Source organism: Sturnus vulgaris, chromosome 1 (assembly GCF_052056855.1).
Source record: "Sturnus vulgaris isolate bStuVul1 chromosome 1, bStuVul1.hap1, whole genome shotgun sequence".
In the NCBI taxonomy this organism is placed as follows: Eukaryota; Metazoa; Chordata; class Aves; order Passeriformes; family Sturnidae; genus Sturnus; species Sturnus vulgaris.
In genome coordinates this window covers 104,098,032-104,674,747 of record NC_142243.1, presented here as the reverse complement: position 1 = coordinate 104,674,747, position 576,716 = coordinate 104,098,032, and the positions used below count along the sequence as shown (strand labels likewise).

General features: G+C 39.4%; 14 protein-coding genes across 33 annotated transcripts; 7 read left to right on the top strand and 7 right to left on the bottom strand.

Moving 5' to 3' along the window:
* Nucleotides 1–31,509: 31,509 nt before the first annotated feature.
* GNAL (G protein subunit alpha L) lies at nt 31,510–214,437 on the top strand. 2 transcript variants are annotated; one of them, XM_088172972.1, is made up of 12 exons: nt 31,510–31,975; nt 98,134–98,206; nt 99,039–99,093; nt 99,280–99,399; nt 155,706–155,803; nt 197,698–197,752; nt 200,130–200,203; nt 201,045–201,103; nt 201,348–201,468; nt 202,685–202,815; nt 204,798–204,865; nt 209,308–214,437. In XM_088172972.1, exons 1-12 carry the CDS (start codon nt 31,510–31,512, stop codon nt 209,452–209,454), a joined length of 1,467 nt encoding a protein of 488 aa, XP_088029098.1. In that variant the 3' UTR covers nt 209,455–214,437. The 2 variants fall into 2 exon arrangements, with proteins under 2 accessions (XP_088029098.1, XP_014726334.1); XM_014870848.2 differs by lacking the exon at nt 31,510–31,975 and adding an exon at nt 97,653–97,791.
* LOC148225386 (uncharacterized) lies at nt 86,070–97,913 on the bottom strand. The gene is made up of 3 exons (XM_088173053.1): nt 97,156–97,913; nt 95,864–95,959; nt 86,070–86,383 (listed from the first exon to the last, which is right to left on the bottom strand). The coding sequence occupies exons 1-3, from the start codon at nt 97,632–97,634 to the stop codon at nt 86,317–86,319; spliced, it is 642 nt and encodes a 213-aa protein (XP_088029179.1). The 5' UTR covers nt 97,635–97,913; the 3' UTR covers nt 86,070–86,316.
* On the bottom strand, nt 212,548–242,270 carry MPPE1 (metallophosphoesterase 1). Of its 7 annotated transcripts, none has more exons than XM_088173010.1 (11): nt 223,076–223,254; nt 221,666–221,965; nt 220,229–220,603; nt 219,754–219,862; nt 218,991–219,094; nt 218,379–218,459; nt 216,514–216,622; nt 215,610–215,681; nt 215,377–215,499; nt 214,439–214,579; nt 212,548–213,027 (listed from the first exon to the last, which is right to left on the bottom strand). In XM_088173010.1, exons 3-11 carry the CDS (start codon nt 220,501–220,503, stop codon nt 212,845–212,847), a joined length of 1,197 nt encoding a protein of 398 aa, XP_088029136.1. In that variant the 5' UTR covers nt 220,504–220,603; nt 221,666–221,965; nt 223,076–223,254; the 3' UTR covers nt 212,548–212,844. The 7 variants fall into 7 exon arrangements, with proteins under 7 accessions (XP_088029136.1, XP_014726332.2, XP_088029128.1 ...); XM_014870846.2 differs by having other exon boundaries at nt 221,666–221,870; nt 223,076–223,221; XM_088173002.1 differs by lacking the exons at nt 221,666–221,965; nt 223,076–223,254 and adding an exon at nt 242,200–242,270.
* Nucleotides 224,845–232,119, bottom strand: LOC106849929 (uncharacterized). Of its 2 annotated transcripts, none has more exons than XM_088173041.1 (7): nt 231,838–232,119; nt 230,918–231,057; nt 230,256–230,336; nt 228,314–228,404; nt 227,446–227,632; nt 226,468–226,565; nt 224,845–225,192 (listed from the first exon to the last, which is right to left on the bottom strand). In XM_088173041.1, exons 1-7 carry the CDS (start codon nt 231,982–231,984, stop codon nt 225,064–225,066), a joined length of 873 nt encoding a protein of 290 aa, XP_088029167.1. In that variant the 5' UTR covers nt 231,985–232,119; the 3' UTR covers nt 224,845–225,063. The 2 variants fall into 2 exon arrangements, with proteins under 2 accessions (XP_088029167.1, XP_014726335.2); XM_014870849.2 differs by having other exon boundaries at nt 231,952–232,116.
* A 34-nt stretch (nt 242,271–242,304) lies between the features above and the next one.
* Nucleotides 242,305–263,767, top strand: IMPA2 (inositol monophosphatase 2). Its single transcript, XM_014870930.2, has 8 exons — nt 242,305–242,547; nt 248,546–248,679; nt 253,160–253,264; nt 254,701–254,746; nt 256,960–257,068; nt 260,569–260,677; nt 260,813–260,964; nt 261,789–263,767. Exons 1-8 carry the CDS (start codon nt 242,419–242,421, stop codon nt 261,902–261,904), a joined length of 900 nt encoding a protein of 299 aa, XP_014726416.2. The 5' UTR covers nt 242,305–242,418; the 3' UTR covers nt 261,905–263,767.
* Nucleotides 263,768–278,146: 14,379 nt separating this feature from the next.
* Nucleotides 278,147–288,825, top strand: CIDEA (cell death inducing DFFA like effector a). The gene is made up of 5 exons (XM_014870853.2): nt 278,147–278,275; nt 282,185–282,341; nt 282,538–282,684; nt 284,743–284,924; nt 288,026–288,825. The coding sequence occupies exons 1-5, from the start codon at nt 278,238–278,240 to the stop codon at nt 288,156–288,158; spliced, it is 657 nt and encodes a 218-aa protein (XP_014726339.1). The 5' UTR covers nt 278,147–278,237; the 3' UTR covers nt 288,159–288,825.
* Nucleotides 288,826–305,090: 16,265 nt separating this feature from the next.
* Nucleotides 305,091–313,146, top strand: TUBB6 (tubulin beta 6 class V). Its single transcript, XM_014870851.2, has 4 exons — nt 305,091–305,238; nt 305,831–305,939; nt 307,056–307,166; nt 311,531–313,146. Exons 1-4 carry the CDS (start codon nt 305,182–305,184, stop codon nt 312,592–312,594), a joined length of 1,341 nt encoding a protein of 446 aa, XP_014726337.1. The 5' UTR covers nt 305,091–305,181; the 3' UTR covers nt 312,595–313,146.
* Nucleotides 313,147–317,551: 4,405 nt separating this feature from the next.
* AFG3L2 (AFG3 like matrix AAA peptidase subunit 2) lies at nt 317,552–341,601 on the bottom strand. Its single transcript, XM_014870855.2, has 17 exons — nt 341,441–341,601; nt 336,316–336,415; nt 335,764–335,832; nt 335,194–335,309; nt 334,210–334,362; nt 331,998–332,072; nt 330,470–330,591; nt 327,880–328,153; nt 327,164–327,301; nt 325,413–325,566; nt 324,731–324,838; nt 324,457–324,582; nt 323,302–323,412; nt 322,611–322,726; nt 321,473–321,673; nt 319,672–319,866; nt 317,552–318,576 (listed from the first exon to the last, which is right to left on the bottom strand). The coding sequence occupies exons 1-17, from the start codon at nt 341,564–341,566 to the stop codon at nt 318,334–318,336; spliced, it is 2,427 nt and encodes an 808-aa protein (XP_014726341.1). The 5' UTR covers nt 341,567–341,601; the 3' UTR covers nt 317,552–318,333.
* A 2,752-nt stretch (nt 341,602–344,353) lies between these two features.
* PRELID3A (PRELI domain containing 3A) lies at nt 344,354–355,426 on the top strand. Of its 3 annotated transcripts, none has more exons than XR_015806644.1 (7): nt 344,354–344,539; nt 346,892–347,060; nt 347,376–347,465; nt 348,219–348,289; nt 348,384–348,486; nt 350,047–350,159; nt 353,731–353,864. XR_015806644.1 is itself a non-coding variant. In XM_088172935.1 (7 exons), the coding sequence occupies exons 1-6, from the start codon at nt 344,508–344,510 to the stop codon at nt 350,098–350,100; spliced, it is 519 nt and encodes a 172-aa protein (XP_088029061.1). In that variant the 5' UTR covers nt 344,354–344,507; the 3' UTR covers nt 350,101–350,135; nt 353,731–355,426. The 3 variants fall into 3 exon arrangements, 2 of the variants coding, with proteins under 2 accessions (XP_088029061.1, XP_014726343.1); XM_088172935.1 differs by having other exon boundaries at nt 350,047–350,135; nt 353,731–355,426; XM_014870857.2 differs by lacking the exon at nt 350,047–350,159 and having other exon boundaries at nt 353,731–355,426.
* A 3,323-nt stretch (nt 355,427–358,749) lies between these two features.
* On the bottom strand, nt 358,750–485,494 carry SPIRE1 (spire type actin nucleation factor 1). Of its 5 annotated transcripts, XM_088172921.1 has the most exons (18): nt 485,173–485,494; nt 473,309–473,343; nt 431,135–431,368; nt 408,849–408,974; nt 398,853–398,936; nt 397,204–397,368; nt 390,645–390,731; nt 390,123–390,252; nt 386,597–386,638; nt 379,526–379,689; nt 375,237–375,327; nt 374,337–374,479; nt 371,553–371,726; nt 368,113–368,250; nt 366,989–367,059; nt 366,226–366,253; nt 366,007–366,137; nt 358,750–365,163 (listed from the first exon to the last, which is right to left on the bottom strand). In XM_088172921.1, the coding sequence occupies exons 1-18, from the start codon at nt 485,477–485,479 to the stop codon at nt 364,911–364,913; spliced, it is 2,403 nt and encodes an 800-aa protein (XP_088029047.1). In that variant the 5' UTR covers nt 485,480–485,494; the 3' UTR covers nt 358,750–364,910. The 5 variants fall into 5 exon arrangements, with proteins under 5 accessions (XP_088029047.1, XP_088029027.1, XP_088029042.1 ...); XM_088172901.1 differs by lacking the exon at nt 371,553–371,726; XM_088172916.1 differs by lacking the exon at nt 371,553–371,726 and having other exon boundaries at nt 374,382–374,479.
* Nucleotides 485,495–487,991: 2,497 nt separating this feature from the next.
* Nucleotides 487,992–502,172, bottom strand: CEP76 (centrosomal protein 76). The gene is made up of 12 exons (XM_014870863.2): nt 502,036–502,172; nt 500,560–500,715; nt 500,152–500,233; nt 499,552–499,776; nt 498,855–499,040; nt 497,024–497,121; nt 496,243–496,371; nt 493,612–493,803; nt 491,453–491,619; nt 490,245–490,578; nt 488,812–489,029; nt 487,992–488,348 (listed from the first exon to the last, which is right to left on the bottom strand). The coding sequence occupies exons 1-12, from the start codon at nt 502,096–502,098 to the stop codon at nt 488,210–488,212; spliced, it is 1,989 nt and encodes a 662-aa protein (XP_014726349.2). The 5' UTR covers nt 502,099–502,172; the 3' UTR covers nt 487,992–488,209.
* A 6-nt stretch (nt 502,173–502,178) lies between these two features.
* Nucleotides 502,179–509,485, top strand: PSMG2 (proteasome assembly chaperone 2). Its single transcript, XM_014870867.2, has 7 exons — nt 502,179–502,389; nt 503,992–504,163; nt 504,956–505,014; nt 505,824–505,942; nt 507,281–507,454; nt 508,643–508,763; nt 509,128–509,485. The coding sequence occupies exons 1-7, from the start codon at nt 502,321–502,323 to the stop codon at nt 509,218–509,220; spliced, it is 807 nt and encodes a 268-aa protein (XP_014726353.2). The 5' UTR covers nt 502,179–502,320; the 3' UTR covers nt 509,221–509,485.
* A 2,956-nt stretch (nt 509,486–512,441) lies between these two features.
* Nucleotides 512,442–542,640, bottom strand: PTPN2 (protein tyrosine phosphatase non-receptor type 2). 3 transcript variants are annotated; one of them, XM_014870866.2, is made up of 10 exons: nt 542,402–542,640; nt 539,764–539,854; nt 532,198–532,298; nt 531,475–531,573; nt 530,192–530,329; nt 523,427–523,636; nt 521,900–522,058; nt 519,446–519,636; nt 517,820–517,924; nt 512,442–513,285 (listed from the first exon to the last, which is right to left on the bottom strand). In XM_014870866.2, the coding sequence occupies exons 1-10, from the start codon at nt 542,468–542,470 to the stop codon at nt 513,264–513,266; spliced, it is 1,185 nt and encodes a 394-aa protein (XP_014726352.1). In that variant the 5' UTR covers nt 542,471–542,640; the 3' UTR covers nt 512,442–513,263. The 3 variants fall into 3 exon arrangements, with proteins under 3 accessions (XP_014726352.1, XP_014726350.1, XP_088029001.1); XM_014870864.2 differs by lacking the exon at nt 512,442–513,285 and having other exon boundaries at nt 516,816–517,924; nt 542,402–542,639; XM_088172875.1 differs by lacking the exons at nt 512,442–513,285; nt 539,764–539,854; nt 542,402–542,640 and adding an exon at nt 534,415–534,528 and having other exon boundaries at nt 516,816–517,924.
* A 20,159-nt stretch (nt 542,641–562,799) lies between these two features.
* Nucleotides 562,800–574,658, top strand: SEH1L (SEH1 like nucleoporin). Of its 4 annotated transcripts, none has more exons than XM_014870873.2 (9): nt 562,800–562,977; nt 564,670–564,720; nt 566,147–566,293; nt 566,700–566,911; nt 567,612–567,710; nt 568,692–568,832; nt 569,088–569,245; nt 569,921–570,071; nt 573,626–574,382. In XM_014870873.2, exons 1-9 carry the CDS (start codon nt 562,867–562,869, stop codon nt 573,813–573,815), a joined length of 1,260 nt encoding a protein of 419 aa, XP_014726359.1. In that variant the 5' UTR covers nt 562,800–562,866; the 3' UTR covers nt 573,816–574,382. The 4 variants fall into 4 exon arrangements, with proteins under 4 accessions (XP_014726359.1, XP_088028981.1, XP_088028973.1 ...); XM_088172855.1 differs by lacking the exon at nt 573,626–574,382 and adding an exon at nt 574,431–574,658 and having other exon boundaries at nt 562,801–562,977; XM_088172847.1 differs by having other exon boundaries at nt 562,801–562,977; nt 572,057–574,382.
* Nucleotides 574,659–576,716: the final 2,058 nt, after the last annotated feature.

The window sequence follows — 576,716 nt, the reverse complement described above, 5'->3', positions numbered from 1 at the left end:
GAATTGCACGTTAGAAAAATGTGTGGAGCTATGAAGTAAAAAAGTGATCTTTTGGTTTGTTTATCAATGGGATGAGTATAGTTTATAAACGATATACTTTCTGATAGCTGACTGTTCCACTCATTAGAAGCTGAATGTAAAGAAATACTGAGCAAGAAGAAACAATTTAGATCATCTTCAGTGCTGGCTCTAATAAATCAAGGTCTCAGGAAGTTTATAGATGGATTCTATTCTCATGAGCTCAATAAGAAAATAAGTTTAACATTAACAGGTGGCAAACTCTCTTGTCCCACTCTTTTCCCAAAGGTGCTCTGAGAGGACCCATGAGCAACAAACCTCCCAGCAGATGTTGTTAAGTAGCAACAGGTAGAGTGTGATTCCAGGCAACTGGCTAATCCCTCTTGAAATAGAGATTAAGGGATTGAGTGCACCCTCAGCAGATTTGCAGATGACACCAAGCTGAGCAGTGCAGTTGACACATCTAAAGGGCAGGATGGCATCCAGATGGACCTGGACAAGCTCGAGAAGTTGGCCCAAGGGAATTTCATGAGGTTCAACAAGACCCAGTGCAAGCTGCTTTATCTGGGTCAGGGCAAGCTCTGCTATCAACACAGGCTGGGGGATGAACAGATCGAGAGCAGCCCTGCTGAGAAGGACTTGGGGGTGCTGGTAGGTGAGAGGATGATGCTGGACATCAGCCAGACATGTGAGCTTGCAGCCCAGAAAGCCAAATGTGTCCTGAGCTGCATCCAAATAATCATCAGCAGCAAGCTGAGGGAAGGGATTCTGTCCCTCCACTTTGCTGTGGTGAGACCCCAGCTGGAGCGCTGCATCCAGCCCTGGGGTCCCCAGCACTGAAAGGACACTGACCCGTTGGAGAAGGTCCAGAGGAGGCCACCAAAATGGTCAGAGAGCTGCTCCACCTCTCCTGTGAGGAAAGGCTGAGAGAATTGGGATTGTTCAGCCTGAGAAGAAAAGGCTTCAGGGTGACCTAATTGCAACCCTCCAGTACCTGAAGGGAGCCTACAAGAAAGATGGGGGGGGGACTTTTACAAGGGTGTGTAGTGACAGAAGAAAGGGGAATGGATTCAAACTGAAAGAGGGCAGGTTTAGATTAGAGATTACAAAGAAATTTTTCACTGTGAGGGTGGTGAGGCATAGGAACAGGTTGCCCAGAGAAGCTGTGGATGCTCCATCCCTGTAAATGTTCAAGACCAGGCTCAATGAGGCTTTGAGGTCCAGGGGAGGTATCCTTGTGGAATGTGTTGCTACCCATGGCAGGGGTTGGAACTAGATGATCTGTAGAGCCCCTTCCAACCCAAACCATTCTATGAGTCTATGAAATTTAAAGATCATTAAGGGGCATGGTTATCTAAATGTCTGTGACATTATGCAGTAGTAAAACACTATCCAAAGTATATTAAAAGTATATACACATTATATATCTAAGTATATATGGATGTTATATAGTTTTACAGAGCACAGCATAGCTTTAACAGTCTATTTTGCCCACAGGAGAGTGATTGAAGACATCCTTCAACTCTTCCAAAGCAGTGAACCAAAACTAAAATGCATAAAGTGAACATAGATGGGCTATTACTGCATAGAACCTGGTCCATTATGGTATTTAGATGTTAGCATTCACTAAGATTTCAGGGCATTCACCAAGTCATAAGTGATCTCTGTCACTTACCTTTTCAAGGGAAACACTTTCATTTTAAACCCACATTTTATTCTCAAGCTGTCCGTTTAAAAATTATCTCCTTCATAAAGACCCTAGATCAGCTTTCTGACATTTAACAAGAACATATTCAGTACTGAACCTTTCCTAATAACTTTTATGCAAGAAATTACTAAATGTCTGAAGCCTCCTTTCAAATGTTGAAACACAGAAGTGCAGGGCTATAAAAATTTATTCCGTAATAGTTTTGCACTGTAAGAATATTTAAATCAATCTAAAATTGATGGGGGGAACTTTTATCCATGAATGTTTAACTTATACCACATCTTTTGGGAAGAGATTAATATGCACAGGAAGAAAGATGAGGCAATGATTTATTGTATAGCCATTCAATTTTAAAGACTTTTAAAGATGCATTCTGAAACCCAGAGATTTGGTTACAGGAATGAAGAATGTCGGGAGTTACCTGTAAGCAAATCTGAGATGAAAGTGTAGATGTATTTTATAAAATAAGCTCTGAGTAAAGCACAACTGACAGTTTTTATCAGTTTTTTCTAGAAAAGATCCAGTCAATAACAAAATTTAAGAATTATAGAAAATTGAGTTGGAAATGTGAGGGTTATCCCATGAGTTTATAGAGTCAAAGAATCATAGAACCATGGACTGGTTTGAGTTGGAAGGGACCTTAAAGGTCATCTAATTCCAGTTACCCTGGTGTGGGCAGAGACACCTTCCACTTGACAGGTTCCTCAGAGCCCTATCTAGGCTGGCCTTGAACACTTCCAGGGATGGGGCATCCACAGTTTCTCTGGACAATCTCTTCCAGTGCTTCACCTCCCTCACAGTAAAGAATCCCTTCCTAATAGCCAATCTAAATCTACTCACTTTCAGTTTAAAATTCCAACCCCTCTACACATCCCCATACTCCCTGATAAAGAATCCCTACTGTCTTGGAGGGTCTCTAGAATAGCCCCTCATCCAGCTAAAATAGTAGGAGTTATACTCCTAAAAAGGCTTTATACCAAACATTTCCAACATTTATACCTTTTGCAGGTGAAATTGATCTCAGTACCATAAAACACACGCCTTACTCCATGTAAATCTTGCTAGCTCCAGAGTTAATAACTTTCTTCATTGCTCAAAGCTTGGAAGAAGGAGAGAAGGGAATTATACACATTTATTGATGACTAAAGAAAAAGTTTTAAAGAAACCTAACTTTTCACTCATAGTTGGTGTTATTTTTATACTTACAAGAATAAAAAACCTCTTTTCACACAGTCCAGATCTCAAGACTACAGTTAAATAAGCATAGTTATACAGACACAGATCTTTTAAGTAAGTTCGCTCTGTTCCTAACTTGGGAAGTTTTCTGGGGATTCTTTTTCATTCTCTGGGACGTCATGGATGCATTAATGACACTCTTATGTAGCTTGGCTGTATTTCCCTTTATTAAAATTATATCATCTAATTTAGGCACAATTCACTCTAAATCCCAAACTTAAACCTCTACAAAAGGTTAAAAAATACATTCAGAATTAATGAAATCCAAATTACATAGTTTCTCAAAACTAATGTGCTTGTAAAATGAACCCTCTCACTGCAGCAGGAATAAGTGAAGCTTAAAATGACATTATAAAAAAAAAAAGCATTTTTGCCCTGTATGGATCAACTATTTTGTAAAGTATTCCCTCTCTTCTGAAGAGAAGTGAAAACCTGCTGTTTCTGTAAAAAACATGAGTGATTTCACCTAGGATAGTACAAGATGGGGCCATGAGGGAGAGACCATATGAACTTTTAAGTCCAGTATGGCACCATCTGAGTGATTCCCAGGTTATAAGAGAACTGACTGCAAGGAAAGGAGATGAAATGAGACACAATAATTGCAGGACTTAATCCTATATAAACGAAAATCAATGGAAGAATGCCTTAAGTTTCCTTTATATTTTTTTTTTCTTTTCCTATTAGTAATTGTTTTTGCTTCTTTTGTCTTATGAAACCCTCCTTTGTGTTTAGGTTGGCCAGTCACCAGGCTTCATTTTGGTAACTCTCCGGTTGGAGACTCGGTTCCTGTTTGAGATCCTAATCATCTCTGCCACATTTTGAACAGAATCAGAGGTCTTTCTGTCTCCTTGTGTGTTTTTGAAGCAGTTACCATTAACTTATAGTTAGAACTTTCTGGTATGTTTCCTTAAAGTGCATGAGAGAGGTGGGGTCTATACAAATTTTGAGTGGGGTAGAACAGGCAAAGAAAAATTTTAACATGGAAACATGCAAATGGATATATGTAACATTATCAGAGGGAAATGTAACATTATCAGGGGAAAATAATCTTACATGAAACAAAGGTAATAAATGAAAAAAGAAATTCTTAAAAATCTGCAAAACAGTTCTAGAGGAATCAACAAACCAGTAAATTAGACATGAATTTTTAATGAAATAAGGTAAGAGAAAATCAGTTTAGTCTCCTCTGCATAAAGGATTCCTGTGATCTACCCATTTAATCTTTGCATCTCTCTCATGCTCTCTTTCTGACTCTCAAATAATTTTAAGAACTAAATGGCTCTTTAATAAAATCAAAAAAACACCAGAAATTTGTGCAGAGCTACAGAAATTTTAAAAAGGTGATGGACAGATTTTTTTTGCATTTTTAAATCAAGTAAAAAGGTTTCTAGAATATGACTGAAGAAGAACACAGCAAAGAAAAAGGGATACAATTAGGTTTTCTGAGTGTAAATTACTAGGATGTAAAAAGAATAATAGCAGTCTTTGAGGAGAACAGTCAGTGTTTGAGTCAGAGAAGTTTAAGTAAGAATAATTAGAAATCAGAATGGAGAAAAACTGGGGGCAATGCTTTTGACAAGAAGCTGTCCAAAGGTGTGAAAACCTCTCCGAGGCAACAATGGCATCTCAACCCCTTAACTTGTGCATTTGTCATGGACAAAGCAATTGAAATGGAAAGAACAGCCTTGCAGTTTCAAGGGGAAAGTAACTAATGAGGAGAGGGTGGAGACATCAACTTCTTAACCTGTCTCAGTAGTCCAAGACAGGAAGAGTGTCCATAGACTAGGAAATCCATATCCAGGGCAGCAGAAGACAGTGCACATAGGAAAGAAGAACTTTATGAAGCAGATCTAACACCTTCCATCAATATAGTCGATTCAATAGCCTCTTATTTAAGTAGGGGGGGAGGAGTAGGTTCTAAATCCAGGGTTTTTTCACATACATGCTTCTTGGAAGTTTTAAAAAGTAAGCCCTTTTGGCTTTGACTGATAGGCTTTTAAATAACTTCCAATGCTAGCTTGATGCAAAGCAACCTTCTTGAAATACACCTATATTGTTTTTTAAATTACTAACACTGACTGAAACAGTGATATTAAAATAACAATCTAATAGTCAGTGTGAATTTATAGCAGTGAAAACAATGTTAGCTAAAATTCATCACAGCAGCTCAGCAAGAAGCCTGTGATGACTACAGAACTAGTACACAATCAATTACATCCTGATTGGCAAGTCACCTTGCAGTGAATTTGTTTTTATGTAAGTTTTCACAGTTAGTTGCCTTCCATTAAAAACAAAATATAGAATGATCAAATTACAGGTGATAGAGTACTCCAGAGCAGAATGAATGTTATAACATCTCTAGCAAATTGTATTTAAATATCATAAAGTCTAAGTGATTTCAGTAGAACTATTTTGTTCATCTGTTTGTATTTCCATATGCTCACAAGTTAATGGAGTTATAAGCACAATATCCTTTGGTTTAGTGCATCTTCCAAAAAGCTTTAATTGTGAGGGCACCAGTCTTTGAAAGCAATTTAAACTTTTATTCCCTTCCAGTCTCCTTCATTCCATTATATTTTAAGTACATATGTGATTTTCATGAATGGTCTTATTGCATGGGTCAGGTTAATCAAAGACTGCCACATTAATGATTAAATCAAGCATTGTTACTGGCAGGTATTTTCCTCTTTTTCTGATTGGTTTTAACTGATGAACGACAAGCCTACTCAAATAGCTTTTCTATTTTATTGCTATGATTTTTATCCAACTCTGCTGTCTTTCCAAGTGTCATTGACTATTAGCAATGCTCTCTACACAGAGAACTGTAAAGAGCAGGTAGTGATTCACTTTAAAATATTTTCTTTTACCAAGAAGAGATGTAATCATCCAAATAATTGTATTTATATTGCCTCTAAATCTGCTATTTATGAAATATTTTTATGTTAAGGGACTTTCATTGGGATTTTATCCATTTTAAAAGAGGTAAAAGCTGAATTAATTCATAGATCTGGCTTTAGTTCAGTAGTGAAAGAAGCCAAAAGAATCCAGTTACAGAGTACTTATCCAACTCGTTGGAGAAAGTGACTGAAGGCAGAAAGAAAAAAGGCTAACTCTTTCCAACATTTGATGAAATTTCATTTTTGAGAATTGGAAACAAAAGCCAGGCTGCAGTGATACATATTTTATACCATACGAATATAATTGTCCTGCAGAAAAATTCTGTAGATAATAATTTGGCTTATTCATAAATACAGTACCATGTTGTAAAGCTGCATTCATGAGCCTGACACCACTTTAAAAGCACACTAGGTGCTTTCAGTGATAGTAAAAATGACATTTTTACACATCAGATAATGGCACAGCCTCCAAGAGGAATGAAGAACAGCTTTAACTAAACAGTAAATTTTAAAAAACCCCAGACCATTAAAAATAAATCTGTTCATACACTCATTATATGAACCTGCCTCAGAGAGCTCTCTGACAAATAATTGAAAGAAATTGAAATAAAAACACACTAACAAAAGAGTTTAATTTCATACAAATGGGGTTTCTTAAGTGGCTGATTCATTGACCCTGTACAACAGGCAGTCTCACAGGTAATCTTTTGCTTCTGTCTCTTTATTTTCCATTTTTGCAGTTTGGTTATCCTATAATAATGTTCCAAGCCATCATCCTCTTAAGAACCCTGAAAGTCTCTCAAAAGAATTAAAATATTCAAGTACATGTACTGAAAAATTAAGGAAAGACAGTATAATTTCAACAGCAGGCCTACTAATGGGACATAATATGTAGGCAGAAAAGAAGTGCAATAAAAATATGGAAAAAAAAGAAAAATAGAGTGAACTACAACTACAAAACTAGTGAGATAACTGCATTTGATAAGACAGACAAAAATTCAGTTTTAGCATGAAGTGCTGAAAAGCAATAGAAAATGGAAGAGTTAATAGCATTTGGAATGCATTCGAAACTAATTAAAGGGAAAAGCATAATGAATAGTGCTGAAAGCAAAAACTATTAAAATGTGAGGAGATTATGAATGGCCTTCTGGACCTGGTTATTTCATATATGCAGTAATAACTCTGGCAAAAAAAAATGCTATTTAAATGCACTCATGAAAAGTTAACCTTTAGTGCAAACACAAGGCAGGACTGCAAAATGACATTAAAATACAGATTTGAGAAATTAATCTAGAGAAATCCAATAAAATTTGGTAAATCATGCCAACCATTTGTGTTATGAAATAAGATCTCATCACATGGAACAAACACAGTAAAGGAACATCCACTAGATCCACTAAGTATCCAGCCTCAGGATAGCTGATGGAATACAGAAAGGCATGTTAGGGAAACTAGAGATTATGGTACACCATAATAACAACTACAAAAAGAGCCTGGTTTGTTTAATCCAGAAAAATGAAGGCTGGCAGCAAACACAAAATGACAAAGGTGGTTTGAAGGTTGTTAAATAGAGAACATAGATGTTAAAGAGAGAAGATATGTAAAGAGGAATTCTGTCTAAGAGAAAATGGATAATAAACAACCCATGAAAATAGTTAAAAGAGACACCAATAGGTTCTTTTCATCAAAATGAAATCTTCTAGTAGGAGAAATGAGGAAAAGCAAAACCCAAATTTGTTACAGTCACCACCAAAACTTACATCTAAATTATGGGGTTTTTTTGTCCCTACCTCGTTGCTTAAATGTTTACCAGGAAAGGTCAGTGTTAGCATATTAATTCCTAAAATCCTATTGAAATTCATAAGATATGACTTTATTGTACCTAATTTTAAACCTCTGTAGTAGAAGTTTCCTTATCAGCAAGTTGTCAAATTTCATTATTAATGAAGAGAAATACAAAATCCTGGAACAAGATACATCTGGTCAATTTGAGTGTTTGTGTGACACAACTTTGCCCCTCAAAATTATTATTCCTTTCCCTTCTCTTCTCTGAGAAGAGTCCAGGTAAGTAGGTAAGATATTGCCTAGAGCATAGAAATGTATATTTGATACACAGCAGGCACTGTAAGGATCTAAGGACTAAAATAGAAGAACTGTCCAGCCATTTTCAAGGCACCACAACAAAATTCAGGAAAGATAAAACAAGAAAAAAGTAATTCCTTGTATAGAATCTGTTTCTGTCTTTGTCAATGTACCTGCTTGTACAGATGGAAAAGTACACATATTGTTGTCATTTTACCCACTAAGATTATATTGAACCTGGAAGCACATTGTGCCACCTCTATGACAGGGTGCAAGAGAAAGATGTGAACAAGTGACTGAAGGCTGGTTTCCACAAATCTCAGTCGTCAAAAAAAAAAATGTTTTTCTTGCTATATTTCCAGACTTAGTGTCACTGTCATTGAAGCAAAGACTTCATCATGACTTTTATAGCAAATTTTTACCACTGACTTATAAGAAGCTTGAAACAAACCTTTTCATACCAGAAACTGCTCAGCTGATTTGACTTCAATGAATTCAGAACAAACAGCACAATATCTTCAACGTGCAAGGAAGTAGCACTTATTCACCTCTTAAGTGAGAAAAATATTATTTTTAATAGCTTGATAGTTCTTATTTCTTGGGATGGTTCTACAGACTAGAATCCCCCATATGGAAAATTCATTTGACCCTTAAGATTTTCCTAGGAAAAATGATCTCCCAAGTATATGTGTGAAGATTCCAAAAGCACATTTGCAAATGTTAGCCTAAAAAGTCAAAGAAATTAAAGCAATGTGGTTAAAACTTCCTCTTCAACTAGTTTGAGACAACCCCAGAAGACTGCAAAAGATTCCATGGGCAGTGTTAAAGCAATCAGGGTTAAAACAAACCCAGAAACTATTTAGTTTGACAATATTTCCTAACCAACTCAATGGATTAGTGTAGAGGAGACATTGGCTTTTGACATGCATGCATTTGCTGAGCTGGTTTGTCATCCCCCTCTATTGCACTGGCAGATTTCAACTGGCACTGTGTGCTCCAGCACTGCCATCTCCCACTGCTCCAGCGGCAGCAATGGATTTAAAGACAATAAGCTCAAAAGGCTGGAAAGACCAGTGACCCCAATGTGTTTGAAGCTGTTTCAACACAGTGCTACAAAACAGTCCCACAGGGTACAGAGAGAGAAGAAGAAATGCTCACACAACAGAGCTACATTAAGTTAACCATGTCCTCCTAGACTCCGAGGCAATTTGCTGAAATAAAGTTACCATGCTTCCTCAGGAACACCCTGAGATTATTTCAGTGCACATAAATGCTTGAGGACATAACTACCTTTTGTCTGTGTGCCACACTAGAGAGTTTTGATTCAGTCAATGGTCCCTGGTACAACTGCAGTCTAAGTGTCACATAAATCATCACAGTCTGTACATTTTACAGGTGAAATATCAGTTAGTGGCAAAGAAAGAAGGAGTCAAGTTCGAAGTCTGCTTGTGGGACACCCTTTTGAGTCTCCACATAAAAGACCACCAGCATGCTGATTCACACAAGCCTTGTGGTAAACAAAGGGCTTCCTTTGGTACTTTTCAAATTCTGAGTTAATTCAAAGCTTATTTCAAGGCAGCTGCAGCTGAGGAAGGAAGTACAGACCCTGATAAGCAGTGCTGATGGGAAAAAAGAAATCCTAAAACGGAATTTGAAGCAAAGGACCTTTTCCTTCACTCAGCTGCTGAAAAGAAGCTTAGAACTAAGTATACAAAACTAATGGGCTTTGCAGGGATTTAGAACAACTAAAAAGTCAAGCTCTAGAGGTATGAATCCATCAGAAACAAAAGATTTTCTGCATATTCTCTCTCCCTGATTTCCACTGCCATTTTCAAGGTTATACTACATCCTCCTTAACATATACATATGCATAAAGGTGATATTTCAGCCATTTTCCAAGTAAGCTTGGATTCTATTCCATCTCACATCCCACACCTTTGATAGCCAGAGCAAAGCTCCTTCCAAAAGCCCAAGACATAATAAGGAAGTTGATGTTCTTCTTGTTTCCTGATTCCTGAGCAGGTAACTAGGGCACATTTCTTTTAATCAGTATATCAAATCTTAAGTGCTGCTAATTGCAGAATAGACAAAACAGAAAGTACTACGAAATCTATGATGGTTCTCAGTGTAGCCTCCAGGGGATTCTCTTGTATTATTTTCCTGGATGGAACCTTGTAAATTCTATCCAGGGGGTTCTTAGGGTTTCCTTACATGTCATAGCCTAATAGGATCAGTAGGTAAGCCCAGTAACTCCTGCCTGTTACCACACATTCTGGCATGCCTGGGGTTATAGTGCACAGACTCCATAAATGCAATTTGTTCAGGAAAACCTCAGACTGCACACCACGTACTCTCTTGGAAGCAGTGGGCTTACTGTGCTCCTGCTGCCTGAGCATGAACTACATGTCACTGCAGGATCAGATTTACCACAGCTGCAGGCCACCTGTGCAGTGCAAACACAATGAGGTAAAAAGAAATCACATAAAGCTTATTTCTTAGTCATTTAACCCGTGCTTGTGATGCTGATATCCACAAAATTATGCTTGGCAAATGTTTTCAGTGTGCTGGGAAAGGGGAGGAAGCTTTAGGTGGTAACACATCTCCTCCTGAGGAGAGTATCATGTATTGACAGAGGTTAAAAAAAGAGTTAAGGCCTCATTAACTTCTCAAATGAAGGGCCTTTGTTTTTCATAAAAACTCACCATCTCAAAGTGTGTCACAAAGATGATGGGAAAAATACAAGAAGGTTCACAAGATACATACCCCTCCTTGTATGTGTCATCTTCTATACCTGTTTGTGTATTTTTCTCTCTATTATAGCACCTATCTCTATTTCTTGTCACTACAGCAAAATAGCTGCCCAAAGTTATGACTTTTATGCACTCCCTGTGGTTAGGGAGTACTGAACTGTACTGAACATCAACTGAAGCTTCAAATCAGTTGCCATTTATACAGTGGCACATAATGAAAGAACTGTCCCTGTTAAGCATTACAGACCTGAGTATCAGTTTGAAATCTTCCTGCTAAAGAGAATTCCTGTACTAAAATATGCAAAAGGATGGCCTAAATTTAGAAAATATTTCTATTAGTCACTTGTTTCTGAAAAATTATGTCAATTATTTAGACTTCGACTAATTTCATAAAATTCTTCTTAATCAAATCTTTTGTTCTTTGTTAAGTACTAAGGCCATGATGTAATTTTTTCACATGCAAAACAAGTATTTTTTTTTAAGTAAAATTTCAGCTTCACTATTTTATTAATTACTTTCAGTTGAGGAAGCCAAGCCTTTTAGTAGAGAACATGTACATATTGCCAAAGGTAGTTCAGGAGTTCACTAGCAGATAGGCGCAGGTGTAGACCATACAATGGCTAAAATTACATTTTAAAGGGCAACATAGAGCGATTTTTTAGACATTCTGAGGCTCCATTATCTCCTAAAAGTTCAAGTTTAAGGGACTGAAGAAGTGGTCTAGTGATTTTTTTGAGATGATTGCAAAAACAACTATGACTAAATTTGCAGGAGCTTACATGCAAAAAGCTAGACTTGACAATAACTTCTGAGTTCATTGTAACTCTTTATTTATCTGAAAGTCAAATCACCACTGCATCAAAAAGCAAATGCTGCAGGTTTTTCAACTTTTAAGAGAATGACAAGGGAAAACAGAAAACTGGATTCATAGCATTACTTCTCAAGACACTTCTATGGTACAGTGAGAAAAAACTTCAAAGTGTGGGCAAAAATCCTATTTCTTGTGAAAGCTGCATTGTAACTTCCCAATCTATATCTATTCTGTACTTGATCTGGTAGCTGCCAGGAGGAACCTAAAAAAGCCCAAAATCCCACTTCCAAGTTCTTATTTGCCCTGCAGCCAATCTGGATCGATGTGCTCACAGGGTGTTTATTTTCCTTTCCTGAAGACAACACCACAGCCTTTCAAGAAATGGTGCTGGATTTTTGTCTGCCTGGCTTCTGTTTTCTCCTGCTGTCAGACACCAGCACAAAGGCACGCAGGAAAACAGATCACCAGGCATGGAAAGCCACAGCCCAACCAGACTGGAAATAATCTGTCCTGAGCAAACTGCAGGCGTGCTGGAGGCTTTACCCCTAAGTGAACCAGCTTGCTAAGAGATACCCCAACAGATAAGCAGTGCAGATAGTTTGCAGATTAGTTAGTTAAAAGCCTTGTCTTCAGTCTTAAAAACACCACTAAAAGACGCTGCAGACTTCAGCATACTCTATCACACACATCTTTTTTATACATTATCTCCATTCAAAGAGCATGTGGACACGATTTGGAAATTGTTCGAAATCCAGAAAACCCTGAGAGGCTTATGGTGTAGGAGACATTTTGCTTCCAGAAATTAAATTATTTCAGGCATATCCTGAGACATAATAGCAGTCATGTTAAAATGAAATTGTCTTAGCTCCAAAGGACATAGGTGTATTTTTTGTATAAAAAGTGCAAGACACGTTAACAATGCTGCTGAAATAAATTAAAAGAGATCAAGTCCCGAAGTCTCTGCTCAAGCAAAGTTCTCCTGGATTCCATTATGTGTTGTGATACAGTAGTTCTACAACATATATTCACTTATTCCCAGTTTTCTTGAATATTACATATCTGAATGTATTTTTAATGTTAACTGCATTTTCTGATTTTGATTTTGACCAGTTCTCTACAGCCCCTGAACTATAGCTTGGGGATTTCCAATATTACACATTTGAGGAGGATAAGGAAAACGAGAATTAAACACAGTTTCATCAAAAGTACTTCAATAATGGTATAAAAGAAAGCTGAGACTGGTCATTTACCTATCAATGAAATGGGGATGGAACTGAGTTGGAACAGATTTTTTATAACCAGTTTTTACAAGGCTCTTTTAGAAACCCACACTAAATAAAACAAAACAGAAAAATGTTTTCCAATTCAAATTACCTGGAACGTGTTCTGCAGAAGGCAGAGTATAATTATTCAAATACACATTTGGCCAGTTTACAGAGTTAACACCCAGTGCCATGAAAAGAGCCATGGAATTCTGGTGGAGCTGTGAGACCTTGGTTTTAACACATCTCCTGACACACACAGCACCTCCCACGGCAGCACGCTGCTCAGTGCAGAGCTGTGTGGGCTCAAAGGGAAGAAATCTGCCCCCAAACACACATGAATCACCCACCCAGCATCAAGACTCATGGTGATTTGTCTTCAACTTGGTATATTCAGGAGTTTTTTTACACCAATATCATAAAACAGAAGCTTCAAAACCTATCAGGCTGATGTTTATATTTTCTGCTTTCAGTAAATGACAAAAATCACAAATGGTTCATTCCCTTCCCTCATAAATATTGTACCACACGAGGATCTCAACAGGACACCCCACTGAAAGAATATCCAGATCCCACTGGCAATACTAGAAAATTCAATCAAATAAGCTCAGCTTTCCACTTCCCATTATTCTGCTTCTTTCTTTCTTTCTTTTTTCTTGCTTCCCTACCAGCCCTTCCTAATGCTGACCCCTCTGTGCTCCCTCCTTGCCAAGCTTCCTTTCCTCTGCAGAGGAAGTGGCAATCTCCTTCATTCTCTCTACACACCACTGGGGGCTTCTCTTGGAATTAGTCCTGTGTGCTTTCCTCACACTCCTGCACTGCCTTCCTGAATTTTTGTATCATCTCCTCTTTTTAGAGAACAAAATTCTAGGAGCTTTTATGTTCAGCTAGGGCCAAAAGCTAGAGGAAGGCTCAATTACTTCTCCTTCCCCTTTCTTTCCTTTGCTCTGAGTCAGAAGCATAGAGCAGGCAGCTGTAAAACTGGCTAAGGGAATACTGAGGGTTTGAAGCCAAAAAATGTTAATAAATGAGACTTATTCAATCAAAGAAACTTTAAGAAAAACAAATACTTTTATTTGAAAATAGTATTTAATATTCCCAATGATAGAGCAATAACAGTCCATCCCTGTTTTCTGAAAGTAGGTATAAATATGTCAAAAACAATCCACAAATTAGATAATTGAAATATTTTTCATTATGTATGGAGGATACTTTTAATGGAGAAAATAATTCCATCAACTACTCATCTACAGGATTCCTTGTTTTCATAGCACTGAATTTTTTACACATCATCCAGAATACTGTCAGACTAAAATTTCTGATAGTAAGAAGGCATATTTCAATTTAAAAATTATGTAAGGAAATTTATTTCCCACCAATAAAGCTTTGGTTTAATGATGTGCAGCCCTTCAGTATAGCATCCTTAGATTAATACACATTAAGCAATAAGTAAAAGGAAAATATTTCTGTCTATTAATCTCAGCAAATTTTGGCAAGCCCTGCCTATTTTTGTAATTTCTGTAGTACAAAACAAGTATAAAAAGCATTATTTTATCACTGTTATTCGTTTATTGCTATTACTTACTTATGATCTATATTTATATTTTATTTTCTCAGCTATTTTCTATCACCTTGGTAGCATTATTTTAGTTTGATGAAACAAAATGTTTCTTGAGAACTGACATGGCAGTTTTTTAATATAGTCAAACATAGGGAGTTTCTGTTAAATAGCTGTAGTGACTTCACCCAAATTTCTGCTATATCTGCATGAAAGTGTGGAAGAAAAGGAAAAAATAAAGATTGTTTGTTTCTTAGAAGGAATGCTAGCAATTCATGGAGGAAATGTTTATATCTCATTGAATCCTGGATTGATCTGGAAATTATAATGCATAGAAAGTGTGACCTAATAGCTGCTATAAATCTCAAAAATCTCTTCCTAAATACTTCATATTTCTGATATAAATGTGAATTTTATAAAAGCTATAGCCTTTGTATATGACATAAAATCTATGACATTCATTGGGCTGGAATCAGAATCAAAAATGCATCACCTGATAGTCTCACAACTTTAGTTAAGTAAATTGATGAAAAGTCACCCGTCCTGTGAGACAGTTCTATGAAAAAGCAGTTCTCAGCTCTATATGAAATCATTGTTACTTCTAACTTAGGTATGGCATTTAGACAGGAGGCAAGAGAAAAATTCTCTTTCTCAGGCAAACATTGCCCCCTCGTGCTATAAAGGAGCCAAGACATGTAACTTTCTGATTCAGAAGTTTGGAAGGGGTTTGGTTTATCCACAAACAAAGGTGCAGTTAATTTTAGTTTGGTTGGTTGGTTTGTTTGTTTGGGGTTTTTGGTTGTTTTTTTTTCATTCTTCGAATTTCCCATTTAGAAATTTTAGAAAAAAATTTCCTTCTCATAAACATTTATTCCTTTTGCAGATCACATACATTCCCTGTCTTCAGGGACTGCTTGTACAGAAAAAGTTTTCTCCACTTATGCATTTCTTTATATCTCTAAAGTCCACTAGTAAATGATCATTGTAAAGATACTGGAGAAACAACAGTGGGAATTCACAAAGATGTTATATGAAAGTGAAAATAAAAATATTCTTAAAACCTTTTGAGATTTCCCAGTTGAAAAAGAAAGGGCTGAATATTTTAGAAACAATATTTTAATACAATAAATAGCTATTTTAATACAATAAAAAGCTATGCTACCACTTAGAAATCTTTTGTGCCTCTTTTAGTTTAACAAATTAATAAACTGGACTGGGGTCAAGCTCTCAAATATCAAGTGTCTTTCCAAAAATGTCTACAGATATTTCAAAATAATAAAAAAATATAGCTGGAGCTATTCTTGATAAGAATAGCTATTAAATGTCAACTTTCCTCTGCTTTCTTCCTACAGATGCCAGGAAATCTGTCCACAAACTTCCCAAGAAAGGGACCCTATCTCCTTTAACATTAGAAATAAAAAGAAAAAAAACTCAGGGTTCCTCTAGATTAACTAGACTACAAAGGCAAATTAAAAGAGTGAAAATTCAATGAACCATAGAAAGCCATTTGCTTTCATCTAAGAAGTTGATATAATCATCAAACCATGTTATTGGGTTATTTTTAATAAAACTTGATCATCCTGCTTCTGTGGATTTAATTTAGCTAGCAACAGCAGGCTTCTCCAGGTCTGATCATGATGGTTTTAAACCTTTATCTCAGATATTTTCAGTTCATGTAATTACTGGTATATTTTCATCTGCATAAGTAGGAAAACTAGGATCAAAATATTTTGCACCAGCCCAAACTCAGATAGAGAATTTTATATTATAATACCTGGGAGAAATCTGAATCTTTGTAACACATTTAAAAATTAGGGCATTCTCCTAGGCATACAAAGATAAAGTTGATTTGCAGTCACTTTTTTAAATTAAAAAAATCTAGCCACTTACCTAGAGCTCAATAGCAAGTATTTTTCCTAAATCCACAAAGGGAAAGGAAGGGTTGAATTTTCTTTTACTGCAAATGATATTTTCTTTTCCTTGTCTATATTTGGTCATCCTCAAAGACATGTAAGATTCACAGTGTATTAATATTGACAATTCAGATTGATAAAGTTGATTCAGTGAAAAAAGTATACAATAACTTCTGAGAGTATGGTTTAATCCTGTTGCCTGAGCCATACCACTAGGCAAGTACATCTAAATAATTACTTCTCCCCACTTGTTCTTTAATAATAACAGCTGCCAGGCCACTCTACCAATATTGTTAGTTTCTTGGATTCTCCTGTTTTTCTGCTTAGATCACCCATAACATTATTGGAGGCAGATGTTGGATCTCAAAGGCTATTTTTAAATCACTTGGACATCATCAAGAAACTCTGAAATCCTTGCAATTAGTTCATCCAGAAGACTGCCGTCATGAAAACTAACATTTAAATGAGCATGAAATTCAAGCTAAACTGGGTATTCCATAAGTGAAACAAATTAGCTAATCACCTAATTTTAAATGTGGATTCTAAATTTTGCATGTGTATCTAGTAGGTTCTCTTGGTTCTTACTCAGACAGCTTGCTCCAGCATGATTGCTATTTTTTAGCATACCTTATCAGAGAGTGACAGAACACCAATATACTGGAGATGAATGTTTCCTACCTGAGCACAGCATAGAGCACTAAGTTAACAAAGCCCAGTGTTTTGTAAATTTGCACATTCTATTCTTAGACCTAGGGTTAGGTCAGAGTACCAGTTACGTTTCTTGCAAATAACCATATGGCTGAAGCTACAAAGCACCAAGTGAAAGGCATTGCTTTAAAACAGAAGCAGATCAAAATGCTGAGCGTGATGTAATCAATGAGTTGTAAAAAATAAACGCATGTGAAAAATGGAAATTGATTCTTTCAGTCAATTAAGAAGCAACAGGGGTAATGACGTGCACGATTAACCCTGTTCTTTCACTGCAGTAACAGAGTGATTACTAAGATAAGATGCTGTGATATGGCATATTACATTACAATACAATCCCCTAGTTTTGCCCTCTGACAACACTAAGTGGTGCACCTCAAGAATTGAGATGGACAGACCTGCACCAGTAAGTTGGCAATTCAATAAAGATGACATAATACAAGCTGGAAGAAAGCTGGGATAGAGAAATGTCCTGAACAGTACTCACAGCCAACCATGGGGGGGTGGACGAATAGCACATCCCAAAACAGATTTTTTGGCCTCTCTGACTCAAAACTCCCATTCTAGGTGGAACAGAGAGGCAAGAGAGCAAGAGTAAAACAATCCCCAGCAGAATTCCAACTTTTTTCTTCCATGTAGGATCGTACCCCCGACTTTGGAACCCTGCTGCTGCTCCAGGAAGACTGCAGGGTGCTTTGCCGCTCCATCAAAGCTGAGACAGGCAAAGTGCCAGAGCACAACAGGGAGCTTTTTTTTTTTTTTAATTTAATCTCTAAAATAAAAATAAACATATTTTCTGACACCAGCTTTCAGTATGTACAAGGTTTGAAAATTTGCAGCTATCCTACTCTGCTTCCTTTTTGGAGTATATGTTGGTGTGCCTGTCCTTGCACATCTGTATGAATTTGAAGAAATTAAATCCCAGATTTGTGGTTGCTTCTTGCACACTATAACAAAAACAATGTTATGGCACTGTGTTCTGACAATGTCTAAATAGCTGAGCTAAGTTGCTGCAAACAAGAAAAAAGGACGAAAAAAGCACTACCCCTATTTTCATTTTGTGGTATGCCAAACCACAAAATTTGGCCCAAATTCCTCATAGTGTCCACAGGTGCCATATACATATTTTTATCACAAATATGCTGTATACAAAATGACATTTGTTCTTAGCAGATTTTCTACTCTTTGTTGAAATTGTCCCCAGATGCTTTGCATAAATTACAAGCTATAATTATTTTCCCTGAAGGTGATCAAAGCCCAGAGAATATGGAGCATGTTTTCTGTGTCTTAGCTGAGTACAGGAACGACCAAAAGCAATCTCACTGCTGCTGTGACACCACTCCAAAGTAGAGCTTTCTAATCATTCCAGCAGAATTTGGCACCACAGAGGCTGTGGTCACTCACACCCATGGCACAGCTACACAATGAACATCCAGAGAACAGATTTGCTCTAGAGCAGTGATCAGAGGCCAAGTAGCCACCCTGCTGACACAGGAACACAGACATACATTCTATAGCTCCCTGTGGCAGCCTTGTGCCTCACAACAACTTAATCCACAAGAACAAAAGGAAAAGCTGTCTTGTATACTCTGCCTTGGAGGGGTGGATGGTAAAGTTTTATTTAGCTGAGCATCCAAAAAATAACATATTGTGTCTAAGGAGATATGGGTGATGGCTTTTGTCTTCTCTAATAAGGTTCTCTCACAATCTTTCTCTGTATTTGGAATGTTTAGTTGTACTCATTCTGCTGCCTACACGAGGTGCCTCCAGAGGTATCATACAGTGTTCTTTTATGTCACCAATATAAAATGACCCCCAGAGCTTAGCAGAGACATCCCTTTCCCTGAGGAGGCTTTACAGTAGAAAGTAAATGGCGTGGTTCAGAAGGTTTACAATAAGAGAGCTTGACAGAAAAGACCAACAACACTTGCACCTCCACCTATCACTGTCAGCTTTCTCTACTTCAAAATCAGCTGCCACTGGCTGGTTCTGTCTGGCTATTGGACCCTGCCTCTCATGTCCCTTCAACACCATTAGCTAGCCTTCATAAAATGAAAGCCAGCACCAAATGCCCCTTCTTGATTTCATGGCCCAGATCAACCCTTCATCAGTCGCTTAGGTTCAGCTGCCTCCTTATTACATTTAACCTAACCCATTGATTTGGTTCCTACTCTGGAGATGTTAATATTCACTTGGCCTTGTTCAAGAGTGACATTTAGCAAACAGGAACTTAATTTTTCGTACTGGATTTTCGTACCAATATGATATAATATTAAGTCCTCAATGGTGCTTTTAGTCTTGAACTTGAGAAATATTCACACTTTGTTGTGGACTTCCTGCATTTCATATAAACATGCATGAAAGGACACAGTACAAGAATGCTACTTTACACAGACATATGAATAGGACTAACATATCAGATTTCTGAAAATAAGCAGTCATTTCAGAGTGACAGTGGATTCTAGATGAACTAATCTCTTCTCCCTTATTTTAGAGATACTGTGATAGACTCAAAGAAATTCTTTCTCTTTACTTATATCTCAATAATGCTTCAGAAACATCCTATCCTGTTATCCCAAGACTTACCTTGTAAATGCACTTGTCAAGAAGAGATACTTGCTGAGAAATTAAGCAGCCCGTTAATCCATCTAAACAGACTAAATTCTAACATGCACAACTGAAAAGTGCAATATGACATTACATTTACATAGTGTTCATGGGCATATTTCTGGAAAAGGCTGTGTATTTGTGTTGTGCAACATGCTGCATAAGATATGTGATCAAAACGAGAGAAAAGTGTGAACATGAAGGGCCATTCTGTACATGTTTTTGAAAATTATCTCACAGATGGCACTTTCACTCCATAATGTAATTTTTTATGCATCAAAAGAAATGAGAGATAAGGACATCTTGGTAGTTTAGAAGTAAAGGGACTCATTGCCTCTGATAAAAGATAATCTCCTTTATCAGATAAGAGTACAGTCTATCTAGGTATTTCAAGTAGGAACACACCACCCTTCTAAAGAAAGTACTTTCCTTACCATTCACAGCTTGCACTGACTGGCACTGTGCTAGCTTTAGCCACCACCCCACTGTAGAAAAATGGACATATATAACCCTACATCCTTCATTCTACAAAGGCCTTTCTCAAAACTAGCATTATTTAGAAGACCATACCACTAATAGTACAGAAAACTGCCACTGTCAGTTAGGATGCTGTAGTTCTAGAGAGTTAGTGTTTGTTGGTTTGTTTGGGGCTTTTTTCCCAACAAAAAATCTCACATGATATGGTGTAATGGAAGATTCTAGCTTTGACAATCAGGATTCAAATGAGATCCACAATCTTTATAATAGCCCAGTCAAAAAAAAAACAAAAAAAACCCAAAAAAACCCCCAAACAAACAAAAAAAACCCAAAACCAAAAACAAACAACCCCCCCAAAAAACAAACAAACAAAAAACCCACCCAGGATATTTTTTTAAGGTAAGAGATATAACTTTAGTCTTGAGACCCACACTAGTTTTATGGCTTTCAAAGCCTTCACATCTGTTCCAGCCTCCCAAATCACTGCACCCATGCAACCTTCCAGAACAGGTTTTGCTTTCCCTGTACTATTTTCCTTTCTCTTCCTTTGGCCCTGTGTTTGGAGACAATGACTCTGATAGTATCCTCCTTCATTCAGTATCCAAAATCCAGTCAAGCAATATTAGGTTCCTTGTATTGAGAACTTGCATATATCTCTGTTTCATCAAAGACCCAACTCTTTGCAGGATCAAGGAAATGGATAATTCAATGAAGCCCAGAGAAACTATATTATATAACAACTGGAAAATGAATGTCTGTCTTTCATAAAAGGGAAGGAAAAAACAGAGTTTTCCAATGCTATCGAGTTTCCCTTACAGATCTGGAACCTCTTACAGGAATAGTATCAGCTGCTCTCTTCCTACAAGTATCACCAGGTTCCCAAAATGATGGAGAAAGAAGGCAAAAGAGCTCTGACTACCTCCTTTGGAGTCTATGATCATCTGTTTTTTCCCAGAAGCAGGAGAGATAGTGAATTGGAGTGCTTTTCCAACAACACTTCTAAAACTCTTGATGCCTGTAGTTTCAAGTTCCCAAGAGACCAACATTATTCTAATCAAAGTTGTTGACTACAGTGATTGGCAAGTGCACAATGTCTTCAGCTGCAAAAAGAAGTCTACCACAGAAGCACAGAAAAACAACTTCCCTCAGATAACTCAGACAAACTTTAATTTGCAACCAAAACCAATGCCAAAACAAACAAGAGGCATACCAATGACACATAAGAAGTTACCAGTTTGGTATGCCAGTTGGGAATATTGTCACTACATGGACACAAAAAATATGATCCAAAGCACGAGCAGAGTCACTCACACACAAGGGGAATCTCTCACTCTGGGGTATTCAGAAGTTCAGTTTTCCTCACCCAGAAGGTTAAAAAATCACTCAGGGGTATCCAGCAGTAAAATGGTCACTCAGGAAGGAGAGGCACGGTAGGGGCAAAGGCACTAAATTCCAGGAAGTTTCCTTGGGTAGCATCCCATCCCAAGGGGAGAGCTTCCCCTCACACATCCACTGCTCCAAGGAAAACCACACCCAGGGCATTTCTGGCAGGGCCCTATTTGCATGTCCAGAGAAGGGTTGTGAAGCTGGTGAAGGGTCTGGAGCACAAGTCCTATGAGGAGCAGGTGAGGGAGCTGGGGCTGTTTAACCTGGAAAAAAGCAGGCTCAGGGAAAACCTTATTTCTCTCCACAGCTACTCAAAATCTTGGAGCAAGCTGGGGACTGGATTCCTTGTCCCATGTAACAAGTTATGAGACAAGAGGGCATGAACTCAAGTTGCACCAGGAGAGGGTTAGATCATTCACTGAAAGGATGGTCAGGCATTGGAATAGCTGCTCAAGGAAGCATTTGAGTCACCAACCCTGGAAGTGTTAAAAAATGTGTAGATGTGGCACTTGAAGGCAAGGCTTAGTGGTGAACATGACAGTGTTGGATTAACGGTTGGATTTGATGACCTTAGAAGTCTCTTCCGACCTTAATGATTCTATAATTCCATAACCTGGTTGTGTCAAGGCCATGCTCATACCTAGCAATGGTCCAGAAATTTCTCTGGACCAAGGCTTCTCATGGGGACCCTGTCTGTTCACCAAGGGTCCTGCGTTCTTCATTCCTGCTGCTGGGTGGGGACAGGGTGAGGAAGCAGAGGTCCTGGTGTGTGTGCCACAGCCATGGAATGGTGCTGTAAGGGTGGAAATACCCACATCAAAGGCTGGCAGCCACCACCTATCGGCTGGGTGCAAATGTGGGGGGTGTGCACCTGCCACAACCACAGATAGGAGACCCTCTCCCAAGGTCTCCTCTGACCTCTGAGGGCTCTCTGAAGAGTTACAAACCTGTTTGAACTTCAGATCTTGCTGTCATGCCCAAGCACAGCCATGAAGAGACATCAAACAAGCCTGGCCAATGCATGCTATCCGTTCAAGCAGCTGGGCAGCTTCAGAAACAGATCCTAGAGGCAGGAGGGGCAGAAAAGCACTGAGACCCATCTCTGCCTACATAGTCCAGGCAGCAGATCAGGAGCTGGTGGGCCCTGTGTTCCCTAATTGTGTTTTTAACAGCCAGATTCTACCTTGCTACCAAGAAAAATAAGACAATTATCATAACCTATTTTTTCAACCCATATTAATAATTAATAAAGAAAATAAGTGAGTTAGAAAAGTGGAATACATTCCACTTGAAACTGATATATGCAATACCTTCGCTAACATATCAGGAAACTCTCTCAGTTTTTTTTGCAGTGTTCACATTTGAATGCTGTCTTGGCCACGTGTCACTATTATAGAAAAAAAAATTCTTGTGATAGCACACTATGGCTGTGAGAGCCACAATGCAGGAAATAAAATAGTGAGTCCTGCCCATGCGAGTAACACACTTCTGACCCACTTTTTCCTCCCTGCACACCCTGGTTTCAGGGTTTTGACAGCCTCATGACCTGCAAGATCCTGGACAAGAGAACAGTGCTGAAAGCTGTGCAATCTGCACTAAGAGCAAAACCAGATCCCTTTTAGAGAAGAACGGCCGAATTCTACATTTGCATTTAAATGACACTAAGGCCATCATTAAGACCATTTACGCGTGAATAACGGAATACGTTTTTGCAGATTGCCACTGCAAGACCCAACCTAAATAATGGTTAATTAAATCTATCTCAAGTTGGAGCTGAAGTTTCTCATAATGGCCACTAGAGGAAAACTAATATACAGAAAGGAGAAGTCTATTGCTATACAATTGGGATGCTCTGTTTGCCACTGCACTGTTTTTCAATACACCTTAAATTAAATCAGATAGCTACTACCTGACACTGTCACGTAAAGCAAAGTGAAATTCAGGTATAAAAGCCATTCTCAAGGGTAGAAATATGTAGGTTTTTTTAATTATATATTGACAATATTTATCATCCTTTGGGATTTAAATGCACCTGAGAAGCTGCTTATGTGTAATTGCATTTTTCATCAATTATTTTCTCTTTTCTAAATATAAAGATGCAAGTCCCTTTGTATATTCTTAAGAATAACGTTCTGTGCATATTTTCACATCTTCACAGCATCTCTGGTACTAGCACATAAGAAATAAGTACTATCTAATAGCTACAAAAGTTTGTGTTAATGAACTTCCACCATAAGCAGGCATCTATTCAAGATAAACTGTGGTGTTCAGGGACTCTGCAGCAACTTTGTGTCTATGTATTTAATAATAAGCATGAAGATTTAAAAAGTATCTTTAATAAAAGACTACCAAAACTTTCCTTTGTATCATCGGGGTAGAACCTCTTAAAAATAAGACTTTGAATGGTGAAAGGCTTCATTCTATCTCACTGTGAATCATCTACCAACAACTGTCACTTGCAGGATTTCATTTGTGGGAGATCTTCAGTAAGGCTGAAAATTTCTCCTTCATGAGAAATTGTAGGAATCCAGTGCTGAAGTCACCTGAAGGTAAGCAATGCATGGGAATGCCTGTTATCCTGGGGAACAACGGGGCATGTGCAGGGGATTAACAAGGCAGCATGACTATTTTTAGTAGCACTTTGACTTTAAACACTTTTGTGTTCTTGAAATCTGCCCGGTATTTCTGTTCAAAGAAGAGAATGAAGAAAGAAAGAAGAGAAAAGCAGAAGAAAGAGAAAAGCAGAAGATGAAGAACGATGGTCGTCTCTGTTTTGTGAGGAGAGGAGAGCTTGTGTCATTCTAGATTTTGGGATTGGCATAAAGCTGCTTTAAACGGACAGACTCTCCCTAGCAAAGAGAAATCTCAAGGTATTCAAACTTCTCTGTTGTGTCAGTCCTGAGAAGTGTAGGAAGGCTGCTGAGAACTCAGGTTCCTCATTTATTTCCTTGATAATGAATCAAAAAATGAGTAAGAGTAAAACAAGGGAAGAAAGGAATGGGAAAGTTTCTTCCATGTTAATTAAATTAAATTAGTACTGGGGATCTAGAAAACACAGGACTAACAAATCACTATTACAATTATAAAATTGCTATGGGGTTTCCTCCACTAAATGGAATTCTCAGTAAAAAGAAATAATACTTAATTTCACTAGCCATAAAAATCCATGAATATTTATCTCATCTTCTGTTAAAACTACTTCAATATTTTTAACCTAAAACAAACATCATGTCAACATATTTTTATAAAGTCTGCTCTTCATTTAATATTCCTTCCTGCTTTTTCTCTTTGATTTCTACAATAAGCATTGATTAATTCTTTCCTATTTTCATTGCTTCTCAAGTGCAAGCTATTTCAGTCCTGTTAAGTGGCTAGCCTTGGAAGGAACTGCCGATCCTGATGTAGCCTAATTTAATTTTTTGATTGAGTATTCTGATTTTAACAATTCTGTCAATTTTCACTCAAAAAATGCACTACAGAAAAGAATAATTTTATGAGCCAAAATTTTACATCTATTCCTGCTTATATTGTTGTCCTCTCTTTGTATTAGGTTCCAAAATTCACATTTGAACTACGATACCCAGAATTCCATTCCAAGCAGCACATTTCTATTATTTTATTATTCAGTACATTTTTACATTGATTCTCAGTTGAAATGAAAAGAATAATTTGCTTACTATTAAAATGAAAGTTAAAGTTTGTATGACCTACAAATAGGCCTCAACTCATTTGTTTCTGTTCTCATGTCTTATTTTTGCATTAAAGCAGTAATCTAAAAGGATCCTCTAAAATAAAATAATGTTTTCAGTTATTCAGAAGGTTCTAGAAGCTCCTATTGCTTGCTAAGATGTTTTTTACAGATCTGCTGGCAGTTCACATCAAGAGCAGAGAGTCTCCAAAACAAACAGCTTAGTCTGGAGAAGTTGTTTGTGTGAAGTTGAAGACTGCATCATGATGAATATTTATATGGAAATGAATTGAGGTTGCACAGATAAAGCATGCTTCCCTGACTTAAAAGAAATTCGGTATGCAATTGATACATGCATTATTCACACACAAAGTAGGATCAGAATCTTTTAATAGAAGTGTTCCCAAAGCCATGTCCTTTCCCTCTGCCTAGATCAGGTCTGTAGCAAGTAGGACTGTTCCTCATTGTAGAAGCAGGCTGTGATGGCTTTTTGCTCTGTGTTTCAGATTGTGCAAATCACATTTTAAAAGTGTCACAATTTAGTCAGATTTGATCAGATTTTCTCAAAGCAAAAACCCCTGTTCAGAGCACAAAAAATATTACAAACTCCTGATTTGATGCCATGGGTCAGCAGTTTTTAAAGAAATATTAACAAAGATATTTAAAAGAGATAATGAGGAGCCTTGTAAGTTTATTATTCAAATTCCTTTAGAAGTAGAAACAAACTAAATGCTACAGAGACAGCAGTAGTTATGCCTCCACAATAGTGCATTATGTTATCCAGTAACACTGCTAGGCATACAAAAACTCCAATTTTATTTGTTTTCCTACCATTCTTTCTTTCCCTACTTTATGCAGTACCACAGAAAATTACCTTACCCCACAATTTGCATTTTAAATCTCTTTCTAACTGTTTTCTTACTTCATTTGCTCAGAACCTAGTTTTCGAGCAAGCTGACCTACTTTATCTTATTTTGGTACTTGCAGTAAATTCCCTTAAGCTTGTCTACTCTGACATTGCTTAAAATGTCTTCTGTATCCTGGTAATCACTTCTCTTGAAGCAAAAAAGATCTACCGTGGCTGATACAAGAATGATAATCTGTTGGTCCTTCTGAAACCCAGTAGGATGTTTTTACATTGCAACAGTATTTTTCTCATTAAACTCTTTGTGAAAATGGCTGAGGTATTTCGGAAGGTAAACAAAAATATTCACCTTGAGACAGATTTCAGCAGGCTTTGAAATACAGCTAAAATCCCATTTTTGTACAGTTTTAAGCAAGGAAAAATAATTTCTAATAATGGACGGTACAAGACAACTTTACAACTAATGTCACTAATGGCCTGACTTTGAATAAACTTACATCAGTTTTTTCAACAGGATAGTGTAAGGAGGATGCTTTAAGAACTGCTAAATTGTTTACACTATTTACATGGAAGGAGCTCTCCAAAAAGAAGTGGTAGAAGATTTTACTGCTATCATGCTCAAATATGACAAGGTGCAAAAAATACCATGGTGATGAGTGAGAGATGATTTGATAAAATTAGGTTTGAATCACTGTTGCTCTACAACTATTACAGTTTTAGCTAAATTCCCACTATAAGGCTTGTTTTTTTCCCCCATTTAAAAATCTTAAAGCAACTAGTAAAAGTGGCATGTAAAATTTGTGGTGAAGATTAAAGTTCTGTGAAAACAGAGTAGGGGGAGATGGGGAGAGAGTTTGTATCTGTGTCTGTGTGTGTCTCTGTGTGTAGGACAGAGGAGTTATAAATCCTACAATGTCCTGTGAAGACCAAGAGAAAATACACAGTTTTCTGTTTTTTCAGTGGTCTTCTGTCTTTGGACAAATTGAGACTGGGAGGAGATCAGGAGACTCATCTAATCTCCAGACATTTCACATAGACATTTGTTATTGTAGCTGTGCTTACCGACAAGTTTTCTATCAGCAGCATAGGTTTCAGCCTTTTGAGAGCAAAGCATGTATCAAGGAGGAGTATTTTCCTCTTCCTGTATACTTGCACTGATACAGGCACACTAGTGTTCATGGTAAATTTTAAGAACAAGGATAATAGTACTTGTTCCACAAGAAGCAAGTAGATTTTTGACAAGTGTCTATCAAAGAAGATAAGAGATGTTCATTATCTGATGGCAGCTGGGTAAATCCTAGACCCTTTACCCATGAGGAAAATTACCCTCAACAGGAGACAGGAGTTTTGCAAATATCTAGTGGTTGTCATGTTGTCATGGCACATGATTTTCTACTTTTTTTTTTTCTTCTAGCACATTGCTTTCCTCTTTAATAAACTCAAAAATCTTGCAGCATTTTTCACTAATCAGCACTGAGAAAATCTCAAGGAAAATATGTCAAAACCATTTAGAAATAATATCCCACTGCGGGTTCCGAATTTACAGTTTCTGAATTCATAGCAGTATTCTCACTAAGATACAGAAAAACAATAAGGCAAAACTATAGTCAGAATATGGACAAACATTCATTTCTACAGTGACTTATCAGAGTAAAAAGAACATAAACAAATTTCCAGTCCCAGAACAGCTTCTCTTTGCCTTTAAGATCCTTGCCTTATCAAAATTCTTACAGATTCATTTAGCTGGAGTCCCTTCAATTACCACACAGTTATATTTTCAAGGCAATTGCATTTACCATATTTGTTTTAGTTTGATGTCAAACACTCATTTCTTGGTTAAAACCTGGAAAATTGTATAAATCCTAAAAAACTATATAGTATAGATAAATATTGTTAAATTAAAATTGTTATAAAACTGGGAAAAGAACACAAATTATTTTCATATGGGTTTTCAATAAATGCATAATTTGCACTTTTTTTTAAGAAACAATAAAGATGTATCTTCTTAGGAATAATATTTATGGATTTTCTTACTAGACTTGTATTACTCCTTGGAGTAAATAAAGCCATCTCATGGACATACTCAGCTCCTGCATATGACTGGATACCACCTCTAAATAGTTATTTCTTAGGTAGAACTATATATTGAAAGCAAAAAAGAAAAAACAGTTTAAAGTGGTTTACTACCCGTTCATATCTAAAGATATTTATTTATTAACCATCCCACAACTTAAAAAAAAATTTGGATGGACTGAAGAAGGTCCCAAGAAAGGCCACAAAGATAATCCAAGGGCCGCAGAACCTACCCTGTGAGCAGATTGAAAGAGTGAGATCTTTTTTCCATAGAGAAGGCTCATTTTCTCCTTGGAAAAGAGAACGCTCAAGAAGAACCTCATCACAGTATCCCTGTACTTAAACAGTGGTCACAAAGACAAAAGAGAAATGCCACAAGGAGCTACATGCAGAAGACAAGAGGTCATGAGTGCAAGTTGTACCAGGAAATGCTTCTTTTCAATTCAAGAAATAATTTTTTACAGTGGGATCAACTATTCACTAGAACAACCTTGCTAGGGGCATGGTAGAGTCCCCATTGCTGGAGGTTTTCAAGATGCAGCTAGACAAGGAACTAGATGATCTCATCTAGGCTGCCTTTCCCATGAAAGGTCAGACCAGATGAAATTCTGAGGATCCCTTCCCCAGAGAACAGTCCTGGGCTATCCTATGATTCTAATTTCAGTTAACACAATGAGACTCATGGCTAATTAGTGATATTGAAGAACTGACCCAGTCATTAAGTCCTGGTTTGGATGACTAACCTTTGAAAATTCCATGAAAGATTCTTCAAAGAGTATTCAGATTAGAAAATTGCAACATGCTGACTTTTTTGCTTTAAATTCTTCAAAATCTCAGTCCATGGTAATCCAGAAGTAGTGATAATCACTATTCCTCTGGGGAAAGAGAGAAGACAGGCTGCTTATTGTTCTTTGTTAGAAGTTACAAGAAAATAATTGTGGAAGACTTCTTCCTCAAGACACAGTTTGCTCTTGTAGGTCACTGAAGGATCTTTCAGTGAACATACTTTATGTGACACTTAATAAGGTATTTATTTCAGTGTTTGGCAGCGTGGTCAGTTATTTTAAGGATCCTACCTATACATAGTTGTTAATACATGAGCTGCTACTTCAAAATTTCTTACAAAGCATGTGATTTTACAGTGCCTTTTTTCTGCCAGGTCTCTTCTCTAATTGTGAATGTATCATTCACCTTCCTTTACTCACTGAGCACACACTGTACATGCCCAGGAGCACTTTAGCAGGAGAAATTTTACCTAATCTGAACTCATTTGGGCAGGTTATAGCATTTCTTCTACTACTTGGAAAGCGGTTCATGGTTCTGCAAGTGCTGTTGCATATATCAAGCTCTAAGGATCACCTTCACAAAACAAAGTATGTCCACCAACATTTAGACCTCAAATATTAAATCCCTAACTTTCACCATTACTTTGGGTTTTGCTTTTTGTTGGGCTTTTTAAATGTTTTTATTATATTGTTGGATGCAAATTCTCCCATGTGATCCAATTACACTGGAAAGCATACAGCTACTAATCCCAGGTTCTCAGCTACTCAGCCCATTTAGATTTCTCTTATCCAAATTCCTGTTTGTTTTCAGCCAAAAGCTGAAATCTTTCACTCCCAACTAAGAAATACTGTATCCTTATGGTCCATAAAGATTTTGAGCCAAGGCAGAGCAGCTCTGCAATAGTGGTGTAACATCCTCTACTGTGATGTAACTGCTTGCATGTTTTGCAAGAAGATTGCAACCAAGACACTGTAGAGTTATATATTAAAATATAAAATAGAAGCAAAAGCTATGGGGTGGTTTCTCAGAGCTGAAGCATCTAAATAATTGGTGAGCATTTTGAAGAACATAAGAGAACAATGTCTAGAGTGTGTTGGATCCTCCTAATATTTTCACTGGCAAAATTTCCTTTGTGTGGTGCAATCACAGACAGTTGATACTTTCAGCTAAAAGGAATCTATTTCTTTTATGCCTGTGTAGGGTGTTGGGGATTTTTTTCCAGTGAAGGTTAACACACAACTCACTACTTGGTAAATACATATTTTATAGGATGTTTGTTAAATCATTTGACACAAATAGATCTGTCACAAAACCAATTCTGTTTCCCATATCCAGGAACTAAAAACTGTGCCAAATTTGCTCTAATTCATTAATTGTAAAGGAGTATGGGAATTTTACCTCCCTCCATTCTTCATACTGCATTATATAAACAGTGGCATCTATTAATAGAATATTGGTCACTGCAAAAAAAAATAGGAGACAAAACCAATGACCAATACAACAGGTCATTACAGAGTCCAAAGAGATGCTGCACGAATAAAGATGTTCGTGAACACAGTCAAGGTTACTGAAGTTAGGGTCTCTAAATTAAGCAAAGGTACATGTCAGTCATAATAGTGAACACATGACATGACCTTTGCTTTAAGATTCAGAGACCCAGTTTCATCCACTAACCACGTGCCCCTGAAAAAGGACTGCTGAGATTATGAAGAACATGGAGGTGCATGAGGCAGAAGGAGAGCGTATTTGAGACACATTCCAAGTAGCCTGAATTTTTCCAGGTCTTCTCTTGAGGAGGGCTGCCACCGCCTTGGAACCGGCTTTCTAGCACCAGCCTTTCCTCCACAGCCCACAGCAGCACGCTGCTGGAGTACTACTGCTGCCAACACTGACTGCGATAGCGAGCAAACCCCAACATTGCCTATTATTTTCTCCTACCGTCGCACCCAAAGCCTTCCTCCCACGGCATCCTTAGTCAGCGCGTGGGCGAGGAGCCGCGTGTGTGTGCACCGGGGCTCAGAACCGTGCCGTAGCTGCGAGGATGCCGGGCTGGCTGCCGGGGGCTGCCTCGGCCTCTCCGGGGCCGCTCTCACCGCGCGGGGTCCCCCTCAGTGAGAGGCCTCCGCCCCGGCTTCTCCCCCTGGGGAGACGTTGTCTGTCAGGGGCATAGCCCCGGAGAGGGGTAGGGGTGTGTGCAGTTCCCGGGGCTCGCACAAGGCGGCACGGCGGCCCTTGCAGCCAGGGAGGAAACAAGGAGGGGCGGAGGAAGCAAGGAGGGCGGGTGGCGTGAGGGGCGAGGGTCTCCCGGGCAGGGCAGGGCGCGGAGCGGGAGTTCCGGGAGACCCCAGCCCCTGAGGCGGGCCAGGCGGGGGGCGGGGGGCTGCGCTCCGTGTGCGCCTGTGTGCCGGCGCGGCGCCCCCGCCCTTCCCCCGGCGGCGCTGCGCGGTGGGCTGGCGCTGGGGTATTTACGGTAACGTGGACCCGGCGGTGGCAGCTCGGTCGGTGTCAGGTGATCGGCGCCGAGGAGCCGCCGCCACAGCCCGGGAGGAAGATGCAAGATGGCCCAGCGGGGCCGTGAGGGGCTCCGCGGCGCCCCTTCCCCGCCCGCCGCCTGCCCGGCCGGCGGGAAGCGCTGAGGCCAGCGCCGCCGCGCCACAGCCCGTTCCTGGCGGGGGCACCGAGCCATGGGGCTCTGCTACAGCCTGCGCCCGCGGCTCTTCGGCGACGCCGGCGGCGGCGGCTCCATCTCCAGCGCCGGCGCCGCCTCGGAGCCCGAAGCGCCGGCGGAGCCGCACGCCGCCCCGCAGCCGCAGCCTCTCGGCGTCCCGCTCCGGCCCGGTGGTAAGCCCGGCGGGGAGGCGGACGGACCGCCGCTGCTGCTGCTGCAGAACGGCGGCGGCGGCAATGGGGCGGCCCCCGAGCGGCAGCCGGCGCTGCCCAAAGCCGGCGGCCCCGGCCTTGGCGTCGGGGGGAAGGCGGCGCGGCAGCAGGCGCTGCACCAGCCGCCGGCGCTCCAGAGGACATGGGAGAAGCTGCGCCTGGAGGAGCGGGAGGCGGAGAAGGAGGCGAGGAAAGTCAGTAAGAGCATCGACCGGGCGCTCAAGGAGCAGAAGCGGGAGTACAAGCAGACGCACCGCCTGCTGCTGCTCGGTACGTGTGTGTGTGTGTGTGTGTGTGTGTGTCTGTGCGGGGGTGTGCCGGGCGGGCAGGTGCCCCGCGGGGCTCCCCGGCAGCGCCCCCTCCCCGGCTTCCCCTGTTTTCCTTGGGCACCCTCCATCCCTCCTTTGTCTCCCCGCTGCCCCCCGCCCCTCGGCCGTGTCCGTCCCCGTCCGTCCTCGGGCTCTCCCCCAGACAGGTTTACACCTTCTTTGGCCTTCCTCCTCCCCCTGGTCTCTCCTCCCCGCTTCTGGCCCTGGCACTGGTTTTGCAATGGAGAACACGATCGGCGCTTGTCGGGCGAGGGCGAGCGGCTCCACCCAGGCGGGCGGGCGGGAGCGATGCGGATGGGGGAGCAGCGGGGTCTTCCCGGGTGGAGGAGCCCTGCCCGGGCCGGGGCTGCCCCATCACCCGCGGCGGGAACTTCGCTCGGCGACCTCGCAACTCGGAAGCATTAACAGAAAAAAAAATTCAAAGAACAATAATTTTTTAAAAGCGCAGTAGAAAGGAGGAAAAATGGCTATGCATGCATGAGATTTGTGTAGCCTGTGGATGGTCCTCCTGTGCCGCGTGTAACCAGGGATGGTTTAATGAGGAGTGGTGATGAGCAATAGGCTCCTTATTTAAAGAAGCAGTGATCGTAGTAAGGGGAAATAAGCGGGTGTAGATATGTACGTTCCTCAGACATCGCCTCTACTACAAGATGTGTTCTTCAGCTGCTGTCTCTCAGATTTTTTAGGGATGACTTGCCAGCTTTTGTCCCCTCTTCTCTGAGGTGCTACATGCGGTCTGCTGTTGCCACTGCTCTTTCTAAGCATTAGTTAATAGTCCTCTCCAGAGGATTTGTACCAGCTGATACATTTACAGTATGAAAACCACAGGGGTATCTAATACAAGCATCTCATTTCCTGCAGGAAACAGAACAGTCATACTGCAGGGCTTTTTTTTTATGGCCTGAGCAGAGGGCTTATTTGGCCTCTTAGTTGTGGTCATAAATCTCTGTTTTCTGTTAGCATGAAAATACTGATTTGCTTTTTCATTAGCTTCTTTGCCTCTTCTTGTAAAGTTGCGTGGTATGGAGTTTTGGTGCTTATCTTTAAGTGCATTCCAGATTTGGGGTAGTCTTTACATCTTTCTTTATAAAACTCTGTTTCTGTTTTACTGGATTCCTTCATTCCTGTTGGTGGGTAAGAGGAGGAGAAAATATGAAATACAGTGGACAAAAGGTATGCCAGAGCTGTAGTGCTCCATTTCCAAAAAACAAATTATGGCCTTTATGATTACCCGTAAAATACCAGCTTGTAGGATACTAGTGCAACTGGTAGAAAGGAAGGAGGAAGATGTAATTCATACTCCATGGAATTATTATTATTATTGGTAGTAGTAGTAGTGGTGATAAAATGTCTCTTCTGGTTCTTGAACTGTTACAGTAATTAACTCTTCCAGGTAATTAACTCTTCTTTTTTCAATGAAATATTAAAAATTTTAATGTTCTCTTCTCCTGAAGCATCCAAACGTGTGTTTTGACTAGTATGGCTGCAAGAAGGCAGAGATCCTATGTTGTGCCCTTCCTCTGGAGAGCATTGTCATTGCTTGAACAAAAGAATTCTAACAAATAGATACTGTGTGTCGTCTATAACATGGGTGGTTGTCATAGTAAACCAGAGCAGTAAACACCTGTTCAGAAACAATGCCATTTGAAAAATAAATCATCACCTTTGGCACCCTAAAAGAAATTCAACGCTCCTAAGACTCCCTGTGTTTAATTTTTCTTTTTTAATCCGTGTCTTAATAAAAAAAGATTATCTTCATCTCCATATTGCTGGGAGGAAATGCTGGATTATTGTTTCAGGCCTTGCAGATCAGGGCCTGGCTTAAATGTTTCATTTAGATATAGGGAGAGCTGCAGGTGCTTTGTAATGCTTTTTGATAGTATTGGAAATGCTGCTGTAAATAAGAGGAAATTATTTAGAATGGGGAATGGTTTATTTGTTAGAGAAGAAGTAAAGCAAAATTGCATTGCACAAGGTAATACCTTTCAGTCTTGAAAGGAGGAAAAGACTTAGAATGTACACAAAGGTCTTTTAGAATAAAGAAGATTACTAGCCTGATATCTTATAGCATTTGAAGTTGTAAATAACTGAATCCCTGTCCCTAAGGTCTTCCTGGCAGACTGAACCTGAAAAGTGTACCTTTGCTAGAGAGGAGGAATATTTTTGTACATCAACATGGAGGAAATGCACAGCAGAGGCGAAATGGTGAATGCAGTGACAGCAGAGCACCGCCACAGAACAAACAAAGTTGAGCAACAGCGTCGGCGTGGGCTTTGTGTTTCTTTTTTTAAACACAAGTTTGTAAATAATAGCCTGATTTTGGTTTGTCCTTGTATATCTCGTACATTTACTGGGCAAGTTTAGAGGATATTACTGAAATTTTAGAGAAAAATACAGTGTGTATTTTTAAGGAGCTACTATTAGATATCAAAAGGGCTATGCAAATAAATGCACTAATGTAGGAATACTAGGAATCTCTAGAGTCTAAATAAGTAGTATATTAGAAGAGAAGCTTATAAATGTTTGAAAATGACCTTTCCTTAGAAGCACGCTCACTCTTTTATTATGTCAAATGGAAACAATCAGCTTTGTGATGAGCTGTGCGTAATAAGTTACCAAGATATTATGAAGTCTCAAAGGTTTTTTGTAGTGTGTGTTGGTAAATATCTCTCAAAGAGCCTGTTCTTGCCTGTCACAGCTTCCCCCCAACTAATGTCTTGTGGTGCACGTGATGTTTTGACACTCTCCCCTAACCTACATTCGGAAGCACTTAATGTGTTTTGTCATAACCAGTGATTGTGAAAGGGAGGGTGTGCAGTAAGGGCTCAAGATCAGCTCTCTGTCTGTGCCTCCCACATAAAGAGGTGTTTAAGTATCAGGTGGCTGTAGCTGTCATGCTGAGGCTTTACTGGTGCACTGGAGTAGTAGCAGACATGGTTTGGGTCCATTTGTTTTTCTTCTTCTGAAAGAAGAACCCATAAAATGGCAACTGGCTTTCCACCATAGTTGGCTGTTTCTTGCTTAACATCCACTTTAAAAACACAAGAAATTGATAGATTATTGAATTGATTATTGGGTGCTGTATTATTTGTAAGGGGGTTTATTTCCTTTTCTCATTATAAGTCAAGTGTTCATCTGTGCAGAATTCTTAGGATGCTTTTACTAACCCTGAGATGAGGAATTTTTCTTAAAGCATATGTATTTATTGAACATATTTGCAGGACTTGATCAGAGTTTTGCAGCTTTGGTTTCTGTCTGGTTTTCTGTTTAATCTTTTTTTTTCTAGAGATTTGTAGTCACCCTCTTCTGCAAGACTGTTTTAGCTGCTGATTTCCTAGAAACTGTAGAAACATTACAAATCACTTTATAGAAGCAATTTACATTCTCATTTGCAATCTCATATTTTAAACTATTTTCTGAGTAAGTGGGGTGAAGGGGAATTGACTTTAAACGGTGTTAACCATTTTGGTATAATTAAGGCTCATGTAATGTTGAAGTAAGATATAGATTGATTTTTTTTTTGATTTTTTTTTCCCCCTAGATAGCTGTTGTCTTCTAACCTCTGACTCTTATTTTTTTCCATTTACCCTGGTTGCTATCCTAACTTTGGATGACTTTCTCAAGCAGAACACATTCTTTTACACTTCCCTGCTAAATTGAAACTGAAAGTGTTCTTAGTAAAAGCTTTTCTGTTCAACAGAAACTGAAAGTAATGATACAGGAATTGATGGAGGGGAAACAGAGATAGTAATTTTCTTCACTTAAAAGGTACTGGAACTACTTATGTAATATTTAAGTACTGACTTGATAGTGAAATTTAGATATATTTGGTGATGTTCATGTACAAAAGTATAGAAAACATACTGAAAAATGTAGTTCCTCTGAGTTGGTGGAAATCAAACACAAAGATGCCTTGTCAAGCTTGGGAAACTCCTACACAGGAGATCCCAGAAAGCTCAGAGGTGTACAACAAAAGTAATGGTTTTTTTTCTTTTCCTAACTGCACCAAATGACTGTTGTCAGAAATGAACTTTTTGTGCAAAGAGAGTTTCTGGTCTGACAGTGGCTTTTAGACTAAAATTGCAGTCTTGTGTATGTTCTGCATCAGCAAATCCTTAAGTTCATCATACATCCTCAAGGGAATTTTAAATCTTAAGCCTAATGAATTTTATTTTTAAAATATTTTTAACTTGTGTCAACTCATGCTTTTTGATAAACACCTGAATATAGTTTAGCTTCATGTGGTGATACTTTCCTTGTAACTGCATAAGGTTGAATGCTTGAGGTGTTTTTCTGTTACCACCAGAGATGACTCCTTCCCTGGTCTGTAAGGGGAGCTTGGCATATTTGGGATCCTTACTGCCAGCTACTTCTAATATGGACATAATGCACAGATGATTGGTAGGAACATATATTTTCACGACTTCAAAATCTCATGATGCAAATACTGACCAATGTAATAATGCAGAAGGATTTTATAATCCTTAATTCTTTGCATAATTTGCATGTCTTTTCAAAAGCTCTTCTGCTTTTGTTATAACTTATGGCATCACAGGAAGTGGGATATGAGCTCCTTGCACAGGAGGAAAACTAATAGGCAGAAGTCATCAGGACATTTGGGATCAGTTCTTAAATTTGGGGGAGTTTAAAGTGTCCTGAAAACAACCCCTGACTTACAATACTTAGTTTTTCTTTATCTGTAAATTAAAAGTAGATTTAGCCCATATTTAGGTATTTTTAACTTATTTCCATTCTTTGATTGATTGTGCTTATCTTTAATTACTTGATATTCAAGAAAAAAGTAACTAAATCATTTTTCCCTCTGTTAGGTGTAGTAATACTGGGAGGCTTTAAGTGCTGTGGAAGGGTGGGTTCTGCAGCTGTTAATTAGAACTTTTGCTTATTAGGCAAGTTTTGTATATCTGTGTGTATTCCATGAATGCTTATTAGAATGCAGTATCTTAACTAAGAAAACTTTGCAGGTATGTTCTGTCATTTTAAGGTCCCATTACCATTGTAACTTTTTGACTGCTGAAATTTTGAAGAAGAAGTAAAACTCCTAGATTTGGAATATTTGTTTTATCTTTCCCTATGCCTTTCCCCGCAACAGTTTAGAAGAGAGACAATTTGAAACACTGTTACCATGTTTATCCACTGCCCAACCCACACGTCCAATTTTTTTCTTTTATTATTTTGACACAGTGCAACTACAAATTTGGGGACATACTTAATGGTGGGGGCTTTTCGTAGAGTCATGGCTTCCCTCAACTTTTTCAAGTCAGGTACCATTTGAGCTTGTAAAGTTGAATTAATTTTTTTTTATTTGTTTTTTTTTAATCCAGCAGTCTGTCCAAGCTGTGGCAGAAACCTAGGCTGCCTTCTGCTTAGTAAGTTAACTTATTTGATAGTTATACCTGTTCTAGAAACCTTTTGCCTTTGCTGAGTGATGTGGAAATGGTTCTTTTCCGTGGATTTTTGAATAGCAGTAGAGAAATGTAATGGTGTAAATAAGATAAGATAAAAGAGGTGTCCCTTATTCTCAGGTTAGAGGGATAGAATCTTATGAATCTTAGGCAGAGTCTGGAGGAAATGCAGCCTTGTATCTGGCCTGTGCACATTGTATTTGTGCTTTTTCCAAGAGTGGATGAGCATGTTAAGTACACTGCTTAGCATATTTCATATCATCCCTGTAGCACTGTATGAATGTATGTGTGAAACTCCCGTGTCTTGTGATTTGTCTGCACATGAATATTAAATAGAAGTTTAAGAACTTAAAGCCTCGTAGAATAAGCTGTACAAAGAAGGAAATGTGTGCTGTTTGGGACCAGAATAGGTAAAAACTACTTAGGATTTAATATTTTCTTTTTCTGTGTTCATGTGCAGAAGATCAAAAAATCCCAGAAAAAAGCTTCCAATTAATGACTGTAACATTAGACATAACATCAATCACCTGTAGTAGAATATCTTAGCTGATAAGATCTCTTTGAAGTAAAACTTGAATTGCGTCCTCAGAATCTGGCATTTTATGTTTGTTTGGTTTTAAACTTAAGTTTGAAGAATTATAAATTCCACTTATATTTAAGGTAATGTTAGGTTTCAAGAATAATAAATTTGTCCTTCTGAAAATACCATTACTGTAGTAAGTCAGATCCAGGTAGAATTGTAAATTCTATGCTGTTATCTTTATTTTAGAGAAGAATTTACATCATGTGGGAACAACATGCATTTTGCAGCTTAAAGCTATTTAAAAGTAGAAGGGATTTTTTTCTCCCAAGTATTTAAAATAAAAAGAAACAAAAATTGAGAAGTTTTGCACTTTTTCTATGATAGGCAATACACTTTTAACAGTTTCTTTTAAGAGGACTTAATTCCTTTAAAGGGCAAAAAGGAAGTTCTTCTCAGCAGTCAATTCAAGCAAATTATCTACTTAGTCTTCAGAAAATAAGACCATTCCTTTTGTGATTTTGGTTAGTGCATGCAATGGAGATAAGCAGCAGGCTGAAAAACATCTGTAATAAAAACCCAACAATAAATTGAGTCCTCAGTCTTTATGGGTATTGTTTCCTTACCCCCAGCCTCTCTTTCTTAATTTGGAAATCCATACTTTTTGATACATGTAATATACGCTGTGTTTAATTGTCATCTGTGGATTAAAATGGATTAGAAAGAGTTGTATTTTTCCATCATGAAGAATGAAGTCTATATTAACCTGCCAAATGTGTGGGTGAACACAGATAGATCCTTAGTATTGTGTGCAAGTGTAATTTGTATTTAACAACTTAATCTTTTATTGAAAACTGTTGTGAATGCTGCTGAGACATTGCCAACTCTGCAACTCTCTGAACTACAGGGAATTAATCATTCTGTATCTTGGAGCAAATGTGGAATGCACTTCATGGTGTTAGGCAGTGCCTTCTTCAGAATCATCTCTATTTTCCCCAGTGCCTCACATATGGAGGATGAAACTACAGCAAAAGCAAGTTGTTTTTCTTCCTTAAGTGAAAGCACTATTTCCAGGTTCATGTTTGAATTAATTTTTATGTTGATTGTAGAATCATTTTCTATTCCAAATGATATTTTTCCAGATAGAGGTGCACACGTTTGTCTGTGTGTGCACACACGTCCACTGAAGTTCTTGTTAAATGCAGAAGGTTGCTCTGAGTCCAGGTGAGATAAACCAACCTTCAAGAATATGTGGTTGGATTATGTCCTGGCATATCTCATAGCCTTAAATCTTCAGAAGCACAGGGCAAGTGTAATGGATTCTGTAACAAGATTGCTTTTTTTTCATCCTTTGACTCACTGGACGTCTGAATTACAGAACAGGCTTATGGTGTTATCTTCTGCCTGTTCTGAGCTTCCTGTATTTGTCTAATTCACTGTCTAGCAGAGATAGGAACATGATATTAAGTACTTCTAATGTGTCAGCCTTTGCTAAGATGTATTTATTTTTTTATATTGTTTTATAGACTATAGACCTAAAATGCAGAAGAATATAATAATTTGTATAAATTATATACACAGAATTAACCACTTCATAATCTAAAAATCTATGATTAAAGAGTTTGGGAGAGGTTTTGGGGGGTTTTTCTAAGGTTTTGGTAGGGTTTGGTTTGCTTTTTTTTTTTTAAATCTAATTTTTAAATAGGCAAAAGGACTCTCGTTTCTAAATGGCAAGATGCCGTTGAAGTTATTTACATCTCATAATGTGTCTGCTTTAATTTAATTTAGTAATTTCATCACCTAATACTAAAAACTGAATAAACTTAAAAATTCCTTGATGTGTATGAGACATTCTTTGCTTCAGCTGTGCTTAGGAGCCTCACTGTACCTTGTAAGTCTGGTACTGTTACGTGTGATGCTGTGTAACCTAGTCATGTATAAACAACCATGAAAATGGCATGAAGGACAGGCTATGACTAGAGGACTTTCAGATCCTTTTATTCATTGGGTCTACTGACTTGTGATCATGGCTATAGGCAAAAGAGGAGCTGTTTAAATGTTTTGCTTTTTTCCCCTTGAAAATATTTCCATGAATGAAAACAGATGGGGACTACAGGACAACAATTCTGGTTTAGATTGAGTAGTTGGTCTTCTTTAGATTTAACGTTTTGAAAGAAGAACAGAAATCTCAAATTCTTTAGAGTATTTTCTCACACTTGGGGTGGGGTATGGATACCCAACCAACCAACCAAGAAACCACCCATCTGTCATGTAAATTGTTTTGTTTAACAGAGCTGTACTTCAAATTCATATTAATCTGGACTTTCCCTGCAGATGAAATAGCACTGAGAGGGGAATACAAGCTTTTGACACTTAGAGAAAGACTGGATAACAAGCTGCATTTAAATAACTGCTATGCATTGTTCCTTTCGGTAAATACGTTTTTCTTCTTATTTTTGGGAATCTTTTTACACGTTCTGTGATTTGTCAGTGTTGTAAAGCATTTATTTTGCCTTCATGGAAAACCAATAGAGAAACACTAGAGTTGAGTTTGATGTCGTGCTTCCTGACATCTTGCTTCTAGATCAGGAGCCATAGCAGTCCCTTTTCCTTGAAGTTCCTCGTGCACTCTGAATGCAAAAATCTGTTATTCCAAATTTTATTGCTGGTCCCTCATGTTTTCTTATTCTGTTCAGTGTGACATCTGCATCCATGAGCCTTTTGTTTAGTAGTGTCTTTCCAACTTAGTTATTATTGAAACAGTACAGTTGGTGTCTTGTTCATTTTAGAGTTTGGGGTCTTTTAAATGGTGAAACTACAATAATATTTTAGGGGGCTACATATTCATGCCAAGGGCCTTCTACTTCTTAGCTCTGTGTATAGAGGTGAAAATGTTTTCTCAGCAGAGCTAGGGGAGAAAAGAACAAAATACTGCCTGCAGTGATGTTTGGGGGATCCTGGCTCCAGAGGTATGTCAGCTATGTTTTTGAACTACCAGAGGTGGAAGAAAAACTTTCATGGAGAAGCTGAAATGGAGAGAGTAGTTTTTTGATACTTGAAGTTGCTTATAATTTAATGCAGAAAGGATCACCTGAAGAGCACTCGACTCCCTATCGACTCCCATTTGGCAGTAGTCCTTGTCTAATTAAAGCAGATTCACAGATATGTGATCTATCTGCCAGAGACTGAATTAATGCTTTCTAATATGTCAGGAAAAGCTAAAGCAATGCAGTAAAAGGTCAAACAGCCTTTCAGATATGCTAGAGAGGGATTCGGAGGGTGGAAAGATGGGGCTGTCTTTTCATGCTGCTTCATACTATCAACAAGTACAACTGCTTGTGCTCCTGGTCCAGCTGTTTCAGAAAAAGCAAACAGGGGCTCTGATGCTCTAAAACAGAATGAGCAGTTGTTCCACACTTGGTCTGATTCCCTATGCAATGCTGAAGAGCAAGTTAATATCTTGTTCTGATCTAGGGGGAGGTCATTCATCTAAATACCACAGTTTCTCTGGGTTTCTGTGCATTGGTTGTGTGAGCAGTGTCACAGTCTGCCAGGGTTCTGCAGCACCTCCTGTTCTAGTACATGTAGATTTTGTGCAGGACAAAACAAATCCATAACCTTCTCAAGCCGAAACAGCATAACATCAGTACATCCTACTGTGCTGACTGCCACTGAAATGTAACCTTTTGTTAATGACAGTATTTCCCTTAAGATAAAGATGGCTAGACAAGTATGGGAGCAGAAGTTTTCTTTTTGTTCTGTTTTTTTCTGTTCCTACCCTTACTCTTAAAAGTAAGAACTTCTGCTGTTTTGGGATTGTTTTACTCTGGGGGCTTTTTTTACTCTGTATTCTGATGCCCTGATAAAAGATAATTCGATAATCTGATAAAGAGTAATTAGAAACTTGAATTAATTGGCTGTTCACATGATGTGCAAAGAAATGTTGAATTAATCTCTCTTAATCTTGTGTCAGACAAAAATAATTTGAAGATATTGCTGAGTCCCACATAAATAAATAGACAGCATCTTTTGATGCTGCCTTTATTCTCTAACACAGTTCTCTCTCTGAAGTTAGACTGATAAAGACTTCGGTATTGGTAGTTGCTTCATCAGCTTGAGGTAAGCAGTCAGACAATGGAGCAGAGTTTGAGTTTATGAATAATTAGACTAAAGTCCAGAAGTGACTAGTAAGATTTTTCCATTTGACTGTATGTGTAACCAAGATGTCATTTCACTTCCTCATAGTCTCTGTGCTCTAAGCTCATAAGTTGCTTGAATTTTAACATGCGTATTACACAATTACTTCATACAACTTGTTCAAGCAGTGTTACTGTTTTGAACTCTAGCTCAGAATAAGACACGCACTGTCCCACCCATTCACTTCAGCTTCTGCTGGGTTGGAATTCATACAATGCTTTCTTCATCTTGTTTTGTATCTGTGGCTCACGTAGTTATGCCATTCCTTGAAAGAAAACAGTCTGGAATATATTCTTTAAAAGCTAAATGTGCTCATCACCTATTGTTCTTGTCTGACTGCTTTTTCCAGTGTGTAAGAAGTGGGCAGTGCCGATTTTAATAGTGTTTGTATTTTTTTTCTGCTGGAAGCATTGGTTTTATTTTTTTGAATTTGTTTATCTGAGAATTCATAATTTAGTGTATATCCAAGTCTTTCTGAAACTGGCCTATAAAAATCTTTGTATTTTGCTTCTGTTGCTTCTGGACATATGATTTTGCAGTGGCACATGCAAGAATATTACTTGACTACCAGGTTTATCATAACAGGTTGCTGTTATCCAACATTGCTGCTTGTCCATACTTGAGTCTTTTGATAAGCTAACATTATGCATAGTGGTATCTTTAATCACTGGGTAAAAGTTTACTGTAACTAGTTGATGGTTCACATTTCATTCTTGAAATCCATATATTATCTGATTCTCGATTCACTTAAAGTGTGTTGCATCGATTGTTTGCAGAATAACATCAGGCATACATGTGCTGATTAATGTATAATATCAAATTATATTGACATATGCCTTCGACTTAATCAACTGTGTTTGCTATCAATATCCCTCAGATATTTATTTTTAATTAGGCAAATAACTTATTACTGATTCATTGGCACTAGATAGTAGATACCAGCCCCATGTTTGATGGAATGTGATTTTTCTCAAACTGTGTGTAATCTAAATAATGGGATCTCATACCTGAAGAAAAAAACCTTGATTTTCTGATGCCTTCATGTTATCTCACAGAGTAGCAGTAAATGTGATTGACATTCCTTACGCCGTTTTCTGTTGTGATTTGTAGGACATGTTCAGATCCTTCTTGTAGAAAGTTATCCTGTAAATATTAAGAAAATAACTGTTTAGATCACATCGTGAAGACAGAGGGCTAGAATCTCTGTTTAAAGAATTAATTGTGTTGACACACAGGGCAATTTGCTGTTACTTTAAGGTAACAGAACCTGACTTGATATTTTGGGGTGAATATGAATGTTTTTGTTAAACAATTAAGCTGATTAACCACGTCTTGGTCTAGCATAGTGCAGAAGAGGATGCTGCTATTATGATTTCTTGTAAAACAAATAATTTTGTTTACAAGATACGTTGGAAACAGCAGTACTTTGCCCAGTCATTTCCATCTCTATTATGTAGGCTGGTTTTAGGGTGTTTGAAACTGTACTGTGTCCTTTTCTTGAAAAAGAAACCAGCTACTTATTTAAATTGATAGTTTCAACAAGCTGTAAATGCTTTATCAAGATGAAGTACTAGGCCAGTTAAATACTTACTGCTACTACAGACCAGCACAGGCGAAAAAAGACAATCTCATGATGTTGTGTTTTTCTTTTTTTTTTTTTTTTTTACTGGCTATGGTCCAGAAGTGTCTTCTGTACTATGTTAGACCTTCCAGGCAGTTGCTTGGACCTTTTATGAAGGCCATCTTTCAAATCAGCTGACTCTTGTTACTTTTTGCCTTCTTTGTTTATGGCTGAAAAATTACTCAGTTTTTGAAACAATCTTTCCCATAAAGGAGTCCAACTCAAAATATAAAGCTCTTACATTCAAGCATTTAGTAAACTAACAATTTGTTTTAGGTCAGGTTTTTGGTGGCATTTTTTATAGTAGATAGGAAGGGTAACATCTGTAACAAAAACTGCTTATTGCCAGAATTCTTATATGTTGGAAATAAATTCTTACTCTAACCTTTTACAAAAATAAAGGAAGAGTTCTTACCTTCTTTATTAACAGATATTTGACTGATGAATTAAGTCTCTCTGGACACATTGTTTTTTAACTCATCCTAAATGTGCACTGACAATTGTCTCAGTTTATAAAATACCTGACCAAGTCTGTCATCCCATCATAGACAGCTTGGGTTTTGATTCTGAGGTGTACACATCTTTTTCAGAGCATCAGATGGCTTGAAAATCTTTCTTGACCCAACTATGCCTGGTTGACAATGTATTTAACATTTCAAAGGGTAGGCCTGCCTCTGTGGGTGTTCTGATAAATGCTCTAACTGGAGCCTGGTCTCCTAGCATTTTAATTAACTCTCCGCATAGGGACCCTTCCTGTGGAGAAAACTTGCATTTTCCTTTAAAAGAATTTCCAGAATAGACTGTGAGCATAAACTGTGGAGGAGGAAAATTTACTTACAAGTATAGGAGCAGTTGTGTTTCTGATTTTGCTGTAGTATATAAAGATCTGAAATTCTAAGTCAGTGTAATGTGAAAGTATGTAAAACACATGTTTTTACACTGAAAGCATAGTAAGTCTTGCTGTGACTGCAGCAATCTCAAACGTGAACTTAATTTTGTGGTGTCATCAGTTTAGAATTTACTGCTTAAGTTGCAAGAGGAGATCCAGAAGCATGGCAGAAAATTTTCCTGAGTGCATGATTTCTCAGTTTGATTACAGCATAAGTCATCAAAAGTGCTTCAGAAGTAGAGTGGTTTTGTCTTCTACCAACTTCACTTGAAGTCAAATGGTCAGCACTGATGAGGACTTACAAAAGTGTTTTGTTTCATAGTCTGAATGTATCAATTCCTTCAAGGAGAATATTCCTAAATTTTGTTTTAGTGGTCTTTTTGAAACTTTGTCCTTGGCTCAATCTTTGAATATGTATTTAAGTGATGTTAATAGTTCATTCATTTATTTAGTTTGAATTGATTTTATATTTTTTAAGGCTCTTATTCTGAGCCTTAAAACTGAAAATACAGTATCTTTCATGAAGCCTATAAAATGCAACATGTAACTTCTGGCTCAGCAGCAGGGTGCTGAAAAAATTAGGGTAGATTTAAGAACAGCAGGTTTATTAAAATATTGACAGAAACACTTTTTTGCTTGTCTTCCTAATTTTCCCTTCTGGTCATAAGTATCCAATGGTATTCATGATGGAAAACTTTAAGCTGAGAGGTTAAGACATAATAGAATCAGCTGGATAGTGTCATATAATTAATATAATTAGGAAAACTCAACTATAACGATCAGTAGGGTGTGATTCTAACTACAGTCAAACCATCAAATATACATGCAGAAGTTGGGCATTCCATCATGAAGGATATCTGTCCAAACTTTGGTACACATGCCTTACTTCACCATGTGTTATGTTGTCTTGGATTAAATGACTGCTTTTTTTCTGCATTCCTTACAGCTTACATTGTATAGAATAAATAATAGCAAATGTGTGACATGTTGACTGTATGTCATCTTTTCTTTTTTTATGTGGAATAACTCTTGCACTGTATACAGAAGTCTTTAGTGTCTAATGCGGATTTTTCCAAAGAGTGGACCATTGATATATTTCCTCTTGTTCAGATGGAAAATCAAAGCAGAAGTGGATCATGTTCAAATTTACATATAATCTAATTTTCAACTATTAGTTTAGATGTCTACAGCCTGGCCTACTTCTAAAATTATTTTAGAGAGTTCTTAAAATAAGCTGCTACCTTTGGTGTCCAAATTATGATGTTGATATTTACTCTAATTTCTAAAAACTTTCTCAAATTAAATAATCTTGAGAATGGAGAAACATAGTAATAATGCTGCAGCTGCATGACCTCCTCTGGTGGTTATACATCCAAAATGTGAAAGCCCAGCTGTGAATAAACTGAACTTTCTGGTACTGTTTTTATCTCTCAATGCCACCATAATGATCTGGACCTCTCAGATGCTTGTCAGACATGTTCCCTGTCTTGACAGCATGAGAATGTCTTCAAGTCTTAAAAGTATACTGTTCCTGGCTTTCCTGTGTGCAATCTCCACTTCTAGTCCAGTGAAAAACGCTGACTGGTAGCAACTATTGATATCCTCTCGTCTCACTTCAGATCAGCATGAGAGGCAGTGTAGTGGAGGGTGTCTTGGCAGCAGCATGCCAGGTTGGGGTAACTGCCCCATCTTGCAAGGATTATCAAACTGCATTGCTGCTGCAGATTTCCATAACTGAAAAGTCTCCATCTGACCAGCTTTGGGAACCAGTGGCCAAGCTAAAAAATGAGTCCCTTACTGCATCAAGCAAAGGTTTCTTAGCCTAGACAGATGGACAGCCACACTCCTGTGAGGGAAAATTTTGTCCCTGCCTCTTGCTGCATGACAAGAGTGCATGGGAAAAAAATGAGGCAGCAGCTCGTTGTTGCAGTCAGTAATCTGATTTACCCCAACATGAAGCAGATTCTTAGTTAATTAATTGGAGGTTACCAGGATTTTCTTGTATAGTCAAGTTACTGCATCATGCTCATGGCTTAAGTTTACCTTCTCTGGTCATAGAAGTGTTTATGTAGTGGTAAAATTTTTATTACAAAGCTTCTGTATAATTATTAGGTCTGCCTTTTTTCCTTAGAAAATGGATGTGACTGTAAAAGTAACACTTAATAAATATTTCTGTGAGCAGTGTAAGTTATTGAACATGTCATCAGTGGCTTGATAACAGTGTAGATTGGAAATCCTGTATTCTTTTGTTGGAACAAAATGGGATCCAAATCCCATTCAAAATATGATGCAATTTTTATCTTATTATTTTAGATCACACATCTGTTCTGCTCTTCTCTGCTTGTCTTCTATCTGTGGTACTATGCCAGAGCTAATGAATCCTGTGGGATCTTAGCTAAGCTGAGGTCAGTGTTGGATAAACCATGTCAGTAATTCAGAAAAAACTGAGTCACGGGGTATTGTAACTTCCGGCCATTGCTGGTTGCTCTAAAAAAGCCAGCGGAATTACAAAGAAAGTTCAATAACTTGTTTACAAATATGGAATAAATTTAGGCAGACTTTGAATCTGAACTACCTGACTATCTGAACAAGATACTGTGTACTCAAACAGAAGCTGTGATACTCCAAGCTGTCTCCACCGGCATTCCCAGTTACCTACTGATTCAGGTGAGAAGAACGGTGCTGCTGGATATGAAGGGATTTGTGTGTGTGCCCTGCTGTGCAGTGAGGCAAACTTCTCTGTGGCAAAAAGAGGCATACAGTTCTTGTTTCTCAGAAAACTGTAGCACCCCCTTGGCTGAGCCAAATGTCTTCTTACACCAGTTTCACCTCTATTTGCTCTTTACTCACCATATGCTTTGCACTGAATGAAGCAGGATTCTGTAGCTAAACTGCCATGGCTTATTCTACAGCATGACTAGAACTGTTAATGCTATCTTTGCAATTTGGAGAATTGGGAGTAAACTGGGAAAGAAAAGTTTTGGTAATTTGATTATGAAGGCAGCATGGATTTTTAATTTTTTTTAAACTTGGGAGGTGCATGATGGTTAATTTCAAGATCAGCTCATGAAATACCATATTCTGATGAAACTTCTGTAGGAGATACGGGCTGGTCTAGCATTTTTGTAATGGTAACCATTGGTTTTATTGCAGACTGAAGTAAATTCTCAGCTTCCTAACAGCTCTTTAGTAAAGAGTTGCAACCTTCACATGGCTTAGTAGATGCTCTTTATCAGTTTCCACATCTTGCCTATGAATGAGAATATGCAAAAGTCAGCTTTTGTTTATGGTTGTTTATTTTTCAGGCCCATATATTTTCAGTCATCTTCTGCCAGATGTAATTTAAAAGTTGTGCAGGACGTTCTCCCTACTGATGGTAGGAAATAGGTCCTTTTGGAAGGCCAGGTGGTCTTTAAGAGCACTTTGATGATGGAGTGAGGTGCACTGGATTGGCACTCATTCATCACACCCTATTACAGTAGATGCAGGTGATGGAACACTGTAGGTTTGCCCCAGAAAGGCAGGTGCAGTTTTCATAGATACAGGGATGTGAAGGCAAATGTCAAGGACCTTAGGTTAGATGGTATCTTACTGTAATACTCACAAGTTGACTGTTAACTCCTTTAAATATTTCTTAAGCTATTGTGTGACATTATGTGAGGAAGACTGTTTCTTGCATCTCAAGTCCCAGATAAACCCATTGCCACCAAAACAGTAATTGCAAAGGCTACTGTGAATAGTCTTAGCAGAGGTGTATTCTACAGGTTGCATTCAGGCTTTGTAGTTAAACAGTGATAACTGTAGACATGTCAACAACAACTCTGAAGATACTTGTCAAAGTTTATTATAGCTTGTGATTTACTTTTCTTCAGTTTCCCACTCCCACTCTGCACCCCCCTCCAGTTTACACCACATTTGGGATGAAATGCATATGTTTCTGTGTTGGTGCTTGGGTAGCAGATAAAAGCCATGCAATTCAATTATTTCCTTCCTGTCTCATGTTTTCTCCAACTTGGCCTTTTTATTGCAACCTCTTAAGGAGAATCTTCTCTGGTTGAAGATAGATACTGAAGACATTGAGAGCTATAAAACCAGTTTATGTACCCTTCATGTTTTCTACAACTGCTGTTCCTGAAGCCCTATGGGAAGGAAGGATGATTAGTGGGTATCCTTGACTTAGTGGAAATGGTTTGAGTGGTAGCAGTATCCAGTGTTACTCAGGGCTGTAAGTGCCTTATCCTATTTCTTGTAAAGCAGTGTGTCTCACCAACTTTGTCTTAGAGAAGACTGGTGTTAATTCAAGGTGCATCTGATTCTTCTTTTGCAAGCTGTTCACCTTTCATCTCTTGAGCCTTCCTCCTATTTTTGGGTTGCCAAATGCATCAGACATAGGTGAGATCACCTTTACTCATCCAGAAGCTTAGTTGCTTTAACAAACAGATCCTCCTGCTCACTGGTGCCTTCTGATATCGTGATTTTAACTTAATACAAGTGATGGAATTCACTGAAGGAATTATCCATTCTTTAGAGATAGAGAGAGTCTCATCTGTTAAACTTTGTGTTGCAATAAATCTTAGCCAAGATGTGGTAGAAGTGATTCTAAAATTACATCACTTTCCAAGGCCCATGGCTTTACCCTTCTGCACATACCAGTGTGTTGAACTTGAGGAAAGCTGAAGTATAAGTGTTCCCATAGGTTCATCCTCTTTCTTTTTGAGCAATGTGATTTACAGTACTGGTGTGCATATTAACTGCAGACATTAATCTTTTGAAACTCATTCATAATGAGCAAATAATAAACTTGCAGGTTTTGGGTGGGTGTTCTAACGTCATGAGATCTCCCTAAATAGTTTTCATTAAGTGTGATTTTACCTTGAATTTTGAGATAGAACTGATTCAAACCCAAAAAGGGATGCCAAGTTTTGAGAGAAAAAGCAAAGCTGAGAAACCTTTCCATTTTCTAATGCAGAAGGGAAAGGATATTATGACTGATACCTGGATTAGGAAATTTTAAATACAAATGTTTAAGAGGATGTCATGTTTCCTTAAATATGTTGGAAAGCAGCAATCTGCCTTGGTATTATGAGTGAATGTATATTGTCATTACAAGTTCTTGTCTTCTCAGGGGACCACACATCCTTGACTACTACAGTTTTGTGTATATCAACTTACCGGCACTATAAATATAAATGTTCTGATGCAGGCTTGTTCTGCTACCAAAGGTGTAGCTGAAGAATTTAAGACAAGTCTGTTCACCTTGATAATCTATAAAATTACCAGTGCTTTATTCTTCTGATTTCAAAGAAGTAAGATGTGCTTGTCCTGTTACATATTGAGAAAACTAATGACTAATTGACTGCTTGAGACTTTGTTGTTATTATTGTTGTAAATCTGTGGACAGGTTTGTTTATCAAAGCAGCATGCATGACATTTTAATGGTGATGTTAATGAAGTAGTGCTACTGTCACTAGAAATACTGGACTCTTCCAAAATTTTTATGGCTGTGTGGACCACTAAGATGATTAGGAGGAGGCCTTCTCTTTCAGTGAAACTTGGAATCATACATCGTATGTAAATATGGCAGGAGGAGTGAGAGTGGTGTGGATTCTCAGCTGTAGACTCTCAGCTTAGGCCATCTTAGCCAGTTTGGAGAGTCTCCCTGCTTGATTTGTCCTTGAATTCTCCTTACTTTCACCCTTTCAAGACTTTCAGAGGGGGCTAAAAATGATAGGCTGGAATGGGGTAACAAACCCAGAAGTAGGACAGATCAGAGAAGGGTTTGCAGTTGTGTTGCTCTTCACGCGGGGTGCTTAAGGCATTACTGCATTCTTTGCATTTTGTCTTTAATCCTCGTGGTGGCAGCAAACGTCAAGAGAAAGGGAGCCAGCTGAGCGCTGCTGACCTGAGTTTTAATTACAGTTAAAATGAATATGCTCATACTTACACTTTTAGCTTTTGTTTCCAGTGAGGCAGCGTCAAAAACAGAGTCATCATCTGCAACGTCAGTTTTTGTGAACTTCGGAGAGACATTTAGTTGGGAGAAATATTTCCTCTTCTCCTCTCCATCCCCACACCAGCAGGTGAATGCAGCATTTGTGGAGATGGTGAAATGCTGAGAAAACTTACATGGCACGGTTGAAGTTTCAGTTGTCCAAAAGTGTTATCCAAAGACTATTGCAGTTTTTGAATGATGAGGGTTTTTGTTAAGTTCAGCACTAGTGCCAGGACTCTTGCTGTTCAAGGCACTACATTACCGTAGTCTTCCCTAAATTGGCACACAAAGTCAGCGTCTGTCTGATGGATTCCAGTTGGAAACAGAGACAATCTCAGGCATCCAGTGAAACCTATCAACACAAGGCAAAGAAAGAAATACCAAATGTTAATCATGAGGTACTGATAACCAAATAACTGAAAAGTCACTGATACACTGAAAAGTTGGCTGCAGATTTAACACTGTTTTAATTAAAGAAGGTAGATAGAACTGCCTTTTCCAAAATAGCATCATAGGCAATTTTTTTTACTGTAGATTGACTTGATAATGTGAGTGAACAGTTATTTCAGGGTAAAAGTGAAACCAACACAGGGATGGGTTCATTTCATGTCATCTTCCTGACCTCAGAATCACACATCAGTTTCTTGAGATCTTTTTCAGGTGACCAAAAGTGTTAGGTATTTGTTCTGTCTTCTGTGTTTCCTTGGCATACTGTGAAGCGCTCATCATATATATCAAAACTTTTGGAACTCAAGCCAGTATTACTGAAGTTCATAAAATACCTAGAAGAAGGAAATAAGATAGGAAAACAAACAGCAGTTTATATGGAAAACAGGTAAATGTAGTCTGTACACACTTTCTGCAGGACTACTTCTGGTATCTGTCCTGAAATTGTTTAAGAGTACTTTGGGTGTTCCTCACTCAAGTAAGGATGAAAATATGCTTTTTCTGCACTGTATTCCAAAACTAGAAAATGAGTAATAAATATTTAAGTGGGGGCATTTTCTGTATCAGAAGTGGGCTAAAAGGCCAATTTAATGGCTCTACCTTCCTGAGCTGCTTAGGATAGAATGCACTTAAAAAGAAATACAAATTGAAGGGATAGACAATTGTGCCTATAGACATCTGCTTCTTTACCTTAGCATCTTTATTTTAGTTATTTGAAGTCTTTTTTCAAATAAATTGAGAGCTCAAGATGGAAGTCTCTGCAGAAGTAGTTATAGGATTAGAATAAACTGTTACTGTATGAGAATCAAGAGGATTTTTTGCTTGTCATTCCATTAACGGCATTAAAATACTACCAGGAAAAAGAACTATATGTTCTCTGATTAATATTGGCCTTACAGGGAGTGAGCATCAAGCCCAACACAACTGAAACAGGAGCATAATTTCTAAGATGAGAACTTGTACACAAGCTTAAGCTGCATCCTGAAGAGGACAGGCTTGTGTGCCGCTTTTCATTTATAGCGTGCAAGTTTAAGAGCTATACCAGAAATTCTCCAGAAAATCACAGTGTTAGATCTTAAAACCACAGTGTTACTCAACAGCTGGCAGATCATCTTACCTTTTTCATAATACTTACTTTGCCTTCTTGCCACTGTCTCATTCAAGGAAATTTTTGAAGCTCAATAACCTTGTTTTATGTTGTTAAATGTGGTACATTTATGAACTTCCATTACCCAAATCACTACTTGTATTGTAAGTGTTAATGATGGGATTGCCCTTTCACGTAAATATAAATATAATACAGTCTACTGATCTTCACTGCTGAAAAAGCACTATTTGGTGCAGTGTGGTTATGGAACAGAGTACAAATAAAGTCCTCTTTCTTTCTTGGTGACTGAGATGGATGTTCTTTTCCTTTGTTCATCCTGTTAATTACACAGTGTAAAGCAAGTTTGTGGGAAGAGAACTTGCGTTAGACCAATCGGGATAGTTGGAAATGGGCAAACTGTTATGTACATGAGGATGTGTGTGTTTTATGGTCAGAGCATTGCTTTTATTCTACAACCCACTGTATTGCAAAAGCTGAACCACCTCTGAAGGAATACGGGAGTGTGGTTATTTTTTTCTGTATAATCAGAAAAGGGGGGATGACTTGATAGTGGGATTTTTTTATCTTTGTGCATGTTTGGTTTGCTTTTTTTTTGCTGAGAGTTTTGAAAAACGTTTGAAGAACCCTGCAGGGCAACCTAAGACTGCATTCAAGAACAGATATGGTTAGAAATAGAAATAGCATAGAATAGAAAATGCCCTGAGATAGAGTGTCCTAGACTGAAAATTCAGAGGTAAAATGACAAGATGTAGGAGTTCAGAAAAGTAATTGGTACTTGAATTTTGGGAGAATTGGTTTCTCCATGAAGCACCTTGGTACATACACTGGTTACTTGTTTTGTAGAAGGGGCTGCTGCTTTGTGCTTGTGGGATGGGGTGGTGGGAAAGGAATGGTGGACACTTGTAGATGCATTAAAACTAAGCCAGCAGTTGGTGCATTTGTCAAATAGTGGGGGTTTTATGAACGTTTGGTGTTGTATGAAAATAGAAAGGTGCAGGAAACATGATGTAATTGCTGCAGTCACTAATAGGTACTTGTGTCTATGTAGCCTTTGGAAGCTGTATGGTTTCTGTAGATGGGCCATAGCACTTCAGCCTTTTATATGAAATTACATACTTTTTTTTACTGGTGTCAAAATGTGACTTTATTGCCCTGTGGTGCTTTTATTTTAAGACTGTTCAACATACGTAACCTCCAATTATTGAACAGCACTGATTCATAGTATTTGTAACATGGATCAGATAAGAAACAATTCCCAAGTACAGTAGGTATATACTACACAATGAGTAATTGCTTAAGAAACAGACTGGTTGCTTCATCTGTTACGTATTTTGCATTTAAAACTTTGTGGTTTTCAAACCACAATGTTTCAGTGGTATTGGCAACATTCAAAGGCTGATACTGCTTATGGGTGGAGTCAAAAAGATTTCTGTATAAAATATTGGCTGCTGAGTCTGGCAAGATTCACTTTCCAGACGTAAGCAAATCCATTTTAATTGGGGTATGATGTTATGTCTTTCATCACTTACAGAGTATATTATCAAAGAGTTAAGGGCAAATACAATGATTCCCCACTTTGTTACTGTACTGTACTGTAAAGTGAATATAGACACTTTTTACTTCATGGGATCTCGCTGTGCCCAAAAATAAGTTTCTGAACATATTATCCTTTCTTCTATGGTATTGCATGCTGAGGAAATCTGTTCAGCTGTTGAGAGCTTTGGGGAATAAAGGTCTAAACTACATCCTTCTGCAGCTTGTCTGTCACGAAGTAGAAAATGTTTTTATATACAGCCATTTGACAGCATCTATTAAGATCTCCATTACTTTCTTAGGCTATTCCTTTGGAGAGGATGAGTTGGAGTACATAAACAAAGACTTTGGGTCTATTTTGAGATCTCTGGATAAACATATGGTCTTCTGTTTCTTTAAGATTCTTTTAGGCATGAGTCAGGACTTTAGTGTAAGAAGTGAAAATATTTTTATTAGGTGGGAGTGGTCTTGATTTAGAGTTGGAGTATTCTTTTGCCTATGGTACTGATAAATTCAGTTTGTATGTCTGTAAAAGATGTATATGTGGAAGTCTCTTGGATACAGTAAATTAATTTCTGTTTTAAAATGCAATAAAATCCTTAAAAGGCCATCTAGCTGCATCATTTTTGAAGGACAAAAAAATACTGACTAACATTAAGAAATCTGGTTTAGGTTATCTGTGTCACAGTCACTGAGCTCGTGTCCTTTCCCCTTCCTTTTTGTTAATCATTCCCTCATGAGCTCCAGTCATCCATTTGGTTCCAGGAGGGATCGGTCAATTCTCCCTGAGTTAAAATGCTGGATCTATAAACTGCAACTCTTAATGTCTGTTTTGCATCCAGATTTTTGAGACTATATTCCTTGTAGAAGAAAGCGGATTCCTAACCCCTGACTAAAGAGTCTTTGTAATGCACAGCATTGTTACAAAGAAAAAAAATCCTGGAGAATGTCTCTTTAAAACCGTGAACGTACCTACCAGTCTCCTTTTCTCTCTTCTTCTTCCCTTTGCAGCCCCCTTCTTCCATGTTAAAGCTGTTGGGGTTTTTTGCAATCAGCACACATCATCCTGTTTTCTTTTTTAAAATTTTATTTCAGTTTTCCTGCAGAGGAACTTCTCAGCTGCAGACTCTGCTTTCTAATCTTTTTTTTGGAAGAGTGCCTTTTGCAAATCCACATTGCCCTTTGCTGGAGGTAGTGCAAGGGTTTATTGAGCTCTACAACTTCCTTGGCATTCCTTCGGCTGTATTTCAATATTTGTATTTAGTAAGCCATTTTGGTAGTCTCGTGAGCAAGCTACAGCATTAGAGCATAAGAGGCTGTAAGAATTAGCTGCACAGGATGATTTGAGTAATCCATCAAAATTTACAGAAGCTTTACCTTTTAGGGGGTTATATGCAGTATTCCTAAAAATGTTGTGGTTTTGTGTTTTTCAGTTATGACAGTATGAAAGCAGTCAGTCTGGTTGTATTTCTCATTAATCTTGAGTCATACATTTTAATAATAACTGTATATTTAGAATTTCCCAGGATTTTGTACTTTCTAAAGTAAGAGTGAGGTAGGCGAATTAATCTTTAATTTGATTATGTGGCTATAGACCTCAGATAAATTTGTTAGATAAACTGTATGTGTTACGAGAGTGCTGTATTTGTCTTATGTAATCATGAAGTTGCTATTAGTGCTTGTTACAAAAAGGTATTTTTAAAGACTTGATGTCTGTAGAATGAACATTAAATAAATACATGAAAAACATTGCAGGTGCGGTTCAGCAAAATGTGAAAGCCGATGAAGAAATGGTACCATTTTAATTTTTCTAGGTAAATTTTTTACAAAATGCCTTCTTTTTTTCCCTTTTTTATGACACCTCCACTTTCTTCCCCTCTCCCCAATATTATAACACATGCATTTCAACTTTTTTTGGATCCTTATAATTTGTGAATACTTGCACTATTCACACTTCCCACACTTGTCAATCTTCAGTAAAAACGCCTTCATAAGGTAGATATTATACAATTTAAAACATAAAATCCCCTTTACAATTATTTGTTATAGCTGTCTTCAGCTTCACTGGGGTAGCAGCAGTGAAATAGTTCCCACTTACTGATTTCTCATCATGCAGCTCTAGCAATATCCCCAAATCCATATTTAGCATGGGTGGCTGGGACTAGGGGAAGTGGGACAAAGGAAGATGTCCAAGGAGCACCTGGGGTTGTAGGAGTCAGTGCTTCTTCATTTGGTTGAGGGGGTGCATCTTTATCTGGTCTTGGAAAGACACAAAATTCACAGTCAATAAAATGATAGTGGAGGAGTGAAATGAGAGTCACGTAGATAATATTAAAACCAGAAAAAGCCAGTCTTGCCTTTTTCACAGGATATTGCTAAGTATGTGTTTTGTTCCTATTTCTTCACGTAATGAGAAGGAGGTGAACTGTAAGCAAAAAAGTCTTTTCTGCCTAAAAATGGTATTATAAAAATCCTGGTCGGCAACCCTTGAATTCATTGCAATTGAGAGAAAATCATCTTCACTGGTATTGGTAAAGTGAGCTCTTTTTTCCACTGCAGCCTGGGCCTTTTCTTGTGCTCACTAGAAATGTGACACTCATTGTAATGACTAAGTGAACTAATCTCTTTAATCAACCAGTCAGATGAAATCCTTGCCTACTAAGGACCTTTGAGAGAATAGCATGTGCTGAAGCCTGTTTGTAAATGTGCAAAAAGGTGCAGTTTATATGCTTTTCTTCATTACAATCCATGCCAGTGAATGCAGGTGGTGTTACCCAGCCTCTTCCTCCTGTCATATGCAGCTGAGCAGCGTGTTTTTAGCAACAAGGGTAGCGCTGTAACCAGCACTGTGGGAATTCAGACTGTGGATCAGTTTTCCCTTCCAGACTAAATGACAGTCAAATGTACTTTCCTGAAATCTTACCAGTGTCTTATCATAGCTGCAGGGTGTTGTTCTTTTCTTTTTTTTTTTTTTTTTTTTTTTAATGTGTGTGTGTACACCCCCTTCTTTTAAATATATTCCCATATCATTTTACTTCACTTTCTCCACTATTACAGCCCACCTCAGGGGTATAAAAAGGGATTTCCAGAACCAGGTTTCCTATCTCAAGGATCTTCTGGCATACACTGCTGCAAGAGAAGTGGCGTGATTGATTTTTAGGGAGCTTAAAGGCAGTCTGGGAGCTAAAGGGGAAGTAAGTCTGTTGTAATAATAGGTTAAATACTGCAGGAAGGCCCTGAAATTGTTTTATGTTCCTGAGCACTCAGCACCAGTGATGCAAAACTGAAGGCTTAAGGATTGCAACAGCCTTGGAGGGAATAGTGTGTATGGGTAGGTAGTAAGAGGATTTTTAAAAGGTCATGGGAGACCGAAGGCAGTCCATCAAACAGCAGTGACTAAGAACTGCTGGGAACCCCTCCATGAAACTCATACCTTAGATGGCTTTTCTTAACTGCTCTGCCTTCTACCCCGAGTTCCCTGAGACAGCTCACGATGGGCTGTTAGCAATAAAGTTATTCCCATGCTTTGATAATTAATAACTCTTGTATGCAAGTGTCTGAGGTGTGGGAGTAGCAACCAAAAATGGCAGTAGGTCATCTATATCAGGATTTCATAACTTTTTTTTGTGAGGTGCTCCACTCTGTGGAGGGCTGGCCATCAAAACCACCCCTTAAGAAAGGCACTACCCTGTGGTGAGTCATGTACCATCTGGAAAATGGGCTTACATTGCACTACGTGACATGTGCCATGATTTGTGAGTACTGGTCTGTGATTAACCTTTAACTGAAGAAAAGACTTTCTGACCACCCGAGAATATTCAGTTCTGCCACAAATTAGTATTGAAACTTTTAATGAATGGCTGTGCATTTGCTCAATATGTAAAACTGGGGTGGTATCCTTCCATGAATACCATGAGAAAGCTATTATTGGTACTGTTACTGATTTTGAGTTTTGAAAATAAATCTAGGAGTCATGTCCAGTTAGCAAGCATGATGGTACATTTTCTGTTTATGAAGGACTCTTCTCAGGTACTCATCTTTTATCACATTTTGAGAAAGTGGCTGAAAATGTCTCATGGAAATAGTATGAAAATTAATATTATTAAAGCTAGAGTTTGCTTTTTTGGGGAAATGGTTTGTGTTTGCAGGCCCTGCATAAATGTGTGATATGTCAAGTGTTGTGTTTTTGCCCGTTTTTCAAAGTATGGTATCAGTTGCAGCTAATGGTCCTTTTTAGTAGGAAATAAAATCATCTTTGATACACATTTCTACTCTGACACATTCATCTTCATAGTCTTACAGAATGTCACTTAGAAAAGCAATAATTTATAAAAAGACTGAATAATTACAAACCTTATGGTCATATCTTGCAAAAGAGAAGTTGCTAATAGTCCTCCAAGTTAATAGCTGGGGTTAATGTGTATTTTTTAATGGGACAGATTTATTATCATGAGAGTCAAAGTTCTTTCTTGCTTAGACTGTGAATTCCATAAGGGAATAGTAAGGAGTTAAGAAGGAAATATGATGAAATGTTGGTCTTTGCATCCAAAAGAGGATTTAAGTCATGTACTCCTGACCTTGTGATCCTCAATTACTTATCCTGGGTGAGGGAAATCTGTTCTACTTTAATGTTTTTATTAATGTGACTTGGAATGAATGCGAGCATTCTTTTCTCTTAGAGCGTGTTTAAAGAAAATAACTCTGGATTAAATAATACTAGATCTTTTAATTTTTAGTCCAAGTTCTTTTGCCAGTTTCTAATAGCCAGTTTCTAACAAAAAAACAACAAAAATTTTTTAGAGAGGGTTGGTTGTTGTTTTACAGGGTACACTGAACCTTGACAGTGGTACTCTGAGAGCTGATGGTCAAGTATATTAGAACGTTACCTAATAAATAATATATTTACGTCACTGTTATGACTTGGCTTCTATGAGGAGCACTGTAAAGGCTCAGTGCAAGGGTTAGCCAGTGGTTGCATTAATCCATCTTCTGCAGGTGTTGCAAACCGTCCAAACACACCACCAGGTTTTACCAGAAAAGTACGTTTTGTCTTTATTTCTAATGTATCTTCTCTTTTACCAAAAAACAGAGACAAATCAGACCTATGTCTTATGTTCTTAATTGTCTTTCTGCTCACCATTTTTGAACATCAGACTGTTTCCATGAACTGTCATGTTTGCCTCTATTACTTAAAAAACGGGAAATTTCTGTGAAGTGTAGGAAAAGCAGTGCAGATATGTTTATGCAGCTGCAAATTAGTCCCCACTTTAGAGAACTCATTTGTAGGTCTCAGAGTTCAGAGCTTCTTTAGTAAAATGTGAACTTGCATGAGGATGGAAGAAGGCAAATGGAACTGAGTGCTAGAGCAATACCCGTTAGTATCACTGAAAATTAACTCCTGACCTAGCAAAGCACCCAATTTTTAATCTTGTTTTTCAAATGATAAATTATGCTGTTGTAAAAGCCTAATATATTTTTTGGTGTGCTGTAGCTCAAGGTCTGCTTTAAGTTAAGGTTACTTAACTTGTCATTCTGAATGCTTGTGTAATGTTTCATTAAGTGTTTAGAATTCACAAAGCATTGCATGCATTGGCTTTACAGAGCTGTGGAAATCTCCGCAGGAAAATGCGTGAAGAGAGAAGAGGAAATAAAATTGTCAGATCCTGAGATCTGACCTGATGTGACCAATTGGTAGTTCCATCGATTAGGTTGCAGATAGGATTTGCAAGACAGACTATTGTATTTTTGCTGTGGACTGAGAATCTCATATTTTTGTGTGTAGCAAAGAATTCTTGTGTTTGGATTCTTTGTTTCATAATATAAATGCAGTAGGTCTGCATGTATTTTAGCAAATATCACTGGTCTGAAAGTTATTTTTGTCAAATGTTGGAAACGTGTTTTAACAATTCCCCAAGACTGCTTTAGAAGAAGTTTATATAGGCTGTCATAACTTACATGTCAGTTAACAACTTAACATCCTTGAAGTCTTTCTTTAATCATTTTTGCATGAAAAATTTAACTTTCGTGAACAGAAATAAGTACAATTGTTCTCATCTGAAAAGTCAAGTGAACATAAGCATGAGAAACAACTCCCTGAGAGGCAGCACATCTCTAGCAGAAGAGTACCAGTATGCTGCTGTGAATACTCAGGGCAGTGATAAGCTCTTCCTAACTCATTTTCCCATTCATAAATTGAAGTTAATGACATTTTCTCACTTTTTTTTTTAAAGGAAAGTGCTAGGTCATTCATAACCATTAATATTGTGAACACGGAGCTAGTGCTCACTTAAAACACGTGAGGACTGTTCTTCATGTTTTCCTGGTTATGCCTGCAAGGACACTTGTTTTTATGCATTGACATAAGCAGCCTGTGGCCTGCAGGCCTACTGCTGAATTCACTCTTGGCCACCCTTTGAATAGCAAGCTCCTTACAAGCTCTCTATATTGCTCCAATTCTGGCAGTCTAATCCTCAGGCATCATCTTTTGTGGGGGATCTTTGGTAGGGCTGACTTGGTTAGGACAATCTCCTGTCTGACTTTGCACACCACTGTTTGCACAGATTTCCCAGGTGAAAGGTGATGAACATGTGCAGTAATCCTACTTACTCTGTGTGGAAAGGTGGTACATGGCCTGCATGACTGGAAGGCTGGAATATGGTGCTAGGAACCATTTAAACAGTGCTTTGAAGTCTGATTGGTAGTTCTGAGGCTTCTTTGAGCACTCACCCCCACCATGTATGTGGATTTCACAAATGCCAATAAATTGATGTGCATAGAAACTAATTGAGAGGAGATTTTTAGTAGCACAGGCACCTGGAAACTATATCTCATAGACTCTAATTATCAACTGTTTGTTAAACTGTGGTATGGGAGTTTTTCAAGGAGTCCTAAGACTTTCCATGCTTTCTGGTAAGCACTTTGAATTACGTTGCATTCCATGTATTGAGCTCGTGATACTTATATATAAGTGGCAGGGCTGCCAAGTCCAGCATCTGGGACACAAAACAAACAAAAAAACCCACACCCCAAAATGTTAAGACAAAGGCTTGATTTTTAAATAATTGCTTAAATTCACACAGCTAGCCTGTGAAATTATAAGTGAGAATATTTTTCATGTACTGTTTTGTTTTGAAGAAATGTTCAATTGCTTTAATGACTTTTGTAATTCATAAACTCATTCACTACAGCTTTGAAGAGAGGAGTCAAAAGTCCTAAAAACAAGCATCCCTTACAGCATAACCCTTGTTCATTCCCAGAGGAAGTGAGTTTTGTGCTTAGCACAAGAAAGGAATCCTGCTGGGAAAAATAGGGCATTGTCATTTAATTGGACATTGCATCATAAAACAGATTCGTGAGGGAGGATGGTGTGGAGGGAATTACAGTCACGCAGGTATTCTTAGTTTAGAAGACTCAGTCTTACTAGATCTTGTATTTGTATTAAAATAAACTTATGAGATACGCTGGATCTTACATCAGCTTGACAGGAGCTACCAGGAAGGTTCTTGATGTATAGCACAGTCATGTCAGTGTGACCAAAATGCTTTCTGTTTCCACTCCTCTAACATCCTCCAGCACTGTGGTGTCTGTGATTGCCACAAATAAATTCCATCTCACAGGACCTCTCTGAGCTGATGTTCACTGCTTAACAAGATACTTATCAGTCTCAGGTCCACAGTTTATCAGATTGATTTCCACTCATTTTTCCATTAGTCTCTCCTTCCAGAAATACCCTTTTTCTTTGACCAAGTTCTGACTGACATCACTTCTGCCTGATCTGTCCTCCACAGTTACCAGTTCTAGGTTTTCTCTACCTTTTTCAACTAATCTTCATTTTGAGTAATTTTTCTTTTAACAGCCTCTGCGCCTATTCTGTATTTTGATGATACCACTTCTAAGTTCACGATATTTGAACCTTGCACAGGAGACACAGGGAACATATGTTTTTTCCAGACTTTCCTGATCCCAGATCAACTGCAGTTTTGGGAATGCAGAATTTCTCATGGATTGAAGCATTCCACCTAGGGAAAGCAAGTATGCACCAAGCAGGTGCAACATTCTTCTCCTTCTTGACACCACTTCAAAAAGAAAAGGCTTGAAAAATTGAGTAATTTTGGCAGATTTTTCACATGGATAGCAGATGGGTCCCACTATCTTAAAGTTTACATTGCCCTGCAGACTTCCAAATCTTGACTTAAAGCATGTGGATGCTCAGATTTGATTATGTTGTGTTTGTGAGCTTTTTGTTTGATTTTAAGATGTCATCAAGGTATGTTAAACTAAGCCAAGCAAACTATTTTCTTTTTGTTCACAGAAATTATCTGTTTTGGCTAAATTTTCCAAACGGTTCAGGCTGACATGACTCTCAGCACAGAACATTTCTGCACATCAGCTAACATTTGGTGAAGTCACAAGCAGTTGATAGCGTGGTCTTATAAAGGAAGTTGTCAGACAATCTTATTAATAGGCAAGCTTGGACGCATTGCCGCTGATCCATCTCAAGAGCTACTTAATTTGGGGTGCCCTAGGTGTTTTCTACCCGAGTATGTATATTTTCTATAAAACTTAGGTAGCTAGTCACTGAACTCTACAGTTACATTGCTTATGCAGCAGTATGGATTTGTAATGCAGTTGTCTGTCTATTTTTTAAAGCCTCGGCATTGGTAAGGTTTTATTGTCAAGCTAAGGACCATAAAAAGTTTAAGAGCTACTTTTAAATGTCTGCTCTTAGGCATTTGACTGAAATTTTCAAATTATTTTTTGTAGTTTGGTGATTAATGTTTCATGCAGTACTTTTAGGAAGTCTGGATTAAAAAGGAGACACTATTTGAGTTGACATGTCAGCTGTAACTTGTCAATACTGGTGACAGCCTGCATATCTCCCTTAGTCTAGGAACCACATGTCTGAACTGTTTTAAGCCAGGACACAACTTCCTGTCTGCAGGGCAATTCAGTCTTGGAAAATTTCAGGTGTTTGTCAGTATTTAAAATAATTATCTTCATAATAAACTTGAACCTGAGCTTACATCCATCAAAGTAAAAGAAAGATCAGGTTTGTTGTTGGAGCAATGCAGATTAGACTTATGATGATGGCTTTCTTGATTAACTGTTGAAAAGTTCCATTTCCTTGACATAGTCCATACACTATTATGAAATTCAGAGTATGCTCTGCAAAGACATTTGAATTGCTATGGTTAATAAAATAATGGAAATAGACGGTTAGAAAAGACCTTTCAGACGTCCCTGATAAAGAGCTAATTTGAGCTCTACCTGACAAACATTTTTCCAATTTGTTCTTGATAATCCTCCAGTTGTTGATCTTCTGAATTAACCTGTTGCAGTGCTTATGTGAGTCTTGTAAGTAAGCCTTTTCCTGGTATCAAGCTGAAATCTCTCTTGCTATAAATAAAGGTAAATGTTTCCTGTTCTCTTTGAACTGATCAGTATCTTCTTTGCAATAGCCTCCTTTATTTTAAGAAGTAATTTGTATTTGTTTCAGGTTAATCTCTTCTATATTAAACACAATTTCTTCAGTCTTTCTTTACAGGTAAGGGTCTTTGTACATGCTACAGTTTTTGGACACTTCTCCAAAACTGACTTGAGAAAGTCAAGTTCAAACATGAACATCAGTTCATGTTATTAATTCCTTTAAAGTGTATTAAAGTACTGTATCTTCTACCTACTACTGGCCTATCCTCCTTTCTGTTAGAAATCTGTATTTAACAATCAGGATTAAACTCTAGGCACTATCCCACCTGTTACTACACAACCACTCCAGTATTACCTAGATCATCCAAATGCTATGTAAACAGTGGTTTGACCTCTTGGCTCTTGTGACTCTTAATTTTTGACTGGCATGTTAGAGAAATTTTAAGTGGGCTGATCAAAGTAAGCGCAGAATAGAAACTGAAAGCTTCCTACCCACCTGAACAGTGTTAATTGGGACAGCAGTCTAGTTCACAGTCAGCTTGAATTAGTTTATATTATCAAGCTTGCACAAAACCTTTTATGATGGATTAGGAAATTCTTAGGAGGAAAAAACACCATATCTGTGATATGGATCCTTGTCTGTATTGACATATTCAGTGAGTTTTGAAAGGTAGCAAGACTGTTCTTTTGTTTACTCTATAGTCCTTACATTTATCTCACATTGGTTCAGTTTCAGTATTCTTGGTTGGGGAGGGGATTGGAGGCAACTTCTCTTTCCTTTTTTTAATTACACTTAGTGCATAATTGGAGTTCAGGAATGTAATTTTGTCTTTTAAGGAATTCTTCACGGTTATGCAGAAGACTTGGTTAGAGACAAAATATAATTGTCTAACACGCTGCTGTTTGTGGTTTCTTGCCATACTCGAGGTACCCAGCTGGAGTGTGCTGCTTGCAAGTTCATTAACACATTAACACATTTCCTGCCTTGGCAGGAACCGGTGATACCCTTGACCTCGTTGTTCTTCCTGGAACAACTTAGAGTTAGGACTTTTGCTCTTTTCTGACATGCTCACATAGATCAGCATGTCATGTTTATGGCCTGTGGAGCAGAGCAAGCACCAGCAGTGTACTCTGGACTCTTCTGAGCTAATTGCCTTTGAATGATTGTCTGTGATTACATGAGCTTGTAACATTGTTCATGCCTTGCAGTCCTCTGCTCCTTTAGGCACCACAAGATTCTGTCTAACCGTCCTTCATTAATCATCCCTGCAGGTGGTTTTAGATTTCTGTTTTCTTTTAGAGTAATGATTTTTTTTTCCCTAAGGACACTTCTTTCTTCATTGACTCTGTGTCCATGTCTTGAAAATTTACTTATTCAAAACATTTTTTACATACTATAATTTCATGCCACTGCAAAGGAAAAAAAATAAACAGAAAAAAAATCCCCACCTTATAAGAATCTGAAACTCTCAGTGTTTCTTTCATGTTTTAACTGAAAGGGAAATAGTCCACCACTTTTTTTTAAAAAGCAAGATTTGAAGTAATTTTCTTTAACTGAGCAGTGACTTCCTTTATGGATGGACTTGTTTTACATAAAAGCATTCAGGAGCCTAGCTATAGTTGCTGCTTGAAAATTCTTAGGAACTTGGCATTATTCCCTTTTTATTCATGTCCCTTGAAAACCTCTTTCTCTCCAACTGATGATACAGAGTGGTGAAATGCCATTCAGCAGACTGAAGTCCAGAGTCTACTTTAGATACCAACTTAGACCATAAAAACTTAGCATTGTTCCTCTATAGTAGGGCCAGGTCTTTACATTCTGAGTATCAGAAACGGTCACGTGTTGTATGTGTTGTAGATTTAGACTTTTTATGCAGGAGACTGTGCGTACTCAACTTTCGTTTTCAGTCTTCAATAGACTTTATTTACACAGCACACTTTTAGAAAGCATATTTTTGAAATTACTATGGAAGGTCTTACTGAGTTTCAAAAAAAACCCAAAAAAACCCCAACCAATCCAGAAGCCATTAAACCTGTAGGTCTACATATATGTACTGCTCCAGTCCTACCCACTGTGAAATGGGAAGTGGGCGTTCTTAACGCTAATACATTGTCCAGAAGTATAATCTTATTTAAATTTTGTGGAGGTTTTTTCTTTTCCTGCAGTGTCACCCACGTCAAAGTGAATACTGATTCCAAGTCTAAAAACCAGCATTAGTATTTGGATTCCTAATTGTAATAGGAACTGTACTTCCTGGTAACATGTAATGTATGGATCTGTACAAAATACTGTAGCACTGCAGTTTTAGGCTGAAACCAATTTAAAAATAAACTCAAATCCAGAATAGACTGTTCTGAGCTACACCTTTGAAATTTATTTTGGTTCAGACTGCGTTTACATTGTCAATATCTGTCTTGAAATGCTTAGCAGACTTTATTTAAAATGCTTCTGTCCTTCCTCACTAATTCATTTGGAAGATCATGTGGCTTTAGAAAAGATTTTTTTGTTGTTTGCTTTTAATTTGGGGGAAAATGCTAAACATGATTTTGTCTATTTTTAAAAGAAGCTACAATTATGTCAAAAATAACACAATGAGGAAATACTGAGTATGCATAATGGGTTTCTAATGTATTTAGCATATGAGTAAAAATGGAGCCTGAAAAGATTTGCACAAGGACATATTAAATTAGTACCAAAACATGCTAAACTTCTTAAAATGGATAACACTAAAAGTCCTTTCTATATTTTTCCAAACCATAATGAGTACTTGGTGAAAAACATATTCTGCTTGCACAAAAGCACTCTGAAGTGAAATAAGTATTCCAGAACCCTAGAGGATGAGTTCCTCAGCCAGCCTCTTAAGTACAGGCTTCTTGGTCATCATGCAAGTTACCTGTTCCTAAAACACTTTAAAATCCACAGCGTTAAAACAATCAGAAGTATCAGGGCATGTATGGTAAAACGTGTAACTACAATGTTTGGACTATTAGAAAATAGCTGTTTGTCTGCTTTTCTGAACTGTTGAAGTTACATTTCAATAGAACAGAGTTATTCTAAGAGGGAATTAAAACTGGGAGTCTATTTAAAGGATTTCATAGTTTTAATTTTGAAATACAGGATTATCATGATACCAAATACTTAAAATCTAAGAAATTAATAATCAAAACCAAATTGATATATAAATAGAATAATAAATAATGAATAACAAACTATGTTAGAATAAGGAAACTTAATTCTGCTTTCTAAGAATTTTGAACTTTGTGAGGCCAAACGAGTTTAAGGTCTTTTAAAATGCATTATTAAAAGACAAGGCAGTATCCATAACAGCATCACAATCTAGCAAACTTGAAGGAGTTCTTCTAGTATTCAAGACAGACTTAATCTTCAAAGTGTACTCATGTCAAGTTGTACAGGTGTTTTAGTAATTAAAAAAAAGTAAATGTCTAGAAAAGAAAGAACTTGAATATTAAATGCAATATATATAAATATATAAATTATATAATAATTATTATTATATAATAATTATTATATAATAATTATATAAATATAAATGGTGTTCTTCTGCTGAAGAACACCACAGGTGATAAGAAAAAGCAATTAGGAAAACACAGCATGGATACCTGTCTCCAGAAAAGCTACTGTAAGTGTATTAAATTAACAGAATCAGTTTTACATAATTAGTGATAAAATCCTAGATTAACGGTATTCACAGTGCCCAATTTTAGACTCCTGCAATATGATGTAACTTTCTCAACCGTTGAAACAGCAGCTATTATGAAGCAGCTGAAATGGATGCTTCAAAGCAGCATCCATTGTTTCAGCAATATAAATTTAATTTTCCTGTGTCTCTCTTTCCCATTCTGCGATACCTCAGGAGAAATTTCACTCTTTGTTGCCAAGAGAAGGAGCACGGAGAATTGCCACATCACTGGGTGCCAGAACAGTCCTGCCAACTGGCCTGAAGTTAGGACCTTTCCTCAGCCAAACTGTGTATATAATTTAATTTCCTGTTACTACAATCCATAGATAGATGTGTGATCGTTTTTCTTACAGTGTATTCTCTAACCTGTTCTAAGCAGTGTGCTGTCTGCTGCCACACAAACAGAGTCGCCCTCAACCCTGTTCTGGGGGGCACCAGGCACAACATCACTGGCTGGGCACAGGGAGGGATTGACCCCCTGTGCTCTGTGCTGGGGCAGCCTCACCGTGAGTTCTGTGAGCAGGGCTGGGTGCCACAGTGTAAGGAGGGTGGAGAACTGTGGGAGAACATTCAGAAATGTGACATGAAGCCATGGTCTGCTCAGCCTGGAGAAGAGGAGACTGAGAGGAGACCTCATTGCAGTTAGAGCTTCCTCATGGGGGGAAGAGAAGGGGCAGACACTGATCTCTTCTCTGAGGTGACTGGTGACAGGGCCAGAGAAAATTTCATGAAAATGTGTCGGGGGAAGTTTAGGTGGGATGTTAGGAAAATATTCTTTACCCCAAAGATAACTTGCAACTGGAACAGGCTCCACACTTTTTAGAGGTCGAGAACTGTTTGGACAATGCTCTCAGGCATGGTGTGACTATTGGGGTGTCCTGTGCAGGGCCAGGAGCTGGTGTTCAATGATCCCTGCAGGTCCTTCAGGATAGTCTATGATATTATGACTGTTGGCTCCAAAAATAAGGTGCTTTTTAACAAATTCTGCTCTCAGTTCTACCCATGAATGAAACATTTTGATGTTGGGGTTTTCTTTCTCATCTGTGTTTTCCCACTATAGATGTTTTGAACAGATGGCTTCAGTTTTATGAAATATGTGGCAGTACCTTCCATTAAACTCTGTGAACTAATATTGTGTGTTTATATTTGGCAAATTGTTTACTGTGCTACTTTTATCTGTACAAGGCATCATGTTTCCTTACTTGAGGAAGTTTTGCCTGCATCTGAAGCTTAGGATGACTTTTTGCATTACTATCACTGGCATGCACTTTTTTTCTCTAGATTTCACTTGGTATGTCTTTATGAATCCCAGTTGTTTGTGTTAGTGCCTAAAAGTTTCAAATAAGGATCTTAACTTTCATTATAGAAATGTCATTAGCAAAAGTGATGGCTGTACCTGCTTTTTTATGTGGCTACCATAGCAGAATCTTTTAAATGTTCCCTCCCCCCCGTTTTTTTTATGTAACTTTCCTACAAAATAAAAATAATTTTTAGGAAGAACAAATATATCCTATCTACAAACATGCTCTAATTTTTTTCAAATATCTAAGGATAGATTTTGGCAACTGCTGATCCTCTGAGGGGATCAAAATCACTTTGGGGACAACGTGAAGACCTGTTTGCTGTAGCAGACGTTTCATCTGTCCTCTCTGCGTGTGTTCTGGGGCTGGATGGTTGGAGAGCAATTGCTTTTTTGGGGATTGCAGGCTTTGCTGTGTAATTATGTTGACATGCCTGGTATTATTGTCTTTAACTCTTCCCCATGTAAAAATTACGCCTTTGGGCTAAAGGATGGATGTGGAATTTCCAGACCAAGTTTGCTGCTGCTGTCAGCAGCCACAGTTATGCATTCATGCCTGACTTTGAGAACATTTTCCTTTGGGACTTCCAAACTTTTGGAAGCTTGTTCAAGCTATGATGCGGTACTTCTAATCAAGCTACCATAAGCTGAAAAATTCCAAGCATTTCTGTGCATGGGTGTGAATCAGCTGTACAGTACAGCTGCAGTAAGACCAGCAGAGGAGGAAAAGCCATGTGCATTTATTTCTGTCTGGGAAATCCCAGACAAGGATAGTAGCCTAGCATACTCATGCAACATCTCTTTTTCCAAAGCAGAAATCGATCCTCCTTAGGATCCCATTCATTTCCCTGATCTGGAATGCCCATGCCAATATTCTAAGCCCTATGCTTTACTACCTCTGGCTTCTCCAAATTTGAACCCTGTTCAATTGTGCTCTGTCACACGTCACTCTAACCTTGTGCTCCCTCTCTTCCCACTGCAAAGGGAGCTCTCTCCAAAGCAAAACCCAATCCTGTGCTCTTCCTTCCCTTTCCCACTCCCATCTAATTCCTGCCTGCCCAGCACACGCCTGCTCTGCTCTCCTGTGCTGCTCCTCCCCACATCTGTCCTTCGATGTGCAGACGAGGTCCTAGCACAATTCCTGCCCTCGGCAGTGCCACAGCCCCAAGCCCTGTAGCACTGCCCATATCCCATGACAGAGCCTCCTCTTGTCTGTCTGGGATCCCAGGCAGGCTGGCTCGGCCTGGCTAGGTGCCTTCAGGCACCTGGGATTTGGGGCAGCTTCTCAGAGCAGGAAGTTTTGTTTGGCCAAATAATTATCTTTATCTTGCTGCTCCTGTAGAAGGCTGAGCTCAGGAGGCGCTGCACCAGCTCTGTGCCCTTACTGCAGACAGGGACAGGTAGTGCAAGCATAGGGCACCAGGCACTGGGTTGATGAGATCTGAAAATCACATTGTGGTAGATTTTGGTATTTAGTATTAGCTGGGAAAGGACTATGCTAAGCTGTTGCTATTTCACCTGCTAAATTGTTTGAATTGTAGAGAAATAGGTTTCTTTCTTTTTTCTTGGTAGAAAGTGGGGGAAAAAACAGTGTATTTGCTGCATACACTCCATTACCTTTTTTTATTCTTTCAACTTTTGTTTCCCTGTTTTACAAACAATTTTTGGCAAATACATGTCACAAGACATCACTGTGTCACCGTGTCTTGCTCATCACCTGAAGTGATGCATGAAATGATTCCTGTTCAAGGAAAGAGACTTCTGAAAACAATAATTGAAAATGGACATTTGAAATATACCATGGAAACAGGTGCCAGGCATCACCTGGAATGAGATTAATTTTGTCAAGTGGGAAAATTCTCAGCAAGCTGATTTGTTGAGACGTGGATTTGAAGATTGTCGGGTCTCCTTTAACCATGACAAGAAGCAAACTTAATCTTTTAAAAAACATCAAAAAGATAAGAGCTCTCAAATGTTTTCTGCCAATAGAATAGAATTACGTTAAGCAAATAGTAGAATGCAATTTTTACATGGCAAAACTGTTCTTGGTGTGCTCTGCAGTCTTTCACATTCTCAAAGAAGTGGTGAATGGGATTTTCTTGCCTTATCTTCTGCCACTTCCCAATATTTTCCCATGCCTCAAAAAACATTCAGACCTTTCATTAGCTTCAAGTGAAGAGAAGACGGTGAACAAATTTTCTGAAAATAATCTTAGGATGGAGATACACACCTTGATTGAAATATCTCCAGAAACAAACTCTCATAGTAAAAATTTATGGGAAGGGGGGGGAGGTTTTTGGGTTTTTTATGAAGCCTGTAATATCAAACACATATTTAATATAATCCCTTAAATGAGAAATATGTTTTTTCACTAAAGAAAATTATTTTCAAAAGGGTTTTAAAGTGCCGAGGGTCTTGGATCAAGTCTAAAAACAGCCCTAAAATAGAGTTCAAACTCCATATTTAAATTTAAAAATACTAAATTGAGTAACTTCTTTTTATAGAAGATATGATACCTAGAGCTTAAGCTAAACTTTGCCCTCTTTATTCCCGTGAGAGTTCCCCTTACCTGACCGTGGTCTAACCATGTTAATATATTAAGCCAAATCTAAAAATACCAAAAAGAGAAGATGGTTTGGTACACCTCATGCTTTATGTGACTTGTTATATTTATTAGCTATATATATAGTTATATATATAGTTTCTAAATAAGTAGAAAAATGTGGAAAGCAAAGCTTAAGCAGACCTAAATTCCTCGGAGATGAGATTCCAGTGAGAAAAAATACCCTTCAAATCTCTGTCCATAAAGGTAAATATTCATTAAATATGCAGAAGTGGAACACAGTTTACCCATATGTCTGCTCTCTCAAGTTTCGTGAGACTCTTTGAGCCCGGATTTTCCATGTTGGCACATAAGTTAGCAAAATTGATGTTCTTGTATGTTTAGGCTTGGTTCCTCCTTGCCTGGGAAGCAGAAGGAGTTATTAATAGCTATTACTACTAAAATGGTTTGTGATTTCAGGCTGTATCAAATGTGTGACTGTCTTCCTGCTGCACTACATGAGGAACCAAAGCATAGGCAGGGCTCAGAATCTCCTGCTACGGAGATTGCCAGATGTTTGTTGTTTGCCAGATTTTAAACAATTACAAAATTTCCACCATATCTTCAGAGCACAGCTTCCTTCCCTGCCCCCTCAGCCAACTTTCCCTCTCCCCTCCCCTTCCCTTGGCTTTGCTTGTAGCTGTGAGCTCTCGTTGTTCCTGTGGATCACAGGCACTGGTTTCTGCTGACTATGAACATTTATTTGCGTTCAGGCATTTTGCACTGTTAGGTCTACAAATGCAGGCCAGTGAACGGGAGGTGTTCTCAAAAATTTACCTGAAGCCTCTGAGAGGGGCAGAAATAATTTAGACCTTGAAATATAACTGAATTATATGCGTAACAGCTGAATATGAAGTTCATAGTTCTTGATAATGAATTGACATATATTTCAAATCCTGGTAATTTCAGTGTTCTTATGAGATGTGTGTTAAGTTCAGCTGTGAAACGATTTCAGATTACTGTGGTTCTGGTGATACACAGTGCAGAAGAGTTGGAGATCACACTGTGTAAGGTGTATGACCTTACATGAGGTTTTAAATGCATTAACATTTTTTCATGAATGAAATTATTTAGTGTTTAATGCTAATATCCTAATGTTAATATGCTAATAAGTGTTTAGAGCTAATATCCAGGGAAAAGGTTTCTAGTATATGGTGTTACAGAGCCAGGAGGTGGTTGCATAGTACAAGAATTAATGACTGCTAATTTTGTTAGCAAATTTGAAGTATTTTAATAATAGAGCCAGTGTTTAGATGCTATCTCTAAATTCAGAACCTACCAAAAAGGTATTCAGCCAGACTATTTTTATCCAAGTGTTTCTCAAATCAAATATCCATCCAAATACAAGGTTACAAAGGGATCTAGAGATGAGGTGAGACTCCAATTGTCCAAAACAATGTTCAAATGTTTGAAATAATAGAAGCTATTTTTGTCTATCCATAGTCCATCTCTTGTCCATGTTTGCTCATATTGTATGACCAGGAACTTGCTTTGTAGCCTTTTCCTTACTGCTGTCCTTGTATTGTATGGATGCAGTTCCACACAGCTTCTGTGAAGGTGAAGCAGGACTCAGAGAAAAGTCTTTACCTTTGCCCTGAATCACACTGAAAGCAGCTGGCTTGCTCACTGAAAGGAGTTAGATGACCTACGGAAAAGCTGATACACCAACCTTCAATTACAGTCTTAGATTTTCCTGTCCATGCTAAGGACCAAAATAAGATTTTTCTGGCATCCTCTTTGTTTTTATAATTCTTATTTGTTGCTGCTTTGTTTAGCAGAGTTCGTAGTTATTATTTGAGTATAGTTCTTGTAATTTAATAGTCATCTGTGATAACCAAAGATAGTTTTGTCTGGGACAACAAATTAAACATTTCCTAGGGAAAGTGGAAGAGTATGCACAAATTGCAAGTTAATGTATTGTATTAAATTTTCTGGGTGTGCAGTTATCAGTTATGTTGTTCTGGGTTTTTTAGCCATGAATTGTAGAGATTTTCAGAAGCACAGCTTTTGTTAAGACCTGAAAGCACCTTATGGAGAAGCATTGTTATCTCACTCCACTTTGTATTGACTGGTTTAGACTTTTTTGTTCCTATTCTAGCACCCTTGTCTGTCAAATAAATTTGATTATTCCAGTACATTTCCCACCCATTAAACCTTTGTATTTCTTCTAAGGTATTGTATACTCTCAATTTAGGAATTTGTTTTTTTCAGTTGTGAGTTCAATATTTAGATGGTATATGTATTTTCTTTGGAAATTACTTCTATGACTTCTAGCATCTGTTTTGAAACAAGCTTTGAAGCACATGTAAGAAATACCTCACTGAGGTATTAACTACACAGTTTCATAATATGTATTTCCTAAATATTAACTTTGAAGCAGAAGTAGACGTTATTGAGACTACGTGAAAAATAACTACTGGACAACTTGCAGTGTGGCCAAAATCCTGAGATTTCAATGTAGCCAATTTCCTTTGGCTTCTAGGACTTGGGCTTGCTTGCAGCTGACCCTCTCAGTGTCTCCTCTGTGACCAAGTACTGTACTTTGAGACGTCTCAAGAAACCTTTTCCTAGAGCTTGACTCTTCTTGGCTGTGTGCTTGGGCAACAGGAAATCCTCTTCTCAAAGATGCCTCTGAAATACTCTGGAGATAGTGAGGCAGAAGTGGAAGCTAACCCTTGGAATGGGAATCTACTTTGATCTTCCCAACAACTATCTTGTGGCACCTATCATTTGACATGTAGTTGTTCTTTTCCTTCAAGAACATGGGTGTATGAGAGCAGTGCTTTCTTAGGCAGAGAAACTCTAAAAGAAACAAACAAAAAGAAGAACTTTTTTTGTTTTCTTCTCTTTTGTCCTCTCTTTGGCAGCCATGACACAAAAACAGAAAACCAGAACAGATAAAAAGGCAAGGTATCTGGGCATCTTAAATAGATGCATTTTTCTGAAGCTATATTAACTAACAACACACATTATTTGGGGGGGTTATGAGTGTTTATGTTTTTCCTCTCTCTTGGAAACTGAGCAAGCGCTTGAAGTTTTTTTGCACTTTCATCGTTGTGAAATTAGTAAGTGTGTGGTTCCTTAATGACTACCTAAACAATACCTTTTGTGTGTTGATTTTAATGTAAATTTTTTGTTTTTCAACATTCATAATGCCCATCTGGAGCCTTGTTGCTCAGATGCAGGCTTTTGTGTTAGATCCGTTCACTTTTTAAATGAGTCTTCACTAGCTCCAGCACAAATGCCCATGGGACTTAATTTTAGCTCACAGACCCCTGAGTTACTCAGTGATTGTGGCTTTAGAGGTGCAGTGCAACATGTAGATGGCAGAGTACCAATAGTTGTGCACTGATGAGAAATTCTTAATTTAACAGTTCCTCTAATTTTGGTGTATGTAAAGGTTAAAATAACATGCACGTAGGGATTATTATTAATCCAGAGACTGTAAACGTGGTCTCTTAGTAACCTGATGGTAGTAGGGAAGAAGCTCAGAGTAGAGCCACTTCAAAAATACACTGGTTGCCCCAGTTGAACCCATGTTGACATTTAAATAGGGTGTCATGTTCCACAACAGATGAGAAACAATGCTTGGCAAGAAGACCATTTCAAGAAGTGTACAGGAAAATGGGTCTACTTTCTCTTTTCCCAGTGGTGGACGAGCTATTTTGGTGCTGGAAACTGTTCCTGTGTGAAGTGTATGGGAAAGAAATAACAAAAGTACGCTGAACCTGGAGAAGGAAAAAAAAAATTTCACAGAGTGTAACACAGAACTACCTTAAGCTTTTACTTTTACCTGGAGAAACTAAAACTTAGCCACATGGCAAAAAGCAGCTTTGCAGAAGACTAGTAACTCAAATCTTAAAAAGACTGGGCTTTTGGAAAGAACTCACTTGGAGGAAGTAGGAACAGTAAAAGTAGTAGCTGAACTAACTTTTGCTTCTGGAGGAGTGCTGGTGGTATTCCACAGCCAGCTCATTGGCAGTAGTAGAAATAGCAGGGATTAATCGTTAACTGGTTTGCTGTTTGTCTGATTTTAACACGCTGCTGCCAGAGCAATGAAGTATATTATGAATATAACAAGGCAAATATTTGTAATGTTTTTACTGTTAGCCCAGGTGTATACATATATATAGCTATTCTATTACCTGCGTGTGGGACACAATACTTTAAACTATATAATTAGCCTATCACTTTAAGTAATAGCTTCTTTAAAGCTGCTTCTTTGTTTAGATTGCCTTAGATACTCTGTTGAGAGACTGGTAATTTAAAACTTGATTTTCAAAACATACTATTTTCTCCTTGTTTTCTAAATAGAGTAAATAGTAGGAGTAAAATCTTGGCACATTGTGGTCAGTAGAAACTATTGTCTTGGACTATTTATCTAAACACATGATAAATCTAAGCAAGCTGTGGGACACACTGGCTGGAGAGCCCTTTTCGCAGTTTTCTTAGAGCAGTACTTAGCCTCCTTGCCCTTGCATCTTGTGATCTAGGAAAACGGGATCATTAGTCAGGAAAATCTTTCCTGAGAGTTAGAAGAGTAAGAATTCAATCTTCAGTGATTTGGGATTCTTTCCCTGTGTAAAAAGTATGATGTAGTAGTTCATTCCTTTCTGTTTTAAACTTACACAACTTCCTGCCAGGGAGCTGATGTTCAGGTGATGAGTCCATACTGTGGTAGAGCAGCTGTTGTAACTGTGGTGGGTAAAGCATTCCTCTCTTTCATCAAGAATTAGCTTGAGCTTGTCACAGAAGTAGGAGTATCCCAGCTGCCTGAGTTCTGCTCGGTAATCATACTGGGATGTTTTTAACAAGATTTAATAAACTTTGACAGGAGCAGGTAGAGGATAAATCAGCGAGACATCCAAGGGCAAGGCTGTAAGATTGTGAGAACACACTGTTTAGTTGGCCTTTGGTAAGAGACACCTTTTTCATACTGATGCCTTTAAAAGCGGCCTGATCTGAGGCTATTTCCACTATCAATGAGTTTGGGGTTTTTTTGTAATGCTAGCTTTGTAATGCACACTCCCTATACATACTGAGTGTTACTTCAAGTGTGGATGAGCACATTGCTTTAAAATTAAATTCTTATCCCTTATTTTTTAAAATGGTTTGTATCGTCTAAAAAACCCCACAGAACCTCAGTTTGAAAGCATATTTTTAATATTTTATCAGCCCTGCATAAGGGGTAATATTAGGATACAAAGGAGGAGATTATGCAAAAGAAGTTCAGTAACTTGAAATCCTAGTGTTGTGAGAGTTTGTTGCTTGGTTTGTTTTGAAAGCCAGTCCAATCAAATTAAAAGCAGACAAAACTAAATTTGGTTCAAAGTTGGCTCACCTCAGGTTTCAGCAGGAGCTGTGAAAGCCAAGTTTAAATTGGGACAGGAAGGGAGGGAATGTGGTCAATAGCCTTAAAGTTGAGCATTTTAAATAGGAAGTCTGTTTATGACTGCAATAGCACTTGCTGTTCTGATTTGTTTAGAAAAGCTAAAACAATTCAGAACAGTGGAGTTGCTTGAGGCTTTTCTGGCTGGGATTGAACTAAACTTTGTCAGAAATTTAAGCTCATCTCCAGGCTTTGATTCATCTAGTTAAGTGGTGTGATTCCAATTTTTACTCAAGGCACCATCTTGGCATTACTTTCTTCATTTTGCAATATTGAGCAGAGCATCAATATTTCCTGTTCTTAAGAATACATCATATAACTTATTCCATGGGCTTTTTTCTAAGAGTAGGTCTAATTTTATCATAAGTATTAAAATACTGTTTCAAGGCAGTATTAATAAGTGTAACATGGGATCACAAAATTTATTTAAGGAAATATATTGATATTGCTCACTGCTGAAATGTGGCATGGTTAGTGTGGCTTATATTTGTTAAGAGAAACAGCAGAAAAAGTGCTCACTCAGAGAGGTGAAAACTAAGGAGGCTATAATTGCTAGATTTTATCTGGGAAAAACATCCTCTCCCTCCCAAAACCTGCACAGAATTTTCTATAGGCAAAGCCTTGGCATTATTTATTTTATTTCTTTTCATTCTTGAGCTTAACCTTCTCTTCCCTTCATTCTTTCACATCTTCTCCTCCTGCCCCCACACCAAAATGCCAAGGTTTTCAACAAGGCAGTTCTCACAGCAATCTGCTGAAACATTGAAACACTTGTGACTTAAAGCATCGTCTTTGCTGGATCACTAGTGCTCCTAGCTGGATAGTATATTGATTTATGTAATACATCATATTTCTATATGTACAATTTATATAATTTGTGCAATAGTCTACATTTATGTACTTCAGGCAAGTAGTGGGGACAGGAATTCTATTCAACTTATTGTATTAGAAATTCACGGGCTGCTGATGTGGAATAACCACATCCTTTGCTCATATAAGAAAACTCTACAACTGCAGCAAACAGATTTGACAGAAAGAATGAATCCATATGCAGTTGGAATTGATACATCCTTAATTTAGTTCATACCAACTTGTTATTCGTACATTTGCTGCATGTGATGTTCTCAATCCAAATCAAATCTTGCATCTTTGGGGTCACTTTGCAAATTACTGGTTAGAATATTTTAGATATCTGTAACATAGACAGACACATAGAGATCTCAAGACTCAGCACCTCCTTATGATCTGACAGCTGTAATGGGAAGATGTGCTATCCATTAGGACTCATAGCCCAGAATTTGCAGTCCAGCTCTGGAGCATTCAGAGGACTTGTGATGATAGCTCATGGTTTTCCAGAGTGGTGCATTTTACAAAATTCACTGAGAAACATGTGGGACACATACACATGCCACCTTTGCTCTGTCCCTAATAAGTGCCAGCAGCAGTTTGGACAGTTTTGTGGGAACGCTGCAGCCACCCTCCAACCCTACTGAATGGTGTAGGGAACAACTGGAATATGTTGGCAGAGCTGGAATTGTAATGTGATGCAGAAGATCATGCATATGTTATGAGAAAGATGTGATTTCATAAATCTGTCAGCTGTGAAGGGGAGGTGATGGTGGTTTGTAGGCTTAATGAGACGTTAGTGAACAGTTATTGTCAGTGGCATAGGAGTGAAGAAACTGTGGAATTTGTCAGGTGTTTCATTCTACAGGGAAGAGCTCAGTACATATTAATAGCATTTAGATTTGTACTCCCAGAGTACCAGGACTCTAGCACCAAAATTTTCTCTGGAATTGCCCTAGATCATGAAACACATTGGTCAGGGAAGAAGTTAAAACTGCATGATGGTCAAGGGTTTTCTAAAGAATAACCAAATTGCTTATATTTCCTCTCCCCGCCACAGGCACAAGCTCTGCTCTCACACGTAAAGATACTCATATTTGAAGAGCAAGGGAGATGATCTTAAAGAAACTTAAAAGGAAACTTAAAGGAAAGGGTTACTCCAATCTTGAATTCACGGGTAGGGAATATGGAGCTGACAAGCATTCCTCCCACTAATATTCCTTTTCTGTCAAATACCTATATTATTTTCTTTGTCATCTGGATTCTCTGCATCTGGATAAGGATCTTCTCTTTTCCTTTCTTCTCTCCACCTGCACTAAATTTTGCTGCTACTGAGCAGCACCTTTTAATTCCCATCATTTTTCACTACCGATTTAAACCCCTTTTCTATTAACTCTTTACTTCACTCTAATTTTCCTGACCCTGCAATCATGTATCCATGTATGCAGTTTCTCTTTTTAAAAGAATTTTGATTCTTAAAAATTCTGCTAATATTTCTTCAAAACAAAAGCATACAAATGCCAATTGTAGCATTTTTCTTACAATTTGTCAGTTTTCAGACAGTCATGTTATGTAAACTGATACTGTTGCAGCACAGTTTAAATTCAGTGCCTATCCTGTCTTCTTCCATCCTCTCTCCTCAAGTGAAAACTAATCAGCTAGAAATTAATTTGGATATAAATTTTTTTTCAGATACACATGTTTTTTAAGCACAAAACATGTACCTTGGCTAACATTTGGACTTGAAGTCTTGTTTTCCCTTTGCTTTTTTGACTGTACAGTGAATGCTGTACTCTAAATCCAGGGGAAAGTGTTGAAACAGAATGTTTTCAGAGCCTAAGCCATGGTTTGAACAGTTACCTTTACATTGCAGGAAAAGAATAGCAACATTTAGAAAAGCTAATATGGTGAGAGTAAAGGAAAATTTAGCTGCATCTCAGATTTGCATATGCATTTATTTACAAAAGCTCAAGTTAAGAACATTAATGTTACCTGTTTCCTCTCCTGCCCCTTGCCCCAGTCCCCATAAATGTGCCAAACTTCAGAGGAATCCAAAACAGTCCATATATTTTGCTCTGTTTTCTGATCTGTTAAGTACACTTTTACATAGAAGAACATTCTCTGTTTACATATTACTGTGGAAATTTGACTTCGTGGAGACAATGAGGACACATTTTCACTCGGTGGGGGGGGGGGTAGCAGCTGCTAAGTGTGCAGAAAGATTCTTAGTTCTAACCAAGAACAATCTTGAAAGTTTTTCTTTGTGTATTAGATTTAATGATGCTTTGTTCCTTCTGGTTAAGCAATAAACAAACAGAATCCAGCCTGGATGTGCTGGTCTGCTGGAAGAGGTAAGGGCTCGTCTTGGCAGCACAGTTTCTGCAAAGGGAAATAGTGTCTCACTCACTTTCTAGAATTCTTTGAATGTGTTTGGGGAGTAGTGAAGCAAAAACAATAAGCAGACAATTTTCTTCCTGTTTCAAAGGCCTTTCATGAGTTTTACAGGGGTCAACCAAGTACTGAAATGGTCACAGGGAGACTGACAGAATATTCTCATATTAATGTGTTGTCTGTTTATCTGTGTTAACAATGGATTTATAAGAAAGTTTTATGTCTTTATATATCTGTCAGTAGGCAAAGGAGATATTTTGACTACACAAATCTAGAAAAGGCTAAGGAACATGGAAAGGGCCCAAGCTAAGGGAATCAACTGGAAGTTTTCTGCATTTTGTCATTGGAAAGCCTGTATTTTGGCACGGTTAAAGAAAATGAGGACTTCCTTTTTGCTTTTGAGACATGTAGTGGTATACTTGCACTTGTTGGGGTTTTTTTGTTTGTTTTTTTAATAGTAACAGATTTTCTCTTTCGAGTATCCAAATACCCGTAATCCCATATTATTAAACTCTTCTTTCAAGAACTCCATTTGCTTCTTACAGCTGTTCACAGGGTTGCTTTGGGTGGATCTCAGGCTTGTTTATCTGTGCTGATCATCACTTGCAGAATTTTAACTTTAATATATGTGGCAAATGGCAAAGAGCTACTCTCTCACAACAGTGTTACCACTTCTGCTTGTTCAGTATCTCACTTGTTGCACGTCTTCCCCGATTAATGCAGTTCTGAGGTCTGCCCAGATGCATATTTCTTCAGTCTCTGTTCTTCTGGATGTGTTGCATTAAACCTCCCTCCATCCCACCATTATCTACTTACCTACCAAAGCTTTTTTGGTAAAATTTTGCCTTAAATGCGTTTTGACAGTTGCCTTCATACCTGTGCTCTTGAGTAACACGCAAGCTAGAGCAGAAACAAAGAATCAGTAAATACATTAGAGATGCCTCTTAATATGTCAGTAGTTTAAAATTCAATACATATGCATCCATAGATTGAGAAAGGTTGGAGACTTTCTTTCATGTCCGTACTAGAGATCATAGGGATGGTATTTGTAGAGACTATTTTGGGAGTGGAGATCAAAAGAATGGTGAAATAAAATATTAAATTGAATCAGGAGGCATCTAGGAAAAATTCTGCCACCTCCAACCTCAATGGTTGTCACATACTTTTCAGAGATTGAGAAAAAAATCTGTTGGCTGATGAATGGTTTCATTTTTTTAAAATTCTGAAACCTTGATTGACTGCAATATTGGTTGTCTTCTTATGACCTAATTTACCTCTCATCTTTTCTAATTCAGATCTTAGTCAGAATTGCATAATTTACTAAGTACTGCAAATAGAGATTCAAAATAAAATTTTAGGTGGGCTAGCTATGTCTTAAAAAGAGTTGGGAAAGAGAAATGCACTTCATCAGGAACAGAGCAAGAGGACACAGCCTCAAGCTGTGACAGAGGAGGTCCAGGCTGAAAAGCAGGAAGAATTTTTTTCACAGAAAGGATGATTAGGTTGGTGTGAAGTCACCAACCCTGAAAGTCCAAGAAACAACTGAACATGGCACTTAGCATTGTGGTCTAGTTGGTAAGGTGGTGATTGGTCAGAGATTGGGCTTGATGATCTTAGAGGTCTTTTCCAGCCTTAATGATTCCATGATTCTATGATATGTGTATTAATGAGTCCATGTTTACATTAACTTGTCTTCCTCAGGTCTTCATGAGATTCTTCATCTGATGCCTTAATTCACTTCTGACAAACTCCTGCATCACCGTCAGTTATTTTCCCTTCTGCATTCTCATGCTTTTTAATGTCCTTTTGTTTGAAAGGAAGTCACCAGGAGCAGTGGATCATAACCTGCTTTTTAGCTGAACATTGGTTGAGAAAATTGCCATCTTTGTTCATTTGGGGCATTTGGGCTTTTTTAGTCACAAAAGAACACTTTGCAGAGGACCTGACTAAATTCAAAACAATTAAATGAACCATATTTATGTTCTTAAAGGGAAGTCTATACCTACCTGGCTGCCCTGAGTTTACCAAATCATTGTCATCATTGGACACTCAGGTGATACTGAGGTAAAGGATAAACCCTAAGAGGTGCAGCATGTTGGTAGGAACACTGATGACAGATATACTGTGCAGATTTGTGAGAGGTGGATGCATTGATGGCAGGACAATGGACAACATTAATGGCACTTTAAAGCATGATTTGCTGCTTGCTCTTCAGTTCTTTCCATGGTATTCAGCTTTACTGTTATAACTCAAGAAATTACTTTCAAGCAGGGAAAAATTGAACAAGACAACAAAAACGTTGCATGCAACCTGAGATCCCATTTTTTTTTAATATGATCTACAGCTTGAAGCCCTTTTCATGTGTTCCTCAGAAACCACACTGCTGTGAATGGTGATGCTCATCTTCCAGCTGGAGTAGGCCACATGTCCTGAAGTGTCTGTGGAAGAGTCTTGGACAGTGTAATCTTTCCCCATCAAATGACCCAGCACGTGTCCTCTGCAGCCAAAATTCAGACTCTTGCATCTCATACTAGATATGCTTTTGGTCCTGTGAAGGAAATTTTAACAGCTTGCTGTCCTCTAACCAAGGCATGCCAAACATATGGGGAAGGAATACTTTTGGACCCATAACATATGTGGTAGTGGAGTCACTGTGGAGGAAGAAAGGAGAGAACTGCACAGAAGGGGTGACTGAACCTTCCTGATTCACTCCTTGCTCCCATGTAGGGGAACAGAGGGGATGGCTTCAAGGCTGGTGCCATTTGATGTCTTGAACTAGGCTTTTAGAGGAGACACCCCCTTGATGTGCTTTGCCTGCAGTTCTTATGGCAATAAGAGTTGCTGTACTCTTATTAGTACAGCTTCACTGAAACCTTTGCTTTCAGAGCCAGATGTTGCTCTGTTCTGAAGGCCCTTGTTAATTTTTATCATAAGTAATGCTTTAAAAGAATGATCGAGACATTTTGTGTTATGAATCTGTAGCAAAATAGTTGATGCCGTTTTGGCAACAGCCTTTTGTGAATTTGGGGGAATCTGTCATCTTCTTGCTGCTGTTCTGGGGCTTGAAACTGTAAAGAATGACACAGCCAGTGATCTGCAATAAAATTCAGGTCGGTCTTTCCTTCTTTAGAGGAATTATTTATAAATGTCCTTGTTGCCAGGCACTTCATAACTATATAAGTGGGAGAACCTCTTAGTGATATACCTTAATAGCAGAATTAATGATGTTTGAACTTAAGTCTGTTTGTTGAGACTTCATTAGCTTTTCAGACGAGAAAGCGAGTGGGGGAAAATGTACTCCAAACACAAGTTGTACACTGGGGCACGCCTGGAGACAAGCAGCCAGCTAAGGCCCCTATAGCACTGCTTTCTCACTATTTAGCTGCTCGTGTTTCTTTCATGAGTTACATCTCCTGTTGGTCCCTTTCACCTTTTAGTTTATGTCTGTGCTGGATACCTTTTGTTTTAAATTCTACATGTGTGTGATTACCATCAGAAAAGTGTTTATGTGTGTGTATATATACACCTTTCTTTTTTTCAAGTTTCTGTAATGTGTTTCATGACTGAGCATCAAAAACATGAGCTATTTTTACACAGTGGTGAGTCCTTAGATGATCTTGTTTAGAATTTGGTTTTGCTTTGATTTTGGTTTCAAACTGTCTGAAATGGGACTGCTTTAGAAGCCTGCTAACCACTACCCTGTGTTGATGAAGGGTAACCCCTATATTAAACTTCTTAATGTCCTGCAGCAAGCTTTTTCAGTTTCTTAGAACAAGAGGATCTTCTTATAATCATAAGTGTGAAATTCAGTGCTGTGTATTACAGTAATGGATTTTTTTTTTTGTAAAAGAGCCGCCTTTTAGTGAGAGTGAATTCCTAGTGCTAAGAGGCAAAAATGTTTTACTGTTTTTACTACTTGGCGTGTCCTCAGACAATTTGTTTGTTGTGTTGGATCATCACGGGGTCTGTTAGATCATCCTATTGAAAAAAAAGGGAGTTTGCAGTCCTGGAACATCTCCAGAAGTTGTTTGTTCCACAGCCAAGTCCCTCCTATGCTCTAACTCTAAGGTCATCTCCATAAGTCATGTTTATTATGTTTAATTTATTTCCCTATTACACACTCGGAATGTAAAACTTTGTAATGAAATATACGACATAAAGTGCATTTTTAAAATAGCAATATAAATATGTCTCTGAGGTTGATCACCTGGTCTTCAGCCTTAGGTTGAAGGTTACTCATTCAGTACTTCAACAGAAACATGCTGATTATCATTGCTTCTAAGATATATAGATAAGGTACTGAACAATGGACAAAGTTTTTTAAAATGGATATTTTTTTTGTGGGTGAAAAAAATCAATATGCTTTGCTTTTCGTGTTTTCACATCTGATTTTTCAGGAACAGTAGATACCTTACAACATGTTCTATTAACATCAGGCCTGCACAGTTTATACATTTGTTTCTGATCGCAATGTCCCAAGTTCTTACCTCACCAGCTTTAATCAAGGTTTTCTTGAAAAGTATATTTGAGGGTAGGGTACATCTGTTTTTTTTGTTGTTGTTCTAGATCATTCAAAATCTAATCTGTTCTGAAAAGAGGCACTGAGAAGTGGGGTGGGACTTTAGAATTTTATATACTGATCTGTTAGCAGGAGTTTTTCAGGAAACTGGAGTCTTACTGCTTCTTTTGAGAGAGATTTTTATGCCCCGTAAATCAGGAAGGAGAGTTTCAAAGGGCTAGTTCCTATCTTTATGTAATTACATATTCAGTGCAATCTTCTGAAATGTGTGTCATCTGTATCAAAAAGGAATAGACTGCTGCTGACAGCTCTTGTAAGTATTAAAGGTTGGAGGGAAGGGGTTTTAAAGTTTATATCAGTCTTTCATGGTGGTTATGGGTTCTCACACAACTTTTTGAATTCATCTGTATGATTTCTGGCAAGACTGATGCTGCTGGCATTGATTGTTGCAGTGGATGGCAGATATTGAAGAGGCCACAAACAAGAAAGTACAGAGCAGAGGGGTGGTTTTGCTAGGGGAGCAAGGGGAAAGAAATAAATTTATCAAAGAAGGCATCTATAAGAATTAGAGAATGTAATTGTTCATAAAATGATAGGTTAGTCCTGACAATTAGACTTGGAAAGCAAGTAAAGATCAGGACACAGAAAGAAAAGGAAGGTGGTATTGCTTAATGCACTTACTTCCTATTCTAAAGATAGCTATCTCGATAAAAATGTCAGTGGTATGACAGAGTAATTGTAGACCAGGATGTATTCAGTTTGCTCCAGCTGCCTGACCTCGCCTGGGTGTTACCTGAAATGAAACAAGCTGTGTTCCGATCAGCACTTTCTCTGGGCTGCTGTGGAAAGTTATATGAACCCCCACTGGTGTCTGTGCAGGTTTTGTGAGCTATGGCACGGAATCCTGTTTGCTGCAGATTTTTCAAGCTCAAAGGAAAATTGTTTTGCGTGCCCAGCTCTGCCATGCCTCTCAGAACGAACACCTGGAATAATTCTTATTTGGGCTGTCTGACCTGTTAGAAGCGAAAGATTAAAACTGGCAAGCAGCCCAGTGAGGGAACAGCTTCTTCATGTAGCTCATCTAATCACTGTACCGTCATTTTGCAGTGTAACCAGTCTTGCTCAATGTATGTTCACTCTGAGTAGCTTGAACCTAAGACTTCTGGTATTTTCATGTAGAAAATACAGATCTTTCTTCTCCTGCCACTCTCTTCCCCCAAGAAATGGACTATCAAAGAGCAAGGTCCACCTTGCACACTGCAACTGTATGACAAAACCTGTGGCATTTGCAGGTGGATTCCAATAACTTGAACACATTAGCAGATTCTGCAAACTTTCATGTTCGAAAGTGGTGTGTTATCATAAGTTTGCTTACTTTTGATTTAAAGGTCTGTCTCTATTCTGCCTCTCAGGATTTTATGCCTGCTTCATAAGTGGGTTGATATGGACAGCTCTTTAATACAAGTTGTGGAAGTTGGCATCAATAGTGAAGAAGAGCTCAAAAATAAAAAGTAACAAAAATGCAACACAAATAGGAGTATACCTGCAGAATGATGGCTAAATTTCGTAATGTCCATTATAATTTCATTGCAGCACTCTACAGCAATCCTTTTAAAGTTACAAGCAGGTGTTTATCTAAAACAGTTTAATTTAGGCATATGCATGATCTTATTCACTTTTTAGAAATATGTACAGATTTTGAATATTCCCTATGTTGCATTTTGATGAAAGGTTTGGTCATTCGGAGAAAAAAAAAATTGGAAGCAAGGCAGTCTTTATAGGCCTTGGATCCTAAGGCAGTTTCATCAGACTTCACAGAAACTCAGCCAGTAAAGGTGAACATTCTGTCCACATTTGGATGGTGGGGAGCCCATGAAAATGTTGATGGATTGATTATAACACTAACTTTAAATGCAGAGGTAACTTCATACCAAAACACAGAAAATTTTTGTGTGTGTACATACAAACCAATAATATACCTATTACCTTAGGCTTTTAATTACATAATTCTATGTGGAGAAGAGGGAAGCTCTGATATGCTGCTTGCTTTTCATTTTTATTTTAAGGGAAATTCAGGCTTGCCTCAGTGTGTTGATAGGTAAATGCTAATTTACATATGTATTAGCATCAGTACACATAAGGCATTTTATTCAAATTGTACTAGCTTGCAGTTGTTGTAGAATTTAGAGAGGGAGGAATTTAAAATACCAAAAAAATAATACAAAGAATAATGTATTTCCCAATCCCTGTAGTGAATAGATACAGAGTAGTTTACAGCTGAAGCATTTTTCTTCTTCCATCTTCGTGAAGCATCACTGAAGTTGGAGTTATTTTCATGAGATGTTGAAGATATGAATTGCTTGCCCATATGGATTTTCTCATCGCTTGAGGTCATTGGACGCCTTATGGACTAAGCTGAACAGCACTGTATTGAAAGAACTATTCCTTTTAAGAGAAGAAAAGCATTAAAATGTATTATCATTAACTTCCTAAGAAAAAAGATTCATTAATACCACTAAAATTATGAATCATCAACAGAGTTGTTAAACTGCATGCAAAAGCTCTGTCACTTGCTGGTGACCAGCAAGTTTGACTGGTCGCCAGCTCTGCACCTTTATATTCCAAGCTATTTACACATCACTGAGAATACAGTAATTTTGGCTTGATGCCATGCAATGCAGTTGCTCAGCTGTGTTTCCTGCTAGCAACCTTTACTTCCATTTCACAGTGATTTCTGGGCACTGATTGTTAGCTCTCTAGATGAACTCACCTTGAATCCATTTATAGTTTGGGAAGAGAAAAAGGCATTTCAAGGGAGGGACTTATCAAATAATAATTTTTTTAAAATTCGATTTTAAGTATCTGTGTTAGAATTATTTTAGTTGTGGCATTGCACTTCACATTTGACTTACTATGAGATTCAGTTTTTTGTGCTGCAGTTGCTCAAAGTTGTTACTGATTATAGAGTTTTGCATAATCTGCAGAGTTTTAACTCTTAGTGGATGTAACATAATGTCTTCATTGTGCATGATTATAGCAGATTTTCTGAGGCCCGTAGCAGAGGTTTCTCTGCTTATCATTGATCTGTTAACCCCAGAATGTTCAAGCGAACATAAATTTGGAATGTGTAACAAAAATATTTAAATCTGGGATCGGGGTTTTCATCTGCCAGGAAAGTAAAAAAATATATAAATAATAATAATAATTTAAAAAAAACACCATAGCATACACTTGAAATAGAGGAAGCTGGGAAAAAAAAAAAGAACAACTTTATCTTTGCATTATATATGGATAATATGGCATTGGTTTGTTTAGTTTATAAGTAATCCAAATACTTCAGAGCATTTTCCAGTATAAAGCATGACTTTGTAAGTTACTATCATGTTTTCAATAACAGTTAGAACAATCATCTGCTAAGATTTAGTTCTTAAAATCTGATAGTATAACTAAAAAAAACAAGCAAAAAACCCAAACTTTAATAGTTATGTAGTGTTTGTATTTTTATGTCTGTTGATATTTTGAATTTTTGAAGTGCAGTGTATCCATTCAGTATTTTCCAGACAGGCCCAGTAAAGAATCATAGAATGGTTTAGGTTGGAAGAGACCTTAAAAAAAAATCTAGTTCCAAGCCCCGTGCCGTGGGGAGGGACACCTTCCACTAGACCAGGTTGCTCATGGCTCCATACCTATTCAACAAGTTCATGGCAACAACATGCCATAAATTGTCCATTGTATACTAACTCTAATTCAGGATTCCACAGGCAATTGAAATCACTAAGAAACACAGATTTTGGCAGTACTGGAAGTATTTTGCCACAGCACCAGTGTTTTGTTAATCTTTGGCTGCGTGCTCTTGCAGTTAACAGAAGACAGCTATTGGCTGATGTTACAAATCACATAAAATTTCAGAGATAGCATATGGAAAATATCCAAGTTAAACTGGAAAATGTGGGCACTTGACTCAGTGACATCTTTTTCTCTTTTCAATTTGCCTTCTTGCAGGGTGTACAGAGAAATAATCTGACGCTTCAGAGAGCTGTAAATAGCAGAGAAGGTAACTGGGGCTGGGGAAGCAGTATGGTAAAGGCATGAAGGGAGCCTGAGGAGATTCACAGATTAGCAGGAGGCTATTGTTTGCTGACACAATAGAAGGAACAGGCTTCAAAAGGTGTGTGGATGCCTGCCATCTTCTGCCTCCTTTTCCTCTGCTGGACAGGACTTCCACAGCAGAAACGGCAGCTCACCATGATAAAGTGGAAGCATGATGAAAGGGATACCCAGATGCCCTCTCTCCCCTTAGACAGCTGCACTACCCTCTGAACTGGACCAGGCTGGGTATTGGTGATGTTTTCTCCAGTCATGCTCTTACCAGAGCCAGGTTCTTCTGGCAGCTTGAAACTAATTTCTTTGTCTGTCTCATTTACACATGGCTTGCAGCATCTCAAGCCAGAATTATTAAATTAGGTGAAACAGTTCAGTTTGGAATATATTAAATTGTTTTCTCTAGTCATGGGAAAGTTCTCATACTTCTCTGGAAAGCAACAACATGCCTTTTGATTTCTGTAAGGCAAAACCAGTAGTCCTGACCCACAGTTCTGGATACAACATTGCCTGCAACAGCTCTTGGTAGTGTTCCTGCTCTAGCAGGAAGCTGCAGCCTTTGTGCCCAAGATGGCAAGGCAGGCCATGGTGAGCTATGTGCTTCACCTGGCCATCGCAGGCAAACGCAGCGATGCCTGGTCTGATAAATCCTGCTCCTCCTAGTCACTGATACCAGCCATCCACTTTAACCACCTTCATCCCTCTTCTCTGTACCTCTGCCAATTTGTGTTCCGTTATCTTCAAGGGAGGTGGCCAATGTTGATTGTGTTTTCCACAAATTCCTCTAATGTTAATATTTTTCTCTTTGTGAGGAATACCTTGTTTGGTATGTTCTGGGCCTCCAATTCAGCAGAGTGGGGAGAGCATATCCTTGTTTAGTTTTGATTTGTTTTCATGCTCATTCTGACAGCTCATAGTCATTCTTAGATTAAATATTTCCAGAAATTAAGCTTTCAGAGGGGAGGACTCTGACACATGCAGAAGAGCTGCATGTGAGATGCATGTACCACTCGTATTTAGGCATTTGCTATATTTTTTCATAGTATCTGCAGCCTCAATAAAATGATATAAAAATAATTATATTGAATAAATGTGTGTCATGCACTCTGTGCCTTTTACAGATATAAACCCTGAATCTTTCTGAATGTACAGCGGTCCATTCCCAAACACACTATAAATTGTTGCATGGACCACAAGCATTTGAATGATACTGAGGAGTTTTAACCTAGCTTAATGTAAGTCATTTACATGTTCAGACAAAGCATCCTTGTGTGCTTCTTCCACTCTCTCCTCTTTGTATACAGTGTTACAGTGGTTTATATTTCTGATAAATATTTTGCAGGGTTAGCTTTTTTAATAGCTGTTTTTCCCTACATCAGCAAGCAGCACCCTACACTGTCTAAAGGTTAAGAACAGATTTGTCAATGAAAATTTATAGTGCTTGATTTTATTTAAATCAAGTGTTCTCAATTAGTGTCCATGTAAAAGAATACAATATGTAAAAGAATACAATTGTCATAATGTATCTAATGATCCTTAAGTGGCAGATTATGATCATATCTTTATTAGTGGTAGTAATTGTGGTGACAGTGTTGCTGACAGGTTAAACCATTTCTTACGACAATAGCTTTTGTGCTGTTGCATTGGGATCAGAAATGCAGTTCCTGAAGATTTGCATATTGTGAAGAATAGGCTGCAAAGACATGGAAGCATAATCTTGTCATTGTGTTTAGTGATGTGGGTGGAAGATTGTGTGTAGCTGATTCTGAGCAGGAAGAGTCTGCATATAGGTAGGTTTAAAGCCCTTTAAATGTTTTAGGATTGGTAGGCAAATTGGTTGACAATGTAAGTGTTGCTGTAAGTTGTTAAATATTCCAAGAAGCTGTAAGCTTTCTAAAACCTTCCTAATGTTTTAAAACATACAGTGCAGTGCCTGAGCAGCTGCATTAGCTGAAATTGCTGGATTAAGCCCCTTTTGCACATGTGCTATTCCTAACCTCAGACACTGCTGTTATGGCTCTGCGTAGCATTGTGCTGCATCATTGGGACATTAGGATTTAAAATTTTAAGGAGGTTGCGAGGCATCCAGCTACAATGGGTCTCCTTAAAAAACAAACAAACAAATCAGAAAATCTCAAACCAAAAAACAACCAAAACCAAGCCTACAATTATGCAGATTGTACAGAAACATGACACCATTGTTGATTAGTCTGAAACTTTAAACCCAGAGAAAATGTTACCATAGTTTAGGAAATATTCTCACATTGTGCATTTTTATTGTAAAAACAAACTTCTTCTTTCCCAGAGTATGTGAGAAAATACAGATTCCTCAGTAACTTATTAAATGGCTTGTTCCAAAATGTCTGCAAGTTCTGTGGACTTTTCAACCTTTCCCTCTTCTCCTTCGTGCACCAATGCTTTTATCACCTTTCACCCCAAGTGAAATGATCCTATGAGAAATATTTGCTCCAGAGAATCTAATCCATGTTATACAAGCAGCCCAGTAGATGCTGGAGAAAACTTTTGGGCTGTACTAAAAATAAAATCAGTAAAATCATATGGGTTTGAAATTCATGAACTCAATCTATCACAATAGCATTTGAGACTAGCAGTGAATAAAGTGAAAAAGTAAACAGCAGAAAAAGAGAAAAAAGTAGACTTACTTTCCAGAAGATTAGCATGCTTTGTTTAAGATTGATTTTCCCCCTCTCCCACATAGGTATGCAGATGGAATAGTCATCTATATAAGTAATGTATCTGCTTAGTCTTCATATTGACCATTTTCTCTATCCAGATAAAGAAATAAATTCATGTCATGAACCACGTGGGTCAACAAGCCATGTCTCTTCAATTATGAGCAAATACGTGAGAGCTATTTAATCCAGAGATCATCTGCTTTGTACAAATATACCATAGAAATACTTATAGGAAACATAAGACCTAATATCACAAAAGGCTAAGCAGAACATGACTCAACAGGTATTTGTTACAAGCAGATGTATAGTTTAAAAAATTACATGCATAAGGAAAAAAATACTGGGCTGTTGTTTATTCAGTAAGTTTTGATATTTTATCTGGATTTGCTAGTCATGCAGTCAAGCAAAAGCTGTATTTCTGTGGTAAATATTGTTGATGTAAATCAGGTTGTGAGTGCATGAGGCTACCAACTTACTGGCAACATTATTTCCTGAAGCAAATTTTTAATGATTGCTCTTGTGTGTAATTGCATGTTGGGATCCTTAAACAGGGTTAAGAAACAGTTACAGAATTCCTCACTTCGTGCTGCAGTAGTCGTATGCAATGATTTTTCCCTATTTGTAAGAATTTTCTGTTGAGAGATACCACTAACCATGCAGGCAGTCACAGGAATTAGAACATAACTTTTTAAACATGTAGAGACTTTCTTTTTTTTTTTTTTAATCAACCATTTCCTGGGGTAGCTAAAACTTAACTTCTCAAGCAGAGAAGCTAGAACAACTGAGAAGAAACTAAAAAGTATCTGTAAGTTTATATCAAGATAGAGGGGTAATACAAGGAAATCACAGGTCAGATGTGTTTGGGGTAAATGTAGAGAAAATCTAGCTCAGCCGGGTGTTGTCTAAAGACCAGGGGTGGAGGCAGGCATGCTGTGACTGTGAGTGTCCAGCTCGGAGGTGTGCCCTGGAGTTAAAGGTGAGGTTAAGGCACATCACATATATGTTCAGTGTCTCACAATCTAGTTTTCCTTCCAGTTTTTTTGTTCCTGCCCAAATAGTGAGATCATGATTGTTGACTTGAGCATTTACTATTAAATGCTCAAAATTTTACGTGACATACAAAACCTTTTACAAACTGCAGACAAATGATTTGGCTTTGCTGTTACAGCTGTGCAAGGTTAGTCAACATGTTGCAGAGAATCCAGGACATGTCTTCTGTACAGATTTTACTCCTTTTCTGAAAGTGGTAACTTCAGCTATAATTCTAGCTGACTTCTTTATTTATTGATTAATTTACTTCTAAATTAGGGCAATATTAGCATGTTTTGCCTGGCTTTATTTAAATCTGTTTAATACTGATGACTGTCCTAAACAGCTGATTAGAACTAATTTTCCACTGCCTTAAAATTTCTTTGTTCAAGGCGGGGGGAGAAGTTGGGGAAGTGCCCTTGGAGTGTCCAGCCAAGTGAAATTCTTCATAAACTGGGATATTGACAGAAAAGTGCCTCCTGTTTTGCCAAAAATGTAGCATATCCTATAATACTGTCGTCTTGCAAATTCATCAAAAGACGTGTCCCTTTTGCTTATTGCAAATGCATCCATGTCATTTTGTTTAACAATGTTATTTCATTGTAATATGTAAGAATATTTAAACCACAGGAGATTGCTTAGTCTTTTAAATGCTATCAGGACGTTGCTGGATTTATGTTAGTTTCAATCAGCTGCTTCTGCCTCTGGTACCAACAGATGGACTTGTGGAATGATGCCATGTAAGTCTCTCTTCATAGATAAGGAATTTCTAGTCAGAAAAGACAAGAATAAACACCGGAGTTATTTTACCAATAAGGGTCTAAAGGGAAACCCTGAGTTGATGGAATGGCCATAGCAGAAGTTCTCTGTTCCCTCTGCTTTCTTGTGGGGCATGGATGAAGAATAACTAGCTTGGATGAGGAATAACTAGCTTGAATGAAAGAGGATTGTCCTCTTTCTTTAGTGTAATCATACTGCAAATCTGCTTTTTACCTGATGCTTTTCCTCACAGGCTTCCCAAGGAGCATCTGGCTCCTGCTTGGATCTAATCCTCCCCTTCACAAATGCTTTCTCAGGGCTAAAGGCAATCATTGTCATTTCTGTGGACTGTTGCCTGCAGTTTTTCCATAGAAAACTTTTCTTTTTCTTCAAACTATTATCTTTAGCCCACAGCCTTCTACTCCATCACATCACCTGCTTTCTCCCTTTTGCTCCCTGTGCTGCACAAAGATGGGAGAGGAGTGGGCACTGGAAAAGTTGGTTTGTCAGGTGAGTTACATTGTGGTAGCTGCCAAGCAAAAGAATGGCTTGGGAATGGGGACAGCAAAGCCTGTCAAGCAGCCAAGGAGCTACTCCGAGCTTTGCCAGGCCCCTCAGCATTGCCTGACCCTCTTCTGCATCAGTGAATTTGTCCTTAATCAATGGACACGAAGATGATTTGGGATCAGATCCATGGTCACAGTGGAAATGCATACCTCATCTTTTCTGGCATCTCTCCCATTCTGCTTCTTAAAACAGATAAGCCTCTCTCAAAAAATTGTAACGACTTTTTTGAGGTCATGGGTTTAAACAAAAGGATGAAGGTTAGGGGTTTTTTGAGTGTCATATCACTTCTCTGCAAAGTACATGCTGTTTTTTTCCTAAACCCTTAGTCAGTATTTGTAACACAGTTAAGAGTCATGATTTTTTTGGTTCCTGGTTCATGCATCTTATAAAACTCCAAATGTAGCCTTCCATGGAGTGTGTACTTTTGTGTTAATATTTGACATCTACAGAGAGAAAAACTTACTAATTACTACTAGAGAGAAAGAATTCTTTTTCTCGAATACCTATGCAGTTACAATTAATTTTTCTGTTTTTTTTCCCCCTGAATTTGATGCTGAGGTGGAGTTAAAACTCAACCACTAGTGATTTGCATATCCTGGTTTGCAGCAGTAGGCTACATGAAAAAGAGAGGTCAGTGAGGAGAAGCAGAGATCAGGTCACCAGTGTTACTCACCTAGTGCAACTCCCATACTTGAGGACAGTGTCAGCAGCGTTCAGAGATGCCTATGGAAAGTGAGGCAGGAACACTGGCAAGCCAGAAGAATCTCTTTAGCAGTGGCTTAGGTCTCTCCTCTGCTTTTGATTACCTCCATCTTTCCATTTGCTCTTTTTTTTTAAAAAAACAGAACCAAAGCCACAAAGGAGGCTGTGTAAAGGGAAGATGGGCTGCAAATGGTCTGCGGGGTTTCTGTATAGAAACTTTCTCCACTTTTACGTAATGTTTGTAAGAAAAGGCTCTACATCAGTCCTGCTCTGGATTGGAGGAGCAACCAGGTCTCTTGAGCTGCATCTGTAGGAGCTCCACATTAATTCTTCCTGGGATTTTGTCCCTTCTTACTCCAAGCAGAGCAGGCACGAGAAACGAGACTGACTTAGCAAGGGTGGCCACCCAGTGCGGCCTCATCTAGGTTGTCATTCCTCCTCTATACAAGAATGCAAATATGGCTTCAAGCAAGCAGCTTGTCCTCCCCAACATTCAGCCTGAGGCTCACAGGTGGTGTATCCTGAGGTGGGAACTTGAAAACAGGAAGTCAAGTCTCCAGTTTCCCTCCAGGAGGGCTTATGCTGTATTGCCTGGTTTCACGAGGGGATAGCACCAAGTCTGAAGTAGGCTTGGCAAATCTCATTTTTTGCACACAGATATCCACTCCGTGTGTATTTATATTTATAAATATATGCATATATAAATGTGCATATATAAATATATGTATGTATACGTATGTTGCCTGATGAAGGAGCAGAGGCAATGTGAAATACCTCATCTTTCAGGAACTCTAGGAGGATCCCACATTGGTTGCCTCAGAAGTGAGGGGAAGACCAGAAAGGTTCTTCTTTCCTTTGTCCGGGATTTTGTTTTTGTTCCTGTGTACAATTTGTACTGGAAGTTGGTTTGGTGAAGCAGCACTGCTGCAACCTTTTATAGAGTTTTAGATTTATCCGTGTGCAGACGAGACATATTCATATATTCATATGATAGCTACGGTTTCTCCCTGGAGGAAAAAAAAACAAAAAACAAAAAACCTTTGTCCAAAGAGGGTGAAAATTTCTCTATTGTTTATTATTGCTTCTAGGATTTTGTAGTTCAGTTATGTTGGGATAACTGCTGTGCTTGGGAAAAGCAAAGGGAAGGTTGGGAATATAATTACAGCTAAAAGTTCTTTCTGGGCACAGGTTGCTTGCGCGTGTCATTCTTGAACTCTGTGATCTCTTCTCAGGAGGAAGAGACCCAAAAGGGTCATGGGGTTTTCGAGGGGGAGAGAGGAAATGAGAAACACTTTCCCTCTTTTGGAGAAACGTAAAAGCAGGATATACCAGGATCCTGTAAAATTCTATTTATTGGCACTGAGCCGTTTCAAAGCTGGGAACAAGTCTGCACCAAAAATCCCAATGTTAGTACATGAAAGAGGAAAATTGCTGAGGAGAGGAGGGGAAGAAAGTCTGCAGATTCCTGCAGACCAACTGACACTAGTCAGATTTGGGACTTAGGTCTCAAACTGAGGTATTTACATAGGTAATAAATATGGCTACACATTTCTTGTGCATCATAAATTACAGCTTCTAACACTGAAGGACTATGAAAATTCAGACCCAGTTAGTGATTTCTAACCAAGCATTCAGTTTTGAGCTCTCATAGTGCTGTGGCAGGGAGCAAACATGACTGCTCTTCACAAAAGATATTCATCATCTATCCTGTGTCTGACATCCTCCAAAAACAGCAGTCACCCTGAATTGTGTTTCCCAGCCTATCTGTATCCGAGGTGCTTTTTGCCTCTCCAGACAGAAAAAAGGTCAACAGGAAAAAAAAAAAAAGCAGTCTGTCCTAAAAAAATGCAGCTCAGTAACACTTTAAAAAATGCATATTTTTACCTGGCAGATCCTGTCAATCCTGTAGTGTGTAACCTCCCTCCCCCCAGCTCCCCCCACCTATGTAAGTAAGAAGATGAAAGCAGCTTCCAGAGTCAAGATCAAGCAGGACCATAAAACCACGTATCTGGCACTTGAATTCCATAGCCTCCTGAAAACTCCACATACCCAACCACAGGTGGAGCAATACCTGTTCATTTTTGGGGTCCTGCCCTTTTCACCTTCCTGTGATGTGTGCTCAAGGTAGACAGTACCGGTTTCTCTTCCTTGATTCAGCACTTCCCACCTGAGTGAGGGAGCCATTGAAAAAAACCAAAAACAACTAAAATAAATCCTTCTGTTCGTAAAATCTGGTTTCTTTTTGCTACATACATCTCAAGACTTTTTAGATTAAAATGTTATTTCGTTTGACTGAAGTTGATGGCAATGTCTCTGAGTTTAATCAGGATTTTGCACACGTATGGCTCTAGCAAAATATTAATTTTTTGGTAAGCCATCTTTGAAAGTATAGGAGACTAATAATATTTGGAGATAAAAGCTGAAAATATTTTGGGACTTCAGAGTAATGTGCATCTTTTTTCTATTGTTCTTGTGCCTCAATGTATCAAGCATCACGTTTGAGTAGTGCAGGTGGTTTCTACACAGGGGGAGTTCAGCAAGAGCCAGGTGCTGTACTGCTGCTTTTGCACTGAGGTGCCAGTTTGCAAGGCAAGAGGTTTGAAGCAAAAAGGAATACCTGTAGGGTTGTCTAGCTTGAAGTTTCATTTTAGGATCTAAAATGGAGGCAAATGGAGGAACGGAGATATGGTTTCTTGTCGACATTTGTTGTTGTAGTGATATTAGACGTGTATGTTATCATGTTCGGATTACACGTTATCGTGAGCTGTTTGGACAGCTTCATTTTCTGGTTCAGCTGATGCAGTTTGGAATATTCAAAGGGAAAAAACGGCCCATGTGCTGCCGTGACTACTTGTGTGGAAAAGGACATTTTGTTAGTTCGTAAGTCGAGGCAGGGCCTTTGTGCATATGCGTGCTCTGTGTGTCGGGGTACACGCGGGCAGACCCCGGCCGCTCCCACACCGCGGTGCCAGGGGCTGGCTCCCGGCGCTGCTCCCGCAGGTCAGTCACGATGGCAGCCATCACCTGTGCCGGCCTGGGATTCCAGACCCGGCAGTGCCAGCCCTCGCTCTGATAGCGGCCGGGCTCTTCCAGTACCGCCGAGGAGCGCGGGGAAAGGTCGGGAAAAGCCCCCCCGAGTCGCGTCCCGCAGCTCCCTGCCCCTGCGGCAGGCCGCGGGCTGGGGTCCGGAGGCCGCAGGTCCGGCGGTGGCGATGCCGGCTCCGGGTTTTGGCGGCAGCAGCGCGCCCGGGGCCGGGGCCGCCGAGCGGGGCGGGCGGGGGCGGCCCGGGGCGGGGGGCGCGGACCAGCGGCGCCGCCTGGCCCCGGCCCCGCAGGATCCAGGTAGATCCGTCCGGCTTTTACCTTTCTCCTTCGGCTTCCCTGCGCGTAGGGCTGGTAGCGGGGCTGTTTCCTGGTCTCGCAGAAAGAGGCAGTGCTGAGTTAGGAAGACAAAAATAGACCTTTACAGAGAAATATAGGGATTGTGTGCGCGGTGGGGAGGGAGAGCGGAGAGCGGCACCCGGCTGGTTTCCAGGAGGAGCCCTTTTCTCCCTCTCGTTGCATGTTAGGCATTTTTGCACAGCTCTCTCCCCCCACCCCCTCCCCGCCGGGGCAGGGTTACCTCTGCCGCCTGCTCTCCGCATCTCTGGTGGGGAGCGAGGCAGCCAACTCCGCTGCGATCGGAAAGCGGCCAGAGACCATTTTATGTGAGCGAGCCGGGTGGGAAGAAGCGGAGAGAAACCGTCGCAGGGACACACACGGATATAAAGACTTGTCTTCTGCCTCCCCCCCACTCCCTCCCCCTTGTAAATACTAAATCTGAGAAGGCAGCGATTTGACATCCACCCTGAGCAGCGGCTATGGGGTGTTTGGGCAACAGCAAAACGGAGGATCAGCGTATCGATGAGAAAGCTCAGCGAGAAGCCAACAAAAAAATAGAGAAGCAGTTGCAGAAAGAAAGGCTGGCTTATAAAGCGACACACCGCTTGCTGCTGCTGGGTAAGGAGGAAGCGGCAGAGGTAGGGGCCGGGGCGAGCAGGGCGAGGAGGGGGCAGCAGCCCCAGCCCGCCGGGGCGGCGGGCGCAGCCGAGAGGGGAGATGCGGCGTGCGCCTCGGCTATGGAAAATGTAGGGCTGCTGTATTGAGCAATAAGCGAGGCGTCCACAGATCGAGCTCAGCGCCTGAGCCACATGGATGCACATATGCAGAAATGCTGCCGAGGTGGGAGATGCTGTCGCGTCCAAAAACAGGAAAACAAACCGAAAAATAAACCAAAATGCTCCTACCCCCCAGCCTGAACCGTGTATCACAATGTTCTCCCTTTCCTTCTTTCTCTTTTAGGGGCTGGTGAGTCAGGAAAAAGCACTATTGTGAAACAAATGCGAATCCTACATGTCAATGGATTTAATTCAGAGTAAGAATTATTGACACTTCGTGACTTATTTTTCCTTAAATGTTGGAAGCAGGTTAACACACAGTACGCTAGGAAATTTCTCCTCTCATCCCCTGTGTTTTGGTGGCCTGACACTGTGTTTTGCGGGAGGGAGGGGAGTGAGAATAAGGAAATTGCTGCTATTGTATGATTGCATTTTCTCCTTCTGGCCCCTTTACTGTATTTTACACTGTTGCTACTGCAGCGCTTGACAGGCCCCTGTGTAGCAACAACATGGCGACTACTTTTTATATAGAAGCAAATAACTAAATATTGCATCTGTCTGTAATATAAAAATACATGTCAAATCATAACCAGGATGACACTGTGTGCTGTTTTTCCGGTACTAGGGTTAATGTAAAACTGAAACTAATTTTGCCTATTTGTTAGAAATCATCCTGTTTTGTGAGGCTACATCATTTTCTCTCTAAAGAACTCTTTGCTAGAAATTATTATTAATCCATAGCATTCATTTTAAATATTTGTTGGCCTTCACCTACATGTTGTTAATTTAGAGCATGTTTACAGCATGCTGTAGAAATGAAAGAATGACTTCCAGTTCCATCAGGGGAGGCTTTGCAGATGTGGCTGTTATTTAAAAAAATATGTTAGGGATGAATGTGCATTGCTCTTCATACTATGCAAGAAAATGGATAAGGGGAAAATGTATTTGCCTTGCCTTTTTTTTGTCTATTAGTATGTTTTAATGTTTGAAGAGCAGATAAACAAGCGATCAGTGAAAAAAATTAAATGCAAGTGACTGAACTGCTTTGTAAGAAAAAACCAAAGTGTTAATATTTCTGTTTTAATGCAGAGAAAAGAAACAGAAAATACTGGATATTCGGAAAAACGTTAAAGATGCGATTGTGGTAAGAACACACTTTTTACTGTTCTTAAATGCTTGTTTGTACTGGAAATTATAAGGATTATGCTCTCCAAGATTTTGATGAGAGAAATCCCATTTTGCTGATCAGATTGGATTATCTTCTATTGATCCTATATCCTTGATTTATCCAGATTAATATGTTTGTTTTTTTTGTTTTATCCAATTCTAGACTATAGTTTCAGCTATGAGCACTTTAATACCCCCAGTTCCATTGGCCAACCCAGAAAACCAATTTCGAATGGACTACATCAAGAGTATAGCTCCTCTTTCTGACTTTGACTATACGCAGGTAAGAATAGAAACCACTGATTTATTCTGCTTCAAGGGGGAACATGTTGCTTCACTTTGATTTACTGAAACGTTGGGGTTTTTTACTTTTTGGAAGATGGTCATGGAAAGATCTTATGCCAGCATCACCTCTGTTAAATTTCTTACAAGACTGTGGTGGTTGCACCTGTTTTAGTGGTGCAAGGTTTTGTTGTTATGGATTTATTTGGAGCTGTTTCTAAATGCTGTTTCTGCATTTAGTTCTCTTCAGATTTTCTGATGCAATCTTACGTATTGACACATCAAATAAGACTTTGTAGAAAGCTGATTTCCTATGTGGAATTAGATTCAGGATGTTAGTCTGAGGAGTTACTGTCTACCTGCAGAAAAGGATATGAGGAAATAAAAGGCTAGAGTGGCCTCAGTGTTGCTTCCCATACTTACTGCACTTCAGAGTGGAAACCTGCGTAAGCAGTGGTCAAGTAAGGTGCTTTGCTTCCTCATGTATTGTAGTTGGCATGAGCAGTGGTTTGCTTGTATGTAAATGTTGCCTTAATTTGATATGGAATCAATGTGGGATTTCTGCCTGGAGGCTGGTCTTTTATATACAAATGAGAGATACTTTTCAGATTAACTTGCATAGGCGTCTTACATTATTTTTATCTTTTTATGTTATTATTTATAGGCACATGCATAGAATGTTTCATATTTTGTGATGACATGAAAGCAAGTGCATAGGCATTCTGAATTTTATTTTTGCAGTAGCACAGTTTTAATTTGCCTTAAAATGGTACTGAAGGTAATTTGTTACGGAAACAGTAAGGACTTAAAAATATCTTCATTTGTTGGCTAAATGATTGTGAGTTGTACATGCTATCAATACTGCCAAAGAAGCCATTTACAATAGAGTGTCTTTAGGTTATTACAGCTTCAGGGTGCAAGGGGGAGAAGGGGAAGAGTCGTTTCTTTATTATATGACTCATATTCTCTGATGTGTGGTTTTGCCTCTGGTAAACCTACCACTTTGAAGGTTCGAGATAAAGAAAAATTATCAGACATCTTGTACAGTTAGAATTTAACATAGAATGCAGATGTTAAAAAAAAACGACTGCAAGGTACACCCACATATTGCATAATTGCTCAATTGGTGGATGTAAGTTAGTGAAAATGAGAAACTCTTTTTAGAAATGGAAAGTGAGCTTGACAAGAAGTATTTGTCGTATGCAGGTATTACAGTTCTGAGGCATTTGTTGCTCATTTTATGTGGGTTTTTTTCCTTGAATTTTGATCCTTAGATGTTTGAGTAAAAAAATGATAATACATACACTTTGCAGTATGTATGTTCTATGTATGTATGTATGACATATGTTCTTTGGAGTTTCTGGGATAAGAGAAGGCTGACCTGAACTTTTCATAAGACTGGAGGGTTTTTTTATTGCTTTCAAATTTTCTCCTTTTTCACAGAAGCTGACTATATCTAATCCAATTTGACTCATGGATTGGCATTTTACATAAAGGAAAATTTAACCTTCTTGGAGGGGAAAAGTATAGGACCCAGTGGACTTTGAGACTATTCATAATTTATTTGAAATCTCAATTCAAAGTCCATTTTTGGTTTAAAATAAAAATAAATGGTCTTTAATTAAATAGGTTTTCTGAAAGTACCATCATGTTGTTTAAATAGTGTCAATTACTAGTCTTAATTTTATAAAAATATTTAAAAGGTTGTTACAAGTTTAAAAGAAGAAGAGAAATCTCATACTGGTTTAGAAGTAAATCTATTTCTGAGTCACATATATTTTCCATTCTGTTTTCTTCTCAGCTCAATTAATAGATTTAATATTTGTAAAATATGCAAAGATTTCTTGGAGCTTTAAAATTTTTCATGGTTTAGAATGTTATTTCTCTCCAGGAGGATTTGTGAGCAAGACAGATTGAAAAAAAAATGCTATTGTGCTTCAGGGCTTGATTTTACTCCTGTTTAAGCCAATGATAAAGTAAAATTAGGTTTCCAGCTGAAATGAATTTTGACCCATTTAGTATTTTTGGATGAGGACAGATATAAAAATAAATACTTGGATAGTAATCAGTCAGGCATCCTCTGCTAAGCATTTCTGATTCTGTAATTAATAGCTGATGTATGGAGTAAGGCCTTCTGAGCCCAAACCAAGTATTTAGCAGTAGATATTCAAGACTTTAGGTCTAATCATCCTTGCTTCAAAATAGTTGTAAAGGAAAAAACGCTGACTTAGGCATCTCTGGGGCACATTTTGGCACATTCTATAAAGTGACAAAGGTTACTCTTCTTTGAGTGAGGGAAGAGTCAGCTTTAAAGTTTGTGACAGTATGAATGGAAATGAGTTGTTAAAGACCCTTAGTGTTGCAATATGAATTACAGATGTGTCTTTTTTTTTTTAATTACATTAGCCATGTAATCTTTGTCATAAAAATCAATGTGTAATAGTTGAAGATGGATTTCAGATACATTACATGCCAAATGTGGGAAAATGACTGCACCTTATCATGAGCCTTTAAAGAGGGATCTCTGATGAAATGCAGAAACTTCAGTGATGGCACAATCTGACCAACACTCCTGGGGTGCTAATTTAAATATGTTTGCGACATATTGGATGTGCTTGGACAGACAGTCTTAAATTGCATACAAACTAACTAATACACATTTAATTGTGAAAATTATCCTTAAAACAACTGGATATGAAAATATTAATTTCCTTTGGATGAAATCATACTCTTAATTGCAATTTATGGCGGAAATTCCAAGAACTTCGGTAAAGATGGGGACTTCATATTTAGACTAAGATATTCTGGATCTTTGTTTCTCTGTTTTTTTAAATTGCATATGTCTCTATAAAATGTAAGCAGAATATTTTGTTTAGTAGTGATACAAATTTTAAAACAAATGGTTTTCTCTTTACGGTGTTTTAACATTACTTTAAGAGTCTATGATGTACCCCCCACAAGAGTTTCACTTAGTTTAAGAAATCATTATTTATATGGTTTGGTTATGCTACCTTGATAATTCTTTTAGTTGGTATAAAAAAAATTGAAAGCTTTCTGATTTATTGTATAATTTTTACATAGTCTTTCATTATTTTATAAAAAACTGTACAATTTTTACAAAGTATTTCCTGGCTGACTGATGTGTTCTAATTTTGTAAATCATAAGAATTAGAGCTAGATTTTTTACAAAATTGATAAATAGAAGTTAAGTGTCCACTGTATTTTCTTCCTTGAAGTTGTGACAGGAATCAAGATAAATTTTTGTCTGACCGGATTAGGCATTATCTTTGCTCAAATGTGGAATCAGCCGAAGTGCTTTAACACTGGAATTGCCCTATCAAAAAGAATTTTTAAATTATTTTTGGCAGTGTTGATCGATATTTGCTAAAGTTAACAGGAATTGACCTGCTGCAATTTAATCCTTTTTTGATGGGGATTTATTTTGTCATTTGTGAATCAGGGTGAACGTATCAAGGCCATATTATGGTGGTAGCTGTGGTGTATTATCTAAGTGTGTGTTTACTCGAGTTCAATTGTCTTTATTAAAGTTTTTGAATTTTCTGGGAACTACAAAGCTGCTCAGTGTATAATTCCTTTACCCCCTGTCTTCCCCAAAAATGCAGCCAAATGAAGTCGCTTTGCATAAAATATGTCTTGAATGAGGCTCATCTGATCAGTTTTGTGTGAGTTTGTAGCAGTTCATGGTCACCTACCCCTGGGCTGCATCGTCAAGTGTTTGGCCATACAAACCAGTTACCTACAACGTGAAGCATCTGCTTAGTAGAGAACATGTAAACACTTCATAGGTTTTAGGGAGTGGGGAGAGTTTTCAAAAGATTCATCTTCCTTTGCAAAGAAGGAAGGCAACGTATTTTTTTGGAAACTTCATAAGTAGTGAATTGTGTGGATGCAGTCCCTTGTCTGATTTTAGTATGTGAGTTTTAAATATAATTTTTACAGCTATTTTATTAGTCAGGCAAGGTCTTTAATTTAGCTGTTAAGAATGAAATGTTAATGTGGGCATTGACAAGGAAAGTACTTTAGATTAATCAGGTCTGCGGTTTGCTTTACATTTTTAGATACTGTAGTTTGAGTTCTATCTGATAAGTTTAATTTTCCTTCAGGACATATTCATAATATAAAGGAAGAGAAATACTTTTGCTTGGAATTTGAAGTTACATAAACTTTTGTTAAGCATTTCAAATTTTTATGATACCTGGTATTCAAATTCAATCTTGTGTTGATGCCTGGAGGTGGCTTCTTTTCACAGTGTGGTTCATATATGGTTAAACTTGCTTGGGTTGTAGAAATGTAATGCTGTGACTTTATTTGGCCACAAATTGTTTGAGTTTCCCTTTGACGTAGCCCAAAGGAGTTACAAAATAGCATCACCTTACACTTTCTGATTTTGAATTAACTCAATTTTCCCATCTTTTCTGTGAGTGTGAAAATATACAATGTTTTATCCGGAAATAACATAAAAGAGAAAATGCAGATAATATTGGCGCTCAAATAGCTTCACTTGATTTTCCTTTCTATCCAACCTTTTTACTTCAGGGCGTTGTTTACCATTTTGGGTAGAATGAACACAAGTTTTTATAACTACCTGTGACTGCAGTACTTAACATTACTATGGTCAATATTAACTCTTTAAAATCAATTGGACTTTAAAATATAAGTCATTTATGGTGTTCTGTGATCTAAAATGCACATTGGTAGGTTTGCATATTTACATAAACACATATTTTTGTATTTAAACAAACACAGAAAGTATCTGAAAGGCCAGACAACAATAAAATTGTGTTGCTCTGCCAACATTATTACTGCCCTGAATTAATAACACCTGAAGAACTAATGAAGAAGGCTGTCAGAGAAGGACAGCTGAAAACACATATGCTGTTACAGCTGTTGGCAGCTCCCTAGTCTTCATAGAGAGGTTAAAATTGTCAGAACTAATGCAGGAAAGTAGTGGATATTAGGGAGAAGAAGCAATCAGGTAACCCATGACACGTCTTTGTTGTGGTAGAAGTTGTTTTCGTGATGTACACTATGCACGAACAGCAGATACTGATTTTGAGCTCTTTTCATGTGAAGAGGAGATTCTGCTAAAGCCCAGCAATAGCTTTTCTTCCGTATGAAATACCTGTTTCCATGCAGATGTGGCTTAAGTTGTTTGCTTTTCATTAAATCTGCAAACTGAGTCCTTCTGATTAGTCAGTGTTAAAGTTACAAGCATTTCATACATGAGATCAAAAAAATATTTCAGTGTTACTTGTTATGTTGTTCTTGTTCTCTGTAAGCAGTAAGTTTGCTTTTGATGGATCAGTCAATCTGGTAGTACTTTCAGAAATAACCAGTTATTATTTCAATTGTGTAGTTTCAAAAATACAAGACTGGAATTGGGATCATACTACAAACAAGTATACAATTTGGGAGGGAAAAAAACCCCAAACCAACAAATCTCAAAACATCTAAACTTCTCAAATATGTACTGGAACTGTAAAATTACAAAACTGCACCATGGTTTTCTTTAATTCCTTTATTTTATCTCCTTAATAAATACTCTGACTACTGAAAACAACTGGAGATTAAAATTGGTTTGTGTGTAAAGTACAGCTCTTCTATGAAGCTCAAGATTTCTTGCTTAAAATACACACTTTGTGTTTGGGTGGTGCTTGCTTTAGACAAAAAACCTGATGCTCGAGCATAAAATAAAAAAAAGCTTTTGCTATAGTAGAACATTATTCTGTAATAAAAGTGTAACATATTTCTTCCATCCCTTGTTCCAAACTTACTGGCTCACAACAGTATATACGAACAAGAAGTAAAGAATTAAATTTGTATCTCGGGAAAGGAGCTCAGGGATCTACTTAGACCCTCAACAATTAGCAGTAGAAATATTGGGATTGGGAGCCATAGGAAATCGTGTACATAATCACAAATTATCCAAAGTTAATAAATAGGAGTTGCATTCAGAAAAAAAATTAAAGAGGCAGATATTAAATTTTGTTTCTAAGCCTTCCTGTCTCAATATTTTTAAGAACAGATTCAACTTTGAAATATCTGGAAAACGTTCACCTTTTTCACAAGTACTTTAAATTCTTTAGAGTATATTTTTTTCATAGCTCACAGTGTAAAATAATTAATTCCATTCTGAAAAGGCAGTTATCTGAGAAATTCTTATGAATAATGGTGCCTATGAATAAAGTTCAGTGTTATATTAAGTATTTCATCATCATAGTAATGCCAAATTAAATGTTTGCTGTCTTATATTGTGACATATTGGATTTCCCAGATAGTGAGATGGTATTCACACTTTATCCAGCCTGACTTATTAATTATCACACAACACAGAGTTTTCATTGTGAAACTGGAAAGATATTAGCTACTATTATTATTATTATTATTATTATTATTATTATTATTATTGCTGCTGCTAAGTAAAACTTAAGTTATTTCCATGGTCTCCAAACCTGTTGACATTTTCTGGTATTGCTTCCAAGTTTTATACCTATTATTACAAATTAATTAGAGGCTTTTTACAGTCAGTCCAGCATCCAGTCAACTACTGCAAATTATTAATAAAAAATGTCACATTCTGCCTTTTTTTGCTACAAGTTGAGATTAAAAGTTCATACACTTACATTTCACTAGGATAAAAATATTTTTACCTCTAAATTTGGATTTTAGATTTGATGGCAACAGGAAGACTAATAACTTGAATTATCATTTTAAGTAGGAGTGACTGATTCTCCTCACAGAACCAAAAATGTATTAGAGGATCATTTCTGAGCATCAGAATATTTTTGTTTATCGAATATTTTCAGTGTACACCCTAATTTTGAATTTAAGAAAGGCAGAATCATTATTTTAAAGCCTGTACTATCATTGTCTTTGTCCTGGCCACAGATCTGTGAAGGACAGAGATCTCTTTTAAATTGTGGTTGCTTTGGGGGTCTGCTGTTTTGAATTCTTTCAAAGCTGTGGCTCTGCCAGGGTGTGTTCTGAAAGCAGTCCTGCAGTGCAGAGGTGGCAGCAGTCGTGTGCCATCCTAGGAGGTAAGGTTTGGAAAAACAGCCAGTGGAGTAGCACTGATCCCTGTGGTGATGCTGGACAGAGGTGTAGTAGCCTGACCAGAATGACAAACTGATCCTGATTCCCAGTCTTTCTTTAGGCAGGAAACAGAAGAAATTCTTGTCATTTTTACCACTACCGTCGAGGTGCACTGAAATCTCTGTAGAAAATTTAATTACCAAGTAGTTTATACATTAAGATTTGACATGAACATCAAATGATGGCAAGAAATACTTGTTTTTCACCTTAAGTATAAATCGAACTGAATTATAATGAAAGTAAATGAAAAGTGCAAAAAGTAACCACACTCTTAATGAAGACACATTGTCCATTTAATCCATTTAGGATGATGACATTTCAGACTTTTACAAGTGCCAGTTTTCAAAAGAAGGATAATGAATTTTTTTATGAATTGTCATCATTTATAAACTACAATAAGACAGATTTTCTGTAACAAGCAAAGAAAAGGTAGACATAGTAGAGTATGTTTCAGAATTGTCTTTGTTATCAAATAATTCTTTTAATCTCTTTAGCCAAAGCTCACAGGTTGATTTGCTGCTTTTGCCATTTTGAGTGCTCTGGAAAAGTAGTATGTGTACTAGTCAGGGAGAATCTTTGTTTTTTACTTTAGGGACCGTGATAAAAGTGTGCAGATCATGGATAAATCATCACAGGTATGCACCTTGTCACTGAAGCCAGTGGAGGCCTATGGAACAGAGACTATCAGCTACTCAGATAATATTAGTGTCATTATTTAGAGTTCCAAAGAAGTGAGTGTTCTTCTGCACAGCAGCAAAGAGCTACATTCCCCTTCAGCACCTGATGAGATCACAGCTTCTCTTTCTGCAACACTGTTAAGTATTGCCAGCTTAGATCTTTGCTTGTTTTTTCCATCACCTCCATAGCTTCATCCATGGCTTGTACTTATTGTCAACAGCAGATTACCTTTTTTAATGTCAACAAAGACTGCATACACAGACAGGATATTCTGTTTGCAGAAGGTAGCAACCTGAGCTGAGGAACAGAGAACAAGTTAAACAGAAGACTCCATGTATACCTTGCATACACTGAAATAGATAGGTAGAAAACCAAAAAGTATTATGAAAATTTTCTTTTCCTCTGAGGATCTAAGAAGCTCTTTATAATAAATATAAATAGGACCGCGATAAAGCAGATAAAAGGCAAGAACAATGCACATTTGCAGTTAACTGCTAAAAGTTTACATAAAATGTTTATGGTTTTGTTCTGTCACTCTTATCACATAATTTATTTAGCTGCAGTTAAGGAGATTCAATTCAAGTTTCAGGGCCTTCTTTTTAAAGGGAGTCAGGAGGAAAATGTAATTTGTACAACACAGTTTCAAGTTCATATTGCCTTTTACTTTGGAAACTTGTAATAATTTCTTGGAACAGCGCTAGCTCTGGTTGTAAGCATGCCAGCTATCATATGAAGCATGCAGATTAGGGTTTCTTGCTTTAAATCAGTTGATTAATTTTGGTTGGTTTAAAGTGTACTCTTCTAATTAATCTATTAGTATTTGTTTTAAAAACCTATGCTGGATGTTTTGAAAGGATATTTATCCTTAGGTAAGATAGAATATTGCCATTTTTTCTGTTATGTCAATGTTAGAGATGAACTTTGCCTTTTAAATCTTTTAAAAGTAAACATTTTCTGACACTTCTGCCAATTCATTACATTTGAATTTTCTTTGTGCTGTCAGTTGGATTTAAACATATTTTAATGCAAATAATTATCCCACTGTTTTGAGCTGAAATTGTTTAGCAAGATGAAATAGGCTAAAGATATGCAAGCCCTCTTATCTCTGTTAATTTGGTGAATGCTTTTTGATCACGTCCACCCTCACTTCCAGAGGATGTTAAGTGACAGAGCTGTGCAGATCATTCTTTTCTTAACATACACCCACATACTTTCTTTCATAGGAGCTAAATAATACCAAATTTAAGAACTGTCAGGTAGGAAAACAAGAAAAGGCAAAGAATACTTAATTAAAATAGGAGAAAGTGTGTCCTTGCTGCCTCTGTGCGTGCAACTAACTGCCCCTTGCCTGCAAACCAACAGCTAACCACAAACAGCAGCAGGACCTGGTTAGCAGTCAGCTCCAGAGTGCCTTTGGTGCAGGCTGTGTGCCATGAGGAGTTACTAATCCAGATAAAAAAACAAACAAACAAAAAAGTGGAGGAGAAATGTGAATGAAAAAACTATGTAACAAATACATGGTCACTAGAGGAAGAGGTCGGGTGTCACCACATGCTACTGAAACCATGTCATTAATTATGAGATTTCCCGCAGGTATCACAGCAGAGTGACGCTTCATGGTAGGATTTATAGCTTTTAAAATGTGAGTGAGAATATTCTTTCTGGTGGGCAAGTGTTCTCTAGCTTCTCTCTCCATCTCAAGATGTCAGTGCTGCCTGTTCGTTTTGGGAAGAGAAGACTCGTTTATTTAGGATAGCATACTTTTAGCTGAACAGTAGAGTTTTTAATTTCCCAGCCCTAGAATTAGCATTTCTAATCACTGTTGTTATCTGCTGAATTTCTCCGTAGATTTTAACAGCAGCAAACTTAACATGCTGACCAACAGCAGAGTGTGGGTATATCATGGACCATATCATGGACCAAAAGCATAATTAGTCAGGGAGTGTGTAAGTGAGAAGTCATAATCAAAAAATACTTTCAGGGACTAAAAATCATGTCAGTAGAGGAAGATAGCTGTTGAGATTTCTGAGAGCCAGCCATTCAAACCACAGAGGGCTTTAACTGGATTTTAAAGAAATAAAGTATTAAATTTCATCCTTGGCCTTCAGTTCTACAGAGCAGGTTTTGATTCTTCTCACTGATGAATGAAAGGCTGGCAAGAACTATTATATTCCATAAATACAGAAGTCATCCTAAGCAGCTATATTCCCAAGGGTCTAATGTTGCAAAGGCTTAAGCAGTTGGATATATATGGACCTAAATGCACAGCTAGTACTGCCAGCACAGCATTCATGCAGCTGAGCTTCCGGTTATGAAGTGATATTAATATAAAATTCACAAATACTTTCTATTGAAAAACAAAACAAGCAAATCATTTTTCCCCGTTAATTTTATATTTGGGAGGTCGTTGAGCACTTTTATGGATTTTCTTGGGGGTGGGTAAAGTTGTGTAGGTTAGAGATTGGCACAGAACTTGAAATAAGCAAAATCTTTTTCAGATAAGTGACAGTTCTCTGGATGCTATTAAGCTGTGAACAGTAGGTCTTTTCAATCACCATGATTCATTTTCATATTGTGGGGTTTTTTAATAATAATATCTTTTAAAGGCTTGCTGAACAGTAGGCTGCAGCAGCATAACTTTCTGTGCAGAAGGAAAGGTTTTATGCACAGTGTCCTAGATAATTTACCTTAAATTGATTTGCACAGCTCAGTAAAACCATAAGAATACTGTACCAGCTCAGATCATGGGTTCATTTAGCACCAGATCTCATCTCTGACCATGACTGGTAGTGAAACTGGAAAAAGAGTTTAAGAAGGGGACACACACATAGTAATGTTTCCCACATTGGTTGTCCTAGTATCCACAGATTTATGGCTAAGCTTTTTTTTTTTTTTTTGTCCCCCCCAACCTGGGTGAGCTTTCAGTTACAGCAGTGAATTCTGCAGTTTGTGTTGTATGAAGAAGTGTCACTTGATTGATTTGGAGGTTTTTGTTTGTTTTGTTGTTTTTTTTCCCTCCAAGCCTGCTGCCCACAAGTTTTCCTAATAGTTTCTCTATTAGAAATATTTCATCTTTCCTACATTGCCACTCTCATTGCATATCATATACCTTCAAATATTTGTCTTTCCACTTAAAGAGTCTCCTTAACTTCTCTCACAGGGCCTGTTCCATGTCTTTGCTCATACTTGTTGCCCTTCTAGTTTTACTAGACCCTGTTGGCAATGAGAAACCCAAACTTCAAACAGTGTTCAAGGTGTTGTTTTCTTTTTCATTATCGAGTCTTTTTTATTGTGGGGTGAGAGATTTTGTTGGTGTTTTACTGTCAGTAGGGTTTGGGGATTTTTTGACACTGAGTTGTTATCTTTATTTAATTACAATAGATTATTTTATAATTCAACGAGAGCTTGAGCACAATTGCAGATAAGAGGAATATGCATGAAGGCCTCTGTACAACACATTAGCAGGGCCCAAAAGGGTACTATTAATGATAATTATCCTTACCTCAGGTATTTTCAGATCTGTTATACATGTTGACTGGTCTGTTCAAAAAATGCATTGCATTCAATTTTTTATTCTTTCATGTGTAATGTCATGTCTTCTCATTTGCTATACTGCCATGTATGACTTATGAAGATGCATTTTTAAAATTATCTACCATGACTAATATTTTCTTCCGTACAGACGGAGAACACACTTTATTTTTGTTCTTAAAATGGAAAATAAATTGCTCTTCAGCCTGATTTTGGAGAGGCAATGTTTACAGTACCACAAAGGACATTTGTGTTTTCAAATCTGCTCATACTTCCTTAATCGTTCATTATGGTTTGCCTGATTTAGCAGAAAAGAACACCATTGTTTGGAACCCTTCTCATTAGAGAAATAAGATGTTTAAAAATACAAAATACCCCTTTTTTTTTTTCTTCATAGTTCCTGATGTTGTGTGTCACTAAGAGAAAATGGTCTGAACTTTTTGATCTCCCTTGGGAAAACGCTGCAAGTAGCAGAATTTTGTTACTTTTATGTCAGTTTAGGTCTTACATGATTCAGCACTTGTGGTTTGTGGGAAAAAGGGTTGTAGATTGTGATTAAAAAAGCAAAAATACTAAGGAGTGGCTACTAGAGAAAGCCTCTTTTTACTTTGTTATTCACTTTTTACATTTTTAAATCTGTACCTCTCTTCACCATATTTTCTCTACCAGTTGTGACTAGCGCATTTCAAAGAAAATAGTTCAATTCTGTTCCACTTTTCAGGGTTTTTTTAGCAGTACAAGGAATTAAAAACAAGTTGCTATAGGATCTTGGTAATACTAATTCTGTACATTAAAGTCTGTCAAACATGGTTGTCTCCAGCAGGTCAGCCAGTCATTCCCTTCTGGTGGCCTCTCAGGAATAAACAGAAGGTCTCTAGAGAAGGGAATGGAAGAGGATACAGGATGCAAAGAAACTGCTTGTAGTGAAGGAAAAATTCTTTGTTGTCTTAATGAACCACAAACAATAAGTTAACTCATTCTGGGATGCATTAACAAGGCTGTTGTACAAAAAAGCATGAAGTAATTATGCCATTCTCTTTGGCAATGGTGAGTCCTCAGCTATTGTGTCTAATTTTGGGAACTGAACTTAAAAAGAAGCACACGAATGGAGTCCAGAGGAGAGCATCAAGAGTAAGAGGAGATAAAGTAAACTTGGTATGTTTACTCTTGGAAAGAGATCACTCCGAGTTGAAAGGGAAAGGGAGCCAAATACAATTTTTAGTATTTAAAAAGCTGTAATTACATATTCTTGTGTCTGTCTTTTCAGAGGGAGGAAATGAAGTTGAGGAGAAGAGAAAATGCCTCTCTTCTGTGGTGCATGGTAGTTCACGTTTGGGATATTCTGCAACAGTGAATTTAATGATCATAGCCTCATAAATACACTGAGATACAACTGCCCAGTTTCAGGCACTTATGTCTGCATTTTCAGTGACATGAATCACCTCATCCTCAAGAAGTTAACTTCTGAAAATCTGGGAAACTTTGGAAGACACAAGGTCATGTCAGTTGGTCTTTCACATTTGCCATTTTCTGTTCACAGGGCTTCTATGGGCAGGCTGGTTGAAAGCTCCTGGGACTTCTTTTCCAAAACTAAATCTTCTGTAATCATGTCTTGAATTAATCTAGAACTTCATTAGTTATCTAACTAATTTTGTAATGGACATGTTGTATAAACAGACAGTGATAATTTCTCTTAAATAGTGCATGTTCTTCAGGGAGCTATTTCAGACAGTGTAGCAGACTCTAGCATAGCATGCACAAAACTCTCTTGTGCTTCCACATGTTGACTGTTTTAAAACTAATTCCTGGCAAGATGCACATGATTCACTTCTTCTGGAGAGTTACACACGTTTCCTAATTGGACAGGGCCTAATATTTTCCTCCCTAAAAGCAGAAAAAAATGACTGAGGGAAGTAATGCAGTCAGGAGTATTATCTCTAAAGGCTCAAAGAAGCAAAGAGCATGCCTGCAGATATTTTCAATTCAAACCAACAAGCAGGGGTTTTTGTTACCGTGTGTGTGCACTGGTACACGTATGTGCATTTAAGACTTTTCCTATTTCTGTATAAGATTCTAATCAGTTCAAGAACTAGGACATCTGATGGCTAACAATGGGGTGAAAAAGCCAGGTCAGAGGGGGTTAGCTGTAGCCCCTGGAGTATGTGGAAATGAAAATAGAATTTGGAGGATAAAAAAGGTTTGTTTCAAATCTGTGGCATCAGTGAGAAGGTTCTCCAGGAGCAGGGTAACAGGTGAGTAGCTTTGAAATATTGGTGGCAGCTCTCAGCTATCACCACAAGGAAGTAAACTCCTGAGTCCTGTTGCAAGTGCCATCCTTGATAGTCCTGAGGCTTTTTGGAGATGTGTGGTTTGCATTTGTCTTCTGAAGAGGGGTTTGAGAGCAGAGTTAGGACAAAGCTGTTGACTTTGCTAGTGAGAGGTTTGAAGAACTACAGACACCGATCACAGTATATGAGGTTTCATTAGCTCTCCTGCTTGTGATAGCAAAATCTGTTAGAAAAAGAGACAACTTCCATTTCACATTCCACTAGGAGTAGTTCCTACTCTCCTAATGGAATGAATTTGAAGGAAAAAATGCTGATTTGCATCTTGCAATGTTGTTGACTCAAAGAATTGTCACATTGAAAAGCATATCTTTTTTTTTGGTTCTGTAATTTTTAGGAGTGGTGAGCTTATTATAAGTACAGGCACATGTCATGGTTACACCATTCCTGATCCATGCTTACATGATAGATGTCAACATACTTAAACTTTAGGAGTTGGAATCCTGGGAGAAATACAGAGATATGCAATAAATGAAGTTTTCTTTTACTTTTTCCCTTTCCAAAATAGAAACAACAAAACATCTTTGCAAATAGCTTAATTAGATGCATTAGTTTTGGGGGTTTTTTTTGTAAAAACATACTGTTTTGCATGCTTCCAGACAGTAAGAGGGAAATTTAAAATAAAAAGTTTCAACGCTTTATGGAGAGTTGCTCTATGGAATGTGAGGATGAAGTAGGGAGAAATTTGTGACTCTTAACAGTCGGCTTGACTTGGGGGGAATTCCAGGCATTTGCTCCTAGCAGGTTTGCTCTGAGCACTCTTCGTTTGCTATAGGTGAGGACTGGCCCAGTTCTGTCAGTGCATATTCTTTCTGGGCAGGTGTTTCCAGTGTGGAAAGGTTGGGTTATTGTTGGGACCTGATGTTTCAAAACTGGAGGGTATATCACTGGCCAAGTGACTTTGGAATTCATTTACTTTTTTGAGATGCTTAGGCTCATGTGATAATTTTTCATGCCTCTACATCAATTATTTTTCCCTTCAGGTTTTATATTTTAAGTAAGTCATCAGTCTTTGAATCACGTTGCTGCTCTGGGCAGCTAAGAAGTGCCTACTGTTCAGTTTCATGTGCCTTTGTTCCAACAATGCTGCCAGGCTAAGCCATTGTCCTCCTCCCTCCAACCCTCCCCCATCACTATCCACTCCACTTTCCCATTTTTATGTCTGCTCTGTGCCCTCAACTGTGTCCTGGTAAAGCTGTTTGTTTAGCCTCAAATGAAGTGGAGGGAGGAGTTATTTTTAGTGTGGATCATTTCCATGGTTTTTACTGAGGGCAGGCAACACAAAATGGAGAAGAAGAAAGCGGAGATGGGAACAAGGAGTAGGATGTAATGGGAAGGTGATGGTATCTAAACAAGCAGGCTTGCTTCCTCCACCTCTGTACCTACGGGCAGAGATTAGAGTCAGACCAAAAGCCACTGAGAATCTGTGTGCCAGAAGAAACCCAGCACAGTGTGTTGGTTTTGCTTCTTCTGATGTGAAGACTGACATTCCTTGCAGAGGTTAAATGGTATAAGAACAGGTCTGCCTTGCTCACCCTTGCCCTTTTGGATAAGTAAACACAGCTACATTCACTGCAGTTATTTCTAAACTTAACTTTGTGGACTGAAGCTTTAAGGCTTAGTCTGATGCCTTTCAAAAGCAATCCACTCACATGAACTTGAGTGTACAAAAGACTTACATGGCTGTTTGAGCCTTATGTCACGAGAACTCTTTTCTTTTGGTTTTGTTGTGTAACTGCAAGGCACTTCTGCTCTACTACTCTGTTATTTTTACTGAAAATACACGAGATAGGTATGCAGAAATCCCATGAGGGGTTATTGATCACCAAAGACATGGCAGAGAAGGGTACCTATATATATATATCTATATCTATCTATCTATCTATACATTTAAATTATGTTTACATTTTCCCATGGTATTGGATCAACCAGCACAAGTGTTCCTGTGGTTGTAAAGTAAGAATGGAGCATTGTTCCAGTGCAATTGTGTCAGTGATAGTATGTAGATAGTAGTACTATGTAGATAGTATGCAGAATCAAATCTATTTTATGAAGTTCACATGGCCTTTGGAGGAGATGGGATGAGTTCAGAGTTCACAAAACAGAAATCAGCTGTGGGCTCCTGAGTATGTAGAAAGCCTGTTTGGCTCAGGTTCTTGAGAAGTCTTGGAAGACTGTTGTTATGTACCCTTGTCCTGACCTTGCCCGTTTCTTCTTGGGCATCCACTGTTGGAAAAAGGATAGTAGCCTAGAAAGAGCTCTAGAGTGCCCTGCAGAAGCCTTCTTGATACAAGATTTAAGAAGTCATTTCCAGAAGAGATTACTTTCCAATATATTCCATATCAGCACTATGCTGATTAATTTTTAAATAGGTTAACTGAAAGAACAAATGAATCATGGCTGTTGATCAGGTGAAAGTTCTGGCTTATATGCCAGTGAGATTCCCCTATTAACCCTTTTTTAATTTTTCCAGTTGCATCATAGCAAGTGTGAGACCACATTGCCTTTATTGACAGAATCCATGATGGTTTTCTTTCTGTAAGCTGGGAAAGGCTTCTACCACAAGAAAATCAACTCATTTCTACCAGCTACTCCTTGTAAAAGGTGTTATCTGATAATGTAAGGGAGCCTGTGGCTATCCAGAAGGGAAAGGACTCTCCACAGGATCATTGAAGCTCCTGAAGTTTCACAATATATACACTTAAAAAGCCTGAGGGTCAATTCAGATTTTAGCTAAGCTAAATTGTGTTGTTTAGGAGATAAATGGAGAGCAAACATGATACGATCTAATGTTTTGTCTTCATAAAGTCCAGTGAAGTTTTTCGGTTGAACTTTTCAACTCCTGCCAAAAATGGTAAATACAACCCTAGTATCTATGCCTGTATTAACTCAAGCATTAAATTATTTCATCTCTTTTCTCATGGAGGAAGAAAGAGGAAAAATAAAACCTCTTTTGCATTTCAATCTGAATTTATGTAACCAGAAAAAATGGAAGGAGAAAATATCAGTCTTTGCAAAAGTACTGATGCCATCTTAGCTGAATACTTAATATATTAATTATTATAAGCTGAATATTTAATAACAAGTACTATGTGGAGGCAAGCTGAAGGCTTCTCAGCATCTAGCAGTATTTATAATTTGTTTTAAATTGTATTACTGCCATCCTCTACCTTAGTTTCCATCTTTGGTTCTCCAAAATCTGAATCCTCTCTTATCACAAGGAAAATCTACTAGTGATGTTTCCTGAGCATGTAAAAAGACACGTGGAAAGGAAACTCACTTTTTTACTATGTGAAGTAAAACATTGGCATGAGAATGTTTGTCACCAGGTTTGTTCAAAAAATCAAACCGCTTTAGACTAGAATAAAATTGCTCTCCATCTGTGTCTAAACATAAATGATCTAAAATATAAACATCCTACATGTTCAAAACTAGAACAATGTTATATCAATAGAAGCCAATATTGTTACTTTATTCTTCAAAATAAGTGCAAAACAAGAATAATGACATTTTACTTAAAGTTAAAGTTTTAATTTAAGCAGGTTTTGTTATGTTGTTATTTTTTTTAAGATCAAAATAAGTTTCCAAGAAAGTTTACAAAGTGGTAGATAGAAAATGTGATTGAAAGCCAACCAACTTAGAATTAACCTCTGCAGCCAACTAGAAATGAAAATTAGCAGCGAGGAAGATAAATAGCTAGCTTGTTTTCTCATTTACCTGAATGGATGTCAAAAATACATCAAAAACAAACAGAATAAGACTTGGAACTGAATCATTAGTACCATTTTTAAAAATACTTGAAACTTGTGACTCTTCAATGTGCAGGTAGAGAATGTTCAAGGAATATAATACAATTGGTTTGCATCAGTTGCAAAAAAAGCATTAATTTGGGGTTTAATGGATTTATTCTCATTTTTCCAAGGGCTTTATATCTCGTATGCATTTAGTAAAGTGTTTACTGTAAAAACAGTATTTGTCCATTACAGCAAATGTATACACCTGAGTATTGCACCAGTTTTTGAGATGTTGTTTATTATACTGCTTATTTTATTTAAAGTGTTACTGTACTGACTTTCTGACAGTAGTCTGAAAGAAGTGTCAAAAACTTTCAGCATTAATTGCTGTTTACCAAGAATTATGTAGGTTTCTTCCTTTTTTTATGGGTACACATAATCAACACTGCATACTTGAGTAATCAGAATATTTCTTTCTTTATTAGTGCTTTTCACAGGGTCAGAAAGGTTTTCCTGCTTTGCTTTCCCAACTCTCCATGAGCATGCTAGATACTCTGTTCTCCTGTCTAGGGACATCTGCTCTGGGACGGATGAGGTGAAGGAAGGAGGTTGCTGGGGAAGGCACCTCAATATTTCCCCTCATTTCCTCTTCTTTCCTCGCTATCCTTGACTTGTCCTTTGCTGCCCTGGTGGGAGCTGGGCAGTAAACTGCCCCAAAGATGTCTCCTCAGCAGAAGGTCTCCCAGGAATGACTTGGCTGTTTCTGCTTCATGCCACCTGCGCAGACATCACAAGAGGCCGAGTTATATTTTTACCTGACACGAGCTCTCTGACGTGAAAAATGAACTTTTGCCCTACATGTATGTGATACTGTTCTGTTGAATTGTTTTCTGTCTAAAGTACATGTTTCTCAGTGGGAAACACTTCCAGCTAATCAAAAAGCACTGGATAAATACACTTGGGTAAAAGGAAGCATGTTGGTAATATAAACCATATATCAGTAACATCTGTATTTTAAACCTGGTTGAGCAAAGTAAGAACAAATAACTACTGATATTTACGAAAACCTTTTATATGGATTACATAAAAGCAAACATCTTAGAGAACGCAGTCACTGAAAAAAAATAGGAGATTTCGATTAATTCTTTAAACCCTTTAAATGTAGCTTTAAAATTATATGCACAATCTGGCCGGCTAAGCTTTTACTGTCTTCCTTTAAGGTTGAGATTAATTACAGGTCAGTGTCACACACATTTCCACAATGCATAGTAAAACCCTGGAATGAAATAAGCTTCACTTGAACATTTGATTAGACAAGATAATGTATTTCCCCCTGGAGTAGTTTGTTATTCAAAACAAGCTCTTTAGGGAAGGAAGTTCACATCAGTTGGTAACTGTTCCTGTGGATACCAAAGAACTTTGTACAGTACACACTACAGTAAATTGCACTGCAGGTCATTTAGAAGCTGGAAGCCTGTCCCGTGTCTAAAAGTATCAAAATGTATTTTACAAAAAAAAGCTAGATAGCAAGAAAACAGCAGTCTGTGATATTAGAAAAACAAACAGCACACACATATTTACAGAGACATTCATGTTTTATCTAGTCAAGAAATTGCACCTTTCTAGCAGATGAATTTTAGAAATGCTGTTTTACGCATTGTCATAAAGAAAACAATTTAAAAATTGACTGTAAACTGATATCTTTAGATGCAATATGGAACTGAATAACTTCCAGCTTTAATTTTCCTGTAAACCTAGTCGTAGTCTTCAAAATTATTAGCTATTCTGATGTGTAGATGACTTTTTTTCTTTTTCTGTCATTAACCTATTTGGACCCTTTTTGTCTTCACTCACTATGTGTCTTGAAAGTTCTAGTGACCGGAAGCAAAGCCATGTTCGTTAGGACTCAATTTTTATTTCTGACTATTTCGGATTATCCATATTAATTTGCTTTAGACAGTAAGCACAAAACAAATATTTTGTTTTGGACTCCTAAAGACGCACTAAGACAAAGACTTCTTTTTGTGGGATGGGAACATTCCATCCAGTTAATAAATGTTTGCTGCTGGTAAAGCAGTTTTCAAACATTTTGCAGTATAGCAATAAGACTTCTATATCTCTAGTGGGTACTTGAGTTTTGAAATACAATTTAAATCTAATTTTGACTTTATCTTGGATTGCTGTGTTGTTTGTGTCTTTGATTACAGAAGTTTCTGTTAAATAGCCAGCCCAAAGATTTATTGTGCTCTGAGGTTGCTGAAGCTGCTAAAAAAGCTGTGGTTTGTATCTTAAATTTGTTCTGTGGAATTATAATGATGATGGTCACCATAAAAGTTTCTTAGACTTGGGGGAAATGTTCTGCAAGATTTATGTAGTATATATCATAGAACATATAATATTAAAGAGTGACTCAATATAACTATATGTGGATATTGTACAAGTGAGCTAACATAGTTTTATATTGCCACCCTTGGTACATAGTACTAGCATTTGAAGTACAGATCGAGTTAGTAAATAGTCCCTAATGTGAAAAATAGGCATATTCTGGCAGTCAGCTCGGATCTCTGTACAATTCCTGCAAGTAACTTAAATCTCATTTCCTCCATTCCTTCTCCTGTCTTTCTTCCTAGCTGAAGAATGGGGTATGTACTTGGCATAATTTGCTTTTGGTCTTCACCAGGAGCTTTCAGTGGGTTTTTTTCAGTCCTGTAGAGTGTAATTTGTTCTCTAAGTAATGTAGCTAATGAATTCTGGTTGTCTGTAGATGTTGTAGACACCTAGCTTACTTCTCCAGTGACAATAAATAGCCCATTTCTCCTTCACATCTATTGCTTGATTCTCCTCAGGGTAATCCTAGTCCCCTTCTAGGTGGACAAGAGGCAGTGCATGTCATGGCAGTTTTGGTGAATAAGTGCTGGCTGGCTGCTCAGACCATGTGTCCATCAGCACAAACTTCCCTTCCATGAGGAGGTGTCAAACCAACCTGTTTCTCCAGCCAAGGGCACTCTTGTTAGACTTGGAGGCCTTCTTTGAGTCCTCTGCCTTTTTGTGGCATTTGTTTGGAACTGGCCAAGGGATTGCAGTTAGGTGAAAGCCATGATTGCTTGTCAGACAGGGGATCTGACAGTGTAAGTCACCATTCCTTAGGAAACAAAGCTGAGGAGACAGCATACCTTGGCAGTAGGGCTGAAACAGATTGAGAAATTAAGCTACAATTGAAATCTAAATGTGACATGTACATTTTATGCTTATGGTCACATTTTATGCTTATGGCTGCCAATAACCTTTCTCCTTCAAGACAGTATATTTTGTAAGTACTGTGGAGTACTTAAGTACTGTGCATAATATTTTTCATTCTCAAGGAGAATGGAAGGTTTTCTGCTCATAAGTTAAAATAAGTGAATTCTTATGAACAGATGGGCAGAGTGATGAACCCAGGTGCAGAATGTTGAGTGTAACATTGCCCCAGTGTTTTGCTGCATGAGTCTGTCTTTGCTAGATATAGAGTCTTCTGAATAATGTTCTGTGAAAAAGTGGATCTTGTGTCATCTTTGTTAATGTATCTTCTTGCTCTTCCAACAAGTTGTAAAATGTTTGTATCAACTACTGAATCTTTCATTTCAGTCCTTCTGGGTTTTTTGTATGAACTTTTATGCCAGCCTGCTTCAGTCTAGCATAACACATCTCGATTTCTGTCCTTCTAGTTGTGCACAAAGCATAAGACTGATTTTCACAAGTATGTGCACATTCAAACTGTACATGGCTAATTTGAGATGGAAAAGTTTTTAACTATAAAAATAGTATGCAAGTATATATTAGATGAAGAAGTTAATTTCCCTGAGCATGCTGTGGAAGAAGATGTTCTATGTCCTGCACTTCATCAAAAGATCATGTCTTACGTCAGTATCATCAACATAAAGTGTATGATTTGCTGGAGAACAGCATAGGATTTGGGGTTGATATCTATCATCACCAGTGCCAGTCAGATTTGTAGTGATTGTCTCATTTTTAAAGTTTCATCACTTCTAAACCACCTTTAAAATACAATCATTAGAGAAAATAACAACTTTTAAAATAGAAAAATGACAGATTTTTACCATTAAATTTTACAAATTTATGGATTTGTACATTTTAATTGGCGTCCCCTTTAATGTCATGTCATTAAGTCCACAATAAGATAGTTTTTGATGTATACATCCACATTAAAAAGTTCACTTGAAGTATGTGCTGCTAGCTAGAAACATTACTTGCAGCTTTTTCTCATGATTCATCAAATGAATGTAACAGGGAAAGAGGATAGCTGTTGTGAAAAGTTGTTACTGCAAAATACAGAAGACTTATGATCCAATGGTGTGTCAAAACAAAAATAACCTTCAATAGGTGTTCTAAATTAGGCAGAGCTTAATGGCTAAACAGACGTGCTTCAAGTTTTTGTTGAAAAATCATAAACTGAGGTGCAGTTCAGCCATATCTTTTAGCTGGAAGGCTGTGACAATGCCTTCCAGTGACAAAACTGCTAATGGTATCAGGAGCCAATACTTGCAAGGTACCCAAGCTCTGTTTTCGTCCAAGAACTGTCCTAGGTCTGTTTCATGTAGTGTGAATTAATAGTTGCCTTGGGATGGCCAAAGTGGTTGTGGGTGGTACAGAATGCAGAGTTGCTCAGCCATCATTTTCATGCTATGCTGTTCAAAGTAGGGGAAAGTTGCTGTTGCTGAAGGGAAATTTATAGAGGGTTCCTGATGACAGAACACTTTGAAACTTCTATCCTCCATGATACTGATGGTTTGATATTTTAAGTACATTGAATAGTGTTTAAAAACTTGCGTTGAAGCCTGAAATACTACATTAATAACTTTTTTTTTGTAATTTAAGATCGCTGTTTTTTAAGTGAAAGTAAATAGCCATTTTACAAATACAAGTGTAATATGATATCGCTGTTTCAGTGAATTACATCAGAGCTCTGCTTTTCCTTACTGCAGATAAGACACGAGCAATGTAGTGCTTTTCAGATTACTGAGCATTTAATGAATTTTGAGATGAGATTATTCAGTTCATAGCTAAGTAGTTTGAAGGTATGCTTTCTTCAAACATGATAATTCTTCATTAAAAGTTGCAGTTATCATTTCAATTTTCATATCATAGTCTTAAATTTCTTATGGGCAAACCTTATTCTGAAAACATTCAGCATAACTAGAAAATAGTATTGATCGAAAATGTGAGAAAATCTGGTGATAACAGTTGAGAGTGTTTATTAAATATTCTAACTAACTTAATTCCATTAATCTCATTAATATTTGGAGGGATTTACTTTTTCAAAGTAGAATTTCAACTGAACTAAGAGATAGAAACAAGAAAAGTATGGGGTTTATATGTTTGAGCCTTTATACTGTATCAAGAGTAACTGGATAATTTGTAACATTTTTTTGCAGTACAGAATTATTTCACAAAACATGGAGATGGATTTACACATGCACAAAAATCTATAGCACTAGTATTAGTTTAGCAACGTTAAAAATAAATACATTGTAAGATTGTCATCTTGCTTAATATGATCTTACTGTAATGTATGCAAAATATTAGTATAAAGAGACTTTAATGTGTGAATTTAGAAGTCCTTTAGAAAAAGAATACAAGCAAGCAGGCAGTTAAATTTTTTGTGTGTGTCCCTAGTAACCTCTTAATGACATTCCATGTCATACAGTACTTTTCTCAGTCCAGTGAATGAATAATAAAGTGATTTCCCCCTTCCTATTCCCCTGTCAGCAGGGTTGGTTGAATTGTAAAGCTGCCTAAATAGTTTGTAAGTATATCCTGCCATACTTTATTAATCTCTGCATAAATTGCAGGGATACAAACGCTGTAAAATATGTAGTATCATGCAGGCTCAGGCAGTCCTGTGATTGCAGTACAAGAAAAGAGGTTCAATTTTATGGGTTTGTATTATTCTCCCATTGAAATGCTTTCCAAGCAGTATGCCTTATTTTTATTTTGGAGTCTACTACCGAATTTCCAGGACTTGGTTTAGGTGCTGCAGCCTCTGGCTATTTTTATTCCACTTCCTAAAAAACGTGGATCTCAACACAAGCTTTTTTCCAGTCTACACATTGTCTGGAAAATCTTACATACTACATAAAAGTTAATCTACTTACCTGAAGACCCAACTTCTTCCTGAAGTATCTTGGATCTCTTCCAGCATCAGCAAAGAAAGGTTGTAGTTTGGTGCTATCATATACAGAACCATTGTTGAAAAAATAACTTGGTGTTTAAATTTAAAATTCATTGTTCTCTGTTTAGTTATTGACTTGTGTATCTGTGAGAAGAAGTGCATTTCTTCCTTCCTCTCTCTCTTCCTCTCCCTCCCACCAAGGGAGGTCAGGTCCTCCTTTTACCTTTCTGCCTTTGTCCCCCATTAAAAATAGAGCTCCTCCACTTCGTTACCATTTTCCTGAGCAGCTCAGCCCCAGTGCACTCGGTCACAAGATTCACTTTCCACTCTTGCCAGCATCCCTACAGATTTCTTTGTCCTAGATAGCAGCTCCCCAGTGAGACACCAGATGACTTAAGGAGATTAGACAAGGGTGACCAGTTCTGTGGGAAGAAAGTGGGAGGTGTCTGGGTTCTGTTTGCGTGGGAATCCTCCTGGTAGGCAGAAACTCTCTACTTCCACTGTGTTATTACCTATGGAAGAGTCCAACTAAACACTTTCAATGGGAATAGCAGGTTTTTACTTGCAGCAGAAATTTTCTTTTTGGCTTGAATCAGTCTGAATTAGTGCTAGTTTTTAGTCATCTGGAGATTTTCTTAAAGACCTACTGTTCCTTGACAGGATTTTTTTGGTGTGTTATTCCTGCATCAGGTTGATTTTGCGTTACCCTTATGGTAAATGGTGGCGTTTGGAGAAAAGAAAGCAAATCTAACAAGATATCTATCTACCGCTATCAGTCTGAAAGTCTGTGGGCCTCTGAACAGAGTAGATTAGTGGTGAAGGGAATCAGCATGTCTTGTGGGTATTGATCTGGTTATTAAACTGCCTACAGATGATTAGTTAAAGGTTCAGCAAAATGGTAAAAAATTCAGAACTCGGGAGTATTTTAGATTATTCTTTTTTCAGCTCAGTAATGGTAATGAGCATTAGGCTGGATGTGGGGAAGGTCCGGTAAGATGTACAGACTTTTCCTTCACGTGATTTATGTGCATTTTTTTCTGAAGAAAAAGAAGGATCTCTTTATTTTAGAAATGTCCCAATTAAGAAGACTGTCCAGCTTGTTTTGAAGTTCTTTTGGTTTAACTCCACATTATGTCCTACCTCCATTGAGGTAATCTTTTTGTTAATACAGGGAGCAAACTCAGATTCAAAAAATATTCTAACAATTAACTCTGAAGTGATTATTGATAATGTAAATAAATAATCATACTACTGAAATAGTAGTAAGTGTGAATTCTTACTGAAGTATCAAAATTTCCTAGAGAAGAGAGTAGGTTTTTTTTTAAATTTTATATGGGCAAACTGAGCCACCAGAGGTCACAGAGAATAGTTGGCAGAGCCAAAAATAGAGCTCAGGCTTTTCTACTTTCAGCTCAATGTTCTTGTCGCTGGATACCACCAGATGGTCTCCAGATTATTCAGTAAATAAGCCTCTGCATCCTCTCTAAATATTCCGCCAAAGCCAACTGGCTGTGTCTCTCGCTTGCTAGTTCCCAGTCTGTGAGAGTGAGTGACTTGGCAGGTAATGCTGTAGCTGGCCCCATTGAGCAATCCTACTCTGCAGGTTCTCTGGTTTTACCAGGCAGGACAATCTCTTTTCTGCCACTCCTTTTAGCAATTCTTCTCTTCATCTCAAGGATGTTTTTATTTTTTAGTGTAAGATTTTTCTGTGTCTGCCTGAGGCAAACAATCTGACTTAAAGAAACCAAACTGATAACTGCCTGCAGATGTCAGAAAAGCATCTAAAGAAATATTTTATCTGCTTTTAAAATCTAGGTGACTTAATTGTTTCTGTGTGCCTTGAAATTCAGAGAGTAGAAATATATATGCAGGCACTTGTGGCTCTGTGTTTCTGTGTGTGTGCAGCATAAATACCAGATGGGAGAGGAGGTTCATGACTACAAAACAAACTGTTTTCTAGTCTCTCTTAAATCTCACTTCTTCACTTCCTAGCTTGTAGGCCTTTTTTTTCCCTCTGTTCTGCTAAGGGTTTTCATGGCTCTTCAGTTCTTCACAATTTTGCTTATACAATAATATGTGCCTCATATAGAAGCATCCAAGCTAACCTTTATGTGCTGCTGTTGTGTTGGTGAGTTTAGCTGCAGAAGTCTAAATGCTTTCCTCAGTTCACACTTCTGCTACTGTTGTGCTGCCAGTATTTTGAAAAAAAAATCAGTTTTTTCCAAAGTAAACTGTTAACTACAGGAGCACATACACTGCAGGAGCTGCAAGGTGGATGTACCAGCTGATTGGAGTGGACCTTTGACTAGTATGCCCCAAAACTGGGTAAAGCAGTTGGCTGGCTGGAGGCAGGGCTGCCATTCACAAGGACCTTGGTATGCTCTGCAGAAACCTCCCAAGATTTCAGCAATGAGAAGTGCTGTGTCAAGCACCTGGGACAAAAAAAACCTGGAGTATCAGTGTGAACAGGAGACCAGCTATCCAAGTAGCATCTCCACTGAAAGTTACCTCGGAGATCTGAGGGAGACCATAAGCATTGAGTCAGCAGTGTCTTGTGCATGCTGAGCAGCACTAGGAGGAGTGTCAGCTGGTCAAGGGAAGGTATTATTCCTCTCTACACAACACTCATGAGATCTTGTCTAGGGGTTGTGTCCAATTCTGCACTCACCCTGAAATGTCAGAAAGCTGCAGCAAGTCCAGTGCAAGAACAACTAACAAAGTTAGTGAGGAAAATGATTGAGCCTGGAAAGAGAAGGCTAAGGCAGGAATTAATAACAATCAGCCTCCATTTAAAAGAGATAGGGAGTTACAGAAACAGCCAGACCCCTCTCAGAGATGCACAGGGGTAAAACAAGAGGTAACAGACTCATGTGCAACAAAGGAAGGTCATACTAGGAAAAAAAATTCACTTTGGCCAGACGTGAACAGGTGGCCCAGAAAGGCTGTGACATCCCCATCCTTGGAGACTTGTCAAGACTCAGCTGTAAATGTGATATGAGTCCTGCTTTGGGCAGGAGGTTGACTGGGTGATCCAGAAACCACTTCTAATATAAATTTCTCTGTGCTTCTATGCCTATACCTGGTTCATGCCAGAGATCTGTGTCCTTGTGGGGTGACAAACTTTGGAGCACCTGTAACGAGTGAGATTGATCTACCTCTTTCCTGCAAAGAAAATACAGTTTTATATAATGCAGATCACAAAATCAAGAAGTCTAAAGCAGTAAACAGCCTGCATATTTTTTTTTTTTTGTTTTCACCTATACTTAAAGCCTGAACAACTTGAAGATGGAGCTTCTACTCCTGGTTTATAAATTTTCCTGATTGTGGTGAAAGAGAAAGAATAGCTGTGAAACAACATTCGAGTTATATGGATGGAATCACCAACAAAAAGCATCTAGATTAGCATTGGATGAACTGTTGTAACTCAGCTGTGTGGATCCCAGTTGTGTGAGAGCCAAGTACACCTGTGACGACGTGGCCAGGGTAGTGGTGATATAAGGTGGTAACAGAAAGAGAAAGCATTAACTGGAGTCAGACTTGTTCCCCTGTTTCAGGTAGCCTGGTTGAAACTGTTTCCCACTGCAAGCGTGTTTCTTGTATCCTGCCTCCTGTTGTGTAGGTGTTGGCCACCAGCCTTAACAACCTGAAGACAGCTCACCTAGAAAGTAAGATGCAGAGTTTTACAGGGCCAGAGCAATATAGGAATCACATACTACAGAAATTACAGGTCCCACTACAACGGACAGTGCGTTTAAAAATGTAGCATGTAAAGGTGAATATTAAACTGGCTGCTTTAACAATTTCCACATTATAAAGGTCTCTCCAGTGACTTGTTGCTTCTGCTGCAGCTTTTCCAGGAATTCCCATTCTTGTCTGTTGACTGGTGTTGTCCTTAACCACTGTTTTTGTCTCTCTACAGTAAAGGAGCTCAGTTACTCTGCTATGAGTTCGTCCATCTCCAAGGCTTTAACTGAAAATTTATCTGTCTTTGTCTATCAGATTCAGAGTTCGTTTGGTTTAAAAATAAGTCATAAGATAGAGGTCAGCTGCCTTTTCATGCAAATAAGTGTCATGGTTTCAACTTAACAATTTTGGTACTGTGCTAATTGTTGCTCATTTGTTGCAGTCTGTTCTCAAGTTTCTCTGCCTGACCTCTAGATGCCCCAAAAAGTATATGCAAGCTGAAAAGAGGAGGAGGAGGAGAGGGAAGAGAGATGTTTATTGAAAACTCTACTAGGATTTTCGCAATTTTAATGTTTCAATCTTAAAAATTCTCAGTAATTGAGTCCACTTAAAATATGAGGACAGCAAGGAATTCTGTGGAACCAAATCAGTTGTTTATTGCAGTGTGCTTCTTTGTAGGTACAGACATGTATCACCATGCTCTATGTTGTTTTATATAAGGAACCCATACGAACAACAGGTAGGGATTTCCTATCACTGTCATCAAAACTGGCTTTGGAATCTGCCAAGTGTGTTGACATTGGAAAATGTAGGCTCAAGAGAACAGGAATAATGTGTTTGTGGAATGCTGTTGAGTTTCCTAGCCTTAAAAGTAGACATTTTGATGCATGATACACACACCCACCTGACAAATTATATTGTCCCCCCCTGATCTTTTGAGTTTTTTCTAATGGCAGAATTGAAGTGCAATTTACAAGTTACTTGGAACTTCTGGAGAAGAGGATTATTTTACATAAAGAGAGAAAAATACAACCCTCATCTACTTAGAAGAATGTGACAGAGAAGAGTGTTTATACAGGCTTATGTCACGCTCAGCTGTACACTAAAACAGCTGCTTGCTCTAATTTAAGACTAAGAGCGTTGCCAGTGTCCACTAAAAACACTGGGCCTATTGTGTTAACAGTGCAGATAACCAGTAGTTGGCATCTAGGCTACTATATTCTTTCTTTTTTGTTTTTCTTTTTCTTTTTTCTGGTCCCCTCCGTGATCCTAGTTGCAGAGCCTTTCAAAAGCAGTTTTCATTTTCAGGGTTTTACACAAATACACACATGCATGCTCTATTTGCCTTACTCTTCATTATTACCAAACATTTTTAATCTGAGGCCATAAAGGAAGATGGGACCATAACCTCGCTGGTTTCTTCCTACAACATCCCGTGGATTAAAAAAACCCCTAAGGATTATAAAGTGTAACCTTTACCTTCAAGTGTCCTTTTCTTTAAGCACAGAATTTTGGTAGTCCACCAGTTAGTGTGAGGTTTTATTTCTAGAGGAATGTTAGGAACATAGTTTCGGGTATTTTCTTCAGCTACTGAAATCCTATGCCTGACTTTATAGGGTCAAGAGCTATTCACCTTTTTAAAGTGTCAGGTTCTGTTTGGCTGCCAAGGCCTCTGCAAAATGCACAGGCTGGCTTGAAGGGGAACACTTCATTGAAAATACCGAATTCACAAAACTTTTGAGCAGAGGACACAAAGCTCAGAGTGTTGTTTGTGAAAGATTTTGACAGCAAAGTCTCCCTAATCTGCTTCTTTACTTAGGCGTCTGCCACGTTCATAATTTTTTTGCTTCTTTTCCTTCAATATAATACAATGTAATAATACAGTTTTTTGCATAGTTTCTTATTATTGATCTCCCGAGTTCTCAAAGGTCTCCTATCTGAAAGGATCTTTGCAGACTGCATGTGAAAAAAATTTGGGGGTTTCCAGTGACCAGGCTTCAACAAATGAGGATTCTCCATCCAAAACTATTGACTCACCATGAGAAACTGAGCTCTTATCAGACTCAAAAACAAACAAATTTCCACATATGTCTTATTTAAAACAATAATATTTTTTAAAACCTTCTTAGAAGCACTTTCCTTTCTCTGTGGGAAAACAGCAATGGTATGCTACTGAATGTCATCCTAACTTTAAGGACAAGACAGCCTAAAAAAAAGAAATCCCACTTCTGTCATCCCCTTGAAGGACCTCCCCTGCTTTTCAGATTAAATCGAAAGAAAATCAGATGGAGTCATGGCTCAGTCTCCAAGGTTTGCCAGTCAAGGTGATCCTGGCTTCTCATTCCAACACCAAAATCACATTTTTGTTTTTGAAGAAATGCAAGAAACTAGGGAAAGCAATCTTTTTCACTCCAGCACATGTAGAAAAACACAGATAAATGACACCAAATACAGTACATTAGTTTTCCTTTCCCTCAGATGGTGTGGCCCTAATTGATATGAGTGACTGTTCAGAGAGGGAGGTGAACTCGTGGAATTTAAACCGTTGTGTAGAGAAGATGCTTTACTAACAGTACTGGTCAGGAGCAGATCAAATCTTTTAAGTCATTGTATTATACTTTGTGTTGTCTTCAAGAAAAAAGAAAAACAGGCAATGCAAGACTCTCAATAGAACAGAGCAAAAGAAATTTAGCTGGTGCTTTCATTTTTGCCTAGTGGACTTGTTGCACAAGATGCCCTTAAAGTGTTTCAAGGTTTTCTGATTCCCATAAGGTTTTTGTAGTATAAGTGGTGGGCGTGAGGGCTTTTTCTGTTAAGTATCACTTTTTGCCAAGTTATTTTACTTGGAAGAACCTAAGATAGGTGCAAGAAATTCCAGTTGATTGAGATGATCTGAACAGAAAACGCTTAGAAAATCTTTGGAAAAAAAAGAAAACCTATAAGATATTATCAAAAATACCTAAATAATAACAATTGTAAATAATAAAAAAAAGTTCAGGATTAGTTTGCCAAACTAATTGCTGCAGCAATGATCAAGAGGGTCTCTCTGCAGCACCAGCCAGAGTGAACACTGATGGACAGCTTTAATGTGATGTTTGCTTGACATTAAATAGTTGGAAAACAAACTCTGTGAGTTTATCTCAATGTTTTCAGGATGCCTCCTGCTATGGGGGGATAATCTGGACTGGGTGGTGAGAGAATGCAAAAAATTTTTTTTTAATGTAGTTCCTATTTTTTTTTATCAAGTTCCTATTCTAAAATCAAAAGTGTTGGACAATTGGACCATCTGGAGATTCTACCAGTGACAGGATAGGTGCCCATGAAGATAGAAAATCCAGATGCTTTTTGAAGATACAGAGAACCTGTCAGTGAAATCTAAAATAAAGTTCTCAAAAAAAAAATTCCCACTACTCCCAGGTCATATATGCACATCATGACATTCTGTTGCTTCAACAAAACTTAAAAGAACTAGAGATCACCTACAACTGAATATAAAGGAGAAAAATTGAATAATCTAAGACTATTATTATTTTAGTTATTGTGAAAAAGAAAATTAATTTCTTGCTCAGATCATAAAGAAATATAGATCAGAGACAACACTTACTTGGAATGTTTTTGTTTATTTAATCCTTCATGGTTGTGCTTTATTTCATGTTTATAGGACCCTAGAGTTTAAAGTCCAGAAGCAGTAATCAGACTATCAGTATGAACTGTTGGGAAAACAAACTCCACTTCTAATACAAGTATTTTTTTAAAATCACATCCTTCCAATATAGCAAATAAGTGCAAGGTAAAATGTGTTGGTGACATTTTAAGAAAAATATTGACTGTAGTAGCTTATTGCATTTATCCATATGATAAATTTCCATTTGCTATGAGAGATGAGCATAGATGTATTTTTTAACTCTTTTAGACATTACAAAGCATGAAGATGTATAATGATTTAAAGCTGCATGAGGTAAAAAACAATGTAGCTACAGGGCAGTGCATTTGTACATACTAGTACAATAAAAACATGTTTATCCTGTGACGTTTTCCTTTATTTCTGTGAGATGATTACTAAGTGTTTCCAAAAAAAAAAATTTTCAGCTTTAAGTCTCAAAGTTCCAGAATACACTAGGTGAGGCAGGATTCAGTGGATTGGAATGGAACAGACAGTATCCACAGAAAGTGCAGAGCAGATTCTTGCAGAGACCTAAACCTGCAAAATGCTCAGGGATACTCCAAACAATGGAGACCAACTGGTTCTTTAAGGGAAAGGCCCTTCCAGTTTGAACCATTTGCTGTTACTCACTGGTGCTGGCACCCGGACAAAGTATCCCTCCCTCATACATTCCTTTCTCACTAGATATATAATTATTCCTTTACATGTTGTCATAGTTTTAAGCTCCTGACTCAGATTTCTTAAATACCATCTAAGACAACTGTGTATTCCCTTCTCAGAAACAAGAGTTAGGGGTAGCCTGCAGGGAGACACAGTTGCTCTCCACTCTTAACTTCTTTTTCACCATGGCTTGCGGCTCTGCACACGAGTAGATGCGGTTCTCTTCAAGAAAAGGGTTTTTAAGGATTTCTTAAATGATACAGATTTCTTAATGATACAGATTTCTGTTAATAAAAAGTTCCTTCTCTCAGACTTTAATGGCACTTTGCCTCTGTGGAGTCAGATGGTCACTTCCTTTGAGCCAGGATGACACAGTTGGTTCTCTGCTGCATTTTAAGTGTTATTTCATTCACATCTCCTGCCACAACGCTTCCTGGCTTGGCAAGACTTGAGAGGAAGCTGCTGCCAAGTCAAACCTTTTTACCTCATCTCAGCCATTGCAGAGTCTGGACTGTTGTGGGCAGCCCCAGGATAGCAGTACACGATGGAAGTGGTCAGGGAGGAGTGTCTCCCACTCAGCTGTGCAAACAGATGCTGCTGTGCTGGACATGGCTCCTCAAGGCATGGAGTGTACATCTCGTGGAGTGAGTATGCAGGGAATCATGAGATGCCCAGAGCAGTTACAGACACTGTTCCTGTGGCTGTGTTGTCTGACACACACCTCTGCACACGTGGAACTGCGAGTTCTCTCCGTTTTTACCCAGGCTGGGAAAAGTTCATCTAATTCTTTGGAATTCCTGACAGAATATGGGCAAAGTCTTTTAGGTGCCTCTTACTGCCTTTCTTTTTATCCATCATATATCACTCTTTCAAGTGATTTTTCTATACTTCAAGTCTGTTCCTCTATAGGAAAGAGAAACTGGACTTTCTTACAAAGATTTTTGTGAATTAGTTGATTTTAATTAAGAATTTGTTAGAAATCTGTAAGAAGAGTTTTGTTTATTTTGAAAGACAATTTATAGTCATTCTGTATTAATGCTTACATTTTGAAACGGGACATCAGATTCCTTATTATCTTTTTTTTAATTGATTTATGCTTTTTTTTAAAGCTAGGATATTGAGTGAGATGGAACAAACATTTAGATGCAAAAGTATTTAAATAGATTAATTATTACAAAAGCCATTACATCATGAGAAATTTTAAGTTTATTCTGAAAGACACAATCACATGGAATGGCACAGCCAGTAGAAAACTGCATCAGTTTTTTTGAGTTTATATTCTTTTCCCTGATCTTCCTTACATCCTTCTTATTAAAAAAAAACCCAACACTTACTGTGAGTCCACGTGTCCATGACATGTACATACTGAAAGGGTTACAGCTGTGGCAAAAGATATTTTAATTAAGTCTTCAAATAGGAATCATGCAAGATTGAGTTGTGGTCATGAATACTGGGAGTGCGCAGCCACCTCACTGTTTTGAGCACAGATTTTGGTAACATTTCTCATCAGGAGGTCTGTGATCTTTTGCTGGGGCCCGTGGACACAGAGCTGCTTCTGCTGCTTCCAGGTTCAAGCGTTCACCACTGGCATTCACAGCGTGAGGCAAAAAGAGTCTCTGTACTCAGAATTGGTCTAGGAGCTGGCTAGCCAGCTTTGTCATTTGACTTCAAAAGCACCACACTGTGCTTGGTTTGGAAGGGTTGCTTCGTGCATTTTTCCCTCAAGTGAAGGTAGACTTCCTTAGAAATTGTTACAGATCAGGTGTCAAGTGTATTTAGCAATTCTATCTGCTTTCCATTTCTCCTGGGCCAGAACAATTTGTTTTAGGCTTTGAAAATGAATAGATTATAATTTCAGTTGTTTGTTTACACCTGAAATAATCTTATTTTAGTTGTTGGCCAAATAAGAGTAAATCTCCAGCTTTCCAGTTTGCTTTGGTGGTCTGCGTGGGTATAGTAATTTTTAGTGATTATTTAATGTTCCAGCACAATTTAAATCTTTCATTTTTTCAATTTTTTAAATGCACTTAGGTTTAATTAAATAGAGCAAAACTTTGTATTCTTTCTCTTTAAAATGGTAACTTAAATCTCTTAGTTTGCATTCTGTTTATTGTAACATTATTGGTCAAGTACAGATGTGGTGTGATCAAGTATGAAGGTACTTCAGAAACTAAGACTCAGGAAAATTAAACTGTGACAGTTTGCAAAAAGAAAATATTAACATTTCAGCATACATTTTTGCAAGTTTTATTTCCCTGGAAATTGAAAACTTAGGAAAATCATGTATTACTTCAAAAATCCCTTTTCCACAGAAATCCATGGAGTATTGTGGTGAAGTGTTCTGTGGGATCATTTGAAAATCAGGTGATGTGCTCATGTTGATTAAGGGAATCTGTGTTAGGAATCTAAAGAAAGCATTGTAAGATTAGGAATTACAATAATTACTTCAATTTGGTAACTCCAGTTAGATCAATGAAAGCAAAACAGTATATGTGCTTTTTTCTACATCCATCATGCTACATCCATCAGGACAGAGTTGGATTGGAAGGAGTTTTTAGGAATATTCTTGAATCTTTGTGAAATAAATCAAGTCTTTCATTTGTGTGCATGTGTGTGTGTTGGGGTGGGAGGAGGGAACTACTCGACTTTTCCATGATACTTCTGTAAATGACTTTTCATTGTTTTCTCAATACAGCATGTTCCAGGTAATACATGTTAGCTGGTATCTTCTGTGTGGTTACTGGGCGTTCCTTTTAGACTTGAATGTCACTTAGACTTATGTGTCACACTTGTGCTGTGCAGACAGTGCATGCTCTGAGAATACTTCATAAAAAACAGAATGTACCACTGCAGTTGAAGAAGGACACTTGAAACCTAGGCATAGTTTTGCTGCATAAGGCTATTTTAGTAGTAAGGAAACCTTTGTAAGAAACTGTGGCCTACATTTGTATACCTACATTTGCTTTCAGAAATTTAGCTGTTCAAGAAACATTGTGCTGTCTTGAGAGGGCAGTCATATGGGGAAGTGCAAGAGTGTTTTTATGTGCATTGACACAATACTAATTTTTTTCTTCTTTCGTCTTAAGTAAACGGTAAGAATAAATATTTTTACTTAGAAGGATTTTTTCCATAGAAGTGTGTTGGACAGATTTTGGTTTTGTAGTAGTGTAGTCCATGTTTCTGAATACATGGATTTAATATATAATTTAAAAATATATTTAAAAGTGAGAACAGATGTTTCAGAGATACAAGCTACACTTAGCTACTATAACCTGATTTAGCTTAGTTTAAAAGGATTACTGTGGCTTAAGGAATTGGTTTCCTATGGTAACATCAGAATGCATGTATTATTGCATGCAGTTAAAACTTACCAGGGATTCTGCTTATCCATGTCCATCTTAGTAATAATGGAAAAGTAATACTGTGGTGACTTAGTGTTCTTCACATACAGCACTGACCAATTTCCAGGTAATTACTCTATATTCAGTGTGGATGGGACTGTAAAAATGTGTTATCTGTGTGCCAGTCATCACTAATTTTGAAGTGGTATTTTGAAATTACCACTTTTTTTATCCTTTAATTAGTCCTGGCACAAAAAGTAGGTTTCTGGAGCTGTAGGTGTAGAAAGGTGGGTTTGTTTCAAGTTTGGAGTTGTCCATTCTTGCCTGCTACTTACAATGCCAGTGCGTTGCCCTCTGTCCACAGCAAACAGGAGCTTTTGCCTGGATTTTCAAAGCAGCAGAAGGATAAATGCCTTAATACAGTCTCAGTGGGTCTTCTGACAGTCCACAAATGACATTTTGAAATCCACTAAAAATTATGTTCAGGCTTTAATCTTCAGTATTTACACTGGCCTTTGGGCATAATCAGAAAATATTGCTAATCATATCCGAAATAAACATTTTATACTGACAAGTGAGAAAACTATGAGTAAGCATTCTTCTGTGGATCTGGATTTACAATAACAACAAGAAGTATATATACGTCTAATGAAGCATTCTAATAATTTAAGTGCCTTGCAGTTTATCTGTATTTAAACATTACAAAATGAAAGAGTACAGTTTGGTAACTCTAAATATATCTTGATTGTTTATCACAGTGGGGTATCTGGGTATCTTCTGTGAGGTTCCTTATTTTGCAGCCATGAGGAAGCTACTGATTTGATACTGAGTTGTAGTTCTCCCCTTTTCCATATTGGCACAAATACATCAACATCATAAGAATACACATTCTTGAAAGAACGGTTTATTTGATTCAGTAAAATTTTGAAGTTCTTTATAATTTACTGGTTTAAGTCCTAAGTGCATTTGGAGGGGACGAGAGCATTATCTAGTGGTCAAGTTAGGAGCTAATTTACAGTTCTGTTCACTGTTCAGTGAGAACTACAAAATTGATAAATATCATCTCAGATGTTATTATAAATACAGCTGCTCATTAATTTTTCAGTACAGCAGCCTTTCGTCTGGAAATGCTGACTCATTGAAACTAAAAGTTTTTAAGAATCCAAGAAAACTTGGAAAAGTGTTTCCTAACAAAACTGTCTGCTAAACGTGCAGCCAGGGAGAGCTTCCAAGGCAGACAGTCGGAGCACTATCTGGGAAATTCAGATTTCTGATCTGCCTGGTTCTCAGTCAGAGGACAGAGTGAGATATCTCTTTTCCCAGAGGACTGACAGGACCACCAACTCACTGAATTTGCAGGAATTGTCTTTGGTTTAGATATTAAGTAAAGGCTTAACTAATTTATGTTAAGACATACATACTGGATTTTTAAGCTCATGTTTCTTAAACAACTTTGCTGCTGGAAAAGTGAACAAACACAGCAGCAGTTGATGGTGCTGTCATTTTACTGTCCAAACAGAAAACAAAGGTCACTGTATAAGGAAAAGTTATCTTAACCCATTAAGAAGGAGACAGTCTTGGCTCGCTTGAGCTGATGTTGCTAAAATGCCTATTTCCTCAGCACAAAGAGCAGTAACCAGGAAATAACAAGGTCAGCTATCGCGCTCTTTGTCCCTTTCGCTTGCTAGAAAACACTTTCACCCTCAGCTAGTTTCCTCCCAGAACCACAGCCGGCACAGCAGGGCCCTTGGCTGGAAAAGGGTGGGGTCTTGGCTGCTGTGCTGCATGGCTGGATGCTGATGTGTTGTGCTGATTTGTAATCATTTACGTGCTGCATGCTTCCATACGTGATTCCATAGTCTCAACTATTACTCTATTAAGTACTGTAACAACTTGTAAAGGGCGGGGTGAAAAGTGACCCTGTTCTCGACTTCATTCTTACAGAGAAATTAGGAAATTAAAAGAGCAAAAGAACCTCTGTGCAGGGATGTAGCATAGTCATGGTACATTTTTCAGGATGAAGCTATCACATTTTTCAGGATGAGTGTTGGATCGAGGGTATGCTGGGAGGATAATGTGAAAAAATGTAAGAGCATTCCTGTTTCTGAATCTCAAGAAAAACATAGCCTTAAATAAAACTACCACATAAATAAAGTCTCGAGTCTTGTATGAGAAACTGAATAAAAATAAATAAGTTATGTTCATATAAAGAATAGTTTCAAAATTCCTTGACCGTAGAAAATATTAATTCTTATAAACGGAGTATCTCTTAGGAATTTTGTTGAAATAAATATATGCCTAAAATGGAGATTCATTACTTTATTTGACAATTGTACCAGCTTCTCATCAATCCTTTTAGGCAAAGCCAGAATCAAGTCATAAAAATCGACCTTCTATTTATCTTTGCAGTTTAATCATTTGCAAATTATCATTCTTACTGATAGCATTCATAATAATTTACTTGTGTAAGCATGTGTACATTCCATTGAGTGCATTTTTGCTATTCATTTAGGATGATTAGAAATTACTGGGTTGAGTATTCTGTGAAAGTTTTACAAAATGTTTGCCTTGACTTTATGCAAGCATATATAGAAATGAAGATATTGCTTACATTCTTCTCATGCAGTGGTGTTACTAAATTGAGAAAAATGTCACTTTTGGCTACAGCTGAATTTCAATTTATTTTGTATTGAATAATTCTAACTTTTGAAATGGCAAGTCAAAAGGGAAAATAGTTCAATGTTAAATAATTAAGGAATATTTTTCAATTAGTATATCAGGAGTGAGATAAAATTTGGCAGTAGAAAGAAAACTTAATAGGTACATTTTGGCTTTTAGTATTAGTAACACAGACTATTGTGTAAAGTCATACTGTGTTATCTCTATTGTTACAAAATCAAGGATCATTTTTGAATTTGACTAATGATGATACAAGTTAGAAAGTCAAAAATACCTTAAAGGCCAATTGACAAAATGGCCATACATTAAAATATGTGAGCTAAGGTGAAATAAAGCTTCTTTTAAAAACCCACAGCACAGGGAGAGCAGACCACTATAGGTACAGATGTTTGAGTTTGTTGGGGTTTTTTGCAGAGACCACTGTTACGAGTCATAGGCAGAAATGAATGTGAATCTTTTAGTCCCTCCCAGCTAGAGTGCTTTCCTTAATAACACTTCTTTTCTGCTACTTTACCATAGAAGAACTGGAAAGAGAGGTACTCTAGTGCTAAATCTCAGATCAAACACCGTTCTTCCTCTTACATGCCATACTATTTCCAGAGGAGGAATGGGTCCTGTTAGTACTTTTCCCATAGTTACTATGAGGGTGGTGCTTAGGATAGGTGCTGAGGCTGATTTACAGAACAGAGATTCACTTACATGATAAATGTTGGAAATCACAGAATGTCTACATTTTTTTTAATTTTCTCTTTTTTAACTACTGCAAATTTTCTCATTTTTTGTTGGCAAGGAAACAGTTATGACATTTTCTACTACAGTAATTGGCTGCCCAACTGGAAATTGTGAAGAAAAAGGAAAACAAATTATCAGTGACTACATTCACTCCTTAGATATTCTGAGATGCTTTTTCTTGTCTCTTGCTGTTCGTTTGTTTTCTCCTCGATACTTTACATTGTTAAAATCTGAAGATAGACCATCATAACCAAATTTACATATTTTTTCCCCTCTCCTTTAAAATAATCACAATGTCTGCTGCAGATTTTAAGTGAGTTACACACACTGATGTGGCTCAAGTGAAATGCTTTCCACATTAAAATTCTTTGTTGATCAAGAGATCTTTAGGATATCAGAAATCAAATTAAGAAAGTAAAAGTTTTAGACTGAGAGAGAAAAGTAATTAAAAACCACTCTTTTATGGTTTTGGGTTTTTTCAAAATACAGTCAAAGTCACAAGACAGCATCAGTCAGGGCATTTTTGTAATTGCCAGAGGGTTAGCTGTGATGGTTGTGAATTCTTGTCAAGTGAAGAAATTAGTCATTAAAACTGACTTTTTTTCCTTCAAGTTTTGAAAGTTTGTCTTAAGAATGCCTAATTTCCTATTAGAAATATTTATTTTATTATTTTTCTCGTGTTCATAGTATTTGGAATGCTTTATTTCTCTCCAAACTCTCCCTTCTCCTTCTCCTCCCAGCTGTATAGTGGAATAGATTACCAATTGCAAATAAAAAATAACCTCCAATCTATATATATCTATAACCTCCAAAATATATTTTTCCCCCCTATACTTTGACTGGAAGGTCAGAGTCTCTTTTCTGGTACAAAGGATCTAGTCTTTGGCTTGATCTCAGCCATATCACAGGAGCTTTACAAGTAGGAGAGAAATTAAATATTCTGGAGGTTGAAATATGCCACTGATTCAAAACTTCAATGCCACTTGAGTGTGGAACCTAAGCACATTTTTGAGTAGTGTTTCAAAAATGTCTGTTTCTCTGAAGGTGGGAATGTTGCATCTGATATTAACTGAAGTACAGCCATGTTCTTTAGGCAATTTCTTGAAGAGGGTGCATATGTAGATTTAAGAAGATTTTTCCCCACAACCTGTGCTTTTACCATAGAATGAAACAGACCTGGACCAAAACAGTCATTGCAGTAAGCACGTTCCCATCGTGTGTTCTTACTTGTTCTGGAGGATTTGCTCAGCTGAAGGCAGATGCTTTTAAGCTTGTTGCTTCTCCTTCTGCTGTCCCTGTTGGTGGCTTACCCTCTAGAAAGGAAAGAATCACTCCCCCCAGCACTTTCCTTGTTTGCTCTTTCTCTTTGTCATCTATGCTACCTACCTTGTCCTTAAGAAGCCAGTGAGAAACTTCTCTTTGCAGCTTTTACCCCTTCTGTCAGGCAAAATCCCCAGTTAGGCCCCATCCGCTCCCCGGGATGTTTGGGTTAGAAAAGCTGATTTATCTTTGGTGGTCCTAGAACACCACAGTCTTAAGTACTTTTATTCCCTTTCATTAATCTCTGTCCCATATTTTCAGTGGTTTGGGGAATCTGACTCAAATATATAAAGTTTAATACAAAAAAAAAGTTTCATAAGCAGAACTTGTTTTCCAGATCATCTCCAAAAACCATTATTGCTACATGTGAAGCTTTCTTAGGCAGTTTTTTAAGATTATTGCATGGAAATTTGCAGGCAAAGCAACGATCATAGTGTACTTCATATTTTTTTCATTGCTGATATGGCTGTGATTGCTTTTTTATGTTTGTACGGGAGAAATAGTCTCAGTTCATATTTGCACTGTTACTAAATTGCAAAAAATAACACAACATCTAGCCATATACTTGACCTTCTTATGTTGAATGTGCCAACAGGGACTTGAATAATTACTGTCCAAAGCATTACCCAGTTGCTCAATCCAAATCACCTCCAAGAACAGGTATTTCCAGTGGTGTGCTATACTTCTGCTAGCATGATTGGCTTATTACAGTATTATTTATGTTAAATAATGAAATAGGATTGTTACAAAAATCCCCCATTTCTTAAAAAATCATAGCAAATTCATATACTGCATGGTCCAGACTCTACAGAAAAGTAAGATGGTACACTGGAAGTGATTGCCTTGATAGAATATTTGATAGTTTTCAGCTAGCATAGAATAGTTAATAAAATGGATAGTAATACAGTGGTTTTTCCCTCTTTTTATAATTCTACAGTGATCTGGGTAAGACTGATAGTTCATTTTTTAAAAAATAATTTTTAAACAAAAGTCTCTAAAGAGAAAATTAAACTCTTGGAGAAAAAGCAAATGCATGAAAGGTATTTATTTCCTTGGACTCTCATATGCTTGCCCTGGCTCTCCAAGTGCCAAGTGGTGTAAGCAAGATATATAATCCCAGATAAACATAACCATCTGAAAAGTGAGTGTAATGATTCAGTATAGAGCTTTAACATGCTTCAGTTGCAGTTGAAGTACATTTTGACCTGTGCTTGAGTAATTTTGGAAGAGCACATGAGTTTTCTTTACTGTTTATATGTAGAAAGAGATATGGAAAATACTTGTTTTCCATGGGATATCAGTGTAGAACTTAAATAACTTAGTAAAAATAGATATTTTTTCATATGTCATAAGAATTCTGACTGGTTTTGTAAAGTCAAAGAGAATGGGATGTCTTATCCTGTTATTTAGTGATATGTTTGATTTATCTCTGTTAGAAGTTTTAACTCCAAGTCAATTGAAGCGTAGTCTGTGCATGTGCAGCTGTCAGTGCCCAGGGAAAGCTTGGACACCCCATTCCAGTGGTGTCTCCATCTCTGTCCTCACATTGGTCCAGCTGAGCTCTCACCCCAAGACTGAGGCAGGAAGGGTGTCTGTGCAGGGCACTGCCTTTCCTGGGCAGTGGCCTGTGGAAAGAGAGAGAGAATGACCATTTTCAGGAAGCTGCTCCATGAGGAGGGTGGGTGATTGCCCCTGGGGAAAGCCAGAAATGGCCTCTGTCGTCCTCTGGCTCCAGCATCTCAGTGGTTTGGCATGTCAGCATGGGAGCCCTGAGTTAGACTACAGGTGACTGCTTGGTCTTACAAGCCATTAGAGAAAAGTCAATGCACCCACAAATAAAGTGCATGCTTTTCCTTGAAGAGACTTTTTAAGTTGTTGGTGCTGACACGAAATGCTCTGGATGGGGAAGAGCAGTTTGGATGCTGAATATGCAAATAGATGTGCTAATCATGCTAACTTTATTTTACAATATGTTTTATTTCTGATTTTTCTTAATGTCTGAGATGAGTAGCAAAATATGACTGATGAGGGAAATACTTTCGGATTTAAGCACTTTATTTGTTGACTTAATGCTTTAACTAAAGAACTCAAAGATGGATGTGTCTACATCTGTGGTGCATGACATATAATCTTACATCTGGTTTATGACTTATAATCTAATTATATGGCCACACAGCAGCTGTTTTCTGGGAGGTATGTTAGATAATCTGGTTTTCCAACTTTGTTCTTGGAAATCTTCATTATGAGCAGGTAAGTGTTAGTTGCTATATGTGAACAGTTGCTGATGTGGTTGTAAATCTGCAAACAGAAAATTTCAGAGTCAGAGGATTGACTGCATTTTGCAGTGTACCAGATTTATACTGCACTAATGGAGAATAATTTTATATATTCAGAAGAATATTTTGAATGTTCTATAAGTTGCCATTAGAATTTATTGGTTAAACTAGCAAACAGATGCACAGGTCAATAACATTTAAAAACTGGTAGCTGTTATGTTTGGATTATGTTTGCAAGGAGATTTATTTTGAGAACTGAAATTTTAAAAAGATCAATTTTTTAATGTGTTAATATATAAAAACAATGTGTAAATATAAAATTTAAATTGCAAGATGTTGAACTGATGAGTGAACTTCATAAATGTCATAATTTCACCAAAAGGTTTAATAACCATTTTGTTCTAGTCAGAGGGAGCATAATATCTAAAAATGTAATGCCAATTAAATTACATCTTCTAAATTCATACAGCATAGGAATGCAGTGTATCTGCATTGATCTATCAAGGTTGAGTAGGTATTCTGACCTAAGGATTTTTTCCACCATTGTAATCATGCGTTTTGAATGATGTAGTTAAGCTATCAGAAGCTCACTCCTGTGAAATATTTGCATTTACATTAGATTTTTGCTCTTACACTGCTGCTATTCACAGGTTTGAAATCCTCACACACTGATCAGGTGTCATTAATCTAGCAAAGCTTTGTGATATACAATTCATATCTGTCTCTAAGCAAAAAAAAAAAAGAAAACCAAACAGACCTGTTTACAACTTTGCTATAAAAATTCTTGTGGTGTTTTTTTAATATGTATCAACTCTCTTTCTGTGGCTGTTACCTAGCAAAGATGCCTATTTTATTTAATGATATTCCATCATAACTTTGTTGTCCTGTTGCAAATTGCTTTCTACCGTATTTTTAGGAACTTAATGCCATTTTCCTTTTGGAAATGTTTATTTCAGCTTACCTGGAGTAACAGGAACCACTTAAGATATTTAGTGAAATATATTAACTCTGTTCAGCTAGCTGTCTGATCTTTGGCATCTGCGTTAGAATTAATCTTCATAATTTATATAATTGAAACATGGCAAATACAATATCCTGGCTTCCTGTTGCTTTACCAAAAATCTGAAATGTCCCTTGAGTCCTGCTAGCCAGTTTACTTCAGTAGAAGCAGATATGTTTATCTTATTGCTTGCTTCTTCTAAAGAGAATATGACTTTTCAGTATTCTCTTGATAATAAATATCTTGCAGTTTAGCAGCTCGTACCATTAGAAGTGTAAGTAGTAATGAACCAGATAATAATTGTGCATCAAGGGGCTATTAGCATTGACTTGTAATTTAAAAGTGTATCATAAACAAGATGATCATGGATCAATTACTGACAATTGAACTATGTTTATTTATGCTATTTTAAGGTTTGCTTGCAGACCTACGTATCATCTTCATGTGTGATGCAGCTCTATGGATTCTGTAGCTATTGTTAATCAGCCAGGGTAGTGTGTTTGCCATCTTGTTTCTACTAAATATGTAGAAAAAAGGTATTTGTAGTTGTCCACAGCAGTCAGCGTCAAAAGAAGTGGAACTGCTGTGGTACTAAAATGCTGTTTTAGGAAGCCAGCATTTTCTCTACATTTTTAATAATTGTTCAAGGGAGCAGCAGCCTGCTCAGGCTGTGTTGCTGCCGGCCTGCTCAACAGCAGCAAACAACAGGTTAAAGCCTTGCACCATCTGGGATGTCTGAAGATGCTAATGGAGCCTTGCACAGGAGTTCATGTACTTTGAAGGTTCAAATTAACATCAGAGTCCCATTGCACCCAGTGCCTGGGAGTGCAAAAGCAAAATGTCCTCCAGCCTCCCTGAGATTTGCTGCAACCCCCGTGTGCTCAGTGCAGTCATTTTGTGCAGGAAACATCTGGCACCCAAAGACAGACAAATACTCAGCTGTGTGAGGAAACATTTAGAAGTAGAAATAAAATACACTGTACAAATAGAGTGCATTGAAGAGCCAGTTAGTTGAAATACTTTTTTATTGTCAGGTTTCAATATGATTTCTAAAAGTCAATGAATGTGTTAGACGATTAATTTATATTTTTATAATGATTCTGAGCAACAAAAAACTATAGCTTATATAGGGGATATGAACGTCACTTAGTTTTGAACAGAAAAGTCCAAAACTTTGGTTTGTGGATCATTATTCTCCTGTGAAGATCACTCTGCTCTTTATCCACATTTTATTATAGTTTCCTCTAAAGAAATCTTTGTGAAAAATTATTACACTAACGAAAGTATAATAGGCAAAAGGTTTTATTATTTAGTTGCCTTTTTCATTGCAGCATAAATACAATTTCAAAGTATGGTCCTGTAAAAGGCAAATCCTGAAAAGCAAAGTTCTTACACGTATTTCCTCCTCTTACACAATGAACTTATGAACTGTCATGAACTTATCTGTATAAATAGCTTAAAATATATATCAAATGTTTAATTAAATTATATTGCATTAAAAATAAACCTCAATCTTTAAAAGGTAGATAAGAAAGCCACAGCTTGAAAACAGAAACAGCTCCATATGAAGAAGTCATTTATGTTTAATCAAATGTGCCATACACCAAGTGTGACAGATCGAAGTACTGTTTAGAGTCCTGAGTTCTCCAAGTCAATGCCTTTTTTTTCCCTGGAAATAAAAAGCTTTTCCATTGTATATTTAAATATTTATTGTTTGCTTTAAATGTAGATATTGGATTATTTCTCCATGTTAAGATTTGGACTTGCTACAACTGATCAAGAATTTCACTTCTGGTGTTTACATACATTTTCTGGTTTAACTGCCAAAAAAGTTTTTGATGGAATTAATGAAGAATGCTCTTTCCCTCACTAGTGTATTTCAAGTTAAAAAATTGAAAAAGCTATGGATTAATAAACAATGGATCAGTGGGCAGCTAGAGAGGAAGAGAAGTTTGTTTAATTAGAAGTAACTACTCATGATTTAGCTACCTTCAGTTCTCAAAAATTTTTGGTTGCTTAAAGGCCATAGTCTACAATGCACCTGTTCCTGGCAGTCTTCAAGGAGATATTTAAAGTGTTGGGAAGAAATTGTATGCTTTTGTTGCCCAGCCATCTCTTTCAGTCATTCACAAGAAGAAGAGGTTGGAAAAGACTGAATGTCTGTGGAATGGAATTTCCATAGAAATTCAGAGTGGTTGCTGCTGGAAGACGTTATTTATTTCTGTTTCATTCTGAAGTCGGTTGGTTGGGTTTTGTAACAGAAGGCAACAAAAGTCCTTGTCTGACTTGTCTTCACACTGTTTTAAGGCCTCTCTCACAACTGGCTTGTACCTGTCAGGTTTTCTCTCCAGATTCAGCTGAATTAGATTTGTTCACCAGCTGCAACATCCAGCAGGTCCTTTTTGTTCGTGTGCAACCACTCGTCTTGCAGGGAGGTTGCTGATGGCCCCGTGGTGGCTCTGGCAGGCTCTACAGCCAAGTAGTACCTGAAGGAAAGAGAAGGGAGAGAAGGTGCAGGGAGGCTCCTTGGAGTCTCACCTCAGTCGTTGCAGGTTGGAAGGGTCCAGTATCAATGACCTCAAACTCACAAGGTCTGTGTTTTACTTTAGGTAGGCAGTGCTGCAGTTGGTGGCAGTTTGATTTTAATTAATCCGAAGTAATGGATTTCCTACCATTTCTGAGACAAGTGTAAATAATTTCTTTCTGTTTAAGGAGCTCTGGCAATGTTTGCCTTTTAAACTGAAGGAATTGCCTAGTTTTATTATCTCCCTCAATTCAATTATTTTACCTCATGTCCCTGCTTCAGCATCATTTGTTGAGATTCATTAACAGTTCTTTGGCAATCACAAGACACTAATCATCTGTTTACAATATTGATCAGCAGCTTTCATGTTAGATTGCATTTGAAGCGAGAAATAATCCTGCAGCAAATAGTAAATAAAAGACTGGGGAAAAGGGGAAGAAACTATCCTAAGCTCTATAAAGTATTTTTTCAGGTACCCTGGAAACATCTACATGCCAAACAGCTGGGCCCGCTTAGTAACTTTCAGCTCTGAATTCCAACAGAATTTCCCATCCACAAACTGTCCATTGTCTCTAGTCATCTGTATTCGTAAAGACACAGATTTTTATTCCTATGGATTTCTGTTGTGGTAAAAATATTTATGGGCTAACAGAAAATGCTTCTCTTCTAATGCCTCTACAATTTCATTTGTTACTGTATATACATTCTTTCCATGTTATACATAATAGGATGTTTTTATTATAGTTCTTGAAAATTAGGTACTCTTCAGAATGGGAGTTGAGAACCAAATAGTAGGAATTAAAAATTTTACTTTTCTGAAGTTGCTAGCTAAATTTCTTCTACATTAGCCTGAAAAGGTTGATTTCTGGGGCTCTAGATTTGTGGGAACTGGCATTAGAAGAATGTTGAAATTATATAAGTTGCAGCTAAGTTTTACTTGCATTTACTTATATTACTTCTCAGAGCTTTATTAAGATACCTTAATCTTACTGAAAAATAAGATAGAGTAATTCTGCATCCATACATATTGTAAACACATCTTCAAACTATGGGGTTCCTTTAAAATATATTACTTTCAGGTAGTCAAAAGTACTAGTTCATGCAGTTGTATCCAGTCATTTCCCAGAAGAGTTCTAAAAGGCAACAGCTATCAGATAGAAAAGACAAAAAAGTTTTTGCTTTTCATAGGAAATCTTTACTTGTATACACATATCTATACTTGTGGTTGTTAATTCGAAGAAAAAATTTCCTGAAACTCAATTTAATTTAGCCACAGAGATATAATAAAGACTGGTATTGCCTTTTCCTACTATTATAAATATTTACGAATGAGTAAGTTAGTATGCTGAAGCTTTTTTGCTTTTTTTTGCTTTTGCTGAAGGTTTTTTGCACGTGGATAAGGACAGGAAGAAGTGTCAAGAGAAGAGAAATAATACTGAAGAATTTAGATAAAACTTGGGCAGAGGAGTAGGAGGCTAAATAGATTTGGCAGCAGCAGACTGGTTTCTCCATTACTTTCTGATACAATTACGAGAGTTGCTCAAGTTGTGGATGTTGCCCGTTTGTCACATGATGTTGCCAGTATTTATTTCCGAATCAAATCTATAAAAGGAAATGAGAATCCTCTGTCCTTGCAAACCACTTGTCTGGTAGGAAATCACTTACAAATAATAAAGTGCATATTAGAGCATGAAATAGTTCCTTGATGTATGACCTTCAAAAATGGTTTAAGGAAAACCGGTGAAGCTGGGAGTAGTAGAAACTTTTCGTACTGGAAGAATTACAGGCTGCAGTCCTGTGTTTGTACAGCTCGCTGGACACTTGTCTTCACTCTGAAATTGTATTTACAGAAGCAGCAGGGGTTCCCTAGGGGCAGGGCAGGAGAGCTGCCTGGGGACAAGGAAGAGCTGCCTCCCCTCAGCCTTGTACTCCACTGGTTTGACTTCTTTGGGGGAGTCCTCACCCTCTCAGTAATGACAGCAGAGGCAGACTTGTAAGAAGAGCTGAAAGGAACTTGAATAGGGGGTGAGGTTCTCAGTGTCAAAAGGTGACAAAGTGCACATTTAGATTTATCTCTTCAAAGCAGCAGGTGAGAATTAACTTCATGATTTTTCACTACTCGGCGAATTAACAATCCACTGGAGGATCTTCATTTTTTTGTACTGATTTGTGCCCAAATATATTGTGGCATGGAATAGAAGATTGCCTTACTATACAGCCAATACAGATTGTGATCTAATACAATGCTAGTTGAGATTTATAATCAGGGACGATTCTGATCCAATTCTGCCATGTTACAGCATGTAAGTTCTTGTTGTTGGCCATTGTTTTGAAAATAAAAATCTTGGTATTTCCTGCCATGAAATGCCTCAATTTTACCACTTTATAATAAATGTCTAACAGCAGCGCTTCTCAATTCCGTAACAGTCTCTTCGTGAAGGATTGTAGAGTGATTTGTACATACTCACTGACTGGATGTTATATAGGCTTAAAATTGAATATGGTGTTCATTGCAAAGGCCCAGGAGGTCAATGACTGCAGAACCAGAAGCAGTAACAGAAGTGCTGAGGGCTGATTAGCCATCCTTTATTCCACACAGACTCTGTTCTGTTCAGTCTTACCTAGTCAGTTTGAGAAACAGATTTTGGCATACAGAATCTGTACATTTTCATGGTGCTGTTATTGCTTTCAATACATAAACAGCAAGCAAACATCTCCCAGTACAGGTGACATACAGATTATGTGTTTTTCAGTAATTTTTCCAGTTTCAAGGTTCAGTGCTCTAGAAAGACAACTGTGTAAGCAGCATTTTGATAACAGGGATAAATCCCAATTTTTTGTCAAGTCATTACATATTTTTCATCCTTTTTGCATCTTGTTCGGCACTTGCAGTTTAATTTCATGCTTTGTCATCATCTGTTGTCCACAAAAAAAATTCTCCTTGAAGGAATTACAACAGTACCTACATTTTTCTTTTCACAAGTGCTTCATAAATACAAAGGGCAGCAATGTTGTAGGATTGTGTAATGCATCTTTAATTACTTTCACAAATATTTTGAGAGGGTTTTTTTTGTTTTTTTTAATGAAGAGCTTTTATGTACATTCAGGGAGAGGTACGGACTCTCTGAAAACAGCATAATTTCAAGGAAAAGAATGTGTGTGAGCTTTCCATCCTCAACACATTTTTAGGCACTGTATACACTAAGCAATTTGCTTAAATTATCTCTCCCTTTCTTAGTTGAGAGCTTGGTGGCCCCTTAAAATAGCAGGTAGGCAGCAACGTTCAAGGATTTGAACAGACTGAAACTTGAAGAACACAGTTAAAATGGAAACTAGAAGACTGAATCAGAGGTTTTTGGTTTTCATATGATAAAAGCTTTGTTGTCTAGCTCAGAAACAAAGCTCCACCATTTAACAGGTAGTGAAGGAAAAACATGGAACTGTTCTTTGACTTATACTGTATTCTTATTTGCAAAGCCTATCCAAACCACAATGCTGGCCTCAAAATATTACGAAAGCACAAAATCATGTTGTTATTTTGCTAGTATGATCTAAAGACCTTTCAGACCTTTTTTTTAGTGTTTGACACATACAAGTTTGAAGCATATATTAATGTATTTCTCAGGCTTTGCAAATGAGTTTTGTGATCTATGAAAGTTGAACTTGTTGATTTCTATAAAATAAGATGGCAGATGGAACATGTATCCAGCAGGCAGAAATAGAACTGCTAGGGCGATCAGGCTGATCTCTCAACTGCACACACTTCTTGGAAATTTAGTGTAGAGTAAGAGCTTAAAAGTGAAGTCACAGAAATATTTCAAGAAAGGGATATAGAATATATCTGTGCTGGTTGCATGGTTTTTGAACACTGTCAGCAAGATCCACAATTGATACATTTTGTCTAATGGTGTTACACGGTGGCATGTGGTAGCTATGTGCTTTTATACATTTATAAGTGCTGTTTGTCACCTCAGCTTCTTCCCTTATACTTGCAAGTCAGGTAAGATTCTCCTACAAGTTAATACACTGTTTTTTTTCCTTGGAATATAACATGCCCCAACATAGGTTGTGTTCTGTGAAGGCAGTATTTGCCATCCTCCTATGTTCAGCTCTAATGAACTGAGGTTATGCTTAGTGCAGACTGATCATGCTTGAAAAGACTGTTGCATCTGGCCCTAAAAAAAGGCAAAATAATTCCAGTGAAAATAAATAGAAGGTAGACCTGGATGTATTATCCTGTAATTCTCTTAGACAGATCTGAAGTTAGGTTTTGGAGGAGGGTTAGAGGCCAAACTGCTGCTGTGCCTATCAGAATGAGTCACTAACTAGCAGAGTAATTGCATTGATTATTGCACACCCACAAATTACAACAGAAAATACTTTGCAGGGGGTGGAGGTTGTACTTTTTCCTAAAGGTTTCTGTATAATTAATCTACTGTAAGTGTGTGTTCTTTAGAAACATCTGAACCCTACTGTTGAGCATGGTCCTTGTGTGCCGGTTGGCCACCCCTCCCTACATGGTTGCAGTGTTTATTGTGCTATTGCTTTGGTGCTAATGGAGGTTTTGACAAGCTGCTGTTGAGGAAATTCAAGTCATGTATTCTGTATTCTGCTTTTGTTTTTAAACTGTAACTGCTTGCCTGTCTTCATTGCGGGCATTAGGAGTTTGAGCAGCTGCATTTTGTATACCTACAGCAAAACAGCTCCCTTGTTAGGGAGAACATTTCATAAAGGATTAAGGAGAGCTGACTGAGCCATAAGGGACACTTTCAACTCGTAAACAAGAGGCTGATTATCAAGAGGCTGTACTTGTTTGTGGAAGAGGTAACTGAGCAGGCTTCCTTCTCTCTTGGGTGCTTTACCTTGTAGTTCACCCAATCATTAAATCCATTTAAATTTTTTTTTGTTGACACAGCTTGCATTTGCACTCAGTAGATATTTGAGGATGAAGAGCAATTTTAATAGAAAATTAGTTGCTACACTTGGTACAAGCAAACCAGTGATAATTGGAGTCGCTGGGGCAGATTGTCACTCACTGATTCTTGCAGGTTTCTTGGAACATCGGTTTACAACCACCTCAGTTAAACACTGGGTTAGGATTCAAGGTGAAAGTCGGGCTCTCTAAATGGAGACTGTCTACAGTGAGCAGAGACTATAGAGGCTCGCAAGAGAGCCCAGGATCCACAAAAGTTTTTGCTTCATAATGTTAACTTCCAGGTGTTAACTTGGCTCAAACTTTTTTAAATTGCCACTCTTCTGTTACAAGGTTTACAGTGCAAAACCTAACAGAATATTGATACACTGGTCAGATTTGTGGCGTCTGCCAGGGTGGCAGCAGACAGCCCCAGGAGCTGTGAAGGTTTCTGGAACATGAAGGGGAGCTCAGCTGAGCTTCCCATCACCCACGGTGCAGTCACTCTGATCATCCCCTGGGCACCACATGGAAAAAGGCTTCCTCAGAGCTCTGTGGGAAGAGATGAAAGTGCTAGGTTAGAGTTCTTCCTCTCAGCCACTTCTCCCACACCATATGGCTGTCTGTCCTCTGCTGTAACAGCACAGCTGTTTGCTGTTGCTGTCATGCTCTGTGACTTGGGCTGCAGGCTGATGGATCCAGTTCAGTTTTGACCTCATATTTGGTACAGAAAAGGGTGCTTCAAAGGATATTGTTTGAATTGCAGAATCAAATGTGCCACATTTAGAAAACCTGCAGGTACTTTGCCTATACACCCTTCATTTGACTCCACTGAGTTTCATCCTTATGGTATTACCATGTTCCCCACCAGTTGTCACTCTTTTATTCCACAAAATGCTTCCATAGTTCCATGGATGGGAGACTGGGACTGCCTTATGTGTGTATATATATACACATAACCCCTGCACTATGCATTGGGAGATGCAAGTACCCTGCTCGGTAGGGAGGCACATAGCTCCCTTCCTGTGTGAATTCATTCTCTGGATCATCTTGCACTGCAGTTGTCATTGGGAGCTGGGGAGGTGTTGGGTGGGAATTTTTTATGCATTATGTGATTTACTTTTTGTTTGGTTAAGTACTTGAGAGAAGTAGTAACTGAAATTCAGAATAGAAGTGATGACTTCATTTCACACCCACAGTGGCAGAACTATGAAAATGTGTAACATTTGCCACTTCTTTAAGTGGTTGTCAGGTAATCAGACAGGTCTAATCTGTGTTTTAGATGAGAAATGGTCTTACAGTCCTTGCAGTCCTGAATCTTAGGAGAATAAGAGCATAAATTTTGGCTTGAGTGAGATTGACTTCACATTGATCTAAGCAGTTGTTTCCATGTTTACAATATATTAACCGAAGTAGAAAACATGGCTCTGGATGGAGCCACGTTCCACTTTCTGGGAGACTGAAAGGTGACATCAGGATAGCTATTAAATGTATGCTTCATCCAGAAGGAAGGCAGAAAGAATCTTAGTAGAATAAAAATTGTATTCCTGACCTAACATGAACTTTTGTGGTTTGTAAAGTTCTTTTTTCCAAAATACATAAAGATCTGTTCATGAAGATATGAAATTGTTTAATCATCACTAGTATTTATTCCAAATTTAGGTATCTAAAAAGTGAAGTAAGTCCATTTCTTAGCTACTTGAAATTTTTTTGTAGGAGTTATAAGGGGGAGGAGGTTTCTAAGGTAACCTACCAATAAATAAGTTTATTTCCAAAATAAGAGAAATTGAATTTCTAGATCAGGCTGTAACTTCTAGTAAAACAAAGTTGAAAAACAGTGCCCTGAAGCTTAGCTGTAGTACACTGCATTTGTTACCTGTATTGTTTTCTTGGAATGCTATGTACGGGAATACATTGAATCAGGAAATTTTTCCCTGAATTAAGTGAGTAAAAATATTTTTTGAGACCTTTCAAAACACAGTAAAAATAGCCTATTGTTTAGATGAGTGATTTCAGCTCAGGGTGTTTTTACATTTATGTACATCTGAGCTTATTTTCTTCTGAAAACAAAAAAGTAATCATAACCTGCTCTTGGCTCTTCCTGATTTTTGGAGGATATGTGATTATTTATAGCAAAATGTATCTGCTAGTGAGAAGGAGGTTCAGAAATGCAGGGCTGAGGTTTTGGATTGTCTCAGAAGAGTGGAAAATTTCCACATGGTTTTATATTAATAAATATTTGAGATGTTGTGTGTAACTTCTTCATTTTGATGACATTCAAATATCACATCAAGGTTTTGTAGGGTCTAGTGATCACTATAAATTCTTAGATAAATGGTGCAAATTAATGTGTGCAATGGAAAACCTACCTGCAATTCATAGCACCTGTAACTTATGAGATCTAAAGCATTATAATTTACTTCTTTAATGCTCCAATTAAAATACTACGTTAAAAATATATTGATTGTTTTATTTTATATGTATATTAATAGCTGTCTTCGTCCCTAAGGAAGAGTTTGGTTGAAGCAACTGTTCTGTTTGGTCATGATGTAGGTGGTTTTCTGCTTTCAGGCACAGTACATTATTTCCTGGTTCTCTTCAGTATGCTAAATATTTTTAGTAGATTTTGGTGACTTTGATCTGGTAGAAGTCAACTGCATGCAAACACAGTGCATCAGATTACCAGAGTGATTCACCATGTCCCTGTTTTCATCTGTCCCAGTTGAGGTTTTTTAAGGGCCTGGCTTGTGACTTCTAAGAGCTGAAAAGCCACTTTTCAGGAGTCACACCTTTAAGAAAGTCTTAGTTGGACCAACTCCAACTAAGCTACTATGGTCACAGCTTACTCTTAAAAGCCTTAGTTGTATTTTCCTGACCTGAGGTAACATTTTTAAATGTTTTAGACCATTTTCCCTTACCAGCTGGAGCAAAGCTGAATTCTCAGTTCTTTGAATTATCTTGGCTTTTCCCCATGAGATGAATTTCCAACTGTGGCTGCCACCCCAAGAATACTGCAGCCCCAGAGCAGGTGCTGCAGGGCAGGCAGAGCCCAAAGCCCACACCAGAGCCTGCTTGCCATTGAGGTGGTCACAATCTGGTAGGAGGAAGGAGGAAGAAGTGACAAGCATTGGGATTCATAGGAATGAGTTGTAAGGATTGAGGGGAGGGGAGTGATTTTTGGAAGGCTGGTGAGGCAAAAATGTCTTGATTGCAGGGGTTGAAGCTGATGTGGTAACCATTGTCTGGATGTTGTTCTGTGATGGAGAGGGGGCTGGCAACCATAAATGTTCGCCATGTGCTGAATACTCCTCTGTGCTTGCAGTGGGGTGCCTAATGTAAATGAGCAGAAAAAATACTGAGGAACTTACAGCAGATGAGAGAAGGGTTAAAAACAAGTGTGAAAAGTTGGATCATGGTAGTTGGCACCTTGAAATGAAACAGGATTTTTCTGGAAGGCTTTAGTCACCTGGGAAGGAAGGATCGAGTAGCTGGCTGTGTGGGAGGCAATTTGCAATCAAGTGTACTCCTCTGCAGTAGATCGGTACATTCTAATGAGGGAAGCATATTTGCTCTGTTTTATATGATTTGCTTAGGACTAGAAGTCTGGAAGTCATTTTAAATAGACTGCTTTGAGACATAATGGTCAGGTGGAAATATTTGAAGCGTATGATACAGAAACCCTATATTTACAATGTATTTGTAGGGTCTCAAGAAGCTGAGCTGAAATGATTGCCTCTTTTTCAGAAGAGATTTTAAAGAGTAAATAAAGCTCGTACAGAGGATGTAAAAGCAGAAGTGAAGAACTACTGTAGCTGTGCAACTTTATTTATTTATTTGTTTGCTTATTTACTTTGTTATTTACATTTTCAACTGATCTCTCAATCCATCCCACCCTTCAGAAAAGGATACCTTTACTCTGACCTCTTCCTCATCCCTTCCCCTTCTTGTAGGCTATGTGGGGCTGAGTGGGACTGTTTTTTACATGTTTGTTCTCCTTAGAGATGGCTTTTGGGGTGGGTGGGAATTCCCACCCCCAGATGGGGAGAAGGGGAAGGCATCCACACTGTGCTCAGACCCCACACCTGCAGCAATGAGTGCCTGTGGGAGGAAAGGATGAGAACACTGCTCCCATGAGGGGGGATGGAGAGCTGGCTCCTCTGCCTCAGGACCTGGCACTTACCCACAGTTCACTCCATCCACTGAGAAGGCAGTGCTTTTCTTTGGCCAAAGAGGCCAGCAAGTGAGAGGCATTCACCTGATGCCCCAAGTATCAATCAAGCATAAGCTTCATATTTAAGGAATGTTCCATGGTTTCTGGTATTTATCATTTTGACTTTTCCAGTTCTTTCTTTTTCTTGTAGTCGTGCTCTCTGTTATGTGTGTCAGCTTTCTGCTTATACTTTAGTTTGATATCTTGTCCTTTGTTGAGCTTGTTTCTGCTTTTTTTCTGCTGTAGGATCAGGCTTTATAATAGCTGTAGCATCACTTCAAAAGGTGGATCTGCAGTATTTAGAACAATCATTGCATAAGTAATTAAAATAACAAAGACTAAATAAACATGTCCTCACCAAGTGAAGAAATAAATTTCAAGGGCAGTATAAGCAGCTGCCAATATATAGTGTTGCTTCCTCTCTTCATCCAAGACTTTCTGCAAAGGTTTCTCATGCCTACTTTAATATCTTCTTTTCTCTAACATTTTCAAAACTTCTTAAAGAATGGAATTTTCTCTCTCTCTACATTGTGCATGGTATAGTTGATTAAAAAAAAAAAAAGTCAAAAGGTTTTAAATCCTGAAGAGATGTGGGGAGAGACTGGCAAGCAATTTCAGAAAAGTTTCAGAATTCCGATGTTTATGCAAAATTTTGACAGAAGCATGAAGTAAATAATGGTATTACATCCATTTTACACAGAGCCAAATTGAACTGTGGAAAAGCAGTTTGTTAGGTTTCACAAATTTGTGACTAACCAAAGGACTCCAGTGATTTATTAGCAGTGTTGAGGTGTTAAGAAAACAACTTCTGTGTTTGAGTTGACGTATTGCTTTAACAATTTTGTTCAAGGGAGGAAAGAACTATATAATAAAGGAAATACTAATTCATCTAAACATCCTTCATTTGAATTTAGAACGATGTAGCTGGAAAAGCTCTGTTACAGTGTCACTTACCAGTAATGATAGAACATTAAATGGACTCCCAGCTTTAAAACAAGCTGGATCCTTGAGTCTCTAGAGCTGAGGCTGGAGAAACTAAGGCAAGGTTGGACCTACCTCTCTGTATGTGTGTGGCTGTGGCTTCACTGGCACCAAGGACAGCTTTGGTTCCTCTTTCAAATAATTCTGAATTAAGCTTGCTGACAGATATTTCTGTATTGGGTAGTCTGGGATAACTGCTAGGAAAAGCACGTTGTGCCAGGCAGCTGTTCAGAGGATGCAGTGTTGAGCAAAGACTCTGAAAGTCTTGCAATCAAGTTATTATATTGCATGAGAAAATACCAAGTAGCAGAAAGTTGTGTTTTTCAGGAAAAATTGCGCAACCTTTTTAAAGTTACAGGCTGGTTCTTTCTCTGGAAGGCTAATGTTTATAAGCTGAGTGACTTTTTGCAACACTTTAATGCCTTTTCCATGACAGAAGCATAAATTCAGTTAAAAATGAAGTGAACATGCTTCTAGGTAACTTTTGTACTTATAGTAAATTTTATATATGGACTAGCATGAATTTTGAAGACAGTCTTCATTATATATCATGTGCTGGAAACTCTCAGCAGCCATATGTTTTGTATATTTTCTTGCCATTTTGCTAATAAATGCTTATAGCTTTTCTTCTGTAAGTGTATAATCTATAATTTTGCAAAGCATAAAACATGAAGGTTGGGGGAAGGAACAGCACAGATTGGGGATTGAAAAAATTGAGCAATGTTCTCTGATTTATTTCATTTCCAATTTTCAGGAGTTCTTTGAACATGCAAAAAAGCTCTGGGATGATGAAGGTGTAAAGGCGTGCTTTGAGAGGTCAAACGAATATCAGCTGATTGACTGTGCACAGTAGTAAGTATTTCTTTTTATGACATTTATAGCCAAGAATGTGGTCGTCTATAACAAGTTAGAAAATATATCAGTGAGATTGAGAATCTTTGCAATGTAGGAATTAATGTTTTCATTCTCTGTATAGGTGGAGCATATATAGCAAAATTAATTTAGTATCACAGTTTACCATTATTATACAACTAAATAGTCTGCCTCAAATATTTCACATCTTATAAAGAAAAGTATGAAAAATCAAATAACTTTAAGTATCTTTATTCCACTCAAAATTGATTTACATAAAATCATTTCAATTGAAACTATTAAGTTGGAAAAATGTTGAGTCAATCTAAGGAGAATCCTTTGTTTAAAATTCTGAAACCCAGACAATGCTGAAATTGCTCTTTCTTTTAGCATTCCATTAAAACTTCTGAGACATTTACATAACCAGATGCATACCTGCATTACTAATATATTTTCTAGGTGGAAAAAATTATAAGCAGTATTTAATTAAAGACAGCAGTGTATTTGGTATTCTATCCTTCAAAGTGAAGTGGTACACATGTACCTAACACAGTCAAAATCTGTAAACAGGTCCAGTCTGCTCCAAAATGTTCTGAGAAGTAGACTGTGAAGGTGCAAATCATAAACACATACATAAATAAATAAATACATACAGTGATGAAAACCTAATAATCCGAAAATAGTCTGTTGACACTGCAAGTGCTACAAACTCAGCTGTCCTCAATAGTAACAAAGGCCTGAATTCGATTTCCATCAAAAATACACATTTCATGTGAACTGCTCTTGCGAAAGTATATACTCATACAGTTGCTATGTGATTTAGGGTTTTCAGAGAACATGCTCCACTGTGTTATGATTTGTCTAATTGGCAGTATGGTCAGCAGCAATGCCACAAGTCTGTTCTTGCACTCAGTGTTTTGCTTTTCTCTCCTCTTTGTTCTTGGTGCTGAGCCTAAAGCAGAGGAATAGGTCCGTGTCACTAAAGGACTTATCGCACTTCTACCACAGTGGGGAATTTTGGTGTCATAGTTTATTTTCCCTCTTTCCAGACCATTTTTGGGAGAAAATGATTCATCAGCACATGGAAGTGAGGGAAAATTAGATACATGTATGAAGGAACTGATTTGACCTCAGTGCATTTACCAAAACCTGGGCATTTGCTACAGTCCAGACTAGCTGGAAATTAAAGCAGTGGTTGTACACAGAGAGACTTAGACAGCTGTCCTAGATTGTAATCAGTGGGTTTCCTCTCTGCCCTCACTCACCGCCACCACCATAGTACAGATCTGAGCTGTGCTTGCTGAAAAGTGCAGACTGACTGTTTATCATATCTATTCACTCACTCAAATAAAGCATCAGACCAAGAAAATAGAATAACAGTACATTCTGAAAATACGTGAATGTGAACCCTACTTCAGTGATCAGTAAGAGTCGATGTGTCTCACAATCCTACTTTGAAAAATGGTGCTGAAAGGGCCAGACAAAACCAGGAATACACCAAATATATGTTATACCATATAATGGCAGTGTGTTTTCCCTTTAAAAAAATGATGCCTATCTATGGGCTCTGACAGGAAGAATGTTAGGTCCCATGTTGTGTCCTAAACCAAAACACAAATGAGGAAAAAAAATTGAATCTAAAATTAAGTTCACTGTCTTGGAACATAAAACTACTACATTTTTTTCTGTAAATGGTTAAAGGAAGTTTAATAGGGTTTTTTTCTATGTTTCTTCCCTCCATATCTTCTGCCTGGCTTGCTTTTCCTTTATTCTAAGATTATTTGTTGTAGTAGTGAGTACATTTGCATAATTCTTCACTTTCAAGACCCTTTATGAAGTATCATTTGATACTTAAATATTCCTTGAGTGTGTCTGTGCTTTCCATGTCATGATCTACTGGAAAATGTAACAGCTGAGTGACTTATCCTTGCTTACAACTTTCAGTCTTAGAGCAGAAACTTGAAACTCAGGTACAGCTGGATCACTGATCTGTTCAAAAAGCCTTTTTCTCACAGGTATTGATGATTTAAAACACTGAAGTATAATCTTGACAGAAAGGTGCTAAAAATGCACCCAGTTTTTACCTGCCCCTCTACCCAGAAGAACATTTCTGTGCTAGCATTGGATGGATGTTTGTCAGGGTAGTGGGGTCACATCCTCCTCGTAAGTGATAACCTGTGAGCAGAGGTTGGAATAGTTCTGACACCCACCCACCAGTTCTTTCGTGCACTTAAAACATACTAGGCGTGAGGGTGCTGTTTTCTGGCTCAGCAAGAGCTGGTGGCATTTCTTTCAGAAGCTGTCCATGATCATCTTTAAGTGGTGAAAGGGAAGAAGGAAGGACTGTGATGCTGATACACATGCTTACTGTGGGATTTTGAAATACTCGCAGTGTTTCCATTACACTGGCTTTAGGAGAAAGCATCCCATGCCATCAGCTAAATCCTAGTATTTTGCTTGGTAGTGGAGGAAGAACATTATCAGTAGGTCACCACTTCTCAGCTAAAAAACACAAAGCCAAACCTAAAAAATCCCAGCATGTGTTATAAATATCATTGGACTACAAGTTGGGTGGCTGGCTTAAAAATACTGAAAAGCATTATTAGCAAATTATAATGTCAGCGGCCAAACTTGCTGACTGTTATTTAAATGAGTTACAAATACAGTGTATTTTGGAATAGTTTAATTTGGCTACAGTGCGGGGTTTCTGTATTTTTAAAACTTAACCTAATTTTCTTTATTGCTGTGGGAGAAGTATTTTGCTGGAATCAGAGGTAGTAGAAGGACACAGAGGCAAATGTTTTATTTACTTTATGCTGGAAAGTTGATTTTCACTGATCCTAAATGCCCTTTCAAATTATCAGTTCCTTCACGGGAATGAGAATAGGGTCCTGCTTTTCCCTCATTCTCATCCATTTAATCATTTTAATATTCTTACATGAGTCTTCACATATCTGCACTTCTTTCATTGTAAAGGAATAGATTTAGTGCACACATCATGTTGATGCAGCATGTGATATTTGTAAAAAATACGATTCTGTGACCAAGCCAGAGACCAGCAAAGATCAGGATTGTTCTTATCACCAGCTGCAAAGACATTTATTTAACTCTTGGAGGGGGTATTATTGCATGGCCATCAACTATCTCCTTTCCTTAATGACCTTCATATAGTTCTTCAAGATTAATATCATAAAACTGACAGGTTATTGTTTTCCCTCTCTTCTGATTTAATATTTCTTACAAGTTAAATTTCAAGTTTAATCTCAAAAATTGATACATACTTTGAAAAGTTGATTTTATTTAGTTGTGTCCCCATTTGACTTAGACAGATTTCAGCAGGCTTGTTCTGCTTAATGATTATAAATCTCCCATCTAACTTTAACATATTTGAACCCTATTCAAACTGTGCTTTTTGTCTATATTTACATAATTTAAATTCAGCAAATTCTAGGTCTATGAGGGACTTTCAGATTGTGATTTAGAACAGTTTTGGCATTGAACTGTGTAGTATATAAACAATAGGCAGAAATTAAAATTTTCCTGTGATTCTAGGACAGTTTTCTAAAAGTTAGTTTCTATATGATGAATATAGCTCCATTTTTAATATTTCAGTTTCTTCATACTGGTTACCAAATACCCAAATGTTATTGTATCCATGGAAGGGAACCACAAAGAAAAGTTCTGTAAATATAGAACAGATCAAAAGAAATAAAGGTTCAGGTATGATGGCCTTCAATTAAAAATGACTCAGAAAAAAAAGCTGGTGAGTTGAGTATGTCTTTAAAAACTTCATAAATTTAAGTCAATTAATATATGTAGCATTGAAGAGGTATAAAATTTCAAATCAGAACATCAGTCATGCTTGAGGGATATCAGGCATCCCCAGTCTGGTGATGTTCATCTGTTGCTTCCATAAGGTAAGCATTAGTTTTGGCTACTCATCTGTCAGGTGACTTGCTAAAATTAATTTCAGTGATCAGAAAAAAGGTGTGGGGATGCTTGCAGTGCTCAGACTTTGCCAGGGAAAGGTGGTAGTATTAGAGCATAATAATAGACCAGCAGAACTAGGCACTTTGGGAAGGGGAGAAAAAAGACAGAAGCAAAACATTCAATTCTATATTTAGGTCACACACAGCGCAAACTCCAGCTGTTGTTGTTAGAAATAAAAAAACAACTCCTTTCAGGTTTGTTAGAATGTTCCAGAATGGAATTTTGTCTCACTGTGTTCACATGGAAATAGCATGTGTGTTCATGAGTGGCTCTAGCTGGAAAGGGTTTTACTCAGCTCACTGAGTTCCTTGGGGTAGGAAGTAGACCAAGGATTTAAGGGAACCCTGTCCTCAACCAGTGCTTTGTCCCAGTTTTCCCTGGCAAAATATGCCACTTCTGATATACATAAGTGTGAAAGCCTAAATTGGTCTCTCTATGAACATTTGGGCTAATAAAACTTAATTATGCAAGTTCTCAGGAAAGCAAACACAAAGGATGTGAGCTTGGCCAAAGAAAATTGATTTTATATTTGAGCTGATACAGATGGAAAAGATATCAATGTTCTTTTTCTTTGCAGTTATTCTGTCCTAGTAAAGGGTTTCAGCCAATTTCTGAGATATCTATGCTAGTATTAGGTGGAGTAATTGAAAAAAAAACACAACTCTTTGTGTTGTTGTCCACAGATTCAACTCTTGATGTGAGAAAAAAGATAATTATTTTCTCAACAGCAGCACTTCTTAAAACCAAGCTTATTTTTGACTTGCCTTGAGCTCTTCTAGACATAAGATTTAATTGCTGACATGCACAGTCATCAGTAAATTCCCTCTTATAGGCCTGGGTCAGAAAAACTACCTTGGCATTCTCTGCTTCTTGTGTCCAGTGTGGCATTGCAGTCATGTGTATTGGTGTATTCTTTCTTCCTAAGGGGCAGTGAAGCATATATGGATATATTTATGATAAATTAAGCTAAACACTATTATTATTGTTGCTGTTGTTATCTAGAGAACATTATTTTTAAAAGCAGTGATTCTTTTTACAATTGGTAACTGTTTATTAAGTGTAGGACTAATACTTTTTACTTAGAGGAATGAGGGGGAAGTATTAATTCAAAATGTTTCATGTAAAGAGATTTTAAGAACTAAATTTTTATGGTGATACAAGAAAATAATAATATTGTTTTCTTCCATCTATTCTGGTTCATATATAAACAACTCACTGTGATGACTTCATTTTTTCCTTTTAAGATTTCTCATGCAGTATCAACCTTAAAAATTCATTGCCTAAGTTAGAAGCAAATTTTGTTTGGTTAATTCATGAATAATTTTTTTTCCACTTACCTGATCTAAATTATAATCCTTAGTCAACTACAAAATTGTTATTTAATACTAATCAAAAATTTTAAAAATAGAGAGGATATATTCATAGAGCAATCACTTTAGCCTCACTGATAAGTCTTCTAAACAGAGGTGGTTGCCAGATAGGACAGAAGTCATTCTCCAGTGTGTAATGCTTGCATTTTTCACTGTTTACTAACTAATAGACCACACTCTCGAGAGGCAGAATTGTGGTTTCTTAAAATATGTACTGGGAATTCTATGAAATAACCTTTTCATGTGTTGCTGTGATTTTTTGTTGTTGTTGTTCCCCTTTTTGCCTTCATTACGAAACAAAAATCATTAGATTTAACCAATTCTATCTTAATTTTGGTAATCAAAATGTGACCATGTTATAATACTAGTATTTAGAAGTACAAAGATATGGAACAAGAAGCAGCTGGAGAAACTTCCAAAATGCCTTTGTATTTTCAGTTTGGAGGATGAAGCAGTATGAAAATTGCATTCACAAATAGCCAGAATGGCATACAGGCATGTATCCCCCTGTTTAAGCCACTTTAGTTTATAAGTTACTTCCATACCTAGAGAAGACAATAACACTTCTCAAATATAAAAATAAGATAGAAGGTAGTCTATAAACACAGCACCTTCTCTGCCTTTTAAAATTGATGTGACAAACACTTTTTCCTATTAACTAATTACCACAGGAGAACTGTTTAAGCAGCCCTAGATGGGCTGCTCAAACAAATTTAAAACGTACATTTTCCCACATGCTTTCCTGCGGTTTTAGAACAAGCAAAAAGGTTGAAAGTGGAAGGCAGAAGAACATAAAATATTCCTTAACCTCAATTTAAAAGAGTAATAAAATCTAAAGAACAGGCAGGGTCATGAAATGTACATGCATGAAAGTACACTTAGACTCTTTTAAAGGTGTTTTATTAGACAGTGTTAGTTTTCTTTGAAAAAATACAGCAAAGCTGGCTTTATTCTGTTGAGGAAACAGTTCTTTCCTCCCCTAGTCACCAATTTTTTCAGTTCTTCCTGAACAATTGATGAATGTTTTTCCTAATTTTTTTTCCTGTTTACACACATGGGGCAATAGTAGGTGTAGGACATGTTAGTGTAACATAGCAACTCAGCCTCATTTGGAAATGTGATCCATTCAGCAAATTGTAGAATTGCAAGTAGGTCCATCAGCTGAGCTTGTCTGCATTTAGTTTGCCCTATTAGTATCCTGTATTTAATTTGGAGATATGTTTTTCCGTATCCTTTCTGCAGGGTTAAACTGCAGGCTTTTGCAATTGTGTTTCCAATACAACACTTGAGGAGCTTTTCAAGCCTGAGCAAAAGACTGCTGAAGCACCAAGACATTCAGTGTCACCCTCAGCATATACACTCTTAAAGCATCAATATCCTTTATAACAAAGAAAGAGCATTCTGTTGCATTTATTATTAAAATAGAAAAGACTGTTTATTTTGCAGTGAGGACAGATGTGAATAGGTACTGGTACAGGACTGGAATCAGTGAATTGGCACAGTGGGCCAGTGTGATTGGCAAAAATGACCAGACTCTGGGATACTGAACAGCAAGAAGGAAAGGCATCTCTGTAAGACTGGACCACACTGAGGGACATTGTTTTTTAATTTTTCATATTAAAATCATACATGTACTTATTAAAACATAGGAAAGGAAAATATAGAGTTAATCAGCATACTTTGAGATTGCCTTGAAAGTTTAGTTCTTATCTAGGGTACGGATAACTGCCAGTAAAGAGAACCTTAAAAAATGTGTATTCCTACTGGCAAGTTAAAGTACAGTAAACATGCTGATACAGCTTAACTCCAGAAATCCTGATTATGAATCATTGTTCAGGGTCAGCATCTCAAAATGCCTTCAAATGAAGTGAAACTGCCGATGATGGTTATCTAGAATCTGCATGCAGGATTTATGAGTGGATTTCAGAAGGAAGTTGTGGGTCATTCTGTCAATTGTGGTGTTATTTATATGCTGTTCTTGGTTTAGGACTCTTCTAGTGTATGCGTGGGAGAAAGAGTAAACTATGACCAAAGCCAGCTTCATTATATTGCAGGGAACATTGAGAGCCTCTTACAGTTGTTCCATTTCTACAGAATTTAATTCAGTCTGTTCATTTACAGTTCGTTGCTGCATGTGTGCATGTTCTCAGTGGCAGAGATTAGTTCGTTAAAGAATACATCACCTTATTAATAAGCTTATCATTATGTAATAACACAAATGTATTTTAGGTTTAGTCTGTGGGATTTTTTTACTATGCTGTATAGAAAAAGTGTGTTCTATATTCTCTTACTTTTAACCTAGCCTATTGTGAAATGCATGTTTACATACTAAATTTATTAAAACAACTGTATAATAACTGAGTTGAATGCTTAAAAAAGAAGAGCATTGAAAAATGAATGGCAGGTTATATGGGATACTGTCAAATTATTTGCACTTGAGGTTTGAGTTTTCTTAAATGCCACGTGCATTTTTTCACTTAGAGATGGTCAGTTTTTCTTTTTTTTCAAGTAGTCAGTTTCACATGACAGGATAAAGAAAGGCCAGGAGTCATATTTCTTCCTTTAGAAACTGCTCACTTGGCAGACTCTGCATACACAGGCTCCTCTGCACTAATAGATGTACACAGCCTTGTTTATTTTAGGATCTACAAGAAGCCAGGGTTTGGGTGGCTGTGTTTTTCTAAATTAACACTGTACTGACAGATTTGGACAACGAAAGATGGTGGAATGCAGAAGTTAAGAAATAAGAAAATGAAATACAGTTGATATTGTGTTGAAAAAGTCTAAAGACTTAAGCATCTATGCTTGAAAAATAAATTTTACACCTCAGACTAAACCAAAATAGAGTCTTGGTATTTATCAGTTTGGTTGTAATCCCAATTTTAAGACAAATGAGACTGGGAAACTAAGCAGTTCAAGGGTGTCTCTCTACTTCTCATAACTAAGTTAAAGCTAATTTTGTTCATTTTAGTACAAGACAACAGTGATGCTGCCAGAATTTTTTCAAGGTTTATTTGACTTTAGACAAATTGTTTCAGTTGTGTCTTTTGAAAAAGTATTCTTTCTGATTTAATTAGAATTGTTTGTTACATTGTAGGGTTCTACCCGAAGTTTAATTTGAGGCTAAATTAAGCAATGGAAAAGAAAATAAGTATAAGACTTCTCAGTAGACATCCTGTTTAATGGACATACCAAATAATAAAATTTCGGAAAGATCATTGATTCTAGAATTGGTTCAAAAATTAGTTGTGCCTCCTCTTGCTACTCCCCTGATAATTCCTTTAATTGTAATCAAAAAAGAGAGATGAGTTTAAGCAGTTTTCACATATAAGTGCTAATGCGGGGAAAGGTGAATCTTGAAATCAATTGTATGGTTTTTCTGAGAACAACCTTTCCGTTTTGGTTTTCTTTCATGACCATGGCAAAGAGGCTGGGAGGTTTGGTTTTGTTTTGCTCTTCAGATATTTGTTTGTGTAAATTAATTGGGCTGAATATCAAAATAACCCTTAAGTGCATTTCTGACCAAAATCTCTTGCTACATTTCTTTATTCTCTGCTTTTGCCTCCTTGTTGCTTTTTGTCTTTAAGAAGGATTCACTACCTTTCTTTTGGTTTAGAAGGATGAGTTTGGGAAGATCTACATTCTGAGCATTAGCATCCTGAAAGTCCAATGGTACAGATTTTGGATAGTTATTCTTTATTAAATTTCCTTCCAACTACCAAGAAGTTTAATGGTCAGCATGGGTGTAATTTCTTGGCCTCCACTTACTTATTGGCACAACTATGTGAAATGTAATTGCCAACACTACTATAGCAATTATTAAAAAACTGTTTGTTAAAGAGCAGTAGAATGCTATAGAGCAGTGTTGCCACCAGGGTTTATTCAGGGAATGTAGAAGTAAGCTCTAAGTGTAAAGGAACTTGTTGGTCCCGTATGACTTCTATATTCATTTAGGTGGTTGTCCTATTTCCTTACCATACTCAGGATCTTAGAAACCCTTTTTTCCAGCAAGTTTGCCATAAACTTGCTTTTCACCACAAACAATCCTGAATTTGAAAACTTTCTCTCTGAAGAGGCATATGCCAGGGAGCAAACATTTTTCTACATTCGACAGAACTGATTACAGTAATAGTTCATTACATCAGCCTTGTTACAATTGTTCGTAAAAAGGGGATCAAATGTAGTCACTATTTTCTCCAAGTTTCATTTTCTCTTAACTACATGGAAGTCTTTCTGGTTTTGTGGATTTGGTGTTTTTTGTTTTGTTTCATTTTGCTTTAGCTTGTGTTCTGCACTGGTTAGTCGCCCCTTTCCTCTGTGATTTGTAGGCACCTCCTGTCAGTAGGGTCTGACTTCGAGGTGGGAGGTTCTCCAGAGGAGGTTATGGTGCAGAGAGCACAACCAACACAGACGAAATGTAGGGGTTTGGACCTGTAGTACCTCAAAAGTAGCAACCAGCAAATTATGTTATGTAAAAATGACAAGGGTGAGACCTCTATTAAAGTTTATTCATAGAAATTTGTTAACTTATTTATAAATATACCATTTAGTTCCTCTCTCAGGGAGATCATCATAATATACAGTATGTTGAAAGAATAATTAAATTATGATTTAAAATTATTTTAGGCATGCTTTTACTGAGTTGTAAACAAGTTATACCTTTTTAGAGGATGAAAAGAAGATGAAAAGAGAAGATTGTAGGTGGGCGAAGATAATAAATATGTATTCACAAATAAAGCAAAAGTAATAATGCACCAAGTATTTTTGGCAGGATTTCAGTCTCTTATGTGTCTTAATGAGGCAAATGTTAAATGTATGGGATTGCACGATGTTGAGGGGGCTTAGCCAATGTCCTGATGGAAATAAACAGAATGGATATGAGGAAGGAAAAATAACAAACCATCGCATAAGATCCTGGAAACAACCAAAGAGACATTGCTAGTGAGATCTTCTATTTCCACACCATATGAAGACCACAGTGCAGGTGAATGTTCAGAAATTTGAGTAAATACACAGTTGGGTTCTGAGCAATCAGAGTAGCCTGGCTAAAAGACAGTTACAATAAACATGAGATAAGTATGGATACTCTGCGGATGTCAGGAGTACCCAGGAGACCACAAAAACTGAAATATAGAAAAAAATCCTTAAAAGATGAAAAAAAATATTAAAAAGTAAATGGTTATACATTCCATGAATTTCTTTAGAAAGGAAATGATTGAAGGACTGTTCCAAAACATTTAATTCTAAACCCTTCAGCCTGTGAGATGAGCTTAAGACAAATGTTTTTATTAACAAGCAAGACATGTTTCTTCATCTCATCTAGCCTCATTGTTCCACAAGATGGTCACTATCTGCAATAGTAGGCTAGGATCACAACTACACTTTTTTCCAGAGGAAAAATAGGAAAGGCTTTCTAAGTGAAAACTCTCAATTTCATTCTGCCTCTAATAGGATTGATTAATCCTAGTTGTCTAAATTGTAGTGTGGACTTCAGAGCACTGAGACAGGTGCTTCTGTTTTAACAAGTGTGGAGCTGTTCTCTTTGCCTGAAAAAAAAGTTTCCTACAAATATGATTTGTCAAGAACAGTGCTCTTTAAGCCCAACACTCAGTAATTCCTTCTATCTCCATAGAAATCCATGAAAATCTGGGAAAAAGATCATGGGTTCTTCAGGGGACTTACTGGCTTTTTCCAAACCATGAAAAGTTCAGCATCACTGATGTTTTTTATCCATTTTCTCTCTTGAAATGGAGTCAGAGGCATATCTCGCTATCACACTCTTTTGGAGAGATTTCAGCAAAAAGCAGCTTATTTTCGGGAGATTTTTCACCTTACGCATGTGTAACAGTTATTGCAACATTGGCTGAAAGTCTTCTGAATAGAATCCAGCATGTCTGGATTTTTATTTGCATGGCCTTTTTTCTTCTATTTCAATGCACAGACCTATGACTTACTTGTGGTCTTGACCTAAATTTGGTGGCTGACATATTTTCCTTTTTTCTCTTCACTTGCTAATAACATCAGATCCATTTCTTTGCTTTACCCTGTTTTGTTTCATTATTGTTTTATTCTTGATAAATCGATGATTTTCTATGATTTTGGCCTCTGGGCACTTGAAGTAGAAGGTAATGTGTCATTTTTGTCAGTCGTAGTGAGATGTCTTGTATATCTACCTGGATGTGTAAGGTTGGCTTATCTATCTGCTATTCCCAATCCTCCTTTGACTTTTTCTTAATATTTCATCCTTTTCTATTTTATGTATCAATGTAATCAGACAAAGCATACCAGCAGAAAAAAAGAGGGAGAAATGGGCATTACTTTCAGAACAGATGTTTCCATCTTACTAGTAAATCCATTCTTCCTTCATGATACTCAAGTGAAAAAAATCCATCAGAAATTCTTATTGAAGTATGATGGAAATTCCCAACTGTTGTTGTGTATAAATAATGAAACTATTAATAAATCAAAGATTAAGCTTTATATGCATTTCTGCTTTGAAATAGTTTGAAAATAGGCAGGTAACATACCTATTTCTCAGACGATGACAGAAATAAAGTAGCAAGTAGAACCTGGCTTCAGGATACAAACTTCATAGAAACATAATCCTTTAAAATATGTATTTGTTTGAAGTCCTCTTTGTCTGTAAGAAACTACCTTTCCAATGAAGGAGCATTTCTTTTTCAGTTATATGGCCTCAAATGAAATCTTTAAAGCCTGAACTGCCCAGTTGGGTGAAGCACTTGTGTTCATTTCTGAGGAATTTGAGGACTCTTCACTTATGTCTCCCTTGCTAAAAGATAAATAATCAAATTCTAGTCTCTTCTCAAAAGGAAAATAGAAGAGCACTGAAATTAATCTTCTCTTTGTTGTGCACTGGAGACCAGTAAGGAGTGTGAAGGAAAGGAAATACATGAAATTACATTGAGTTTCAAGATACTTACAACAGGAAAAGCAATAAAAATGCCACCTTCCACCAACAGTGGAAGGTTCTGAGTGACGTGGGCTGTGCCAGGAGGCTGCACAGCACAACCAGGGCAACTGTGGCTGTGCACAAGAGGGGCTTCCCTCTATTTGCAGCTGTTTCATTGTCCTTTTTATTCTGTAATGGGGCACCACTTTGTGCTTTACATTTCTTCCCAGGAGCTGCTTATGTGTTTAAACTCAAGACCTTTCTCAACATCTGTCTCCTCTGAGTTAAATGTACTACAGTTGCAGGTATCAATTCAGATCTGTGACTCACTCATCTGCATGCCTTGGTTGATGCTCTGAGCTAGAAGTGACTTACCAGATGCAGTTTTCTGCAGCAAAGTTTTTTCTGTATATAGAATTGTGTGAGCAACAATGCATGTGTTACACATGTGCAGGTAATACAGAGTATTTCTCCCCAGAGTCATGACTGCTACCAACTTGAGAAGGTAAGGACACTCTGGAAACAAGGTGCTTTCCTTCCTCCACTTTCTTCCCCCTGCACCAAATGAGGCTCTGCCTCTTAGTTCCTCATCTTGTCTTCCAGTCCTCTATATTGCTTTCCCTATAGCATTCTCTCCCAGAGGCACACTTTAGTCTTCAGCTTATAAATATGCTGTGCATTATTTGGAGGGGGTGGGTTTCAGAAAGGTTTGCTGAGATGTGATATAGAGCCCAACCTGCAGCTTCTCACTACAGTCAGTTCATGCCAGAAATATTCTGCAGACTCAAACAAAGTACGATGGTCCAGTTTTGTGTGTATTCCTAGAATATCAAAACCAGCAGTGTTTAACCATTTTAAGAAAACAATCCTTTCAGGTCACTGCATGACTTTATGTTCTTGTGCAGGATGGAATTAGGAGTAAATGGGCTTTAGTTTCTTGGAATGACTGTGCCCATGTTGCACTGTGTTCTGTTCACAAAGCTCAAGGTTGATTTTTGTTCTGCCCATGTAAGTTGTTTGATTATGCTAAGATAAAATATTATGGAAACTGTTTTTTCACTGATCTCATTTGTTGGTTTTACAGCAGACTTACTCCTAAGCCCAGTTAGTGAAAGTATATAGGTGTGGGGATCTTTTGGCTCTTCTGTTTGTAATATTCTATTTAAAGAATGGGACTAAATTAAAAGCATTCGTCCTCTTTTGTTTGTTTGGATTTTTTTATCCCCTGCTCACTGTCCTTTGCAAATTATGGTGTGTTGCTTTCTGTTTTTCTTTCTGGTTGTTTGAGATACAGTTAGATGCCTTACTAAGGATGAGTCTGAAACTGTGTGTGTGATACAATGCACAGTGATGTCAATGGCCTGTTGTCAGCACTGGTTAAAGGAGCTGTGACAAATCAGCAGTGGAGATCAAGGGGGAGGAATCAGTTTACAGCTAGGATAACTACAATGGCAGTTGTATTGGGCAGTCAGTGTTCTCTTGGTGTGTTTTTTATTGCCTAAATGTCAGTGTTTCTCAATAGCTTACTCATAGGAAAAGGAGTCAAGGGAATTCTCAATGTCCAAATCACAGAACATGTGCTATTATTTGAATTCTCCTCAATTTGTGAGCTCCTCACAGCAGGCTGTAATCATGTATCACGCTGATTTGTGGTATCTGTTATGCATTACTTCAGTTTCTTATGACTTTTGTCTTCCTTATTTACACAGGAGAAGCAAAAGGGCAAACTAGATCAGGAAGAGCTTTGAAATGTAGCTTTAATCGGGAATGCATTACCTGGTTTGGCCTTTAGGTGCTTTATACATGTCTTTCAGTTCAACTACCTGTGAAAATGAAAAGGGTAGTGCCTTTCTTAAGACCTTGTAAAAGCTGTTACCATGTTTGATATTAAAGGTTATTGTGGAGGAGTCATAGGCTTTTTCAGTACAGTGCAGTCATAGATATCAGTTTGTCTTTCCGATTGCAGTGAAGTAATTGCTGGTGCCACTCTTTGCCAAAGACATCATTATTCTGTCTAGAAAATATCAGTACAGCTTCAATACTTCCTGGTGTTTGGTGTGGTACAGATACAGGTCTGGTCCTTCTCAATTCTCACTGTACAGCACATCAAATGAACTCTGCTCCATTTCACTACAGTTTTACATGAGAGTAAATTCAAAGTTTGTAAAAGCTGGGATGTGAATCCTAATAGATTTAGTCAAAGTAAAATAAATGCAGCCAATATTTTTTCATTCCACTTTATAGTTTAAATATTTTTAAATTTTGTTTAATATTGCAGATGTTTTCAAGTTTTTAGAAAAATATTTACATTGGAATTAAGGACAGAAGCAAAGCAGCATAACCGTCTTATCTAATCTGTGATGCAGAGATTGTTGCAAGCTCCTCTAAACAGTAGAGGAAAATTTAGAAAGTGATTGAGGAACACTTTTCCCTAACCAGCTCAACTCTCTGTCCTCACTGGCAAAATGCACATGTTGGAAAAGAATTAGCTCATAGTTTTGTCTTTAATGTGCATAAGGACCAGTGTGTAAAATGTGACCAATTCAAACGTCATTAAGAACTATTTTCCCTATCTATAATAACAGTAAAACTGTGTTCAGTAGTGAGTGTGTTTTTACTGTGTGCCAAATGTAGACAAAGCCTGAGTTGTTCATTGTGAAATGCAGACACCAAAGAGCTTTTAATGTGGTAAGTTTATGACCAACATTAATGCTCGTAGAACTGTCGGGAACAATGTAGATATTTATGTAGATATTTTCCAGTAATGACTTTGAGGGTTACTTGCTTTAGACTCTGTAAAACAAACATAATACAGCCATCCAAATGTCAGATGCTCTTCTTAATAGAAAGAGTATCTTCTCTTCCATGGAGGAGCTAGAGAGGAGCCAAGCTAGATGATAAGAAAGCACCACCATGAGTTTAATTCACCAAAGAGTATTGTCTTCTAAAGGTTGCCTGGTAGTTAGTCCAGACTGCATTTCAGAAGCATCAATAAAGGCAGCAGATCAGTATACCCATTGTACCAGTTAGAACAGTTCATGCAGGAGCTGTTTGGATTTCCAGTGACCCAGCAGCATAGGGAGAAAGTGACCATTCAGGTCATGCTGAATTCTGACCATTCTGAATTGTTAGATGCAATAATCTGTATCTAAAATAGATAACTCAGTGTCATCTGTGGTTACTGCACTTAGAATAGTTACAGGAAGGCATCTCTTTTTTTAGTAAATACAGTGCAGGTAGGCAGTGTTTGAATTGAGTGTCCTTCTGTAGGATTGACTCCTAAGATTATATATGCTATTTAGTTTCCTGCTGATTAAACTATATTACAGTTTCATCTGCCACCTGGCCATTTTAGGCATGCAAAGCAATAGACCTGGGTGGACTGTGCCTTACAGAAAGGCTTGGCCTTTTCTGAGGTTTTATTGGAAGAGGAGCATGAGAAGAGTCACACCCTTAATCAACATGGCTGCATTGATACAGGGCTCTTTCTGAGAGGGTTTTCCAGAAAAGCTTTTGAGAAACATACTCAGTAATCTCCTCCATCCACAGGCTGTGGTGGAGATAACTTTTTGCATTCTCAGCAGGGGAGCAGCCCCACTGCAATCTCTCTTCTTGCAGCCAGTGGAGCCACCCTCTGCTGTTTGTGCCATCTACTGCAGACAGTGCAGCAAAATCTTGCAGTTAGAGAAGAAGAATTGCAAAAAGTAAAGGGACTTTTCAGAAGAATTGAAAAGCCTATCATTAAAGCTCAAATTATTTTCTTTTCTTCTTTTGTAGTTCTGGAATACCCTTTCCTAAGCTGGCTCAGTCTTCTTTACTTTCCTTTTATTTTCTAAGGTCTGTTGCTTGATCTGACCTTTAAAAACATCTGTCTTGAGTGGCTGTGATTTTTATAGGGGAACCCGTTCTGATATAAGATCACAGTGTAGGCATTGACTTTCATGTATAATACTTCATTGTCTTAAAATAAGTATTTTCCTCTAGTTGCTGTGGTTGGTAGTTGAAAGCTGTTAGAAAAAGATCTACATATTTGATCTGTGATGTGATAGAACTGGGAAGGAAAGCAATTAATAATAACAGCTTTTAACATAACCTTGTTTTCCAGTGGTGAGGCTTATGCTGTTTTCTTTGTCATGCAGTGAGTAGTCGCAGCATAAATCATGTTTGTATTTAAGGTTCACATTTAAGCAATTTCCAGAGTTGTCACTGGATTTTCAACCAAACTCACTACTTTTAATGTGGATTTTCCAGCTGATACTAGAAGGTTCTGTCAGTGCAGATCTGTGTATGTGTAGTACCTAGTCCTAAAAGAATATATTACTGGAAATTCAAATAATTTTGAGAATAATTTCTGAGGGCTAAGAGGTATAGCACAAATGGTAACATATTTGAATTACACACTAGTATTTTATGGGAAGTGCTGATTGCATGTTGCAGAGTTGAACCAGCCAACATTTGTAATTCACAAATATGCCATGTCTTATTTTTAATCTCACTGCACAGTGGGATACACTACCACTGTGCATGCTGTACTGACTTGCTTTGATTTTACTGCTTACAATGTGTGAACGTGGAAGAGGACAGAAAGGGAAGTCCTTGGGCCTGCCTGGTACAACTGCTGCAGCAGCCAGTTTCTTAACCATGTCAGAGCTGCTGCCAGACTTTCTAGTTCTGATGAATAGTCCCTGTTCCTCTGGAGCTGGACCCTGACACTAAAGTTAGAGTAAAAAATTACATTCTCTCAGTTGAGAAAACTTCAGATCATTTCAAAATGTCCTTACAAATCCTGGTGCAGGTGATTAAATGACCCATGGCAGTCCTTCAGAATTGCATGCATAGATAAGTTTTGTCTCTGTTTCTTCCCATGCTTGAGCCTGAGATAAACCAAGGCATAGGATTGGTCAATAAAGCCTTTCTCTGGCCCCAAAGGATGGAGGTCATTTAAACATGTCTCTGTTTCCCTTTGCTTCATCAACCCTAACTCTGCAGCAGATGACCAGATGGCCACAGGGCATGTTTTGTAGCTACAAGATAAATCTCATGGCAAGCAATTTCCTTCCATCAGTTACATCAGACACATGCATAAAAATTTAGATTTATTTCCCAATTAAAAAAAAAAAATCCCTGAAAACTCTGTTCATGAAAAACACTGCTTTATGTGCCAGATGGGAGAATGTGCTTCTCTTTTTTTAGTGTAGGGCAGCCAAAAATGGTTTGTGGTTCCAAAAAAGTTGTAGAGTTTAAGAAAGAAAAAATCCAGTCATATTGAGTATAAAAGATCAGGATCATCTTTTTCTTCTGGACTTCGTAAGAAATGTGTAGCATTTGGACAATGCCTCCTGTCTGACCTGAGATGGTGATGGGTGAGAAGTGACAGGCACCCCTCCAAGGAGTTACAAAAAATACTGGCATGTGTTGTTAAACCACTTAAAAATATAATACGGCAAGACAATGAATAGGATTAGAGAAATGTGGAAGTTTGTAGAACTGGTGGCAGTGGTTGACCACTTCTATCCACCAGCGGATCTTGTTCGCAGGGGAAGTTGGAAGAAAGCTGGCTATTACTACAACTTTGTTTGCTCTAAAGGAAGAGGGCCCAACAGAAGGGAGCTTCAGATAGCAGTAGTGGGCATTTTGATGTATATTTTTAGTACAGCTAAGATAACATTTCTAGAAGTGTAGCTCATGTTTAAATTCTTATTTGGGGTTCTTGGTTTGTTTCATTTCGGGAGTTTTTATCAGCACTTTCCATGCATTCTTTCTTCCCTTTCCATGGCTTTTCTAGCTGCTCTTCTGGAGCAGCGTGCTTTTGTTTAAAGGTACTTGTAGACTTTTTTAAAAATAGCTTTTAGTTGACTAGAAAGATACTGAGTTTGATCATTGCTTATCACTGTGAAGCTGGGTCACTTTTCACAGCCTTTGTTTTCATGGGCTCATGATCTTGTTTTTATTCATCAGTAAGACAAGAGATGCAATTGACATTGCTTTAAATGTTTCTTACCAGACCATGAAAGGTGTACATTAGAGATTGTGTCTGAGGATTTTCCTGGGATCTTTTTTGTTCAGTGAGACATTTAGATAATGCATCTTTCACCCTAATCGCCCAGAATTAAGTTCACAAAGCTAAGAAGTACCATTTAGTTTCTAGCACATTTTTGAAGGTGCATGTAAAAGATGTGACCTGTCCTGTGTCGTTGTGGATAGGCCAGAAAATGGTTTGGAAATGCTTTCTGTGTTGCCAGCCATTTTGCTCCTTAGGAGCAGGGGAGGAAAAGGAAATAAAAAGTGTAATCTGGCAATATTTAAAATGTTGGCATGTTTATCTGCACATGGTGTTAAAAACTACATTGTCCTAAAAGAACAGAGAATGCCTTTAGCGGTTGGTATTTATGGCCATTTTCTTGCCCTTTATGACAATCACAGCGTATGAGCTGGGAATCTAAGTGAGTAGTCAACTGAATATACACATGGCTAGGTTATCTCATTTCTAGCTGCCTGCTTTGTTTATCAAGCACTTATGTAACATTCAGAATTACATTAAGGCAGGGCCCAGCTCTGTATTCACATGCTGTTATCCTGCTGCTGATAGGGGAGATGAGCAGAGCAGGGTGTGAGGTGGTTAAAGGGATGGCTGGCCCTGCTCTCTCTCCTACTCCAAGCTTAAGACCTCACATCTACACCTCATCTCTCATTTACTTTCTAGCAATTGCAGTGCAAGGCTGTGGGGACTTCATGCTTCACACTTGCATCAGCAGCATAGAGGCACAGAGCTGTGGCTGCAAAGGCAACAAGTGCCAGACTCTAAACATTGATTTGAATGCTATCAAACTGATTTGGGGTTGGAGATAGACCAGGGATTTTCAATACATGTTCATAATTAAGAATGTAAGCAGAATTTCATGTTTATATGCCCCAGATAAAAAAAAAAAAAAATTAAGCTCTGGTCTGAACTCCGTGAAAATAAAAGAATTCAGTGGTTAGGGTAGAAAGCAAAATGACACTCCTGCAAGCATTAGATCAATACCAATTCCTTGCTTTCTTCCTCTCCCTCTCCATCACACACAGTTGCACACAAAAACTCTGCTGCAGAGCTCTGCTGCAAGAGCTCTTCTCGTAGACGATACCCTTCTTCTGAACACACATGCATGTAACGGGTTTTGTTTGACTTTCCTCCCCCAGCCACTGCGGGATGTTAAAAAAAGGATTTGCCCCAAAAGAGTTATTGAAGTTAATAATTGCCTGATCAATTAAAGATCTTTTTAACGGTAACACAGCACAGTATTTTTTGCATAAATAGGTTGATAGAGACTCACTGTGACCATTACTTAGTCATGTAACTCACAAGCAGCTAACTGTAGCCAGCCTAAACTGGTTTCAGGATTCTGTTGGAATTTTTTGGTCAATAACTCATAACCTCTCTTGAGACTTATGAAAATTCCTTTTTAGCCATGGTAGTTGCTAAGTAATGTCCCTACTTGGATAACAGTTTAGACACCAATCCTTAAATTGATAGTTTGCATCCAGACTGCTAAATTTATACAGGGAGCCTTTGTGGACAAAGCCAGATAGTTTATATGCTGGTTTTTACAAGAGAAAGCCTTGAAATCTCTTTCTGCTTTAGCTGCTGATATCTATCTGAATTTTCCTTAACTTAAAGTTCATATCTAAAATAAAATCTGAATCCAAATTTCCTTACAGCCTTCATTACTCACTCTAAAAACTTTAAAAACAGGCCTTCCTTTTCAATTTTGGAATTTTTATTCATTACTTCAGTGCTTCAAATTTAAACCATTAAAAAACAGTGCATTAATACAGATACTAGGCTTCTGCCATCCCTGTTTCTAATTTGGTTTTCCCTTGAAACTAACTCCAGCTCAGCTGGTGGCACTCCTAGACATGGTGCTATGAGAGAATATAGTGCTATGAGAATGAACATCTGAAAAATTTTGATTTAGAACATTAAAACCCATTCTTCTGTAGAAAGAGATGTAACCACTTGCTTGAACTTACTTTGATTTTGAGTTTTAACATAAACTTGGATTTTTTGTAGAGAAAGCTTTATGTCAGATTTATGTTGATGCAAAATGTTTCACAGAGTTGAGTTCTGTGGTAATGTTTGTAAAATCAGCATTTCTTAAAGGGCATATTTGCATGACTTTCATGGCACAATGAAGTAGTTTGTATAGAACATGTGAAAGCTGTTACAGCAAACAGGAGGTTTGTAATCTTATTGTCATTTGTAAACTGATTAGAAAATCCTTACTGCACTTTCCCCAAACAAGTGGGCACTAGTAGCCCTTTATAAATTCCTGTTCTAAATTCTAGGCATTTTTACGTAGCACAGTCCAACTGTCTGACATTTTCAGTTAAATTATCATTAAAGCACCTTAAAAATAAATTGAGCATATTAAGCATTTTCATCTTTCCTCTTACCCACCATTAACTGCAGGGTAAAATTTTAAATTTTCAGTCATGCATTTCAGGAGGCCGAGTGAGATGAACAGCACAAGCTGTAGAATCGTACGTCGCTCACCCACTAGCAGGGGCCTTTTTTTCTGTGAGTTTCCATAAATTAGATGTGGAGCCAAAGCAAGCGGAAGCTATTTTTAGTGCAGCAGCAGCAGCACTGCAGAACAGAAGCTGGCGGGGTATCACGTGTGTCAGGCTGAATCAAAGGGAGTATCCCAGCAATGTGCTGTAAACAAAACAAGGGCGCTGTCAAAAAACAAGCTTCAGGTACTGAAAGAACCAAAATTAAAGCTTCACACGAGAGGCAAATGCACCAGCTCTGTTTCTTAGGAGATTTTCCTATTTTGCAAACATGGGAGCCTAATAAGAATTCCATGTTTCCTGGTGTCCCATTGTCTCATTCGATGCAGTCTTTACCATTAGGCATTTTATTTAGAAATTTTCTCCTCTATATCGTAATTTTCTGTCTTCTATCAAGAGTGTAGTCATTGTCTGAAGACGCATGAGTGTAGCAGAAGCACATGCAGCTGTCTGCAGAGCCACTGCACAGGGCTTGCAGATGTCCTTGCTGTGAAAGCACAGCTTTACAGCATGGGAGATGTTGTTTTTCAGCAAGCAGAAGAGCAATATGAGCAAATGCTTCACTCTTACTGAAATTGATATATTCTTCTGTGACGTTTCCCGTTCATAATTGGTATTTTTCATTTCTGTGATTTTGCATGAAATGCATCTGTCCTCAGAAATTATACATTAACCTGAGTAAATATTCAGTCAACCTTTAAAATATTAACTTTTGCTTAGTTTACTTTTGTTTACCATGTGTCTGCATGCTATCAGAGGCACAAATAGAAACTTGGTAGTTTCAAGACTGTCTTGATGTTACTCAGAATCACTTGCCAAGGCCATGCCGTGAAAGACGGTCAGTCTGTACCATCATCCTATTATTACTCAAGCAGTTGAGACACCTTTTTAAAGGTTAATGAAAGTGTTGAAATTTTTCATTTCAATTGATAGTTAAAAAAAAAAAAAAAAACCAAACAACAAAACCCAGCTGCCTTCCTTCTTCCTGAAAACCACCTGTTCAGGTCATGCATCCTTTGTTGATCCTGCAGGTGCATGTATTTTAATGAACTTCGGGGCTTGAATTTGTTGGGGTTTCTCTTTCAGGAGCCTGGGAAATGGGAGAGTGATTGTTGCTCTTACAGTAAATGCAAATAGCTGTGGAAAAGGACTTAGGGAAAAGGTTGTCATCATAAGCTGAATTATATGATTTCCCCACAATAGCATCCTATGCAAAACAGGCTTAGATGAGATTAATGTACAATGGGCACATCAAGACAAATGCAAACATCAAAGCCAGTTGTGTCACCAATGCCACAAAAGAAATCTTGAGTGCAGCAAGTCCCTCTTCTTACCTCCCTGCTGCTCCTGACTGGGTTTCCCCCTTTGCTGGGGGAAGAGTCACTCAAGCTGGCATCTCGCTTTGTGTGGTGGTTTGTACCATTTAAAGTTGAGCCTGTTTTGCCTTCCTCCTAATCCTATCTCACAGCAGGGAAATTTCAAATTGGTGAACCAAACCACTACGTGAAATTGGTGTTTCCACCCGGTTTCAAAACCGTGACAGTTTAGAAGGAGCAGTGATATGGGCTCCTAGGCACGTCAGATGTGGCATGAGTCCTGTATAGGTGCTGTGAGTCTTCTTGGAGTTGTGAGTTTAATAGACTTTGATGTCAAAGACGAACTGTAGCCCCATCTGACCCCCCATTTTTGTTTATTTTTTATTTTAGGCAAGTCACAGCTGGGGGGAAGAAAAATTCTACTTCGAATGTAATGGTGAGAATAGGAAAAGCTGAGAAATAAAGAGTAGAAACAGGAAATTGTTCAAGAATGTTTCATGCATTCTAAATTCATTCAATAATGATAAAGTCTTTTTTCATGGAACGTTTTGGGTAACTTAACACTTGGAGCCAAGTGTTTGTAAACTATTTGTTCAAATGTTAGTAACTCTTTTTTTTCTAAGGGAAGTATTTTGACGTTTTGGGGCCAGGTTTTCAAGTGCCCATAGCCAGACCAAGGGAGCATCCAGCTGAACTCAAAATTCAAGTTGCTGCATGAATTGAGAATCTGAGTGCACCATACTGCCTTACTGTAAGCAACAATAACAAGATATGGCCATGAATATCACTGAATAAAGCCCTGAACTTACTTGTCAGTTCCCTTGCACAGATACACTGCCTCCTTATCCCATTACCCATCTCTTCCTCATTAAAATGCAAGCTGCAACACATTCTCATGCCTGGTTTTGCTAGAATGACTTCTACCATTGTAGCTTCAAAACACAAGTGAGCTGAAAACATTTTGATTTGAAGTAACTGTAAATCACAGGAAAGTAGTTGGTTGTCAGCTAGAATTTTTGTGGTATGTTTAGGTCTCAGAAAAATAGAATTTGGAGAGCAGGAGCTAATTATGACTTGGCCAATGCTAGTAAACAATGTTGTGCTTTCTGTAACAAATAACTTGCAGTTTATCCCCAGCAGATCTGCCACACCGAAACAGAAGTCAGTAATCACCTACGTGTTTGTGGCCAAACTAAGTAGCCTTGCAGTGCTGACACTGCTCAGGAGGGCTGGGAGTTGTGCGTATTGCAACCACTGCATTTCCTGTCCCAGCCCTGGGAGGAAACCAAGGCAGGCAGCAAGGGTGGGGAATCTCCTGCTCGCTGGATGCCATGACGGCCTTTCAGACACACACCTCAGTGTTATCAGGAGTAAGCAAAATAAACAAATCTGTGTGCCTGCGAGGCTCTACGTCACTTCCAGCTCTCAAATTATAGCTTCTACAGCTCAGCTCACCACTAAAACATCCATAAAACAGATTTTACTGAATGAAGCATAGAGCAGAGATGGCACACTTAGGAAGTAATTGCACTGAGCTCTTAGTGATGCAAAAAAAATTGCAAGTTGGAGTAATAGTTGCTGTGAATCTGCTAGCTACAGGGGAACTTAGAACAGATGCTACTTTACTTGGATACTAGGATACAATCTTTCAGTGGGTCAGTTATGACATGTATGTAAACAAAAAATCTATTAAAAGCCATCATATTAACATACGGCAATATAATTGTAAAGGAAGATTTCTTGAAAATTATGTTGGGTTAACATATGACTGCTTAAATAAACTTTGGCAGATAGAACGTTTTAATTAGGTAGTGAATTAAATACAACTAGATCAAAGCTGGCATTATTATATATATAGCTGCAAAACCTTTGCAAGGACATAATATTTGTAAACCGCTTGTAATAGCTGTAATTTTCTTGTTCCACAGTCTCTGGTGAAGAAGCTCCTATACACGAGCCTTAACTTTCTACCGATTTACCTATTTTTCTGTATTTCTTTTCTTGCCAGCTCCTTTTTAGGCTCTTTGAATCTTTTGACACAGAGCGCAGGTGCAATTGCAGCCTGTGTGGACACACCCAGTCTGCCATTAACCTAATCAGTCTGGGCACCTGTGCAGAAAAAAGAAGCTTAAATACAGCCAGGTTTCTAAAATACAAGGCTCAAGTGCTAAAGCCTTGAGATAGCACATATACTGCTATCCATAAGTGAGCTAGCTAATTTAAATTTCATTAGATGTCTGTGATTCTCTGTATGCCTGTGGATCACCATGAAGATAATGTCTGAGGTATAATTTTTTTCAAATACATAGTTATGTACCTATCCTGTGGGTGTCTTCTTTTTTTTTTTCTGTAATATGAGTTTCGTAAGCTCTAGTTCAGCATTTCCTCCTCCTTATCCAAATGGTCTCTTCTTTGATAGTTATCTTTTTTCTTTCTTCATTTCCACATCTTGCTCCATTATTCTCAACTCTCATAATTTGAAGTAATGATAGTGGATTTTAATAATCATGTTTCCTAACACATTGGGAAAACCCTTCTTTCTTGTTCTACAAATGTGATGTATTTAGGAGCCTCCACACCCTTTGCTGAGCTTCAAAGGTAAATTGCAAAGTGTGCATGATTTCATTCCAGGAAAGAAGATCAAGTTGCTGCATTAATTCCGCTGGGAGTAGAATAAGCTCATAGCTGCATGTTTACCTAGAGCCATAGAATCACCAAGGTTGGAAGAGACATTTAATATCACCAAGTCCAACCATGAACCCAGCACTAGCCCTGTAAATGCTGAACCGTATCACCCAGGGCTGGATTCAGACACCTCTTAAACACTTTCAAGGATGGTGACTCCACCAACTCACTGGGCAACCTATTTCAATGCCTGACTACTCTAAGAAATCACTTAATCCCTCCAGTATCTGAAACATGGGGTGACAGTTTTTTCATAAACTGGACGCAGGGCAGGAAAAAAGTCGGCCCCTATGAGATTAAACATCAAAAAAAGCTTTGTTATAAATACCCAACAGAAGGCAGAAATATCCTTATTTTGAGTAAAATAATTAAGGCATACAGGTGTTTTTCTGCTATTATAGATTGTCTTTTGTTTGTTTGAGTCTCTGTGCATTTGCTTAGAAATATGCAGTTATTTCAGTAACTTTAAGTAATATCAGCTGGCTTGCTTTTAATTGTTACAGTCCTCATTAAGCACCATGTATAGGAAGAACTACCTACTGCATATGCAACATGGAGCAGAAATGGAGCTGAGAAGGTGATATTTTCTGAATTGTCATCATTGGTACAAACTACAGCCCATTTGTATCCCCTTTCTAAGCAAAACCCTTGCTGTCAACCAAACACCATGCAAAGGGTCCCCTCCCACAGGGTTGTCGTGCTTATGTCCTACAGCAGAGCTGCTCTTGCTGACAGGGGGCCTCCTCCTTGGGGTTAGGTTTGCCCCTTTGTTCTTAACCTTTAAATGACAGATGAATTAAAATTGGGATTTGTATCAAGCATCTACCTATCACTGATGTATTTAACTACTTTAATGAAAAGTATACATATTTTGTGTTGTTTACAGTGGTGATTGAGTGCTGAGTTGATGCTGATGAACAGTGTTAGATGGTAATGCTTGGCAATGCCAGTTCATCTCCCTCCTCTCAGAGGTGCTTTTTATGCTCACTTTCTACTTGTTGCTAGGCTGAGATTTGGTCCTTTTTGGACAAATCAGTAAGTGGAATATTATGTCACAAAGCAAGACAGGTGGGGAAAAAACCCCAGCGCTCTCTCCTCAGTGTGCATCCAGCAGATAGTGCTTCTCTCATCTAGTACTTGGCAGGAGAATTTTTCAGTTCTTGGATCTAACCTAATATCCTTCTCAACAGTCTCAGCTTAAGGTCTCTGAAGAGGATCTTGAATAAATTGTACCCTGAAATACACACCTCTCTCAGTTGTTTTTTCCAAGATGACAAAGAGTTGTTGAGTTACAAAATTAAGACCTTGTAAGCAAGCAGAGGAATCCTGGTCATCAGTAAAGAAAGAGTGATATGATCAAGCAGCTTTAACTGCTGGAATTTTTCTTTGGATAATGAGTTCAGGTTGGAAGTAGTGTATTTGGATTCTAACAAGTTCTATAGCGGTGACAGAAAATAGCTAGTGGTGAGAACTAAGGGCCTTTTTTAAAAAGATTGTGAGAGAAGGCATGAACTTAGAACAATAGCATTTTAGAATAAGACTGTATAATGTAATTTGAACTATTTATAACATGCACGGAGATAGTGCAGGTACTTGTGTTTAGTGTAATTATGCTTATGCAATCAGCCTTTTTAGGAAGATAACCATTTGACTAGTTTATTTTTGGAAATGTACTCCAGGGTGCTAAGATGTGTATCTATATATCTGTCTTTATATAATTTTCGTCTTCAGTTCTAAATCTGTTTTCTGTATCTGTCAGGAAATATCCTTCTACCTATAAACTGTATGAGGCTGATTAATGGCTGATGGCAGACAAATCTACAAATATCAAGCTTTTGGCATCATAAGTGAAAATGTCTTGCTTTGTGAGAGGGGGAAGGGGAGAAATTAATTTCCTGTTTAATTTCTTGAAGAAAAAACCCACAGCCTGACCAGATGGAATTTCTTTTGTACTATAAATAAGCAAACCTTTCCTTCTTTCATGGTTTCAATTTTGATATATTTCTATCTAAACTGCTCCTTCCACAATTTTCTTTGTCCTGCCGTGTTCAGGGATGTTCCTCCAGATGCTCAGTAGATGATGTAAATAACAGAACAAAGCTCTTCAACACCGATAAAAAGGTATATCAGTATATATTTATAAAACTCTCAACATTCTGTGTGGCTAGCTGGGGCAGTCCTGATCTGAGGATAGTTAGAATAAAAGGCATCTTGTCTAGATTTGGTGCTCATCTAGATAAATGAGTTTATATACAGAAAATATGAACTGCCTAAAAATTGTTGGTTGTAGGTTTATGGGAAATGTGGTTTTTTCCCTCAAAACATGGCATATTTATTTCATGTCATAATTCACTTTCTCAGGTATAGTTTGGCAGTATTATTTTTATTTATTAATGTTAAAACATTGCTTTCTCGTTATATCTTTCATTCCATTCCTTTCCTTAACAATTGTAGGTCATGTTTAATGTTAGAACATTGGTCATTTTAGTAGAAACTATGATACCACAGTGCACTGGCTCTTTTGTAAAACATACTTTGAATCTCTCATGGCACTGAATTTTCAGTGTTATGTATGGGCATGTCTCTGACTATTGGTGTCTATATGGTATCTATATTAAATTTTAGTTGCAGCCAGCTTATTACCAGACTTCTGGTGATAATCAGTATAGTTGTGTTTGAAGCAGTAAATAAAAAAAAGTCTAGTTGAGTCACCAACGCTGTGCTCTTGTATTCTACTTCCAGCACTTCTCTCTTCTGTGACATTTAAAGATAAAGACCATAGTCATTCAGATTCCCAAAGCAAACAAATTTAACTTAAAAACTCTTTATAAAAGGATAGAGGTGGAGTAGGGCTGTAAAGAGCTGAGCTTCTATAGCTTAATTCACTTTTCTGGTCTTTTTTTTGTTCTTCTGATGTAATTAAGCATGGCATGGGTGTTGCATGATGTTGTACTCCTTGCCAGAACAGAAAACATTTTAAGGTGAACTGCTGAAGAAAATCAATTACACTGGAAAGCAAATCCTTCATGCATAATTAACAAAACCTCCTTAGCACTTGTGATACTGTTCTTCTCAAAAGGCAAGTTGGCATTAATGATGGCAAATCATGGCATTTTCCTAGTTCTCCTAGCTGTTTCAACAAGCCAATGTGCAGGTCTTGCTTTATAAAGCAGTGAGTGTCCTGGGACCCCTCAGCTTATGGGCCAGCCCCTGTTTTAATGTGGCAAATGATACTGCATGTGGCAGTCACCGAAGCAGGCACTTCATGGAAAGCGACCTACGCTGTGTCTTTGTTGCAGTGTCCCCATAGGATCATCCACATTATAATGGGGAGAAGTATTTAAAATGCAATATGCCATACTGGGGAGTAAAGCTGGAGTCTGGCTTGATCCTGGTGGCTTGGTGGAATTGCAGAGGAGCCTGCCAGTGCTGGTGGTGGAATGTGCACTGATGGTTCCCTTGTTAGGTAGGATGTTTTTATTGTATTTATTACGTCCTGTGCTAAGCATTGGAAGATATGACAGAGGGCTAACAATCTGTATCTAAAGCTGCTGGATTTTTTGAAAAATTACAGGTTACTCTTAATAGCATGATAATTACACTTGTGGAGAATGACAACGTTGTGATCATTCCCCAGAATAAAAAGCCACCTCTGTACTTTCTAAGTGCAGAGACATGCTATGTGATGTCACATTATTTTGGGCAGTAGTTCTGACTGTGGGGTTTGGAGTTGGGCTGCAGTGAGAAAATAGGGGGGGGTCTTCATTTGCTGAGGGGAAAAACTTTAATTCAGGCTCCAGACATCCAGAATTTTGCACACATTACTGAACTTTTAAGCATGAGAGCTGTCCCATTGAATTCCAATGTCTTGTTACATTCAGTAGGATTACTTACATCCTTAAAACTATGCTTATGAGTGAGTCTTGGTAGAATCAACATTTTTATTGCACTGAACTTCTCAGCCCTTCTGTATATCTGAAATATTTAATCATTCTGACATAGAGAAAAAGCACAGGGAAGCTCAAAATCACCATGTAGCCAGAATATCTTGCAATTTGTTTGTGTTTATTTTATCTACTTTTATTCTACAATTATTAAGATTCCCTCTTACTTGTAGCTTCTGTGAGAAAACAGCTCACCTTGAAGATGATGTCAGTTTTGAGGAAAGGGTCAGTAGTTTTTCAGTGCACTTTTATTATGCTCCAGATTAATTTTGGTCATCATTTCTTTCCTGCTGGCATGGGCTGTCCATGTCTTTTCTAGAGGACTAGAGGTGGCCCAGGACATCCACAAAGGGGGGAGGTGGAGCCCATCATACAATTTCTCAGTGCTGAGATGGGGAGAAACTCAAGCACAAGGCATTAAAAAAGGTTGGAAACATCCCCATTTTCTCACTTCTCTGATTTGGCTTTTGTCCACATGATGTTTTGACACCAAATCTGCTCAGAAGTGTGTTGCAGTGCTTGAGCTGAATTTAGGTCAGAGCAGCCCCAAATCCAGTGTGTAACCAATAAAAGAAGATATACGTCCTAAAGATGTTGTTTATTACTTATATTTCTTTATTTGTTGTAGGGTTTTCAAGGTATTAGAAATATTTTTTTAAATATTGAAATTTAAAACTCATTGTCAAAAACAGTTCCTTTAAATATTAATATTTTTCGCTTTTTGAATGAGTTGCATTGAGATCTCAAAAAAACATCTTGCAAAATGGATGAAGTTTCAATGTCTGCTGAGGTAACAAATGGCATTTGCTTTCAAAATATCACAGTTATGTTGTAAACCTGCGCTTTTTGGATTTAATAAATTTTTGTCAGTGCACCCCCACAAAGCAAGGTTACTATTTTTCTGAAGTGTAAACTGCTTCAACATCTAATGCATGATATCCCATTGCAGTGCAGACATTTGTTAAGAGCAGGAGACCAGTATTTGTAGTGCTGGTGTTAGGACTGGATTATGTGTAATCTAATTAAGGAGGTTACTAACAATTTGAAGGGATTATAAGATTAGCAATTATCTCTGTGCTTATTTGATTAAAGTAAATGCTTGCAGATTTGGCTGCCATACCTGTGCTCTGATATTTGGGATCAGAAATCATGTTTGATTGGAAGTAGAAGAAACAAACAACAACAAAATTTTGTGGTTTGATTCTGTTTCTGTGATGATTTCAATACAAAGTCTGTAATTAATTTTCACTGAATTGCAGTGCACTTTATTATTAAAAGCCCTTTTGAATAAACTTCTGGGGGGAGAGGGAAGACCATTTTAAAAAATAATGTACAATTAATTTAAAAATTCAATTTTTAGGTACTGGGCAAAGACAGTAATTCAATAGGATATTCCTCCGCACAGGGCTGAGGCTTTGTCTGTAACATTGCAGTTTAGGTCTGGTATCATTTAGTGAAGCTTCCCAGACTTCTTGTTTGAAAAATGCCCAACTCAGTGTGATTGAGAGTTTCATCTCATTGCGGAGCTGAGATCCCAGGGGATAAAGTCCCAGAGGATAAAGGTCCTTTGTTGTTTTAATTTTCTTCTTCTTCTTCGTCTTCTTTGTCTTCAACACTTTGGATCCTTCTGCCTTCACCTCCTGAGGGCACCCAACTCTCTGAGCAATAGTCTGAAGAACTTTTCTATTAGAAGTTGGGTTGAATTCAGACTTTGTGAGAAAGCAGTTCAGATCCTTAGAGGTCACCACAAGAGTCACTCTCAGCACACGTGCTGGGCACGCTTCTTCTCAGAGCATATCCCAGCATCTGAGCCGCAATGTCGTACGGTTCGATGAGGAAAAGAGAACCTGCTAGGGAATTTGTTGTTTTAGGCATCCTTGTGTTTCCAGTGAGAAAGAAAAAGCAAAAGTATAAAAAGGCATCTAGTTTTCTCCCTGAAAATACAAAACTTGTACTTGCCCTCAGAGCCTGACTGCAGGATGACCTGCCTATATATATATATAGGCAGCTATAAATCATTGCATAAACATGAATGATTGTTCCATATTTAGAGAATAAATGATTCCTGGTTTTCACTTCCACAGGTTACATTCAAGCTGGGAATGGTATTTTAAATCTTCTCTTTAAAAGAAAAAAAAAGAGATAACATTTCAACATTTTGAAATCTGAACTGACAAGTGGCTTTGGGTTTCTGACATTTATGCCTTATTTGTATATTCCTTTTCAACCTTCTCCAGCTGCTGTTGCATAAATCTTCCACGTTTTTTCCACTAACTATATGGGTGGAGAAGACAAATTAGGAAGTTCAGCTTCCTCCTCGGTGCCTGTTGTTATGAGTTTTAAAAGCAGTCCAGGATTCCAAACTGGCCTCGGTGGATTTTTTTCAAGTTTCTGCCCTTCCTTGCAGATTTAAACATGGTACAAAGCAATAGCTCCTAGGAAGTGGCAGGGTGACTTTTCAGCTGTAAAGGCTGAAGTTATTCTCACAGTAGCACTATCATGCCGTCCAGGTTGATGATGTTGGCCACAATCCTGCAAGGAGCTGCAGCTGCCAGGCTCCCAGGTGGCTCCCTGCATATCCTCAGGCTGGCTGGGCTATGCTGCTGTATTGCAGCACCAGCACAGTGTGTCCAGTGCTGCTCAACCCCCTCCTTCCCAAGCTCTCTCACCTCGGGCCATAGATGGTGGCAGCCAACATCTCAGTGTGGAGGCCACACAGGGAGCAGCAAGGATTGCCCATGGTGCCAAATTCTCTGTTAGCCACAAGCCAAGATATCTTTGCTCCAGCTTTTCATAAACCAGACCCAAGAAATGACAACCACCTGTTGGGTACAGGGTAGAGAGATTAAAAACGGAAGCGTAACCTAATCTTTAAAGTAACTTGAAGCAGGACATAGTCAGGTTGTTGCATAATTACTTTCCTCATTCCTCAAACTCAATTCGTGTGTTACTTTAATAGTACAAATGCACTGTGCACTGTAAAAGCCAAGGAAAATTTATGAGAATGTAAAGAAACTTATATGGAGTGCAGCATTAGGAATGCTTTTCACAAAATGCTCTATTAATAGTAAACAGTTGTTAATGTGACTTCCTCAAATGTACAGTTAGCAGGGTTGTAGGGCTAGTTTTTAACACTACGTTTTATAACTTGTTTAAATAGCTTATAGCTATTAAATGGAATTAGGCCAATTATTAGCAAGTTGGACATAGTCACTGTGTTCTTCTCCTTCCATTTTCGTAGTAACAATTCATCTTCTTGCTTTAGCTCCATGCCTTCCTCCAGTGATTACCCGAGGTAATCACTCAGCCAAGCTGTAGGTGGTGTGACCAGTTGCTTGAATACATTCAGTGGTTTAAATATATCCTGTTCTAAAATGGGCAGGATAATGGTGATTTAATGAAAACATCTCAGCAGCAGCATTTGCAAAGATACAGGGATTTTCTTATGACTCTAATGGTTAGGTCTAGCATTTTTATCTGTACTGTTAGACCTCTGCATGATGTTATTACTTTCACCTGGTAATTTCTAAGGCAGATGATCATATACAGATATTTACCTGATACTGTTTTTCATTAATAGCTTCAGAGTATGTTGTGCGTGGGAATAAGAAGGATTACCCATCTGGTCTAGACTACAATTAGAGAAGCCCTAATAAATTCTGGTGCCTGGCATGAGCAAGTTTGGGAAGAACAAGCTTTGTGTCCTTCCCGTTGAAGGTGAACAGCTGCTGTGTCTCTGTGCTCTGCTAAAGGGGAGACAACAGGTCTACCTCTAAAGTGGTTCTGTTAGATGTTTGGGGGTTTAGTGCTCAGGAACTGCTGGAAGGATGTCAGTCTTCATCATCTTTCTGTCCTTTTAACTCCTGAGCCATTAATTTTTGCCGTGTTGTGCAAGTTTTCTTGCCTTGAATGTTGACAAGGTAATGTCCCAATATCAGTAACTCTGAGAAGAAGCTGGTGAACCACACAGCAGCTTGGCACATCAAAGGATTACTTATAGAATTGTGTCCAGCATGACCCTTACCTTTAGTGAAACCTGTCCTTCACACAAGGTGAAGGTATGAGAGTGCACTGTTAAAGCTGGGACAAGGATTAAGGAGTGCAGAAGAGAAATTATCTGTCACCGTACTTCATGAACTGCAATAAGGTAAAAGAAATTGTACCAGGTGTTCTGCAAGGTCAGCATTATGAGTTTATTTTTTCCACTGTGCAGAAAGCTGGTTGCCTTCCTGACTTTTCCAGAAACATTTTTCTGTTTCCTTAGTTTGCACTGATGGCATACTTCAGGTTTTACATGGAATCCCAGAAAGCTTTTTCTTTGGTAGGATGGTTGATAGGAGCCCTCATATTCCTTGAATGGGTGTTACCTGCAGAAACTCCGGATGTGGCCTGTGTCTTGGAGCCTCCAAGACATTCTCATGAGAGCTGATCCTGTGATCCCAATGTTAATCCTTGAAGTTACTGCTATTCTCCTATTTAACCCCAGCACTCACTCAGACCCCAGCCATGTCAATTCTCTTGAATTTTCAAATTCTCCCTTCCATGTCAACACCTGACAAGCACGATAGCTGAAAGCAAACAGATACACTCGTTTTGCTCAGAATTCTAACACACTGTTCCTTTCATTTAAGTGTCAGCAAAAATGCACAGGTCTGAAAACAGTAATAAACATGCATATGTGCTTCTTCTGGCCAGGAGTGTTCACCATCCTAAAGAATTCACTTTTCTCTTCATCTGGGTTTTCGAGAGAGTATTAGCATCCTCTTTTTGGAATCATCTGGATTGATTTTAGGCCTGAGAACTTTTGGCAGCAAGTTCACTTGCACTGGGTTTGGACTGGTGCCACAGGTAAACACAAACTTCTTGTGACTTCCTCTTCAGTCTGTGGTTTTTTCCCTTTGTTTCTCCCGTTTGGGGATTTTCTGCTTTCTCTTCTGTAGAAAACTCCAGTCAAACTGGTTTTTCCTTTCTGGCAGTCACCATAACAGATTTATTATTCCAAACCACTTCCACAAGAGTAAGTGATCTTCAATTTCCAACAGTCGTTGCTGTTTCTAACCTGGATTTGGCATTCTTCAGGGCTCACAGTACTTGGTGAATTTGTGTACACTAGGAAGATATCTACAGAGCAACCATTTTTGAAAGCAAAACCATCAACCAGAATGTGTAAGTTGCGCTGAAATAGTTTTTCCATTATGATAGAAAGATAAACTTGTAAGCAACGGGGGAAGCTCTATTTGCAACATCCAGTGAGAATACGTTTTAACTTTTGACATCCCTGGCAATGCTATGGTATGTATCTGGTGCTTGTAAACCTGATGCATTTTATAGCTTTGAGTATTATCAAGGCTTTTCCCCACAGCTCAGCTTTCCTGAACATAAAAGTCCAAGTTCTTTTTGAAGAATTCACCAGAAGAGATGGAGGTGAGGTCTTCTATGCACTTTAGTTAGTGGGACATAAACCAAACATTTTGATCTGTTATTCTGTCAAAAAGCACATTCTGCAGGTCCTGATGGGACAGCTGCATTCTGCTCATGTGTCTCCTCTGATGTTTCAGGTATTCTCAGCTTTCCTTCCCTATTCTCTCAGCACCAGTCTGTGTAGTTGCTGGAAGATGTTAAACAGTTGTTTCATTCAGACAGTGGATAAAGAGATCCTAATCTCCCATACATCAGCTCACAAAGCAGTCAGGATCCAGATCTCTCTGGATACCACAATATGAGCTTTCTGTTTTCAGGTTTTTATCTTTGGGTCCTCTGTTCAAAATGGCACTTATGACTGCAGAATGTGCTCTGTGTAACCTTTACATTACAGAGCTCAAATCTGTGTCTGTATAAACACTTCATGGGTGCATCAATATGCACGTAACGATTATCTGCCTAGGATTATCCACTCACAAGGAAGAAGATACAGCGAATTTAGTGGATTCAGGCTGGTCAGAAGGAGGGTCTGCATGTGCCAGTCTAAGCTTCAGATTTTATCAGTGCTTCATTCTTAGTCTGTGTTTTGCAGTGGCTCCACCACTTGCACCCGTGGGAATAAAACGTCTGAACACACGCAGAAGGAAAATAATGTCCCTTTTAAAATAAGTAAATAAATTACCTTCTTTCTTTTTTCTCTCTTTGCCTGTCATCTTCCCTGTTCTCTGAGATCCCATGTGGCAGAAGTTGCAGCTGATGAGTCTCATTTCTGCTGGAGCTTGTTAACCTTTCTGTGTGAATGACAGTTTTCCAGATTTAAGTCTTAGTCAGTGTTTATGTTAAGAAGAGGGTTAATGATGATCCCCATAGGCCTCTCGCTCGGAAAGCAAAAACATCTGCTAAGCCAAGAAGTGGTTAGTTTGCTAAATTTAGAAGGAAGAAATGCATTTCCCAAAATTCGCACTGCTTCTTAACAAATTAAGGGAACTGGTGGGGCAAGCAGTCATGGAAGTCATACTGTTTATTCATTTTTTAGTTTAGTTCATGTATTTTCAGTTAAGAGTGAGGTTGCTCTTATTAAACAGAAAGGAGATATTACTCATATAGCTGAAACATTGAATGCAATTGAATCTTTGTGTATTTGTTTAGGTTAATAGCTGGATACATGCCAAAGCCTCTGAAGCTTGGAGATGTTCTGTAGTACATACTTAGCGGTGGAGAAAGTGAGGTTGAAATGGATGTCTGCTAGGAAACTCCTTTAACTAAACCTATAGACCAGGAAAACTACAGATTTTGACCATCTTTCTTTCTCCTCGCCAAATGTGCCCCCAGTTGCCACCGGCAGTCTGGCTCCTTTGCAGGAGAAGGTCACCTGATGAGTGGTGTATGAGCCCTTGGTTGCATCCATCATCATCTGTCTTTGCTTTTGGTGTCTTGGCCAAAGCTGTCATCAGTAAATAGGGTTCAAACTGGAGTTTTCCAGCTTTGTGTGATCATGAGGGAGCATTGATGGCTGGTGCCACTAAAGCCTCTCTTGACAGCAGTCCTCTCGGTGACTTCATGATGGCTGGGGCCACAGCTGGCAGCAGCCATGGCCAGTGACAAAACGAGAGAGGTTACACACTCCCGGTCATGCTTGTGCAGCAAACTTGGGTGTCCAGGAGAAGTCACCATCGGTGGCCAGAGACCCTCCCAGTCTTACTGCCCTTCTCCGTCTGGAGCATGCACAGTGGCTGGTGCTGCTCTAGGGAAACACATGGCTTTGCTAAAGGCTGTACAATCCTCTCATTTGTCCCTGGTCCTTAGCAGGGGGGTGGTGACCCAGCTCCTGGCCCGAGCAGAGGGCTGGGCAAATGCTTTGAACCACAGATCCTCAAACTTCCCTGGGCGGATAAGGAGCTGGCGGTTTTCAGGCATGACTGTACTTTGCTCTGCCTCTTGGCCTCCTGTTTAACCTTTTCATCTCCTGGCACAGCAGGGTCTCCTTGCTGGCAAGCTGAGAGTTGCAGATGGGTGAAGGTGCATTTCTGTAGATAACTCCCACTGTTTTTCCGTCATCCCCGCGCAGCCCTTTGGCAGCCCCGGGCAGCACAGCATGAGCCCTGCTGAGAGGCTGCCCGGCCGTGGGCAAGTACGGGACTGAAAAGGGGATAAGCAAGGTAAATTCAGAAGATCTTTGCTAAATTCATGTTTTAGCTGTGTTAGAGCAAAAGCCTCACGGCGAGACCCAGCAGAGCCTCCCTCCGCCTGCGGACACGCTCCAGGGAAGGGGTGGGCAGGGAAGGGAAGGGAAAGGAAAAGGAAAGGAGCGGGAGCCGGGCGGAGAGCGCCCCCTGCTGGCACCGCCCGTGTCACCTCCGTGTCACCGCGATGAGCCGAGCCTTCGTACAGCCGCGAGGTCACAGGGCTCGGAGCAGGTGCCAGACCCGTGTGTGTGACAAACACATCACCGATCCGCGGGTTCCCAACCCTGCTGGAGGCAGCGGTCTGTTCCAGCAGCATCTTCGCTACTCGCGTGTCTCTTTTTTTGGGTGTTTTGTCCCATAATAGCAACAACTGGTGCTTCAAAACAAGGGCACAGCACCCAGGGTGAGCCGGGGTGGATCCCAAACAGGTCTGATGCTCCCTCTTCCCTCTGCCCTGCTGTGCCCTCACACAAATGGTGGCTCCTGGTGGGACGTGGCTGCACGTGGTGTGGAGGGAGACAAGGGAAGCACTCCTCTAGCACATGGAAGCTGTATTTAAAATATAGTGTTGATTTCAATTTGGCAGGAAAATCCTTAGCCGCTAAATTTTGCCAAGCCTTCTGAGGGGTTTCTGCCGATATTTTCAGCAAATGACTTGGGAAAATGAATCCTTTAGGGGTTAGAATATTACTGGAGGCTGTTTTCATTATGTCTTTCTCAGTTACCCAGAAATATATCAGAATTGTGTGGGTTTGCTTGAAGCCCAACCTTAGAACCTAAGGTATTCAGGTGTTCTCAAAACCAGAAATCCGCAATTTCCTGTTACAAATGTTGCAGGAAAAATTACCAGGATTATAATGGCTTAGCTGATTTTTACATATATATATATATATATATATATATATATATAGAAAAGGGGGAAAGAAGGGGGAAAAGTGCAACATTGATGTTGGCCCTGAGAACCACAGCAGAAACTAAAAAAAGTCTTTTCCATTTCACCTCCCTAGAGACTTGGGGTATGTGTTTTTCTTGTGAAGTATCTGCCTCACCTGTGACTTCATATCCAAGGAGAGTGGAATTAAAAGTCCTAGTACTGGATGGTTCCATATACATACATATTTATTTACTTATTTATTTGAGCCTGGCTGAGATGTTTGCAAAGCTCTTAATGGTCCATCCAAATTGTAAAGGTTTGCTGACCCCAGAACTTACCTGAAGATAGTTTTGAGATTCTTCACTCTGAGAACTTAAAACCTTAAAGATTTGCCACAATAGCTTTTCCTTTCAAAGAGACAAGCATTTTGAATGGGTTTGATTTTTTTTGTTTTCCATGGGAATTTTTTGATGTAAGTCCATGGAATGTTCGAGTGAGAGCATTAAAATGGTTGAAGCAGATCAAGAGTTATTAAAATGCCTGGTTTGTTGTATTGATCTGTGATTTAGCATTTCATCTTTCCAGCTCTTTGGATGTCAAAGTACACTTACAAATATAGCATGAGTTTTCTGTCTATCATATTATTCTCAAGACACGACTTTTCTTTTAATTGTCATTTTGTTTGTGGAGTCAGAATATCTACACAGAGCCATGTAGTGATTTATTCAGTGAGAAAAGGATTTTCATGTACGATTACCTCCTCTTTATTTGTGCATTTATGAATCCTTTTTTCAGAAATTCTTATATAGCTGCTACTGCTGCTCAAATTGCCATGGTTTTTAAAGAGAATAATGCTTATTGATAGTTCCCACATGCACTGGCAGGCACATCTAAAACCTGTACTTTTGTGTTCACAGCTTGCATAATATAAAATTTAGAGATGGCTTGTCAAACTAAGTGTCAGCTGAGTTTCCTAGGAAACTCAGTGAAGATATTTATAAAACTACAGATCAGCTTAATAATAGATATAATAATGTCAGTAGCTCATGATTTTTTTTAACTTTTTTGGTCCATTTTAGTTTGCTTTAATTTGTTGCTAAGCCAAACCACTGCATTTCCAAACAGAGCAGAGGAGACTTTCCTTCCAATACCTTGCCTAATTAATTTCTTAAGAAAAGGGTAGTTTCTGCTATTCCATGTAAGGAAATGTAAAACACTCTATGTAAAATTAAAAAGAAATTAAATGTCATACTAATTATCTGACTAAATCCCTTATAAGTCAAACCAAAATTGTGAAATAGAAATGTAAATATTGTATGATGTTATTGTTTTATTCACTCTTGAATCGAATGTGTGAATTTGAAGTTCATTGCACGTACATGCAAAACAGTCACTGTAGAATTAACATAAATCCTGAGTATGGGTTTCTATAGAAGCCACATAAATAGAAGACCTGTCAGTATTGTAAAAAGGCATGATTCTATGAAAATAATTACATCCCCAAGCTGGGGAAAAAACAAAACAACAACAGCAAAAACCCACAGAAAACCAAACAGAATCTAAAAAGAGAATAAATAATACTTGGTGTCCGTTTTTATTCATTCTTCTGTTATTATGTTTTCCTCACACTTATTCTTTGAGACATCAGCATCGCCACAGTTGAGAGATCTTTTTGTACTTTAAGCTCTTTAAACGGAAATTTCAGTCATGTAAATTCAAAATTTGCTGTAAATATATATATATAAAATAATCTATATTTTGTCAGAACATAATTACTCAAAACAATTAGGATTAGGTGAAGTTAATGTTCTCTAGAAAGCAGTTTAGAAAAGTAATTTTGGTTTTCCCATTTTAATACGGTAATGAGAATGAAGTTAGTGTGTTTAGAAATGAGGCAGTACTGACTCCTTATCTCATCTGGAATCCATTTCTTGTACCCAGTATGTACATTTGCCTGTCAGGATTATTTTTTGATGCTGTGCTAATTAGCAAAGTAGAGAGTTTATATGAAGGATATTCAAGAACTGATTTTCTTTTGAAAAGGTAATAGTGTAGCTGCCTGTGTTTCCCTGTCTTAGAAATCTCATTGCACACTTAACGATGTCTTTGCAGAAGAAATCTTAGGAAGCTTGTCCATGACACACTGGAAAGGTTAATTTCCTATAAAGCTACAAAATTTATCCCAATCCTAATAGTAGCTGCTAGTGGATTTATTGGATGCTAGCGGTACCATTCCAGCTTGTTACAGCAAGGTGGCAGGTAAAACCTTGTAAATCATTGCATTTATTTTAATATGGCTTACATGCAGGCAGCAGCCTTACAAACATAAAATGGTACAGCTGCTGTGTCAAATGATATTTTTTAAGCACATGATATTTGTCAGAGCTGGCTGTCTCTTAGCTGTGGTGCCAGTTTAGGGTATTCAAAACTGATCTTTCTGCTGGAAGTGAAAGATGACTTCAGCTCATAGTTAGGACATCTAATTAGGAGACTTACTTCTTTCCCAAACTGCCATGGATTGTGTATAGTAACTGCATTACTCCTTACTCCTCTGTTCCTTACCCTAATTTGCCTGTTTGAAATGTGCAAATGCTAGCAACCAAAAACCTCCCTTAAGTACTTGCTGTATAGGTGAGAAACGTGTGAGTTAGCACTTAATACTGTATTGAACCATTTTGGATAAGCTCTGCCAAAATAGTCCTGGTATTGTGGAGACAAGATGTATTGTCTCTGATTTATACACCAACTTCACAAGGCATGTTTCTGCAAGAGAAGCCAGTTCATGCTGTCTTGCAAGGTTTGTGATGGGGTTGTATTTCTGCACAAACACTGAGTTCAGTCTACACTCTTAAATAGATCACTTTCTGTGTCATCCATGGTCTGTACTTTGGAATAGACTTAGAAGAACAACCATGTTAAGGAAAATTACTCTGATCAGGAAGTTTTTGCTTTGGGCTTTTTTCCCTTCTTTTTTCATATTCTGTGCTGCAAGCATGAGGTGAGAGTTCTCTCAGTAATAGGTGTGCCACATAAAAATGCATCTCTCTGAGGCTCCAGTGTCTGCATGAACCGTGGGGATAACTGGACTTAAACTTTGCTCAGTCAAGGTGATGACAATCATCTGACCAAAAGGTTCAGCCTCAATACAACTGCTTTCCCATGGTGACTGTAGCTGACTATAAAAATGTACTTTTATATCTTTATATAAATTTATAGGGCTTTTGGCAAGGAAGGAGGATTTGTGAAATGATGCTTTTTCTTCAGGGTTTCTTCCATATAGTTTTGCTAACAGGCACATATTGGATTGTGCTAAACAGTGATTTTTATTTTTTTTAAACCCTGTGCTTAGCCATCCGCACCTTGATCATCCAGAAAGAAAAGCTGAATATTCTAACTGTAGATACTGCGTTTTGTTTCCCTGCCATAACAATGGAGGTTTGAAAAGGAAAAATATTATAAGTAAATACATATACAGAGTATTTTCTTTTCCTTTCAGTTCATATCCGTGGGAAACTGCTACGAGAATTACAAACAGCTTTTAGGGGGCTATTTTTTCAACTGACCAGTGTATATGACCCCTGTGTTAACAGTGAATTACATTTTATGTCAGGAGTTCACTGTTTTTTTCTTTCTTTCCCACTGCAATTAAGTGGGACATGTATTCCATTGCACACTCAAGTGAAATTGGGGAAAACTTGCCTTTTGATAAAGAAGTCTTGATAATATTTTAGTGGGATATGTCATCCAATGGGATATTCACTGCCAAATACCAAATAACAATGTAAAAATTCAAGAACGCTTCTAAGTCATACAGGCAGAAGGGGAAAATGAGCCAGCTAGGTTCACAGGAAATCTAAGAAATTGATGGAAATTAGAGAGAAGAACCGACCTCTTTTAGCAATAAATATAAAATCACATTTTATGTCCTTAAGTGCTGCCATTCTAACACATATTATGAAAGAATTAAAGCTTAAAAAATCTTTTAAATAACCATAGAATGTAGTTCCCCCATTTTTTCTCATTCTCTTTTCTCTTTCCCTTCTCTGCAGCTGTAAGTCTTTCTTTCACTTTGTGCATCACTGAGTTTTGGTGACATAAAGAATCAGATTCATTAGCCTCCACTTTTCGTACTTGAGTTGCAAGTATTGGAGGGCAGCAAGTCAGTCCAAAGCTTTTTGTATATCCTAACAAGTATTTCTGCTAACATTACTGAGAACATAATTAGCATAACATTGTATTTGATTAGCATTATGCTAAATAAGGGAACCTCTTTGCCACATTTTCTATATTAAATCCCAAAATCTTTTTTAAGTCTTAACAGTTTTATGATGTTATGATCTGTAGTTCTAATTAGTATTTTTTAGTGGACATCACAAAATTGTAACATTTTAATTATATTTTGAACCACTTCTGAGTACTGCATAATGGTAAGTTTAAAAGTGCTGTATTGAAACAAAGTCTGGGTAAAATATTTGTTTGGCTTATAAAATGTAACCTTGAGCAAATATAAGGAAATAATCAGGCTCCTAACTTTACCATTCAAGTTTTGTTTTACTTTTCAGCAGGAGTGTAAACTAGAAAAGGTAGTGAAATGTCTTCTACCAGACAGTATTTTATGTATCTAAGTGCATGTTTCTTTTTCTTCTAGCTTTTTAGAAAGAATTGACAGTGTCAGCATGGATGACTACACACCCACAGATCAGGTTAGTAAGAATAATGGGGTAGGGTCTGAACCAAGACTGACATTCATCTGGATTTTCTGTGTAATTTATTTTAGTCCCTACTGCAGCTGAAACAGGGCATATGGCAGAATAGCAAAATATGGTCTAGCAGTTTAAGTTACGGATATTAAAGAAGAGGTATGTTGGTGGTGCAAACATATTTTACTGTTGTAACATCTAGGTTGGTGATTCCTGTAATACATCAGTTTTGTCTTCTTGCTTCCCATTCTGTGTCTGACAAAAAAGGTGAATAGAAAAAAGAACAGAAAGCATACATGTAAAAAGTTATGGTTTCCCTCACCAGCCTTTGCTACAGATGAGCAATGCTTTATTTCAATGGTGAAGGTGATCCCAGAGGGAGACTTCCAATGTCTATCAGAAAGGTTCTTCAGAGGCTAAAGCTTGCAGTGGATAAGGTGTCCAGATTCAGGGGAGAGCACCAGTGGCAGCAGCAGAGCTTGAAAGCTTCTCTGCAGGCCTGCAGATTTCTTCTTTGCAAGCTGTGCCCATCTCCTGTGGGTAGCAGAGTTTCTATTTAAGCCTTATTTACAAGACAGTACATTTTTTTCCCAGATGCTGTGATACATCTCGATGGAATGTTCTAATGACAAACACATTCATGTTAAGGCTGGACTGCTGCAGCCTTGAAGTGAGAGGGGCTTCACCATGTTGCCTGACTTCGGCAGCCTTCCCTGAGCTCAGGCTGTGTGCTTTCCTTTGCTGTCTCTTCAGCAAACATTGTGAAGCTGTTATTTTTCAGTGCTGCTATCCTACTGTCATTTAGCAGTCTCAGCCAAGACTGTGGGCCACGTCATAAACTCCAAATACAGGTGGCAGAAGAGAATCCCTGCACTGGATAATTCGGTCTAACCATGCAAAGCATAAAACAGGTGGATGCCCTTTAAAAAATAAAACAGAGCTGGCAAATCTCACTGTGCAATCAGGGAGTGAAGTTCAGAGAAATTAGGTGACTTGCCAGAGATCACCCAAGGAAGCATGAAGAGAAGAGCCTGTTCCTTCAGACCTAGTGTAGGTCCATAACCACAAGTGTGTCCTATAGTCGACCCAATATAGGATCAATTATTCAAGCACTCAAGACATTTTCAGACCAAAGCAATTAGCACTGGAGTTTGTTCCATCAAGACCTCATGGTTTTAGCATCGAGATTACTCCTCTGGAGTCAGTGAAGAAAAGCCTCATTTTTGCTTTCATTATTTACGTTAGGGTTGGCATGTTTGTTCCTGGGAGGCCCTTCTCTACCTGAAGTAGTCTTTCATCACCTAGAAATTTTTCCAGATACTTTTTTTGGGGAGAAATATCTTGAAAGAGCAGAGAAGGCCCTTGGTATTTGGCAGGTGGAAGACTTTTGCTCTGAGGGGGATTGTCTTTTGCTTTTGTCCTGTTATTCTGTATCAGTTGCCTTGCTGAGTAAACTGGTAAAAAGCACTAATTTCCCCTCTTCCCATGGCTTCTGGCTTTTGGGTTGTTTTTGGTTGGTTTTTTTTTTTGCACCATAACAAAGTCAGCAAGTGACAGAAAATGACAGTAACATATAAAATAACTAGAAGTATTAAATAAGTGGCCTTCAAGTGAGTGCATGCAGCTGTCAAAGCAGCCAAGGTTTGCCTTGGCTACCAGAAGCAGTAGACAGTAGGATAGGGAAAGAGCTCAAGCTGTGCTTGCACTCTGCACCACTGGCTGCCTTCTTCTGTCCAGGAAGGGGGCATCATAAATTGCTTTTGCCTAGTCCCCTTGAGAATCGAGGAAGTTATTATTTTTAATTATGAAAGGAGAATTGGTTAAGTTGTAAAATATTGCTAGTTTAAAAAATAGGAAAGAAATGCCATATTTCTGCACTACTTAAATTCTGTTCCCTGTGCTCTGTAACAGAGCTTTAATTACTCAGTCACAAGCTATTATTTCGATAGGATTCCTGTCTCATTCAGTACAAAAGAGGGCAGAGTTAAGGTTGCCTGGGCAACTGTAAATCTAGAGTTTTCTAACATTTGAATACTTGACTTTGCAACATGAATAACATTTTTCTTAGTTTTATGTAACTTCAGAATTCATTATCCTCATCACATACCAAGGTGTATGACCATCAAGGACAGGTTCCAGTGGGCAGTAAGGAAAACACAGATGGGGTCTCCTGCTTTCTGAGTTCACAAATCAAATGCAGCAGTCATTATTGTTTATTTATCATGTCAGCACAGACAAATGCCGATTTACCAACAACTCTGAACTTTCATCAAGTGAAACATTTAAGGCTTTTCATGGAAAATAATATTCCAAGCTTTTAAGAACAAAATTAGGTTAGAAAAAAAGCCATACTAATCAACTTCTGTGTTCTCATTTCCAGGACCTATTAAGATGCAGAGTGTTGACATCAGGGATTTTTGAAACAAGATTTCAAGTAGATAAAGTAAATTTCCAGTAAGTCTATTAGTAATGATTTATGAATATCAAACTCATTTTTAACAGCTTCATTCAGATCTCTGTGTTCATGTAGGCATGGTATAGCAGGGGTGGGACTGGATGGTTTTCAGTTGTTTGATTTGGCTTTTTAGCTCTCTTTCCAGAGGTCCTAGTAAAATTACCTCATACTTTGCAGAAATAGCATTTATTAGTTAAATATATTAGCAATGCTTTATGGTAGGGTTGTGTGTGGCTGCTTGTAAAAACTGGTGCATTGGTATAGCACTATAAAATCATGAAATACCCTTGGGGATGAGAGCTCACAGAAGTCAGTGGGAATCCTCCCTTCTTCCAGAGGGCTGCAAGCTCTGTGTTTGTCAGAGTTTTTTGCTGTGTCTTTGTAAAGCACCCACAGTCAGACTGGCTTCTCTTGCCAGCTCCTGCCTAGAAAGGTAGCAATGCTGACAGGGCTGAGCTGCCTCATGTCCTCCTCCATACAGAGATGCTCTCTCCCTACCACCCTTCAAAATATCCTAAAACCTCTCCTTGTTTATAGTACAGCATTACATGCCATATGCACTGTTGTGGACTATAAAGGCCAACAGTTGTCCTTGAAGAGTGTATTTCTCATTTTATGGGTTCAGTAGCCTTCTCCTGGCAGAGCAGGGCAGGTGGAACAGTGCAGCTGTCTCTGACATGCAGCACAGCATCAGCAGATCTCTCTCCTCTTCAGGCAATATTTTACTGCCCCGTCCTTGGAGCTGTCAGATTTTTAAACTGAATCCTCGTGCTGTGCATGCTTCGTGTGATTTTTTCCTAGTGCACATAAGTGATATAACATCCTATGGCTTTTTAACAGCATGTTTGATGTAGGTGGCCAGAGAGATGAGAGAAGAAAATGGATCCAGTGCTTTAATGGTAAGTAAAAACATTCCGTGTTTTACTTTGAACTTATTCCCTGAGGTGTGAGCAGCTGAATGTTCATATCCACACACAGTACCTCACTAGTACAGAAATCCAGTGTTACAGATAACTTTTTTCTGGTATTTTTGGCCAACTGGTGAGTAATGGTGGTGTTACCCTGAGGAGTATGTGCTGGGATAATGGACATGTTCTGTTCTCTCTCCTTTCTTTCCTTCTTTCTTTTGTGTGTTCTGTCCAGATGTCACAGCTATCATCTTCGTTGTGGCTTGCAGCAGCTACAACATGGTAATAAGGGAAGACAATAACACAAACAGACTACGGGAATCCCTGGACCTTTTCAAAAGTATCTGGAATAATAGGTAAACCAAACCTCATTTCCTGCCCAGTTTAATTAATTAACTCCTCTCCCCTTGCTGTAGGCTCAAATTGTTTATTCAGAAAATACCCAGGTTGGGCCTGAGCGTCCCCACAGTGACACTCCTCCCTGGCAGGGGCTGTGGCACAGGGGCAGTGCATGTGGCATTTCAACATTTGGGCCAAAAAGATGCAGGGCATGTGAACAACTTGGAAAGGACAAGCCCCCCATACTGGTTGCTACAAGGGAGCCAGGGGAAACCCTCTCCTGGCATCACTGTGCTGCTTGGCTGAGATCAGGATCCTCTGAGGAGCAGTTGATCTCCTCCTCAAATGCAGTGGCAGGAGCAACTCACTGTGCTTGTTCCTTACATGGGCAGCTGCTCTCCTAAGGGTTAGTTCTGAGAGCACAGGGTACCTCTGCCTTGGGGGATGGTGCTTCAGAGCCTACCTAACTGGAGCTGCCTTTAAATTGCCATGCTGTCACAGTGCCTGTAAATCATAGGTACTTAACCAAATAACCACCCAAATGGGCTCCTGGTAGGGAACAAGTGAAAACAATGTGCAAAATAAGGCAATGAAGTTTTCAGCACATACCTGTGAGAATGCTGTGCACTGAGAAATAATTGAAGGTAGAGTGAATAAAGAATGTTAACTGCACATCCCAAAGCACATTGTCACAGTGATGGATTAATAGGGGAAGAAAAGAGACATTCTTTTCTTTCCATTCATCAGGTGTCATACAGGCCACGCTAAAAGATGGGATATCTGTGTGGATGAACAGTAGCTTAGAGCAGTCTGAAGGAAGGGAGCTTTCTAGCCTTTTCTTGATTGGTTTTTATTTCTTTATCACAACCAAATAAAGCAGACAATAATGTCTGCGAATTGTGGTGCTTCTAGAAAATGTCATCAGTTTCCCAATTTGATATCTAAAAGAGAATTTAGAAAATAATTCTGAAAGCTGTTCTCTTTAGCAATGTCTACTGCAGTTTTTATAAATGTATTTACTGACCCTACAAATATACTCACCAGTACAGGTGCAGACCAATCGAAATAATCACTTAGATGACTTAGGTCATCTTTTTTTCCTGTTGAAGCATATTCTACACTATTTCACACTCTGTCCACAGAGGGGTAGCCAGTAAATTTTCTATCAATGTAATATGTGTTTGTTGGTTAGCATGTTAGAGATAACACAAGCATTTGGTTTGTTTTTGACAGGTGGTTACGGACCATTTCTATCATTTTATTCTTGAATAAACAGGACATGCTGGCTGAAAAAGTCTTGGCAGGGAAATCAAAAATTGAAGATTACTTTCCTGAATACGCGCATTATACTGTACCTGAGGATGGTAAGGTTTTTCCTGTGCTGGGATGGGACCTGCTGGCACAGCCCAGCTCATAGCTCCTCTCTCTGTCTCTCACACACACATGCACAAGCACACACTGACATGAGCTGCTGGTCAGGTAAGGAGCATGCCAGCAGCATAGTTCACAGGCACCCCAGTATGGGCTGGGTCTGAAGAGGTTCTGTCTCCACAGCATCTTCACCTTTTGGGAGGAACCACCAGTCCCAGGAGAGCAACACGTCTCCCCTCTTTCCCAGATGTTTCTACCTGAGCCTCCCACACTGCTGAACTTTGTTGGGGATTCATGAGACTTGTTTTGCAGCCATTCTACATCCTCCAACACTGTAAATTTCAGTTTTTGAAATACTGATGGGAAGCCCAGCGGACTAGTAAAGAAACTTTAACAGAGGAAAGCCATATCAGTAGATAGGAAGAGAGCTGTGGTAATGGAGCAATCAGTTTCTTATCTTCAAGAAGTGCAATGGTTCCTGCACCACAGTAACATATTGCAGAGGTAAACTCTGGTAATATGCCAGGTGTATACCAGGCAGAGGTCTCCCCAAAGGTCTCAGGTCTGTCTAGCAAAAGTGGTAAAACTTTTACTTTCTGACCACTCACCTCTGCCTTACCTGAGTGATGTCCCTGGTGTGGTGCTTGCAGCCACCTGTTGGAAAAGGCTTTCATTCTCCACCAAGCACCACCAACAGCCTTGGTTACAGAGGTCAAGATAGCAATAAGCTATTTTCAGCCTTTGTTGAGGTCTGGAACTTCATGAATGTGATTCTGAGTTTCAGGGGCAGAGGATAAATGAAATGCTCTAAAATCTGAGTTGATCTGGCCTTTATTTTGTAATGCTAAGTGCTTTCAGAAGAAATCTTATCTCCATCACCCAAGTTTCCCCTTCTCAAACATACACCACAGAGACAGAGTTTGAGTGCATTTTCCGGCACTTTTTTATTATAAACCAATTGTCAGAAAAAAAGTGGCTTTTGGTATTTCTCAGAGGGATTTCACTGTGGGTATCTAGAGTGATCCAGAATATTCATACGTGAAGCATCTCTCTATTTTTAAGCTGTAGTTGTTCACTTATTCTTCAGTTTCAGCTGACATTATTTAAGGGCAGCAGCACTGAATTCCAATATGCTGTTGATTGTGCTGCTGCTCTATTTTTACCCCCAGCACTATGGATGAAAAATACGTTTCCATATTCTGATAAGTTCTGCCCTTTACAATATTATATTTGTAAGCATCTGATTTTGGTATCCTAGATGAGAGGTAACACTGAAAGGAAATAAATAGGTTATCTCTTCACTGCATTGTTGTTTACACTGAGAGTAAATACAGTCATTGCATGGCCTAGACAGTGACAACTTCATCTGCCAACAAAGAGTTAATACTGACCAACAGTCTCCTGCTCAACAAGAATTTAATCCAAGACCACTTGATGGGCAATATATCTGAAGTATTCTGATGAACTGGATCCTGGAAATAAAATTAATTTTTATATATATATCAAAAGGTCTTTCAGTGCTATCATTTTTTCCAAGTGTAATCTTGGACTAACCATTTTTAAACCCACATTCCTGCCTGCAGAAGCTTTTTTCAGGAGACACTGTTCTGCTGCAGAAACTGAACAGCTCAGCTGCTTTTTCTCGTCATTTTTTCTGATAAAAGCTAAACCCTAACTCCCACTTGTTTTATATCTATATGAACAAACTTGTGGATGTGAGTAAGCCTTTTTGTGATATGACCAATGACATTGCTGCAATGATTTCAGCAACTTTCAGGTTCCTAAAATATGTTGTATGCATAATCAAATTTTACAGTACTCTTCATTTTAGAATTACCTATTGGAAATCTCCTCTAGTATTTAACATTTCACTTTCTGTAGTGAAAGGCTACTTCCTCCTTATTAAATCTTTTGTTACAAATAGATGGTTGTTTGGTTTTTATGTTTCTGATGTCATTTGTTTTTAATTGAACAGCAACACCAGATGCAGGAGAAGACCCCAAAGTCACAAGAGCCAAGTTCTTCATCCGGGATGAGTTTTTAGTGAGTAATTTTCATCTTATGTGTGATTCTATCATAGGAAATACTGACAGATGGCATAGTTTATTTAGGGAAGACTGATGGGGTTTTGCAGAAAGCTAGAAGGAGAGGACAACGTCTGGCAATTCCCTAATTCTTTTCAGCTGCCCATGTTGCAGAACCTTCCTTGGTGCTGTACGTTTTTATGCCCGTTTTATATAAAATCACCTGCCATGGAAATTGTCACACACTAAGTGCTGCTGCTTAGAATGGTCGTGTACAGTCCATGAATAAACAAATAGGCTTCCTTACTTTTATCCTGCATTCCTTCAAGAAGTTTGGCAGTGGTCAGCTGACAGCAAGAATTTTTTTAAAAAAGGCAGATTTTATTATTTTATGCTTAAATAAGATTTCTGGTATGGCCGTTAGGAGGTTTGCCTCACCTTTGGACTGGTGGTCCATTGAAGCATCATAAGAAAGTTTCCTTGTCTAGTCACTTTTTTCTTGCAGTTAAGGTTTCCTCTGTAGCTGGAGTGAAGAGGTGGATTTACATTTTGCAGGTGAAACCAGTTGTCAGGCACACAATCACAGCCCAGCTCTGCTATCAGAAACAGAGAGTTTAATCCAGTATCACTTGTGGTTTCACTCATTCTGAGTTGTTCCCACAGTGCAGAGCAGTAACAGAGACCAGAACCAAAGCTCATCCGTCATGCCGTACCAGTAGAAACTATATGTGTGTGTTTGAGATAACAAACTGAGTCGTTAGAATTAAGAATTTCGAAGTCATTATGCATTTATGAGCATTGTTAGGATTTAGAGCTGCTGACGCACCACGAAAGAAGCAATTAACTGCATTCACACTTTGGGGATTTCCAGTTGCTGCCTTAGCCTTCCAGATCCTGAGTCAAAATGTCAGATTGCGCTGCGTTAATGTAAGAGTTACCAAAAAACTCAACTTCAAGGCAGGTCTCTCCTGCGGTAATGCTGGAATCCTGTGAAGCAAGTGATGAAATCCAGTCTGGAAGGAGAGTGGCTCTGACAGATGAGTTACAGGGAAATTAGGGTGAAACTCCCCACCTTTATCTGTTTTCATGATTTAAAATAACACATCAAGGGTGAGGTCCTTACCTGCCATGACTCACTGGCATTATGGAAGGAGGCCACCTATGAAGCGGGGAGGGGAGGGGGCGTAGGCACTGCAGCCACAGAAGAAACCCTTGTGGGTGCTGGGGGCAAGGGAAGCTCTTGTCTGGGGCCAGCACCTGCCAGCTGCCAGGCATCCTTGGGGCTTGCCAAGCATCCTTGGGGCTTGCAGGCATGGGGCCAGAACAGCTTCTCCCTCATTTCCCTGCAAACGCTGCAGGTTTGGCAGAGAGCATCTCCTCTGTAGCACGTCTGTCTCCTGGCCTTGTGCTGAGTAACGTGGCCATGCCTGGAGAGGGCGAGGTGGGAGAAGGCCAAGTAGAAATCACTGGTGACTTCCAGTTCCATGGGGTCAGGCACAAAAGGCTGAGGTTTCAGAGAGGGGATGATAAAGGGCACAGAAGAAATACAAACTGGCAGGGATCTGATGGCCTTAGCCAGGTGCCAGGAAAAGTCTTGTTTTCTACCTGTGTCTGCCTTGGCTTTGCTTTATACTTTCTTTCCCAAGTTTCTTGATTTATGACCTTTTCCTTACCCCACTCTGTTAAATTTTCAGGCATGATTCAGAGAAACTTGTGTTTATTATGCTTTATTGTGATTTTTATCACCGTAGCAGGTCTGCATAAACCATGGATATGCGTGACAATCCCCACCATGGTGCTGCACCTCTTAAAAACTTCTGGCTATAGGAACGGTAGTGGCAAATTTAAAACCTGTAATTTGAGGAATTTTAGTAGGAGGTTAAAATTGTCCAATAACTATTGTTGAGGTTGGTGTAGTTGCTGAGGTGAAGCAGGTAAAGAAACAGAAAGGGCCTTTGTGAGGGTTTCACAGAGATGTTTATTTCAGCCACGCGTGGGCACAGTCCCAGAGTTCAGAGGCAAAAGCAAAGGCCAGGGGGTTGGTCTGAGAGTCCAGGTTAAGTACATGGGAGTTTTGTGGCAGGGGAAATAGTATCAGAAACCAATTACTAGGAGGCATGGGGGTGTTACAAGGATGGGATTATGGCATAGGGCTAACAAAGAAACAGAGTGGGAGTGACCGGAAGGCTGATGGACAGGGAGAGGGCACAGGGCTGACCCAAGAAACAAGACATGGATTGTTCTGACCTGATAGAACAGGATTCATTATCGAAAGGAGACGGCTGAGAGAGAAACCTCTTACAACCTTCTAATTGGGAGTGCCTTTCAAGGTCTCTACAGCTATTGCTACACAGTAGTATATGAGGATTAAAAGAGCAAAAGATGTCAGTTCATGGTTTTAGAGTTGGTCTGGGCAGCAGGGCTGGAATCTGTTGGATTTCAGTCAGGGAGCAGCCTTGGAGGGATGGCTGGGCCCAAGCCCAGCCAGTGCCTGCACCTCAGTCAGGGCTGGGCTGGTGAGGGCATCTCCCTGTCCTGGAAATGTATTCTGTGGGAAATCCTCTGCCCTTCAGCCCAGGCACATCCTTTCTCCTCTCGTACTCTCTCATACTCTTCCTGGAGGCAGTGTGCCTGTGCACTCCTTGATGAGGCTGCTCCCCAGCCCTGTTTTGGTGTTTTGCACACAGGGCTCTCTAGCTGCTGATGTTTTGTTTGAATGTATCCCCAGTGTGACCCCTGTTAGAACTGTGGCATGGCCTCTCTGGTTCCTGTCCTGCTGGCTTTTACAAAACCTGAATCTGGGAGGTGAAGGAGCTGCTGTTCAAACACATAGACCAGGCTTCCTCAAATTTGCGTGTCATCCTGACCCCTGCAGTGTAGGGATACCAGAATTAAATATTCCCACCTGGAAAGCAAATGTTCTTTCACCAGTGTCTGTGGGGATTTTTAATTCCCCTGTGAACTGGTGCTGAGTGACACTTTACTATTCTAAGTGAGTTTCGAGTAGGGGTGACAATTCTCCATTTATCTTCAAATGAGAGGACTGCAAGAGCCTTCAGGTGACAAAAACAGTCAGCCCCCTAATATTTTGAAAATACATGCTTTGGCATGCTGTGTATGTAACCAGGACACTGTGGGCAGCTTATTGTCACAGACATGAGTGAAATCAGTGCATGATAAACAAAAGCAGGCAGTTATTAGTATTTTTCATGAGGGTAAGCCTTGAACTAGGTACTGAAAGTAGCATGGTAAGAAAATAATTTTTAGACTGTGTATGAACACCTCTGTGTAATCAGTATTGAATGTGTAATATAACATAAATTAACGTGGAAAAAATCTGCAATTTCTTGTGGATCTAATTATGTAAATCATGGCTTCTAAATGTCTGTAGTTTTGCATATCTTTAGCTTCAGGTATTTAAAAGCTCAAACCTACCTGTAAAAATAAATCCTGTGTTAAAAATGTGTGGTGTGGCCAGAGTGAGACAGAACACTGTCTTTTGTTGTTTAGTCAAAGTAATTTATAATAAAATTTAGAAAATAGTTATAAAAATTATTATCCTAAAAACTGACCTTCTGCTTTCATGGTATTTCATTTATATTCTGCAAGATAATGATCTAGAATGGATTTATATTTGTCAGTCCTAAAGTAATACAGAACAAAAATTAGGTTGTTGTTGGTTTTTTTTAAAATATATGTTTTAAGATCCTGAGAAATTTTAACAATATAACCATGGGCAAAGTGATGCTGGAGCTCTAACTTAGAGCCTAAAAAGTTGTGCAGTAGCCTTGAGAAGATCTAATTCTGCATGGTCTGATGTTTACTGGATTTGTGCATGCTTTATTACTCTAAGTGAATTCAGCCACTCTGGTGGTAATTCCACCAAACTCTGGGTGCAATGATGATCCCAAGCCTTCAGCTGCCTTAATAGGTGCTCTAAGTGAAAGTAACTTGAGGGGCCCTCACACATAAAGCAGACACAGTAGAATGCTGTTCTCTGCCACTGCCAGCTCCACAACTGGGAGGGTTTCAGTTTTGTGTTGCTGATTTAAAACGAGTTCAAGAATTTGCCACATGATGGCACCAAAAAAAGAAGAGAAAACAATTCCTGGGGCAGCTGCATGGCAGGCTGCACAGCTGTCAGCAGCACAGATTTGGCTGCACAGTGATGTACAAATGGCAGCAGCCTGTGCAGCTGAGGATGGCATCCATGGCTCCCACAAAGGACTCTTGTCTTGTCCCCATGACAGTATCCATAACGTTTCGTAGTCTTCATTTCAAATTTGTCATTCAGACTGACCAGACCACAGCCCTCCCTTCTTTTTGTTTGCTTTTTGTAGTCATCTATATACAGATTTCCCAGAGCTCTTGATTCCCCACAAGTTTTTAGACCATTGAGATGTGAAACTTCTCACGGCATGGCACCTGATCCTGGTTTTTTTTGCCTCTCTCTTTCCACAGAGGATAAGTACAGCGAGTGGAGACGGCCGGCATTACTGCTACCCGCACTTCACGTGTGCAGTGGACACAGAAAACATCCGCAGAGTGTTCAACGACTGTCGAGACATCATTCAGAGGATGCACCTCCGCCAGTACGAACTCTTGTGAGGGGGATCACCGTGGAACCTGTGGTTTTAAATTCTTTGCTCCTTACTCTTTCTCTTGATGCTACCCCACACAGGGTGGAAGAATATACTATAGAAATGTCAGTCTCTTCACTTTGTTTACTTTTAATTGTTTAACCTTAAAGCTGATTTGAAGCAAGTTTGGGTTATTTTCCCTTCATGCTTTTTTGGGACTATTTTTGTGCTTTATTTTGACATGCCACTTCTTCGTCATTCCACTAAGCCCTTTGGCTACCTCTGTTCCCTTAGGTTTTGTTTTTTTAAACTGAACGTGACCTGCTAAATTTTTTCCAGCGGGTTAACCTCAGTTCAGACCGGTATGTCAGCTGGATGACACTGAAGTCATACCTATCCCTCTGTGTGGGTTTCCTTTTTAACATGACATTGAAGAGTACTTGATGGGTGAAAAAAAGATTAATGCACTTTGTATCAGGTTATTAAATACTGTTGAGGAAGTAGACACACAATGTAGCAGCACCACAATATTTATTACTCTGTCACAGTTTTTAGCATTTCTGAGTTGCAGGTCAACTGATAAAGTGACCTCCTCTTTTAAGCCGTTACTGGCACAGGAAGTAGAGTAGATAATGAGAGGAACAGTGAAGACAAAGCAATTTTTCTGGGGTTTTGGAGCTAAGTGTCTCTGCACACCTCAGGCATTTGAATTACAGCTACTTTTCAGCCTGTTGCATCTAGGCAGAAAATTTACCACCCTCACTTATGTTATTTGTGCTGTCCACAAATGATCCTTTTAGTTCCGATCATTCTTGGACAACAGTCCTCTCCCTATATATATTTTTTGTTTTACTGCTGGTTTATTATATTGTACAGACTGTAAAATGTAATATTATTTTGTACAACTTTATTGAAGAAAAATACTTGTAGAAGATCTTTGTGCCTTGATTATGGCTGTACCTGTAAAATGAGCTAAGATGTAAGTATGTTTTTGATTGCGCTGTACAGCTTGATGTCAACCTTACCTGCAGCAGTGACTGGAGGTAAGAACTTTATCTGTAGAGTTTAGGGGTTTTTTTCTGGTTTATATAAAAATGCTCTTTAGTATAAAAATTATAAATTATGCAAATTAACCACTTACCTTTCCAAGTAAGGTATTACAGTCACCGGATGTTGCAGCAAACATGCCTTTCTCTTTTGAAGTCTCAGCTTTAAAACATTGGAATTCATTCAAGTGTCCAAATTGCAACCTGGTGTTGTTTTAATGGGAAACAAGGACTTACTTTCTTTTTCTTTTTTTTCTTTTTTTTTTTTTTTTTGTCCTTTATATTTAGAAAATATGTTTGGTAATTCTTTGGTCATTCATAGAACTTCACAATTGCACAGACCGATTGTGAATGTGTAAAGCACCATTATATAGAGCTCTTCAATCTTTGTACCAACAGCGGCTTTCATTGTGCAAGTAAATAGCGAGAAAGAAGATAAGAAAAAAAAAAAAGGTGTATAAACCCTTGTGTCTGGCCTAAGAGAATTACAAGATGACATTTTTATTTCTCTTTTAATAAAGAGACACATTAGAAAATTATTTTATTTTAAATATTGTAGAATCAAAATGTGTGAATATTTCTCAAACTTGAATAATTTATGCAAATGACATTCTCAAAACAAGTTGTGGTACAGTACAATATATAAAAAGCAAGAATTGCTGTAGCAATAAGGCATGTCCTTTTTAGTAACTATAACACTGCTTTATATTTTATACATAGGTGTTTTATGTCTGTGACTATATACTTTTCCTGTGTCCAAGATAACCTGTACAAATGTCTAAAATTACAGTTGCAATAACAGAAATCTAGAGAAGTGTTAGACTACATTACTTTATAGAATGTTTTACCACACTTCGGACCATTCCCCCACTTCATTTTAAATTTAGGGAGAGATGAAGAGCTAACACAGTCCCCACACTGGCATATAAATCAGCAGGTTTTATTAACTTTTTACTGTATTGTTATTAGTTATAAACCCCAATCAGTCATCTTTTTAAAATCAGACTACACTCCAGTTGAGAACTTGTTTCCAGTTGAATATAAAATAATCCCATTTTAGATACTATAATATAACCATTTTCTCTTCCCAGAAATCTGTATGTTCAATTTATTCATATTTCTCAAATAGTGAAAGGCTGGGTGGAATAACCTAACAGTAAACAAAATTCCCAAAATTCTCTTATTTCTCATGCCAAAGAAAGTTACTGAATGAATAACAAAATATAGTCTTTTTTTTTAAACTAGCCCCAGCCCAGGAGTTCAGGTTAGAGCTCCCAGCCTCTGCAGGAACATCAGCAGGAAAACTGGTCCTGGTGTGAAGTAGTCCCTATGTTTTTTGTGGGATGGGTGGGAAGCAGCAGTAGGTTTGTCCCACCTTCCCCCACTTACTGGAAACGCTGAGCTCAGATTTTATCTTTGTGCCACAGCTGGTGGCCTCTGCCTCCCCACAGAGAAGCTAGTGCAGTTCAAAATGTGACACTACACTAAAGTCAACAGAACTTGTGGAATGTAAAATAAGGCACATTCCTATCCCCGGCTGTAGACTGAGGGCTGAGGCATAGGATAATGTTACTGCAGCTGTATTTGACCTTCCTTCTTGCAGGAGATTGGCAACTGGAGGGCCCCTCACCACACAGATCTCTGGGATGCAATAGGGCCCTCTTTTTTAAGCTCATCATAGCACATCTTTTTGAAAGCCGCAGCTTGAGGTGTCACCCTAATTTTTTTAAGCAGTTTTCAAGTGTGTATCAGCAAACTGGATCCTCAAGCTTCTTTTCCCCTTGTCATCTGGTAGATGGATAACTGCAAATTGTAGTCAGCTAACAATTTACTGTGTCAGGAACCAGAAGATTTCTCGTCCCAAATCACAGTCCCTTACACGCAACACCCTAAAAAGGTTATGGAAATCCGCATCTCTCAGTGCTGATGCATCCAGATTCTGCCTGACCCTAACAAACATAAGTATGACATTTGAAGGGCCATGCAGCAATAAAACAGAGAAACGTTTCCAGTTTGCAAGATTCAGCCTCCACCAGGGCAAGACACAAGTGCAGACAAGTGATGAGGCTATAGGATTTACATAATGTACAGTTACACTTTTAATATACATATTTGATACAAAAATTATAGCAGGAAAAGGACTCATTTGATTGTCGAATACAGTATTTTTGTACAGCATGAAACGTTCATTTCAGTTAATTATTTATCCTGTAGTAGTCATATCAGCTGTATAGGACTTCTATGGTATGTGTAAATGCAACCTGCCTTCAGACTAGCAATCAAATTAGGTCATTTGCTGGCATGAATATAGTCTGATGTTTGACTGTTCTCAGCTTTGGTATTTCAGTGACTGAATGCAGATGTCTGGCTCTTCATACTGCTTTATGCTTACTGATTAAACGCTGAGCAAAATAAAACGGTGGAGTGAGAAGCTGAACATGAGCTAGTACCAGGATCACAAGCAGAGCACCTGCTGCACAGTAGATAGTGAAGACTCTGCTCTCAAACGGAAGGAAGCATTTTTGGAGGGAGAAGTCAGTTGGTGTTATGCTGCCCTGGAAAAGAAACGAAGACTGTCACTTTACTGTGTTACATTGGGTTCTGAATCAGGAGTGAATACCACAGCTGTCAGATCTCCAATTTCTAAATCTCTGTGTTGGGTGGCAAGGGTTGGGGCCAGTTTCCTAGTACCAGTGCCTTCTCCAGGGGGCTGAAGAGTCCATACCTTGTGGTGCTGGGCACTAACTGGAATATTCACCAGGCCAACATTAGCCCAGAGGCCCATCTTCCCATCTAGCATAAATAGAGAGCTGGGCTCCTCATCTGATTTGCCTTCAAGAGAAGCCTAACTTTAGCTGCTGTAAATCCACCTGGAAGGAGCCTTTCCAGGCTGAAGTTAGGTTTTCTGAATGTGCCCCTTCCTCCCCCAAGCCCTCCTCCTTACCCAGTACATGCTGCAAAAACACACGTTGGCTAATCCAAATTAGGAATAGGAACTTCAACAACTAAGAACTTTGTTGGGTTTTGGCTTGACTTTGCAGTTTAAATTAAAGTTTACAGCAGCTCGAGGCTGAGGAGTTAAAACAGCAGTGGAGAGGATGCAACTTTAATTAGCCAACCTCTTGTTTTGCAGTGAAGATGTGCTGTATGGCATGTGCAGAGTGTGTGTGTACTTTGAAGGCAGCTACTCTCAGGAATATGGAAAAAACAGAACTACTTTCAACAACAAATATTAACAGTTGCATAAAATGAATTTAAACATATGGGGTTATCTGTATTAAACAGCCTAAACTCAACAGCAGTAAAACATACATAAAAGATTTCCCCCTCCAAGTCACAGACTACTCTGTAAACAGATTGTAGGTTTTGCTTCTTACTCCAAGTTTCTAAGAGTTCTGTTTTATTTTTGAACTGGGGAACTAATTGATTTACCTCTAAGGATACACTGAGCACTGGAACTGCCTGCACAAGCATAACCAACACACTGTATAAAATGTGAACTGGCAATGAGGAGGCAGACTGTGGGCACGTCACAAACACTTTCACTGCATTAATGCACACGTTTGAAAACCATGATCACCGTGCAAAAGGCTTTGAGGTGGATACAGTCTTGTTTTCATAGCTGGTAAATCAGCCAAGCCAAACTGGTCTTTCTACTGTTCAGTGCACAATACTGATTATTTTTACAAGTCCATAGTTTACAGTGCACCCTCTTTCTAAGAAAATGTACCCAGATACTAATTAGGTCTTTAACAGCATTGCTTTGTACCACACAGAACATGTGGCTCCCACAGATGTACTTTATAAAGTGGATGCAGTGTACTGAGTGGGTTGGGTGGGTAGGCAATTTTTTTTTTTTAATTTTTCGTTTTTACAGGTAGAATCAGTTTTAAAATATAGCTGACTGCCATGTTGATTTATCTATGAAAGTTATCTGACAAAAATAAAAAAAAAATTAAAACTTACCATAATGAAACTAGGATTGTTTCTATTCCTCCAACTAAATGATGGGACACTGATTTCTGGGATTTTCCCTGCGTGCAGCACTTCACAAGCACTATGAGTGTGCCCACTGAGAATCAAACGGGGCTGGAACCACCATAGCAGCTAGAACACAAAATGGTAAAGTACATAAATTAAGTCACAGCTAAAAATAAATTGAACTTTAAAACCCCTTTTTTTTTCCTTTGAACAGAGTGAAATTATGGCAATTCTCATATTCTTAAAAGGTATTTTCTGTAAACTTCTGTCTTCCAGTAAGAAATCTGTTGGTATTGCAATATCAATCACACCCATTTGGCCCTGACCCCAAGTACTGGGCTTTTTTTTTTTTGGTCATACAAATCAGAAGAACAAAGCCAACAGCATGCTATGGATATCACAAATATAAGAACTTTGGGTTCAGTAAAGCAATGCTATTTTCATGTCTAGGGAAGAATCTTGTACTGACAATCTTTGCATGAAGACATTTATGCAGAAGGAAAAAAAATAATGACCATTAAGATTTTATGGAATACTTTACATTTTCTTTAGTTACTAATTCAGCAAAAGTGATGCTTTCAAAGTGTTGGAAAACTGTGGCTTCATACCAGGTGTGTCAATAATTTACACCGTATAGAAAGTACAGAATGCTGAAGTGGAAGTAATGGCACCACAGCAGATTGAAGAATGCCAAGAGTTAGGAGCTGTACCTGGGAAGCCTGGCAGGACCAAGGCCATGATGGTGAGGATCCTCAGGGGAGCAGCTCTAACAAGCAGCCTCTCCCAGGCCTCATCAGACAGGAGCAGCTGTGCTCTGTTTGTGTCAGCCAACAGCCTTACCACAATTTTTTAACCTATTTATATCTACACTCATGTCCCCCTCTCACCCACCCACTGCCACTTAAGTTCCCAAGAAATCAAACCTTTTGTGATGCCTCTTGAGACAGTACATCATACTTTTCTTTGAAGGGGATGTTTTTCTCCTCTGGAGGAGCAGAATCTTCTCCAGTGCATTTAGCATCACTTTTCCGATAGAGAGGGTAATGCTGGGAGTAATTAAAAGCAAGGATTAGTTGTTAATGATCCAGCCTTTCTGGAACAGTAATAAATCCACAAAATCATGTCAATATGTTGCCTCACTCTACCTCTAACACACCTGTAAAAGGATGGGTTCTGAAGCTGGAAGCTTTTCCACATCACCGCATCTTTTGTTGGAATGATTTGGTTTCTGTGAACAAAATCAAGCCATAGAAAGGGTGAAGGCAATTAAGCAATAGATAGGTTTTAAGGGGTTGGGGAGGGTGGGGTTGTTGTTGACTTCGGTTTTTTGTTAAGAGGTTTAGCTCAGACAATACTACCACTGAATGAACTCCTAAGAGTTTTACTGTGGACTGGTGAAACTCCCCATTCTGTGCTCTTTCTGACTGCAGAAAGCAGCAGCAGGATCTCTGCACCAACAAGGCAAAGGAGTTTGAAAGCAGCCCAAGGGAGATAGAGTCTGGCAATTTTTCCACTGGGAGCTGGTTTCCTGATTGACTGCCAGCCCAGTCAGTCATGCTGCCTACTGTGCATCCAGTCAGCCTATGAAAAAGGGAAGAGGAAGGAAGTACAAGAAGCAATTTGATATGATGAAAAAATACAATTAAAACACTACTAGGCTATAAGGAAAGAATTGCAGCAGAATCAAAAAACTAAAAGAACATCCTCGAAGGCTATAAAAAAGACTAATATCCATAAATATAAATGCAGGATTATGTATCTGGCGTCAAAGGGAGGATTACAGAACTTCTGCCATTCGTGGGAACCAAGGAAATGACACTGTTGGCAGCACTGACAAGGAAGTTGACACCATTAGTGCAAAGCAACACTGTTAATAGTAAAGCAAACATGGTTAAGTGGGATATGATGGGGAAGCAGACTTGCTAACAAGTTGCAATGTGAATTGGAAGCAGATTTTTTTTCAGGAGAGTCTGGTTGTATCCTGACTATGCTACAGTATCAGTATTCCCATTGTGGGAGAGAAGTCGCTGGCTGTAATCAGCTCTTTAATAATCTCTTACCTGCAGGGAGCAATTCAGTTTGTGAGAAAGAGCCACAAGTTTTGCCTCTGAGGTACTGCAGACAGCACAGCCATCACCCTCCATGGCTACACTGTTCACTAGGACAAAGCTGGAAAATACCAAGGGGTGGGCAAAGAGAAGTGGGGAGGACAGGAAAGCATTTGTTGCTCATGCACACGTGTGGGACAAACTTCATTCTATAAAATGCAAGTGTTCTAAGTTGGACACAGCTCAACAAAGTAGCAGAATGTAACAGCTCCTGAAATCATGTGCTCTAAATCTTCCTCTGAGTATCTGTGCCACAGCCATGTCTCTGCCTGGTTGGCTCCTTTATACAGTTGTTAATTAGGTTGCACAATGTACCTTACCCTTCATGATTTTTTTTATTTTAATGGATACTTAAGTTGTATTCTAGTGGAATGTTAGAAGTTCAACACTAAATTAAATATTAAGAGAAAAGAGAACTTGCTTCTCTCCCCACACAGTTTAGACCTCAGAGACAGAATCTGAGACACTGGATTTCTTCAGAACAACTGAAAAGCAGAACAGCACTGCATTTGGGTGACTGCCCTGAACAAGCTTAGTTTTGTACATTGTGATCTCTGACACACAAAACAGGATTTTATTCTTAACAGAACGTTTCCCTGTAAGTTTCAAATCAACTTCTGCTACAAGATTCATACCATTTAGTCACACATTCAGCTTGAAATATATCCTCAGTTCAATTCAGTCTGTTTAAAAGACAAAACTGAGCTGAATGCCTTCACTTAAGAGATACTAGTCAATAGTAAAACAAAAATTAGTTCTCTTTTAGCAAATTAAGCTGCTTTTATACCACAGATTTGTTGTAAAATAGTTTATTGGCGAGTATTTCATTAACAGTGCAGCTCATTGCAGTTAATGGATACCAGACATGCAATCTGCAACTGCATGCAAGAATTCTGCTATGCTTTTTTATCAAAGGAGACATGGAGATGTTCCTTAATAATTATTTTTTGAACAGCTGAAATACATATCTTGAGGACCCTACATCTGCATGATAAGCAACAGCTTTATACTGAGCATTCACGAAGCTCGGAGATCTTCCTACTAGAATAGACACAACCATTTCCAGACCTGTTCAGAATTTTTAATTAAACATTTCTAATGTTTGGTTAATTAAGGGAACCAGTGTGAACCTGTAAGTTTTGAATCTCACATTTCCACAAGTGAGTAAACCTGAGGGCACACATGCCAAACAGAGTGGAAATGGGCCTTCCCTTCCTGAACCTGAGACTTAAACAGCTTTCCACAAACCCCGTATTGTGTTCCCTCATCGGGTTCCTGCACGGTGTCTGCAGGTAACAGGGCACACAGCAGACAAGTGCAGCCACGGGGACACAGCTGTCAGAACAAACTGCACCGAGGTCTGCTCTAAGCCAAAAACAGCCTGAGCATTATTACCCCACCTTGTGGAAAACCGACAGACATACAACTGCTGTGTTCCCGAATTCGTCACACAAGGGTTAAGTTTTGCAGACTAAAGAAGTTATTAAAATTAATGAAACTCCTAATTTGTAAACACAGAGGGGGTTGGTTCATGTTTCTTTATCCTGCTATGTTTACAGCCATGCCTCATTACCAGCTGTAAGGAAGTATAAAGGCACACCAGAGAAATGGATTCTGACTCCACAGTACTTTTCCATTTAAAAGGAAATTGTTATATATTACATAGCTCTAAGTACAGCTTCCTGTCTATATCAAACTACAGGTTTGTACAAAGTATTTGGGGTTTAATACATCATAAGGTAGGTGAGTTTTTAAAAAAAGGCTCTAAGTGAAGCATTCCCATACTATTTCACTAGAAAAAAATTAAATATACTCACTTTATTCCTTTCCGAGTTATCAGCTTTCCTGAAGTAAAGTTGAAAATCTTTTCAAATCGATTTACCTTGTAAGTAGTCATTCTGTGTCACAGAGCAAAAATACAACTGAGGTAAGAAATTGCCATTGGAACTCATCTGACACAGTTGCTTTACAGTTTGCTGACCATTCATGCAGTTTGCTGCTGCATTATCCAGCTCACACAATCATTCAGGAAACTCACAGGGATGCTCTGACACCCCTTGTGTCCTGCAGCCCCTCCCATCAGTGCAAGCACCACAGAGTGAGGGCACTTACACTCTTCTGTGCTAACAGGAGTGGAAATCTTCTCAGGTGCCTTTCTAAGGAGGATGCTCAATACAAGGAAAAGCAGCTTCAAGGATTCCATGTCAGTCCAGAAGGATCAGCTCTGAACAACCCTCATATGGTCAGAGAACCATAAACCTGTTTTGTGCACAGGCTTTACTCTCAATTACGACCCTTTCTAATTTGATCATGATCAAGAAGTTTCCATAAAACCACAAAACATGTCCCTCAGACCCAGCACAGTTACTGTGGACATGCTGACACTTCGTTCTTGGCACTTGTGTTCTCCTGTCAGTGACAGGACTTACTCGTAATGAAATCCGATGTCGTGATTCCCAGCGATGACCACCAGCTCTGTAAAAACAGAATGCCTGAACATTTTCTGAAACCTCCTGACATCATCTGCCCAGGCCTGCAGGAAAAAAAAAAAAAAAAAAAAAAACAGAAGCAGAAATCAGTGCTGTTCCACAGCATCAAAGGTTTTGTAGTGGGCATGGCGAGGTTTTGGTACTGGTACATCTGTGGGAGCCTCTCCTGTGTCCTACAGAGCCAATGCTAGCAGCCAGCTCCAAGATGGACCCACTGCTGGCCAAGGCTGATAGTGCCTCTGGGATAACAAAATTAGGAAGATGGCAAAAAAGGAAACTCTGCAACTACAGCCAGAGAGAGGAGTGAGAATTTGTGAGCAGAAAAGCCCTGCAGACACCAAAGTCAGTAAAGGAGGAGGGGCTCTCTTGTATTTTCTTTCCCCTCCCCAGCTGAGGAGAGACGTGACAGGGAAGTTTGTTGGCACCAGGCATCCAGCCAGGGTCAGCCCATCACAAGCATGTAGCACAGAAGCACAAACTCAGATATTTGCATTTTGTAAGTTTTATATGAGGGGTAAAACTGCCAAGGTACTTCCAAAAATGAAGGAGAATAACAACATTTCAACTCCTATCTGAAAGACTAGAAACTTCTACCAACAGGACAACTGTAGCAGTATTAAACAAAGCCTTGCATACCTAATCTGCTTCCATTTCCTTCAAGAAATCCTCATTTTTTTAAATAAGAGAGCTGATGATGTCATACCTGAGGTGAGCTCCATTTTCCTTCATCAAAAACATCTCCCAGGATAAAAACAATATCTGGCTGCAGTAACCATAAGGCAGTTTGGAAAGATCTCTCCATTTGCCATTCCCTGAAAGGAAAATACAGAACCAGTTATCACTGCCTTACCTCTGGATCCTCAGCTCTGAATACACAGACACAGCCTGGTAATGGGAATGGGAAACTGGCTCTTACACACTGAAATATGAAAATATATTATTAAATTCAAATTAAATACTTAGAAATCAGGTGTAAGGACAGCAGGTACATCTTACCTGGTGGGTATTTCCACCATGAAACAATCAGGACCGAAACATGCAAGAATTAATACCAGCTTGTTTATTTTTTCATTACAATTCTAATGAATTGCTGTTGAATAGAACAGTTATTGTCCCATTAGTTACTATTAAAAACTCTGAAAACTGGGTAGAGATTATTTAAAAAAATTAATAATTACCTTCTTAGCTTATCCAGCCAATGTCCTTTGATTTCACCAAGTAGGTGTGTATCAGCTAAAATTATGGCCTTTAGGACTGAAGCTGAAGTCTCTTTTTCACTCATGTGAGCTCCACCTTTCACGTTTGGCCATCGGCATTGAAATATTACCACATAGTAAATTAAAAACTCACAAAATATTAACACTGAGCTGACAAAGCACACAAGTTTCAGAAGAAAACAGAGCCTCCTTTTCAGAGGGAGATTCTTCACAGTGGTCGAGCTAGAACTCAGCATTGCAGTACCAGCATAAGACAATGGCTCAAGTTCTCCTCTCACAGGTGAAAACAGCTTGGGCTACTCAAAGGATCACGTGCTTTTTGTCAGCACAAAACCTCTGTGGAGAAAATACAAAATAAAATATTCATTAAGTCAGCATTCCCTGTGGAAAGCTACCATGCAGGGCCTATAGTGTTAGCTCCTCGTCACCCTGAAAGGTTTGGGAATATGTAATTGACCTAAAGCATAAAGTTCTCCTCCAGGCACACAGATGGGCAGCTGAGCACAGAACTGCACTTGCTCCCACCTGCACCAAGGAAAGCAGATTACAGCCAGCCAGGATCTTGGTACATGATGTTTTTTTTAGAATTTTACAGTAAAAACTCTATGAGTGGGGGTCAAAGGTGGGTAAAGACAGAGCTTAGCTTGAATAGCAGCTGCAACAAAGAAAAAAAAATCTGTTAGGACCCATATAGAATCACTGAGGTTGCAAAAGAACCCCAAGACTGAGTCCAAGCCTTAACCCAGCACTGACAAGTCCACCTCTAAACTATGTCCCCAGGTGCCACATCCATACATCTTTTAAATACCTGCAGGGGTTGTGATTCCTCCACTTCCCTGGGCAGCCTGCTCCAATACAGGACAACCTTTCTAGTGAAGAAATTTTTCCTAGTATCCAATTTAAGCCTCCACTGGCAAACTTGTGGCCACTTCCTTCTGTCCCATCACTTATTTGGGAGAACAGACCAACAGCCCCCTGGCTACAGCCTAATTTCAAGTAGTTGTAGAGAGCAATAAGGTCTCCCATCAGCCTCCTTTTCTTCAGGCTAAACAACTGCCAGAGGATATCTTCTGGCACAAGAACAGAACATGACTACACCAAATCAATAGCATTACCACCTTTAATATGGTGCCTTGTAACCTCCAAGAACCAAGAGCAATTCAAGATCCCAGAGCAAGTTTATGGGAGGTTTCCACGAACACAGGCACAGATACATGGGTAATTAACAAAGGCTGCTTCATTTCTGACAAGAGGAAAACAAGAAATATCTAAGCCCCAGAAAAAGAGAAACTTCACTGCAGCTGTAGAGAAACAGTTAATGAGCCCAAATTGGTGAGGTAACTGTATTTACTGCTTTCTGCTACCTTGGATACTTTGTAACCTAAACAGGGAATTTACTCCTTTTGAAATTCTTCTGTTTCTTCCACAGCCCTTGGCAGGAACACTTTTTCAGGGTAAGTGCCCACAAGAAAGTATCCGGGCTGAGAGAACAGAGGCACCAGCTCTTACTCTCCAATGAAATCCCTCAGTTTCCAGGTCCAGCCTCTCAGGGTCCCAGTATGAAACACTGTAGCACGGTCACAGTAAAGGGACTCCGGGACACCTAAAGAGATGCAGCTTCACAGGCTCAGAAACAGCTTCCAGAGAAATCCACAAAATACGGTTCCCCGCCCAACAATGGTATTGCAGTTTTGCCTTCTACAATAGAAAAATCCTAATTTAGGACTAATATCCAGGATATGAGCAATTACTGAACTCAGTATTCAGTGATTAGCAGACCCAGTCTGAATTAGCTAAATCTGACTACAGCTGTGAATATTTGGTACCTTTGAAAATTTGTACTCCAAATATCAGGAAAATTGGGACAAAATTGCAATACCACACAAAGATAGTGGATTGTTTCACAAATCTTGGCCTCAGTTATATGCAGAACACAGAACAAAGTTAAATTGCTTCACTGTCCTGTGAACTAGCCCATTTGATTTAAGTCTCATGGAAAGTGAATACTGTCACGATTATTATATTATTTTTCCAACTAAAGCCCCTATTTGACCATAGCCACTTATTTTCAAACACAAGATTCCCATATCAGCATTACAAAGTACTTATTTGAGACAAAGAACCATTAGCCTGCACCATGAAACATTTCTAATATGCAAACAGTAGCATGACTAATACTTAATTGCATGGAATTCAGTTTATCTAAACTTGGTTTAGCAGGAAAGCACCACTGGCCAAATGTCACAATTCCACAATATGATTTACCTGTTTAATACTTGTCTCACCTGCACTTTAACTAGCAAGCAAAATAGCAACACCTTGCTTGTACATCTCACAAGGAGGCAAGATCAAAGCAGATCTATCTGCTAACTGGCACAGAATAAGGACAAAGAGACAGGGAAATTCTTATCCAAAGAATATTATTAGCTGCAAATTTTATATGGCTTTATCCTGCAAAGCAGGAAGTAGCACTTATTCGGAAGGTAGACTTTGGTAGTCTGAGACAGCCTCCTCTTCTAACAAAACCAGTATTCATTTGAACAGAAAATGCTAGCAAGTTATTTAACTTGCATTAGCCATGTCCAGAAAATAAATAAGTAAATAAATAAATAAATAAATAAATAAATTAAAATCACAGCTTCAGAGCAAACGGATGCCATCAAGTTAAAAAAGAAGAAACCCACACCAATAAACCAAACCTGCAATCAGTAGAAAATAAAAATATCTTCAAGGCAAAACTGCCATTTTCATAAGTCACAAGCAGGGACAGACACAATCAATGCCACAGAGCCAGTCACTTCCACATACATTCCTCCTCCTGCGTTCCTGCTGCTAATTGTTACTATTTGGTGAGTTGTGCCGCAGATGTGGAAGTTGCCAGAGGTGCCCCATCTGCACCCTACACCGCCAGCATTCCTGATAGTGAAAGGAAAAGCGGAAATGGAAATAAAAAGAGAAAAAAAACCCGACCTCGTAGAAAGTCAGCGATGCAAATGCAGCTGAAAGACAGCTCCTACTACTGGCTGAGAGAAATCCCTGCCCACCTCGCTCTGCCACCTGCCAGCCCACGGCTGCTCCCACCCCATCTCCCATCCCATCCCATCTCATCTCCGCCGGGGCTGCACAGCCGCTGCTGCGTGGAGCTCTGCGCTTTGCTGCCGCTCCTCCTCACACGGCTCATTATTCTCATTAGAGTAGATTTCCTCACCAGAAATCTCGGATTAGAGTTAGGAGACCTTAGTTATGAGAAAATACTGAAGGACTCCTCACTTTCTTGTTCTGCATGACATTTAAAAATCAGCCCATGTATGAGGACAATTACTGAATTATTTAACTACGAGACCAAAGTTTAAACATGCTGAGAGTGTCACTTTATACGGCAACACTGTGGGGGGAAAGGCTTCAGTGACTGGCGCTGCTTCCTTCTCCAGCATTCATGTTTATTTTACTTATTAGCAAATGTTACAAACATTTTTGCACTTAAAATTTTCAGTTATAAATGCTATCCCCCTTATTTTCTTCCATCAAGTTTACTGGCAATGTGGGCTTGTTTCCCTTTTCCATCTCTTGTTCAGAATATTATCCAGTTTTCATTTACAAGTGAGCCAAGAATGAAACAGGAACGCAGTGGTCTATAGCCAGAGCAAGCACAAGGAGCTCTGGAGCTTTACCCGATCACTTAGTGAACATGCAACTCTGAACACCACACATGCTTTGAGGCAAATTTCTTTATTAAATTACAACTGCATAAACTGTCCTAACAAACCGAGAGGGACATGAGAGTCTTAATCTTACTCCTAGTCCTATCCCTCAGGAGTGTCCATGTATTTTTATGAAGCTAAAGAAGCTGTATTAGATTATAAGCAAGCTAAGTCCTTCTACCCTAAACAGTTTTCACTCAACTCTCCCATCACAAAGGCAGAGATTTACACCTTTCAGAAAAATATAGTTCTGTAATGTAGCTATGTTAAACTTTCATGGAATGTCGTTACAACCAAGTTCAGATTCAAATCTCACAAGGTTCTGCAAATTACACTTGTAACTGGGAGTTGCCTCTTTTCATTCCCAGCTCGCCCTCCCTGAAGCAACACGACATTTCTGCCTTGTGGACTGTGACTTTCTGCACTACCCCCTTTCCTTTTCAGTTCTTCAAATACCAAAGTTCCTTGAGTACCTCACCCTTGAATCAAAAAAGAGGTTCTGATTAATTCTTCTTTTGATGATGCAAAATGCTCTGAATACACTTTGCAATTCTGAACACTAAATCTTTCCTTCATCCACAGTTTTTCATTTATTATTGGGATTGAAGAAAAATTCCAAGCAGAGATTAAGCATTTTTCTTTTAGGAAACTCCTCTGCAATAATTTAATTATAGAATTAATTTCTGTTTGCATAGCACATCCTCAGGGCTGAAATTCACACAGTTTGACAAATCTACACAGACACTTTGATTTTATGTAGCCTATAGAAAAGAACTGGAGAAATTCTGCAAAATAAAACAATTTTGTTGTATTCCCATAAACACCCACCACCAGAATATATTGTGCAAGTATGAAAGAGATGGGTTTGAAACTTAGTTGAAGTTATGCAGATCACAGTTTATTTAAAAATGCATAAAACAAAAAAAAAATTCAAGGTCACGAAATACAACATTTCCGAGCACTTGTCATATTGAGATCACATTTCTGAGTCTATATGACCAAACTGTGGTATCATTTAAGTAATGGTAGGTTTATATGCTGCAGTAAGTATAAAAAATATGTGTAAATTCTAACTGGCATTAAATTACCCAGTAGTTACAAATGTGCTGTAAAAGGAAGTCCATATATTACACTTATTTGTTTCAAACACTTTTCATACTCATTGTTCAGTTTCATAGATTCCTGTACAGCATGTTTTAGATCTTCTACCTCTTCAAAAAAATCCTGGAAAAACCAAAAAATATTCACCTTAAACTTTTTTTTCAAAGACATTCTCAGTAAGAGCTAGTGAGCAGTTCAGTTATTCCCAAATTTAAAGACGGTTTCTATATTTTACCAGTGTATGGCTGAGTTATGCAAACACAGCTGTGGCCAGATACAGCAATCAACTACAACCTTAGGTAATAATTTAATCATTTCTCCCCTGAACACACAAGCAGAGTTCAGTTATGTTAGAGGCTGGAATACAAACTAATAATAGGAAAGATTAATTTTAAAAAGGAAAAAATATGGATTTACCAGACAGCTACAAAATGACAGTCCAGTATGACAAGGGAATAATATAACATGCTGATCCTTTGTAAGTGAAGTCAGAAATTGTTGGGAAATATATGGACAGAAGAGTATAATAACCCAAAACTTCCTTTCACCAATCCTTGAATGTTCTAGCTACCAAAATAACAATGTATCTACCTATAACGTTCTATATTTGACATTCTCCTCCCCATTCTTCCAGTATTTTTTAAATGAACAGCTACATACATATAACATACAGCAACTTAAAACTACCTTAAAAAGGGACCACTGATAAAAAGCCACAACCTCAGGTTCATGTATCTCTCTCCTGCAAGATGAAGCTCTCAGCCACACACTGTCCCTGATTGCCAAACACAGGGATCTACAACTCACCCTGGCTTAATGTTCTGCAAGTTATACATCCAATGAACTATCACCCTCTTTTACTGTTACCACTGCAATTAATACCATAGTGTTATTTAGTCTGGGAGAAAGGACTGCAAGGTAAGAAAATAATTTCTTAAAAAAGACTTGAGGAACAAAATCAGTTTAAACAATTTGTTGATGAAAATAAAACCTTATGTCAGTACATTAAACTGAGTCTTCTATAGTTAGGTAAGATCTCATCATCTTGTTACATAACTTTAAGACCTACCAAATGCTCATATTTTCACTTTTTACACCTATAGATCTAACAAAAAATTCAAAGCCTTTGCCCTCCTGAAACATGGAGTTCTGTCGGAGGGATAACTTTGATATGTTGAAGTTAAAGAGAATATAGTCTTCCTTAGCTGGGCAGCCCTTTAGGACATGAACACTTCAAGGAGTCATTCATTTCTAGCTCTCTCAGAATGCTGTACACTGGTTTTTTAATGTATTTTATTTGATAACAACATATGTTCAGCCTAAGGAAGTTTCAGCTCAGGCAGAAAAGTTAGTTTTTCAAAAATCACCTACTATTATGCTTGTCTTAAAATAAATTACCTTGTCTAATCCAGCTAGTTCATTTTTTAGTGCTCTCTTTTCTGCAGACAACTTTCCATTTTCTTTCTTCAGCTTTTTAATCTCCTTCAACAATAGCTCTATATTCAAATGAAAAAATGTAGAGTTCAACGATTACAGTCAACCTCCCCCTCATATGAATCATATTACAGCTAAAGAGCTGCCTACCTTCTGTGATATTAGAAAATTATAGTTCAGCTTCTTAAAGTACCTTTTTCATACAGTGATTTATTTTTAAGAACTGGCCCAGCATATTCCCAGGTACTATGAAAGATATCAGGATCTGCCAGCTGGATAGTCTGAATCCGCCAGATTCTTAGAATGTGGGATTATTTTACTTTACAATCTATAAAACATACATCATATGCCTTGACTACCTTTTTCTGGCTTATGAGAGGGTCACATCAGCCCTTGCTGATAGCACATTTCCTGAAAATTATGCCTACATACTGTGATCTCATCCGTCTTTTTTCTATGCTTTAAAATGGAAGATCACACCTTAAATTCTGGATTTACTCATGTGAGGAAGAGCGCACTGAAACCAGCACTGTCCGGGCTTGTCCAATGCTTTAAGGCTAAAAACAGGTTATTCTGTGTCTCAGTGTCTGAAATCCAAAGACTGGTGCAGCAAACATTATTACTAAGAGATCTGCACAGATACATCTTACTAGAATAAATATCAGCACTAAATACAGCCATGCACTCTGATTACAACGGACTAGTTTCAGAAAAAGAGAAAAGAGAAAACATTTTATCACAAACAAATGCAAAGCAGAATCCCAGATTACAAAAAGTCATTTTTATGTGACAGGTTTTCAAAAATGTAAAGAACATTTTAGATACTGCTAGTTAAAAGAGAAGAAAGAGCCTGGAGCGGCCTCTAGATCATAAATGAAATGCATTCTCTCTGCTGGGCGTACTGGAAGGAATCAGAATCATCAGAATTAACTGTACCATTACCTAAATATCTACTGCAACAGGATTCCTCCTTTGCAGAAATGTCCCTGTGAGAAGTTACTCCTCCCTCTGGAGTTTGACTTCGTTTTCCAGAAACAGCACTAGTTTTCCAAGAAACCTTTTTACATTCCAGTTGCTCAATTCTTTGCCTCTGCTCTTGAAGATTATGCTCTAGCTCATTAATTTTAATCTGTCAAGACAATTTTTTTAAATGCATAGAAAAAAACACATTTCAACCGAATACAACTGGAAACATATCCCAAATGCAAACCTGGAGCTTTCAATTTTAAAAACTACATTCACCCAAAACGTCTGAAAGGAGAAAAAAACAAAGCAAAAATGAGGCAATTAGACTGGTCAGCTGCAATGCTTGATCCATGCCTGAAGAGGCAATATCCTCCTGAAGCTTCTAGAACTATTCCTGGCCACACAACCCTACCTTCACTCCAATTGTGATGCCAGACTCTTTGCACAGCAGGGCCACAGACCTTGCTCCCCAAAAGAAAACTCTTTGTCTTCATTTGGTTTGCCTTCTGCTGAATTTCTGAGAAATATCAGCTCATGACACATGCAGAAAAATGTCTGGGCTGGTTACAAAGAGGTCACAAGGTGCATATATAATTGGAAGGAGGGATAGGTAGATGAGTAAAGAAAAAAGCAAGCAAAGGGGAGGCAGCTTTCTGTTACAGACACCAGTGACAGAGTTCATTTTTAAAGGGAACTACAGGCTACCCTCCATTATCCCTGTCATGGGAAACTAAATATAAAAAGAAAAGCATGGTCTCATTTCACAAATGTAAGAATTACTTTTCAGTCTCCCTAAAAGCTTATATTCGGCTGTTTGATACCAGCTCCTACAAATTCTACTTACAGTGAGATTTTTAATTGCTTCACTTTGCTCCTTGTTTATTTTGGTTTCTTTAACATAACGTTTCTGTAGCTCATTATACATCTGAAGTAATCTAAAACAGAAGAAATGCATGAATTGCTGTAAAACATGAAAGACAACAAAATGTGGCATCATTTATAGTAAAAGTATTAGAGATGCACCACAGAGATCACTTGGGCTGCAGCTATGCTGCAGAGACTCGTAACAGAAATATTCAAGATGGCAGCAAATGAAATGTGACTGTCAACACAGAAAGAGAAAGCACCAGAAAATAACAGCAAAGCAAGTTAAAAGAATCGTCTGTATGAATGGCAAATAATCCTTTTTACTCAGCCAGGCTGAGGACCCCGTTGTTTTTGTCCAGCACACACAGCCACACTCTGATTAAAGCTCAGTGCAAAACACTCTTTGAGGGAAGACAGCAACAGGAGGCTGGCAGTGACTTTGGAGCATGTCACATACATCATTCCTCTCCCCAACAGCACAACAGGAATAGCGAAAGGACACTCCTAAAGGATTTTTAAAAGTTTGTCCAGCACCAATCAAGAACCTATGATGAGGACATGAGGCAGTTCCCAGCTCTTTGTGCTGCACAGAACATCTCAGTGCTTCCAAGCGTGTGGGTGTGAGGATATGAGTGAATGAAATCTGTGTGAAAATGAGTGGGTAAAATAAATGTCAAATAAACAGATTAGGGCTGTTAGTTTTCCCTCTGATATTGTTTTGCATCAAGTTCTGCTGTACTAATTTCCTACCATATTTCATAGCATTCAGCCAACATACACGAGGCCTACAATTTAACTGATGGACACGAGCAGACATTTTTCCTATTTTTTTAGGAACTACAATAAGAGCTGCCATTCATAATAAGTCATGACTGCACACCACAAGCAGGATGAGCAATACTGTAGCACAGCAGAGCTTTGTGAAAGAACACACAAACAGGAAAAAAAAAAGCTAAGTCAGGTTATCTACGTGCAATCTAACACAAGGCAGGTACAGCACTCAATTCAAAGACCAACTTGGACTTTTTCTACATGGGCACCTAACTAGGAACTCAATTTGAGCCCAAAGCCAGTCACCCAGCCTTCCTAGTTACACAGCTTGCAAAGACAGTCTGGCACACCGTAAGGATACTAAAAAAAAAAATGTCTTCTACAGCCACCTAAAGGAAGTACTAAAAACAGAGCACTTGGTCAAAGAGCAACAGAGATCTTTGTAAGATCCACACTTATATAAGTGGACAAAAAGCAGCCTTTGAAGGGATGAGCAGCCTAAAATTTTACAGTTTTACGACCAAGTCATAGAGGGATGGAGCAGTAATTTAGGTAGCTTGCCTAGTTGTTAAAATGTTTCAGAATATCTTAAAGACAAAATTTTAGTTTTTGCATCAGAAAAGTAGTTACAACAGTTTAATTTTATCACTTACTGTAAAACTACAGTAAGTAGTGGCTCAACTCTAAAATTATTAGACTGAAAAGTAGAAGTAGAGAAGTAGTGCTTCTCTAGCTTATTTTTAAAACAGTACCAGCCTATAAATTTTATAAGCACATAACACTGAGTAATATAAAATGAGCTGAGAAAGGTTCCACAAAACAGAAGAAGAAACCACAAAATTTCAGGTTAAAAAATATCTACAAAAAAGACCGTATGTGTGAGCAGACACATGAAGGAGGTTCCTAGCTCATTGAATTTTTCTTAATAAACTACTTAAGAAATAAATCCATTTTGTTCTTTGCTCGGCACTATTTTCAAGTTTAATCCACGATTTTGTAGTTATTTTTAAAATGTAAATGATTTCCCATTGTTTCAAAGGTTGAAAGTCACTTGCATAACAGCTTTAAAAAAATCAACTGACTTAACCACGAACATTTTCTACACTACAGAGAATAATTCTGTCAAGAAGCAGCTTCCAAGAACTCACCTGACACTCTCGCTCTCTAGAACCACATCCTTGTTGTCTCCACCCTTATGCCATAAATGGGTTTCTGTTTGAACCTGAACACTTAATTGAAACAAACACAACACCTTCATAAAATCATATTTCACAAATTTAATTGGATTAAACAAAGCAACTGAAAAAGGACAAACTTTTTTGTTCGATTTTATGGTAGAGGTTTCCAGGCAGGATCATAAACACATTAAAACTTAAGCCTTGGAAGATTTTTGTGAAATGGTATGCAAATCCTAGCAGGACACTCTCCAAATCACTAGCACTTTTCAGGTCCTTAGGTTCTAAATCTTTTAAGGAGCATTGACACTACTCAACGTGTCTTTATCTTACTACTTTTTGGTGGAAAATAGTATAAAAGCCTTTGCAGTTTGACAGAGAGAGCATATTGGCTAAGCAGGAGTATTACTTTTTGATATTAAAATTGCTTCTTTCACTGCAATAAATTTTTGTCCCAGATGTCCTTTGCTCCTCTACAGGCCTCCTGTATTTTCCACCCCACCATCCTGTTCACAGATGGCTCCTTAAACTACACAGACCAGATAATGCCTAGCTCATCTTAAGGACATGAAAATAAAAGTCCTGAAATGCTGCACTTCTTTTGATGCAAAAGAGAAACGTTTGACAATTCTTACTCTCTGCTTGAGCCACAGACATGCATGAACTGCTTCAGATACAGCTGTTCTTGGATCTGACCCAGATTCTTTTCTAGTTCCTTATTTTTTATCTGTAGTTTTTTCACCTTCTTGATTAACTGCTCATTTTCATCAGTGAGCTGAAAAGGAAGAGAATTGAAAAATGAAAAATCAAGGAACACTTTCAAATGAAATGTTAATTAAGCTGATAACACTTCAAATTAAAACCCTCTCCCAAAAACTTGACTACATTTTTCCTAAACCATAGAAGCATCTAAAAGGAAAATAGCAGGAAAAACAACTGGCTTCAAATTTTATGAATAGTTGACTACAACAAAGCTTCTTTAACAGGTATCTATTAAAGGTGTCTAATATAACTTCATAATTCATTAAGAAACACAGGGAATTGGTTTTGCATTTAAAATTAATCACAGAGGGACAAAGTATCCAAGTTATACTCCTGAACTATAAACATCAGCTCTGCAACTAAACTGGTGTTTATTTTTGATTTAACCTCACCAGAGGCAAAAAGAGTCACACTGGCTGCACTTCTTGCATGCATGTCTGCTGGACTTTGCCCAGCAGTATGCAGCCATATATATAAAATATATATTGCATATTATAGTAATATGAGGCAATATATAGCTATATCTATTTTGCATATATCATAAAGCCATATATGAGGAAATATATAGCTAATACCTATAACCATATATTTGTAGTTATATATATAACATATATAACTACATAGTGTATGCACGTATATAGCATACAGAAGTGCGTGTGTGTATATATGTTATGTACGTACACATATAAAACTACCTCATATATTTCTATATATATAGAGAGAGAGAGAGATATAAAAGTATATTGCTTTATCCTACAGTGTACTGTCTACGCCCGATACCCTGGACCAGCACCTGGCCCCGCGTTGTGCTCTCAGCCTGAGCTCGGCGCCGAAGCCAAACCCGGCCCAGCCGAGCCTTCCGCGCCCTCCCTGGGCCGGGGCTTCCGGGAGCCGCGGCCGCACTCACTTGGAGGCACCTGTGTACGACGGGCAGGGCCATGGAGAGCCCCGGGGCAACCGGCGGGACAAGCCGGAACGAGCCCCGGGATATGCCGGGACGGGCCGGGACGGGACAGGCCCCGGGATAAGCCGGGATGAGGCCTCGGATAAACCGGGACGGGCCCCTGGATAGGCCGGGATCGGTGACGTCACAGCCGAGCGACAGCGGCGCGCTCGGGGTGCGCCGCCGCCATGCCTGCGGCCCGGGAGCGGAGCTGTTCCCCACGGCGGGGCGGCCGTGCGTACTCCGGCACCGGCTGCACCCGCGGCCGCCAGCCGGCGAGAAAACACCCCAGTTCCTTTTCAGTTAGTGTTATTAGTGTTATTCGCAGGTTCGGTTGGTGTGTGTGATTCTCAGGGTGTCCTGCGCAGGGCCAGGAGTAGGACTCGATGATCGTGCTGGGTCCCTTCCATCTCAGCTTATTCTGTGACTTTCTGTGACTAACAGGCACCGACAGGGGGAGATTGAGAACTGCCGGGCGCAGATTGCACGGATACACCAACACACGCCCAGTGAGGGATCTCTGCAGAAGCATCTCTGCATCTCCCCTATCACAACAGGTAGAGGCTGGCCCAGTAACATCTCCCTGCGAGGACGTAGCAGCGTGCCTGGTAATGCACGCCCCTGGGGAACAGGGGCTGTGTCCTTAATGCTGCTGGTGCTTGCTGGTGCTGCTACTTCCTGAGCTTTGCCTTTTGAGTATAAATATCTAAAGGGAGGTGCCCAAGAGGATGGAGCCAGGCTCTTCTCGGTGATGCCAAGCAACAGGACGAGAGGCAATTGGCACAAACTGACCTACAGGAAGTTCCACCTGTATATGAGGAAGAATTTCTTTACTATGTGGATGACCACAGACTGGAACAGGTTATCCAGAAAGATGTGGAGTCTCCCTCACAGGAGAATCAATTGACACAATCCTGTGCTCTGGAATGGCCCTGCTTGAGCAGGGAGGTTGGACCCGATGACCCACTGTGGACCCTTCCAACCTAACCTAGTCTATGATTCTATGATTTGGGTTTTCTATTTTTCTGGTATTTTTGGCAGACCAGGCTGCAGAGCACACAGGCAGGACAAAAGCATTCTACCCTCAGGAACTCCACCTTACAGACACCGTACCAACAGCAGGCACTCACCAGCCACAGGAAGACCAGCTATCACAGCAAGACTGACCCAAAGCAGTCTGGTCTTCCAAGCTTTTGTTAGTGGCAGTTTAAAACCTTTCCTGTTCCTTTCTCATTCTCTAGGTCTCAAATCTATGTCTTCTCTTGTTCTCTACATCTCCTGTCTTTGTACAAAGTCTTGCCTCACTCATTTCTTAAAGCACATCACATTTCCTTCTTTTTTTCTGGTATTAAATGTTGCCAGATGCCACCTGCCCCTCCATCTTAACCATGTAGCCCACCTGACTGCAGTGCCTGGCAAATTTTGCATAGAACCAATCACAAAATCATCGATGCTAAGGGTTGAAAGGGACCTTTAAAGTTCATCTAGTCTCAAACCTGCTGCCCTGTGCAGGGATACCTCCCACCAGATCAGGTTGCTCAGAGCTCCATCTGACCTGGCCTTGAACACTGGCCAGGGCTGGGGCATCCACAACCTCCCTGGATAACCTGTTCCAGTGCCTCACTGCCCTCACAGTAAAGAACTTCTTCCTAATACCCAGCCTAAATTTCCCCTTTCAATCTGTACCCATTACTCTCTGTCCTATGCCTACTGTTCCTGACAGGGAGTCCCTCTGTGGCTTCCTTGTAGGTCCCCTGGATACTGGCAAGTTGCTGTGAGGTCTGAAGAGCCCTGGCTTTCTCAGCCTGTTGTGCCTGGGAAGAGTGGACATGACAGGAGCTCATCCCTGCCTACTTGTGAGCCCACAGCTGACCGAAAGCGTGGCAGGAGACAGGTCAGGTTAGGCTGCAAGCAGGAACTGGAACTGTAATCAGATTAAGGGAAGTGTCACACACCTCTGGCTCCAGGGCACAACCCAGCATCTCTCCTCCACTCTCAACCCGGTCACCGAGCCAGTCAACTTCTTGAACTTCACACAGGTGTCAGAGTGAAAGGTGAAAGCCTTGTCTATATTCAGCTCAGCCTTCGCTGTGCTGAGCTGAATGGACACAAGATCCCAGCTCTGAGCTGTCAGCAACCTGAGAGTCCATGTGAGGGAAGGAGTTGGCCGTGGTGTTACCTGTGCCAGGAATCCTGCCTGTGAAGACTTCTGTATTGCTTCCATAGAAGCAGCCACACAAAACTGCTAATTGCTGAAGCCTGTGACAAATCACCTTGACTCCAAATTGCATAGCATCAAAATTGCTACTTCAATCAGCAACTAACCTGGAACGAATTAGCAATGGACAGTTCATACTGTGGAAACCACGAGGTCACTTCTTGCTAAAAGGACTGCTGGATGTAACTAGCTACAGTAGCAGCAAGGAAAAAATGAACTTGGGAGGGATAGTATCAGCCAGCAATGCAATGGTGATCTAGGGAAAAGGAAATGCCATTTTCAGGTGAAGCAGCAATACCCTGAGATGCAGTTACTCAGTTTTGTTCTGGTTTATCCAACACAAACAACGTCTCAGGTGAGGTCCTGAGGAGTCTGTAAAACAGGAATAAAAATTACATACAGAAGAAAATACAGCATATCAGGGGGTGTTGCAATCAGAATAATTTTAACTGATTTTGTCGTTGGCTATTGTAAAGGACAGTAGTAATTGTTTCTTGTGTCTTCCAGAGGAGAATGAGCACAAATAAAGTTACTGTCTAACAGAGTAGACATCTCTCATCCCTTCAACTGGATGAGAGGGAAAATTTCTTGATATCAAAGAATAAATACACATAGTTCTTCCTCACTATATATTTTAATAAACACATCAGAGAATGATAAGGCATGACTTTGAACACAGGTTCACCTAATATGCACAGCACAGTGACAGAGCAAGTAACCAAAAAGTCCCTTCCAGGCCACCATTTCAATGAATCTGTGTTATTGATTTAGAAGAAAACACACGCTGATATAATAGAGATTCTGATATTTTGCAAAACTGTAAAATTACTTCAGAAATAATTTTTCCAGTGACAAAGAGAAGCTGAAGTGTAAGAGTGCAGTGGAGAGAGATCAGCACAGTGGAATCCAATGTATCCTGCCTACCAGTATTTCACTGTAGACAGTACAAGTAGGATAACAGTTGTTTCCTCAATATTGGGAATGTCAGAAGTCATAATCACTTTGTACCATACAAGACAAGACTACTTGAATATCGAGGAATAATACTGTATGAAGTATGTGCAAGGCTCAATGGGATTTAACATTCCTGTGGCACCCAGGTGTTTGCTTTTGGTTTGCAGTTGTTCAGGGCTTTTCAAATACTGTGGGTGTAGAATTAAAATAAAAAGCCCAGATGGATTAATTCAAGGTTTCTGCAGAAACGAAACAAGCATAGAAAAAGCAGCACTAGGCAGCACTCAGAGAACAACTTAGGTCAGAAACAGCAGAGAAAACAAGCCCATTATGAGTCTTGGGTCACTTGAAAGGCTGAGGGAGGTGGGCCTGTTCAACTTTGAGAAGAAATGAGTGAAAGGGGACCCCATCAATGTGTATGAATATTTAAAGCAGGGGTGTCTGGGATGTTCTCAGTGGTGCCAAGCAATAGGACAAGTGGCAACAGGCAGAAACGGATGCACAGGGAGTTCCACCTGTACATGAGAATGGACTTTACTGTGTGGGTACCCGTGCTCTGGAACAGATTGCCCAGAGAGTTTGTGGAGTCTCCCTCACTGGAGATATTCACGAACCGTCTGGACACAATCCTGTGCAAAGTGCTCTGAGATGACCCTGGCTGAGCAGGGACGCTGGACCAGATGACTGTGGTCCCTTTCAGCCTGACCCATTCTGTGATTCTCATGTGTGAAACCTGCAGACCCAGTTTCCCTAGCTCTTCTAGCAACACAACAACCAGCTCTGTACACACTGCTGCTTACCCAGGAGTTGACAATGCAGCTATGTTTTTAAGACCCAAGTGTTTTCAAAACTCAGAAACTGGTGGGCAGTAGAACACAAAAACGTTGGGAAAAAACCAACAGAGCTAAAAGGGAAACAAGAATTCCTGATTTCTGACCTAGAAAGCAAGCCATGCAGCCCACTTCTTTCCCACTTTTCCATGCCTGGCAAGGGAATTGAAGACAGACAGAGGAAGCAGACAACAGCCAGGTTCTCAACTATGCAGATAGACCTGTAAGGAGTTTGTGTTAGATGCAGATTTTGTCAAACAAGCATTGATCCATCCAAATGACAACAAGAAAACCCCCTATTTGTATCTTGAAACTCTTGGGAAAAGCTACAGCTGAAGCCTTTGTTGGTTTAATCAGTGCACTATGATCAAACATCTTCAAAGTTGCCATTGATTTTTAGAGGCTCCACTTCAAAATGAGCAGCCATTCATCCAAATTAAAGATATTCCATCAATTTGTAAAATTAGCCCAAGGCTGGTGCGTAGCACTGGACATCAGATTTTGAAAATCAGAAAGCTAATGTTAGCCTGGGTGTATACAAAAACGTCTATTTTTTGTACAAATTATAAAAGACTGATGTGTACTTGATTAGGAAACACATTAATTTTCCAAAGATCCTAGTAATACATTATTTTAAAAAACTTCTCAGTGGCAGTGAATGTGTGAAATATTTCCACTGTAAACAATGGCAGTAGAAAGATTTCCCTACACTATTATTCAGCTCATTTGTTGAACACAATCTTTTTTCCTTGCATTTTTGTTTTAATGTAGTTTGGTATGAACAAAGACACATTTCATGCTGGCTCACACAAATGAAAGTGTCATTGATTCCAACGGTGCTGAGCCTCCTACTTGCTGCCAAACAGCAAGAATGTGTCCATCCTCATCTGATTTTCTAGGAATTAAAATTTTCCTATGCAAATCTACATGCCTTTGTAAATCATGTACAAATTTCACCTGCCCCAAATTAATCTATTTTATTCCATCCACCCACTGTGTCTGCAGTGACTTCTTCCTGAGTCCCCTTCAGGCTGGAAGATGGCACGACTTATGTGATTTTTCTGCCTGGTATGTTCTGTGGCACAACTGGGGCTGCTACTCTCACAGATAAAGGCCAGTTGGAAAATCGTGGATCAACCTTGAACATAATGGCCAACATGGGAAAAAGGCCCTTTCCCCAGCTTGGTTAGATCTTTGGTCACAGAGTAATAATCCTGTTTGTGTTCAGGAACCTTCCCCAAAACGGAGAGAAGCAGTCTGGCTTTCCCAAGCCTCAGCACAACCACTTTGGCAAAAAGCAAAAGTTCAGAGTTCAGTTCATGAACATTTCCTGCATATCAAGAAGAAAAGCACCAAGACATGATTGGATTGCAGGTGACCATTTGCAGAACAGGAAACAAAAAAAAACTTTCTTGTAATATATAAGAAAGCCAATTTAATCTTAAAGCTGACAAAACCAGAGGCAATATTTATTATACCAAATTAGGCTACAGGTATCCCTGTCACAGCACACTGACAGAAGTTCTGTATCCCCTTCAGTGACAGAAACATCAAGTTATAATACTAGGTTGTTTTCAGTGGATAATGTTCAGTGTTTTCAGTGGATCAAAAACAACACTGGCATGCATGTGGCAGTCTGCTGCTTCTCCCTTCAAGACCAGGACCTTTGTATTTTATACCCACAGACATGGTCTAGGGAAAAAAGTAACAGCTTGGGACTGTATTACCTTGTCACAGAACCTCCTACAGAGAAGAAAAACATGTCTCGATGTAGAATCAAAGCACTCACACCTCAGGAAAGTTCTTGCAGCCATACTTCCTGGAAGGGAAAATTTCCCAGGATGACAGAGCCAGTCTGAAAACTCCAGAAAAAACTGAAGGATATCATTTTACCAGTAGAGCTATCTGTCAGGCCTTGAAGTGAAAAAAACATGCCTTGTTATAACCAACCCCCAGGTAGATATAAAGAGAGAGCTTTGTTTAAGACTGTTAGTTTGTGGCAGGAGGGAAAATGTGGACAGTGTCTAAGCAGTGATCCCTGAGCCTTCTGGATACAGAGAAGAAAGAAGGTCAGAGTGTGGCTCTGCAGGACAGAAAGGGATCACAGTAAATGTCTCATACACCACTCAGAACAGTGCATTAATCAAGCATTATGCCATAAATTACTCATCAGCGAGCATTATGAAAAGCTGTGCCAGTGTTGGGAATTCCTAATTGTCTGATGGAGCAGAAGTGAGATCAGCACAGCTCTTCTGGGAAGTCCAGCAATAAGAAAGAGCATCTTCTTACAATCTAACTTTCCTTCTTGTAGGCAAAAGGAAAATCTGGGCTAAACAGCCTCTTTTATCAGGTATGAAATATCTCATTGCAACATTAGGATTCCATTAAACTACAACATTGTAGCAGTTTGCACAAATGAAAAGCTGCTCATCTGGGTTCCCTCTTAAAGGCAGGCTCAAACAACATGCTTTGTGAGATTCCTGATAAAAGCTCTGGGGAAAAGGGCTAGAGATGGTAAACAACAATTTTATATGACTAATCCAATATAATCCTATGCTGGGTAAAAAAGCCATCTGGATGGATTCCCACGGAAGTGCACTTTAATAACAGCGCAGCAAGCCTCTGGCTGTCACACTGCGCTTTTTCGCACTTAGGCTAATAATTGCAAAAGATTTCTTCCTTTTTTGTTATTTTATTTTATTTTATTTTATTTTATTTTATTTTATTTTATTTTATTTTATTTTATTTTATTTTATTTTATTTTATTTTATTTTATTTTATTTTAATTTTGTCCCTCTGTTTTTATTACAGCTGTTACACACTTGTCCTCCCATTTTATTCCCTATTAGGAGATCATCCATCAAACCCGTGAAGTGACAAGGATTCACACTGGAAGGCATCTGAGGATTCCACGTTGACGTCCGGGTAGCTACAGCGAGGTCACCCTCTCTCTGCAAGACTACAACCTCTTTTATTGCATCACTGCAGCCCGCAATTACTGTCGGAGTAGAGAATGGCAAGCTGTCTGCTGGGGCAGAATTAAACCAATTCCAGCTGCAGCAGCTTCCCCAGCGAGTGGCCCTGGGTTTTGCTCCGAGCAGACTGCGGTGGGGACCCCTGTGGCACACAGAGCAGCCCAGGCGCAGGTCAGGAAGGGAAGGAGACTGCCACCCCCAGCAGAGCCACACCTAAGGCAATTAGGGCTTCACACCCCAGGAGAGAAGGAAATCCATGCCTAGGCTCCCTTTTCTCCTCTGAGGTCAAGAAAGAACAGGTTTTCCCCTCTACTGAGCATTCATTGTCTCAGGGAAGGAAGTCTGACATCCACACAAATCCGACTGGGGCTCAGAAGGATTGAGGCAGACAAAGCACCCAAGAAACACTTGTATTTCAGGTTCATCAGGATGGGCCCATTCCAAGTGGACGAGATTAAACACGTGGCGTGTGTGTAGGTTACGAAAGGCATGTGAGAGGAACTGGCGAGCATTTGGGGTTATGAAAGATCAGAGGTTATGAAAGACCTTGGCAGTTATGAAAGATGAGCCAAGAGTCTGATCCAGCAAGGCAGAGAGCAGCCTCAACCAGCTCGGAGGTGAATGGATATTCAAAATCAGCCAGCAGCTCACACGAGGAAGTTCACACTGCCTGGGCAGGTCTAGGCTAAGGAAGGTTTGAAGAAAACTTAAGTAATAAATAAGCAGTTATCATAGACTAAGAGAATGATAAAGAGGAATACTACCATTTAAAGGCAGCTGTATTTTGTATTTTTTTGCAAAGTCTTTTGAAAGGTCTTAAAATACTAGCTGCAGTAACTGATTTCCTAAGAAGCATTCTTTGCTGGCCTTCTAGTTCTGTTTTAAATCTACTTGCCACATAGCTGCAGTGAACCTATAAAAAATGAGGGCTCATTCAGATATTTTAACCTCTCAGCTTCAGCCTCTGGTGACCCTATTATCACTATTCTACCACCAGGATGAAGAGAAGGTTGGCAAAACTCTACTGTCCAAATGCTTATTTTCCAGGCATCACTTAAAAAGAGGACATACTCCTATAAGAAAATATTGAGGAGAGCACTTCCCCCTCTTTGCAACAGTACTTCTCTGTGATGTTGCGTGTAACTTCCTGTAGATACTTTCGGTGGGGATACTTGTGCATCCTGCCTACTGCGCTGTAATTCACACTGGCGGCAGACCCGAGGAATACAGGAAGAAACCATCTGCACTACATCAGAATAGGATCTGTTTCAGCAATAGGTATAGACTTTTATTGTTAGTAAATTCAGTAACTAAAACTTTGTAGTTCAAGGAAAAATCCAGAGAACATTTCTATCATGGTCTGAGATGCTTCCTGGAATGCAAAGCCATGATTAGCTGTACGTTTTCCTTTTCACCAAAGTTAAAGCCGTCTATAGTACATCTCAGCAGCCCACAAATCTCACCAGGAAATACATTTACCCTCTGGCCCTGCACAGAAACTCTCTAGGGAAGGTCCTGAAGATACCTCATGCTATGGCGACAATAAAAAGCACAAATTTCTAAAACCTACAGGGAACTCAGATTAATTAAGAATCCAGACTAATTCTGTTCTATACTAGTCCAAATTATACTGCATGTTTGTAGGATAATTGCACTTACGGAAACTTATCTAACCAAGAACAAAGCAGATATGCTAAGTGACTTAAAACAATCAGTCAGCAGAAATATTGACAAACATTCTGTGAGGATTTATTCAACAAAATTTCATCATTTCATACTTTTACGCTTTGTGAAGTAATTAGTTCACCTTCTCAAAGTTTGTTGCCATTTTTTTTCTTATTCAAAACAGGGTCTAAAAATATTTTACTAAGTTTACTGACAGCCTTGCTGTCTTTGTGGTATCCACTGTCAGGGTGCAGCTTCGAAATTTAAAGAACGAAGTTGAGTTCTTGTGCTACAATTCACGAAGTTAAGTCCCTTCCTTTAGAAGGAAGAGGGTCCAAGTGTTTAATTTTAAAAAATGTATTTTTGTGAATTGCCTGTGGCAAGAGTGTCCCTCTTATCCAAAGTCATCCGTGTCCTAGAAAATAAGCAAGAAAAGAAAATAGATCTAGATTTAGGGTCTATTATATTAAGTAGAATACCCAAGTCAATTTAATTTAGCCTAGTCTCTAGGAAATTATTAATTTTGTGCTCAGAGACAGTAAGTGGTTGTGTTATGCAATTTTCTTCATGCAAATGTGTTCGCCACTAAAGCATCTATATTCTAGCCCTGAAAATGAAACTCTCAACCAGAAAGCAGGTGCTGAAAGACAGTAACAAATTTCATACACTCTATGTACCTAATGCCACTTTCAAAAAGCTACTCTGATGGACTCAGTCCCTGGGCTCTCTTTTTCCCCATTCAGTGCCAAGTGTGCATCAGAACAAGTCATTTGGAAAAGCCTCACTGTGACAGATAAAGTGTGTGTTCCCAACACTCACTCGGTGTTTTAAGCACAACAGTCTGGCTGCTCTATTGCATAAGCCTGCATTCATCCCGGGCTGCCCTCCTTCTAAGAGGCGGATCCAGAATCTCTTCCCTGCTCTGCTGGCATAGCCATTTGGCTTATACGGATTCTGGAACAGTGGGTCTGAATTCTCTTCTTCTCATCCTTGACAAATCCAAAATGACACACGAAGACAAGGGAAAAATAGAAAGGGCCGTGTATTTCTTACCACACGCTTGAACTCCCAAGCACTAACAAGCTGCTGTTCAAAACCTGAACTTGCCCTTCGACTCCCGAGGCCGCTTTTCCCACACTTTTCCCCTTTCATTCCCGAGATGGCCGATGCCAGCCGCCAGCTTCTCCCCCAAAGCCCCGGGAACGCCGACAGCCAGGCCGCCGTGCCGCGGGATGGCCCTGGGGACACGGGGACAGCGGAGCCCCCGAGGGGCCGCTCGGCCGGGGAGCGCGGCTGCTCCTCCTCATCCCGGGGGAAACAGGAGTGCCCCAGCCCCAGCCCCAGCCTGGCGGTCCCGGCGCCATGTCAGGAGGGGCGGCCCGGGCACGGCCACGGCGATGGCGGCGCGGCACATCCTGCCCTCCGCATCCTGCCCTCCGCATCCTGCATGCTGCCCTCTGCGTCCCCCTGCGCACCCTGCCCGCTGCCTCCCACCATCCCGGCGCGGCCCCAGCACTGCTCTCCGCCGTACCCCCGCCTCCACCGACCTTCCTCCGCCCCCAGGGCTCACCTAAAGTCATCGCCCAACAGCCAGCCCGCCTTCCCCATTGACCGCGGCGGGCGCTTCTCTCCGCCCCGCTGCGCTGGGCGGGGCGCTGCCGGGGCGCGCAGTGACAGCCCCGGCCGGGCGGTGTGTGCGCCCAGGGCATCCTCCTCGGCGGGCGCTCCTGGGCGCGGAGCCGGGCCCCCCGCGCCCCCCGGGCCAGCTCCGGGCAGCCCGGCCGCCGCGATGAAGCCGTGCGAGGAGGAGGAGGAGGAAGGGCGGGCGGCGGCGGCGGCGGCGGCGGGCGGTGGCGGCGGGGACCCCTGGAAGGAGTGCGCGGAGGTGGCGGTGCAGCTGGCGCGCCGCGCCGGGCAGGTGAGAGAGAGCTGCCCGCTGCCCCCGGGCCGGGCCGGGCTGGGCTGCCCTGGGCTGCCCCGTGGCCGGGGTGCCTTCTCCCGCTGCGGGCTGAGGAAGGGCCGTGCGGGCGCTTGGCTGGTGCGCACAGCCGAGGAGGGCGAGGAGGGGCTCGGCACCCGCACAGCCGGGCCGCCGACGGATGGGATGGCGGCAGCGGGGCCCCATCCCGGGGAGCCCCAGACATTGGGGGGCCCAGCCCTCGGAGGCTCCGTCCCGGGGAACCCCCGATCTTGGGGCCTCATCCCGCGGGGCCGCTTCCCTCGAGGCCCCAGCCCAGGGCAGGGGGGGCCCAGCCCTTGGGGTGCTTCCCTCCGGGGCTGCATCCCCTCGGGGGCCCCTTCCCTGAGAGGCCGCATCCCTTGGGGGTTGCATCCTTCAGGGCCAACATTTGTTTTCCAGCAGCTTGTGCAGAGAAAAACAACCGTGTCAAAGAGGTTTTCTCTTGTTAGAACTGGCAGAGTCTTCAGAGTGGTCGAAATTCACTTGCTGGGGACAAATAGCTGTGTAAGGAAGGTCTGTAGTAGCTTATTTCAGATCTGTGTTTTGACGCAGCAGGTTAGTCATTTCAGGAGACATCCTGACCCCACTCTGTGCAGCAGCAAAACTTCCACCAGGTCTAACAGAGACAAGAAGTGGGATCAGCAGATTTATTGATTGAGAAACTGGGTAAAGCAGAAACCTCAGCAATGTATATTTCTCTCTTGCTTCCATTCTGCTCTATTTTGAAACCCGCTTTGTACCTATACACTGCAATTTAAGAAGCCCCCTTTTCTATCTTGAGTCCAAGATCCTTAACTTTTCCTTAGTGTGTGCTGTTAAACATATTTTCTTCTTAGTAAAAAACAACTACACAGATTAACAGAATGCCAGAGGAGAGGAGACTTGTTTTAATAATGCAGGGACTAAATGGATAATCCAAATCAGGATGACAGGTCATGCTCTCACAGACTCTCAAAACAGGAGTTTCTCCAGCATAGTCATTCTGCCAGCCATTTCACAAGAGACTCATGACTTGCTCAAGCCTCCACACCTTATTTCTCAAAATATCAATTTGTGAAGACAGCTTTAAGCTTCCCCAATCATTTCACTTGCTCAGAAAATCACAGCTGAGCACCTTTTCCTGGAAGAAGTAAACATAAGACTAATCCTTGAATCTGAAATTACTGTTTGCCATTGCTACCTTGCAAATGGCAGGAAATAGCTGATTCCTTGGCAGGCGAAATTTAAACCAGCCAAGGATGTTGTAGGATTTTGGAAGCTGGGGTTTTTTTCCCCCCTAATTTTTTTGTCATGCTAAGGAATCTTTTTTGTTACAAAAGGCACTGGAGATCCTTCTAAAAAAAAGGTGCAGGTATGGCTCTATCTTTTAAGTGCCAATCTGTTCCAGCTATTACCAAAAGAAACTACTGCTAAGAACACAAAGTGCAGTGTAACATACATTTGGTAGGACTGGATTTTTGTTGATAACTGATTGATTTAAAGGGGGGTTTTTAATCACCAAAAGCAGTCAATTACACTAGACAAGTTCATCTTTTTCTTCTGCTTCTCTTCCCACCCCTCAGACATTTCCACCTTCACCTCCATCCCCAGAAATCTGCTCGCATTCTCTGTCTCCCCAGATCCATCTCGGGTCTCCATCCCTGCAGGAAACTTTGCCACTTCAGCCTTTCTTTTAAAGTGCTCCATTTCTCAGGACCGTGGCAGGTTAGGAAGGATTGGAATCTTTAGAAAATGCCTACAGGAGACTTGGCCTGAAGAAAGATGTGCACTTCCAGATTTTGAATTTCTAGGAAAAGTTAATATAGTTTTCTGGTCTTCTTTCCAATAGATACAAAATATATCTTTTTTCCAACATAGAAGCGTCTATACTCTGGAATAGTTTATTCTAAACTTAAAAGGCCAATAAAGAAGTGATGATTGAATATGTGTCAAAAGTGTTATTGCTGGAGTAGCCTCTATTACTGGGTTGAAATCACTGCTTCTCTTGCCTATCCTGTTGTTTAGTTCTTATTACTTTTATAAAATATCACAGGCTCTCATTTAATATATATATGGCTGTTTCATAATGACAATGGTCATGGTTTTGTAACGTCTGTAATTGACCTGCTTTAAAATTCACTCTATAAGGCCACAAATAACTGCACTTTTTCAAACTTCTCTTCTGGATTTTTTTTTCTGTAAGCTGCTTGCTCTGTTCATGAGAGTACACCCATAGGTTTGATATGACTTTTTGCTCAAGAAAAGCAGGCATGACCTGTGCATCTTTGATGCTGTTAAGAGAACTGAGTAATAGCTGCACAGTTCTTTCCGATTGCAGAATTGGAAAATCTTCACCAAAATGAGTAAACTTGCATCCAGGTAAAAATAAGAGTAAGAAACTGACACTAGGACATAGTATGCTGAAGTCCAAACTTTTTTTCTTTTTCTTTTTTTTTTCTTTTCTTTTATTTTCTTTTTTTTTCTTTTCTTTTTTTTTTTTTTTTCCCCAGAGAATAATTTTATGAGGCAAAAAAAAAATTCCATTGGTATTCTTAAAAGCCAAGATTTTTTTCCCTGATGTTTGCTCCCAGGGGAAATTTTTAGGCTATTTTTTTGTAACATGGACAGATGTTTTAGCAAACCAGACTGGAGTTTCCTGAATTATTTGTAGGTATTCATACTTTTTATCTAGATGTTTGATTTTATCAATGAGCAAATATTTCAGGGCAGTATTGCAAGCAAGAAAATCCATCTTGGATCTCCCAGAAGTATATGGTGAGTGCAAGCAGTATGGTGAAATGAAATATCTGACTTGAGCACACTGCTGTAGGTGGCTCTCCTGGCAGGTATTGGGGGAAGAGGCATCTTGGGCCTCTGTCTTCTTCATTCTGCTTTGTTGGAATAAATTTCACAAAGGTACTAAAAAAGGAAGAATCCAGGACTGCATTGAGCCCCAGTGTCTCCATTTCCCCTGCTCCATGGGAATGGAAGGAGGGAGCAGGGACAGTCTGGGTCTTGCTTTGTGATGTGATCTCCATGTAATGATGTAAATGCCCCTCTCTTTGCATAACCCCCCAAGTGCTCCCAAGCAGGGTATTAGGATAAGATCTGCATTAGAGGAGGGGCAGCATGGGCTAAGAGTGTTAAATGGCTCTGCTCTAAATAACCATGCTCCCAAAAATCAGTTGCTTAGAAATTGCTGAAAAATCTATGTAATCTAGGCACAAGCCCTAGTACAGGAATAAAGTCTAGTAAAATACATTTAACAGCCAAATTACAGCATCTTCATTGCCAGTTTCATTGTACAATGGGGATAAGGTACAATCAGCTCTTTCCATTTCATTATCCTGGAGGTCTTTTGGTTTCTGCTTGCCTGCTGCCTGTAACCTAGAGTGAGACTTTTATGGACCCCCATGTCCACCTGGAAAGACCAGGCAATTGCAGCAGGTATCCACAAACATTATTGTAAGGCTTCTGCAAGGAAAGGAGTTGAATGATGCTCTTGAAGTATTCTGAGGTAGCAGGCTATAACACTCCTTTGTAGGCAGCTGACTTCTAGGGATTTTTCAAGATAAAGTGAATTCTACACTGCTATGAGCTGCTTGATCATTTTGCAAAGAATAAAAGTTTTTCATCAATTATGCAGGAAATGTGATCCTTGTATGGGGCTACTCTGGCTTGGATTGCATACCTGTACAAGCTGGAGCAAGTGCATAGAGGTCCCTTTTGTCAAGCCCTTTGTAAGTGGCAGAGAATTGGCAGGATCAGAGCTGTCCGTCCTGTGTGCTGTGTGGGTGAGCCTCCACAGATGTGGTGCCCATTTGTGGCTGGTGACCTCAGCCCAGCATCATGACTTCTCTCCTCCTCTCTTCTTGACATATTGCTTGCACAAGAGGTGGGGAGAAGCAGCTCATTGCAGGGCTGGTAAATGCTAAATGTGTGTCGTGGTTCCTCGGTGTGGGCCTGCAGAGGAGATGGGTGAGAGGGCCATTGGCCACCACTTCATAGTGCAGGCACACCCTTGGCTACTGCCACCTCCAAAGTGGCTGGAGCCTCATGCTGACCACCAGAGAAACAGACCAGGTTAAAGTTAACAATCATTGTAAGCAACTGGGTAAAGGATCAGAAATAAAAAAAATATTAAATTTGAAGCTGGGATGTGCAAAGGGACTCAAACCAGAGATCAAGTGCCAGAGCATGCAATGGAATCAACTGATTGCAGAGCACATCCACAGGAGAGAGGTTTCATCTCCACTTTTTCTTTTTCAGCAAGGCTCAAGTATGATCTCACTGCCCTGCTGAGCAGTGGCAATGATTTAAATGGCTGCAAAAATCTCAATCTACTATGCATTAAAACTGAATAGAAGTCAAGGGCATGGCATTGCTAAGAAAATATTCTCTGTCAAAAGGAGGGCATTCCTCATCTATTTCATTATGTGAACTTTCAAGCAGTAAAGACAATAGGAAAGTAAAGAAGAGCAAATAAAATACAAGGTATCAGCATAGCAGTTTTTTTTATAATACTTAACTGAGGGTGGTTGCAGTGGTTTTGGATTTTGCTTTGGGCTGAAGAGGAGCCCAAGGGCCTTGCTGGAGTTGCACTTTCATGCTTTTGTCGTAAGTCCTTCAAGACAACCACACAGGGCATTGAGAGGAGTAAAAAGACTAAGTGTAGTTAATATTTTGATATACAGTAATGAACTTTAGCAAGACCTAAAACTGAAAAGTACTACCTGCCCTCACAAGCTCACAAAGCAGGAACATTAGTCCAGATATCTTCTATACTAAGGCAATAGTCGGCCATACCCATTACTTGTCAGAACAATTAGCACACACTTGAAATATGGTATTTTATACTATAAAAACCAAGAGCTGAGATGACATTTGGGAGTTTCTGGTTCCCTTTTCCATGCATAATGCAGCAGAACTGTTCTCTTTGGTCATCAAGTATTTCTCAATGGTTTTAAAATACTTTGATCAATGGAAATTTAGTTAAGTGATTAAAATATATAAATCTTAGACGAGACTTGGAATATTGATCTTGTTGCTGCTGAGTTTTAATACCATCATTGTAAGCAATTAAGTGGTGCTTAATTTTTCTTTGTTGTGTTTTTTTTTAATTTCAAATAATTTATCATTTTCACTGATTAAAAAGTAAGCCATCTCCTTTTGCATCCTGTCCCTTTATTTTTCTTTTTAATGAAGAACTGGAAAAAAAAAAAAAAAGAAAATGGGAAAAGTAGGGAAAAGCTTTCATTAAGTGTTTTCCCATATGTGCATTTGTACTTGAGTTTGTAACATTAATACCCTAGAGAATCAGATAAAGACATTTCCAGAAGAGCGTCCGGGTTAAAATAATTGGTTTCGTATTTAGGGAAAGCTTCAATTTTTGTTCTTGTTAAATATATGGCAATTATTTGGGAACCAGAGGGTGGTCAGCATTTAAAGTTCCAAAAACCCACAAAAAACCCCAAAAAAAACTGTGTGTCTTTGTTGGCAAAATGGAAACCAATTATGTTTCCCTTACTGCATATCTTTTAAAGTAAGAGACCAGTGGGGTATTGGCCCTGCAAGTAAAAAAAAAAACAGAAAAAAACAGAAAATAAGAAGAAAGAAAAAGGGCTTTCCTTTGAAAATGCCTGAGCCTTGAGGCTTTTTCTTATCTTGTGTCTACTTTTGGTAATTTTCTAAATCATGATGACTGCCATCATCCTTTTATTCCTTTAGTTGCATCCCTTAATCAGTTTTTTTCTGAACTGTCAAGAGAGATTTTTGCAGAATGATTCAAAATGCCATGTTCCCAAAGAATACTCATTGGCTCAGAAGGATTTTTTGTCAAAAAATTAAAACAGCCTCTGGTAGAATTAGGCCTACAGCTGTTTTTCAGGATTAGCTATATTTTTATCAGTGAAAATATTATTTATATTCAGCACAGGCTGAATGCCCAACAAATCTGATTTAAGAACTTCCCTTTCAGATTATTAGGAAAGCTCTAACAGAGGAAAAACAAGTGTCCACAAAGACATCTGCAGCAGATCTCGTGACAGAAACTGATCATTTTGTGGAAAATTTAATTATTTCTGTTCTGAAAGAGAAGTTTCCCTCCCACAGGTGAGTGCCTACAGAAACTATCAGTGACCTTTTTTTTGTCCTTTATGTGCTGCATGTCTGATTGGCATTTAAAGGGAACTTTAAAAGTCTGTGTATCTTTCTAATGCCTCTGTATCTTTCCTATATATTAACATACTGCTGCTGGACATCTTCATAGGACCCCTATTTTTTTAAAGTACTATTTCCTTATACTTAGTACTTTATATGCTTTATATTTTCTACGTTTCTTGATATATGTATTTAATAGCAATGTTTCCCCTGTAGGGACATCATGGATGAAGGTTTCATGTGGATCTCCATGATGTTCAGAATACTGGTCTGTTGCTTACTGTATAAGTATTATGCTAAGGCTATCTATAGAAATATAGCAGAAATATATGCTAGCAAAGGTCCCACCCTGCAGACCTTTCCTGTTGCCATCACACACATGAGTTTGCCAGATCAGGAGAGGTAAAAGTGTATTTAACGACATTTACCTTGTGTTCTGTAGTGAGAAGATCAGTGAGAAGCAGGGCTGTTTGTCATCATCATCATTATTTGATGCCTACTCATAAGCAGGCTATGAATTACTTCATGGGGTGCAAGCCCAAGGTTTTAAAAGTAGATCAGGTTGTCAATTCCTCTTGAATTATTGTGGCCAACTTGAAAATAGCAACTCAGCTCATGCACAGATTAGAGAGAGGGTTTGTATTAGTTGCCAGGTTTGGTTTGTTGCAGAGGCTGCCATTGATTTCTGCATTTGACTTCAGTAGATAAAATTTACTTTCCTGCAGAGCCAGTGCAAGGCCCGTGTACCCCTTAAAGTGTCTGACTCTCTTCTAACTGTGGGCATTTCTGGTGGGGATGAGCCTTGCATTCTAGCACAGTGCAGAAATGAACAAAGAGGAAAATCTGAAGGGCTCAGCTACTAGTCTGATTGCCAGTGATGCTGCTGGGCAAAACAGCAACACCATAAGAAGGAGCAGAAAGCATATTTTATACTAAATATAGCTTTCTAAATACATGCTGTATGTGATGGCATATTGAAGCAGTACTGTACAGCACAATGTGTGGTTCTTGGCTGCAGTTCTCAAAGGAGTGCCAGGCTTTACAAGCCTATTATTTGTGTAATACTCCTTCTACTATTGCTGGCTGTGCTCTTCTCACATCTCCACTCTTATGTTAGGTTTTTTTTTCCCTTGAACAGTCTGGCAGGGAACATAAAACCTACACATTTCCCATAAAATGCGGATCACCAGACTCACTCAAGTTGCTCAGAATGGGAACAAAAGTTGTAAGGTCAGCATAAGCTTAGGAACTGAAAAATCCCAGATTTTATGAATTCCGTACAGTTAACTTCTGACTTCATAAATAAATTAAGGAACTGCCATTTCTTCAGGACAATTTTATTTTGTTGATAGTGGTTGTTGGGTTTGCTTAGAATTTGTTCAGATAATTAATGCATTTAGATTAAACAATAGATTAAAACTAAATTTAACTAGATAGTTAAAACATGTGCAATGATGAGTCTACAGTAACAGTCAGGGGTTAAATTAAAGTACAATGAAAATATTAGGAGATCACTTATATTGTATTCAGCCTTTCCCCTAATCTGGCTGTTAAAAGTAGCACTGAAGATTTCTGTTATTTCTTTTTCTTCTAAATCATATTGATTATTGATTCTTGATCTGAATCAAAAAGGAACTTTACGTGTTAGAATTAAAAGGGATCTTATTAGGATCTGCCATTTGCACTGAGGTGCTTATGAGTCGTTACATACTGGAAATGTACTCAGAAGTAAAGAGAAATACTAGGAAAATCTCTTCAAAAAGTCATTCTGTCCCACGTTTCTTTTTTCTTCTCTCTTCTTGGTTAAGTGATGTGTATCATCCTCATTCCCACTTTACTCAAGTTTTAATCTTTGCTGACTTTTTAGTACTCTGATGTGCCCCCAGTGAGTCTTTTCAAAAGGATATTTTTTCAGGTAGATCCATGAGTTGTGGGTAGGCACAACCAGACTACCAGGGGCTATTGGTTGCAAAAGGCTATCCCAACATTTACCCTTGCTATTATTACACAAGCTGTCATCTTTTGTGTTCCTTGTGGCCTTTATTCTGTAGACATTAAAATCAGGACACAGGAGTTTAAGAGGGTGACATCCAACTCTAGCTTCTCATCATTCTGTCCTTGGATCCCCATATGGGGATAGGTGAGGGACAGCCCCTGACTGAGTCTCCTGCACTCAACTGGATATCATTCCTGCTGCGGATTAATGTATGTTACAGCTTCCCTGCTGTTCCTGCAGTGAATTCGAGGGTGTTGAATGGCATGAACAGATGTAGTCTAAGGCTTGGCTAAAATTACTAGACTCATTTTCAGTGGGAGTGAACTGAAATCCAGATTTGAACAGAGGTCAGTTGAGCTGGCAGGCTGGTATATTAAATTAACTGTTTTAATGAGGTGGTTACCTCTCCCACTTCTCAAGCTGTTCCTAGAATATACTCCAGTACTTCTCACGGAGTATTTTGCTTAGTTTGAAGGTTTTTACAGGACACAAAGCAAGATATCTTAGGTGACCTTGCAGGACTCTCACATTTCCCAGTATTGTATAGCAGCAAGGTGGGCTTTTGTTAACCCTTAGCCCAGATTTCATAAAATATGCAGCTAATTTGTTCTACATCCATTTTGGAAAAATTGCTCTTGAGCATGAAGATTTTATCAGTGGCACTGCTGTGTCCCAGCTCCAGGTTAGCATTTCTGAGCTCAGGGACTGCAGCATCACACCCCCACTGTGAGGGAAAGGCAAGGGACTGGCTCACAATGCTTGAGGGCAAATCATTTAACACAGAAATATTCCTGTCTTTAATGAAGTTCTCGTTTCACCTTTCTTTGACTGGCAAGACAGCAGCTATAGTTCAAGTTCCAGCTGGGGGAGCTGGCAGAGGGTCGAAGCAGAGGTATAATTTAAGTGGAATATGGATTATCTGAGATGGCATGTTAGGTGCTCCACCTACAAGAAGATGAGCCTCCTCTGCATCCAGTAGCACAGATAAGGCATGGTTGGGTTTGGATGCTGATTACAGGAATTGTGAAAGCAAAAGTCAAGTGATACAGCACCAACAAGACAAAATAATGGAATATTTAGAGCAAGGAGCCTGCAAAGTGTTGTGTTAAACCGAGAATTTCAAATCCTTGTTCAAGTCTTTCTTGTTTCTCAGTTGTGCACTAGCACTTTGTCCTTCAGCTGTTTCCTTTAATGGACATGAAAATAGTAACAAACACTTCCCAGTTCCCTCTTTGTACCAGCTAGGGGTCTATAATGCCATCAAAATAGTCTGTTTCTACTTAGGTTGAGGCAGAGTAGCATTTGGAAAATTCAGGAAGTCTCTTCCTGTGCTGTCTGCAGAACATTTTAAATTCAAGTTTCAAGTGTTATCTGGAATCATTAGGTACAGGTTGAAGACACAAAATAAAATAGCTGCTACTTTAGTCCCAGGCAAGGAGTCTTTTGCAAAAGACATTTTCTCTTTATTTTATCCTTTTTTTTCCTCTTTGTGTCTTTGAGAGAAGCTTTTTTGTCTTCAAGCATTTGCAGAAACTCTGAATACCACTGCCAGCTGTTCAAATGTGAAACCACCAGCAAGAATCAGTACTAGCAGTTGAATTCCACTCCTGCTGTACATATAGAATTCTATGAAAATCTGTGAGACTAGCACCTGCACATCTCTTACAGAAAGAGACCTTGGGCAGTTTATGGGAAAGCAGGGATAATTAAGGTTGACAGGAAATGTGCCAGAACTGGATGTTTGTTTCCCAGGGGAAAAGAAGAAGAAAACTACTAAAAGAAACTGGGACAGAACAACAGAACAGAAGATGATCTCAGATTTCATTTTGTGCCTTGTGCATCCAAACAACAAACAAACAAAAAATAATTTGTTGATTTTTTTCTGGGTCATGGGAAAAAGAAAGTCCAGCTTTGTAAACCTTTTAATTTCCTGAGTCACATTACTGTAAAAAGTACAAATAGGAACAAGATTGTGGATTTTCTAAGAGTGTATTATTTCCTTCTGACTGAATTTGACTGCAGAAGAGAAGCAGGTGCAGTTTGCAGTTTATATTACTTATTGCAAGCGACAGACCTAACCCATGAAATTATCTTCTGCATAAAATAATCTTCTCCTTGGGTTCCAGGGATGCCAGTTCAGATCCATTTCTGCATTCATTTTCTTGGCTTCCTTAATGGTATACTGGAGAGGTGTACATAAATAGAGGGGTTTTTTGCCATGTAAAATAGTATGCTGTAGATTTGAGAACTCTCCCTCAAAGTCTCTATGAAAGTTACCAATTCCTAAATTGAAAAAGCAGTATGTGTGTTGACATTTATACAAGAATGTTTTATGGAGAGAGAAATTCTCTCTTAAAAGCCAGAATGATGGGGCTGTACTTTCCAAGTCACCTATAATGTTCTGGGATACTTGTTTTACCCTTGCACCAAATGCAGGTTTATTGCAGAAGAATCCACTGCTGCAGGTTCAAAATGTGTCCTCACCGACAGTCCGACCTGGATTATTGACCCTGTTGATGGAACGTGCAACTTTGTGCACAGGTAAATGGCCAGCAGCCTGGGAAACACACCAAAACCCAAAATGTAGTTTCTCACAGGTCCTCCCTTCCTTCTCAAGGTGCGTTTCCCTGGTGGGTTTGTTCCTTTGACTCACACATGGGAGTCATCCCTTTATCTCTGGGTGCCTGGCATGCGAGGTACCTGGCATTTGTGCAGCTCTGAGGGCAAGCTGGAAATTCTGCCGGCTGCCTTGTGGCTCACAGCCCTCAGCACATCCCTTGGCATATCCCTTGGCACATCCCTTGGCTCAGCCTTCAGCTCAACCCTTGGCTCAGCCTTTGGCACATCCCTTGGCTCACAGCCCTTGGCACAGCCCTTGGCTCAGCCCTTGGCACAGCCCTTGGCTCAGCCCTTGGCTCACTCACAGCCAGCACACGTTACTGGGCAGGGATGGAGCAGTGCAGGGAGAACAAGGCTGTGCTGTGAGGGTGCCTGGCCCAGCCCTCATGCGGGTTCCATACATTCCTTCTCCCCTTTGGGCACAGGCACTTCCTGGGAAGTGCAGCCAGTGCTTGTGTGCAGAGCAGCACTGAGAACTGAGCTGTACAGATACTGGTGTTAGAGTCCTATGGTAGCTCTGCAAAACCAAATCTAGGGGTCATTGCTGAAAAAAGGAAGACTTTTCATTATCCATTCCAGTGTTAGGAGTTGTAAACTAGTGACTATTCATTATATTTCTGCTTAGAAACCCTGCCTTATAGCTAACGGCTTAAAATAACTATGACTTTTATAAAGCAAAAAAAAAGAAGAAAAAATTTCCTGGACTTTCGGTGCAATTACACAGAATTCCAAGGGATGTCATGTGGTGATGTTTCATGCCATTAAGTGAAATTTCCTCTTTCTAGCAGTATTTTCTGGACTTTCAAAGTCCTTTTTGAAATGGGTTTTAAAGAAATTAATTTATTTCTTTGTTTAAAATGTAATAAATATACGGTAGTCAAAAGGATCAAGTTAAATACATGATCATCACTTTGAAAAAGCAGAGCATAGAGGAACTGGTTTCTTTTTGTGTTGGTGTCAGCAGCAAGGTGTCTCCATGCTACTTAATTGCTATCTCAGATGCATAACTTGAACAAAATGTGCTCTTAGAAGCAATGACTTGTTATAACAGTAGTGGTTTTATACTGGATAATTCAATTACACTAAAGCAAAACCAGCCCCAAAATATACTGCACGTTCAGTATGAAAATTGTGATGTCTTCATGAGTTTATTTCTTGTCTTCTCCAGTATTAACTTACATATTAAAAGGAATTCACAAAGTTAAAGAGGCTGACAAAGAGAAATAGTATAATGTCAAGTGAATTTTGACAAGTAAACTCACAGAGCTCCATGAGGGGTTTTGTTACCCAAGGGGGTTGCATAAGGGGTAAGTTGAGAGATTTTTCATCAGTATTACTTCATTTCTTCTTTTTCACAGATTTCCAACAGTGGCAGTGAGCATTGGATTTGCAGTTAACAAAGAGGTAGGAAATATACTCTTTAAGATGGGCACCTGAGAGTTGGCGAGAAGTCTCAAAACCATGTGCGAGCTTGAAATAAAATTAAAAAAAAAAAAGATCAGTCATTACTCAGGTTTTGCTATGCTTTTTAAATGCATCTGATCATACTCTACTCATCTAAAATAATAGTCCTGCAAAACTTACTTATGCAACCTGACAATTATATGAGAATTTTATGAATTATTATAAGTATTATGGTATTTATTTGGAGAAAAAAGAACTATTGGTATAAGCAAGGTTTAGTTAGGAAAAAACCATAATAAGTTCAATTTAGTGCTGCCTCTTCATAATTTAAACACATATCCCAGTATTCCTGTGTTATTATTACTGCCTTTCCTGCTAGCAGTATCTGTGAAAGCTAACTCCTGCTATGAGTTAATGTAGAACTATTTTTATGAAGAGTGCAAAATTATGGGCCTAGTTCATTCAATCTGCATTTGTATAGTAAAATAGTTATATTTGCTACATGAGAGCATGATTATGGTGAGGGTGGGAAGGTACCTGGCCTTCCCATGTGCCATTTTGATTTTCCTAGCTATACTCGTTTGTGCTAGTGCCTTTTCTCCAGATGTCGCTGATTTACAATTTGATGTATATCTGTGAAATAACTAGTTACTCAAATTGCCAATGAATGTGCCTCTTTCAGCCTAATTCCACAATCTTAAATATATGTATAGCTTTAAGCAAAGTCTGTGCAGTAACAACCAAGTTTTCAGATGTGTTAGTACTTCTTACTGATTTAAACAGAATAATGTTGTATACTTGTCTGGTTGGACTTTTCAAACATGGAAACTGCAGAGAAACACTTCCATGCTTTTCTGAAATTTATTCATTGCCAAAGGTCCTTTTGAACACTACATTTTATTACCAGACAGCTTTCTCTTAACATTTATGTTTTCTAGAACACCATCATGATTTTGATGCTGCATATTTTGGGTTATGTAAACTAAACAAAGCTGAAACAAAAGTAAAGAATGATGTTAAATCTCCCTCAGTTAAACAAATAGGACAAGCAGAAAAAAGAGTAAACTAAAAAGGAGCCAAAGTACACACAGGGGAACTGGCCTGATTATAAGCCTTGAAGAAATTCCTGCAGATGTCTTTAGGGAGAGAGTCTATTAATAGTGTGTTCCTCAAAAAAAAAAAAACCCTTGATTTAGATGGGACCTCAGGGTAGGGAGCCAGAAGAGTCTATTCCCTTTGAATTGTCTCTGATGACCACTGAGTGCAGCAGGAAAATATATGAAGTCTAGAACGTCTGAGATGTTTTCTTGACCTTGTGGCCAACTTCTGACACCTCGGGCAAGCCACTTAATTTTTGTGTACCCCTAAATTAAATAATGTTAATATTACTGGTCTAGGGGCAATTTTCAGGGCTGCCCCTTGAGGTTTGTAAAGTCCTTTAAAGTCTTTTGGTGGAGCCTATTAGAGTAATAGAAATTTTAAATACCAAGGGTCTAATTCTGACCCTCTTTTCATTGGTAAACAGAATCTCCCACAAAAATTCCAGTGTTGCACATTCTTAAGCTTTCATTGAGGGTATTTCTGTCCAAACTCCTTCTCTCAGAGTCCTGTGACTTCAAGAGATACTCACAAAAGGATTTTGCAGAGAAAGATTTGAGCATACTGCTTTGACTGAAAAGGCAGGCAGATTCAATGCACCACAGAAGCTGAGGTGCCTACAAAAGCATTCACTGTTAATAAAGAGTATGCCCTGACTCCTGAGTTTGGATGCCTGACTGATCCTGGGGCTGCAAATCTTTGTGGTCCAGCTGAGATCAGTGGGGTTGCTTAAAGGAGTAACTGCTTCCCAGTGAAAGCAAACCAGTCAGAGTCTTGCCTCAAAGTCTTGCATATTTTCAGTAAAAACGTTTCAACTGCATTTGGAAACAGTTCAGTGATTAATCCATTCTAATGTGAACAGAAGCAAACTGTGAGTAAGAATTTAGAGGATCAGGAACACATTGCATTAACTTCTCTTTATAAACTGAATTTTATGTGACCTATATCTCAATATCACAGTAACAGTAAAATTATTCCAGTTTTTTAGCATCAGTGTAATCTTTATTATGTGTACCAATTAAAATATTGCTGATCTTTTTGCCATTAGTAGTTGTTTATATTTATGATGAGTAATTTGAGTTGCATTCATTTCTTTCCTTTTCAAAATCTTAAAGCTTGAATTTGGTGTAATTTACCACTGCACTGAAGAACGATTATACACTGGTAGAAGAGGTCAAGGGGCATTTTGTAATGACAAAAGGCTTCAGGTATCAAAAGAGACAGGTTGGTCTAGATTTTGTTAGAACTCTAAAAGGAATATATTAATTTTGTTTCAGAGTTGTTGCAAATCATCATTAGGATAATGAACGTCATTATCCTGATGGAAAGTATTTCACCTGCATGATAATTTTGTTGTTTTGTGTTTGTTTTTTTCTGAAAAATCACTTTCCTCCTTTTCTTTTTAAAATATACATCTGAATATGAACTATTTAAATAATCCTAAATAATTTTGCTTCACAGCTGTTGTTTAAAATGAGGAAGAACGTGTAGATTCACCAATTTCATTCCAGCTGAGCACTGGCATAACTTTTTATAAGCAAGATGCAATGGGAATGGTGAATCCAATTCAGAGTACTGTTGTGGCTGCCATTCACTTCTTTTCCAGTGGACTTGTATGTCACAGAGTGTCTGATGTCTGTAGGCAAATGTGCTAACAGTGAATTAAAGGGTGCATGCTTCACTAGGGGTCCTTTAGCAGCTTGCTCTGGCGTGTGAGGTATGTGTCGATGTACAAACAGCCAGCAACACTTTGCCAACGCTGGAATGGAATTCTTTCATCAGTAAACCAAGTCATAGATTTGTCTGTTTACCTATTGATTATAGGAAACAAGAATTTGATATTATTTAGAGAAGTTTTCTTTTAGTTAATCAAAATGCAGAGGAGAGCATAGCAGTCAGTTGTAAGTAGAAGCAGATATATGTCAGAAACGTGCACCACTGTACACACAAAGTGGTAAAAATTTCACCCCAAAGAGATATTTAATGAGCACAAAACACAGTAAATTCAAGCAATTTAACATACAGATTTCTTTAGTGCCTGAAGCAGACCCTGCATCAAAATTTCACCTGAAATTTGGGAAGTTTGGCTGTTCATCTAAGTTAATAGTGAGCTGGGGTCTGCATACTTGGAGAGACAGATTGTAAAGTCATTGTAAATCTTAAATTCCTAAGATTTTAATCACTGATTATAGATCACATTTTTGTCAGTGCTCAAGTATCTCGTATTCCAAGAAAGCCCAGAATGGCAGAGACTACTAGGAATACCTAGGGGTGCTCCCAGTTGGGCTGCATGAACCACTGTGGAAATGGCCTCACATGCTTTTGCAGTTAGAGAGTTCTCGTTTCCAGCTGAGCAATGAACAATTTTGGCACACATCACTTCTGTCTTCCTTTCTCTAGGCATCCAGTCTATGTGGGTGTCTAGAACATAGCAAGGGAAGCAGACCTTCCGCCCTCCCAAATGCTTTGAAATTTTCTTTTGTTTTGAGATACATTGTTTTGTGGTGGGAAATTTTCACCAGTGAAGCTGGATCTGCTTTAATCTCACTTCTACTGATAAGTGTCTTAAATCACAGTTGCTCTCTGTAAGGGCTGTGGCTTCAGTGAAATAAATTTACCCTGGAAGAGAGATTTGTGTTTACCTGCCACTGGAACTGAAGTGGCCATGATGTGTTTGAGATCTCAGCTGTCATGTCACATGCTGCCATTTGTTTTCAGGAAATGTGATTGTTGTATGATGTTGATCTACACTTATACATTCACTGTTCAGACTTAATAATCTGAAATCAGGCAAACACCGTTCTTTGTCAAAACCCAATTTTGTAGAGGTTTGGTATGGGAGTCCATGCAATTATGATACACTTAAATGAAGGATCCATTTTCTCTGTTATCTTGATACTTTCTTCTCATGCTTAGATTCATGTCAGATCTTACATGTGCTAATACTGTAAATGTATTTTCTTTTTTTAATTTCTGTGGTTAACAGAATTGATCTTTTACTCATAAATTTATCCATATCACTGTTAAATCTTTCCTACCAAGTCTACCTTTTTTTTTTGGCCTATATCAGAATGAGGAATAGTCATTAAATTTTATCTCATATCTTGAATTCCTGAAATCTCATAATGTCTTGTGATCAATCAGCTCCTTTTTCTAAGCAGAGACCTCCCTCTTAGTTGCCTTAGTCTGTTCATCCAATTTCCAGCTGTAGCCTTGAGAAAAATTGAAAAGATCTGTCTATGAAATATTTTAATAACTCAAAAGAATAACTGTCTCAGTCACAACCTAACTATGTCTGGCGTGGTGTGAATGCTTGGTGCATTTCAGCAATGAGATGCACATTGAATGTCCTCTGATTATAAATTGGGTCTGTTATGCAAAATACTCTGAGGCAGATTGCTTTCACCATCCAGAATTCTTAGTAGTGGCTAAATAACAAATACCCTACAGCATGCCTGGATCGATGTTTTTCTGTTTTAACGCACTAATTTTAAAAGTAGCAGTTGTATCCATGTTCCTACAGTGAATATTTGTGACACCCTGTAACTTTTAATGTATTTACATGCTTGTTACTCACCAGCCATTTTACCACACTGCTTGAATCCATGAGGTTCATCTGCAATACTAAATTCTTTGGTGGCCTGTTTAATTAAATGGTGCCTCACTCCAGCCTAATTTGCTTTAGAAAACCTCCTTGCTCCTTGTGCAGAGAGCTTTCAGCTTGTGCGTGTTGCTGTAAGAACCAGGTAGAGATTGCCTACCTGAATGAATGCCTCACCTTTGGCCCAGGGTAGGAGGTGACACCTGGCACTGAGCACAGCCCAGTCAGTGAGTTCTCAACCACTAAACCTTTGAGTTTTGTCATCCCTTTAACGCCTCTGAGTTCAGCTGGCACTACAGGAGCAGGGACACTTGGCATTTGATCAACCATCTCCACCTACATTGGCATACGCTTGTTGTAGCCTGGCAGTATTCACATCTCACATGAGGACTGCTTCAACACCTTTCAAGTCACTGTGAGTCTCTCCTTTGACTGTTCACAAGGCTGGTATCTCCATCTGCTCTAGGAGAGCATTGCCTTTGCTGAACACAAGACAAATAGAACATTCACAGATTATTATGATTAAAAAGACTGCTTTAATTTGTCATAAGAAGGGTTTTGGAATTTTTTTCCAGTCACAAGGTGTCCTGAGTCTTTGAAATGCCAGAATGAGCTATTGCTAGGTGACTGGTGATTTAGGGAGGAACTTTTCTTTCCTCTTACTGGGTTCCCAAATGTTTATAATTGGTTAACAGATTACATTAAAATTCCCTATTCATGAACCATCCTGTTTTCAAATATGAATAGATTAACATTATTAGCAGTTACTAGATTACTGGTTTATTTTTAGTTGACTGCTAGTATTAGTGAATTTACAAGAAGGTGACTGGTCAATGAAATAATGTATGGAAAGAGCAGGAATGTCAGAATGCATTCTTGGTTTTAATCCTCTTGTTTTGTTTCTTTTTCTAAGTGTGTTTAGAACAGACCATTTGATAGGAGAAACCTAGTCTTGCTTGAATTTCTATGCAAAGTTGTCACTTTATGAAAAGGTTTGGGATAGAAAAAGGGACATGAAAATTATTTTTGTGTGAAAAGTCCGTTAGTGTTTAATTTAAAAACAAATTTATGGAACCTACCTGGAAGCTGTTGAATTAATGGAAACATCTCTCTACCATTGCAGATATCTCGAAGGCCTTAATTTTAACAGAAATTGGTCCAAAACGTGACCCTGCAACTTTGAAATTGTTCCTTGGTAACATTGAGAGATTGCTCAAGGCCCAAGCACATGGGTAAGGTGTTTTACAGCATATGTCTCACATTTGTGACCAAAAAGCAATTTTAAAAAGTAATAAAAAAAAAAAAAAAAGACTGGAACAAGGTTGAAGACAAAAGCATTTTCTTCTTTGTGTTGCTGTGGGGTGCAGGGTCCGTGTCATTGGGAGCTCGACGCTGGCCCTGTGCCATTTGGCGTCCGGCGCTGCCGATGCCTATTACCAGTTTGGGTTGCACTGCTGGGACCTGGCAGCAGCCACTGTCATCATCAGAGAGGCAGGTGGCACTGTGATAGACACTTCAGGTGAGCAAAATGCCCTTGCTTTTCCTCTGACTTCGGGGGGTCTGAGTGAGTGACTGCCTCGGGGCAGCTTGTGTCACCCCAGTCCAGCGCCGCCCCTGTGGCTCTGCCTCATTTCTAGCAATATCCTGTAGAAAGGTCTGTACCCTCCACTAGGCTCGGGCTGGTTATTCAGAACACACTGATGTAATTCCAGCATGAGGTTTCATCACATCAAAGGTCTTCTGAGTCAAACTGTATTTCCATGACTTTGAGTAATTCCCTTAAATCCTCATATTTACAGTAAGGAACCAGCCCAGGAGACTGGCAGGTACACTCAGATGTTTCCAATTAGCTTTCAAAGGAGACATCTTCCCAGGAAAGGAGGACTCTGAGGTACCAGTTTGGACATGTATGACTAGAAACTACTCAGTAGTAAAGGGCAGCACAGTTTCCAGATTTTTACTTAATTAATTTAGTTGGTATGTATCTCAAAATAATAGTTAATTGGTGACCAGTACCTGGATATTATGGAAAGATCTGGTGGATTAAGAAGGGTATGCTGAATGAACTAGTTTCTGTCCCATCAATAGAAGAGAGGAATATTGCATTTATTGTTGGCTACTGAACAAATCTAGGCATTCACTGCTCCTCTTGCATACTTTGGCTCTGTATCTAGAATTTTATAAAATATTTTTTTGCTGTGGATTTCCATGTAGGAGTTGTTGAATTAGATTGTCCTTCCCACCCCAAAAGGAGCGTATGAAGTTGTTTCTGTGTTTGTGACCCTATCTAATTACAGCATGGCTTATATTTAAGACACTTCTCGTTAATCCTCTTGTCCTCAGGGGGACCTCTGGATCTTATGTCCTGCCGAGTGATTGCTGCAGGCACGAGAGAGATGGCCATGTTCATAGCTCAGGAAATACAAACTATTCACTACCGACGGGACGACGAGAATTAAATGCTCACTGTGCGGAGTTTGCGCTCCTGAACCGTGTAACATTTGCAAGATGGGTGTCTTGAAAGGGTACGTGATTTCAGCAGGATGATTTCTGTGGAGATTTTCTGTGTCAAATATTTTTTATAAATTTATTACCACGTGGGAAGGCATAGGGAGATTTTTAGACCTCTAAGAATCATGTTTCCTTTTTAATATGTATCTCTTCCAGCAGTATCTTTTTTATAAGATAGAATATTTTACTTGTAGCAAATTAGTCACAGAAATTAGGTTGTAATTTCATATCTGTGGGGCTGATATTTAGTCTTTTGTAACACGCAGCTAAAAAATGGAACTTTATTTTTACAGATGCAGATCTCAGGTAAATGAGCTTTAGAACTGTAGTAAAGGAGGAGTAGTTGAGATGTGTGCCTATAATAATACCCTTGTTCCATGATACTTAAGAATGCAATAAAAATGGCATTGTTGTTTCCTAACGACGTCATAGCTCTGTATCCATATATGTACATGTCTATGTGTCTGTGTGTGTGTGTATATGTGTATATATACATCTCTATGTGTCATGCATGTATACACACACGTCCCTAGGGGTGTATGTGTATATATATGGATATCCTGGATGTTTACAGCAACTTAGAGAATGCATAGAGAAAAGAAAGCTAATATTGGAAGTGTTTTCAGGTAATGTTTCTTTTTAGGTTACATAGGTGATTCCAGTCGGGGCTATCCAAATGGCAAATAGCAGAGCTGACCATGGAAATTGTTGGTTTTACAAACTACCTAGCTGGTTTTCATCCCTCTGCATGAGCATAGATCATAGTGCCCTGTAGGCCTCTGTAAGATACTCAAACCTGCAAGCAATTACTACCATAGAGTAGTTATAGTTAAAACCAGGAATATTGAACTCAAGCTGAGTTATTCACAGTATTAACTATGACACACAGCAGTAGGAGGCCAGCAGAATAGAGCACAGTGTCAAAGAGCTGCTGATTTTAGAGAAACGTCGAGCAGAACAGCAGGATTTGGCCCCTTACAGGCAAGTTATTAAAAATATGCACATAAGATATGCTTGCAAAAAGTTGTAAATCACATGCCCTTCTTGCACAACGTTGTCATCACACTTTCTGATCAGAAAAGCCTGTAAAATCAATTACATAGATTTCCTAAATACAAATTTGTGCTCTATCCCTGTATCTAGCCCATAATTTCTATTTAGATTGTGTTTTAAATACTGAGCACAGGGAAAACACAAATGTGTCAAGAAAACCAGTTCATATGAAATCACATCTATTTTTTTGTCAAAAATTTAATTACAAGATTAAAAGGTATCTCTTTTTTGCAAGAGAGCAAATTGAATAAAGGAATGAGCCAAACGAGTTGGTTAAAAATCTAACTTTTTTTGTACACTGCATGTGTAGACTTTTAAAACATGTTCAGATATCAGCTTAGAAGTTACAGACTAAACAATATTTTTTAAAAATAACCTTGTGTGTGTTTCTTGCAATGAAAAACGTTTTTCACTATATAACATGAAGTTCTGTGTGATTTCTTGATTTTTTTTTCATGAGAAATACAAAATTTTGACTGTGTGAGAAATATCTAAACCCAACTAAGCATTTAAGAGCTGATGGTTCTTAGCAGAAAGTCAACAATTTCTGTCACAGTGACCAACATTGTGTCACTGCTCCCTTTTATCCCTTCCATCTCTTTATACCCCTGTTTGGAAAAGGAGATTGTAAGCCCTCTGGGGCAGGGACTACAGTAGTTTGGCTCTGGGTTTTCACAGCGCTAATAGGATGAGATTCTGGTCCACAACTAGGCACTGAGGTGCTATAATAATACAAATAATAAATGCTAATAGGCTCACTTGTGTCTCGTTCACTTCCCCCACTTCCCGAGCACAGAGAAGATCGAGTGACAGATGCAGGGCTTGGTGGCACCGCTCTGATTCCAGGGTGCTTAGCCCTGGCAGCCGTGGGAGCAGCTGGGGCTTTACTCAGGCTTGTGCCGTGCCTGTAAGCCCTGGAAGGAAGCTTATGCTGGCAAGGAGTCAAGTGTGGTGGAAGCTCAGCCCCACTTCATCCGCTCCCCCTCCTCACCCCGTCCCCCCCACGGCATGTGTGAGAAGCTGCTTCGTGGCTCTTCGAGGTTTCCCAGCAGCTCAGCTCACTTGTACAAAGAAAGTCTCTGACCCACTTAGGGCTGGTGTGCCCTGGCGTTCCCAGAGCTGGGCAAAGCAGGGAAATCTGTGCATCCACTTCAATGGCACACACCAGCGATTTGCAAAGCTGGGAGCCAAGCGAGGCGGGAAGGGAGAAGTGCAGAAATCCAATCCCAAGTTCTCATTTGTGCCCAGGATGCAGTTTGGGATTTTATTTGGACTGTAGTCCAAGTATGTTAAACTGGCTGTGTGTGTGGGGAGCACCAATCCTCTCTCCCCCACCTCCTCTGCTGCTTGTGTGCCAGGACAAACATTTCTGAACCCTTCCAGGGACCCAGATGAGTGAAGTGATCTGCCTGCAAAGTACCCCAGTGAACAACATAGGCATTATTTTCGAGGCACACCGTTTTCCCAAACCAATTCAGTCCCTGGCCACCGTGAGCAGCTGACTTCAGGCACCAAAGGGGGTAGCGGGGGCGAGCAGGACAGCTCCCTTCACAGATGGTGTCACAGTATCCCAGTTCAGAGTTTCCATCAAAATGCAGCCTTAAAGCTATTTGACTGCAATAAACTGTACCAGAGTTTGTCCTCTCTTCCTTATTTCTTGGTAGCCAAGTGAAATTTCGCTCAGCATGTGCCCAGCAGTTTGTTCTGTGAGTGCAAGCATTCATAGCGCAGCACATTAGCCAAAAACTTAAATCCCCCAAAATGCTCAAACATGTGGACTCTTTTTCCTGCCAGCTGCTGTAAAATGCTTCAACTGTTTTCCATTGCATACATTATGGAGTACATAATGTATCCAAGACGGGTGAAGATTTTCTCCCTAAGCACCAGCACAACGAAGATGCCTGTGCTCTGAAAAGCGAGTGCTTCCTCTGTAAGCAAAGGGTGCTCAGCTTTCTGGTAGAATAAAGAGTGGAAATAGCTGTAAACTCCTGGGAAATGGTCAGTGGCTGCTTCCTCTGCTGTGTGTCTTGATGAACTTGTCAAATTTTGCAGAACAAGTCCTGGCATGTTTCAGGTGTGCTGAAGGACTGATATTTTCCCCTTGATTATACTAGTTAATCTCCCAGTATTGAAGAAAATATGCATATATTGGAGCACTTACCCAGGGGCCCACAGGCAGCATTTTCCATGCTTCATCTAGAATTTGGTTCCTGTTGGCCATGGCTTCGATTAAAGGAATAAAAATATCACTTACCAGTAGCCATTCTGGTGTAGGAGTTAGAGTTATGCTGTTCCCTCAGTGGATCTGTTCAATGTCTGCACAGGAGATGTACAAGGGGGATCTCTGAATAATGAAATAATACTTAAGCCATTATATCAAAATAACACAGACCACACCTTTTTCCTGATACCTTCCTAGAGCTGCCAAGACTGTTTAAATTCTTTTTTTTCCCGTTATGCTAGTAGGGAAGCCGTGTATAAAATGTGCTCTGCTTCAGGACTGTATTGCCAAGACTGAAAACGCAGAGAAGTCAAAATTATTGTTCCTCCAGCGGTTTCCATCTTAGAGCATGTCAAAGTTAAGTCCTTCATAAAACATCTCCCTAACACTAAGGAGTGGAACAAATCATTCACCAGCAGTGGAAGGAGGAATTTCCGGGTTTTTTTAATCCATCCACCAGGCATGACAATAGAACTATAGGATACTGCATTTAGTATGCATGCTGTGTTCACATAGCAGAAGAACTAATTCTATTCCAAAGAGGAATAACTCTTGACACTAACTCTGGATTGCTGTGGGGTTCGCTCCTGAAGTTTTAATCTTAAAATGCATTACCATGGTGGGTTTTTACTTCTGTCCTTTTCATCCCATTATATTTGTACAGTGAATTTTAGAGTAAAACGGACATAAGTGTGCCATTTCTCCCACAGAATAGGAAGATTTGTGTTTCACAGCATGAAGAAGCTGGATTCTGTATCTCAGCATACTGAATGTTATTATTTCAATGAAAAAAAAAAGTGCAATTTCCCTTGTGTACAGCTGTGAAGTCCGTGCATATCAACAAAGGTACCACAGTGCAGCCTGGTAACAAGGCAGCCAGAGAGACCCACTTCATACAGGTGGTGTGGGAATTGGTCAATGATCAGAAGTCTCTTTCTTTTCTTTTTGCAGTCACTTTTATGCAATTACTGAAATCCATTATATCATACTGAATACTTCAGTACATACCCTTATAAACAGCATTTATTCATTTATCATCCTCTGCATCCTTTTGTGCACACTGCTACTTCATGCTCCCTACTGCACTATGCTTCTTCAGTTAGATACTGACTTTTAGTTCTACTAAAAGCTAGTGGTTTTTTTAAGTGGCTGCTCAGGGTTTTTATAATACAGCCATCAAAACTATTGTTTTCCAGTTCACTGAGACAAACAGATTCAAAATTGAGGTCTGAGTCTTCCTGCCAACACGTACCAGGATGAATTGGATAAATCAGTGGAGTTGTAGCTGTTTTCAGGAGAAATAAAATAGCCAAAATTTTCTCATGCAGGCAGAATTTTCTATCTGGTCATGGGGAAGGAAAGCCTCCTTTCATTCAGCAATGCCTGTTTTGCAACATAGAACATTAATCATCTCCAAACTGGAGTGTTTTCTTCCTCCAAGCACTATTAAAATCAGTGCTAATGGCTATGTGCCAATACAATTTGGAAAAAAATACTGTTCACATACTTCATACAGTCTTATATTTCAATATTCATTTAATGCTGGAACAATAATATTTTATTTATATGTGCATATATATATAGAGATACGATAGATAAAAATTGAGTCTGGAATAAGTTTTTATATTCAAATTATTAATACAATGGCTCACAAAAATTGTCCTAAAATTTCTCAGTGTTTGTGTCTCCAGCCACCTGTCACAATCAAATTCAAAGTGTTAATCTGTGGAAAGAAAAGCATTTATTCAGCAATGTTTTCTAAGATAAATTTTTCTCAGACACATTCTTTGCACAGAAAGATTATGTTAGGTATTAAAGAGGTCAGTAGGGAAGGGATAAACTTTATCACATTAAGCTGGAAGCCTCTTAAAGTGTGAAAGGTCTGTGTCCTTTAGCAGTGCTTTTCTTTCAGCCAAAACTATGCGATGGTAGTGTTTGAATTCAGCTATTTGAGAAAGCAAAACTGTATATGCAAGGGCACTGTTGCTGTATGAGTGATGCAACAAGACTTGGAAATACTGCAACATTAGTGGTCACTTATAGGACCCTGAATTAGATATATTCATGGTGGAAATACTGGTTTATTCTATTATCAAATTAATTCAAGCATTATTAGCCAGGCTGCCAGACAACAGGGAACTAAAACTGGAATTCCATCACTTTTGTTTGTGCATTGCAATAAGCACCTCTTTGTTCTCCTGAGAAACACATGTATTCTCTCTTGCCAGGAGTTGTTTAATGTTGCTCATGTTGAGCAGGACAACCAGATGATGCCAGCCAACCCAATTAGAAGAAAACGGGGCCCAAAACCTCTACTGGTACAAGCAGCCACAATTCCAGTAATGAAGCTCAGGGCACAGCATGACTGTAATTCAGCAAAATTATCACTTGTCTTTGTGGTGCAATAACCACCAAGTCTGATACAAACGCGTACATCCATCAGGGGACCCATAGCCAGGAGTTTTGGAGACACCAAGTGGTTCTAAAGTCTTGCTTCAGGTGGTCAGCATGCCTCAGGGCCACACTAAACATTTGAGACAAATATTTTAAGAACTCATTTAATGTAAAATACAGTCATTATTATACACACATGTCAAAATTTAGAAATGTAATGGTGGTTTGTCTCTGCCTTGCACCTGGTGTTTACTCTTTGTAAAATAGACAAGACATGCAAAGTTAGCAGAATATTAGTATTTTGCACTCACTTTTCAAACATAGAAATAAATATACAAGGGCTCACCAGTTTTTAATATACCATTTCCAAAGTTTAGGAGAAAAGCACTTACAGTTCACTGGAGATTTTTTCAGATGCACTTTATCCCTGCACTATTTAATCTATACATAAAAGAGCAGTGGGAGGAAGAATTAATCTTACAAGATGCAACTTGACTTCAAAAGAGATTAAGGCTACTTACTTACACCAGCATATCCCTTGCTGATTTGCTAAGTCTATAGTAAATCTAAACCTAAGTGTACATCTGGAAACAGACAACAAAACATAGAAGTCATTATAATTCATGTAGACCTTCTAATAATTCATATAAAATTTTCTTATCTAAGACATCCTTCTGTAATTATTATATTGGAAGCTAAGAATAATTACTTTTAAATGTTTTATACAGGCAAGGGAAAGATGGATTTTACAACTAATAACCTACTCTAAATCAAGAAATCAAAGACCTTATTAACTCATCATATGAGCATGTGCAATTTCAAAGAATGCTCTCCACTCACTGATAGCTGAATTTAACCTCATCTCCTTCAAACAGAGATTTTGTCATGAAAGCCTAATTTAAAAATGCAAAAACATCCATGTTACATTCTTGTTTATCTTTTAAAGAGTTAAAGAGTTTCTTGTTATTTTTTTAATGAATGCTACAAATCAATGATCACAGAAATCATTAGACTAGTGTGCATATTAGAAACATTCTCAAGTGAAGCTTTCATTTTTAGAAAGAAACATGCATAAGCAATATTACTATAGTAGTAAAGAAAGAAATGTTCTATGTGTAAGTAACTTTCACGCTGGACACACCTCTCAGTCTAAACAAGTTCTGTGGGCACATGAGCTCAAATGAAGCTATTTCTGCTCTGAGTCTGCCAGTTCCTGAAGAGACTGAGAAGGAGTATATCCAGTCAGGAGGCAGTGTAGTCAAACTTCACACCCAAAAAGGATGCTCAGATGATATAAACACAGAATGACTCATGCTAGCCATAGAAGAGTACAATTTCATTAAAACCTGCAAACTGCACAGTTCCTCCCTTCTCCCCACTGACACAAGTGCAAAATCCTGAGATTCATTATGGTTATACCTCCTTTGAATTCCACTTCCCCTTTATTCCTGTAAATCAGGCAGTTTATCCTAATAGCCAGCCTCACAAATTCACTGTCAGGACTTCTGAGCACACTTTCAGGAATTTAGCTGGCCACGTCCAAGGCAAGGTGATTTGATCTGTTGTGAAGAAAGCTCTGGAAAAAGCTACAGTGAGGCTTTTCCCTATGGGAGCTGCTTTAGAGCTGAAGCTCTCTCTCCCTCTTGAACCAGACATATACAGATCCATGGAACCTGATGGATGCACCTACAAGTGCAGTGGGAACTGACTGATAGCAGTCTGATGCCACTTTAGGTTGTCTTTGAAATGTTCTGGGGACATTCTTAAGCATTGGGAAAAGGTAAATGTCACTCCTGTCTTCAAGGAGGACAAGAAGAAAGGCCCTGGGAACAACAGGACAGCCAACTTCACCTCAGTCTCTGGGAAGATGATAAATACTGCTGGAAACCATTTCAAAACACATTAAGGACAAGGAGGTGGCTGGGACTAGTCAGCATGGATTTATGGAAGGAAAATCATGCTTGACTGGTCCAATGGCCTTCTGTGGTGTGATCTGTGCTTGGGATTGCCCCAACCCGCATGCAGGACCTTGCAGAGAAATAATTCACTGCCAAGCAGAATGCCACAGTACAGTATAGGTAAGACGGAAAGGTCAGGACTGAATTTTGAAAAAGGATGTAATTTCTTTCTGAATCTCATGAAAACATTGAAACATCTTCAACATAAGTGCTATATTTAATCTATCTCTATCCTAAGCTATGGCAATGGCCAGTACTATTGAACCATGGCTAACACATTGCTCCTTTTTTGCCCATCATTACATACTGAAATCTCCCACAGCTCATCCAGTCCAAGCCAGTTTTCTTTCTCAAAACCTTACTCAAATTCACCATTCTCATAAAGGGTCTTAAATACACTTTCACACAAGATCCTCTCACCTGCTTATGACAGACAACTGCTCTCCACCATTAAAACAAGAAGGCAACTGAAATACTGGGAAAGCACATTCCTCTTGCTTAAAACACATTATATTGTTTATCTAATTAAACTATCATTGCAAATAAGGATACCTTTTTATATATTCATGAAGCTGCTGCTGTAGGATTTTCAGACACCATCTGATCTGTAACCCTGCCAGAGAGGCACCTTGACAATAATACAAGCTGGGCAAAAAAATCCTCAGCCTGATACTGTGAGGCAATGAGGAGCCAGTCATACCCTCACTGAATGAAATGGAAGGATTCCCACTTACTGCCATAAAACAGATGAGATCCTACATTCCAGTGGTTCCATTCAGTGACATCATACCTTGAAAATAGGAACCTTGAAAAGAAAACGAAAATCCAAACCCTCAAACAGAAATAAAACGCTTGATGACATACCTGAAAACCTGCCTACCTAGCAAAGCTGATATGGCTTTTGTTGAAAAGACCAGATATTTCCTCTAGCAGCAGACTGTTATCATTGCCACAGTTTCCTTCAAACAAGAGTTTCTCACTTATTATCTTTCCTCTGACCAGTATCATTCAAATGACAAATTATAGGCCTTTATTATCTTCCTATTGGCTTGAAAAAATAAAATAGTTTGTTTTAAACAGTTTCAGTTCTGTACATCCACCAAGAACAAGAACTCACTCAACACAGAGCCACCTGCTGACAGCACACGTTAAGTTTGAAGTATCTCTGTTTCTGGGAAAACAACAATTCTTGGCAATTTTTTTCTCTTTATCTGTATCAAAGGGCTTTGAGAGACAGAAGTTAAAAAGCAGATCATTAAAAACAAACATAACTATGCAGAAGCCCTCTTGAATTTTTAACATTTTTAAATCTGCACAGATTTGAGAGAGATGGTTATTTCTGCTTGGAGTTGTATGAAGAAATGAGTGAGGTACATACACAAGAGAGTTCCATGTGTTTATTTCCTTCTCAGAGCTGTAGGGAAGCAGTCTGCCAAAACCTGATGCAATTATTGATCCAGCAGCATTTGATCCCTTTCTGTTCCAGTCATCCTGAAATGTCTCTGGTGGCTGCATCAGGCTCTCTTGCCATCCCTCACCACCTTGCAGCTCAGGGATTATGGACCTCTAACTTGCCCTAAATCGAGTCCTTCCCATACACAAAAAAAACCCCTTTCCTGGAGATGGGCTTGCCAGCAGAGGGAAGCTCTATTTTGGGATATGTTTCTGAAGCAGAGGAGAGGAGCACTTTAAAGCCCTGCCCTACCTTTCTCCTCAAGCTCTGGGAGAGCAATGAATTTCTGATATGCATCTCTTTGGTTAAGGCTTGTCAAGCAACATACGGTCACTGCATACTTAATGCTTCTGCTCTTTTAAGAGAATGTGTGTCAGGAGGGAAAGACTAAACACAACATCTGAGACAGAGAAAATTCATTCTAAGGGATCGTGGGTCAACATGTACCCACTGTAAGAAGCAAAATGCACATTTGGCACTGACAGGGAAAGCCAGCATCACAGAAAGGCATGTGCCATGGAGAAAAGCCAATTAGATATGAATATAGTTAATGTGTGGCAACAGGGTAAAGTGCTTCAGTTATATTTGTGGAAATAACACAAAATACAACCAATCGCTACAAGGTTGTCCCAGGGACAGCAACAAATTTTAGAACAAAATGTCAGATTGGCCTGATAAAGTGTTTCTCAAAAGAGAAGCAAGTAGGCAGCATCTGTCAGATCTTAGCAGAAAGGGACAAAGTCTTCACAAGACACCTGCAGCCAGGAGACTTTAGAATCCCCTCTGAGCAGATCCAAGTTCCCAGGTCTGTAGTCAGCCCAAACATAGCTTGCTCCAAGGACTTCTTCCAGGGGATGCAGCTCAGAAGGCAGACAGAGCACAAATTTCATCTGTATCCCTCACCTCTACACTTTCCCTAAAAATTGAACTTAACTGGCATAAAACTCAGGGTTGAAACAGGCTGAACTTTTACCTTAGATCTGTTTATGGCAGCATATTGTGCATATAAAACCATAGCCTGATCTCTCCCCCAGTAGTTCCCAAGAGTGACTACATCAGCATTACTTTCTTCTTTCTTTATAAACAAACAAAAAAAACCCCAACCCCAAAACATTCAAGAATGATGATTAGGCCAGAGTTTATCTGAGGAAACTGTTGAGACAGAGGCCTTGGCTGAGTGCCCACCAAAATCAATAGGAGTCTTTCCATTTACTTAATGGGCTTTGACTGAGCTCTGAGTGAAGGGGGGTGGGAAGGTGGTGAAATCTGTGCTGATTACCCACTAACAAAGACGTGTTTGATATAATCTGCTGCCATCTGTCTTTGTTTTGCTAACCCACTCGGCTGGGCCTAAACAGAAAACCCATCAGCTGAAGAGAGAATTAATTATTGAAAGAATGATCCCTTTGCGTTTCTCACCTTCTGCCAGATCTATCCCCACTGACCATGTGGGAGATTTCCCTGCACGGTTACAGCAAACCAGCACAGCACTGAGCCCACGGCTGTCACATACACGTGTGTGTCAGGCAAGTTACAAAAATAAGTAGATCTCTTCCATCTCAAAGAGCTGCTGTAAGATTCCTGTTGTATGTGTTAGGAGGAATGGTTCAGCTGTGACCATGAGATAAGGCTGGCAGCTCTGTTACCTCCTCAACATGTTCCAAAGTGATGAACAGCTTAATTTCTCAGGAATCATCCAGACTTACCATCAGTGCTCTAGCTTCACCATCAGTGAAAGGGTGTAGTAAAAGTGTTGTGACCCACACTAATTGGGTTTATTGGACAGATCATCCGATGGCCAGAAGCAAACCCAACAGAGCCACATCTGTGTGGGTGGGCTGGGGCAATGCAGACCTGAGGGTGTGAGGTGACAAGGACTTTGGAGCTGAGGTGGCCCAGGGCAGGAAGCTGCAGTGGTAGAAATAAGGGGTGAAGAGTGAGACTATTAAGATCTGGGAGCTATTGGCCTCATAGCTCAAACCCATTCTCCTCCTGCAGCCTGACCCACCTAAAGGCAGGGCAAAAACCTGCTAGAGTCAGGCATGACTGGATATTTTACAGAGATGGGTACAGAGGCAGGCCAGCTCTTGTCAGGAAGTATTTAGCTCCTAAGTCAGGCTTAGACTCCAAATTAGTTCTGACAGGCACTTGACTTCAGGCTTGCAGTTTACCAAGAGTGTTTTTTTCTAGAGAGCAAAATACCTGAGCAGAATGTAAAGTAAGTCATAGAAATGTTTTTCTCGGTCGGTTTCGATCTGTGATCCTTAAAAATTTCCTAGTGGAGCTGCTTTGGAAATTTCACATGCACATAGATTACTGTGTAGCATCTATCAATCCAGTTCCTGTTCTTGCATGCCTTGAAAATGACTGTTCAAGCTCACAGGTGAATGCATAATAGAGAGAAACACATGGATTCAAATGCAGCAGGACCCTCAGGGAAGTCACCCATTAACCTATTATTGCCTTAGTCTTTGGTTTGGACAAAACCAAAATATGATAATTATTATTTTTTAGCTTTGAAAGAATTCCACGTAAGACATGAAGATGTTCCTTGTCCAAGAAGATTTTTTTAAATCTAGCTTTTTGATTAATTAGTGCAGCTACCAAGGAAACACGAGCTCACAGTTCAATCTGAGGCCCAGTAGTTCTGGAGTACTGCCTGGAGTCTGAAGCTCTTCAAGCCCTGCTATAAAAACCATAACATGACTGCAGCTATGGGACAATTCCACAGCCAATAGCCTCTCATTTTGCGATGAAAAGCCTCATAAAAGAAAGTTTCAATGCTTGTAAAACAAAAATTAATATTTCTTCTTGACTATTTTTTTCTTCCTGTGGGGAATATTACTAAGCAATAATAAATTGTAAAGATATTAGAAATGAATGAACCAAAAAAAAGTGATTTAGCTTTATTTAGAACGTACACATCTTTGGAGCTCCAACTTTTGAAATATAAAATAAAATATTTGAGATTATCCTTGGCATGATCAGAATAAACAGATATTGAGTTTCCACTTCATTATCTTCAATAATCTCCTGGGCAATATTTCTGTTTTTCATTACTGCTGTCACACAGAATGATGTTCTCCATAAGTCAGTTTTCAGCAGCTAAATGCTGCCCACAAATATGTGCAATTCATTCAGTATTGCAAAGGGGGTAAAGGAGAGCAAAGCCTGACCTTGAGATTTTAATACCCCATCTAGCTATAATGCACCTAAATTTAAATTTGTGTCTCAAAGTATTTCACACCACTGAGACACTCTCGACAGGACAATTTTTCCTAAGCATGCAGCATGTGCCCATCCACCAACACTCTCTTGAACCTATTGTTAAAATCATTGAAAACCAAAAAGAACCAAATAAAACAAAATACCCACCCATGAAATCTCAGAATAAATATCTTTTTTTTTTTTTTTTCGGTCCAGACAATTAACTGCAGTGAAAGGGTAGTTTTTAGTTCAAACAGAGCTTTCAACGTCAGAATGTTTGCTGGCCACAGAACCATTTCCAGCAATTTTCAGAGGATTTTAATGTTCCCATCTTCTTCTACATGGCTGTGCAGAGCAGCGAGATCACCTTTAGGAGGAGCCTCATCCCCTCCTGTACAGCTAACAAAAAACTCTCCGTGGCTCCTGAAAAGCTGTTAGAACTCTACATTACAAAACACGGTTTCACTAGTAAAGAGTCTGAAAAAGATGAAAAACAACAAAAAGCAACCTCATGAAATCTATTCCATAATCTTTTCTCAAAATAATCTGCTGTATATTAACCTCTTGTGAGGGATGTTTGTCTGATCTATTCTTTAAAACTTTAAAACTTTAAAACTATTCTTTAAAAGGGTGATGCAGCACAAATATTAAGAATAAACAGTCTGACAGAAATAAAACAGAATAAGAGGCAGTGGAAATAGAAATCTGCTGAATAGTAAAAGCAGTTTAGAAACAAGTATTGTTATTTTGAGGGCACAGTGAAGAGTAGAAGGTTGGTTCTCTATGAAAGGGAGAAGAAATAAATTTGCTTAGGGGTGATCACAAGAGTGCTTCTAACAGAAATCAGGATCAAAATTAACTGAAAGCAGGAAAGGGCAGAAAGCTGAATAGAAGATCAGCTTTTACAAATCTGAGCCAACCCCTCTAATCTTACTACCTTTGTTGTGCACACTTCTGTAAATGTGTCTGTTCACTTCTTTCACACCCCTCTTGGGCCAAGGAAGGTGAGGTAGAGATGCACTTTATTTTGCATTAATCTCACTTATGTTATTTGTCAGAGTCTGTTGAAAAACAGAATCCTTAGTGTCTAGAGTTGTCCTTTATGTTACTTGACCACTGACCCAAGCAACGTCAGTGTCTAATTGACTTCACATCTTCAGTCAGCAATTGAGCCCAGCACTGGACAGTCACCTTAGAGGTGAAATGTTTCTTAATGGACAACCTAATTCTCCTTTCCTAGAGGTTAAGTCCCTGTCGACACAAAGAAAATGTTATTCCATTCCTTTTCAGAGAGTTCAAAATTACTGAAGTCCATGATTGATATCTCCACCCACTCTTCCCAATTCCCAAAATACATAGCCCATATACCATGTTTTTCTGCATGTCAGATCATTCCCACTTTCCTCTAAGTTTGTTCCAATCTGACATTTTTTTCTCAAAGGGTGATAAGGAAAACCTGGCCTGATATTGCCTGCTCATCAATGTGAAGTTGCACACAAAACTATTTCAAGTGCCTCCTCCTCCCTGTTAAACATGCCATATGCAAACCTTTTTCTATAGCAATATGACCCCTGTGAGGAGTGACTTGTTCAAACTTGTTTGACTTGAACTGCAGTGGAAAAGTAACACCTGTGGAGGCAGTCACTGCACTCAGCAAGGGGACAGTAAGAGAGTAATTTAGCAAGAGGGATTAGCATCCTTATTTAACCTCACCTCTAGTATTCACTCCCATCAGTATCAGCCATGTACTTTGTCCCCTGTATGATTAATATTTTCAGTGATGACTGAAGCAAAGGTTGCTAAGTTTTCTGGCCTCCTCACCTCAGCCTACGGTTTGTTATCTCTCCCTGTAAAAGACTGGAATGATTCTGCCTCTTACAGCTATTGTCTTTATACTGGGTGTTGTCTTGTCACATCAGTTTTTAATGACATCTCATTTGATTGGCCTGGCCCGCCAGTTTTGGCACCTGCTACTGGTTTGTACTCTTCCTCAGTAGGTTCTGTGCAAATCCCATCTGTATCCTGTCTTGCTACTCTTCAAAGATGCTTCTCAGCTCCGAGGTCAGTGATTTTATCCATCTGATGGTTTTACTACTACTTGCTCAGAAAAGGGGCGGGGGGGGGGGGGAAGAAAAGAAAAAAAGAAGTATTTGTAAAACTACAGGTTTCTCTCCTTTTCAGATGAGGACAGTCTTTAAAAGAACATGTTTTTCCTGTTACTCTTGTACATCTTTGTTTGCATTAGTTAGGCATCTGTGTTTGTATTAGTTACAACAACTGCCATGCAAATTGAAGCACTAATGCTGCTGGAGGACCTTGTCCTTGCAAAACACACGGTCCCTGTCTCAGAGCTGTGGCAGGCCTTGCAAGTCCCCTGGGGGACTGCTGAGCATGGCTGTGCTGGTTGGACATCTCTGAGAGAACTTTGGGGAGAGCCACGACTGGAGAAAAACTAAGCTTCTGCAAGACTAAAATTTCCACCTCCTCCAGACATTTGTATCCCAGTCTGTTCAGAAAAATCTCAAAAGTTACTGAAATTTCCACATGATTTCTAAGGGGCATTCTCCCTTCCCTTCCACAGACAGAGGAGGAGACAGACCATCTGACAAAACTCCTTCTTTTCCCTTTTCTCCCTCCACAGCAGGAAAAGCTGCAGTATACACACGAGGTTTTTGACAATAGATAAACCCTTGTCAAGAACTCCTTAAAAATGCATCACTTTTCAGACTCAGCATCAGCTGTGCCCCACAATCAACCACTAGATACAAATTCAGGGGGAAACTGGCTGTTTGGAGTCCAGTGCACAAGAGCTATTTACTGCCCCTCACTTCCTGCTCTCTATGACATGATGTCAGGGACTAAGTGCAGAAGAGTAACAAAACTAAATGCCATAAGAAACAGGAGGAAAAGGGGTTAACGTATGAGAAGGATCCCTACACACCTGCAAGACCTAAGTAGCTTGAGGAGAAAGCAATAAAGTCTGAAACTTCCCAGGGGCAAGTTTCTTGGTCTAGAGTGTGCTCTGAGAAAGGGAGCCATTTGTTTTATCAGGCTGGAGAGGAGATGCCATGGAAGAAAGCAATTCAACCAAAACTTTGAATTCTTAAAAGATGGAAAAGGCCCCAAATGCTGAGGACTGAAGAAGACATCTAGCAGGTGTCAGACTGCCTGCTAAAGAAGCCTGGACAGTAAGAGGTATCTTGAGTGGTCCCTTCTACCTTAAACAGGAAAAGCAACTCCGGCAACCAAGTAACTCAATATTCCTGACCCTGGGGGTAACCTGGGAGCTGCTGGCACTGATCTGGAGTCATTCTCTGATCAGCAGTGGCAAAGTTGCCTGGTGCAGATCCTGGCCCTAGGTCAGGCTGTTGCCTGAGGGAGGTTCTGATGCGCCTGGCTCTATTTTTCCTTTACAGTAGTTGCTGGGACAGCTGTAAGCAACAGAACCTGGTTCCAGAGCCCAAAAGAACTGTGAAGGATTTGTGTCCATCTGAAGAGGTAGCTTTATTCCTGTGTAGTAAACAGAAGCCACTGCTCCCCTGCCCGTGGAAGTAAGAGTAAATACCTCCACTACTGTACACATTAATCCAAGCTGTAAGCTTATTCATAGCCCCTAAAATCAGAAGCTGAGACACTTAATCTGTTGATTTGCGCTAATGCCGAGAGGCCGCAAATGAGATTGGCTTCCCCTGTTACTATATTAGCTGTAACTAGCGAACATGGAGAGTGCATGCCCCGCACACTCTGAACGAAACCTTTCCCACTCCTTTCCCAGGTAAACCACAAGGCATGTCCTAAAGAAATATCCCTTCCCACAGCGCGCTACCTGGCACCTGTAGCTGCATCCCTGGCGCTGCGGACAAGCAGCGGGGCTGTCCCTGCCCAGGGCACGGCTCCCGGGGCCAGGCGGGCAGGGAGGGCCGGGCTGGAGGAGGAGCCCGCCCGCTGCTCTTAATTAAGCGCCGTGACCGGCGCTGCCCGCGGCCGGGCGAGCCATGGAGGTGGTGCGGGATGGCGTGGGATCGCTGCTGCGGTGAGTGTGGGGACACTCCCGCCCCTTCTTCTCCATCGCCTTCTCCATCCCCTTCCCCATCCCGGGCAGCGGGGATGCCCGAGGCTGGGCAGCCCTCGCTCGGCCCCAGCGCTGCCGGGCGGAGGGCGCGGTGCGGGGGCGGGCGGGGATTAACCCCGATGGACGCTGCGTGGGAGCAGCAGGTCGGGACGCTGTGGCAGCCCTGCCTGCGGAGCCTCATGGAGCTCTGCTGAGGGAAGCACAGGTGGGAGCCCCGCAGCCGGAGCTGCCTTTGAGGTACGGTGGCCACTCGGCACTCGGGGCTGTGCCGGCCGAGCGCTGTCACCGCCGGGAGCGGAGCCCCGGGAGCCGCCGGGATCCGGGGATAACGTGACCGCAAGCCCGGCCGTGCTGTCACCGCGCCGGCCGCCACCATGGGGGTACAGCCCTGTAGGCTGCTCGGAAATCGGCTCCCAGCCACGCTTGTGGTGGCTCTACAGTTCATGTTTGAGCAGGAGGACCACGCTGCCCTCTGGTTGAACCCTAAGTCTCCTGATTAATTTCCGACCTCTCCCTGATTTGTTTTGTTGGGGATTTTTTGTTATCTCTTGTTTTGCCTCATTGTTATTGCCGCTGTCCTTTGCCAGCGAACCCTAACCTAAAAATCATTCTGTGCCGTATCCTGGAGTGTGTTGTGCAACGCTGATTTTTCTGAGTGAGGCTGAAGATCATTGCACCACATTCTTAGACAAACATATGGGGCATGTTGTAAACAAAGATAAAGAGTGAAATACGTGTACAGGGCTCAAGGCAAGCTTTTAATCCCCATGTCCTCCTAAAAAATTAATTCATCTCTCCCACCAGATTTAACACTAGAGTGAATGTTGGTGGCAGCATTTGTAGAGCCCTCTCTAGCAGATTGTAGTTATCCAAAGTAAACTGGATAAGATGCTAGAGTTTGAAGGTATTTAATCTTTCAATTATAAAATATTTTTGTACTTTCCACAGATGTGGGACTCCTTCTTCCTTTAGAGAAGAGCTAGGGCTTGATCCTTTTGGCTTTAAAGAGTAATAAAACAATAGTGAACTTGTCTGTATTTAACATGTCGCTCAACTTTCTGATAAAATCAACTGCACCTTAGTTCCTTTCCACCACTTGTTTCGTGACTTAGCTTGATCAGCTTTTAATAGGAAATTATGTTTGGTAAGTCCAGTCTAGCAGAGGAATTCCCTGTATCAGGAATTGGTTTGTCTATGTTTTGAGGACACCTACAACAAGAATGGAGCTTTCTAAGAGCTGTGAATGTAAGCTGGCCTGTTTGAGCCTATGATCTAGGAAGGAGAGGGGCACACAAAATAAATTCAACAATAGGCCCAGAAATGGAAGGGTTCACACTCTGTTTATCTGGCTGCTTTTCATCATCTTGCCTTTTGTCTCTTCATTAGCTGAAACTTTAGCCTGCCCTGGAGCCCAGACTCACTTCTTCATAAGCAGGCTTAGTTTAAAGATTATATTGACAGGTTTTATCAAAATGCAGGTGAAATGTCACCACTTCTTAAGATCTTTCCTATTGAGTGACTGTCTGGTGATAATGTAAGCCCTGGTTTATTAATCTTTAGATGGACTTTAGATAGAACTAGGCAGCAATGTGAGGTGATTGTTCCTGACTCCTTGAGAAATTCTGCTCGAAGTATGGCTTGTAGAGTTGGCTGGGGTGAACCCTGTTAGCTCAAGTCCTGCCCATGAGCTGTGTCCCTAACACTTCTCATTCTTTGTCAGCATGTATGTTTTGGCTGTTACTCTTATGCTTTGTCTTTTGTGAATGACCTCTTGGCTTAACTGATGGGAAAGAAACCTTTTCAATGGGACTGATATTGACTGTCCTCACAAAAAAAAAAAATATGGCAGTACTCACATAGATATCACTCATGTTACTATTCTACCTGCAATCTTTCAAATTTTGAGAGGCAAAGAGATGTAATTGGCTGTGAAAGCTGTTAAAACCACAGTGCTGCACTTTCTGACATCAGGGTGCCCTGTGAAGTGGTGTCACCAGCCCCAAGGTAAATGAGCAGGCTTCCTTCCTGAGGGAGAGACTCAGTGATTCAGAATGTGAGCTGCCCACAGGCAGTGGGGTGATTGGGGACCATTAACTTAGTCAGCAGAGAGATTGACAAACACAGCCTGTCCTAGCAGGCTTCCCTTCTGTGGAGCTTCAATGCCCTTGGCAGTGCTGCTGTCTCCTTGTCCTCCTCCCTGGCTCTCACCCTTTTCCAGGAGGAATGGTGCTTATTAGCTCTTTAATAACCACTTGTTTCCTGAGAACCAAACTGGCTGCTTATCCTCACCAGCTTTGCCACAGGAAGGACAGAGGTTTCCATCAGCCATGTGTGTATAAATGCCAAATGTTGAAAGCCAGGGACCTACTGTATAGACACTAGCACAAAATTATAGCATGAGCTAGAATAAAACTGCTGAATATTCTCCTCCTTTAAAAATATTAAAGCTCCAATAATGCCATGGGGTTTTTGAGGAAGGTAAACTTTTTCTTTAGAGGGAAGGTGATAGCCCAGAAGAGTAGTTCAGAATGAGAACAGGAAATAAATTATTTACTGAAATCTGAATCTGTTCAGGTGCAAAAATTACTTTCTGTACATTCCAAAAATATGCTTATAGACCAGATAGGAGGTGTGGAAAAGATATTTATTCTCCACGGTTGGCGTGGGTTTGCATAAAAGGTGTGACTGGGACATCATAAGTTGAGTAACTTTATAGCATCTCATTATTGTTCTAGGAAGTCCTGTATTCACTCTCTGGCTGCAGATAAAGGCTGCCAGCTCACTCTACCCTCAGTGAAAGTGTCTGACAATAGATTTTCCTACATAAAGCTGACCTTTTACACCTATGTGGGAGAACAAAATGGGGATGCATTACTTCCCCACCCCTGAGAAATTCAATATGAAGGAGCCAAAGGTAAAGTACAGAGGATAAAGTCCAAGAGTGTGGGAGACAAAATATTGCCTCCCTTAAAAAGACTTAGAAATCAATTTTAGCTTTTTGGCAAGCTAATTATTGACTTGGCCATTATCATTTGGCAGAAAAAGGTGTCACTAGGTGTAGATGAGAGCAGGTCTGTACATTGGTGTGGGAATAGGATGTTACTGGTGTTATGTGCTTGGTTTATCAAAGGTAAATATGTCCAGAAAAATCTAAAATCTCTTTGTAAAGGTGAGTTGAGTTGAATTCTTCCAGCCTTGCTGGCAGCCTGCTCCAACATTATGCATTTATGTACTTGGATTTTATTGACTGCATTTAACTCCTTCTGATACAAGCCTCTTATTTTGTGTTTTTCAAAACCAGATGGAGTTTCATAGACTGCAGATATAATTTACAAACAAATGCTTTGACATTTTGGAAGTCAAGTGTAACTATATCACAAAGCTCTGCTTGCATTCTGCTGCCAGGTGTTTTGAATATGGGTAATATGTTCAGTCTTCCTAAAACAAAATCATATCTTAACACAGAAGATTGCTTTCAACGAATTGTGTATGTCACTGAGTGTTTATCTTGGAAATAAAGAGAATGATCTGAGTAACTGAATGCAGTAAAAGCTGCTGACTTTTAAATTCAGTTTTACAACTCATCAGCTTCACTGTGATTGTGACCTTGATGTCAGCCAAGCTAGAGGTGTCCCACGTTTGCTTGAAATTGTATTAATTTTAAAAGTCTTTCCAAATTCATGAGCAAGAGAGAGTCCAGAGATAACATATCTGTAGGACTGTGTAGTATTTAGTTTTGAAATTAAGCTCTAAGAGTCTTAATGTGATCTGTGAATTTCTTGTGTAATGTGATTATTTCAACTATCTTCCTCCTTCTTGCTGTACTTGACATGACTGTTTTTGTAACTTTGTTGAATTTTTTTGTCTTAGATCTTTCATATCCATGGGAGCATCTGTGGGAGCAGTAACAAAACAGACCCTGTTCCCTCCTCTCATGCCTGCAGGGCGCCCTTTCCGTGTGTCCAATGCCTCCCGAAGCAGCCGGAAAGGAATTGTTGCGAGCAGCCTGCAAGAGCTCCTCAGCAAGGTAGAGCAAACAGTCCCACTCTGACTGAAACTTGCAGGGAAATACAGTATCCCAGAAAGACAAAACACACTCTTCTTCTAAAAAAAAAAACAAAACATTACTAGGAGTGTTCAGCAGAATATTTCAGATAAGCCAATCTCAATATGAAACGATGCGCTCTCTTTAGAATGCTAAAATTTCCTGGGGTTTTTTTCAGACTTTAGATGCCTTTGTTATAACTGCTGGAATAGTCACTCTGGTTTTGGAGGAAGATGGCACAGTTGTGGACACAGAAGAATTCTTCAAGTCCCTGGATGATAATACACACTTCATGGTTCTAGAAAATGGACAGAAATGGACACCAGTAAGTTAAAATTGCTGGAAAGAGGGGAGAAGAGGAAGAAAATTTCCTCTGAAGAGGCAAGGTGTAAACTCTTTGTTGAGCTTTCCTGGATGAAAAATCAAGTTCATATTTCTTATTGTCCCTTGTCTGGACATAGATCTGTTGGCAAAATCCACCAGGAATTGAAATAAAACATTATAGCTGAAAGGACTTACAGGGAAAATACCCTGCTTTTGGAGAAGCTCAGGAGTATTTGTTCTTGAGCCTTTTTGTAACATAAAGAAAATTAGGACTTTGACTCAGTGAAGTTAAAAAATACAGTGTCTTTAAAGATTAGACTGTAAAAATGCTTTAAAAAAAGTAATATAAACAAGTTCTGCCTTCTGGAGGCAGTAATAGTTAATGATAGTTAGAAAAAAGCCTGTTTGGTTTTGCCAGAAGTTGGCATCAGAACCTGTCAGTCTGCATGCTTCAAGATATTTAAGAACTGCCTTGCTTTAGCCTACTAATCATATAAATTCAGTATTTAATTAGTTATTTTATGGGGAAATAGTTATCAGTACATTAATAACGTAGAGTGAGACTCGTGACTGTTTCTCCATGAGATGGTTGTTGCTAAAATCCTGGCATCGGAATTTTTTCTACCAGGTGCAGAGCTGGCTGTGGAACTGTAAGCAGGGACACAATTTTTGTGCTTTCACATGCACAGCTCGATAATGTGGCCCTGTTTTCCCTGTCTCCTGTTGCAGTGTGGGCAGCCTGGACGTTTTCCCCCCAAATACCTCACTGGCTTATCAAGCTCTGCATCTGGGGCATGAGCTCCAAGGGCAGAAAAGGAGTTGCTGCCAGAGTGTGGCTCCACCTTGCTCCTTTCCCCATCGGCATTGCAGCAGCACAAGTCTGAGTGCAGCCCTTCTTCAGAATGTGCCGAGTGACAGCAGAGGGATTGTCACAGCTTCACCAGTCCTGGAGTGTAGCACCAGCTCTGTCCTGCTTTATCCAAATATTCTGGCTGCTAATGGGGAGGGGTGTGGGGAGATGCTTCCAAGCACACCAGCTGCTTGTACATGTCCAAAGCTGTTGTTGATAGGGGACCCTGTTGCTGGAGCTTGGGGGTTATCAAAGGAAAACAGGCATAAAATTGCTGGCTAATGATACACTGCTGTGTTTAACTTTGTCTGACTTATCACGGTGCTGTCTGAGGGCTGGGGTGTCAAGTACAAAAGGGCTCAGTCTTACACAACTCTATTGCTTCATTTAGCATGCAGAAAACAGCCTGGCAGCTGCCAGGTTGTTAACCTTGAGTGGAGCATGCTGAGCAGAGGATCTCGTGTATCCACTAGATGTCTCTGTGAATATGGGTTCTCTTCACTATTTTCTTTTTGTTTTTTTCCTTTCTTGAAGCACACACCCTGCAGCAGACAAGGGCTGCTTTCAATAAAGGAGGGTACATTTAAGGTGGAAGATGGTTTTCTGTGCTCCCTCTCCTTTGCTTTTCCACTTAAAATCTCATTATTAAACCCTTGGCCTAATCAGCAGTGGTTCCCTCCCTGTGTTTCTTTTTAGTAGGAAGAAAGAGGGGTTGTGAGCCAGGTTTAGAAGTGAGTCCCTGGCTTTCCACAGATGTCATCTTTGTAGCTGTCTCCAAGAGGGCTCATCAGCATTGTGTTCCTGACTAAGCAAAAGGACCTGCTGCCATCCTGGATATTTAGTGGCCTAACCTTGCTGCCTCAGAGAGCAGCCAGAATGTACCAGGATAAATAAATGGCAGGAACATCATCCAGTGGCTTCAGTGTACTCTGAAGAAGCTCTACTACAGAAAATAAATACTCAGGAGGTGCTTTGTCACTCTAGAATTTTAGTGTCTGTCTGGAAAACTTCAGAAGCCTGTTTAGGACTTGAAAAACAATACATAAACTACAGACCTCCTTTTCTGTGTGCTAATGCTTTTAATTCTAGTTTAGAATTGACCCAAGACTAGAATAAGCAAAGCTGCTTCTGAAGAGTTGAACTGTTAATAATTGTCTTGCTGTAGTTTCCTGTGTCGTGGTACAAACTCTCTCTCTCTTTTTAAATCAGACAAAAAATGGAGTTGTCGCTGTGAGAAAAAAGAAGAAAATGGGAGTAGCTAACATCACATTTGATCTGTACAAACTGAACCCTAAGGATTTTATTGGCTGCTTAAACATCAAGGCAACCTTCTATGAGATCTACTCTATCTCATATGACATCAAATGCATGGGAGCAAAAAGTGTATTGCGGTGAGTGTCTTTCCACTGCTGCTCAGGTGTATGTGCTTATGTAAAAATTTGTTTGCTACTGGTTCTGTGAAGCAGGTGTGTTTATAAATCTAGTGTTTTTGTTATTTCTTATCTACTGCCCAATATGCTGACTCTTTCTTCATAAGGTGGATAGCTGACTGGTAAAAAAATACCTATAGCTTTTGATAATGGAATCTGAAGTTTCTGTCAAGGCAAAATTCTTATCAGCTTGTATTTACGGAAAGGGTGTAAGTACGGTCTCTTTGTTCTGCTGAGAGAATTTCCTCACATTTCCTTGACTTGTTTGAAGAACGCAGGAGGCTGGAGAAAGAAGCTCTTTGAAGGGGAGACTTCAAGGGGATGAAATGAGAGGAATTTGAGATCCAATGTCAGGGGTGTTAAAGCTTGCTCAGACATTGCAGTTCCTGTTTGCCAGATTTACCGCTAGAGCTACATGGAGGCAAATGAAAATGGAATAGAGATGACACTCTCCTCTCTTAATGTGGATTTGTCATCTGTAGTAAGACTCTGTGATATCCCTGCTCTTAAGCCAGCTGGTGTGGTCTCTAGGCTAGCTAAGGGAGCCTGTCAAGGACCACTGTCTCCTGCAGGGCTGATCTGCTGTGAGCTCTGAGTTTGGTAGAACGGGATGTTGGGAAACGCTGTCTTAAAATAATACCTGTCCAGTCCACTTTTTACAACAACGAGTTGAAAGTTGGTGCCTTGTCAAGATCAGCTGTGTTCTGCCCTGATTCAAGAAGACTCCTGGGTTCAGACTCCTTCCCAGAGGTGCTATACTTTGACAGTTGTTTAAGCTGCAACCCCAAGTTTCTCTATGTGATTTTAGAATTCTGGTTGAGACGCAGTGGTGTGCTGCATTTTATTACTTGAGGAGCAGATCTGACGGAGAGATGTATATGTCATCAGTAGGGTTTTGTCTTGTCCTGAGTGATATGCCTTTAGATGAAGTCTTTAAGCAGTCCTTCCTCTCCTGATGCAGGCATGCTGATTAGCATTGTAATGCTCATCTTGTTCCCTGTCCTTCAGTCTCACTGACCTCTCCCACTCTACTTGGGTGGTCCCATCCTTAATCTTTCAGGCTACAGCTGGTGTGGCTGTAGACAAGACTCCTCTCTGGTCAGGATGAAGTGATCATCCAGCTACAGGCTACATTCACCTGTAACACTGACTTCATTAGGGTTTCTTCAAGGCAGAGGTTTGTCCTTGGACAGCTGCACTCCTCCAGTTCTTATGTTTGTCAAACTCTCTCTAGCCAAAACAAACTCTGGTCTCTGCCTGCCTGCTATGGAACTGAGTATCAGCACTGGAACTTGTGCTGCTAAGGAGAGTTTGAAGTGACAATTCTGCCTCCCTGCCAAGACAGGGCAGCTGGTGAGAAAGGAGCAATGCTGGCAAACAGCTGAAGTAGCTGTGGAGTTCTGGAAGCTCTGTTATGTTGCAGAGTTGAGCTGTAAGGGAAGTGTCACTGTCAGGGTGGGATGACAGTCTGCTAGCAAAGAACAGGGTGACAGAAGAGATAACCTTGGGTACCCTTGAACACAAAACACAACAATGACATGGCCTGTCTCAGCTTGCTGTTGAAATCAGAGACAGAGGATGTCAGCATCCTGGTGTAGTCCCTCTGCTAATGAGTTCCAGATTGCTGACTCTGATGGCCTCTCCCTGAGCCCACATGCAGAGTGTGGAGGGAAGGGACTGAAAAATGCTGCAGCTGTTCATGATGGGAGGGGCTGGAAGCCTGCCAGGTCTGATTAGTGCATTTCCCCTCGTGGTGTTTCCCTGTAGTGTCCCACTGAAGGATCAAATGTCCAGTTCAACAAATAACTTGCTCCGTGGCTTAAGTGGCAACTGCTCTTGTGTGCAAGTGACACACTGCAGCTGCTCCAAAGCCCAGCACCAGGTGCAGCTTTCTTTGCAACTGCAAAGCTCCTCGGCCTGTTCTGTGTGCTGAAATGGCACTTGTGGGAAGCATGAATAAGGGTACAGTGTTCTTTAAAGGCTTCACAGGCTCTAAGCTCAGGGTATTCCGCTGTGTTGAGGTATTGGATTTCAACTGCAAACCTTTCATGGCGGTGGGGTTAAACATTAATTTGTTAGAAGAAGGCTTTTCCTTCTCTGCTTAAGCTCAAAGGACCAGTGAATAGAAGCAGAGAGTTCACAGCTGCATGTTTTCTTAGATAGGAATTCAGAAAATCTTCCTACTTTTTTTTTGCAGAAGAGTGACTGATTGGTTTCTGTATCTTCAGAAACTGATCCCATTCCAGTTTTTTTGTGCTGCTTCCCAATGCTTCACACTTGTGAGAGCCCTCCTAACTTCTGGGGGATGAGACTCAAATGTAGCTCTCAGTATTTATGCCCCTGTTGTTTCTTGCAGAATGGGAGATGCAGTTATAACTAAGTTGAATAAATGACCATTCAAATATGACTGATCTTTCCCTGTGAAGATACACAGTTTATATTGTCAACATATGATGCTTACCCAATGCTGTCTATGAATTTGTACTGATTTTTTACAAAGCATTATATATTTGAATGCTGATTTTATCATTTTTTTTGTAGTGAACTAAATAGTTGTGAACTGAGAATTCTTAAGGCTTGCAGCTTGGCCCGCAGTAATTGTTTTGCTGTTGAGTACGCACTGTAATGTGATTGTTCAGCTTCAGATCTAATCAGGTTTGATCTGTGGGTTGAAGATACATACAGGGTTGTATTAGTGAGTGACAAAGGTGAGATATGAGGTGAGTTTATGCTGCAGGAATGCTGTTCCCAGGCAACATTGTTTTCTGTGGTACTGTGATGGTTTGAGTGACAGCTTTGCAGAAGGCCTGTAAGGGTCTAACAGGATGTCAGTCTGCTTTGTTAAATGTGATTTCTGGTCCTGCCAACCTATCAATAGTTTTCTGTTAATCAAGTATTTTCTCTAAAGAAGGTACAAAAATTACCATCTTCTCAGAAGTGAGAAGGAATGAGGAGTTTTGAAATATATTTATTCACCTCATCATAATGTTGTGGGTGGAAAGGGATAATGTAACCTTGCTGGTGATTTTTTTTTTTTCTTAAACAAGTGACTTTTCTTCCAGGAAAGTGCTTCAGCTAATGTCCCATGCAGCACAAATAACTGGACAGTTTCTTCTCTACACTGGAACGTATATGTTGCAGCTGATGGGGGAATATGATGAAGAAGACATGTGCACAAGATCCAGGCGGGAGTAGTGACCACAGCTGCGCTTCTGGTGTCAAATCCTTTTGCTTAAAGACATTCTCTTGCCCAGTTCTGATTGTAATAATGTTACAGTAGGGGGATGTGCACTAATGTGAACTAACATTTTTCCTGTTTGGGAGTGCTTTTAGGCCTTAGTCATGAAGTGTTGGATGTTCAGAGGCCCTTAACACCACAAAAAGTTTGGTACGTAATGCCTGAGAATCTGGCAAAAGGGGGGAGTGGACAGGGTTTGCCCCAGCAATTAAAAATGGAGAATAAGCATACTTGGAAACTTGCATGCTTTGCAACCAATGGAATATTTTTTGAACCAATCAAGACATAGTTTTGTTCTTTTGGGTTTTGTTTGTTTGTTTTTCACAGCTATCTACTTGCATTCTGAACAGACTGGGCTATAAGGTGAGGGCAAAGGGACTGTGGAGCTTGTTTGTTTGTTTAAATCCTTAACAGTGCTGGCATTAGTGTGAAACTGACATTGAGGTGAAGTGTATCTATTTAATTCTGCTGACAATGAAACTACATAGTGCAACTTCAGTCCTACTTCAGTGACTGACTCTTCTCATGAGGTCTAATTGGAGATTGTGCAACTACGAAGCAGAAGGTTAAGATGTAGCCTTGCTTCCCTTAAAACGAATAAAACCTTTTCATTATTGTTCTTTATATATTTTTTTCAGATCTTCAGGATGTTCAGGTTATTACAGCTCACACAGTTGAAGAACCATACATTTTTTTAAAGAATCTGATGTCCAGTTTTGCCTGAGCATTCAATAATCTGCCGTGGTTTCATGAATATGATTTATAAGCAACCTGGTGAAGCTTTTTTCCGGGGTTAAACCACCACTTCTGTAGTTTTTACTGTTACAAGATGGCACTAGGTGTCAAGTTGGGCTTGAGGTACATGTAAGAGATGCTGGATATTTTGTTGCCCTTGAGTTCAGGGGAAAGCAGCAGGACACTTTATAGTCTTGCATAACATACATGGATGCTCTAAAGCTAATATTTCCAGTATTATAATCTCCCAAGATGTGCTGCATTAAAGGACAAAGTAATATTTCCTGCAGTTTACTGAACTGTTGCTATGCCCAGCTTTCAGCAAGCTTTTCCTCAACAGTGTGAAGAATTGGAGAACAAGTAGTCTAAGGCATCTTGTGTCAAAATGCAAACTCTCATTGGTGGAGGAAAAAAAGCCCATTTTCGGTTGTTCACAGGTGTAGCTTTTGAGGTTTTTGTTTGCTTGCACATGAAGAACTTTAGGAAGGCTGAAAACTCTCAAGGGGACATCAGATGCAGGAAATCTTTCTTTTTCTAGTAAGAGAAACTCTGGTGCAGAGGGAACAAGTGGAGCAGGGGAGGAAATCAGTGGGAACAAAAGGGAAAAGACCACTATGGACCCCACAGTGCTTGCTGTGCCACTGAGACAGGAATCCATTAAATGTGTGCACCAACTGCACTGGCCTGATCTGCTACAGGAGAAGCAGAAAGGTGGGAAAGATGAAATGTCATGGTTGGTGGTGTCTGTTCACCTCAAAGGTCACTGATACATGGGAAAATTGCTCTTGCCTTTAGCTGCAAATCTCACCTTCATGTGCGTGCTTTTGCCTTCCCACTGTGAGTGTGGCTATGCCAGCTGGAGCTGCATCTCAAATCATGGTTGGGAGGAAAGGCAGCCTAAACCCAAGTGCTAAAGGGATTGATGGACACAAGTTTTGATCTGTCTCTGCTCATCTCTTAAGTGATGGTATTACAAATAAATAGACAGCTAAGAAAAACCTTGCAGTCTTCTAATTCCTGTTGTTTCCCATCTACTTCTGAGTGTTTGCTGGAGGAGGCAGAGGGCATACTGCTCCAGATAAGGGGAGGATTTGTTCTTTCCTAATTTCTCATGGGGAGAATGCCTGGGGCTTGCAGCACTGTCAGATGTCCTTCAGAAGAAAACAAAAAACTATTCTGGGAGTAATGAGAAAGCTTCCATTTTGATATAACCTCTTTATGTTTTATCTGTATTTTCCTTGACACCCCCCCCCCCCCCCCCCGCATAAATGATTGCTGCCATGTTAATCTCGTTGGCCAAAGTCTTTCTTTCCTTGTCAAGGAATTGCATTTAACTGACTTTGCAAGGACATGGTAATTTTTTAAGCTTTTAAGGACCACTTATTCTATTAAAACATTCTCTTGAAAGCAAATTCCCTAGAATGCTTCTATGAATATTTGTGTTGCCTATGGCGGGAGCACCAGCATTTAAAAAAAAGTAAAACAACTGGAAAAGCTCATGGTTGCTTTATTTGAGTTACTTCTTCAACATTTGTAGTACAAAAGCTTTTGCGTGTCTGAACTGTGCAGATCCCACAGATCCCAAAGTCCAACGTTCTCTAGCCAGAGGCAATTGTTACAGGACTAACACTCCACAGTTTACAGTGACACTATCTGGAAATCTAGCTGTGATGTGAAAAGCTAACCTACTATGAATGTGCTGTTTTTAAGCAGCTACTCCTTCAACAGCTTAACACTTAAAACTTGAACTCTGAAGTTCCTGTATGCAGCAGTCCCCATCTTGGAGCAATTCCATCTCTTCAGCTGTTTGCATTTTGAATTAAAGTAGCTCAGCTTTGGCATTTTCTCAAAATGGGAGAAGTGTCCTGGAAATTATGTCTGGAAATTATTTCATTGCTTCTGAATCTGGATCTTTCACAGGCTTAGTATTTGGAGGTGATACTTGCTAATGTACCAGCTTCTTTCTGCGAATAAAGTTTTGGCTTTAAGTCAAACTGGAGGATTTTGTCATTCTCTGAGTTGGAACCAGTTTGATTTTTTTTTTAAATTATTTTTTTTTTTACACACTTAGGAAGCATAGCTTTTATTTCAGCTGTATATCACATGCAGCAAAGAAAAATTTTTTGCATTATCTACCTTTTAGAAACTATATACAAGTGCTGTACAATATCTAGCAAGACACAGAAAAGCTGAAAACAGGCTCTTAACTGCAGGAATGTTCTTTGTTTTGTTTTGTTTTGCTTTTGCATTTTTAGCTTTAGTTTTATTTCCCATAAACTCAGTTAACCTGCACTTGTTGCTGTTGCAGACAAGGCTGGGAGCAAAGACATGAAGAAGGTGTGAAACATTTTTGCTGCCTCCTTGTTTGCACTGACCCTTTTTGCCTGTTGCTTTGCATCACTTACTAACAATGCACCAAGTCCTACTCTCTGGTTACCAAAAAAGGAATTTTCACTGAAGTCAGACCTTGTTGACTCAGGCACTGCTCATGTTCTGCAGACAGAGCAAAATTGCTTTCTTCACGACCAGAATGAAGACTCTAGTAGCTTTTGTGTATGTGCAGTTTATCATTACTTCATTTCCTTCCTTTCATAAATACATGAAAGTTTTCTTGAACCTTCCGATTCTTTCAGGAGAAATGGGATTGCAAGCTCTTCTGTCCAGAGAGAGAAGAAAAAGCAGGGTCTAAATTCTTTAGATCATTTGAAATACGCTGTAGGAAACATTATGAATCCCTTCCCTACAGAGGAGGGGAAGATAAAAGCAGGAAAATTGGACTTTAAGATGGAATTTTTTTCAGTGAAGTGTGATGAGAGGTAGGTATACACAATTTCGGAAATGTTGGTAATTCTGAGTTTTAACTGTGAAGATAACCTCATATGATAATTTGTAACTGGCAGAAATATAATTCTAAATCATTTCAGTGTGTTTCTTCCCTGACATGACACTTGAACTAAAGGCACAAGCTAATTAATTAAAAGTTAAAAAAAAAGTTTAAAACCAAAGTACAAAGTGTATTTCTGACTTGATGCCCCAAGGTATATTATAGGATTTAATGTGATTAACAAACCAGTTATGTATCAGCAAGTAACCTTGTGGGGCTTAGAGTTTATCACTGCTTTCTCTACCTTGCATTGTCATATATGCAGCTAAGATATTTTTACGTGTAAGGATTGTTGTTTTGCTAAGGGAAAATATAGTATTTTCCCACTGCACAATTTTTAATCTCAGTAGTTTAACTTGCTATGAAAATTGAGAAGAGCGAAAATTGTGTTCAGTGATGGCAATATTTTCTGCTGTGTGGTGCCAATTTAAAGGAACATTGTTCATTAATAAATAAAATCAAGTAGTGGCTTTGGATGTTGTCTCTATTCATTTCCAGAACAACTTATTCCTGAAATAATAATGAATATTAATGAATCTATGGTCTGGCACAAACTGTTTCCAAGTGCTGGACTGTGACAGTGAAGTAACTGGACACTATTTTTTGACTCTGAACTCTTAACTCCCTGCTGCTGACTCACTTTCTGGCCTCAGAGAAACTGTGCAAACTGTGTTTCCTTTCATACAAAAAGTTTGCTTTCCTCCATATTTTACAAAATTTGCTAAAGACTACAAAATACTGAGTACAGGAGATAGAAGGGTTCAGTGATCTCTGGTGTTCACTAAACACTGTTAGGGTCAAGGACCTCTTTATTTTGCCTCACAAAACCTCTCTGCAGTCATTTACCTAAAGATAAAGTAGTAGATATTTGACAGCAGGGAAAAAATTAATTTAGTTTAGTGAAATATCATATTTGTCTAGTCAGGATTAACTTAAAACTTGAGGGAGGTTGGCATGCAAGTGTGGTTTGTCTATTGCTCTTCTATGTAATAAGTACATCTTGTATTTAGCTTAAGGGACAGTTTTGAAGAGCTTGACTGATGGAGCAGTTCCCTTCTTGTGAGGGAATCATGGTCTGGTTTCTTGCTGTGTGAAAGCACAAAATAGAGCTGTATTTGTTTTAGTGGTGAGGCTTTGGCAGTGGGAATTAGAGGGATGCTGTGGGGGTGGCCTCTGTGTTGTATAGAGCTCTGAAATGAACCCACCATTGCCCAAAGTTGAGAACTTCAGACAAGCTGGTGGTGTCCCTGTGGAAACATATTTAAGAAAGGGCAAAAAATGCAGCAACTGTGAGAAAGAACTTAAAAAAAATGTGGGAGATATAACCTGCAGACATCAAGGTCAGAAAAGAAGTGGGAGGAAGTGCTACACATGCCAGACAGAGCTTTCTCTGCAGCCTGTGGAGGAACATGCAGGAGAAAACATCCACCCATGGAGCCCCAATCCCGTGGCAGGTGGGCATGTTTGGAGGAAGCTGCAGCCATGGGGAGCCCATGAATGAGCAGCTTTTCTGGCAGAAGCTGTGGCCAGTGAGGCAGCCACACCGGAGCAGTCTGTTCCACACACTGTGGAAGGGACCCACGCTGGGTCTATCCTGTGGGAAGGGCTCATGGTGGAGCAGGGGAAAGGGGAAGAAGGAAGGAACAGCATAAAAGAATGGATGTGGAGCGATCATGATCCCCATTCACCTGCCTGGGGACAGGGAGAGGAGGTAGAAGAGCTGGGAACGAAGGAGTGAAGTTCAGCTTTGGAAGAAAGCAGAGGTTGGGGAAGGTGTTTTTGTTTTGTCTTTGTTTCTCACCATCTTATAGTATTTTTTGCTGAAATTAATTTGATCTTCCCTGAGTTCTCTCTGTTTTGCTGATGTCACTAATTGGTGAGTGATGCTTCTGTCTTTGTCTTGACCCACAGACTATTTCGTTTTATTTTCTCCCCATGTGTGTTGAGGAGATGCAGTGAGAGATCAGCTGGTGGGTGCCTGGCAGACAGCAAAATTTAACATGCCACAAGCACAATACACTGGAAGTAAAAACAAGCAAAATCTCCAAGGTGTTTGTCTTAATGGTGGCCAGTGAAACTGGAAACAAATCTTTTGATTTCTTAAGGACTTTTCACAGCAATGTTTGGAGGGACAAAATCCAGTCATATGCGAGACAAAGTTAATATTTTCACTTCACTAAGCTCAGTCTCAAGCATGGTTTTTTAAGGTCACCCAACAGTGCAAATCTTTCATAGTAGGCCCCAATCCTAATGTGTTCTTGATAAGAATATTTACTAATAAATAGCAATTATCACCAGAAAAAGAACTTTGAAATAGTAGTGTAAATAGTTTCATAAAACAAAACAACTAATGAAATGTAACACTAGAAACAAAGCATGTCTTAAGAGGCTCCAGAATCAGGATAATGCATTTTATGCAGTTACAACATAAAAAATTGTTGACCAACAGTTTTCTAAAAAGTCTGCTTTAATAATTAGCATACATTATGTATAGATTAGGTGAGGGGGTTAAGTAATGTAACTATTATAACAGGTTGTTTATGATTGTCATGCATTTTAAAAAAAGGGAAAGCTTAGATCCTCAGACAACAACTCTATTTAAGAAAACAGTAGCTTAATGATGTGTGTACTCAGTCTATTATAGACCCAGAGAAATCTCAGACATCTAAGAAGTCCTTTAAAGTCCTAAAGGTAATTTCTTATGACACATTTTTAATTACATCATGAAGTCCATAATCTTTTATGTTAAAAACACTTCTAATTACAAAGCGTCTTCCCTTGCACAGGTACATAGCTTGGTTTGCTGCTGCTCTTTATTAAGAAGTGTTTTCAAATACTCTTCTCCCATCTCAAAAATAAGGAGATGAATGTATAAGAAAACTATAAATAACCTAATTTAAGTAGAAGGACTGTTGACTTAATACTGAGCCAGAAAAACTGAAATCTATGGCAAATTCTAGTTTATCCCTGAGAAGCTAAATTGCAAATGCCATCATTTCAGTGATTTCTGTAGAAAATGTGCATAATGTAGGTGCTTTCCCAGCTGCAGCTCTCTTGCTTTCTTGTCTGCTTAGGGAAGTTGCCTAGAAAAGCTGCCTTGAACAGTTGCAGAATATTGTTCTAATTTCCATGCAGGTGATCATTCTTTCCAAATAAAAGTCACTATCTTTCAGAATAACTGATGTGTTTTCAGAGATGATTGATTATTCATAAATAAATCCATTTTACCAGAAATCTTAAAGTATTAGTTAGCTGCTGCAAATATTCCAGTCTCGTAGAAAAGCCATTTCATCTTTGGATGAGATGATCAAGCTCTTTTTCCTCATTATTATAAGCATTTTCTGCATACTACATTAGGATCAATATTTCATCTTGATAAAAATAAGTACTGTCTCTAATAGCTCCATCTTTGTGACCACTGAATTTAGTAAACAGTCCTCTCAATTCCTCCTAGTCTTAACTGGCCCTGACACGTACTGTGTTCAGTTCTCATAAGAGTTGTGATCAGTGAAAACAAAGCAGCTTTTGTCACTTGCAGCATCAGCTATGACTAAAGGCAGTAGCAATCTAACAGATAAAAGTCACTTCTCTTTCCTTCTCTCTCTACAAAGAAGTTTTGGAGTTTGGGTGGGGGTTTAATTGGAAGGGGCGGGAGGGGTTGGTTGGTTGGCTGATTTTGACATTTTGGTTTTTGATTTTCTTTCACTGGAAACATTCCAGCTGCTACATTCTGTTCTTCTTTTTCTCTGTGCCTGATGTCACCAGCTTCAAGCACTAAGTTCCTTTGGCTCTTTTTCTATAACTTGCCCTGATGACCCCTTGACACATGAGACTTGTTATGTTGTTTCTCTTATGGCCTTCTATCATCTATTCTAGATCTCCTCTGGCCACATTCAAACTAAAAATACTCTAGTATTTTTACTAAATAAATACTTTAGTATTTTAACTATTTTAGTATAGGGGAGAAGGGAGTGGGGTGGGCAGGAGGGGGTGGGCAGGTGTTTAAGCAAATATAAATTAAGAAAGAAAGACATTTATATCTGTCTTGCTCTAGCTGTTCATGTTAAGTTTTTTTTTACACAGTAATGATCAGCCTCCTTGTTTCTGTAGCACTTTTAGCATAACTGTCTTCCATACTAACCAGGCTGGTGTCCTAAGACACTTCTGATTACTTCGAGCTGTGCCCTATTCCTGACAGATCATACTGGCCACATGTAACATAAAGTCCCTGTTCATTAACAGAGTCAGGACACCACAATGAAATAACTTTACATAACTCCCTGCAAATCTTCCATGCACAGGCAACAACTGTGTCTCCTCACCCTTCCTACAAAGCAGTGGCATTCAGTTTGCAGCCAGGGTATATTGTAGCCCCATAACCTCCCCCCTTCTGGTTCTCTGTTCAACAAACCGACTGTGAAGTGCATTATTCACCGGGCCAGCAGTGGGCTGACTCCTGGCCCTGGGCCAGACCGATCTCTCACATTCTTAGCATCCATAAGCCTTTAGATCATGAATATGGTAATGCTGCTCGTGGGCTGCAGTCCAAGGCAAGGGGTGAATACCCTCAGTACCACTGCTGCAGAGTGCTTTTCTAAGAAAAATAATGTTCAGCTCTCCGTGTGTGAATGTCAGCTTGCTCTCCCAATTCCCAGTAGGTAAGTCCTGGAGTACCCTGCTCATAGGGGGATGGTTCAGCTGCTTTTGTGCATTCAGTTTTAGAACACGTTCCTTCAGTGGCTGCACCCACCCAGCCCTGGCAGTGCTGAGGACTGTGCTGTTAAAAATAAGCCAGGCTTTGTCCAGTCATAGCTTGTGCTGTGCTGTTTGTCCTGGGGCTTGTGGACTTGTGAGGAATGGTGTTCTTCTCCTCCCAAATGTAATCTGAGAAAATCATTTGTGGAGCAGGCTAGGAGTGGTATGCTGCTCTGGGTTGGACATGTGTGACAGATGAGTGGGATCTGTGCTGGTGAGGGAAGGGTGGCAGCCAGGAGCCACTCACCAGCTGAGAAAACAGGCAAGGAGGAAAACTGTGACTCACCTGAGAAACCCAAAACATGACTGGAGCAATTTATAGTCGATTTCAGCTGCAAACCTGTTCTTAAAGAAGAAGTGTTTCCCACAATGAGATGAATCACTTTTACCTGGAGAGCTACACATTTCATCTCAAATACATGCTTGGTAATTGTTAAACAACTGACAGTCTAAACAGGATTCCAGCCCTTCATCTTAGAAATCTATTGCTTTTTTTCTTTTTTTCTCAGAGAATAAAACCATGAAAAGTTACATTTGTGCAATAAAACGTAATCCTATCTTTCCCTCTTCCCCTCCCACAGGTTGCAGCACAGATCTCTGCTGCAAGGGGTTTCACTCAAGAGTGTTAAGAACCTGAGCTGGATGGGATAAGATGCTTTAACAACAAAAGAAAAGATAATCCATAGATTGTGCTTGGACCTGATCTGCTCAATTCTAAATGATCTGGGGGAAAAAAGTACTGAACTGGTAAATCTCCGTGATTGTACAAAAATCTTCAGGACAGTTAATCAGGCTATCAGGTGGACTGAATTTCAGAAGTATTTCATGATACTAATTTCATGAACAACACCTGATGAAATTTAAGATCCATAACTGCATTACACAGGAAAAACCAACCCTGTGTTTCCAGTGATGGGATTTAATTTAGCTGCCACCACTGTTAAACGACATCTTGGAAGTGGTGTGAACAGTTCAATGAAGGAAAAAGCTCAGCAGCAACCAAGAGGGCAAACACAAGTAATATTAAAAAATAAAAAGCAGAGCAAGAAGCATCCTATAACACTGCACAAAATGATGGCCTTGATTTAAATACTGTTACTCCCATTTCAGAGACACTGCAGTAGAGCTAGCAAAGGAGGCTGATAAGCAAGGACTATCATAGGAGTGCAGGGTCACACTCAAACATGGGGAGATTAATTAGTATAATACTTTCAGCTCAGAAAATTTTGGACAGATAGGCAAAATTAAGAACAAAACCACTAAAATCTTCACCTTACACACAGCTACAATGATCATTAGGAACTGGTAGTCAATGTTTTTCAAAACAGAAGAGTTATGGGGCACCAATTTTAGGTGTCAGCTTTGCAAAAGAAAGAGCTACTTCTTCACAGAATGGAATTCAGTTGTGCATGGAAGGCAATGCCATGGGAGACTTCGGAGGCTGAAAGTGTAACTGTGTTAAAAAGCAATTATATAACTTCAAGGATACTTGAAATGAACAATTAAATATGGGGTCCAGATCCTTCCTGTGGTTCAACAAAGGCTTAAGCACTGACTGCCAGATGTAGAAGGGCATTTTTGGGGGAGCATTACCATATTCTTTCCCTAGCATCCATCACTGACTGCTGTCAGAGATGAAATTCTAGATTAGACAGATCTTCCATCTAATCAAGACCAACTGCCATCAATACACTCATCTGGTCAAAACATGCTTTTTTTTCCTTGATAATCTTTAGTACAACTTCTGTTCAAGAGACCTTTTTGTCCTTGTTCTGATGTCTCCCACACCCAAAACACCATGACCTCATTGATAAGCTCTGCATTGTATTGGCATCTATTCAGAGCTGACTAAACTCCAAAAGCAAGCTGTCAATATCTCATATTCATTTTCCTCTTACAGCTATACCACTTACTCACCATATGATACAGATGGTGGTATACATTCCAGCTAAATTATGTTTTCACTCTGTCCTCCAAACAGATTGGTTCCCCAAAATCTTTAATGTGTAGAGAGGGTGGTGAGTTGAACATAGATAAATGCCTGCCTTAAGTTTGTATTCCCATAGCCTTGGATGTAGCTGTAAGGAAACATTAGCCTGGCTCCTTTACTGACTCTGTTGAGCACAGAGTGCAGCCCATTCTCTGGCTCTGTTTGTTTGTGTAGCTAAGTGACCGATTAGAATGGAGGTTAAAAACGCAGCCACACCAAACACACATTTCTGCCTGACAAAACAGGCAGGTACATGCTTCCCTCTGCTCCAGGTGCTACAGCTATTGCATAAGAAGCACTATGACCAGCTGTGCAAAAAGTCTTGGGTGAGTAATGGTTGGCATTGGGGCTAAGCATAGGGCTGAAAGAAAATACTCATTTCCAAAGGACAGAAAATATGTTACAAGTCAAAAGACATTAAGTGCTGGAAAATACAAAAGCACCTGTATTCAAATACATGAATATTCAGGATTGGAGTTGAAGTTTTCCATCTATTTTGTCAAATAGTGATAAAACTGTGTGAAAATGCAGCTAGAAGAGCTGGAAGAGATGGTGGAATTCCTCCAGTGTCACTTCACAGTCTCTTGGACTTCGCATCTTAACATATTTTGCCCTGACTTGATTTAGTGACTTTTGCTTTAACATTACAAAGTTCAGACCACATCTTGTGGGCTAAAACAAACATCAGCAGCATCTCCATTGACAGCTACAGATGAGTGGCATTAAAACAACCTCCTGAGTACTGTGTTTGAGCATAGGTGGCAATTCATGAAACCACAGCAATAAGTTTAATGGATGAGGGGGGTGACAAAGCAAGAAACTGTTTGAGAACCATATGAGATATAATGGCTTTTCTGGGCAGAATGCAAGCTCCAAAACACCTGAGTTAAATATGTGGCCTGGTGTTTGCCTTAACAGACCATACCCTTCTCTGTGTGTGTGTCTTGCTGTCTCACTTCCCCTTTTAAATATTTTTGTTGGGTTCTTGAGCTGTTTCTAGACTCATCTGCAGCTGCAGTGTCTCTGTAACTCATGTGCCTCTTGTAGATTTTGTAAAAAAAAACCCAAAACAAAAACAAACGAACCAAAAAACAACAACAACAACCAAAAAAACCACACCAAACAAACAAACAAACAAAACCCACCACCAACAAAAAAACAAACCCAAATTCTTTTAAGACTTTTTTTTCCTTTCTTAACTTGCATGAAACTCTTCAGACTGAAGAGGAAAGATAGGTACTAGACTGACCTTTGGGCCTTCCTCCTAAAGGTCACCATGGACTTAGTATAATTTACTAGTCTGCTACAAGCTGTCAGAGTAAATCCACCATGTGGATTGTATTTATTGCTTTGGTATTTAATGTAAGTGCTAACAAGCTTTTTAACACTGGATAGACACTTGCTGATATTCTTAAATATCAAAATGCACAAATTTATCATGCTGAAAAAAAAATAGTAGCTAACTTGTTAAATGTTGTCTTATGGCATGAATTTCTCTCTAGTCCTTAAAAACTTCAGTAAATAGAAATAGTCTTAGCAACAACCCTGATATAAACACAAATGTGTTTCCTGAAAAGCAGGAAACAGCTTAACAATCATATCATATGACTAGCTAAATACAGAAGAACTTAGCTGGTTTTTTTCCAGGGCATTAAAACAAATTTCCATGTGATTTTGTGGGAGATGACTGTTGCTTGAGCTGCTATTACTGGAAAATCCTTTTACTCTGCAGCATGGGCACTTTAAATATTTTGTCCCACCTTGTAAAATTCATCATCTTGTAGGAATCCATTTCTCTTCAGCCTGTGCACAAGAAAAGAGAACATGAGAAAACCTAAAGACAGAACACTGAATGCTCTACAACCCCCCATGGCCTCATCCTGTGAATGTGTGCAGCTGTTTCAAAGCAGCTGGATCTCACACAAGATCCATGTGAATATTTAATTTGCTGCTACTGACAGCTACTGCTGCTACAGTTCTGACCAACAGGAGTAAAGAATCACATCACATTGAAATCCATCCCACTGGAGCACCGAAGAGTTGTTCAGTAGAAATAAACAGTCTTGGGTTTTTACCAGCTAGAAATGCCTAATCCAGATATGGCCTAGTAGCCAAATCTTCCTTAATCCATATCCTCTCTATCATAAATGGTCACACCATTCCCTAAAATGCAAGTTTGGACCTGTTCTAGCATTTAGTCTTTTGCTTTCACACTTGGGAGCAAGAGATACCTTGAGAATGTAAACTGATTGTTCAAAAGGCTGCCTGGAGCATGAATCTGCAAACTCGAGCTGGTGGTTTGTACCTGTTGTAACACTTTACTCATTTTTCAGGTTAAATATATTAATTAATTCTTTTTATCAGCAGAATTTAAGTTAAGATTGCAAAAGGAAATAAATAAGGAACAACAGTGAAGGGAGTAAACCTGCAAAGGAAATCTTAAGAAAGTTCTTCTGTTTTATGCAGGGTGGGGAAAAAAAGCCATACTCTAAGTATTAAATTAACCTATGGAGTGAATAGGAAATTAAAAAAAGACTATGAGTTATGAAGGGTAAAGGTCAATATATATTATAGGTATGTGAGAAAGAGATATCTGAGAGAGACAAATATAACAAGTGAGAATCCATTGTACAGAATTTACATTGTGTTTCTATATTAATCTAAATGTAGAATAAATCTCATTGACTCAGTCAGATGAAGCACTCAAGGAGAAATTTAGGTGCCTTAAATTTCCAAGAGGCGTTTAGTGGGGTTTTAAAATACAGCCATAAGTAATCCATGACAGTTAAGTACATAGGAGGATTTTGATACACCTAAGTACCCTTAAAATCCCTGACCAAATCTGTGGAGACTTGAGAAGAATATGCAGGCCTCTGTGGACACAGGTTATAATGGCACCTTCACCTCCTAAATCAGCTGAACTATTAAGTAAACACAAGTATATGGATGAAAAGGATTTGAAGGTACATCTACATTCAGTGACCAACAAAAGTGTCTTCTTTCAGACTACCGGCAGTAAAACATGGAGAAGCAGCAAGTTGATTCAGGTCTGACCGAAAATTAGAAGTTATTTACATAACTATAAAATTTCTACATGCAAATTCGTTGGGTAAGCTGTTGCTCACCTCCATCAGGCACACAGCTCTACATCGCTGTACATACCTCAGTGGGTTACTTTGTATGTGCAGGAAACTGGCTGAAGTTTTGGCCTCTAAATGTTGTTTGATTGACTGCTGTTCACAAACAGTAGACAAACCTTTCAAAGACTACAGATGCTGGCAGTGCAACCTACACAGCTCTTCAGAAGGCACATGGGCTAAAGGCTCTACCAAAACACACTCTCATTGCTTCCATTTCCCCCTTACTGCCTACCTATGTCCATTTGTTGCTTCTTACTTTTATTCTTAAAATATAATTTGATTCAGATGATCAATGGGCTTGACCATTGCTATGTGAACACAAAGAACAGAGGCAGGTGGAGAAATCCAAAGCACACCCAGAGAAAAGGAGCCTCTGACCTGGCTCCTCTCTTTGAGGGCTCAGCCTGGGGTCTGGTGTGACACCCATCAACACCAGCCAGTGGGAGAGGCTCTGTGGATCACTGTATAGAGAGGAGTTGGGAATCTCTAGGAGTTGCCTGCAGGGGTTGGGGATCTCTGGGGGATGGAGGGAAAGAACATTTTTGGGATTGTACAAGACAACTTTTGGGATGTTTGGAGGAGGAATCAAAGGTGGGAGTAAGAGGGGGTGAAGGTGGTTTGATACAGAATAAAAGGATGCAGGGCTAAAGTGACCTGATTGGATGTTGGTGAGTATGCTTGTCTGGATACACCTTGTACCTGACCACCTCAGTCTGTCTTGTCTTAGTTAACTGTATTTTTTTTTTTTTTTGTGAGTGGCATCTATATTCCATGTGTATATATGTGTATTGTGGCCTGAGTGCCACCAATTAGAGATGGAGGCCACAAGTCACAGGGGCTTGTGTGTCCTAGGTGCAGCAGCTGGGGTGACGAGAGCACACTCTGAATGTATGTGAATCTGCATGTCCGTGTGTGGTCACTGGCAAACACCAAGCCAGGGCAGGTGGAAGTCGAGTTTTGGAGCAGCCATGAGTTCAGGAAGGAAAGTGAAGAGACCAGAGGATCTCTGAGCTGGCTGCTGGAGAAACAAGGGGTTCTCAGTTACCTGCTGAGGAGATTGTGGTGGGGTCAGCTACTGGTAAGGCCACAACTCCAGACTAGCTACCAGAAGAACTTGTTTGTATCTGTGTGTGAGGCAAATGGGGATCCAGAGGTCAGCTACTGAACAGGCTGTGTCCTAAAGCCAGCACTGGACAAGGGAGCCATAGTTCAGCATTGTAGATCTGATTACCAGCAACTAGAGGGGAACTGGAGGCCTCTGGGATAACATTTGCACTTGCCAGCAGCTGGAAAGAGTTGGAATTCAGGTGTTAACAACAGAATAAGATTAGTGTCTCAGACCAGCTATAGAGGGATCCATATTTATTTTCCATTAATGGGCTTCTGTCCTGATCAGCCAGAGAGGGGAACAGGATGAGGCCATTAATGCTGTTTGTTTTTGTGTGAGTGCTGTGTTTTCTGCCTGGGTTAGTCAGCGTGGCCAGCCTCTGTATGTGTGTGAGCCTACTGGGAGCACACACCCAGCATTACCATTACCTGGATCTGGGAACCTACTGAATTTTAAAAACTGGCATACCAGCAACAGGCGAGAGGGTGGCAAGTATGAGCAGTAAACAGGAGGATTTGCAAAGTGTGGGGAAAGCCAGGCCTGGAAGGCATAGTCAAGGACATATAGATTGAGGCAATGTCCAAGACAGCCTCACTAATCAGGCTGCTGAATAATGACTTGTTCATGGATCTCTTCCAAAAATGCAGATCACAAACAGAAGGACACTTATTCTGAGTCCTTCAGCAGAGAAAAAGGCACACAGTATCCAGTCCTCTGCTAATGGCTGCTTGCAAGGCAAACATGCTGATCCTGATCCTCCAGCTGCTTCCCTGATGTCAGAAAGAGATTTGACTCAGCCTAGCATGATGCATGTGGGCTACTCGGAGGTCATTTGCAAGATGCTGCAAGCCCTGCTGAAAAACATTTATGGAAAGGCAAGGCTGGAGCTGAAAGCACAGAGCTGAGCTGACATTGGTCATGTCACAGCAACGAAAGGGCAGACAGGCAGCAGGTGGCCTCCCAGTACAGAGATTTGGGGTTATTTGGAGGTTATATATTGATTGGTGGGGGCCACCTTGACTGTGTTCAAGCTGTAGAGAGCACCCAAGATTGTTCACCAGAAGAGCCCCAGCTGGACCACCTTACAACAAGTGGATAAGGAGGTTCTGTAACTCCAGCCTCAGGGCTGCTCTTGCACAGCAGCAGAGACTGGGTTGGGCAGCACAGATGTGCATGGACACATGAATGTCTCCCACCAGGGCTATATACTGGAATAGGCTATAGAGACAATGGCATCCCATGGAAGAGTCATGCTGGCATGACAGCGGGCACCTTCCACTTGGGAAACTGTGCAGCAGTTATCCAGAGGGGTCATAAAGCAGATTCGGCATCTGTGGGAAGTGACTTCCTCACTGGACAGGAAAGAGAATCTCCTTTTTCATTAAAAATCAAGGCATTTCAAACCATGCATATCTCCGGGCATGCTCTGTATTGTGGTGACGTGAGCTCTCAGGAAAGCTGCTCCACAGACTGCTTGACATCCCAGTTACAGTTTTCAGGCAGAAGCTTGTCCTATTGGCAAAAGAAAACCCAAAAACCAAAACCAAACAAACAAGAACCAAAACCAAAAAACCCCAACCAACCAAAACCAAACCAAAACAAAACAGAAACAAACAAACAAAAGAACACACAAAAAAGCATTCCAAAAAAACAAAACCAAAAACCCATCAGGAAAGAGCTGTGTGAAGAAGATGGCAAGGCACCCATTGTTTTGGATGCTGTGCCTTCACAGGATCACAGAACCACAGGATCAGTTCAATAGGAAAAGAGTGGAAAGATCATCGAATCGAACACATGACTAAACACTACCGTACGTCACCTAGATCATGGCACTAAGAGCCACCTCCAGTCTTCCCTTAAACATCTCCAGGACCTCCACTGCCTCACTGAGCAGCCTGTTCGAATGTCTCATCACCTTTTTTTGTGAAGAAATTCCACTTAAGAAGAATTCTGCGGCAAAGGCTGCGATGTGCCCGCCCGTCGGGGCAGGGGGACACGGGACAGGAGACGGAGGAGGCGGCGATGTCCGGCAGTCACACGGCGAGGGCTCCCGGCGATGAAGACTCCGGAGCCGGGTTCGCTGAGCTGCTCTTGGGGTGAGCAGCAGACCACGGCCAGGAGCTGCCGCTGGGGCAGGAGGAGCCCCCAGGGACCCCCACCGCCGCCGGGGACGATGCCGGCCGGTGTCACAGAGCTGGCGGAGTCGCCCCCAGTGCCGAGGGCGGTGCCGGGCGGGGGTGGCGGCCGGGCGAGCGGCGGGGGGGGGGGTGCGGGAGCCCATAAAGCACCGCCCGGTGGGACGGCGCGGCGCACAGCCGGGCTGGGCGGCGGGACAGCGGGTGGACGGCGGGGCGAGCGGGGCGCAGCCATGAGGGAGATCGTGCACATCCAGGCGGGACAGTGTGGAAACCAGATCGGGACCAAGGTGAGCCTGAAGGGGAGCCTCCGCCTGCCCGCAGCTTGCGGAGCCTCTGGACGCCCGGGGGACGCTCCCGGTGGTTCCCCGGGGCTGTCGGACCCCCCGGGGCTGTCGGACCCCCCGGCGCTGCCGCACACCGGGGGCCGGGCTGTGCCAGCCGCCCCCGCTCCCCGTGCCCCGAGGAGCCGATGCCGAGCGGCGCCGGGCGCGCCCGGGGCACCGCGCATCGCTCCGCTCCCCGTGACCATAAAAGGCCTTGGGAAGTGCCGAAACCAAAGGGGACAGCTTTATAAAAATTGTTTTTAAACTGTTTTTATGTTTGAGCCGGCCAGGCTGCAGCTGAGGAGCGGGGGAGGGCGGCAGAGGCTGGGCGGCCCCTCCGGGCGCGGAGCCGCCACAGCCCGGCCGTTGGGTTTGAATCCCGGTGCCCGCCCGGCTCCCGCTCCCGCTGCCCTGCGCGGGCAGGGAGGGGCGGCGGGCACGCCAGGAATCCGGCAGCTGCCGCGGGACCGCCGCCACCCCCGGCCCCGGCGCTGGGCAGGGCCCCCGCTGCTCAGCAGGGAAGTTCCCAACCCGCTTCTCGCTTTTCCTCCTTTAGTTTTGGGAAGTGATAAGTGATGAGCATGGCATTGACCCAGCCGGAGGCTATGTCGGTGACTCAGCGCTGCAGCTGGAAAGGATCAATGTCTACTATAATGAATCATCTTGTAAGTGGGGTCGGGGAGGGGTGCGGGACAGAGGACTCCGTGGGAAGGGGCACAGGAATCAGAAGATGACGGCCTCATAAAACCATAGCGCACGTCTGGCCACACTCCTCACATGCCACCAGCCTCCCAGCTGTGCCCAGCTCAACAGAAAATATTATCTACTTTCTTAAAAAGTATTAAAATGGCTGGGTGCTATCTCCCCAGACACAGAGGAATGGCGCAAGGGGCTGTCCTTAGGGTCTGGAGGTGGAGGTTGTTTATTATTTTACATTACCGTAGGCGTTTGCTCTTCAAATGTGATTGCTTCACTGAATGCGTTTCTTCAATTACTCCAAATTAAACTGTTGGTTATATGAGCTTGCATCTGTAGTACTCTCACTTTAATTTTCATGAATGAGAGGGTTGGACCACAGGTAATAGAGAACTGTTTCATTAATAAGATGCCAAAAGGCATCCAAGTCCTCAGAGTCCTCTGCTGTTGAAAGGTGTTAACAGCATAAAATTGGGATCTGGAGTCCTTTGGTCTCAGGACATGAACCTGCAAGTGTGAATGTTTCATCTTTTGTCTAACTGGGGTTAATTCATATTATTTACACGAGTTTCCTTGAACAAATTCAGCTTGACACACATTGTTTATCTTGTGCTTTGTGGTAGATGTGATGACTACTACTGTTTGCCATGTACACTAAATAGCTCTTTCAGTGAAGGAGAATCCTTCAAGCATATAAGCTTGTGGAGATGTGTTAGGATGACTTGAACATAAGCACTTGACTCACCTTGATATTCACAAAAAAGATTACCTACTTTCTTAAAAAGAACAAATAAACCATTTTTTTTCTAGTCAGAAACTCCCTAATATCTCTTGCTAATAAAGAGTTTACAAAATGTAAAATCCGTAGAGCTCAAATTATGTCTGGTCTGTTTTCCGAGCTGAATTGATTTATTCCTATGGATGTGGGTTTTTCTCCACCATGACTTTCTGTATAGGAAGTACTTACATATGTGTGAACTATATATTAGACTAACAATATGAGACATAATAGATTTGTGTATCGAAAGCTGTAAGTGTGTTAGTTTGTTTCTGAACATTAAGGGCATGCTTACTTTTTGTTGTAGCCCACAAATTTGTACCAAGAGCAGTCTTACTGGACTTGGAGCCGGGAACCATGGATAGTGTGCGGTCTGGTCTTTTTGGTCAGCTCTTTCGGCCCGATAATTTCATCTTTGGTATGTGGATGTTTCTTTTTAAAAAACAGAGCTCTTCTACTGCTGCTTGATTACCAAGTGAATGGTCAAAAAGCATTCAATCTCTCTGTTCCAAAGTGATCCTACTGAGAAATCCTAATAGCTAACAATGGAATTGCAATTATCTGTATACCAGTCAAAACATCCTGCTAGCTGAAAAAGGTATTCTTCTGTTGATTATTCCTTTGGTTAGCAAACTGCTGGAAGTTTCCTATGGTATTCAGATAAAGTAAATTTTCTTTCTACATATATGAACTCCAGAGAAATCCTGAGGAGGCCAGTTCTTCACAATAAAATGCACAAAAATTCTGCAGAAAATGGAGGGGGGAGGGAAAACCTCAACCACAAACCAACCAGACTACTCTTCACTTAAATTCACATTAAATGCACAGAATTGTTTTTAGGCTGTGTAATTAAACTTTTTCAGTAGATCCTTGCAGTACAGTAATAGTGGAAGAAGATCTGTAATATGAAAAACACATGTAGACAGTTTCTGGGTTAGTTTCTAGCAGAATGAGGAACAGTCTGTAAGTATGTGGAGAAGTTCTGGTTTTGCAGTGTTCTTACAGAGGGTTGTTTTTACTGTTACTGCTTTACTTTGGAGTTTTGCAGTACTTTGCATCTAAGCTTAAAAATGCACATCACCTTTCAGAGCATCCTTACGAAGTACAGAAGCATTATCAGTCCCTTTGCACTAGAGGAGAAACAGCATGTGGAAGTTAAGTGAGCCACTTGCTGAAGCACGAAGTCTGAATGAAAGCCACCATGAGAACTTTCATGTCCTTTTGGTTTCCAAGTCTGCACTAGCCACAAACATTTCCTCCTGACAAGGCAAGCTTAGGTTGGAGCTCTGTTTGGTACGTTGTGTTAACATAAGGAAGGAGCAATGCCAGGGACAGACAGAAGAAAGATAAACATAATTTGGATGGTATAAAGCAAACTTAAGTCTGGGTTGTTGGGTTGGAGAGGGGAATGAAAAAGTCATACGGAGTTCCTTTAAGGCTTTGACTTAAAACTTTTATGCTATCCATGTTGTTCTTCTGTAAACTCCATGGCAGAGGTGTTAAGGGTCTCTTCCAAAGGAGCTGTAAGTTACAACATGTAACTCAAGGGTAAGCTTAGGGAGAAAACCCATAGACATAGGCAGCTTCATAAAGCCTGTTTCTGTATTCAGGTTGTTCCTTTCATTCCCTTTCACCTGCACAAACCACACAAACCCTCTGAAAGTGAATTCGCCTGACCTATGGAAATACCTGAACTGGAGCTTTACAGTTTGGCACAACACCAGTAAAAACAGAGCAAAATCAATTCAGAATGTCTCCAACAATAGTCCAGTTTGCTGTCCTCCCTTCCTGCCGAGATAACAATGAACCAACAGCATGTGATCGACTCATATCTGACAGAGGCCCCTGCCAGCGTCAGGCACTGTCCTCCCAACCTGCTGAATAATGTAGAATGGCTGAGCGCTGAAGTAATGATCTTCTGTGTCAAAAGCCAACAAAGCATTTTGTTTTCTCTTTTAAAAGTCTGGCGTGGGCCCACAAAGGATTTTGTGGCAGAAGCTGGCAGTCCCATACTTGCTGTACCCCAGGCTGTATGGGCTCATTCTGATGGGGATGTTTTCCACCTCTGCGTGGATAAACCTGCATGTGCCCACGTCTCCACAGCAAGTACCCGTGGACCACCAATCAGAATTTCATGCAGGTGTATTGAATACATGGTCACACACTCCAGATACGGGAATTTTATATCAAACCAGAAAGAGATTTGAGATGGACTCAAAATAATCCTTATACTTTAATGCCCGTGTTGACAAAGTAGTGATTTGAAAGGTGAGAACTGCAGGTGGAAAGATTTTGCTGTATGAGAGCAGCAGGCCTCCTGGCCTTCTGACAGCACACAAATGCCCACCAGGAGCTGCTGTGGACTCCTCTTCTTAACCAGTTTTCACTTGCACATTTTTGTATTTCTCATTCTTTCCTTGTGTATACTCTTGCTAGATTTCCTACAGAGATATTTGATTAAAGTTAATTGATTAAAATTCCATTAATTAAAATTCCACTTTAGTTTTTATGAACTGATGGGGGCAACCACAAAATAGCTGTCTAGCAGTCACAGGCAAGTTCTGCATCAGGGCTGTACACACCAGGCTGCTACGTGTTCATGTGCAAGCTACTGAGCTCTTTTACCAGGTTTATCTTACATTTTGAGCACTGAAGAGAGTAGAGGAGTGAAAGAAGACTGTAGGAAACAAGTGCCATTTTAGGGATTAAAAACTGACTGTTAGACAAGTGCTTCTCTACATGTGCAGCTCAACCTGAACATGTGTGATAACCCTACAGCGTGGTGAAAGAAGGAGTGATAGAAGGATCTGGAGGTGCCAGGAGTGCAGATAAGTTGTGGGATTGCTTCATGTAGGCTTCGTTAGATCCTGGAAAATGACAGATGCAGGATGCTGGAGATGGGCTTCCAGGATTGGCAAAAGATTTGCCAGATCCTGAGTTTTGTGGGCACAGGCTCATTGTCCACCTAGACAGTTTAGTCCTGGTGAAATTTGATCATTTCTATGTGTTTGCCTTACATTTTCAGAGGCCAAGTAGGTAGGTACCTGGTAAGTGGAAGGCATCCAGTAGAGTTTCACAGGATCATGATCATGATTTCCAGGATTGTGGCAGCCTTGTCAGAGCCATGACATCTCCAGCCTGTGTTGTCATGGGGTAAGAAGGCTGAGGCTTCCAGGGCGTGTTTACATGTTCTGTGTTGTGGTAGTCTTACAGTGCTGTAGAGCCAGTGGTTCTGGAAGTACAAGGTAACTGGGTGTAGAAGTAGGAAATGGCCAAGGAAAGCACTGGAGACCTTAGGCATATGGCTGACTAGTGGATAGAGTGTAGTGTTGCCACAGGAGTAGCTGATAGTTGTCCTAAAATCAGAATTTACCTCCATGAAGAGATAAAGCCTTCTGCATTTTGGAGGGATGTCTGCTTGTTTCTATGCATCCTGATGTGCTGCCCTATCCGTAGTAGGGGGTCTGCTCACGAAGACTGCAGGTGCTTGCAAATATATTTAATTCTGGAAGGATATTACTTTGTGCTTTACCCAGCTGGACAGGAAGTGCTGAGTTCCCTAGGCTCAAACAAAGAAAAATATAGCAACATACAGAACAATGCATTAACTAACCACATACACCATGAGGAAACCAAGCATTTATGCAGTAGAAAAAAAAGTACATAGGATTTCAGAAGTGTCCCAGCCAGCAGTTTCCCTGGTTCATATGTTTGGCACCAACATAGTGCTGTGGGAATTGAAATGAGACATGGTAATAGGAAGGGAGGGGAAGCTTTTAGGGAACAGTACAGGATTTGACAGCTCTATACTTAATTCTTTTAATTCTGAAACTATTGCTCTGTCTGAATATCACTCACAGGAGTACCCTAAGTGAGTTCAGTGGCAAAATGTATGTATATAGTAGTCACTGTGAGAAACAGGAGTACTAAAAAACAGATTCCCCAATTTAATCCTCCTCATTATCTAACCAATAACAAAATAGTGACAATAGCAAATGATCCACACTGTTTATCTTAATAAACTGAATAGTGCATAAAACAAGAAGGGAAGTCTTGGGAAGAAAAGAATGGACTCATCACTTTTCTGAACTATCAGTAATCCAATTTTGCAAGTCATTTTGCATATCCTAAAGAATAATGAGTTTGTAAGGAAATCAGTAAAACCTAAAAGACACTTGACTTTTAAGTTTTTGAGATGATGTCCCTGTAGCTCCTGTTGATCACTATTTTCATTCAGGCTAGGTAACCATGAATTGAAAAAAACTATAGTTCCTGATATAGTAAGTTAAATAGGATTTTGAAGCCCAGCTTTATTCTTGTATGACAATGTTTCCTCTTTGACTCATGAGAACAGTCCAATAACCTCTCATATTCATTGAGACAGATGTATCTGTGATTTAGCTTTGCATGCATCATGATCCTTACAGACAGAAAGCATTTAAACAGTCATCTTGTGCTTACTGAATCATCAGGATTGGGAGTGTGAAAGCTTTCAAAACAAGGAGTTAGGGCCATCTTTGCATTTATGGAAGGTAAAATGATAAAAAAGAAAAAAAAAACAAAAAATCCACCTGAAGACATTAATGAAAACTGCCAGAGACTATATAAAAAGTTTATGTTCATACTTCCAGAGATATTTATAGGCAAAACTGAAGAGCACAGTTCATCTACCTGACAGATTTATAGCAGCTTTTCTTACAGATGTGAGTCCATTTAGCATGCAAATATCAAACCTTGCCAATAATTTTGTACATTTTCTTTCCCTGTTGTATCTTATTTTAGGACAAACTGGTGCAGGGAACAACTGGGCTAAAGGACACTATACAGAAGGGGCAGAGCTGGTTGACTCTGTGCTTGACGTAGTAAGGAAAGAGAGCGAACACTGCGATTGCTTGCAAGGATTCCAGCTCACTCACTCCCTGGGAGGAGGGACAGGGTCTGGCATGGGAACCCTACTCATCAGCAAGATCCGAGAGGAATATCCAGACAGGATAATGAATACCTTCAGTGTCATGCCTTCTCCCAAGGTGTCTGACACGGTGGTGGAGCCGTATAACGCTACGCTCTCGGTCCACCAGCTGGTTGAGAACACGGATGAAACCTACTGCATCGACAATGAAGCACTGTATGACATCTGCTTCCGCACCCTGAAGCTCACCACTCCCACTTACGGGGATTTAAACCACTTGGTCTCCGCCACCATGAGCGGGGTAACCACATCCCTGCGTTTTCCAGGCCAGCTCAACGCTGACCTGCGGAAGCTGGCAGTAAATATGGTTCCCTTCCCGCGCCTTCACTTCTTCATGCCAGGCTTTGCTCCTCTGACGGCGCGAGGCAGCCAGCAGTACCGAGCACTCACGGTCCCAGAGCTCACCCAGCAGATGTTCGATGCCAAGAACATGATGGCAGCCTGTGACCCCCGCCACGGCCGGTATTTGACAGTGGCCACCGTCTTCCGTGGCCCCATGTCCATGAAGGAGGTCGATGAGCAGATGTTGGCCATCCAGAACAAGAACAGCAGCTACTTCGTGGAGTGGATTCCCAACAATGTCAAGGTGGCAGTATGTGACATCCCTCCCCGTGGCCTTAAGATGGCTTCCACCTTCATTGGCAACAGCACTGCCATCCAGGAGCTCTTCAAAAGGATCTCGGAGCAGTTTTCTGCCATGTTCAGGAGAAAGGCCTTCCTCCACTGGTTCACAGGAGAGGGAATGGATGAAATGGAATTTACAGAAGCAGAAAGCAACATGAACGACCTGGTTTCAGAGTATCAGCAATACCAAGAAGCAACAGCAAATGATGGAGAGGAAGCGTTTGAAGATGATGAGGAAGAGATCAATGAATAAAAAAAACCTAGGTGCGAGATTTTTCCAGGCCAAATTCTCAAATCTGGATTTCTGATAATTAGGCTTGTAAATCCATACTTACGTTTAAAAAGAAATAAAAAAGGGAGCATGAATTTCGGATGTTGGAAGTGCTCTTCAGAGTCCGTTTGGATCATTGAGGACATTCAGCATTTCTGGAAATCGGGCCATTTCTAGTCATGAGGCAAATGTAAGGCATTCAGTTAAGACTTTGGCCTGAGAGTCTGAACATGGAGATTGCTAGTTTGGGATCTTTTTCTTTAGGGTCATCATCCCTAAAGCTGTAGAAGAGAAGATGTAAAATACGCATGAAAATCTACAAATTAGAGCTGCACTATTTTCATCCAATTATGAGTAAAAAAATCTTGTGAGCTTAAAGCATTCTGTACCAAATGTACAATACTGAACTGCCAGAAACAAAATTTATTCATAATAAAAGAAAAAGTTTTTAGATATTCTGTACAGTAACTGTTAACAGTGATATTTGATTCCAGTCCTCTAAAAATAAAATAAAAATTAATAGTACCCTCTCAAGCAGAAGTGTTCTGGGCAGTCAATGCTACATAAATACCCAGTGAGCTGCAAGCTAGAGGCTGGATTTGTGTGATGTGACTTCACCACTTGCTGCTGCTGAATAATCACAGATGATATATATGAAATCCCTCCATTTGTGATGTGTTTATCATGAATCCCTGGGGTTTAAAGTGGCACCCCAATATCTTACTGGTCTTCCTGGCTATCCCCAGCTGCTGATGCTATTCTTAACTCTATTTCACCCAGCCCATGTAGCTGAAATCCAGATATTCCACAGATAATGGTGGGACAGGAAACATAGGCTACGTGCCAACACATCTCACTACCTGAGTTTGTAAGTTCACCACACCTACAGAGGCCGTGCATGTTTTGCTACCAAGATAGGTTAAAACAACCAGTCAGGTAAAGGTTAAAGCACAAGAGCATTTATCCACGATACTCAAAACAGTTGGCAAAATGAAAGATGAACAACAGGTTTATCTGCCCCCACTAAAGCCAAGCCAGAAAGGTCTCTGCCTAAGCCAGCTGACAAAGTGGCTGCTGGGCATTTGCTCTCTGTGCATGCTTTATGTTTCTGCTCATATCAATTAAACAGCCCTTCTCCATTAGAGAGCCTCTACCAGAGAACACTCTGTCTACTTGGAGTCTCTTATTTAGGCCAGTTTCTAGGCAACAAAGCAAGCAAACAAAGGAGAAAACCTCTGGAAATCCAAACTTTAAATGTTTCAAGAACTCTTGCTTTTTCTTCTTGTTTTCAGAAGCACTTTCCAAGCAAATGTGTTGCTCAATGCTTAAAAAGGCATTTTACAAACATAGTGAAATTTCCAAAGGTCTGCTGCTCCTGACAAGATGATGCTTTGCTAATTTTGGATTCAGGAAATGAGACAGTACTTTAGGAAGTACATAAACCAGGAAACTGTTAATCACATAACCTGAAGCTGTCTGCCCCATTCTATTCCACACAAGAAATGGAACTACACTAGCTTTAATCAAGTACAGGTTTTTTGCAGAAAGTGACTTCAGGGGTTGAGACAGTTGCTGGAACGTGTCAGCCACTGGCTTTGGCACAGAGGCAGAGCTTGGGAGGGCCTGGCTGATTGTCTTTAGAAGGATCACAGAGGAGTCAGCAAATTCACAGGGGCCACATTCTTTGCTGTGTCTAGTGATGCCTAAAGGATTCATGAATAGCCATAGAGCACCTTTAAATATGCATTTTATAAATGTGAGATGTGGCTATGCATTAATTACAGCATGAGATAAAGTAATGACACAATATACATTGAAGAGAAATTACTGTGCAGGACAATACAAAGCAAAATCCATTGAAAGTAAAGCCATTAAACTTCAAAGTGAAGTTGATTCTTTGTAAATGATTGACTATTTGCTTTGAAAGGGAGGAGGATGCCTTACAGGCTCAGAGTCTGCCATCACACAGCTGTGGCACAGGCTTTCCAATTAAAGCAATAACATAGTTTCTGCTGAATGAAATAGAATTAACCATCTTATGATGTGTGAAACTGCATTTTGTTGTAACACAGATTTTATAACTAGGTCCAAGTCATAAATTCTGGTATTACTGTGAAAAAACAAAAGTTAATACTTTAAAAATATCAGAAATCTTGGCATTGCTAAATAATGGAGTTATTAACTTGAGAAATCAGCCTGTTCCTTACTGCATTTCATACACTTGACTCAAAATGCAGAATGCAGACTCTGAGGCTGTGGAATTCGGACCTCACAATAATCCTGTTTTGACTCACCCATTCTTGCACATGTGTTTACTTGCAACTGTTTGATCTGAATTTCTAGAATGTGTGGAGGTGGAAGAGGCAAACTAATGTTCTCTTTAAAAAAAAGAGAGCTGTTCCATCATATCCTGGGGGCAAAAACCCCTGCCACTATAATGACCCCAGGAACCTGTAGTAGGAGGATCATCAGAGCTTGTGTGTAAGCAGTAACAGAGCCACGGGAAGCACAAACACTTCCTGTTTCTCTTCAGTCAACCAACTCTAATATTCTTCCATTCCTGAGATACAACTGAAAATTGTTTTAGTAGCAATTTTAGTGAGCAATTCCTTCAGTTGTGCTTCCTTTCAAATAACTTCCTGCCTTTTTCTTGGAAGCTTCTCTCTTATTTTGCAAAAATACTCTCCATGGTGAGTCCCACCTGGCTTTGTTACTCTTCTCAAATTCCTTACCTGTGTGTTTTTCATTTCCTCTCTAGTTTTTCAGCCTAGTCTGTGGCACCTTTTGTTTTTGTGCCTGGCCCACCATCTTTTTCTCTTTTGTAATTGCTTTGCACTTGGCCACAGAGCAGTATCTAGCAGCAGGCTGCCAGGAGAAGCCAGACCCCAGGAGTCCTGGAAATGCAGCTTCCACTGCTCAGACACAAACACGTGTCAATGCTAGACTAAGGACAAAATATGGCGACCTGCATCAGACACCACTTGGACACTGAGAGTAAGCAAGGTGTTTCCTGGGAAAAGGACAGAAATTGGAATCTTAACTCCACAGGTCAGCTCCTTTTCAAAGCCACTCTGTTCAAAGGCAGAGAGAACAGGGCAGGCACTCAGCTCACAGTCAGGAGAGTCCTTGCACATGCTGCCTTCACCAAACCACTTCAGGCTCCTGCTTTCTCTGCATCCCACGATTACTGCTCAGATTACGCTCTCCATTCCTTCTCTTGCACTTGTATCCCTTAGGAAAATGTGGTCACCCCTTGGGAACAGGGTCAGGTTGGGAAAGAGGGTCTAGACCTGCTCCTTCTCCCAGCCTTGGGAGGAGCAGGGAACTCAACAGTTCACTTGGTGCTGCACAAGCCCCTGGTGGCTGAAGCAGCACTGATGAGTGTGCCTGCAACAAAAATGATTCTGGCAGTGTTGGCAGCCACAGCACAGACTAAACTTGATTTTCTTGATTTATGTTCAACCACCTGGCATCCTAAATTTGGGAGTTGAAGGAGAGTAGCAATCCTCTTCAAAGAACCAGGTTAGGCAAACAGCTTTTGTGGTTGTTTTTCTGTATCTTTGATTCCAAAATTCCAACACTATCAAATTCTGCCATTTTTGGCACAAAATATTAAGACCTGCTAATGTAAGGCTAAGCAAAAAAGTTAAGTTGCTCTCAAGTAGATGCAAAGGTAAAGGAGAGGAAAGGCCATTTTCATACACCTATTAATTGCATGCTGCTACTGAACAAGAGTGGAATTTATTAGTAGACACAAACAGGGAGTAAGAGAAATCATCTCCTGGAGATGATTCTTTCGGAGTCTGGTAGTGCCATTGTGAAGAGTCAGGTTAAGGGTTTTGGGTGGTTGCTGAGTTTTCTGCTGGTTTTATTTAGCAAGGAATGAAGAAATGAAGAACTCTGACCTTTGCTGTATAAGCACAGCTAGTCCTCAGCACTGGCTACAAACTGACTATCCCAGACAAGAAGTGTTCAGCTAAACTGGAGGATGAGAAAAGAACAAACAAGGCATTAATACAGAATACAGGTAGGATATAACACTAGAGCATAAGCACAGAAATCAGCCACTGCCTTATGTGCGCAAGATTTGAGTTTTATAGAATTTCACTGCTGCAACAAATCATTCTAAGCTTTGACTCCAGTAATTAAGGAAATGAAGTTCAGTGTTTTCAGGCTGCTTTCCTGTTTATCATTCATTCTTCAAACAACTCGGTAGAGATAAATAGAAGTGTTTAACAACTAAAAATGCCCAGTAAATATGCCCAAAACAGCTATATTTGCTTTGTTTCCCTCATTCCTCTTCGCTGTAAAGGCAGGTAACATCACAGATGGAAGAAGTTCTATCATGAAGAAAAAGAAAATACAAAAAAATAATTTCCATAAATAATTTAACTCAAATACATTTGGAACCAAGGGCCTAAACCTTCAGATAAACTTTTTCCTTTGTCATCCTACTGGTTTCCAGTATGTTGCAACATACAGATGGAATCAGTCACTACTTAGCCTTTTAACCTGCCCTCTGACTCATCACCCTTAAAGGATATTTGGTCCAGCAGAGAAGACTGGTTTATTTTCCTTCTCCCCCTTAACCACCACTCCACCCTCCAACCATGCTTCCCTGTCTTCTGCTGGGATGGGGAGACAGACCATTAATTTTTGAACAGCTGAATTCTCCAACTAATTCTTAGCATGCAACAGACTACAAGAAGCAGATTACTAAGATAACTGTATTCAACTGCAGGGGAAGAACCCCATAGCTTTAGGTTAAGCAAACAAGTATGAAACTCTTGACAATCCGATTTATCACCTTTGGTTTTGGTTGCTGCTTTTATTTGTGAGCACAACCCTGTTACCCTACTTTAACAGGGTTTTGCATTATTCTGAATGCTATACCCAGAAACCAGCAAAAAAAAAAAAAAAAAAAAAAAAAAAGGCAAGCTTTGTTCAGAAAAGTACTGCTTTTATTGACTCAAACTGTATTTACACAACACATTCATATGTTCAATATTTTACAGAACTCTGTAAAAAACTGACTGGTAAAACTGCAGGAGCCAAACAGTTTCAGACTTAAATTAAGACACTGAACCATGAGTACATTTTAAGATATTTAAGCAAGTGTCCAGTTTCACTGTCAACTTACATGGCTGCTCTCTGTAGGAAAACTCTAAAATCAAAATGAGGTGAAGGGGAGAATGGGAAAGGGTCAGATGAAAGAGCTGATAATTTTGCAGAGCTAGTACTTTGTACAACCAGACTTTCACATTTGATATTTTGATGGTTTTTATGATTCTTTTTCTTTTTGGAAACAGGTCACATACAGGTAGAGTTTAGATAAATAATCAAAAAACCCTTTGATTTTTGCAAGCTTACAGACTTTGGAAAAAAAAAAAAAAAAAAAAAAAGACCAGTGCCACAAAGTCTGTGCATGAATCTGAACTGTTTCAACGCTTGAGAGGCTCGGTTCTGGCATTCCACTGCAGCTCAAATTCCTTGTATGCTTCTCCAACTGGCAAACGAAAGATGATCACCTTTTACCAGTGAACTGATGATCTCACACACGTACATTGGAAGCAGAACATCCTTATCTCATCCCGAGAGATCACTCTTCCACCCATCCCTAATACAGTTTGGTTGAATAAATATTTTTTTGTTTTGAAGTACAAACTAGGTGAGTTTGTTTCTCTTCCAGAGTGCAAGTCACCGTGGGCACACACTTCACAGTTAAAATGGCATCCCTCCTTTGATCTGCCTAGCGACCTGTTCATCTGTTGTCTCCTCTTTTTCTTTTTCACGCTCTTTGTTCCAGTCTTTAAGGCCTTCTGGTAGTGAAGTATCCTCATCCAAACTTCCTGTACCTTCCACAAATTCTTCATAAGTAGACTTTTCTGCAAATGGTCTTGGCCCAAGCAAGTCTAACATGTCGCTTTTATCAAGCACTTCCTTCTCCAGCAGCCGCAGGGCAACCTGGAATAGCACAACAAGTTATGTCACGGCATACTTATCAAATATCTAAGATAGCTGTCCTATTTAGAAATGTTTGCTAAGGCAATTAATTTGGCATTGATTAATTTTGATAGAAAGAACAGGTTGTTCAGAGTTCATCAGATACAAGATTTTTCTCCTCCTTGAGCATTTAGGAAGAACAAATACAATTTTATTTTTAATCCCGCTTTTAAGATTAAGCAAAATGCCCTCACTGTGGCTCATTGTTGCTTTTATTGTTGCTTCAGAACAGCAGCTTTTCGCTTCTGCCAAAAGGCTTCTGATGCAAGACATTAAGAGAATGAAAACAAGTGTTCCCTTCCAGTCAGTGGGGATGGCTCAGTCGGGCTGCTACTGTGTTACAAGCTCAAGAGCACCATAAAATACCAATGTGTAAACACTGCACCAGGGTAGCTTGCAGCCTTGGGTCAGCAAGCTCATTGTTCAGCACAAACCACATTCAGTGATCCCTTTTGGGATGCTGACCTGCTACAACAGGATTTGTCTCCTTGTCAGTAAGCCTATTGGATGCCTGTCCTAGAAAATTAAATTATTCTTTTGCTGTATCAGGTTTCGTGGGATGAAGAAAGAACATGCACAAGCTGAATCTCGGCTGCAGTGAGGCAGATCACAAGCAGCCAAGGGACAGGAAAGGAAGAAGACCAAGATACTTTTATTAATGCTCAAAAAGAATTCAGAGAAAAGAATTCACGTGAACATCTCTGCTTATAGGAGCTTCTTTTAGTCCAAAAAATTGGTATCCTGGTATTTCATCTTTGGGTTTTTAAGTTTGCCTATCACATCTACTAAACCCTATGTTAATAGGCAGACTCTTCCCTCCAACTTTGCAAATGAATGTTGACCACATAAGCAGGGAGAGATGTTAAATCATGCTTGTGAGATGCTCAGAGGCGTTCCAAATCAAAAGGAGATTTCTGTTAAGTCTTGTGACACATTCTCAAGATTGCACCAATAGGTTTTGAGTCAACTTCCTCACTATTTTAGATCTAATTCAGTTCAATTCAGATTTTGGCTTACCAGCTGGAACTTAGTGGCTAAAAATACTGTAATGCTCACCTTCTCCACTTCTGCTTTCTTCTCAGTCAGCAGATTTAATGTCCTTTCATAGGCAATATTAATTAGCGACCGCACTTCTTCATCTATCAACCTGGCAGTTGCCTCGCTGTAAGGTTTCTCTAAGACCATGTCTCCCTGACGAGGGAGATCAAAGGAAATCTGCCCCACTTTTTCATTCATACCAAACTGAACAATCTGCAGGGGGAAAAAAAAACCCAAATAAACAAAGGAGAGACAGCAAGACTTTAGGGTAGGTTGATGTAAAATGTGGCCAACAAAAAGGAAAGGAAGAAGTTATTTTGCTATAACCTAATCTTTTCCTGTAACATCAACCCTTTCCCTGAAAACTCAAGTCTACTTAAGTTAATACACACATGTTGACTTTCACTTATTTCTTTTTACTGATTAAAGTGAAGGACATACATAATACCATTTTAAAGTGCTTCCCAGTGGTATGCATAGTGCTTTGCTGTTTAAATTCGAAGGTATTACAAAAAAACCACTTCAGCCTTCTTTAAGCAGTAAAACCCTTCTCCTTTACCAGAAATAGAAGTGTTTCACCAATTCAAAATACTGCTAAATTTTAGCATATTCTACTCACCCATAAAGACAAGCTGACTTAAATACTAAAGTAGAGGTCTTGAAGGTTTTTTCTATCAAGTCCAAAAATCATACTCTATTCTCCATCTCAAGACACTCCTCTACAAATGTGAAAACAATTCTTATCTTGCTTGACTCTTGAATACTGACTTGTCTGGTTGCCAAATGTGCATGTTTTAAGTTGCATTTTGCTCCAGCACAGGCAGAAGCAAGTTCAAACTGCTATTTATTTATTTACTCCATGGCTACTATCAGTTTGATGGTTACTAAAGCAGCACTGCTCAGTCTAGCAAGATCCACATAGGTATGACAACAAATATTCAGAATTCAAAGAGATCTCACCATTAGTACCAAATATCTTAACCTGCTTTCTTAAGAAAAGTTTGATACTTTTTTTTGTCTATAAGTATACTTATTTTTAAAATTTAAAATTGAACAAGAGTCACTGGAGATCTCATAGAATTAACAGGATATTGTTTCACATTTACTTCCAGAACTGAGGCAACAAGAAGCACACCTGAGACCAGGAAATAGGTGGGGTTTACGGATAAGCATGCAGGGGAAGATAAGTGTACTCCAAAATGTCTCTTGCTCCTTGTGAATGTCTTATGACACCTTTTGTGCTGATGCAGGAAATGCAGTAACACACCTGTGTGTAGCCCACAGATACATTTAGGTGAGTCACTGCATTGATAAGATTTTTAATTACTCATCTACATTAGTTAATATGATACAAACATAAGCCGATGTCTTAATTCCCATAGCCTTAACTGACATCAAATAGTGCTTTCAGACAAGGTTGTCTGGATTTCAAGAGTGAATCCAAATTGAATCTTCACACTAGGCAATTGTAAATGTAGGATGATATGATCAGATCTTAGCACTAAATTCAATTCTAAAGTAAGTACAACAATTTTCACATGTAATTGAATCTAATTGGATCCAACTGCAACATGCACGTTCCTGTGGGCAGATGTAGGGCAGTGATCAAACCCTAATGCACAGATTGCTGTTGTGAGACTGAAGTAAAATATTTGAGTCAGCAGCATCTCTAAACAACACCACGATGTTTATTCATACAATGTTTTCTGAAACAAGGCTTTTGAGGGAGACACCTGATGAAATTGCATCATATAAAAATATTAGGTCAGAGATAAAGAAAACCATAAAGGAAAAAAAGGAGTCTCACTGAAGCCCATACCTGAGCATACGCACTCTGGGTCACCTTCTTCAAGTCATCTTGGGCACCAGTTGTAATTCTTCCAAAGAAGATTTGCTCAGACACACGTCCTCCCAGAGTCATGCACATTCTGTCCAGTAGCTGCTCTTTGGTATAAAGATACTGTTCCTTGGGCAAATACTGAGCATAACCCAGTCCTTTACCACGTGGAATAATAGATACCTAGAAACAAAATTAAACAGTGCTACAACTAAACAGTGTTAAAAAACAAAGCATTCTTCAGTTTGACTTACTTTTTAATACCACGACCTACACCATACTCACCCTTGAGGTTTAATTCAGACATTATTTCCATTTACAGTTTTGCCCCCATTGTGTTTTATCCTTAAAAGCCCTGGCTAGCTCTAAACTGGGATAACAACTACTAGAATATCTGGAAAAGAAAGGTAAGACCATTGTCATATCTTCTCTAAAAACTGTATGATATTTTAAAAATGCCATTTTAATTAAAATCCACAGTTCCTTGAATTTAATGTATCAGGCATTATGTACTCTGTAACAGACATAGCATTTTTCCATCTTTAGCATTATGAGTAGTTTAAGGAATTTCCCCATTTATTAATGACCTTTCTTCCAGCAGTAAATTGTACAAGATTATTTTTAAGCCTGAAATGAGATTAAGAACACAGCTATGCAAAACCATGAATGTTAAAGCAAGTTTGAGAGATTGGGGTTCCTTTTCCTCTACGTTCAACTTGTCACACTGTGAACCCAAAAGAAAGCAAATTGAAACTAAAATTTAGCCTTATATATTCCTGAAGTATACTTGTGTTACCTGGTAAGAGTAACTTAAACCATTGATCAGTACTGAAAGCCTCAGAGAAAAAGCAGCCATCAAGGCAGGCAGACTCAGGGGAAGGAACAGGTCTCTCACTTTCAAAGGACATTTATACTACAAACTATTTAACAGCGAAATCAGAAAACAGTTAAGAAAGTTACAAGAAATGAACCAAAATGTACTCTAAAATTGACACACACTGCTTTTTAAAAGATTATATATTTTAGTATCTTCTTAACATTAGGGAGGGGAAAAAAAAAACAAAGAAAAAACGTTGTCTGTGCTACTGTTAAAATTACAAGCTCAAATTAGCCTTCTTACCTTTAACAGTGGGTCAGCATGTTCCAAAAACCATCCTGCAACTGCATGCCCTGCCTCATGATACGCTACTGTCTTTTTCTCCTCTGGCTGGAGTACTTGAGTTTTCTTTTCCAAACCTTTGTAAAATAAATTTGATTAATCGTTTCAGACACAACTTTCTCCTCTGAAATCCTTTACCTCATTTGGAAAGATGGTGAGCAATACTTAGAGGCCATGCATATGATCTATTTAAAAAGTTTAAACAACCCCCCCAAACCTGCAAGTTTTACAAATCCGCATCTTCCAGGTTTCACTGTAACCTTGTCCTTCCTTAGACTTTCTAGTCTCAAATTAAGTTCTTCAGAATCTTTAAATATTTAAATAAAACATTTGCACTTTAAAAATCTTTTCTATGCTATTTTAGGCTAGCAGCAGTTAAAAGCATCCCTAAACCCAAACAGCTTTTCCTCTTGCTGTTTTGAAGAAATTACAGAAGTGTCATGATGAAATTTCTCTTTGTACCTCTTCCTCTATTACAGAAGTCAGCAATATAGACAGGATATTTCTTTTCTAAATTTCAGGTGTGTTCAGGAGAGAAAGAAAAACAACTCTGAAGAGCAAGAAAAGATTCAAAAGCATGGCTTCCTATACATATAAAAAAAGGAAGTTGCCTATTACAATTTTTGTGAAACAATTAATGCAATTCACCTACCTCCAATAACTCTTTCAATTGCTTGCTCAAAATGCTTTTGGTTTATAGCATCTGAGAGATGCCTTGCAGCAATTAAAGCAGCTTCATTACAAACATTAGCAATATCAGCACCTAAAAGCAGAGAAGGCAAGAATTACTGATACTTTTCAAAACTTTTCTCTGAGTTTAGCATAAAGATAACCTTATCTATAACTAGTTTGCTATAAAGTCTCACTGAACTTGAAAATTAAAGGTAATGTGCTCTGAAATAGCTTGATTATTTAAGATATATTTAAATATATGGGCTATAGTTATAGGCTTTAGGGTTTTTCTCATATGTACACAGCCAGCAAATAAAGTTTATTACCAGTGAAGTACTTGTTTCATACATCCCACCTTCCTTTTCTGTCTGCAACAGATTATACTTAAACTAGTATATTCTTAGCTGCATGCATTTCCTATACGTGAATTCTGAATAGCTCAGATATTGTCATATCTTTAGAAGATATCCTTTCACATTACTCATTTCAAGCCATCCACTTTTTGTTAAAACTATTTGCAGCAGTGCTATTGGGATAACTTAGTTTAAACATCATCACTGTAGCTGCCAGAAACATTGACAGTCAAATCTCAGAAAACCAGTTTTAAATGGACCAAAAACCAGTGAAGAATTCACAAGTGTTGAATTAGGAAAAGATGTGAGAACTCTCATTATTGACTTTTAATCTAATTAATTTAAAATCTGTATTGACCAGTAGTTGAATTCTGCACTGTTTTTTGGTTTTTACATCCAGAAACAAATTCCCCTACAAAATATACACACAAACTCCACAAAACCCAGGTCTTCTCCAGAACTGTTCAATAATGCAATAAACAAAGGAAAGGAAAAAGGAAGAACACACACACAAGTGATAACAAGCAGAAACCTTTGAACAGCTTATACTGAAGACAGAAGAAACTCCCTTTTCATGTCACCCTGACAGAAGCTAACAAAATCTCAGAAATCTCCTACTCGCTCAAACAGGCAGAGAGAATTTCAGGCTGTGCCAGTAAATACAATGAAATCACACACCATCCAGAAGATCAGGTGCAAGAAAACCAGAATTAGTAGGGAAATCAAATATCTACAGCTTAAATAGTAAATGGAGAATAATAGTGGCATTAGGAGTCACTTACCAGAAAACCCAGGTGTTAGCGATGCAAGCTTTCTTGCTAGGTTATCTTTATTTAAGACAGCGTCTAATTTCAGAGGTCTAAGGTGAACTTTGAAAATGGACGCTCTTCCTTTTATATCTGGGGGTCCTTTAAAAGAGAAGACATAGTTTTATTTTTCACATCCATATATATTCAAATTGAGTGTGTGAAAGGAAGCTATAAGTATAAATAATTGCAGTGACTTCAGCAGTGCTCTACAAACACAGGATGATACAGGCACGCAGGTAAAACTTACCAATGTAAATCTGCCTGTCAAAGCGTCCTGGTCTCATCAGAGCAGGGTCTAAAATATCTGGCCTGTTAGTACCTGCCAAAATGACTACATTTGTGGTTGTATTAAATCCTGTTAAAGAAAAGTGATAAAAAGAAAAGCTGTTTAAATATAATTTCTGTGTGAAAAAAACCAACAAAACAGAAATAAAAAGACTGTCCACTTTATAGGGTTATGTAAGAACTGACAGTTTAAACAAATGATCTTAAAGCTGAAAATATTTCTATTTATTGCTGCATTGCCTAGCTTTTCATAACAAGCAAGAAAATGGCCTTGGGCTCTGCTTTGTGAAATATTATATCAAACCCTGCTTTATCTTCAAAATACAATAATAGATTAACTGCTCAGGAAATCGCAGAACCAGCATGGCTAGCTGTATTCTTTCACAGACTGGTCTCATTGTGAAGAATTTTTTTTTGCCGATTCAACCACGACAAAGAGTTAGGAGATACAGAATGAGGGTTCTTTTTCTCAGAATAAAATTTAATAAAACATCAGGGTGCAAAGTGAGTCACCATGTTTTATTTAAGGAAACAATCTGAATTTAAGCTAGAACCCAAATCTTGGTTAGCAGCTCTGAACAAGCATATTAGTTCTTTCCAATATCCTTGTTATTACAACATAGTATTAGATATTAAATACTCACCATCCATTTCTACTAAAAGCTGATTGAGTGTGTTCTCTTGTTCACTTTGTCCTCCAAAGTTGCCCCTTCCTCTCTTCCTCCCCACTGCATCTATTTCATCAATGAAGAGAATGCAGGGGGCATTTTTCCGAGCCAGAGCAAACAAATCTCTCACCTTAACAAAAGAACAGAGAATGTATCTGACTTGTTTTTGACTCTTCAGAGTTGGGGAGTGGGGGGGGACGAGGCACATCAGTAACATCCCTGTAATTGGGTATGGCTCTGAACAAGCATTCCAAAGTCTTCAGCTAGCCCTCAAGGCAATGATAAGATACTTAATTCCCCTCCAAATATTCATTTGGAAGTTTAATTAATTTCTAGAAGTCTGGAAAAAACATCCAGTATATGAGTAGATAGCTGATATTTTTTTTAGACTTTCATATTTTAAACAAGGTATTACATAACTACTGTGGTAGTTGCGGCACAATCTGACTTGAATTTTAGATGCAACATTTCAATGTTGCTCTTCTTGCAAAGGTATCAGAACGACCTCATTAAAACCAGTTCAGTGAGTTAACAGGATCTACAACTGAGAAATCGAGCTGGAGCAAACAGGAAATTAAAAATTAATGGAAGAATGTAGACCTGAGTGATAATCAGGTGCAGCTTGGAGCTTTACTACTTTATACATCAGTAGTAGTAGATGCAATTATAGAACGCTTTTCTGATGACAAAAAATGTACAGCAGACATGAAGAAATGCAAATTCTGGACAGTAGTTTGTACTACAGAAAATCACCCAGATTTTTTGAGAAAAGTACAATGAAAGAAGAAAATAAACAAGTGTCAGATGCTTAAAGTGAACTATCTTTTCACTGGAATAAGCAGCAATCCAGAATCATACAACTGTTTTTAGTGTATTTGCATTATGGAAACTGAACGTTTCCATGTGCATATACACTTAAAAATCACCAAAGAAACCAAGGCTGCCTAAGCAGTTTTAGTTCTAGCACATTCCAATTTACAAGTGATCAATTTAGCATCACTAATAACTGCCTTATTTAATAAATTAATAGGAACTGAAAGTAAAACACTCTCAATGTTGTTTTCTATAGGCATCAGAAATTATCAACTGTGTTGAAACCTCGATTCCCGGACAAAGTTGTGCCAACAGATTTCACTAGACAGTAAAAGTATTTTCACAGACCACTACAGAAAAGTTAAGTCACTTTGCTTTGGGGCACTTCAGGTATCTATTGACAACAGAAATCTGAGTATCACTATTATTTTAGGATACCTAATACTTTACCAAATTTTAATTACCATAAAATACCATAAGTAACTTGCTTATAGAACTTCACATGTTTTATAATGAGCTTTCTTAAGACAGGTAAAGCAGAAAAGCCCAAATATAATAGACATACATTTGGTTATTTAAAACACCTGATCTCCAGAAATCAGTCAGACTCATATTCCAATCTGCAGCTTATTTGTGTGTCCTAGACAACCCTTTACAGCTAAGAGTTTGAAACTACAAAGAGAATAAAAGTTCTTCAAAGAAATAGGATTTAAAGCAGGAGGAGGCATTTCCATAGCAGTAGTTAAATAAGCTACAGATTTCTGATCCAGCTAGTAAATTTACTTCAGATCAGAGCATAAGAAATCTGCATAGAAGAAAGAACTTCAACTGTAATCAAACTGTTTGTCTCCCAAATGTGACAAGGTCCTTCCAGCAGCCAATACTGAAAGGAAAGAGCAAGGCCAAAGACTTACTCGTGCTGGACCCACACCAACAAACATCTCCAAGAACTCTGAGCCATTGACAGTGATAAATGGCACATTGGCTTCTCCAGCTGTAGCTTTAGCCAGAAGTGTTTTCCCAGTACCTGGAGGACCTGTCAAAATTGCCCCCTGTAAGAGAAACAGGTATATTTTCCTCATAAAGAAAACAATAGTAAGCCTATAAAATAACATGTTATGATATTGAGTTGCTATCTTTTCTTTCACCACAGTCAAAATCATGCAAGGAAATAATTGAAGATTAATCGCTCCTTTAAACGAGCAAAAGGAAAAACAAATTAGATACAACACTACCATGCTGACTTAGAGTTACAGGAACAGTGATTTCTTTGACTGATACATTAAAAAAGAAAAAGAAAGGTATGTCATCAGGTGGACTCCCCTGCCAGCACAGCCAAAAGGCAATTCTGTCATAACTATTTGCAAGATTGATGCTATACCTATATGTGCATCATTTCTGGTCCACGTGAACAGATAATGTATTCCACAAGGCAAGTCTTCTGGCACCACAGTTACACTGCTGGCACTTAATGCTTACTTTTTTTTTTTCCTGATTGGAAGAAGACAGAAGCTGTATTTTTTTCTGATTAGAAGACAGAAGTTGGAAAGCATTGCATATGTAAACAATCCTAGTACAGTTTAGAATACTGAGGACTACTAGAATAAATTCTAAGTCACCATTCCCTCACCTTTGGAATTTTTGCTCCAAGATCTTCATATTGTTTGGGATTTTTCAGGAAGTTAACAAACTCCATTATCTCTAATTTGGCCTCCTCACAGCCAGCTACATCTTTGAATTTAACATCTATTTCATCCTTAAGGACTTTGGCTGTAGTTTCACCAACACTGAAAAGTCCACCCATTCCACGCCCTGCCCGACCTAAGCCTGCAGGACCTCTTCTTAATGTGTACAGCAACGAACCAATAATCAGAATTGTAGGCAGCAAACTGAGGAGGAATGATCTGCAGGAGAAAAACAAGAAAAAAAAAGAGAAACATATCACAAAAATCCATTACTGCAAATAACACATATAAGATGTTGATTCCATCATGAGCAAATTCAGGACTAATACTCAATCTATTAACTTGTAATGACTGTATTTCCACAGGTTGTTCACACTGGGAAAACACCAAAATAAATTCAAGAACAAATTGTTATACTGATAGTTGCTTGTTTTTAAACCAAGCACATCAAGTAACATTGCTGAGTTTTACAGAGGAAAAATTGCATTACGTAATAAACAGAAGTAGCTTGTTTTTGCAAAGGTAAATTTACAGGACTAGTTATGTAAATGGCTATATTCTCAAAGTTGTGTTAGGTAGCATATAGTTTATCCTACTACTTCAAGCAGAAATTTCTCTTCAAAATACACACTCTTCTTCCCTTAGGTCTTTCAGCTTTTTACTTTTTTTTTCTTCTTCCAATGTTCCCATTTTAATTTTCAAGGATACAGATTTGCAGAGGGGGAGGGGATGGTTTCTTGGGGCGGGGTTTTTTTGTTTGTTTTGCGGCTTTGGTTTTTTAAAATTATTATTCATTGTCCATTGTTCTCCAGGTTTTTAGCACAGCTCTGTAAAAGCCAAAAACCCTAACACAGTCCCTTTTTTCACAGTATCTGATCACTGTACAGATTTTCTGTGAAAAGGAACAGCTTCAACAAATGGCTCACAAGACATTCTATCCACACTCAGCAAAAATAAAATGCAGAAAAGAAGTACAATCATAAATGAGCACAGGATTTCTGGGCTTTACAAATAACCCACATTCCTGGGATAAAGAGGAAAAGAAGGACTTTTTCCCTCTACTGTAATATTCAGCAGATTCTGATCCAACAGGGAACAGCAGTACTTTGATTATATATTGCTGCTGCTCTCTCCTGTTTTCTGTGGCATTCCTGGAGCAGAGCAATATATATAAATACCTATATGAAGAACAGTCACTGAGAAGGAAAGGACCTGTGGTCAGAAAGAGGGATTCAGGAAGCAAAGGTCTGTACAAGGTTGAAGAAGACATAGGAACTAATCTACTCTTCCCAGTCTGTCGTGAGAAGCCTCAGGCCGACATGCAGCATTTCTGCACAAGTGCTGCACTGCCCTGACCATCACTTTTCCCCAGGTTTGTTTAAATAAGGGCTCAACAGGTTTATTTATCACCATCCTTAAGAGCATGCTCCATTATAAACAAACAGAGAAATGAGGCAGGCAGTGTGTAGAACAGAAAATAAAAACCTCTGTCTGAAGTTGCAAGATTGTCCAGAGTGAATACCACCATTTTTCCTGTTGCCACCAAGACCAACAGGCAGCAGCAACTGGGTAAAACACACTGCAGAAAAACCAAGATATTCTTCTCCATCCCCCCCCAAATCAAAACAAATACCCCAAGTACCAAAGAACGTAAACATAAGAGAGGTGGTAAATGAGCCATGAGCTACTAAACCCAAAGTCCAACTTCCTGATGATGCAAAACCTACTTCACAGACATCATTGGGACTAGTTTTTAAACTGCTCACTAAAAACGAAAAGGAAATTAGTCCTTGGGATACAAGATTACATTTGTCTTCTAAGCCACTTGGAAAAATACATCAGAAAAATACATCAGCACTTTTACTGTCTTCTAAATAAGGTCAATAAAATTCAGCTACATAAGGCTAATATAACGAACACAAATCTAGTATCATTACCATCCTTAATGGGAAGCAACAATGCTGTAAATCTAATATCAATACTATTTTTCTTAACAATTAAGAGCATGATGCATCTTCTACTTTCTGCTAACAAGCAGGTTAGTGTGATCTACTTAATCACCCATTTCTTGCTTTTTTCCAAGGCCCCAAAATTTGACTTATGCTTAGTTTTTTGGCCAAAAATTGATGCCCCGAATATCTCAGCCAACATACTGTAGTTCTATATAATATATAGAATATAGAATCGATATTATGTGTCTGTTCAAAAATCTACAGAGCGTCTGCAGAGCTCTGCTGCTGTGCCTGGCTAACTCATAGTCTAGTAAAAGTGAAAGGAGTTAAATGAAGAAAGGAATTAAAGTAAAACGTTTATATAATAATAAGCTATATTTAGAGTAAGAGGATATGGATTTCTTCATAGACAAAGTACTGAACAGCTTCTCTTACACATAACACTCAAAAATAAACCCAAGCTGATTGTTATTCTGATAATACTGCCACCTAGTGAAACATAAGCTATGTGTATTACAAACCTACTTCTCTACTATAAACACAACCTTTTTTTTACCAGAGACTTTTAAAAGCAACTTCTTACCCATCACTCTCTGTTGAGTAGACTACAGGCAATCTGTTCTCCACTTCTATTCCCAGATCTTGCTGCACAGTCTCAAGATTCCGTTCAAAAGTGTCCACACTACCGATATTAAACCAGACGTACTGCAAGGAAAAAAACAGATCACAAAGTGCCCTCTCTTATTTCACCATCACTACAAGACAACTTCTTCTAGTCTGGTAATTCCTCGTGCATGGGTTAGATTTGGACCAAGTTTAAACTGCCTTGTCAAATGTGTAACTGGTGTAAGAGGCACACAACATATCAGAACCCTCCCAACCTGAATATACTGTATCTATCACTGCTTCTGCAGCAATGATAAACCCCAATAGTATTAGGGCACTTTCAACAGATGGAAATCCTGGCATTTTGTCCAGAAAAAAATGGAAGGGAGTAATAAACAGATCTTTACAAGGGAGCTATATAGTCAGAATAATACAGAGCACTGAACCTGGAAATACAGCAGTCATACAACTTTACTGCTTCATTTGAAGGTCTCAATCCTTCTGATTAAGAAAGGTTTTTGCTTTTCTTAAGAAAAACTTTTACAGTTTATACTAGCTTTAAAGTCAGTTGTTTTCACAAAAAAAAAAAAAAAAATCCAGCATGAAATTTATCACAGACCAGAAAGAAAAATCCAGATATTACTTTCAAAATGTGTTGAGATCTGGCCTTTCAAGAAAATCTCCCCTTTTGCACCATGACCTGCCTGACTTGTCCATCTTTACCCTAACATTGAAAAAGAAAAAACAGAGCAGTTAACTGATTGGGAAATGAAGGCAACTGGTTGTATGTGGGCTAAAGAGTAGGTGTATAAATAAGTCACACTGAAACCCACTGATTAAGTAATTGCTGCAGATTTCACTTTACCCAGGAGAGACTTGCAGACCTTGTTGCAGAAAGACACTTAAGAAAAGCTCCACTACCTAAGAAGAGGTAAGCTTATAAACCTTTTCTAATGCTTCTTTGAATTTTCCATGAAAATTTTACATATATTTTTAATAGGTCCCTGCCACTGGTTATCATTCTTTGGAAAACTTTCACCTGCATCAGTCTATTCCTCACTGTGCTACTAAAAGAGCAACTCCATTAAATAAATACGTTGGAAACAAACACTTCTCTTTGTTTTCTCAAGTAACCGGCTAAAAGCTGTCTGGAACAAAAAAGATTCCTAAGTATTTGGACTTAAACTGGGATTTTCTTGAGCAGATAGAAAACAGCAGTTAAAAATACAGAACATTCAGCAATTTCTTGCTCTTCCTTTTTTAAGTGTCTGTATTAAAGTGCACAGCACTGGAAAGGAACTCCTTGTCATAGTCTAAAGGTATCTGTGGCAAAACAACTGATACAGTAAAGTGAAAAACACATGACGTAGGATAATATAACAAGAAAATATGTTTTAGATTAAGAAATTATTAATGATCCAGACCAAGTTTCTGCCTCAAACTTTACGAAAGAAGACTGTTTTGCTGCTTCTAATATCTCATGAACATGTACTAAAAGTGTTTACCCATTCATGAGGGGACTTTCCAGGAACAAAGATGACTCTAACAAAACGCTTGTTCACCACTTCAAGTCTGTCCACCTGTAGGAGGAGAAAAGAACAAAACCTGAGTGAAGAGTGTACAGTCACTGCACTTTCACCACAGCTTCAGATAACAAATGTGAATATTTCCATTTTCTAGTTAAGAGACTATAATTAATCATATACATCAGGACAGTTTCACAGTCTACAGTTTGCCACTAGGAATCATGTATGTAATCAGGAAAAAAGGAATACTGGCACACCAGAATTTAGATTGAAAGACTGATGTCGTACCCTTTTCATAAGGAAAAACTCAATGCATGCCTCAGCAAAAATCAGTTACAGTAAAACAGTTAAACAATAGTTAATTGTCTCAGTGGTCAAACACCAAAAGCAGTAAGTTATATGATTCCAAACTCTTATAGCAGCTTCCAAAACAAACCAAACCGAGTAAAATGAGGGAAACCTGAACTCTGTTCTTACAACTGTTTTCCCTGATAGAAAGGGTTTCCCATGCCACAATATTAAATACAATAACATCAATTAGAATAAGTATTTAGCTAACGTAACAGATATATAAATCTAGGAACTGTGCTATAGGTTTAGCAGATACATACCACTAAGATCTTTTTTAAAAGCGTCCTCCAACGGTTAGTTTCTTGGATTTGACAGGGCCTTTTTAGAAGTCAACTAAAGATTTTTCCCTGTTTTCTCCCTCTTTCCATTAAAGAACTGGTTTTAACATGTCCAAAGCATTTAAAACTCGCAATCAAGTTTTAGAAGTTGGGCCTGAACTACACACAGGTTAGTAAGGTTGGTCCCTAAACTTGCTATATGTGGCCATTTCTGGTAGAACTGAAGCAAAACATGACCTAAGAAGTCACTCTACAACCAGCCAGATTTCACACAACACTACCTGAATGCCTTTGCTTTGAAAAGCACATGACTCCAGTAGTGCAGTCTTCTCCCCACCACTATGGCAACCAACAGTACTCAATAGTTACATATTTAGTCTGTCTGAATATCCACTCTACACCTTACAAAGACACAAGAAACTTGGTTTTGTGCAACAGTCTACTTTCCCAATGTTTTTCTGCAAGGAGGCTTCAGGCTTTGTTCATTATAACAGCTAAACTAATCTTTATACACAGTTAAGTGTCTTACCGCTTCAGAAATTTAATCAGTACAGTTTTTTTTCACAAGATGTAAAAAATCACCAATTTAGAACAAGAGTGATTGTAAGACAGCCTAGGCAGAAGGGGAGAAGCATACAGAGCAGCTGTGCAGAGATCAGTTAGAAAAGAAAGGTAAGGGACACCCTGTTCAGCAGGTTACCAAAGTAATGGAAGGTTAATTTTGTGTTAAAAGAAAAATAAACCGTCTTGGTCTGAAACCTAGAGGACAAAGCAAACCAATGCTTTCCTAATCTGTAGGCAAAGATACAAGCAGGGAGGGAACAGAGCAGACAACTAGTGGCTCCTGAAGTGGAAAAAACCTGTGCAAGACAATCTCCTGAACTTCAGGGCATCACCAACCTATTAGTCCAAGTATGGAAAGCTGCCAAGTTCTACAGAGAGATAGGATATTGATGATAAAATTGATTGCTCCAGTAGTGGCTCCAGGTAAGAAAAAATGAGAGGAGAAAACAAAGAGAGGAAGCTACTTTACAACACAGACTGATAAAGGGATGCCAATGTATTGCCCTTGAAAGGATTCTTCCATTCCCCACCCATCCCTTTCTGTTCTCACTGCTTGTCAGATTCCCCAAGGAACTGATTTCGAGTGAAACAAGCAGAAAACCTTTTCTTTCAGAGGGATGGGCTCACGCAAGTGATAAGGTTAGGAGTAAACTTCTTCCAAAGGCAGCTGGCATGTCGCTTTAAGCCATTATGTCAGCTTACCTGTACTGTAAAGCCATACCCAGGACAGAGTGTGGCTACACTGCCCCTTCATACCAGCACCCACAGAAATTTTGTCCTGAGCTGCTATTCCTTCTCCTCTCTTGAAATGACATAAATCTTCACATATCCATCCAGAACATCTAGGAACTGATTAAAATGAAAGCTAATTCCTTTCTCCCTCAAAAATTATACTGAGCCAATTCTCACTCTACAGACACACACAAGCCTAAGTGAGGAGGGAGAAATTAGCATCTTCAGCACTCTGATGTTTCACACTGATCCCCCTTTCCACTCACCAATCCTTTAGAAAGGTAGTTGTTGACAAAGTCTTTCCAGGTGATTTCTCTCCCAGGGACCCTGAAGAAGAAGTAGTATACTACCATTGTCCAGAAAAAAGAACTTCCCACTACGTACATCCGAAACTCCCTGACATCCCATGGAATGTCACCCTAGAAAATGGAGAAGGCAAAAAAAATTACAGTCTGTAATACAGTAAGCACAGAGGAAACAGGTTCTGGTATTTCTTTGTAGCTTCTCTTCCCTGCCCTCAAGGTTGCCAGAGAGAATGCCAAAGGTCTGTTTTGTTGTATGAACACACTTCAGCAATTTCACACAGAACTGAGGAATTACTACTGTTTTCAGATAAAAAAATCATATGACCTTCATTCTAAAACAATTATCCTTGGTCTCCAAGAGTGCAAGCTAGACTGACAAAAAATAAAGGAAAAAACTAAGAGAAGAGAAAAAAAAAAAAAAAGGATGAAAACCATTATGTGCACCAAAAACATTCTTTATATTCCTGTACTATCAGGTGCCATCATCTTTGTGTTACAGCTAATGGCAATAAATTGGAAACAGGGAAATTCACATAAGCATTCCATTAAGGTCAGAACATGTAAGAGCAAACTACATTTAATGAGCATTGTGTGGCCAGAAAGATTTCCGAAATGACACTGAAACAAAACACAAAGCCTTTAAAGGTCTGAGGCTCCACTCTAAGAATACTGACTACTAGCAACCACATTCACACAGCTTAAACTTCATTAACATTCCTGAACCAGAGGCAGATGCCTCTGGAGTTATGCACTGAACAGTTATTCATGAAAGGCACTGAGTGACTAGGGGAGCCTCCTAGAGCCAGTCGCCATGAGAGGCCTGGCACAGGAGGCTTGAGCAAGATTGAGCAATCAGAATATTACCTTAAAAGGTAAAAAAAACATGCCAGGTTATTTCATGGAGACAAGATAGTGACATAAAGAAAAATATTTTAAAGTCAAAACCTTCTGTAATCTGGTCCACCAGTTAGTGTCTTCTTTCTTGCCACCTTTTTTTCCACCACTGCCACCACCTCCACTACTAGGCCCACTGGGCTGTCTGGAAGTAGCTTGCTTTGCTTCTAACAAAACAAAACAACAACAAAAATTTACATCTTATGCCAATTTCACATTACCTTTTATTAGTTGTATTAAGGAGATGTTCTGAAAAATGTACTAATCTACAATACTACAATAATTAGATAACATGAAAAACTGCATTTTCCATAGCAAACCAGATATATAGTCCATTAAGTGGCAGAGTGAGTTATGACCAGATGAGAGGTCTGTTAATTTATAATTGAGGGACAGCACTCCAATAGAAGCACAAAAATACTATTCCAGAAGACAAACATGATTTTGCTTTCATATCATGTATAATAAAAACATATCAATTTACATTTCTAAACTAATCTGGTACAGAAATATCTTCCCTGAAAAATAAAGAAAAAAACGAAAAATCACATTTTTTATGCTAAAATGTAATTTAATGAATATACATTCCACAAAGAACTCAAGTAAAGCAGCTTTTTGTACCTTTTGTTTCTCCAGGTGTACTTTTAGTTCCATTAGATTTCTTCCCATTGGGAAAATACTTTTCAAATCCTATTAAGAAAGAGGAAAATAGCTCACAGTTGGTTTTTATTTTACAGTTCTTTCATCACACTTCAGTCATCACAAGCTGAATGTATACACTAGCAAAGAAGCTAAGAACATACAGACTGCAAAACCAGCTTTGTTCTTGTCTTTTAGTTGAAAAGCTCTACCTGGGCTCCATAAATGAATCTACTGTGTTGACAAGAGAATGCCACATGCATTTAATAACTTGAAGTAAAGCTATCTTTTAACCAGAGATAGAGAAGCTTGTCAACAGAAAGCTCCGCTGCACAGTGTGAAGTTGACCAAACCACACTATTCTTTAATAGCTCCTAAAAATCCCATAAATTGAGTGTTCCATCTCAAGATTAAAGGCTGGTTAGTACAAGAACTGACTTCCCCACAGATAATAAACCTAAATGGCACATGAGTGCAGTCCTCAGCAAGGTATGTAAGCAGTCTGCTTCGTTTCAATATCAAAGTTACAGTCACCTTTGGGAGGCTGAGAGAAAAGCCTTCTGCAAGCAGCGATTACACTTGCCAAAACAGTGCTTCTATCAGCAGTCACTCCGGGGGTAACTTGGTCACAGAGCTGAAAGATGAGAAAGAAATATAAAGAACAAGAACATGCCACAAAATCTTCAAGCTCTCTAGTAGAGCCTTGAAGCAAGTCAGACACTACTTTACAACTTGAACTTTACAATAGACCTTGTAGTAACTGCTATGCACAAGAAAGTAAGACAACAATGGAAAAAGAAAAGTTCATCAAATTCAAAATCAAATGAGTAGTTTCTACAGCAAGGAGATTTCTATTCTTGCTCTTAGGAACAGTTTCATCTTACACACAAACAAAACATTCTTTATTAAAAGAGAAAAATCAAGCAGAAAACACTATAAGCTATGAACATTAAAAACACATTGATTTCTATGGGAAACATTTCATCATACCAGGTGAATGACACTAAAGTGCAACATTAACTCTGACTATACAGGCATGATCCACACAGTACTGAATCATGTTTTGTCTGCAGCTTTTTTTCAAATAGTTAAGAAGTTGTAGCTTCTGAATATGAGAGATCTACTTGAATCCAAAAGAAAAGGATGTGGCAGACAATGCTTACATCCAGCAAAGAAACTAAAATAGATGAGGAATCTCAGTTCAAAAAGAAGATCTAAAGCCCTATGTGGGTAAACATCCCGTTATAAAACCACAACAAACCTAAGCCTATTGCTCCTTGTTCTAAGGTTGTTTACTGTTATTCATCATTTAAGTGCAATGGGGGAAATTGAAATATTTAAACTCACTAATTCTTAGCAAAATTTTGCTACTGTAGCTGAATACTTTGTCAAAGTACAATTTTATTCAAGAGAAATCACCTGATTTCTTCAAGAAGGACATATTTTAGATAAAATCCCCTTCATATGCTTTTCCAACACTTCTGAGAAACAAAATATTATCCGTGCCAAGATTTCCCCACAGACTGACTTTCTTTCTGCCTCCACTCCCACCATAAAGTCACTCAGTCTCCTGCTCTCTTTGATTGGAAGCTATTTACCTTAAGAGCCAAAGAAATAGTAAAATGCAAAAAACAAACCTTGCAAGACAGCAAACATCCATCTGGGACTAACACCTCTAGGACTATTTCTGTTAAGGGAAGCTCAGTGTTATAGCCAAGGTACACTGGCTATAAAAAAAACCCCTATTTTTGCATAGTAAAGAATAGTAATTCATAGTGATTCATAGTAATGAATCAAGTAATTCATTACTTGATTGCACACTGGAACTACCCTAAGCATGCTGCCATTCATTAACTGAATACTGTAACTCTCCTGAAATCTTCTGTCTGGAGCTTCCCCATCCACCCCTTATTAAATGATGAAATACATTAGACTTATTTCAAGCATCTCTGTAGTTCCACCTGCTGGAACCAAGAAGAATACCAAAAAGTTCTCATTCCTTGCTTTTGCTGTAGATAGAGCTAAAAATTCTTGAGCTGCTTGATCAAGCCATTAGTTTTGTGCCACTGCATGTCTCTGAATAAAATCTGATACTGAAAATCCAAGAGGGCATTTTACTGATTATGAGAAGCATGTGCAGTGCAGATAGTCTAGAGGGAAGCTAACATAGAGAACAACTACTAAGTCCTATACACTATGACCTCCAAAATGAGCAATTCCATCTGTGTTCCTAGAAATAGTTTTAGGACAAGTGGGAAGCAGCCATGTGGGCAATAAAATAAAAAGAGCTTGCCACAGATCATATAGAGTTCAAATACAGACAGGCAGTGAATAGTGTAGCAACTGACAAAACTCAAAGAAACAATGGCGTTTTCTCCTACGTGAGCTGTCTCCTACAACACACAAAAATGAGGGACTTAGTTCTTCTGCAAATTCAGATTACTTTTTATTTGCAAAGAGACTGGAATATTTTGAAAGCTTCACTCCAACTAAGACAAAAGAACTACTCATGTTTAAAAGAAAACTTTAAGTAAGCCAAATCAAACGCCCTGGCTCAGCTAGACCAGCATGGGTTTACTACAGAATTAAGTTATAGTTTAAGCGAAAAAGAGAGAAGGGTAAGCAGACAGAGCTTTGGGGCAGACCTGAATAATGGGACTGGCTTCTTACTGGATTGTCTCTACTGATTCTAAATTCCATGAACATATGCAGTCGTATGTCAAGTCAATATGCAGAGAGCTGAGTGCTTTGAAGTTGCTTTGTGAGAAAAAGGAACAACTGACTTTCAGTCACCTGCTGTTCAGTGTCACCTGACTGCCTGGAGAAGAGAGGGCTGAGAGGAGACCTCATTATTGTCTTTAAGTATCTGAGGGGAGGGTGCCAGGAAGATGGATCCAGGCTCTTCTCAGTGGTGCTGAGCAATAGGACAAGAGGCAATGGGCAGAAACTGATGCACAGGAAGATCCACTTGAATAGGAGGAAGAAAGTCTTTACTGTGTGGGTGACTAAGCACTGGAACAGGCTGCCCAGAGATGTTGTACAGTCTCCCTCACTGGAGATATTTGAGAACTCTCTAAAACACCAGCACAAAAACTGCCTGATACAGGGCCTGTCCCTGGGTTGTCTGGCAATAGGAATGCCACAGCAAGCTTAGCTGATATAAGCACAGTCACTGCCTAAACAGAGAGAAAGCAAACAGAGCACATTTTGACTGGATTCTGTTTTAAGCTGTCTACCAGGAAACTCTTGCCAAGTGTCTCCAAATCAGAGGCAAAAAAATTCACTGCATGTAAAACAAAACAAAAAAAACCCTGATTTTTTTTTTAGGCAAACCTTGTGACACCATCCTAAAAATCAAGACTTTTTAAAATGTAAGTTAGATAAAATACACAAAGATCAGTTTTAGAGTTAAAATAACCCATAAAATGTCCAGAGTGCCACATAAACCCAAGACCACAAGCAGAACTACTTCAAAAGTTTGCAAAACTTTGTAAGCACAATCCATTTTTTAAAAACTGAGGCTACACAAAGCAGGAACAGAAAATCCACTTGCTTAGTTATGCAAATAGGATAGAAATCTAGTAATTCTAGAAAGCTGGAAGTTCACAGTTTTATCCATTATCAAGTTCCAAATCAAAGTAAAATGAAACTGAATCAAAAGCCATCAAAATATTACATAAGAACATAATGAGAAGAAGGGACACCACACATCAAAAAGCTGGTAAGGAAATTTAACTTAATGCAAGTAACTTTCTACATGGGCAAATAGGGATAGGACAAGGGAAAATCTTTCTTAAACTAAAAGAGTAGAGATTTGGATAAGAAATTAAGAAGGAAGTCTTTACTCCTAGAGGGGGATGAGCCACTGGAACAGGTTGCTCAGTGAAGCTGTAGATGCCCAACCCTGGAAGCGTTCAGGGTCAGATTGTATGGCACCCTGAACAACCTGCTCTGATGGGAAGTGTCCCTGCCCATGGCAAGGGGGGTTGTAACTAGATGATCTTCAAGGTCCCTTCCAACCCAACCCAAGTCTTTCTAAGGTTCCAAAGCTACCCACTTTGTAAGAAAGATCAATTTTTAAAAAGTAATGGCTTTTATGGAACAAAGATCCTCATTCTTCTGCTTACATACAAAGCCAGATGCTAGAATGAATACAAAGTCCCCTTCCTAAGATTGATTCCAAATAGGAACTCATTAAATTTTGTTGACAGAAACAAGAATTAGCTTCTTGAGAGATCAGCAGCACTGCTGAAAATGTTTTATTTATTGTTGAACTGATGTTCACCTCTAATCAAACAAAACCAAATTCACCATTAAAAACAAGCCACATATTCATGATGACAACAAAACTACTAACATCCTTCTGTGTGTATTTGTCTCACAATTATCACCATCCTAGAGATAACCTTAACACCTATAACGGTCTGGCTGTTCACCACTCTATGCTACAGGAAAACAAAGCAACCCTCTCAAGATGCCAATGAAAGAGAGAGGAATTAAGCATCTTCCTTCTCCCAAGCAGCTGCATAGGCCTGTCACTCCTCCACTGTGTTAGGCCTGTCAACAAGGGCAATACACTTCTTGTAACAACTGACAGTAAAGGCCATTTTATTAAGAATGAACACACAGACATCATGATTTATCAGTTAGTACTGCAACCGTAGGTACAGATTCATGGCATCATTGCACTGTGCAATCCCGGGATGCAAACAACCAGGCTCTTCTTTTCCAGAACACTGACACCCAAAACAAACTGCTCAGTCATTAATCTTTTAACATTTCAGTCTCTCACAAACCCACCTAATGCAAATCATCACCCTGAGAAAGCAATGGAAGAACTTTGGAATTAGGTGGGACACAGCACCTGGGAAACCAGTGGGAACCTGGGAACTTTCCTCTACGAAGAGAAGCTGAGAAAGTTGGGGCTGCTCAGCCTGAAGGAGAGAAAGTTGCATGGACAGCTCACAGCAACTTTACAGTATCTGAAGTAGGTCTACAGAAAAACCAGAAAGGGACTCTTGGTCAGGAACTGTAGTGACAGGACAAGGAGTACCAGGTACAAATTGAAAGAGAAGAACTTAAGTTAGCTATTAGGAAGAAATTCTTTACTGTGAGGGTGGTGAGACATTGGAAGAGGTTGCTCAGAGAAGCTGCCGATGTAGCGTCCAAGGCCAGGCTGGAGGGGCCTCTGAGTAACACAGTTTAGTGGGAGGTGTTCCTGTCCATGGCAGAGGACTTGGGAAGAGAAAATCCTTCAGGTCCCTTCAACCTCCTAACATCCTAAATTTCCATGAATTTCGGCAGGATGCAGCACCAGCAGCAGCTCTGGGGTGTCACCTCGTCTTCCTCCTGCAAGGCGACCCTGCTGCAGCCAAAGGAGCCCGCAGGTTCTCCCGCACGGAGCCGGCTGCCACTTCCAGCCCGGGAGGCGCGGCACTCCAGCCCGCCCGCTCACTCATCCACCGGCCCTCGTTCTGGTACCGAGGTAGGCCGGGGCCGCGTCCTCCGAACGGGGTGAAGACGAGCGGGGAAGGCCACGGGCAGCAGAGGGGCGCCTTTCCCCGCCCCGGGGCCGCCCGCCGCCGCCGCCGCCGCCGTCACCACCACCACCACCACGGCCCTCCTCCCTCAACCCCCGGCCCCCGCGCTCGCTCCTCACCTGCGCCAGGCAGGGCCTCGGCCCCCCAAGAAGGCCCCTCCCGCAGAGCAGCTGCTGCAGCGGGGCCCCGGGCAGCCCCCGGCGGCAGCCACCGCCCCGCGCCAGCAGCAGGTACCGGTGCGCCATGGCCGCCCGGACCCGCCGACACCACCGGCCCGCGCCGCCTGACGTCACCGCGCCACCGCGTGCATTTCCTCTGCGTCCGAAGGGCACCCTCCGACCACGCCCCCTGGCGGAGGCCACGCCCCTGGAGGTCACGCGCTGTTCTCTGGCCACGCCCACACCGTCACCGTCGGAGCCCCGCCCTCCCTGGAGTGCAAGGGTTTCTCAAAATCCCGGGATCAGTCGGGCTGGAAAGATCTCTAGGATCACCGAGTGCAACCTGTGACCCAACACCACCACGTCAACTAGACCATGGCACCAAGTGCCACGTCTGAGCTCTTCCTGAACACTTCCAGGGACAGTGACAACACCACCTCCCTGAGCAGCCCATTCCGATATTTAATCATCCTTTCTGTGAGGAATTTCATCCTAATATCCAACCTGAACCTCCGCTGGCAGAGGTTGAGGTTATGTTCTCTCGCCCTGCTTGCCTTGGACAAGAGACCAACCCTCACCTGGCCAAAACCTCCTTTCAGGCAGTTGTAGAAAGCGATATGGATCCCCCTGAGCTGCCTCTGCTCCCGGCTAAACACCCTCAGCTCTTCACAGGACATGTACTCCAGACCCTTCACCAGCATTGCTGCCTTTCTTTGGACACGTTCCAGCACCTCAATGTCCTTCTGAACTGAACTCAATATTTGAAGTGTTGCCTCACCAGTGCTGAATACAGGGGGAAAATCCCTGCCCTGGTCCTGCTGGCCACACTGTTTCTGATACAGGCCAGGGTGCCACTGATCTTGGTCACCAGGGCACACGCTGGCTCATGTTCAGCTCTTGTTGATCAGCACCCCCAGGTCCTTTTCCACTGGCCCACTTTCTAACTAGTCTGACCACAGCCTGTAGTGCTGCATGGGGTTATTGTGGCCAAAGTGCAGGACGCAGCATTTGTTCTTGTTGAACCTCATGCCATTGGTCCCAGCCCATCTTTCCAGCTTGTCCAGATCCCTTTGCTGAGTCAAGGGTGCGGGTGAGTCAGCGGGGCATGGCCCGGCCCAGCCTGGCCAGCATCACTGAGAAGGGTGGGTCTCCTTGCTGCCAGGGCTGGTTTAGCCTGCAGTAATGTTCTACAAAGCCTGGAGGTAGGAAATAAGGAAACCTGTCTCCTGTTTTTGCCCCATTATGTAAGGCATTTCATATCGACGTGTTTGCTCTAGAATGAATCTGTGCAAAGTCCTCTAGGTGAACTCAGGCATTTGGCATTACCACTGTTAAGGAAACATCTCAGTCTGACCATTCACAAGACTCTCTATCAGTCACATTCCCAAGGCCAGAGACTTTCACTGCTGGGACCAGAACCCCTTTCCAGCGGGCAGCTCCAGTGCATCCACAGGTGCCCCACTCGACTCCTCTCACACCAGGCCAGGTTTCCTTACTGGATCCACCCCAGGTTCCTTACAGCAGAGTCTCATTCTGTAAAACAATTTTTTCATGGTGCAGTAACACAGAAACAGCCCCAGCCTATTCCTGAAGGGACTCCAACAAAGGAACCCCTAGGTTTCTATACTCCCACAGTCCAGCCACATGCAAATCTTGCTCTTACTCATGAGTCATTGCTCCTGCTGTGTCTCCCAGTGTCCATTCACCTGGCTGGCACAACCAAAGGATTGGCAGCTCATGGCCTCTTGTCTCAGGTTCCCACTGAGAGTTCCATCGAATATCTCAATCTGCAGCTTGCAAACCGAGCTACTGCCCCACATGTATTCCTCAACAATCACTTCATCCCTGGGCACAGCCCTGCACATGCTGTCCCTGGCTGCATGTCACCCCCATGGCTGTTATTAGGGTATTTAATAAAAACTCCTGGTTTGATTAAACCGAAACACTGCTAGCTCACAGAATCCTAGAATCACAAAATAGGAAAGGAAGGGACCATAGTGGGTCATCGGGTCCGACCTCCCTGCTCACCCAGGGTGAACCAAGAGCACATGGCACAGAGCTGCATCCAGATGGTTCTTGAATATCTCTAGTAAGGGAGACTTGACAGCCTCTCTGTTCCAGTGCTCGGTCACCCACACAGTAAACAAGTTCTTCCTCGTATTTATCAGTTGGAGTGAGCTTCCTGTGCATCAGCTTCTGCTGTGGTTTCTTGTCCTAATGCCTGGCACCACCAAGCAGAGCCTGGATCCATCCTCTTGGCACCCTCCCTCTAAATATATATACACATTTATGGGGTCCTCTCTCAGCCATCTTCTCTGGAGGCTGAACAGGGCTAGCTCCCTCAGCCTTTCCTCCCTCATGAGAGAGATGCTCCAACTCCATCATATTTGTAGCTCTCCACCAGACCTGCTCCAGGAGCTCCATATCTCCTTTGTATTGAGGAGTTGGGTTTGTTTGTGAGGACCAAGGGTAGCAGTCAGCCAATGGTAATGCAGAACTGCTTTCTCAGGATGTGCCTTTCCAGCGCGATCTGTATCAGGGGAGGTTTAGGTTGCATATCTGGAAAAGATTTTTTACCTAGAGGGTGTTTGGGCATTGGAACAGACTCCCGATAAAATGGTCACAGCACCACGCCTGACAGAGTTCGAGAAGTGTTTGGATAACGCTGCCGGGCACACGGTGTGATTCCTGAGGCTGTCCTGTGCATGGCTACAAACTGGACGTCGATGATCCCTGCGAATCGCTTCCAACCCGGCGCCCCGTGTGACACTGGACCACGCCGGCGCGCGCTCCTGCGCATGTGCACTGCGTCACCTCTTCCACGGGCGCGGGAGGGGCGGGGCGGTGACGCAGGTGCGTGACGCGCGCGCTGGCCTGGGCACGCCCCCGCGCCCCGCCTGGCGGCAGCTCGCGCTCGCCGGGCCGGCGCGAGGCTGTCAGTCAGTCGGGCACCGCCGCCGCGTGCTCTGCTTCCCACCCTCCTTCTCGCCATTCCCGCCGCGCTCTGAGGGATACACCGCGAGTGGCCATGAAGATCTGGAGCTCGGAGCACGTCTTCGGGTGAGGGGGCCGGGGGGGAGGGCCGGAGGGCGCGGCGAGACCCCGGCGCTTCGCCGGGCAGGGCCGTGCGGGGTGAGCCGGGTCCCGCCGGGGTGACGGCGCAAACGGGAATGCTGCGGGCGCGGCCGGAGAAGGAGGAGGAGGGAGACCGGGAACGGGCTTCGGCTGTGCCGGTCCTGCATCGCCTCGAGCTCCTTCCTGCGTGGCCGGACACTCCGCCTGGGCTTCTCCTAAGCTCGGGAATAGCATTCCAACAGGATGGAGTGGTAGAGCTGGCCCGACAGCGTGATGGCTTGATAAGGGGCTGGGTGTTCAGGAAAAATAGCTTTCATGCTATAAATAAAAATGAATCCCAAGCTACTGATGTAGCCGACGATATATTCCAAGAGGTGTGGACAGAGTGTCTGTGTCCCTTAGCTTAGCCTCAGGCGCTGCCGCTGAGGTGCTCAGCAGCCAGCTCTCTGTGTAAGTGTTCTTTCCATCAGTGCTTTTCTGCATAGAATGTGGTTCCGGCCATCCGGTTCCCCCTTCGCCTAATGAGGAGCCAGTAGGGAAAAGTATCAGGCGGTGTGTAACACAAGCTGTCCCGGGGAGCTGGCGTGGAGGGCTCGGCGCTGCCGGTGCAGCTCTGGAAATGCCACTACCGATGATTCATTCCTCTGCTACAGGTGTTCCGAAAGTCTTGGAGCCCGAAGAGCACCGGGGGTGATAGTTCTTAAAATATTTACAAAATATCCCAGATGTGTTGCTCTAAATTTCTTTAGTTATCTCAACACAACTGAATTCCTTGCGCTGATGCAGGTACTCGGAGCTCCACTTCAGCATTGGTCTGGTGTAAGTGAACTGTGGTTTCTAGCAGGAAATATCAGGCAGAGGCTGCTCGAGCATGACACCACTCCCGAGTCTGAGATGAGTATCTACCACCTAGGGAATGCAAAAGCTGTTTTTATTTGACATTTTCTCATCAAGTTCTGTATTAGAACACCCCCATCTTATGGCGTAATGTGTGTGGGTGTAGGTAGTTAATTTGAATGGTTAATAAAATGTTGTTGTGCCTTATCAGATGTCTGACTCAATCCCTTAGGGACATTTAACAGAATTTTGTCATTTTCAGTCTCTGTATCTTCTGTTGATGGAGGTGTAGAATCACCAAAGATGGAACTAGAGCAATCCTCCAGCTCTCCTTCTGCTGCAGGAATTGAGGGCTCTTATTTCTCTTGCTTGCACCAGTAAAGCTTTCTGACACTTTCCTTGTTAGAAAAATTGCTTATTTTTCCAACTTTCTGTTCGTTCATGTAGTGCTTCTATACAAGTCTATTTTAAGATTAAAATAAAATCCATTTAGGGCCCTGAGTGCAACTCTTAAGTACAAGTTGGCACCCCTAAGCTTTCTTAAGTTAGATACCAATTGTTGAATTTTTAAACATAACTTTAAAGGCTTTAAGGCTATCATATCCAGACAGTCAGTTATTCTGAATATAGAAATAATTAGGGACAGAATTTACCTGTTGGATCAAGTCCATGATTTCTGTAGCCTACTTTTGTTTCAGAAGGAAATATCTGAAGTACCTCAAGGGCTGTGTGGACCGTCCGGCCTTGAGTAGCAGGACTGCTCCAATCCGAGGAATTTGAGGTTATCAAAAGTCATTTCATAAAAACAGTTTTGAGAAGAGTATCCATAAGTGGAGTTCATGCTCAGACACTGCTGGAAGCAGTAGTGTAGGTACAGACATCAGGCTGTGACCTGATGAGGTTTCTAAAAATCTGTTTCTTTATTTTGAACTTCCCAATCATCCTGTTTTAGTAGAATTTAATTTCACTTTGTGCTTTTTTTTTTCTTTTTTTTTTTTTTGCTATAGGAAGGAGCAGAAGCTAGTGATGTCCTCTTTAGTTTATTCAGTATGCTTAGAATTATAGAAAAACTGATGGTGGAGTGGATTCCTGGAGGTCATGTAGTCTAGCCCTCTTTTCAAAGCAGGGCAAGCTTAAGTGTTAGGTCAGCTTGCTTTTCTGGTGGACTTCTGGAATGAGCTGAGATTTCCACCGTCTCTGTGGGCACTACTTGGAATGTCACTTGTAGCAGTGAATGACTGTTGCCCCTTGCCTTCATTTTTCTTACTCTTGCGTTAATAATTCCTTGCTTCAGTCTGGAGAGAAGATTCCTTCTGTTTTTGTGTCAGTACTCTCTTATTGCCTTTCCAAGGATAACTGCATTCCAAAGGGACTTCAGGGAGCTATGAAGCTGTGCAGACTGTACCATATTGCACGACCTATATCTTCATTTAGTATCATCTGAATACTTGCAATTCAATACAAAATACCTATAAATACTCTCACCTCTTCCTTTAACAGGCATCCCTGGGATACCGTGATCAAAGCTGCTATGAGAAAGTACCCCAACCCCATGAATCCGTGTGTGGTAGGAGTAGATGTCCTCGACAGGAGCCTGGATAACCAGGGGAGGCTGCACAGTCACCGTCTTCTCAGCACGGAGTGGGGATTGCCCAGTATTGTCAAAGCGGTACAGTTTTGCAGCCTTCGTTCTTTATTAAGGATTTGATCCCTTTTATGTCATCCTCTGAATTGGAGTTGACTTCCAAGTAAAAATCTGAAATTTGTGTATGTCTGTAAATGCCTTCCAGACTGGTCTGTGCCATGCTCTATGGCTGATACAATCTAGATAATGAAGTCTTAGCACTGATCACAATCCTCTGGTATCCATGAATTATTTTGTATTTGTTTGGAGTCACTGAGATCTTGGCATTTATGTGTTTTAAGATGCAGTTTGTTTTTGTTTGTTGGATTTTGGTACTTAACATTTCTTTCCCCCCTTCAGATACTAGGAACAAGTAGAACTCTGACTTACATAGAGGAACATTCTGTGGTAGATCCAGTAGAAAAGAAGATGGAGCTTTGCTCAACTAATGTGAGTAGTGGCTTAATAAGTTTCTGATAATTAGTTCTGGAAGTTGGATGTTTTGCTCGTAACATTTAGATTAGAAATGTATCTGTGTCTTTCATTAGAGCCAACAATTTACATGTCTTAATCAGTGTCTTAGATGACTCTTTTTCTCTTTTTCTTCTTCTCATAATTTAAATACTTCATCATCAAACATTTGTGATTATATTTTTAATGTAAGATTATTTCCTGGAATGCATATATAATAGTTTGACTTTTAGATGAATGAGTTCTGTCATTTCCAACAAAAGTTCTAATGTGAAATGCCTTTTTTCATAGAACGTGAATGAAGTATTGTGCTGTATTTTGGTATCCTAGTAACGCATAGCTCTCAAATTTAACGTGGGGTTGTCTGTAGGAGAGCCTTGTCTCTGTACAAGAGACCCTGTCCTTCCTGAGTGTTAATTTTCTGTCTAGTCTAGGTAGTGCTGTGGGGGTCTGGAAGAACCTCTCTTATTCACTGGTCATAAATCAGACTTGACATTCAGAGAAAGCTGTTGGTGCTCTGTCCTGTGAATGGGAACTTTGATATAATTAGATCAAGGATAGGAGAAGATGCATCACCCTTTATAGGTCTTTTTATTGACTGTGTTCTGGGTTTTATATTCTGTGTACAGTATATTGACATTAAATTGAGTGCTCTGCTATTGAGTAGTGCTGCTGATAACAGAAAAATGAAAGGTAGGAAGTGAGGATTTCAGCTCTGTTTTTGTTCTTAAGATTACGCTCACAAACTTGGTGTCTGTTGACGAGAGATTGGTTTACACACCTCATCCAGAAAACCCAGAAAAGTAAGTAGCAATATTTGTGTGTGTCTTTGTGTCTAGGAGACAATTTGTTAGTCTACTTCAGCTTAGGTGTTAACCTTTCTTTATTCCCTTATAGGACTGTGCTAACTCAAGAAGCAATTATTACCGTTAAAGGCATTAGCTTGAGCAGTTATCTGGAAAGCTTGATGGCAAACACAATATCTTCTAATGCCAGAAAGGTACATCTTTGTTCTGTTTTCTCCCTCTCCCCCCCGACCCAATCGTTCTTTCTTTTGAAATAGTAATTGTCAATGGTGTGTGTTGAATGTTGTGTTTAATTTCCCTCGATTTTGTGCACGGGGTTTCAATAGATTTTTTAATGGAACCTCAGCAACCTATTTCTAGGAGTTAGTGCTAGTAGAGAATGGAACTTCACTTTCAGTCTTTATAATGTGGATTTATCAGTTAATGCCAGCTTATTTTCTATGCTGCTTTTGTCAGTTGTTCCAGTTCATATCCATTATTGATCTGTCTCCTTGCCTTTGGCAGAAAGTAATGTAGTGTAAGCAGAAGCATGTTCTTTGAGGAGGTGAGACTGTGCTAGCTCACCTGGGTAACACTGCACTGACTGCTCTGTCCTGTCCTGCTTGCTTTTTCTATTTGGCCTGCAGCCATGGAGCTGCTCTTCAGCACAGGCAGAGCTACAGGCATGCTTATTCTTGGGCGTTTTGTCCTACAGTTCTTTGGGGAAGAAATGGAATTGCTAGAGAAGCATAGGCCTTGCTGCCTAAGGAGTTTGAGATTGTGTTCTGCATTGCTGGAAAGATTCAGCCCAGAGGGAATCTGGCCCAGGTAACTCCTGCTGTGCCAGAGATCCTGTGCTTTGGCCACGCCTTCATCCTTCTGAGGGATACTCCTTGACCAAGCCAATGTAAGCCAACTTGGTAGGACCAACTAGATCAGAGAGGAGAAAGCTTCCTTTTCTACCCTTCTGTGTGCTTCTCCTAAGGTGAGAGGAAAACATGTTAAAATTAGGGGATGGAGAAGAAGTGGTGGGTCGTTTCCAGACACTGAAGAGTACCTTTACCTAACTGGGTGCTCTCTGTTTTTTGAAATGGAAGGTATTTCAGTTAAATTACAGTATCCAGTTTCTATTTAAAAGTCTCTGTTGAGCGTATATTCTTGAAAGAGGGGAACAAACCCTGGCTCACAACCAAATTTCAGTCTCACCCAGAGGTAGCAAAGCATTGTTTAGTTGGCTGGTGTGCCAGATCAAGTTAGGCACACTTGAAAATGCTGGCAAAATTCCTCTTGAGGCATCAGTTACATTTGCATGTCTCTTTTGAAATAAGAGAAACTATAAATATTTATTGGTACCTGTTGAGGTGTTGCCTGTGAGAAAGCCCAATTTCTTGTAAAGATTGTTCTGCTCTGCCATTTTCAAGCTTACAAGTCTCTTGCAAATTAGAAAGATCTCTTGTCCTGTGTATTTCACTGAAAAGTCTCCACAGATTTTGAACTTGTCAGGAATTTGTAATTGCTGTTACCAACCCTATCTTTGCTAACCAGTACCTACTGTGCTATTACTAGCTCTTCTTGCATTCTGTGCTGTGCCTCTGTGCTCTAAACACCCCTCTTAAACTTTATGACAGTTACTGAAAAATGTTTTGTTGTTCTGAAGAAATAGGAATTATTGAGACTTTGCTCTGAGGTAGCAGTGGCAGGTGATGCTTTACTATTTTTAATGACGATGAAAAAATCATTTGCTGTTTGTTGTAAATCTTTTTGTGTTACTCTAGGGGTGGGATGCTATTGAGTGGATAATTCAAAATTCTGAAAGCGCTCTAAGCTAGCAGTTCTCCACACCTGCAGTTTGTACTAACTAGTGGTAATGCCAGCATTCTTCTTCTTGGTACAGCATTTCAGCTTTCTAGCAAATCTGTGCATGGATTGTTGTCACGTGGATTTCATAAATTACCCTGCATGTCTGTTTTACACCTTGCATACAGGAATGGCAGACCTGTTCATTGCTCTGCAGTTGTAGAGGGTGAGCATAGCCCCAGTCCAGGCTGGATCCGTGAGCCCGTGCTTGTGCCACTGGCAGCCAACGTGCTGCAACCATGTCTTATGCCACACGGTCTTGCTTAAGGCTTGTAGACTGCAGACGGCTAGGGGTGTGAAGGAGTCCCTCCACCGAGTGTGTGATCTGGGCCTAGTTTTTGTGATTTCGGTATGTAAAGCTGGTACTGAAAGAAATTAATAAATTGGCTAGTGAGTGGAATTAGTTTGATAAAAAATGAAACAGAACTCTCTTGTTAGGATATAAAATTCATTTCTTGAAACAGGTTGCCTAACAGGGGTAATGTTTTGCGTAGAGGAATTGTATTTGCTTTTCTTCTGCCGGAGGATTAGTGTTGCCCTTCTGAGGAAATCTGTGCAGAGCTTGAAATTATCAGGATGCCAGACTGTTCCTGCTTTTCTTTGGTCTTGTAGTTATATTCATTTTGATAGTGACATATCCCTGCAGTCATATGACCATGAACAAATCTGAGTTCAGGGTTGAGAGAACTTGAGTGTATTTGCCTCTGTGACACCTCTGTGCAGATTGTTTTCCTTCCACCAGTCAGCGTAGCCTGTCCCTGTCATTCCTGTATTGGCTTCTGCTTCAACCAATAAGATTTCTTAAAAAGAAAGAAATCCATTTTGCTGCTTCTCCTAGTTAAGAAAGTTGGGCTTTTTACACTGCTTACTTTGAGATCTGTGTATGTCATGAGTGTTTGGTTTTGTTCTCATTCCACTAAGCTTTTATGGCTGTTTTTCTGGAAAACATCAACTACAAAGGCTCAGCACTTATCAGTCACTTAAGCCCTACCAACAAATCTTCATATGCAGCGCTTGTTTTGCCAGCCACGTCATGCTGCTGACACCTGCAATAATGAATAACAACATGCATGCCTGGGGATGAGTGTGCTTGCTTAATGACTGACTGCAAAACTTGTACAGTATGAGAATTTATAGACAGTCCTCTGTCAGATTTTTTCTGATAATTGGGTAGTTTTGTGGCACTTGGAGGTTTTGTATCTGATTGAGATTTCTAACTTAATTTCCTGTGCAGAATGTTTCTGAAGTCTTCCTTGCCAAAATCATGAGTTTATTCTTAGCTGCAAAATATGGCATATAGTATATGCAAGTCTAAGGAGATATGCACAGACCTATGTATTCTCAAAAACTGGAGGAAGGGTATTTGGTGCTCCAGTTGAAGGTCATGGAATTTTTTTCTTAATTTATCTCATCAACAAAGATACCAAGTAAAACACAATGATGTGATTGTTTCAAGTCAGGGCCTGAAAAGAATCTCAGTGTTTTTCTTCTGAGTGTTTTCTATGGCAAGGGTGTTGGACCTTCTGACAAGTCTTCTTTGAGCAATATAACAAATATAACATCCAAGCTGTTGCAGTTTCAGTTCTGTGTGCCTGTGTCACCTCAGAGAGGATATTTAAACTTGACTTTTAACTGAAAGATGATTCCTCCTCCCTGCCCCCCACTTTTTCCTTACTGGGCACTCATCTCAGTTAATTTACGGCTGGTTACAACTTGTTCCTGTGCAGTAGCTTGCCCATGTCTGGGTGCTTTTATTTGTGCTTTGCTGGTGTTCCCAGGTCTTGCACAACCTGTGGAGAAGGTGGAAGTGACTCCCTGCTGAAGAGCAGTCACTTTGGTGCTCAAATGGAAGGAACTCGGAGGTTAAATCATCCCTTCTAAGGTCTTTTATCAGCAATGTGTACTTAAAGTGGACAATTTCAATCATGCTTTCTTGAATATTATTAGTAGCTTTTAAAGGGTTCTCTTGAACTAATTAACTTAAACATCCTAGTTCTTAAGGTAATTTGGGGTGGAGCTGCATCTCCCTTTCCGAGCCTAAACCAAGAATTGAACACTTTATTATGATACCTTTATTATGATTATGACTTTTCTCAGTTTTAGGACTGCCTGCCAGTGCAGAAGTAGCAATTAGTGTTTATTTTTTGAGTCCCTGGAATATGGAAAACCTAAAGAGAAACCAAGTCAGCCCTTCACTGACCTTAGTGGGAGTCTTGAGATAACTGTGCTCCTATTCACAGTAAAACTTTATTTCTTTTAATAGGTTATACTTTGCACTCTGGATCTGGGCTTTTCATATTATTCCAGACTAATGTTTCTAGCCTGGCAAAAAAATCCTTGGAAGAGTGTGTGAGCTTTCTTCTGACATTCTTTTTTCCTTAAATTTTCAAAGCTGCTTATGCGGATTCTTGTTCATGCTTAGTAGTCTGTAAAGGACAACAGCAGGTTTTGGACACTGATGTTTCTGAGCACTTTATCACCTTTAATGAATACAGAAAAATTAGCATGTCACAGTTTGGAACAAAGCTCTGTGTGCAGAGGAGGTCCTTTCTGTCAATGTCTACAGAAGGCTTGAACACTGACAGTGGCTCTCCTGAACATTTTTTACTTTTTTGGGCTCAGATCTTTATCTCCAGAATTCTAAACTTGGCCAGAGCCATGTGGCTCCCACTTACTGCTTTCCACTGCTTGTATTTCTTATTCTTAGTAGAGTAATAAAGGTGAATGTCTCTTGACTTCTCTCTAAGTGAAAAAAGGCCAGGCGTTCTCCTGGTCTGATCCCATTTGCTTGACAAAAGCTTCTATTCTGAGCTTGCAGAGTTCTAAAATCTTGACTTTTGTTTAGTTAAACTCGTCTTTATTTTCTTTACTTCATTGTGCTGCTGGCATCTTGTTTTCATTGGGGTGCAGCTGCTACAGTCTTCTTCAGGTAAAACGTTTTTGCCAGGCTCATTGTCCTGGGTTCTCCAGCTCTTACTGAAACACTGGCTGTCACTTCTGAGCTTGAGACATTCCCATACCTTGATATAAAATGTGCAACTCCAGTCTCTCAATTAGTCTCATTTATCTGCTGAAAAGTGGCTGTGTATAAATGTAGAATTCAGTGTGAGTCCAGTTCTGAACTCTTGATAGATACCAGATCACTTAGCTGCTACTTTAAAGAGTACTTGGAAGACTTTCTTTGTCCTGGATCTTCTCAGAAACTCTCTATATAGCTTGGCTGATGAAACGGAGAACAGCACCTGGATTTTGCCATAAATCTGCTGATACTCTTTGGGTGGTGGGAACAGCGAACAGCAAAACCAGCAATTCTCTTAGGTGAGGAAACTTGACTGCTGAATTAGGCCTTTTGCCTCCGTGTGCTACTGGGGGCTCACACCAGCATTGCAGTTGCTTCTGGCTTAGGGGTGAAGCAAATGCCTTTGCAGTGAAATTTCCATAAGAAGATGCTAAGAAATTGTCAATATGATCTGATATCAAATTATGCAAGGCATGATACTGATTTTAAAACAAGTTTCATGTCTGACAGAGGAAGACCTATAGAAACATGAGCAGTGATGATGTGTCTGTAATGATCCTAAATTCTGGTGTTTTTCTGGCAGGGTCGGGATGCCCTGGAGTGGGTGATCAGCAAACTAAACACAGAACTAGAAGAGCTGAAGTCCACGCGTGAGGGGATCAAACCAGCCATGGCAGCAGCGTCCACAGAAAAATAAAGCCAAATATTTGGGTTCACCAAATAAAACCAAGTAACTGACAGAAAAGTTTTATTCTGCAGACTGCTCTGTAGAGCTCCCTCCCAAGGCTGATCTGCAGAGGTTTTGTCCATTTATAAGAACACCAGATCAGCGGAAAAGTAACCTCATCCATCATCTCCACAGCAGCTCTTGTTGCTACTGAAGATTGAACTGACCTCCTGCAGATGCTCTTTTCATTTGAACAATTTATGCTTAACACTGGAAACAAAGCATTTAGCACATTTAAAACAGCCTAAACGTGCCTTTTAAAACAAAGGTAGAGGGCATGTTATATTTACACCATCTCAAACTGAAAAGCTTGGAAAAGAAGCATGTGTGGGATTAAGAGTTTTCCATGTGAACTTTTGTTCTGTGAAGGGCTGATAGGTCCTGGAGCACTGAATTTTTTTTTTTGTCTGGTTTGTAATCTGATAATGTCTTATGGCCAGTTAAAGGGAACTACATGAGTCAGAACATGATACTGTAGAATTTGATATTTATCTAGAGGATCATCTTGAAAGGCTTCATCTTGTGTGGAACTAACTCTTCTTAGGTTATTTAAATGTGCTGCCTGAACATGACACACAGATACCTTACCTCTTAGATGTTTGTATCCAAACAAAGATAAAGTTTATATTGATGTTAATAGCCTAAAATAGTTTTTCTGGTTGGGAGAAGGGTGTAATTTATTTTCTTATTTATTAATTTGTCCTAGTTCCTCCCCTCCCTATGAGGGCAGGGGTAGTAATTACTGGAAGGTGCTGGAAGATACTTATTTATCTCTAAGAAGAGTATTTGTAGGCTACTGGAATGAAGAGACCGTGCTGTTCCACTGGTCCTTGCTCTTCACATCACGTCTTAATGGAGGGAGAAATTGATGCAATAACCAGAAGAGTTGAAATGAGAAATGACCAGAAAATTTTAAATCCAAAAGATAAGATTTCATCAAGAGAAACTTTTCGTTCCCTGAATGGAGAAAACAAGAGTACAAGAACCACAAATGAACTCTCCTTTCTAAATGCTTTCTGTTAACCAATGACTACCAGTGTAACTGAACCTTTTCAACACTTTTCCACGTGGGTACGAAATGGTTTTAAAATGCTTTGAATTGCTTCTCATTATCTGAAAAAATATTTCCATTTACTGCAGAAACTTTCCTATTAAATATGCATAAATATATATTGGTAATGACTCTAGCCTTGTCTGATGTTTACTGTATTGTCATGTTTGATCCAGATGGAGTATATGTTTCTCAGACAGAAACCTCTGTTAGGGAATTTTAACTTATTTTTTGGTGTGCACACAAAGTTAAATAAATGTTGCAAGGATGTTTACTTGTTCAACTGGCAAGCATGTGCTCAGGAAGCTGTTAAAGAGCATGAGTAACTTCTAAAAAAAACAGGAGAGTAAAATGTTGGTCACTGTTTTGATCTGATGATTTTAAAGTGTTTGTAGCTTAAGGGAATTTTCAGCACTCATATTCTGTTTAGTTTGAGAGTAAACTTTAATTTGGGTGTAACTAAGTTACATAATCCTAATTAATAAACGTTAAAAAAATATATCTATTAGTTGAAGGCAATTAAATGAATAGCAAATATTTGCATTGCTCTTTTTATGTGGACCTAATGCCCTTCCTGTTTTGGAACAGAAACTTAGAGCTTAAAGCAGCCCAGGTCTGGAAGATAAGATGGATGGCTTTGGTGCAGATCAGTTGTTGTCCTCTTCAGGAGTTATGCCACTTCCTGGGTGAGGAACACAGAAGATGTTGTAGCTCCTGGTGTTGTTCTGCTAGGCAGGGGAGTGCAGCTATGGCAGAGCTCTGCACAAAAAGGGAAAACTTGGTGGTGTGTGTACATTTGGAAACCTGTGCTGCAGCATTTCCATACATGCATGCTTGAGGGGATGAAAACAGGACTGTCAGCAGGGGTAGGAAAGCCTTTGGAGAGGTTCATGTATTGCGTTGATTTGGGAGAAGAGTTGTCAAAAGCTGCTTCTTGCATCAGAAATGAAATATTTACTTCGTGTTGTCTTATGTCTGGCTGACCTGCGCACTGCCAGCACTGGTTTCCCACAAAAATCACGAGGACTCGAGCCCAGCTCCTCTGCTGCACCCACAGGTCTTGTTCACTTCTTGCAGGAACTAATCGCTGTCTGCTTCTGTTGCAGCATCTCCTTCCTGTTTCCTTCCTCGCTGGTTTTAGGCTGCTTTCACTCCACCATTTCCTGCCACTTAGGAACTATGTGTCTAAATGCCTGATTTTCCAATCTGTCTGCTGCTCCACTTGCCAGCACTTTCCGTACCTGTGTTTAGTCCTTTCCCGCTTTTCTCTAGGCTAAAGGAGAGCGGGGAAGCTTTGGGTAGGAAAAAGACTGATTTCTTCTGGAGGCCCATTCTGTCACTCAGCTCCCTCTCATCTTAGGGGTAGGTGCCAGTTGTGCATCCATGGGATTACTGATCTTCCTGTGGCTGCTCATTTTGCCAAAGGACCTTGCAGAGGGTCACACTGAACCAGGTATGCTCCAGTGCTTAGGAGATGAAGTGGTTCTTCATTTCCCATAAGCTTTCCTGGGCAGTTTTTACCCTACTCTCTGCCCTTATTGTTGGCATATGGGGCTTCCATCCTTCTTTTCCCTTGGCCATGTGACTGGTCAGGTCTATGAGATCTGGTGAGATCTCTAGTTGTCTGTGCTGTGCATAACACTATTTTTCAAGCATTCCAATTCGCATTCCTGTTCTTAGACTGTTATGGATTAAGTTCACCCTTGAGGCAAGAAAACTCCTGACTTTGGAATTATTTACGTTGCTCCTTAGAGAAATTCCTGCATCTTTTCTTTCTTTACTGGAAATGGCTAAAAAATATTACTGAAGTTGGTTTTATGTCACATGGATTGACTGAGGTGTCTCACAGACATAAAGTTTCATGTGAGGGAAAGTGTTACGCTGCTTGTGGGAGCAGCAGAGTGCAGCTTTTTGGATTGGAGCAGAAGGAGAAAAATGATACGTAGGAGGAAAAAAATTGTAAAGTAGAAATGGAGTAAAGTCAGTGCTAATTTACGTGGAATGATCTTGAAGTGCTGGGGGCCAAGCAGAAGAAAGCTCTGCTTGTAACCGTGTTGATTAATAGGTAGCAAGTGTCATCTTGAATAAGAATTCTGCACTTTGAGAGTTGAAAGTGGAACTGAAGTTGAGTTTTGTGAGTTGTGAGAGGGAGGTTGTTTGCAGCAGTTGTTCAAGCTGCAGTTTGGTATTTCTCAGCTGCTGGGTTGCAATTCAAAGGAAGTGGAGTGGGGGGTGTAAGGTAAGGAGGTGGTTGAATTTTAAGAATTTGGTGCCAGCACATCAGGTCTCCCACTGGGAAGAAGTGTGGCTGCTCTCCCCATCCCTACAGCTGTGCCACACAGGCCTGCTGTGGAAGGAAGAAGCTGGGAAGAGCTGGTTCCTGACTGCAGGGGAAGCAGCGAGAGAAGACAGCAGCAGTGGTTCCCAGAGCATGGGAAATTGGGCATGTTAGTTCTTGGCCCTGATGGATTTTAGGACGTTGAAGATCCCAGACCCGAAGCAGATTGGCTTCTGGTTGATGTCTAGTTTTTGTGCTGGTGCAGGCTCATGATAGCAACAAAAGGTATTAATTTAAAACAGTGTAGTCAAATGGTCTGGTGTGTAATAATTTGGGTTTGTTTAGACTATCCTTTCTTTTTCTTAATTTGGCCTTGTGCCAGTGTGTGACTTCAATGCTCCCTCATGCTTTTTATTTCTTTTTGTCCATCGGCTCAGCAGGCAGGAAGGATTGCATTTGTTTGGATAACAGGCAATCCTAGTGAAAGCTCCCATATTCTCGAAAGTTTTGCCTAAAGTAAGCAAAGGCATTGAACTGCAGCAGGTGGTGTCAGGAACTGCTGCAGAGCACAGACTGGGCACTGATGTACTGACTGTAATAACCTAGCACTGAGCAGATGACCAGCCATATTCCTTGATGAGACACTTTTCATTCAAATCTTCAGGTGGAGCAGGTGGGGAGGCAGCACCATTCCTACTGTTGCACCTCCCTAGACTGAGAGCTGTGAAGGCCAGGGCTGTAAAGTGTCTATGTATCCTGTGGTGCTATCCTAAATAAATAAATAAATAAATATGCCATGTGCAGTTTAAAATAACACTTCTGGGTGTGACTGTGATAATATCTGATGTGCTGTTGGTTTTCTGAAAAAGCTGCAGAAGAATAATTTTCATTAGTCTGTGCTGGGTAGGAAGCAGGATCCAGTGCCAGTCTCCCTGGAGCTTGCTGTAAGCCACACACTGCTCAAGAGCTCTGCAAGGGTCCTCTGGGCCTGGACTAGTAAGTCCATTTGGGACTGGCAGCTGCTTCATTTTGCATTAGGACAGGAAACACTCATCTAAAATCACTAGCTTTGGCTTGTAAATAAGACCTTATTTATCTAATAAACTATCGTCTTACCCCACCAACACTACTTGTCATCTGTCAGAATCATGCAAGGTTATGGGCTAAGCCTTTTAATCGCAGCTCCAGGGAGCAGGTCACGCTTTCACTATGGATTTGTTCTGTGAGAAGGCATTTCTGTGAAACACAAGTCCTGTCCTTTTAATTTTTCCACAAGTGATATGACTGAGGTATGATTCTCATTTTACTGGAAGGCACCTGCAAGTGAAATGATCAGTAAGGTCTCCTAATGTGGTGCCCTGCTGGTACAATACCTTCTCTTTTACTTTGCTATAATTTTGTTTCTGACCTTGCTAAGATCTGCAGCAGCTAAGGTTCAGGGCTCTGCCTGCCCAACTATTGTGGAACATGGCCTTGCCAGCTGTATTCTGTAAGAAATGGTGCCCATGGTCTTCACAGTTCCCTCAAGAAAGCGAGAGCAATGCAGTAATTTTAAAGAGCTTTTTATTAGTAATGCATAAACAAGAAATTGCATTTCAGTACCACATAACATGGAAACAAGCAGAAGACAATGCTGTTGCCTTTCGCTGTTAGAGCTGATGCCCCTGGTGTCCCTGAAGATGCGCAGATGGTGCATGCACAGTGACAGCACAGAAGCAGGGGAAGCCCAAAGGGGAAGGGTTTGTGCTTTAGGTTTGTTCATGTCCAAAAAGTGCATCTCCTGTTTGGGACTTTTTTTTTCTTTATTAAAGAATGGGGTTAGGGAGATGGAACCAGCTTTAACAGAAATAGAGCTCAAAATTCCTTCTTGTTATCTTCATTTTGCTGTTGATTCACAGGTAGTGTAACCACCAGCACTTCAATAGGAATATGCCCACCTTAAATGTCTCAGCTGGAGCTGGGCCTTGGGCTCTGTCTCTCCTGAAAGCTGGGCCATGAGAGTGCTGCCTCTCTATAGAGCTGTACCAGCTGAACTGGTGCTTACTTCCACCAAACTTTGGAAGCCCACATCTTGCACAACTTACATCAACTCACGCCCATGTCCTTTAATTCTAGCTTTAGCAGATTTCTGAACTCAGATTTCTGAAATCCAGTTTAAAAATCCCACACTGCACTGTCTGGCCCAGGGCCTGTCCTGCAAAAGCCAAAAGCATTGCTGGCTCCCATTTCTAAGCACTGGTGTCACTGGTTACAGAAATACAGAGAGGACCTGAAACTTAGTGGAAACACCTTCAGCTGCATTGGAGGGACCAAGAATATGTTTTTTCATACTGAGTGCTCTCATGGGTTGGTTTTTTAAAAAATCAGATGTATCAATAATCTAACAGGTTTTTTCCAGTTGAGTTTACAGTAGCAGCCTGGCACCTTGAAAGATGATCGGCTTACAAATGTATTTTTTAATTAGCTATAGTAAGGCCTATTCTGAGGGGTCTGTTCCAAAGCACTTCCTCTAGAAATGTTCTACAGAACCCATCTCACTGACCTTTGCAGACAGCAGCAGCTCCCATTACCTCAGGACACAGAGCCTGGGCTACCTCACATCTGACACTCAGTCCAGCCAGGCACTGCCACCGCAAAATAGCCTGACCAGGGAAGAAACTGGAACATTACTGAATTGATTTATTGCCAATAAACAAATTAAGCTACTACTGCATAAAATTTGATACCTGTTTAGCTCCATCTCCTGATTATACCCCACGACATTTGTTGAGTGCAGACCTTCCATAGAAAAATTCATTCCCAAGTCTTTGCTTGTCAAAGTATTGTGAAGTTTCACCTCCCTGGAATTTGTTTCACCTGGAAGTAGGACTAATTGTTTTCAAGTACTGAAAGCAGATGGAAACTTGCACTGCAGGATCCTTTCAGCTCTGAGCACTCAGCTCTTCAGCAGCAGCTCCCAAAATTATTTAAACAGTTTGTAAGCACTTTGAAGTGTCTTTTTGCAGCTGGGGACCCTGGGACATGGAGCACCCTCACAGCTTGTGCCAGGGCAGCTGAGCAACATGGGCAGCTCTGGGATTTTTCAATATCAAGGTGAGGGAACAGGGAAGGCCCCAGGCTGCCTCTGCTCTGGGCTGCTGGAATTCACAGGTGCCACTCAGCATGGGGGTTCTGTGGCTTTGTGTATCACATCAGGCTGAGCTAATGTCTCTCTGTCATGGTTCTCCTACAAGGAAGTTTTGGGGAGTAGTAATTTCAGATACCAAAAAAATCTGAAACATAGTAGTAAAAATCAGACAGAAACAATGAAATAAGCTTCTATAGATGGAATTGGTATTCATAAACATTCTCAGACTGGCCTTAAGATACAAATATACAAAAGAAGAAATAAACCAGAGCAGCTCCAAGTTATCAATATGGCAACAGTACAATATTTTCTGGTAACATGAACATAATCCATGTGCTGTAGCACCAGAGCGTAGAGTTGCAGCACCTTTCTCTCATGCCTGTGTGCTGTCACTGTTTCACAGATGAGACTGAGCCATAAGACAGACATTCCTAAAAGTTGTGCAGAGCTGCTGGATGAAGTAAAGCAGGAAGGTAGCAATCAGGAGTTTAAAGTTGTAGGTTCTAAATAAGTTTTAACCTATAGAGCATGCAGCCAATAATGAACCAGGGAAGCTGATGCTGAACTTGACTGGGGGAAAAGGGATGCTCAGGAGAGAAGAGAGAACAATGTAAGAGTTATGATAATAAAGTTCTCTCCACTTCTGGTTTAAAAACTAAACCAAATCCATCAAAAACCTCTCTGAAAGACTGTCAGCATTTCTCTCCCAATGATGAGGAGGGGATGGAGATTTCCCAAAGCCTGTATTACATGCAGGACAAACGTGCTGCCTCAGGTACAGCCTGCCAGTGTTGGAAGAAGCAGCACACTGGTAACAGAGGGAATTGGCTGCAGATGATGACGAGGAGCTAATCACATCACTGGGGTTACACAAGCAGTTTTTATTGCTATTCTAAGGGTACTTCGACATATTTTCATCCCTTCATGCAGCCCAGCCAGTGTTCAGCTGTTATGCAATCATTTTCGTTAACAATTCTTTGCCAAAAGAAACATCTGACTGATCTTACAAAACTATAAAAGCATGAAAAAGAGAGAGACAGAACCTTTAAATCAGCTTCCCCATGAATAATTAACACAGACAAAGGTTATAATGGAAAGGCATTTTATTTTTACCAGGTAACACCCCTCCCTGTATAAAGGAAGTAATGGAGAAAGGAAAAAAGAACCCCAACAACCCCTCAGAACACTACTGTCACCATGAACACTTGAAAGATCAGGTCTGAGAGCTGCAGCAAGAGCCTGCTCCCATCTTCCATCACCTCCACGAGGCAGAGCTGGTTTTGCATTCCCCACAACAGGTTCACATACAAAACAAGACTGATGCTGCCAGAGGCATTTTTAGCTCCTTGGGTCTCCTATAATATATTTTAACAGACCTTGGGCATACTAATAAAGCTAAAAAAAACAGAAGAAAATAATTTTAAAATTCATGGAACGGAGTTCACTGTGCTAGTGCCGTGTTCTTTTCAGCAGTAATTCACTCTAAGATGTGCAAACAGTATTAGGGGGCTGAAAGCGTTAACTCTAATAAAAGATAACAGCCAACACACATATAAATAAGACTCATTTCCTTTTTAAAACATCATGGGAAAGTCAATTCCCATTGCATGATTGATGGAGACTTCCTAATATTAATAAATATATTACAGATATTTACAAGCTTCTGATTTCCCCCTCTGACACTGATGTGAAGTTCAGCCTGTAACTAGGACATGCTGGGCAGCACCACGGGATGCTGGGCCAATGGCTGCAGTGGATTTGGGATGCTGGTGAAGGCAGGGAGGATATGGAAAGCTAAAAATAGCCCACTCTGCAGAGCCAGGCAACCAGCGAGCTGAGCTCCTTCAGGCTGTGACGAACCAACCCGCTGCTTCTCCTCTTGCAGAATGAAATGCCAGGATAATGCAGAGCAACTGCGCCAGGCAAGAAGGGATGGAGCGAAGGGGAGAGGCAGCCCTCCACACTGTGTCTTCTGGAGCCTGCCACAGCACGTGTTAGCAGCTTGGAGGGCTTTTTCCAGGGAAAAAGGGAGGTTATCCAGGCCCTGGCCCATGGCAGCTCTGTGTGAGTGACAGGGAGCCATCTGTACAACTAATGCATTGTTTGTCGGTGTTTGTGCCCTGCCCAGCACAGCAGAGCCTGCCCTGAGCCAAGGACTTGTGGGAATTCTGGGAAAGCCGGATCACAAGGCTCTGCCACCGCCCCAGAGCCACCCCTGGACACTGCCAGAGTGGAGCAGGGCACAGCCATGAAAGACTTGTTTCCCTTTGCATGCCCACGAGTTGCTGAGTCCTTCATCCTGCCTGCCCTACCACATCCCAAGTTCCCCTCCAAGAGGAAAACAAATGCTCTGGATGCTCTGCACCTCGGTGGCTTGAGGCACCAGGGAAGCAGGCTGTGAGCAGACGACTGCGTGGCTGTGACATAGCGGGGGCATCTCCATGAAAAAATCGTGACAACAACAACAACAGGGCAGATGCAGAGGGAGATTTCCTGCATTTGTTTCCGTCTGGTTTCCCTGGTGCACTGTGCAGCAAACACACGGCCTGGTTTTGGCACAGAAACAAGAAAAAGTGCTGATATGACTGAGATCAGGTGACCCTTCCAGCAACAGCAGAACCTTTCCCACCAGCCAGCCTGTGCTGCTCCCCTGCAATCCTACATCCCTGTCTCATGCCAGTGCTCCAGGTGCTTTAACATGCAAGACACTTTTCCAGAGGGCTGTGACACCTGACCTTAAATGGGACAGCAAGGAGGGAGAGTTAGCACTGAGCCCTACTTTTCCTATTTGCATTGGTTCAAAAAATAGAAACTATTTCAATAAGCCCTACATATGTGAAAATTCTCATTTTCCAAGGGGGCTTTTAACAAAACACAAGGATGGCTGACTCCCTGGGAAGGTTTACAGAAACTTTTGCATGTGCTTTTCAAATTGGCTTAAAAGAGATGATATGGATGGCTGCCCCAAAGGCTGCCAAATGGGAGCCAAGCAGCCCTGGTGCCTCCCAGCCTGGGCACTGTGCCTTGCCAGGGCCAGAGGGGCAGTCTGTCTCTTGGGCTTTTTGGACAGAGGAAACTGTTTTGATCAATACACCCTTAAAAGTATGTTATGGAAGTCCAGTCCCAGCTACTTTGGAGCAGTTCTGAGGTATCTCTCATTAACTCGAAGTATAGAAATGTTAATAAATAGATCTGAAACTTTTCTGCTATGTCATTCTATAATACACTACTATATAGATATTAAATATGCCTCAGGGTATTAAAAAATTTATGAAAAAGTTACAGTAGTTGATTTTCAAGTATGAATAACTTGGCTATGTTAGCTTGTTTTTAAATACCAAAAAGTTCTGGCCCCAAATTATTGACTAAACTCTGGTTATGACTGAATTAAAAAAAAAAAAAGTATTTTCAATATTAAAAAAAGTGCAAAAAAGCATGAGATGTCAGTTAACATTGTAAAATTGTTGGAACTTTTAAACAATTAGTCTAGCACTCCCTTGTGAGTGAATTAAAAAGGGGGAAAGAATGAAAAAAAGATTAAAGAAAAAAAGAGATCGCTCCCAATCTGAGAGACCACTGTCCCAAATTTCAGCAGAACACGAATTTTTACAGCCAAGTTATAAACCCCAGAAAAAATGGGGTTCCTAGTGGATATGCTGTCAGACAGAACTATAGCAGTATCTGTGTGCTCCATTATAATACAAATGTACACCTTACTCACTGCTTTCTCTGAGTAACCATGAGAACAATTTTACAGGTATTCAGTTAAAATTAGAAGCCTCCCTTATTTCCCGTCCTCCCTATAAACTGTACAACTTTGTCTACTACTAAAATTCACTGCTCCTAGTAGTCATTATCATACATTCAAGATAGAAAGTAAACTACTAAAACCTGCTCAGGAGTCACTCAGAAGGACACTAAGGCTTAAGAAGTACAGCAGCTCAGGGTATGACCGGCCACACGGGCAGAGAGCTTTGTCACCTGCTTTGCCCCAGGACACTGACATTGCAGAGCCCTGTGCTGCACCCTGATCTCAGAGCAACCAAGATGGTTCAAAGGAAGATGGATTTGACGGGAGCTGCTCACGCTGGGTGCCTGGTGTGCAACACAGCCCTTGGCTGCCTCAACAAGGGCGTGAGCATTCCGAGGGCGGGAATGCAGCAGGACCTACTGTTTGCTACTGTGCTAACACTGACACCGTGCTAGATCTGGTTCTCCATCAGACACCTCTCTCAGCTCATCTCCTGAAAAATGATTTGAAGCATGGTTAAAAAAAGATTGAAAGCAAGAAAAGGCTTTCTCATTTCGACGTACAGGTACAAAAGAGGCAACAATTTCAAACTATTGATTTTCTCCCAGCGTGAGCAGCTGACTCGTCGTGTATCACCCTGCACAGATCCAAACTCAGATCCAAACACAGCGCTCTGTGTCTCCAGGAATTGCTGCAGTAGGAAATCCTGTGACGGAATGCAAACCCAAGCCAGTCAAGTGGAACGAAGCAATGGTGCCAATCCGTGCCAGTGGCCTCACGCGTGGATGGTGACCTCATGGAGACGGAAGCAAAGCAGAAGGCACACGGCTCAGATCTCATTGATCGTCCTTTCCGAGGGGCAGTACTCCGAGCTTCCTGGAGATGACATGTAGAAGGACTGCGTTTTCCTTTTTAACCTGGCTCGCTTGTTGGCCAGAGACAGGCTGCGCCGGCTCGAGTTGATGATTTCTGAGATGAACTTCTTGCAGTCCACGCAAACCTCCATTGTGCTCCAGTCCTCCATTAATTCTTTGGGAAACTCTTCGTGTGACTTATCCACAGACTTGGACTTTGAGGTCAACCTGAAAGGCAAAAGAGCAGGATCTGTCACGTTATTTGTCAGCTTGGCTGTAGGCCCCAGTAAAAATCACATCAGAAAGGTTTGGATTTAAACTTTCCTTCCTCCTGTTCCAAATAACACCAAACACTGGAGAGGACAGCTTTTGCCTGGATTAGCAAGACTGCAGGTTCACTGACTGAGGGCGTGTGTAACATTTACATCCTGAAAAAACAACCTTACTAATAATTAAAAATAGCTGGTGTCTTTGGCTAATCTACACAGCATCATAGCAATGGTGATCTATGCAGAGGGTTTATACAGCAGATTCCCTCAAAAAGGAGCATTTCTTTTCTGTTTAATTTCTTGGATTAGCTTTGACAACCATCTGTGTGTAACAGATAAAAAACAGCTAACTTGGTAATATTAAAGTGAAAAAATTATGAAAATTGGAGTAAGAAAAAATTAGGTGAAAAGAAGATAAATCTGTGCACTAGACATCATTGAATTCTCATTCAGTGGGTAATTTCACCCTGCAAGATTTATCTCCGGAGAGTCCATTCACACCAGAAAAAGATACATTAAGGATATTTTATCAGAAGTCCTACAGAAATACAGTTGTCCCAAATTCTCATTATTTTTCAGCTGTAATGTGAAAAAGGTTTAAGACACTGTTAGATTGCTATTTCTGTAAATCAAAGCAATGACTAGAAGAGACCTGGCTTTTCAGGCTGCAGAAAAGTTACTACAGGCATTAGAAACAAGGCCAACTACAAACCAGGTGAGCAGCACCTTCATGATTGATAACCCAGCATGAAACATTTGGGGAGCATTTGCCCAACACAAGTGAGGCCAGGTTGTCTCTCACCTGCTCCGCAGAGAATGGTGGTGACTGGTAGAGGGTTTCTCTGGCCTCATGAAGCTTTCTCCCCTTTGCAAGGTTGAGGGTCCCAGGGAGAAGATGGGGAGGGTGGAGTATGGCTTCGATGGCAGCCGCATCTGTTGGGAACAGCACAAGGCACGTGCAGCATCATTACGAAGATCACAGCTTTTTAGAAAGGCTCGAAACATAAGTTTCCTTACTTACTTTTTTGCAACACTGCGAGCATACAGGCCTGTGTATAAAAGCAAGAGCATGAATCAATCCATTGGAAAAAATTATGTTTGAATCAAGAATAAGGAATTTCAGGAGTTAGAAACCCACCCCCCTCCATCCTCTCTTTACACAAACATTTTTATTGTTAAAGCTTCTTCAATATAGTAACTTCAATCACAATATGAAGCCAGAAGCAAGGAGAAATGCTAAACAAGAACTACACCTAAATTTAAAAATAGGGGGAAAAAAAGAAAAATAAGCTGGTTTTCCTCTAAAGAAACCTCTTCTGGTAAGTGAGACCAAAACTCAGTGAATTACATAGATCTTCTGACTTAAAATGTTAATATTGTTAACTTAAAATTTATCATTTTGCACCTTCAAATATTCCTTCTTGCATTTCCCTTGCCCCAATACTCAAAAAACAGCCCAAAAAGTAAATTGCTTTGAAATGTTTTCCCCAAACACAGAGGTTGTAGAACTGTTGAGTGGGGAGTCTGAGTAAATTTCATCTTGATTTCTCATAAGCATAAAAAAGAAATGTTTCTCTCACTTTTAGTCAAGAGTTTCAGTCCAAGGAAGCAATTCAGTCACTTACAAATGAAATGTTTCTGCATAGTTTTTTGTAACACAGACTGTTACAGAAATAAACCCAACCAACAGGATGCAGCAGAAATTTTTGAGAGTTTCTAATGTATAAATCAATCATTTTCCCTATGAAATTGTACTCATTTATTAATAGACATAAATTATTTACCTCTTGCAGAACTGACAAGTGTAAGACCAGGTAAAGAAAGAAAACCTTCTTGTTCGACAGCAAAAGCAGAGCTAGAGGAAGAAAAACAGAGGAATCCACAGTGTTAAGCAAGGTCCCACACAGTGATGACTTCATTGACCAGTTGCTGTTGGCAAGGTCACAGTGGCAGTGCTACATCCTGTTCTGGGGTCTGGACTTCTAAGATGATATTGAGAACAAGGTCCAGAATTGTATCTTCATATATTAAGCCTTTAATAGTTTTGCCTAAATTAAATACTTGCCCATTAACTAGATAACTTTGGTTAGAAATAAAAGCAAACAATTTTAATAGCAGAGTAAATTAATTAAAGCCTTAACCTACTTTGAGATTTGATGAAAGCTCATTACTAAGCTTTATATATCATAACAGCAGGCAACAGCTGAATCTAATGAATGACATTATACAATTCTTGTTCCTCTGCCTTCAATGTATTAAACCTTTAAAATAAATCTGCATACTAGACACAGGTAAACCTGTAGATAAAATACACAGTGATGTTAAAATAGGACTTCCCGAAGGGGTCCAAGAACCACAAATCAAAAGTAGGAGAAAAGGATGCTGCTGCTTCTGGGAAGTACCAATCTCCAATCTGCAGTTTAAAGAAAAATGCATTAGTTAAAGGGTCTCTAATATTAAACCTCCTTCTGGGGTCACATGTTGCATCACTTCTCTGAATGCTTTAATTCCCTCTGTGCTTGATAGTAAGGATTCATATATGAAGAACTTGTAGTTTTCCATTGCTACCTGTAATTCTATTTTCTGGAACAGAAAAGGTAACCAAATCTGCAGAAGGCATGGGGACAGAAATCACCTCAGTCAATGAAGTTCAAACCAGACAGATACATACAGATACACTCTGATAATTGCAAAGACTACAGCATTTTTATATGGTGTTTCCATGAAAAGTTTTGGTGTTTCTGGACATCATTCGAGGAAGTTGACCCATGTGTCACACATTTAGGGGGATGTTTGGTGGATAACTCTTCTTTCTCTCCAATAGAGTAAGAAACACATGTGTAAATGGGAGGCTTGTGCCACTGGCCTCCCTCAGTACCCTTCAGAGCCCCCCCAGACTCAGCCCTACCTTTCCTTTCTTGAGAGCAGTGTAGACATCTTTATATTGCTGGTACTTCTCCAGCTCCGCCTTCACAAGCACCTGACGGATGTGCATGACCTCCTCCACTGTCAGAGCCAGACATTCCACGGGGTAACAGAACTCCTCCTAGAAGCCAAAAACCCCAAATTAATTCAAAAATAAACAGCTTCTTCCAGAGTTCAACCTTGACAACCAGCCACCTGGTTAGTAACTCCAGAAACAGGGAGTTTCTCCCATCAAACTGGAATAGCACTGGCTCATTCATGGGCATCACTTGAGTGCCAAACCATTGGAAGCTGCATAAGTGTGATGAAAATGGTCTTATGTTCAGCCTTCACAACAATGATAATCTTTCCTCCTCAAATCACTTGACCCTTCTCTCCAGTTTTCTGTTATTACAAACATTTGTTTCAAGCCAATCAACATTCAGATTTATAATTTGAAAGGGAAAAATGGTAGATGGCATTATTTTATGTATACTGTTTGAGGTATACATCAAATAATTTTTCTGACTTCGTGATGCCCAGAATGGCCAAGGAAAGTTGTTAGTAGCCCATTCTAGCAGAAATTTTTATTCAGTGGTACCACATCTTGGTGCTCACATGATCAGAATCACACCAAGACTTCAAAAAGTTACATCAGTTCAGGCAGAAAAGTTCTCCTTTCTGCTCCAGAAAGTAACAGCAGCAATTTAAGCTTTACAGAATAATGTTCCAGTATCAAGCAGGTGAACTGGTTACCGAGTGTTGCATTATAAATGGTAGAGACTTAAACAGAGAATTAACAGCACAGCTTTCCACTTACAAAATTTTGCATCTCTTCTGTGCTGCAGCATTTATGAGAATATTGAGTGCAGAACTCCTGAATTCGGTACCAGGGAATAAAAAGCACCAACCCAATTTGTAATCCAGCCCAGTAGTTGATTATACATTTCCAAAAGAAAGACAGAAACCTCTGTGGGAACTCCCATTGCTTAATGCTTAGTGAACCTTTTCAGTCAGCCCAGAGGGGCTACTGTGCAGTAATGACAATGACAGGCAATGCTCTCTGAATAAACGAAGGAAATTTCTCCTGCATACACAAAGACGTGGCTGACAGTTTGGAGATCTCGTTTACAAATTGAAGTGATGAATCGGATTAGTACGGAAATGCTCCATTTCCATGTACTCAGAGGTCTGTTCTGTCTTTCCATCAGATTAAAAAGAAAATCTTTCTACGTTGCAGACCTGGCAAACATTAGCATTTAGGAACCACCACATTTTTAAAAACTGTTGTCTTACCTATCTAGAAAGGGAACACAAAGAAACTTCATTCTGTTTAGGGTACCCCACAAAAGACTAGAATTGAGTTAACTTTGTTAGATTTGCCAGCTAAACCTTTGGGATATGGAACATTGGTTTTCTGGAAAAAACAAACTACATCAAAAGCAGCAGCAATTTGCTCTGAGGTGTAAAACTTCGCAGCCAAAACAAAGTATCTTCTGTTCCTTATGAGCAACTTTACAGCTAACCAGCAGCTCTCAGCATTTCGTTCTGAGTTCTTCCCATAGCAACTGCCTTGCTATGGGGAAGGCACGGCTGAAGGCTGGGGCGGCACGGCAGAGGAAGTGGGTGGGAAAGCGGGATGCACACAATGCCAGCAAAACCCCCCGAGTCTGTCTGCATCGTGGGAGACTGAGGGAAACTATCCGAGGTGAATGGGGCTGACTGAATGCTTGCAATCAACCAGAGCTTTAAGTCCTTTAGAAATACATTTCTTACTTGAAGCTCTTCCTTCCCCCTCATGAACGCCCATTCCTCTAATTTACAGAACGATGACGTCGGGGAATATTGCTCCTTTGAAGAAATTCTGCGGATCTGCTATAGGTGTAGAGCACGTACTAGGGGAATAGTGTGGGCCTGTTGTTGTACCAATCGAAAATGAATACCATTAAAATAGAAATAGCCTGCAGGCAGCAGGGGAAACATAGAAAATATTCACATGTTTAAATGCTAATGTTTTAATTCCAGTGGTTACACAAGGACAACAAAATGTTAATGCAACATTAAATGAAAGATAAATAATCCGAATTCAGAAAACTGCTTGGGTTTTTTTTCCCTTTTCAGACTATAAATAAGTACACAAGAAAACCTTTTGTTTCTACACTACCTCTAAGGCATTGAAATTAATTAAATTTTGCTAAGCACTGGCTAAACTTCATTGAACAATGATGTTTTGAAGTTACTGCTCAAACTTCCAACAATAGCTGCACCCAAATTCAGCAGCTCCAAGTGAAAATACTCTTTGCAATACTCACATATGACAGAACATGGTAAAGACAAAATGTGGTTCGAATGGTTTTGATTTTCCAGAATTATACTCAATACTCTTTTTAATATTAATCGCAAGACAGTATGCTTATTTTTAAAGGGGAAAAAATGTTATTGAAAATACTATTTTGAACTTAAAGTTTCCATGATCCTCTTGGGGACTGCCTTAACACTGACTATGCAATAATCTTATAAACACTATACCTTAAAGTGTGTAGGTAAGATTTTTTTATGCAGGAAAAGCAGGTAGTAAGAATTGCATATCCATAATGTGCTTTGTAGGTCATTCGCAGTGTACACACACCTAATAGGTTCTTATGACTAACATATTTTTACTCTAATGTATTCCTTCTTCTCATTAAAGGATGTCACTAGACATTCAAATGAGTTGCATTAGTAAACTGAATGAGCACCAGAGTGGCCTCTAAATTCTGCAATTCACAATTAGTCAGGCACTCTAAACTCTTGCTCCTTTTGCAGACTTGACGTTTCTAAAAGGTCAGCTGGGTATCTCAGCTATAAACTCTCCTACAAGAGGTTTCACCCTTGCACTTATTGGTTGGGACAACAAAAAAAAGGAAAAATTAAATAATTCGTGTTCAGTTAACATAAGGGTAAATGAATTGCTTTTTCTTTTCAGTGGATTTACCTTCCCTGATAGATGGATATGAGCTATTCTGCAAGTTCTGATACACGAGTGTGCTGAGGACCAAAACAATAAGTAGGTTTTCAAGTTAAGCAGATTGCAAATGCCCTCCCATTCTACATAGTGTACCTTGGGAGAAACATAAAACCTTATTCTTTTTAACATAGTCCGAGGATCACAATAGTTTTGATGGATTTTTGCTGAAGGATCTTCACGTGCTGTAATATTTAAGGTCTGTCCCATTGATAATCTGGTGATGTTGCATTTTTAGTTTGCTGTCCTTTCAGAACTGATTTCTTTTCCCCGTGAGGTGATTGAAGACACACAAATATCCTACACACATTGAAATCAAAGTCAATCAGGTGCAATGTCCCAGCCTAAGCTGTAATTCTTGCCACAGCTGAGGAAGTGCTCCCCGAGGAGGGAACATGCTGGTGAAGGTGATTTCCAAAGCCAGCAAAAAAGAGGCAAACCTTTGCGGGTTTCCACCTGCTGGCAAAAGCTCTCTCACAGAGATAGTACATAGCCCCTGCCACCCCACACATGGCTGCTTCAACGGGATGAGAGCTGAGCAGAGAAGCTGTTTGCATAGTTGTAAAAAGTGGTCTGAAAGTCATCCTTGGAAATAAACTGGTTATCCTAGGAACCTGAACAATAGATAGGAAGCAGAGAAGCGAATGCTGTGTATAAATGAAACCATTAGCTTTGGTCCCCTGGGTCATGAAAAAAATAATTATAATAAAAATAAGAATTAAAAAAGCAAACAGACTGCAAAGGCACCCACATGTAAATCTCAGGACACTGAATTATCTCACTGATTAGGCACCAAATCAGTCACTACAGCAACCACCAGGGTTGACCCCTCCAAAAATCACAGAGCCACTGTGCTTTTCCATGTAGCACTGGCAGGGTGACATGTCAAAAGGACTGTGTTTGGCACTTTTCCAAGTTTGTTTCCCCTCCCCACCTACTTGGGCCTAACTACCTCTGTCTGATGAGATGCCATTTCACCAAACCATCGTTAGTATGCAAGACAGAGCAGTTTCTTGCTAATCCTGCTAAGAGACTGTAGCAAACCCCTGCCTGGTTTCACTGGCATTGACAGCTATTTGCTGACAAGGCCTCTTTCACCTTGGAGAGAAACCAGGGTCACAGGAGCTGGAGATAAGAAATGAAACTCCATCAATCTTGGAGGAAGTGCTGAAGAAGTGTGAGGTTAAATAAAAAATAAATAATACTCTGCACTTATTGAGAAGCATTCACTCTGGGATTGGCAATTTCACAGGTGCAACATCTGGCACAGCCACTGGAAGAGGTTGGCATCCCTGCGGGAAGGAGAGAATTGCAGAAAGCCAAAGTGTGGAACTGGGCCAGTGCCAGCATACCAGCACACATCTCCCAAAATGAAAAACAAGAGGGAGATGTCTGTTACACCCTAGAGGGCACTATTGCCAAGTTAAAGAATTAGCTCTCAAGGCATCAAATAAAATAGGTTCTTATTAACAGAACATCATTTCACTACCGGTTTCCTTCTTTTTCACTTCAAAGTCAAAACCAAGCTAGGTACAGTTCTCTAGGGATTAAAAAAAAAAAAAAAAGAAAAAAAAAATCCCCCTAAGCACAAAAGAAACTAGTAGAACCCTTCCCATCTGTTCCCAAATTAGCCTGACTTATCTAATGGCTTTTTCTCCCTTTTCTTTTAGTATTTTTCAGGGGGAATGGAATAATTGAATTAGTTTTTATGCAATGGTTTTATTTTTAATGTATTTTTCTAGGCATATGTCAATGAACAGACTGACAGAGGGAGACTATGAACGTGGTCAAGAAGATCCTGGTAAGAACTTGGTTGACCTGTTTAAAATAGCAGACTCATATAAGATTTTAAATTGCATGATCCTCTGAAATACACGAGATTTATATTACAATGCAGCACACTCAGATACACTAAAAGTGTAATGGAGCAAATGTCTCAGTATAACACAGGATGCTTTCTCCCATCCTCCCTTTGAACTATTTGTCTGTGAATGACACTGGGCTTACCAGAAAATAAAGTCTGGGTTTCTACATGCAGTGAATGCAGCAGGAGGTGACAGAGCTACCCATTTCATGTGACAGTGACTTCACACATGTGCTGAAGGAGCCCTTCAGCATGGCTCTGCTGCAATACATCCTGCTCCAAGTTCACTTTGGCAGGAGATGTCCACATGGGCCATGCATTTATCAACATGTTACTGCCTGACCTGCACCTGGAATAAGAAACTACATTCTACTTGGAAGGATGTAATAAAATCCAGCAGATCGCTGAAAAGGTAAAGCCCATTGTGGGAATATTTGGAGGTATTTTTCCTATACCTGCTCAGCTTCCTCATCTAATAGGTTTGGATCCCAGCTGTCATTTCTTGGGCTGACCAAAACGCTCTTCAAAGCCCTTTAATACCACTGCTCTACAGATAGGGCAAGTGAATATTCCCTTCCTTTCAAAACTCGGACGTGTTTATTGATTTCTCTATTCACCAGCACCTCATGGGGCACACTCTGAAACCCTGCTGGTAGGAAAAGAGACAAGGAACATGTCCTGCATGAAGTGACAAAGCACTAATCAGTATGTCAGCATAAACGAACCAGGATTTCATACCCTTTGCTGTTTGTACTCTGCTGGAAAACAGTTCTCAATTAAAGCTAATTGATCAGATGCACTGTACTTTCTTTTCAAGAAGTAATACAGGTTTTTGCCTCAGTAACTTCAACAAAGCAACACAGACAAACCTTGATTTGGATCACTGAAAGAGCTTTCATATGTATAAACATTACCGAGCAAGCTTTTAAGGTGGGAAGAAAAGAAGTAATTCCATTCATCCAGCCATTTACTGCAATAGTTCCAACAACTAAAAAAATTCCCCCAAATACCAAAATAGATCCACTGCTTTGGAATTGTCTCTATTCAAGTGGAATATCAGTAAGGTGAAGTTCATCTGTTTTGGTAACATTCTGAAAAAAAATCAAGACACATGGTTTACCCAGAGTCCTAATCACAGTGCAAATGTTTTCTGAGGCACCTGTACCTGGGATTTTGGATAAATATGTTAGAGAGACAAAGTTCAAATCTTGATTTCAAAACACCTTTAGTAGCCAAGAGCTGTTTCTGAATGGAGGAGTTTTCTTTGGGTCATGTTCTAATCACACTGAAGCCAAGTTTTAATTTTCATTATACTCTTAGCATTCCTCTTTTTCTCTCTCCTACCACCCACTCCACTTACAAGTGACCTGGAGCTCTGTTTTGAAGGGGGTAGGAACTGTCTCACATTGGTTGGTGTTTCCTTTTCAATGGAGTGTCTCCTCTGAGGCGGCTGCCGTCTCTCGGGCTGCGGCGTGGACGATATGGGCAAGAACTTTGGAGGCGCTAAGGATTCAATCAGTACAAGAATGTTAGTTCTTCTGTAAGAGACTGTTGGACAGCATTGCTCAGTACTTAATCCAGCCACTGATTTGCTAGAATTCCTACTGCTGGTGGCTAAAGTTACATATCCATACTGAGGTGTTTCAGGTTATTATTCTACTTATTTCACCATCATGCACAGAAAACACATGCATAGATTACACAGCTCATTACAAAACCTTCCCAATGAAACTGAAGCACTTTGAAACAAACGAAAAATATTGTTACACAGTAAAACCTGCAATAACTGTGTCTGAAGGAAAGAGCCAAAACCAGATCTTGCCCTCTTCCCAGTAAGTATTTATGAGAAATACTGGTGATAGCTAAGTGTCTTTCAAACACTGCCGCAGTGGCAGAGATGGAGGAAACATTTGAACTGGTCTTAGGTTAGAACATGCTTCCGTAGCAACAAATTATTTTATGAGTTGAGCATAGCTAAGCTATCCCCTCCATTAGCTATCCCCTCCATTCACTTGTGACTTCCTCTACAGTCTTACATTAACTTCAAGGATGAAATCTTCTGTTTCACAGAGATATCTACCCAGAGTGAAGGCTAATGCCTTCCAATTGTTTATGACATCTGACCCATTTAGCAGGGTTCAGCTTTAGTTTGATTAACAACACTCAGCTTCAGCTTTCCATATAAGTTTAAGACAACGTTCATAGCACAGAAGTCAACAGAGGTGAATAAAAGCAGCCACTGAATTCTCTCATAACTCACTCTTTCTGCTGCTGGTGCCTTCTTGAGAGGGGTCTTCCACTTGTGAGGGGGAGATGCTGCTGCTACTTCCTGATTTGTGCATTGATTCCTCCTGTGTGGCAAGAGGGAAAGAAACAGATTTCCTCAAGGACTGTTTTTAATTCTCCGACTGCTTTTTAGCACACAGAAACCACAAAGATATTTTGGACCATTCAGTCTCTCAAAGTCCTAGAAGAAGTCCTGAGAAGAACACTGACTCTGCACAGTACTGAGCAAACAGGATTTTCAGTGCTCAGATTTTTTAGAAAGTGAAATAAATGGTACATGACTTGAATTCAGTGTATTTAACTACTGCATGAAAGAACAAGATCAGGAGAGAGGTGAATGAATACACTGTAAACTGTTAATTTTCCTTGTTGTATTCAAAGACTTCTAGGGATTTGCAGCTACAGCAGCTACGTTAACTCAGCTTTATATCTCACACTAACAAGGTATTAGCACTTAGATTTCTCTGGTCGCCAAAGGAATGGCAGCCACTCACACAAGTGACTCAGGTGAACAGAAATTAAACTGAATTTGACTGGACTGTTCCCTAATTCCCAATCCTGGTGTGTTTTTCCTTTTTTCTGTATTTAAAAGAAATCTTATTCACTGTATCAGCATGCCTCTTCTCAACCGCCAAGGGCAACTCCTGCAAGATGAAGGAAAGCGAAATGGGCTTTGACTAAACACCTCTCAGTTATCTAAAGCTTTATGCCACCCAAATTATTACATCCTTTGCTGTCACCTAAAGCCTGTCTTCAACCACTCCATACTAGCAAAGAAACGGATCATCACAGAAGCCTCCCAAATGAGGAGTGCTGAAGGACTGAGCTTGGACGCTCTTTACCTCTAATGTGAATGCTTTCAACCAAAAAGAATTAACATCATTTAGGCTGTCAAGATTTACAGATCAAACAAGTGACCTGCTCTAAAATCCAGCAGGTGGCTGAGCTTCTCTCTCACAGATTTCCTTAGCTGAAAATCTCCACTGGCTGAAAGATTGCCTTCTTTGGTAACAGCAAGTCCGAATGAAAAGCTGGCAGAATCACCTCACTGAGCACCACGCATCACAGGACACAGGCCTCTACAAATTCCCATCAGGTGATCTGTCCTTTAGGCTTAGCCCAAGGGTAGGTGTTGTATGTGAGGACACTGTTCCCACCTATTTGCCACAACACAGTACTCTGCAAGGGGTCTCAAACCAGCTCACATCCCAAAACAGTATATTCACTTTAACATTTCAATTGTCACCCCATAAAACACCTGTGATGGGAAGCTTGTAAATAAGCTTGAGTAGCACATTGAGCTACATCAGCTGTTTTACTTGCAGAAACCAGTACAGTTCAGCTACAGAGCTGACCCAAACAGCTCTGCATATTGCTGCATGGTTGCCTTAAAAGACCAGTGGAGAACTTGCATGACAATAGGTTGCACTGTTCTCTACAAGGTGTGCAACAGTGTTCACAAGTCTAGAGTAAAACATTTAAATGTTGAGAAGGAGAATAGCCCTGTACAATGGGAGCTATTCAACTTTCTACTTTGTAGATGTCAGATTGTTCTGAATGGAAGACAAGTTTACCATTGCTGGAGAAGCTAATGAGCTAAGCTCCTCTGTTCTAAAGAATGTACTGTTGGAGCCAGTGGCTAAGCATAAAAAATAACAAGTATAAACCAACACAGGGAAAATGGAAGCCAGGAGGAAGTTAAATTGGACATAAAATCCTACCTAGACAACAGGTATTCTGGGTTTGTCATTTCAAATTACTTCTTCTGTGCACAAACACGTGCACTGACAATGCTATTGCTGGCCTACAATTTCTCAAACATAGAGGGCTTTTTTTTTGAGAATGAAATCTTGTGTAGGAAGTCCTGATGAACTACTGCATGAATTCCTCCATATCTATACAGCAACTGTTGACTATTATTGTAAACTATCTGACATTTTATGTTTGAGGTTGGATCAACCCAACATCCAGGACTCTGCAATTCTCCAGAGTGCCAAAAAATTAGAAATTTAGTTACTGAGAAAGCTGCAGCTTTAAAGGCTTTACTTTAAATATTCTGAACATATTAGAGACATGATTTTTGGTCAGATAGCTGTAGCTTCATTAGGAAGAGACAATTTTTTAATCTGTATCAGAAGTGACTATTAGATTGCAACTTCTCTTAGCCACACAAAGTAAAATGGCACCTCCTGTTCCATGCCCCTTGATATCTGTGATTTTGGTGGTGATCCAGGAAAAGCAAGGACAGAAAGAAGGAATAATTTGTACATTATTCATCCTTGATAGAAAATGGGCATAGGGCTGTATCAGACCTTGCCTTTCACCTCTGCCTGGCTACATTGAGTATTGGGACATTGCAACACCAATGAAAGAACAAAGGGGACTCCGGGAGAGAAAATACATCTGCATCACAGCTCATTTGGAGGTCCACAACTCAGCAGTGCAGATATTTCCAGCCTGTAATTTAGGGCACAACACAGTCATAATTTCATTCCCAGTGAGTAACTCCAAATAGGTTAAGCCCAATTCAAATTGCAGACAAAGAGGTGGCCGAGTCATTTACAAGCCATCAGAACAAGAAGACACTCTTTTGTGTGTTACATACAAAGTAAAAGTCAGGAAAGAAATAAAACATTTCGACAGAGCAATCTTCATTCTCTTCAAATGTTCTATGTCCTTCAGCACATTCAGAACATTCAACTGTTCTTCAGTTGAAAAACTTCACCCCAACTCTCTTCAGTTTATTTTCACTGCTTTAGCACCCTTCCTGAGCCCCAACTAGTATTCTGCTGAGCATCTTTATCATCTCAGTTGCTTCACCAGCTATTTCTATTGACTCAAACTAGCACAGCATCTGTTCTCTGTGGCAGGTCGATGTGGTTGATTTATTTTCAATTTATCTTTTGCTGTGTGTTCCAGAGCTTGTTCCATACCACTTTGCTTGCCTACACAGTATTCCCTAATCAATAGTCACGTTCAGATATTTTATTTTTCCCTTTCCTTGTCCCTACAAGAATCATTTCACATTTCCCTCTACATAATTTTCTTTTACTAACTTCTGCTCATTTTCCTGTGTGAAATAGCATGATGCTTCAGGATACACAGAGGTACAAGGCTGAAAGATCCAACTCTCACTGACAGATCTTAGTATTCCTGCATCCTACCCAGCTTCATTCATATTAACAAACCACATATAGCCTCTATTGTAATTTTAAAGACTGATGAGTGATCTCAGAATGCAAATCTCTTCTGCTTTCAGAACAGATGCATCAAATTATGCACCCACACAAGTCACCCACAGGATAACCCCAAAGAGGGCCAACCTTTCATAGATCACAAAGTATGCAGAGAGATAAATTTCTCCCCACATATATTTCTTCCCAGCCTCCTATCTTTCAGCATAGATGCCTTTGTAACCACCCTGTCAGGAAACCCCTCCTTTCCCATTTACAAGAGAGAAAAAGAGTCAGGGAAGACTGCTTTCCCCAGGCTAAAATTATCCTCTGTGAATAAAGCCTGCCTGCATGTGCTTTCCAGACAGCTTAACTTTCAGAAAGGTCCAAACTCAATTAATAACACTACTGGTCCAGAAGACAAAGCTCATTCTTGAGGATGTAATGTTGGTACTTCCTGATGATCATATATAATGCAGCTTCGAAGCTATAAAGCTTTTTAAGGTTTTCTCCTTCTAATGCTTTTAAAAATCTTTAACTCTTCATTTAGAGTGGATGAATTCAAAATTATTTCTCCATCTGAGTGGTATTTGCTTGTCCCTATCTGTGAAACATTTTTGGGGTGTTCGTTCCCAATCTTATGTAGCAGACTAATGCACTGACATCTGCACCAAACTGCAATCCTTCTGGCACAGCTGCTGCTGTTTATTTAACAGCTGTTATGGTAAAGCTAGCCCCACATCTGAGTCCTTTAGTGACAGCTACTGCATGAGTGCCAGAAGGGTGCCATGTACTTTCCTAAATTCCCAAAAGCATAATTGCTACAAACACACTGTGGTCACATACTGGGCATTTAGGAAAGTAAGTAAATATAGGTTTAAGGCCAAAATTACCATTTAATCTTTCAAAAGAGTATTCTCCTTTTTGGATCTGATCTAGTATTTTTTGAAGTTCTGTGGGCTGACAAAGCAGCCATAGAAAATTCAGATTATAATTTGCACAGTCACTTCTCATCTGATCAGTTCAGCAAACTAAGAAGTAAGACTCAGTTCTGACAAATTGAGAAGCAAGTTGTGTCCTGATTTTTTACCTCTGAATCTGAGCTGTCAAGTTCAGCCAACGTGGGAGCCTTAAGGAGTCTCTTGCGTTGCACTGTCACTTGTGTGGCCCCGTTCTGCTTTCCTTGTGGTGCTGGGCCACCGTTCACTACAGAGGCATCCACCACTTTTCTTCCAGCCTCTGGCGTCGGTACATCTACCAAAAGAAACACAACAATTGGTGTTTGCACCTGAAATGTATTTTGCCTTCTGAAATCTTACTGTTAAAGCAATATGCACAAAAGGAAAAAAATTATCGTGATAGTTGTATCTGTGCAATTATTTTACTTATAGTGATTCACTGCTCAGACAATTGCAGGCAATGGCTTGCAGTACAGAAGCAGTATGAAAGAATGAAAGCAGTGCAAAAAGCAGCATTGCATAATGCTAAAACCCAACCTCAGACCAACACCAGTCAGCTTTAAAAAAATTGCCTGTGTTAAACCCGAAAATATTCTTCCTTCAACGTATAGTCTATAATTAACTATGTAACGAGGACCAGAAGAATGCACAACCATATCTGGGCAAGTGGGTTTCCAGTGAATCTGAAGACAACACCATATAGAAATTAGGAGGTTTAGCATGGAATAAACCCAGTTTTTCCTGTGAGGACAGGATTGCACCTTATTCTGCAAGATACAGAGAAGGAATGAAAATTAGGTAAATAATGAGTGTTCTTCAAACACATGCACAACTCTAAGGCTTGCATGGCTATTTGTATTAAAAACATGCCTGTGAGGTCAGACCTTCATGAAGAAGCAGAAACATGAGGCTCCAGCTCTATTTTCATCTACATGACTTTTACAAGGATGTAACTCCACTGAGTAAATTACTCAGGATTTCTGCCAACGTGCAATGAAGATGCATCTTGGATAATGTAAGCTTTGGGTCTGCTGTGCTTAGCCTAGCTTAGCTTTAGACATTAAGATAATGACCTAGCCTTTGATATTTTAGGAGAGTTTACAATTTGGTCTGATAAATCAGTTTTATCCCTGTAAAAGTACAAAGTACAGTTTTCCAATCTGAAGAAAATTATGTTGGAGGGACAAGGAAGAGAAGCTTTTAATCTCCCATTTGCATGTATGTCAAAGCAGCTTTTCTACAAATGTGTTTTTCTACTCACATAATTATAGGACTCCTTCCCTAGCCTTGTAATAACAAGGTACCTCCAGGTATTACAAGGCTAGGGTAATGATGAGTAATTATTCCCATTTTTATGCATGGTGAAAAGAGGCACAGAAGGTCAAGTGACTTGTACCTTAGGTTACTGGGAGGACTATGACAGGGAAATGATATCACCCAGATATTCACAGTGCCAACAATGCAAGTACTCACACATCATTTGGAGTTATTTACACAATTGCTCTGGTATAAACACACAGTCACTCTTGCTACAACACCATTTGCATGGATAAAGCTATCCTTGCACCAGGTAAATCAAAGCTACACACTACACAAAGCACAGCTACAGTAGTAGGTCTGTTTAACAACATTCTCACCATAGGACCTATAAAAATAAACTAAGAAGAGGAATAAGTTAAATCAATATGTATTTTAAATAATTATCCAGGCTATTGTTAAATGCTAGAAACTGACATAAAAAGGATCAGCACTGCCCTCTAAAAAGGAGAGGGGGTGCATTATAGTTGCTCTATAAATCATATCTTCAACAGGGAGTATAAGAAAAGGCAATTATTTGGGCTATTAAAGTCATGGTGACATTCCAGGCCCATGAATCTGTGTACTACAGTGTTATTACTGCCTTCAGGTCCTGCCTACAAAGAGCTGCAATCAAAGACTTCGACTCTCTAAGCCTTAGTTCCTATCTTCAAAGGCTTTGCTAATGGGTGTCCTGATTACCACAATGGCTTATAGGTCATGGGGCTTTTCCTCCTAGATTTCTGGGACTACAGCATGGGCGTCCCTCACATCAAATGCATTCCTGCTCTAACAGCAGCTCAACTCAATTCCAGAACGGGACAGCAGGAAATGCAAACCCAAACTGCCTCCCCTCCCTGCTACCAATGACACTTCTTGAGGCCTCATAAACAGCTGGCATGTAGGTGACTGAAGAAGTTCTGAGTTTCCCAAATGAGCAAGAAAAGCCTTTAATTTGTCTTTGGATGGCACAGGGCAGTTCCTGAACAGACCTTGCAAGGAAGAATGTCCCAGCATCACCCACACAACAGCCAAGGGGGTGCCCCTTCTCCCCTAAACCTCTTGTGTGGGGACTCCCCTGCTTGATGGTAGGGAGGGTGAGGAATGGCCTGTTAGCACTGCTGGACTCACTGGGAGAATAAATGATGGGAATGTCAACAGCACTGCTGTCCTGCAAAAAAGTAACACACATAATAGGTCTGAGGAAAGGAAAAGGGGGGACACCACCAGACATCCCCTATGGCATGTGATAGAACATGTTTTCACATCAAAAATTGTTTTCTGATGGTTTTGGTTTGTTTGCTCGATTGCATTTTCTTTTAGCCTCAGAAATGGAAATCTCTGCTCCATTTTGAAAGTAATTTATGTAGCCAGTCATGATCTAGGAAGCCTAAACTAGCTGTTATTTAAAGTCAGGCATATATGAGTTGTACATACATATTGCTGAATCAACATATCATATGTCATATGTTGATTCAAGTCTTCTTGAAATACCAAAGAAACTTTAGGTGAATCAAGAAGACAATCCAACATAGTACTTGTTTTCAGTGTTTCTTCAGTAGGAAATGTCATTTATCACTATTCTTTCCTCTAGAGGAAAAAAAACAGGGAGTTTTTACAACTTGCAAGCACTAAAGAATAATAATAAAAAAAGAATAAAATTAGAAAACCATCTATATAAACCATCTATAAAATGCATTTGTTCAATCAAGTTCAATTTATCATTCTTGCACTTACAGTACTGGATTCATATGAATAAATGGATTATCATAATTTAAGGAAAAAGATCATGACATTTGAGTTTCAACAGAGTTCAAGAAAAAAAAAGCCTTGTTCCAAAATTAAAACCAGAATCTGTTAGCAGACATAGACCAAAAAATGATTCATTTCTTTAAGCTGTTTTAGTGATCTGTTTGGACAACAGAAACATTAGCAGATGACAAATGACTGTACATTGTCATAAACAATATAAAATTATTTAGGATAAACAAGTCAGAAGCAACAAATAGACAAAATCTTATAAATATGAACATGACAGAAGAAATCAATGAACAATTCTTTGAAACAAAAACTAGATTTATTTTTTTAAAAAATGGATAGTAGTTTACAATCTCTAGTGTTCATAGAATACTTAAATGTTTTGAAGATGATTTCAATGATATTAAAAAAGGCTTGTGTGAGTAATAGCCTGGGGTTAAGAATTTATTAGAGAGTCAGACACACTGGGGAGTGTCATTTCTCTGTGTTTTCAGGTAGCAAATACAGTGAACAGTGCCTGAAAATTGGATGAATGTGTTTGGTTTCTTCTGATATTTTCTCCAAGCTGTCATTACAACAGGCAAATGAAGGAAGGCAAGGTCTTGATTTGATTACTTGATCGTTGTGTTGGGCTTCCCTGAGCAGTCTTGGGAAGGGGAGACAAAAAACCCCACTGTAGGGTAATATGAAATGTGCCTTTATTTACATATAAGATTATGTCTCTTGTGAAGCAAGGAATTAAGCAGACCACAAATTACATGCAAACCTCAGCAGTCATGTAACCAACCATATGCTGTCTGCTTCCTAACCAGCTCTCCTTGGCCAAGAGTGATAACAGAAACCTGAATTTTCTTCTATATAGGAAATGTACTCCTTGGGATTAGAATTTTTTACACTGAGTTTAAAAGAAGGATAAAATGGATTTGCAGAATTATTATTTGTTTGCTCTTTGCTGGCTATTATGTCAATAATATGTTGGGAAATATTACATAATGAATAAAAGTAACAGACGCTGCTCCTTTCAGTGGACTTCAAATATTGAATTCAAACCTGAGAAGTAATAAATCAGTCTTTTGCTGTGTTTGGATCACATGTATGCTGTGTTATGTAAACTAAAGAGTTTACAAAGACCTGGGGGAGCTCCTGCCTCCCATTGGTCTGACACACATAATCTAAAAGTAATAATCCCCATGAAATTTTGTGTTAAATGCTTCAGTTTCCTTTTCTCTCCCTGCACACCTCCTAGTTCCCCCCTTTCCTCCAAAATGTACAAACTGTTTCTGAAACAACAACTTCAAAGCAGCAATGCACACAGCTTTGAGGTAAGAAGTCCAGTGTTAAGAGTGGGAGTGACTCATCTTTTGAGCTGCATTCAGCACTGCATAGAAATGAAGCTGCTTTTCAGCTATTTTTCTATTAGAGGAAGTGGGTAAGGACTGTCCTGGTTCCCATTTGTTGTCTGTGCACCTCTCAGGTAACTCACTACAGGTGGCTACCAATTGCTCCTTCTAGTCTACCAGAAGGAAAAAGCAGTGTAAAAGGAGACCCCAGGAGCCCCTCCTCTCCTCTTCAGGAGAACAGCAGGCAGATACGTGGAGCTGGGCACTGTGACACACCAACTACACTGGCTTGGTGCCAGCAAAAGTCTTCTCAGGATTCTGCATCCTCCCCATCGCAGGCAGCATGAATAATATAAATCTGCACACATCCTTTAGCACTTAGCAGGAAACACTTCTGTTTTTCAGCTGGTTTGTGGGGTTTTTGTGACAGCAATTCCATAAAGCAGAGCACAATGAAAGCAGTGAAAAAGCAAGTGTGTGCAAACAGTGATGAAAGCACAGTACAGCCTCTGCCTCTAAAATAATGAAAAAAGTAAAAGCACGCAAAGCAACAGCACCCAAAATTACTGCTTATCTGCTTATTATCAATATCCCAACCCATCTAATTCACTTGTACTGCTCATCTGGTGTCTCACATCTACCTAACTGGAATGTTTTAATCATCCTGAATTTACTTCTAAGGACATTTTATCAGATCACTCAGTCACGCCATATGATGCTATTTGCTGAGAACCACATGACTGGAAAAAACAAAACCAATCACATTTGGGAGATGGATAAAGAAAGCAGGAAGAGTTCTTCGGTGGTCAGTCAAAAACAGCAAATCCAAGTACAGTACAGAATTTTAAAGCTACTTCTTCAAAATAAAAATATTATGGCTATGAGTTAATGGATTACAAAACATGGTTGGGATTTAAATAAATGAGGATGTCTTGGAATTCTTAGAAATGAAAGGCAAAAGAAGAAGCAGACAGACACATGTAGAAAGACAGACCTGAACATTTCCCTTTAGCTGGTCATTGGTATATTCAGTTTTGTCTTCTTTAAACTAGAACTTTTGGCACATCTGAAAGTAGCAATACCTTTTAAAAATTTAAGTTTGCCTGTTTATGCTGTTATCTGAGGTCCTGGAATCCTGCAGCTTTCAGTGGAGTAAAATATGATGCCATGTACATATGTAATCTGAATCCCAGCAGACAGCTGTAGTAGCTGTACCATACACCACGAGTGTAAGGTTTCACAAAAAGGCTTGAGCTGCATTAACAGCTTGTCACCGCCTCTGACAGCAGAGCCTGTTCCTTCCACCCTCCCACCCATGCTCATCAGCTGCCCTCCTCAGCCAGCTCTCTGATCATCTGATCAGATAGTAGGCAGGTTCCAGTCACTAAAAGAGCAGAAGAGCAACCTGGTAAAAAAAATATTAAAAGTATTTGTTGCTGGGTTACAGGAGTTTAACATGATCCTCTTGTGAATAAATGAGCAGGACTGACACAGAGAAGGGGGAGAATCACATGCTTAGAGGGGAACCTTGGGAAGAGAGGGAGCAGAGAGGGTCCCTCCTCCCCTCTCAACAGTGGCAAGCTGTTTACTTGGCTCAGTCAGAACAGGGAGCCGCGTTCATATATATGTCCCTTGTGAACTGTGTTTCTGTATTACATAAATGCTACATTTTTTAGGTTACACTAATCAAAAAACTTCTATATGGTCTTCTAGTTTACAATATGCCAGCACTTCAGTCAGATGATGCCTTTCTGTGAGGAAAATAACCAGATGAGGTTAAAGGATGCATGGAAAAACTGAGGATGTGAATTCTGCTAAAGTTCTAGATGGCATGTTTCTACATTTAACTCAAAGGAAGGAGCGGAGGTGGTATAAAGAGCATGGCTTATCTGGAGATTTTTTTGGGAGTCACTCAGGGGAAATTTGGTAAGAGCTAGCTATCTCCTCCACCAACAAACCTTTGAGGCTGATGTTGAATATTTCCAACATCAATGATGGAAATTTTGGGCCTGATCATCCTGGAAAGTTAGTGTATAATGAGGAAGGAATGAATTATTTTCTGGCTACTAGGCTATCTGACATTACTGTATCCAAAGGGCAACAGGTTCATACAGCTGCTGCATGTCCTATGAGCATGGCTCACCAGAGGCAACCTGAACATTTGTATTAGATAGTTGATGAAGGGTCACCTTTTGGATCCTCTGTACCAGCTATTACTAGCAAACCTTATTTTGCTAACAGGTGAAGAAGGAAGGAAGGCCTTTTTGTTAGTGAATGTCTTTGATTTCATAGCTCACAAAGCTTTCACCGTGCAGACATTGTAAAATTGACAGTTTCTTTCTAGATCAATATACATAGGTATATTTCATTTAATCTAGAAAGGCAGATGAGTTCAAAGCTGGTTTTAGGATCCTGGTGAGAAATGAAGTACTGTGAAAGATGGTCTAGTCAAAAAGTGAGTGCAAAGACACAGAAGTCAGATTTATAAATAAATAAATCAGACTTGAAGGTGATGCTGTATTCTGCAATCCTTATAAGAGTCTGGAATAGCTCTGGACCACCTTATTTTGTTTGTTTATTTATTTAAGCAGAATTGCAGCACTCTGGTGAAATGCAGATGTTTCCAGTATCTAGGCATCCTTTTGTGGCAAGGGAAATGTAAGTATTAACAGCTAATTTATCTATTTTTTTTCACTGACCATATATTGGAAGAATCCCTTCAAGTTTCTTTCTTAGATGGGAATTCAACAGATGGAACAAATTTCACAACAAGCACAACAACCACTCAGGTGGTGCAGCACATTTTACCTGACAAGTCAAAACTGTAAGACATGCTAAGTGGCCGCATTGCTGTAAAAAAAGAAACAAACACAACAAAAAAAGAAAATGATTCAGCTCTTAGAAAAGCAGAGGGATAACAAAAACAAAATATTAACTCCACTTGAGACATTTTGGACTCTCTTGCTTAAATCCAAAATGTGTCAGACATACTGCTGCTTTACTGTAGCAAAGCTCAAAGTCTGAAACTACAGTAGTATAAACGGGACTTGCAAACAGAACAATTATATTACTAGTAAATTAAGATTTTTGGAATTCAATAAATCAAATATCAAAACAAGAGACAAATATCTAAAAAATTTAATATTTTAAAATAAAATCACCATGAAAGAGAAACAAGAAAAAGGGAGAGGGAGAGAGAGAGGAGAGAAAGAGCTGGAAAAAAAATTGAAAGCACAAAGCCACATTTCACACAAGTTTCAGTGACCTGAAATAAAGATATTTCTAATTTTTTTAAGCATAATCTCCAATGATTATAATTAAACTAATAAAGAGAGACACTCATGCTAAGCTTGAGCAGTAGTTTCCTTGAAGAGAATGGAAAAAAGTCCAAACAAAATCTGATTTGCACTGATTCCGGGTATTTTTAAAAACCTTAGGTGCACTTAGCCTTTAAAATGCATCTGTAATATTATTCTCTTCTTCCTGACCCTCTGATGATTGTATTGTTAGATAAGAAAGTGGCCAGATGTTCTTCATTTCTGGAAAGACCTATCTATATTTCCAATTAAACAGTGTATTCAGGGAGCAGACCCTCAAAATATTCTTCAACTGAAAATTTCAGTGCACTAATCCAGATAAGCAGGCCAAGCCCAGTGACAAGAATGTGCAAAAATGCATCAAAATTGAAATTAGCTTATGTGTCTTACTTGACAGGTGATCAACTTGCAAGCTGGTAGGAAGAGCCTGTCAGACACACACAACACTGCCTTAAAAGATGTTTATTAAAAGGTTGTACTGGGACAAGTTTTGCTCATGAGAATAATTTAAGTGGTGCATGCAGTAGGTGGCTGACTCAGAGCTAAATTTGGGAGTCAGGGAATTTTTTCTGTATTCGTTAACTAGAAATTATCCATAGATAATAGCTACAGAAACAGTATCTAAATTTCTGTCCAAACTTAGCATAAAGCACATACTTCTTAAAGCAGAAGGGGGTTTATCACCTGATGCTGAGACATTGATAAAACCTGCACAGGAAACAAAGTTTTCTCCAACCCCCATTAGCTCCACTTGCTTGAGTCACAAATCCACACTTTAATTAAAAGGACATGTGCCTCAAGGCTGCACTTAGGCTGATGATTTTATGAGGTCATTTGAAAGCTCACTCCAACTCCTCTACTCAAACCTCTCCCTTTGTGAACACAGTTCAACCCCATTTCCAAAGAAGTTTAGACTGAGACTGGCCAGGGTAGAGAGGATCTTACCTGTACCATGTGTTGTGTAGAGAGAGGGACAAAGCCTGTGGCTGCTGGGAACACATGCCATAGGTACAGCCTTATCACAAAAGAAGAGCTGCAGGAGTACAGCCCCTGCTCACCCCAACAGCCAAGTGCTTTTATGGTCTTGACTGTATAAACTGAGCAAAATCGAGTAGCTCTGGGACATGTGAAACACACCTTATGCTCCTGAATACTGTAACGTGCTATTTTTTTTCTCCTTTTTAATAGCAACAAATAGTTCTGTCCAGATGGTACAAGTGTCCCACATGGTGTTTCTACTTAGATTTAAAATCCTTAAACCTCATTACCTTACATGTTGCTACACTAAATTACATTCAGTGGTCATCTAAACTGTATGGCAGATCTATTTATGCCATACTGAATGCCACTAACATTACTCTGCTCCCAAACTGCACAAGCACATTCTTTTTTAAAAGGAACTTTAGGCATAATAATAATAATTCCAATTGTGAGAAAGAATGCCAATGTCCTCATAAGTCATTGGTCTTTTTAGTTCTTCATGCCAGCAGCTAACATATACTTGGAAAAAAGCTTGCATGTATCCATTTTTATACTTCCATTAAAGTGGCATTAAATCCAGTCAATTCACTGGACTTAAGAGGAATTATCCCAGTTCTAAACCACAAAAATTTAATGCTTTAGCAAAAAGGGAAGAATAAGTGAAAGACAGGTATCCCTCATTGGAGGCAATGCCTTGAAATCAGTCCAGAAGTCCTAAGCAGTAGTGGTTCAAAATTTAAGATCCATTTTAGAAGCTGTTTACTAACTGGGTTTGTTGTAATTCATATCAGTTAGAAATTGTGAAGATTTATTAGGTCAGGTTTGCTGCCCCTGAGATGACATGGTAGTTCCCAGATGGAGAACATTTAAAACATTGAAACTGAATGTTTGAAAGAAAAGTAAGGAGTTGTTCCACATTTCTACAAACTTCCTACATTTGGAAAAAAGTCTAAACCTGTGAGAAATGTTAATTGATACAGCAAATACAAACTGAATCCAAAGCAGAAACTGGAAGGCCCAAAAAACCAATATTCAAAGCATTCTTTTACAAATGCACCCAAGCATTCCCTAAACTCCATCAAGCACTTCAAAACAATGCAACAAAGCAAGACTGATGAAATTGTTTTTCTCCAGAGACAATGGGTTGTCACAACACACTTGCATCTGGACCAATGCCTTTGGGCACATGTGCAAGTACAAATATCTTTCAAAAAGCAGTGATAGAGAGTACATACGTGGATTTTTGACAGTTTTCAGCCATAAGATTCCATATTTGTTCCTTAAAAATTCAGCTACTTGAGTTTTTCTGATATAGATAAATACAGAACTCTTAAAGCAATCTAGGTCACTATGTAGGACTGTATTTGTCATGCTTTTGCCATCAGAATCACTGAACTAATGCAAACTGGTGACTGCTGCATTGCATAGTATTTGCATCATTTCTTAGTGGTTTGCTGAAAATACACTGCGGAAATGAAAAGCTTTGCAGTGCAAGCCTGGATTATTTTCCCATAAAAACACCTACAAACACATTTTGCATAACTTGGAAAAGGAAGCAAAGATTTAGGTACAACATAAAAGCAACAGATTCAGTAAACAAAATAAAAGCCAATTTTAGATTAAAATAAAGAAGTTGATGATGCTAACAACGGGAAACAAAGAGAATCAATTAATTAAAAACCATCACGTAAAGAATACTTGCAGATAGTCAATGTATACTGCACTAGAGAATAGGAATACCTGTCCCACTCTCAGCAAACCTAACATAAACTGTCAGGTGCAACAAGCAATACAATAACATTCCATTTATCTAATACACTAAAAACTTGAATGGAATCAAGCTGAAATATTCCATTTCATATTTTAAAATATAACTAAGCACAAAGATTGCACAATCCTAGAGAAGCCTGTAGATTCTTTTTCTGAAGGAGTAATTTTATCTTTGGTGACATCTGCACAGATGTGGCTAAAATTGCTGCTTCTTATGTGGGAAGTTTTCTGTGGATGCTGCAGGTAAAAACTGGCCACGTGCTTACCCAGCCTGCTACGCCTTATCTCGTCAGGGGACACTGGACGTAACTTCCTCTCTGCCTTGATCTCCTCCAGGATCCTTTCATGGAGGCTGCGGGGCCGTGGTGGGGTTGGTTTCAGTTTCCTTGCTGAGGCCTTGGGATACAGAGACAATCGTATCTACATTAAAAAGTGCATCCTTGAAAGTAGATTTCACACTTTTTTTTGAGAAAAATGTGGAATGCTGTGATATGATTTTACATACACTCAATTTCAAATGCAAACATAAATTGAAAGAGGGTTTTATGCAGCATGGTTTCCTAGAGATAAAGGGCTGCTGGCAATAATAGCTGTTAATTGGTACGTGCATCATATTACACACTGTTCTTTTAAGGGATCCTGTTCTATGTACAGAAGACAAATAATTTTTGAAGAAAAATACTTTTGAAAGCCCTGGCAGAAAATATTATGTCTACATATCTGCTGGAACCAAACATGTTTTAAAAAGCCACTCTTTTGTTAGGAATGAAGCCCACCGGATTACATACAGGATTTAATGGAGGTCGCGATCGGATGAAATCCAGGATTATTTCATGGGCACTCTTTTTTAATCGTGGAGGGATGTCACCGTTGACCTGGAAAGGAGAAAGTGAGATATATATTGCTGTGTTTCACATTTGTATTCATGCAGATGAGATCAACTGAAAACTCACAACAACCTTGACAGAGCTGCAGTGTTCTGACACCTGCACCAGACATAAAATCCCACCAGTCCTGAGTGGAGCAACATTCCATATGCAGAACACAGGCAAGCAAAAAAAGTACTTAGCAGCTTTTCAGCTTTGCTGATGGCAGCAAAATAACTCCAATTGCAGCAGCTTTAAGCAGCAGCATTTAGGATTTTGAAGTAATGAAATCAAACGTCAAGGCTGCAATTGTGTCTATGGGAGAAGTCTCCTTGCTGCAAAACACGTATTTCTGTAGAAGAGGGGCTGGGTGAGGGTTGTTTGCTTTTTTTGTTTGGTTTTCTCCAAAGACACAGACATTTAGATGTAAGACCATATACAAGACATCACAGGGAAGTCACCAATTCACTACATGTACAGAATTTAAAGAAGGCAATGGAAGTTTTCATATCATATGAAGAATGTATAAATTGAAAGCTGGGAATAAGTGTATGGATTTGCTTAAAAAAAAAACAGCTGTCAGGTTCAGTCTTCACAGAGCACAGTGCCCAAGTATGCTGTCAGGGATAAGAGATCATCCTATGTCATATATATCCTTCTGCTACCTCCTCTTACTACACAGTACCTGGCTATCAGCCCTGTCCTCCAATTTGACAGAAATTTCCATGACCCTGTATTGCTTAGACCAAGGATTCCATATTTCAGACTTCTTTTTTCTTTTTTAAGGATCAGGTGATTTTTTGTGGGTGTTTTTTTTTTTTTTTTTTTTTTTTTTTTTTTTGTTGGTGGGACTCTATTCATACAAACTCTGTAGCCAGAAAACCTATGTAAATACATGTATGTCTGGTTTGCCAAATAACATGCCTTTTGCTAACCAGAAGGACTGCTGCCATCACAAAAAGCAGTTTAAATGTCCATAAGGTCACCTGAATATGATCCCTAACTGAACTTCACCAATACCATGCAGCTTCCATACAAGCTCTGCTCACCTCAGGAATGCCCTGTGTCCAGGCTGAGGCTGAGTGCAGCCTCCTGGAGCAGACTCATCCCTTTCCCTCTAAGAACTTAGATGCAGAGTCCCTCCTGGGGAGCATTTAATTGCTTTCCCGAGGACTCTTTCTGGTGATATCCTACCCCAGACATGGTCCAAACTCTATTTGTTCCACCCTCCTTAGTTTCCTAAGAGTGAATTTCATGTTGCTTGGCAAAGAACACTAAGCTGCTAAACTCTGCAACATGCATCATCTTCTTAAAAATAGTGCAGAAAAATTAAAATGGAAAAGGTTTATACTAAACCATGATTTGACATTTCCTGATGAGGAGAATACTATTTTAAGGGATGTGATTGATTTCTTCTGTTCAAAGACTGAGCAGTTTTTTGAGGCCAGCATGCCCTGGAAGATTGTTAATGAAATGAGAAGTCTCTCTTCCCTGAGCTACTGTTCATCAGATGTCAAAGTTGATAGCTGAAGCTGAGAATTATTACCATCAGAACGGCCGTTTTGTAAACTGATAATCTCTGTTTGAGCCTTGGGGAACAACCCTCTGCATGACAATAACCAATAAATAATACATGGCTCTGAGCCTTTCACCTCAGGGCACTCTAGGCCCTGACTTAATGCCACCAGAGTATAATTAGTATCAGTATTACCATCTGATTGGAAAAAGAGAAATGTAGGATTTGCTTAAGTGATTTTCCACAGGATACATGGGGAGCTGGTGGCCCAGCAAAAGGATGTTCTGCAGCCAACAAGCCAAGAGCAAGAACATCAGTGGCAGAACCCACCTTCTCCTACTTGCTGCCCAAACAACATACTGACATGAAAGATACTGAAGGGAAAGTTTTATCTTCTCTCTCTGTTCAGACTAGATTTATTTATTTACTCAAACTGGCTTTCTCTGTAGTGAGCAACTTCAAATGCATCCTTTACTTAATTAAAATTCATGGCTCCTGATTAAAGTCTCAATCAGAGACATTGCACAGATGCACCCATAATACACAGGCTACAGGGGAAAAAACAACCAAGGAAAAATTTTAACTTTTTTTTCTCACCACATACCAGGCTGGCCCCAACTACAAACCAGTATTTGAATAAATACCTCAAAACACTGTAAAACTATCCTGTCTTCATGCTTGTAAAACAGCTTCTATACAGCAGTATGCATTAAAACTGGCAGTGTGAAGAATGCTTAACCAATTACTGTAAAAATCAAACATAAATGTAGAGATCTAAACACCTAATGCACAGAAAAAATAGCATGTCATTATCTACCAGCAACCTGTTAACATCACATTTTAATATATAAATATGGATTTGCAATTTAAAAAATAATGGAAAATGGTACTTAGTTACCTTTGGCTGAAGCCCAAAGCTTTAAAAGTGGTGATCCCAAACATGAAGTACATTGCTGATAACTTTCACAAAAAATAACATCACCTGTCATTGACACTCAATTACCTTAGCCATTTATTTGTCCTGCTATGAAAGGTGTCAGCAATAAGTAGGAGAGTGCTGTCTTTAAATAATAGTCAACAGGAAACTGATATTGTTTTGTACTACCTAGAAATTTTCATTTAAAAGGAAATTGCATGGACACTGACACAGAGGGGACACACTACATCATTTTCAGAATAGCTCATTATAAAGTTCAGTGGTGAATTAAATTACTGTAAGTAGGTATCTATTTACCATCTTGTTTTATGCAGACAGTAAAATATTTTAGTTAACATAGCTATTACACAGTATTTTGACACCCCACAGCAAGCTCAAGCAGCAATGTTCAAGAATGAAGTGCTCTGGTATTTCCCATCATGAGGCACTGCACTCACACTGCTGTTCCTGCACACCTATTGCAAAAACAAGTTTATGACAGCACATGGTAACCACAGTACTCACACAGAGCCTCTCCTCTGAATACCCCTAAAGCTCGATTAGGAATTGTAAAGCTCCCTGCTCTACCTAGGATAACTCCTACACTTTTGTAGAAACATGTGATGAAGGTATAATGAAAAGCACAGTTCCCCTGCTTCACAGGGGAACACAGTTCACCACAACCAAGTTAGACTCGTGTGTAAGGGAACAACAGACTCTACAATGTCCAGCTGGATAAAGTGGTCAAAGTCATTTGCACAGCAAAGCTCACATTCTCTATGTCCTGCTTGAAGCATATGAAATCATGCTTATGAAAATACTGTCCATGCACAGTTCTTACTGCAATTAATAAGATGCTAAATACTGCAAGGAAGTAAATTTTTAAAAAACCACCCCAAAACAAACAAAAAAAAAAACATGCTGAAGGATTCTCAATTAGGCATTGAAATTACTGGATATTTTTGATAATAATGGCTTCAACATGTAAGTTAAAATTCCCCTTCTGTATCATGGCCAAGCCAATACCATTGCATGACAGGTACTTGTAAAGAGCTCAAATATCACAAGAGTGCTTTTATCAACAAAGAGTGTAACTGTTATGTAACATAGTGCTGAGTTTGGATAGGGCATAAAAGTACCTGACAGGCAGGTATTAAGTAGGTAACACAAGAGATATCAGTTACTGTTCAATAAGCACTCCTCAAGAAATACAGTGAATGGTGCATATCTTGGAGGGGGATGGAGATGGATAGAAAGCAGAGCTAATTGTGAAGCACTCTAAAATTAAAAACTGCAGCTGAACACATACAAATAATAAAGAAAAATTAAGCCTGCAAGAGTAATTTAATTCTTAAATTTCTCCATTTCCAGATGTTGACTCTACCAGTGACCGCAGTCTTTAGCTTTTGTGGGAGTGGGTGCTCCATGGGTGAGGAAAGCTATTAAATCTCTCAAAGGTAGATATTTAAGTTTATAAAATTCCAGAATGAAAGCTATCTTGCTCCCACAGCAATTGCAGCAACGAGGACTCTTGCCTCAGGATAGAAAGATGACAAATCGGAAATTATTTTCAGATGTACTGAAATAGAAATGCCAACGTCACTGAAATGAATGAAACCAGTTATTTACCAAAAACTCAGAATCTGACATTTCACATATTCAAAACATTTTGAATATTTGCACTATAACAATGGGTGAGAACAGGAAGCTCCAGTTACTGCTGTCTGTTAGCACAACAGTCTGAAACACTAAAATATGGCCTAACAGGAACATCTGTTCCTTCTTTAATTTCTACTCAGAACACTGAGTAGTCAGTGGCAGATCAAGCTACTCTTTTAAACACAGCATCACATTGATAAAAAGAACAGTAAAGATTTCATGTTGCATTTCATTTACTTTAAAAAATTACTTACTACTTTGAAAATTTACTCAACCTCTTGGTATCATTAGTAGGATACATGTCCTCACAAGCTACCTAGTCTAAAACTACTACTCATAAATTTAAAGCAAAAATTACTTTTAATACAAATTTTGCTGAATGTACATTTTGAATGATAGAGAAACATAATCCATCTTTCCTAGACTGCCTTAAAATTCAGATTTGGGATCTTCATCCTTTTTTCCTCTTCTCAAGAACCACAAGGGTTTCCTCTGGTGGGAATCCATATAATCAGCTTCAACATGTGATAGCCAGTTAGAAGATGCTGTATCTATGCAATCTAACTAAACTTGTAATTCAGTGTAAATCCTTCAGGTTCCACATGTTCCATATCAAGCTGCACTCTTATTGAACGTGCTTTGCACAATCTTCAAGCAGACCCTGCAGCAGAATCCAAGTTACTGAGTTTAAGGTTTCCAGTAAGAAAGAAGTGATTTTTCTAACACAGTGTCATTAGCAGTTGTCAGACTAAGCCAGCAATTGCATCACAGACAGCCCTACAGGTACTGTACCTGCAGCTGATTGCAATCATATTTACTCCCAGAGTTCACTTTGGACAATCTATCTAGAAGACAAGATAGCAGGCCAAAAATAGATGCTTCCAGGGATTTTGTACAGAGTCTGGATAAGCAGAGCAGCAGCTGTGCCCCCAAGATGTACCACATAATGAAGGAAATCTCTTCTGAAGAGGCAGGAGCTTGCTTAGCAGCAGATGAATTAAAAGCTAGTCTGACAAAAGCAAAATTAGATGACCCAGGGGTTCCCATTCAAACAAAACTACTATTCTGATTGCCTACAGTAATTGAGGTCCTGAGGGGACTGGTCCTCTCTTGCAGAGGGTAGAAGGAACACTTAGCATAGTTCTCTGAATTGTTAGGGGAAAGACAGATAATATCATTACCTGAGTATGTATTTTACCCTATTGATTTAATATTTAAGCAACATCTGCAGCAGAAAATAAATACAATCGGATAGTCTAAATCCAGATCTCGATTAGGAAAGTATTTTCAGCTCAAACATTAAAAGCATTTATACTACACACATTCTGCCTCTCTCATCTGTCTCCCTCACCCCACACATTCTCCTCTGAATTTTTTTTTGTGGAATCACAGCTCTCTCACTGTATCTGTAAATGCATTTGAATACTGAATGTTCTAAGACAATGTTTCCATTGTAACTAATAACCAAGGTGAAGATAATTAAGTGTAAGGTATAAATATTGATAATGACCAAACACGTGCCTCTGACAAAGGGATTTACAATGTCCTACTAGGGACAAGACACCCTTTAGATCAGTTGCTAGATGATCAAGAAGAACATACTGTTATAAAAAATAAAACCAAAAGGATAGAAAGAACAGGGAGACACCAGTAAGTATCAAATGGGTTCTGATAGAAAGGGTGCTTCAAGTTGATTTTATAAGCACCTTTATGAGGATTTAGGGGGAGGAGACCCAAGAACATATCCAACTTGCTGTGGCATATTGTCTTGACTTGAAAGCAACAAGAGAATATGCTGAAAACAACTGAGCTCAACTTCTACAAATGGAAGATTTATTCCTTTTTTTTACATAGACTATTCCTTGAAAATTCATAATAGATCATGGTGATGTAAGTTTTCAAACACTGTGATAGGGGCAGTTTTCAACCACTGTAGGTTTTCCTTTCTCATCACAGTATCATTCATGGTAACACTTTACATGCTGGAACTCCAAAAACTATGCTGTAGCTCAAGATAAATGTACTTTCCAATCAGAAAAGTCTACAACAATCTGTCAGTGGAAACCATGACAGGACTTCTGAGATGACTCTTAAAGTTATCACAAACCCCACACAAGTGATTTGCTCAAGCTTATGATAGGTAGGCATGTCTTTCAGAATTTTAAATGCCTGCCACATGGAAAACAAAGTAAACTACATGTGTTAGTTTCATGCTCTCTCCCTCAATGCACTGCACAAATTTATGATGCCATATAAACCCCATGAACATTAGTATCTATATGAAATAATAATTTCAAGATTCTCACAAGAAAAAAAGAAGACAAAAAGAAGATTAAAATAGGAAAATAACATTTCAGATTTGACAAACTCCAGTTATCCTCTAGACTTACCATGACCTTCCTTAAGGTATAGCGTTTGGATCTAATATCATCCATCAGCATCTCATAGGGTGTGAGCTGATATTCTATGGGGAGTGGGTTGTACTGACGCTCCTGAACTTTCTTAAGTTTAACACCATTCCGTAAATCTCTCATCACCTGCACCCAAAAACGGGCCTGAAGACAAAAGAGACAGAAATTTTACTTCATACCTTACATCACATAAACCAAAGTTTCTTTCCAGTACACCCCCAAATTTTTACAGATCTACTATTTTATTTTTAGCACATCAACCAAATTCCATTTTATTCTATATAAACTTATTTATAACACTCGTGAATATAACAAAACTTTGTTGCAACTCAGCAGGACTGCTGGGTGTCACATACAGTACAGAAAGAGGATCTGAAATTCTTATACCTCACATCTAAATTCCCAATTCATGTATACTGCAAGCACATAATGAAAGTTTTTACACTTATAGTTAAAACTATGTGAATTAAAACATTGTTTGAATCTGAAACATTTCTACCCAGGACTCTCCTGTAAAATTTCCCCAAAAGTTGTTCTTCAAATAGAAATTTTGGAATGGACTCCCAAGTCCTAAGGTCTTGCAATAGAGAAACTCAACTCCTTTTGCTCTGCCTGTACAGCACCATGCACTAACACCTCTGTCTCATTTTCTGTGAAGCAAAATGGCTGGAGAGAAGAAAGAACAGGGGGTGGATAGAAGATTGAGAAATTAAAATCAAGTACTTTTTAAGAACCTCGTAATATTTCTCCATGAACTGGCAAGAACAGTACCTAGAAAAGAAATTATGTTACTTCCTGCTTAAGAGTTTCCCTGCAGCCTTTTTCTTTTATCACTGGAAAAATTCAGCCGGTGGCTCTGTTTACTGCCTGACTGCCCCTCTGAAGGGCAGTCAGCATAGTACCTGTCTAAATGCCCAGTCTTTAAACTGCAAAAGCTTTTCCATAAAAACAGCCTAAGGAAAAATATTGCTTGGATACTTGCATTCTTTCATCTGTCTGCAAAGGAAAGTTGAGACTTCATTTAGTTCTAACTTGTAGTGGGTTACTATTAATTCATATATGAAAAAAACCCAGAGACTGATTTGAACACAGTATCATAGAATGCTTTGGGTAGAAAATACCTTGAAACTCATCTAGTTCCAACCGCCCTTCACTGGGCAGGGACATCTTTCACTGGACTAGGTTGCTTAAACCTGTTCCTGTGCCTCACCACTCTCATTGTAAAGAATTTTTCCTAATATCCAATCTAAATCTCAGTTTAAAGCCATTCCATCTTGTCCTGTCACTAAATGTCCTTATAAAAAGTCCCTCTCCATCTCTCTCACAGGCTTCCTTTAGGTACTGGAAGGTGCTCTATGGTCCCCCTGGAGCATTCTCTTCTGCAGGCTGAACAACCCCAGCTCCATCAGCCTGTTTCCATGGGAGAGGTGCTTCAGCCCTCTGAGCATCTTTTTGGCCTCCTCTGGACTCACTACAACAGGTCCACATCCTTCTTATATTGGGAGCTGCACAGATGGACACTATTTCAGGTGGGATCTCATGAGGGCAGAGGTAACAATGCCTGTTAAACTTTACTAAAAAAAATAAACTACTAGTAGTGATGCTGAATCATGATTCTATTGTCTTACCCAGTCAGCATTTTTCAGTTCATCAAGATCCGTGCTGGATTCATCACTTGCCTCTTTGTCCATTTCCTGAATCTTCTTCAGGTTCTGCCAATGAAAAGGAAATGAGTCAATAAATGAACAGTTGCATTAACTTTCAAGTAAAACTGAAGCTTAATTTTTAGTACCTTGTATCATATGGTTTGGGTATTCTACTGAATATTTTATGACTTGAATAGCAGTACTGTAAAAGTAACTTGAAACACTATTTGAATATATTTCTCTTCCTTGGAAAGCTAACCTTAAATGCTGGGAACAAATGTTAAGTTTTGAGTATGAAAGTACTTCAGATATGCTGGAGGAAAAACTAGACATTGAAATGTTTATACCCCTAAGTGTTTATATGCATAGAATAAAAACCTTAACCAGGTCTGCTAAGCTACAACACAGAAAATATTACCAGCTTGATAAGGATCCATTCATACCAAAATTAATGTTTGTTGAATTCAAGGCAGCTCATTTTTGTAGATGGAGAAATAAACTATGAGAAACACTGAATAGTGATAGAATTGCATATATATATATTACAATTAATTAGTCTGTATAACATGGGTGTAGATTCTGAAATATCCATAATAAAATCATGTAAGGAAGAGAAACAGATCTTTCAAAGATGAAAACTGCTACTTATGAACAAGATTAGGTCATGCAAATATGGAAAAGATGGTGTGCAAAGGGACAAAAAAAAAGCTTTCATATCAACAGGAATATGAAAAACAATTAAAAGTTACAGCAGATCAAAGAACAGGCAAGCTTGAACACAGAAGGCTGTGGCTTTACACGAATTTTCTTATATGCATCAACACCGGTATATTCAAATGACTTTTTTGTTTGTTTGTTTACTTCTGTATTGCAATATTTTGGAATCAGCAATGCAAGCAATTTCTCAGTAATCTACTTCACTTTTACAGTGAGTTTTCCAGGAAATCTTTAACAATATTTAATTTGATCTGTTTTCTAAGTGCTCACTAATACATCTGAAATAGATATTTAGCTTCTCTGCTAACTACTTTTTTTATTTTCTGAGACTAAAGCAACAGGTCAGAGATCTGACAGACATATCTACCAAAAGTATTTCTATCTTTTAAGCACTTAAGACCTTCGTTTAATGGAATTAAACAATCAGTCTCAATTCAGCTTCTGAGCTTTCCAGAAAAAATAAAAATAAGCATACTCTTTAAAACTTTTTTTTCCCTGGAAGCAGTTCCTAAACTGCCAACATTTCAGTGGAAGAAATGGAAGCACTGGAAGAATACTTAACTTGCACATTCAAAAGTGCAAGCATCTACCAAACCTGGCTGCAGAGATAGGACATATGAGTCAGCTACCACAGAGGTTTTGGAAAGAGACCAGATGGGTTCTTTATTGTCTTATTTATATGAGTAACACAATTGCTTTAGTATCAAAGAAGAAATACTACCATTGCCCTATCAAAATAAAATACATAATTTACAAGAAGACTCCAAAAAAGCATAAATCACCCACACTAACAAAAGCAGATACATCATGGGACAATGTGGGAACATTTTAGCATGACTTGCAGCATCACAACAGGATACCCAAAGGGGAAAGAATGGCTTTATGGAAACTTCTGCTGGTCCTGGTGCTGCAGCCAGCCTGACACTTACAGCCAATTGCCCTATCCAAGGGAAAAACAGAAAAATTGAAAGAATGGCTAACATAAAGGCCTTGCTTATGTGCATTGTGCTATCCAGAGCTGCTTCTTTTCTGTATCATACAGTACCGTATAAACAGTATACAGTACCTATAAACTGTAAATTACTTTCTTTCTTGCAAACTGCTAGCATCTACTGGTAAACCGCAAAATATTACACCTGATAGTTTTTCCTTTATCTCTTTGTAATCAAAACGATAACTTCAGGAAACGGGCTCACAATGTGAGATCTGCTCCTCCTTCCCATACTGGAATGTACACTTTAATTTTTTTTTAAATTAACATGTTCCAGCTGCTTAACCTATACTTCAGTATTCAACATGACTGGTGACAATCACCCATCTCAGCAACCGTGTTCCCTACCATACGGTTTACGGGGTTGGTTTATGCCCAAAGGCTGATGCTTATGACTGACATAAATATTTCATGAAGCTGGAAGAGATTACAACCTGTTTTTCTTAACAGCTGAAAATCAGGAGGGATAAAAAACCCACCCTGAGCAGCTGAAAGATCTTCCAAATAAGGCAACCATCTAATTAGTTTCTCTGGAACATAGCTAGAGGGGCAGTTCCTACCCAAGAAAGCACAGGTGTAAGTGATGGTGGCTACCATGCACCAGAGAGCTGCAGGAGCAAAACCTGCCAGCCAAGAGATGAAGTGTCTCCAAGTGCAGTTTTATGATACAAATGAGCTGGTATAAACACAGGCTGCTGCCAAAGCTGGGCTTCTTTTAATCCCTATCCCTGTGCTGAGTGCTTGGCTGTGGCCCTGGTACCACAGGCACCTATTTTATAGGAATAGTTCATTCCCTTCCCTTCCCTGGCACCTGGCTCTGGCACTTAAATGCTGCTCACCATGCAATTATTGGACAAGAGTAGAAGATAAAGAAACTTCCATCTTTACAGAACTAACAAAGCTTTGGAAGAAACCAGCAAGCACTCTATGCTTGCAGGAAGTGTTTAGGAAGGCTTCTATAACTCTTCTACACCTGTCAGGTGCTGCTTGGGAAGGAATAAATTCACTGTGATAAATGATTATGTTTAAACTTGTAGACTAAATGGAACATTAGGGTTTCCCTCCAGCATCCCCAGCCAGCATCAGTGGGTTTCTGCCTCTGTTTCAACTGTAAATTATAGAAACCAATACACTTAAAATACAATAGACCCTTTGTCAGAATTCAACTGTGGTCCAAAACCTGCAAATAACCTCAGCTGCTTCTGGTGTAGCCACTTGCACTTACCCTTGGGACAATGGCTTAAGAAAAGCTATTACAGTATAATAAATACATGGCCTAAATGGATTTCCATTTCAGAAAGCAGAAAAATCTTAAAAGGGTTTTTCTAAATGATCCCAGAACCTCAGACCCAATTCACCCATTACAGCCTGCGCATTTGTTCAGGCAAAAAGCGTTGGACGTGTAGGAAATTACTGTTTCAAGAGCTTTAGCACTTTTTTTAAACCTTTACAGCAATTGATCATTTTTTAGAAGACTGCATTTTGTGACAAAAGCTAGTAATAAAAATATCAAACGTCTTCAAACCTCTTGCTGTACTATTAAAAGCAGGGCCTTGATTTGCTGCTGCTGTGTGCCCCACATTTGAGATGTGCTCTTCTGTGCTCAGTGACAGATGGGATTTATATAAGACTCTTGTCAGCACAGTGTCAAAGACTCTCTTCCATAAAATGCTTTCTAAAACATGATGCTTTAATGTGGTATTCTAGGGAATCCAGACCTGGACCTAGACTTTCACCGATTGCAGATCACAGTCTACTGCAGTTCCCAGTTTATAGTTTTAATTAGGAGTCACTTGTTCACTGATTAAATTGATTCTTACACTGCTATCTGTGAAACTAATAAAACATTCTGGCACATCTAGGGTCAATTTTAAGATACACAACATGCATATATAGGAAAAACTTTATACACATCCAGCTATTCAACATCAGTTTAAATTTCAAGGGCTTAGGCAGCAGCATTACTCTAGGTCCTTGAAAAGACCCCAAACTAATTTAATTCAAACTGGGAACAAGATCAGCTAAATCAGTTCCTGAAAACCTGAAGCTGATAGCAGACGAAGTTCTTCATGTATAGAGGTATGGGCTGATGCACTTTGCTCAGCTCTGAAGAGGGCAATAGTCACCATGCTGCTCAACATGACTGTGTAAGAGGCAAAAAAACCCAAACCAAGGGCACGTAACACTGATTGAGTGACAGTGTCTGCACCACTTAAGAAAATAAAACCAAACTCTCCCCTGCCCAACACAAACCAGCAGCATTTTCCTTACATTGAGAGATCAAACTGATCATGATGGAGCTGCAAGCCTGACAATAACACAGCTGCAAAAGTGGAGTCACTGAAGATTTGGAAGTGTAGGCAAAAGTGAAGTTAGGAACTGAAAAGTTTGTGAACTAATTAATTTCTCCAGCTGTGCTCTCTGAAAGTCCAAGCAGCAGACTATTTGACAACTTTTACAGTCACAAGACTTTTGAGAGTAACTGGACTAATGACTCTATTTCCAAAATAAGTTAGCCATTAACATTGTTGAGGTACCTATTAACTACCTCCATTATCATATTTTGTACAAATAATACAGCAGTATAGCCACCTGACTTTTTTCATTAGCTCCTTTCCAACTGAATCTTTGTGTGGCATGAAACTAGGAAAAAAAGAAAGGAACAATTTCATTTCTACCCATGTACTTAATTAGAATTTGTATGTTTACATTTCATGCAGATCAGATTGAAATATATCCAGGCAGACTGAAAGAATTATGTTTTTACATCAGAAAGGAAGAAAATGAAAGGCAACATGTTTTAAAAGAACAGTACAAAGATGACAGATTGGGAGCTTTCTCTATGTTCTACCAAAAGCCTAATTACAAGGCCCGCTGTGGATAATGAAATTATGGATGAGTTTTTGATGAGCATGGATTTTCACTGCAATTAGAGATGTAGGCAATTATAAAAATATACAAAGTCTTAATTAGTTTTGGAAGGAATATTAATTTTGATGCTCTAGGGTGTATATCAATCTCTAAAACTTTTTGAGATGTAAGTCAAACCTACAGCAACAGATCTGCCTACTGGACCCTTATCTCATATTCTGTGCTGGCCAGCATCACATGATGTTTTTTAGTAGCACCTGTGCCAGTCGAGGAGTTTATCACCCACAGGTTTACATCCCACATGCCAGTATCACCTTTATTGGTACCACTCACAGAGTCACAAAGTGTTTGAGGGTGGAAGGGAGCTCTGGCAGTCAGCTGGTCCAACGCCCCTGCTAAAGCAGGGCCACCCAGAGCCAGTTGTTCAGCATCTTGTCCAGGCAGCTTTTGAATACCTCCAAGAACAGAGAATCCACAGCCTCCCCAGAAAACCTTTGTCAGTCTCAGTCACCCTCACAGTAAAAACAGTATTTCTGGCTGTTCAGAGGAACCTTCTGTGTTTTAGTTTGTGTCTACTGCCTACAGTCCTGTCACGGGGCACCATTGGAAAGAGCCTGATGCTGTCCTCTTCACATTTCCCCTCAGGTATTTGGAGACATTGATGAGATCCCCCTGAGCCTTCTCATTTCCAGACTGAACAGCCCAGGGTCTCTCTGCTTTTCCTCACAGGAGAAATGTTTCAGTTCTTCATCATATTCCTGGCCCTTCCCTGGACTCTCTCCATTATGTCAATGTCTCTCCTGCACTGGGGAGCCCAGGACTGGACCCAGCACTCCAGCTGTGGCCTCACCAGTGCTGAGCAGAGGTGAAGGAACACCTCCCTCAACCTGCTGGCAATATTCCTCCTAATGCAGCCTGGCACACCATAAGGCTTCTTTGCAGCAAGGGCACATTGGTGGCTCGCTCAGCCATGAAGTGCACATGGAACACTAACTCCAGAAGAAGGCAAGACCAGGCAGTAACAGGGAGCAAGAGGAGGACTAGGGCAGATATCCCTTCAAAAAAGTAGGTTCACAATGTGGATACAAGCCTGGTGAATCCCCTGCCTGATCCAGAGCACCAATATTGCATTCCTTTGCTTGCATAGTTTCTCCCTGTCTCTCTCAGTCACACTCGATGCCATTTCTGAGCATTTTCTGAGACACTTCACAGCAGGAACATTTGCTTTATCTCATGCACATCACTTACTTCTGCCTACAGTTCTGTCTATGGCCAGATGCCACCAAAGGTTATGTCAATGACTTTTGGACGATCCTGAAAAAGATGAATCTTTTCTTTTACAGGGGTTAATTTTTAGCAGATATTCAAACTGCCTTGTCCCCTGCCATACATGTGTGCATTTCCTTCACCTTGTGGACCATTGCCCCCCCAAAACATCTTGAAACAAAACAAAACAAAACAAAATAAAACAAAACAAAAAAAAAAGAGAGAGAGAGAATCCCTTTCTGTGGGATTTTCTTATTGCAATTTTGAAAGCTCACTTTTTGACATGAAAAGCAAGCTGTACTCTATCTTTAACATCAGCTGTAAAAGCTTAAATAGCAGGTGACAAGAATTAGGAACTCTTGGCCCATCAGAAGACCACTCCTGGATAGCAGCAGATGGTACCCAGGGTGGGTCTGCAGCAAGAGCACCTTTCACAGAGCCTAAGGAGCATGCAGGTGCTGCCAGCAAGCTGAAAAACACCCAGTAAACTTGCTAAAAAAACTTCACCTTGCAAAAAGAAAATTTTTAGTTGTATACTTTTAAAAACTATTTCATTAGCACTGTGACATCTTTCTCAACTCGGTCCATCCTGCGCATCCACTCTATGAAACATTTCACACTTTTCAAGAATGGAAGCATCATCTCCCGTCTGCAAGTCAATTTTATGGCTGACCTTTCATACACAGGGAATCAGGAAATAATCATATGGCATCAATTATGTGACAAAGTGCCTTAGACATTCTATTTGACATCCATTGAGATAATCTGAACAGTTCACTCATAACTTCATCATCTCTGATTAATACACTCAGCCAAATTCATATCAGTACAACCCTTTGTGAATCTATGCTCTATTTATTATATGACAGATGATGACTTGGGAACACGTGACTCCTCAGAATACACCAGTATTAAAACATATTACAACCTATAGACCTATCCCTCCTACCTACCAATCTATCCCTCTTGAAATCCTGGACTTTCAAAGTTTTTATAGGGCCAAATTGAAAACAGCATCATGGCAATATTTTTCCCTGATTCTTTCACAGTTTATTTCCCATCTAAACCTGTTCTAGGCTGCAGCATAATATAGGTCAGATTTAGTTCATTCCATGCATGTGAATTTTTACAAATAAAAATTCTTCCTCTTCCACTACAGTGAAGCTGCCTATTTAAGCATTTATTGACCAAAAAATATGAACATCATATACCTGGGAATTAGATACTCAGGCGCCATTCAGTGGCCCTAGAAGAAATCCAAGTAATTGCAAAGTAATTTTTATCCATAGGAAAGTTATTTTAAATAATTTCAGAGGATTCTTTCCCCTTTTTGGTGTTTTTAATTTCATTTTGATCTCACATCTACAACTGCATCTAGGTCTGAGAGAATCTAAAGGAAGACCTCCAAATTAGGCTGTCATTTTTTGAAACAAACTAACAATTAAAAATTCCTGGCATCTTTAGTGTCAAACCCACAATATTACACAGTGTAATTTTTTTTTTAAATTGGAACTTATGTATGTAAATTGATTATTTTCCCCCAGTTCTCTGCCAATGCAATCACCAAAAATCCATGACAACAAAATTTCCTTACTGAAGAACTGAGTGTTTCTCTCTTTCATACCCATTTACTTATAAGACAACAACAAAAGGAAAAGAAAAATGGAATTTACTAGGAGAAGATTTAACTGTACTCCTCATGACTTAAGATTCTGCTATATATTTGCAAGACAGAAGAGCATGTAAACAATAGCACAGCTTTTACTGGCACAAACCTAACATGATCATATGATCCTTGCTTGCCTCAAGTATAAACTATAAAGGTCATTTTGAAATGGTGCAACAAGATTTACAGCATTCCACCTCATATTTTCTTCATACCTATTTTTTATTTTGTACACTGTTTTATTTTCAAAATTAAATACCTTCCAAATCTATAGTTAGATAAAAGCTACAACCAAGGATCAAGCACATCATAAATCCAAAGTATTCAGGTTCCAAAAGATGCTTCCAAGATAATTTTCCTGGTAAATTTCTTACATGCTTACTGGGCTGAGGGACTGATCCAGAAATCAAAAACGAAATCAAAAGGTCAAAATTCTGGCCCTGGTTAGATACAGCAATAAAAGTCTTACTGATTCAGTAGGGCCAAAATTCCATCCACATGGATGGAATTTCCTTTGACCTAAATGTGCTTTGAATCAATGCCTAATAGTCTGTGAGAGGCAAATGGTTTCTTTCATTTGGGATTAACTCATAGTATTCTCTATGGTCTGATCAGATGTTGTTGGGTTTTTATGCCCAATGATAAGGTGATTAAATAATTTGCAAATTCAAAATGCCTTTCCACTTTTTAAAATAATTTAAAAAATATTATTGTTAAGACAATATTTTAAATGGTTATAGCCCACAATATTTGATTTTGACATTGACAACAAAGATGCCCTATTACTTCTCACTGTGGCCAAGGTGTTTGAGAACTATTGGAAATATAATTCCTCTCTGAGCAGAAAGAAGAACTCTGAAGAGTATTCTCTTTGAGCCTCAAAGTGGATTTTGCAACAGCTCTTGAGTAAGGTGTTTCCAACACGGGTCCCTCAGTTAATATATCCAATAGTTAAAAGCCAAGATGTGAAATTAATGATGTCAGGGTTTAGAAGACAGCTTTAGCATGGAGATCTTGTATCCTGACTGCTCCCTGTATCAGAGGCACTGGATGCAGATGTCCCATAACACAAGCACTTAGAAAACAAGTGGCTCTTTAGCCATGCTGACATTGTAAAAATTATCTTTGTATGACACTGCTTCAGTTTAAAAATTGCTTTCAGTTTGAATAGGACTGGAGAAGTGGAAATTATATGTGATCCTGTGCAGCAGGAAAACACCTCATAAGGTTTCTCCCTCTCAGATGATGCATCTCACTCAGGAAGGAAAGAGCAGCTGCCCCTTATATCTCTGACTCGTTTGCATCTTCCACCATCAGCGGGATAAAAGCTCTCTTGTGCTGCTCTGAGGCTCATCTGACCCTTTAATGAGCTGATTCAGCTCATTAACCTGACTAGGAGTCACTCCTTTATTTTTTGTTTTGCTTGATATTTACTGCATTTGTTCCCTAGAACCAGAAGAAGGAAAGCTGTGGGAGTACGTGTGAGTGGGTGGAACAGCTCTGCCTTTTCAGCACCAAAATTTTTAGGTCAGTCTGTAAAATCTTATCCTGCTTTTCAAAGGTACTGTAGATCTTGACTTACAAAAGAAAAGAAAATCCTTCAGGGATTTATTAAGAAAAAAAAAATTATGAAAGCATTACTACTTGACAAGCTTGCTGTGGTGAAGAAACCAGATTTGAGAAATCAGTTTCCCTTTCTGCCCTTCCCTTCAGCCACCAGTTTTCCAATGTTACCAGCACACCCAGACTGTTTTAACACAATTGTTCACAAGGCCACTCTGCAGGCCAGATCACTGAAACTATCTGTAGTAAGTATCATCCTTAAAATCACTCTTCAGCGAGACCCGTTAATTGCAATGGTTCACAGGATGGCCTTTCAGCCAACAATAACAGCCAAACAGGCAATGAACATAAGCATTGTGACCTGAAGGGGAAATTTTTTCTATTTTTAAAGTTGGCTCTGCTGTGAAACCAATGTGACAGACAACAAACCAATCATACAGCAAAAGTAAGAGAAGCTGATAACTGGGGACAAAATATGAGCAAGAAGAATCTCAGATAATTCTCAGCAAAGAATTCCCTCATGGGAAGGAGCTGAGGAAGAATAGGCAAAGCTCTGATACCTCATAACATCCCCGAAACACCAGAGAAGAGTTTAGAATCAAATACATTGCATACACACATGCAGGAATGGCTACATGTATTCAGTATGTTACCCTCCAAGAAAATCCTATGTTTTACTTCCCAATAGACTAGTCAGAATTAATAACAAATTCTGAGGAATGTAAATGGTTACAGGCCAAAATAAAAAAAAAACACCTCAGCTGAAGAAGTGTACTCCCTGAAAACTACAGATCATCTCCTCAAGCATCTGACATTTTCTAATCGCTGGGTACAGAAGCGATTTTGTAAGCCAAATTCACATGGAGATGAGCTCAAAAGCAAAAAACCTTCTCAGACTGCTTACCTCTTTTGCACTTTTAATTTTGGCCAGGAAAGTGTAGAGCTCCATTGTTTCAGCAAACAGAGCCCGACACACTGCTTGGTAGTGGTTGGGTGCCTCTGATCGGGTTGGCAGGTGGGCAGCACACAGCTAGGGAGAAAAACAAATAAATAACAAAGGGTCAAAACAGTGTCTCATTGCTTTATGAGATAACATGTAGGTGAATGAAACCAAATACCAAGGGCACAAGCATCTGTGAGACATTTCAGTTTAGTCAGGAATTGGGGTGTATTTTCTTAATCTTCTGTTCCTATTTGTTTCATGAGAAGAGTACTATAGGAAAGGTAAGGGAACTGGTAGACCATGTTCTGGAAAACCAAGACACCTTTTCATAACAAAAAAAAATGGGGGACAACATAATTCAATATAATTGTCGTAATTGTGAAAACAAGCCATCTTGCAGTAGCAAATTTTGGGAAAATATACCTAATTCAAACCAGCTTTAACAGTAAGTGTTAAGAATTCCTATGAACGTGGAAGAGAACTGTATCCCTACCAGTTTTTGAAAGGATGGAAGGTGAAGCAAGGAAAAAAGTACAGTGAAGTCATCAAGCTGAAACTGAACAGATTTATTTCAAGCAGCACAAAGATTTTAAAAGTCGATGAGATCAATGGAAGCACAGGCTTATTGCTTTAACTCAGACATTCATGAACATTTCCAAACATAGGCATAGCTAATGCAAAGGAACCCTACAGGTGTTTCCATATAGGCTAAACTTGCATAACTCTGAAAGCCTACTCAAATCACTAATACTTATTCACAATTACTGATGAACAGTCAGTCTAGCGCTGTTTTTAGAGTAAAACATGCAGCTCCCGTTTACACCAAGAGAAGTTTCACTGAAACCAGCCTTTACATTTCAAACTGAGAACCTGAATGGTTTGAGTGACATCCAGCTTCATGAACATATCATATTCATGGAAATATTGGCTGAAAAGAGACAGAATAAAATAACATCTGTAATTTGTTTCCTAAACACTTTTAAATTTAAAAAATTCCAAAGCTGAAACTTGAGTATTCATATCACGTGTCATACTGGTGTAGATGTAAAAATAAAACCAAGTCTTAATCAAGGCCTTAAAATTGGTCCTGTTTCTGCAGTTTTTTAGTAATTATTTTTAATATATATAGCTACATTCAGATCTCCAGAACTAAAGCTTGAGACAAAAGCCTCTTTAGCAGAAGAGCCCTTAATTAGCCTGGTGGCATACTTGTCTAAATCTCTCCTGTTATTACAGTGAACACTGTGGTAACAAGGGGCACGATGCACGTAGAGCTCAGGCTGCTTTTCCATATTGCTCTCCATTTGATTTAAATCCATAGTGCCACTAAAAGGTATGGTCCTGTGGCCTCCAGCTGTACAAATCCACAGATACCCTTATGCTGGCACGGGAGTTTGTGCCCTAACTCTGACAGGATTACTCACCCAGACAAAAATTAACAACGTGAAGGAAGTGGAGCAGGAGACAATTACTCTTTATGGCATGGACACACTCACAGAAGTGAAAGCAAAAAGGAGCAAGGAGAATGTGCTGCCAGGGTGGGAAAAGGGAGGAAGGGCTGAACAATTGTGTTTGGGCACAGTCAGATTTAGACTGCCTCGATCTCATTGACAAGTTGCTCTCTGAGGCCATAGGCCCCTTGCTATCTTTTATTTCTTCCCATTAGAATAACAATACAGAGCTCAGTGGTCAGATTTGGTCAACTCCTTTGACAAACTTTTACAAGCACAATTTGGACTCCTGCAACACCCTGTTCTGATCATGTACCCCTATGTATTTATCTTTTTTACTTGTAAAAAAGAGTATACATACAGAAAGTTTACATATACGTGTGTGTATATTTTCATTCCTTTCTATATATTTTCCTTCCATATAGGAAATGCAAGGCAGCCATGTTCATGAAATTGCCCTTGATCTCTACACTTCAAATTTTATGCTGTTTTACAGTGGATGGCCAAAATTTTCTTAGACTCTTCAAACTTATTTCTGGATAATCACAAGGACAGAGTTGACATGTCTTCCTTTTTCTCCCAATCCCCCCACTCCCCCTGCTTTTTTTCCTCCTATTTTTCTCCTTTTCTTTTTTTTTTTAACAAATCGGATCATCTCCTTTGCAGATAAAGGGAGAAAAATCAAAACAGATGCATGCTTAATGTGTGCCATAATGATAACATATACAAAAAATATAGAATCTACTGAACATTTCCCTTAATGAAAATATTAGAACATTAGACCAGTTCTGTGTACGGCTGTGTTCCTCTTCTCAATAATGAATCATGTCCTTACTTGCCTTACTATGTTTTCATTTTCTGGTTATTAATTATAGCACAGATAAAAGAGTTTCATTCTAAAATACACTACTTACAAGAATAAAAATAATAGCAACAGCAATTTTGAAAAAAGTCATAAAATGGTGTAAGTCTTCATAGCTGAGAATAAAATTTTATTATTATACAGACTGCACACAGGTTTTTAAGAATCTTTTCTTTATTCAGAGGCATGCTAATTAGAAACAATTTGCATCAAATATTGAGAAAGTTAATGAAATGCAGCAGTGACAAGCTCAAGCAGAGAATGGTTGTAATATTGATTCTATTACTGAACACAAAGTAAAGAAAAAAAAAAGGAGCCTCCTGCTGAACTTAAGTTACAAAAGCAATCACCTAAAACCTGACCATTTGCTTTGCAAACATTAGGCTGCAGGTATTAAAAGAGGGCCAGCAGCTCCTACTAACTTTACTAACTTTCATGTTCTGAGAAATCAGTCTCTGAGTGATCTTATATTATGTGAAGATGTATTACATAATAAAACTCCTTGTGGTAATATTCAGTCAAACGACTCAACATTAATTTTTTGGATTAGGGAAGGTAAGCCTGAAGAAAAAGGAAAATGTAAATAGGACAGGCTGATTTTTTTCCTCCTTCATTGTAATATATTGTACTTGCACATTGGTTCAGAATGCCTGACAAGCTGTAACTTCTGCATGAAAAAATACCACAAAATCTAGGCAGGCAAGGCAAATCGAGTATGAAATGTCACTTCTAGCCTGAGTTCAGCATCTTTATCCACTTTAAAAAATTTAAAATCTTAAGGTTTATGGTAGTAGTCTTTGAAAATCTATTTTACTGTAACACATAACAAAAATCCCAGTCAGTATGTTTTAATAACTGAGATATGAAAGGACAGGCACCTAATAAACTCTTCCTCTTACCATGTCATAGTGGTAGTAGTGCAAGAAGGATTAAGATCATATATTCAGTCTTTTCCAGTCATTTTGAGGTTGTATGCTTATTCTGACACTTGCCTTTTCATCCCTCATGATACAACTTAAAACTACCCTAAAGGGGAATGAACTCGAACAGTGCCCAGAGCTTAATACAAGGGCTGTTTGTTCTGCTTCCAAGAAGTCTCAAAAAGTATGGCTCAAAACAGATTATGTGGTCTTTGCAAACTGGTGAGATAATAAAAATATTAACAACTACTGAAACATTAACTAGTCTGTAAATATTTCCATTTGCAGTCATTGTGAAGAGCTGGGATTTCTGAGTTTTTTTCTAGCTGAGCCTATGCAAAACCCCAGCTTGACCCAAAGCATTCAATCTTTGCTTGATCACTAAGAAGATTAGAGGCTGTTTCCATCCACATTCAGGGTTCACAGGAAAAAAAGGCATTATGTAAATATCATAGCCTTGCCAGCTCCTCCAACTTCATCTTTAGTTGACTAGGAAACAGGGTGCACCAAGCCAAAGCAGTGCTAACAGGAATCACAATTTAACCATCTGAAGAGATCAAACAGCATTTCTTGCATTTGTTTGAATATATGCCAGCAAGGCCTCCATAAAGTTACAAAAAATACAACTGACTCAACCACTAAAATGCAGCTAAGTTTTGCAAAATAGTTTTGGCTAGATATATACTGGGAGCTTCATCAAAACACCTGGGCTGCTGGAATTAAGATTTCAGAAGACAAAAAGCATTTCCACTTGTAATTATCTTGGGCACAGGGCTGGTATGAATGTACCACAAAGACGAAAAGGATTTCTTTTTCCCATGGGCCACAAAGACAGGCCATTGATATTATGCAAAACATATTACCAGCCTGAAAATGCCAGGCTTGTTAAGTGTTTTGAAAGCCTTGGAGTATTAACAAAGACTTAAAAGATGTACTTTTTCTTAAGCAACAAGAAGAAATTACTTTAACCAACAGATCATTGAACATGCAAGTGTCCTAGGTATTTGCCTCATCCTTTGCAGTATGGTCACAAAATAAAACTCAGCTTGAAATGCCTTTTCAAGTCAAGGCTATTTTCTGAAAGATTTTATCTCCATGAAGATAAACTAGAGTTTATGATTAGGCTCTTGTTTTCATATATATCCTTCTTCCTATGAATGTAAAGGAGCCACATGCCTTACCAGAGAAATCTTACCAAGACACTACATTTGTAAATGTACTTATATATTTATACTTAAATATGTATACTTTACAGCATATTCGCAAAACTCAACCAAACATTCTGCTTTGCTTTATTATCCAGAATAATGCTGAGAGATGGGCTGTTCACAGGAATAAGTGTTTTGTCACGAGTTTGTAAGATGTTTCTGCCTGCTAGGACCACCCCTGTGTGTAGTACCCACAACTTAGGCACAGTACGAGTTTTGAGGTGGCTTTCACAACACCTGGAGCCATTTCACCTGCTTCCCAACACTTCAGAGCTGCTCTCAGAAACATTCCAGGCAGAGATTTGCCCCTGGCTCTCCTACTTGTAACTGCAGTGGGCCAAAGACTGTCTGATCCTTCTGCTAAGGATTCTAGGGGAATACTACTGAGGAAAGACTGCAGTGAGACAAAAGGGATAGGAGCAGAGTTAGCTATTAATCCACAAAATAAATTAACAGAAAATACAGAAAGCATTCACAGAGAGTTACTCTTCACCTACAAAAGTTTGTTAACTTTTTAATTGATATTTTAAATTATCTTTTGCAAGTGCCATGGAATGTCCAATTACTTGACGTGTGACCTCCCAGTTAATTTTGCATGCCTCAAGGAAAAGGCAGGTTTTGTGGAAACTGAAGCAAATTGCTAGTACCAAGCACATCTACCTCGGTATTTAAGTGCTCTCCAGCACTCTGGTAAGGCCTTCCCTTGTGTTAGTATTTGTTGTTTTGATCATCACTTTGGCGTGGGCAAGGGAAGTACTACACAGTTCTCTACTTTCACAATTTCCAAATTTAATGTTTTCAGTGATCCTCCTCATAAAATTATTTAATAAATACAAACTTTCTTTACTGATTTTCCTTTCTAGTATGTACATTCAAATGCAGCAGGAAAGCTATTGCATTTAGCAATAATAGGTATAATCTGAAGAAATAGTGGCCTTGGTTAGTTCTCTCTTTCAGGACTGTGAAAAGGACACAACAAGGTAGCTGCTGAAATTAAAGCCAAAACTGCAAATGGAAATTGGATGATGCAAGGATTGAAAACACTGCTTTGCATAGGATCTTGATCCTTAAAGAAATGTCCACTTGTCTGTATCAGATAATCGTCATCATTATCATCACTAACCACCCTCTGCTTTGCAAAGTCTAAGGATTAAAGGCTTTAAGCAAATTATTTATATATATGCTGAAATGTCAAACAGGAATGGACTAACAAATGTTTACAAATGTCCCCTGAGTCAAAACTTAAGTCAGCCTGGAAGTAAAATCAGAAGACATTCGTCATGACGTAGACTGTGCTGGGAAATGTTGTTGTGAGGTTTTGTATGCTGTCATTGTTTTAGAAACACAAAGCAAAACACATGGATTCAAAATGTTGAGGATGAAATTGGTGCACTGTTAAGGACTCCCTTCCACTATTTTCTCCTGAACAGAATATCTGTCCTGACACTCTTTCCAATTGCACCCAATTGCACTGAGGTGCTGAGCACCACGACTCAATTTCTTTCTCAAAATCTTAACACTATACAATTATATGAAGAGTCTTAACTACTTTTCCATGCTATTAGACTGAATTTAAGCAGTGATGAGAAGCTTGATAAAATTTCAGCAGACAGCAACTGCAAGACTAACACCTCACTGAACTGCCTCACCTGTAAACTTGAACCTTACCCAACAACAGACAATTAAAAGTGAAGATAATTTGTAATCTGTTACATTTATATGATACAATCTTTAGGTAAATGAGTCTTACAAATATTTAACATAATTACAAACACTTTTGAAAGTACTTAAAACTTACACTGGTGTTAGGAAAAGGAAAGCAAACTCCACTATATGTTACTGACTATATCACAATTTTAAAGCCAAATTCTGTATTTTTCATACTTAGTGAACCCTATTCTCAATCTTTATTTTACCTTTCTAAGAATGAAGACCTTGACTACCAAAACAGACTTTAAATGAAAGTCAACCTATGTTTTTTGAGATAATGATTATTTCCACTGACATTTTGATATTAAGTTTTCAATGACTGACTAATTTTATGTGCTAGTGCAGACTTCTTGACATAGCTACATTTGTATAAATTCTCATTTCTACTTGAAAGCCACGAGGGTATTTTTACCCCTCAACTACAGACCCCTGAAAACAGCTATTTCTGGATTATGTGTTAGGTGTATTGTTACACTGTCTTTACATAGTGGACTAACAACATCCTGCTTCTCAAAGAGACTTGTTTCAAAGGAGCCAATTAAGTGAAAACCAATTCTGCATTCTCTCTTAGTTTCAGAGAAACTGTGCTCTGTTGTTTCTTAGCAGAATAATGGAGGAATTAATAATATAAATATGCAGTAATCTGAATTTGCTAGCTCTCGTTCTTTGACTATTCAGCGGAACATCAATGGGATTATTCATGGGCAAGGGAGAAAACCTACCATTTATATTTTTCCCATTTTTTTACATGAAATGTCAATCCCTGCAACATTTAGCAAAACCACTAGGTAACCTGTCAACAACAACTGTTTTCTAAAGCTCTCTGCATCACAAGTAGACAACAGCTCATGAGGCAGCTCTCATCTGTACCACTCACACATCTGCATTTCATGCCAGAGCAGCAGAGTGAAGGATGAGACGGAGGCATCTGAGTAAGAAAACCAGCTTCAAAAGCAAAGTAGAGGCGTAGATGGGAAAACATGATAAAACTGGATAATTAAAGGAGAAGGGGAGTGGCAGTGCATATTCACAGGGCTACCTGTAGTTATTTAGCTAACAGCCCATTAAGCTGTGGAACCACCCTTTGCATTATTAAATAACTTAGACCTGAACAACTGCTAGCAAAGAGCTGCACCCCTGTCATGCCATTTTGTACGTTTGTCTGCCATGTTGCTCAGGCCTCCTTAGGGCTGCAGGTGCCTTTTACTACTACTGAGTTACTGCTTCTGTTTGGGAGAAGAGAGGAGAGTTGGTTTTGAACCAGGATGCTTTGCATACATAGCAGAGAATGCTGGCAGGGCAGAAGTCCTTCTTTCTTCCCCTCTCCCCAAGACCCCACACAAGCAGATAAAGCAGTGATTTACACCCAAGCTGCTGGTTGAAAAAAAAAAAAACAGAGTACCTTGGGAAAAACAGTAGAAAATAGTGAAATTTTCAAACAGTGTAAATGAGAAAACAATTTTATCCAAAAGTACCATAAAATGTTGGGGAATGACCCTCAAATCAGAAACCAAATCACACTGACACACGTAGAAAAGGAAGGGGAGAGCACTGCAGCAGAGAGGCTGTATCTCTCATTTTAAATAATGCCCATCAATCTCACTGCTACACAGCTCAGATGTTTGTATACATTCTAATTGAGAGCCAATATATTAATGTAAGGTAGTTTATTCACGAGCCACTTAAAATCCAATTAAAATATATCAGCTAAAATAAAAACATACACTTTCCTTGGCAGCAATGTACAGCTCACATACAAAGCTTTAAAGTGTATGTTTGTGTGGGAAGTTTGTTTGTTTTTATGTAAAGTGCTGAAACTTCTCTCAGTAGGCATAATAATAATAATAATAATTTGCTTTCATGTTTTGTCCTGAAGCATGACTTTTTTATTCCTATCCAAAAAACAGATTTCCAGCCGCATAACCAAACAGACAGCACTACTAAGCAAAACAAGCTTTTAAACTTCACTCCCAATGAAAAAATTGAGTAGCTTCTAACAAGTCTCATTTTGCTTTCATTAGATCTCAGCATATGGAAAGCTGCTCTACTCCTTCATGTATGCCTGCTCCTTATTTGTAGTACCTTTGTCAGGGAAATCAGGTCTTGGAATCCTGACTGTATGAAAAAGGTCTTCAGAAAAATTCTTTCTCTTCTTCCTCCAGGCAAGTAAGCTTAACACTTTTCTCTTAAAATTTATAGCCACTTACTCTACATTGCAATTCTCTTAGCAAGCATATCAGTTACATAAATGTTAAATATGCCACTCTAAGATATGTAGGAACAAAATTATTTGACCCACAATTTATTGATTAAGTAATTTTGATTCAACTATATATCCTTGGTTATTCAAACAGAATAGATATCCAATAAATCAGAACTTTTAAAGTGTTATTTTCTCCTCAGTTCTCTCTGTTTGTAGTAGCGGTGCCCATTTTTGTCCTTTTCCGTACACACACTACATTCCTGGAAATTGTCTCCAGTATGGTATTTACTAGAAATTTAATTACCTGGAGCCAATGGCTTTGACATACTCAGTACACAGGTGGGATTAACCACCTGTAGGGACTGCAGATGGTGTTTATACTGTCCCGAATGCTCAGAGGCTCAAGGGAAAGACAACTTTGCTGCTTCACTTTTGTGTAGCACACGTTTGTGTCCATTGTCAGCAAAAGGAGTAAAAGCACCACTCTGTCAAGTATTCAAGGCCAGTTCATGTATCCCAGACTGTGCTGAGTCTGCACTGTGGGGACTGTAGCTGTGCTGTTGGGGCTCTGTCACAGCCTTGCAGTCCATGCCTGCACATATTCTTTCTCCCTTGTGATATTACAGATTTTATTTTTGTCAGTGCAGCTCAGGTCAATGCAAAGCCCACTGGGCTGGTCAGGAATCTTCTTTGATATGGAAAATAAAAAATTCTGGATCAAAGCCATCACTGACCAAATCACATATGATGATACAGCATATTTTTCCCTGCTGTGTTGGTCCATTTGCACTTCTATCTGCTCAAAAGATCTTGGTCTCCATATGAACATTTAGGATGGACAGTTGTAGTGAATTATTAAGCATCTTGCAGTAATCAATAGTTTTCTTGAAATCTTAGGTCCTGAATTCATAGGAATATATATGAAATATAACCTTCATTATTTCTAATTAAGAGACCCTGAAGATTCTAGTACATTTTAAAGGCTGACCTCTTGCTGCAATCTTAAAATATATTAGTTTTCTCACATGGTGACTTCTTGGAGGGGAGAGCAATGAGTCTTTGCCTCCAAAAGAGGTTAACAACACAGACTTCAACACAAGATGGGAACCCAAAGATGGAGAGCAGGAGAGATTGTCTCTTACTAATAAACTGAATACAAGAACATTTCTTCCTCTTCCTTAGAGCTTGACTGTTCTTTCTAACAGTTATCTAATTTATTTCAAAATATGCCACTTGTAGAAGTAGGCAAACCCATGCACTTGGGCCAATCTCTGACTGCAAAATCAAGCACAGTTTGTTATATTTTCAAATAAACCTCTTTGTACTTTCAAATGCTGAGGATTCTTTTGGAAATTAATTTACTTGTGCACTCAGAAAAAGATGCATTAGGAAACATATACATAGTTTAAAGTCTTTGAAGAATCTTTCCAACCCTTATTACCTTGCTTTTAACTAGCATAAAATAATTTTGCACTTTAGGTTATTTCAACCATATCAGATAAGTCTCACCATTCTTATCTGAGAAGGAACCTTGTAGAAACTAGTATGTTCCTCACTAAAGGGATGTGTCCTCAACAGAGAAGACTTCAGGGAAAAAAAAACAACAATAAAAAAGCCCCGCACACCACAACCCAGCTACCAGCCATCTCTTCATCAAAATCTTATTATCTGAAGGGAAAAAGAGAAAATGAATGGAGGTAGGCAAACCATTTTTCTAGTTCTCCAGTCAAGTGCTGCATGTCTGCTGTGTTTTCAAACACAGCCCTTAAAATAATTAAACTATTTTGTGCCAAGTACTCTAAGGACCATAGGTAATTATTTACCTGTTCTCAGTTACACATCATGAAAGATATATCTCTACAAGTCAGGCAGGAACTCCCAGCTCAGTTCTTCAACTTCAAAGCTACCTTTTAAACCCCTGGCACCTGCAGAGGCATCTACTACATGTCCATTGAAAGAGATACTTTTACATGATAAGTCTATCAATGCCTTCTAAAGCAGAAATATAAAGGGAATTATATCTCTGGAAGGTAATTAATACTGTAGTGACCTCAGTCCACAGAGAATAAGGTTATCAAAGGGGTCATCATGGTGGAGCACTCTCCTGCATGTATTAAAAGGCCAATTGTTACTCTTGGACAACTCTTCTCTATACTAACATTTTTCATGATAAAACCATTTTTGAAGGCTGAAAGTCAGAGCAATTATATTTTTAAAACCCAAGACTTTAGAGCAAAGTACAGTCACTGGAAATGGAATGCATATACATCTCTTTCAGATATTGCTACCTTCAGAAAGATGAAAGGCAGTTTAATATTGAACTTTATAGGAATGGATGAAGGGGCATACCTAAGACATTGGCAAAGTGCCTCAACTGGAGTAAGTCAACAGCTCTGAATTGAATTTAGTATGTACCATCACATCTACCAAGAGCCTGGTGTAAAACTGATGAGTGTTAAAGCTTACAGATTGTTCTGTCAGCAAAGATAACTTAAAACATCACTCTCTTGTCAAAAAGCCCAAAACTGTTTCTTTTTGCCAGTATCCCTAAGTATACATCAGTGTCCCACAAGAAAGAGCTTCAAGAGAAATTTGGGGGAGGCAGGAAAAGCAAGGGGGGATCAGTTCCCTCAAACTCTGCATGACACCAGCAAAGAGCTGCCAAGAAACCACTCTGCAGCACCTTCATTAAAAGGCCTAGATAGCTGCCAAATTACCCTCAAAGAGAGGTTATCTTAATCTACCAGAGTGGTAAAGAAAATTAATAATCCTTTTATTGTGGTAGGCACGTAAGACAAAAGAGGTTTGTGGGGGGTGTCTAGTTATCTTGCTGATTATCTCCCCTCAGCTGCTTACAGCCCTGCACTCAGGCACAAGCCATACCTGCCCTACAAACCTCCTGAGTTTCACCTTCACAGCAGCCACTGCCCTGAACACCACAGAAATGTCCATCCTGTTTTACCTGCTCGCTTGACCATAGAGCCAGCTGAGAGCAGATGGGTGCCATCCATGCCTTGGCCACCAGGAGAGCACCTGGAAGGAGCAGGCGTGTTCCCTTTCTCCCTCTCCAGGGTAGTACGTGTAGTGTTCCGGGGTAACGTTTTTTGGTTTTTAAAGGTTTCTGGTACAGACAGATTTCAGCACTTCTGCTGAAGGTGACACCATGAGGCCAAGTGTCTCTGGCAACCAGACTTCACTGGAAAGTCCCCGGCAAAGTGCCTTGGCTCCAAACACAGTAGGCACCATAACCAGGGCAAGAAATTGCAATAAACACCCTCCTTTGCTCACCAGCACACTCAAAAGTGAAAAGGACTGACATCACCCTTTTAAAAGGAGCACAGTGGTTACTTTCAAAGTAAAGCTGACCACATATTGACCTCCAGTTACACTGCCCAGAATGAAAAATCAGGACAACTGTTTAAGACACCAAATGACATCACTTTAATTAATGAAACCTGTCTATCAACATAATTCACTTAAACACTTGTCACGTTCAAAGCTGCTTTAAAATTACTTTGAAGGGATTTACGTGAACTGTCCCCAGCTTTCGTCTTCAAGCTAAGGTACAAGAATCCCTTCACTTTCTATATGGGTTTGTAAGAAATTAAACACAAGGACAAACACAAGGACAAAAATTTTTATTTCCAAATGTGTGTTGTCTAGAAAACATATTCCTCATTTTTTTTACCTCTGAGCCATTAAAAATAGTTCTAAGTGTGACATGCTGCTTCTGTCCAGATATGAAAATACTTAATAAATCTTGCTAATACTGGCCTGCACTTCAGTTTTTTTCATTTTTTAAAAATATCTCATGCCACAGATGATTTTTTAAAAAACAAACCCTATAGCTCATTTCTTCACTTAACACTGTCATGTTTTTAAACATGACCTTACAATCTTTCCTTTTCAAAAGGTGGATTGAGGGTAGTGATATCTTACATCTACCTGTGTAAGTATATGTGACTGTATAAAATACATATATGGAGGCTTGTTACATACAGTATGATATAACAGACTGTTAGATGTGAATTGATTACAAGAGACCAGTTCATAAAAAGATTTGGCTTCACGAGAATTTTCTGGTTTAAAGCAAGTGTTGGTCTTAATGCTCACATCAAGAAATCCTGGCATGCCAAGAAGAAAAAACAAATACAATTGCTCGTTAGGACCTTCTTGTCCCAACTCCAAGCCTGCTTTGTCCTAAGAGGACAAAACCCCAAACCAAGCCAACCTGCTCCAAAAAACCCCAACCATACAACTCCTTTTTGGCTTAAATCACCCAAAGTATCATATACTTCCCTGTCAACATGAGTGCAATAACTACAAAACAGATGCCTGGTTTTTCTATGCTTAAAATCAAGTTTCTAGCCCCTTTCTCTGAGATAAATAGATAGATAAAAACAAAACAAAGGGTTTTGTTCTCTCTTCAGTGCAGAGGCAATAGAAAGCCTGTTTTCCATTCACCCAAGCTTCCAAAAAGAATGTTCCTAGTGCCTTCTTTGCAGGCTTTACACAAAGCAAACTGAGAGCAGCGCATGAAGCTCTGCCTGCCCTTAGCACAATCCCTGAGCTCTCTGTCCTGGTCAATCCCTCAGCTAAATATCCCTCCTGAGAAGGTTTAGTTTGGGTCTCCAAACAACAACTACTCATGGCTGCTACTAAGAGCTGCCAGTTTGCTTTGCCTCCTCACATAAAATCCCTGAATTCCCATGCCTGCTATCTTTCTATAGCATCCAAGCTGCCCTGTACCTTCCCTTCAGTAAATGCTCTGTCAAGCTCAGTAGATTCAAGGAAATTATCTCTTGGGACCACTTGATTCAGTTGCACAGATTAGTGTGAGTTATGAGAAAGGATGCTAGGTTAAAATATTCAAATAATTCTCCACAATTCTGCATACCCAACTCACATATGCAGAAGCTTTGGAATGTATGGCCCAAAGTTTGCAGTGAGGCAAACCTTAAACTACATGAGAAGTGCCCTGAAGTCATCACCCAGAAGAATACTGCTTTTCCCATTGTGTTATTTCATTAAAAATATTTAAATATCGATCACTTAAAACACACTCAGGGCCATGCATCCTGCAGACAATAATCTCCTGAAAGCTACCTCTCAGGAGTGCTTCAGTTACAGTACTATTTAAGGATGTTGGAAGTACATGTTTTAAACAAAAACCTACTGTAAAAAGCCTTTTATTAAGGAATCCAAAACATGCTCTGTCTTCAGACCAATCCTTGGGATAAATATGAGATCCTGCCTTTTAGATATGGATCTTCAGGGGTCAGCACAATCTAGCAGACACTGTTTATTTCTTTGTATCAAATGGCCTTATCTTGCTTAAATATTTTTCTGAAATACAGCATGCAACAGTACACTAAGCAAAAGGGAGCAGAAAATAGCATAATGGGAGCACAGTAGTCAAGAGCATACTAAAAAAATATCACACAGATAGAAGATAGAGATTATTATTTTGGACAATTAACGTACTTTAAAATCAATTCTATGAACTTTCCTCCAAATGCTTAATTTATTTTTATACTGTTACTGGCACCGAAATAAATGCACCAAAAGAAATTTTGCCTCAAGCTCAAGGCTCCCTCTTGAATAATTCAAAAGCAAGAAGATCACAGTGGCTTAATTAAAGGGCCTTCCCTCAGTTTCTTTATTTTTTCTATGCTGCTGTTACAGGACAATATGCCTCTGTAAGGAGTTAAGTAGTTTTGTAGCATCTATGCTGCTTCCATTTTCTTTGGCAATGAAATTATATCATTTTAAGTGACTAGCAATATTGGCAACTGAAAGGCACATAGTTTTTTACATAATTGCTATCAGCAAGACAAACTTCTTAGCACACTCATATTCAGTGATTTATTTCCTGGCAAGAACTAGAAAAGGCAAAACTTCCACAGCCACTTTTCCTCTTAACCTCTCTCCTGAATAGGCTGATGGATTGTGAGGCTCTAACGCCTTGGAGAAGTTAGGGACTCCACAGTTCATAGAGGACAAGCACTGCCATTGGACCTTTTCTTTCAGCCTGGAAGGCATAACATATTCTACCTCAGCTAAATCAGTCAGACTAATTAAGATGTTCTCCCCCACCCCACAAATCCTGCTTCTCTCATGCCTGTAGAGCTACAAGAACATCTACAATGCCTATTTCAAATGAGCTGCATGTGCACAACATAAAAACTGCAGAAATAAGTTCACCTGCTGTTTTGAACATGGTCAGCGACTGGGAATCAGCAGTCCATAATATTACATGAGAAAACTGCCCATCAATTTTGCATGTCACCATTAGTTCACCAGTCTACTAAAACATGTATCCCACACATAATGTAAGTAATACAGGGGGTCCTGGGAAGCTACACTGGAAATCCCTTATGGGTTATGGAATTACATGGAATGTAAATCAAACACTTGTGCCTTACAGCTATGTTGGAAGATATCATAGGAGCCTGTGTAAGAATGGCCTTCACTTTTAAAGTAGGTAAAGGAGCCTGCAAAGATAAAAAGCTACCAGCAACACCACAAACATCCAAGTCTGCCAAGTCTACATGGGCAGAAACGATTCTGACAAGATGAACCTTCACCAATCCTAATGTAAGACAAGCTGCTGTCCTGGCTAATTTTTCTGAGCAGATCTACTGCCTTTACCAGGCTGTCAGTGAATCTGAAAAACCCATCAGGGCCTTCTGTGCACTTATCAGTTTTAACACCTGGAGAAGAGGGGAGGTTAAGAGTTGGAGAGGGAGACTCAGGCAGATCCCCCCAGCTTTGGCCAGGTCAGCTTTGCTTTGCTGAGTGCTGCAGTTAATCTGTAGGGCAGAGAAGATATGAAATCCTTTTTGTAATAGTGGCTCCACTCTTTTCCTACTTTGCTATGGGTCACTACAGCTTTACTGTGTTAATTGACCACTACCCTGATTTCCAGTCATTACTTAGAATTTCAAATTAATGTGATCAAATAGAACATACCTTGTGGAACTAAACACTCATTGATCTACTTTAGTCTCCAGGGTATATTTTAGGCAGCACAGGCTCACACAGATTCTTTGATACTTCAGATGTATTATTTTTTACAGAATGCTTTGCATGTTTTTGAACTCGTATTTTTTATGGGATAACTGGAGCTCTGTCATGACAAATTCTGCCTTTTATGCATTATGGGCCACCATTATCACCAAAGAATCCTTCCACCTGCACTAAAATATGGAACTTAATTTTTACCCTTGTAAAATTATTTATAATAATTACAGCATAAAGGAGACAGGGGGAAAAACTCCCTGCCCTACTGTGCCTCTTTTGGATGCATAAGGGCCACACACAAATTTCAGGTGTATCCCAACCTCCCCATACATAAAAATAATCTGAACACCCCATCTGTGTTTCCTGTTTTTGTTGGACAACTCCTTGGATTCCTCAGACTATTTTAGACCTTGGACAGGTTATACCAGTATAATTATGTGAATTACGGGTACAGGGGTTTTCAACCAGTGTAGATGTGCTACTGTGAGCCATAAATCATTGCAGGAAAGGTCATTGGTTTTGTCTCCCAGCCTGGGGTAAGACACTCCAATCTATCTAAGCCTATACTGATGGAAGGAATGTTTCCAAGAACAATTAAAGTAAGACAAAAAGTTCTTTTTAAATGGAAAGGCCAAGGCCTTGAGGGACAACTTCTTTGCAGGTACATCAGGTATAAGCCCTTCATATCAAGCCCTATTATTATTGCTAAACACTCTTATTTTAACACCAGCAACATGGACATACTGCTTATGCATTACAAACACTCAAACAGGCAGAGAAACACTCCTGCTTTATTTTGTACAGTCTGTCCTCAGCTCAGCTCCATGGGCCTGCCCAGTACAGGAGCTTCCAACACTGACTTCTGCCATGACTCAGCCAGGAACACTGTTCACTCTGCACCTGCACAATTGTTTGTGGCACAAAACAGATGAAGGAACTGATTAAAGAACAAAGGCAAACAAAATTTTGGGATGCTTTGATGACACATAGGTGACAAAGATCCCAGCAAAGGTGACAGCACAGACATGAGAAACACACTGTGTTTTGAATGAATAGCCATGATGCAGGAAGATTGCTTGGAGGAGAGAAAAGCAGCAGGTTTACTGCATTTCTAAGACAAATCCAGGTTCTCTCAAAGCATGGTGAAAGAATAAGAAAAGGCCTGTAGATGGGTCCTATTCAGTCAAGATCCATATATTCCTTTGCTAGTCCAATCTCAGTGATTGTTTTGAAAGAGTCCCCAAGGGAATACTTGAGCACAGGCTCACCTCCTGAGCATAGATGAGCTCAGTGCAGCACAGAGAGAAAGGGTGGCCAGGATGTGTGCTGCCACAAACTGTCTACCTGCTCAGAGCAGCACCATGAAACTCCACCTTCAGAGGCCCAAACTGCCCAGGGGCACCCACCTCAGGGTGTCCTGGCATTGCACTATGATATGGGGCTGTGTTTACAAAGACATTTCAGGAGATTTTGGGGTTTCTTTCTAGCTGACAGTTCCCAAAGAGTTAAACTGCAGAAAACGAACAGCCAAAGGAGAACCTGTCTTCCTCAGAACTTAAGAGGTACAAAAACTAGATGGCTGCAATTTCAGAGACACAAACAGATGGGACAGGAAGTTTCCCAATACAACAAAAGGGGTCTCAGACCTCTATGATAAATTTTTGTTCAAGCCAGCAAATACTGTGAGAACAAAAATGAAGTGAACTGAGGACTTCTAATCCACTCTCTCCATGCACTCCTTCCATGCACATGAGGCAAAAATCATGTTTTTTTTAAATTATATCCACCAAGATAAAGACTAGCACATAAACACATGAGTACAGGATTCAAGAGAAGGGAAAGGATCAATTGTTGTCTTTTTAGAGCATGAGAATTTTCACAAATGGCCAACAATGCTGCATTTCTTTTTAATACAAAATGAACTGGCAACATCTGGGACTTTGTTTACCATCTCAGTAAGTTTCCAAATCTTCACCAGCTTCACAGAGTTACAGTGTACACTGCAAATTGCTTGTTTTGGAATGAAGCATAAATACTGTTCTGCGGGCTCATACAAAAATGTTTAAGACAGCCCAGCCTTAAACTGAATTACACTCACAGAAAGCTGCACCTTACTAGGCTTGGACTAGACAAAATTATGGGCCTTTGAATTCCAGTAATACGAACTCTTTAACTGTCTGTCATAAACAAATACCCTGACTTGTTTTTAACTGCATTTTCTGGTTCCTCTCTGACAGGTTCCCATATTATACTTACATGGGGTCACAGCATCTATATGATAATAGTCCTCAGAATCAGAAGGGAGTCTCCAAGATACTTAGATCTAAATGTAGATCTTCCTATCCTGCCTATAATTGCATTGAGACAGGACATATTTTCTTTTGCCCTATAATCCTACACATGCCATAGATGGCAGATCTGTACTAGTATCAGAGTACTCAAAATAAAACAGAGGCAGATCAATATCAACACTGTAAATTTCAGTTCCTTCCAGCTGAAAGGCGTCAGTCATATCCTTGAACTACCAAGACATATGAGTCACCTAGACATACAAGTTTCTCATCTCATGACCATGCCAGTGATTAAAATAACTGAAATGGGAGAGGAGTGTTTGAGGTTAGGAGAAACAATTTATTCTTCCTCTTTGCAAAGCACAAACATCATTTTCTACCACTAAAAATATTGCAAACTGCATCCTTGTTTACATTTCTTATAGCAAGATAACACAATACTGACCGCAATGCTCTGAAAAAAAATAATGCAAATTAAGTCAGCATGGAGATTTTCTATGTACGTGTTTTGTCTATATGAGGCCTGGGTAAAGGTCATCTTTGTGAAGCAGCACTTGCATGACTGTTGATTTTTGGACAGAATTAACAAACACTATTACTGAACTTCTTAAAAGCAATTAGTGAGGTAAGACCTGGGACCCGAAGCCATTGAGCACTAGACACTATCTAGCTGTATTTGTGTCCTAGACAAGAAGGTGTTGTTTGGCTACAGATATGGTTCCTGTTAAAAACTGAGTTAACTTTTGGGATGAAAGGTGAACATAAGTAAGAGAAAGATACCGGTTCAGGAAACGTACTGCCTCCTTTATGTACCTTCTACAAGACCTGCAGAAAAAGGTATCAAGGCAGTGACAAAGGTTAGTGTCGTGACTTGCAGGCACAACTGGTAACACGTCTGCAACACCTCTGCTCTGCAGAAGGGCTGAGGTAAAGTCTAGTACTGGCAGTAGTGATTTGGCTACAATGACGTTCAGATCTGGAAGAAATGACAGGGCTAGGATGGCAGTTCAGCCCAGCAAATACCAGCACAGAATAAAGCCTGTTATCAAAGCCTTATGAGGTTACCTTTACATCTAGAATTAGAAAGGGGTGTTGACCTAGAATGAATACTGTATATAATACTGTAACTGGGTTTAGGGTTGGGGCTCAAGGCAGCAGATATTGATAAATCGCAGCTTAGAAAGTGCCTCTGGGTTAACATGAAAAATGTCGTTGGTTTAAACCATCTGACTGCAGAGATCTGTGGGATAAGGAGTGTGATAATGTTAAGATTAGGAGTGGAATTAGGGTTTGAGCATACTCTGGAAGAGGCTGATAAACTGCATCATCTTGTCTCAGTATCAGGGAGGGCCCCCACGCTGTGATAAAGGTGCCATATGACAGGACCTCCCACACCCTTAGCAAGCCCAACACTGCCCAGCATGCCAGGCCTTCCCTGTCTAGACTCTCTGCTCACCAAGGCTTCCCAAGGTGTATGTGTGCTGTCAACCTGATGAGCTCTCAATTCCTTGGGATTACTGTGTCTTGTGTACATGCAGAGCAAACCTGGCACTCCTGACATGCACCGAGCTCCTATACCACACAGCATGGTGTGTGCACACTGTGGGCAGGGGGAGGGGGAGGGACTCAAACCAAGGAAGGCATCTCTCTGAAAGTGTCCAGTCTTTACTGTCTCCATTTCTCCCTTCATTTGTAGTAGGCCTGACAAATCAGAAATATATCAAATACTAAAAGCTTCTGACAACCAATGTCTCCTCTCTTCACAGATGCATTTTTAAAAACAGTAGGTCAAGTCTGGGCAGCAGGTTGGTCCTGCCAAGGAAACCAGAAGCTTAATCAGCCAAATATACCAAGAAGCAGCACAAAAGCTTGTCTGTGTCTTCCCCACTGGCTTTGGCAATGATGATCTTGGCAGCACTATTTAGCACTTACCCTTTTCCCAGTTCTTAGGAATCAGTGTTTGCCACATTACTCAGCATGTTCCAGCCTAGAGGGAGGATGCAGGATTGACCTTGCTTACTTTACATTACATAGGAACCTGACACACAACTACCCCTGTGTTTTAATCACAAAATATGCTCAATCAAGTTAGTGATTAATGGTGAAAAATTCAGTCTTAGTGACAGGCAGGCCTTAGACCAGGTAATGACAATTTTTGGAAAAGGAGGAACCATATAATCACTCTTCAAGGACAAAGTAATTTCCAGATCGAAAACAACATAGTTAAAAACCTTTAAAATCAGTATTAGTAGCACACAGACCATCTCTACCATTTTCCAAGCTTGTGATGTAGAGAAGGCAGAAGAGGCAAGAACAACAGTTCTCAATTCAACGAGCAAACCTGCTTCAGCATTCACTACAAACTGAGGAACTGTAGAGGAAAAAGCTTCACAATGAGTCTTGCCAAGAGGGACTTAAAATAATCGAGCCTCATGGTCACAAGACCACACACTACTGTTGTGAAACAGTCATTGGGTAAATAAGGGTGTAGCCTCTAATATTTTACCACTCTTGTGGGGGTAGGGGGAAATAAGAGAAAGCCACATGTAAAAGATGGTCTTACCCCTAAAAAGGTATTAAGTCAGGAAAAAAAAGGTCTTGCAAACCTGCACTCATGTCAAAAATATGGCAAAATGATGCTGCCGTTCTAGTACTGTCAATGTAGTAACAACACTGAGTAGGGAATAAAGGTAATCTGCAAAGTTAAGCCTGTGGCACATAATTTAGACAAAAACCATAGAAATAAAAGAGAATTCCAAGGGATGAAGGAGTAAAAGTTAAGATGATGTACAAATTGACAGCTGACCTTCAGTTTACTAAGATGAAGTCATACAAGCAGTATGTGTCCAGAATGATATAAAATTATTAACAAAATACGATGAAGAAATAAAATGTAAGATGCTGATTTTAAAACGTACAAACAGGCAGGTACCTCAGACTAGCAGAGATATTGACAAAGCCAAATGAAAAGGATGCCATTCCCTGGCCTTAAACATTGAAACCTGTTCAATTTTCTTACTGCTTTTGTATTTCAGGGATATCTACATCAGTGTACCTAAAGGAGTTCAGCAAAGTTTTCCCAATTTATCTTTCATTGTTCACAGAAATCAAGTAAAGAACTTGCAAATTAATCACTCCCAGAAAGCCACTGTCTTCAGCTCTGTGTATATAAAGGTCTTTTCTGTCTCTGCACTAAGTGAAACTTTCACTTAGCAATCTAACTTCAACTGTCACGGTTCACAGCATTTTGCCAAACAGGGGGAAAAGAGGAACGTATCCCATCAATATTCTGCATTTCCTCTGCACTGTCTGGAGCAGCTTGCATGGGGGCTTAGCAGGGTGCTGCTGGTCCTCTCTGGAGCAGGTGACTGGGTGTCAGGGAGAGGGAGGAGAGAGCAAAGCACCTGCACGCAGTAGCTCAGCAAGGCTGGCAGTGGCAGGGACTTGAAGGGCAGAGCACTTCAGCCAGACAGGCCCTCCCCATTACAAGGGAGCAAAGACCATTTCATTCATTTTTCCCTCTGGCCTCTGCTTCTCTGAGGGAGGGAGGAAAAACAAAGGCATTGAGCATTTAGCATTACTTCTGATGCGAGGAAAACCATGTCAAAGTTACTTCCTCTCCAGTCTCCTAAGAGTTTCTCTCTACTGTTAACCCAGCGGAACCGAAGAATTTTAGTGGGGTCTTTTATCTGAGTGTTCTGATGGGCTATTTGGGACATTCTTCTAGTCTCAGCTTCCACCATGCCACTTAATTTATGCAGAGCACTAAGCTCCTGGTCCTTAGATATGTGTTGCATTTGTGATGAAGCACTATAAATGGCTCAACCCTCTGGTACAAGTTAGCATAATGTTTTCCAACCTGCGCTAATATCAGATTATTTATGAGTTAAACCAATTACACAATTTTTTTTCAACCATGCTTATTAATACCTTTGTCTGTAATAAGAGTTCACTGGGCTCTAAAACAAGTAGAGAAGATTGCTCTGTAGAAAACAGAGGGTAATACTTTTAAATGATTATTCACAGTTGCCCAGATAATATTAAAGAACTTGTCACAATTAAAGTTCATAAGCTATATTTCCAAATTTCACAGCTCAGGTCAAGAACTGCAACCATAATGATCACCAGTGAAATGCTATGTCCTGACTCACTCCATACAAATAAGCTACTCTTATAAAAGCCCTCCTGTGCTTCAGGAGGGGAGGGTGGCAAGCAAAGGAACTGATAAGAAATAATTACACTAATAACCTGCTAATGAAAAGGTGAATTAATTGAAACACACCATGAAGTATCCAAGAGTACACAAAGTAATTCAACAGATGTTTACACTGCAAGGCTGACTATCCAGTGCAGGGATTAAATCAGATTGTGATATAAATGGCACATGCAATGCTAAAGTTGATCATGGATTTTCTGTTCCCTACTGTCAAACTTGCAATAATACTGCATGTCATTTTCACAAGCAAACCATACGGAAATCATGAAATGACACAGCCAGTATCACACAGAATAATAACACAAAAAACAGAGTTGATTTTCTCATTGACAGAACTATCATATAAACTGCCACCTACTGTACCTTCATGACATCTTTATAGGAGTGAATGGCCTCAACTTCTTCTTTGTCATCATCATCCTCCTCCTCTCCTTCATCCAGAGCATCATATCCTTCATCCCTACTCCCATCTGTTTCTGTGGCATTAGTCATGTAGTCAATAAGCTGCTCCAGTGGAGGACTTAATTCCCTCTCTTCATTCTCCTTCAAACCATAGTCCAGGGCTTTATATATAATAATCCCTAGGGATTCAATAACCTGTAAAAACAAAAAAGAAATACATATTAATGCCATTTACATGAATGAATAGGTCAAGTGAGGAACAACATTTTCTAGTGTTTGTATAACAAACCCAGCAACTGAGAGGGCAATAAACATAAAAATTGAAGAGAAAAATGATCCGCCTATATCTGTAGTAGCACTTGAGTAAACGCTTAAGTAATACAGCACAGAACAAGCAAGATCATATCACCTACTCACAGCTTTCTTACTTCAATATTTGAAATAAAGACTCATCATTTAAAAACAAAGCAGGACCTTTTAAGGTTATTTTCCCTTTTTCCTTGTGATATCACAAACCTCAAAGTAACATTATTCTACTTTGTAAGACTATATTGCACACACGTTATCTTTTTTTGTGGGGCAGGTAGGAAGAAATTAAAAGAAATAATAAACTAACATGAGATGCCTTCCTTCTCCCATAGCTTAATGACACTTGGAAACTGTCCTTCAGTTTGTGTCTCTTCATTGACCTGTGAGGTGTCTGGACACAGTTGTAGATGTCCCAGTGTTACTGAGCACTGGGACAGCAGCCCACAAGAGCTCCTTTGCCTGTTGCACAGCTGCTGGAAGCATACATACACCACTGAAACTACCAACAACTGTATTCCATAGTGATGAGGTAGTACCTCAAATTTTCATTGAACCGAGACTTATTTGTGTCCTGTCAAGAGCAAAACAAACCAATGACCTCTTACTCAGTGTGAGCTAGGATAAGATTGTCATGAGCATCCCAGAATGCTAAATGCACATTTTCTCTCCTGGCAGTAATTATTTTCCTTATGAGCAATACCGACGCTTCTGGAATTTTAAAGATGTAAATAGATGGCATTTCAAATTGAGGAGTTTGAGAATGGGTATTAATGAAGAGGGAAGGGAAAATGGGATTGCAGTAGTAAAACCACAAGAAGGTAATGTCACTGCTTGGAAGATCCTTGTCTGACAACGGAAGTAGGACTGGAGTTATTGCATGTTATCTCTGATCTTCCTTGTGTGCTGGGATAGATAGGATGTCACACAAATTAGCAGACTCCAGTGTAGGAGTAGCTGGCACAGCAGCAACTTCAGTGACAGGAGCATTTCTAAATATACCAAACCTTGTCATCAAATGCAATTTTCTCTAATCTGTCTTTCGGTATGATCCTGGTCGACACACTTTTTACTGCAGAGTTTTGAAATTCTGTTTGAGTATTTAGGACAACACAAAAGGATTCTTAAAACATTGAATTTTACTCTAGCTACTTACGTGTTTCAGCACAACAAAGTATTTTTGGTCTGAGAGGCTGGAGGTCAGCAAAGACTTAAAATGGTTTCCCATTAGTTTATCTAGACTGACGATTTAATGATTGCTGTAGTCTGACAGCTTTACACTTGTTGAGATTACTTTGCAGTGCAAATTCACTTTGCAAGACAGTGGCTAAAAAAAAAATTAAAACCCAACACATAAAACACATTCTTTTACAATTTATTTCCAATAATTTTGGTAACTTGGTTCAATATAAAAATTTTGCACATTCTATTCCCTTGAAATGTGTTTATACATATTATTAAAAATGCAGTTAGGGAAAGTGATTAGGCAAATTAGTGAAGAAGAAAAACCTGTGTGTGTTTTTTCAGTTCAAAGAACATCTTCTGACTTGGGAAGTGCTATTGAGACAGGAAAGTATGTCAGGGAAGTATCGCTGCTTTCTTGCTCAATTCTCATACCCATCCCCTGACTTCTGCCATGACCCACTTTGGAGACAGGACACTGCACCATACAGACCTTAAAAACAGCTCTATAAGATTAAACTTTTATTTGTAGTATATCTTGCTCACTTCTTAGGGAAGCAATTTTGTAGTAATTGTCTTGTAAAACTTGTACTGTTAAAAAAAAATCTCGAAACGTGGAAGTCACACAAAGTAAAATATATTAATTCCAATGGTAGACATGTGTTTCCTGTAACTCAGGTTCTGAGTACAATCCCAACATACACCCCTTCAGCAACTGAAAGGGAATAAAGTTTGAAGGAAACTGAAATGATGTATAACTGAATAATCATTTTGATACTTTGAGCACTTGGGAATAAACACAAAGTTTATTTGTGTATCTAACTTTACTAAAAAGTACATTTGAAAGGGCTTAGCATACATGACGATTGAAATGTCCAGACCAGATGCAAAGAAAATTATGTCTTCTGCCATGCAGTATTGGCTTCTGAACACAGCTTCTGGATTTTGCTACCAAAACTTAAAAAAAAATAGAAGAAGGAGTGGATAAAGAAAGTGCACTCTCTCCACCTTCTTCTGTTTGGGAAGAAGATTAAGGCATTCAAAAGCACCATGGCTAAAACTGGATGACAGCTGCTGCTTCCTTTGATGTATCAGCAGTGGAGCTTTTGCAGCTCAGTAATATGGTTTGTGCATTTTTATATACTATGAACAGATTGCGTAATACATGCAAAGCTGACACAAGACGAAAGCCTGTAACAGCACCAAGCCAGAGCTGTAGCTCAGTCTCTCAGCTCATTATTTAGGAGATGTGAACAAAACCATATTTACTCATTGTCTGTCTGTATCACAGATTTTTCTTCTTGCTGAAAGACAAAGCAGCAAACGACTCAACTAAGTAACTTTGCTTTGACTCGCACTGAAACTGAGAACATTCAACGCTTTCAGTATCAGTTTACCAAGGATCCTGTAAGCCACACAATTGCCATACAAATATCAAACAAAAGTCACAGAATTGTCAATGCTTCTTCCCATGGATAAAACTACTAATGCAACTTCATACAAATAAAACTTTTAGGTCTGTATAACTAGAAGCAAAATATACAGGTCAACTGATTGCTTCTTCAGTGCATGACTGCTGTCACTTTGCCTGTAATACAAATCAAGTGCAAACACAAACAAAAAAAGGAAAAGCTTTTCACAGGTGAATGGATGAATTGATGAACAAGAGGGGGTTTGAGTTGGATAATCAGGGACTTTCACTTTTAAATTTTTTTTTAAGTAGCAATTATTTACAAAGAAATCACATGTTCTAAACTCTACCATTGGCCAATTTAGCACAAAATAAAAACTTCTGTCACCTAACAAGTGACAAGTACTGATTTAGTTTCCAATTACATGTGAAAACAGAGATATATTAAGGAAAAAAAGGGTAAGAAAGGACCTAGCAAAGCTTTTTTAAACCACAAAGTTGTACACTGACACCCCAAAACAACTGCATAACACTGAAATAAGTGTCATCTCTAATAATAAATAATGCTGCTCAACTCAGATAAAAAAAAATAGACTTGCACCTTGAATTTTAGAACACATTTGTTCCTGATTGATTTAAATTTCAGCAAAGGACCTGACCTCTCGAAATCAATCAGTGCATAAATAAACTTAAAAAATAAACAAGGAAGTCAGTATTATTAGGCTTTACACCTTCTCATCAAGTTCTTTTGAAAGTCATGGCTTCAGACCAAAAAAAATCCCAAGAGACAAACATTTCCCACAGATTGAACTTGTAGTTTGCTGTGCTGAAATCATTAGTGAAAGGGCAATTTTGTCCCACCGTGAGCATTGCTGCAGTTTCTACAGCAGTCTGGACTCATACGGTGTTTTTATAAAAGTTTGTGATAAAGCTGCTGGAACACTTTGACTTTAAAAACAATGTAAAAACAATATCCACACTCCTTTTGCATACATGGCAAAAACAAAACCCAAATTATTCAGATTGTTTTCATACACAAACACTGCCCAGAACTTTCCATTCCATGTATATTCCTCCAACACATGGCATGCCTCTTGGACAGGGGTGCATTAGTGTTTTAGGTTTTTTATATAACCTGAATTTATGCTTTTCCAATGAACTCTGCCAATTTCATATTCTTGAACTCTTCAAATATACAGCCTCTTTACAGGAACCAAAGAGGCTTGATACTTGCAAAAGTACAATTATTGCAAGTACTTCACTTTGAGAAAAAGCCTTTTTTCCCCTCAACATACACATCTCCCAGATTCTTGCTGAAGCTTAGATGAGAACAGGCAGAATCCACATCTCATGCACACACAATGGGACACTGTCTGAGCTTTCATCCCCTCCCTAGGCCTGCCTCAATTTTCAAACAAACAAAGCCTAAAGACAGGCTTGTACTTACAGCAGCAAAGGACTGTTTTTCAGCTCAAATGCCTGTCCCTCCCTAAAGTCCTCCCTTTGTCCAAAAGCCACTCAGATTTTGCATCCCTAAACTTGGATTAAAGATGCTGTAAAGCTCCATCTCCTAAGGTGAGTTAACTAACTTTGAACTTTCCCACATAAACCTCAGATATGGCCACCAGCCACAGTATTTGCATTACTACTGCACTTTTATGAATTCCAATAATTTTTTATTAAAAATGTGCAGCACAATAATTAAGTGCTTCCATATTTTACCCAGATCTCCAATACACTTAATCAAGGACAACAATTCTGCCTCATGGTAAGAGTGCTGAGAGTCCAGGGCTAGCACTCCTTAGGGCAGAGCTCCTCTCCACCACCAACTCTGCCATCACCCATGGTACTAGGCAGCACTTAGTCAATCTGTAAAAACTAAGAACTCCACATGAAGCTTCTGACACTCTAACACGCAGTATAAACATAGACATAGATGCCCTTAAGTCAAGAGTTAGGTATCTTGAAATTTCTGTGACTTATTAGAAGACAAACATACACAGGTTTTTGTGCTCAATTTCTATAATATGGTCCAAAGGACTGGAATGTTAAAATGTTTGTAAAACCAACTTTTTCCTCTCTATCTAGATGACAGAGGGTGAAAGCTTTTGCTCAGGGTCTCATTTGCATTTGTAACAAAGTAACTTGTTATTTCTCCAGCATTCAATTCTTGAACTGAAAAAGACCAGGCTTTAAGAAAGGTGTACAAATAAAGGGGTTAGGATAACCCCATGTACATTTTTTAACTCATCCTAGAGATGCCCTACATAACTCTCAGGAGCACCTCGTGGAAGAGCATGTCTAACTAAATAGAATGCTATGAGAGATGCACTCTGTCACTGCACACCACGGGTGCATTAATGCAGTTTTCACTGCATCATTTCAGAGCATTCCCAAGTGGAAATGGGGTGGCATTACCCAGGTTTTAATGGCGGGGGACACTGCTAAATTTGAATATGACCTTCACTAAACTAGAGCAACGTGCAATGAACTGTCAAATGAGAACAGTGAAAAAAACTTCTAAGTCCTTCCAGGAAAGCAACAAGGATTTGGACTATTTCCAATGAATCAAATGAATCATTCAGTTCCAAAGAATATAGATATAAGATACAGAAATATTTAATTTCTGGGTGATGTTGGTTTGCCACTGAAATAACAAGGTACTGCTTCCTGCAATATAATGAGCCTTGCTTTTAAAGTCAAAGCAGTAATGAAAGCAAAGAAAAAGAAAATCAGAGTCTGTCAGGTCTAATAGAAAATAAATATGAGACAAAATTAAATAAATCCTTTTAATGATATTCAGTCTGGTTTAGATACATTCAGAATTAGGAAAATTTTTCTACCATATTCAGAGATCTTTTCCAAAAGGGTTTTATATCCTGAGTCTTTGAATGCACTAAGTGGGCCAACAGACCTACTTACTGAATTCTTTGTACTTTTCAGGTGTGTGTTAAAGAGATTCAGTGCAAGAACTTTTGATCAAAGACACAGAACAAGCCTAAAATATACAAAGGGCATGTTAGCTTTTTATTTTGTTTTGTTTTATTCCCTTCAAAGTGAATATGTGAAAATTGAAGTAGTTAAATGTTGTTGTTGGACACATTTGCCTCCAGAAGTGCAGCACTAATGTAACTATAAGTTTATTAAGGATCAAGTGTAATACAACTCTTGAACGTATTCAAAGGTTCTGATAATTATAATATAATTTTTAGTTTTAAAAATTGTACTATAGATATTATCTCAGGAGAGCTATAATTTATTAGCATAAATGAAAGCAGAATTTTTTCTATTGTATCAGTCTCAATTTACATTTTATCTGCGGTGCATTTTAAACACTGAAACAAAACTGTCAATTTTCTTCTAGCTTTTTTTCAGACATTATAATCCCCAAGATCATGACAAATCATTACTCTGTTACTACAGACTTTATTCAACCTGAAGGAGTTTCACCATAGTGACAGTTCATACCCAGAGAAAAAATAAAATTAAGTTCTCTTATTTAACTGTGGAGACTCCAGCAATGGCTGAAGCTTCAGTAAAAGAATTAGATACAATAATTAAGTAACCTAGATGGTGAAAGTAATCTGAAAGTTCTAAAATACATCTCTATTCATATCAGGTTTCAAATACAGGTCATGTTATCCTCATGCCATTTAAAAAAGGAGAATATATTTTTTTATCCTAAGTTAAAGACAGAAAATCATGTAACAAACTTCTATTCTAGTTCTGTCATTTTTTTTATTATTTTATTTGATAAAACAGAGGTAAACATACGCATATCATTTTTATAGAAATAGAAAGCAATCAGGCGAACACCCCAAGTGAAGAAACAGAAGGGGCAAAGACTTCAGCTGACTTCCAAAACCATAACTAGGCCACAGAAATGCTAGTGGGTTCAAACTGTTTAAGAGACAGAAATTGCCATTTATCACATCAGCCTTTTAAATAAAGCTTTATCTAGATTACACGAGAGTATCAGATTAACTGCAGCAAAAGATTTTGCAGTAAGGGAGAGAAGTAAGCAGCTCAAGGAAAACTGGTACAAAGGAGAGTGAGACTAGTTCAGTAGCTCTGATCCTGAGAGTTCATCTGCAACTGGTTTAAGTTTGGCTGACATGGCACATCTGCCTATGGTCTGTCAGACAAGATATAGAACATAGATAATAAAGTGCTTACCAGAGCTTTGATTCAGTTCAATTTATGGTAGCCATGAAGCAATGCAAAATCAATGCCACTTTCATTCAAAACATCTACACAGTTCAACTACTCTATTCAAAGAGTCAGTTTGCATGAATTTTTCAGCCTTCCCTATGGCTTTTATGTCAACCATTACAGCCGCCTGCTATAGGCTTGGCCCCATTTAATTAATCCAAAAATTAAAGTGAGTAAACACCTGCTGCAATATAAACCATTTGTTCTCCTCTGAGTAAAGAACTTTCTCACACCTATTTTCACCAAAATTAACGACTACAAAAGCCAAGCAAATAAAATACCAGGACAATAAAGGCTATTCTTTTAAATACAAATTCTTGATTAGTTAAAGTTTTGCATTTCCATGTACATCTTACAAGTTTTCCAGCAGCAGCTCACAACAGGGCTATGCCTGCATTTCAAGAGTTTCACAGCTGATGAACTTCACAGAGACAGATGAAGCACCTGAACAAGTTTACACACAGTGGGGAACATGACGCCCCTTCTGGTTTGACTTTAACTTTCCTCAAATCCATCTTCCTCCATTCCTGAAAAACATGTCTTTCTGCCTCCTAACAGGCTTCTCTTGTCAGTCAAATTGTCCTAATTCCAAGATTCCATGCATAAAATCAAATATGTCAAGAAAGAAGCCCAAATGTAACCACTCAACAGGTCCTTTTCAAAGTGATGTGCCACAGAAGAAGGCTGGTATGTGCTGCTCCTTTCTAGTGACCAGGGTATTCATTAACCCCACACGAAGCTACACTAATTTAACACTGCTTGTCTTGGAGGTACCTCATATTCACAGCAAATCAAATAACCACCCATAAGAAGGTTGTCCTTTCCATCCATGCCAAAGGAGAAACTTCAAAGATGTCTATGGGATGTTGCATTTATCACGTAGCCACCTAAGACAAACCATGCACAGCTACCTCCAGTGTCTTGTGGGAGTTCACTCAGCCATACCTAGGCTTCTTTTCTAAAAAAATTGACAGGAATTCACACATACAGCCTGTGACCAGAAAGGAAAAAATGTGAGACTCTTACTGAGAGTTTTTTCCCTAGTCATATGTGTGTAAGGAAACATCATCCTGACATAAGGATATGCCTTGATTATGAAGCATGTGAATTTTCACATAAACTATCACGATAGTCCAAGGAATTAATAAAGGGCCAGACACATTAATTATCTAGGTCACGTATGATCTCTGAGTGTGTCATGCAAAATATTACTGCAGGCTGACAAAGCCTCTGCAAAGCTCCTGATTTTATAAATATTCTTCTATGCCCTCTTCCCTATAAAAAGCAACATTGGACACAGGCATTTGGATCTCTCAAATACTCATTCAAAACTGAATGCCTAAGTGAACATAAAATATTTGAGTAACAAGCGAGGGGAGCTACTGCAAAATTACCTTCAGGTTCTCATAATGGCCTTATTGGAAAGACTGGTATTTGCTAAAATAGTTCAAAAAAGCACAAGTAGACACTGTTAACAAATTATCTACCTATAAAAAGACATTAGCTTGAAATTATTTTTTTCAGGTCTGAAATTCAGATACAGTCACAGTATGGAAGGCTGACTTGCCCTACACCAAAGAGCAACAATACTTGTGGCTGAAACTCAGCAGAAAGCTCAGCACCTGCTCTTAGGGCCACAAAATCCCAGAGAATCCATTTATGAAATGTCATTCACAGATTTCTATTACTATTTCCTTCTGAACAATGAAATCACCACAGAAGAAATACATTTTAAGACATGCCTCTATCACAGATAAAAGCTATTGATACATAAAGCATACAGTTTATAACCTCAGGCATGAAGCACCTTAGCACAAGATATTCCAGCACCTGCCAGCTGTCAAAGCCGTCAAAGTGCTGAACTGTGACAGTTTATTATCCTTAATGGAACAGCCATATTCCTGGATTACAAATTGCTGAGCATTGTTTTACTGCTCTCTGCCAATAATGACAATATCTATGTATTCCAGTACAGTGATGATAACATGGATTCGCTTTCAGTCATAGGTCAAAAGTGTTATGCTATTTAAAAAAAAATTCATATGGATTTTATGCTTAGGTTAAAAAAAAAAAAAAAAGCAAAACAACAACAACAACAAAATCAATCTCCAAAAACTACAACAAAAACAAAGCATTCCTGACTCTGGCTGTCTGCAGAAACCTCTATCACACAGCCAAATTTTCTACAATGCCCAGTACCTGATATTTGAAGAGAATACAGATATTATCCAGATAAGTTATTTAGCTGCTTAGGTGGCAGCCAAATTACTAGATATCCAATGGTAGAGATGGATTCATTCCAACACTTCTATCTATGTAAGACACACAAGGAACAAAACCACACACCAAAAAAAGCTTTATGCATATCAACTAAATATATTTACTGCCTCAAAAAACTATAATAATCTGTTCCATTCAGTGCATTTTGCACTGCCTGGGAAACTTGAGAGGCTCATAAATTTAGGCCTAAAAGAGGCAATCCTGAGTTTCTCCCATGGTGAGACATTGTTAATGGATGTGCTGAAGTCCCTGTACAAGCCACACTCCTGCGCTCAGCCCAATGAAAAGAGAGGTGGGTAAAGAGATAAAGATGTGTATCTGAGCCAACATGGTAACAAGGGGAAGGGAGAAGACCAGGACAGAGTGACCTGTCACATTCACAGGAGCTCTAATGCAGTCCTACACAATTCACCCCTGCATCAATGATTCACAACAAGCTCCCCAAAGCTTCCTCACTGGCTTGTAAAGAACAGAGCTGAGCTCAGGTGTTCAGGGATTATAAATCCCTTTGGACTTCTTAAGTTTTGGAAATTAAAATAATGCTGCAATATTACCCTGTCTTTCTAACCACATTACTACCCTTTAAATGACAAAAAGAAATCCCTACCCAGAAAAAGTAAGTCAAAGAATTACGTTCATATTGTGGCAAGTTTCCTGATTTTTTGAAAATATCACACTTCTGGGGTAAAATATAAACTCAAATTAAGGGTTTATAATGTCCAGGTAAGTGTTGTCACAGCACCTTGATGTCAGAATACAATTGCCTCTGCAATTTTCTTGACACAAAACAGCCAAAGACTTCAAATCCTAAATTTAAACCCATCTTTACACTCCCAACCTCCCCAGCAAAATAAGCTGCACTGCCCATCCTAAACACATCACAAAGCACAGGCATCTCTTCTGGAGTACTGGAGCTAGTTTCAAATGTAGGAAGTGTATGGGACTAAAGGTCTGTCCTGTGGGGTTTTCCTCATCAGTCCTCCATGTGAAACCTCACACTGGTCATTTCCCTCTCCTAGAACAATTTTACTGCCTGCTATACGAGGATATTGACCCATTTTCAAAGCTTTGGATAAGAAGCACTGTGCAAGTCTAAATTCTATTTCTGCATGACATGCACAACGACTTAAACACAGCTGGAAGTGCTTCTAATCATCCAGTTTTCCATGACTTTTGTTCCCAATAAGCTAGAGGAAGGAAAAATGAAGAAAAGTACATGCCTGAGGCTAATGGTTAGGCTTATCAGCTGGATGCAGTGCAACACATAAAGCTGCTTTTCTTTGAGAATATAAAGCAAGATGTAAGAGTGGTTTATTTAAATGTAAGTAGCACAGGTAGCCAGAGAAAACAGTTACTAAGGTTAGAATATCAGATTGTTCTAAACTTCACAGGAAATAAATTCTGACAGCATCATCCCTTTGTCTTGTTAATGTAATTATACCTACCGGGCTACACTCTAGAGAATTAATGTCTTGAAGCTTAAGAAATGAGGAAAAAAGAAAGATTTTACCATGGCTTTAAATTTTTCTCCTTAATTCAATTAAGTATCCCTGATTATTTTTAATATCCTTTAACATTTTAACATTTTACAAACTCTACCATACCCACATACCCTTTTGGGAATACCTTTTCAAATACACACAGCATGACAGTTCATATTACAGCTCAAATAGAAATTGTCTGGCAATTCCTGGACCAATCAAAATGAAAAAATGCTTGTTTCTTCAGACAGTTGTCTAACAAGTGAAAAAAATTTCCTCGAGGGAATAAAAAAATTAGTTAAAACCAAACAAGAACATCCCCAACAACAAGAAGAAAAAAAAAAAAAGAAAAAAAGAAAAAAAGAAAACAAAACCAAAAACACCACAAAAAACCCAACCACCAAACAACAAAGCAACAGTCAGAAGGTCCATTAAAGATAAAATATTAAATTCTGCTGGACTTCTATAGGAATCCCAGTTTTGAAATAGCAAAACCATTCCTGCCTAGCCAAGAAACAATTTACTTAAAAGTAATATCCTTAGATTGGAGAGAGATCAATTTGATTCCAAAAACAATATAATCTTTTTCTTTTGTTCTCTTATTTTGTAGCCTACCAAAAGTTTAAGAGATTAAGAATAAAAGAAAAATATCATTGTATTACGAACACATGCCTAGATTTCTCTGACTAAATGAGCACAGTCATCAATACTCTCGAAGCAGTTAAAGATCTTCAATTAAATCAGTTTGAAAGAGCATGTACTCAACTACCTCCAGGGACTCAAACATTCAGTATGTCAACTGCCACGGAACAATTTATATCTGTGAATTCTGAAGTGGAGTAACAGCAGAATCTGGTTTTATTTTCCTTTCATGAACCCCTTTGCAGGGATTATTTGCACCAAACAGGCAGCGACACATCAATGTTACGTTACGCAAAGGCAACACTTCCCGAGGGAGACGAGTCATTGGTGAGGATCAGCACCACGAGAAGGCGTCAGACAAAGTGCAATGACACGAGTTCAGAGAATGCTGCTTGTAAGGAATATCTATTACTTGCCAAACCAGAGAAGTGGGTGGGTGTCATCCAACCTGCTCCTCGTACCCCCTGCTAACATCACAGGGTTTGTGCTGCAGTGTGGTCTGACAGCTCAGAAAACCGACCTAGCTGGGAAAAGTCACATTCCCCTGATCAGCTTAGGGAAAAAAGCCCAGCCAAAAACCCCAACAAACCCAAACCCCAACTCTCTGTGCTTGCACAGATGCATCCTGTGCTACCAGAAATCAGTACTGGCTTTAGGGCAGAAGAAAGCACAGCACAGCAGAAACCTCAGATCTGTTCCTATCCGTAACAGAAATATCTGCTTTAACTGGAAGACCTAAAATTAGCCTTAACAAGGAGTGACTGCATGACTGTTTGCCATAACTATTTAATATATTTTGATAAAATGCTTGATGTAATGCAATCCTCCCTTTAACAGTTTTTCTGTTTTTTCTGTGTTTGTAGTCTTCTTTAATCTCCATTTTTAACCCGTGAACAATGATTTTTATCAAATACTTGTTATGATAGGTATAGATAGGATGGGTAGGTTGAGCTACCTAGGAAAAAGTAGGAGAGTTTGCTTTGTATAGTTAAGATTTAAAAAAAAAAAAAAAAAAAAAAAAAAAAAAAAAAAAAAAAAAAGTTTGGTTCTTTTAAGAATAAGATATTAAGATGAATCAAGTGACCTAAAAGCCAAACACAATAAAATAAAAATGTCTAACTCAAATCATAATAATATTTTAAACTAAGATTTATTAGTAAGAACTCTAATAATGTTAAAGAGATTTCAAAGTGGAGTAAAATACTCCAAATACAATATGTTCTTTTAGATTTTTCTTTGAACTTAATTAAATAAAACCCCTTCAAATCAAGTTTCTAAAGGCTTTTCCTTACACTCAAAGGTGTTTTAATGCAGTAATATGTGAAATTACAACAAAGCTCAGGTGCAAAGGAACAAGCAAACTAGAAAGATAACCTTCCCTGCTCACTGCCCTTATCTAATTAAGCCAATAGAAGTGTTCTATCAGAAGAAATTAAGCTTTTCTCTGTCTTAGAAAGCTCTCTATTTTTAGATGAGAATGAATAATGTTTATAATAATTTTAAACACATCTCCCAGCTAAAACACCATGAACTGACCAACCAGTGGGACTGTGTGTCTGACCCAGAAATTTGCATCCAAAAAAAAAATGTTTCCCCCTTATGCATAAGGTACACCTCAAACTGTGGATTACTGCTCACTAGAAAGCACGGCCTCAGGGAGAAACTTCCTCCAGTGAGCAGAGACTTCAGTAGTTGCTGCTCTTATGGGAACCCTAAATAAAATCTGTCTTAGGCAGAATTGCCAGCAGCCATCCAGATACAGACAGTAACAATTCTGGAGGAATTTTTAACTGAAGGCAAGCCTTAATATTCTTAGAGCATATGTGATATTTGCCCACATGTCTCTAGTCATTTGACTGCTGCTAATTTTTCTGGACTAATTTACAGATACTTCTTCCAAACATACCTCATCCTGCTATGAAATTTCCAGTTAATTCTCTATTGGAGTATTTTACTCGTTTCCAAAGGGTTATTTAAAAAAAAAAAAAAAGATGGTTGAATGTTACCATTAAGCTGTTCACAACAGATCACTTGTCACTGTTTTCGAAGGAACAGCAGCCATTAAATCTAGGAGAGGAAACTTGTGATGACTATCATACCTACCAGGTGTGCTACCAATTTACCAATTTTGCAGTATTTGTTACTGAGGGTGTCTTGCTCAGCCACATTTTTGGGCTACAGCATTAAAAAGTACTCTAGATCTGTTAAAAAAAACCCAACAAGTTTCTCTTCTATAACTCACTAAGAAGTAACTGCATACAAATTGTAACTGCATAGAAACCACCCTGTTTCTGCATTCATCATCCATCTTGTGATGAATGTGCTAGCAAGCAGAATGATGTTTTCAGGCTTATTGTGGGTTGCTAAACAGAGGAAGCACATGCTTGGAAAAAGCACCCACAGTTGCTAAAGGGTAATGTAGCACTTTATTTTTAAGGAAAATGGGCTTTTGTTAATCTTAATAAAACAGATTTTTGACTGACCTTCTCCCTTGGGGATCTCACCTTAATGTTTATGCTGACAGATCAGAATAGTACTTTTGAAGTGAACCTCCCCATCATCCCTCCCTGAGGTCCTGGCTTGCAGCACAGGGAGCTGTGCAGAATGGGGCTCCTTTTGGATGCAGCTAAAATGGAAGATGAAATCCAAAAGCTCACCTAAGGCACTCATCTTGCTGATGGCACACTCAGTCTAAAGCTCTCAGAAGAGAGCTCAGCTGAAATAAAGCAACTGGGATATGCATCCCATGGACACAGGGTCCTCAACACAAACTTTGTTGCTCTACAGACTTGCAAAATGCTATTTCTTAATGTAAAAGACTGAGTTGAGACCGAAATGTCATAAATATTCTGAATGCAAGAACTGAAAAGTTGTAAAATAACCAGAAAACTATTAAGCCAGTACAGAAAGAATAACAACAGCAGCCATTATCTTGGGCCAAATTCTGAACAAAAAGGCTGTAGTTTTAGTTGGGCAGCTCAGATACACTTAGATTTTTTCTTCCTACCACAATATTGTGAAACTGCAAGTAATTACTATCAGTGTAGAATTACCAGGGGAATGTAATAACCACCATAATGTAACAGATCTAAAACATAATTTGGAGCTTTGGATATTAAAAGGTGAAATAATACAGGTACATCTATACTGCTGTTCAAACTTATTCCTGCTACCCAATTTTCTTTACCTATGTGAAGAAAATCCTATGTAAACTAGGCCATGGATACATGAACATAATTTAAATAAAAACTAAAAACTAATGGGTAGTCTAACACTCATGACAAATGTTGTGGGGATTTTAAAATAAATACCAGTATATATACACATTGCTCAGCACTCTATTTGTCTTCTTTTAGGACATTTATGTTTCTTACTGCACGCCCAATTTCAATGGGACTAGAGATAATGAAATTTGGACTCAAAAAAGCTGTAGTTAAATGCTCAACATTTACAACATCCCGTGAATAATGTACTATAATTATAATCTTCCAAGTCATATCATTCCCATATAACATTTTTTTCACCTATGTAGTACCCAGCTTGCTAATCAGGGATGTCCTCTCTCCTGAGCAGGGACTGTGAGATGGGAGCAAAGCAAGAGAATGGATTCACTATGACTTGTCCATTTCTACAACCAGAAGGTGCTTACATCTTCTAGTACCTCAAATTCTGGAAGGCCAGAGGGATTCTGGATTCTCTGAACTCACCAAATCTAGTCCCTCTTTCCACCCCAAGGATAAATTACTGAACACTTTTCAATTGGCAACTGAGAGAACGGCAGCTTCTCAAGGAAAGCCAAACAATGACTGCAGTTAAATTCTCAAAGTTTTTCCTTTGTCCTCTGCAAAACTAAACCATGACACTCATAGCCTTATAAAGGTAGGAAAGGAGGTACATAGAAAGAGCTATTAAAACAAAGAGACACACTTGATTAAAACACATTAGTTATGATATTATATAGTATATGATATATGATAGTGGGGCAAAAATATTCAAACAATAAAAGGCACTTGCTTCATGCACTTGCTTCATGACAATAAATATCTGATTAATTTGGACATGAGCTATTTTTCAATGTCATCTCACAATGTCTGATCACTCTGCTTTTCAAAAATACTTAGCTTTACACCACAGATGTTGCAATAGGTTAAAATCCCATAGAGACAAAACGCCCACATTTTTAACCATATGACCTTCAGCTGAGATAACCTGCTTCCTATAGGAAATGTGTCATCTCAACAAACTTGCACATGTGGTAACAAATAAGGGAGCTTTTGAGGGATCAGAATCAGGGATGGGAAAAGGGAGAGGAACTGCAAGGGAACAGGATTATTAAAATGCTTAAGACTAACTTATACCTCATAAAACCACTCACACCTATGTGAAACTGCACTGTTGAGCCTCCGTGGAAAAATAAAGGATCAAAAAGCCAAGTGAAAACTGATAACCTGTGTGAAATGCACCTGAAAATACAGGCATTAATTGTGATACATGGTCCCTAAAACAAATGGCATTGGGAACACAAGTGGATGCAGTACGTTAAGCCATCTTATCACACAGATCTTTACCAAGGAGACCCATCTCAAACGAGCATTTATTCCAAAGGGGAGATAACTTCTGAGCAGATCAGTGTTTGTCCAACAACCCCTTTAACAGTTTGCCAGCCTGAATCTACATTACAAGAGACTATAAATGCCTCTAATGAGGACGACTCACAAAGCAGCATTGATGTACAAATCTACATTACAAGTAGTTATTGTAGTTATTTCACAATGCCCAGCCTGTGAGATGCAATCTCAGGTGGTCTACACCTGTTCTGCACGGCTTTGGGCTGTCAAGGTCAGATATCTCGAGCTGGTTGTAACTTGAACTCTGGCAGAGTTCAGATAAATGCAGTTAAGAGAAAGCTTCAGTGTCTCCCAAGTATCCTATTCCAACAAAGAGCTAAGGGAAACAGAAAGAAAGTTTGTATTGGCTACACAGGCTTGTGTCTGTCTTTTTTCCTTGCCTCTCCTGTCCCTGAACCCATAGGCATTGTTAGATGTCTAATTTTAGTTTCAGATAGCAGATGTCTTTTTCGTAGCTACTCCCAGAAAAATGAAATAATAAAAGGAGGTTTCTTAAAATTTTAAAGGACAGAAAATAGTCCATTGAATCTCTTGCTGTTACTGTTAATTATAGACACTCAACATTTAATTAGAACCAACCAAACAGAAAAACATATGCAATCTATGCCTTTGGCATAGCATGAACCAAGCAAGGGGCAATGAAGCAATCCCCTGTTGGGACACTTTAATTAATTTTATTTTAAAAAGAATACACAGATCGGGATTCAGCAAGGGTATTTCTAGTAACTGATATAAGATCACTGTTATGAAGATTAAGTTTTCTGACAGCAGAATGCCTTGTCATGACACCTGAAAATCTTGTTATATGAGCAGGAGAGATTTCCTATTCTGATGGAATGGGCAACACTAATTTTGCCGTTTCCCTTCTGTCACATACATGAAATCACAGGTTTTATTTTGGCCAAGCAAGAAGTAAGAAAGGATGGTTTAGGTTACAAAAATTACGTCTGTCAAAGCATTACTATAAAGATACCTGTAAAGTTCCAAGCTTCAACCCAAAGCCTAAGCCAGTATGAAGCTGCTGTCTTCCACATGGACTGGTTTACTTTATCAGTCTCCCTAGTATTTCTACCCACAAACACTTCAAAAGTGTACAGCCTGTCTTTCATCTACCCCTGTGCTTTTCAACCCATTCTTCATTGTTTCATCCCCTAATGGGAAGAACAAAGATGTATTGTGTTAAGCTCAGGTAACTTTTTGCTGGTAAAACTTCAATCTCCACTGACTGGAAGACTGGCTTAAAACATACCGGAGTGTCCATAGCTTTGGTTTCAGGAATGACTTTTCATAGCTTTAATAAAATCTTTTACCATTTAGTCACAGTAGACCTTTATAAGTATCCACAAGACCTGCTGCACATACTTAGTACAGTTCATCCCTAGATTTTATACCTCTCTTTTCCAATAAGCCTTGGCTGTCATTTACATCAGAACAACAGAGGCACTGAAAGCCCAGAGCTGAAATGGAAGGAAATCAATGAAGCTACATGCTCAGAACTTCAAGTGATGTATAGTGTTAAGTACTCTGAAAATTGAGTTCTAGGTGTTCAAAATGGGACAGCTAAAATTAGATTATCTATATAATAAAATGAAAGAATATTATTTGTAAAATCTTTTAAAATTACAGTAATTAATATAATGGCAAAGCCCATGACAGAGCCAACCTTTCTTTGAAATTTGATTTGAATGCTGCAATTATAACATAGGATGACTCTGTGAAAATCCTGGGGAAAACCTGCAGGATGATGCAAACACTGAAAGGAACCAAGCTGCTCTTGCAAAGCCGCCCCTGTCAATTATGGGCATTCTCAGTTTGTGAACTCCTGAATGTACATCCTTAATAAACTTTTTCTTTCTTAAACATGTATGTGTGAAGAAATACTAGCATGCTAAGATCTTCCTTGAAAATGATATTTAAAATATAGGAGTGCATAGCCCACCTCAGTGATGTTTTGACTGTGCCCACACAGGAGGCACATGTGTGAGAGCACATGCACACAGACACACACAAGTCTACACAACAACCTACAGCAGTAAACCACTTTCTTCTCTATCCCCTCCTATGGCTTTGAAGCTAAGCTGCTTATTTCAAAAGAGTTGAACCTATTCTATTTACTCTGGAAGCTTATTACAAGAAGCAATTCTACACCATAACTGTTGGGGGAATAATTGCGTTCAAAAAACAAACCCAGACATAAAATAGGTTTGTCTTTTTCTGAAGACCATAAGATGTTCAGCCTTGTATCTAGTGCCTGGGTATTTCACAAAGTAGAGACCAAAGGTGTACTTCAGTAGTTTTATTTCTGTGGGAGAAGCTACAGTGGAGGAGACAGGCAGCCGTTGTGATAACGCTGTCTGAGCCCATTTAGGGCTTTGAACACAGGAGTCCGATTTAGAGCCGCACCCAGATGCCACCTGTGGGCACAGCACAGATTGAGGGCATGGCACTAAGAACTGCTTCCACAGAGCACATTTTGGCATTTGCCCCCTTCATGTGGCCTCTTAGTCATGCAACAGTGAGCTGCAGGCACCATGCTTCAGTCCTTCTCACCAAGACCAGTAACTACAGCCAAAGGAGCACTCAAGAGGAAGGGGTTGGGAGCCCCAACATTACAAGGTATCAGATGTTAATCATCACCATTTGTTAGCAGCTTGCTTTAAATTAAAACTAATTAATTTAAAGAAATGATGCAAGCTTTGCTTGACTACCAGCTGCTAGTACCACCTACGAATTTCAAACATTAGGTCAGTTGCACAGAGCTTGTGAAAATCAGCTTAAGCTTTTTTAATGCTTCATTATAGCAAGTCTTCTTTACAAGCGTTTTACAGTGTCATTACGCAAATTGTAAGTTCAACCATAGTTTGAACACGAAGAAGTACCATTTATGAAATGTGACTTGCAAAGGTATTACATGAAATTAATTGGGAGAAAATAATCACCTAGAACACAGTAATTACGTTATAGAAATGAAACCCTTAGCCAATTCATAGGTCTCTAGAATTAGGGAGTTCATAGCTAATATATCTAATATACTACTGCTCTTGGTGTTTCCTTTTGTGCTTGGGTTTTTAAAAGGAACAATCACAAGGCCTGTTAAAATACAAACCCTTAAAATTCTATTGTTCTTTTAAATTAATGATGTCATACAGGGAACAAAGGAGCATTTATTTCTAAACACTTCAGAGATGCAAATTTTTTTTAAAAATCAGCTCTTAATAAGATCATGGATGAACATGAACTTCGACACCTCTCTGTAGATATATGAGGAGAATAATATGCATTTCAGTCAATACAAGCATTACCAGCAAGCTGAAATTATATTTGTTAAAGCACAATGGCTTTTTTTTTTGCACATGCTTTTACTGTGTGCCTATTCAGGTCAAAATATTCTGCAAGATTCCATTTCAACATCATTTCAAACACTTTTGTCAGCAATTGCTAGGGAAAAAAGGCTGGGATGATCTGGTATGTCCTTTTCCATTCACAGCCGTTTAAAATATTTAAAATATTACAGAATTTTGTAAGATTGAAGTGAAAGTAATTTTGGATATATATATATATATATATGTAAATATTCTGCCTGATAAAAAATATCACTTGAACATTAATGTTTCGAGTATACAGAACAGACAGCACCAAAGAGGATTTCTTGGAGGCTTTCAATGAGACAGTTTGTTAGTAAACACACTGAGCAGCAGCACAGGAATTTTGCTCTGTGCCTGCAAGGGCAGAAAGGCCAAGAATACAAAGCTCCATTTTTACAAGCAGGAAGAAAGAAAGTTAAAGAAAGCATCACAAAAGGATTTTTCCCCCTCCTTGCTTTCAAAAAAATAAAGGATCAGAGAAAAACTTGGTTAACTTTTAACCAGCACCAAGGATTTTTTTGTTCATGTAAAGAAGAATTTTTTGTATCATAAGTACCTCTACTATTTTGCCTTTATGCTACAAAACAGTAAATCCCAGGAACATCTTGAATGTCATGAGTTTAAAGAATTCAAAACAAAGAATGAACACAATATCAGAACAACTGCCAGCAAAATTAATTATAAAGATCTTCCATTTTTAAAAGCAGACAGACCTTCCTGCAGAATTATGTTCCTTTCAAACATTCTGCTTTCACAACATGACATACTGTTTCCATGAGCTTTAATTCAAAACTATTGATGTATCTCACATGTCTCCACTTTTCAGAGCTCATTTAAACAAAACCTTGACAAAGCAACCCAAGAAAGTCTACAGAAAAAAAAAAATTACATGCCTGCTTACAACAGATAATCAGATAATATGGGACAGCCTATTATACTGCATGGTTCAAAAGTTTAAAACATCTTCTCATTCTGATTTCACTTTTAATCATTAAAATACCCTGTATCTGTATGATAATAAGGTTCTTATGCCTCTGTAAGGCCACATTTCAAAGCATTTTGTTCCTTAGACCAGGGTTTGGCTGTGAATAGGGTGTATCCTTTCTGTTCAACTTCACAAAGTTCTGAGATGTTCCTTTCTAATGCTCCTCTCACATCTTCTGCTCTAATCAACCCTTTTAGTGTTATTTGACAATCCCTTAAAACACAATTTCTTGAAAAGTATGTTCAAAAAACCATAAAACCCCAAGAATCAAAAAGACACGAAAAATAATCTCTGGATGAGACTCTGTCCTTATTTCCTTTATTTTAGATGGCTGGGTACCACAGCACTTGCCATTAGAGGACAGGCAGATGAGCCTGGCCCTTCTTCAAGGCTGAAAAAGAGAAAAATTTGCTGTGGGAATGAAGCACAGCCTGCTGACTCCTGCAAAGTTGTCATGGAGAGAACAGAGCCAGGCTCTTCATTGCACTGCCCAGAGTGGGAACAAGGGACTATGAAAATAAAGTGAAACAGGACAAGTTCAGATTAGATATAATGAAAACACCCCAAAAAACACCTGGAGGACAATGAAGTCCTGGAACTGGCTATCCAGAGATGTTATGGAACCACTATCCTTGGAGGTTTTTAAAATCCAACTAAACAAAAAGCCTTGAGTAACTTAGTCTGCACTGAGAGCTGAACAGAGGCCCCTTCCAACCTAATGGTTCTGTTACGAAATTTATAAGCAAACATTTCTCTTTAAATTTTCATGTTGCAGTTATAAAGGAAGCAGCAGTTTGCCTAAAGCAATCATACTGATGGCACAACCTCAACAGCAGCAAATACAGAAATGAGGATTTCCTTTTTCTAGAAATATGGTGATTAATTGTCACACATTTGTGATTAAAAAAAATAAAGCCTGTCACTTAAAACCCAAGTCTCAGGGGCTTTATTTATATGACAGTATTTGTTAGGTTTTACCTTTTCTTAAGATGGAATCTTGCCATGGGCACAAGTTCATGCACATGCATGCAGTATTATTATATCTTTTATGGCACAGGTGCTATTGTTATGTGCCATTTTAATGAAAATGTAAAAGTCATTACATATTTATGTATGGATATTTTGGAAAAAACTGTTAATGGGATTGGTGTTTGGTCTGGCTAACAGAGAATAAAGAATTCTCCTGGCAAGTTGATTTAAAATTTACACATGACAATTAATAATTTATAAACCGATAATTTATACAGTCTTAAAAGTACAGTTTATATCAAATAGTGTGAAAATAATTACCTATAAAAAGTCTCCCTCCTTTTTTAAAATAACAAATATAAGGAGCTAATCATTATATATTTTTTCTACTGGTATTTTAAGTGTCCAGATGATAGCAATGCACTATGCAGAATCTCCAAACACTGTGCTAAATTATAATTTGGTTTTTGGAAAGACCAAACATATGAAAGAACTAAAAGTCATTAAAAACCTTTAAGATCCAGAACCCACTCCTGACACAGTAATTCTTTTTGTCCACTCTGATTCAGCTGCCTGCTGGGCAGTACCAAACATAAATGCATCCATCTTCATCCCAAAGGGAGAAGACCAACTTGAGAATATTCAACTTCAACGGAAGATGGGGTGACACCATATCATATCTGAAGGACAGCAACTAGAAATAAACTAGATATAATGAGAAACAAAGCTAGGAAGACTCTGGTATATTCAGAATTCCTGAATTTGGTAGATACTTTAACAGAAAGATTAGTATTGACTAATTTTATAAGGTTTTCTTATCTGAACAATTAGAATACTTTAATTGACTCACAGGAGTGCTGCTGTTTGACAGAGCTGACTCTTTGAAATACATAAATTAATATTGTAAAATCCAGGTCACCCACTCTTCTCAGTAATTATGGAATGCATTAGATGTTTCCACCAGAACAGCCAGACTGTATTAGCATCACAAAAATATCATTTGTTAAAAGCAGAAATTATGCCAGTATATTCTGACTTCGCCAGATGAAGACTGAGTTTCTGGATATGACCCAGAAATAGTTAATAAAAAATGCCTTGATTTCTGCACCCCCAAGAAGATGAGGCTTCATCCCAAATACATTATTTTGCTGTTCTTTATGTCAGTTTTTGTAGCATAAAATGGCTACTTCTTCTCCCTTTTTCCCCCTAAAATATTATGTTTACTTATGATAATATGGAATATTTTAGTTGTATCAGACAACTACATGTTCTAGGTGTTCCTTGGGACTTCAAAAAAACTTGCATTGAAAACTTTTTAGTGTAAATCTAAAGACAAACTCTTAAAATACACTGATTGTGGTTTAAGACCAATGATGAGGACAGTAGCACAGGTAGAAAACTATCTGGTCATATTTCTACTAAAACCTGTTCTGTCTTGAGAGATGTTTGTAATTGTACTTTAAATATTAGCTACCAGTTTTTATGATTTCATCAAAAGACTCATGCAATTTAGTCTGTTCCTTACAATTACAGTTCCTTAGTTGTGCAACAAAGTTCAGGGATTTTTGCTTGTTCATTTTAAAGTGGGGATTTTTTAGCCTTTAAATTCCAGAAAATAAAAACCAAAAAACAAACCCCAGGAATCCTTAAAGGCTTGAAGCTTTAAGGAAGAAATCAAAGAATTCAAACTCAAGAATTTCTGAGGGGGAAAAAAAAGAGTTTTCTAAAGCCTGACCCAATTTCAAATACTTTGCTTTTATACTACTGCTTTGCTTCATTTCAGATTTATTATTCCCATAGCAATCATTATGTAACTTCTACTTTAACAGCTGCAGATTTTCTAGGGAGGCTTAGGATATACAGGCTCTATATACATTTTACACCAGTATTGTAAGTGCTACATAGGAAAATAAAAAGAAGTAAAAATCCAAACTCACACTATCCCACTATAAACATTCTTGCTCCTAGAAACATTAAGCTGGTTTTAAACAGCCATCAAATCCTACACGAAATGAACAGATTTAGTAGCCATTACCATTATAATACTTTCCCAGTAATTAACTAAGCAAGGCCAAAACATTCAGTATTACAAAAACCAGGCTTGCTGCATCCTGTGTCCTAATCACATGCAGTAAATTCACTTGCAAGCAATTTACCTAATGTAGCATACAAAATAAAAGCAGAAATACAAAGAGAAATACACAATTCTTCCAAAACCATTAATAATTCCAATTTTTACATTAAACCTTTCCTAAATGTAATCTTAGCTAGTTTTTCACTTCATTGTTTCCTCAGAGACCAGGTAGCTCTTTATTGCATCCAAAGGATTTCAAGAACTAGAAAATATTCTCAACAGGATAGAATATTTACAGCTGAGGTGCTTGATCTAGTGCATTATTTTTACCCAAAGGCATGAAAGGCACTACCTAGAAAGCACAAGATAAGGATTCACATTCCTCATTACCGCTTTTTTTTTTCTTATTTTTAACTATAAGCATTAATCACCTTCCTTAGTAGGAGGAGCAAGAACAAAGAGGAGCAGCACAGGAATAAACAAGCATATCAACTACTTTTCTAAGAAGAAACCATCTAGTGGGTGAAAGATGATGGCAAAAATTACATGGACTTTTTTTCTGTTTCAATGTAGAAGGGAGAATTATACAAGATTTTTAAAAGTCCCTTCTATCTACATGTTTATGATTCTGTCCTTAGTAGAGCTTCAGGCAGTTATAATGACCAAAGTCTCCATAATTAGTATGCAAGATGTCATGAGACCAAAGAAATACAATGTTTTTGTTGTTCTGATGAGACAGCTATAGTCTAAGAAAATATTTCCACCATTCTTCCTAAAAGGCAGACAGAATTTATTTATGGCAGGTCGTAATTCTCTTAAAAGTTTATTTATCTTGCAGAATTTCATGTAAGTCCTGCAGTGTGGTAAGATTTTCCACTTTCACATTCTGCTGCTAACAGAAGAAAAATACCTTCATGCTTGGTGTGACAATTTTTTACTTATAAGATATGCCATTAGTTTTGGGCATGTCTGTCAGCTCAGGCAGGCTGAAACAATGAGCCACCTATTCCCTGTGGTTACAAGTCCTAAGTTTTGTGTTTTCTGTTTGGAAACTGTGGCAGTCATTCTCTTTCAGCAAAACAGACACAGAACTCCTGCTCAAACATTGAAAAATACTGCAAGACAGTCGTTGAACCAAGAGTTAGTAATGTTCTAGACTGAGACAGCAAGCATTTACACAACTAAGATGGGCCTTTTATATTAGATATTACTATACACACACATATAGATGGTAGCATCAGACACATAGGTTTTAATTTTAAAAAAAAAATGTATATTTGAGGCTTTTCTAAGTACCTCCTTTCTGGAAAAACTGCATGCTCAAATCCAAAGCATTGCAATCTTTGCTTTACTGCCTTGAAGGCAACCCAAATACATCAGTCAGCTCAGGATGGAAGAATCTCAACTACGACTCATTGGTTGGGGAACTTCTGCCCACTCCACATCAATTAGGAAATGATTCAGTTATGCTGAAGAGAGGTACCCTTGTAAAATAGCTGCTGAAAAAATATCTGTATGTCAATTCATAGCCTATTCAATCTCTCTGGTTCACAGCTTCAGTCAGTGTGCAATCTGTAGATATTTTGGTCCAAAAAAAATTTTTGTATGTAATAAATGGATATATTAGGTTCTTGTTTTTAATGAAATTTCTGTATTTGTAATATAGCAGGATCTAGTCAGAGGAGCCAGAATGGCTCAGATGTGAAAAAGATGGCATCAAAAGATTATGGGATGCTCACTTTGGAGGATTTCTTAGATATAATCAGTTGACTAAGTAACAGATTCTTCATTTTTCATATTCATTTAATACAATTATTTTATTCATAGAGCAGCCATAGCTCAGATAGACACTGCCATTTTCTTTACTGGGCTTTTCTGAAATACTTAGCAATTTAGAAAAGGAAGATTTCTGATGTCTTCTGTTCCCTTACCACTTTAACAACAGAAGTTACAGTAAAAATATTTATTTCTAAATATAATTTGCTATGAAACAATTGAGATGTTTGGCTTTCCACAAAGGAATTTCTCTCAATCACAAACAGATCTTTGACCTTCAAGCACACAGGCACAATGATCCCAGAAGCAATCTAAATTTATACTTGGACTAGCTCACAATGGCCACATAAATCACACATCAAGGGTGGGAAGATGAAAAAAATGGATATGTCACAGCCACCCAATTGGCTGGTTGGTGGCTCTTCTATAGATATTGGCCCTGTTATCATGGCCTCTTCACTGGCCTGGGAGGGGATGCAAATGTAAAATACTGAAACAAACCTGGAATTAATTTCTCAGGCACTGGGGCATGCTGATTCCTGCCAGCAGTTAAGGTATGGTAATCACTGGGACAAACACAGAACAACTCCTTGGCATTTACTTTGATACCCCACTATGATACTCTCAAAAAAGATAAGGCAGTAGAGGTATGCATTTTCCAGATATTCATAACATCACCTAAAAAACTTCTGTATTCTATGTAAACCTCTACTTGCATGAGTTGGAAGCCACTGCTACAGGGAATGAAAAGAAGTCCATGAATACCCACCTTCAAAGTTCAGCATTTGTGTGTGTCTGTATTTTCCGTACTGGTTTTTCATGCTGTGATCAGGGAAAGGAAACACGCTTCTCTGTTCCTCAATGAGTAAAGGAACTCGTGTGAGGAAGCATTTAAGGGCAGCCACCTTTGCAAGAGGAGGCAAGTCAGGAGCAGAGGGTGACCACAACAGAGGCAGGGGCAGTGCCCTCACTGACCAGGGACGCAGGCACAGATACTCAAACAGGAAAAGCAGAGCAGGTCTGGTGAGAGAAACCAGGGTCAGCCACAGTCCATGATGCCCAAAGTCATCCAACAGTGACAAGGCAGGTCTGAGGCCTGGCCAGGAAGGCAAGCCAGTGGGTCAGGTCCAGCGAGGGATGTGGCTGGGCACAGGACAAGCTGCAGCACAGTTCAAGAGATGAAATGCAAAGGCTCAGCTTAAATGTTCCTCCTGAGAAAGGAGGTGAAATGCCTGCAACAAGGCTTCTGCACAGCTCTCACATAGCTGTTTCCACAGCCACGTAATCCAAGGCTACTGTACCACAGCAGAACTGGCTTTGGGCATAGGAAACCCATACCTGTACCAGAGGTGTGTGCAGAGGATGCTGGCACGGGGCACTGTGCTTTGGTACCAGGAAATACTGAAACACCAGGTGGAAAGTGTGAACTATTCTATTAAACATACGTGGCAACTATTAGAAAAGAAAATATTACTGAAAAATCAGATGCCTGAAGTCAAGAAGAAGAATAATCCAGTGCTCAGACATAACTGAGACATATATGGACTTTGAAAGTTCACTTGTGAGAAAGCTGCATCAGATTCTTAATTCATCTTGAGTTTTTCTGACCTATGAGACAAAATAAGAGTCATGTTCTTCAGGAAAAGAGAAACTTCATCCTACAGAATAAAGATTTGGCAATTTGCTCACTATATTTGTTTCGTAAGTGTCCATGAGACTACTCACAAGCCCACATTGTTCATTTTTGTTCTATTCATTTTTTAATTAAATGAAGTCTATTGTATTTGGGAATATCCTGGAAAATGTTTGTAATCAAGTCATTGATGGGTTCGTGGGAGAAAACAATGGCCTTTTTAATCCAATATTGTTTATGAAACTAACACCAATTAGGTCCATCAACAGTAACAAATAAACAAGAACTTCCTTTAAAAGAAATGACACCAACTACTGCAGAAAATACTGAACATGAACATGCATGTGATTTTCACATCCACAAACCAGTCTTGGCTAAGATGTGACTGTGACTCCTGCACTGGCAGACTCATTTTGGGTGGCACAATGCTCCCCAGTGCACACAGTGGGGCTGTAGCAGCAGGATCCTCCTCCCATTTGTCCTTTGCAAGGACCTCTGGCTCTCGTTAGAGAAACTAACCTGGTTTAGCCAACATGACGGTTTAGCTCATTCCTCCTCACCATCTGACCATCCTACACACCCAGTGACACTCTGTGAGTCAGCTGGCAGCCTGTGAGGCCAGGGCAACAATTCCACCTCCTCCCTGAAACCTGCCTGTGCCGTCTCTGACACCTCATCTCCCCACGCGAGGTCAGCGTGGGTGTTCCAAGCTATTAAAATATTTCAGGACTCCCATGTGTTAGACTCCCTCTCTCTCCTCTGTGAACCTGGAAAACAACCAAACTTTCTTTCCATCAAATACTTCACGAGGCTAATGCACAGTTAAAATAACCCTGAGTCACAGCATTTAAGGAGCAATAAAAAGGATTGATTTACACACGAGGATTTAGTCTTTTTTTACATAAATTATTTCATTACAGCAACATGAGCAAACAAACCACCAAAGTGTTCCAAACAGCATATGTTTAGGCTGGTTTAACAAAATGAACAGCTAAGAAAACATTACTAATATCTGGAAAATATTTTATTATCTTGAAGCCTTCTTGTTTTAAAACTGAATTATTTATATAGGCATATATATGGGCAAAAGGTTTATAGCATGTTACTTGCTGTTAGGCAGCTGCATTTCTGTAAGAAATGTACCATCTCAGGTACTTAAAATCTATATAAATAATCCCTGTCCAAGATCTATCTAAATTTGAGACATCCATGGAAGAAAAAAAAAAAAAGGATGTATACAACAAAAGTAGAAAGATCCAGGATGTACAAAAAGCTCTTAGTTTATGTAGAAACTGTCTGGGCTCATATGTTTGGAAAACATTTCATCGCTGGCTTCATTGCAGGTAAACAGTGATACAATCTAAATCATAAAATGAAATATATCCAGCTGTCTAATAACAATGACAGCCTAACAGTCCTTTTAAGATCATTTAATAACATTTGAAAATGGCTGCATTATGGTAACACATGTCGTGTATTTTAAATATTACAATCCATAAGACTCATTAAGTAAGAACAAACTTTATGTAAGTAACATTAGGTTCAGTGAACTGAAGTCTCTTCTAAAACTCGTGATCAGTCACAAGGCTCTATGACTCTTGAAATCATCACTTCACTTAAAGGGGAATTGTTTCATCCCACCCCAGATATTTACATATTCAAAATCAGCATGTATCTGTTTACCATATCTACTTAACAAAAAGCTACCAAACTTCACCTAATATTTTCTTGTGCAACCCACAGTAATTCCTGATATCGTTTTACATGCCTGCAAAACAAGCAATACCATACTGCTCCTCACAGGAAACACAGATGTGTCTGCTTTGCTTTCTTTTGTGTGCTATTTCACCATGACAAAAATAAATACATAAAAAGACTCCTATGTGTTTTTGCTTGCTATGCATGATAAAATATGAGCTTTGTATCCAGAAAATAATATTAATGCAAAGTTTAAATAAGATCACTGAATGTCTCTAGCTTCAGCAGTACTCCAAGACAGAGCTCATGCCTTTGTCTTTCATGTTGTGCTGCCACATCAATGCTCTGCTCTGAGCACTAACCTCCATGCCCTCAGTATTTCTCAACATGCAATTCAAAACTAGTGGTGGTAGATTAAAGACAAGACAGAAAGAATGTACTCATACCCATGAATTACATTTTCAAGTAACTACAGCTACACTAAGAAGTCATTTTTCTATGTTTGGGTGGGTGGCTATCTCTGCATATGTATTCTTCACAAGGAAGGTGGTGAGAGAGGAGCAGATTTCCTGAAGAGGTTGTGGGATGTCCAGCCCTGGATGCAGCTAGGCAAGGTCCTTATCAACCACATTTAACTTGAAGTTAGTATCACCTTCAGCATATTGGTCATCCACCCCAGATGACCAGAGGCCACTTTAGAAGTCCCTTCTAAATATATTATTCTGTGATTCCTTAACATGGTAACTTTAGCTGATTTCAAGCCCTGTCTCACCAATAAATTCACAGGCATTAAAATGCAGAGGCCTTCATGCATGCAAGGGCCCAGAGCCCTGCAAAGCCCCTGACAAACAGCACTGCTGCCAGAGTCATCAGCAATGCCACACAGTTAATGAAGCTGCAGAGCTCCTGGTGCCCATGCTGAAGAAGTCATTGCTGGAAACCTTCCCAACATCAACTCTAATGCAGTTAAGGTTCATGAAATAAACAGCAATCAGCAATGCCAACACAACCACAGCTAACAGAATCTGTCTTGGCATAACACATTAGCCATGTCAAAAGGATTTGAGTAGGGATGGGCAACCCCCACAGTGTCACTCCACAGTGGAGACAAAAAATATGAAAGGCTCAGACCCATGAATGTTAAAAGACAAATTTTCACATTTAGAGCAAGCTATAAACCTCATAAATTTTGTGTATCTACAAGAAAAACACAAATTGTCTGTATAGGAACAGTTGTCATAGGATCTTCAATGTCTTCTCATAAATAACATTGTGATTAACAGGAAAACCAACTTCATTGAAAGAAACACTAGTGAATATTGCCAAAGGTACAAATTCAGTAAGATGTTGCATTGTTCAGTCTCATGATACAAGAATCAGATTGTTTATCATCTTATGATCCAGAAGTATTCTCTGCAGGCTGGAAAAGGACAATGCCTGTTTTTCTTGACCCTAGAAATTCTGCAAGACATTCTTCAGTCTGCCACTGTAATGGAAGAAGCTGTGGAAATCAGAGACTTTGTGTAGTAGTTACATCTCTAAACTGGACTGCAGCAGAACGAGTTATTCCTCCACTTCAACGTCTAGAGGATGCAGTGCCCACAAGTCCTGGAGGTCAGGGGCCAAGAACAAGTGACAGGCCCAAGGTGTTAAGGGAAATACAGCACCCGTAAGAATAAACTGTACAATCAGAATCCTGACTCTCTACAGCTGTAGGTATTGTCAGAAGGTGCAATGGCAGCACCTGCAAGGCTTAGGGCAAACAGAATTTAGCAGGATTTGTGGCTGAGGACAACTCTTTGCTGTATCCATTAATATCTGATTCTTTTGCTCAGACTTTTTTTAGGTCAGGATACTCTCATGAGATCTGCAGATGAAATCCTGCACTACAATGCTCAGGACTCCTGCCATTTGCAGCCCCCGGGGCCATGGCAGAACTGGGTCAAGACAGGGATAACAATGGAATTAGCCTGGAACACAAACAGGGCCAACATGGTTTAAATAGCCACTCATCACCTTTACAAGGAAGGATTCTGCAGATGTGGGCTTTGCTTCATCTGTTTGTGGGATTTGAATCCAGTGACAGCTCTACACTTGGTTATGAACTCTCTGGAGAAGCAGAGATACTCCATGTGTGGGTGGATGACAAGAAGAATGCTTTGAGGAGTGTGTTCTCTGGAGGCAGATTGCAGCAATTTAAAAGAAATTTTTAAAAAAGCAAAACCAAAAGGGGCAGACTAGGATCCTCATTCATGGAGGAGCTAAAGAGACCTGGCACTAGGAGGTGACAAGCAAAGTAATTAGAAAATAATTATTTTAAGGGAGAAAGGGATGTAAGAGAGTAGAAGTGAGTCAAGATAATTTCAACAGAATGAATCATAAAAAAGTAATATATAGTCCCTGTTGTACTGGGTGACTGAGAGGGATGGGCATGCTCCTAACAAGATGTTAGTAAGATCTTAACTAGATCTTTGCTCCTGCAGCCATTAAACCGGGGGAAAGCACAGCAACCAACACTTGCCTATCTTCTATGCAGAAAGCTTTCTGAAAACTTGCTTTCACAGTCACTTTATAAAATCTGTAATAGGCCATGTCAAACAAAAACCCCAGTGTCACACAAATTCAATCAGTGGTGAACAACAACACAACAAAAATACAAATGCAATTGTCTAATCCATAATGTTCAAGTTTCCATGCCAGGAAATGCAAGACACTGTGTATGTGTATTTGCTGCAGTGCCCACTGTCTGCTAAAATCCATTTATCTAGATATTCACACAGACATAAGGTTGAAGGACTAAGATCTCCATACATATACAAACCATCTTTTCCAAAAAACAAAAGGACAAGCTACTGACAGGAAAGCGCATGGAATCTTATTTGTCTGACACTTCGTATTTCCATATGACATTTCAAATGCTAGAACAACACAAAAAAGCTGTTTCACACCATGAATTCACAGTGAGGTTCAGGCTAGATTTAATGATTATATCTTTGTTCATGATACAAGTGCAAGACAAAACTTATACCAGTCCTCTGAAGCATTTTGTGTGAAATGAAATTCTATTTTTAGGACCCCCAAGCTTGCCCACTTCTAACAGAATTTTTGTTCAAGTTCTTTGTCCTACTACTTATTATTATAGTAATACCACACTGTGAAGCTAAATATTATTTAATCCACATTTAAAAGACAATAGACCTTTTGTTTCACTGCAGTAAAGAAGTTTCCTTATTTTTTATTAGTTCTTGATGCTTGTATTCTTTATTACTGGAATAATTTCCCTTTATTCACACCTAAATATGACTCCTACTTCAAATTCCCCACGTTTGCTTTTTCCTTTTATGAAACTGTTCATTTTTATCTTTTCCAGACATTCTACATCTGTTTTGAAATGCCTTTTTTCTGACTGAAATGTATACAAGAAATTTAGGGGTAAGCTTGTCTTCTGTGTAGGAACAAAGCTCAGTTTATCTATTTCCAGAAAGGGAACAATAGAAAGTAAAGTCTGATTTCATACTAGGACAGCAACATTTACAGGCATAAACCTGAAAGATAATAAATTTATTTTTAAAGAGAATGGGCTACTACACACAAAGAATTTTAAAGTATTTAAGAAGTTGATGCAGGAAATAAAGAATAGACTAGCCTGAAAGTAAATTCCTAGTTATCTTGATGAAAGTCTCTCAAGGGAATTAGTTTTCTTGACAGTAAAGTAATGGGCTTGTTATTTTGGGTAGTTTTTTAAATCTGAAGAAAGATCTTGGGGTTTGTGATTAAGGTTTTAACAATCTAGATTCTATGCTGGCTCCACCATGTAGTCTAAATGTCACACCAGGCAATCTGCCTGATGTCTTCAAACTTAAATTTTCTTTCTCTAAAATGAGAACATTTATTTTCTTCCACCAAAATATTCATCTTGTCTGCTTTGGTGTCCATATAATTAAGACACTGGGGCAACTCATGGAACCACAAGTTCATCATGCACTTCTTTACTCCTGGTCTGGGTTTTAAACTGTGAAGTCTGCTACTACATTTGCATATATAACTAGCATAACGAGACACAGAAATCATCTGAAGGATCTGAGAGCTGCAGGCAGGCAACACTCCACAAAGCTGGGAGTCCAGGGATAATAGATCTTAACTTTTAAACAAACATTTTCCTTCTGTAAGAGAATGAAGTACTTCTTTAAACTGAAAAATAATTTTGCTGTAATACCTCTAAATAAGTGGTAAAATTCTCCCCATCACAATGGGATGGGTTTTTTTTCTTTTGTCTCCTATTACAACCTTTACCTATGTTTTACAGATTAACTTTTTATTTCTCATCCAGCAATGAGTCCAAAACATGAAAAACAAATAGCATTCCAACACATTTTCCCAGTGCCAATGCTTTAAATGTTACAGTGCAGCTGATTCTCCATAAGCACACGGTGTTACTGTTCAAATGCCTTAATGCTGTGCAATGGAAGCACCAGACTGCATAAAGAAAGCCAGGTTCAGCACTAGATCTCTCTACCAGAATCTGAATGACAGCTGACAAAATTTTGAAGAAAAATTCACTATATTAAAAAATTTGTTTATTAACTAAAATCACAGCAAAAGTCCTTGAGTACACTCAGTTGAACAATGAAAGCTAAAATTATTATGATAAAGTTATGCTGGATGTTATTCTGGCCAACAGAGTTTATTAAGGACATTATTTCTGTCATCATACAGGCAGATAAAAAAGGAAGAAAAAAAGGGCAAAGAACTATTTTTCTACATGCCTTACTGGTTGTAGATTTAAAGCAAACTCCAACAGCAAGCAATACAAAATTATAAAGAACAGCTATTTGGAAAATGACAAGGCAAAAAGGTGGCCCAAGACTAGAGACCACAATTACTTGACTATTTTCATGCACTTTCACCTGTATTTTCTCCATTCCCAATGGCAGGAAACATTTCAGGAAGAATTAGGAATTGAATTGAGCTTTCACTCCAAGAATATAAGTGAAATACTCAAATATTCAAGGACAAGCAACATGCTCAAAAAAACAGTGTAATCTGACATGTTACAAAGTATATGCAAAAGTAAGTATTGATTCACTATCACCAAACAGCGAGGGAGTTTGAAGCATGTAGTTGAAGGATACATCCTTGTTTTTCTTATCTGTGTTCCCTGAAAAATTAGTAAGAGCTTCCCTTCAAAGCAAACAACGCATGGCACATCTTCCTGAACAGACCAGATGGAGCAACTTGTTTACTATGCAGTGAGTGTTTGCTTCAGAGCTACAAAAGTAGAAAGAAGATAGCCTGAATGCTAAAGGTCACAGGTGAAGCAAAAAGCAACATATGGCAATCCCAAAATCACAATGCAGACAGAGAAGACTCTTTCAAAAAACTTTGAAGAAATAATTCCCATCATTGCCAAGAAAGGAGTAGGTGGCAGGCAGTTTGCATTAGCCAAGACAACCCAATACAAAAACCACAAAACCTAAATTATCATCTTGGCAACAGAGAAGAGAGGGGTGCTTTTAGCAGACAGAAATTAAGCAAGCATCTGGAGGAAAGGGTGTAAGTCAAAGATAACGCCAGTATCATAGGTCCAGATAACAGAGGAAGATAAAGACACAATGAGAAATACACAGCAGAAAAAGAATGAATTCAGATAGCAGTTCATCATCCACTAGGGCCAACAGAAGAAACAAGCAGAAGAGCAGAGATCTGTGAAAGAACACATTTGGCACAGAGAGTCATCTCAGCAACACTGACAATCAACAAATATTGTGCAGAGGCAGTAGCACACACCTGCAAAAGCAGATGATTAACTTTTTGGTTAAGGAGAAACAGAAATAAAGGAAGTTAATGAATGAACTATACAAGATTTTGGAAGAAAGCGGGAGAGGGACATTGGAAGTAAAGGTAAAATACAGGTGAGAAAACGTGACAGCAGACTTCAATAAGGGTGTTTCAGACTTAGGGACTAACAAGTGGAAGATAAAAACTTGTCAATTTAACAGAGTACTCCTACTTTATTAAATGAAGCAGGAGTTAATCTACTAAGTGTGAACAGCTTGCCTTGTCCTAGTTAATTATTTAACCTTCACTTCTTGCTGAGGGTGAAGTACTAAAAGCATTACAGGTGCTTCATAATTACCACTGGTTAATAGAAGAAAGGGACGTGATGAAATACACATTTAGAATTTGGTCTAATTTTATCTGTATGTTTAATTTACCCTCTGCATTTCTTTTTGGTAAATAAAAGTATTTGGCTTCAACTGCTACAGCACACAGCAACACTAAAGGCTAATCCAACAGTTCAGCATGGAACATCTTTCTTTCCTTCATGCTATTAAGAAGAAATCTTGGAGCTTGCTTTGTTTTCCCATAATTGACATTACAGACATGTAACTGGCAGACAAAATCAAACAGCTTAAGATGAAAATGTTCACACTGGTAGATCATGGAGAGCACAGAAACTTACCACTTGCTGTAAAGTTCACTCTGGAACAAAAGCTCAAATGAATTGCACTGTGTCGAGTTAAACAAAAGAAAGTACAAAACTAACAAAACCCCCTTTTGCCTCAGTGAGCCCCAAGACCAACTCGGGATCCTCTCTGCCAAAGAAAAGCATGCAGTGCTGAACACTCTCAAGACTCAGCTGCAAATCTTGCTTTGTTTAATGCCTCAACTTCTCAGGTCAAGTGATTTAGATAAAAAGCTATGTGTTAAATGTTCATGTGAGGAAAAACATGTAGACATAGAAGTGCAAAGAAGAAAATATAGTTATTTGGGTATGTATTAACTAAAACCTAGAAACTAATAAAAAGCCCCATGCTATTTTCAACAGATTGTTTTCTGCTGATCTCACTGTGTGCAAGAATAAGCCTTATGATATTTGAATGCCTGAACAGTGTTACAGGGAATTTCTTAACCAACCACCATGACCTGCCCTATTACTGACCTACTGAAAATGTGTATCTTACTAAAATTCCAATTCGGCCTTACTCTTAGTACTTTCCCTGAGTAACCTTTAGAAATCCTGTGAGGGACACCACATTTCCTCTCCCTTCTCTTGCAATAAATGAAGTTTCTTCATGTTCACAAGCAGTTCTTGCTTCTAGCAGAGAGACAAAATAACAGAAGGCAGCAAGAGAGATTGAAGACCAAACAAAGATTAAGAGCACTGTCTGTTTGTTCATTTAAAATTCCATATGTTCATCTGCATTAGGTCAGCTAAAGCTGCAGTTAAAAAAAAGCCTTACATAATGATTTGTTATTTTCCCAAGTATAAATTGCTAGGGGTCTCATATATGTGAAGTATAAAGTGACTAACAAGAATTTAAATGTTAAAACATTATCTACTTCATACAATAATTGTTTAGATGAACTAAACCAATATTTCTAAGTACATTCAAAGAAGGAGTGTTAGAATGGCTCAATGTTAATAAGTTAGCACTTGAAAGAAGAGGTTAGGTTTATTAAACAAGTAGGTGGGAGCACTCTGAATTCACCTTATTCATATACAACCATTTTTCTCACTTGAAACCTCTTCACATTTTGAAAACAAACTTACTGGTACTGTCTTTCAGTCCTTATCTCATGTTCTTAATGGCTAAATTTAAAACAACATTTGCTTTTAAAGTGGGAAACTGGTGCCTGGTAACTGAACTGCTGAAGTGAAATCAAGTGTTTAGTTCACTTGAGTTCCTGTCTTTGACTACTGACCAAATTCAAAACTGATTAACAAGCAATTAGGCAATGTTAAAATTAGCCATGGCCAGTAATGCACGTTATTGTTGAAATAATGCTGCTTAGATTTTCAAGGAACTTTGTGTTAGAGAGCCTCCAAACCCAGTCACACAGAAATGTAAAAAAGTTAGACATCAATTAGAAACACAGACACAAAACGTCTGTTTGAACAACTTTCTCTCTTAAGATGTTTTAATAATCCAGTAACACCATAACATTTTACAAAAACAAAAAAATCCAACGTTCTTCATGAAACACTGTGAATATCCACTTCAGTCAAAGGAAGTTACATCCTACAATATCAAAGGCAGAATATGGAAGAAAAAATGCAGCACAAAATGAGTGCAATATTATATTAGGATACTTAACCAGCCCACTAAAGTGGTCCTTGTTCATCTAAAAAAAAAACAAACAAAAACCAAAAATGCACTAAAGTCTCATTTCCCTTGGCTTTCCAAAAATCAAATACCAAACTGAACTTATTCAGTACTCCTAAATTCGTCGCTGCAAGTGTGGACTGAAGTGGTGCAGGGAAAGAAAAGGTATAAACAACAGGAAAACTTCAGAGACTGAACTGCTTTGCATGCTTTTCATCTGTCATTTAACCTACGTTTTTTATATTTTATTCTCATCACCTGTGTATCTCCTGCACTTCTTATCTTTTGGATATTGAACTTCTGAGTGACTAGAGACATTCAGGAATAGGGGTTGAGTTGGAGTTTGTCCTCTACAATTCCAAAAGCTAATGCTATCAGGTTGAACTTATCACTGAAACTGAACTTCCTGAACTCCAGTGTGTATTTACCTCAGTTTCAGCACTGCCCTAGGCAAAATCCTCCAAGCAATAACAAAGAACTCCCTCCATGCAACCACGCTATTATCCATTTCTGTTCATCCACAGAATGTGTACTCCTTATGTTATTGTGCTTTGACTATTAACTTTTTGGAAATTAGCAAAGAGATAGGAAAACACAGCATCTCTAACAGAAAATTTGTAAGTAGTAGAGTTCATAGAAAACCGTCATATAATCTCAGAAAGCCTGAAGAGATTTAGCAGGAAAAAAATATGAGACAGAGCATTCTTATTTCATACTGATACTCTAAACTTGTCTTTTATTATACAGAACAACGAAGAATAACAACACAAAAAAAAATTGTTGGCATGCAAACGTCTAATGTTTAATTCTTTCTTGCAGTTTGAATAAGCAATCAAATTAGTCTCTTGGACAGGCAAACAAGTCCACTGGCACTGGTTTACCCAAAAAATAGCACATTAAAGCTAATTAATACGATAGCTATCAATGAGTACATATGATTGCTGCCATAGGTATGCTAGCATGCTTCTGATTAGATGGGTATCTTCTCAAGCACAATTTAATAGAATTTATATAGAAAGGGTTCTGCAAAAACTAAAGAGCTGTAAAAACCACCTTACTCCTCCAAAACTCTGAGTCTTCTTTCAGATTCATATAATCTATAGTTGCAGACTTTTCCATCTCATCCCATGAAAAAAAAGGGAATTCTGTAGTTACCAAAAGCCAAAAAAAAACCCGCTGAAAACAAACCCCCAAAACGTCAAATAAACACCAACACAACTTAATGCTCTATGCTCTATTATTTGTGGCTTTTGCAGGCAAAATGTTCCCTGATAGGGCCCAAGTTACTGTAAGACCTAGTTTTCCACCATCCATTATCTGAAATTGTCAGAATACCAAAGGCTGAAACTGCCTCTGGACTCTTCCCCAGTTGATTGAAAGGTTTATCGGTGGTATCACTGGAATGGAGATTTCGTCATAAATCCCGTGTGACTCCAGGGTGTGTAGATTAATAAAGGCACATCATATACTGCAAAATTACAAAGCCTTTACAAGGAACAGCCGACTTCTCTTAGAGAACTCTGGACAGATGGCAGGATTTGACTATCACTAAATCAGCTTAGTCAAATGCATTATTAGTTCTTCCAATATTTGCTGTGTATTCCCAAAGAAACTGCTGAATGAAAAAGGCAATGTGTCAAGCTTATGGCAAGTAAATATCAGAAATCCATTTTTCTCTAAGATCATTCTCCTCCTGATCTGCTCAAAACTTACACAAATTACAAAAAAACACCAGAGCTCCTCTTGAAAAAGCAGCTCATTACAAAACACTAAAGATCAAAACCTAAATTCTACTTTTTTTTGTGCATTTGCTATTTAATTAAGTGTCTGTTAAGCTGCTTCTTTGTGACTATTGAGTATTTCAGGAAAATCAGGAGGTCAGAGTGACTGCCACAGAACCCCCACATCAATGAACAAGCATAATGGGCTTTCAGGTATCTAAAATAACAGGTCCCTCAAAGGCTGGAGTGCAGCTTCTCTGCGAGATAATTCCATCAGCAAGGGATGAGTGCTTCACTTATCAGAACTGCCACATAATGCTCAAGCACAAATTAATGCTTGCAAGAAAAGGTGCATGATTCTGCTTTCATTTCTAGAAGGCAATTTTGAGCTCTTGTTAATTTTCTTCTTAAAAGCACAAGGAATCCAAAGATTACCAGATTTGTAACCAAGCATTCACAGAGAAATTTATTTTTTCAGTACATAGTGAAAACTTATTTTGATGGAAGTCACAAGCATTCATATTTTACTAAAAGAAATTATTCTCAAACATTTTTGCCTATCCTCTGTGCAGTGATATTTCTTCTTCCTTGTCACCATAAGGTTAATGCTCAGGAAGGAGGACAAAGTGATTATTACTGTGCATTACAAGGATTGTTTGCTGCAGCAATTACTCTTCAATCAGAATGTTACTTTTGTTTATACTCAACAAGGATAAAAATATGAGCCCTAGATATTCTCATATGCTATATATACATTTTACACTGCTTAAATTATGAGCAGGTAACACACGTTAATATAGGTGTGACATGGCTTTTAATGCAAAATTATGACAATTCTTTTGAAATCCTAACATTCTGTGCTATTAAATATCTGTTCTCGTTTGAATCTACATGAGAGAAGTAGGTAATTTTATTTGCATCAATACACTGAACTAACAGGTATATTCTTATTTGTATGACAGTGAATATTGTATTCTTGTAACCTGTATATTTACTCCCCTGAATTATTATCTATAATACAGCCAATGCTTCAAGTTTCCAACAAAAAGGTTAAAAAAATTACCTCCATAGACAAGTACTGTGCTTTTCAATGTATGTTAAGATTTTTAATAATGATACTGAGAGCTCATTAATAGAATTTGCATAGACAGCACACAATCTCCCCACAAAATTTCTACAATTGATTCCTTCTGTGATTTGACTCGAACTGAATGGTGTCAAGTAATTTATTCACCATTGTTTGGGACAGGCTATTTAATTCCCTTCTGACTCCTGAACAACGTGAGAGGTTGCGTGTGTCTTTGTGTTAGCACACGTCCTGGTTAACTGCATTAACCACACACAACAGGCCTGTGCTCACTTAGGTGGGTCTTTTCAAATAGATGGCAATTAAACCCTCCTACATATGAATCACTTTGCATTCACAGAATACTTTCTATATGAGCATTAAATATTTACAAATGAGGCTGGCATATTTTATATAATTTCACCACCTTGGCTGAGATGACTAAGGAGCGCTATCATTATGTACATAACAGAGTTACAGGCAGGTGCAGATTAAACAAGGTCACCTTATTCCTTACTCCCATCCTCCTATTATGGCTATGGCACCTGGACTCTGAACTTGACACACCACTCATATTGCTGGCTTGAAATAAAAGGTGTCCCAATTCTGGATAGTTTACAGGATGTATGGAAAAAAAGTTATGATTGTTATTTTTAAAGATTTTAGGACGTTTCCCACATATCCTAGCATGTTCATTTAGGCCACACTCTCTTCCACAGGAATCAAAAAAAGTGAGATGAGTGGTCTCTGCTGAATTCCTAGTTCTGAAAAATACAAACATCATCAACTTCAAGTCTAACGCTGCAACCCCAAAGGAATTTTGGAGGGGAAAAAGGCTATGACTCCTTCACAGCCTCCTTCAAAATGACAAAGATAAAGAGAAGAGTGCATATGCTAATAGTCACAGTGCTGCTTATTAGAGACATTCTAAAATGAAGCCTCTGTCTCATGGGAAGCTCCAATCTGCTTTTCAACTATCAACAAACATACTTTCAGAAGACCAAAATTAGAGAACTCTTTTCCCATGGAAGATGAAATATAGCATATCGAACTGACTCTTACTAGGCATTTTCATTTGACGCAAAAACACTTCCACTTTCCCAAAATGAAGTATTTCATGTTTTGTTTAAAACATTTTAACAGTGGTTTATTATCTGCATTTTTAGGACCTTTGATTATGTTTAAAAAAACTTATGTTTAAAGTTTTAAAAAACACAGAGCAAAATTGTAAACATACTTACCATGCAAAGATTATGACACACTAGATTATAATTTGTAAATAAGGCACTAGATTTGTTAACTGAGATTTTGCCAATCCTGAAACAAATGCAGGATGCATTTGTTTAAACCAAACCACAAAAAAAGCAATAAAACATGCCTACTTCCAATTTCTGTACTTCTATCTGTTATGAATTATTCCTTACACCGTATCATGCAGAAAGAATATTTCTGGTATTATTATTTTTCTTAATAAAAACCTAGATAGCCTTAGCATTTTACCATCTGTAGTTGAATTAGCTGGCCTTTCATTTTGTCTTTACAACCAGCCATCATCATGCACAGTTTATCTATGAATAAACCACTCAGTAACAGTACTTTGTCACCTTCACATATATTATTGATGAGAAAGCTGACAAGCTGCCAATTAAGATGCTCCAGCAATTGTCCCATCTTCAGATGGAACAGTTGAGGTAAAAACTCAATTTTACATTTCAAAGGCAGTGAGAAAAGGCTGCCCTACAAAGGACACAGAAATCGTATTTATTGCTGGGAAAGTTTATTTGAGTAGACTGTATTATTTACTCTGTGTGATAATAAAAATTAGACTGAGTTCACATCTTGTTCAACTAGATGTTCTACTTAGTTTTGTATTCAGTCTTGGATTAAATCTATGAATCTGACATATAAAGCAATTACAGTACTAATCACAGTTTAGTACCAAAAATATAGATTCAAATAACGGTCAAGATACAAATCAAGCAGATTTAAGTGGATTTGTGTTTCTACTGTTAACCCAGCAAGACATAACAGCAATATTTCTTGGACTCCAAAACATTGCCAAGTGATAAATTAAAGGTCATATCAAAAATATCTGAAATCAGGATGCTTTTAAATTAACAAACAACCCTGAGATCACTTGTATCCTCTGCTTCCATCCAAATTCTCAGGTTCTCAAAAACCACCAAGCCATTCCATAAACTAAGTAATTTATTCCATGACCGTCCTTTCTAAAGTAAGTATAACAGAATAATTTATCCAACAGAAATTACCTATATTAAATATTCTTTAAAATACACATAGGTTTTAAAGAGATTAATATCAAATGAGATTATACTGGTTGCATCACAAATCTTTAATCTTGGTTTTTAAAAACCACATAGTCATTCTTTCCTGTATTTTTGAACATGAGACTAAATATCCCATGTTAAAACACACTTGTCAGCTGCCAGTGAAAGTCATAAATACAATAAACAGTGCAACTTTGCAATAATAACTCCACACGGTAAGTATAAGTATACTACATCTACACTACAAGTTAATGAAGAAGAGCTGAGCTAAATCAGCATGAACAGAGAAAAAACAAAATACTTCTCTTACCTCCATTTCTGTGCAGTGTAAACGGCTTGATTTATCTGTAAGGGAAAAAAAAATTTTCAGATAAAGTAAGAGACGATGGAAGAACAAAACTAAAAAGCTGAGTCACTTCACTTTTTTAATTGATTGCCAAGTATTCCTTGACTAATTTAAATCACACATTTCAATAATGTTTTTATTATATATGCATCATGGTACTAACAAGAAGGCCCCACCCTTTTTATTTGAATCCTTTACAATACAGGTTTATAAAAAGATGTGTCTTTAATGCCTGGCTTCATTATTTAAATAGTATGATTGATGTTTGGCCATGGAGAGAACATGAAAACATGTTGGTTTAAATTAAGCAGTAGCAAATACTTATTTCAAGAGAATAAGCAGCATTAATTCATAAATTAGGGAAAAGCCACTGTTTCATCTGATACTTCTGGGATTTCAAAGAGTTCAACAGAAATATGAAGTTCAAGCAAATTAAAGTTAAAACATTACTGTACTATTTTTGTAAGTCCCACTTGTCAATTTTTGCATTTCCTCTGAGTTCAGAAACTTTGGAATTTGTGTCATAAAGAAAAATTAAATTTCTGAACTGCTTCTTTAAATTGAAATCTCAATTTTCTGAAACATGAAACAGTTTTATATCAAAGTGGCTTGACAGCCTAGCAAAAAGAACACTGAAATTTCACAGCGCATTAGGAAAGGATCGTATCACTAAAAACAGCAAGTTTATTACTTTCTATTAATAATCTTTATCAAAGTAGGGTGAAGGAATCCTGACAGGATGATTTTCTGCTGGAAAAAAACATATTTAAGAAAGTTAATTATTCCACAGAAATCTATCCATTTGAAAGGGGATCTACCCAAAACTTTAATTTCAAAACACATGGATATCAAATCTTGCATTTTTGTCTAAGCTTTTCAGCTTCATTGCATTCCCATTGCTGGTTTAGAATTTGCAGCTTTGGACCCAATAGCACAGAGCCTACAAAACACATGACATAATTCTGAGACCTCTCATACTCAAAAACTAGAACAGGATGCATTTGTTTGACTGTGTGTACTCTAAGAGCACATGCTCAGGGATGATGAGGAAGGATTTACAGCAATAGTTTGGAAAAGCCTGTGATTTGTACCCCTAACTGGAAGGACTATTTTATCAGGCTGGCTGACAAGCCCAAGGAAGCTCAACCAACTGGCTGGCACAATGCTTGCACAGAGGAGTGATAGCGCTGACTTCATATGACAAATGTGAACACTCAGCTCTGGGAAGAGACACCTGCACAGAAAAAAACCTAATTTTTCATACTGAACTGATCACCTTCCCTTTGAAACTAAAGGTTAAACACATCCTGAATGAATACGGAAGACCCACCTAACAGGGTGAAAGTTGTTTACTTTCCTTTCGAACTGTTGCCAAAGCAAGCTAATGCTTAGCACTGGTGTCTGACTTCAAAACCAGGAGCAGAAGAGGGACTTAAAAAGGTTTTTGCATCACATATTATCTTTTCAAAAGGACTGGTACCTCTGGTTCATTCACTTCCAGATACACATAATAGATTTTTTGGTGTTTAAAATTGTAACATTCATGTGATGGTTACAAACTATAAACAGGAGAAATTTACTGATAATATTTTTAACTGCTAGGATTGTTAGCAGATTTATTAATATTAGGGGCTACTTTTGTGAAATCAAATGACAAGTGACCCAAAAAATGTATCTTTATGATACAAGATGATACAAGATGAAATTAGAGAAATGTTGCCAAGATAGGGAAAGAAAAAAGCACATGCTCTCTTTAGAAATATATTACTTATTTTAAAAAATTACTACTTCATCAAAAAGTACTAATTTTAAACCTATAGCAATGCAGTGCATCCAGTAGGCCACCAATGTTTGCAATCACTTATAGTTTAAAATATCTGGATTTGCATCTCCTATGGTCTAAAGGAACAGGAGCCAAGCTGTCCACTAGATCCTCTGAGTAGCATCAAGTACCTATTGCTGCAACTCACAGCAGTGCTGAGATTCTGTGAACATCCTTTTAGCAGAAGTCCCAAACAAATAAATCAGCCCAGACCAAAACAAGATAAAATTTTAATTTCTAAAAGTAACAACAAGAAGCTTATCTTGCAGCTCCTTTGATAAACTCCCATGAAAGCTGTTCCTCAAGGAAAAGCACTCAAACTCTGAAGGGCTTTTTTCACTGTTAAACCCAACTATTTATTCCTATTTACACCAGTATTTTAAAACCCAATAGTTTTGTCATGAGTGCATATGCTGCGGCAGGAAGGGGGAATAACAAGGATTTCATGCACCCAGACAGTATCCTAGCTGGTGCAAGTAAATGACTTACAGCATTTTAATATACAGTGCATTATGGTAATTATTTACCATTCCATATGCCTCTGTACCCTGAGACCAGCTCTACCCTTAGCAGATTTCCCAAAGCTGTTTGCAGTCACTTGTGGACTCCCTCCATTGGGAATTTACTACATTTCTGAAGAGATCATTAACAATACTATTGATGCACTTACATGCACTGAAATGAATTTGCTTTTACATGGCCCCTGCAAGCCAATTTATTTATGCTGGCTTTATCTATACTGGCTGAGAGTAGAAATTTCTTCTCTCTTCATTGACATGACTGAAAAAGCAGTAACTCATAAATGTAGCCTAAGGGTCACACTCCCTTCATTAGCACTGGAGAAAAAAAAAATCCCCATAAGTTATAGAACAGTCTGGCTGCAAGCAGGATGAAGTGTTTCTCTGGTAAACAGGTGAAGCCTTAAAAAAACTATTTCAGCTGCTGAATCTTAACATAAACACAGACTTTTCCAGACTTCAGAACCATACAACTAGATATTCATCTGGGCAGAATTTTTACCACTCTTGCTGCCAGAAAAAACATTCAACAGTAATTTTCCATGACAGTTTTCAAATAGAAGCTAATGCATTCATTACTAGTAAACAGCATAACTTTAATTGTCAACTTCAGTTTATAAACAAACTACGGTTTGGAAAATTAAATCATTTTTCACTCTCAGCTTGTTGAAATGCAAAAAGTTAACAGTTTTTGAAAGAAGGAAAGTGACTTACATTGGAGGTTTCCTGTACTTCTAAAAACAGTCTTCAGAGAGACACATTTGACAGGAAAAAAAATAAAAAGAAACCCCAAACCTTCACATTCATTTTTTGTTCTTCAAAATTTTTATTTGAAAAGTATTCTTCTGTCAAACCCTCAGCAAAAGGAGTCATGACAAACTTTCCTCACACACTAGGGAAGACTGTCTCATCCCTTAAGGCAGGAGCTCCCTGTACTCCTACCAATGGTAAGAAGCACACATTTAAAACTGAGTTTTAAAAGCAACATAGATAACTCAGTATGTTAGAATGGACTGACCCAGGGTGTTTGTAGGATAGCAAGTGGGATGTGCCAACCCATCTGCACTCCTCTATCTGAAGAAAAATCAAGCTACAGAGTTGACTTTAGTGAGGTGACACCACAATCACACAGCCACAATTTCAGCTATAATCAGCTGATCTAAGAGCCCTGCAGCTCAGAGCATCTCCCTACCCTTCCTCTAGTGTCTCAGACTCCTTTGCTCACATCCACAGGCAGCTCCTTCAAGACAGCTTCTTCCAGAACGGAAATGATAAGCACTGATTTTTCTGGCAACATTGTGGCGGATGCACATATTGGCAACAACCTGGAAACTCATTTTGTGTTAAAGATTAATATTGTAATTAAATGCCACAGCCCACTTCTGCAGGTTTGGAGTGAAATCAAGCTGTTGTTGCTACAACAACAGAACTCAAGTTGCCCTCAGGAATGACAGACATTGCCTGTATGTACTGGAGGACTGGAAGAGAAGGATGAAGAAGGAACATAAGGGCTAACCTAGGGAAAGGGAGAAAGGAAGAATATGAGACACACTAACTCAAGTTCCTTGAGTTAAACAGTCTTTAGTCATGACCTCAAATTAACAATAAACTGAATTTGTATTTGCTTTCTGGCTTCTACATCCTCAAGAGGCAATAGTAGCTACAATACTGAGCTTTTCCTTTCCATTAAGAGAAAGAGGACTCCTCAAGTGAAAAAAAGTTCAGACTCACTTTTAAACATCCAGAAACTGGAGTTTGGTAACTGGAATTACCAAAACCTGGAGATTTGATAACTAATCTGAAACTGGTCTGATCAGTTACCAAAAATGACAAGTTCATCAATACAAGAGTCAAGATGAGCACCAATAAAAGGAAAGATAATGAAAGAAGAAAGAAAAGGCAATCATGCCACAGAAGGAAAAGAGATAAATATGCAAAGAATAGGATTTATAATTAAATGCAGGAAGAAGAAAATATTGATATAGAAGGAGTGAGCCTGGCTGAGGACAGACACTGAAAACTTGTATGATAAAAAGGAACAGGGAAAAAAAGTGAGAAAGTTAAAGATAAATATAGGAGTAAGAGACATCAGCATGCAGGGAAGAAGGTCAAAAAGAGAGAAGATGAGGAAGCAGACTGGATTAGGAGAAGTAATGAGAGACCCCCTCAGAGCAGGAAGCACAGAGACCCAAGTTCTTAAAAAAAATACTTAGGCTGTGAGGATCAACATATCTTTCCTTTAAACTGCAATTAGAAGGTAACAAGAAATGGCATGACATTTTAGAGCTTGTGGCTTTTTGGATATGACTCATGATTTCTGTATCATATTACAGCTGATGACTTAGTAATTACATGCCTCATTTTTTTGCTTAGGAAAGAGAAAACTGTAAAAATTTTAAAAGAATGCAAAAAAATTTCTTAGAGAGGTTTCTAGACCAATGGCAATCAAGACTTTCTTTCCCTGTGCCAATTTCTTTTCATGCCTTCTTTTTTCTCCATTCAACACTTCATTGAAGTTACTCCTCATTTTGAACAGTCATAAGCACCTTTTGTCTCTTGCACAAAGTAAAGGTAATGACTAAGGTCTTCTGTATTAATGCCCTGTTAAATTTTGTAATAAAAATATTTTAAATTGCAAATTAACAAATCCATAATACCTTAGTGCAACCTCCCAGGATATAATTACATGGTCGCTCTTTGTCCTGTCTCATTTCTGTTCTGCACAAGGCTGTGATCAATATACGATTTTTCTATGTTCCACTGCTTGCTCTCTTTAGCAAACCTGTAAGTCTTCCTAGGGATCACATCAATTCTTATTACTCTAAAACAAATGCTGTGGTAGTTCTGCATCTCCAAGTGCTGCTGGACTCTTCATAGCTGCCAATCTCTTCTGTAGATGTTTAAATACAGATATTGCACTCATCCTCCTCCAGCCTGCACAGGTATCAACACTTCCCAAAAATAAGTGTGAATTTGCAGAGTTCACATGTCTTGATTTTTATTTTTTAAAATTTCTGTTACTCTGATCATATTCTAATTTTTCCTGGAGCTACCCAATTTGCCTAGTCATTCAACAAGTATATGTGCTCCTGGGAGAACTGTGACTGCATTCAAGTCATCAGCAGTTTCCCCCATCATTTTTCATGGATCCAGAGCTTCAAGCAAATTACAGCTTTTTTAAACTGATAACTCAGCACTACTGGATCTGTTAAGAACTGTTGCCAACTCTCTCAAGTAAATGAAAAAGGAGTTCTCTTAATTCTCCTCTACCTCAACTATGTCTCTGCAGTCTTGTATTTGCACTATACAAAGTGACTCATCTCCTTTTGTTCCTCTTAAAGTGCAGAGTAATAAAATACAGTAATACAACATAGTCGCATGTGTCATGCAAGCTGTTTTAAGGTCTTATCAGGAATAAAACAATATTGTCTCCTTATTGGATCTGATGCTGTAATGTGATAAACTAATTCAGAAACACAGAGTAAACACTCCTCAGTTTTCTTTTAATAGAAATTATGAAAAAGGTTTTCCACTTTCATGAAGACATGTTCATTGCCAACTCGGATGCAGGATGTTATATACCTTTAATCCTCTTGTTACCTGCAACATTCTTACTGCACACTTGGCAAACACACTCAGGCTTGGGTAAGACTCATCCACAGCTCTGCTGCCATGCAGGTCATTTGCACTGCCTGACACTCTGATCCTTTCCTGCTCAGAATCGTCCTGTTCATGGCTCTCTGTCTCTTTCTCTTTTCCCCTCTGTCACATCATACACTGCTACTGTCTTTATTTTAAAAGCTCTGATTGTACTCCCCCAGTCCCACCCATCATCTTTCACTGGGCACTGTGGGGTAAACTATCACCTCCAGCCAGCCCTGAAGCTGGACTCCATTATCCATTACTTATTTGGCCCCCCCCCACCCCCCCCAAAGCATCTTTGTTCTTTCTCCAGCAATGCCCCATTGGGATGTGATATTAACTCTCCACAACATCATGGCAGATGTCTCATTTTTCACTCTTCTCTTCAGTTGCTGTTAACAATGACAACTAAAATTCCATTTTCCTCTATAAAGCAACATTTTTGCTGCATTAGCCAAGAAAATCTCTATTAAAGTACAAATGTCTTATATTTTACTTTAAGTCATTATTAATACCAGGAGCACACAATTCCTCAAAGGTTTTTAAAGTTCAAAGTTCAATGTTTTTCTTAGGAATAAATGCAGTTTTCAGACAACACCAAATCAGAGTTCATTCATTCACTGCATACTTATCATCTTAACATTTCTCCATACAAATATAGGTAACTAAGGTAACTTATCCCTGTTGGCAATTTCCTTCCATTTCTTTTGTGCAGGCATTTGAAATATGCACTTTTTAAAAACCAAATACATTATTTTGTTATGCTAAGATCTTTTCTTTGCTTATTTTGTCCTCCCCCACCAGAGCTGTGTACAATAGGATGCCCAGCATCTGCTGATATTCACAGAGAGCCCACGTAACCCCCAGTGCATGGGATGCATCCGCATAAGCCATGACTGGAAGCCTTCCAGTTCACGCTTACGTACTGGGAACCACACTGATGACAGAAGGCCTGGCTTAAATAAGGCCTAAGCTTTCTCTCTTCCACAGACCAGTAGAGCAAGAAGAGATAAAAGCATCAACTCACTGAAGCTCCTCTCTGCTGTCTAGTACTATTTTCTTCCTACCTTGACATCCAATATTAAAATACCTATATAAGTATCTATCTTAAAACTCTTGCACAAAAAAGTGAGGCTCAATACATCAAGATTTACTGTTTTTAAATACAGATGCTTCTGAATACCCTTGAATTAGATTTGAACTCTGAACATTATTAAGTCTTCATCCTAAAGGTACTATTTATTTTAGCACTATTTAGCACCAACATCTCTTTCAAAACTTAAATATCAAGAAAGGCTACTCCCACCCATCATCTTTAAAAAGGGTCAACAAAACTAGAAGAAAAATTGTAGTATATTCATTTTCCTCTAAAAATAATGTGTATTTTTCCTGAGCAATCCACCAGAGACTGATAGGTAAGAATGTGTTCATGCACACAAGCTGAATTTGCATTTATTCATCCTGTTTCTCTATTCTTGCCTTCCAAAACCTGGGCACACAAGGATGTAAGAGGGACATGGAAGTCATTAAAACTGCCAAGACAACATAAACTATTCTTCTCCAGCATGTCTCACCCTGAGCCCTCCAAGTCCGTGAAAGCCACCATGCAGTCAACTTTTCTGTGATCTTTTTGATTCAAAGCCAGAATACTCCATGCATTATGCCCTCCTGCTGAATGCCTGGCAGATTTCCAAGAGAAAAATCTGCATAGTACTCGCTTCTGGTAAGACCAGCAGTCATTTCCCTGTGTGCTTTCTCTCCTAGGGCTGGAGGACGAGGCAAAAGAAGGGCACTACCCACAGTTCAGGGTCTCAGGAGGGAGATGGAAGGCTGAGGAGCACCACATTCATGCCAGCCCTCAACAGCCAACAGCTGGAAGTGAGCTGGCCTCGGTGTTCAAAATACCCTTCTTTGCCACTTTCCAAGATCCTCGTGGCTGTTCCTCTTCAGGAGCTCAGCGCAATGCCCAAAGTTGGTTGCTGCCTTTGTTAAGCCAGGGATCTGGCACTAACAAAACATGCAGGGAAAACCCTCATTTCACCAAGCCTACTCACCCCCAAAACTGTTCTGTTTCCCACCTCTGGGAAAGAGGTACTTCTTTCAGCTTCTGTGCTGGAAAGCAAGAGCTCCTTATCCAGCTTGCAGCAATGATACAACACCAACAGAATACTCTGGCGTCCTGCAGTATCCTGGTGCCCCTGAATCCTGGGCATGATGTCAACTGCCAGCTCCTGTGCAGATTTTCTGCTCCTGTATCTATCATTTCATTATTGCTTCAAGTTTATAAAAACATGTGTAAATGTGGTTCTGCAAAAAGAGAGCTTGGAGGAGTCAAACCCCGTGTTTACCCTAAACGTTTTAGCTAGTTCAGAAGTTATATTTTACTGCATCTGGCACTTTACTGGATGCTACCGTTAGCTCTTTTCATATAAATTGCAAGTAACAAAGACTGCTAAAGCACCAATTAGCTAAAATAAATTCTACACTGTATCTCCAATTTCACCATGAATATTTTGAAGCAACCCACACTTTTGTGGTATTTAGAAGTCAGACAATGATCCATACTAAGACAACCACAGTGAGCTTTACGTTTATTTTGCATATTCATGTAAAATCTTTCTTTCTTACTTTGGTACTGAAAAATAAAAAGGTTTGCACTGCTCTGTAAAAATATGCTCTCATGTGTATCTCTAGAGCAAACTCTGTGGCACGACTGCGTTTGCTCCTGACTTCGCACAAGCCCCACTGACAGGCGTGACTGATCACATCGTTCACCACAATCCTGGACAAAGCCCGAATGTTCACTACCCAAAGACACCATTCTTCCGGGATTCCTTTATTTGCCTACACAGGACTCTGTTGTTTACTAAAACAGAAGCTAACAGGCAATATTTGTTCCTGTGAATTATCCAAACCTATGCACCAACCTACACCTATACATTTTTTATGTATTGCTAGAATGAAACAGCTTTAGAACTCAGAGCGTGTCAACCCGCAGAACCCCTATTGCTCTGACAAATCTTGTGACACAGGCATTTAAATCTAAATTGTCTGAAATACAAAGGCAGGAAAACAATTAGCAGGAATCCTTCCTGATCCTCCTCTTGTCAGGGATTCAGGTGATATCAATGGTGAAATGAAAATGAACAACTGGGCGGCATTTTCATCCTTCATCTTTTTACTTCTTTTTAACCAAAACATAATTTTTTAAGATAATAAAATATTAATAGATCACACAGATAAAACTGGAAAGAGCTGAAAATCAGTCTCTGTTTTTGTTTAAGGACTGGGATTCAACTCCAAGGGCATTTTTTCTGCCCCACTATCAGGGAAACATCTCTTTCCGATCTCAAGGACATTTTTCTTCAATTTCTATGTATTGTTATTTGGCATTTCAAGTATTGAGCATAAACTGGAAAAGTGTTTCACAAGAAACTGCTTTGGAAAAGTACCATTAGTTTCTACATAATCAGTACTTCTTTCCAAGAGAACTTTAATTTGTATCTTGAAAGTAAAATTACTGTGACCATATAGCTTCAGGGCCTGTTGTGTTGTTCTGCTCCCCAGGCCACAGAGCCAGGGCACTGCTTCTTCCTAAACTTCTACTGGTGCAAACAGAATACAGGAGCCTACAGACAAATACCCATTCTAGAGACTCAAGCTGTAAGTGCTGAGGAAGCTCATTAATCATCACCCAGAAAGAATGCAGTGAGGAATAAGGAAAAGAACAGGGACGGCTCAAAAGATATCAACGAGAAGCAAGCCTTCTGTCAGGCTCCTCAATATTCAGTACAGTGAATTCCCAACATTCAATGTATCACATATATAACAATTTCCAGTGAAAACCTGCTCCAGGTTTCACAAATCAAAGAAGATACAAAATGCCTCGTGGAAGCTTGGAGGCTGAGTGGCCTCTGTTTCCAAAGTCTATTCAAAGCTAGATAGATGAGGAAGGCCAGGGGCAGGGAGAGGACCCCAGGAGGAATCCTGCCTCTCTTCAAATCCAGGCACCTACCAGCCTACAGCTGATGGAAAAGCGGGCTCACGAGGATGTTTGAGGAACGGACAGCTGGCAGAAAAATCCCCGCCTCTCTTTTTCCATTATAGGCACTGGAGGGGGGTGCTCTCCCTGGGATAGCTCCCGCCTCCTGCTTTCCTGGGAGGTCTTTAACAGACTGGTTATCTTTGTTTTGATACATATACACACTCTCTTAAGATTCTCAAGATAAAAGCGCACACATATGGTGTTATACAGAATAATACATACACTAATAAGGTTGAAAAAAAGAAAAACAGGGCTAGCTGAATATTAAAAAAAAAAATCCATCCAAAAATTTAGATGTGGTATCAACATACACAGGTTAGTGCATGTTGACTGAAACATTTTCACAGGAAAGCTGTAGCATAAAAAAACATGCTGGATATCAGTGGGGGGCCTGAGCTTTATATCCAAGTATATTCAACACCCTCCTACAGCCAGTAATGATATACTGTAAGAGGAAATAGAGTAAGTCCACCAATAGCAAGAAAAAAAAGCCACAAAATGAAGAAATGCATAGTAAACGAATGTATTTCCTGCAATAGGAAAGAGAAAAGCTCTTGATGTCATCTCAAAAGACTAAGTAAAAGCAGCACACGACATGAAACACAGAACTCTTCAATGCGCTTGTGACATGCAGATGCATTTTCCTGGAATTTCTGGGTGTTGGTCTGGCATTTAATTAACATTACAAAGACCTGTTTTTTTAAACAATTTTAAAAGCACCAGATCACATTTAAATGGAAGTCGTTGTCAGATTCATTAAAATTGCAGAATTCAATTATGTCCTTTCTTCCACTAAATATATTTTGATATTTGCATGTACCACTAGCTCCAAACTGGATTACTGCAAGCCTCTGCCAAAAGACTTTTCAGACAGGCACTGTATCAAAAGGCTTCATTAAATTGTAACACCAGGCATAATATTCGTGCTCTAAATGCTGAGGGCTCCATTAATCCCATTTTGTGAATTTACCACTGCCTTCTGATTCACACAACTTTAAAATGCTGAAACCTCTGTCTTCCCGGAAAATTCTGTGACGTTGAATGTGGACTACGCTGGTACTGGGGAATACCATCATGTATCGACCACATCCCTCTGCTGCCCATCTTTGATTTCTTTTTAGAAATCGAGCTTTACTTGCAACAACAACAACAAAAAAATACTGCTTTCCCCATTTAAAACCAGAAGCTTTGAAAGGCTGAGAAACAGACATGCGCCCTCATTTTCCTTTCCAATACAAAATACGCTTTCCTGGGTATTTCAACGAAACAGATGGTAGGTGCTAAGCCCCTGTACACGGCTTTCTCACTTACTTAGTGTCAGCACACATCTAAATGGATCTATTTCTAATAGGTGCCTTTTGATGCCAAACTGCTCCGGGAGTCGCTGCGGGATGCACGGCCCGAAGCCAAAGAGCAGGGAGCCCGCAAGAGCGGCACTCCCGGTGTGCGGATGACACGGGATCGATTACGCACCAGGAGAGACGACGCAATTATAAAACACCGAACCCGCATTCGCCTGCCCGTTCACACGCAGGCGATCGCATCCTAGGCGCGGGGTTCTACCTTTCCACGCACGACACTGAGATGCCGCAGGGATACACACACACGGACACAGACACACGCAGACCCCTCACAGCACGACCGAGGAGCCGGGCGCTCGCTCACCGCGACTCTCGGGCGGGAAGGAGCCTCACGTCCCGGACAAAGGCTGATGGAGACGGGCGGCCGCCCGTGCCCGACCCTCGGCCGCTGCCGCCGGGGGCTGCGCGGGATGGGCGCCGGCGGCGGCCCGTGGCCTTACCTGCGGCGGGCGGGGGCGGCCGGTCGGGCTCGTCCTGCTCCAGGGTGACGGCGCCGTCCCGCCAGACGCGGAGGTGCGCGGCCGCCGTCCCCAGCCTGGCGGCGGGGGTCTCTCCGCGGCGGGCGCGGGCGCGCAGCGAGGCGCAGCACTGGTAACACACGGCCCACGCCTGCTCCTCGTTGATGGGCTGGTTGTAGAGCCGGAGGATCTCCTCCAGCGACAGCGCCTCCGGCTGCCCGCCGGACCCGCCGGCGCCGTCTTCCTCCTCCTCGGCGGCCGGGCGGGAGGCGCCGGGCTGGGGCTCCATGCCCTGCGTCCGCCGCGGTGCTCCTCGCTCAGTGACCGGCCCCGCCGCCGCGGCAGCGGCTGCTGATGCTGCTGCGTGCGCTGATGCTGCTGCTGCCGCTCGTGCTGCTGCTGCTGCCGCCCTGTCCCGCCGTGCTCATCCTCTCCGCCCCGCTAGTGCCACCAGGCCGCCGGACGGACAGCCCGGCCCGCGCGGCAGGCAGCTGAAGCCAGGAAACAGGCAGGAGTCAGGAGGAAGGCAGGCACAGGATCGGCGCCCGGTCCGCCCGCTGCCGCCGCCGCCGCAGGGGGAGCGACAGCTCATAGCAACGCAATGGCGTCCTCGTCCTCGCCCGCCCCCGCCGCGCGGCGCCGCCCGCCGCCGCAGCGCCCCCTGCCGGCACGGCCGCCATGGCGGGCGCGGGGAGGATCCACTCGGAGCTGCCACGGCAACCGGCGCCTGCATCGCATCGCCGGCCGGGCCGCTCGGCTTCCACCTCCGCCCGAGACACCGACAGACGCGGTGCACTCATCCCACAGCCCTCGGGCCGCTGCTTCTGCGCTGGGTGTCGGTAACCACCACCCCCAGAAACAAACAACTGCCAGCGGGAGGCGGGATGACACTCCCTGCACCCCCAAGTGTTGAACGTCTCACACCAACCCGCGCCATCACGGATACAGCGAAACGTATTAGCAGGTCCCCGCTTCTACAACAGCAGGGCGAGTGCCTTTGGATTCCAGGGTCTGCCCTCCCAAAGCAAACACTTCCTCCGGGAAAGCTCCCGGAGAGGAAGCAGAGTTAAACCAGCCCAATCTGGAAAGGGAACAACGAGGGAATCGTCTTCCAAGAAGCTGGGAACTGACGTCCCTGCCCCTGAACACACCTGGGCACTAGAAGAGCACAGCCCTTAATGCCAGCTTCGCCCCAGGCAAATGAGTACCTTCACGCAGAAAAACATCAGACTTAATAGGCTGGAGCTCACACTGAACACACGGTGTTTCTCCCTTTAGGGTTCCACCTCTCAGATGCGAAAGGAAACTCAAAATCTCCCGTTCGCACCTGATCCACTGGGAACCGGGGCGGTGTGAGGGACAGCGCCGGCAGTGCCCCCTGCCGTACACGAGCGGTATTGCACCTGGGCAAGGCCGTCGCTGCTGGCTCCAACCAGGCAGCTCCCCTCTTCGCATCCCACTTCCAGCTCCCCTCTCCCCATCCCACTTCCAGCTCCTCTCTCCTTTCACTTCCAGCTGTACTGAATGCCGCTGTTCTTTTCCTCTTTCCTCTTGTGCAACATATAGCGGTGCATATAAGATACAACTGGTACTTAAGTAACACTCTTAAATTTCACCCAATTCACCATGCAATATGATCCAGCCTTTCAGGCTACATCTAGATACAATGAAATTTGGGGTGAAATTGCTTCTGAAGCTTTTATCAGCACCATGTATGCTGTATAAGAGGCAAACGAATGCATTCCGATTTTTCAGGTATAAAATGAAAGAAAACACAAAACCAGACTTGCAAAGTTAGCAGCAGGGCCAGTAAGTACATAATGTACTCTTAAGTCCTAAATTTAAAAATCCTCAGTGCTGCCATAGGAAGTGTTTAACACTTGAAGAAAAAAGACAAAAATGGTGTCACACTGCCACTGCTGATTAAATGTACATGCAAAATGCAAACTCCTGCTGTATAGATTGCAAGATTCTCTAGGATCAGGCAATTTTTTTGCACCAGCAGAAGAGGCCACTTTCTTACAAGTAGAACCAAAGGAGGTGGTCATGAGCTGTCACTGACACATAATGGCTTCTACAGAAGAAACCAAAGAGTTTCAGATGTTCCAGCCTCAAGAAGAGATGCCTGGAGTCTACATAGGGAAAAACCTGAAAGGTATGGTAGGGAAAAGTTCAGTAAGCCCAATTGCTTGCCATTTTGCAGAGCATAAAGACACTCAACAAAATCATCACCCACAGGTTTAAGACAGACAAAACCACAAATGGGTAATTAAGTACAGGTCTGAGTGTCAGAATTAGACAAAATCATGAACGGTTGTCAAGCAAAATGGTCTGGCTACAACTTCTACCTCAGAAACTTCTTAAGGTAACAAGAGGAAAAATGCATCAGGTTTATCATACTTTATCTAACCCATCATAGCTATTCACATCTTCAGGTATCCAAGTCCTAATACACATTTTTTTAATGAATCCATATGTTATTATATTCACAGATCATCAAGATTACCTTTATCTGACTGAACTGTTTTCAAAAGCTGAATGTAGAAGTCACTGTTAGATCCACAAGAGGCAGAAGTAAACATTGTTGTCTGAAGGACATATGTTTAACACCATTATTTCTGGATCTCAGTCTCTCACAAAGTACACCCTGTACACTACAGGGAAAGGAGAGCTAGAACAGAGTCTCTTACCCTGCAGAGGTAAAGCTGGCCTGCTCCCAAATAAATTCTTACACCAATTCAGAACTGCAAAAAGCAAGCCAGTATTTTTTGCACACATTTTAGTAACTTGACCCACATTCCTATAAATATAAAAAGCAACTTTTATTAAAAAGAATAAATTCTCTTTATAAATACAATCATTACTGTATACACAATCCCCTTCAATACAATACACACATCGTGGTGTTCAAAATCAGTGGCATTTATATAAAATACTATCTTAGTTTTTAATTGAATAATTTTTCACCCACATACATTATTTTGCAGTGCTAAAAAGGTATGAATAATTTGGGGATTCTTCAAAGGACAGAGCGGTATTTACAAGCAAACATGATCCAAACAGCACACGCAGATTCGGGGTATGTAAACACTCGTACACGAACTGCAAGTCGCACTTGGTCTCCCCTACAACAGATTATTTCTTCACAAAAAGGAGACCTACATGACAAAAAGAAACACAGGAGTAACAGACAATCCTAAGACATTGTTAAAACTTTTAATTACATTGTGCAAGTTTTTAAAAGTGTGACTAGCATTTAAGTACCAATGAGTATCTTGAGTCTGTCATTACAAATAATAATACTGCTCTATAGTGCAAGGGCTATCGCCTTGCAGGAAAATTACACAATTGCTCATCGTTTTTAACAAGTGCAGAGAAATTAAATTAACTCCACGTTCTTCAATTTAATACATAAGAAGTCTATCACCACTGAACCACCAATGTAACCTAAAAGCTCTGTACCCCATGATCCATTACACATAGCACACAACTCTTCCTCCAGCTCTAACCTAAGGAAATTAATTTTCTCTAAAATTCATTATTAAAAAATGAGTTGCAATTAGCAATTGAGGATTACTATTTAGTTTTAACATGTATCTGCATCTTTACACTTAGACTTACCGAAGACATGTGGCAAATGCTCTCCTGGCATTTCTGTGCACAAAATGGATGGGAAACCCTTTGAAGGTGTGACCATCAGGTACCGCTCTCCTTACGGAATCCTGAAACTCTTCATTTCCTGCAGTAACACCTGTTGTGCGTTCAAGCTCATAGGCTGCTAATGCTGGTGATAGCAGATAGGAGAGATGGTCATCCCAAACAGTAGAAAGGCCAAGATCCTGGGAGCCAAGTCACAGAACAATGGTAACTGTGCAGGAGGTACATCAGGATATGCCTAAACTTGCCTACTGCATAGATTCAAATAAATACAAGAATCTTTATGTTGGTAATTAATGGCAGTGAACTCATGAAGCAGTAAGATTTATGTATTCACTCACACACCAACTGGGAGAAGCAAACACCACTACCAGAAGTGGCACCACAAGTATCAAACCTTGATCAAGGAATGAAGTTAAACTATTAGACTGAAACATTAGGCCAGGAGAGTTGAAACCAGATGTTTCAGCTACACTATCTCTGCATGAAATGTAAGAAGATATGCATAAATACACAGCAAAAATATGGAAAAGATCAACTAAGATTCACCTGACATTTTTTTAAATGTCTCATGGAAAACCCTTTGAGAAAAAATGAGGCACAACAGCTCCTCAAAACACAAAGGCACCTTCTTTCTACCACCCATCTTCCCATCACATTCATGCACCTTTCTCCTACCATCCCAAAAGCAAAGAAGCAGAAAAATCTGCCATGTATGTATTCAACACTGCATAGGACTCATACTCTGAGAATTACTTTGCCACCCCAAAGGCTGAGCATCGTGTGGAGAGATTAAAAACAGAAACATTCAAAAAACCTCATTAAAAACAGACATAAGCTAACAAGGACTTAAAATATCATTGCCTTCATGTCCAGGATAGGAAGTATCACGTCTACCTTGTAAAAATCCTGGTAAAGGACAAAATTAACTTCTAAAAATATATCTGATTTTGTAAAGCAGTCAGAATAAGATCACAAAAGTTGAAAACCTGCTTTTATTTAGGAACATTTGTGCTGGACTGGCAAAGCCCACTAACAACCAGATTTCATCTCCCTGGTGCTTTTAAAGACCCCTCACATGGGTGGTCTGCAGGTGCCAATCAGCTGAAGATCAGACATAGAATGAGGTGCAAAGGCAGGGTGGGGGGAAGAGCCCACACATGAGGCTACAGATCACCACTGCAAATAAAAGTATGATGTCTAAACTGACTCGTTACAGTCTTCCCAAACATTTTTTCAGTTGATTCACTTTTCCCATGTCACATTTCTGTAAAAGCTGATGGAACACACATTGCAAAGATACAAGTATGTGAACTAACAAATGGCTATCCAAAACAAGTATACAATTAACACATGAACCTCTATTACCATGACAGATCACTGCCAATCTTCCTCACCTTTCTGTGTTCAGAGACCAATATCCTCAGCTGCACTTCTATCTCGTTGCTCGTTACAGCAGCATCTATTGTAGAAGCACACAGAGGAGGAAAAGGGGGAACCGAAGATGTTGCTCCAGGGGGACATACAGATTTTATTGCTTCTCCACTCATGGGTTTCCATTTAGATTCATCATGCAGGTCAAACACACACAGCTCCACGGCATCAGAGGGCTGACAATTTCCAAAGAACTTTTGATGGTTGAAGACACAACCTACTGTGCGATATGGATACAGCGGCTTGGGCTGTTCAACTAGGGGAGGGTCATCAGGGTTGATAGGTCTGTGGACGTACCTAGTCAAAAAGATTCAATTTCTTATTAATACAACTTGTTTCAAGGCAAGGTAAAAATATTTAGATGGGACAGATATAGACATTTTTCCCTTAAAAATACAAGCCAAGTTTGTCATCAATTTATCCCCCCAAAATGGCATTCATTTGTTTACAGAAATGTAATTGTCCACACTTTGGAGGCATAATATACTATCAGATAATACATCATTTTTAGTCTTTAAATCTAGAAAAATAAGCTTCTTAATCAAGCAGTTAAACTCTGCAACTATAAGAACATGCTCATACAGTTTCCCTGCTATTCATCACATTTGGAGAAATACACCTGCAAATGCTAATCACAGGACACACAAACAGTGGCAAAACAGAAGTGCTTGTTTTGAACACTGGAAAGAACATGTTCCCAAAGCTTAGTACTCCAAAAAACTACATATGCCCTTCTCAAATTACTCAAGTCAAGAGAAAATCTCAGAGAACTTAGAGAGATTTCTGCAGGGAGGGAAAAAAGTAATGCAACACTGATTTCGCTGATGAATTCAAGCAAAAAATACGGGTTCCTAAACAATCATGTCAGATTTCATCTCCTTTACAAATGATGGCAGCGATAGCATCGATGGCAATCAGCTGCCATGAGACACAAAACAGCTACCATACAGTAACAAAGACACTGATACATTATAAACTGATTAAATACTTCTTCTCACGCTGAATCAGTTATTTTCCAAGCAAAAGCAGTAGACAGAAAAAAGATTCAAAGACAAATATCATCTGGATTACATGACAGGGTATAAAGATTTTTAAAAACCCACAACCGCAAAAATATCCTACACAAGCCTCAGTATATATTGTTCTGTTTTCTTATATTCTTTTTACTCACCTATGTCCTGTTAAGCTCTCCCAAAAAGTAATTGTTCCATCAGACCCACAAGTCATTACCCAAGTATGGGGGACTCCTTTTGCTTTTGTTCCAACACACACAAAGGCTTCCAATCCAAACCCAAGAAGAAGACTGCACAGAAGGTTAGCATGGTCTTCACAATCACCCTAGACAATAAATACTAATGAGCTGTTTTGAGTATTAGGCATGGATAAAACCTTAAAGAAAGAAAATAGTGGTATTTCTCAAGCCACCATTTAACAAGTCATGTTTCTCTCCTATTTATCTAAAGCATGCATCAAAAGTCAGGATTTTACCATTTAAACTAGACAAGTTTTAGTTTTCTGTAATAGAATAAATGAATTAAAAATGCATGTTCTAATGATAGACTGTTGATATTGTTTGTTCAAGTACAGTGTATGATTAACACTGGGAAACGTGATTATAAAGATATCTCCAAATAACCCAGAATCTATTGACCTGCAACAACAAAACCAATGTTCTAATTAAATGTAAAAATATATATAAAGCAAACACCTGAAGCAAGACTAGAAATTATGCAGTATTTTCACACAGTTAGGAGATTTTTCACTTAATAAAATGTAATTCTATTGGTATTTCACTTTCTTGAATGTTCTGTCAAACTTCAGAAACTAGACAAAGATAAAACAAGGTCTCCCACAGATCTAACTCTAAAACAGCTGGGAATCATGTGCAGCTGATTTTTCCTTCAGTCAGAAAAACATTTATCTCATACACACATTACTACCACTGATAATTCACAGAAAACAATTTCCAAATGCAATGTCTAATATCCTTTGTCTCTTGAATTCTTTATAAATGTGAACTGTAAAGTAAGAACAAAAATTGCTTAAACAATGAAGGCTTCATAACACAAAGTACCGTATTCAGAAGCAGAACAGTAAGGCTCTTTAATCAAATAATTATTCAGAATGTTGAAAATGTAAAATTCTGAGATCTTGGATGTATCAAGACAACACAATCTTGCCCTACTACAGCATAAAAGGGAAATCCGCAGAAAAGTAGGCTTAAACGAGTTCATAGTGAACCTGTGTGATTTTAACAACACTACACCACTTTCCATAAGAAAAATAATGATTTAGCTGGTGTCTCAGGGGCTAAATTCAGTAATTTTCCATACAGCTTTCCACTTCTGACTTGAAGGAATACCTTTCTCTGTGCCTCCAAACACAGGGTCCTCAAGGTCCTTACTGTCACCTACATCTGAAACCCAGTGGGTAGCCAGAGCTGCCTTTATAGAGCACCTGTGCATCATCTGATATTCAGACACAACAGCCAATGCCTGTTCTATGTGGTCTTGGAGGCAGATCTAAAATCTGGGATACAGCTTCTGCTGCCCTGAACACGTCTTTTAAGTGCAAACACACCAGTATTTTCGAAGGCACAAGTATCTCCATGGCAATGAAAAGCCCTGACCACTCCAAAGATGTATCAGAAGTGATCACTGTTACTTCTGCTCATAAAACAGAAGAGCTATAAACCAGAACCAGTTACAATTTATTTTGCTTATTACAGTCATACGATACGAATGTCAGACTACCAAGAACTAAGCTGAAACATCCCGTGAAAATTCCTGTCTTGCAAAAACGGAACATAAAAACTTCAGCCCCTCTACTGAGAAAAAAAAACAAACCCAAAAACAACAACAAAACCAAAACAAAACAACAAAAAAAGAAGACACACAAAAAAACCAAACCCCCCAAAAAACGACAAAAAACCCCCCACCAAACCAGCAAAAGAGACAAGAGACTAAAGAGACTTTTTCTACTCTTCCTGGATTAGTTAAGAATTTTAACTAGTGTACTGCACAGTAGCAGGAATTCATTGGATGGTAATATGTGTTCTTAGAAAAACAACAGACGAGAAGCAATTTCAGTGTCAGAGATGAACTGACGAATGGACCACATCCACAGTAGTAAAGGAATCCTGCTCCAAAGCCTTCTAGTTTACTAGTTAGCACCTGTTTCTCTTTAAAAACACCTCAAGTATAACCATAACAGAACCTTCCAAATGTGATTTTAATGCACGTACTTGCAGCCAGCTTTAAAACTCCCGACTGCGGTTAGTACAGGACAACCGCCCCGCAGCAGTGCCACACGAGGGGCACTGTCACGCACCTTGTTCCTGCACACGAAGGCGAGCAGGGTGCACCACTGCTCCTGCTTGCCGCCGCCGCCGCCGATGAGCGCGGCTCTCTCGTGGCCCAGGACGCTGACGAAGCGCGCTGCCTGCCGCGGCGTGTCCAGCAGCCGCCCCGCCCGCAGAGGTCTCACGTACGAACACACCGGCCGGTTCACACCGTTCTCGTCCTGCACATGACAAAAAACGTTATTGGCCAGCAGCGCAAGTGTCCCAAAACGTTAATCTTAACTTACTCTTTTCTCCTCTGGGATGTATCCTCCCTGGAATAAGCATCACTCAGAAACAGTAAGACACGAAAATATCCCCAGAATTAGAACACAAGACCATTGAGACAACTCATTCAGAGACATCAGAGATTTCATTCTGGCTCTGTCACTCACAGGGCATTCTGGACTAAATGTCTTAACACCAGGAACAGCACAGGCTGCAATTAATTTTCTCAAACGGGTGAGGAACTGTTCATGCTCTACTCACTTTCAATTTCCACATTACCATCAAGTATAAAAACAAGCTAGAACAAAAACTTACACACCAAATTCCACAACGATCCCAAAAAAAACCTTCCCCGCAAAGCACTAAACATTCAGCAACTGATTAACTGATTCTAGAGTTTAAAACGTGTCTATTTGCTTCTGAATTTGAATACTCTACCTCTTTTCATAACAGCAAGTAATAAAAATTACTCAAAATGAAGTAACTAGATCTAGTAACCAGATCTAAATTAAGCAATAACATTAATCTTTTCTAAGTTCTTATAAAAATGAAGAAATAAGATGACTTTAAAAAAGGTCTGTTTTATTACACGCTGCAGGCAAATACTATGATTATCATCTTTTAAAACTATTTCAAGAAGCATAGAAGTCTTCAGTTCCTCACTGGGCTAAACTGGGACTTTTATGCTCATATATTTTTAAAAGGGATCAAAGCCTTTTAGATCTCTGTAGCTTCAGGAAATTATGGTCTCATATTTTTACTGTAGTCACATATTGTCCCATTTAAGGTTTTGTCATGCTTTTTCAGCAAGCTGGTGGGAAAAAGAAGCAGCATTTATTTGAGGCTGACTGAAATCCTGTTGAACACTTTCACAGCTTGAAAGCAATTTTTAAAAAACCCACAGGCAGGACTTATTTTTTTAATATTGTCTCATATATATAATGCCTGTTTCTGCATTACTCATCTGAAACTTGATGGTAACTAAACTATCTAACTAATCTAATAAGCTCATTTCTGTTCCCAGAAAGTTTTATTAAGATTTTCTATGGCAAATGGGAGACTCAAGATAAGCTCTATATAGGTACTAATCTAGCAGGGGCCTAGATCCTATCCTATTTAATTATAGACTTGTTTCTCTTTATACCCTGCCCTGAAACCCTTAAGCCTTTGTATTGGGTCTATTTGGAAAGGAGTTTGTTTTCTTCACAGCAGCCCTCATAGTGCTGTATTTTAGATTTGTGACCAAAACAGAGGTGTGAGCACCCCAGTGTTTTAGCTACTGCTGGGCAGGGCTTCTGTAGTATCACACTGCCTCTGCTTCTCATTATGCTACCACACAGTTGTAGGTTCAGGGTGGACAAAAATCTGGAAGGGGACACAGCCAGGACAGCCGACCTGATCTGACCAAAGGGATATTCCATGCCATATAGTGTCATGCTCAGCAATAAAAACAGTGGAGGTGGGGAACACCCACCCTAAACTTGCCCCTGCTTGGAGACTATCAAGGCATATGTCTGCTCTGGGAGGGGGTGAGTGGCTGTCTTTGCATCACTGTTTTCCCATTCTTCTTTGCTTTCTTTCTTTCATTTATTAAAACACCTTTATCTCAACCCCTGAACTTTTCCTTACTTTTGCCCTTTTTATTGTTGCTACCATCCCACTGATGTGGGGTGACAGGGTGGAGGCTCAGCTACTAGCTGGGATTTGGAAGTTCACATCACTCCTGCACACTCAGGGCACAGCCAGAAAGGAAGTTGTTGCCTCACCAAAGAGGAGGCACAGATCGCTCCAGGACACTGCTTTAAGATAAGAAGTTACTGTGGAAGGAAAATTGCCACTATGCAGGGTAAATTCATAGCATTAAAAATGCAAGGGTCATACCATTCCTTTTACTGAGGAACAGTTACTGAGGAGCAACTGATACAGCAATTTATCAGACTCCATTAATTGTGACTGTAGTTGTTGCGTGGCATAAACCAGAGAGACTGTATTGCAGACCACACAGAGTTCAAGTATTTTGAGGATGTGTTCTAAGAAATCTAGGAAGTCTATTTTTTGCAACTGCTTTATCTGGTACAAAATTTATCTGAAATAGTTTGTACAGATCACCTAGGTCTCTGCCATTTCTGAGTATTCACGGACAAGACTAAGCAGGTTTTTTCACCTGGTTCATCAGAGGTAGCCAGAGCAACTCTCCTGTCTGCATCGTTCTATTAAGCTTCAGTAGACAAACAGAAGTTCAGTCAGTCCTTACAAATTAAATTTTTTGCACAATACATCACATCACATAACCACATTATAAATCTATACAGATTTCACATACACATAAAGTTCAAAATAAAATGAAAAGGTAACTTGAAGAAAGGATTAGTCTATTTGTAGAACTGACGAACCTGTGCAAAGATCTTTACCAGCCTTGTGTTGTGGGTAGGCCTGATCTGCAGGTATTCTCTCCACCACTGCTTCGCATACACAAGAAATAAACGCTCTCTTTCTGCTGTTTTCTGACGTTCCAAAGTGAACTGTAGGTAGGAAAAACAAAACCAATACTACACATACTAATTCCAAACAGGAGAAAATGCCATAATCAGTAAGTATATTACCACCACATCCTGGCATATGTAAAATAAAGCTTAACATTTTAAATGTGTCATGCAAATCCATAGTATTTTTAAATGGAAATCCAATTAAGAAAAACTTCAAGTTGTATTTCTTGTTTGTAGATTGATATATTAAGCTTCACTGAAGTACTGTTCATTTTAATAATGAATTTCTGCACAGAAGGATTGCTCAGATTTTAATGTGCAGAAGAACATCTGCATGCACCTTCAGGCATTTACTGGCTTTCCAAGCAGAACAGTTAACTTGAAATTACTGTTTCACATGGGAAAGAGCAAGAAAACATATATACTATCTGAAGAAAATTAGATGTATCTTTCTTTTTTCTTCAGAGGTTGTGATACAAGTAATTAGAAAAACCTATGACAGTAATATTTTGAGTAATGTTCAGACTAGACAACGTAGTTTAAAAAAAGTAATTATATTAAAATTTAAAAGAAAAAAAGAGACGTATTAAACATTCAAAAACCCCACAGTCCTCAACATCTACAATTCTATACTGAGTTTCACCCCCACCAACAAAAAAATAAGTTAGCCCTCCCAGAAAATACTTACTTGAGTATTAATTATTTCTGAAGAAAGTGTCTTATTAAGCTGCGGATACATTTCCAGTCTGATGTTTAAAACACCAACAGAAACCTTTGATTCCGTACCTTTGAAATAAAATAAATTTTCATCAGTTCTCTCATATTCAATTTGCTTAGACTATTTTAGCCAGGCAGGGACAAAATATTAAAATATTTATGTTAGCCTTATACAATCCAAAAAGTAACTAAACTTTTTTAAACATAGGCAAAGTAAGAATCTCTATTTAAATTTAAACTCAAATGAGGCTGTAAGAAAGCATTATATGATGAAAAGAAGCACATAATTATACAAGGCCCTATTTGCAGCCAGTATGGGGACATATGAGATGAATTCTAAAATGATATTGTAGAAATGTCTAGATGGACATCTAAAATCAAGTCAGAGAATCACACACTGTAAATGTGCCTACTCCTACTGATTATACAAGTAGCTCAAATTTAAATAGCTGGAAATTAGTGAAGTTCATCTTCTCCCAGGACACAGCTAATTATGAAGGACCCTGGCTGTCATACAAAGAGATTAATAAACTTTAAAAAACTTCCCAAAACAACAAACAAACTAACAGCAACGCCCTCAACTTAATGTCGTTGTCTAATGCTGAAAATGTTAAATTACATAAACGACAATAAGCAATTACAAAACAGATTACAGATGGGTCCATAAGCAATACAAGCAATGGAAGCCTTGCATAATAGTTTATCTGTTTATCTGAGATGGCAGCATCCTTTGATGTTCTTGACGCATTTTGTACAATGACAGGATTTGGAAAAGGAGAAAAAGCACCGGATTTATTGGATTGATACTTTATTACTTGGAAAAAAAAAGCTAATGAGAATTAAATTTAACTTGGTCCATCACCCATTCGAGAATTAAACTCAACTTATTTGCTATGCATTTCCAAGTCATTATAGAAAATTAAAATCAAGAGTGGCTTGGGTTGGATGTGATCTTAGAGATCACCTAGTTCAAATTCCCCTGCCAGGAGCAGGGACAGCTGCCACAAAATCACATTGCTCAGAGTTCCATCCAACCTCACCTTGAACACTTCTCAGGATGTGGTATCCACAGCTTCTCTGGGAAACCTGTTCCAGTGCCTCATCACCTTCATAGGAAAGAATTTCTTCCTAATATCCAATCTAAATCTACTCTCATTCAGTTTGAATCCATCCCCCCTTGTCCTGTCATTACTCATTCTTGTAAAAAGTCTTGTAGGAAGTCATGAGAGACCTAGTCTTTATTCACTAAATCATATCCTAAAAATTTGGGTAGTAACTCCTGAGGGTGGACTGGGGACAAGTGATACACAAAAATACACATGTGTACTAACTGCTAAGCACCTAAACCAAACCATTCAGAAAACACTTTTCCAGCTACTGGGATAAATGGGAGCAGAGCAGAGATCCCTTTCTCCAGCAATTGTTAGTTCGCTATGAAAAGCACACAAGCTGGATTTTACTCCCCCATGCACTGAGCAGATATATTCCTGGAGATGAACTACTGGACTTTTGTTTGGTTGGTTTTATTCTGATAACTTAACCAGATTTTGCAGATAATCAACAGTGGGAATTCCCAGACATAAGGACCATTTTTACATGAGATCTGGAATACTCATTTTTAGCAGCTTGGTAACAGAAATATCTGACCATTAAGTCTTCTAGGCATTTTCTAAGGATACTTTACAGTTACTTCTGAATTGAAGAAAAAAATTAACTAGATGAAAAATAGTGCTTTAAGCTTGTAAGTAAGCACAGTACCCAATATTTTAAGTTATCATAACATGCTTATTTTTTATCCTTACCTACACCCAGGAGTTCCACAGCAACATTTGTTATGCCGTTCTCTGCAGCCAAGACAGATCTCCACTCCAAGAAATAGGATGCTACCAGTGTGGTCTCACCAAAGGTGTCTGTCTTGATCAGAACCATGTGCACTGGGTCAGAGATAGATAACATAGTGGTTGCATCCACCATCTTACTTCCATCACCTGCCATTATTAAACCAAAATAAGACAGTAAGAATATGATCATCCCAAGTTCTCCTCAGAACTTTAAAACAGTATGCAACAAAATGCAATGTATTTAGTAAGTATGAAGAAAGATCTTGAGTCCAGAAGTGTAAGCAATGATCCCATCTCTAAAACCATACTCATTTTAGGACAGAGCTACAGAAAGATTACAGAGAAGATAAAATTATTTTTGTAGTTGAGTACTGGGATACAACTAGTTCAGATACACAAAAATTAAAATGGAATTAACATTTAAGAATGTATAAAGTTGGTAAATTCAATGTTATTTTAGAGAGAAAAAGAAAGAAAAGAGCAAGAGCAGAGAAAGATCTACAAGTGGCATAACCCAGTTATGTAATCAGTCTCCTCAGGAAAACGTGACAAAAACCAGGAAAGAAATCCACTAAAAAATATCAAACATATTTCACAAAAACTCTTACGTCAGAAAATATACCAACAGCATCAGCTTCAAACCCACAATATTCCTTACCTAGGCTATCCTTGTGTATTTCAAGTAGAAATCCATCTTGAAAATCTGGCTCACAGGCACAGGGTACAGGTTTGGAACGGAAGCGCTGGTTTCGAAAATGTAAACACAGAGTGAAGGTAGAACAGATCTGGCCAGGCAGAGGCTCTGGTTCCTGTAGATGGTCCAGAAAAGCTTTTCCACCCAAAACCTGAAGGTAAAGATACCTCCGTGTTGGGTCAATGTTAGCTGTAAAGTGTAGCAATAAAAATGAAGAGACTACAAACAGATCTTAGAAAGCTTAATTTGTTAAATATCATTTAACTAACAGGAGACTAGCAAAAAAAGAAACTTCTTTGAAACACGTGCTTACGAGAAAGTAATTTTAAAATATATGGAAGTTATCTTAGTGTAAAGTAAATGAAATAATAATAGTAAATCATATTTAATGCAACACTGATTGATACATGAGTTTACTCCCTGTGGATAAGCACAGGAAACATCCACCTATATGCCTTTTTGTATATCTTTCATACTGGATTACTAATTCGGAGTGCAAAAATCACAGACTTCAAATTCGTTTCAAAACTATGATCCAAACATTTAAATAAACAAGAAACATACTTTTTTTCAAAACTGGTGGTTCTCTGTCAACAAAATGTGCTGATGGTTTTGGAGCCAAAGTCCTCTCCGTTTCGTTCACATCCTGGAATTAAAATTAAGATTTTTTAAGGAGTCAAGGGATGCAACAGTGCTCTTACCAGAGTCTTCTAAAAATTAAAGAATCCTCCATTTCACGTGAATGCCACTCTTTAGGTATGCTCCCTTCTAAAATGGAATAAATATTTTCAGTGCAGTATTACCACCAAACCAATTGCAGCATATGCACTAATCTTCTCTGCTCCCATAATGTCTCAAATCAGTAACGCCCTCACAAACCTCCAGAAGCAGCATAGTTTCATCACTTGGTCAAAACACCACATCAGTAAGAGGAACAAGCAGAAATACTTCTTCTCTTCAAAAGCTACTTACGGTTACAAATTTAAGTTCCTTCATAACATCATCAATGATTCCCCGCTGTCTTAGGGCTTTTATCAGATCTTCTGTGGACAGCTGCTGATGCTCAGGTGCCAGCTCTTCTCGTATAGTCTCAGCAAGAACTTCTCGTATCCTCCCATGGACATCCATCTGAAAGAAAATTCACTGTGTGTTATAAACACCAGCTCTCTCTATGGCAGCAGTTATAACTTACCAATTAAGTCTGTAACGCTAAGAGTGTTTACTCAGGAAAACAGCAATAACTACACCGAAATATTGATCCTTTCAGAACTAATCAAATGAGCCACCATCTTACAAAAGCAGCTTTCCCAGTAAAAAAAAGTTATAAGCATAGGCGTTTTCACTGCTCTTTTACAGCAACCCATCTTGAACTTCCCTCCTCACAAAAAGGTCTGCAAATCCATCAATTATGGTCACTGCTCTAATTTCTCGTTTCCCTCAAAATTCAAGCTTAATATAATACTTCCTTATTTTTTAAGGGAAAAAATACACTTTTATACAGGTAAGGCACAAAAGTAGCAGATCTCCACTGCAAACTTTTCCTACACTCAAAAGGAAGTCTGAGAATGTCTGCCTATCACCCGAGCTGTGAAAGCAGACGGCTTTATAGAGCTGAGTCTCACACTTAAAGGATGATAAGGACACAGCCATCGGGACCTGAAATAGAATCACAGAACGACCTTGCTGGAAAACACCTTAAAGATATCTCATTCCAAAGCCCCGGCCATGGGCTGGGACACTTCCCACTAGAACAGGTCACTAAGAGCTCCACACAGCCTGGCCTTGAAAACTTCCAGGGATGGGACATCCACAACTTCTCTGGGCAAACTGTTCCAGTCCCTCAGTACGCATCACAGTGAAAAATTCTTCCTGATATCTACCCTAAACCTGCTCTCTTTCAGTTTGAATCCATCTCCCCTTGTCCTGTCACTACATGCTCTGGTAAAAAGTCTGTCTCCTTTCAGAAGGCAGGCTCCCTTCAGGTACTGGAAGGCTGCTATAAAGTCTCCACTGAGCCGTCTCTTCTCCAGGCTGCACAATCCTGGTTCTCCCGTTCGAGCCTTTCCTCGAAGCAGAGGTGCTGCCTCCCTCTAATCATCTTGCTGGCCTCCTCTGGACTCGCTCCAAGAACCCCGTTCTCCTGTGTGACAGGCAGGAATATTCACCATGGCGCTAACAAGCCATACAGGAGTTACAGCATCCTTACTTATTTCCCCGTCAGTTCAAGACGCTCGCTCAAAAAAGCAACAAGAAAACGACAAAGCGGCGCCTGGAAAACACCTGCAAGTTGGGAAAACAAAGCTGGGCGCCAGAGCGGGCGCGCTCGCCGCCACCGCCTCAGCGGGCGCTGCCGCCACCAGCGGCGGGGTGACACCGGCACGGGGGCCGGCACGGCCCCATGAGGGCCAGGGGAAGTCTCTCCAGCGCCGGGCCGGGCGCCAGTCCCACCTTGAGCAGCTGTTGGTGGATGATCTGCTTCAGCTCCGAGGCTTTCTCCGGCGGCAGCGACATGGCGGAGCCGGCCGGGAACGGGCCCCAACCGCCTGGCAGCGAGCGCGGGCAGCGCCGGCACCGCCCCCTGGCGGCAGCACGTGGGCGCGGCGTCCGCGCCCCGCTTCCTTCCTTCCCTTCCTCCCTCCTTTCCTTCCTTCCCTCCCTCCCTCCCTCTCTTCTTTCCTTCCTTCCTTCCTTTCTCTCTTCGCTCCCTGCTTCCCTCCTCCCTTCCCGGCCGGCATGTTCATTCCATGCGACCGCGGCGGGGGCTCCGCCGTCCCGGACTTTAAAGGCTTCACTCTGCTCATGGTGAGTCACGCTCCTGTTTCCCCTTTCCCCCGCCCTCGGTGGGTTTGGGGGGTCGCTGCCCGCGGTCCCTGTGCTGAGGGCTCCGCTCCGCTCCTCTGGGACACGGGGGGCTCTGGTGTCTCTCCGTGCCCTGCCCGAGGGTCATCCCTGGGTACTTGGCCGCGGGATAAGAGGAGAAGGCGCAGGGCAGGCGGTGTGTGTGGAATCTGCCGAGGAAAAGAGGGTTTGGAGGGCTCTGCAGCAGAGCTTAGCGCGGTCTTCTCTGTTTCTGCCAACTTCTCCCTCCTCAGAACCCCGGTTTTGCCCGTGTCACGACGATCCGTGCCGAGCTGCAATAGCTATATTTATTTTTGAGCCGTAGCTCAAACAGTATGCTATTGCGGAGCTATAGCTATATGCTGTTGCTCTAAAAATTAATGCGCCCTATGTGCTTTTGCTGGATTTGCAGTACCCATGGGTTGCCACTACAATAAAAGATTGGGATTTTTTTTTTTTCATTTAGAAGCGATATATAAATGTTTCCAATGTTTTTAAAAAAATAATTCTGCTACATTTAAATCTCGGATTAGGATTGTTTCAGGAAGTGTTTTTATCGCCTTCACACATGGTGTGACACCAGTGTCAGGTCATGTGCCCGAGGTGACGATGTCGGTGTGGGACGAGCGCTCCAGCGCAGGCTGCGGAGGCGCAAACCCCGTCATTTCTTTCCCTCTTTGCTGGGTTAGCTGCAGGGAACCCCATCGCTTCCCAGGCAGGGCTGTCCAGCCCGGGATGACTGTGCAGGCTGCGCAGGAAGTCATTCCCGGTCAGCTGACAAGCAGCAGGAAACACACGCATCGCTGCCGAGCTGCTCGCCCGCCACCGGCCCCGGCGAGTGCGGGCACTCCGTGCTGCCCCGGCCCCCTTCACCCTCCGCCAGCCCCAAATCCGCTGGTTTTCCGCAGTGGGCAGCAGCAGCAATTCTTGGATTTGACTATAAATTAGAGGGAAAAAGCAACCGAACGTTTTATGGTTGTCTTCCTCTAATAGTTTATGTGGAAGGACACAGACTTTTGACTTTCTCTTTCCGTGCTATCACATTAGGTCAGTATATTAGGTCGGTGTCTGCCCCGATTGATGACAACCCACAGCAATTCCTGTGCAGATAATTTAAGGGCACCCTTATAATTTTCATACTTAAAAAATTTAAGAACAACCTACTCTTGTCTCTGGGTCAGTCTGAATTTAGAGGCTTAAAATATAATACCAGAGCTGCCTTTGGGCATCGTGTGAGGTTTGCCAGTCTCACATCAGTTGCTTGAGTGGCTTTTACCTGCTCTCAATCCAAAAATGTGGGAAAGGAGGTAAGTTTCCAAGTTGTTCTTTCAGTTTACAATGAGACATGATTATTCACATAAGTGGCCAGGATGTTTTTTGTCAGGGACCAAATCCTGTATTTACCAATTCTTCTGGTAGGAAATAGTCACCTTTGCCAGAGGATGAGCAGCCACTTTTAGAAATCACGTTTGACCAGATTTTAAGGAATTTAAGCTTTCACTATTTGAAGAGCACTTTCTGCCATCCATAAAGCACGCTGTAATTCAGTTCATTCTGTTACTTCAGCCAGCAGTGTCCGTGGGAAATGTCGGTCAGCTGGCAATAGATCTGGTGATTTCCACCCTTGACATGACTAAAGTTGGTTACTTCTACACTGATTGCCTGGTGCCAATGGTTGGAAATAACCCATATGCAACAGCAGAGGAAAACTCAACGGAGCTGAGTATAAATGCTGAAGGTGGGTATTGAATGCTGAAGGTATTTGCAGGGGGCATAAGATGCAAGGACATCACATTTACTTTTTTTGTTGTTACATTTTGCTGATGTGCTTAAATTAAGGTCAGTAATAACAGCTGCAGAACCTACAGATAGGAACGTATTTACACTTCATAGAGGAAACTGTTCCTGTTGTTATTTTGGAAAACCAAAATAACATTTGACATTGACATTTGGAACCAGTAAGAAATGTTGAATATGAACCATATTGCAGTGCAGCCAAAACTCTCAGTGCTGTTAATCCAAAGTGTGCACATACTTCAAACAAATTACTGGAATACAAGTTGCATTTCTGATCTAGAAGGATACTTATCCACTCTTTTTCCTTCCTATATACCTTTGCCTTTTTCCCTGTATAATGTTTCTCCCACTCCCCCTACAAATTCTTAGTTTTTTTCCCCACATTGATCATTGTATTTCATTTTATTTCTTTTACCCTCTTAAATCACAGAAATCTCAGAAGGATCTGTCGTTCTTTGCAAAGATGCATACATTATCTGAATTATTACAGGAGGCAAATCTTCATATATCTTTCATAATTCAATCCTTGAGTTTAGTACAAACGAAACTAAGTCTGATGAAAATACAAAGCACAGAAATATGTGTTTTTAACACAGTGGATGTTATCAGGCTTTCCCATATGAATTGATAGGTTTACTATCCTGAAGTTTGTAAATGGAGTAATTCTTGATATATTTAAACTCAGATCTCTTTAAGGTTCTGCTTAACAAGACTTAATGATTTCTTCTTGTAGTGTACTCCTTACCTTCAAAGAAACTTGTAGTTCTGCAGATCAGGTCACCTTTTATAAAGGTATGTATGTTCACTGATTGTTCCTACTTCACTATTTGGTCTGAAGAGTTCTGCTGGGAAATATGAAGTGGCCTGGCAAAAGTATTTTTCTATTCACGCTGTAACACCTTCTGCAGTTGGTACAGTTTTATTGATTTCTGCATTCATTGGGGGTTGAGGTTTTGCTTTTGTTTTTCCAAGCCCCACAACAGCTGCCTTTGTTGGTAGATTTTAGTGTAAATATCTCTTTAGTTATTAAGAGTCATAAAAATACAAAATGGTCTGGGTTTTGTCTGTTTATTTTTGTCTCTTTACATTTATTGTTTTTGTGTGTTCTTTGTAATAGTTTTATTCTTTTTTGTGTCATGCCAATTTAATTATTTCATAGTATTCTATATTCATTTTAACAGTGTTCATTTGGTAAAAATGAGGAATATACTATTACTCATTAACTGGATAGTGATTGTAATTTCAAATAAGCAGAATGCCATGACAGAAAAAAAATTGTGATGCAGTATTTTAGCAATTCAATGTGGAAAATACTGTGTGATCCTGCCATCCCATCTTGCTCTAAAGCTTTTTCCTTTGGTATCAATGGCACACAAAAGAGGTGGTACTGTTGTTGTTGACATGGTCTTAATGATAATTCTTATAATTCTTATAATTCTACGTGTAGGGCAGTTCTCTGTTTTCTGATAATATATCTGGGGCTGAAGACTAAGTGGATATGAAGAATAATTTACATCACTGCTAAATATTACATATAACACCTAGTACTGTTAAGGACACATTATATTTTTCACTTTTATTTTCTGTGTCTTTGCATAAAGAACAAGTACAGGCCATTCTGTGAAACTCTGCTTTCTTGGGTGAAGAGCAGCAAATATGCCAGGGTTGTCGTTCTGTCCAGCAGCCACGCGTACCAGCGTGATGATGAGCAGCTTCTGGGGTATGTTTGTGTCCTTAAAAGACCTAACTGATGTTTCTGGGGTTTCTTTGACTGACATATTTCCCTCTACTTCTATGTACCAAGTACTGTTGGCAGGGTGCTTTTGCTTCCATGTGTGCATTGGTCACAAAATGCTTAGTATGGTATTAAAACATGATGTAATACAGGATTAGTCACTGAATTTTCTGGGTTACTACTGCCAAAAGTACTGATCAAATGAAAAGCCGTAAGCAAATTGCACTTGACCTGCTTTGCCTGAGTTTTAACTTCCTGTGGCTGCAGGCAATGTCAGGGATTAACTGCTGACATACAGGTCACAGGTTAGATTTTTAATAGTTGATTGTGATTCATTTCTGACCTCTTTGTCATCATTCTGCATTTGAAAGGTTTTCTTTGATACAGAAAGTTGTTGGGGTTTGGTGGTTTTTTTGGTTTTTTTTTTCTTTTTAATAGGAAGTTACCAGTTATTATTTGTTGGGAGGCAACTGCAAGGCTGCAATTGCAATATTTTTTTACTTGGTATTACCCATCCAAAAAACAGTAATTTCTTGCTGGATGAAGGCATCGTAATTGGTGATTTCATGAGAAACAAAACCAGTATTTTTGCAAATAAAACAAGTATTTCTGCAGTTGTTATCCTCAGGCTCTATAAATTTACAGGGCCTCAAAGGAGGTTTAGATCTATGCACATCCTACATATAGTGGTAGATCCATACAATTCCAGGATGGCCAACTAACATGGAATGAAATGAGAGGGACTCATGGTTATTTGATGAGGTCTAAGTCATAAGTTGTGATTTAAACCCTGCCAGCTCCTTCAGCACCACAGAACAACTCCCTTATAGCAGATTTACTAAAGAGTGAGGGTAGTGCATTCAGAAAATACTTCTAACTTGACTGAAGTCTTAATGTGTTATGTGTTAGTAGTGTGAGCTTACTAAAAATACTGTATCATGGTGAAGTCCAGGTTTACCCTAATATATTTTGAATTAATCACCTCCAATCTGAAGGAAGAAAAAAGCACGTTTTATTTGTAAATTATTTTATCAACCATAAGCAGTTCCCGTATTTATGTGCTTATGTATTTGGCACTTGGCTGTTATTTAAGCCCCTAAAAGGGTACCCAAGTTCTGCTTGTGGCAGAAAGATGAGTAGTTTGTACAGTTTTGAGGCCACAGACTTACTTTCCAACTTTGATCTGAAGAGGGAGACAATGTCAGAGCAATCCTTCTCTGCAGGTGCAAGGTCCTCAGTGCTTGCACCTTGTGTCTGCCACAGGTGATAACTGGGGAAGTGTCCTTCCTTGGCAGGCTGAATGCATCCTTGACTTGTTTCTAGGACACCACTGCGCTACCTGCTCACCCCCGATCTGGAGAAAGCAGTTGGAGGCCGCATGAAGGAGCTAAACTGGAAAGAAATGGAAAGAGTAGCAGCTTACCCTGGAATAAGTGATACAGACAAAGTTCTGCATATACCTGGTGGTGGCATCACAAAACTATTGTTTAATGAGAGGTGAGTTGCCAAAAGATAAGGACAGAAAATATCAGAAGTCTTGTTTTTAGTACTTGGGTAAAATTATCTTATAAACAACTATGTTACAGGAAATGAGAAGTCCTTCTTTTTATAGAACAGGGCTTTATAGGAATAGAATTTCTTCCAGGTCAGGCCCATAATTAAGAGGAAGAGAAGTAGGGAGTCCTGGATCATAAAGTTATAATGAGATAAAAATATAAGGGAATAGGCTAAAGAAAAATAATGAAGTCTTTACAGTTATGATTACAAACAATCTGGTATTTGATATTATCCAAACCACAATTTGTAAATAGTTGAGTTCCTGTACCTGTGCTACTTTAACTAAAACTATTTCCTGAAGCAAATGGTTCCAACATCAGTTATACAAAACACCCCCAAAACCCGCAAACAATTCTGAGCACTATGAATGAGTTAAGATTTCAGGGAAGCAAAAATTTAGGTGTGAAGGTTTTGTTAAAAGGTGCATGCATCAGAAGTTGTGCTGAAAGCTGAATTTTTAAACTTTAGAAACTAGTACTCATTTATAGCACAACAGTGTGGTTCTGCAAAAGATGTGTTGTGTCAGGTGGAAAATTGACTTTTATTTTTTAATTATTACTTTTGACACCTGATCATACTGTTGCATTCAACAGCAACAAAGTTACTAATACCACGCTTACCTTTATACTGACTTCAGTATGGAAACAATATACAATTGCAAAAGAAAAGATCTGCCAGGATGTGAGGTAAAAATGTAAACATAACCAGGTTAATATCTAAATTTAAAAATGAGAATATTCTGAGTGAAGTAGTGATATGCAGCCTGCAAAACTGCTGGTTTAAAATACACAGAAAGATAAGGAATGGTTCTATCAAAGGATGTGTATAGGCACCTCACCAGCACAAAAATGCAAACTAAGTATGTAAAAGGCCTGAATACTCTTGCAAGATGTGGGATTCTTGCCTTGCAAAGTAAAGAACAAATTCAAGATTAAGCAAAAGAGCATGAAGTGTGAAAACGTGATCAAGGAAATCTGGAGAGGAAAAAAATATATATATACATACATTTTTCATTTTTGATTTTGCCTTTTCACAAGATACGTTCATATTATTGCTGCTCTTAATACATAAATATAATTGTTGTGGATCTAAAAATGAAATAGAAATGCATGCTCATTTTTGTTGCAGCTGTTCAGAGGGAATCCAAATGGCAGTTCTTCTGAAATTTTGCTCAGAAGGAGACAACATCCCTGATGCATTTGTTCTTGTTAACTATCTTAATGAATGGCTCCAGCTAATTAAAAGTGAAGTAAGTAATGTTTGATCTAAAGTTCTTGCTTTCATATTTTATAGCCGTTATTTTCGTTTTTCTTCAGTCCAGATGGGTTCATTTTGGCTCTTGGTCATCAAGAATATGCCAAATAAAATATATATTTTTATTAAAATCTCACTGGGAGTTTCCCCACCTGAAAAAACAAATCTGAACACCAGTTCTTTTGTTTGACAGGTGTGGGCAAAAATTGTGTAAAGGTTTGATTGACTTCACTCTTCCAGTGCTCTTCTCTAAAGCAACCCACTGTGACACAGACACTTGTACTGCTGCCCATTATTTTAATACCTGTGCCAGTTATATCATTACTACTTAAAACTTAATTATTCTGGGTTTGTTGCAGAGCAACAATTCCACAGATCCTTCTTCACAGTGGAAGATACCAAGTTCTTGGCGCTTACTTTTTGGCAATGGTCTCCCACCTGCCCTCTTCTGATCAGCTCTGAACTCGCTGTGAGTCACGTGTGCGGTCACAGATGTCCCTTGAGGTGTTGATTACACAGTAATTGCCAAGGAGCAGCAGCTTGCTTTGTGTCTACATAAATGATTTATTTAAGAAAAATTCCTTTTGTGTATGTGGGTAGCTAAAGAAATTAAGGTAACTTTCACAGACTCACCAAAGAAATATGTTTTGTACAGTTGTTTATTGAGTAATTTTGGTTGGAAGTTTTTTCTAATAAAATATTTTTTGAGAAACCTTTTCCCCTGGTTAAGTGTTACTGCCATGGACAAGCTTAAGGTGCTCCTTTTTAATGCAGCTGAGAACTGAGAGTGATGTGTAGTCATGGATTTTCTTGGAAGATAAAACTCTCCGCTTCCCCGTCAACTGTGGATCCTAACATTTTTTCCAAGACTTCCTGGTGAGGTAAGTGAAGGTCAGAAGTGATCTGGTTTTGCTTTCTTTTACCAATGCTGTTGTGGTAGCTTCAACTGGGGAGACTGCAAGCAAGGTAACAGCTGTTCTGTCTTTTCTGTCTGCACAGAGTGATAGAATGGTGGGGGTTGGAAGGGATCCTGAAGGTCCTCTCCTTCCAACCCCATTGCTGTAGGCAGGGACACATTCTACTAGACCAGGCTGCTCAGAGCCCCAGCCAACCTAGTCTTAAACACTTCTAGGGATGAGACATCTAGAACTTTCCTGGGCAACTTGAGCCTGTGCCTCACCACTGATTTCTTCCTAGTACGCAACCTAAACCTATTCTCAGTTTGAAGCCATTTCCTTCTATCCTTTCACTACATGCCCTTGCAAAAAGTCCCTCTCCAGCTCTCTTGTAGGGTCCCTGTGGGAACTGGGAGGCCATAATTAGATTGCCCCTGAGCCTTCTCTTTTCCAGGCTTCCATTCCATTTCCAGAAGCTGCTAAGATGCTGCAACTAAAGCTTTCTAGGTCAATGAGCCTTCTTAGACTGAACATGAATACAGTGCTCTGAAATACAGAGGCATCAGGGAACCCTGCCTGATATCAGGCAGTCTGGTATCTATGTATCTTGCAGGCTTAGTCTGAGACAACAGCTGTGTGATGGAAAGTTTTCAATGTTTGTGATGGTACCTGTTGCACTACAGTAGTTAGCTATGTTCAGTTTTGACCTTTTGGAAGTGCTTGCTCACATCAGCTGATTTAAAAACAACTTTACATCATGGATGCAAGATGGTCAGTTCTAGAGTTGAAAAGACAGAATTAACCAAAATATATTTTTAGGAGTTCCCACAGGTATCCAGACTGGTAAGCTGGTGAATTGAAATGCAGATGCAGTCAGGGAATGCAGACAAGAGGTCATGTGTAGCACAAGGCAAGTCTGATAAGCCTACAGCTAGTTGGAAAAATAACCATATTCAAATTAAGCCAAGTGACTGCGAGGTGTATAAAGAGCAGGAGAGCAAATTAAGTCTTGAAGAAGCAATGAAAGGGGTGTTACTTGCTTCACAGTATTTTTCTTAAGTGAGCCATGGATGTTCACTAGCTCCTAAAGAGGGACAGCTGAGGGAGCGAAACCTCGAGAAGAGAAAAGAACACTGGGAATACTTTCTGGAAGAGAAAATCCTCAGGGCTTTCCTGTTCCCTGTGAAGAAGGTAGAGGGCAGTCGGATCCTTGTGAGAGGAACAAGGACGCAGCTTCTCCAAGGCCAGCAGTTCCGCAGGTGGAGCTGCCCTTGGCACCGAGCCACTCCTGCTTCCAGTGCCCGGGACAGCCCCTGCACACACTAAAACCTTCCTGCAAGACAAGGCTGTGCCTTTGCCCTGCTGTTCAGATGACTAGCAAAAATAAAAACACCTCTGCAACACTGCCCTTGAACATGGAGAAAAAAAAAAGACAGTAAATCACAGCTTCTTCTTTTGGAAAAAAATGCCTTTCACATGTCTGATCATTTTAACCCCATTTCTTTAAAGACTACAATTACACACTCACTTGGTCCTTTCTCTCCCCTTCTTCACATTTTTAAATACACTTTCCCAACAGTAGTCAAGGATTGGGGCCTGTGTAGAAATAACTAAACAAGTATACAGGTCAGAAAGCAAGACTTCTCTTGTCACAAGACAGCACTCAACAAAACCCAACAAAGCCCCTCTATCTTGATCTCCTTTGCCAGTTCATCAAGTTGGCTGACATCAACTTTATTCCAGCATCTCACTAGCTGAAAACCATTTAAAAACTAAGGGCAATCAGCATTTATGTTAGGATATTCAGCTATCTATGCCCCACAAGATAAACTGTTGCATGTGACAGCAGCAGGTAGAATAATAAGGCACATGCACATTTCCAGTAGTCATGCACTGCATGTTTACTCACAACTCCAAGAGGGGGGAAATAATGAAAACCTAAACCATAGCTAAAGGTAAAAAGCATGAACAGCTGAAAGCCTTATCCAAAGATGTCCCAAGTGGTATAAACAGGCCCTGTTCCTGTAATCAACAATAGCAGGGGTTGTTGCAGTGGTTTTGGCAGAGCTTGATCTCTTGCTGTAAACACTCCTAGTTTCACAGCTGCACCAACTTGAACATGAAAACTGAATCAAATAGCCATGTTGTTTTCTCCTCCAGCACAGGCTCAGAACAATGGTAATCATGTAAAGGGAAAAAATTTGGACAAATCGGACTGGCAATTTAACTATTTCAGAATGGTGTCAAGTATGCCTTAAGCTCAAGAAATAGCATTCAATACTCCCCTGCTTCAGCTTCCCCTTCAAGTTCAAAACAACTCTGAATATGACTGCTTTCATGAATGGTCCTCAAGACCAAGTCTGATAAGATTTCAGGCTGCTGCCTTTTTTAGCAAAAATTGCCTCAGTTGGTCTAGATTCCCCCCCCTCACTAACACACTTCACTTTCAGTAACTATATGACTTGTACAAAAACCTGTTATAAAAATATGTAAGGTGCAAATTTCATGTAAAACCCACCACATGCCAGTTTAGAGAGTCATAGTAAATATATATAGTTTTTTGAGTTAAGTTTTATCTGAAACCATGAGAGAACAAGTGCAGAATTGAGATCACTTCTGTTACAGAAGGCATAGGCTGGAAACCCTACTGAACTCATAGAAAGAACTTTATGCAGCACTCTGGCTTACCCATTTCCAATCCATCCTGACTATGTCAAGGAGAACACTGACAGAAGGTGGGAGACGTGAAGGAAAACACTGTACATAGAACACACGGCAATGGCACAATCCAAAACCTGTTTAATTACAGACACCATTGACTTTTCTGCACTTCGTTTTTGTTTCTCAGCTCCTGTTAACTACACAGGACCGTGGGTCAAGAGAATTCAGGTTTTCCCTCTTTCCTCCCTTTAAAGCACATCACCAACAGAACACTTTCCTGTCACAAAGTTACTCTGAACATTTTGTGCATATTTTATAGCAAACATAAAAATAATTACCAAACCAACTGGTCAGACTAATAAAATAATATTCTTAGTGGTGTATTACAAAACAAATGTGCAAGAGTTCCTCCCAAATCAAACTACAATACTTAGCATTAATGAAAATACTTGCATAAAGCACAACCTAATTTTGCCATTTTCCAGTTTAGACAGATATCAGGAAACCTTAAGGCAAAACCCTTCTTTTTCCACAACACGGGCTCTTAACAGGTTCTCCCTAACATAGCGCGCACACAACAGCACATCATCATCAGCACATCATTTAAAAAAATATTTAATGCTGCCAAAAAGTATAAAAATACAATAAGAATGGCAGTACAAAACAAAATACTTCCTAATTTATTTCTTTTACATCTTTCTACATTAATACAGGCATTATAAAAACACAAGATGGTAAATTATTTTGTTTTGCAAAGTAGCACACGCTGCTGGTGGTCTTCATCCCCTCGGTGCAGTTTACGCTGTAAACAGATAACTGAGGTCTTCTTGGTACTTAACAGACCTCACTTTTTGTTCCCGAAGAGGGGGGTCATGTCTCGCTTTGCATGTCAATAATTTGCAGTTTATAGCTGCAGAATATTCACAAGTCTCGAAGGCTTAGGTGTCAGTCAGTCTCGGCCTGCGACATACAACCAAAAGAAAGTCACCGATTCAGTACAGAGTACGGGGATAAAAAGCAACAACAAAAAAAAAAGCTAAAAACTGACAGTGGAGGTGCAGCCCACTGGCAACACCAAACAGCTTCACGTGTTCCCTGGAGGAACTACTGCCTCTGAGCAAGTACTCTTGGAAAGCCATTGCTTTTCCAGAACGAATTTCCATGTTACAGTATAAAGCACATCCTTGCTGGAGAGTTTTAAGTACAGGTCTCAGTCCAGCAAATCACTTCCTCACATATTTAACCACAAGCACTGCAAAAGTCTCCTTGGGCCTCAGAGAGACTATGGCAGGCTACATCTCAAATCACATTACCTCTCATCACAGCTTTGGAGGCCAATCCTGCTGCAGCAGCTCGAAAGTAACTGTTTCTAGGCAAAGATTTTTGGTAGTGAAAAAGACACCTCAGCACTGGACATTTTGTTCTTAGGCACGAGAAGGCTCTACTCTGACAGTCTACAGAAAGAGACCTCGGTGTTCACAGCACCACACCCCCAAGCTACTACAGGTAAAATGTGTCTGAGTTCTGCAAGCACTACACTGATGCATAAAGCAGCTTTCCTCCACCACTTATGACACACTGAAAGAGGGCTTCCAAGTATTTCTCCTTCCAATTTAAATAAAGACTCAGACAGAGATGCAATTTTGAACACGTTTATTTTTTGTACATAAAAATGAAAGACTGACTTAAAACTTTGGGGGCAAACAAAAAGGCCCAGGAAGACTACTGTGTGTCACATCACCTTTTCAAATACCGTCCTCTGGCTTAAGCCACTTGGCCCTGCAGAAGACTTCCTCTTTTGTCATTGTTAATTTAGTTTCTCATGCAGTCCTCAAGTGTCTCAGGTTTTACTATAATGCCGAACAGCAAACTAAATAATTTGGTTTACATTCATTAAACATAAAGCTAACCAGGCTTTTTCATCGCCTGCATGATCCAGTCACACATACATGCATACACATTTATGCCTCTTCCCTTTTCAGGGGGATATAAACTGATGTCAGTAAACCATATTACTCAAGGTTTAACAGAATAAGCCACATTTCACTGGCAACATGTCATTTCCATAGCAAATCCAGAGGTTTCTTCCAAATTGCTATTTCACACTGAATTAAATTATTTTACTTAATACATTTCAAGGAAAATACAGATGTACCGTCACTAAGTGGACTGTCCCTGCACTAAGAACACAAATAGGAAACCCAGAGGATTAATTCCAATCTTGCAAAGCCCTTGCAGTGGAGGTCCAAATGTTTGCTAGGTATTTTTTTATGAAAACGTGCATGACTTGTACACAAGCATTCATCTGAGAGTAAAACACTGTTTAATCAGAGATGCCCACCATGCATCAAATATTTCAACTGATGCATTTCCAGAGAAGGGGAAAAATCAACACAGTAACATTTTGAATTGAGCCCAAGGACATTTTAGAAGTAGCACAGGACTAGCCAGCAGTTTGCCAGAAATCGAGGACAGGGAGAGGAAAGGGGTCAGAATGCATGCCCTTCAATTTCACCCTTTAAGCATTTCCTATGGTAGAGGTGACTAGGATAGACAGTTCTTCATTTTGGTCCATATTTGTTCCCATTGAACATCCAAGCTGTGCAAAACTGCTGCAAATTTAAATCCTCCAGAATAACAAAGTACCACAAGGGCTTAGCGTGCAGCAAGGAAAACAATCCTCCAGATTTTGGGTTTTAAGGATTAGTGATGGACCAGAAAGAAGATTTTTATCCAAATTATTTCCTGGAATGTACAAAGAGACCAATCATTTGATTTTCCTTACTATTCTTATACTATCACGAACAATTCGCTGTTCAAAATAGTTTTGAACAGTCCGAGGCTTGTACTGGTTCATCCTCCCTACATTATTAACAGTTAAGACTCCCAAGGTACTTGCAATTACAGAACCAAACTCTTACAGAACAACTGCTGAATGTGCAAGTCCTGCTTTATTGCATCAAGAAGGTAACAGAGTGTGAGGTGATCTAAATTGGCTGCCCCCTGCTCTGCCCCACCCTGAACTAAGGAATGATTACTCAGGATCAAGAAAACTGAAAAGCTAGAATTTAGAAGATGGAATCAGGAAAAAAAATGAAGTAACAACTTCACAAGCTGCAGTTAGAGCTCCGTGCCTGTAGGACACTGGTAGCCCAGGAAATCCTCATGCCAAAAGAAGGGCAATAAATGACAGTGTGGTATCAGTCCAAGTTTCGCCTGCACTTTTTCCTTAGCTGCTTTTAAGTATCTAGAATAAAATCTGGAATATTTCTGTTACAAAAGCATTTAAATTACATTCCATGTATTTTTCCGTAACCAAAATATCTTTATAAGGCACGTACATTTACACCTACTATCAGTTGTAGCTGAAACTGAAAAACCTGTCCTCAATTTAAAGGAAAAAAAAAAACTTTTGACAGTCTTCTTGCTGGCTGAAAGTTACTGTGGTTGTAAAAATTGTGAAATGTCTTAAAATATATGAGCTGCCTGCCTGTGCTATGTCCCAGCAGTCATTTTGGTATTCAAGCTGCACAGTTGGCTAGCTATGCCATGGAACAAACTGTCTTGTTCTACTGACGCATAACTTCCCGAATCCAGTACTCCATGAAACTACACCTGTTTTCCTCATCCAGACCCTTCAGCATTTGTTTACTATACAAACAGCTTAGTCCAGAATAGTGTCAGCTATTGCAAAATGAGAATTTTAAAGAGTAAGCTGTACTTAGCTTTGTGTAGTAAATGTCAGAGTAACTGGGCCTCATGCCTCATATGTGACTACCAAGCTTGGATGTACTGGAAAACTTTGACGTCAATTCCTTTGAATAAGGAGCAAATAATCATCCAGCTCTTTGAGTATTTTTCAGCAGTAAATCCAAGAAGTGCTTTACAAAATGGGGGAGGGGGGTGGAAGAAAATCCCCAAGACCTCACACCCAAACAGAAAACAACCAAGCTTAGAAAACGGAAGGAGAAAACACAACTTCTCTGAAGTTACCCAACAAGGCAATGCTTGAATAAATAAAATTCCCATTTCAAAGTACAATTCAATCCTACAAATTACTAGATCCCAGCTTGAACAACAAGCTACATTCAGCTATATACCATCTCTGTCTTCAAAGGTAATTTAAAGGGCATAAAGTGGTTTGTGTTGAATTACTATCTAGAAAGTGTTACTACCCACATAATGTAAAGGGAGTGCTCAGTCATTTCGAAGGGGCTGTAGTACAGATACTCTCAAAATATTAGTCATCAAGTGTTTTACTATTAATTTACCATTAATAGAGTGCTGGGGAACGTGAAAAGCAGTTCTAGACTTTGTGAAGCTTCCAAAGTGGCTCATACAGCTGAAAACACTGGGTATGGCAGAGCACTACCAACATTTCTTTTCTATTAGAACCACCCTTGAAGGCCCAACTACCATTTCCTTTGATGTGTTTTCTACAACTATTACTGATGAATTAATTTTATTCTTTCTAGTAATTAACATCTATAGACACATAAAACATGTTTTACATTTAATGGAATGCAGAACTTGAACAATATTGGCCTTCAAACAGTAGCTGAAGTCTGAATACAATAATCAACAGTATAACTTTCAGTGGGGGCTAAGTTCTCAAAAGCCTTAAAAAAAAATTCCAAGTCTTACTTAAATAATGAAAACTACAAAAAATAAATAAGGAATGCAAATTAACAGAGTAGAAATAGGCAAGTGCTTCATCAGACCCCTAGCTGCTCATTTCCAACTGGAGAGTCAAATATGGGGAATGGTTGCACTATTTTCATGCACAAATTCTAATGACATTTAGTTTCAAAATGAAATTCTTTTGGTCAGAAATTTGTACAAACTGAGCTTTTAAAAGTACAGTGAACTACAAAAAGATTAAATATGCAATTATAAAATATATTTATCCTAGGTCATAAGAATATAAAATGTTTATGTTCATGTCACTAGTACATTACACATTACACATATTTAAGGATAACTTCTTTGCATTAATAATGTAAATGATACAACACTGTTTATTGCTTATGTCAGGCATGTAAATTTAAATCCAGACAGCCTTCAGTAGCTAAACCTCCATGGTTCAGCATTTGTTCAAGATCTGGTAGAACACCATTTGAAAAAGTATATAAACAGTTGCAGCAAGTTTGTACCTGCTCACATTAAACAAAAACCATCAATTCTGTGGGGGGCAGCGGTTCATTTTTCTAAGTACCTGCAGTGGAAAGTCCTGAGATGTCGACATGAGATCAAGTTTACATCACTTCTCTATTGTATGTAACAGTCTGTACCCATTCCAGGAATAAGGAGTTTATGCTTAAAATCACACCCCTACTCATTACCTTCCAGCAAAATTATCTGTTGGAGCAGACACACTTACTGTTCACTTACAAAGGAATGTTCTTGAAAATACATTTTCCAGCAAGAATAAGCACCAACTAAAATCAGTGTACCAAACCCAATCTTAGTGAGAATAGGTTTCCAGTATAACCACCTTTTTCTTTTTCTTTCAGTCTCATTTAGCTTCTGCTTCATCTGCTGCAGCTTCTGTGCTGTGTTTGCTCTTCTATCCTCCCGCAGTCGTTTTCGGACAGAAGAACTTAAAAAGAAAAAAAGGTGACTCTTAAACTGAAGAACAGGAAAAAATGCTATTATAAAATCAAAACAAACCTCTTTCCAACCCTCCCAATAATTAACCCACCAGTAGCATATGGTAACAGTATATAAAATCCAAACCAAGCAATCTTTTATTGTTTTAACCACCTTGATGCAGAGTTTCAGATAGTGAAGCCCCACAAATCAGCAAGTGACAGATGTAAAGATGTACACAGTACTTCATCTACAAGTTAATCTACGAGAACAAAATTAGTTAAATTATCTGAGCTGAGTTTTTCACCCTTCTGTGCCTCTTTTGATGGCTGTTTTGTGTGGAGGCTGCCTTTACATACAATGCCAGGTACCACATGCAAGTGTCACAGTAATTAAAGGGTGCATCCACTGCAGAGTTCACACCAGCATCAATGATACACTGACTCCAACCCCTATTCCCAGCTGCATGCAGGTTTAATAGTACTCATCTCAGGATGCAAACCAGATCTTGATAAAGGACACACAATAAACCTGAATTCAGTGTGTTACACTAGCAGGATGACCTTGAAATTTGTGTTTCCAAAAGTGCCCTCACAATCTCCAAGATAGCATAATTGACAAAAAAACAACTTTGACTGACTTCTAACACACACCTATACCCTCACTCCTCCTTGTAAGGGACTCTTTCAAATATCTACAGAATTGCTGTCATTCTCTCTCAAAACACTCATGAAGACAGAAAGAAACTCATTGGGGCATTTGGTGAGCCAGCTATTATTTTGGAATTCCAGCCTATCTACAATGAACTGCTGTGTCTCATCTCAGGCTGCAGCCCTTTGGGACAGACCCTGCCTCCTTCTGTACACCACATGGCTCAGCTTGGCACAGTCCTCGCCTAATTTCTGGATCTCTGGCTATGGATCAACATTTGCCAACGCACATGTGGGAAGGCCCAAGTGACACAGTGCCTCCCAGCTGAGGCATCAGCACTCCTAAAGAAGGCAAATTTACCTGATGTGGCTAAACCAAAGGAACCTACTCACAGCAGGTAGATTTAACATGAACAGAAAGTAATACATGGCTCCAATGATACAATTTCAATCACTACACAGAAAGTGGTATGTGACAAAACCTTTGTGTTTCTGAGGAACCATGTATTTTTTGAAACATAAGTTAGCATTGTATTTAAAAATCAGTATGAAATTATGCTGGACAATTTTAGGACCTCATTCACACTTCACAGTGGAGTTCACTGACAATCTGTTAAGCAAATGCTTTCAAAGTGTGAGGTCCAGCTGCTTCAGTTAAAGACATTTGCTTTTCTTCTCTTGACTTCTGAACAGTAAAACCATATCACAAGGAATCACCGAGGTGGTATTTTTAAAATCATTAAATAAGACAGTCAAATACCACCTGTTCTCAATTGCTACTGCAGAAAGGCCTTGAATGGTTTTTACAATAAGAGAAACAGACAATAATTCAGCCTTTTGAGGGTGTATCTGCCTTTTAAAAGTTTCTTTATCTTGCCTACTTTTCAATGTTCCCATCTATGATATCTTGAACTTTAGTGGACACGTCAGTGCTTATTTTCTCCATCTGATCTTTGTTCTCCAGGACTATGCTGTTCCCATTGTACTTCTCTGTGGTTATTTTGGCTGGGTGTGGAGGAGACTGCTCGGAACTTGGCGCTTGGTCCTCCTTAGAGAGCTCCTTCCACCGTTTCTGAAAACAAGGAGAACATATTTCAAACATTCCCCTAATATTAAAGGGCCCCCTTGCCAAGATGTCTTCAAAAAGAGCAGTCACAGAAGTAGATCAAAGGAACTACCAGATCAAGAAAAAAAATTGCTAGATGAAGATGCTAGATAAAGTTAGATCAAGATGTGTCTTCTCCAACAACCATCAACAAACCTTTTTTCTATTTTTCCAGGATGGTGCCACTGCAAAGCCATGAGGCATCTACTTACAGCAGCTCCACAATTAGTAAGCATCCTGTCTTATAAAATCCTGCACTGTCCAGCACTTCCCATCTCCCTCTACTTGCTACAAGCCTGTGCTGTGCTCTTACCTTTTATGGCTTCAAAATACAATAGGACCTTGTATACAAGAACTGCCTAAAAAGAGAGAACTGGGTAGTTTTAACAAAGTTATCTATGCCAGAGTCATGGCCTACTATTTCACCTAGCAGCCCATTAGCCCAGAGAGCTATTGCATCATAAAACAGTTATTCTTGTTATGAGAAGTAATCTGAAATGAGGTGGAAGAAATAAAGAAATTGGAAGTAAACCCGTTTTGCTAAATCTCTGTCCTAATGGGTAACTTGTCTTAATAACAGTCTGAAGGACTTTCTACAACAAAATTTCATGCAGAAAAGATCCCTAAGAAGTACACAAGAAGGAAAAGAATCAGCTCTAAAACACAATCACTTCCTTTCTCACACAAATCAGCCAGTGCCTATAGAGATATCGAATATCTTGCAGGAAAACAATCAGTTCTTTTAAAAGTCTATGATAAGGCAGGGGAACTGAAAATTTAATCTTCTCAAAACAAGTAATAGACTCCTGTCCATGGAATGATTTCAAGATTGCTGGTCTAAACTAAATATCAAACTTAAGAGCATGATATAAAAAACCAGCTACTTATAAATGGACTGATGGCAAAATGAGTTTTAACAATGAACTCCTCCATTCCTTCACTGCAAGTGAAAGTTGTGTTTGCACAGTTTACTGACTTCCAAAATCCAAGGAGACATCAGAGATGAACATTTGGCTAACGTTAAATAAGAGAGGTGTTCAATAACTTCAGGCCCTCCATCACTAGCAGAGAAGTGAATACCTCTCACACTCTGAAGAGCACAACTGTTCCTTATGGAATAAAAATAACCTAGCTGACCTTGAAAGGAGAAATATGCTTTTTGAGTACTGCCAATTGATTTTCTGCACATAATGCTGAGGCCTAAAGACAGAAGCACCAGGACAAATGCCTGCACTGCAGGAAACACTGTTTTAAGGAAGATCATCTGAACAATCATAAGAAGAAAATGAGAACAAATGAGAAGCGTGCCTTCCTAGGCATCCTCTAACTATAAATAAATAACACACTTGAACATGACAAGCGGTATTCTGAGTTGACAATTGTGCTTTGTATCCAGAAGTAAGAAATCCTATTATCTAGATGGGTGAGTGTGGGAACCAGAGCTGCTCATTTTGGAGCATGGTTTTTAAAAAAAGCAAAGCAGAAAAGTATTACTGGACACAATATTCCTCATATTACCAGAAACATGAGGAGACTAAACTGCTGTTAGCATTAGGATGAATCATGAAGTCTTCTAGACATATGGCACAGCACACTATCAGACCAGCAGCACACTATCTAGCAGTTGACTGGCAGTTGTGTAAAATTATTTCTTTATTTACATAGCAAGTCAAGAAACGTTTGTTAAAGGGAAGAATCAGACTACTACCAATACCACAAAGAAAGGAAATGTGTTTTAGCTTATCTGCTCTATTCGTGATTTTAAGAAAACAACGAAATAAAAAAGCCCTAGCATATGAAAGCAGAATTAAACGTGTTTCAAAGCCTCTCCTCCCAGTTCTCCCTCCCACCTAGTCCTAGCCACTTAACAAAGCTGTAAGCTGTTATGTCTGCAAGCCACACTGATAAAACAGTGAGATTTGGTAATCTCTCTGCACCCAAAATCATTATATTTGGCTAGATTGTACTAACTGTAACACAAATTTTAAAGGATATGAAGAAACAAGGCAACTTTACCAAAAAATATTATCTGTAGCATCAGGCAACTTATCTGCTAGGAAAATAGCAAAGATCAAGAAATTCTTAAAAAGATCCTTGCTATCTTCAAAGTGATACTGGGCATTACTTTCCCCTTTTTAGTATTGAAAACATAAATTGAGACTTTATTAAAAAAAAAACATTTGGATAGACAAATTCGTTTTATATTTTATCTAAGAGGGGACATATTTACCTGTATAGTTGAATCCCCCATTATAAATTTTGCTCCTTCTATTACAGCCATATATGAAAATCTTAGTTGATCAGGAGTCTGAATAAGTCCCATTCGATATTTTCTCATATCCAGTAATACCTTCTTAATATCTACAGAAAATGGGTCTTTTTTCTCCATCTGTAAAGCAAATTACATTGGAAGTGTCAATGGTATATAAAAAATAATTACAAGTAAAAATTAGTCATAAAAATTCAATCTAAAAATTAATTTCTCCATATTATGCTTCTATTAGTTATATGGAAGATTAACATCTCAAATGATTTCTAATTTGTTTATGAAAGAAAAATGCAAACCATCTAATGAAAACTTACTATGAACAAATCAAGGATCATGTATTAAACAAATAATTTAGTACCCAAATATTAAGTCTTAAAATCAAGACATTTAGATATGCTCAATTTTATTCAGGCTTGTATTTGGACATTGAAATAGGACAGTAAGAATCAGAGCCGTAAAGTAATATTTCCTACTGCTTCTGAATAGAACAGCAATTCAGACTGACTGACTATGGCAGAAGTTTCCTTATTTAAAGCAGAACCCTGAACCCAAGCAATGCACATGCTTGTCTCCATATTCACAGGGTGTTTTTGAAGTGCATTTGCATCAAAATTTACCCCTATGTTTTTCAAAATGCATAAAGGCAAAGAAAAACTGAGGTAAAAAACCCAACGAAAAAGTAAGTTCAGAGGATCTTACCAAACCACAAAATGCATCTCTTGTAATTTAATTTAAATTCTGTTTCAGTTAAACCTGTGCTGTCCTTTTCACTATTACCAAGCACAAAAAGAAAACTCTGTGGCTGGACTTTCAAACCCAACAAAAATTTTTATGTATTTAAGTAATTACTTAACATTCAAGGTTCACTCATGTCATGAGCAATTATAGATGATGCAGTTCACTAAGTAAGCAAAAAAAATATCTATACATCTACGTGGCACTGGAAGTGGCTACCAAGCCCCACTACCCAGAGGGCTGCACAGCAGGGGAAATTCTGCACCACCCTCCACTACGCACTGCAGGAGAATTAGGGGCAAGCCTGAGTTCTCATCCTAGTTCCGGTAATAATAATAATTTTTCTGCAGGCTTAAGAAAAGGGCTCTGGAGAAAAAGACTTACAGATTCAATCATCTCAATATATATTCACAAGCTTTTTTCATATGAAAAAAAACAACCAATCCTCAACCTTTTCTAAGCACATCTTACGTAAAAGGAAAAGAATGTTTACAATTTACTTTCCAGGAAGCTTTGAGAATATGTAATTGTCCTGGGGTACTTCAAGAGGGATTTGTAAATGCATTCCAAGAGCTGTGTTTCTGACATCAAAATATGTGAAGAAAAAAAAGCATGATGTCTTAATTTAAGTTTCCACTGGAATGTCATAAACGTCAATGTTTTTAAAGCCTTCTGAACAAAAAGCCCATATTGGGAAGGTTGGCAGGGTGTCAGGAGAAGGGAAGGGGTGACAGAGAAAATGCAAACACTTACCAGAACAAGACAAGTATCTACTAATGAAAATGTGCCAGAACGTCCTATTCCCGCACTGCAGTGAACTACTGCAGGTCCGTGTTCAGGACTCAGTGAACCAGATTCTCTGACTTTAAACAGGAAGTTCAGGAATGAAGCTGGGGATTCAGGAACTCCAAAGTCTGGCCATGTAGTATAATGAAAATGAGAGATCATCCTGGAGTCACCACTCTAGAAGTAAAAACAAACACTAGAACTAGAAAGCATTCCTCTTTGGCTCACTTAGCACACATTTCCCCAGTCTCAGTCAACAGCTATTTTCTATTTTAAACCTCCCATTAAGACAAACAACCCAGTAACTTGCTTTAAGCTGGATGACAACCAACAATGCACGCTTGGAAGTGTTTTATCTGAGTTGATAATTTTCTCCTTTGCAATTATTACCACACACGTTTTTTTAATTCTTCTCGAACTTCCAATATTACATTTGGTTTGCTTCACTACTTACTCCCATATATACCAATAATGCAGTTCAATGGCTGACACCAGTTACTAGACAGCTAGAATTAACATGAGTGATAAAACCCATGTCAGCATCACACTACGCTCTGCATTCTTGCTTAGAGCAAGTTTTAATGCCAAGAGGTATTACATCTCCTTCATACTAACCACATTACTGAGAGGAAGGAGCAGGAAGCATTCCTTCCTGGAAAAGGCTATAAAACCCATACAGCAGGATGTCTAGCAAGACTTCTGCTGTATGGACATCTTCTATCTTTTTTAAGTAAAAAAGGAGAATTCCAAAATCATACAGCTGCTTTAGATCTGGTCTCTTAGAGTTCCTCTCCTAACCAACTAACTGCAAGTACTGAAATGGCAGCAAGAAAGTATGTATATGAAATTTGAATCATGGTTTTATGGAACTCATTCCAGACCTGCTGTTAAATGCTACGCCTTGCCTTGGTGATTCTGAGACAAAATGATCACTGATTTAAGCTCAGAAATTTTAGAAATGTTCAGGTTTTTTATTTTTTATAATTTATTTATAATTTTTAAATTAACTCTATTTATAATTTATTTAATTTTTAATGAATTCAGTTATAATTTATTATTTCAGTTATTTAATTTTCCACATATACTGAAACCTAGATAAACCTTGGCAAACTTTGAACAAAAGGTTTTAAAAATCTATGTATTCCAGAAAACTATTTTTCTTCTTCAGCAACAGTAAAATATAGCCATGAAGTTAAAATGAATTCTACTGTTCTTCATCTGCTCAGTCTGTTTCTACTTCTTATGAGAGACAACTTACGAAATTCCTTTGTGAAACTAAAGTATCCATTTCATGGTTTCCGCAGTAATAAAAATAGTATCCCAACTTGTCTTTTGCCTTCAGTGCCCGATACTGCAAAACTGCCAATACTTTCACAGAAAACAGTGGATATTAACATGACTCTGAGATGCCCACTTATCTTCCAGAAATATTTTGTCTTTTGGCTAGGTGCTCGACAAGGACAGCAAAGTGTGATCTACCATGTTGGGGAAATGAGTTTGTGTTAAGATTTCATAGGGGGGAAAAAGGAGTATCAGGCCCTAAATTCTATAAATATACTGGGACTTCCCTTTGTCTGGAGCAAAGAATTAAAGAGTTTGCGTTTTCTCTCCTACTGTTCTTCTGTACCTAGTTTTTCAAATAGCAAGTTAACTCATAAATTAACTAAATGACCTGTTTGTTTAAGAATCATGAAGGAGACACGTTTTTCAGAAGAAATCTGGAAGTAATACTTAAGCAATTTCCTCAATTTCTAAGAAAAACAATTCATCACTTTAAGAAACAAAATTAAGAAGAAAACTGTAGATGTGAGCTAAATGGACATGTTAAGTAAAGGCTGAAGTTGCTTCTTGTGAATCTAGATGGTCTTTGTAGGTGGTAATTGATATTTCAATTTAATTTAATTAAATCAATTTAATACTTCAAGATTCTGAAAGAACATCCCAGATGAAAGCATCCCTTACACCTCAAGAAGGCAAAAATGCCTGTTTTTGTCATTTGATTTCTGTCACCTCAAAAAAGGTGACTTGTGGGGTTTGTTGGTGTGGGATTTTGTTTGGTTGGGGGGTTCTTTTGTGTGGGTTTACTACCCCAATCCCATCCATAACAAGCATCTTCTTCCTAAAGAAAAAGAACGAAGTATGTCTAAGTGTCATCCTACTTATACATTAATCTGGAATAGTTATTTCTAAACGAGAGATGAAACAGTCCTGTTGTATATGTCACTCTGCTCTAACCCATGAATTAAAGAATTAAAAAGTAATTATTCTTTCCTTTCTTGTATGAAGGCTTTATCCATCCCATGATTTTCCATCCCTTTGGCTATTATAAAAATACCTAGTCTCTTCATCTCTCTGTAAGAGTCCCATTGCAAGGCACTGGAAGCAGCTGGTCATCTTTGAATTCACAGTCTCTAATCCTACAGCCAAATCCCATTTGAGTATTTCAAACCTCCCACACTGCGCTCTTTAACAGAATGGCTCTTTCAAGTGGTGCTTGGCAGTCAAGCTGAGCAGCTGAAACAGTGCCTTTGTGAGGATCTGTACCACCCTTGCTTAAACAACTCCCAGTCACTGAACACTTACATGAAGTGACGTGGGACTACGGGACTGTTACGAGAAGAGGTCTGGCTTTTTGATTCACAACTGCTGATGGACCAAAATCCAAATTTAAATAACAGCTAATTTAATTTGAAGTGTTACCAGGAAACTAGCTAATCTTTTAAAATAAAAACCCCTGGACTTCAAGACTCAGGCAGCATGTATAAAATTTTATATGTTATACACAAGGGACGTATTTCTGCATGGTAACTGAAAACCAGCTTGGTTCTATGGTAACCACAACGCAATTTTGCAAGATTTATTCCCTAAGATTAGCTACCAAAAAAAAAATATCCCTGAATAATCATGGGACAGCAGTTTTAACAATTTTTTTAAATTACTCAAACTGTGGAAGCTTTACAAACTACTGGGATAAGCTTTCCATAAATAACCAAGATAGTTAAACCTGATAAACCTATAAAGATGCACCACACTGCACAACTCTGCACTGACTGCTGGAAACACCAACAGTATAATCAAAGGACAACCAAAGCACATTTTCCAAGTTCCAGAGATCCACATGAAGACTTGAGAAGAAAAGCAATATCCCATTAGATTAACTTCCAGCAAAACAAGCCTTGCCATAACCTTTTTACAGTGACTATCCAATCACTCAAAACAAAAAGGAGCTAAAATCTCAAGAGCAACTTCAGATTGTTTAGTCACCTGAGAGTTTGAACATGAATAAAACACTACCAAAGTGCTCAAAGGTTAAGTTGGTGCCTTCAGGGTAAAGTAAAATGTTTTCCAGAGTTTGAATTAAAATGGCCCTGAGGATTAGGGGGCCAAATAATCATCACAAACATTCTGGTTCTTCCACAGGATCAGCTAGTGAGGGCCACTAAGCAGTCTTGAATTACCTTAATCTGACAGTCACAGCCACACGGAAGCTTGGTACTAAGTTGAGAATCCATTTTACTAATAGGTTTTTCCAAATATTTGCTATTTGTGGAGGACTCAAGATTCCACTTGGGATTTATTAATGGTCCTTACTCTGAAGTATCACACTACCAGTGTCACATCAAATTTAATTCATTTCTCCTAGTCCTTTCTCCCCCAATAAGTATTTTCTTAGCAAACCTCTCCTTCTACTGCTGTATTCTTACTTCCAGAAACCCAGCCTAAGATACATTCAGAAAGGTTCCTTCTGCAATTTCAAGTTCCACTGCTCCATTTCCTCATCCAAGCAATCCCTGGCTTCCCTGAACATCTGATGCTCATTTGCCCTCATACAGCTTGTCTGAATTCCTCAGTACCTGTGTAGTAGTTTTGCTTATAAATATTCATTATGTGTCACACTGTATCTTTCTCAGGATATCTGCGTTGCCACACCAGAAATTCCTGAAAACGAAATTTTCTTTTCTCTAAAGACCGATATATAAAGCTGTGACATTAAGGGAAAAAAAGGCTAAAAACAACAATAAAAAATAATATAAAAATACGTATTCAACACAAGGTGGAATCTTTCCCAAGTCAGATGTCAAATCTTAACAAATCTCCTACAACATTGTTGCAAAAAGGTTATTTTACAAATTTAACAATAGGCTCTCATACAACTCCCTATCACTTCTCCAAAAAGCTGAGAGACTTTGCTTCAAATCACAGCCATTCAACAGCTTCACACATAAATGATTACAAAATTTTACATGAGCACAGTATCTTCCTTCTACCCTTATTTTCCAAGAGGCACTGGTTGGTGGAAGCCTTCATAGTAAGCCTTTATCAAGGGACAGTTCTGAACCTGAGCTATTAGAGTAGAAAGCAGCACTCAACAGAAGAGATGACAATTGACACCACCAAACCTATGGAGGATTCAAAATGAACCATGGTGGAAAAGCAGTTTCAAATGCCTGTATTCTAAAATGCAGACTGGGTCAGGCAAAAAAAAAAAAAAAAAAAAAGGAAATTCTAAAATCATCACCAGCAAAACAAAGGACATTGGGAATCTTTTCAAAACTTTTGGAAAGATACCAATAAACACAATTTTCTCTTCAAAGCTTTACTGGACTGTTCTAGCTCCAAGAACAAAAATTTTTTCCTAGAACAGATGAAAAAAAAAAAATCAAACCAAGAAATGCCCTGATATAATCCTGAAAAAGAACAGCCCCCAATCCCACTTGTATTTCTAAGTCATCTTTAACAAAAGCAACTACAAAACTAACCAAATACTCAGAGGTTGTTTCATTGGTAACAACATAAACAAACTCTTTACTCCTAATATGCCCATATTTTGTTTATGTCTTAAAGAGATCTGCTGCAGTAAGACAAACTTACTCGAGCTCAGAATGGCTGCATTATTAAGACAACCTTGCTTCTCTCTGTTTTCAAGGAAATACTAAAATGTAAGTATTCTTGGCATTCAGAGTATATTTTGTTCATGAGTCATTCTATATTCCAGGCATTGAGTGGCTAAATGTCTTACACTCTGCCTCCACCAAAGGCCCCTCCAGAATAACTTACATAAACACAATTAAGCTCACATTTCAAGTTACTGCAAATACTCAGTTCCCACAAGTTTTATGGTATAATTATCAAGTTCTTACAAAAGGCTGCATATAACATTGACAGTGTTAGACTAGAAACTATGCAGCTTTTTTTTCTTGAGTAACCAAGTATGTTCTGCTTCTTCTACAAAAATTGTGCTTTGGAGTTAATATTCATGGAGCCTTACCAGAGTGCTAGAGAGATAAAATAAAAATTCGTTACAAAAAGATTGGTGAGTATTTGTGAAACTGATTTGTATGACTGTCCTGGGTTTGCCCTCACACAAGAAATTCTGCATAGTGCTGACAGGCCTGCACTGCTGGTCCAAAACAAACCCAGAAATTTAAGTGCTCAATAGCTCCAACTCAAAAATCTACTACAGTACACATTGTGCTGTTCCCTTGAGGCATTTCCTGCATTTTCCAGTTAATGTTATGTTCAAACTTATACAAGTAAAGAAAACTGCATCCTTTGAAAATAGGAAGTTTAAAAGTAAGCACCAACATCAGCCAAACAATTCCACAAAGAAGCCTTTTTGGTAGTTAGGAAAACTTGCCTCAGCTTTCCAAAAGGAAGAGTTGTTCTTATTAAAGCACTAGCTAGCCAGCATTACTCATCTTTCTTTTGACTTTGCTGTCAATAAACAAACTACTAAAGAGAAATTTCTTCAGGTCAGCAGGACAATATTTCCTAAAGCTTTTCTAACATGGAGAAGACCAAGGAACAACATGCCAAGTTTTATCATGCTCATCTCATGAGGGAGGTTATGAATTACTGAATATTATCTCAGAATACCATCAATAGTTAATCACTATAAATTCAAATATATCAAGAGTTGTATAAAACAACATGCAGAACAGCTTTCCTTTCCCAAATTGTCTGAAAAAGACAACCTTGAAAACTTGCCATACTAGCATTTTCAATTAATATAAGGCAAGATTTATAGGGAGAGAGAATATCTTACAAGACATAGCTGGAACAAACAGACAAGCTCTTCAATCCTGTCTTCCGCTCTGAAACAGAAGCAGCAAATTCCAACCCAAGCTCAGGCCAGGAACAATTTTTTTGAGCTTAACTTGCTTAAATTGTCAAAGTGCTTAATTTTTTAAGAGAAAAGGATGATTGGTCCTGTGAAGCAAAAGGGCAGGTAAGCAAGAGGAGATAAAGTTACCTATCTATAGGTGGTAATCACCCCTCCCCCAAAAAACTTAACATAGCTGGACTAGATTACACAGAAAATTCAAGTTCCACTTAAAAAAAAAAAAAAACAACCAGTAATTACTCAGTCAGGTTTCTGATATCCAAAGGAAATCAGAATTTTCCACTCTTGTGTTCCTCCTTTTAAGTTAATTCTTATAGCTCCTCTTAGAATCACCTCTACTGTCATTTAGAATTTCAGCATGTTAAGGTACTGCCAAATGGAAAACACAAGTGTACAAATGCCGAAGATGTTATCTCTCCTAATGTATAGACTGAGGTCTAAATCACTTGCTTATTTCCACACAAACATCTTCAACATTCTCAGAAGCAAAGTGCATTAAAATTTCCAGTGTAAAAGCTCACTCAAACCTGAAGTGACATCATGCTAAGTGGTTCTCATGATATACTTAAGCCCATGAATAGGAGCTGTACAGTCTGAGAAAAGCTTACGTTGATATTTTCTAATTGCAGCAGATGCACTGTGTAATAGGATTTGATGTCTTCAGACACTAGTCTCACACGGAAACCTGTTTCACTGAATGTCATAACTTCCTCTTCTTTTGTTGGCCAGTATTGTGCACACTTCACCTAATGGATTTTTTTTTTTAAGAGAAAGAAAAAGAAGAGAAAAAGAAGAAAAAAAAACTTTGTTAAATATCCTAGTATCTTGGGCTTTGCATGTGCAGATTCTGAGACCACATTATTCAATACAGTAGACTCAATATCTGCTCCCACTTTGAGGAATTCTTACAGTCCATAATGTTTAAAGACAAGTTACTACAACTGTTTCAGTGGCTATTATGCATTCCAGCTTTATGTGTTTATAATTTCTTTCATCACATGGCTAACATGTTTTGAGATACATCTTAAGCCTTCCCTCTCCCCCCTCCAGTTCTCTACAGGGAACTGAGATCTCTGCTCAGCTATTTCAGCATTTCCCCTCTTTGTTTCTGACTTGCACACCTGCACATTTACAGAACATCTATAACACCCAGCTTGCTGAATACTGGAAGGTTCTAGTGGAACAAAAGAATAAACTAACAAACCAATGCTAAACTATTCTTTGTCTTGTATTCCTCTTGCACTGCACTCAAACTCTCTGTAGGAAAATTTCTGCACAAGAAAATAGGTGACTTTTTAACAGACCGGTCAAATTTTTTTCACTAATCTGCACTGAAAAAAACCCCAGTAAACCTCAAATGACATGCATTTATAATAAAAATATGCAATGCTTTTAGGCACAAGAGCAGAAAAACTACATCATAACAGAAGATTTGTGCATTCTGCCCATATGCCACTGGTTTTAAAGAATCAAAAATAACTAGAACAATTCAACGTGTCTTGGGCAGCAATCTGCCTGCATTATTACAGCTAACATCTCTACATAACAAATATACTACTCTGTTACATTTAGAAGAATCAAGCTAAAGATACTTTTTTTCCCCACCTTCCATTTTGTTGTGGGAACATCTTACACTGCCTCTTCTCCTCACCAGTTCTATCTGTACATCCTTTCTGAGAATGTTACTTTTACCCTTCTGGATGTTAGATACTATTTTCACCAAATCGAACTGTATGTCTTAGCTCCCTCACTTCACTGTTATAATAAATACACATTATACTGCACATCAGTGAGAACATTTGTTAGTTCTTCTAATGTAACAATCAAACATTGCTCAACAGCATTAAAATTGTGTGGCTTATTTCACAACTTTAGGCCTAATGTCACTTACCGATTCTTTTTCGACAATCCTGTTTAGCATGACAACTGCTTTGGTTTGTTGTTGCCATACCATTAGCCAAAAATGACAACATGTATTAGGTAGTGGACCCTGTGTGGTAAAAACACAAAAATAGGCATGAGAATGCATAGGCAAAGCAGTGTTTGAGCACAGTTAATAGTTCACTGTGGGAAACAGGAAAAAGTCTTCATCTTAAGTTCAAACGAATTATTAATAGAATGACAGAAATGGCAAGCAAGAAAGTAGCCACACTGCACAGATCATTCCAGGACTTAAAAGAGCTGGAGGTTTTTTAAGAAAAAAAATACCAAAAACCAAATAACAAAACAGTAAGAACTCAGGGAAGGGGTATTTTTGTTTAAGCATCAAAACTATTGTGCTGTTAGAAGAAAAGCTACTGCAGGCATGCTCAGAAGGTACAAGATGGATTAAGGAGTAGAAGTATTGTTGTAACCTATTTACAAAAAAACTGAAGAAAAGAGTAAGAAATATTTAAGAAGCTTCATATGCAGTAAATTACTCATACTTCAACATCCCCGTTATCTTTTCTTAAAACATAAAATGATCTGTTCACAACTACATCACACTGGCAGTTAGTATGAGATACCTGTAATTCATGGAGACAAGAAACAATCCAAATACAAATTGCAACTGTACAAATCTCCCTCGCTAGAGTCCCAATCCCTGTAACAACCCAGTAATCGTACTACTTACCTGTGTTAGAATATAATATCTCTGGGCTTCTTCTATGACCACTAAGCTGGCATTGATATAGTCATTCTCAGTGTTCTGGAGTTTTACACGACTGTGATCATCTAAAATTCAAAGAAAATTAAGAATTAATGATGTGTCCATCTTGATGAATATTCTCTAACAGGCAAGTTTAGGTCTGACAAGCAACTAGAACTAAATTCTGCCGTATGACCCAAACAGCAAGCTACAAATATCATTGAAATTGATTTCTCACATAACTTTGGTAACTGTCCTATTCTCCCCTCAGCATTCCATCAGAGTAATTTCAGGCAGCTATTAATAATATCTGCTCAGAAAACTGGAATACCTATTTTTCATTAAAAAACCCAACCAAACAAAATAATCCTCCCACACAGGCCTAAAGGTCCTCACAGTCATCCCTCAACAACTGCAATTCCTTACTACAACAGCACCACAACTCACACCAGAGTTGACCAACCAGTCACTGCCCTATCACACCAGATCACTCCACTGCATTATTTCCTAAGTTCAAAATTCCAAGATTTTTAGTGAACTGAAGTTTCAAAGGTTGATGTAGAATCAAAGTTAAGCTCACACAGCTAAAAAACCCCAATAAAATCTACTTGCAGTAATTCAAGCCAGGCTTTGATCAATTTGATTTTCCCTGTAAGCTATTGTCTAATATTATACAACATAAAAATACTAAAAAGGCACAGGCAAAACCAAAAATTTTCAATAACAAATCATCCAGTTAAAGGAAGCCTAATCTAACTACATGGTTTTATCTCAAAATTGTACAAGCAAGACTGACAATTCCCCTGTTTATGGCAGAGGCAAGCAAAGGACTCTTTAAAATTCTACCATTAATATGAGAGAGATTATCATATTGTCAAACTAAAAAACTGCATAATAAAAAGTCATTGTAGTTGTTCCTAGAACCTTTTAGTATCTGATTTATGAACCTCTAGGAGACATTTAGGTAATCAGACTTGTTCACAGTAAGTAATCCTTCAGCCATTTATCTGTCATTTTATTAAATAAACAGTACTTTCAGTTTAAAATTTATGCATAACTACAAGCCAGAAAATAAGATTCACCTGACTGTAAACCTCCTGAAGCTCAACACCTAGCAGACTAAGAAGAGTAAATGAAAAATAGCAAACTAAAATTAATTTAAGAAACTTCAACAGATTTCAGGAAGAGATTCCATAAAGAAACTGATAACACAGTAAATGACGATGTAATACCAATTTTTAAAGTTAAATTCAGTTAGTCTGACTCATAAAACTCAATCAGGGGCCAGACTGCTGTTAAAATGCCAGCCCACCCATCCTTGCACCAAAGGCTCACTTTCTTTAGACAAACACTTTGGGAAACACACAAAGCCATGAGCTTTGACATTAGCAACTACCAAGTATCAAATTCAGCACAACTACAATAGCTGAACTCACAGCCAGCCTGTGCCGCACAAAGCTTATCTCAGAATTCCATAAATATAAACCCGGATAGGCAAAAAGCTGATGGCAATCAAAAAAACAGTAATTGAATTAGACTCTTGATCTACAGACTGCTTTCATGATTTAATATGAATATCTTCAATGTGTTTGGAAACCTTAGAAAAGTACATTTACTAGGTCTTGATCTGCCTTTACATTCTCCCTCATCTATCTGCAACTGTCAACTGCCGAAGATTATCCTGTTTTGTTGGATTCAAGTAAAGAAGTCAACAGTAAAGCAGAACTGTTTTGCTGCTTCTGAAGCACTCAAATTTAGGGCTGTTGCCCTATTCTCCCTTAGCTCCTAGCTTTTATATGCAGTCACATACAAACGTGAAGAAACAGAAAAATGCTGAAAATTTATTTTTTATATAAAAGCATGAGAAATATACTGGGTTAAGCTGTTTTCATTAGTATTCCAGTTGTAAGGCAACACCATCTTAACTTTCAGGAGTCTTAAAATTTGATTTATGATACCCCTGTGTGAAGAAAAAAATATATTATCGAAGCCAAGACAGAGCAAAATTAAGACACGTGCATTTTAAAGCAAAATATAACTCTTTGCATTATTTTGCCAGGATAGGAAAGCATTACTTTTTCCTTTCATGTATCACTTTATCTGAAATGTTTCTACTGGAAAGAAACCAAGACCTCTGTAAATATTATATGTCATTTGCCAACAGGAAAAACTTAAGATCTTGTTATAGTAAATCACACATACCGGTACCAGTGTTCTCGGAAAGGTGACGCAAGCAAGCACCGTTAACAGTTTAATCACCCAGCGGCAGCTGCTGTTCTGCTGCCAGGGGCAAAGAACTCCAGCCTCTAAGGAGGTTTCCTACTTTAATCCTTACATTCTCAGATTCATTTTTTCCCTTCTTATAAATTCTGCTTTGTAAGCATGACAAATAAAGTTCTGCAAATCGTTTTTTTAAAGTCCCTTTAATAACTAATTCTATGCACAGACAGCCTCCCTCTTCCTCCCCAACTAAAACAGAGATCTTGCAAGTACCCTGGCAGACACTCCACAGGACAAAAAAAAAACAAAAAAAAACACTAGAATATATTGATTTCCCTTCTTTCAAGGGATGAGGTTCTTAAAGGACACAATGACCTAGAAACCTCATTCAAACCCTGGCTTGCTCTTCTGAATTAACTGAAGCAAGCCAACTTTTGACAGTGAGTTAGCTGTAATGTATTTCCCGTATGTATATAATTTCCAGTTACAAAGTACTTAGATTTATATGAATGATAAATCTATCTTTAAGATAAGATTTATCTTATGTGTGGCCATGCCCACAGCAGCTAAAATACAGTGCTCATTTTCTGAAGCGCTAATTCCCCTATTTCAATAAACTATGCAGCCTGAAAAGGAAGTGGAAATCTTAAAAATTATTCTCCTTCTGGCTCTTGCACTGAGAAAAAAACCACTCCCAGAACGACCCTGTCTGAGATAAGCAAACTCTGATTACCCATTTCCAGTGAAACTCTGTCCCACTGGCAATACTTCCCATGCATCAAATAATGCCAAGACTTCACAATGCTCATCAATCTGCTCACCCTCGGCTTAACAGAAAATGATAGATCTAGTTAAAACCAAGATACAAAACATTTGACATTTTACACCACACTGTTCTTGCAGTTGGTTAAAGAAAGGTTTCCATTATAAAACAACCGTGTTTCTAGAACACTGTATAACTTCAAAATTATCTTTTATCCCAGAGATATCTCTGGTCCCCCAAATATAGAGCTATTAACAACAGAGGAAGGAGAAATGCTATTTAGTGGATTAAAGAAAGTCATAAATAAAACATGCAGCCGCAAGCCATCCCAGTGACCATGCCTGACCTTTCCCGCCTACCAATAAATCCCTTCCATTTCACAAATCCAAATCTAGTCTGAGCTGCTAAATTATTCAAATTGCTATACTCTGTCACTAGACTTACAGTCTCAAGGAGGTAGCCTAAGGCAAAGGAAAGGCAAAATGACTTTTCCTCACCACCTTGTCACTGGTTGTACACAAGGAATGCCATCCTATCAGTCATGGTCTAGCTCACCACCGAAATATACATATCACTACTGCACAGCATCCTACACTTGTAAGCAGGACTATGGAAAAAAAGTCTTAAGGCACATTAAAGTTTACATCAGCATGTGCTACAAAATTCCCCTCTTCCCCAACCCCAAAGGAAGATGTATCTCCAAACTCAACAGCACATTAAGTTCATTTTACAATGCTACACGTGGTAAGATGTTTCAGAGAATCATAAGATTATGTCATAAAAATCATCAATGTCAGCTTCTAATATGGACAAGAAATGCAGCAGTGCTTATTTTGGCCTGAACATCTCTCTGTTTTCAGCACATACACTTGAAACACAGGACAGAAAAGGAACATTCCTGCAATGATAATGAATCAGCACCATGTCTAAAACCACTCAAATAAGCACCAACTATGTTCCCTGTAAAGCACAACACTCTTCATGTTTCTCTCCTGTACACTATGCCAACTCTAAGCCTATGGTTGAAATATCTGACACAAAATCTTGTCAAGGCCACAGGAAGAAAACATGAGAAATCACTACCTTGCAAGATCTCTCAAAAGCAACATAATCTATCAGCAAAAATGCTCAGATGACCCAAGTTCTTGAGCCACACACCATATTACAAAGGAAGGATGAAGAGAAAACTGCATAAACCCCCATCTACCCTTCAAAAGCAAAAGGCAAAAAAAAAATCCTGCCAATTTTGGTGAGGGGATTTCCTCCTTGCCTGTAAATCTGAGAACTCAGCTCTAAAGATATTTACAGTCAATCTGAGACACTAGACTCCTCTGATAACAACTAAGGATAAGATTTAGAAGAAAAGTTAATTACAGAAATCTTTTAGAGTTTCATTAAAATTATTAATAAAGAATAACAACCTCACAAGTTACTTTCCTCTGTTAACATCATTTTCTGAGAAATGGTTTCATCTGTCCGGAAATGACTGGCTGTCAAACCAAACCTACTTCAGATTAACTTCCTGTTTCACTACTATGAAGCCAAAATACTCCTCTGCATATTCTAGACTAATACCAAACTATAAGACTATTTTTTTCAGCTAGGTAGTAATTATTGAGGACTTTTACCAAACCAAACTTACATATGCTAGAGATCTTTAGGCAATAAAAATGGACACTAACAAAAATAGTTATGAAACTGGAAACACTGTGATAACTGTAATGGACAGAGATGATTAGCCTTTCCCGCAAACAGAAATTAATTTTTACCTAGGAATGTATGTAACAGACACAAGTTTGTTTCAGTGTACTTGTCTCAGGTATCACAGTTGAAATGAGGCAAATCAACGCAAAGTATTTTTTTCCTGGACTCGTAATTGACATATTTCCCGTAAATTGAACAATCTTTGCATTTCCTCTTCCAGACACACCACCTCAGATTTTAGACTGGCTTGGCAGCTACCACAGTTAACAAATCATTTTCTCATTACTTTTGGAGAAATAAAACTCTTTCTTTAAATTATGTCTTACAGTATGATCAAGTAGCTAGATCTCAAAAGTCCTGGTTCTGAAGGCCTTTGATTACTTCAAAATATTAGTATCACCCGTTTTTCATCTAAACACTGTTAAAAAGCAGCAAAATTTGCAAAGCAAAGGACTGAGACGTCAAAACTGTGTGAGACTGAGTTGCCTCACATTTCTGCAACACTAGGTCCTTGCATATATGCACCACAAATAAATGTGCTCACCACAGTGACCAAACCACGCAGCTTTTATCCTAGCTGCTTTGAAATTTAGGCACTGCTACCTTGAAATCTTACTTATAACTCCCTTCCAGGTCTCTTTCCACTCCTGACTCTCATCATTCTTACCGAAGCAATAATATTTGAGTAAACACAGAAGTAAAATTCAGGAAGAATTAACTAGTCCAAAACACAGTGTTTTGCTCTGTTCTCCTGACACAACTTTGTTCCTAGTGCTCAGTTCTGCATGCTATCTAGGTGGACCAATTCAAACCATATTTCTTTCATAAATACTAAAAACGGACACATTCTTCATAAACTTCACCATCTTATTCAGTTCATTCATCATGTAATAATTTATGTCAAAGTGTAACAGCTCTAGCCTTTTCCTGAGCCCAACCACTACTTCAATACTAGATTTTATCTGTTTCTCTGCTTTTGCACTGGGTCCAGGAATTAACACAATCATTTATATATTTTTTTCTACTGGCTAAACATGCATTTCTGAAGCAGGCTTTGCCATGACTAAAGCAAAGGTGTTTGATGCTCTTCACTACTGTAAAAGGCATGCCATGATTAAGGAAAATATTGAGTTCCAAATAACTCCAAGAGATGAGTACAAGTCATAGCCATAAGGTATTACTCGAAGCATTATTAGATACTATTTAAATAATACAATATATTTTTATTTATTTTAGAAACACTATTTTTAAAAATAAAAATGCACAAACAGTTTGAAAGAAAATTTTCACTCTCTTTGTATAAATTACATTCATGTACGGGAGAAACGGTAGATAAATTCAGATACAGCTTCTGACATGGAAATTGTATAGGATATTAGACCCAGGACTAGAACCTGGGACTTCTGGGTTCAAATCTAATTTCCTGCCTTCTCGTCTTACAACCCCCATCACAACTTAGGTATGAAACAGAAAGTGAATAAAACATCTCTTTCAGCATCGGTAAGATGCTAATGCTGTGCTGCACAACAGCACCGGGACAGCAAAGTTGGGACACCCAAGTGCCTCTGCACAGACCAACAGGTATCCACCAGAGGCCTGGCTCCATTTCCTGAGCCTACAGTGAAAGCCAGTGAGCCTTGCCTCATGTGAGGTTATCTTCCTCAGTGCAGGATACTCCTCCAAAGGAATGCCATGCAGACACAGCAAGGAGGCCCTGCACCGAATTCCTAAGTCCAGTTTTACCGGTGTGCAGCACAAGGGTTCGGCACCACACCAGACTGGACCCATTTGGTACAAATTCACTGTGCCAGTGGAGCATCCTGGCAGCAGCCTAAGGAGCAGTGCTGCATCTGACTAGTGTGACTCAATCCAATACCCGTTCTGTGCCATTTTGAGAAGTGCTATGCACATGCTGTCACCACAACTTTCAACTGGAAACAAGGAGCTCAGCACTTCTCCAAATTGTACAATAGGTATTCAGATCAGGCTCTCAAACAAAAAGCCCCAATATACCAGCAACCCTTCAAAAACTCTAGATCCAGTAATGAGGTGGTTTTAGGACCCTTCAGTATTCTGGGAAACTTCATAAGGAACATACAAACATGTTATCTGTCCCAACTTTAATTTACTGCAAAAAATTAAAGCTGTATAAGCTATCTGTAGCTCACATATCTTTTTGCAATAATTTTGGCTTACAATTTCTGAAGTAAAATGCTAATGAGAAGAATCCCACAATATCTCTGTAGCAGAGAAGCTGGTCTAAAAAAAAGGTTTCTTTCACGTGAGACGTACGATCATTTTGTAAACAAGATCGTTTTATGGCAATTAGTAGAAGTACAAAGCATTCCACACCTTATTTACTATACAGGCAAAACTAACAAAATCTCAAGCATTTTTAAAAGCAACAGTAGAAATTAAGTGGCATTTATCTACACCACCTTAAAAATGTGCATTCACTCAGTCCAAAATGAAAACATTTCTGTTAGTCTAGGCCTATTAACTTAGCCTTTATACTCACTTTTTAACAACAGATAAAGCACTCAAATTATTTTCCTATGAGAAAAATATCTCTAAAACATTATTCTGCAGCTCACAAAAATTTACCCATACACTAATATCTGTGATTTGCAGCCATCTCTCATTCACCATTCAGCACAATGAGTTAAATATGCAGACTTTTGTCCCTCCTGTTATACACATTTGTGTACACGTTACGAAAAATCCCACATTTATTACAGAATACATGCCTACAGAAATAAACAAAATGCAAAATTTGCAATGACTATGATTTATCACCTCCAGCGTCAACAGGGTGAGAGAAGATCTAATCAGTTTATTGAAAGGATTGCAGAAAAGATACTCACATGGACTAACATCTCTGTATCTGTTTCGATTTCTGTTTTCTGGATATTTTGCAACTCTGTGAGGGTAATCACTGGATTTATGTCGGATTTCCTTAAAAAGACAGAATAAATAATTGACTTATAGCCAGCAACCTGATTAAGATTAGTGTTCTACACATACTATTAATTAAGCAACATTATTAATAACTAACATTTTTTAAATCAGCTTTTACTGCCCCTAGCGTCATTTTCACTCAGAAGATGCATCTCATTCATGGCCAAACTGTTACTACTTAGATCTTCCTACATTTGGCTAAAACTACCCAACATAAGCACCATTTGACAAGCAACTGATACATCGGGATCAAAGTGCAAAAAACCCTAACTCCAGATATTTATTACACTTACAGTTTACCTCAGAGCTGCACATTATCTCCAAAGCAATAAGGGACTCAGATGCAACAGCAGGATTCTGCTGGCTCCTTTAAAGCAACTGGCAGCACAAAATCCCACAAGGGTAAGTGAACCAATTAATGATTTTAGGCTATTCTTAAGAGCCATAGGATTATTCTTGGTTATTTGACGGTTCATCCCATAGAGCTGTAGTTAAACATGAACCAATATGAAGAATTCTAGAGTCACAAATATCAATGTGAAACAAAGCCTGTTCTCCCCAAGGATTAATACAAACCTTCTAATAATCTGTGAGATATTCAGACTCACACACTGTTTTAAGGACCCTACAGTTCACACGCTCTGAATGTTCTGCTTTATTGATTTCTTCCCTGAGTACACCTTTTCTACAACTTCACTACGATATACAGAATTACCTTACATAGAAAACTGAAAACGGCCTTCAATGTATTCTACTCTGTCTTTATATCTCTGTACTGATGCTGTCTCAGCAGAAATGTTGCACAGTATAGAATTAACAATATTTTACTTTGAATTCTCCTTCTGTTTTTAGATTATGTTGCTACATTTGATCATTATGTCCCAAAGGGCATTTAAACTTCATATTACAACTGAGCATTCGTTCTTTGGCCTTCTCAATGTTCCCACTATCTTTGTCTTCAAACTTCCTAAATAGTCTAGTCTATTCCCAGACAACGAACACAGACACAAAGGGCATCAGTGGAACTATAACGTACAAAAGAAAGCTCAAATTTTTAGCACTGGTTGTGTGACCTTTCTTTAAAATGTACCGCCAATCTGCAAAGAACATAACTCACAATGTGGAGCAGTAATGGCCAAGCACCAATACTTTGCATATTTGTATAAAAATCTCCTGATCTATTAGGTTTTTTATTTTGATACAGCACACTGGAACTTATCTTGTTTCATGGCTGACAAGCTTAGGGAGCTTGCACATGGAAAGAGTTGATCTGGCAGGCATTCACACTCAAGTTCCCATGAAAGTAACAGGATATAACATATTTAGTTTCTTTAAGCACTTGCACCATCAGTGCACAAACAGACCCATGCTTTGGTAAAGAAGCATTAAAATAGCTAGAAACACTTCTACAGTAATGGCGTGGGAAGGTAGGCTTACTAAAAAGGAAATTTAATGACTAATTCTAAAATCTGTTTTCCCACTAATATCCAGCCATCACACAGAATCACAGCATGCCTTGACCTGGAAGGGACCCACAAAGATCATCAAGTCCAACTCCTGACCCGGCACAGAATATCCCAAAGAACCACACCATGTGCCTGAAATCATTGTCCGATCCCTTCCTGAACTCTGGCGGGATTGGTGCGAGATGCTGCTTATTTGTGATACAGATTTATCCAAAACTGCAACATCTGAAATACTGCAATAGAGATACTGTATTTGAATCACGTATAGATCAAATAAATTGCTAATTTAACAGAGAAAAAGCATAATTTGAAGTCAGTAAAGAAAACTTTGGGGTTTGGTTTTCTTTCCTTATTTGTGAAAGAGTGCTATAAAATACTGCGGGCTTAAGTAACTGCTCTGGTGATACCGGTTGATACGTAATGTCTGTTTCATGGAATTGACTTTCCTTGGAAGTTCTTGATCTCGTTTTAAAAAACAAAACAAAACAAAACAAAAAACCTGCGAATACTGTATTTTAATAAGCGGCACTCGCGCAGGGCCCCCACAGCAACGCCGAGCCGGCCAAGGCAGTGGGAAGGGGCGCAGAGGAGGCAGCACGGGTGCCTGAGGAGCCGCACGAACCCGCGGAGGGGGGTGGGAGGAGGTGCACTAAAGCCTTGGCCGAATCCGTACTGTCGGGCACAGCTTCCCACACCGCCCGCAAGCCGCGGGAGTCCCACGGCGGCTGCCCCGGCTCGGACCGGGTCCCGCTCGGTTGAGCCTCGGGGGCAGCGCAGACCCAGGAGCCGCCGCCGAGCCCGCGCACGCGCTGCGCCCCGCCCCGCGCCTGCGCGCCACCGCCCCCCTCCCTGGTCCGCCCCGCGTGCGCATGCGCGGCGCTTCCCCACGGCTCCGCTGCCCGCACCTGAGGGCGAGAGTCGAGTTGGCCCAGCGACTTCCGCTCTCCGCGCTGCTGAGGCGGCGGCGGAGCCGCACACCGGGCACGGCCGCTGCCGGCCCGCGGGTCTCTTTCCCCCGGCTTTCCTCCCTCCCTCCCTGTTGCTCTCCGGCTGGAGCCGACCACGCCGCTCGGCTCACCAGATAGCGCGCCTGCCAGTCGTTCGTGGCGTCGATCTCCTGGAACTCCTGCTCGATGGCGGCGGACATGATGGCGGCGGCCACAGCGGCCGGCAGGGCGCGCGAGCCTGTCCGCAGGAGGCCGAGCGGCGAGCTCGTAAAGGCTCGCGCGCAGCCCCCCGCCTCACGGGAGCGGCGGGCGCGCACATACGCTCGCGACCGGGTGTCCCGCAGCCGGCGCCGGGCGCATGCGCGGCCCTCGCCCCGCCCACCGAGGGCCGTGGAGATCACGCCTCCCGGGGAGGAGGAGGCGGGAAGCACCTGGGGTGACGTCACTGGCCCGGCGGGGGGCGGGGCCGCGCTCAGGTGTCGCGGGGGCTCGGCAGGGCCGGGGGCTTCGGTCTCCAAACGGCCACCGAGCTTTTGTTGTCACAAAAATCATGGACTCAGTTCGGTTGGAGAAGATCTCCAAGATCATCGAGGCCGAACATATAATCATGTCAATTAGGCCACGGCACTAAGTGCCACATCCTTCATGAAACACCTCCAGGCACGATGACGCCATCGCCTCCCTGGGCAGTCCGTCCCAGTATTTAATCGCCCTTTCTGTGAAGAATTTCTTCCTAATGTCCAACCTGAACCTCCCCTGATGTAGCCTGAGGCCATGTCCTCTCGTACTGTCGCTGGTTGCCTGGGATAAGAGACCGACCCCCACCCGGCCACAACCTCCTTTCAGGCAGTTGTAGAGATCAATAAGGTCACCCCTGAGCCGCCTCTTCTCCAGGCTAAACACCCTCAACTCCATCAGCTGCTCCTTACAGGACACGTGCTCCAGACCTTCGCCAGCTTCATTTCCCTGCTCGCTAGACTCTACAGAACCTCCATGTCCTTCCTGAACTGAGGGCCCCAGAACTGAACTCGGTATTCAAGGTGCAGCCTCACCAAAGTGAGTGCAGGGGGAAAATCCCTGCCCTGGTTCTGCTGGCCACACTACTGATACAAGACAGTATGCCATCGGCCTTCTTGGCCACCTCCACACTCCGTGGCTCACGTTCAGCTGCTGTCGACCACTGGTCCTTTTCCACTGGGGCACTTTGCAGCCCCTCCGCCCTCAGCTTGTAGTGCTGCGTCGCTGTGCCGATGTCACTGAGCGGACACAGCCCCGAAGGGTGCATGAGCTTTTCCAGCCGCCGGCGAGTCCCCAGCCCAGCTCAGCGCCGCACCTCCGGCGATGTGCCCCGCCGGGAGCTGCTGGTTCTGAAAAGCAGAAGTGCGGAGACACGGACGTGTCGGACAGACAAATCACGGCGGTGCTCGTCGTCCCGAAAGCAGAAACGCCGTGTCCCGCAGCGATTGCCTCACTGGAACAGAAAGTCCCTTAGGGGGCGGCTCCGGCAAACGCTGGGCAAAGCCAAGGGTCGGGCCGGGTCAGAGGGGGCTGCGCTGCGCGGGCTGCTGGGGAACACCAGCCCATGGCCCCCGGGCAGGCGGGACACGCCCCGTGGCTTGGCGCAGGTCGCTGGGTAACGCCCGGCGACTTAAAAATGTGTGAATTAGTGCCACAAAGGGGAACTATGTACCATCAGTGTGGGTGCCTGAAGGGAGGGCGCCAAGAGGACGGAGCCAGGCTCTTCTCGGGGTGCCAAGCAATAGGACAAGAGGCCACGGCAGAATCTGATGCACAGGAAGTTCCACCTGGATATGAGGAAACACTTCTTTATTGTGCGGGTGCCCGTGCACTGGAACAGATTGCCCAGAGAGGTTTTGGAGTTTCCCTCAGTGGAGATATTCAAGAACCGTTTGGAAGTAATTCTGTGCAACGTGCTCTAGGATGACCCCTCTTGAGCAGGGAGGCTGGATCAGATGATCCCTTCCGATCTTCCCCATTTTGTGAGAGGATACAGTGCCTCCCTGCACTAACCTCGGTGGCAGTCCTGCCGTCGCCCCCCCCCGCCGCCTTCTCTCCCGCGGGTTCCTGTCCCGAACTTTAACTCCTGGCACACCCTTTCTCTGCCGCAGGCTCTCCCCCACCCTCAACACGGCCTGGGAGGTTTCCCTGGAAACGTTTGTATCTGCTCTCTCCCACGCCCGAGGGGCCTCCACCCTGCAGTGCGGCCCAGCCCGTCCCCTCGGCTTTCCTGCTCGGCTCCCACCGGCCCCCGCCGCCCTGGGCCCCTCGGAGTGCCCGACACCAGGCACGTACACACGGGCAGGGGCTGGCCGTGTCAGCTGTGCTGTGACTGACAGCTGAAGGACAGGATGCCATCCAGAGGGATGGCATGGACCTAGACAAGCTCGAGAAGTGGACCCACGGGAACCTCATGAGGTTTAAAGAGACCCAGTGGTCAAGTCAAGCCCCAGTATCAATACAGACTGGAACTGAACAGATGGAGAGTAGCCCTGCCAAGAAGCACTTGGAGGTGCTGGGTGGGTGAACGGCAGGACATGAGCCAGCAGTGTGAGCTTGCAGCCCAGAAAACTGACCACATCCTGGGATTCTGCCCTGCTCCTGTGAGGCCCCATCTGCAGTGCTGCATCCAGCTCTGGAGTCACCAGCACAGGAAGGACATCGACCTGTAGGACCAAGTCCAGAGAAGGACCAACAAGTTGATCAGATGAATGCAGTCCCTCTCCTATGAGGAAAGGCTTAGAGAACTGAGATTGTTCAGCCTGAAAAAGAGAAGGCTCAGGGGTGACCTATTCATGACCTTCCAGAAACCGAAAGAAGCCTAGAAGAAAGATTAATAGATACTTTTTAGAAGGGCATGTAGTGATAGGACAAGGGTGAATGGCCTTAAATTGAGGGTAGGTTTAAATTAGGTATTAGGAGGAAGTTCTTTGCTCAGAGGGTGGTGGAAGTTCTTTGCTCAGAGAGTGAGACAGTGGAACAGGTTGCCCAGAGAAGTTGTGGATGCCCCAATCCTGGAAGTGTTCGCAGCCAGGCTGGATGGAGCTTTGAGCAAACTGGTCTAGTAGAAAATGTCCCTGCCCAATGCCGAAGGGTTGGAACTAGAGGATCTTTAAGATCCCTTCCAGATCGTATGATTCTATGATCTACAGCCCCTGTGATAATCAATTTCACAATGCTGAGTGTGGCTGTGTCATCTCTGTGGTTCCCCATGTGCTGTTGCTGCAACCCCACGTGCAGCCCCCTGCCTCCTGTTGGCCTCACCTGATGTTTAAGCACAACAACAACAAAAATTATTATTTTTGAAACAGACTTTTGATTTTGAGAACCATCAGTGAATGCTGCTGCATTTCCACACGATGCTCCAAGTCCACTGGCTCATGTGCTCCCCCAAGTCCTGGAAGAAAAGCTGGTGTCTTGGACACCATGGGACTGTGTGATGCCTTTGAAGAACAGCAGATGGGACAGCATGGATCAGTAAGTTCATAACAAGTTTTTCCAAGTAACTCCAAGAAAGGTTGCACAAGATTTTCTTGAACTATGGGTTCAGACTTTGAAATCAATAAGGGGAATGGCTTTCTTGGATTTTTCTGCCCGCATGACTGAGGCACAAGTTATGTCTGTAGTTCTGCAGGTGCTCTCTAGTTAATCGGTGTTCTATGTATGCTCAGTTATGAAACAAGCAAGTAAGAAAACATTTGTGAACTGTGTTTATGATTTAAGAGTACAGAAAAAAGTCCAAGTGCCCATGCTCAAGGTAATGATTTGTTTTCATTTGAAATATATTTATTTTCTCTGTAAAATTGTTCTTTACATCAGAAAACTTACATTGCACAAGCTGGGTGTAAGGAAGTATATAGGTACACAGAAGCTGTCTGCCAAATAATGTATTTTAATGAAGAAATTCAAATAGACATCTTCTTCATTGATTTCAGTATTTGATAAGCTTTTTCCCTGTATACAAGCTTGCTGACTGATCTGTATTTATAGCATTTATGACATGATGTGCTTTTCACTTGTGATATTTGGAGATTTAGTTCATATTGGGACAGCAATGTAGTTGTGTGGTTAGGGAGTTTTATGGTAGCAGCTGCATTTAGAATCTAACACAGATCAGTGCCCAGAGACATCTCATGGAAAGCTAAAAATGTTAGCTTTTTTTGGCTTAGAGTAGCAATAACTTATAAACCAGGGATTTCTGAAGAAATTGCTACTGTCCAGATTTGGGTTGCCTTTTTTTGTGCAAATATGCTGAAAACACAACAGTTCTCTGGCTTTTAGGATCTGAGCCCAGGATAGGCCCAAGCCTGTCTGTGAAGGAGAACTGTATTTATATGCAATATAAACCAAGTACACCCGTTAGAAAACTTTATTCTGTTGCCCATAGTATACTTCCATTCTTTATTAGCTGTGCAGGCAAACCCAGATAAACTAGTACATAACGTCTTAAACCCTTAAGACCATGTGAGACATGCAAAGAGGGATAACACAGTTGCTGGAAAGTATAGTATATTGTAGTATTTTCTGTCTTAGTATAAACACAAGCAAGCAAAGTTTTTAAATTAAAATCTCTGATAATTTGAGAAGCCCATTGCTGTGCTGACAAAACGGTCACCCCAAAGCAGTTGGTATCCACAGCACTACTGATTTCAAAATTTTGACTTTGGTGCCCATGAAGACCAATCAAGTTAATTTTAAATGTTTTTTGTCCAGTGACCTTGGCTGAACAATTATTTTAGTACCAGTCTGGAACAGACTAAGTGTTTGTTCCTCCGTGTGTACTTTTTCGGGTCATTCACTGGAACTACTTAAGCACCATTTATTGGAAATGATCTGGTTTGTGCTGCTTTTCTGAGAACCATTTTAGATATTGGTAGATGAAGAACAAATTCTTCCCTGAGGTGATTTTATTCACAAATACACTCCACATCAATTTTAACTGTTAAGGAAGAGAACTGCAATGTGCTTAAGCTTGCCACGATGTGAAAGGAGGAGAACATGTAATTCCTGATTTAAGTGTTATAGCCCAAGGCCTAAAGGAGAAGAGGATCCTCCCTTCCCCGATGAACTGGATAGGACTTGAAATCCAGAAGGGCTGGCCACTCCTCTGGTATCTGGTAGGGAGTAGAAGCTGAATGAAAAGATCCAGTGGTCACGATAAAACAGGTTTCATTTTTTGTGTGCATTTGCAGTACACTCCTTGTATTTCAGACTTTTGGAAGCTGTATTCCTTGCTCAAGTGAACATTAAAATTCCCATTAGTGAAAGTGGGTGTTGGTACAAATACCTTTCCTCAACTGTATTATTGCTTTCCTTCTGCTGCCCAAAATTGTATTCTAGCATAGAACGAGGGGGAGGGGAAGGGGGGGGGGGGGGGGGGGAAGGGGGGGAGGGCGAGGAAGAAAACTCCCAAACCCCCCTTCAAAATCTATGCAGCAAAATGCAAATCCTTGTAGCAGCAACAAAAACAGAAGTTCAAGGGCCTCAAACAGATTTGCTTTCACATCAATCAGAAATCCACAACAGTGGGTTCCTAGTGTCCAGTGTCTGATAAAAACCAGCTCTGTAGTAGAGGTGATGGGATTATGGAAGAGAAGGACAATACAGCTGTGCCCAAACTGTACGATTGCCCAAACTGTTGTCTGGAGTTCTATGTAGAAGAAATTCATGGCCAAGGAAGAAAGGTAATATTAAGAACTATAAAGGAAGTCTGTTTCACAGTCTAGAAATTTGTGCCGGGCTGTATGGCATTGGAGTCCCATGGTGAAGCTGAAATAATTGTGGAGTATGAGAAGAAAAGGGTAACTGGCAGAAGTGCTGTCATGAGTGAATGGACACACCAGCTGGCAGAAAAGGCAGCCAGCCAGGATGTCTGAGGGATAGAACAACTTTAGGCTCTGCTGTGGCTTTGTGATACAGCTCTTCCAGCAACCTAAGCTGGGGTGTGCAGTCAGCCACAAAGCCTAATGCCTATGAGTCAATGCAGGGGGTGTTGGGTACAGCTACGGGAAAAAGAAAAGAGCCAGTTGCCAAGAGAAAGATGACTCTGAGTTATTATTTTTCTTACTTGTAGAGAGGATCTTGCTTGCTGGGGATGGTCTGTGTATGTTACTTGACTTTCTGTCTCTCTTTCCTTTTCACCCCTAGCTACACTGACAGGTATTAAAATCATCATTTGCAAGTGAGAAACTCTAATTCAGTGAATGTAGCTTCGTGTCATTCCATGGTCCTGGTCAGAAGGTCAACTTTTGCTAGAAATGGCATCTATAGTAACTGCTTATAGCTGACATAGAGCTTTCACGTTGAAAGTTTGTTTGAAGATTATGGGTTTATTAGACTTCAAAATTGCCTCACAGACTAAATAGGGCTGTTTCTTGCTTAGACCGTTTCTAATTTCACAGCTATTATTTCAAAGCATTGCTTTACATGATGGCATAATGGTTAAGCAGAAGTTCTGGAAACTGTTCTGGAACAGCTCTTTATGCTGACCAGCGAGTCTTTCACTCAAGTCCTCTTACAATTGTGAAGTCATAGTATCATAATCTTTTAACTTGTTTCTAGCACAGATTCTGTATTTTCGTAGTTTCCATGCTTGATTATATGTATCTACATCTATATTCAAGCTTATCTTCCAAATTACAAAATTAAGGTAATTTTCTGGGTTACAGCTGGGAAGATTGTGATGCACCAGACCAGTGTTGTTTGCTAGGAGAAGTTCTGGTAAGAAAATACTGTTTTAGCAGAAGAAGAGTTTCTCCTGAGGAGTAACAGTAAACGGTTCTATTATAAATTTGTATTCTCAGTTTTATATTCTGGTTTTTCTTTTCCCAGCATCAGAACAAAGCAATTATGACTACTTTCATAGGTGTAACAATCTCTGAATTGTATTTGCCGTTTCCCCCCCCCCAATAGTTCAAAACAAGAGTCTTCAGATTGTAATCCACATTTGTAATTTATGCTTCTGCATTAGACAACCTGAAGTGCAAATAACAGGAAAGGATTTTCTTGTACGACTCACTCTAATAGTGATTTTAAATATCTTATTGTTACCACCTTCATAGCTACTAAATTTACCATGTGGTGCTGAGCCTTTAACATATATTACAATAATTACTTCTGTCTTTCCAGTGATAGCAGAGGTAGGTCTTTGCAGGATTTGTGATATCCTTGCCTGTTTTTAAGTTGACGTTAATATATCGAATTTCATACAATTTCCCGTAGAAGCTTGTCCTCTTGAGATAATGAGCAGCCCTGTAGGAGCCACATTCTCTGAGTCACTGTTTTGATGGCAGAGTTCCATGAATGTGCAGCTCATTTTGCCTGCTGTGATGTCCTTCGGTATGTTACAGAGAACAAGGTGTTCACACTTGTGTCCCTGTGGAAAGGCACTGGATCTTGTAAGGGCCATGGAACACTACAGCAAAATTTGCATTGCTGCACTTACTTGGCAAGGCAGGACTGTGATAATCAATGCACCTCTCTTTTTACCTTCAAAGTAAATCAAAAAACAAGGAGGAAAATAGATTTTGCCTGTAGGTGGCAAAGAGCCATGAAGAAATTGTTAATTTTTCAGGCAGTAGGATTTCCTAACAAAAACAAATTAGTAGTGCATGTAAAATTTATCTTTCCTTTTTTTAATTTGATAATGTCTCTTATAAAAATGTCTTTGAAATTAATCTACTAAAGTAAGGAGTCTTAAAAATCTGTTTTGCATAACAAGTATAACAGAGCTTTTGAATGTATGCTATGCTTCCTTTGGTCCAGACATTTCAAACCTCTAATTCATACCCTTGTGGCATACAAATGGGCTGTAACTGCTAAGCCAATTTGTTTGTTTTCTCAAAGAAAAGAAAATCCGAATGTAATGTACTGAAAGAAGGATCCATAACACACGTTTTCCAATTGGAGTGCTGTCAAGGTCTTTAACATCTTATTTTAGCCAGTGGAACAGTTCCAGCAGTTCAAGTCATGACATGACCACTTACTGGAATTAACAACCCAGGGAGAAAAGTGCCCTTGTGCAGAATATGTCTGGTATCAAAATGGGTGTATGAAACTCTATGGATCTTTTAAATTTTATATGTTTTAATTTTTTTTTTCTCTTACTCTCTCACTGTGTGCAAAGAGACATCACTAAAAGACACTATTTTCCTTTAAAAAACCTTATGGTACCACTCCTCAAGCAGACCTCTGCAACTTCTTTAGTGGCAGACTTTTGAACACAGTTTTGCAGTAAGGAAAAAATGTTACAAAGAGATAAAGAAACGAAGTATGTTAATAAAATTGTATTCGTCAAGAAATATCCCACACGGTCACCTCAACATCTCAGGTAGCTTCTAGCTCCCATTCTCTTACACTAATTTTGGAAATTCTATTCACTTGAAATTAATTTTCATTGTCCAAGATGGATGCTTTCTTCTTACCAGCCCCCTCTGAAGCACTGAGCAGGAAAGGTAAGGTGCAGAGCAAAACCAAAGATGTTTGGGGTTTTTTGTTTATTTTGTGCTCAAGAAAGACTGCCTCAGTTTTCCCTTTTGTTTTTCTTACTTAAGGAAGAATGTTTAATTAAATCTGGTGACTAGATTCCTGAAAATGATACTGTGAGGAGTGGATGAGGAGATACGACTGCCATAAGCCTATTATCTGCATTCCCTAAGAAGTTGTTACATTAACATTCATGTCATAATCAGAACACTCCAGATTTCCCATTGCTTCTCAATGCATTGGTAATACCTTATAGATACTGTTATCAGACGTTATAAATGCACAATCTAATTTCTAGATTTAGAATATATTTTGGGTGGTAAATGCCATATGAGGAACAATATGCCAGCAGCGATGATGAATGAGAAGTGGGATGTATTATTTGTGAAACTCTGCCACATGCATGGTCTTCGTCCTAGGGTTTTCTCTGGGGAACATCAGAAATTGTGTGATGACAGTATTTCTTTGTCTCAGAAAAAGTGGCAAGGATAAGTCTCACCTATTTTCCAGAGTTTCACCAAGCTAGGAAAGAAGAATGAAGGAGACAACTGAAGGAAGTGACTGCATCAGTCATTGCAGCTAATTCTGCTGTCAAATATGCATCAACAGTGTGTAATATTACTACTGAAATTACAAAATTCTGTTCACAGCAAGTGGAATCAATCCTGAATATCTTTGGACAGAAGGTTCCAATGAAACAATGCAAGGATTACGTTTCTAAAACATAAATATATATACTTTTCAGGGTGACATTAAAACTTCCCCTTTTCTTTCTTTTACCTCTCACTTTCCTGAGGGAGGAAGAAGAGGGGGTGCTTTGTTCACATAGAGGAGTGAGTCATTAATAGGTTTGATAATTAATCAGAATAATGAAATCTATGCTGCAAATTACAGCCCTCTGGTTACTCTAACTAGAAACTTATACGCACAGCATTTTATACAATTGTTTTTCTAATGGGAATTTCATAGGTATATACCTTTAAATCTATCATTCTAACACAATGTTATAGAAATTAAATGAGCTAAAATTATCAAGTGCTGAATTATATTTTTCTTGATAACTTTAAAATATTCTATAAAAAGTAAGGCAGATACTTTTCATGATCATGCAGATAACTGCATGATTAACTCTTGGAAGTTTACTTCTTTCATCAGAATAGAGCATTATTGGGGAAAAATGGAAATAATATTTTTGCTTTCACTAATCTGTGCAAGTCAGCAGGTGGTGGTTAAGTAGTCTATGCACACTGTTCAGTGTTCCATTTGTATGCTTATACTTTGTGCATAATACTTGTTTATATAAATATCATCTGCTCCTGCTGTCCTCCCACAGAGCACTTCAATGTACTGGGTATTTTCTTTGTATTTCAGATAGCTCAAGGGCAGGGGCTCAGAAGAGATGCTCAGCACTTAAGCGTGGTACATAAGGCACTCACCAAAGACACATGCATCTGAAATAGTTGTATTTCAGCTTCTTCAAAAGCATAATGGTGGGGGAAATGTTGAATAAGCTGCGAGGGTAGAAATTCTGTCTTTTAGGCATACACTGTTTCTTCCACAATGTATCAATGGGTTACCTTGGGCAGAGAGCAGTTGCTGGCAATTAATGTCACTTCCTTGACCTTGGTTGAAAGGAACATCCTTTGTAGAGCAGTTGCTAATACGCCTCCACAATAGAGCTCTGTGGGAATGTTCAAAGCACCATTAATCCTAAGGCACGATGTGAACAGTTCTTAAAATACTCAAGTACTTTTTTCAGAATGTTCATATGGTGGATGCTTTCTCAGATTTGGGCTGTGTTTGCTTTGGCATGAGCCTTGAGTTTTCAGTTTAAATTTCTGTCACAACGCAAAAATCCTTTATTCCTGTAAGGCCAACTAACCATGCTAATTTGTACAAGACTGTAGAAAAGAGACTTAACAACATACGGATTTGATTCTTCTCTTTCAACAGTGAAATGCCAAGATTTACAAATAATTTAATTAAAAATATGTTGATGTAAACTATGACCCTACAGTTTACACAATAACATTTAAAAATTATATAAATTCTTTGCTGCATCTAATAATTCCCTTGAGTAATCCGTCCTCATAGCAGTTCCTGTTGGGAAGTTCTCTTTGTTATGATTATGATCTAACAGCATTGCTGAGTTGAGACATAAGATGAAAAAAGTGGCTGGAGATTAGTATGAAGTCACAGTACATTTTCTCTTTAAAGGGAGTGCACCCTCACATCTGACAGTAAGGCAGCATTTTTGCTAGAGAGAATTTCATGGGCAGAGGAGAGGCCTTAACTGAGCACAACAAAACATTTTCAAAATTTCCAGTGAATGAGAAATTAGTTTTTGTAGTCATGTGTCTTCCAGAAATTCAAGTATGCTTCCCCTGGAATCTTGTCCGGGATTTCATTACATGTTCTTAATCCAGATGTTTCAAATGCTTTGGAAACAATGAACTATTATTATTGTCAGAATAAATTAATCACATTTCCTTTTAGAAATGTCAGAGGGAGGAGGAGTGCTCAGCACATCTCTAGGGAGCCTTTTGGTGTTCTCTCTACTGGAGTCTGAGACCTCCCTAGACAGATACGTTTAGCTTCTCCTAATGGTGATCAAAGCAGAAAATTACTCTAGCAGTGCCCATTTAAAATTTGCTGATATGTATTATCTGGACTATATCCCCAGACTGTTCCTTAGCTAAATTTACTTTGTCTTGTTATGCCTCACGATTATATATAAACTATATATAGCATATGACATCCCTAAATATGTGATTCCATATCTATAGTCTCCCCATACACCTTGTGGAAATTTAATTTGAAATCTAGACAGAGAGATGGGGGTCTATTCTCCATAAGAAGAGACTGAAGTATCATCTAACAGTTTGAAAATCTTGGCTATGCCCTTTCAGAAATATTCCTTGAAGTCTGAAGCAGCCTGTAGGTACAGCCACTTGCCCTAACTGAGATTCCTGTTACCCCTAGAGCACATAATAGGTCCTTATTTCTTATGCAACTACTTTTAGATACATAAAAATGGCTCCAAGAATTATTATTTTACTGGAAGACAGAAGTATAAGACTGGGTTTGAGATGGACCCTGAGTTTGTTAAGATGCTCTGCTCGTAGATGCAAAGATATGTTAATGTTCCTGTATAGCTGCTTAAGTAATGGGTTTTTTTTTTAGAATGGGTAATCCTGTTGTGTTTGGGGAATATGTGGTTTTCCTAAAACACTAATTTCAAAAGCTCTTTAGCCTATTATAGCTAAATAGCATTTTAATGAAGCATGTTTGTTACACTTACTAACAACAAAATTATCAATCATGTAATGAGTTTAATAAGCAAGTTACTGCCATAGTAAATACTTCACCAGGTTGTTATTATCCTTCAAACTGCATTGTACCAGCTCTGCTGCAGTATACATACAGATTGGTGTCAGACAAACATTTGGATATTATGCCTTAATATAAATATTTAGTCTTTTTTCTAAATGAGAAAGAAATTCTTAAAGAAATTGCTGAGGTTTCCATTCTAAATTTAGAGTGTTACTTTATTTGAACAGAAAACAGCAGGGCCAGCTGCAGGTATAGGCAATGTAGGCAGGTTGCCTCTGTATGCAGCTGTTCAGGGTGGCACAGCAGCCCCAATAAAAAGCAGCCAGGTTCTGCTCTTTCCTCTGCCAAGGCCTTTCTCCTGTGATAGGAAGACCATGCATTTGAGTTCATTTGTGAGCAATTGATCTCTACCTTCTGACACCAAACTTGCTCAGCCTAAGTAATATATACTTTTATACTGTAAGGATGTATGTGTTACTCTGTATGCGTGTGTGTTTTATACTCCCTCTAAGAGTGAGTATGCATCAGTGACAGTAGCAAACCTGATCTTCTGAGCCAGTCCTATTTCTGCCCCTTCCTTTTCCAGAGCAGCTGAGCCCTGAAAGCAGTGGAGGAGGTGTGAATGATGAGATGTTTGCTGCTTGAGAAGCGAGGAGTGTGGGCAAGGAGAGGAACAATCTCTTGAAACTAGAGACTGGAGAGCTGGGATCCAGTGACTGATGAAGTGGGCGTCTTAATTCTACTCCTGGTCATCCCAAACCTTTCTGAATCCCTACACCTCCCTCTCCTCTTTCCTCCATGCTCTTCATGCACATTCTCCTTCTACAACCTTCATGTTCTTTTGTATAGACTCTAGTACTGCTGCAAAATTCAAATTTTCCTGTACATGGAGAAGACTTGAGTCAGCTCCAGGAACAAGCTACTAGAAATTTTCCCATCTATTAAGCAGATCACATCAAGTTGTATGCTCACTTCAAATAAATGAGAAAGAAAAACTCCGAATAAAGGAAAAAATAATCTCAAGATATACCTGTAGTAAATGTAATTGTCACATTCAGAATGGATGGCATCATGATGTGTATCTGGCACCAAACACAGCCCTGCTTTCTGTGGTCCACCACAGCTGTGCCTGTGCCTCTGCCTCTGTCCCCACAGAGCAGGAGGATTGCCATCCTGCAGCTCCATCTATGGTGAGAGGCTGAAGGGGAAAGGCTGCAGTACCTGCTCCTTCCCTCAGTATTGCTCTCCCCCTTCATGAGCAAACTGCTGAAGGAAATGAAGGAAACTCTGGTCACTGAGGGGCTATGGAATCTAGAAGGCAGAAGTCCTTCAAACAGAGTTCACCAAACCCTGCCTGACCCAACAGTTCAAATCACTAAATGTTACTGTGGTAACTGGTGGTGCTGTGAAATCTTTTTATAAGGTAGTGAAAGATTCATGTTACCACTCAACAGTAAAGGTATTAAAAGCTTCCTCAGCCTATAAACAAGCACACATAACCGTTCTGTAAGCAACAGCTATAATAATGCTTTTTATATTCTATCATAATTGTAGTCTGCAAAAATTATTTAACTGGTAACTTTGTCAGCATTTATACCCTGCTTTTTACTTCTGATGTTTCTTTCCACCCTCCAAAACAGACGGAGGAAAGCCACCGCTGCTAAGTTTAGACTTTTTTGTCTGTTCTTACTGTGAAAACTCTCAGGGCCAGCTATTTTCTACTTTTTCTCCTACAAGCTGTTTCTATTTCCCAGCTTAAGATCACTAATTTAAAGATAGCTCTGATGTAATTATACCATCTGAGATCAACCTTCATATTTATCTGTTATGAAGCCATCAGTATTCCCTACCTAGCTGTCAGTTATGTTGCTTGTCAACTTGTCATTCCAATTTTCCCTTACTTTTCTTTGCACATTCATATGACTCAGAATAGTTTCCCATCCATAAGCCACTTACTTATATATAACACCACTTCTGTTTCTCCTTAACTCAACTTTATGTGCTGCCACAGCTATATTTGATCATGATTGAATAATGGCTTTGCTCGACTGTCATTTCTAATAATTATTATTTTGCTTACTTTTTCTTCCTGTACTCTTTTTTACATTATATGGTAAAACATAATTTTATAGAGTTGGAGCTTATCTTTTTTTTTCTTGCATATTTCTAATATTCATGGGTTTTTTAGATAAAACAGTAAGTTTTAAATCCAGTTTGGGACATTCTGTTGAGTTCCTAGCTAAATAAATAACAGGTTCTAAGTGGAGCCTGTTCTGCAGCAGCGGCAACAAAGCAGGGTGACACATAAAGGTTCACTGTTCTGCTTTAAGTGCCTGTTTTACTCTCAGGTTACTTACATAAAGGCTTGGGGACTTTACCCTCATTTTTGCCCACAAAATAATATTCTTGCCATGATTGCCCAGTCATGCCTGGTAAGTGATCCTCTTGATTTGTCTCACTCTTCATAACAGTAATTGCTAGTATTCTTTTTCCTGAAGAAGAATTCAACCCACATCTTCCACACACTGCTGTGATTATGCATGCTTCATGCTTTCCTCTGAAATATCCACCTTTAGAATTTCCAGTTTTTATGACACTTGCGTAACACATACAAGACCAGTTGCCAATATTTTCAAACTCTTTCCAAGTTTTAAGCCTCAGATTATCAAAGCTAAGCAACCTCCTAAATGACTGAGTTTACCAGATTTTTTTCCCCTGAATCTGATTGCTCAATAACAACACTTTGTATTTCTACATTGCCTGAATCCAGGATATATAATAATAGACATCATTCTAGTCTATGTGAAATATTATTAATTATTGTGAATCCAGTTTTTAAGTTAAGGAAAACATGGTACAAAAAACTCTGTGGATTTCACAGGGTCAGGCAGGTCTTCCTTGCCAAAAATAATATTTTAAAAAGGTTGTCGGGAATGGAACCTTTAACTCTGCTGAAAACTGCTTGCTATTGGCATGATAATCCATGATTTACTGTAACAGACCAGCATCTAGCACAGACATGACTGAAGCATGTAACAGTGGCAGCCATTTTAAGCAGGATTCCTCACTCTCTATCCCATGCTGATATAAATATGCTTAGTTAGTACAGTCCATTACTTACTTTCTTTTTGATAGGCTTTTGCATTTTATGAAATCTCTCTCTCCACGGCAAAAGCATCTTTTACTTGAAGAAGGTAGTCAAAAGGGAGAAAAGTACTAACTGTATATTTTTTTTAATGCACAGCAATGCCAGTTACAGTAATTTTGAATGAGAATATCTCTACCAGTGCTAATACACTTATACTGGACTTCCAGCAGAAATAAATTAAGTTATGCAGTTTTATACAGTCAAATTGAGAACAAAATTGGCCTACTGTGTCAAAAGGGAAAAACTACCCTTATTATAGATGCTTTTACTTGTTCTTCTCTGCTGTGGTTCAATTTAATTCAATCAAGATACAATACTGAATCAAAATGTTAAAAATATGTACCAGGATTGTGATAGTTGAGTGATCTTCCTCTGCACATCATTATGCAGATAGTAATGTTAAAATACAACTGTCTTTTCCACATCATGCACGCCATCACCACAAACAGAATGTTTTTCCTTATTATTCAGCTGTAAGAGGAAGTCTCCAAGGTTAGCTGGTAGCTGAATCCTAGTTCTCAGCTCAGTGCACTGGAAAGTGCAAACTTCCTGTGGTTCCCTTGAGTTGCAGCATGCTTCCCATTATCTTGCTATGTGGCATGGAGTGTTCTTGTTAGCATTAGCAGCAGATGTTTGTGCCCCCCTGACCTGGCCATGGTGGCTGCCAACCACTGCTGTACAGTGGGAATTGTCCCTTTGTGCACCAACTTTATAACCCTCTGGATACTCTGGAAATGCAGCAGGGGGATGCATTTTCGGCACTAAGTCTTGCTTTCTGGATTTGTTACACCATTCAAAGGGGAATATCTCACTAGGCAATAATCTTGAATTTGTTATTAATTTTACCTAGATTAAGACAAAAAGAAATTGAAGTATTTATTCATAGCAAAGGTTTCTATTAGACTTAGGTAAGGAAGTAAAAGGAAAGCGCTCACATACTGTTTGTACTATTTCCATCTGATTTATCATACTACCCCAGATGCCGAGACTTCTGTGGTCCAAGATAACTTGTGTTCATGTTACATCATTGGAAAATCTGTCTTCTGATGTAGCATGTTAGCTTTTATAGCCAATTTTTTGGTAACATTTGAAATATTTCAGAAGAGATCCAGAGAAATTTGACCTTACTCAACAAAGTTTGTTTTACTTTTAATGTGAGAGATACTCTGGCCATTTACAAGAATTTAAACAAGTGTTGTTTCATTTCCCAGAATATGTGAATGCCTCTCTATTAGACTGGATGCCTTCCATCCTAATTGGCTATCTATTTAATGAGTGCTTGCCTTAACAAAGGCTGTATCTTGTCCTCTCATCCCTTTGCTAATTCTGATGTTTCACTATGAAGTGTTTCCTCTATTGAACCTCCATTCTGTGTCAGTCTTTCTACTAACAGAAAACACCTGATACAATAGTCTACATGAGAAAAATGTATTTATCTCATTCCTGGGTACTAACTGAAACCAGACATTGCAGTAAACTCAGATTCTGGGATGATGATCACCCATGTTTCCTGGATTTTTAAAAGTAACTGATGATTTTGGACCTGGTTTCTAAATAAATCTAAACTGACAAAACTTGCTTTGAATCTAGGGAATGAGGTCAGGGAATGGTTGTATTTAAAAATGGACAAATATTTGTGTGTGTACATGTATTAAAATATGTATATAGTTGTTTGTTTTGCTTACTGGCCAAACTAAAATGTTAGCAATAAAGCCTAATGTTGACTTGAAGTGTACAATTTTTGTGTCTTGTCAGAGAAAACAAACATTTTAGGTCAAAATGGGCCTTTGTGATACATTTATATATTTATATGTTGTTAAATGAAAATGATTGATGCAAATTATTTGTGAATCTGACAATTTTGCCCTGCTACAACTATACTGATATTACTGGCTGAAAAAAATAAACTAAATTTGAGCAGGTGAAAAATATTCATTTACTACTTGAAACATTCTCAAGTCTCAACAAAATCATTACATTACTAATATTGCAAAAGAATTGGGTTTTGACAGCTGAATCACTGACTGGAAATGATTGTTCTGAAAAAAAAAATGCAATTTTTTAACAAACATAATCAGTGGTTTACAGTAAAAGACATTTCCCCAAATAGCTAAAAAAATCGACCGTTCAGATACACCGCCACAGACTAAAGAACTTATAAGTCAGCTTTAATGTTTTTATTAGGCACTGTCTCTCCAGCTGTTTCAATGAAGCAATAACTGAAATATCAAAGTACACATGTCTCTAATTATGCTGAAAGATTTAAAAAAATCCTTAGCAATCCTTCCTCTTTAGCAATCTAAATACATTCTATTACAATCTAAAAATTACTATTTTTGGGGGGAGCGGTGTTGTCTTTTTTTGTTTGTTTGTTTTTCTCACATATGAGAATAGCATGGAAAACTTACTACCTCTCTAATTGCAGCACTGAAACAGTCACAATCACATTTGCTTGCTACTTCTATTGCATTACCTAAAATTTAGTCATTGTTTAGGAAATACTGAAATTTCAACTTCCAAAGTGATTGCACGTGACTGCAGGGAAGATAAAAGGGTGTTTGTACTACAGCCCTAGACCCCAGAGTGAGGTTCCTTCTAGGAGAGGGATTGTGCAATACCAGTTCATATTAAGAAATCAGAAAATGTTAACCTCTTCCTTTCATTAGCTCCTCATTTTTTAAAATGCTTCGCAAGTTTTCTCTTATTTACAAATGGCAACTAAATTTCTCTACTAATAAAAACAGGTAAATCTTAGATATCTAAATTTTCTTGACAAGTTTCTTGCAAATTCCTTTTTTCAGCTCCAGCTGTTGTTATCCATTGAAATTTAGTTCTGTATTATTTTAAAAATATAATTTTAAAACTATCATTGGCCAACTTGCACAGGAGTATAAAACTAGCTGGTGATTTTTCTCCTAAATTCTTCCACATTTTTGATCCTCTGTAATTGAAAACATTTTCTGTCATATTTCCTGTACTTGGGCAAAAAAATATTTTTCAACATGTTGACTTTTCCTTGCCCAATATCACTAAAATAATTGAATTCTAGCATTTTAAAGCCATGGTGTACCTTCAAGTCCAAGTTTGTTGTAATTAAGGTATTATTCTCTATCTATTAAAATTCCTTATCACATTTGGTACCACCATATCTATTCTTAATATAAGGCCTACCAATGAAACACATGCATTAGGGTGCTAAATACGTGCATATATTGCATGCAGGTTATGCAGAAAGAGTGAAGGGATCCCTCTGGCATGTGCTAACAGCACCTCCATCAGTCCCTACTGAATGCAGCTTGCAGTTTGCCAAAACAAATGCATCAAATATCAAACTGTCAGGTTTATCTCACAAGCATGTAACAGTTTCTTTATGATTCTGTGAAGAATTTGGACACCTCTGAACAAACTCTGTCCACTGAGTGGACAGAAATTGACTCCTCATTGCCATGAACATGAAAATTCCAAATGAGGTAGTGAGAAGCAAAAGTATTTTAAAAATGTTAAAACTAATTTTCTGTTAAAGCTGCAGTTACCAAAAATCTTCTAGAAAATGTCTGAATCTGACTTGAATCCAGAGAATTTGAATATATCCGGTTTCAGGAAATTTAATCCTTTCCCCTTTTCACTTAATATATGATTGGAAAACTGGATGATAGTTTTAAGGCACTGGAGGTGTTCTGATGACTTCAGTACTGTTTTGGACCCGAAATACAAACGAATTAAATACAAATGTATTTGCTTTTGGTGTTTATTGACACAATCATAATTTTATTATTATATTTTCTCTTAAATCTAATGACTGCATTATTGCTATTTGGAACAGTGCATTAATTATTTTCTCTTCGCTAACACTTGTCCGCTATTGTAGTTATCTTCAGAATAGTCAGTAAATAATACAGCTTGCAGATGAAACATTCCTTAAAAACAAGATGCTGTAACAGTCTTGTGCTCAGTGATACAACAAATGAATGGTATTTAAAAGGTATTGGCACTGTGAGCTGCATGACCCAGTTTGTGAGTGCATACTGCAGGCTACAAAATGGAAGGAAGTGCTTCTTAGTGAGGGGCTCCTTGAAAGGTGGTATGTCAGGGGTGAAAGTATTGAGCCCTCAAGAGTCTCTATCTGCTGTGGTTCATTTATTTTGCACAGCCTCTGACTACAGACCAGTTATTCCTGGTCTATAGCTCCCGCCCAGAGCTCAGTCACTTATGATGAGTTTTCGACCACATGCCAGGCTCTGTTCTGCTTCTTCTACTTCATAGTCTGCATCTTATCCAACACCCACTGTGTCTCACTTTGAAACACTGGACAGCCTGGGCTGGAAAGGACCTTAAAGACCATCTACTTCCAACCTCCCTGCTATGGACGGGGACATCTTTCCTAGACCTGGTTGCTCAAAGTCCCATCCAGCCTGGTCTTTAACACTTCCACGGATGGGGAATCTACAGCTTTCCTGGGCAACTTGTTCCAGTGCTTCACTTACCCTCACAGGAAAGAGTTTATTCCTAATATCTAATCTGAACCTATTCTCAGTCTGAATCCATTTCCCCTTGTTCTGTACCTACACACTCTTGTAAAAAATGTGTTTCCATCTTTCTTGTAGACTCCCTTCAGGTACTAGAAAGGCCACAGTTAGGTCACCATTAAGCCATCTCTCTTCCAGACTGAACAGTCTCCTTTCCTCATAGGAGTTTCTCAGCTTGTCCGCGGATTCCTCCCCTGACTGCACTGTCGGTCACGCACTTCATCCTCCCAAATCTTTCCTCGAAACAGAAGCAGGTCTCACATTCTTTCGCACCACAAGGCTCATCTAGTAGGGCTCATTAATACAGTAAATCATTAACGAAGCAAGTGCAGTACACCACACACCACCGCGCTGTTTGTTCATCGATGTGCATTACCACAGCGACCTCCGCAGCTTTTCGGATTCGCTATGGAACGCGATTTCGGCATTGTGGGCACAGCCCGAGGATGGAGCGGCAACCACACAGAATCCCAGCAGCAGTTCGGCTGGAAAAGACCTCCGAGATCTCCGAGTCCGATCTGCGACCGAACATCACCATGGCACCACGTGCCACGTCCAGCCCTTCCTAAAACACCTCCAGCGACGGTGACTCCACCACCCCTCTGGGCATCCTATTTCAATATCTAATCACCTTTCCCGAGAAGAAATTCCTCCTAATGTCCAATCTAAACCTCCCCTAGTGCAGCTCGAGGTTACGTCCACTCGTCCCGTCGCTACGCCAGGGCACATATCGCGGGCAGGCGCGGCAGCGGCCTAACTTCCATCACCGCTCCGCCCCCTAGCGGCCGACTCTACTCCTCACCGCGGTCACGTCACGTCTCGTCACGTCACGTCTCGTCACGTCACGTCGCGTCGCGTCGCGTTACGTCACGTTACGTCACGTCCCGGCCCATCCAGACAGGTCTCGTCCCGTCCCCGCCCTTCCCCGCGTTTCCCGGCGGTGTGAAGGAGCGCGCACGCGCGGAGCAGACCCCTGCGCGCGCGGGGGGCTCTGGCGGCTGCGCGCGCGGCAGCGGCCCCGCCCCGCCCGGCCCCGCCCCGTCCCGCCCCGCCGCGTGAGGCGTGCGCGCGTGGCGGCCGCGGCGGGATGTTCGTGGCGCGCAGCATCGCCGCGGATCACCGCGACCTCATCCACGATGTGTCCTTCGACTTCCACGGGCGCCGCATGGCCACCTGCTCCAGCGACCAGAGCGTCAAGGTGAGCGGGAAGCCACCGGGCCTGGTACCAGGCCAGTGTCGCGGCGCCGGACGTTCGCGGCCTACCAGGTTATGCGGGTCGGGCCGGGCTGCGGCGCAGCCGAGGGCTCGGTCCGCGGGAGGTCCCGGTGCGGTGTCGGGCCCTCGGGGCGGGACGCCTTCGCCCACAGTGCACGTTGTGTTTGTGTTTGTGTTTGCGCTGAGGCATGCGAACACGGGGCCTCCGCTTCCCACCCATTGCTGCGGCAGGGAAAACATTCCCGACTGCTGTGCCTGCAGCCGTGCCGCTTGTTTTGTTTAGTCGGCTGAAAATCTGTACTTATTAAAGAATACTTATGAAGGAAGCTGCTGTTTCGTAATGTAGTGCCAACAATCTGTATTTGTAATGGGAAGAAGGTGAAGTGCCAGTAAGCAAAAAGCCGGAGTGTTCCGTGTGTGCCCTGGCAGAGTGGGGAAAGTGTAGAATATTAGAAGCCTTAATTTTTACATCCCTTTAGAGGAAATGAAGTAGCATTTTATATTTACTTCAGCGAAAAGTTGATTGCTTTTTCTCTTTTTTTTTGTGCATAGTAAGCGGGTGGGCAAATATTCGGGAGTCACGTGGATAGATTTAAGAAATCTAATTTGCTGAGAGCAGTCATGTTTGTTATTAAGTCCAGATAAATGTTTGAGAAAGTCGCTTTTTCCATAGAAAGCTGTGTTATATGTAGATTAGGCTTAGCAACAACGAAGCACACCCTTCTCCCTGACCACAGACTCAAAAGCAAAGAATAATACGGTCCCCCAGAAGGTGAGCCGAAGACACGGGGTTCTTTGGTTTGCCTGACTACTTAGAGTGTGCAGTTCTTAAGAAAGATTCCAGGAGGTAGGATGAACACAGAAACTATGTTTTTTAGCAGTGTAACGTTACTTTCCAGTCATAATTGAACCCTTTATGAGACTGTTCAGAAGTTTTCCTCCAACCAGAGGGACACCATGACCTAGGTTGTGTTGGAGATCCAGAGTGGCAGATGTGAGGGGACTTTCAGTACGGCTTTAAATTGATTGAGTGATGAACAGGAGTGGGCGTCAGGTGGTGTCTTTCATTTGGTTATGTTCGTGACTTTCTACATAATTTTTCAGTGAAAAATTCATAAAGATATATGGGAAGTCAAGAGAGAGGAAGGTTCAGTGACTTGCATATGGTTATAAATCAAGGCAGAAATCTCATAGAAAGAAACAAAATCTGTTCCCCCACCATCCTGATGTATATTTTGCTGCCCTGCTCTGCTTTTGGGATGAGTGCTGGTAGCTGCTTGAGGGTTTTGCAGCCAGAGCTGAGCACGTGAGGGTGCTGGGGACTCTAGAATGAAACAGAACAGTGTACTCTTGGAACAAAGTGAATGAAGTATTGGGAATTGTAATAATTTCCCTTCTATGTAATTTACTGTTTAAAAAGAGATAGAAGTCATACAATAGTGGGTTTTGCAGGCAGTGCCTCTTCTCCCTACTTGTAATAGGGATATTTTCATGGTTGAGTTAAGTGCAATTTTGTACGGAACCAGGTACCGTGTCCTGGATGAAAATGTTTAGTGGGGGAGTGAATGTATTTTTGTTTATTTTATATATATATATATATATATGTGTGTGTGTCTTTAAAATACTAGTCAGCTTTATTTACAAATTGAATAATTGTATTTTGATTTCTCAATAGGTCTGGGACAAAAGTGAAAATGGAGATTGGCATTGCACTGCTAGCTGGAAGGTTTGTATTTGTTAAAATGACACAGACATAACCATCATTTCTCCTTTGTTTTTGGAGCAACATACTTAATTTCTGCTGAATTTTAGAGTAGAAATGCTTTTGGTTAGATGTAGATTGTCTATGTCTTGTGTAAAATACTTTTTCTTAGCTTCTGTAAAACATCTCTAGTGCCTGTCATTAAAGCAGATGCTAACATGCAGTGTGCTCTTGTTAGTACCTAATTATGTTGCAAGACTCTAGTATCAGTAGATGTTATCACTGACTGGTATTCAGGGAGTAGAAAACAGTGCCTTAATTTTTAATTGACTATTTCCTTTTGCATATAGTAAGACTTAAAAAAATAAAAGGGAGGAAAATTAAAAGGAAGATGTCTGGCTATTAAATGTTAGAACATCTGACCTCTGCTTTTTGTTCTCCAAAACCTTTCTGAGAACTTTGTCCTATAGAGGCTCTGCTTCATCTCGATAATTAGTGTATTCAGCTTCTGAATTGTTCTTAAATTTGTATTTAATAGGACCACAATGCATTCATCCCTGTAAATGGCAGTGCAAGGCAGGCTTTCAAATTCCCCTTCTCTAAGACAGGAATGTTGACTAGGTATAAAAGAGGAGCTTCATATTAGAAAGAAGATTAATAATGTTCTGCAAGTGCTTTTGAAAAGTACAGTCAAGCTAGAAGTGAACATGGTAATGGCTGAAATTTGGTTGAGAACAAAACTGTACTTTTTACAGTAAGGCAGAATCATATTTTGGAACTTAAGGTAGTAATGAATGATGCCTTGAAATACAGTTGTAGTAATTGTTTTTTAAACACTAAGAGCCACAGCTTTGCAGAGCTGGGTGGAACAAAGAACTGCAACAGCTGCTATGTAACTTTGTATAAAAGACCGTAGGTGTTGCATGCAGGTAGTTATTGTAAAAGAAAGGCCTTATAAAATACGGTTTAGACCCTACTACTCTAGCTAAGCTAAAAGCTAGCTTATAAGTTCTCATGTAAAAAAATTCTGAAAATCAGAATCAGTTAGCACAATCTATTCTAGTAACAAAACCTTTTGCACCTACAAAAACAAAAAATCTGTCCCATAGGAATCAGTGAACAGAATATGTAAACTAGCTAGGAACAGAGAAATTTGATGTATATGTAAAATGCCATTTACTAACCAATTAATTGAGTGGCAAGAAAGTTATGAACCAATTAAACACAAGGTCTTAGAAAACTGTAAAAAAATAGGCTGTAACATTAAAGATTAGCTTTTCAACATAAAGAATCAAGAGTCCCATCTGTTTCTATTGCAACACATAGGTTTCAAAGGAGCAGTATTAGTACTTTCTAGAATTCTTTTCTTCAGAAAGTCATGAAAATAGATGGTTCCTTGGCCTAACGCAGTAAGTTTGCTTCTCTACAGTGTTTTGATGTTATCTTGCAGACACATAGTGGATCAGTGTGGCGAGTGACATGGGCCCATCCTGAATTTGGCCAGGTCCTGGCTTCCTGCTCGTTTGATAGAACAGCAGCTGTATGGGAAGAAATAGTGGGAGAGTCAAATGATAAACTCCGAGGCCAGAGTCACTGGGTGAGACTCCTTTTCTATAGCTATAAAGTTTCCAATTTTGGCTATGTTTTGTTCAGTTGTGGCAACATTCCAACACAAAGTAAGTATTTTTAAAACATTTGAGGAAAACAGCTAACTGGCTACATCCTGGCCAATTCACATCACTATTACTGGTGTTTCATAATAAGATGTTCCTGGCAAACAACTTACAGACATGAAGTCCCACCTAGAGTTAAAGTTGGATTTTTCTTTGACAAGAGATCTTTTGAAACAACACTGGCTGTTCTTGCTCATCTTTCAAACAATAGAAAAGTTGGGGGGTGGAATTTTTTTAGTGGAAGATGTAAGCAATCCTATGAAATGGTGCTGTCAGGCTTTGATTAGCCTTCCTTAGGTAATAAATTGTTTGGTGGAAATTTCTTTGCAGGTCAAGAGGACCACTCTAGTAGACAGTAGGACATCTGTTACAGATGTGAAGTTCGCTCCCAAGCATATGGGTCTTATGTTAGCAACTTGTTCAGCAGATGGAGTTGTAAGGATCTATGAAGCTCCAGATGTGATGAACCTCAGCCAGTGGTCACTGCAGCATGAAATCTCATGTAAGCTCAGCTGCAGTTGTATTTCTTGGAATCCTTCAAGGTATGTTACTAAAACATTTGCTTTATGACTGTAACAGGAAGGGAAAAACCATTCAAAACTGAACTGCTTTGATTTCTGTTTGTCCAGAAGCACTTAATGGCTTTCCCTGTGGGCGGTGTTATGTCCTACTGATCCAGTTACTCTTTTATTCATTAGCAGTAGTCTGTGCTGAAGGTTCAGAGTACAGACATTCACTTTAATGCATGAGATAAGATAAAAGATGATTTAAAAACTAGAACTCATCTACATTTAGCTTATGTGATTTGTCTTCCAAAATCTGAATGAAGTATCACTGAATCAATCATTAAAAGCACTGCAAAGAATGCAGATTCTGCCATGAAACTTGTGGTAAATACTAGACTGCAGATGCAGTCTATTACAGAAAGTAAATTCTTCTTTCAGAAAACATAGTCTTGAACTGCTAAATAATTAATATGCAAAATAATGTTGTCTAATGATTTCCCTTAGTGAGTGTATAAAGTGGGCTTTCGAAACAATGAAGATAGTGGTAACTGAATAGCATTTAACTCGTGTTTCTTTCTGATTTTTTCTTTGTGATATTTTATGGTGTTTTGTTTTCTCTGTAGATAATGTGTTTGAAATTTAACAAATGGCTTGGTGTACCTTCCGCAGGAAATATTATATATGAATATAATATATATAACATGTAAATATAACAGTACTTGTTTTCACCTTTTAGCTCTCGAGCACATTCACCCATGATAGCTGTAGGAAGTGATGACAACAGTCCAAATATACTGGCTAAGGTTCAAATTTATGAATATAATGAAAATACCAGGTATGCTAAATAACAATATATAATGTTTGTGGGATCATAAAGTTGTTTATAATATATGGCATTTTATTTATATCGTTAGATGTGGAGTGGAGTAGTGAATAATAATACTTTAATTTTATTTCTGATCCATTGGGTGGGAAAAGAGAGGGAGACTCCAGAATGGTAACTGATGTTAACAGAAATTACATTGATAGTTTTATTCTCTGTCAGTGCAGAAATGTCAGTGTTCTTATCAGCATTTTAAAGGGAGAGTTGTTGTTTCTGTGTCTGCTAAATTATATGTTTAATTTTGCACAAGGACATAACAGTTGAAACTTGAATTGTGTTGTACCAGGCACTGTTTTGTTCAAAGCCTCCTTACAAAGATTTTAAAAGCAGGAATATAATGACAGAAAGTGCTGTGAATTGCTCGTTGTCTGTTGAAGTTCAGGTTGTACAGTCAGGAGTTCACAGAAGCAGAAAAGGCTAGGAAGTTTGTGCACCACCACTTCCAATTAAATGATAACAGAGAAATTGTGTTTGATTAGGAGTGATCGATGTGGGAAAGGAGCCAGAGTGTTCTGTGGACTTTATGCCCAGCTTCAGGCAATGCTCTCCATGCATTAACAATGAAGTTACTGTAACTTACTAAGAAAATGGAATATGTGTTTATCATACAGCAGAGGAGGCAGACAGTGGTCTGCTTAAAAGCATGGAAAATTTAGTAAGTTACTGAGATGCAAATTCCCTTTAGATTTGTGAATGGAAAATTTCTTTTGATTTCCCTTTTCCAATTGTAGACAAAAATGTTTTTTGTTCTGCAATCCTTGCTTTGTTGTATAACTTAAAATACTGTAGCATACTATGGCTACTGTATCTGATACATTCAATTTCTGAAGAAATCTGCTTGAAATTATTGCCTAAATTTATGTATCTGGTTTATATAATTTGCGTCACTGCCAGTTTTTATGGCATTAAAAGTTAATTTCTTGCCCTGTACAGGAAGTATGCAAAAGCAGAAGCTCTGATGACAGTCACGGATCCTGTACATGATATTGCATTTGCTCCAAATCTGGGAAGATCCTTCCACATCTTGGCTGTAGCAACCAAAGACGTGCGAATTTTCACACTGAAACCTCTAAGGTGAGCTCAAGAGGAAGATGGTTTGGTGTGATGTGATGCATACTATACAACCTCGTTCAAATAGTCACTGTCTGCAGGATTGTTTCTAGCAACCTGATTTTTAAGGTGACAAGATGGTGAGCAAGGCTATAATTTTGTCTGAATACCTAATCTAGTAACAGTTGTTAGTAGAAAGATGTAGTTCTTTCTGACATCATGTTTGAGTCCGGACCTTTGAACAGTTGTGTGCAGAACTGTCACTTTTCTCTTAAACAGGAAAGAATTGACTTCATCAGGAGGATTAACAAAATTTGAAATTCATATTGTGGCACAGTTTGATAATCACAACTCCCAGGTGTGGCGAGTGAGCTGGAATATTACAGGCACAGTGCTTGCCTCCTCTGGTGATGATGGCTGTGTTAGACTCTGGAAGGGTAAGGTCACCCACCTGAAATACATTACTTTGTAGTCTGCTGAATTGCTTGAGAAATTTTACTCAAAACATAATTTTGGAGTGAGTGTTCATTTTAGACTTGTGAAAGATAGATATTTTTTCTATATTTCTGTTTATGTCTAAGAAAAACAGAACTCAGACATAATTTCCTGTACTAGAATACTTGCACGATTTAGGCTGCTGTGAATAGTTTTGTTACTGTACCCTGGAATTGTTTCACTAGACTAGAGCTACATGAAGTTGTCATTTTAAAAAGTAAGATAGATCTTTTCCTGCTAGAAAATCTACATTCAGTCACAATGTCCAGGCAAATGGCTTTTTTCTGTTTACGTTTTTGAAAGGAAACAAACAAATACATGTACCCTCCCTCCATGAACCAAACAAACGACAAAAAAAAAATCCCCACAATAACAACAAAAACCCACTGGCAGTTGCCTTATGTATTTTCATTTGTTTCTTAGTATTGTGATAATGGAAACTGAGTTTTAAATTATGGACAGGCAGAGAATATCAGGCAGCTAAAGGGCCAGATCCTAACTGTTTGGAATTTATACATTGTTATTGAAGTTCAGTTCTGATTCAGACCAGGTGTGGGAAAGTTGAAAGCTGAGCTTCAGAAGAGAAACTAACAGTTTCTATATATCTGTGTTTGCAGCTAATTACATGGACAACTGGAAGTGTACTGGTATACTGAAAGGTAATGGGAGTCCAGTGAATGGTAGTTCTCAGCAGGGAATTTTTAATGCCTCTCTAGGTTCAGCCAATACAAGTCTGCAGAATTCACTAAATGGATCATCTGCCAGCAGGTAGGTTAATTAGTAGAGAGACTGATTTTCAGTAAATAGTATTTTCTCTGAATCTTCTTAATTTCATTTAGCTCTCATATTTGTTTTACATGTTTTTAAAGTGCAATATCATTTATTGCATGAGTACTTCTATAAGCTCTTCTGATTTTGCTCTGTGGTTTGTCTGTTATGCCAGTGTTAAGAAGACAATGAACAAAACAGTAAGTCATACTGAATCAGTCTGTATAAATAAGCAATGTAAATAATTATTTTCATTTTTAGTCCTTTCATTTTGTTAAAAACAACGTTTCTGAAATAGTTTCAAAGGAGAAGCTTCATCCTACTGGTGTGTAACTGCCCTTTTGTTTTAGATACATGTTTAAAAATGAAGCAAAAATACCAGCAACGAATTCTGTTTTTCTCTGGGATAATATAGCAGAAAGAAAGGAAGAAAAGTTTCTTCATAACATATGATTTCAACAGTCAAATGTTAGTGTTAGTTTACTTGGTTTTTGCAGGTGTTTAGCAGCACTTGAATAAAAGTCTTGTGGTTTTTAACATTTTCCTCATATGGCATTCATATTGCAGATAATTCGCCTTAATCTCAGTTAGGTTTTTGTTCTGTCATGGTTGCTGTTTAGTTCGTAAATTTTAGTGCCTCTTCTGAAAAAAACATTTTCATTTGTGCACACTGAAATGTAGAAATAGCTGAGTCTTGCATCTGTATAGTGCAGTGTGTACAATAAGCTTTACAGAGTTTTAAGTCCTGTATAAGGATGAGATGGGCCAGATTGTATAGCAGCAGTTTCCAAGTTTTGTGGCCACCTTTGTTTCAAATGCCTTGGGATAGTTTCCCTTTCCATCTCAATGCAGCTACTCATGTGGGGCTTTTTTCAGATTGCAATGCTTGTCAGTAGTTTGCTTTTGGAGAGTAGCACCAGCCTGCCCCCTGTTTCGCTTTCAGCAGTCAGTCCTGAACGGCACTTCTAAGGCTGTTGAACAGAGAATGGGTTTCACATTTTCCTCAAGATAAATGAGAGCACAAGAGGTGGTAATGGGCCTGGTTTCTACAAGAAAGGGCATCAGAATGTTGTTGGTCACGATTCCAGGTTCTACTTGCAATGTAGCAAAGGAAATGCAGCCCTGCCTTGGAAATGGTATATCCAGAGCTGTGTAGCTGCATTTGCTTGGGCTTCTGTGGGGAAATACAGGCTGTCTTACAGCTCTTTAGCACAGGGTGTGGTTTCACAATCTCCTTATCTAAGATTGTGCTACCACCAAGACTAACCGGCCCCACCCCACTGGTGGCTCTTCTGTCCCTGAACTTGGTGCTAAGCCATTGTGAAACTGAAACTTCTAGCATTATTTCTGTTCCCTTCATGGCTCTGTATTTTGGAAGGTGTTTTGTTTGGGTTTTTAATGAATTATTCTTGCCTCCGATTTGTAATGCAATGTTATTTCCGGAATTAAGTCAGCAGCTGTGTAATTTCCAGACATACAGTGTCTTGTCCTAGGATTGAGCTTTGTTATAAAAGATACACACTTTACTACATGCTTTCTTCTATGATGATATTGTCCTGAATTGAGTAAGCACAGTCGTTAACTTCTGTGTTAGTGTTAACATGCTGATAAAGATTTATGCTTTGACATTTGACTAAATAGGTATCCTACACATAACTTATTTTGTCTCTGACTGTACATGCTGTGTTTCCTGTCTCTACGTTTAAACACTTAAAACGGCTGTAGCACAGGCAGATCTGGAAAAGATTATAAAAGCACTATGGCCAAACTGAATTTGTACTCAAAATAAATTTCAGAATATGTGATGTAGATTGTTAGGAAATAACCAGTAGGGGTATATTATTATGTTGATGTAATTGTGTGTCTAGATTTATGATACAATTTCCATTCTCCATTTGTATTATGTCCTTTTTAACAGAAAGCAGAGCTGATACCAAGCTAACTGGAGTAACTTTGGTGTTTTGCTGCTTGTTGCATGCACACAGGAATGGAAAACGAACTCCTTTTTCCTTTCCCCAGCGCCGTTTGACCTCTCCCAAGACACCAGCAGCCTGCTAACTACTAAATGCTGTTCAAAACGCCTTTTTAAAACACATTGTATGCGTTTTTTGTACTAGCCTGCACAGTTTGATACTGATGGAACGCCTGATAGAAAAATACTTGGAGAGGCGTCTTGTCTGGAAAAAAAACATAAACACCACCACCCAAACCCCAAAAATTCCATCAGAACGTATTTTTGAAAGCTTGTCAAATTAAAAGATAGTTCATGGTTAAAAACAAGAATTTTTGTCCTTGATTGGGATGGGAGGAGGGAAACGACCATTACAATAACTTTCATTAAAATTGTTTTGAGAACCAATTTGTTTTGCATTTCAGAGTGTTCAGTATTTGATTAAGATTCCTAAACATAAAAAGGTTGTAACTGCTTTGTAATACATCAAAGGAGTAAGAAAACTGTTTTGACAGTTGTACAGATGATGGCTTTTTAGTATTCTGGTATTGCTTCATTTATATTATTTAGTATGGCTTCAAATAAATGTTTTGTAAGTACTGTCATACTTCATCCTAAAAGAAGTATTTTTTCTGTTGCATATTTGTACATTCTTATGGTAATAATTACAATTACGTGGAGATTTAAATTCTCTAAAGATAGTATTCCTGAAAAATGCAAACACTTTAGCCATACAGAGATCTAAACCAAAATGCAGCTTGTTGTTAATTGTCTCATAATTTCATTAATAAACTGATAGCTGTTTTTTTTAATATAAGTCCACAGAATTGTAAACAAGACAGAAAACATAATATAGTTACATTAAAATGCACAAGTGTTACGGGTAAGTTGTAATAAAAACAGCAGCAAAATGACATGAAGTGGCATAATTCTGAATCTTGCATCCACTAGGAATCTTGAATTTACACTGAGGATTTTGCAGAACTATGTAAATAGATACAAAGACTGTATTTCATTCAAAGTAGTTATTCTCTGTAAATGTATATCATTAATGTTAATAATTAACAGTGATGTTTTTACGTCTATTCTAGAAATGCTGTGAAGTTAATCTGAATTAGACATATACGCAGCAAATGTACTTTGATAATATTTAATGTATATTTTGTGTCACAAACAAAGCATTACTGAAAGGTGTTAACAAATCACAGTAATTCTGGGAGAATGAAAGCCTGTTACTAGCTGTACTGCACCACCCTTTTGACTTCCAAAGCAATCCGTTCTTGTGTAAAAATGTATGCTAGGACTAAGACTATGGTATTATTTTCAATGAATTTCAGTGGAACAGACTATTATTTTGTTTTAAAGAAGGGTTTCCAGATTTGTCTTGTTTTGAATTACAAGCCTTGATTTTTGCTATTATGTTCTATTGGTTTTGGCATGGATATACTAAAGCCTTTTTTTTTTCCAGCATGTCTTTTCTCCCCTTTGGTTCTCCTTGTATTTACTACCTTTCTCTTCTTTTCTTGTTTTGTTTTTTTTTTGTTTTGTTTTGTTTTGTTTGGTTTTTTGTTTTGGTGTTTTGTTCCTTTCTTAATTGTTTCAGGTATTTCTTTCCCCCTCTGGATTCCCCACGGGCTGGATCGAGATGGTCCAGTCATGCCCAGCTCCTTCCTCCTCCTCCTCTGATAGAGCAGTCTTGTGATGCTGACACTGCCAACCTCCAGTATCCTCACCCTCGCAGACGATGTGTATCTCGGCCTCTTAATCTTTTACCTGAGAATGAAGGGGTTTAATATGTTACTTTAAATAAATTCTGAAGGGCCTTATCCTGGTATTTGTCAATGCTTCCATTTCTGGCTGCCTTTGTATTCCTTCTCTGGTACAGAAGACTTTTTAAAAAATGTGGGAACTTTATGCATGTTTTGCAAAACAAAGAACATTTAGAACATGTTACCTGTGTATCAAATACCATTTTAATTTGTACCCTTTGAATTTTGGCAAGATACATAAAAGAGTATTAGCCACGAGCTCTTTAGGGAGTAGGTGACTTCAATGTGCCTGTCCTTTTTTCTTTGTTTTTTATTTCTCCTTTTTGAAATCAGTTTAGTATGGTCTTTAATATTTTTCTTTTTGTATACTGCATTTACATGTGAAAAACATTCTCAAAATTAGACATGCCTTCAAGACACTTGTGAGTGAAGAACGATGTTGGATCAGCTTGTTAAAGGAACAAAACCATTCCTGTGTATACTGCAGCAAAATAATTTGAAGTGTTTGGTTACTTAAGATTTTTCCATCTTTCTGTATAAATATTTAAATTTTATAATTGTGATTGACTAATAAACTTATTCTCAAAGGTCTGTATTTGTATGCTTTTCCTTGTAATAAACTTTTTTCTTTTTTAATAGGTTCCTGATGAAGGTGGTTTTTTGATTCAGGTGTCCACTCTCCTAGCTCTGCTTTTGTGCCATTCTTGATGTGCAGCTGCATGTTCCTGGTCTGTGCCACGAGGTGTGCTCTGACTTTTCCTGTGGGTGTGCTGAAGGTGTGCGGAGACTGCTAAAGCTGTTGGGTTTCACATTACCTCTCAGTTCTTTTCCAGTGATTGAATTAAATCAGGACCGTTTGAAGAAAGAGTGCTGCTTGAAAAAATGTGAAATGTCTTTTCTGATGTATCAGCACAGGAACGCCACTGCTCTGGATCAGCTGTTGGCACTGACTCAGACTGGTGCAAGGAAGGAAGGCAGGAAGATAATGCTGGACAAAGAATGCCCAGGAGTAGAATTACTGCACAGGATGGGATTGCTGAGTTTGTTAGGCAGATCCTGGGGGGAGCAAGGAAAGAGGAGGCCTTTGTGCAGCAGAAACCTGAAGTGTAATAGTATATTTCAATGTGCTTCAAAATGGACTTAGCCTGTTTCCTAGTGGACTAGACCACTACTATGAGGTAAAGAACAAGGCAACTTGTATTTTTCTGAAGTGACAAGTTCCTGTGAGTTTTACTTGTATTCTGAAAACTTCATTTGCTCACATTTGTTTCTTTATTTTTCTCTGAGGGATTAAGTTTTAACTTAAAAACCTGTGAGGTACACTGATGTTAGAATAATGTGCTTGCTGAACATGTGTGGAGGGAGGATGCTTGCTTTCCAGCCAACAGGAACCGAAGCGTGGAGGAAAAAAAAAAGTGTTTTATATCTTTACCAGGAAAAGTTAACGCAAAACCATGCCAACTTTGTATGGTAAACAGAAATGTTACATGATTAAAAGATAATGCTTAAATGGAGGGTGGGAAATAACTATTTCTCAGAGGGAGAATGAATAATTAAAAAATTATCAACACTATTACACTGAGATACGTTCCTCAACCAGAACAAACTGTTTCTGGGTATGCAAGAAGCACAACATATTTTTGAAGTGTTGAGCCATTTGCAGAATTCCTATCCTAACAATGAAGAGTCACAGATAAACCAGTTACAGTAATGACAATTTTCTGCAGCTTCCAGTAGTGCTTCTAATAGTTTATTCAGCATGGTCACATTACTTTCCTCTGTGATGAATGTGTTATTATTAGATATCGTAATTCCAGTCACACTTGCTACTAATGGAAACATGCTGTAAGTGTCAGTGCAAACAAGTCATGTTAGAACACAGGGGCCAAGTACTCTAACCTCAGCAAATGAACTCAGGCTGGTTTTGTGGCTGATGTCTGCCTTGCCCCCTGCCTCTATTTTGTATTGACCTCTCTCCAAACCAGGACCCTTCGATCCACATCCCTGACTTTCCACCTCTGCTTCCTCAAACTCATGCTTCCCTCTATTCCCTTAAGCCTGTGAACTGTACTTTTGTGCAGGATCTGGACCCTTGGACATAGGCAGCAGAACTCTAGGAGGCAAAATCATAAAAGGGCTTTGAAAGGGATAATTACAGCAGATACAATATTTTAAATTTATCCAGCACTTTTAAAGGCTGTGTTCCTTTTTCTTCTGAAAGCATACCTGCAATAGCCCTTACACTGCTTCTGTGCTTGGAGCACATCTCAGATTGAACTGCCAGGGTTAGAAGTTTATGGGTCCTGTAGAAGTCATGAGATGGCTTTGGTGGTTTTCTTTGTTTTTCTTTGGTTTTGTGCGTGTGCTGGTTTTGATTTTGTTGTTGTTTGGTTTTGTTTTGAACATATTTGAAACAATATGAATTTCTGCTTACGACAAACGTGAATTTCCACTGTTGTAGATTTTTGCACTCTTCATACCAGGAATACAACTGTAGAAATGCATTGTGAAAACATCCTGGACAGCTCTGAATTTGATCTGTTGAAGATCTGTTGAAATTTTCATGCTTACACACACACATGTTTGGAAGGCACCTGCTCACATCCTCTTCTTAAAAACGAATGTGACTGGTACGCTTCAGTAAGGAAATGGAATTTTCCAAGTTCTGTACATAAACTAGAACACAAGGAGTTCGGCCTCAACACGAGAAAGAGCTTTATGCTGAGGGTGGCAGAGCACTGGGACAGGCTGCCCAGGGGGACCGTGCGGTCTCCCTCTCTGGAGACATTGAAACGCCAACCGCAGTGAGTCACCTGCTCTAGGTGACCCTGCCTCGGCGTGGGGGCGGGACTGCACGATCTCCAGAGGTCCCTTCCAACCCTAGCGATTCTATTTCTCAGCCTCATCTAACTGATTCAGACGGCA

What these genes read in the sequence shown, in the direction of transcription:
- GNAL (XM_088172972.1), top strand. Translation starts at nt 31,510, where the DNA reads ATGGGGCTCTGCTACAGCCTGCGCCCGCGGCTCTTCGGCGACGCCGGC. An exon ending in CTGACTTTGACTATACGCAG is followed by an intron (nt 99,400 to 155,705) that starts GTAAGAATAGAA and finishes TCCAATTTTCAG; the next exon opens with GAGTTCTTTGAACATGCAAA. An exon ending in AAAAGTATCTGGAATAATAG is followed by an intron (nt 201,469 to 202,684) that starts GTAAACCAAACC and finishes TGTTTTTGACAG; the next exon opens with GTGGTTACGGACCATTTCTA.
- LOC148225386 (XM_088173053.1), bottom strand. Translation starts at nt 97,634, where the DNA reads ATGTCAAATCGCTGCCTTCTCAGATTTAGTATTTACAAGGGGGAGGGA. An exon ending in AGGGAAGCCGAAGGAGAAAG is followed by an intron (nt 95,960 to 97,155) that starts GTAAAAGCCGGA and finishes TCCCTCACTCAG; the next exon opens with GTGGGAAGTGCTGAATCAAG. An exon ending in AGGACCCCAAAAATGAACAG is followed by an intron (nt 86,384 to 95,863) that starts GTATTGCTCCAC and finishes TTCTCTTAAAAG; the next exon opens with GAATAGTTCTTTCAATACAG.
- MPPE1 (XM_088173002.1), bottom strand. Translation starts at nt 220,503, where the DNA reads ATGCTGAGTTCTAGCTCGACCACTGTGAAGAATCTCCCTCTGAAAAGG. An exon ending in GACATCGGATTTCATTACGA is followed by an intron (nt 218,460 to 218,990) that starts GTAAGTCCTGTC and finishes TCTGTGACACAG; the next exon opens with AATGACTACTTACAAGGTAA. An exon ending in AACTGAATTGCTCCCTGCAG is followed by an intron (nt 215,682 to 216,513) that starts GTAAGAGATTAT and finishes TTTTGTTCACAG; the next exon opens with AAACCAAATCATTCCAACAA.
- LOC106849929 (XM_088173041.1), bottom strand. Translation starts at nt 231,984, where the DNA reads ATGGCCCTGCCCGTCGTACACAGGTGCCTCCAAGTGAGTGCGGCCGCG. An exon ending in AAGCAATTAAAAATCTCACT is followed by an intron (nt 227,633 to 228,313) that starts GTAAGTAGAATT and finishes TTGTCTTGACAG; the next exon opens with ATTAAAATTAATGAGCTAGA. An exon ending in AACTAGCTGGATTAGACAAG is followed by an intron (nt 225,193 to 226,467) that starts GTAATTTATTTT and finishes TGGTTTTTCCAG; the next exon opens with GATTTTTTTGAAGAGGTAGA.
- IMPA2 (XM_014870930.2), top strand. Translation starts at nt 242,419, where the DNA reads ATGAAGCCGTGCGAGGAGGAGGAGGAGGAAGGGCGGGCGGCGGCGGCG. An exon ending in TCAGGTATCAAAAGAGACAG is followed by an intron (nt 257,069 to 260,568) that starts GTTGGTCTAGAT and finishes CTACCATTGCAG; the next exon opens with ATATCTCGAAGGCCTTAATT. An exon ending in CACTGTGATAGACACTTCAG is followed by an intron (nt 260,965 to 261,788) that starts GTGAGCAAAATG and finishes TCTTGTCCTCAG; the next exon opens with GGGGACCTCTGGATCTTATG.
- CIDEA (XM_014870853.2), top strand. Translation starts at nt 278,238, where the DNA reads ATGGAGGTGGTGCGGGATGGCGTGGGATCGCTGCTGCG. An exon ending in ATGGACAGAAATGGACACCA is followed by an intron (nt 282,685 to 284,742) that starts GTAAGTTAAAAT and finishes TTTTTAAATCAG; the next exon opens with ACAAAAAATGGAGTTGTCGC. An exon ending in GGAGCAAAAAGTGTATTGCG is followed by an intron (nt 284,925 to 288,025) that starts GTGAGTGTCTTT and finishes CTTTTCTTCCAG; the next exon opens with GAAAGTGCTTCAGCTAATGT.
- TUBB6 (XM_014870851.2), top strand. Translation starts at nt 305,182, where the DNA reads ATGAGGGAGATCGTGCACATCCAGGCGGGACAGTGTGGAAACCAGATC. An exon ending in GAAACCAGATCGGGACCAAG is followed by an intron (nt 305,239 to 305,830) that starts GTGAGCCTGAAG and finishes TTCCTCCTTTAG; the next exon opens with TTTTGGGAAGTGATAAGTGA. An exon ending in GCCCGATAATTTCATCTTTG is followed by an intron (nt 307,167 to 311,530) that starts GTATGTGGATGT and finishes ATCTTATTTTAG; the next exon opens with GACAAACTGGTGCAGGGAAC.
- AFG3L2 (XM_014870855.2), bottom strand. Translation starts at nt 341,566, where the DNA reads ATGGCGCACCGGTACCTGCTGCTGGCGCGGGGCGGTGGCTGCCGCCGG. An exon ending in TACACCTGGAGAAACAAAAG is followed by an intron (nt 335,310 to 335,763) that starts GTACAAAAAGCT and finishes TTGTTTTGTTAG; the next exon opens with AAGCAAAGCAAGCTACTTCC. An exon ending in GCTTTTAGTAGAAATGGATG is followed by an intron (nt 324,839 to 325,412) that starts GTGAGTATTTAA and finishes TTTCTTTAACAG; the next exon opens with GATTTAATACAACCACAAAT.
- PRELID3A (XM_014870857.2), top strand. Translation starts at nt 344,508, where the DNA reads ATGAAGATCTGGAGCTCGGAGCACGTCTTCGG. An exon ending in TGCCCAGTATTGTCAAAGCG is followed by an intron (nt 347,061 to 347,375) that starts GTACAGTTTTGC and finishes TCCCCCCTTCAG; the next exon opens with ATACTAGGAACAAGTAGAAC. An exon ending in TGGAGCTTTGCTCAACTAAT is followed by an intron (nt 347,466 to 348,218) that starts GTGAGTAGTGGC and finishes TTTGTTCTTAAG; the next exon opens with ATTACGCTCACAAACTTGGT.
- SPIRE1 (XM_088172921.1), bottom strand. Translation starts at nt 485,479, where the DNA reads ATGGAGCCCCAGCCCGGCGCCTCCCGCCCGGCCGCCGAGGAGGAGGAA. An exon ending in GCCGCCCCCGCCCGCCGCAG is followed by an intron (nt 473,344 to 485,172) that starts GTAAGGCCACGG and finishes TTTCCCTTACAG; the next exon opens with ATAAATCAAGCCGTTTACAC. An exon ending in CTGCTCTCAAGAAAGGAAAG is followed by an intron (nt 367,060 to 368,112) that starts GTAGGGCTGAGT and finishes TTCTTCCTCTAG; the next exon opens with CTCTGCTTTTGCTGTCGAAC.
- CEP76 (XM_014870863.2), bottom strand. Translation starts at nt 502,098, where the DNA reads ATGTCGCTGCCGCCGGAGAAAGCCTCGGAGCTGAAGCAGATCATCCAC. An exon ending in TGTGGAACTCCTGGGTGTAG is followed by an intron (nt 497,122 to 498,854) that starts GTAAGGATAAAA and finishes TTTATTTCAAAG; the next exon opens with GTACGGAATCAAAGGTTTCT. An exon ending in CCTTCGTGTGCAGGAACAAG is followed by an intron (nt 491,620 to 493,611) that starts GTGCGTGACAGT and finishes TTTATTGTCTAG; the next exon opens with GGTGATTGTGAAGACCATGC.
- PSMG2 (XM_014870867.2), top strand. Translation starts at nt 502,321, where the DNA reads ATGTTCATTCCATGCGACCGCGGCGGGGGCTCCGCCGTCCCGGACTTT. An exon ending in GCTGAGTATAAATGCTGAAG is followed by an intron (nt 504,164 to 504,955) that starts GTGGGTATTGAA and finishes TTCTTCTTGTAG; the next exon opens with TGTACTCCTTACCTTCAAAG. An exon ending in GATGATGAGCAGCTTCTGGG is followed by an intron (nt 505,943 to 507,280) that starts GTATGTTTGTGT and finishes ACTTGTTTCTAG; the next exon opens with GACACCACTGCGCTACCTGC.
- PTPN2 (XM_014870864.2), bottom strand. Translation starts at nt 542,470, where the DNA reads ATGTCCGCCGCCATCGAGCAGGAGTTCCAGGAGATCGACGCCACGAAC. An exon ending in GATATTATATTCTAACACAG is followed by an intron (nt 531,574 to 532,197) that starts GTAAGTAGTACG and finishes TTTACCACACAG; the next exon opens with GGTCCACTACCTAATACATG. An exon ending in GGATTGTCGAAAAAGAATCG is followed by an intron (nt 530,330 to 531,474) that starts GTAAGTGACATT and finishes AAAATCCATTAG; the next exon opens with GTGAAGTGTGCACAATACTG.
- SEH1L (XM_014870873.2), top strand. Translation starts at nt 562,867, where the DNA reads ATGTTCGTGGCGCGCAGCATCGCCGCGGATCACCGCGACCTCATCCAC. An exon ending in TTCACACTGAAACCTCTAAG is followed by an intron (nt 568,833 to 569,087) that starts GTGAGCTCAAGA and finishes TCTCTTAAACAG; the next exon opens with GAAAGAATTGACTTCATCAG. An exon ending in AATGGATCATCTGCCAGCAG is followed by an intron (nt 570,072 to 573,625) that starts GTAGGTTAATTA and finishes TAATTGTTTCAG; the next exon opens with GTATTTCTTTCCCCCTCTGG.